This window comes from Homo sapiens, chromosome 1 (genome assembly GCF_000001405.40).
Source record: "Homo sapiens chromosome 1, GRCh38.p14 Primary Assembly".
NCBI classification, from domain to species: domain Eukaryota; kingdom Metazoa; phylum Chordata; class Mammalia; order Primates; family Hominidae; genus Homo; species Homo sapiens.
Window position 1 is genome coordinate 8,943,579 of NC_000001.11, and position 553,141 is coordinate 9,496,719.

Genomic DNA, 553,141 nt, shown 5'->3' on the forward strand with positions numbered 1-553,141 from the left:
GGCAGTGAGACCCGTGGGGCTGGGAGCTGCCAGGAGTGGTGGGCCCTCTGCATTTCACTGTGCTCTCCCGCAAGCACTCCTCTCTCTGACTCTCCAGGGCCCCTCTTTGGGCAGTCTTCCCCTCCCCCTTGGCCCAGGCTTTCTCTGAGCTCCTTCCTGCTCCAGTTCCCCTCGCCTGGGCTCATCCAGTCCTCCCAGGCTTCCGTGACAGCCTGACATTTTAGTCTCTGCCTGCCTGCAGCTCCCTGATTCTTTCTGGGTCTCCCAATTCAGATTCCCAAGAAAAAATTCAGATGACTGAGTTTGTGTTTTCCTGCCAGTTTGATGTCAGGGGTCCTGCCTGGGCTTGTAAAGGGTCTTGGTCTCCTCAGCAGAGGTGGGGCCTTGTGATTTACAAGGTGGCCCTTTCCGCAGGGCTGGGAGTCAGCAGGTGGGCGTCACTGGTTTAGCAAGGACAGAAGAGTAGGTTTCTCATTTTTGCAAAGAAATGGTCCATAAGCTGGAGATTGAAGCATTTTTCCTCCAGTTCCCTCACTAACCAGCTGGGTGGCAATGATAAATCACTTCCTTTTCCTATAAAATGAGGGGTCTGAATAGATGCTAATGCCATTTGCTACACACCAGGCACTGCTCCAACTACTGCAGGCACATTTATTGCCGAATCCCCACAAAGGAGGTGCTATCACTAACTCCTTTTAAAGAAAGGAGGCGGCCAGGTGCGGCGGCTCACGCCTGTAATCCCAGCACTTTGGGAGCACGAGGCGGGAGAATCGCTTGAGTCCAGGAGTTTGAGGCCAGCCTAAGCAACATGGTGAAAACCTGTATCTACAAAAAGTACAAAAATTAGCAGGGCGTAGTGGCATGCGACTGTGGTCCCAGCTACTTGGGAAGCTGAGGCAGGAGGATTGCTTGAGTCCAAGAGAAGTGAGCTGAAATCGTATCATTGCACTCCAGCCTGGTGACAGAGAGAGACCCTGTCTCAAAAAAGAAAGAAAGAGAGAAAGAGAGAAAGAAAAGAAAGAGAGAAAGGAAGAAAGAAAGAGAAAAAAGAAAAGGAAGGAAAGCTGAGGCACAGAGCGCTGAGTTGCCCATGGTCACACAGTTAGCAGGTGGCACAGATCCTGTCTAGTTTCAGAATCCTTGTCCTTGAACATGCTTTGCTCTCTCTCTGAGATTCTTTCAGCTCTTGAGCTTTAGAAATGGAAGTTTCCAGCAAGTTCTTTGCAGCAGCTGATGTTCCCTATTAAATGACAGTGGGGAGTCTTAGAAGTATTCGGGAGGCCTACGTTCACCGCTAACATCCTTGTTGTGAAGGCCTGCTGACGTTTGCCATTCCAGGACCAAGTGGACAATGAGTTAAGCTAGGCCAGGAGGGGGTTCAGCTCCCCATAACAAGGCAGGGGTGGCCCTTTGTGTCCGGCAGCATGGTAGCCCCCCCGCAGGAGCTCCGGCTACCCTTTGTGTTTGACCTTGTGGAAGGGCATGGGAAATGCTGGCCTGTCAGCAGGCATAAACTCAAAAGTTTCTCCTTCAGCTAATTTCAGGGACTGTCTAGCCAAGTGAATACACAGGATTAGGTAATCCATGGATCCTGCGAGGGCAATTGGCTGATTGGCTTAGGTGTGCCCAAGAGCCCTGCAGGTGTCAGAACAAATCCATGTAGAAATGCAGACGCCCACACCAGCTTGAATGGCATAAAGGCACACATTGGAATGTGGCTCATGAGCTGGGACCCAGGATCAACCACTGGTTTAAGGAGAGGACCGTGAAATGTCCAAACATGGAGGCCAGGCCACCTCCCTGGATGCCTGGCTGAGGGCAGCCACATGTCTGCAGCGGTGGCTTGTGTCCATGACTGAGATGGGCAGGGTTTGCAGGCAGTGGTGATCCCATCAGCAGTCCCCAGATCTCTAATGTCAGGAGAAAGAGCATGGGAAGTCCGACGTCCAGGAAAGTCTTTCATCCTGCTTCTCCCTGCCTTGGGCCTTTTCCCATTTCCGCGGTCACCTGTCCACAATGGCTGCACTGTGTGGCTCTTCAGGTGTTCCTAAGACACTGAACAACCAAACCCATGGACTGACCGGATATGAAATTGACGTGGGAGGAGATCAGGCAGGTGCTGGGGCTGCCTGGCGCAATGCACGGAGCCAGAAGTGCTGTTATGGGGAGGGTGTTATTGTTTTAGTGGGTGCAGCAAAGGGTGGTTTAGCCAGCTGGGCAGATCAATTGTAAATTGTTATTTACAGTTTCTGAGCCTTTAAAAGAAGAGCTTCGCCGGAATCAGTCTTCATTACAGATGTGCAGCACCATGAGGGCCCTGGTGCTTCTGCTGTCCCTGTTCCTGCTGGGTGGCCAGGCCCAGCATGTGTCTGACTGGACCTACTCAGGTGAGCCCCTAGCTTCTGCATGCTCCCCCAGTTACCCTCACACCCTTACAACAGGACAAGTGCCCTTCTTCTTCTTCTTTTTTTTTTTTTTAGACAAAGTCTTGCTCTGTTGCCCAGGCTTGAGTACAGTAGTGTGATGTTGGCTCACTGCAACCTCCGCCTCCCGGGTTCAAGTGATTCTGCTGCCTTAGCCTCCCGAGTACCTGGGATTACAGGTGCCTGCCACCATGCCTGGCTAATTTTTGTATTTTTAGTAGAGACAGGGTTTCACCATGTTGTCCAGGCTGGTCTCGAACTCCTGACCTTAGGTGATCTGCCCATCTCCCAAAGTGCTGGGATTACAGGCATGAGCCATTGCGCCCGGCCAAGAGTCCTCCTTTAGGGCATTTCACAGGATGGCCAGGCAGCCCACTTGCCATATGTTGGGGGTCTGCTCATTGTGGCTTCAGATGTTACCTTTTCAGTGTCTCAGAAGGTATGGAGAATAAGCTGAACTTAAACTTCAAATAAGGAAAAGAAGGAAATAGCTTTCCCCTTCACAAACTCCTGATTTACTTACAGGCTTTTTGCTTTAAATTTTTTTCCATCCACAGTGTTGGCTGGTTCAAAAGCACACTCACTGCTTCTATTTGTAAAACCATTTGCTTTGTTGGTCCGTGTAAGTGGAAAACAAAGTTCTTAGAAAAGACTCTCGGTAACCTCACGGAAGGTGCTGTGGGGTTTGCGAGACCTTCTTTCTTGGAAATTTCATGGTAGGCAGTTTACCCAGAACATCTTGACATAAGGACCCAGTTCCCTTTGATCTGTGGGCTGCCAAAATGAGAGGTGTTTTTTTTTTTGTTTTTTTTTTTTTTTTGAGACAGAGTCTTGCTCTGTTGCCCAGGCTGGAGTTCAGTGGTGCCATCTCGGCTTACTGCAACCTCTGCCTCCTGGTTTCAAGCGATTCTCATGTCTTAGCCTCCCAAGTAGCTGGGATTACAGGCACTCATCACCATGCCTGGCTAACTTTTGTATTTTTAGTGGAGATGGGGTTTTACCACGTTGGCCAGGCTGTTCTCAAACTTCTGACCTCAAGTGATCCGCCCACCTTAGCCTCCCAAAGTGCTGGGATTACAGGCGTGAGCCACCGCGCCAGGCCCCAAACCAGACTTTTAAAATGTGAAATGTAAAATCCTGGCATTCAACATGGGTTCTGGTCCACATGTGAGCCAAAGCTAGAAGGCCGTGTCTGTGGACTTTGTGGACACTAAACAGCCCTTTCCAGGGGCAGTGAGGAGAGCTTCTTCCCGCATCCCCCTTCTTTCCATACGGGACCATGGATTGGGGCCCATGAGGAGGCTGGTGGCCGCTGGCTGATGCAGGAAGTGAGACAAACATCTGCTTCCTGCAGAGTCTGCCCCAGTTCAGCTGCTCCGGAAGCATTCCTTCAGGGTGAACGGGATGATCTGTTAAGTCAAGGGCAACGGAATTAGGGACATCCTGGGAGGTTCAGAAAGTCCAGCCAGCTCTGAACAACCGCTCTGTTCCTGAGGACAGTGATCTTACACATGGCAGTGCCTCGGAAGCCTGGGGCATTCTGCTTCACTTGGCCAAGCAGTGCAGGCAGGTGGTTCAGAGGTGAAGGAAGAGAGAATTCAGACAATGAAGTCCTTGTCCTTCCCAGGCTCTGCCCAGCCTCTGAGACAGTGGGCTTCCTGGGAAACTACTAGGGGCTCCAGGAGAACTTGAGAGTAGCTTTTGTAAATGCCTTCCAGGGAAACCTGAGAGATGTTCCAGTATTGACAGTGCCCTGGGCCAAAGCATCTTGCTCTGAGAAGGCGTTGTGCTCCAGGCCAATTGCCTTGATTACAAACCAAAAAGCGGTGAGGGCCCTAGTACAGACACCTTTTTTTTTTTTTTTGAGAGTTTCACTCTCGTTGCCCAGGCTGGAGTGCAGTGGCGCGATCTCGGCTCACCGCAACCTCTGCCTCCTGGGTTCAAGTGATTCTCCTGCCTTAGCCTCTCAAGTAGCTGGGATTAACGGCATGTGCCACCATGCCCGGCTGATTGTTTTTTATTTTTAGTAGAGATGGAGTTTCTCCAGGTTTGTCAGGGTGGGTCTCGAGCTCCCAACCTTAGGTGATCCACCCGCCTCGGCCTCCCAAAGTGTTGGGATTACAGGCATGAGCCACCGTGCCCAGCCACAAACACCTGTCTTAAAACAAGCTGTGTACTCACCACACAGCTACCCCCGAACAGGGAACAGAGGTGGGATTCTCCATGTCACATGGCTGACTCCAAGCTCCACAGCTGTATGGGAGCCAAGTCACCATGATAATCACTCACCTATGTTACTCTGTCCCCTACGATTATCAACCCTCTCTGAAAAGATAAACTTTCTCCTTATGAATTTTAAAAAAGTACTCATTCTAGGTTGTCCTGGAACCTGATGCTTCCTTAGTTTCCCTGAATCCATAAGTGTAGACACCTAGATGGTCTTTACCATACGGGAATCCATAAAAGGGGCTGGAGCAAGAAAATAGTGGTGGGGGGTTCCTGCAGCATGGGGAGGTGGGGGCTGTGTTCCTGTTGGGGGCATGGAAGGACAACTGGGCCCTTGGGAGGAAATGAGGAAGAGGCCCCAGGAGCAGCACAGGAAGAGCAAAGCCAAGGATCCCTCCATGCATTCACCAGCTGGAAATAAGTCAAACGAGAGCAAAAATTTACGTATAAAACACTCTCAGGCCGGGCACGGTGGCTCACGCCTGTAATCCCAGCACTTTGGGAGGCCAAGGTGGGTGGATCACCTGAGGTCAGGAGTTAGAGATCAGCCTGGCCAACATGGTGAAACCCCGTCTCTACTAAAAATACAAAAATTAGCCAGGCGTGGTGGTGCATGCCTGTAATCCCAGCTACTCCGGAGGCTGATGCCGGATAATCTCTTGAATCTGGGAGGCAGAGGTTGCAGTGAGCCAAGATTGCACCACTGCACTCCAACCTGGGTGACACAGCGAGACCCTGTCTCAAAAAAAAAAAAAAAAGACTTCCATTGATTTCAAAACACTGTCTTGCTCCCAGGGCCAGCAGTTGCCACAGGAAAGTTAGAGGTTAGCACCAAAGCCCCCCAAACACCAGAGTCCTTGGAGTTGACCTCGTTGTCTTTTTGGCCTCCTTCTGGGGGACCTGCTTCTGCTTTCTGGAAGGTGCCTCCGTGGGTCCCCGCCCAGCAGGCCCTGGCCTCTGGCCTCTGGCCTGGTGAGGTTCCTCCAGAGTGGGCGCAGCCAGGCAGCCCCTTGAACTGTGTCTTTCCTGTCTTAGAAGGGGCACTGGACGAAGCGCACTGGCCACAGCACTACCCCGCCTGTGGGGGCCAGAGACAGTCGCCTATCAACCTACAGAGGACGAAGGTGCGGTACAACCCCTCCTTGAAGGGGCTCAATATGACAGGCTATGAGACCCAGGCAGGGGAGTTCCCCATGGTCAACAATGGCCACACAGGTAAGAGGAAGGGGTGGTGAGGGGCTCCAGTCCATGGGCAGCCTGCAGGGGAAGGCAGGTTACACGTGTCCCTGCCAGGAATGGCTTGCACAGAGACACAGAGCACGGCCTCAGAGCTGGAGGCCTCGAACATGAGGGTCGAACATGAGGGCTGACTGGCCCCGAAACCTAGTGGCTCTTCCAGAGAGGGCAGCATCCATCTTTCGACTCAACTCCCTGCTGGTCCCTTCCTGCAGCGTTATCCTCTTACCCGAGCTCACCCAACCCACCCAGCAGGTGACAGGCAGGACAGGCCGTGCTGCTGAAGCCACCCTTCCCACGGGGGCTTTCTGTCCATCACCTTGGGTCAGCTTTTCCACATTTCCTATATTGAGTCTATTCAGCTCAAAGCACCTGACAGGTAGGACCAGGGTTTCTCAGAGTTTTAAGAAGAAAGCTCTGGCTTTCTGATCCCTACAAGAAAGAAGGTGAAGGTCAGACAGAAAAAGCAGGGCCGTGGGGATGCCCCACTTCAGGAATCCGATATGAGAAACTGTAAATTTTGTTTATTTTTTTGAGACAGAGTCTCACTCTGTTGCCCAGGCTGGAGTGCAGTGGCAGGATCTCAGCTCACTGCAACCTCCACCTCCTGGGTTCAAGCGATTCTCCTGCCTCAGCCTCCTGAGTAGCTGGGATTACAGGCATGCACCACCATGCCCAGCTAATTTTTTTTGTATTTTTAGTAGAGACGAGGTTTCACCATGTTGGCCAGGCTGGTCTGGAACTCCTGACCTCAAGTTATCTGCCCACCTTAGCCTCCCCAAAGTGCTGGGATTACAGGCACGAGCCACCATGCCCGGCCTGGAAACTGTGAAATCTGTGCTTTACTTGTGCAGAATATCCTCCTGATTTTCCAAGTTGGCTCGACTCCTCTGAGCCTCATGACCACCCCAGGAGGGGGCATTTTTTAGGCAGGAAGTCTGAGGCCTCAGGAGGTCGAGGGACTCACCCAAGGCCACACACTGTCTAATGGCCAAGATGGGCTCACACCCCCAGTTGTCAGGTTTCTTGGCCACATCCTCCTTAGGTTCTGCACTCTCTCACTCCTGCTTGGGTTGAGATACATCCCTGCCTGCCACACAGCGATAGGACAGTCACTGGACTTGGCCAGGCATGGTGGCTCATGCCTGTAAACCCAGTACTTTAGGAGGCTGAGGTGGGAGGATCACTTGATGCCAGAGTTTGAGACCAACCTGGGCAACTTGGTGAGACTTCATCTCTACAAAAAATCAAAACATTAGCCAGGAGTGGTGGTGAGTGCCTGTAGTCCCAGCTACTCGGGAGGCTGAGGTGGGAGGATCACTTGAGCCTGGGAGGTCAAGGTTGTGGTGAGCCGAGATTACCACTGTACTCCACCCTGGGCAACAGAGCGAGACCGTTTCTTTAAAATAAAAAAATAAAAGGGTCACAGGACTTAGTGTTCTTATCTTGCACAATCAAGAAAATAAAACCAGCCTGGTGAGGTGGTTCATGCCTGTAATCCCAGCACTTTGGGAGCCCGAGGCAGGCAGATCACCTGAGGTCAGGAGTTCGAGACTAGCCTGGCCAACATGGTGAAACCTTGTCTCTACTAAAAACACAAAAATTGGTTGGGCGTGGTGGCGCATGCCTGTAATCCCAGCTACTCGGGAGGCTGAGGCAGGAGAATCACTTGAACTCAGGAGGCAGAGGTTGCAGTGAGCCAAGATCGTGCCATTGCACCCCAGCCTGGGCAACAAGAGCAAAACTCCATCTCAAAGAAAAAAAAAAAAAGAAAGAAAGAAAACCAATTGTCCTTTATAGGGTTGGTGAAAGTAGCAAATTGGAGAATGAAGCTCTGTCTGTAAAAGGACTCAGGTTTATGTGGCCAGGAGCCCTGAAATACACAAAGAATGAACAAAAGCCTCATTTTCATCATAATGTCGAGCTCTTGTTTCCAAAGTTACTCTCTGATGCTTCCAGATTGGCAGGCGGAACTCTTCCTCCCCTCCTTGTCCTCTCCTTGTGGAGAAGGGGCGAAGCACAAAGGCCAAAGGCAGTGGCTTTGTTCACCCTCCCTGGACAGCTGGTGGGAAGCAATCATTGATGGAGGATCTCTATGGGCAACGCTTGCTGAGTGCGGGCTTCGTGCTGAGGGCCCAGAAGAGGGAAGGCATATGGAAGAGAAGAGCCCAGCTTCCCAAGGGGCTTGCAGCGGCTCCCGCCTCCCAATTTCCAGAGGACCCTGTACCTTCTTCCTTTAGGGCTCTGCTCAAATTTCTGTGGTCCGGAAGCCTGTTCCTTTGGGGTTCTCACCTCACACGACAGCATGTCGGACATTAGAGTGGACCCAAAGTTCACATTAATTATATATATATTAAAAACAATTTTTTTTTTTGAGATGGAGTCTTGCTCTGTCACCCCGGCTGGAGTGCAGTGGTGCAATCTTGGCTCACTGAAACCTCCACTTCCCAGATTCAAGCAATTCTCCTGCCTCAGCTTCCCTGGTACCTGGGACTACAGGCATGTGCCACCACGCCCAGCTAATTTTTGTATTTTTAGTAGAGATGCGGTTTTGTCATACTGGCCAGTCTGGTCTCGAACTCCTTGCCTCAAGTGCTCTGCCCACCTTGGCCTCCCAAAGTGCTAGGATTACAGGCACGAGCCACCAAGGCTGGCCATAATTCCATTTTTCGATGTAAAGGGTTTTTTTCTGAGATGGAGTCTCACTCTGTCACCCAGGCTGGAATGCAGTGGCATGATCTTGGCTCACTGCAACCTCTGCCTCCTAGGGTCAAGCAATTCTCATGCCTCAGCCTCCTGAGTAGATGGGACTACAGGCGCACACCACCACCCCCAGCTAATTTTTGTATTTTTTGTAGAGATGGGGTTTCAGCATGTTGGCCTGGCTGGTCTCGAACTCCTGACCTCAAGTGATCCGCCCACCTTGGCCTCCCAAAGTGTTGAGATTATATGCATAAGCCACCGTGCCCAGCCTGATATAAAGTATTTTGAAAGATTTTTATAATTTAGCTTTTGAAGTTATTTGGCTATTGCCATTGGCTACTTTTCAGCAAGCTCCAAGCACATTCAGGAATTCTACTGAAGGGGGAAAAAAAGCTAATCTACAAACTTTGAATCTAATGAGATTTTGATGAACACTAAGCTTAACAGTAAAGTTGACATGACGTATTAAAGATTTGTTAATTTTTGGTTTTGCAAGGTTCTTTTATTTGAGACGAAGTCGTGCCCTGTAGCCCAGGCTGGAGTGCGGTGGCGCGATCTCGGCTCACTGCAACCTCCGCCTCCCGGGTTCAATCAATTCTCCTGCCTCAGCCTCCTCAGTAGCTGGGATTACAGGCATGTGCCACCACGCCTGGCTAATTTTTGTATTTCTAGTACAGACAGGGTGTCACCATGTTGGCCAGGCTGGTCTCAAACTCCTGACCTCAAGTCATCCGCCCACTTCGGCCTCCCAAAGTGCTGGGATTACAGGCATGAGCCACCATGCCCAGTCAGGTTTTGAAAGGTTTCTAATCACATGTATCGAGCAATCATTTCAGTGTCATGAAAATCCTGTGTTCCACCTGTTCATCTTTCCCTTCCTTCCTAAACCCTGGCAATCACTGATCTTTTTATTTGACCTATAGTTTTTCCTCTTCCAAAATGTCATATGGTTGGAATCACACAGCATGTAGCCTTTTCACATTGGCTTCTTTCACTTAGCAATATGCATTTAAGTTTCCTCCATGTCTTTTCATGGCTTGATAGCTCATTTCTTTTCAGTGCTGAATATTCTATTGCCTGGATGAACCAGTTTATCCATTCACCTATCCAAAGACATCCGGGCTGCTTCTCAGTTTTGGCAGTTATGAATAAAGCTGTTATAAAACCCATATGCAGGCCAGGCATGGTGGCTCATGCCTGTAACCCCAGCACTTTGGGAGGCCAAGGTGGGAGGATCACTTGAACCCAGGAATTTGAGACCAGCCTGGGCAATGTAGTGAGACCTACGAAAGTAATAAAAAAATTAGCCTGGCATGGTGGCTCAAACATACAGTCCTGGCTACATAGGAGGTTGAGGTGCGAGGCTCACTTGAGCAGCTTGGGAGGTCAAGGCTGCAGTGAGCTATGATTGCACCACTGCACTCCAGCCTGGGTGACAGAGCAAGACCTTCTCTCAATCAATCAATCAATCAGTCAATCAATCAATCAATCAATTCCATGTGTAGGTTTGTGTGTTTTCAGTCCATGTGGGTAATTACCAAGAGCTTGCTTGATCGTATAGTAATGTCAGAGGCGTTTGAACCAGAGTGACCCCATCTTGAATAGGGGGTGGGTAAGATAAGGTTGAGACCTACTGGACTGCACTCCCAGGAGGTTAAGGCATTCTCAGTCACAGGATGAGATAGGAGGTTGGCACAAGATACAGGTCATAAAGCTTGCTGATAAAACAGGTTGCAGTAAAGAAGCCTGACAAATCCTACCAAAATCAAGATGGCCACGAGAGTGACCTCCAGTTGTCCTCACTGCTACAGTCCCACTAGTGCTATGACAGTTTACATATGACATGGCAACGTCAGGAAGTTACCCTATGTGGTCTAAAAAGGGGAGGCATGAATAATACACCCCTTGTTTAGCATATAATTAAGACATAACCATAAAAACGGGCAACCAGCTGCCCTTGGGGCTGCTCTGCCTGTGGAGCAGCCATTCTTTATTCCACTACTTCCGTTTTTTTTTTTTTTTGGAGACAGAATCTTGCTCTGAGGCTGGAGTGCAGTGGTGCTACCTTGGCTCCCTGCAACCTCTGCCTCCTGGTTCAAGTGATTCTCGTGCCTCAGCCTCCCAAGTAGCTGGGTTTACAGGCATGCACCACCATGCTCCATTAAGTTTTATAATTTTAGTAAAGACGGGGTTTCGCCATGTCGGCCAGGCTGGTCTTGAACTCCTGACCTCAAGTGATCTGCCTGCTTCGGCCTCCCAAAGTGCTGGGATTACAGGTGTGAGGCACTGCGCCTGGCCTATTCCTTTATTTTCTTAATAAACTTGCTTTCACTTTATTCTGTGGACTCACCCCAAATTCTTTCTTGTGTGAGATCCAAGAACCCTCTCTTGGGGTCTGGATTGGGACCGGTTTTTGGTAACATATAGACCAAGTTGGAAATAATTGACATTGAGATAGTATTAAGTCTTCCTATCTGTGAACATGGAATATTTCTCCACTTATTTAGTTCTTCCTGATTTATTTCATTAGTTTTGTGATTTTCCTTATATAGATTTTGTCCATATTTTTGGGTTATTTTTGTATTTTTAGTAGAGACGAGGTTTCGCCATGTTGGCTAGGTTGGTCTTGAACCCCTGACCTCAGGTGATCTGCCTGCCTTGGCCTCCTAAATTGCTAGGATTACAGGTGTGAGCTGCCGGGCCTGGCCTCCTCATTTTAAAATTAAATTTAAATTAGATTCAACATTTCAATAAAGAGAAATTCAAATTGAAACACAGGCTGTTGAAACAAAGACAAGTTGCTACAAAATTTCTAAAATGAACTCCCAATTTCTCTGTTTTGGTGCAGACTAGTAACAGTTGGTGGGCCGGCACTGATCCATTAATATATATTGCCCAGGTGCCGGCACTGATCCATTAATATATATTGCCCAGGTGCCGTGGCTCACCTATAATCCCAGCACTTTGAGAGGCCAAGGCAGGTGGATTGCTTGAGCCCAGGAGTTTCAGACCAGCCTGGGCAACATGGTGAAATTCTGTCTCTACAAATAAACTTAAAAATTAGCTGGACATGGTGGTGTGTGCCTGTAGTCCCTGCTACTTGAGGGGCTGAGGCAGGAGGATTGTTTGAGCCTGGGAGGTCGAGGCTGCAGTGAGCTGAGGTCATGCCACTGCACTCCAGGCTGGGTGACAGAGTAAGACCCTGCCTCAATTAAAATCTTTTTTAAAAAGCACAGTAACAGGCTCAGGGTTGTGGCTCTTTTCCAATTGGGCCTGTGTGGGCCTGTCAGTGTAACCAGAAGTAACACATTCCGTCTCCCGGGAGCTGTGTTTTGGGGAAATTGTGAGGACCTCTCTCATTTCTCCTGTGGTGCTTACTGTCCATTTAGGGAGCTCTGCTCGGGTCCTCAGCTCCTCGGCTCCCGTCTGCTTTCAGCATCACTGACCTTGCACGCCTCCTTTTAAGGCCCTTCCACGCCTCCTTTTAAGGCCCTTCCGTCCTTTTCTTGCAAGCATTGATTTTTGAGGCCAGCTACATCTCAAGCTCTAAATACAGAGCATTTGTTCTGCCAAACAGCCGGTGAAAACCTTTCAGGCCGGATTACTGCATTATAGCACATTACGTTATGAATTTAATCATAGCTCCCCGCTCCTTTAGACAATTTGGAAAGAAAGAGGGGGCACGTGACAGGTTTTAAATACCTCATATTTGCTATCTTTTAAGAAAATGTTCTTGTTTACAGCCACCATTGATGACTTTAAATAGGAAGATCTTGCCAGGCGCAGTGGCTCGCGCCTATAATCCCAGCACTCTGGGAGGCTGAGGAGGTTGGATCACTTGAGGTCAGGAGTTCGAGACCAGCCTGGCCAATATGGTGAAACCCTGTCTCTACTAAAAATACAAAAATTAGCCGGGCATGGTGGCATATGCCTGTAATCCCAGCTACTGGGGAGGCTGAGGCAGGAGAATTGCTTGAACCCAGGAGGCGGAGGTTGCAGTGAGCCTAGATCATGCCACTGCACTCCAGCCTGGGTGACAGAGTAAGACTCTGTCTCAAAATAAATAAATAGGAAGATCTTGCTCATGAGACACATGCTGCCTTTCCAACGCCGAAATTATATCCTCATAGATATTTTTCTTAGTCACTTTTCTTAGTAACTGAGCCCGTTTTTTTCTTTTTGTGTAGTTCATTCCAAAAGGCAGAGATTTCAGCTGGGCGTGGTGGCTCATGCCTGTAATCCCAACACTTTGGGAGGCTGAGGCAGGTGGATCACTTGAGGTCAGGAGTTCGAGACCAGCGTAACCAATATGGTGAAACACTGTCTCTACTAAAAACACAAAAATTAGCCAGGCATGGTGGCGGGCACCTGTAGTTCCAGCTACTCGGGAGGCTGAGGTGATAGGATCCCTTGAAGCCAGGAGTTGGAGGCTGCAGTGAGTTGCTGCAGCAAGTCATCGTGGTGCCACTGCACTCCAGCCTGAGCAACAGAGTGAGCATGAAAAAAAACAAAGAAAAGAAAACAGTTCTAAGAGGCCCCACTTCCTATTCTTATACCTTCGGCAAATTCCAAACTTGGCCAGAGATAGAGAGTAGAATTCTAGTTTCCAAGCCCATTGGCCATAATTTTTCAGGACCTTCCCTTTCCCTGGGGCCAGCAAGCTGGACCTGCCACTGTGTGGTCCTGCCTCTGGCCTGTTGGTTCTGGGCGGGAAGGAGCGTGCTGGGGAGAGGCACTTGCCCAGCCTGGTTTACTTAGTGCCTGGCCTCCATCCTGACCTCACCCTGTGCCCTGTGCGCAAACGCCTCTTCTCCTTTGGTGACCCTGCCCATGGCATTCTAAGCCAGTCTATGGTATTGGCTTGCCCTGGGCTCAGACAGGTGGGAGGTGAGCAGAGAAGCTACCCAGCCTGTAGGCCTGACCCCTCTGTGTTCACCTACTCTGCTCTCAGCCCCACCTTGTCTCTCCAGTGCAGATCAGCCTGCCCTCCACCATGCGCATGACAGTGGCTGACGGCACTGTATACATAGCCCAGCAGATGCACTTTCACTGGGGAGGTGCGTCCTCGGAGATCAGCGGCTCTGAGCACACCGTGGACGGGATCAGACATGTGATCGAGGTACCTGAGGACCCCCACTGTGTCCTCTTTCCTTTGAACCCCATAGTCACTTTTCTTTTTATTTATTTATTTTGAGACAGAGTCTCGCTCTGTTGCCCCGGCTGGAGTGCAGTGGCACAATCTCAGCTCACTGCAACCTCCGCCTTCTGGGTTCAAGCAATTCTCCTGCCTTAGTCTCCCGAGTAAATGGGATTACAGGCACCCGCCACCATGCCCTACTAAGTTTTGTATTTTTAGTAGAGACGGGATTTCACCATTTTGGCCAGGCTGGTCTCGAACTCTTGACTTCAGGTGATCCACCCGCCTTGGCCTCCCAAAGTGCTGGGATTATAGGCGTGAGCCACAGTGCCCAGCCGTCACTTTTCTTATTAAAATAGCCAAGGCCAGGTGCACTGGCTCACGCCTGTAATTCCATCACTTTGGGAGGCCAAGGCAGGGGAATTGCTTGAGCCCAGGAGTTGTAGATCAGCCTGGGCAATGTAGCGAGATCTTGTGTCTACAAAAAAAAAAAAAAAAAAAAAAATTAGCCAGGAGTGGTGGTACACGCCTATAGTTCCAGCTTCTGAGGAGGCTGAGGTGGGAGGATCGCTTGAGGCCAGCAGGCTGAGGCTGCAGTAAGTCCTGATCATGCCGCTGCACTCCAGTCTGAGCAACAAAACAAACAAACAAAAACAGCCAAAAGACTGTGCGATGGTAGCAGTTAAGTCATGCTGAAGTTGAGTTTATTTTTTATTCACTCAGCAACTATTGACAGATCACCACTTTGTGACAGGGGTTCAGGCAAGGTCCTGCCCTCACAGGACTCAGGTTGGCAGGACTTCACAGCCCACAGGGTGTGGCAAGCCCTCCTTTGTTTCAGCTGGATTTCTATGTGTTAGATTTTCTTTTTTTTTGTTTCTTGAGACAGAGTTTTGCTCTTTTGCCCAGGCTGGAGTGAAGTGGCATGATCTTGGCTCACTGCAACCTCCGTTCCCTGGGTTCAAATGATTCTCCTGCCTCACCCACCCGAGAAGCTGGGATTACAGGCACCTGCCACCATGGCCGGCTAATTTTTGTACTTTTAGTAGAGACGGGGTTTCGCCATGTTGGTCAGGCTGGTCTCAAACTCCTGACCTCAAGTGATCCACCCGCCTCGGCCTCCCAAAGTGCTGGGATTACAGGCATGAGCCACTGTGCCTGGACTGTGTTAGATTTTCTGAGTTACCTCTTTTGCCAGAATCCATCCATAGGATGACTACATGTTAACAATGGTTGCCTGGGACAAGGGGCGCAAGCTCACTCTCCCTGCAAAGCCCCCAGACACTCCAGGAGAACCCACTGTCCTCATGTGATCCCTTCAGACTCTGCCAGCTTGTCTGCCTGGAGGGAGGTGTGGTCGGGAAATGGCCTCGAACTGCCATCTTCCAGAATCCCACTCTTGCTCTTTCCATTCTTGGGGAAGTTTCTGCTCTTGATAGATAGGAATTGCAGCCCAGATGGAGAGAGATGGAGGTCCAAGTTGCTTGTGTGGAACAGTCTGAGGCCTCAGACGGAGCACCTTTCTTTCTCTTCCTCCTTCCCTGGAAATCTTAAGCATTTGAATTTCTATGAACTGCCCTTGACCCACTCTACCTTGCTCTTACAGATTCACATTGTTCACTACAATTCTAAATACAAGAGCTATGATATAGCCCAAGATGCGCCGGATGGTTTGGCTGTACTGGCAGCCTTCGTTGAGGTAAGCAGAAACTACCCATGTGTGTCTGTATTTGAAGTTATAGGTTGATGTCCAAACAAGGTGTGAAGTCTAGTTGAACAGTCTTCTTTATTATCACTCTTCATCTTTTCCTGAGCTCACAGTTCTTGGAAACATTGACTCGATGGAAGATCACTGTGCTCCTTCCGTGCTGTCAATCTCCGGACCTTGGTTAACGTGGACAAGCTGACTTAAAAGAGCTGGAATCCCAGAGGGGTTGCGTAGACACAAATTGTTCGAAGGGCAAGGGGAAACCTGCAACTCAGTCAGACAAAGGCAACACCTCTGCATTTCCTTTTTTTTTTTTTTTTGAGACGAAGTTTCACTCTTGTCACCCAGGTTGGAGTGCAGTGGCACAATCTCGGCTCACTGCAATCTCCACCTCCCAGGTTCAAATGATTCTCCTGCCTCAGCCTCCCAAGTAGCTGGGATTACAGGCACCTGCCACCACGTCTGGCTAATTTTTGTATTTTTAGTAGAGACGGGTTTCACTATGTTGACCAGGCTGGTTGTGAACTCCTGACCTCAGGTGATCCCCCTACCTCAGCCTCCCAAAGTGCTGGGATTACAGGCATGAGCCACCAGGCCCAGTCAACACCTCTGCATTTCTAAGAAAGTCTAGATGGTGGGGCCGGGCGTGGTGGCTCACATCTGTAATCCTAGCACTTTGGGAGGCCAAGGTGGATGGATCACTTGGGGTCAGGAGTTCAAGACCAGGCTGACCAACATGGCAAGACCCCATCTCTACTACAAATACAAAAATTAGCTGGGCATGGTGGCAGGCGCCTGTAATTCCAGCTACTTGGGAGGCTGAGGCAGGAGAATCACTTGAACCCGGGAGGTGGAGGTTGCAGTGAGCCGAGATCGTGCTACTGCACTCCAGCGTGGGCAATAAAGCTAGATTCTATCTCAAAAAAAAAAAAAAAAAAAGCTGGGCGCGATGGCTCATGCCTGTAATCCCAGCACTTTGGGAGGCTGAGGCAGATGGATCACCTGAGGTCAGGAATTCAAGACCAGCCTGACCAACATGGGGAAACCCCATCTCTACTAAAAATACAAAAGTAGCCAGGCGTGGTGACGCACGCCTGTAATCCCAGCTACTTAGGAGGCTGAGGCAGGAGAACTACTCGAACCCAAGAGGCAGAGGCTGCAGTGAGCCAAGATAATGCCACTACACTCCAGCCTGGATGACAGAGCGAGACTCCGTCTCAAAAAAAAAAAAAAAGTCGGGCATGCAAAGAAATAGGAAAATGTAATCCATATTTAGGAGGAAAAAATAACTCAAAACAATCTATAGAAACTGACCTGAGTGGACCCAGAGTGATTAAGCAGACAGGACTTTAAAACAACTATCAATGCTGTGGCTGGGAGAAAAATTAAAAAAAAAAAACAACTATCATAAATGTTTGAAGAATGAAAGGAAACTATGTTCAAAGAATTGAAGGAAAATATGATGACAATGACTCAAAAAAGGAATCTCAATGGAGAAATAGAAACTTTAAAGATGCACCAAATGGAAAGTCTAGAGTTGAAAAGTACAATAAACAAAATGGAAAAAGAATCACTAGATGGGCCCAAAGCAGATCTGAGGCAGCAGAAGAAAAAAAGAATCAGTGCATTTGAAGATAGAGCAATGAAATTATCCAATCTGAAAAACAGAGAAAAAAGACAGAAGAAAAATGAACAGCCTTGCAGACTCATGGGGACAAAATCAAGTATAGCAACACACACACACACACACACACACACACACACACACACACACACACATATATATAATGGGAGTCCCAGAAGGAAAGGAGAGAGAGAAAGTGGAAGAAAAACATGAAACAAAACAAAACAATGGCCCAAAAGCCTCAAATCTGAGGAAAAACATAAATTTATCAATCCAAGAAACTAAAAATACCCCAAGTCTGATAAATAAACCCCAAGTCTAGATACATCAAAAATCAAACTGTTGAAAGCAGCAAGAGAAAAGGGATTTATTATATGTAGGGGAATGACAGTACAATTAATGGCTGACTTTTCAAGTCATCAGAACACAGTGGAATGACTGTCAATCAAGAATTCTATATCCAATAAACCACCCTTCAAAAATGAAGGTGAAACAACACATTCCCAGATATACGAAAACCAGTATAATTGCTAGCCGGTCTATCTTACAAGTCATATATAAGGATGCTTTTCTGGCTGAAAGAAAATAATACCAGACGGTTAACTCCGATCCACAGAAAGAAGTGAAGAGTACTGGAAATGGAGAATAGAAAAGACTACATACATATATTTTTTGTGTTTTCTTCTTTTAATTTCTTTTTAAAAACCATCAAGATTATTTAAAGCAATGACTATACCACTGACTTATAATATATGTAGATATAATGCATATGACAAAAATAGAAGGATGAGGATGAAATAGAGCTCTTTTGAAGCAAAGTTGCTATATTTTACTGAAATTAAGTTAATATTAACCTGACATAGATTGTGATTGAGTTGTATATGGTAATCATTTGAGCAACCACTAAGAAAATAACTAAAAATGATTAAATGGTAAATGAGAAGTATTTGCTTAACACAAAAGAAGGCAGTAAAGGTGGACCAATGCAACAAAAAAGGCACGAGACATCTAGAAAACAAATAGCAAATGCAGTCATAAAGCCAAGAAAGCCAAATTTATGCACAGTGAAAGAGATCAACACCACTTGACTGAAAAGAGCCATTGAAAATAGACCTTTTTCACCCAAAGCAACTTTTCTGACTGTTAAAGTCAATACTCATTCAGAAAGAGTGACCTGGTGTTGGGGGAATTGTAGTCGTTCTGCCTTGGACATCTGGCTCTCTGTCGGAAGTCCTGAGGATGAAGAAGGGAACTTGTGAGATCAAGCCCTCCTCATCACAAAGAATCTGACTGTGGCTGACACTGCCCAAAACAAGTGCACAGACCAGGTGCGGTGGCTCACGCCTGTAATCCCAGCACTTTGGGAGGCCGAGGTGGGCCGATCACCTGAGGTCAGGAGTTGGAGACCCACCTGGCCAACATGGTGAAACCCCATCTCTACTAAAAATACAAAAAAATTAGCCAGGTGTGGTGGTGGGCACCTGTAATCCCAGCTACTCGGGAGGCTGAGGCAGGAGAATTGCTTGAACCCTGGAGGCAGAGGTTGCAGTGAGCCGAGATTATGCCACTGCACTCCAGCCTGGGGAAGAGAGCAAGACTCTTAAAAAAAAAAAAAAACTCACAAACAAACAAACAAAAACAAGCGCACAGGGGACTTTTTTAGAGTAAGAGTTGGCCATTTCTGAGGGCATCACCAATGACTGACAAGCTTCTTTCCCTGGAAGCTGCCAAAATACTTCAGATAATGCCTTTCTGGAAGGACTCATGAACCTGCGTGGTTGGTAGCAAAGAACAGCCAGACTGTCTCTGCCAAAACACAAGACGGCACAGGCTGCCTCTCCTTACTCTCTAGGCTCGGCCCAATCCGCTAGAAAGCTGAGTGGCTGGATTAGTAGCGATGGTGCTGGGGCCTCTTCTTCACTTACGCTCAGTGCTCTGTGTTTCTCTGCAGGTGAAGAATTACCCTGAAAACACTTATTACAGCAACTTCATTTCTCATCTGGCCAACATCAAGTACCCAGGTAAGGGAAGCCAACTGTGGCTGCAGGAGGGAAGGGGAATGAGTGTGAGTGTGAGTGTGAGGTGGGCCCAGGGGGCAGGGGATTGATGCTGGTGGGGAGGGTGGCCCGTGGGCCCTGCCAAGGGAGTCCATCCCTCCCTGTGCCAGGTTACTTGTTCCAGTGATTTCTGCTGTTGGCTTAGGCAGCAAACCTCTCTGAGAAGCCTGTGCATAAATTCGATGTGTCATTTCCCATGATTGGAACTTCTGACTGGAGTTGCACTAAGTAGGCATATCCTTGCTTCGATGACTGTCACCTCAGCTGGCAGTGACAGTCCTGGCAGCTAGAGAGATGTCCACCTGGCTCCAAGCTGAGATGAATGTCAAGAGGGAAGCCCTCGTCATACCACTTGGACATCCAGACACTCGGGGTGTTCTTCCGTCCCCTCTCCTCCAGAGGGCGGCGTTCTTGTAAGAGCCATTTCCCACCCAGGGTCAACCCTTGACTTTTGAGCTATAACCACAATAGCTCTGCATCCTCGACTTCACACGTCCCATTCCGGCCACACCTCCCAGCCTCCCAGTCCTCTGACTTCAGCACCCAGCCCCTCCTGCAATTCACCTGACCGGAGTCCTCCAAACCTGGGGCTTCCACATTCTTGCTCCTAGTGACGCCTGTGTCCTTTCATCTCTCTCCCAGCTTAGATTCCACCCCGATACTCTCAAGTCTCCCTCAACACTCCCATGCAAACACCCTCTAGCCCTCACCCCTCCACCCCTCCACAAACTCACCTGGCAAATCTCCAGACCAACTCTGGAGTTTTTTTAGTTATTTTCTTAGTGGTTGGCTGGCAGCCAAACAGCTGAATGCAACTGGACAGAAATCCATAGACATCTAACTGGTATTATTATCGTTATTATTTTTGAGACATGGTCTTGGTCTGTTGCATAGGCTGGGGTGCAATGGCGCGATCATGGCTCAGTGCAGCCTCGACCTCTGGGACTCAGTTGATCCTCCCACCTCAGCCTCCTGAGTAGCTGGGACTACAGGTGCACCACCATGCTTGGCTGGTTTTTTTGTATTTTCAGTAGAGACAGGGTCTCACCATGTTCTCAGGCTGGTCTTGAACTCCTGGGCTCAAGTGATCTGCCTGCCTCAACTTCCCAAAATTTTGGGATTATAGGCATGAGCCACCACACCTGGCCAACTGGTATTATTTTTTATTCATAGCTACAAATATGAACAGTGCCCAGAAATCCTAAAGTATCACGCTGGGCATTTTCTTTCTGACCTCCCAAATTCCTGTCACATGCTTTCTCCTCTCTCCTGAAGCCCCTGTGCCTGGGCTCCAGCAATTCCCCTGGAGCTGACGCTCCCACTCCCACTCCATTGAGAAGACAGAAGCCACAGGCCAGAAACACTCCGCTCCTTAACCCACGTGCATCTGGACCAAATTCCACATCCCCTCTTCAGCTGCAACGGATGACAAATCCCTGCTCTTGTCAACACCACCCCTCCCACGTGGGGCCCAACCCCACTCCTCTCCCATGCTCAGGGCCTCCTTTCCTGCTATTCTCTCCCTGGTCTTCTGCATCGTTGATTTCTCTCTCTCTCTCTCTTTTTTCTTTTTGGAGATGGAGTCTTGCTCTGTCACCAGGCTGGAGTGCAGTGGCATGATCTCAGCTCACTACAACCTCCGCCTCCCGGGTTGAAGTGATTCCCCTGCCTCAGCCCCCTGAGTAGTTGGAATTACAGGCACACACCACCATGCCTGGCCAATTTTTTGTATTTTAGTAGAGACAGGGTTTCACCATGTTGGCCAGGATGGTCTCGATCTCCTGACCTTGTGATCTACCCGCCTCGGCCTCCCAAAGTGCTGGGATTACACGCATGAGCCACCGTGCCCGGTCTGCATCGTTGATGTCTTACTCTTTATTAAAGCCTCCTGCTCAGCACACACATCTGCCCTAATTCCTCCCACCTCCAAACACAAGCAAACAAACGTTATCTCCTGACCTTACCATTCCCCAGCTTCCCCCAGTTCTCTGGCTCCCCTTGAAAAGGTCATAGAATAGTCCTGTTCTCCATTCTCACCCACCCCACCCTGAGCTGGCCCCAATGCTCCACGGAGCCGGAGTGACGGTCAGATCTATGGGCCACTCTTCTTCTCGTCTTAGTTTACCTTCAAAGGGTGGTCTGGCGCGCCCCAGCTCTGCCCTCTCACTCTCTTTCTGGCTCCTGCCCTAAATGTTGGGTGGAGTCAGGCTCTGTCTCATCTCAGTGACTCCACGCAGTCCCACAGCCTGAATTAAAACTTACCACTTAAGGCTGGGTGCGGTGGCTCACACCTGTAATCCCCTCACTTTGGGAGGCGGAGGCGGGCTGATCACCTGAGGTCAGGAGTTTGAGACCAGTGTGGCCAACATGGTTGAACCCCGTCTCTACTAAAAATACAAAAATTAGCCAGGCATGGTGGTGCACGCCTGTAATCCCAGTTACTCGGAAGGCTGAGGCAGGAGAATCGCTTAAACCCGGGAGGTGGAGGTTGTAGTGAGCTGAGATTGTGTCGCTGCACTCCAGCCTGGACGACAGAGCGCAACAACATCTCAAACAACGACAACAACAACAAACTTACCCCTTAAACCATTTTAAATGTACAGTTCAGTAGCATTAAGAACATTCACAGTATGATGCAACCATCACCCCGCTCCATTGCCGGAACTTTTTTTCGTCTTCCTAAACTGAAACTCTGTACCCATTCAACAGTTACTCCCCATCTCCCCTTCCAGCTTCTGGTAACCACAGTTTCTGTCTCTAAGAATTTGACTATTCTAGGTACCTCATATAAGTAGAATCAAACAGTATTTGTCTTTTTTTTTGGTCTGGATTATTTCACTTAGCATAATGTCTTTTAGGTTTGCCCACATTGTAGCATGTTATCAGAATTTCATTCCTTTTAAAGGCTGAAGTGGCTGGGCGAGGTGACTCACGCCTGTAATTCCAGTACTTTGGGAGGCCAAGGCTGGCAGAGCACTTGAGGTCAGGAGTTTGAGATCAGCCTGGCCAACATGGTGAAACCCCGTCCCTACTAAAAATACAAAATTAGCCAGGTGTTATGGAGGGTGCCTGTATTCCCAGCTACTCAGGAGGCTGAGGCGGGAGAATCGCTTGAACCCGGGAGGCAGAGGTTGCAGTGAGCTGAGATTGTGCCACTGCACTCCAGTCTGGGTGACAGAGTGAGACTCTGCTTCAAAAAAAAAAAAAAGGCTGAAGTATATTCCATTGTGTGGATATATGATATTTTGTGTATCCATTTATCTACTGGTGAACATTTTGGTGGCTTCTACCTTTTGGCTATTGTGAGGTAACGCTGCTATGAATATAGGTGTACAAGTATCTCTTTGAGTCCCTGCTTTCATTTCTTTTGGGTAGATAGGAGTAGAATTGCTGGGTCACATAGTAATCTATGTTTTTTTAATTTTAATTTTTTTTTGTTTTTTGAGACAGAGTCTCGCTGGGGCGGGAGTGCAGTGCCTTGATCTCGGCTCACTGCAACCTCCGCCTCCCAAGTTCAAGCGCTTCTCCTGCCTCAGCCTCCCGAGTAGCTGGGATTACAGGCACGTGCCACCATGCCCAGCTAATTTTTGTATTTTTAGTAGAGACGGGGTTTCATCATGTTGGCCAGGCTGGTCTCAAACTCCTGACCTCAGGTGATCCACCCGCCTCGGCCTCCCAAAGTGCTGGGATTACAGGTGTGAGCCACCATACCTGGCCGTATGTTTATTTTTTGAGGAACTATTATACCATTTTCCGTGGTGGCTGCATCATGATTCTGGAATTCTTGACTTTCACTTAAATATATTAGAGTTACAAAAATAAATCTCTACCACAGAGCCCTTTTGGAGGTTATATCTTGAAATCTTCCAATAATAATCAAACTTAGAACTCTTTTGCCTACTCATGGGCTTATGCACTCTGAGACATTGTGGCCTTGGTTGAACAGGCCTATCTACGTATGTATCAAAACTATGTTCTCTGCCTTTAAGAAGCGCAGAAGTGCTCAGGGAAAGTGAAGCAAAATCCAACTCAATCCTGTGTTGCCTTGAGAGTCTTGTGCTGAGCTCAGGGGCTCAGTGTTGTTGACATGAATGAAACAAGGACCTCTCTAGAGCAGGAGCAGGTGTGGCTGCTGCAGGAGTTTTGCAGGCCTGGTGGAAGTGGCCCCACCCTACGCCCCACCTGTGGCTGGGCTTGGTTTCCAGCGGTTGTGGCAGGAAGAGCTCAGGACCAAATGCCTGTACCTGGACCCTGGCTTGGTTCTGATTCTGCATTTATTATTTAAAAAAATAATAAAAAAAACAACTTATTGTAGAGACGGGGCCTCCCTGTGTTGCCCAGGCTGGTCTTGAACTCTTGGCCCCAAGCAATCCTCCCGCCTTGGCCTCCCAGAGTGTTGAGATTACAAGCGTGAGCCACTGCGCCTGGCCTGATTCTGCATTTACAACTGTTGTCTACCCACTTCTCAATGAGCCCAAACCAAGGCATTTTGGTCTTTCTTCAAGGGCACTTACCCAGAAGTCTCCAGGGGCCATATTTATTTCTTTCATTGATCATAAAATGTGTCCTCTGCCTAGCCATGATAATGGTGACCGCAGCAGTTACACTTAGGAGTACTTCCCTATGTAGTGGTTCAATGCCAGCTGCTTTCCAGACGTTATTCCTTCTTACCCTCACAACAATCCTGCTGATTATTCCCTTTCTACAGATGAGAAAATGGCCGCAGGGTGAGCACCCGGCCAAGAGCACTCAGCCAGGAGCAGGTGTCTGAGTGCGTCTATCCCCAAAGTCTCTCCTCTCAATCCCTTCCAGGAAGAAGTAAACTGGGAAATTGTTTCTTAATCATCAGCTTCTATGTTCTGCTGAACTCAAGAGATTGGAACCTGGCGAGGCCTGGGCCTGAGCTGTCCTCCCGAGGGGCAGCGCTGGTCCCTGACATTCTGTTACCTTCTGTCTTCTTGGTCAGGACAAAGAACAACCCTGACTGGCCTTGACGTTCAGGACATGCTGCCCAGGAACCTCCAGCACTACTACACCTACCATGGCTCACTCACCACGCCTCCCTGCACTGAGAACGTCCACTGGTTTGTGCTGGCAGATTTTGTCAAGCTCTCCAGGACACAGGTAATGTATGGTATCACTTTGCCGAAGTCTTCCCATTCGATTGCCTGGTTAACAAGGGTTCTCCCCAGCATCTCAACGAACGTCAACAACTAAGGGGTCCTACAGTATTTTCTGTGTGCAGGGCTACTGTGCCTCGTCTAGCCAACCTTTTTTTTTTTTTTTTTTTTGTGAGACAGAGTCTCGCTCTGTCACCTGGGCTGGAGTGCAGTGGCACGATCTCAGCTCACTGCAACCTCCGCCTCCCAGGTTCAAGCAATTCTCCTGCCTCAGCCTCCCGAGTAGCTGGGACTCCAGGAGTGTGCCACCACGCCCGGCTAGTTTTTATTTTTAGTAGGGACAGGGTTTTATTATGTTGCCCAGGCAGGTCTCAAACTCCCAGGTTCAAGCAGTCTGCCTGTCTCAGCCTCCCAAAGTGCTGGGATTACAGGTGTGAGCCACTGCACCCGGCCATCTCCTTTTCTTAAACTTTTCATTTCCTTAGAAAAAGGTGGAAAAGACCCCTGCTCAAGGACACTCACACTCCAAAATGTTGCCAGTCAGGCTAGAAGTGCCCCCAGACACCTGACAAAAGCAAATGGTAAATTATCTCTGGGAAAATGACCTTAAATCCAGACCTAGAAGAATTTTCACAAATAAAGTTACTTGAAATTAGCTCAATTAAGAAAAAAAAATACAAAACATATGAGAAAAAAAGACATTATAGATGAGAACCAGCAGAATCAGACCTACAAAGACTTCAGTTAGTGGAATTATCAGACAATTAATATGACATAAGAATGTTTAACATGTATAAAGAAATAAAAGGTTTAAATATGAGAAAAGAGCAAAAAAGTATAAAAATGGACATCCAGACTTGGGACAAAAACTCAAATAGAATTTCTAGAAATGGAAAAATAGTATCAAAAATTAATAATCCAGGCCAGTTGTGGTGTCTCATGCCTGTAATCCCAGCACTTTGGGAGGCCAAAGTGGGTGGATCACCTGAGGTCAGGAGTTTGAGATCAGCCTGGCCAACATGGTGGAACCCCGTCTCTACTAAAAGTACAAAAAATTAGCCAGTCGTGGTGGTGGGGCGCTTGTAATCCCAGCTACCCCAGAGGCTGAGGTGGAAGAATCACTTGAACCTGGGACGTGGAGGTTGCAGTGAGCCAAGATTGCACTACTGCACTCCAGCCTGGGCAACAGAGCAAAACCCTGTCTCAAAAAAAAAAAAAGTTTGCTGGGCACGGTGGCTCAAGCCTGTAATCCCAGCACTTTGGGACGCCAAAGCGGGTGGATCACGAGGTCAGGGGTTCGAGACCAGCCTGGCCAACATGGTGAAACCCTGTCTCTACTAAAGATACAAAAAATTAGCCGGGCATAGTGGTGTGAACCTATAATCCCAGCCACTCAGGAGGCTGAGGCAGGAGAATCGCTTGAACCCAGGAGGCGGATGTTGCAGTGAGCTGAGATCATGCCATTGCACTCCAGCCTGGGCAACAGGGCAAGACTCCATCTCAAAAAAACAAAAACAAAAACCCAATGAATGGGTTTAACGCATGTTAGATACAGTTTGAGAGAGAATTAGTAAATTGGAGACAGCCAATAACATTATCTAGAATGCAGCACAGAGAAAAGGAGATGGAACTATGAAAAGAAGTGAAGAGACATTGTGTACTGGAAAGGTCTAGTAAATGTCTAATCAAAATCCTAGAAGGAGAAGAGAGGCAGAGTAGGGAAGAGGCATGATTTGACAAAATATTGGCTGACAATTTTCAGGAAGAGATACCAAGTCATATATTCAAGAATGCCAATTAGTTTCTCTCTCTGTCTCTCTCTCTCTCTGGGTGTGTAGATATGTGTGTGTGTGTATACACAACATCCTGCAGTAAACGCATCACATTGAAATCATCAAAGACAAAGAAACTATTTAAAAATTAGCCAGAAAGAAAAGACAGATTATCATGAAAAGAGTATTATTAGACAGAGAGTTGATTTAACAGCCACAGTGAAAGTCAGAAGGGAGTGGAAACATAATTTCAAAGTGCCGAGGGAAAAAAAATAGCCAATATAGAATTGTATGTGCAGCAAAGATGCCTTTCAAGGATATAGACAAAATACAGACATTTTCAGGTCAGGTGAGGTGGTTCATACCTGTAATTCCAGCACTATGGGAGGCTGAGTGGGCGAATGGCCTGAGGAGTTTGAGACCAGCCTGGCCCACATGGTGAAACCCCATCTCTACTAAAAATATAAAAATTATCTGGGTGTGTGGGTGGGTGCCTGTAGTCCCAGCTAGTCAGGAGGCTGAGGCAGGAGAGAATAACTTGAACCCGGGAGGTGGAGGTTGCAGTGAGCCGCAATCGCGTCACTGCACTCCAGCCTGGCGACAGAGCGAGACTCTGGTCTCAAAAAAAAAAAAAAAAAAAAAAGAGAAAAACCTGACATTTTCAGAAAAACAAAAATTGAGTTTGCCACTTGATATATTTCTGCTTCTTCTTTCTCTCCTTTCTACTACTGGACAAATACTCATATAAAAAGCTGAAAAGAGAGCTTGTGTGCAGATACCTGTTGGAAGAATGCACGGATAGATTAGTTCTGGAATAATGCCTGAGACACAGCACCCAGAACCTCCCCTGGACTTGAGATCTTCTTACAGTCACTTCATCAGGGTTATATAAATCCAAACTCTAGCCCAGTTGTTAATTCTTTTTTATTTTTTATTTTTTTTGAGACAGAGTTTCTCTCTGTCTCCCAGGCTGGAGTGCGGTTGCGTGATACTGGCTTACTGCAGCCTCTGCCTCCCAGGTTCAAGCGATTCTCCTGCCTCAGCCTCCTGAGTAGCTGGGATTACAGGTGCACACAACCATGATCAGCTAATTTTTAGTAGAGAAGAGGTTTCACCATGTTGGCCAGGCTGGTCTCCAACTCCTGAGCTCAAGTGATCTGCCCGCCCCAGCCTCCCAAAATGCTGGGATTACAGGCGTGAGCCACTGCGCCGGGCCAACTGTTATTTCTTTTAAATTACCCAGTGACTCTTCCCCTCCATAATGCACTCACGTTGCCCCCAGGTTTGGAAGCTGGAGAATTCCTTACTGGATCACCGCAACAAGACCATCCACAACGATTACCGCAGGACCCAGCCCCTGAACCACAGAGTGGTGGAATCCAACTTCCCGAATCAGGGTGAGTGAGACCGACTCTTGATCATGCTCTGCAGTTTAACTCCTGTTTTGCTCCTTCCTCTAGGTGGACCCATCTCTTCTGGTGATATAAGGGAAGGAGAGTCATTTCAGTAGCAAGAGGCTCAGGTGGGCCAAGCTGCACAGGGCTTGGGCAGAGGGTGATGACTTTTTCCCAGTCCAGGCAGGGATGCCAGTGAGTAGAACACACGAGACAATCAGAAGCGACAGCTACGTGATTTATTACCTACCTAGTCTTGGCTAGAGAGAGCAGGAGAAGCAAGAAGACCACAACATCCGGAAGCTCTCACAAGAGTGTAGGTTCAAGTTAACCTTTTTTTTTTTTTTTTTTGAGACAGAGTCTCACTCTGTCACCCAGGCTGGAGTGCAGTGGTGCAATCTCGTCTCACTACAACCTCTGCTTCCCGGGTTCAAGCAATTCTCCTGCCTCAACCTCCCCAGTAGCTGGGACTACAGGCACCTACCACCACGCCCGGCTAATTTTTTTTTTTTAACTGAAATGGGGCTTTGCCATATTGGCCAGGCTGGTCCCAAACTCCTGACCTCAGGTGATCTGCCCACCTCGGCCTCCCAAAGTGCTGGGATTACAGGCGGGAGCCACCGTGCCTGGCCAAGTTAACCTTATTAACCCCACCCAGATTATTTCCTGCGCATCTTGATCATAGTCTGTGTTATGAACCCACCCCCAACGCCTCCTATACATTCTCTCAAAGTGGAGTTAACTAGACCACATATTGTTCCCTGCATCTGCCTGGGGCGCAGGCCCCAGACCCCAGCGTGCTGGAAGCAGGTGCGGGCAGGCCAGCCTCCGCTGCATCCTCCAGTTCCTTGGATCAGGCTCCAACCGTGTCCTTGGCTCACCTCGTTTCTGTGTTGGCAAGAGTGTAAATATTTCACAGCCTCCTCATCTTTATTTTGTCTGCTTTCTGTAAAGTTGTGGTGAATCCATTGTCTTTACAGCCCATTCTGTTAACCATTCCTGATACCTTTATATTTTCCAATACAGTAGAATCAGTATCCTATCAATATTGTGTACTCAATATTATCCCACTTTTTTTTTCTTTTTTGAGACAAGGTCTCAGTCTGTTGCCCAGGCTGGAGCTCAGTGGCACAATCACGGCTCACTGCAGCCTCAAACATCCAGGCTCAAGTGATCCTCCCACCTCAGCCTCCCCAGTAGCGGAGACTGCAGGCACACACCACCACACCCAGCTAATTTTTTTTGTAGTTTTTGTAGAGATGGACTCTTACTATGTTGCTCAGACTGGTCTCAAACTCCTGGCCACAAGCAATCCTCCCCCCTCAGCCTCCCAAAGTGCTGGGATTATAAGCACGAGCCACCTCGTTCGGCCTTATCCCATCTTTATATGTACCTTTTAAAACTTAAATTTCCTCCGGGTGTGGCGGCTCACGCCTGTAATCCCAGCACTTTGGGAGGCTGAGGCGGGCAGATCACGATGTCAGGAGATCGAGACCATCTTGGCTAACATGGTGAAACCCCGCCTCTACTAAATATACAAAAAATTAGCCAGGCGAGGTGGCGGGCGCCTGTAGTCCCAGCTACTGGGGAGGCTGAGACTGGGGAGGCTGAGTAGCTGGGCATGAACCCGGGAGGCGGAGCTTGCAGTGAGCCGAGATTGCGCCACTGCACTCCAGCCTGGGCGACAGAGAGAGACTCTGTTTCAAAAAACCAAAACAAACAAACAAACAAAAAAATTAAATTTCCACCTCCCCAACCCGAATAAGGCCTATTTGTGATTTTCTCCCCACCTTTCCTTCCTGGTTCACTTACTGAATTAACAGAGGATATAGGTGTTTTCTATATTGTTTCCTGAAATACAATTCACTCCTCCAATACAATACTAACAGAAGAAAAAAACTGACATCAGTTACAGTAATCATTTCCCCATATTATACCATATACAACATTAACAGCAAGAATCCCTTTGTCCGAAAGTGATGTCGTCTTTAACAGGTCCAATTGCAAGCAGGCTGACCAAAGGGAGCTTAGACTCATGGGTCTGTCTCCTAATTCTTTTGGAGTCTCTCACTCTGTCGCCCAGGCTGGAGTGCAGTGGTGCAATCTCATGGGCTCACTGCAACCTCCGCCTCCCAGATTCAAGCAATTCTCCTGCCTCAGCCTCCCAAGTAGCTGGGATTACAGGCACGCGCCCCCACGCCAGGCTAATTTTTGTATTTTTAGTAGAGATGGGATTTCACCATGTTGGTTAGGCTGGTCTTGAACTCCTGACCTCAGGTGATCCGCCTGCCCGGCCTCCCAAATTGCTGGGATTACAGGTGTGAGTCACTGTGCCCGGCCTGTCTCCTAGGTCTAAATGTTGCCATATTTCCCCTGCTTTCCCTAAAACAATTTTACGCTATTCTTGCAATAGTCACTAACAGACTGCGTATCGTTCTATTTGCCACATCTGAAATGCTTTTTCCACTACAGCGTCACTCTAGCATCTCCTCACGAGGGGGTCAGATGTTCTAGGTACCGGCCCCAGACTGAGGTATTCCATGCTGTGATTTGTCTGTAGGTCCACTAAGAATCGCTGTTTAGGATCGATTACTTCAACTCCCAGTTCAGCATCAGAGGGCTTCCTTACCCCCAGGGAACCCGAATTGTGGCCTCCCTTTGCTGATTATAGAACAGACAACTGGGCATCATCTTGGCCCACCTTCCCTCAGGCCTGGATTTTTCTTTCTCTCTCTTTCTTTCTTTCTTTCTTTCTTTCTTTCTTTCTTTCTTTCTTTCTTTCTTTCTTTCTTTCTTTCTTTCTTTCTTTTCCCTCCCTCCCTCTCTCTCTCTCTCTCTCTCTTTCTTCCTCTCTTTCTTTCTTTTTTTGACAGAGTCTTGCTCTGTTGCCCAGACTGGAGTGCAATGGCGCAATCTTGGCTCACTGCAGCCATGACCTCCAGGGCTCAAGCAGTCCTCCTACCTCGACCTCCCAAGTAGCTGGGAGTAGCATGTACCACCACACCCAGCTAATTTTTGTATTTTTTTGTAGAGACGGGCTTTGGCCATGTGGCCCAGGCTGGTCTCGAACTCCTGAGCTCAAGCAATCCACCCACTTCAGCCTCCCAAAGTGCTGGGATTACAGGCATGAGCCATCGCGCCTGGCCAGGCCCAGATTTCTATGTAGCAGTGATTGGCTGTGGTCAACCCAGCTGCGTGACTCATGGTATTTCACTGTTCTGTAGAGAACTGTATCCCAGCGGGGTTGATATGATTAACCCACCTGCAAGGAGTGAATTGAGAAACCAAGGTCAGTTACAAAAACAAGACGATGGCCAAATACGGACCTCTTGCGATTTATTTACTAGAAAACGCCTATATCCCCTCAGGCAAGGGCCACGGGGGGCATCGTGGGAGAAGCCAAAATCCAAGAGTACAGCCCACCTCAACACGCCACCCCTTGGCTCTGGGCAGCTTAGAAGCCTGAGTTCAAACACAGTGAAGATGACTAAAGGCAATGCACCGGGCACGTGGAGAGCATTCTAAGGAATCAAAAGACTTCCCAAAAATACGATGCGGGTATGGTGTCTGGCCGTCCCCCTTCTCTGTTTTTGTGAGGACTGTACAAGGTTTAACCATTTCCGACTAACTCTTCTTTTTACAGAATACACTCTAGGCTCTGAATTCCAGTTTTACCTACATAAGATTGAGGAAATTCTTGACTACTTAAGAAGAGCATTGAACTGAGGAAAGCTAAGAGGAAGATTCAATATTAACTAGCTTGAAGCCTGACCTAGCCAGAAGTGCCTGTCCGCTGCAGCCGCACCCTACCTTGTCTAAGAAACCATGTGTGTCTGGAACACGCTGCTCCCCCTGGGGCAGCTGTTGGGATTCTGATTAAAAGAGGGGAAACGATCATCCTGGACAGGAAGTGAGATGGCTTCAGTTCATGAGACGGGATCTGAGTTAGACATCACCAGTGGAAATTGATTGGAATAGAAACTTAAAGGAAATGGAACCCTAACTATTCTCCCATCAAATCATATATGTTGACCTGTCTGAATTATAAACCAGCCTGACCTTTCCTTTAGCATTAGATGTAATAAAATAACTTTGGAAATTTGTCATTTAAAAATTTCTTTCCTATTCCTTTGTATTACTTCAAATATCCCTTCTTTGTTCTGCCCGCCCCCGACTCCTCCCCCCACTCCTCCCCCTACTCCCCCACAACCGCACATAGGTGAAGGGATAGAGATCAAAGTGGGAGGGATTTCCAAGACTAAGATTAATAAAAAGGAAGGAGGTGTTTTTTGTTGTTGTTGCTTATTTTTTTGAGATGGAGTCTCACTCTGTTGCCAGGCTGGAGTGCAGTGGCACAATCTTGGCTCACTGCAACCTCCACCTCTTGGGTTCAAGCAATTCTCCTGCCTCAGCCTCCCTGAGTAGCTGGGACTACAGTTGCGCACCACCATGCCCAGCTAATTTTTTGTATTTTTAGTAGAGACGGGGTTTCACCATGTTGCTCAGGATGGTCTCGATCTCTTGACCTTATGATCCGCCCGCCTCGGCCTCCCAAAGTGCTGGGATTACAGGCGTGAGCCACCGCGCCTGGCCTTTTCTTTTCCTTTGAGACAGAGCCTCGCTTTGTTGCTCAGGCTGGAATCCAGTGGTATAATTTTACTGCAACCTCTGCCTTCTGGGTTCAAGCAATTATTCTGCCTCAGCCTCCCAAGTAGTTGGGATTACAGGTGTGCACCACCACGCCCAGCTAATTTTTGTATTTTTAGTAGAGATGGGGTTTTGCCATGTTGGCCAGGCTGGTCTCAAACTCCTGATCTCAGGTGATCCTCCTGCCTCGGCCTCCCAAAGTGTTGGGATTACGGGCGTGAGCCACCACCCCTGGCCTAGGAAGAGATTCTTACACTGAGAATTTGTCAGTGGGGAAGTTTGGAGCAGTGGCTGTGAGTCAAAGAAAAAACAGGAGACGAGAAAGAAGAAGGGCTCCCAGGACAGAAGGAAAGAAGAGAGGGGACCTCACTGCAAACCCCCTTGTTGGTCAAATGGTGCCTGGTCCTTGTTACCAGACCCAGATTCAGGCATCCCATTAGTTATGTGGGATGATAACATGACCTCACAGGGCTCATAGGGCTGTGGCTTCATTAAATAACACTGAGAAGTACCCAGAAGAGTGACCCATATTTTTTTTATCATTAAATAACACTGAGAAGTACCCAGAAGAGTGACCCATATTTTTTATTTTTATTTTTATGTTTTTTGAGACAGGATCTTGCTCTGTGGCCTAGGCTGGAGTGCAGTGGTGATCCTAGCTTCATGGCAGCCTCAACCTCCTGGGCTCAAGTGATCTTCCTACCTTTGGTCTCCCAAGGTGCTGGAATTATAGGCATGAGCCACCACACCTGGCTGCTACCAATTTTCTTGGTCACTTATGCATTCCCTTCATCGATGCCCCTTCCTTCCCATGCCTTAGCTTCCTCCTCACTTCTGATTGAGCTCACCCTGGCTCTTCTGAATTCCTTCTGCTCTTGTTACCTCTGTTGTTTTTCCATGTCATTATTTGTCATATCCTAAGCACTTCCACCACACGTGACTGCCCTCAGCCCCGAAGGCCACCTTCAGTGAACTTGCATTATCCCCAGTTTACAGAAAGCAAACCAAGACGTCGACTTGCCCAAGATCTCCTAGGTGGCAGATGAAAAGCCAGGATTTGAACCCAAGTCTTTTGTATCCACATTCTTTTAACCATAGGAAGCCTCCCTTTCATTTTCTCAACAAGCTTTCTTATGCACTTGCTCTGAGCCTGACATAACACTAGGTGCTGGGGGTTCAGGGATGGGTGAGAACAGCTCCCACACTCCTACAGCTCGGGTCTGGTGAGCAGAGTGGACACTAAAATAAGTAATCGCCATATCGCCCCATGGTGGAGGGAGCGCCTGTGTTTAAAATCCAAGTGCTTGGCCTGGGTTTTGAAGGCTGAGAAAGAGTTCACCTGGGAAACCAAGTCAGAGAGGGGCGGGGGTATTGTAACCCGAGAGTGTGGCATGTGCTGATGGGAAGACACCTGGGGAAGTGGAAGCAATTTGGCGTGGTCAGAGGACCAAGTTCAAGGATGCTGGCACGGAAAGCGGGGGTGTGGCCAGGGCAGGTCAGGCCGTCACTGGTATCTTCTGTGCCACTAAAGGGTTTCGGATTTTACCCTGTAGGTGACGGCAGCGACTGCAGGGTTTCCACAGGGGAACGACACGGTGCGATTCATTCTTTCCACCAGATATGTGTGTCTATAATGAATGAGAGACGCAACAGTGGGCGGTACGGCCAAAGAGCTTACTTACATTCCTGTGGGAAGGCAGACAAGGAAATGAAGATGGAGATGGGATTACACTTGCCTGTCCTCAGGGATCCAGCCCTCCCACCCCTGAAAGTCTATCCTTAAGAGAGGCTTGTGGCCGGGCGCGGTGGCTCACGCCTGTAATCCCAGCACTTTGGGAGGCCGAGGTGGGTGGATCATCAGGTCAGAAGATCGAGGCCATCCTGGCCAACATGGTGAAACCCCATCTCTACTAAAAATACAAAAAAATTAGCTGGGTGTGGCGTGCATCTGTAATCCCAGCTACTCGGGAGACTGAGGCAGGAGAATCGCTTGAACCCAGGAGGCGGAGGTTGCAGTGAGCTGAGATCGTGCCACTGCACTCCAGCCTGGCGACAGAGCAAGACTCCATCTCAAAAAAGAAAGAAAGAAAGAAAGAAAGAAAGAAAGAAAGAAAGAAAGAAAGAAAGAAAGAAAGAAAGAAAGAAACTTGCAAAAAAGCCATTCATGCTGACCTTTTTAACAGCAAAATACAGGAAAAAACACAAACGTCCATCAGTTGGGGATTGGTTGACTAAACCAGGGCTATTCACACAACAGAGAACTGCATAGGGAATAATCTCTAGGCTACATTTGTTTCTTTTTTTTGAGATGGAGTCTCTGTCACCCAGGCTGGAGTGCAGTGGTACGATCTCAGCTCACTGCAACCTCTGCCTCCCAGGCTCGAGTGATTCTTCTGTCTCAGCCTCCTGAGTAGCTGGGATTACAGGTGCATGCCACTAACGCCCTGGCTAATTTTTGTAATTTTAGTAGAGATGGGTTTTGCCATGTCGGCCAGGCTGATCTCGAACTCCTGACCTCAGATCATCTGCCCGCTTTGGCCTCCCAAAGTGCTGGGATTACAGGCATGAGCCACTGCGCTTGGCCTGTAGGCTATGTTTTTAAGCCTGAAAAAAGCAATTTTACAGATGGCACAAGAAGAATTAGAAATATGAATATAGTTAAGTATTTGTTTATGTTTTGAAGCACAAACAGGGAAAAAGAAACCAAAAATAAATTAAAATGGTTTCCTAGGCTAGGCGCGGTGGCTCACGCCTGTAATCCCAGCACTTTGGGAGGCCGAGGGGGGCGGATCACGAGGTCAGGAGATCAAGACCATCCTGGCTAACACAGTGAAACCCCGTCTCTACTAAAAATACAAAAAATTAGGCGGGCGTAGTGGCGGGCATCTGTAGTCCCAGCTACTAGGGAGGCTGAGGCAGGAGAATGGCATGAACCCGGGAGGCGGAGCTTGCAGTGAGCCGAGATCGCGCCACTGCACTCCAGCCTGGGCGAAAGAGCAAGTCTCTGTCTCAAAAAAAAAAAAAAAAAAAAAAAAAAAAAAAAAAAAAACAACAACAACAAAAAAAGGTTTCCTAAAAAGAGAAGGCAGGGGAAGGGTGCTGAGGGTGGCGTGGGAAGGTGGAGTTTTCTGGATGTGCCCTGTTTGGTAGTTTTGACTTTGGAACATCAGGCTTTATGTAATTGCAAAGTAAAATTAAGTAAGTAAGGAAAAAAGCATTCCTGAAACATAAAACGCGAGTTACGTTTCAACATAAAAATATAGCAGAACAATTGAACAATTATACATAGGGCCGGTGGCATGAACACTGAAGGATTTTTTCATGTTATTTTAGACACGGTATTTTTCATCTACATACCTGCTGCAGTATATCCTAAGGACAAGAAGAAGTACCAAGGAATCTTAAACAGTACTTAGGAATCCTCTTAAAAATTATATTGGTATTGTTATTTTGAAATTGTGTGTGTGTGCAATTACTATCCTCTACTACTATATGTGCACAAATAATTATGTTAATGTCCTCACTAACAAGATTTTCAGCATAAAAAACAGAGATCCAAATTGAAAAATTAGGCTGGGCTTCATGGCTGACACCTTTAATCACAGCACTTTGGGAGGCTGAGGTGGGAGGATCACTGGAGCCCAGGAGTTCAAGACCAGCCTAGGTAACACCGCAAGACCTCATCTCTACAAAAAATAAAATTTAGCCAGGCATGGTGGTCCATGCCTGTGGTCCCAGCTACTCAGGAGGCTGAGGTGGGAGGATTGCTTGAGCCAGGGAGGTGAAGGCTGCCGTGAGCCGTGGTTGTATCACTGCACTCTAGCCTGGGTGACAAAGCAAGACCCTGTCTCAAAAAAAAAAAAAAAAATTAACAAAGCTAGATAAAAACTCTGTAATCATAAATTTAGAAATATCAATATAAATTTATAAATTCTTTTTTTTTTTTTTTTAGGGACAGGATCTTGTTATGTTGCCCAGGCTGGAGTGCAGTGGCTATTCACAGGCATGATCCCATTACCGATCAGCACAGGAGTTTTGACCTGATCCATTTCTGACCTGGGCTGATTCACCCCTCCTTAGGCAACCTGGTTGTCCCCTGCTCCAGGGAGGTCACCATACTGATGTCAGACTTAGTGTGGACACCTGATTGGCACAGTGCACTGCAGCCCAGAACTCCTAGGCTTAAGCTATCCTCCTGCCTCAGCCTTCCAGCTACCTGGGACTACAGGCACGCACCACTGCACTTGGCAATAAATTCTTTTTCTCTTTCTAAAAACATGTATTTCCTAGGTCTGTTCACTGAAACGTCTTACCAACAAAAACAACCTACAAGCAATTAACACCTTATAACCAGATAATGGCTCCCCTTTTTTTTTTTTGAGATGGACTTTTGCTCTGTTGCCCAGGCTGGAGTGCAGTGGCACGATCTCAGCTCACTGCAATCTCCACCTCTTGGGTTCAAGTGATTTCTCCTGCCTCACCCTTCCAAGTAGCTGGGGTCACAGGCGCGCGCCACCACACCCGGCTAATTTTTGTATTTTTAGTATAGACGGGGTTTCACCATGTTGGTAAGGCTGGTCTTGAACTCCTGACCTCAAATCATCCACCTGCCTCGGCCTCCCAAAGTGCTGGGATTGCAGGCGTAAGCCACTGTGCCCGGCCCAGATAGTGGCTTCTAAATATCATTTTTCACTATGAGGAATCAGGGAACCTTGGAGAAATGACTGATTCCAGATGCGGAACAAGAATATAGAAGATGGGCTGGGCACAGTGGCTCACTCCTGTAATCCCAGCACTTTGGGAGGCAGGGTTGGGAGGATCATTTAAGGCCAGGAGTTTGAGATCAGCCTGTGCAACAGAGCAAGACTCCTGTCTATTAAAAAAAAAAAAAGAATATTTAAGAAGAACCTGGGATATCTTTTTAGGCCAGAAAACAAGAAATTTAACTAAGTACTGGATTTATGTCAAAAAGACACTGGGGCCATCTTGAAGGGGCTCCTGGGTCAACTTAAGCATTCAAAAGAACAATATCATAAAAAGAATCATAACTGCAATGGATTGAAAATTGAAACACTGAATATATAGAAATATATGAGTTCATTATGGTCCTAAAAATAAGTGAAAGAAAACGCACTGGTCTTCTTTGGAGGTTGCTAGGGAAACCATTTATTTTTCTGTAAATTGGCAAATAGAAAGAAAGGGTCAAATATATGTCCCGCCTTCCCTGTGCACACTGCAGCTGAGAGATCCTATGGTTGGTTGCATCAGTTTCCTGAGGCTGCTGTAATAAATAACCACAAACGACATGGTTTAAAATATCAGAAATTTATTTTCTCACAGTTCTGGACACCAGAAATTTGAGATCAGGGTGTTGGCAGGACCAAGCTGCCCTCAAAGATGCTGGGGGGCTTCTTCCTTGCCTCTTCCAGCTTCCAGCGGTCACGGGCATTCCTTGGCTTGTGGCTGCATCACTCCGTCTCTGCTTCCATCCTCACATGGTCTTCCCTTTTTCTCTGTGTCTTTGTCCGTCTGCTTTTCTCTTATAAGGTCATTTGTCATTGGACTTAAGGTCCATTTGAATAATCCAGAACTTCATCTCAAAATTCTTTACTTGATTATATCTGCAAAGATCCTTTTCTTTTCTTTCTTTTTTCCTTCCTTCCTTCCTCCTTTGCCCTTCCCTTTCTGTCCCTCCCTCCCTTCTTTCTTCCTTTCCTTTCCTCTCCTTTCCCTTTCTTTCTCCTTCTTTCTTCCTTCTCTTCCCTTCCCTTCCCTTCCCTTTCCCCTTCCCCTTCCCCTTCTCCTTCCTTCCTTCCTTCCCTCCCTCCTTCCTCCTGCTTTCTCAGTTCGTTTTCTTTCTTTCAAGATGGGGTCTCCCTCTGTTGCCCAGGCTGGAGTACAGTGACACAAGCGTAGCTCACTGCATCCTCAACCTCTCAACCTCCCAGGCTCAAGTGATCCTCCCGAATCAGCCTCCCAAATGGCTGGGACTACAGGCACGCTCAACCACACCCAGCTAATTAAAACAATTTTTTTTATAGTGACAGAGTTTCACCTTATTGCCCAGGCTGGTCTGGAACTCCTGAGCTCAAGCAATTTGCCCTCCTTGGCCTCCCAAGAGCTGGGAGTACAGGCATGAGCCACCCCCCCCAGCCCCCTTTTTCCAAATAAGGTCACATTCACAGGTTCTGGGGGGACATTCTTTTGGGGTGGCCACTGTTCTACCCTATAGAGTTGGTGAGAATGAGTTCTTCTTGGAGGAATTACAGTTAGTATATTCAGAAGGAGTCATTTTGCAGCCTCAATGAAATGATGGACCCCGGTAATGATCATGATTGGTTTCCAACACCATTAGATGGGAGATTGATGGGATCTTTACACTATATTGCATTCTATTCTATTCTATCCTATCCTATTCTGTGGATCAGGCCGACAACCTTTGGAAACACTGAGCAGTGTTAACATCACTGAACACGAAATAAGAGTACACACTGTGCTTCTGGAAACTCAGGCCACAGAAGAATGTGTAATTCGCCATGAAGAAGTAAGCCCCATGAGGAAGATGGGATTTTTGTTTTCTTTTTCACGACAAACTCCAACCACCTGAAAAGACTATCTGGTATGTAAGATGCTCAGTGAAAATGTACTGAATGAATGAATTAGCATTCATATAAAGAAATGCTAAAAATCAATAAGAAAACAACTAACAACCCAACAGAAAAATCATAAGGAGGGGGGAACTGACAATTTACAGGAGGAGAAATAGGAATGATCAATAGTAATTAAGGCAATGAAAATGAAAACCGCAATGAGATATCAATTCACAGCCTCGGATTGGCAAAAACTTTAAGGTCTGATGCTACCAAGTGCAACTGAGGATGTGAAGCAATCTTCATCCAGGGCTGGGAGCGTGAACAGGTGCAACCGCTCTAAAAGCAGTTTGGTAAGACCTCATAAAGTCGAACAGGGGCATCTCCTAGGACCCAGAAATTCCACTTCTAGGTATTTACTTTACAGAGACTTGCATGAATGCATAAGAAACAAACATGCTCATCGCAGCATTACTTATAATGGAAAAATATAGGAAACAACCTAAAAGTTTGTCAATAGGTGAATGTAAAATAATGATGTTTTAGAGATCATATCATGCAGTGGTAAAGACAAATGAACTAGAAAATGAAAATTAGAAATATGAGCATGAGGCTGGGCACGGTGGTTCACGCCTGTAATCCCAGCACCAAAGTGGGAGGCCGAGGCGGGTGGATCATGAGGTCAAGAGATCGAGACCATCCTGGCCAACATGGTGATACCCCGTCTCTACTAAAAATACAAAAATTAGCTGGGCGTGGTGCCACGTGCCTGTAGTCCCAGCCACTCAGGAGCCTGAGGCAGGAGAATCACCTGAACCCGGGAGGCGGAGGTTGCAGTGAGCCGAGATCGTGCCACTGCACTCCAGCCTGGTGACAGTGCAAGACTCCGTCTCAAAAAAAAAAAAAAAAAAAAAAAAAGAAATATGAGCATGATAGAAATGTACAAACATGGCCAGGCATGGTAGCTCATGCCTGTAATCCCAGTATTTTGGGAGGCCAAGCTGGGCCGATCTCTTGAGCTCATGAGTTCGAGATCAGCCTGGGCAACATGGAGAAACCCTACCTCTACAAAAAATACAAAAATTAGCTAGGCATGGTGGAGTACGCCTGTAGTCCCAGCTACTCAGGAGGCTGAGGTGGGAGGACAGCTTGAGCTGGGAGGCAGAGGTTGCTGTGAGCCAAAATCGCACCACACTGCACTCCAACCTCGGCAATAAAGCCAGACCTTGCCTCAGAAAACAAAATGACAAAACAAAAAACAAAAAAAGTTACAAACATGTTGAGCAACAAAAGCAAGTCCAGGAAAAAATAGCGTAGTATTTATAAAAAGTTGAATAACAAAATAATGATGTACATACACAGTTAGGTGCCAAATCACAATGTTTTAGTCAGTGATGGGTAGTGTAGTCGACGGTGGGCCCAGAAGATGGTGACACTGTATTTTCACTGTGCCTTTTCCATGTTTAGATACGTTTAGATACAGTAATACTTAGCATTGTGTTACAGCTGCTTACAGCCTTCAGTAGAGTAACATGCTGTGAAGCTTTGTAACCCAGGAGCAGTTACACTGCTCCACAGTGTGGCCACACCACAGAGCCTAGTGTGGGTAGGCTATGCCATGTGGGTCTGTGCAAGTACACCCTACGGTGTTCACACAATGACTCATGACACGTTTCTTGGCACATATCCCTATTGTTTACTGACACATGACTGTATAATGTCAAGGAGACACAACACATAGTAAAGGTAATTAATAAGAAAAACACCGAGCAGGGGCAAGTGGCTCACGCCTGTAATCCCAGCACTTTGGGAGGCCAAGGTGGGAGGATCACTTCAGCCCGGGAGTTCAAGACCAGCCTGGGCAACTTGGTGAGACTCTGTACCAAAAATACAAAAATTAGCTGGCTGTGGTGGCAGGCACCTGTAGTCCCAGCTACTTGGGAGACTGAGGTAGGAGAATCACTTGAGCCTGGAAGGTTGAGGCTGCAGTGAGCCGAGATCACACTTCTGCCTGGGCTACATAGTGAGACCCAGTCTCCAAAAAAGAAAGAAAGAGAGGGAGGGGGAGGGAGAGAGAGAGAGAGAAAGAAGGAAGGAAGGAGAAAGAAAGAAAAAGAAAGAAAGAGAGGGAGGGAGGGGGGAGAGAGAAGGAAGGAAGGAGAAAGAAAGAAAAAGAAAGGAAGGAAGAAAAGAAAGAAAAAAGAGAAAGAAAAGGAAGGAAGGAGAAAGAAAGAGAGAAAGCAAGCAAGCAAGAAAAGAAAGACATGAAATTAAGTGTAGTGGTGATATCAATTATGAGGAGGGATGGAAGAGAACTCAGTCTTTAACGACTTACTGCAGAAGGTGGGTGGTGATACATGGGTATTTATTACTCTTTATTACCTTTATTACTATTTATCCCTTTAAAATAAAAATCTGATTACATCATTTTCCTACTTCAAAACTTCCGGTGTTTCTCATGACACTTTTTTAAAAAATTAATCTTTTATTCAATGTTATAGGTAGTATTAAAAAGTGTGCTATAATCTCTCTTTTTTTTTTTTTCTGAGACAGTCTCACTCTGTTGCCCAGGCTGGAGTGCAGTGGCGTGATCTTGGCCCATTGCAACTTCCACCTCCCAGGTTCAAGCAATTCTTGTGTGTCAGCCTCCCGAGTAGCTGGGATTCCAGGCATGCACCACCACGCCTGGCTAATTTTTGTATTTTTAGTAGAGACGGGGTTTCACCACGTTGGCCAGGCTGGTCTCGAACTCCTGACCTCAGGTGATCCACCTGCCTCGGCCTCCCAAAGTGCTGGGATTAGAGGCGTGAGCCACCACACTTGGCCCCCATTACACCTTGAAGGAATTCCGAAGCCCTAGCTGTGGTCTGCCTCCCTGGCCCTGGCCGCTTTCTGGGCATCATCTGTCTCTGCCCTCCCTTTTCTCACCGAGCTCTGGTTGCAGCGTTCCTCAGAGACACCAAATGTGTTCCGGCCACAGGGCCTTTGCACATGCCGTTCTCTGCACTGAACATGGGGCATGGATCTCTCCTCCTCCTTGTTGTGCTTCTTTACTCACCTCACAAAGGCCACCAGGCCATCTTCTGTTTTACCCCAGGGATGACAATGAGCTTGAGAGGATGGCTTCTTTGCCCTTGTGCCCTGAGCTGTGAGCCCAGAGCTCAGCCAACTGCTCCCACTGTGCTCCTATTCAGGGAGGGCTCGCCTATGGAAGCGGCTGCACAGTGGCTCTAGAAAGAATATGTCCTGTAGGAGGGAAGGGCTGCCCTCTGGGTGGAATCATGGTGGTCTCCAGAAATCTCCTCCACTGGATTCCTGGGCTGGAGGAGCCACGTGCTCCCTGCAGCCACCTAGGGCCACCGGGAGATTCTGGTCTGAGGCAGGAGTGCAGCTGCAAATGCAGAAAGCAAGGCTGGGGTGTCTGGGATGAAGCAGGCCGGAACTGGGCTCAGCACCGAGCTAGCTCTTGGGATGTTTTATTTACCAGGGTCATTCACATTTATGTTGTCCTTCAAAAGATCCTGAAAGTTCTTGGGCATGGTGGCTCATGCCTGTAATCCTAGCACTTTAGGAGGCCATGACAGGAGGACTGCTTGAGCCCAGGAGTTCAAGACCACCTTGGGCAACATAACAAGACCTTGTCTTTACAATAATGAACATAAAAATAAATTTAAATAAACATTCCTGAAAATTCCCATGGATCTCAGCCTGTCTTGAGTCTCTCAGCAACACCATGAGCGGGGAACTCTGATTGCCAAGGTACAGGTAGAGAAACTGGGGCCCAGCTTTCATTAGCAACAGAGCCAGGATTTGAACTCAGGTCTCAGACTCTAAGCCAGTCATCTTTCCATCATTCTATGACTCTTCCCTTTGCGATGAAGGAGGGGGACCCAGGCAATACTCCCATATGACTAATGGATCCAGAAAAATCATTACTTTCAGAACCTACAAAAAAACTTTGAGGACAAAAAGCGTGGGTTTCTGAAGCACCTTCAGCCCTGAGCAATCCCAGCACTTTGGGAGCAGTGAGCAAGCTGTCATTTTCCCTGCGCTTCTCGCAGACCTGGAAGCACAATTGTTCCAACAGTGACAGTTTACAGGGTGTTCATTGGCACTCACTGTGGTTCTCACGGAGGAATGGCAGGCTTGGCGCTCAGCCTGGGAGAGTCTGCTTTCTGGAAAGGCAAATAGGAGCCAGGAAGCTGCTGGTTGGACTGAATCATGCAATGAGAATTTCCTGGGGCTGGGCATGGTGGCTCACGCTCGTAATCCCAGCACTTTGGGAGGCCGAGGCAGTAGGACCGCTTGAGCCCAGGAGTTTGAGACCAGCCTGGGCAACATAGCAAGACCCTGTCTCTACAAAAAATAAACAATTAGCTGGGCATGGTGCTGCACACCTGTGGTCCCAGCTACTCCGGAGGCTGGGGTGGGAGAATCGCTTGAGCCCTGGAGGCAGAGGTTGCAGTGAGCTGAGATTGCACCACTGCACTCCAGCCTGGGCAACAGAGCAAGACCCTGCCACAGACAAACAAACAAAGAGTTTCCTGAGGCCCTACTGTGGCAGACACCCCTCCTGCAGGTCAGGGTTGGGCGGGAGGCAGGTGGTCCCTGTTGCTGCCATGTGAGTCCCTCCAGGTGTGCCTGCTGGGGGTGGGTCCCACCTTGGGCAGCAAAAAGGGTGAGTCAAGGGGGACGAGCAGGTATCTCCCAGATGCAGAGGTTCAAACAGGATCGGAGAGAGGTCGGGAGGCCAGGGCAGGTGGAGCAACAGGAAGTGAGCGAAGGGCTGTTTTTTTTTTTTTTTTTGAGGTAGGATCTCACTCTGCCTCCCTCGCTGGGGTGCAGTGGTGTGATCACAGCTCACTGCCGCCCCGACCTCCTGTGCTCAAGCAATCCCCCTGCCTCAGCCTCCCGAGCAGCTGGGACCACAGGTGCACAACACCACGCTTGGCTAATTTTTGTATTTTTCGTAAAGACAGGATCTTGCTATGTTGCCCAAGCTGGTCTGGAACTCCTGGGCTCAAGGATTCCTCCCACCTCGGCCTCCCAAAGTGCTGGGATTATAGGCATGAGCCACCATGCCTGGACCTGAATTTTGTTTAAAAACTAAAACTAAGGAGCTGGGCATGGTGGCTCACCCCTGTAACCACAGCACTTTGGGAGGCTGAGGTGGGCGGATAACGTTAGGTCAGGAGTTTGAGACCAGACTGGCCAACACGGTGAAGCCCCATCTCCACTAAAAATACAAGAATCAGCTGGGCGTGGTAGCGCGTGCCTCTAATCCCAGCTACATGGGAGGCTGAGGCAGGAGAATTGCTTGAACCCGGGAGGTGGAGGCTGCAGTGAGCTGAGATCGCCCCACTGTACTCCAGCCTGGGTGACAGAGCGAGACTCTGACTCAAAAAACAAACAAACAAACAACAACAACAACAAAACTAAAACTAAAAAAAAAATCCAAGAAGAAATAAAAGGCCTTCCAGTGCTATTACTTTTGGGCTAACATTCACTTTATAAACTACATTGTTGAGGCCAATTTTGTTTTCTACAAACCTCCTAGAAGCTGGAGAGCACGCGTGGGCCCCCAGCCACAACGGGGCATCCTCTCCCAGGGACAGCAGAAAGAATCGTGTTCTTTAAACAGCCACAAAACCACGTTGTCAGTGGGAAGGAAGTCACTGAGCAACTGCTCCCGAGGGGCAGAAGCTGGGAAGACCCTAGTGGGGCCTGGGATCTTGATGTTCTAATATTGGTTCCTGTAAATTCATGTTGCTCAGTACAAGTTTTGAGAAACAAAACATCCTTCCTTAGACACAGCCCGTTAGCTGTTACATGGTGCTGGCCGTGGGTGTTCCTCTCACCAGTGCCAGAAATTCTCTGAAAGACCTTCTGTGTTGGTGTCATTTTGTAAACAAAAACAAAAAAACCCCCAAAACCTAAAGCAAGGAAGGTTCTTGAACAGATTGGAGGGGTCAAGCAGAACCAGCAGCCCCGACAGAGGAGGTGCTGCCCTCCAGTGGCGTCTGTGAGGACAGCAGGGGCTGTGCCCAGGAGACCTCAGAAATCATCCAGTCCACCCCCTCCCATTTTTAATATTGGTAAACTGAGGTACAGAAGATCTATAGAGGTCTCCAGGTAAGTTAATAGCATATCAAGGACAAAGGGCAGATTGCGTGTCCCTGCACTGTTCCAGTGGGATGTGGGGGGCTCTGGACATGGGGATGTTGGTCCCTGTTTCCTCTATGCACTGCTTAAGGAATTTCCAAGCACCCTCACACCTGAATAATGGGGGTCCCCCACCCCACCCACAGCTGAAGGGACGGTGGGCCAGCAGTCACTCAGGTGCCCCCTCTCAGGCCTCAGTAAGTGATATCTGAATGCCAAGGCCGTGCAGAGGGGACCACGATTGGCACCTGGTCACCCTAAAACTCACACAAGTGTATGCTGGGGAGCAGGTGCTAAGCCCTTCGCAGGAAAGCCGCTGTCCAGGGAGAAGGATGCAGGGCTGGAGAGAAGCAGAGGAGGACCTCTGGGCTTCCGAGGGGGGTCAGCGTGGCGGGGGTGGTGAACGATGACCTGCTGACAACCGCCGGACCGGGCTGTACTTCCTGCCCTTGACTTACACAGAAATTCCCTGCAGGCCTCGGTTGCATTTCTGCTCTTCACAAATACACCGTTCCCAACTAAGACAGCACGCCTTTGATTTTGTTGGAGCCTCAGGGACAGGCTTTGCTATCTCCACGTCCTGACAATGACGCTGGGACAAGACAGTATACCCTGACACAGCCTCTCAGTGGGATGCTGGGACCCAGCTCCAATTCCTGTGCTCTCATCGAGCCCTTGGACCCCTGGAGCTGGCCTATGGGACACGTCAGCAAGAGGTGGAGGGCGGGGTGCATTTTCCAGGTGGCTCCAAGCAGTCTCAGCTCCACCAAGGCAGGACCCAGGGCTGAGTTTGAGGGTGTCAGGACCCCAGCATCTTCCAAACATGGGGCGAATGCCCCCACAGTCTCTGTGTCAGAGCTTCCCACCCTACCCTGACAGCATAATGAGCTCCTGTGGGTGGAGGCTGACAGAGGCCCCGGACGCACCGGGCTCAGGGGTGCTGCTCATGCATTGACCTCTCTTTGAGAGGGGCCCTGAGAGACGCCTGCTTGTGTACGTCTTAGAGGCAAAGATCCAGATGGTCGGGCACGGTGGCTCACACCTGTAATCCTTGGGAGGCCAAGGCAGGTGGATCGCCTGAGCTCAGGAGTTTGAGACCAGCCTGGCCAACATGGTGAAACCCTGTCTCTACTAAAATACAAAAATTAGCTGGGCGTGGTGGCAGGTGCCTATAATCCCAGCTACTCAGGAGGCCGAGGCAGGAGAATCACTTTCACCTTGGAGGCTGAGGTTGCAGTAAGCTATCACACCACTACACTCCAGCCTGGGTGACAGAACAAGACTCTGTCTCCAAAAAACAGGAAAAATCCTTTTTGGCTTATAAGCTTCTCTTTGAAAATAAAAACACTACAGGGAAAGTTAATTGATGAAGCATTATCACTTAATTAAATCAGTGTGAATTAAACAACAGATAGCAAGTAGTTTCATTGTGATGCCTTTCTTTTGGGTTTCAGATGGTGGATTTGATAAGGAGGAAAGGAGTATTAGAGGCAGCTGACTGAGGGAGGCCTGAGGCTGTTGGTTGAGTCACTGTTTCATCTGGGGTAGGCCGGGACTTCCATGTGAAACTAAGTGTTTGCAGAGCCCAGTGGGCTGTGTGGCTGCATCTGAGAACTGCTGGGAGCTGTGGATTTGCTGGGGAATCAGCCCAGCTGTCCCCGGGAGGTTGGTGGGGGCGGAGGAGGGACACAGAGGAGTGTCCCTCCATGTAGGCAATGACATGGGATGTCAAGGTCAGCCAGCTCAGGGACTGTGTGCTCCCTGGGGAGAGGAAGGGCTGGCTCTGGGACCTCTGGGCTCCCTGGGGAGAGGCAGGACTGGCTCTGCGACCTCTGGGAGCCTGAGTGCAATGGTCAACGTGTGGGCCCCCCATCACAGGAAGAGGGAGCCATACTGGGGATTTCTAAGTACCAGCAAGGGTCTCCAGGGCTCTGTAGGCAATTTTTTTTTTTCTTTTTTTTTTGAGACAGAGTTTGGCTCTGTCACCCAGGCTGGGGTACAATGGCACGATCTTGGCTCATTGCAACCTCCGCCTCCCAGGCTCAATCACTTCAGCCTCCAGAGTAGCCGGGACTACAGGCACAGCCCAGGCACCATGCCCAGCTAATTTTTGTATTTTTTGTAGAGACAGGGTTTCACCATGTTACCCAGGCTGGTCTCGAACTCCTGACCTCAAGTTGATCCTCCTGCCTCAGCCTCCCAAAGTGTTGGGATGACAGGCGTAAGCCACGATGCCCAGCCTGTAGGCACTATTAATAAAATAAAAATAGAATGTAAAACCTCAAATCATGGATATAAAAATTAAGCAAAGTTAATCAATATAGCAAAAGAAAAGAAAAATTCAAAAATAGCAAGAACATATAAGAAACAAAGCATACAATAAGATGCAGAAGAACAAACATCAATTGTAAGACATAAGAATGGATTAAACTCTGCTATTCAAGGGCAAATATTCTCAGATGGGATCAAAGAATAAAAAACTAAGACATAGCTAAAACATAAGACAAGCTGGGTGTGGTGGCTCATGCCTGTAATCCCAGCACTTTAGGAGGCTGAGGCAGGAGGATCTGTTGAGGCCAGTAGTTTAAGACCAGCCTGGGCAACATAGTGAGACCCTGTCTCTACAAAAAATGGTAGTGTGTGCCTGTAATCCCAGCTACTCAGGAGGCTGAGGCAGGAGGATGGCTTGAGCATAGGAGTTGGAGGCTGCAGTGAGTCATGACTGCACCACTCCACTCCAGCCTGGGTGGCAGAGTGAGACCCAGTCTCCAAAACAACTACTACAACAATACAAAGCAAAAATAAAAAAGATAAGACAACAGAGAGGTTAATGCAAATGCAACTGTCGCCCAGGCTAGAGTGCAGTGGCACGATCTCAGCTCACTGCAACCTCCACCTCCTGGGTTCAACCAATTCTCCTGCTCAGCCTCCCGAGTAGCTGGAACTACAGGTGCACGCTACCATGTCTGGCTAATTTTTGTATTTTTAGTAGAGAAGGGGTTTCACCATGTTGGCCATGCTGGCCTTGAACTCCTGACCTCAAGTGATCCACTCGCTTCGGCCTCCCAAGGTGCTGGGATTACAGGCGTGAGCCCCTGTGTCCAGCCAACATAAACATTAATGCAGAACCCAAGGCTAAGAGCATTAAAGACAGGTTGAAAGAGCAGAAGTAGCACCTTTGGGATGTGGAGATTTGATCAAATTGGCATTTCAATGGCGCTGAGGATGCCAAGAACACCCAAATCCTAACCTGGGACACCCTTTTCTCCCAGATCTCTGTGAGACACAGCGGCTGCTCTTCGTCCTCCCCAGTTCTCAGTCCATGTGTTTTGAGTGGGATGTGTCAGCGTGCTACAACCTGTTGGCTACAAGGATTGTTTTCCGGGATAGATGTGATCAAGGAGCCCAATCAGGTCCCACCCCAGAATGTGGGGGGACTCAACCACAACATGTACAAAACTAAATGCCTGGTTTCCCCAAAAAGCCTGGTACTTTCCTTGTGACCCCAGATTCAGTAAGTGTTACCACCACCCATCCGATGAAGGATGTAAAAACCAGCAAACATTTGTAACCTCTCCCTCCCCATCACCCACTCTCCAGTCCATTATTGAGCCCCATTGATCTCACTTCCTAAACGTCTCTCAATTGTAGTCTCAACAATCTCTAGTGACCTCCATTTTTCCACTATCCCTCTGTAGTCAAGCCACCAGTATCTCTTCCCTGGTCTATGGAAGTGGCCTGCTAACTCGTCTCCTTACTTCCACACTTGCTTCTCTCTACATTTGTCTATTCCAGCCCATTATCCAAGCTGGGGTCACAGCCATTTTTTTTTTTTTGAGGCAGGTCTTGCCCTGTTGCCCAGGCTAATGTGCAGTGGCATGAACTGCACTCAACCTCCTGGGCTCAGACAATCCTCCCACTTTAGCCTCCTGGGTAGCTGGGACTACAGGCACATGCCACCACACCCAACTAATTTTAATATATTTTTTTGTAGAGATGGGGGTCTTGCTATGTTGCCCAGGCTAGTCTCAAACTCCTGGGCTCAAGCAATCCTCCTGCCTTGGCCTCTGAAAGTGCAGGGATTATAGGCATGAGTCACAGCACCTGGCCTGCTCTTTCTTTCTTTCTTTTTCTTTCTTTCTTTCTTCCTTTTCTCTTTCTTTCTTTCTTTTTTGTGCTCATTAACCATCCCCACCTTCCTGCTGCTTTGTTCTCTAATGAACTATTTTATTCAAGACCTTTGTTTTCAGAGACAGAAAATCCAGAACACACAAGTTTTAGCAACACAGGGAACCCATTGTTTCACCTACCAGAAGAATCCAGGGGAGGCCTGGCTTCCAGTATAGCCGGAGCCCAGGATCCAGAGTGTGGCATCAGAAGTGTGGTCATCCTGTCTCGGCTTTGCACATCCTGTCTGTGGGCCTTGCCCTCAGGTGACCAATCCCCTGAGTGGGTCTCAGAAGCTCCAGGATTCCAGCCTTGCAGCCCAGCCACCCAGGAGGACTGGCATAGAGATGCCCTCCCTGAAGTGGGACCCTGAAGAGAGTACCGTGGGTAAAAGATTAGGAAAGAAGCCCACCTAATAAAGGGAGATGGCAAGGAAACCTGACATCAGGTTGCAGATCTGGGTAAAGGATGCTGCTGATAAAGACATACCTGAGACTGGGCAATTTACAAAAGAAAGAGGTTTAATTTGACTCACAGTTCCATGTGGCTGGGGAAGCCCCACAATCATGGCGGAAGGCAAGGAGGAGCAAGGCACGTCTTACACGGATGTCAGCAGGCAAAGAGAGAGAGCTTGTGCAGAGGAACTCCTCTTTTGAAAACCATCAGGTCTCATGAGACGTATTCACTATTATGAGACTAGCTTAGGAAAGACCTGCCTCCATGATTCAATTACCTCCACCAGGTCCCTCCCACAACGTGTGGGAATTCAAGATGAGATGTGGGTGGGGACACAGCCTAAACATATCAGGGGAGAAAGGTAGCCTTTGAGCATTTGTAAGCACCAGCTTGTCCTTCCCTGGCTTTAGGGTTTGAATCCACATGGCTGCAATTTAAAAAGGGCATAAAAACAAACAAACAAACCCTAAACTAAAACCTCAGTGGCACCTCCTGGTGTCTGACAGAAGCAATCACAGAAACATTTCGGGCCACTGTAGATATTTGAATATGGTGGGGCTATTAGATGATATTAAGGAATTATTTTAAATTTTGGTATGTGAAATAAAAGTATTCTATAAAAACATGACTTTATTTATTTATTTAGATACAGAGTCTCGCTCTGTCGCTCAGGCTGGAATGCAGTGGCACGATCTTGGCTCACTCTAACCTCCGCCTCCCAGGTTCAAGCGATTCGCCTGCCTCAGCCTCCTGAGTAGCTGGGACTACAGGTGTGCGTCACCATGCCCGGCTACTTTTTTTTTATTTTATTAGAGACAGGGTTTCACCATGTTGGCCAGGATGGTCTCAATCTTCTGATCTTGTGATCCACCTGCCTTGGCCTCCCAAAGTACTGGGATTACAGGCATGAGCCACAGCGCCTGGCCACCCAGAGAATGTTCTCTTTATTCAAGGGTACAACTTATGGCAAATTAATTGTTGACCAAGTTATCTGCAAGAAGAGGTCCTATGACTCCTGCATTAATAGATACTGAATTTTCAATCAGCACTATTTTTTTCTATGCCTGAAAATGGAATTGCTCTGGTTTTTTGAGTGACTTTTCACTAGAGGGCCTTCCAGTTACTCCTGTAAGCTGCCTAACCTGGCACACCACGCCCAAGTGTAACCGTGAATCCAAATGAGTGGGCTGACCTAAGGGAATGCCACCAGGCCTCATCCTGAGCCCAGGCTCACGCTTTGCCCTCCTGGGAACCTTGGCCTGTGCATCTTTCCTTATCTGTGGAGTCACGTCTTTGGAGCACCTGGGCTTAGGAAGAATGATTAGTGAATCTGTGTAAGCCAAGCAAAGTTCAAAGACCTGCCCAGTCTTCATTTCCAAACAATCTCGTATCTATGAGACAGTGGCCGGCAGCGTGACTCAGCCTGACCCCAGCCTCAGTAACAAACTCTGGCAAAGACACGCGGGGAGAGGCTGCAGCGCTTAGAACTTGGAGCCATGGTCACCTGACCCCGGAATGAAACCCGATAAACAAGCATTTACTGAACACCCACTGGAAGTGCTTACAAGGCACTAAGCTAAGCACCATCAAGAACCTTGATCTCAAAGGCTGCACCACCTCTGTGGCAGGTGACGGAAGGGAATGCTTTTCCCATGCAACTGCCTAGGAAAGAAATCCCAGAGACATTTAGGGACTGGTTTAAGGTCATGATGACTGTGGCCAAGCGGAGACTAGACTTCAGATCTCCTGATTTTCTTTTCTTTTTTTTTCTTTGTTTTGTTTTGTTTTGAGATGGAGTCTTGCTCCATCGCCCAGGCTGGAGTTCAGTAGCACAATCTCGGCTCACTGCAGCTTCTGCCTCCTGGGTTCAAGCGATTTTCCCACCTCAGCCTCCCAAGTAGCTGGGATTACAGGGGCTCAACACCACGCCCAGCTATTTTTTACATTTTTAGTAGAGATGGGGTTTCACCATGTTGCCCAGGCTGGTCTCGAACTCCTGACCTCAGGTGATTCACCTGCCTCAGCCTCCCAAAGTGCTGGGATTACACGTGTGAGCCACCACGCCTGGCCAGATCTCCTGATTATTTTCAAGGTCACACGTCTCCCCACCAGGTGCACAAACGCCAAAAGACAGTGTGGCTTACTAGCATATATTTTAAAAATATTGGCCAGGTGTGGTGGCTCACACCTGTAATCCCAGCACTTTGGGAGGCCGTCGCGGGTGGATCACGAGATCAGGAGATCGAGATCATCCTGGCTAACACCGTGAAACCCCGTCTCTACTAAAAACACAAAAAATTAGCCAGGCATGGTGGCGGGCGCCTGTAGTCCCAGCTACTTGGGAGGCTGAGGAAGGAGAATGGTGTGAACCCGGGAGGCGGAACTTGCAGTGAACTGAGATCGCGCCACTGCACTCCAGCCTGGGCGACAGAGCGAGACTCTGCCTCAAAAAAGAAAAAAAAATGGCCAGGCACGGTGGCCTACTCCTGTAATCCCAGCACTTTGGGATGCCAAGGTGGGCAGATCACAAGGTCAGGAGTTCGAGACCAGCCTGGCCAACATGGTGAAACCTTGTCTCTACTAAAAATACAAAAATTAGCCAGGCACGGTGGCAGGTGCCTGTAATCCCAGCTACTCGGGAGGCTGAGGCAGGAGAATCGCTTGAAACCAGAAGGCGGAGGTTGCAGTGAGCTGAGATTGTGCCACTGCACTCCAGCATGGGCAAAAAGAGTGAAAGTCTGTCTCAAAAAAAATTTTTTTATTTAATTAATTAATTTATTTTTTAGACACACAGTCTTGCTTTGTGGCCCAGGCTGGAGTGCAGGGGTGTGATCATAGCTCACTGCTGCCTCAAATTCCTGAGATCAAGGGATCCTTCAGCCTCAGCCTCCCAAGTAGCTGGGACTACAGGCACGTGCTATGACACTCTCCCAATTTTTAGATTATTTGCAGAGACAAGGTCTCAACATCTCAGCCAGGCAGGTTTTGAAGTCCCAGGCTCAAGTGATCTGCCTGCCTTGGCCTCCCAAAGTGCTGGGGTTACAGGCATGAGCCACCATGCCCAGCCTAGAAAACATTTTTATAGTTTTTTCTCTTATTTAAACTGTACATGTGATATTTTGACATATATACACGTTCGTGAAATTATCACCTCAGCATGATAATAAACATTTCATTGCCCCCAAAAGTTTCCCCAGCGAAACACTGATTTGTTTTCTGTTACTGAAGATTAGTTTGCATTTTCTGGAAATTTATACAACTGAAATAATATAGTAGGCACTTTCGGAGGGTCTTTCTCCTTTCCCTCGGCAGAAGTGCTTTGAGATTCATGCAGATTGCAGAGCGTGTCAATAGTTCGTGTCTTTTTATTGCTGAATACAATTCTACTGTGTGGCTAGGCCACTGTTTGCTTACCCATTCACCTTGATGTACTTTGGTGGTGCTTCCAATTCTTTGGCTATTCTAAATGAAGCTGCTATGAACATTTGTGTGCATGTCTTTGTTTAGACATCTGCTTTGGTTTCTTTGGGTTAATACCTAGGATTGGAATGGCTGTGTCATGTGGTAGATGTACATTTAACTGTTTAGCAGGCTGGCAAGCTGCTTTTGGAAGTGGTTGGACCATTTTACATATCTACCAGCCGTGGACCCGCGTTCCAGTTGCCCCTCATCTTTATCAAAACTTGTAGTCAGTATTTTAAATTTTAGGCATCCTAACAAGATGTGCAGTGGTGTCTCATTGTGGTTTTAATTTACATAATTACATAATTACTAATAATGTTGAGCATTTTTTTTTTTGAGATGGAGTTTCGCTCTTGTTGCTGGAGGGCAATGGCACGATCTTGGCTCACTGCAACCTCTGCCTCCCGGGATCAAGCAATTCTCCTGCCTCAGCCTCCCAAGTAGCTGGGATTACAGGTGTGTGCCACCACGCCCGGCTAATTTTGTATTTTTTTTAGTAGAGACGGGGTTTCACCATGTTGGTCAGACTGGTCTTGAACTCCTGATCTCAAGTGATCCACCCACCTCGGACTCCTAAAGTGCTGGGATTACAGGTGTGAGCCACTGCACCCGGCCAATGTTGAGGATCTTTTCATGTGCTTATTTACCATCACGTATCTTCTTTGGTGAAGTGCCCATTCAAATCTTTTGCCCAGTAGCCAAGTGCAGAGGCTCACCCCTGCAATCCCAGTGACTCGAGAGGCTGAGACGGGAGGATCACTTGAGGCCAGGAGTTTGAGGCTGCAGTGAGCCATGATTGTGTCACTGCACTCCAGACTGGATAACAGAGCGAGACCCTGTTTCTTAAAAAAACAAACAAACAAATAAACAAACAAAACACAATCTTTTGCCCATAAAAAAAATTGAATTGTTTTCTTATTACTGGGTTTTGAGAATTTATTTATTTATTTTTTTTGAGAAGGACTTTTGCTCTTGTTGCCCAGGCTGGAGTGCAATGGCACAATCTCGGTTCACTGCAACCTTCGCCTCCTGGGTTCAAGCGATTCTCCTACCTCAGCCTCCCGAGTAGCTGGAATCATAGGTGCCCACCACCAAGCCGGCTAATTTTTGTATTTTTAGTAGAGACGGGGTTTCACCATGTTGACCAGGCTAGTCTCGAACTCCTGACCTGGTGATCTGCCTGCCTCGGCCTCCCAAAGTGCTAGGATTACAGGCATGAGCCACGGCGCCCGGCCAGCTTTGAGACTTTCTTATGCATTGTACATTTTGTACATCTAGATACTAGTGCTTTCTCAGATATATGATTTGCAATTTTTTTGTGCTTGTCTGTGGCTTGTCTTTTCATTCTTATAACAACCTTTCAAATAGAAAATTTTATTAATTTTGTTGAAGTCCAATTTATCAATTTTTTCTTTTATGGATTGTGCTTTTAGTGTGTTGTGTAACCTAAGCTCACAAAGATTTATCTCCTATTTAGAAGTTTTATAATTTAAGGTTTTAATTTGGATCTCTGCTCCAGTTTGTGTTCATTTGTATATACGATGTGAGGTAGGAATCAGAGTTGATTTTTTTGCATGTGACATAACTGCTCCAGCACATTTGTTGGATATGCTGTCCTTTCACCACTCAGTTGCTTCTGTTGGAAAATCAGTTGTCTGAGGCCAGGCGTGGTGGCTAACACCTGTAATCCCAGCACTTTGGGAGGCCGAGGTAGGTGGATCACTTGAGGTCAGGAGTTCAAGACCATCCTGGCTAACATGGTGGAACCCTGTCTCTACTAAAAATACAAAAAATTAGCCTGGTGTGGTGGCGGGCGCCTGCAATCCCAGTTACTCAGGAGGCTGAGGCAGAAGAATTGCTTGAACCCAGGAGGTGGAGGTTGCAGTGAGCCGAGATCACACCACTGCACTCTAGCCTGGGCGACAGAGCAAGATTCCATCTCAAAATAAATAAATAAATAATAAAATCAGTTGTCTGTATAGGTGTGGGTCTATTTCTGGTTTCTTCCTGGCGTTCCATTAACTGTTCACTATTATTGCGTTAATACAACAAACGGTTTTGATTACTCCAGCTTTACAATAAGCCTTGAGGTCAAGTTAATATTATTCCCCCAAATTCAACTTGCTCAAAATTGTTTTGGTTATTCTAGTTTCTTTGCATTTCCATATAAATAACAGAATCAGTTTGTCAATTTCTAACCCCATCCTCCACCGCCTCCCCACCCCCTGCCAAAAACAGCCTGCTGGAATTTTGATGGAAATTGTTTTTAACTGGAATAGATCAATTTGGGGAGGATTAAGCCAATCTTGCATTCCTGAGATAAACCCTACTTGGTTAAGATATATTATTATCCTTATAATATATTATTGGAGTCTGCTTGCTAAAATATGGTTACTAATTTTTGTATCTATGCTCATGAGTGATATTGGGTTGTAGTTTTCTTGTCATGTCTTCAGTGCTGTTTTGGTGCCAGAGTAATTATGGCTTCATAGAATGAATTGAGAAGTGTTCCTTCCTTTTTAATTTTCTGGTAGAATTTGTGTTAAATGAGTATTATGTCCTCTTTAAATGTTTGGTAGAATTTACCAGTGAAGCCATATGGGCCTGAAGTTTTCTTCCCTTCTGGGAAGGTTTTTTAAATTACACATTCAATTTCTTTAATTGACTTAAGACTATTCAGGTTATCTATTTCTTTTTTGTTTTTTTGCCCGGCTAATTTTTGTATTTTTAATAGAGACAGGGTTTCACCATGTTAGCCAGGCTGGTCTCGAACTCCTGACCTCAAGTGATTCCCAAAGTGCTGTGATTATAGGCATGAGCCACTGCACCCAGCCCAGGTTATCTATTTCTTACTGAGCAAGCTTTGGTCCTCTGTGTTTTTCAAGGAGTTCGTCCATTTCATCTAGGTTGTCATATTTATTGGCATTCCAGTGTTCGTAACACCCCCTTACTATCCTGTCCCCTGGCTGTATTCTACTGGGCAGAAGCCAGTTAGCTTTGTCCAGGCTCAGAACCTATTTCTCCACTCACACCAACTACAAAGACCACCAGATCATTTTCTATTTTACTCCAGAGTGCAGCAACTGTATTTGGGTGGCCCTGGGCTCACTCAGCCCACACTCTGGTGATGGCTTCTTCACTGATTTGCTCTCATACCACTAACTGGCTTACTATGAGACCTGGACACTCCCTTCTGTGGACCACAGGAAAGGCTGTGGGAACAGAACTCCAGCAGGGTGTGTGACCCAGGAGGGAGGCATTCTTATTCGGGGGAGGAATCACATGGACTCCTGGAATTCCTGGATGAAGACACCTGGGCTGCCTCAGCCACAGGACCTGCTGGAGCCACACCTTGGACCTGCTGGGGACTCAGTCGTTGGTGCAGGGCTCTGTACAGATCCAGACAGAGAATGGGCCCAATGGAGACTCTGGGATGAGCGTGCAGGGGACGCAGCTGTCAGATCCATTTCTAATAGCAGCCATGAAGATGAACCCTGACCTTTGTGAAATGCTTCGTACTTACCAAGCATTTCCACCCGATTTATGTGAGGCAAAGATTATCAGCCTCAATTTAGAGACATGCAAAGTAAAACTAAAAGACCTTAAGTAACTTAAGGACCGAATTGGTGAAAAATGTGAGACCCAAAGAAAGATATTGAGGTGGGTTTAAACTATCTCTGCAAATTTTTTTGACACTCCTCTATTCAAAAGGGGCCAGGTGCGGGGGCTGACTCCTGTAATCTTCAGTGCTTTGGGAGGCTGAGGTGGGAGGATTGCTTGAGCCAAGAAGTTCCAGGCTGCAGTGAGCCATGATTGCCACTGCACTCCAGCCTGGACAACAGAGCGAGACCCTGTCTCTAAAAGGGGTGGTCTAGGCTGGGCACGGTGGCTCATGCCTGTAATCCCAGCACTTTGGGAGGCCGAGACAGATGGATCACCTGAGGTTGGGAGTTCAAAACCAGCCTGGCCAACATGGTAAAACCCCATCTCTACTAAAAATACAAAAATTAGCTGGGTGTGGTGGTGCGCACCTGTAATCCCAGCTATTTGGGAGGCTGAGGCAGCTGAATCGCTTGAATCTGGGAGGCAGAGGTTGCAGTGAGCCGAGATTGTGCCACTGCACTCCAGCCTGGGCAACAGAGCAAGACTCTGTCTCAAAATAAATAAATAAATAAAAATAAAATAAAAGGGGTGGTCTAATTCTCAACACAACCATCCCCCCTGCCACTATTGTGGGCCGGAGTGACTGACTAGCATCTAGCAAACAGCATGTGACTTTCCTGGTGTGTGTGTGTGTGTGTGTGTGTGTGTGTGTGTGTGTGACTCTGTCTCCCCCTGCCCCATCACCCCCAGGAATCCAGTGCCCCAGGTGTGAGGAGCCCAGGCTGAGTGTCAGTTTCACTGCCCTCCAGCACCAGCGATCAGAAGCGGAAGAAGCCTCTAGACAGCTCTGCTCCTGGGCCTCCGAGTCTTCCAGCTGAAGCCCCAGATGTCAAAGGGCAGAGAGAAGCCATTCCCACCGAGTCCTATCTGAATTCCTGACCCACAGGAACCAGGAGTCACAATAGCTGTCATTGTTTTAAGCCACTAAGTTTGGACACTACAGGGCAACAGGTAAACCTATAATTAATATGCAAAGTGACAAGCATGCCAATGGAAAAAGATGCACGGTGATTCCAGGGCCCAGAGGTGAGAGGACCTCCCGCTGGACAGGACAGGAGAGGTTCTTCAGGCTCATTCGAGCTGGGTTTTGAAGGCTGGGTAGGGCTGTGATCGTTTGGAGGGAAGGCACATGAAAGCACGCCAGGGAGAAAGGCACAGAGGATTGGAAGTACTTGGGGTGGTGGCAGGAAACCCACGTTATGACAATACGGTTCCAGCCTTATCATCTCGAGTGATAGAATCAGCCTAGGATTCCAGCAGGGAGTGACATGGTCAGGCCTGAATGCAGGTGCTATTTTTTTTTTTTTTTTTTTTTAGACAGGGTCTCACTCTGTCACCCAGGCTGGAATGCAGTGGCATTATGGCTCATTGCAACCTCTGCCTCTCGGGCTCAAGCAATTCTCCTGCCTCAGCCTCCCAAGCAGCTGGGACTATAGGCGCACATGACCGCACTGGCCAATTTTTGTATTTTCAGTAGAGACGGGGTTTCATTGTGTTGCCCAGGCTGGTCTCGAACTCCTGAGCTCAGGTGATCTACTCGCTTCAGCCTCCCAAAGTGCTGGGTTTACAGGTGTGAGTCACCACGCCCGGCACTGCACCTTGTTTTCAAGGAAGATATCAACTTCCCCATTGGAGGGAGAGGAGGAGAGAGAGTGGACTGGGAATGGTCTTACTCCCTTGCCTGTGGCCCCTGTTGTGGGGGGAAGAATGAGAGATCAGACTGCTACTGTGTCTATGTAGAAAGAAGTAGACAGAAGAAACTCCATTTTGTTCTGTACTAAGAAAAATTCTTCTGCCTTGAGATGCTGTTAATCTGTAACCCTAGCCCCAACCCTGTGCTCGCAGAAACATGTGCTGTGTTGACTCAAGGTTTAATGGCTTAGGGCTGTGCAGGATGCGCCTTGTTAAAAATGTGTTTGCAGGCAGTGTGCTTGGTAAAAGTCATCGCCATTCTCCATTGTCGAGTACCCAGGGACACAATGCACTGCGGAAGGCCACAGGGACCTCTGCCCAAGAAAGCCTGGGTATTGTCTAAGGCTTCCCCCCATGGAGATGGCCTGAGATATGGCCTCGTGGGAGGGGAAAGACCTGACCGTCCCCCAGCCCGACACCCGTAAAGGGTCTGTGCCGAGGAGGATTAGTGAAAGAGGAAGGCCTCTTTGCAATTGAGGTAAGAGGAAGGCATCTGTCTCCTGCTCGTCCCTGGGAACGGAATGTCTCGGTATAAAACCCGAGCGTACGTTCTGTTTACTGAGATAGGAGAAAACTGCCTTATGACTGGAGGTGAGACATGCTGGCGGCAATACTGCTCTTTACTACACTGAGATGTTTGTGTAAAGTCAAACATAACTCTGGCCTATGTGCACATCAAGGCACAGCACCTTTCCTTAAACTTATTTATGACACAGAGCCTTTGCTCACATGTTTTCCTGCTGACCCTCTCCCCACCATTACTCTATAGTCCTGCCACATCCCCCTCACCAAGACAGTAGAGATAGTGATCAATAAATACTGAGGGAACTCAGAGACCAGTACTGGTGAGGGTCCTCCGTATGCTGAGCGCCGGTCCCCTGGGCCCACTGTTCTTTCTCTATACTTTGTCTCTGTGTCTTATTTCTTTTTTCAGTCTCTCATCCCACCTGACGAGAAATACCCACAGGTGTCGAGGGGCTGGCCCCCTTCACCCTGTGATCGACAGGACAGAGCTGGGCACGCAGGCTGGGATTCACGGTGCAACCTGCAGCCACGGGGTGGAGAAAGGAAGCCACGTCGCCAGGAAGGCAATGGCATTCAGAGCCTTGGACTCCTTAATTGATGCAATGACGGCAGCTCGGGTATCCATAGCAATTGTGGAACTTGAAAAGTTTTACTTTAAAAAAGTGCATCTATACATCATTTAAATTTTGGTGCCAATGTAGAATCGGAAAATCGAGTCTTAACCAATCAAAATTCACGTGCCGGCCCCTTCCTCCAGGTCATTCCTCAATGGCTAGCCTTGGAACTTCTCAGCTAAATATGCATTGTTGTGGGTATTTAATAATATCCATAATTAAGTTAAATGGGGGCAACGACAAAAGCCTCCGTGCTATTATCCTCCCCAGAGCCTGGGGCCGGGAGGCCCATTGTCATAGAAGGAAGCCTTGAATATGGGCTCCCGTCCTTCATGCAGGGCCACTAAAAGGAAGTTTCCTTGGCAGGAGAGGCTGTGGGAGGCCCAGCATCAATGGTTTCTTCTTTCTCCTCTGGAAGCTTCACCCTGTTTCTCTTGGCAAAAATGCGGTTTATCTCCACAAATGTTTTGCCCTTGGTCTCCGGAATAACCACGTAGATGTAAATCGCAGTGAGGAGGCAGATTCCGGCAAAGATGATGAAACTGTAGGCACCGATGGCCTCCTAGACCAGGAGACGAGAAAGACAGGAGGGGGCAGAGAAAGGCAACAGTGCTGATTCAGCTGAGCACGTTGGCTCATGCCTGTAATCCCAGCACTTTGGGAGGCCAAGACAGGTGGATCACCTGAGGTCAGGAGTTTGAGACCAACCTGGCCAACATGATGAAACCCTGTCTCTATTAAAAATACAAAAATTAGCTGAGCATGGTGGTGTACACCTGTAATCCCAGCTACTTGGGAGTCTGAGGCAGGAGAATCGCTTGAACCCAGGAGGTAGAGGTTGCAGTGAGCCAAGATCGCGCTACTGCACTCCAGCCTGGGCAACAGAGCGTGACTGTCTCAAAAAAACAAAAACAAAAACAAAAACCCCAAAACAAACAACAAATAACCAATGCTGGTCGAGGCCTTTGTGAGTCCATAAAGGAGTTGCTTGGCAGCCAGTTTTGTTTCACTCCTGGAGGAATGATATAGCTAGAAAACTGTGATCACTAAAGATTGTTTGCAGGAAAAAAAAAAAAAAAGCTAGAAATTGGATTCCCCCTCACCCTATTATCAAAAAGAATCTGGTTGGGTGCTGTGGCTCACACCTATAATCCCAGCACTTTCGAAGTTTGAGACCAGCCTGGGCAATATAGCAAGACCCCATCCCTAAAATACATAAATAAATAAATAGCCATGTGTGGTGGCCCATGCCTGTGGTCCCAGCGACTTGGGAGGCTGAGGTAGGAGGATCACTTAAGCCTGGGAGGTCAAGGCTGCTATGAGCTGTGGTTGCACCACTGCATTCCAGCCTGGGTGACAGAGCAAGGCCCTGTCTAAAAAAAAAAAAAAAAGACTGCTTAACCTTTTGACAGTAGGGGTTTATGGCCTCTGTGCCCTGAAGGTGCTGAGAGCGCAGAGTTTGTGGCCCATCTTGTCTTCGGAACAGAGGAAGGAAGCGGTGGGGGATCTGCACCCTGGCTCTGGCTTTGTTTGCTGGCGCCTTTGAGCTCCGCGGACCAGAGCCCCTAAGCAATAGCCCTTTACAATGTCAGCAGGGGATCACCCTTCAGTAACTGAGAAACCGGTGTCTTCAAGGGTTTGCAGGCAGTGGGGCCACGTGTGTCTGTGGACCCTTGGATGTGTCTGAGAGCCTGTCCCCACCTTGCTGGATTCACAGATGTGCTTAGCGGAAGGGGAATACATCTTACTCCCTGGAGGCCCGGTGGAGCGGGTTGGGGAAGGGGCCCTCACTCACCTGGATGGATGGGAACAGGAAGCCTATGATGAAGTTGGTGAGCCAGTGCACTGCCCCGTCCACCATGAAAGCTGCCCGCCGGGAGGACTGCAGGAAGATCTCGGTCCTCACCACCGAGGGGACAGGACCTGGAGGGCAGAGCAGGATGGGTGGGGCGGAGAAGGACCCAGGTGTCCCCCAGGGCTGGCGGGACGCGGCCCACTCTAGCCTCTGACCTAGGACCCTCAAGAGTACCAGCTGGGATTGGGGACTGGAAAGGAACCCTGCCTTTACCCACAAAACCAGGGCGTGATCAGAGCAGGAGCTGCAAAGATCCACTTTGCAAAGTCTGGTTGGAGAGCCTGGAATTGAATTTCCATTGCTGCTTCTTCAAGGCCAATGACGCTCCATGAAGGTTTGCAGAAAGTAAATGGATGGGAAGCTTCGTGGGAGCAGCAGGAGTGAGTGGGCTCCAGCTCACAGGCAGCAGAGCTTTCTGAAAGAGCTTCCTTTGCGCTGGCGTCACTCTGACTTGAGACCGCCCGCGCTTGGGAAGTGCCGCCCTCCTATGGCGGATCTGGGTATGGCAGGGCCTGAGGGCTACACCTTCTTGGACAACTGTTTTTCATTATCGCTTCCTTAAGAAGCCTTGTCTAAAATGTCTAAAGCCATTTTTGTTCCCTAATCGCCACTCCCATGAAATTTTAATACTGTGCGTCTGTTTAGGTCCTGCATATATAGATATCTGTAGCTTTACACAAAGAAAGAGGAAGATTCTGTCCCTCCTCCTCCAAGCTTCCCACCCCCGCTTAGGTGGTGAAATGGCCTCATTGAAAAGGTCCGGTCTCACAGATCACTGGAGGTCAGGAGTTCGAGACCGGCCTGGCCAACATGATGAAACCCCATCTCTACTAAAAATATAAAAATTAGTCCGGCATGGTGGCGTGTGCCTGTAGTCCCAGCTACTCAGGAGGCTGAAGCAGGATAATCTGTTGAACTCGGGAGATGGAGGTTGCGCTCCAGCCTGGGCAACAGAGTGAGACTCCAACTCAAAAAAAAAAAAAAAAAAAGAAGGAAAAAAAGAAAAGGACCGATCTCCCTCTCTGGATGGACATGGAGAAGAATTCAAAGCCCCTGAATGAAGCTGGGATGTCAAGTGCAAACTCCTGCAGCCCAGTGACTTGGGGCCCGGGCCCCTTCTCCAGGGCCCTGACCCCAAAGTGGACGCCGGCAGGGATGTCATCTGTCCTGCCTTCCTCCTGTCCACCACAACAACAGCAGCCAATAGTCCTTAGGTCTAAGTTGAATGTCAGATCAGCCCATGCTCTGACCTCGCGTCTGCCGGCACACCTGATCACCCCGTTCTTGGAGAAGCACCATGGCTTGCTCCAGGTGACACACAGGCAGTGGGGGCAGAACGGCTTGGAACCCGGCCAGGTCTACACACACTGGCACTTTTCCTTTGAGGTTCTGCTGCCTCCACGTTTGAGGTACACTGGGAAGGCGTCCTGCTCTAAATCCCCACCCGCTCCCCTTTATTTTTTAGACAGAGTCTTGCTCTCTTGCCCAGCCTGGAGTGCAGTGGTGGATCTTGGCTTACTGCAACCTCTGGGTTCAAGTGATTATCCTGCCTCAGCCTCCCGAGTAGCTGGGACTACAGGCGCCCGCCAACACACCTGGCTAATTTTTGCATTTTTAGTAGAAACGGAGTTTCACCTTGTTGGCTAGGCTGGTCTCGAACTTCTGACCTTAAGTGAACAGCCTGCCTCCCTCCACCTCTCAAAATGTTGGGATTACAGGCATGAGCCACCATGCCAGGCCTAAATCCCACTTCTTAAATACCCTTAAATACAAGTATGTGGTCTCATTCATGTGCCTGACACAGCACAGTGTAAACAGGTATTCCGCCAATGGATGTTGAATGAATTAAATACCTTCATTTTGGTTTATGGACAGTGCTTTCAAAATGAACATTCTTCAGGGAATGTTATTAGAGTCTTCACAGTCAGGGGTGTCTTTTCCCAGGCAGGGAGAAGGAGGTTCAATTCTCAGGACACACTAGGGAAGGAGTCTGGAGTCTCAGAGGCTGCCCAACAGGTGGGCCCAGGTGGAGGCCCGAAGCCACTGGCAACAGGACATTGGGGACAGTGTAATAAGGGACTGTAGCTGGCAGTCAGCGGGGATAGAAGGCAGTTGAGCCTTGGGTGTGCTGTGGGCTTGGAGGCTCAAGTGAGTGTCTGGAGGGTGTGGATGTAAACCAAGGTGCCCCAGGGGTGTCTGACTGGCATAAGCTCCCTCTCTGCAAAAGCTCATGTCCTTGTTGGGTGCCAGACCTGAGTCTGGGCCCCCCTGGGAGCCACAGATGATCAGTGGGGCGCTGGCCTGGCTGGCGCTGGTTGAATGAATGCACATGGCCTGGAGTGCCATCAAGGCTGAGAACTAAGAACGTGTGGGATCTGCGTGAGCACGGGGACCAAGGACGTCCATTCACTCAGCAAATATGTGTCGAGCACTGACTGTGTGTCAGGCCCAGGAATGGACCAGGATGGCCGGGGCGAGGGAGGCGTGCAGGTACTCACTGGGCCCAATGGAATGTCCCGCGATGTAGGCAAAGACACAGATGATGCCGAGGTAGGACAGCTCGGGGACCCTGTTCTGTGGGGAGAGGCAGGGCTGTCTGGGCTGAGGCCAGGAGCCCCACGTGCGGGGGGGTCCACCTGCGGGTCCCACCTTCCTGCCCCAGGGAGGAGCTGCACCTAGATGTCTGGGCACCTCCATGGACCTTGAGGGCTCTGTGGGCAAGAGAGGAAGGCCAGTGAGAACCAGGCCTTGTAGCCTCCCACAGGGCTCCCTCCAGCCTCACCTGATGAGCGTCATGGAGAACGAGGGGCATCTACCTTTGAGTTATTTTCCTGCCAGGTGCCATTCTCTGCACTTTACAAATCACAAATATTAACTCATCTGATCTTTGTGATACTCCTCTGCCCTCTGAGTGACTCTACGATTCTTTCTTTTTTTTTTTTTTTGAGACAGAGTCTCGCTCTGTCGCCCAGGCTGAAGTGCAGTGGCACAGTCTTGGCTCACTGCAGCCTCCGCCTCCCGGGTTCAAGATTCCCCTGCCTCCGCCTCCTGTAGCTGGGACTAGAGGCGTGCGCCACCACGCCCGGCTTATATGATTGTTTCAGTTCCACAATTGTGGAAGCAGAGCACAGAGGGCCCTGAATACAGACCATGAGGAACCTTAGTCCCTCAGGGATCAAGCAGTGGCTGAAGTCACCCAGTCAACATGAGTGAGCTGAGGTCCGGACTTTCTCTACCATTCTCTGGAGACTCCTAGGACCCCCGGACCCGTGGAGCTGGCAGACCACCATCTCTGCTCCCAACTGCCGAGAGAACAGCCAATGCAAAACCGGGTCAACGGACTTCAGCCAAACTAACCGGGTGCCCCCAGATGAACTTCCCAGGGAACCCTGTAGTCACAGTTATGAGACGGCCTCAAGGGACAAGTTGGCAGCAGAGCTGGATGGCGAGGTGGGAGGGGAGGCACTGGGAGCTTCCAAGCAGAGAAGCAACAAGATCTGATTCATTTTCAACAAGAAGAGAAGGCAGGAGGATTGGGGCCATTCAACACTTCAAGCAAAAGCGAGGCTGGCTGGGTTGGTGGGGCCGCCCTGGACCCGGTGTGAAGCGAGCAGCTGCTGCTGCATTTTCAGGCAGAGCCCCTGGTTGGACAGAAGGAGTGAAAGAGCCACCGGGGATGCCCCTAGGTTTCAGAAGTGTCACTGGCGGTGGTCTCTGCAGGTGGCGCTCAGTCGTGCTCACCTCTTTTCACTTCCTAGAATCCCTAAAGGTTCTGCTAAGAACTTATATTGGTTTTTTTTTTTTTTAGACAGAATCTCGCTCTGTCACCCAGGCTGGAGCAGTGCTGTGATCTTGGCTCACTGCAACCTCTGCCTCCTGAGTTCAAGTGATTCTCCTGCCTCAGCCTCCCGAGTAACTGGGATTACAGGCACACGCCACCACACCCGACTAAATTTTGTATTTTTAATAGAGACGGGGTTTCACCACGTGGTCAGGCTGCTCTAGAACTCCTGACCTCAGGTGATCCACCCGCTTTGGCTTCCCAAAGTGCTGGGATTACAGGTGTGAGCCACTGCGTCTGGCTGAGAACTTATACTGGTTTTAAAATTAAAGAAGAAAGTTCTTTCCGAGGGAAACTTTAATTGATTTATGAGCATCACTAACACTGTTCGTCGCCAGGCCTTGCTTTCCCCGCAGGCCCTGGCCTCCTGGTCATTCCCTGAATCCCCCAGCTCTTTCCCACATGGAGCTCTCTGCACTCTCTGGTGGTTAAGGACAAGTCATTGCAGAGAGGGCAGCTTGGAAAAGAAGGAAAAGAGCAAAGATCTTGGCTCTACATGACAGAATGAGCTCCTCACACATTCTTGTACTCATGTGCAATTGCGTTGCTGATATATTTTCCATTTGAAAGGGCTCAGGACAGTGCTGCCGTTCCTGCACAAGCAACAGCAAAGAGGCTGCCTCGGAGACACAGAATGCTGGTTGCTTTTTAGAGATTTTATATCATGACACACCACGTATTTTCATCACTTCCGTAGAACGTGGATAATACATACAGGCTGAGAACACTGCAAATTAAAATGATGTACTTCTTGTTTGGGTGGTCTGCTGTGTTTTAGTCTTACTGAAAAATGATTCGTAGTTTTGTTTTGTTTTTTCTTTTTTGAGACAGGGTCTCACTGTCCCCCAGGCTGGAGTACAATGGTGCGATCATGGCTCACTGCAGCCTTGACCTCCCAGGCTCAGGTGATCCTCCCACCTCAGCTTCCTGAGTAGCTGGGACTACAGGTGCACACCACCACACCCAGAAAACGTTTTGTATTTTTTGTAGAGATGGGGTCTCACCATGTTGTTCAGACTGGTCTTGAGCTCCTGGGCTCAATGGGTCCTCCTGCCTTGGCCTCCCAAAGTGCTAGGATTGCAGGAGTGAGCCACTGTGCTCAGCCTCCTTCTACCTCTCGAATGGGGTGACTTCTGGTCTTTCCTTAACCCACACCTGTTCACCGCCCATAGATGTTTTCTAATGCGGTGGCATCCTTGCATTTACGCATTGAAGCACATATTTTATTGCAAACTGTCCTCCTTGTTTCTCTTTCCCATGACAGCTGGACCATCTATCCGGTTACTTATTTGCATGTGCAGGTGTAGGTAAATGAAGCCATCTGTGACATTCACTTCAGGATGGGGCATTGCAAAGTACTTTTCCAGGCAGGATGCATGCCATCAGTGGGACTCAGAACCAACCACTTGGTGCAGCGGGCCCGGTTCAGTCAGGGGACCTCCCACCCTCCCCATGACTCCCCACCCAGGGGGCAGGAAATGAGGTCAGACCTGGAATAGGAGCACCACCGTCAGCACCAGGCAGGCAGAGCCGCAGATGCCGTAGCCGGCCAGCAGGAGGTGCCGCCGTCCCAGCCGCTCCACAAGGACAGCCTGGAGGGGAAGGGGGACAGTGAGAAGCCGCCTTGGCCTGGCGCCCACGGTTCTTGGGCCGAGCCTCCACTTCCTTTTGTGGGCCCCTCTTAGGTGCCCCTTTCTTTCTTTTGTCTTTCTTTCTTTTTTTTTAAACGGAGTTTTGCTCTTGCTGCCCAGGCTGGAGTGCAGTGGTGCGATCTCAGCTCACTGCAACCTCTGCCTCCCAGGTTCAAGTGATTCTCCTACCTCAGCTCCCAAGTAGCTGGGATTACAGGCACCTGCCACCATGCCCGGCTAAGTTTTGTATTTCTCGTAGAGACGAGGTTTCACCATGTTGGCCAGGCTGGTCTCGAACTCCTGGCCTCAAGTGATCCTCCTGCCTCGGCCTCCCAAAGTGCTGGGATTACAGGCGTGAGCCACCGTGCGTCACCTTTTAGGTGCCCCTTTCTTACCCCTGCTGCCTGCATGTGGGATGCAGGCCGCTGATTTGACATGGGTCAGACATTCATGCTCTTCACCACCACCCTTCCTTGTTCTGGTCATTCATTTCCAGACCTCCTGGATCTTGGCTCCCTGCACCCCTTGCTACCCACTAGAATAACCACATTTTCTAGTTTCTGTGTTTGATGCTTTGACATCTTGGGACCTTTATGGCCCTGGAGGGACTGCCCTTCCCACCCCACTGATAGCAAACAAACCGCTGTCTGGGAGTGAGTGCCTCTTTCATCTGCAAACCAACAATGCAGGCCCACACCCCAGGTCTTCCTTTGCTGAGCTTTCACACGCAAGGCCAGCATCACCTGCCCTAACACCCTGGGGGCCAGGGGCCAGACAGCTGGCACAGCCCCTGTGGTCCCCGACCCTGAGGAAATTATTCACACCAGCTACTCCTAAACCTGCTCGCTCTGCCTCACCCATTCCTTTCTGTGGGAACCACAGTAAAGGTTCATCCTCACACTTCCCCTTCATGCCTCTGCTTCCTGACCAACCCTGGGGCTTCCCCGCAGGCCCGGAATGGCGTGGACCGCACCCTCCTCATGGGATCTGTGAGGAACAAACTGTCTTTCCAGCAGTAGCCACCTCCTGATCTGTTGGCCTCACCATACCTGAATAAGAATAAAACCTACATTTAAAAATAGCCCCTGGGCTGGGCACAGTGGCTCACACCTGTAATCTCAGCGCTTTGGGAGGCCGAGACAGGAGGATTGATTGAGCTCAGGAGTTCGAAACCAGCCGGGTCAACATAGTAAGACCCTGTCTCTATGTTTAAAAAATAAATAAATAAAAAGAATAAGAATAAAAATAGCCCCCTCCTATTCTCTGGGGCTCCACTCGACATTGAGGCCATCTGGAATCTGGGCTCACATCATGCGGGGCCCCTCATCTCTCCACTTTTCCACCTGATGGACTGACCCCTCCACTCAGCCAGCTCCTTCTCCAACAACCAAGCCCAGGCCACACTCCCTGTGATCAGCATTCTTTCGACTTCTTCCTTCCTTTTCTACTTCTTCTTCTTCTTCTTTTTTTTTTTTTTTTTTTTTTTGGTGGAGTCTCACTCTGTCACCCAGGCTGGAGTGCTGTGGTGCAACCGTGGCTCACTGCAACCTCCGCCTCCCGGGTACAAGCAATTCTCCTGCCTCAGTCTCCCGAGTAGCTGGGATTACAGGCATGTGCTATCACGCCCGGCTAATTTTTGTATTTTCAGTACAGATGGGGTTTCACCATGTTGGCCAGGCTGGTCTCGAACTCCTGACGTCAGGTGATCCGCCCGCCTCAACCTCCCAAAGTGCAGGAATTACAGGCATGAGCCACCACACCTGGCTCCTTTTCTACTTCTAATACCATTTCCATTCTACTCCATCCCTAATGGCTGACCAGAGCCGGCCCTGTACAGCCCCTTGACTCATGTTAGCTGACTCATGTCCTCCCAACATCCCAACAGACAGACTATCACTGCCATTCAGGATGGGAGCGAAGTGCACCCCAAAAATCAGGGAAATACTGTCAATTTCCTGCTGTATGCCTGGTTCCCAGATGCTGTTCCTCCAGGGAGAGGGAAAGGGTATTTTTCTGGCTTGGGTTGCTCCAGGTAGGATGATGGTGAAGCAGGTCCTAGTTATGGTCATTTATCCCCAAGGAGGAGGACTCTGAGGATAAAGGATGGATCCTGCCCCAGGGGAAAACTGGGGATGGGGCCACAGAAATCCAGCAGGAGGAAGGGGTTGAGACTTCAGCCTGGGGACCTCTGTCCTCTTCCCTTAATTTTCCTGTCAGCCTCTCCCACTGTTTTCCTTAACTTCTCCCTCCCTGCCCTTCTAAACCTTCTGAGAGTTTACTGGAACTTAAACTAGCTCTGGGGAAAATACAAATAATAGATAACTTTCTTGAAAATGTTTACCATCACTGGCAACTCAAGAAATAGGAATCAAAATAATCAGGAGATAACTTGAAAATGGTCTAGGGAAAGGAATGCCATGATCATCTGACCCTTTTTCATGCAACATATATATCAAAGCGTAAGTAGCTCAGACTTTAAATACTAAACTCTGAAATCATGAAACTGCACCAACAAAAAGGGGTACCTGCATTTGAATACCATGTATTGCAGTCACCATAATGATTTTTACAAAGGAAGAAACTTGGATCTGAAGGTTTTTCTTTGTTGTTGTTGTTGTTTTTGAGACAGAGTCTCACTCTTGTCACCCAGGCTGGAGTGCAGTGGTGCCATCTCCCTGCTCACTGCAATCTCCACCTCCCAAGTTCAAGTGATTCTCCTGACTCGGCCTCCCAAGTAGCTGACATTACAGGTACCCACCACCATGCCCAGCTCATTTTTGTATTTTTTAATAGAGATGGGGTTTCACCATGTTGACCAGGCTGGTCTCAAACTCCTGACCTCAAGTCATCCACCTGCCTCAGTCTCCCAAAGTGCTGGGATTACAAGTGTGTGCCACCACACCTGGCTAATTTTTTTGTATTTTTAGTAGAGACTGGGTTTCATCATGTTGGCCAGGCTGGTCTCAAACTCCCTGACCTCAAGTGATCTGCTCGCCTTGGCCTTCCGAAGTGCTGGGATTACAAGTGTGAGCCGCCGCGCCCGGCCGGCTCTGAAGGAATTTTGAGTTTTCTGGTCAAAGTCATGCAGGTAGTTAGTATGTGTGCATCCTAAAGTCCATGTCCCTTAAATGACCCCAGGACCAGGGCCACCAGCACTCAGTTCACTCTGTGGGGCTCCTGTCTGCCTGGCGGCACCTGGCCAGAGACCCTCCAGCAGGAAGGATGCCTCCTGCTCACTCACCGAGGTGATGGTCATCACTATGTTGACGACGCCAGAGCCCACCGTTACATATTGGGAGTGAGCGGCCTCCACGCCCGCAGATGTGTAGATGGTGTCCGCATAGTAGTTGATCTAAACAAAAACACAGGGCTGTCAGGACAGGCCGGAAGACCCAGGACGCTGGCTTAACTTTCTCAACTCAAGCCACACACAGTTCTGCAAGCCTGGGTTGGGGACCCTGGGACAGGAAGAGGGTAGCAGGTGGTGGGAAAAAGAGGCCTGACCTGGAGTCGGGACACCAGGGTGGAGCCCGGCGCTGCCCTGGAATCCAGGGTCGCAGCTCCTCCCTCTCTGGGCCTCAGGTTTGGCGTCTATAAAATGGAAGTCAGACCATACGACCTCCAAGAGCACTTTTCCCTCCATCATTCAGTTACTCTAAGAGCTCAGATCCCAAAGAATGACTTCTTACCTCTCACTCTGGGCCAAGCCAACCGCAAGTTGAGTCTGTCTTCTGGCCCCATGCCAAGGACATTGGCACAAACAGCCCTTTGAAAGGCCACGTGTGCTATTCCACATCTGGTGGCTCCCACCTGGGCCATCTACCCTCCCACGATCACTGGTTAAACATCCATGAATCCCTGAGGCCAAGGCCACCTCTTCCCGACACGCCACTGGAGCAACTGGGTCACCCACCCAATCTCCAGTGTTTTAGCTTCTGTCAGATCTCCACCCTTCCCTCACACCATGGTTAGATACAGTTACAGCCAAAGAGCCACGGTCGCAGAAAGCGATGCCACAAACATCACAGACAAGTGGGCCCAAGATGGGCTCCTGACACAGGCTGGGCCTACCAACCCAGGCCTGGTGACCTGAGCTTGGACCCAGGAGACCTCAGCTCATCTCAGTCTAGCTGGTCTCTTGTATAGAAGGGAAAGGACTATTGGCAGGAGGCATTCCTTCTGGGGACTGGGAAACAGAGAAAAATGAAGCTGGCATGTGGGGAGAGGCAGAGCACGGAGGCAGAGAGGAGTGAGGTTTCTTCCTGACATCTGGCTCTGCCTGGACTGATCCTGGCCCCACTGCCAGGCCAGGCCTCTGTGGGTGGAACTGTGTGTTGCTATCCATGAAGCCTGGGTCTGCTTCATCTGTCTCCCTGCCTGGCCACCGTCCCACATACCGCATTGATGCCCGACAGCTGCTGGCCGGCCATGAGCACGATGATGGAGAGGAGCTGCCAGCGCAGGGACCGCAGGGCACAGAGGTGCAGCACAGACAGGTGGCCCTCGGCGCGCTCGGCCCGGGCCTCCGCACGCATGTCCTCCAGCTCGGCCTCCATGTCCGTGTGGCCTCTCAGCCTCCTCAGAGCTGCGGAAAGCAGAACCACCCGCTCAGAGGGCCGTCTCCCTGCAGGCTGGGCCCCAAGCCCCCATGCTGGCCCTGAGCTCACCATTCCCTGACCTGACCTTGGTTGTGCCCCAGTTGCCACCCCCCCACCCCGTTCAGCTCCCAGCTCTCACCCCTGACCCATGGCGACCCTGACTGTGGCCCTGACCGTGTCTCTGCCTGGCCCCCGGGGTGGGCAGGGCCTGGGAGAGTAGCCGGCGACTTCATACCTTGTCGCGCTGTGGCTTCATCTCCTTTCTGAATCAGGGAGTAGCGGGGGCTTTCGGGGAAGAAGGGCAGGGTCAGCAGCTGCAGCAGGGCGGGCACCCCTGTGAGCGCCAGAAGCACCGGCCAGCCTGCAAGGAGCCAAGGACTCAGGATCCCGGGGCCTGGGCACCCCCTGGCCCACCTACCACTGTGCTCGGAAGGTCACGCTCCTATGTGTGAACCAAGGACTGTGGGGACTTCATTCTCACCAGGGTACTCCTACAAATGGTTTCCACATTCAAAACGGAGGGAATCATGAGAGTTATACAAATTTACACGTCATTAATTATTTTGCAGGAAGAACACCGTTTCTCTAAAGAATAGGCAATGATTTAAACACTTGAACCCCGGAGAAAATGAGCTCAGTCTTGTTCCTACTTTTATAGCAGGAAAGGGGATAATCTCTGCCTCATTAGGGCCATGGTAGGGCAGGGCCTGGACCCTGCGCTGGGTCTGAGTGAGCTCCTTCTGGATGGCTTGGCCTAAGGAGGGGAACTGAGATTCCACTAAGAGAACAGGGTCTCCGTCTGCCTCCCACCCCTGCTGGTATGGTGGGAAGTGGACAAGTTCTTTTTTTTTTTTTTTTTTGAGACAGAGTCTAGCTCTATCAGCCAAGCCGAAGTGCAATGGTGCGATCATAGCCCACTGCAACCTCAATCTCCCAGGCTCATGTGATCCTCCCACCACAGCTTCCTGAGTGGCTGGAACTACACGCGTGCATTACCGCACCTGGCTCATTTTTTTTTTTTTAATTTTTAGTAGAGACAGAGTCTTGCTATGTTGCCCAGGCTGGTCGTGAACTCTTGGGCTCAAATGATCCTCCTGCCTTGGCCTCCCAAAATGCTGGGCATGAGCCACTGCACCCAGCTGACAAGTTCTTTAATGTCTCTGAGCCTCAGGCAAGAAGTGGCGAGGGCTGAATGAGGCACAGGTGCTAAGCGTCATGCACGGTGGATTCCCCAGCTGATGTCTCTCTAATTGACGATTTAATACTCAGCGGCTCTGGGAGTTTAGGAATCATTACTGTTAACGATCTTTCATGGAGCACCCTCCAGGTTCTGAGTCTCTGAACCTCTTCAGGGTACTGTGGGGACCACAAAGACATAAATCCACCCATTAAGGAATATGTGCAGAATTTGGGTCATTCAGAAATGTCTGTAAAAAACCCCGGCCGGGCATAGTGGCTCATGCCTGTAATCCCTTCACTTTGGGAGGCGGAGGCAGGAGGATTACTTGAGCCCAGGAGTTACAGATCAGCCTGGACAACATAGTGAGACCCTTGTCTCTATAACAAAAATAGAAAAAAAGAGCTGGGCATGGTGGTGTGTGCCTGTAGTCCCAGCAACTTGGGAAGCTGAAGTGGGAGGATCGCTTGAGCCTGGGAAGTCAAGGCTGCAGTGAGCTATGATCGCACCACTGCACTCCAGCCTGGGTGACAGAGTGAGACCAGGAAGGAAGGAAGGAAGGGAAGGAGGGAGGGAGGGAAGAAGAGAGAGAGGAAGGAAGGAAGGAAGGAAGGAAAGGAGAGAGGAAGGAAGGAAGGAAAACAAAAAGGAAAGAAGGGAAAGAGAAAAAGAGAGAAAAAGGAGAAACCCCACTGGGTTCCTGGGCTTTTATTGCTGGCCGCATTCATTCAGGCCCGCCTGGTGGTCCATCCTCTTATCCTCTTTCCCTCCACCCTCCACGAGTGTCTCTCACTTTCTCCTGTTGGGGCTTTAAAACAATACCCCAAAATGAAGGCCTCAGCAGCGCCCTCAGAAGCAAGTTTTTCTCTGACCTTCTCCTGTCCCCCTGTCTCAGTCCCACTCCCCCCGAGGCTAACCCTAGAAACTAGCATCCCTAGTCAGGATTCCTGGGCAGGTCATACAAACCGGATCCCCTTTCCCCAAAACCAGTTCCATAAAACCTAAAAATATTCTAGGTAAAAACTGGCCATACGGGTGGATCACCTGAGGTCAGGAGTTCGAGACCATCCTGGCCAACATGGAGAAATCCTATCTTTACTAAAAATACAAAATTAGCTGGGCGTGGTGGCGCTCGCTTGTAATCCCAGCTACTCAGGAGGCTGAGGCAGGAGAACTGCTTGAACCCGGGAAGCGGAAGTTGCAGTGAGCTGAGATCGCGCCATTGCACTCCAGCCTGGGTGACAGGGTGAGACCCTGCCTCAAAACAACAACAACAAAACAACAACAACAACAACAAAACTAGCCAGAAGGAAAATCTCTGACCAATGCTGTTGGCTGTAGGTCATAAAAGGCCCCCTATTCTGCAGAGGGTCCTGCCCCACACCCAGAAGGAAGGCTGTACAGAGGCCAAGAAGGACCTACACAGACAGGCCTCGCGGGGTCTCCCCACTCAGTCCATTTACGTCGGATCAGACCCTTTTTGTCCAATGCTATTTCTACTCGGCTGTCCGTACTCTGTTGAGCCTGGACTAAAACGGACAATTTCCCCTCTATCTCTGGCTCTTCACTCTGAAGGCTCTGCGAATCTGGTTAAATATGTTTGCATGCCTTTTCTATTAATCAATCGGCTTCGTGTCAGTGATTTTTCAGCAGACCTTCAGAGGGCCACACTCCTCTCTCCTAAATCTCCACCACGACCCCCACTCGCTCTCAGGCAATGGCCTTGCCTCCTAATTCACTGGGAAGATAGAGGCCGCCAGAAGAAAACAGCCACCCAGTGACAGAGACGGTGGCTGTGAACCTGCTTGCCCTGCATTGACTTCCCTCTGTACTGGACCATTCCTATGGCAGCCAAATTATGCTGACACTTTTCATGGCTTGAAAGAAACCTCTTCTCTCGACCTCACTTCCCCAACTTCTCTCCTTCCCTTTATAGCAGAACCCCTACCTGCCTCAGAGCCCGATTCCCATTCCTAAGCACGATTTGTCGCCATCACTCACCAAAACAGCCCCGACCACGTCACCCATCCCTTTGCCCACCACACTGCCCAACACCTGACCCTAAAATCATCTCTCGGGTCTCATCTGACTCGATCCGTCAGTAACACCTGGCACAGCCGAACGAGAGACTGGACCTAGCGTGACCTCTGCGGCTGCCGGTTACCTGCCGGGTTGCCCAAGATGGCCTGGAGGCTGAAGATCTGTGCTAGGAAGACTCCAACGATGACGAAAACCTCGGTCATTGTTCCCACCATGCCTCTCAGGTTCTTGGGGGCCAGTTCTCCCAGGTACATGGGAAGGGCGCTGTAGGAGATGCCTGGTTTGGGCACAGCAGAAATCAGGGCAGGCAAACCGCAAACGCAGAATCTGAGATGCAATTCAATTCCGTTTCCTAATCCCGGGGCTTCTCCATGCTGTCAGCCCCTCCGTGGAGATGGAGCTCGGCCAACCTCGACTGTTTAGTTTGGACTTACACCAAAATCCCTCCAGAATCCTCAGCCCCCACGGGGGAGTCACCAGGATGTGATGAGGAGACCTTTTCCTTTCTAGCCACCGGGCTGGGCCGCTTGTTACAGGGGAGGAGCCTAGGCCTCCGTGTGTCCCTGGGACTTAACGATAAAACTTTTGCTTTGGTCTATTTTCTGATTTTTCTAAAGCACAGATTGCTTGTCTAACTTTTATTCATAGAAGAAATTACTGTAGTTAAGAAACTACTGAGTTTAAATTGTCCATCTTCCTGGGACGATACCTTGTAAAACCTTATTGGTTATTTGTACTTCAAGGTGAAAGTGTTTCTAAAGATCCATAAATAAAGGGAAGGGGCTAGTAAGCGTGAGGCTTGGCCAGGTACAGTGGCTCATACCTGTAATCCCAGGACTTTGGGAGGCCGAGACAGGAGGATCACTTGAGCCCAGGAGTTTGAGATCAGCCTGGGCAACACAGTGAGGCTCTGTCTCTAAAAAAAGATTAACTAATTAATTAATTAAGAAAAACAAGCATGAGGCTTGCAAGGGCCTGGGGATGCAGATGGGAGGACGTCTTGAAATGAAAAGAGGCAGAGCCAGGCAGACACCTCATCTGCTCCTGCTTCCAGCCTTGGCCAAACAGACCCTTCCCCCAAGGCTGAGCCGGAGCCTGGGCCCCAGGTACCTGCACAGACTCCCAGCACCACTCGGGAAAAGACGATCAGCTCAAAAGCCTTGGCCACTTTGCTGACTCCCATCAGGATGGCGGGGATGATGGCAAAGATGTTGTTGATCAGCAGGGTCCCCTTTCTGCAAAGACAGTGAGCCCAGAGGGCAGGGGTGCGTGGAGGCCGCGGAAGCCCTCCCAACACCAGCTCCTATTCTGCGGGCAGTCACTACAGAGGCGCGGGGAATGTGCCCGAGAAAGAGCTGAAGCAGGGGGCCGTGGACTGAATGGTGTCCCCCAAATTCCTATGTTGAAGGCCTTAACCCCAGTGTGATGGGATCAGCAGGAGGGACCTCTGGGAGGTGAATAGGTCATGTGGGGCCCTCACGATGGGATAGGAAGAGACATACAAGAAACCACTCTCTTTTTCTGCCCCGTGAAGACACAGCCAGGCTGGGCATGGTGGATCAAGCCTATAAACCCAGCACTTTGGGAGGCTGAGGTGGGCGGATCACTTGAGGTCTGGAGTTCGAGACCAGCCTGGCTAACATGGTGAAATCCCATCTCTACTAAAGAAACAAAAGTCAGCCAGGCGTGGTGGCACATGCCTGTAATCTCAGCTACTCGGGAGGCTGAGGCAGGAGAATCACTTGAATCCGGGAGGCAGAGGTTGCAGTGAGCCGAGATCGTGCCACTGCACTCCATCCAGAGCCACAGAGCAAGACTCCAACTCAAAAAAAAGAAAAAGAAAAAGAAAAAAGACACAGCCAGAAGAAAGCTGTCTGCAAGCCAGAAAGAAGGCCCTCACCAGGAAACAGATCTGCTGGTACCTTGATCTTGAATTTCTATCCTGCAGAACTGTGAGAAGATAAATGTCTGTTGTTTAAGTCTGTGGTTGTAGCAGCCTGAACTGATTAAGACAGATGGGAAGAAGGGGCGAATGGGCAGACGTCCCAGGAAGGAAGACTTGGGGTCAGTGGGGGTAGAAGCTGGGGAGGGGAGCATTCTAACGATCGGAGCTGCCTGCAAAGGGGAGGGCAGGAACAAAGAATGGGCTGTCCCAGGAGGTAGAGAGCTTCCCATCACTGGTGGTATTCAAGCTGTCGCTGGTGGTTTCTAGACTAGACACGATGACTGTCAGGAACGTTGAACAGGGAATTCTTACAATCAGTGGGGTGCAGAATGGGACTACATGATTTCTAAGATCCCTTCCAAGGCTGAAAAACCACAAGCCTGAGAAGGAGAGGGAGTGCCTGAAAAACAGCGCTATGCCAGGTGCGTCCTGCTGCCTTCATGATCCACTCATCTGCTTGACTCTGTGCTCTAGGTCCCCTGCCAACTTGCAGCAATGGCTCCTGTGCCCCCCCCCACCCCCCCGCCTTTGGCTTGGGTTTTGCACAGGAGAAGAATGGGCAGTGGACCAGAAAGAGGGCAGAGAGCTCCCGAGCTGTGGGGTTGCTGGCTGGTGCATCCTGATATTCTCTCTTTTTTTTTTTTTTGAGATGGAGTCTTGCTCTGTCGCCCAGGCTAGAGTGCAATGGTGGGATCTTGGCTCACTGAAACCTCCGTGATATGGTTTGGCTGTGTCCTCACCCAAATCTCATCTTAAATTCCCACATGTGTGGGAGGGACCTGGTGGCAGGTCTTCCCAGTGCTGTTCTCGTGATAGTGAATAAGTCTCACCAGGTCTGATGGTTTTATAAGGAAGAGTATTTCTGCACAAGCTCTCTCTTTGCCTGCTGCCATTCATGGAAGATGTAACTTGCCCCTCCTTTGCCTTCCGCCATGATTGTGAGGCTTTCCCAGCCACGTGGAACTGTGAGTCCATTAAACCTCTTTCTTTTGTAAATTGCCTAGTCTCGGGTATGTCTTTATCAGCAGCGTGAAAATGGACTAATACACTCCGCCTCCCGGGTTCAAGCAATTCTCTTGCCTCAGCTTCCCAAGTAGCTGGGATTACAGGCATGCGCCACCATGCCCAGCTAATTTTTGTATTTTTAGTAGAGATGGAGTTTCACCATGTTGGCCTGGCTGGTCTCGAACTCTTAGCCTGAAGTGATTGGCTCACCTCAGCCTCCCAAAGTGCTGGGATTACTGGCGCGAGCCCCCGTGCCCAGCCTGGTATTCATTTTTTATTTCTTCTCTCTCCACCTCCAGGTGGAGGTGCTCCCTCCTCACACCCCTACAGGTCTGGGGGTGATGAAGCTGTCAGCAGCCCCAGGACTACCTTTGTGATTGTCTCACACTTTGCACACATCTTTGAGGACCGCTGGGACCCTGAGTGAGTGCACTCAGTGAGGAAGCCAGGAAGGCGAGGTTCTGGTGCCAAGAGCAGGGAGTGGGTGGTGAGGACTCTATGAAGATATCCCAGGTCGGCAACACTGAGGACTGGCCAGGGAGTCCACAGACAAGCAGGCTGGTGTTCTCAGGCCACTTTTCTCTCCCTGGGGCTGCCACAGCCTTCAGGAGCAGCCACCAGAGCACATCCCCCATCACGGGGAGGGTCAGCCAGCCAGGAGGCCCAAAAAGACTAAGCAGCCCCGACACGTTCCCACCCTTCTCTGGACTCCCAGCCCTTCCTGATGACTATAAGGGGAGGCTGGGGCTGTCAGGACCCCACTGGGCAAGGCTGGCACCACCACATTCCTGGACTCAGGCTCTTCATCTGGAAAATGGGTTCAGACAAGGAAGTGGAGGCCAAGACTGGGCTTCCAGAACAGTCCAAACACTCTTGGTCTGGCTGAGAACATCACAGTCTGGATGACCAAAAAAAAAAGCTTGAATTATGGTATAGTTACATTAGAGTGAATTGTTTCTTCTTTCCAGCGCATAATGTATGGCAAATTAATTGTCGATCAAGTATATGCAAGAAGAGGTCCTATGAATCTTGCATTAATTAATAGATAATTAATTTTCAATCAGCGCTATTTTTTTCTATGCCTGAAAATGGAATTGCTCTGGTTTTTTGAGTGACTTTTCACTAGAGGGCCTTCCAGTCACTCCTGCAAGCTGTCTAACCTGGCACACCATGCCCAAGTGTAACTGTGAGTCCGAATGAGTGGGCTGACCTAAGGGAATGCCACCAGGCCTCATCCTGAGCCCAGGCTCACGCTTTGCCCTCCTGGGAACCTTGGCCTGTGCATCTTTCCTTATCTGTGGAGTCACGTCTTTGGAGCACCTGGGCTTAGGAAGAATGATTAGTGAATCTGTGTAAGCCAAGCAAAGTTCAAAGACCTGCCCAGTCTTCATTTCCAAATAATCTCGTATCTATGAGACAGTGGCCGGCAGCGTGACTCAGCCTGACCCCAGCCTCAGTAACAAACTCTGGCAAAGACACGCGGGGAGAGGCTGCAGCGCTTAGAACTTGGAGCCATGGTCACCTGACCCCGGAATGAAACCTGATAAACGAGCATTTACTGAACACCCACTGGAAGTGCTTACAAGGCACTAAGCTAAGCACCGTCAAGAACCTTGATCTCAAAGGCTGCACCACCTCTGTGGCAGGTGACGGAAGGGAATGCTTTTCCCATGCAACTACCTAGGAAAGAAATCCCAGAGACATTTAGGGACTGGTTTAAGGTCATGATGACTGTGGCCAAGCGGAGACTAGACTTCAGATCTCCTGATTTTCAGGGTCACACGTCTCCCCACCAGGTGCACAAATGCCCAGAGACAGTGTGGCTTACTAGCATGAATTTTAAGTGGGAGCAGTGCACCTTCTGTTTACCTGCCGCAGCTATCAACCAGCAGGCCCACGAGCAATGACCCCAACAGGCCGCCCAGAGGAAACATGGAGACGGTGCAAGACCATAGAAGCAGCATGAGCTTCCCGTCCATGAATGTTGCGTGTCGCTCAAAGTAGGTTTCGTTGTAAAATGACTTGAAGACCTGGAAAACATTGCCCCATCCACAGCTAAGAATATTGGGCAGTTCATGAGAAATGAGAAAGTGTTCTCAGTGGCCACTTGTCATTGTACAGAGAGGTTTTTCTGCTAACACCTATAAGACACAGTTAAACCCACTGATTCCCTACTATTACCTGAGAATCAAAAAATCTACTATATGATGGGTTGAAATGAGAAACTAGGCTGAACAAAAAGATTGTTACAAAATCACTGTTAAAAAATTTACTTTTGGCCGGACGCAGTGGCTCACGCCCGTAATCCCGGCACTTTGGGAGGTTGAGGCGGGCAGATCATGAAGTCAGGAGATCGAGACCACCCTGGCTAACACAGTGAAACCCTGTTTCTACTAAAAATACAAAAAATTAGCTGGGCGTGGTGGCGGGCGCCTGTAGTCCCAGCTACTCAGGAGGCTGAGGCAGGAGAATGGCGTGAACCTGGGAGGTGGAGCTTGCAGTGAGCCGAGATTGCGGCACTGCACTCCAGCCTGGGCAACAGAGCGAGACTCCGTCTCAAAAAAAAAAAATTTACTTTTGGCTGGGAATGGCTCACACCTGTAATCCTGGCACTTTGGGAGGCCGAGGCGGGAGGATTGCTTGAGGCCAAGGGTTCAAGAGCAACCTGGCCAACATAGGGAGACCCTGTCTCTATTAAAAAAGAAGAGAAAAGAAAAGAAAAAAAAAATTTTACTTTTGAGAGACTTACGACTTACTCTGCCAGAGGCACCATAGGAAATATTCTTCTTCTTTTTTTTTTTTTTTTTTTTTTTTTTTTTTTTTTTGAGATGAAGTCTCACTCTGTCACCCAGGCTGGAGTGCAGTGGCATGATCTTGGCTCACTGCAACCTCTGATTCCCGGGTTCAAGTGATTCTCCTGTCTCAGCCTCCCGAGTAGCTGGAATTACAGATACCCGCCACCATGCCTGGCTAATTTTTGGATTTTTAGTAGAGATGAGGTTTCACCATGTTGGCCAGGCTGGTCTTGAACTCCTGATTTCAGGTGATCAGGTGATCCACCCACCTCAGCCTCCCAAAGTGCTGGGATTGCAGGCGTGAGCCACCGCTCCCAGCCCAGGAAATATTTTTACTAATTGTGTGACTTCAGGCAAGTTACAGAACCTCCAGAAACCTTAATTTCCTCATCAGTTATGGAAACAAGATGTACCTTATAAAGAATGTGTTAGCATTAAATGTGATTAAGTGATGGTACATTGCTTGACTCGGAGGTTCCATCCATGGTAATAATTGTAAGTACACTAATATATGTATATATACGTAATACACAAACAAATGTAATACAGTGTCTGTAGACATGCTAATATATGTATACAAGCGTAAGCATAGACGTATACCAAGGTCAAGCCTGTAGTCAGTTCTCAGTCCTCATCTGAGCTCATCAGCACAGGCTGTCCCTCCCTCCTTGACTCTCATCCTTTACTAGGTTTTGGGGACATTCTGCCCTCAGGGTCTTCCACACCTGCAAGGGCCCCTTCTCTTTTTCCTTTTTTCCCCTTTGCCCCAATCCCTAAATGCCACAGAGTTCAATCTTTGACCCCATTCTCTTTCCAATCAACAAGGGGCCTACCCAAGGTGAGAGCAGTGGGACCTGAGGCCCAAAAAGACTGGGCTGGAAAATGGAACAGGTCCCCCAGCATCCCAATGTGCCCGGAAAGGACGACACTCCAGGGGGAAACACCTCCTGCCACGCCCTGGTCTCCAGGGGTGAGCATCCAGGGTACTAGGGCAAGCTGGCTGCTCCCAAAGGCAAGATGGTGCCTCCTACAGGCAAGATGGCAGCCTCCACGGAGGAAGATGGCGGCTACCTTCCACCCACGACCCCGGTCAGCTGCTGCCCGGCCCACCTTGTGCCCACCTTGTGCCCACCTTGTGCGGCGTGTTGACCACAGAGAGGTTGTAGCCGTACTGGAAGGCTGAGCCAAAGGCCGCGCTCAGTGTCGCCAGCAACAGCGTCGGCTGGAGCCGCTGTAGGAGACAAGTCCAAGGTCGGGACGCTGTGGGCTTGGGCCTCGGGAAGTGGAGTGGCTGGGCCTCCACCTCCCTCCAGCCTGGGCTGGAAGTGGGGGATGGGGGATCCCAGGCCGTGCCCCCGGAAAAGAGGAGGAGGTGGCGCAGGGCTGGGGCTTTTGGGGGCTGAGGTCTCTGCACGCATTCATTCCCTCCTTGAGGATGTATCTGAGCATCTGCTACGTGCCTGGCCCTGTACTAGGCCCTGGAGGCCAAGTGTGAAGTAGGGGATGCTTTAGGAAAAAGGCCCAGCAAAGCACTGCCTTTAAGAAGCTCACTTTCTAGTGAGGGGAGCCCACCCCGTCCAAGAAAGACAAAGATGATAATTCCAAATAGCTAGAATGCTGTGAGGACAATAAAATAGGGTGATGGGTGGGGTAGCAGCCTGTGAGGAATGAGAGACTGTGTTCAGTAGGGTGGGCAGGGCAGGGAAGGCCTCTCTGAGCAGGCGCCCTTTGAGCCGGGACCAGAATGGATGAGAGGGAGCAGCTGTGTAAGCATCGGGGGGAAGAGCATCCCAGACAGAGGGACTCATTGCTTGCCTCTGCCTCTAGAACAGGCCCTTAGGAAAATCCCGGCAGTCGCCTGTGCTCAGGGCCAGGCTTTCCATGGTTGCCACAACACCCAGGGCAGCTTGGAGGGGAACTGGCCTGAGGGCCAAAGTCTGAGGAGCAGGTGGGCAGGGTCTCTGACCATGTCCTAGAGCCAAGGCCCTGGTGCATGCCCCCTCCCCACTGCCCCCTCCACCCCTCACTCCTGTTCCACATGTCCTCACCCCAACCCTCACACTTAGCTGCCTGGCTGCCCACAGCCCGTAGCTCTGCACATCCAGGAACAACCAGACAGAAGGGCAGGATTCGGGCATTCTTCAGAGGCCATCTCCCCTCGATCTTTAAGGGTAGGGGAAGCGGAGGGGAGCAGGGGTGGAAGGGAGAGAGGCATCTCCAGCACCATCCGCTCTCCCAGCATTCGCTCAGCCACCCTGGCCCATGTCTGAGCCATGAGGTTTGAGCATAGCTGCTTCTCCACATGGCTCTCCCAGGCCTGGTTATCCTGAAGAAAAAGGAAGCACGCTACCCGCTCCTTGCTAAAAGCATTCCACGGCCTTCACCTCCCTCCACAGGTCTGCACAGCTGGTGGGAGAGGGACAGTGACAGGTTCCTAGTCTTGGCACTTACCCCCTCCCTGGATGGAATGGGTGGAGGGGTTCCCGCCTCTTTGTTCTCCATCCTTGTTCAGGTGGGAGAACAGGTGTGCTCTACCTCCCAAGTGACACCTGCTCTGCGCCAGCCACCTAAAGACCGGCTGTTTCTCCCCTGGGCCTACCTGGCTTTATGATCCTTTTGCTCTCTGGACCCTGCTGACTTTCCCCAGGAGCAAATTCTCCTTGGAAATGTTGATAAGACACACGTTGCCAGTGCACAAATCATACACAGCACGAATTTCGTCTTTGCACCCACCAAGCCCCAAGCCGAAAGCTCCCTAGTTGCACCAAGGAGAGAGAAAAAACATTGCCTGACATTGGTCCGCAGAAATGAGGACTTTCAGAGACCCAGTGAGGCTGTGACCTGGATCTAGGATGCTTTTTCTGTGTCATTTTTCCATGTATGCCTCTTTTTTTTTTGAGACAGGGTCTTCCTTTGTTGCCCAGGCTGGAGTGCAGTGGCGCAATCTCAGCTCACTGCAACCTCGGCTTCCTGGGCTCAAGCTATTCTCCTGCCTTAGCTTCCCAAGTAGCCGGGATTATAGGCACGTGCCGCCACACCCAGCTTTTTTTTTTTTTTTTTTTTTTTTTTGAGGTGGAGTCTCGCTTTGTCGCCCAGGCTGGAGTGCGGTGGCGCAATCTCAGCTCACTGCAAGCTCTGCCTCCCGGGTTCACGCCATTCTCCTGTCTCAGCCTCCTGAGTAGCTGGGACCACAGGTGCCTGCCACCATGCCTGGCTAATTTTTTTTTTGTATTTTTAGTAGAGACGGGGTTTCACCGTGTTAGCCAGGATGGCCTGGATCTCCTGACTTCATGATCTGCCCGCCTCGGCCTCCCAAAGTGCTGGGATTACAGGCGTGAGCCACCGTACCCAGCCTTTTTTTGTGTGTTTTTAGTAGAGATGAGGTTTCACCATGTTGGCCAGGCTGGTCTAGAACTCCTGACCTCTAGTGATCCGCCTGCCTTGGCCTCCCAAAGTGCTGGGCTTACAGGCATGAGCCACCGCACCTGGCTTTTTTTTTTTTTTTAACTTTTATTTTAGGTTCAGGGTATATGTGAAGGTTTGTTACATAGGTAAACTCGTGCCACGGGGGTTTGTTGTACAGATTATTTCATCACCCAGGTATTAAGCCCACTTCCCAGTGTTTGTTTGCTGCTCCTCTCCCTCCTCCCACCCTCCAGCCGGAAGTAGATCCCAGTGTTTGCTGTTCCTTTCTGTGTGTTCCTAGGTTCTTCATATATGCCTCCTCTTGTGCATTTGGACTAATTGTCCATTTGGGGGAAAGAACAAATTAAACACTTTCAGAAAAACACAGTTATTATTTCTAATTACACTAAATAGTGTTAAATAAGTCAATAAAATATTGGACAAAGGTGCTTATTTCAGAATCATTTCTACTAGCATTTTTTTTTTAAAGTAGAGAATGATTGAATAAATTAGGAGTAACTAATTGATTGGAATGCCAGACTTCTGTTTCAAAGGATAATTATGAAATGTGGGAACATGGAAACATTAACATGTTTTTTAATTAACATGACCTTTAAGAGAAGTGATCAAAGCAGAATACACATAGTATACCTGGGGAAGGCCAGGGTGCGGTGGTTCATGCCTATAAGCACAGCACAATGAGAGGCTGAGTGGGTGGAGGATTGCTTGAGCTCAGGAGTTCAAGACCAGCCAGGGCAACATGGTGAAACCTCATCTCTACCAAAAATACAAAAATCAGCTGGGCATGGTGGCATGCCCCCGTGGTCCCAGCTACTTGGGAGGCTGAGGTAGGAGGATCACTGGAAAACAGGAGGCTGAGGCTGCAGTGAGGCATGATCACACCACTGCACTCCAGCCTGGGTGATAGAGCGAGAACCTGTTTCAAAAAAAAAAAAAAAAAAAAAAAGGATACCTGGGGGAAAATGTGTTTGCCCATGGGTGGTAACAGGTGGGTAAATGACAAGACTGAGAGAATGAAAGGTCCTTATTTATGTTTATCCTGCTCCTGCTCCTGACTATGTTGTAGGTATTTTCTCTCTCTCTCTCTTTTTTTTTTTTTTTGAGACAAAGTGTTGCTGTGTTGCCCAGGCTGGAGTGCAGTGGCGTGGTCATGGCTGACTGTCGCTTCCGGCCTCCAGTGTTCAAGCAATCCTCATGCCTCGGCCTCCCAAGTAGCTGGGATTACAGGCGTGCCCCACCATGCCCAGCTAATTTTTGCATTTTTTTTGTTTTTTAGACAGAGTCTCACTCTATTGCCCAGGCTGGAGTGCAGTGGCCAGGAGGAGGAGGTGGCACAGGGCTAGGCGCTCTTGGGGGTGAGAGGCATGTGGTCTCATATGCCTTGGTTCACTGCAACCTCCGCCTCCTGGGTTCAAGTGTTCTGCCTCAGCCTCCTGAGTAGCTGGGACTACAGGCGTGTGCCACTATGCCTGGCTAACTTTCATATTTTTGGTAGAGAGGAGATTTTATAATATAGGCCAGGCTGGTCTCAAATTCCTGACCTCAGGTGATCCACCCTCCTCGGCTTCCCAAAATGCTGGGATTACAGGTGTGAGCCACCTTGCCTGACCATGTATTTTCAATAGAGATGGAGTTTCAGCATGTTGGCCAGGCTGGCGTTGAACTCCTGGCCTCAAATGATCTGTCCACTGCGGCTTCCCAAAGTACTGGTGTTAGAGGTGTGAGCCTCTGCACCCTGCCTGTTGTAGGTATTCTCTAAAGGGATAGGCATTTTCTCCACTCTGCTCCTCCCTCCTTTCTGAGTCCTCACCAGCAGGGTCATTAACATTCATATTTTTACTAACAGTCTGTTCAAGGTAATCTAGGCTTTTTATAGCATGCTTCTAAAAATTCTCCCAGCCTCTTCTCATTGTGCAATGCTAAAGCCATTTACATACTTTTAGCTATTTAGGTATTAACAGCAGCACTCCATTTCCCAATACCAAAATCTCTATATTAGTTTTCTATGGCTTTTGTAACAAATTACCAAAAACGTAGTGGCTTAAAACAACACATATTTATCATCTTAGGGGTCTACGTGTCATAAGTCTGACATGGGTCTCACTGGGCTAAAATAAAGGAATCTGCCATGTTACGACACAGCAGGAAGGTCCTCACCAGATGCAGCTCCTCAATCTTGGACTTCAGCCTCCAGAATCATGAGCCAAACACACTTCTGTTGCTTATAAATTGCCTACTCTGTGGTATTCTGTTATAGCAACACAAAATGAACTAAGACATCTGGTAAGAGCAGGGACCCTAGCCAAATTTTCACAGATGGCTCTGGTGACCCACTTGGAGTTCAAGGGTGCAAGGAGGGAAAAGGCATGCATGGTGTTTATCTTCCTGGCTACACTGTAAATTCCTAAAGACAGAAGATGCCATGTATGTATCACTTGCATGTCCCAGTGCTGTGCAGAATGTAGGATGACAAGAGCAGCCCCTCAAACAGCACTGTTAGGGCCAGGTGTGGTGGCTCATGCTGGTAATCCTAACACTTTGGGAGGCCGAGACTGGTGGATCACTTAAGTTCAGGAGCTCAAGACCAGCCTGTGCAACATGGTGAAACCCTGCCTCTACAAAAAATACAAAAATTAGCTGGGTATGGTGGCATGTGTCTGTAGTCCCAGCTACTAGGGAAGCTGAAGGGGGAGGATCACTTGAGCCTGAGTGGTGGAGTTTGCAGATTGCTGAGATAGTGCCGTTGCACTCTAGCCTGGGTGACGGAGTGAGACCCTGTCTTAAAAAAAAAAAAAAGCAAACACATGAAAAAGGGAGAAAAAAAGCACTCAATTCACTGCAGAGTAGTAGGAGGGGAAAGGAAATGTTCAGATGAGAGTGTCAGGATGCCAACTACCTGCTTTCTCATTCTTCCTGCAGGAACTAAAAAATAATCCTGGAGAAAGCAGATTGAAGGGGGCAAGACTCAGTCTAACTAACATTCCAGATTGGAACTTCAGCTCTCCTTTCTGAGCGCCCTTCTGTAATGGAAATGGCCAGTGCACCATGCACTGCCCTGCCCTTGTTCCTGATGTTTCTGTCCTGGTGGTTAAGCCACTAAGCAATACCAGGACACAGGGCAATGGAGTGAGATTTTCACAAAGAAAAATCTATTCAATTTAAAAGACTGAAATTTATTCTGTGATTACATCCTGTCTAGATAGTAAAATGCCCTTTATTTAAAACATTGTTTCCTCAATTTGGTGATGGGAGTTCATTTTTTAAAAATTATATATATATATATATGCAAATTAGAGACACAGTCTCACTTTGCTGCTCAGGCTGGTCTCAAATTCCTGGGCTCAAGCAATCCTGCTGGGATTACAGACATGAGCCACTGCACCTGGCCAGTTTTTAAAAAATGTTTTTATTTGCAAAATGGAAAGAGGCAGCCCGATGTTAGTCTACCAAATTTTGGTATGTGACATCTGGAAGTGTGAAAAACGCTGGTCAAACCTACCTTCCAACTGCCTAATTTGGCTTATGAACATGTCGCCTGGGGGCTGACAACTCCTCCCCAGATCCACTCTTTCTTACTCTGCTGTCAACCATTTAAAATCCTCTTTACCAAGACTCATTCATTCAAAAAGCACTGAATGAATTCCTACTCTGTGCCAGTCACTGTTCCAGGCATGGTGGACACAGTGGTGAGCAAACGGGTCTGAACCTTCTTCAGCTGAACCCTCTTCAGCTCCATCTCTCACCTGCCAAGTGTCCTGACCTTGATCCCATCACAGGGACTTAGCATTGTTATCTGATCTTTGAAGTGTTGATTTTCTGGCCAGAAACCTCTGTGGCCGGTGGCAGCCTTTGCCTGAGTTCTTGTCCCGCATCCAGGAAGAATGAGGTATGCAGACAAGTGGAGGGTGAACAAGATGAAGAGGAGCTTTATTGAGTGTTAGAACAGCTCAGAGGAGGCCCACAGTAGGTAGCTCCTCTCTGTAGGCAGATTGTCCCATCGAGTGTTCAGCTCTCAGTAGAGAGGAGGCCCTGGAGAGGGTAGCTCCTCTCTGCAGCTGGTCATCCTGTCGTCTTTCCATCCTCTGCCCTGTTCTGGCTGAGTCTGGGGCTTTTATGGACCTCAAAGGGGAGGAAGTACATGCCTATTGGTCCATGGGGGGCCATAGGTGGGCCCAGAAAAGGCATCACAAGTCCCCAGTCCAGTCTGGAGGACTGGCAGCCCAGCCGCCAGCCTTTAGGCCCTCCCTGGCCTGAAGGTGGGGTCTTACAGGGACCTGTCCACTTCTGCTCAGGAACCTGTCTGCCTCCCACAGCTGTCTGTGGCACCCGTGTTGCTTGCAGTAAGGGGCACCTGTAGGCCAGCACCGAGCCACCCTCAGCCCCCCTTAAGCTTCCCCTCTTACACTCATCTGTGCCCAAATTCCAGAGGGGGCCAAGGCAGCAGGGGGCTGGCATGTCAGCACTTCCCAGGGTGTATGCACACCCAGCTGAGCTGTGACAGTGCCCAGGCTCAGCCCCAACCCCTCTCCGAGACTGGAGTGGGTGCCAGGAGTGGAGAGAAGCCAGGCAGTGGGAGGAGACATCCCCAAGTCTGTGGGGACAGAGGGGAGGGGTGGGAAGGCCTTGCCGGGCCCCTGAAGGTGCAGACTGCAGAGACGCCTAGGGCCTGCATCTGGTGGGGGGCGCAGGTGGAGGCTGCAGCTGCACCTGGGGAGCTCCCACCCCCATGAACTCAGAAGGGGCGGGGCTCCTGCTTGTCCCTAGCTCCTGCTGGCTCTGGAGCATGCAGCCCTGGCAGTGCCACAGAGATCAAAGTGGGCGCTGACAGCAGGGAGAAGCCAGGCAGCAGAAGCAGGCACTTGCAAGCCTGTGAGGGCAGCGGGACCTTCCTGGGTCCCCAAGAGTGTGGGGATGCCTGAGTCTGTAGCCATGGTTTGGGCGGCTGCAGCTGCATTGGGAGGTGGGGTCGGTGGGGGCCTCCTGCCTCCTCCATGGAGCAGAAGGTTAGGGTCTATAGCTGCAGTTTGGGTGGCTGCAGTGGCACCCGGGGAGCTCCTGTTTGCTCCATGGAATGTGCAGCCTGGGCTGCACCTCCCTGCTGCAGCTGGTGTGATGGCAGCGGCAGCCGTCTGGAGTGGCTGCTGCCATCACCATCCCCTGACATTGTCTAATTCTCCCAAAGCGTCATTTCGCCTCAGCTTTCACCGATCTTTGCAGGCAGCTTGGCTCCCAGTGGTCTCCAAACTTTTAAAATCATGCCTCCCCATCAGTAAGAAAATGTTGCCTACAAACCTCTAATATATGTCTACTTATTTAAAAAAAATTTTTTTTTTGAGACAGAGTCTCACTCTGTTGCCCAGGCTGGAGTGCAGTGGCACACTCTCAGCTCACTGCAAGCTCCACCTCCCTGGTTCGTGCCATTCTCCTGCCTCAGCCTCCCGAGTAGCTGGGACTACAGGTGCCGCCACCATGCCCAGCTAATTCTTGTATTTTTAGTAGAGACGGGGTTTCACCTTGCTAGCCAGGATGGTCTCGATCTCCTGACCTTATGATCCACCCACCTCAGCCTCCCAAAGTGCTGGGATTACAGGCGTGAGCCACCACGCCCGGCCTATGTCTACTTATTTTTTATGTTATATATGTGTACGTGTTCTGTAAGTGACATAACACCCACTCAAGCAGGAATAGCAAAGGGAGGAAGGAAGAGTGAACAATAACTAGAGCTCCCATTCTTTCTTTTCTGCCTCAGTTGTAGTCTTCACCCTAGCAGTCTACCTTCTGCCCCCACACTACCCCTGACAGCACTCCCTGAGGTCACTGAGTCATTGAATCCAAGGGGAACTCTTTTTCTAGTCTCAGCAAATGGCAGAGCTTGGCAGCTCAGTCCTCTCTGCTGGCTTTCCTGTGCCCCTTGTTGGATGGTGCTCCATCTCCCACCTTAAAAAAAAAAGTTATTTATTTATTTATTTATTTATTAGAGACAAGGTCTTGCTCTGTTGCCCAGGCTGAAGTGCACTGGTGTGATCATGACTTCTAGGCACAAGCGATCCTCCTGCCTCAGACACCCGTGTTGCTGGGACTACAGGTGTGCATCACCACATTCAGTTAATTATTTTTATTTTTACTTTTTTTGTAGACATGGTGGGGGGTGGGGGTTTCTCACTGTGTTGCCCAGGCTGGTCTCGAACTCATGGCCTTAAGTAATCCTCCCACCTCAACCTCCCTAAGTGCTGAGATTCCAGGCATGAGCCAGCACACCCAGCCCACCTCTCACCTTTCATCCTCTCAGTTGGCAAACCTGGGGCAATCTTATGCAAATGCGAGGTTTTAACCTATTCTCGAATCTTTTGTAAGGATCTGATTTCCTTGCTGTCTCGTGGGCTCCTTCAGACTCTTCTCCAGAGCAGCTGGAATGATTTCTTAAATTGCAAATCAGATCAGGATACTCTCTGGCTCAAGTGAGCCAGTGGCCTTCCGACACATTCAGAATAGAATCTCTGATGCTCCTGGGGGCCAACTGAGTGTCTGCACAGTGCCCCCAGGCACCTAGTGCCCCCTTCCTCCTCCCCAACCCCCTTTCTGCCGCAGCATCACTTGCCTCCCATCGTTCCCTGAACCATGGCCAACCCTCTCCCACAAGACATTTGCATCTGCTGCCCCCCAGCCAGCCCCACTCCCCTCTCTGTTCAGCTGCTTCTCCACCTGTCACCCCTTGGGCTAATCTACTTTTCTTCACTGCAACTCTCACTCAGAACCCTGGCCCCAGGGCCTGGAGCCATGCCTGGCACACAGTAGGTGCTTACAGATATATGGTTTCCCCAAACTTATGTCCCTGCTCCCCTGAGTTCCAGAGCCACATGCCACCTTCCTTCTGGATATCTTCTGTGTGTCCCATGATCTCCTCCATCTCAATGTGTCCAAAAAGTATATGACCTTCTCCTAAAACCTGCCACCCAGCTCTTCCAGCCATTCCCCATTGGCCCATATTAGAAACCTGGCAGGGACGCCCGACTGCTCACTGCTGAGTGGATCCCAAATCCTACTGACTCTCTGAATGCTCCCTCACATTCGGCCCTGACTACTGCTGGCTTTGCTGGGTCCTCATTATTTACCAGCTGGTCTCCCTATCCAAGCCCCACCCCTTCACATTCATGCCAGGTGCTCCTGGAAACTCGGTCATCACATAACCCCTGGTTGTCTTGACAATGAAGTTCAACTTGGCTCCTGGGACCCACAGGATCCACTATAGCTGCCCCCACCCCGCAGCCCCTGCCACCTCTCTGGCTTCACTTTCAGACCAAATAACTTGTAGCATCCCTCAATGCCTCCACACCTCTCTGTGCTGTCTGTTGCCTGGAATGCCCATCCCTCACTTTCCTATCACATCTTCTCCAACTGGAGAAATCACACTTGTTTTTCCAAATTCCTTACCTCCCTTCTATACTCCCACATCTCTCTTCCTGCTGTATTTTACTAACCCATGTGTAGATACTTATCTATATTTGTATATGTAGCCTGAATCTATATTAAACTGCATGTGAGTTCATACCAAGGTCTCCAAGTCTACTTGGAGTAGAGAGTGATCTACTACCACATGGATCATTCGCGCTCTCTCCCTGCTTATCTGTAACCTCCCACTGCAACTGTGAAATGGCCCCCACCATCTGCCATCCATTTACTAGATTGCTCAATCCTAGTATACATGCAGAGTGGCCTCTCACTGTATCTTATTTGTGAGTTTATTTGTCCTCAAGATTAATGCTTATTCCCAAGCACTGAAAAGTACCTAAGAAAACTAAATACATGTCACTGATCCAAACACCAAAAACATATAAAGTCATTTAATTCTCACAATGGACATGTGAGACATTTACTATTAGTGCCATTTAACAGAAGAGAAGACTGAGATACAAAAAAGCCAAGTAACTTTCCAAGTTGCACAACTAATGTGGCAGGACCAAGGTTTGAACCCAGGGAGCAGACATCCAGAACCATGAACTTCATAGCCTCCCCTGTGTTAGAGGTGCTGCAGTTTCTTGACTTCTGATATTCTGACCTGGCCTCTCCTCAGCTCTGAGAGCCTTCATCTTTGGTTGTTTCTGTGCCCCTTCCAGGCTGCAGATCCTTGCTGCAGAAGGCCAAGGATGGTTCAACCACAGTGTTCTGTTTACTTCCTCTGGGCCCGCTTGTGAGTGGTTTAGCTTGTTGCTGGTGGAATCTCCATTACATACCCACAAAAAGTGCTCCCAAGTCCCACTGCTCTCTCTCCCGGCCACCAGCCTCTGCCACCCATCTATGAGAAGACATCACTTCTTGCTACAGGCCATTCAGCACTTTCAAGGTTTTATCCATATTTTTGCACATACACTCACACTCACACCCTTTATTCATATCTCTAAGAAAAACCTCCAGCTCTCTATATTTTTGGGGAGAGACCTGTGTTAGACCATTTTCATGCTGCTGATAAAGATGTATCAGAGACTGGGTAAATTGCAAAGAAAAAGAGATTTAATGGACTCGCCATTCCACATGGCTGGGGAGGCCTCACAATCATGCCAGAAAGCAAAAGGCACGTCTTACCTGGTGGCAGGCAAGAGAGAATGAGAACCAAGCAAAAGGTTTTACCCCTTACAGAACCATCAGATCTCATGAGGCTGATTCACTACCATGAGAACAGTATGGGGGAAATTGCCCCCATGATTCAATTATCTCCCACAGGGTCCCTCCCAGAACACATGGGAATTATGGGAGCTACAATTCAAGATGAGATTTGGGTGGGGACACAGCCAAACCATATCAAGACCCTGTTCCTTTTCCCTTCCTCCCCCACCACAGTCTCAAGATTTTAAGACTCCTCAAGATTTCATTACATATGTGAGGACATTTGGAAGCTTCCTCAATCTTACATGTATTTATTTATTTGAGACAAGGTCTCATTCTGTCATGCAGGCTGGTGTGCAGTGATGCAATCATGACTCAGGGCAGCCTTGACCTCCCAGGCTCAAGCGATCCTCCCATTTCAGCCTCCCAAATAGCTGGGACCCCAAAGGCGTGTCACCATGCCCAATTAAAAAAATTTTTTTTGAGATGGGATCTCACTGTGTTGCCCAGGCTGGAGTATAGGGTGCAATTTCAGCTCACTGCAACCTCTACTTCCCAGGCTTAAGCAATCCTCCCACCTCAGCCTCCAGAGGCCCTCTTCGAGATGCTGGGGATTCAGGCATAAACAAAACTGACCAAGCCCCTGCCCTCAAGGAACTGACACTCGTGCAGTCAAACTGCCTGAAGTGGCCGGGCGCAGTGGCTCACACCTGTAATCCCAGCACTTTGAGGGGCCTAGGTGGGCGGATCATGAGGTCAGGAGATTGAGACTATCCTGGCCAACACAGTGAAACCCAGTCTCTACTAAAAATACAAAAAAGTTAGCCGGGCGTGGTGGCAGGCGCCTGTAGTCCCAGCTACTCAGGAGGCTGAGGCAGGAGAATGGTGTGAACCCGGGAGGTGGAGTTTGCAGTGAGCTGAGATCGCACCACTGCACTCCAGCCTGGGTGACAGAGCGAGACTCCGTCTTAAAAAAAAAAAAAAAAGCAAAAATAAAAACAAAAAAAACACTGCCTGAATGAGCAGGGAACTTCCTCCTGCCTTCTACTTGCTCAAAGAACAGCAGCACGTCTTGTTGAAAAGTGATCAGGTTCATTTTATTGACTACACAGAAGCAATTCCATTTTCCACTAACAAAATAATTTAGGATGAAGAATTCTGACTCAGTGTCTCCACAGGAACCTGTTCCTCAGCTTTCTGGATGTCATTGTTTCTGACATCACACCTTCCTAGACAGGTATTTCTGGAAAAGGATCTGGTAAGAGGATGAATTTGGCTCTAAACAAATGCCCATGGCCCCGGAAGACCTGTCGGGGCCACCAAGTTAGTTTCTCTGGCAAAATTTGATTCCTTCCATCTCACCACTATAGTAACTGTTGTTGTTATGTTACCAGGAGCCACACAAAGGTTGACCCATCAAGGTGGAGCCACGTTACCAGGAGCCACACGAAGGCTGAACCAGCAAAGTGGAGGACCAGCTGTTTAATTGACTCGGGTCTGGTGACAGGCCAACATGGAGAGAGACAGCCCAGCTTCAAGAACAGCAAGGCAGCCCTTTGCACAGTTCCCACTGGGGTGGGGAGGCTGGAGATGAGGACTGCATTCCACATCAGAGTTGTTTTATTTCTGGATATTCACAGACAGCTAGAAGTCAGAAAAATAAGCCAAAGTGGGAAGCCCCTGGCAGACCAGCTCCACTGGCTTCCTCTCCAGAGTCACTGTTCCGAAGTGACAGGTGGAAGCTCTTTCAGTTCCTCCTTTTCCGGGTACACTTCAGACACCTTATTCATCTTGGTGAAAATCTGGTTGATCTCTATGAACGTCTTGGCCTTGGTCTCCGGGACAATCAAGAAGATGTAGATGGTGGTGAGGAGGCAGATCACGGCGAAGACAATGAAGCTGTACGGGCCGAGGCCCTCCTGCGGGAAGAGGGGCAGGTGACACGTGTGGGACGTGGTTTGCCCAGGGGCTCGCACTGTACTGCATGGGGATCTGGTGGTGAGCGTGGGCCCCGGGCCCCACTCACCTGGATGAACGGGAAGATCAAGCCCACGGTGAAGTTGGAGAGCCAGTGCACACTGCCCCCCACCATGAAGGCAGATGGCCGAGAGGACTGCAGGAAGATCTCAGTGATGAGCAGCGCGGGTATGGGACCTGTAGGGGGAGGAGAGCAGCCTCCCTGAAGGCAGAGCGGGCCCGAGCATCCCAGGCCTGGCCATGCAGACCCACCAGGTAGCTGGCCCCAGGACAGAGGCGTCTCCAGGACTCTTGGGCATGTGGGGCAGCACGTAGGGGGCAAACGGCAGTGTACAGGGATGGCAGGCCAGCAACCACCCGTTAGGCCCACTCTGCTGCCTGCACAGTCTGTGTGTTCCCACCCACACCACCATTTTACCATTTCGCTCTCATTATGTGCCACCCACCCCCTTGCGGTGGACGGGGGAAGAGATGCCATTTCCAGGCTGCATTGGCCATCCCTGGTATCTCTAAGGAGCTCCAGCCCGGAGCTTCTGGGACCAGGGGGGGTTGTGACACCCTGAGGCCAGCTTTGGGTACGTACTGGGCCCGAGGGCATGTCCTATGACGTAGGAGATGACACAGACGATGCTGATGTATGGCATCCAGGACACTGTGTCCTGTGGAGAGAAAGCAGTTGGTTCACCTGGAGCAGACAAGCTAGGACGGGACCCCAGGGGGCGGCCAACCTGCCCTGGTGGGTGGAGGATGGCACCTGGCTCCTCCCCCAGCAGTGCCACCTCGATGAGCCACTGGGAAATCAGCTGAACGTGGGCTATGAGCTGGCAGGACACACGGTCCCCAGATGTCTGGCCAGTTGTATTTGCTAAAACAGCTCATTGTGACCCCTTTTATTTTAAGGCAGGTGGAGGCGCAGGATGGGAGGGGCACTGGTCTTCCTGGTGCAGCTCCGGGCTCCTGGGACCCTGGCCTGTCCTCACCTGCAGTGCCAGAGCTGCAGTGAGCACGCAGCAGGCTATGAGGCAGATGGAGAAGCCCAGCAGCAGCAGCAGCCTCCGACCCAGGAGCTCCACCACGAACACCTACAGGAGGGTGGCAGGGCTCAGGCGGGAGAGGCCCAGCTTCACCTCCCTCCAGCCCCCTCCAATGGGGCAGCTGTGAGGAGAGCTGGGCGGACCGGGTGCCCACCCATGTGCACGCACACTCACATTCACATGTGCAAGACATGCCCTTGGGCAGCCAGCGGGAAGTCGGCTGTGGCTGTGATGCGGGACCCCAGCTGCCCACCCTTGAGACTCAGCTCTAGGGCCTCCTAATCCCACAACCCTGAGCCTCAGGATTCCTGCCCTCGGGAGGCCAGATGTCTGCATGCACCGGAGACGCTGCCCCCACGGAGCCTGCTCCCATCCCGAGGTGGCCGAGCCTCACTCCGGGTAGCCCGGGCTCGGAGCCACCCAGCAGTGGGCGCTGCCTGGTCCAGGCACGCCTACATCCCGGTCAGGTGGTGGCCCCGGGCCCGGTGCGGCTCGGCAGCCCCAAGTGTGAGGGGCTGGTGCGGGGCCACCTCCCACACAGAGTTTCTGTAGTAGCGGCTGGTCCTCCACGTTTTGGGGCCACGGGCTGCCCTTTTGGCGGCGCCGAGGCTGGGGCGTGGGGCCCGAGGGGCCTTGGGTGGAGGCTGTGGGCAGCTCCCAGGACACTCACGGCGCAGAAGGTCATGACCACGTTCACGGCCCCGGTGCCGGCCGTCACGTACTGCACGTGCTCCTCCGGCACGCCGGCGCTCAGGTAGATCTGGTCCGCGTAGTAGTAGATCTGCAAGGCAAGCGCGGGGCTGGGCGGCTGCCCGGAGGAGGCGGCCTCGGCGCCAGGACCCACGCCCGGCGCCCCAGGACCTGCGCCCCGCGCCCCCCGAGCCCTCCCCAGCTCCCGAGCCGCAGCCCGGCCCATACAGCGTTGACGCCCGACAGCTGCTGGCCGCCCATGAGGACGATGATGGACAGCAGCTGCCAGCGCAGCGAGCGCATCCGGAACAGCTTCAGCACGGAGATGAAGCCCGCGGCCTTCTCTGCCTCATCCTCCTGCCGGATCTCGGCCACCTCCCTGTCCACAGAGTCCCAGCCGCGCAGCGTCTGTAGGGCTGGGGAGAAGCGGCACCGTCGGACCAGGGCTGGGGAGCAGAACCTGGAGGCCGCCCCCGCCAGAGCCCTCGTTACCTTTCTTGGCGGCCGCTTCGTCTTTCTTCTGAATCAGCAGGTACCTGGGGCTCTCGGGGAAGAAGGGCAGCAGAAGGAGCTGCAGCGCCGCGGGGACCCCGGTCAGCCCCAGCAGGATCGGCCAGCCTGGGAGGAAGGCAGCGAGCTGGCACCAGCGGCCTCCCCACCACCCCGAAGGCGCCCTCTGCAGAGCCGGCCCCAGCCCCGTCATCCTGAGTGGGGTGCAGGCTCCAGGAGGGCACAGCTTTCCCAGCCCTAAGAACAGCAACTCCCGACGGTGGACACTCGGGAAACACCTGCAGCAGGGATCAGCAGCGACGCACCCCTGCGCCCATCAGACAGACCACACCGACGAGGCCGGTAATACCATGTGCTGGTGAGAACGTCCCCGTGTCCTTCAGAGGACAGTCTTGCAGGGGCTGGAGGAGCTGGGCATACCCGGCCTGACCCAACTGCCCACTCCCAGCTCTATGCCCAGAGAAGCCAGGCCACCAGGATGCCTGAACTGGAATGGTCACGGCAGCTCTGATTACAGAAAGGACACCAGAAACAGTGGGAATATCGTTAACATTCCACATAGAGGGGACACATGGGCTGGCTGCATTGGTACTGCAAAGGCAAAACTAGAGGCAAAGCAAAAAAATGAAGCACAGAGCTTCACAAATGCCTAGAGGGCCGTGTGTGGTTCTGAGTCCTGCTATGGAGCTCCCTGAGACAGGAACCTGGCTTATTCACTTCTGGTCCCAGCTCCTAATGAGAACGCGGCGCCTTGGCGTAAGTGTCCCCAACACATGCAGGAGTGAAGGAGAGGCAGGAGCATGTGGTACTTAAACAGGGACCTAGGTCTGTGCCGCTGGGTCTGCATCCTCATGAGACCTTGGACCAGTCTTCCAATCTCTCTGTACCTGTGATGCACCTGCAAAATGGGTATGATACTGGTACAGGCTTAATAGGGCTGTTCTGAGGAATACATGAGTTACTAAAAAAGACTTGGCACTTGGCTCACGGTAAGCACTTTCTACAGAGAGTGTCTAAGCAGCACAGAGCTTGATGATCCACTTGACTGACTTGCAGACGGTGTGTAGAACCCTGGCGGGAACTGGCTTATGTTTTGGCTGACGGGATGACTGATGATAGTTTAAAGGGAAAGTCGTGCAAAAACAACCCCGGTTACAGGTGTCTGTGCACCTGCCGCATGCCAGGCCCCAGGCTGTCTTGGGGAAGGTGGAGGCAGGGTCTGGGATGTCCTCACCACCTCCCCCATGGGGCCAGGCCACCCTCACTCCTGGTACTTCTCTTTCTGGTCTGCAAAATGGGATAATCACTGAGTCCCAGGCAGCAGCGTTGCTGGGAGGGTCCTATGAACTGATGCTGGGTCCGCCCCAAGCACAGAGCCTGGCACACTGGTGGCTGTCATTGCTATGCCACGGGCCTCCATATGGACAGCTGCTGAGCAGGCAGGGAAGCCCATCACTCAAAGCCACCTCATCCATCTCCTAAGAGGGACTAGATAGTAAACGCTGGCCAGTCCCTTATCGCGCCTTTGTCCATGGCCTGCTATGTTGGCTCGGGACAGGATGGGCCCCCCAAGGACATCCAGCCTGTTAGAAGAGACCAGTCTGCAGAAAGTCCTGTCCTGTGGTGGTGGCTTTGGAACACAAGGAGGGGGCCAAGGGTAGTGGTGAAGGGGTGGGGGTGCTCCCGAGATGTCCTGAACTCACCATCTACGTTTGCAAGGAGATTCCGAAGACCAAAGATCTGGGCCACAAGGATGCCAACAGTGATGAAGAGCTGGGGCACCACCCCGAGAGCCCCCCGCAGGTTTTTAGGGGCCAGCTCCCCTAAGTACATGGGGACCACGTTGGAAGATACACCTGGGAGGAGGTGAAATAGAAACACCATCAGAAAAAATTAGTCTGGCAGGGACAAGCTGTCTTCAAGTATACTATTCTTAGCAATAACATTATTTGGGCCAGAACTCTCTCAAAACTGCAAAGGAGAAAGCAAACACCTCTTTTAATTCTTAGCCCTTTATACTTTAAGGAAAGAGAAACAGATCAAAGGAGCTCATGCACAGGGGCCCTTGCTTTGGCCCATATCATCTGGGGACACTGGCCAGCTGGATCTACGGCCTTCCCGCTCCCTGGCCTGAGTCTAGACCCACTCACGTTTCTGCTTTTTGAGGAGGGTCTGTTTCATAAAAGGCAAGGCAGCTGGGTGTGATGGCTCGTGCCTGTAATTTCAGCACTTGGGGAGGCTAAGTGGGGAGGATAGATTACTTGGGGTCAGGAGTTTGAGACCAGCCTGGGCAACATAGTGGAACCGTTTCCACTAAAAATATGTATATGTGTGTGTGTGTGTGCGCGCGCATGATATATATGGCCTGTGTGTATTTACATATGGTGTGTATGTCTGTGTGTGTATGGCCTCTGTGTGTGTGTGTGTATGTGTATATGGACATGGCCTGGTGTGTGTGTGTGTGTGTATATATATATGGCATGTGTGTGTACATATATATATATATGGCCTCTGTGTGTGTGTGTGTGTGTATGTGTATATATATGTGTGTGTGTGGGTGTGTGTGTGGCCTGGGTGTGTGTGTGTGTGTGTATAGGGCATGTGTATGTGTATGTATATATATGGCATGTGTGTATGTGTGTGTATGTGTGTATGGCCCAGGACCCCTAGCCCCCAGCTTTACCTTATAGGAACAGTAAATAAACCAATGCAGAGATAGTTTCATACACCTTTAAGAACAAGTTATATGTCTCTATAAGCATTTAAAATGTCAACACATATTACGGAATATCTGCATTTCTGGGATTTCTGTAATGCCTGGACTACTTCTGAATCCCCAGTATTTAAACTTGTAAATATTCCCATCATACTTGAATCTGGTGGAGGGAAAACTTACTCTATTTTATAGAATGACGTGTTGCCTGATGTCAATTAAAAAAACATAGGCAGAATTTAATTTTGCAGCTTCCAAAGTATTTTCACATATATTGCCCTATTTAATTCTCCTAAAAGCACATCCAGAGGCTGGGGATGGAGAGGAAGTTTCACTAGTCCAAGTATCAGGTACCAAATCCTGAGTCAAATGGAGGCTCAGGGACGTGGGTCTCTGAAGGGAGGCTCTCAGGAACAGAGTTTGGAGTGAGCAGAGGTTGGAGCTGCTGTTGATGGCGGGGTATTTGATAGAACTGAGATAGGAGGGTACCTGAGGCCATGTTTTCCTGTTTGGCAATTCTACCCACAGATGTCTCTGCTCAGTATTTGAAAAGAGACATCACAGTTCATTAATATCGATTCTTCCTCATTTGCAGAGCAAAGAGGGGCAGTCTTTAAAGCAGCTCTTAGCATGTCTAGGTGGGAAGAGGGAGCAACACCTCACAGGCCCAGGGCAAAGGGCTGCAGAGGAAAGGAAGGCCTCCTGGGAGCTGAAGTGGGAGGCTGTGTCCTCACCACTTAACAAGAGCCACTTAGCAGCAAGAGCATCTTGGTGAAGGATATTAATAAAGGGTCAAACCTCAGGAGGTTTGTGAAGAGATGGGGTTACCTGTACGTTGGTGGAAAGCAATCTCTATTTTTGTCTTTAAAATGACTCCACTAGGACCTCCCAGCCAGCCAGTTCTGATACGAGAATCAGAGCAAAGTGGCTTTTTTTTTTTTTCGAGATGCGAGTTTCGCTCTTGTCGCCCAGGCTGGAGTGCAGTGGTGCGATCTCAGCTCACTGCAACCTCTGCCTCCCAGGTTCAAGTGATTCTCCTGCCTCAGCCTCCTGAGTAGCTGGGATTACAGGCGCCCGCCACCACGCCTGGCTAATTTTTGTATTTTTAGTAGAGACGGGGTTTCACCATGTTGGCAAGGCTGGTCCTGAACTCCCGACCTCAGGTGATCCACCCGCCTCGGCCTCCCAAAGTGCTGGGATTACAGGCATGAGCCACCGTGCCTGGCCTGGCTTTTGAAGTTTAAATTCCTCCTGCTGGACACTGTAGCTCACCCCTGTAATCCCAGCATTTTGGGAGGCTGAGGCAGGTGGATCACTTGAGGCCAGGAGTTCGAGACCAGCCTAGCCAACATGGTGAAACCCCATCTCTATGAAAAATACAAAAAAATTAGCTGGGCACGGTGGCACATGCCTACAGTGCTAGCTACTCAGGAGGCTGAGGCACAAGAATTGCTTGAACTTAGCAGGTGGAGCTTGCAGTGAGCCGAGACCGTGCCACTGCACTCCAGCCTGGGCAACTAAGCAAGAGTCCATCTCAAACAAACAAACAAACAAACAAAAAGTTTAAATTCCTCTGAGCCAATGAATACCTTCAGTCTTCCTGCCAAGAAGTTGATTAGTAACAAATCAGTGAACTGTGAGCATGTTCCAGTAAAAGTCATACTCATCTTGGCACCCCCCTTGTCAAGGTAGTTGTTTACTTCATTTTAGAGTGAGCAATGTGGTTCTTGTTCATATGGGTGGTTTTATTTTTGTGTTGGTTTGTTTGTTTTGTTTTTGAGACAGAGTTTCACTCTGTTGCCCAGGCTGGAGTACAGTGGCACGATCTCGGCTCACTGCAACCTCCCCATCCTGGGTTCAAGCGATTCTCATGCCTCAGCCTCCCTAGTAGCTGGGATTACAGACCTACTCCACCATGCCCAGCTAATTTTTGTATTTTTAGTAGAGACCGAGTTTCACCATGTTGGCCAGGCTGGTCTCGCACTCCTGACCTCAAGTGATCCAACTGCCTCAGCTTCCTAAAGTGCTGGTATTACAGGCATGAGCCACTGCACCCGGCCATATGCGTGGTTTTAAAATGAGTGTCTAAGCAGCACACAGCTTGATGATCCACTTTGCTGACTTGCTGGAGGTATGTGAAAAACTGTTGGCAAATGGATTATGCCCCTAATGGCCAGTGTTCTCAAGCCGTGATCTGAGGACCCAGGGATCCCGAGACCTTTTAAGGGTGTCTGTGAGATCAAAACTATTTTCATAATAATCCAGAGATGATATCTGCTCTTCATTCTCTCTCTCTCATGAGCATATGGGAGTTTTCCAGAGACTTCTTGCCAGGCCACATCACAACTGACCTGACCCAGAAGTACATCTGAGAATTCAGCTGTCTTCTATTAAGCCAGACATTAAAGAGATTTGCAAAAATGTCAAACAAGGCCACTCTTCATGTAATAGGCTTATTTTAAAAAATGAATTAATATGTCTCTCGGTTGCCATTTCTAATACAGTAAATATTGATCAATGTAACCCACATGAGCAAAAGCTCTTTGGAGCCCTCAATAATTTTAAGTGTGTAAAGGGGTCTGAGACCAAAAACTGAGAACTGCTGACTTTAGAGTAAAGGCTGGGATTTTTAACTGATTTGTTATCTATTGGAGCCTAATATTTCTCTGCTGGAAACAATTCTGTATTGTTAATGGTCAATAGAAAAGTGATTGGACCTGCTTACTGGTGGCAACTTTTAGGAATGTATTTTTCAAAATGTTGAGCCCACTGCAGAGAAAACCCACAGGTCAGGGCAAGATGGCAGAGACCGGCCGGGCATGGTGGCTCACGCCTGTAATCCCAGCATTTCGGGAGGCTGAGGTCAGGAGTTTGAGACTAGCTTGGCCAACATAGTGAAACCCCATCTCTACCAAAAATACAAAAATTAGCTGGGTGTGGTGGCGGGCAGCTGTAATCCCAGCTACTCAGGAGGCTGAGGTAGGAGAATCAGTTGAACCCGGGAGGCAGAGGTTGCAGTGAGCCAAGATCATGCCACAGCACTCCAGCCTGGGTGACAAGAGGGAAACTCCATCTCAAAAAAAAAAAAAAAAAAAAAGATGGCAGAGACCCAGCCAGGTGCTCTCAGGGAAAGCCGAGCACTAAGTGAAGTTTGCCATGGGGCTCACCATCCTCCCTTTGGCATGACTTAGTCTCTGTTTGGGAAATGTCTTCTCATCTTTTTTTCACGTCTCTGTTACTGCCAATTAATCCTAGCTGAGGGGTTTATGGACAGCCAGCCAAATTATCCATTTGTCCCTATCCCTGCGTTTGGAAGGAACAAATGAGAGTTCCTTGGCAATGTTGGGAAAGTGACTGGAGGGAGGCAGTGAGGCACCTGGGAGGGGCTCCCTCAAGGGGCCCACTCTGCACCTGTAGGACCCTGAGAGCTTCCATCCTAGATGCCTCTCCCCACCTGGCAGTGAGAAATACTGCCTACTAAGGATGCCAACTCAGGGAAAGCCACTGGCACGGCTCTACCCCTCATCTCTCCTCAGTGTGAAGCAATTATGGGAGAGTTTTCTAAAATCACCACTGTACAGCCTGGCAGCCTAGGCTTGGAAGCAACAGAGTGGGATTAGGAAAAAACACCTCCCAGTTTGTTAGATGAGAGGACTCAGCGAGTCAGCACCCGCTCAGCAGGTGGGCATTTCAGGAATAGAACTCAGTACGCCCTTGGCAAACTTTAAATTGCCCTATAAAACTTAAAATGTGGCACTGTTAGCACCTTTCTGGTAGTGGAATTCATACATTAGATTGTTTCTCAAGCTTTTTTGACTCTCACCCACAGTAAAAAATACAGAAATACATTTTCCACTGCAACCTGGTTCTCGTGTGTGTGTGTGTGTGTGTGTGTGTGTGTGTGTGTATGTGAAACAAAAGTGGGCAATACTTATCTTTACTACACGTAACACTGCCTCTTCCATTTTATTTATTGATTTATATATATATTTATTTATCTTTGAGATGGGGATATGGTTTGGCTCTGTGTCCTCACCCAAATCTCATCTCAAATTGTAATCCCCATGTGTCAAGGGAGGACCTGATGGGAGGTGATTGGATTATAAGGGCGAGTTCTCCCATGTTTTTCTTGTGATACCAAGTTCTCATGAGATCGGATGGTTTTATAAGGCAGTTTCCCTTCTCTCTCTCTCTCTCTCTCTCGCCTGCTGCCATGTAAGACAGGTCTGCTTCCCCTTCCATCATGATTGTAAGTTTCCTGAGGCCTCTCCAGCCATGGGGAACTGTAAGTCAATTAGACTTCTTTTCTTTATAAATTACCCAGTCTTGGGGAGTATTCTTTACAGCAGTGTGAAAACAGACTAATACACAGGGTTTCACTGTGTTGCCCAGGCTGGTTTCAAGTGATCCTCCCGCCTCGGCTTCCAGAGTAGCTGGATTGCAGGTGTGAGCCACTGCACTCAGCTATTCTATTTTTAAAAAGAAAATGCTGCTCACTAAACAGACATCACCACCCACTAACTGGTCATGACCTGCAGTTGAGAAAATATTGAGATAAAGGATTGGATTGGAATGACACTTCCCAGGTTAAGATTCTGCATTTCAGTCTTTCAAAGATGTTTCTTTGTAGGAAACATCACAGTAAAGCTCTGCACCTGAGAACCAGGTAGGGCTCAACCATCTGTTTCACAGCAGAGGTATAGGAACGCTTTCTACACGCTTCAGACATCACAGATTGGTTCTAGTCCCTGGGAACCTGTTGTCCTCCTCCTTGACGACCCTCACAGAATGGCAATACAGCATAGCATTGTTTACCTGCACATATTCCCACCAAAAGTCTGGAAATAATGATAAGCTCAAATGATGTGGCGACTCTGCTGCATCCCATTAAGATCGCAGGCACGATAGAAAATATGTTGTTGAACAGCAAGGCCCCTTTTCTGCAGAGGACAAAATATCAGTTAGTTTTGCTGAAGAATTCACTCTTTCATTCAAGAAATGTTTCTGGAGTGTCTCCTCTGCATAGGCTCCAGCAGTTACAGCAGCTTTACTGCTGTGCGTTTAGCTCTCTGGGACCTGAGACTGATACAGGTCAAGTGCATGGCCTGGTGTGGGAATACGCTCAGTGTGGGGAGCAAATGGAAATGACCACAGTCCAGAGGGCGTCAGTGGTGAAAATGGAGAAAGGGCTCTGTATTAAGATATAGTAAAGGGTTTTTGAAATCATTAGCTAATTTATAATTTTGGTGTAATCTTGAAAGCCAACCCCAAAATTGTCCTGGGTAAGGACATTAGAGGAAAAGAAAAGTATAGGTCCATCTCACTTATGTCAACGTGGATGCCACAATCCTAAATGAAATCTTAGTAGATTAAATTCAACAGCATATACAAAAATATTTCAATGTATTTCACCATATTAAAGATTATATTGGGGCCAGGCATGGTGGCTCACGCCTGTAATCCCAGCACTTTGGGAGGCCGAGGTGGGCAGATCACTTGAGGTCAAGTGCTCAAGATCAGCCTGGCCAACATGGTAAAACACTGTCTTTACTAAAAATACAAAAACTAGCAGGGCCCACTGGTGGCAGGTGCCTGTAATCCCAGCTACTCAGGAGGCTGAGGCACGAGAATTGCTTGAACCCAGGAAGTGGAGGTTGCCGTGAGCTGAGATCGTGCCACTGCACTCCAGCCTGGGTGACAGAGCGAGACTCCACCTCAAAAAATAAATAAATAAATAAGTAAACAAACATTATATTGGGGGAAAACATCGGATTATCTCAATAGAAGCAGCAAAAGAAGTCAATAAAATTTAACACCATTATGATTTTTAAATTTTTGTTTATTTAAAAGTTGGCCTAAGTTTCTTTCCTCCTTTCTTTTTTTTGAGACAGAGTCTCGCTCTGTCACCCAGGCTGGAGTGCAGTGATCGCAGCTCACTGTAACCTCGGTCTGCCAGGTCAAAGTGATTCTTGTACCTCAGCCTTCCAAGTAGCTAGGATTACAGGCACGTGCCCCCACACCCAGCTAAGTGTTTGTATTTGTAATAGAGATGGAGTTTCCCCATGTTGGCCAGGCTGGTCTCGAACTCCTGGCCTCAAGTGATCTGCCCACCTCAGTCTCCCAAACTGCTGAGATTATAGGCATGAGCCACTGCGCCCAGCCATTTTTTTTAAAACCAGCCTTAACAAACTATAAATAGAAGAACTTCTTTAAGCTGATAAAGGAAATCTACCTAAAACCTATATCAAACATCACACTTAATAAAACTTGGAAAGCCTTCCCATTGAAGTCAGGAACAAGCCTACCCTGGAGATCCTGACAGAAGCAAAGCAAACTTCTCTGGAGGGGCCTCTCGCAATGGAGCCCTCATGATGAGGACCCTCATGATGGACGAAGCTGTCAGCGAGTGGAGCTCCAGCATTCCTAAACACTGAGAAACTTGCCACACGTGAGAGCCGCTTATACTAACAGCACACCTTCAGACAACAGAATCAGACTGGACTATAAAATGTTTAAAATGATTAGTGTCATAAAATAAGGAATCCAAATAGTACTGTATTGGAGAACCAACATCACCTGACTTCAAGGCTTACCATAAAGCTACAGTAATCAAGACAGCGTGGTACTAGTAAATGAATAGACAAACAGGCCGGGCATGGTGGCTCACGCCTGTAATCCCAGCACTTTGAGAGGCCAAGGCGGGCGGCATCACATGAAGTCAGGAGCTCAAGGCCAGCCTGGTCAGCATGGTGAAACCTCGTCGTCTCTACTACAGCCACGCACCTCTAATCCCAGCTACTCGGGAGGCTGAGGCATGAGAATCGCTTGAACCTGGAAGGCGGAGGTTGCAGTGAGCCGAGATGGCCCCACTGCACCAGCCTGGGTGACACAGCGAGACTCTGTCTAAAGAAAAAAAAAAAAAAAGAATAGACAAATAGATCAATGGAACAGAACAGAGAGTCCAGAAATAGACCCACGTTAAGTCTATTCAACTGATCCTTGACAAAGGAGCAAAGAGAACGCAATGGAGAAAAGGCAGTCTTTTCAAAAAGATGGTGCTGGGCTGGGTGCCGTGCTCATGCCCGTAATCTCAGCACTTTTGGACACTGAGGTAGGAGGATCACTTGTGTACAGAAGTTCCAGACCAGCCTGGGCAACATAGTGAGACGCCATCTCTAGAAAAAAATAATAGATTGGCCAGGCGCAGTGGCTCACGCCTGTAATCCTAGGACTCTGGGAGGCCAAGGCGGGTGGATCACCTGAGGCCAGGAGTTCGAGACCAGCCTGGCCAACACAACGAAACCCCACCTCTACTAAAAATACAAAAAAAAAATTAGCCGGGTATGGTGGCACACACTTCTAATTCCAGTTACTCAGAAGACTGAGGCTAGAGAATTGCTTGAACTCAGGAGGCAGAGTTTGCAGTGAGCTGAGATTATGCCACTTGCACTCCAGCCTGGGTGACATAGCAAGACTCTGTCTCAAAAAAAAAAAAGAAAAAATTCAAAAATTTGCTGGGCACTATTGGTGGTGCACTCCTGTAGTCCCAGCTACTGGAGAGGCTGAGGCGGGAGTATTGCTTGAGCTAGGAAGTTTGAGGCTGCAGCAAGATGTGATTGTGTCACTGCACTCAGCCTGGGTGACAGAGTGACACCCTGTCTCAAAAACAAAAAACAAAAAAAAGGAAAGAAAATGGTGCTGGAACAACTGGACATCTATATGCAAGAAAATGAATCTAGACACAAACCTTAGAATTTTCCCAAATATTAATTCACAGTGGTCACAGACCTAAATATAAAATGCAAAACTATAAAACTCCTAGAAGATAGCTTAGGAAAAAAAAATCTAGACAGTCTTGGGTTTGGCGATGACTTTTCAGATATAACACCAAAGGCATAATCCATGAAAGAAAGAATTGATCCTTAAAATGAAAGACAGAAGGTTAGAAAATATAAAATCTTTAGCCAATAAAGACAAAAAGGGAAGTTGGGTAATAGTCTTAATACCTGACAAAATATGATTTGAGATAAAAATGTCATAAAACACAGAGGTGTTATATGCATTACATAAAAGTAAAAGAAATAATGGCAAAGAAGATATAACTATCATAAACAGAGACGATTCCAACACAGCCTCAAAATACATACAGCGTCAACTGGACTGATGAAATTCCAGGGAGGAAGAGGTAAACCAACAATTCTGGTCTGAAGTTGCTCACGTGAAAGGGCCTCTCAGAATAGTAGGTCAATTCACAAAGAACAAGCTAAAGATAGGAACCAGTGGCATATCAAGGAGGGAGGTGGACATTTTAAGGTAGTACACCCCTCCTGAGCAATTGTCTGTAATTTTATAACAATAATAAATCACAATAAAGCTTTATTGCAAAAAGAAAGAAAGAAAAAGAGAAGAAGGAAGGAGGGAAAAAAAGAAAAGGAAGGAAGGAAGGAATGAAGGAAAAGAGAGAGAGAGACAAAGAAAGAAAGAAAGAAACAAACAAACAAAGGATAAGCTGGTCTTCATTAAAATTAAAACTTTCTGCTCTGTGAAAGACACTGTTAAGAGGATGAAAAGACAAGCCACAAACTAGGAGAAAATATTTGCAGAAGGCATATCTAAAAGCACTGTTGTCCAAAATGTACAAAGAACTCTTAAAACTTAAAAAGAAAACAAACAACCCAATTTAAAAATGGGCCAAAGATCTTAACAGACACCTCACCAAGATACGCAGATGGGAAATAAGCATATGAAAAGGTGCACCACATGATGTGTTATAGGGGAAATGCAAATTAAACAATAAGGTACCACCTGTCAGAAGAACAAAAACCCAGAACTCTGACAACACCAAATGCTGGAGCAACAGGAACCCTCATTTGTTGCTGGTGGGAATGCAAAATGATATATCTACTTTAAAAGACAGTTTGGCAGTTTCCTATAAAATTAAACATATGCTTATCTGTACTCATATGATCCAGCAATCACATACTCCTTGGTATTTACCCAAAGGAGCTGAAAACGTATATCTACACAGAAACTTACATGTGCATGGATGTTTACGGCAGCTTTATTCATAATTGCCAAAAGCTGGAAGCAACCAAGATGTCCTCTGGTACTGAACCGATAAAGTGTGGTACAACCAGACAATGAAATATTCAAGCCATGAAAAGACATGGAGAAGCCTTCAGTACATATTAGTAAAAGAGGCCAATCTGGGCCAGGCGCGGTGGCTCACGCCTGTAATCCCAGCACCTTGGGAGGCCGAGGTGGGCGGATCACGAGGTCAAGAGATTGAGACCATCCTGGCCAACATGGTGAAACCCCGTCTCTACTAAAAATGCAAAAATTAGCTGGGTGTGGTGGCGTGCACCTGTAGTCCCAGCTACTCAGGAGGCTGAGGCAGGAGAATTGCTTGAACATGGGAGGCAGAGGTTGCAGTGAGCCGAGATTGTGCCTCTGCACTCCAGCCTGGGTGACAGAGCGAGACTCCGTCTCAAAAAAAAAGAAAGAAAGAAAATCCTACATACTATGTGATTCCAACTATATGACATTCTGGGAAAGGCAAACTATGGAGATAGTAGAAGGATCGGTGGTTGCCAGGAGTTAGAGAGGAGGGAGGGGGTGACTAGGCAGAGCATAGAGGATTCTTAGGGCAGTGAAACTACTCTATATGATACTATAATGGTGGATACAAGTCATTACGCATTTGTCAAAACCCATAGAATGCACAACATCAAGAGTAAACCCTAATGTACACTATGAACCTTGGGTGATGATATATGTCAATGCAGGTCTCATCATTTGTAACAAATACAGCGCTCTGGTGAGAGATGTTGATAAAGGGGGAGACTATGCATGTATTGGAGGAGAGGTACATGGGAAGTCTCTATAGCCTCTTCTCAATTATGTGAGCCTAAAACTGCTCTTTAATAAAGTCTATTTTTAATGGCAGGACATGGTGGCTCTTGCCAGTAATCTCAGCACTTTCAGAGGCCAAGGTGGGAGGATGGCTTGAGGCCAGGAGTTCAAGACCAGACTGAGCAACATAGCAAGACCCCATCCCTGTAGTCTCAGCTACTAGAGAGGAGGATCACTTGAGCACAGGAGGTGGAGTCTGCAGTGAGCCACAATCGTGCCACTGCACTCCAGCCTGGGCGACAGAGTAAGACCATATTTCAAAAAAAAATATATATATATATATGTTTTAAAAATATTTTTTAAAATATATTTTTTGAGATAGGGTCTTACTCTATTATATATTAATATATAATATATATTATATATTTATATATTAATATATAATATATATTTATATATAATATATATTATATATTTATATTACATATATTTATATGTTAATATATATTTTATATATTTATATATTTTATATATTTATATATTATATATTTATATATTATATTTATATATTATATATTTATATTATATATTTATATATTATATTTATATATTATATATTTATATTATATATTTATATATTGTATATTTATATTATATATTTATATATTGTATTTATATATTATATATTTATATACTATATATATTTATATATATTATATATTTATATATTATATATATTTATATATATTATATATTTATATATTATATATATTTATATATATTATATATTTATATATTATATATATTTATATATATTATATATATTTATATATATTATATATTTATATATAATATATATTATATATTTTATCTATATATTTATATATTAATATATATTATATATTTATATATATTATATATATTTATATATATATTTTTTAAATAGGCAGGGCACAGTGGCTTATGCCTGTAATTCCAGCACTTTGGGAGGCCAAGGCAGGCAGATCACTTGAGGTCAGGAGTTCAAGACCAGCCTGGCCAACATGGTGAAACCTCATCTCTACTAAAAATACTAAAATTGGCTGGACATGGTGGCAGGTGCCTGTAATCTCAGCTATTTGGGAGGCTGAGGCAGTATAATCACTTGAACCCGGGAGGCAGAGGTTGCAGTGAGCCAAGATTGCGCCATTGCACTCCAGCCTGGGTGACAGAGCAAGACTCTGTCTCAAAAAAATAAAAAAATAAAATAAAAATAGTACTATAGGAAAGAACAAAAAACTATAAAAGTTATCTAAAACAATGATAGAAAGTAGATTTTAAAAACGAATAAATAGAACTTATTGAAATGAAAAATATAATCATTAAAAACGTAGCAGGTTTATTACATCCGAAGAGAGAATTAATGAATAGGAAGGTAGACCTGCAGAAATTACCTAGAAAGCACCCGAGAGAGGTAAGAAGATGGGAAATATAAGAGATTCAAAGACACGGAGGAACTTCATGGAGAAAATCGGGGAGGGGCAATATTTGTAGAGATATTGGCTGAAAAAGTCTCAGAACTGATGACAAAGACATGAAACTTCAGACAAGGAACCACAGTGACTCCCAGGATAAAGAAAACTAAATCCTTGGTCCTTTACGATGAAACTTTATTGGAGGACATGTAAGAAGACCTGAAGACAATGGAAAGCTCTAGTTTGCTCATGAGTGGGCAAGGTCAACATTGTAGAGATGTCAGTTTTCCTCAGGTTAATTTATAAATTCAGAGCAATGCCAGTCAGAATCTTTCTTCCGGGATTTTGAGAAGCTGACTTAAAATTTTAAATGGAAGAGTAAAGGAGCATGAATAACTAAGATAAATTTGAAAGCAACTGACTTTCCACTTGGAAAAATAAAATAAAATTAGTTTTCTCTCATCACTCAATATATACAAAATAAAACACCAGATCTATCTGGAAGAACAAAATTGTGAAATAAATTTTAAAAATATAGAAGAGGCTAGGCGTAGCGGTTCGTGCCTGTAATCCCAGCACTTTGGGAGGCCAAGGTGGGAGGATTGCTTGAGCCCAGAAGTTTGAGACCAGCCAGAGAAACCTAGTGAGACCCTGTCTCTACAAAAACTAAAAAATGAGCTGAGCACCATGGCACACACCTATAGTTCCAGCTATTTAGCAGGCTGAGGCAGAAGGATCCCTTAAGCCCAGGAGTTCAAGGCTGCAATGAGCTGTGATCATGCCACTGCACTCCCACCTAGGTGACAGAGTGAGACCCTGTCTCACACATATATATTTATAGTGTTTGCTTTGTAAGTGTCCTCAGTTGAGAAGCAAAATCTATAAATTTGACCACTTGAAGACTTTAAAATTTTGCATAAAAAAGGTACTATATGTATGATTAAAAAAATAAAGCAACAGATTGAGAAGATATTTTCCCTAAGTAACAAAAGTAGAGTGTAGACATTACTTGCTCATGCTCAGAAGTGAAACATCCTGGGTTGGAGTCCTGGCCACCTCCCAGCTGTGTGATCTTGGGTAAGTTACAGTGTCTCTCTGTGCACCATTTCCCCATCTTTAAAATGGAGTGGGGATTAGCCGGGTGCGGTGGCTCACACCTGTAATCTCAGCACTTTGGGAGGCCAAGGCGGGTGGATCACAAGGTCAGGAATTTGAGACCAGCCTGGCCAACATGGTGAAACTCCGTCTCTAATAAAGATACAAAAAATTAGCTGGGTGTGGTGGCATGCGCCTGTAATCCCAGCTACTTGGGAGGCCGAGGCAGGAGAATCGTTTGAACCCGGGAGGCAGAGGTTGCAGTGTGCTGAGATCACACCATTGCACTCCAGCCTGGGTGACAGGGCGAGACTCCATCTCAAAAATAAATAAATAAAAATAAAGTGAGGATTGTAATAGTACCTCTAAACACAGTCAGGACAGTGCCTGGCACATAGGAACTCATTAATAAAAGTTAGTTGCTATTTAAATAACACTGGCCACATGCAGTGTTTCACCTCTGTCATCTCAGCACTTGGGGAGGCCGAGGTGGGTGGATCACTTGACGCCAGGAGTTTGAGACCAGCCTGGCCAATATGGTGAAACCCTGTCTCTACTAAAAATACAAAGATTAGCTGCGCGTGGTGGCAGACACCTGTAATCCCAGCTACTTGGGAAGCTGAGGCAGGAGAATGGCTTGAACCCAGGAGGTGGAGGTTGCAGTGAGCCAATTTCACACCACTGCACTCCAGCCTGGGCGTCAGAGCAAGACTCTACCTCAAAAAATAAAGAAATAAATAACACCCACAAATACTTAAGAAAACGGCAAATAGCCAAATAGTGTTTATCAGACTCCTAAGTAGACAGCTCAATTAGCAACCTTCAGCTCCATCTGTGGGCCAAGCGGCGTGCTCTTAACTCAAGAAGTGTCCGGCAGGTCTGATTCTGACTGGAGGGATGTTCTGCTCCATGAGGGCCCACAGGGAAAACTGTGGGTTCAACACTAATCTCTCAAGAGGATGTTAGATCCCAAAGCTGCAGCGGTGTTTTTTGTTTGTTTGTTTTTTGAGACGGAGTTTCGCTCTTGTTGCCCAGGCTGGAGTGCGATGGTGCGATCTTAGCTCACGGCAACCTCCGCTTCCCAGGCTCAAGCAATTCTCCGGCCTCAGCCTCCCGAGTAGGGGGGTTACAGGCACCCACCACCATGCCCGGCTAATTTTTGTATTTTTAGTAGAGACGGAGTTTCACCATGTTGGCCAGGCTGGTCTCCAACTCCTGACCTCAGGTGATCCGCCCGCCTCTGCCACCCAAAGTGTTGGGATTACAGACGTGAGCCACTGCGCCCAGCTGTGTGTTTTTATTCTCAGATTCTTTTCTTGAAATACTGGAGGAGGAGTCAGAGTCTGGGTTACTCTGGGCTCACTAGATCTGTGACCTCACTCAGCCCCACGTGCTCCTCATCCCTAGACGGGTTGGACAAGGGGACCTCTAAAATTCTCTTTCTAACTAGGTCTTCCATAATGTCCATGGAATTTATACGGGGGAGCGTGACATCTTAAGGACACTTTTTTGAAATAAAATATGGCATTTCTAATGTTTCTAGAAATAGGGGCAAAGATACAGCCCTGACCCCTTTGTTCACGAGGCTGGTGTCACAAGAGAGATGTCCTAGATGACACTGTGGGGCAAAAGGGCAGTATGAGCAGAAGCAAGTCCTGGGTCTCCACAAGCACACACGGCTCCTTCCGGGTCTGCCCGAGGGCCTGTAGATCCCTGGCCACCCCTGCTTCTAACCCCTGAGACCCTGCCTAGGTCCCCAAACACTGTCAATGTCTGATCTTCTTTTCTGACCCCATTAGAAAATAAAAATGACCGGCCAGGCGCAGTGGCTCACGCCTGTAATCCCAGCACTCTGGGGGGCTGAGGCGGGTGGGTCACCTGAGGTCAGGAGTTTGAGACCAGCTTGACCAACATGGTGAAACTCCGTCTCTACTAGAAATACATTAGCTGGGTATGGTGGTATACATCTGTGATCCCAGGATCAGGAGGCTGAGGCAGGAGAATCGCTTGAACCTGGGAGGCGGAGGTTGCGGTGAGCCAAGATCGCGCCACTGCATTCCAGCCTGGCTGACAGAGCAAGACTCCATCTCAAAAATTAAAAAAAAAAAAAAAAAAAAAAAGAAAGAAAAAAGAAAAATGACCACAGTGGTTATTATCTTAGTCTCATGGTAAGGATTTCAGTTGTAGGCCTGTATTTTAGCTCTGATGGGGGTCTATGAGTTTCAGGGAATTAAAAATTCACCTTCCCTTACCTGCCAAATTTATTCACCAAGGGGCCGACCAGGAGGGATCCGATAAACCCTCCAAATGGAAACATGGACACGGTTACAGACCACAGCAACGTCAAGGGGAAGTCTTCCATGAATTCACCGGTCCTACCATAGTAAGTCTCATTGTAAAATTGTTGCATGAGCTAGGAGACAAAGCAAAACAGAACACCAAAATAATTTGATCCGGTTTTGCAAGAAGAACATTAGCTGTTAGGACACCCAATGAAATAACCTGGGCACACAGAGACCAACCTTATTAACCGGGGGGTGATGGGAGGCAGGACAGAGCTTCAGGAGCAGTGAGAAGGGTGGGCACCCACCGGGAGGGCTGGGAAGCCTCTCAGCAGCAAACCACCCTGGGTGTTTCTCAGCCAGAAAGGGATGACTCCAATTTTCCAATCAGCTGGGAGACCCCTGGCCCCCCCGGATTCCCTCTAAACAGCAAGGCCACAGAAGATCTGAGCCCCCTCCTAGAGCCCGGCCCACTGTGTGTCCATCCAGACCTGGCCCATCCCAAGAGACCTGTGTCTGCGAGTTCCCTCGGGTCTGTGCTGTGTCCGGAGGGTGTTTCCCTCTCCCTTTGCTTCAGGACCCACTGCGTGAACAGCCCCACGCTGGCCAGTCCCACCCAGGCAATGGGCTGCTCCAAACGTCCTCCCCACATCTTGCTCACCACAGTGACCTACCAGTGCTGGGGAGTTGACAGCAGCCACGTTGTACCCATACTGGAAGGATGACCCAAAGGCAGCTATCAGGGTTGCCAGGGCAAGCACAAGCGTCAGCCTCTGCAGAGATCACAGCTTAGGTCAGGAAGCAGCCCCAGGGTTCCAGGGCCCTCCCGCTTTACTTCGGTTTCGTAGAAAGATGTAACAGAATCTGAAGATCCATAGTCTTGAGACTACTCCATTCCTTGAAACCTACCCTCAACCCACCTTGGGTTACAGGCTTTCTCAACCATGGCACTTTTGACACTTGGGGTCTGATAATTCTTTGTTATGGGGGCTGTCCTGAGCACAGCAGGATGTTTACAGCATCCTGTGAACATGGTGCCAGTAGCACCCCTCTCCCCAGCTGCGACAACCCAAATGTCTTCCAACATTGTTAAGTGTCCCCTGGTGGGGAAGTGCTCCATTTGAGAACCACTGGATCAGAGAGAAGCTGAAACCTACTTCTCTAACACTGCAGCTACTGCAGCTGTTTGAATTGCTCCTGTGACATTCCTGCCACGTGGGGCATTTGCCAACTGCAGCAAATGTGCTCTTGCACCATCTCAAACATAAACTCCCAGAAAATCAAAGAGAAAAAGAGAAAATTTTAGCTATTTTGGCCACTGAAAATTTCCTTTCAGACAATCTTTAATGACAAGAGGAAATTCATTAGTAATGAAGAGCAGGAGACAGACATGGAAAGAGCTGCGGGCTTAAAATCTACAGGCCTCAGTTTTGAATCTACCTGTTGCCACTTTTCAGCTTAATTTCTAGGATCTTCAGTTTCTTCATCTCTGAAATGAGGACAATCACACTCCCTACCAGAGTGTTTGCCAGGATTAATTACGACCATGTCTAGCTGCAGAGGTGAATCTGCTGTTGGAGAGAGCTTGGGACGCTGCTCTCTGACTTGCCATCAAAGGACCTTCTTCCATCTACTCTGATGGACAGCCGCCTTTCTTTCTTTTTTTTTTTTTTTTTTTTTTTTGACACAGAGTCTTGCTCTGTCACCCAGGCTGGAGTGCAGTGGCGCAATCTCGGCTCACTGCAAGCTCCGCCTCCTGGGTTCACGCCATTCTCCTGCCTTAGCCTCCCAAATAGCTGGGACTACAGGCACCCGCCACCACGCCTGGCTAATTTTTTGTATTTTTTAGTAGAGACGGGGTTTCACTGTGTTAGCCAGGATGGTCTCAATCTCCTGACCTCGTGATCTGCCTGCCTTGGCCTCCCAAAGTACTGGGATTACAGGCGTGAGCCACCACGCCTGGCCAGAGAGCCCCCTTTCACAGGTAACACAGGTTCATGCTTGGCCCTCCAGTGACAAGACAAGCACTATCCCACGGTATCTAAATCTACAGAGAATCTTTTTTTTTTTTTTTTTTCTGAGACATTTCTTGCCCTGGCTGGAGTGCTGTGGTGCTATTATAGCTCACTGTGACCTCAACCTCCTGGGCTCAAGTGATCCTCCCACCTCAGCCTCCCGAGTAGCTGAGACTACAGGTGCATGCCATCATGCCTGGCTAATTAAAAAATATATTTTTATAGAGACAGGGGTCTCATTATATTGTCCAAGCTGGTCTCAAACTCCTGGGCTCAAGCGATCCTCCTGCCTCAGCCTCCCAAAGTGCTGGGATTGTAGGCATGAGCCACTGTGCCCGGCCTAAAGAGGATGTCTTGAGAGAGGTAAGTGAGGAGCCAGAAAGGGAGAGAAACAATGATCATTCCTGCCTTGTCATGGGGCCCCAGATGGGGTGGAGTGAACCTCTGAAGAGCAGCACCTGCAAGGAGCCCTGGTGAAGAGCAAAAACATACTACACACACACACACACACACACACACACTACACACACACACTACACACATACAGTACACACACACCACACACACACAATACACACACTACACACACACACTACACACACAACACACACAATACACACACACTATACACACACACAACACACACACTACATACACACTACACACACTACACACTACATACACAATACACACACTACACACACACTACACACACGCCCCTCATGTAACAAACAATACACACACACCCCCCATGTACACACACTACACACACACTCCCCACATGTACACAAACACTACACACACACACGCCCCCCCACATGTACACACACTACATACACACAAGCACACACGCCCCCCAAATGTACACACACTACATACACACACGCACACATGCCCCCTACATGTACACACACTACACACCCCACACCCCCACATGCCTCCAGTACACACACACACCTCCCACACACACCCCACACATACACACCCATACCCCACCCCCCCACATATGCACACATACATACACCACACACACATCATACACACACCACACACATACCCCACACACACACCACACACATACACACCCACCCCCCACACACATAGGCAGAAATACACACACCACACACACCACACATACACACATACAGCCCACACACCCCCCACACACACACACCCCACACACACACCACATACACACAGCCCACCCCACACACACACAGCCCACCCCCCACACACACATATGCACACACAATAGGCTTGGCTCACCTCCCATCTGATTCGCTCTGTGTATTCATTCATTCACTCGTCTATTCAGCCATTCAATCATTCAACATATTGGGCGCCCAATGTGAACAAGCATTGCTCTAAGTGTTGGGGATATAGCGGTGAACAAACAAGACAGACAAAAATCCCTCCCCTATAGCTGTTCTACTGCTTGATTTTGTTACAGACAAAGAGAGAGGGGTGGGGGTGAGGGGAAGGGAAGAAAATGTTGATTAAAAAATTCTCTTCTGGGCACGACGGCTCATGCCTATAAATCCCAGCACTTTGGGAGGTTGAGATGGGTAGACTGCTTGAGCCCAGGAGTTCTCAGCCAGCCCGGGCAACATGGTGAAACCTCGTCTCTACTAAAAATTCAAAAATTTGCTGGGCATGATGTGCACCTGTAATCCCAACTACTCAGGAGGCTGAGGTGGAAGGATCACTTGAGCACGGGACGCAGAGGTTGCAGTAAGCTGAGATCGCACCACTGCACTCCAGCCTGGGTGACAGTGCAAGACCCTGTCTCAAAAAAAAAAAAAAGAAAAAAGAAAAAATCCCTTCTATCTGAGTGTGATGGCAAACACTTGAATCCCAGCACTTCGAGAAGCTAAGTAAGGTAGGAGGATCACTTGAGCCCTGGAGTTTGAGACCAGATTGGGCAACATAGGGAAATCCTGTCTCTACCAAAAAAATTTTAAAAATTAGCTGGGTGTGGTGGCACACGCCTGTGGTCCCAGCTACTCACGAGGCTGAGGTGGGAGGATCACTTGAGCCCAGGAATTCAAGGTTGCAGTGAGCTATGGTTGCACCACTGCACTCCAGCCTGGGCCACAAAATGAGACCCTGTCTCAAAAAAAAAAAAAATTCTTTTCTAATTCTCTTCTCAGTAAGACGAAAGTGCAACCAGCTTCATTCACACAGCCAAGTGCAGCTCTTGACCACTCCCTCAGTCTGATGAGTGCCCTAAGGTTTGAAGTCCTTTGGGGTCAGGGGTGGGGTTCTGGCCAGCAGCACAGCCAACAAGCACAGCCCAGCTGGTGGAGCTGGCTGGTTCCCAGGGCTCATGCCCCAGAGTTGGGGGTTCTGCCAGGCACCATGGAGAGCCAGCTCCCTGACCGCTTTGATGGGATCCCAGCAAAAATGATCAGAGAGACTATGGAGGAGAGATCAGAGCGACTAAATGATCAGGCTATAGAGTCTCTGAGCATAGAGCATTCAATTCACCCTCCATTCTTTCACTGCCTCCCTGAATTCAAGCCACAGGCACATTCTGTGGGCGCAGTAGAAATCATGGCTCACTCTCCTGGGAGTAGCAAAGTTATTCTAGGTGGGTTCTCGCTAACCCTGCCGGTCCAGCCAACTTCATTAAACAAATATGCATGACCAGCTAACTGGACTCCAGGAAGCACAGTACCCTCGGGTAAGCAAGACAGCTGCCCCCAGCAGACTATTGTCAATGGTAAAGACACACATTAAGAAACTACATGAGAATGTAATAAACTGTAACTGTAGTAAGTACTAAGAAGAAAAACACAGGAGTGGTTAAAAAGAGAGGTCTGGGGAGCAATATTTCAGCTGAGGAGAGGAAGGAGAAGAGAGTGATTCAGAGAGAGGGAACAGCATGTGGGAAGGCCTGAGGCAGGCGGAGCTCAGAACCTTTGAGCATCTGGAATTTGGCCAGTGTGGCTGGAGCGTGGGGAAAGGAGGGCAAACCGGGGTGAGGGCCACAGAAAAGACTGGGTATTCACTCCATATTCACTCCATCTGTTCCCTCCATGTGCTCTGTAGCCAAGGAGTGGGATGGAAGGATTTGAACTTTAAAAAAATTACTCCAGGCTGGGCACAGTGGCTCACACCTGTAATCCCAGCAGTTTGGGAGGCCAAGGCGGGAGGATCACTTGAGACCAGGAGTTTGAGACCAGCTTGAGCAACATGGTGAAACCCCATCTGTACTAAAAATACAAAAATAAGCCAGGCGTGGTGGCATATGCCTGTAGTCCCAGCTAGTAGGGAGGCTAAGGCAGGAGAATCGCTTGAACCTGGGAGATGGAGGTTGCAGTGAGCCGAGATCACGCCATTGCACTCCAGTCTGGGAAACAGAGCAAGACTCTGTCTCAAAAAATAAATAAATAAATAAATAAATTACTCCAGCTACTACGTGCAGAGCAGAAGGGAGACCAGGTTACTGCAGAGGCCAACAGACAGCAGATGGGCACTTGGGTAATGGAACGGGCCACGGTAGGGGTTAAAAGTACCAGCTTTGAGGACTACTGAGGATGCAAATTAAAAAGACTTGCTATCCCATGAGGCAAATGCAAATAAAAATCAGCATGAGACACCACTTCTCACCCTGTGAGTTCGACTTAGAGAGTTCAACTTTTTCAGATTCCACATGTGAGATCATGCAGTGTTTGTCTTCCCGTGCCTGGCTTATTTCACTTTGGTGATAAATTGTATACTTTTATATATTAATATGTACTTTGTGTGTGTGTGTGTAGAGACAGAGTCTCACTTTGTTGCCCAGGCTGGTCTCAATCCTCCTGCCTCAGCCTCCCAAAGTGCTGGTATTACAGGTGTGAGCTGCCATGCCCAGCCTGTATACTTTATTTATTTAAATTTTTTTTGTTGTTGTTTTGAGACAGAGTCTCGCTCTGTCGCCCAGGCTGGAGTGCAGTGGCACAATCTCAGCTCACTGTAGCCTCCACCTCCTCGGTTCAAGCAATTCTCCTGCCTCAGCCTCCCGGATAGCTGGGATTACAGGTGCATGCCACCACGCCTGGCTAATTTTTGTATTTTTAGTAGAGACGGGGTTTCACCATGTTGGCCAGGCTGGTCTCAAACTCCTGACCTCAAGTGATCCACCTGCCTTGGGCTCCTAGAGTGCTGGGATTACAGGTGTGAGCCAACACATCAGGCTATTATTTACTTTTTTTTTTTTTTTTTTTTTTTTTTTTTTTGAGACGGAGTCTTCGCTCTGTCGCCCAGGCTGGAGTGCAGTGGCGCGATCTCGGCTCACTGCAAGCTCCGCCTCCCGGGTTCACGCCATTCTCCTGCCTCAGCCTCCCGAGTAGCTGGGACTACAGGCGCCCGCTACCACGCCCGGCTAATTTTTTGTATTTTTAGTAGAGACGGGGTTTCACCGTGTTAGCCAGGATGGTCTCGATCTCCTGACCTCGTGATCCGCCCGCCTCGGCCTCCCAAAGTGCTGGGATTACAGGCGTGAGCCACCGCGCCCGGCCTATTTACATTTTTTATAGAGACAGGGTCTTGCTATGTTGCCCAAGCTAGTCTTGAACTCCTGGTCTCAAGCAATCCTCTCGCCTCAGCCTCCCAAAGTGTTGGTTTTATAAGTGTGAGCCACAGTGCCAGCCTGGGCCTGTGTACTTTAGAGGGGTGAAATTGTATGGTATTGAGATATATTCTCAATAAAGATGCAGTACTACATTTTAAAAGGCACATAGTAGAAAGAAGGCTTAAGCCCTCTTTCTTTCTTTTTTTGCTTTCCAGGAGGGAGAACAAAAAGAATTTGGTACTGGGCTGGATTAGGGCATAAGGAAAAGGGAGGGGCTGAAGAGGATGTGCGGGTCTCTGGCCAGCTTGTTAAAATGAGAAGCCCCAGTGACCCCCAGCCGTGACCGGGAGGGTCTCTCCTTAGAGGCTAAGGAGGTTGCCAAGACGCTGAGCTGTGCTTCAGGGAAAACCAGAAACCACATTCCTCATGCTGTCAGTAAACCAGCTTCCTCCCTTTCATAATACAGAGAACATTTTGAGACTTTAGTAATAACGACCACCCCAAGAAAGAAAAGAAACTTTTTGGGGGATGTGTACCCCTTTAAATGACCGGGCCAGCAAAGCACTGAAATACAGCAGCAGTCACATCTTATTCCCACGTGAGCTAAGTCATCTGCCTGCTATGTGGACTCTACACTGAGTGTTGCCACCAAGTAGCAGTAAATTAGCCTAACAATGCCATACACCGGACACCACAGCGCATACTCTACAGTCAACAATGTAGGCCAGGCGCGGTGGCTCACACCTGTAATCCCAGCACTTTGGTGGGAGGCCGAGGTGGGCAGATCACGAGGTCAGGAGTTCAAGACCAGCCTGGACAACATGGTGAAACCCCGTCTCTACTAAAAATACAAAAGTTAGCCGGGCATGGTGGCACACGTCTGTAATCCCAGCTACTCGGGAGGCTGAGGCAGGAGAATTGCTTGAACCCGGGAGGTGGAGGTTGCAGTGAGCTGAAATTACACCATTGCACTCCAGGATGGGCAACAAGAGCAAGATTCTGTCTCAAAAAAAAAAAAAAAAAATGTATAGCCTATCACTAAATCAATGTCATTTCTCTAAACCAGTGAGAATTCCTAACAAACACCGTTTGTAATCACTCCTCTCCTGATTTGTCCTTTTTTCTTTAAAAACTTGAACTTCTCCTATGCTCTCCAAAGTACTTCCCAGTGTTTCCCAGGGCTACAGTCCTCAACCTTGGCCCCAGTACACTCTCTACATTCATTTTGCTACAGTTTCTTTTTTTAGGTTGACAATCCTCAAGGCTGACCTTCTGACAGGGTACGATTCAAGGTCACTGGGAAGGAAGCCCAAACCATCTCCCTTAGAAATCCATCCTGAAGTTTCTGTTGTCAGAGAGACATTCTCTCAGTTCAAAGCTTTTCCTTGTTAGGAATCTGCAGTCAGAATGCAAACACCCCGGAGTAGTTAGCGCTCATGGAGGATCAGTACTTCAAGCTATGTCACTTTATCACACTGTTGAACTCAGTTTCACAAACAGGTAGTGGGAGGGGCAGGGAGAGATGAGCATCGTCAGCCGCTGCGGTGGTTTGGAGCACAGTTTCTGGAGCCCAGGAGTGTGGGCTCGAAGCCTGGCTCTGCTGGGCTGTGTGGCCTTGGGCAACTCCCTGAGCTTCTCAGTTCCTTCACCTTTAGAATGGGGATAATGGGCCTGGCCTGGTGGTCCATGCCTATAATCCCAGCACTTTGGGAGGCCGAGGCAGGAGGATGGCTTGAGCCCAGGAGTTTGAGACCAGCCTGGGCAACATAGTGAGACCTCGTCTCTACGAAAAAATTTAAAAACAAGGCAGGAGTATCTCTTGAGCCCAGGAGGCTGCAATGAGCCGTGATTGTGCCACTGTACTCCTGCCTGGGTGATAGAGCCAGACCCTGCCTCAAAAAAAAAATTTTTTTTTGAGGATAATGATACCACCACAGGAATAAATGAGTTCACTGGTATAGAACACTTAGGACCATGCCTGGTCTGTAGTAGGTGTTACAAATGGGTTAATTAATCCATTAATTACAAATGAATATCAGTGAGGACCCGGAGAGCACAGAGGGGTGTCAGTTGCTCTAGGATACTCAACTAGTTGCTGGTGGAGCCACTCCACAAAAATGTGTCTTTATTTTCCAAAGCACTTCGGCATCTTTTTATTGAGGTGGGGAACTTTATTCAACAATCCTTTGTTTTTTTTTTGAGACAGAATCTCACTCTGGCTGGAGTCACGCAGGCTGGAGCGCAGTGGCACTATCTCTGCTCACTGCAAACTCTACCTCCCAGGCTCAGGCGATCCTCCCACCTCAGCCTCTAGAGCAGCTGGGACTATAGGCACGGTCCCCATGCCCAGCTAATTTTTGTACACTTTGTAGAGACCAAGTTTCGCCATGTTGCCCAGGCTGGTCCCAAACTTGTGGGCTCAAGCAATCCGCTTGCCTCGGCCTCCCAAACTGATGGGATTATAGGCCAGAGCCACTGCACCTGGCCCTCAATTCTTATGTAGTTGTAAAATACCTTGTTGTACCTTTTTCTTTTCCTAATCCATTTTATTTTTTTTTCTTTCAGACCAACAGTCTTTTCTTCCTGGCAGAAAGTCCTTGGTGCACATCTGATAGATGTCAGTGTTTGCCCTCTACATAGGAGAAAAGCAGGGCTGAGTGCAGTGGCTCAGGCCTACAATCCAAGCACTTTGGGAGGCTGAGGCAGAAGGCACACTTGAGCCCAGTAGCCCAAGACCAGCCTGGGTATAGTGAGACCCCGTCTCTTCAAAATATTTAAAAATTAGCCAAGGGTGGTGCTACATGCCTGTAGTCCCAGCTACTCGGGAGGCTGAGGTGGGAGGATTGCTGGAGCCCCGGACTTCAAGGCCGCGGTGAGCTATGATCCCACCATTGCACTCTGGCCTGGCCAACAGAGTAAGACCCTGTCTCAAAATTAAAAAAAAAAAAAAAGGAAAAAGAAAGAAAAAGAAGAGAAAAGGCCAGTGAGGCCACTGCCACACAACCACTGAGGGGCAGGCAGCTGGCTCCATACTGCCAGACGCCCTCCTCCCCGGACCGCGCAGCCTCTGTAGCCTTCGCCTGCCCCCGCATTTCTCCTTGGCTCCTACCTCCCCTCTCGGCTGCACTTAATGATTTCCCGGATTCTTACAGACCATTGGGATCGCTTCCTTCAGAGTGTTTTGGGAAGCCCAGCACGCCCCAGCTTTCTCCCCAAGGGGCAGGCTGCTCTCAGGAGCGGGAAGCCCATCCCCACCTTCATCCCTCTGGCCCAGAGGAGGCTTCCTTCCCTGGAGGGCTGAGGCAGCAGGCAGCTGGGTCAGCCCATGCCTCTCGCATGTGGCCATCTGAATCATTTCCTTTCGCAATGTGTTACTCAGTTTCAGGGCCTGCCACGTGGGGGTGTTTCCATTCCTTTCTGCAGCTGGACTTGGTGGACGTGGGGAACGTGGCAGTTGTGCCTTTCTCTGGACAGCGGAGGACCTCCCTGGACCCCAAACACCTAAGTCCTCATCACCTCCGTTTCTTTTCTATAAAATGGAGGTGATGACACTTGATTTGTCTAACACTTTCTTAGTTGTAAGACAAACAAGATGACCCAAGCGAAGGGGCTGAGTAGACTCCAAAGCAGTGCCTCTCAGTTGAGGGCTGGGAGTGGATTCTGCCCTCTCGGGGACATCGGTTGTCACTCCTGGGGGAGGGAGCTACTGCGTCTAGAAGGTAGAGCCAGGGACGCGGCTAAACATCTTATAACACACAAGACAGCCCCTACAACGAAGCGTTAGCCAGTGCCAAATGGAAATCACGCGGAGGTGGAGAAACCAGCCTAAAGAATGATTGAAAAGTAGTAACATTTACGATGGCCGGGCGCGGTGGCTCACACCTGTAACCCCAGCACTTTGGGAGGCCGAGGCGGGCGGATCACCTGAGGTCAGGAGTTCTAGACCAGCCTGGCCAACATGGTGAAACCCCATCTCTACTAAAAATACAAAAATTAGCCGGGTGTGGTGGTGCATGCCTGTAATCCCAGCTACTTGGGAGGCTGAGGTGGGAGGATCGCTTGAGCCCAGAAGGTGGAGGTTGCAGTGAACCTTGATCGCACCACTGTACTTCAGCCTGGGTGACAGAGCAAGACTCTGTGTCAAAAAAAAAAAAAAAAAAAAGCGAGAGAGAGAGAAAGAAAAGTAGTAACATTTACGGGGAACTCACTCTGTGCCAGGTACTTTACATGCATTATCTCATTTAATTGCTCCAGCACCCTATGAGGCGGTATGGTTATTACTCCCATTTTACAAATGAGAAAACTGAGGCACTGAAGAGTTAAAGAACTTACCCAAGTCCCACAGCTAGAATAGGATGGAGCAGGAATGAATCCTGGGGGCTTCTACTTCCCAGGCCCACTCTTTTTTTTTTTTTTTTTTTGAGATGAAGTTTCGCTCTTGTTGACCAGGCTGGAGTGCAATGGCGTGATCTCAGCTCATTGCAGCCTCTGTTTCCCAGGTTCAAGTGATTCTCCTGCCTCAGCCTCCTGAGTAGCTGGGATTACAGGCACCTGCCACCACGCCTGGCTAATTTTTGTATTTTTAGTAGAGATGGGGTTTCACCATGTTGGCCAGGCTGGTCTCGAACTGCTGACCTCAGGTGATCCACCCACCTCAGCCTCCCAAGACCCACTCTTAATCTATGTGCTACAGAGCATGTTTCCAGTCTGCCTATGGTGAGGGTCTCACATCCATGCCTGAACAAATGCTGTTTTGCAAAAATGTGCACTATCCTTCCTCCACTCCAAATATAAGCAGATGCTATTGTGATGAATAAATGCAAATTCTTATAAAGTGTTAATAAGTCAGTGTTACTTTTCTGACATTATGCATTTTCCTCAATCAAGGGAATCTAGAAAGTAAACTGCAATTACGTTGCAGGAGTCCATGAAAATCTTTCCTCTCTAAAACAAGGGAGCCTCAGGATCTAAAAGGCAGGAAACCTACGTGACAGATCTGAACTAAATTCAAATCAAGCAACGCCTTTTCTGAGTTTATCTTGCTTTCATGCAGCTCAGCTATGTTACTTGCTGAAAAAATTAACTGCCCTGAAGCCAAAAGCAAAACGAAAGCAGAGCGAAACATCTCACCAACCATAGAAGGATTTTGCAGCTAACATGTTTGGTTCAAGTTGGGACAAATGAATCCTTTGGGTCTCTTCCATTCAGTTACAGATCCTGCTGTTAAAGGCTGTTCCAGTAGAATGATTTCCACAGAGCACTTGTCTCTAAACCTCTCTCCTCCCTATAAAAGACCACCTGCTGGACAAGACTTTCCCCCTCTCCCCACCATAATCCCTCCCAACACAGAGTTCCCTCTGCAACACCAGGAGCCCCCCAGCGACTCTCCAGGAAGGCTGCACAGGCCCTGGCAGCCAAGCCTGCTCTTGGCCCCTTTCCCTGAGCAACACACTCACCCCTTCCTTCATGCTCTGATCCTGTTGCTCCATGCTTGCTCTGGAAGGGCAGAGTGCCGCTCACCTCCTTTTAGCCAAAGTAACGCGTGCACTGAATGGAGAGAGAAGACATTCTGGGTGCACTTTGGCCATGCCAAATAACAGCCAATAGCATTTTTATAGCCAGATTAAGTCAGAATAACCCTTTCAGGAACCTGGTCTTCCTTTCACTTCTGCTTTTAAATGAAACGTCTGGGGTTTGGCTAAGTAAGTGGGTGCCCCCTGGGGACTGCAGGCCCAGCATTGTCCTGATGGAACAGTCTACGGTATTTCCCCATTGCTAAAGTCTCTACCAGTCAGGCTCATGGTGAATGACTGGAAGGGTTATTTCTGTCAGGAACGCATGGCAAACAACAGCTGTCCTCCACCCTACATGACACCAGGTAATCTGAGGGCAACAGATTGGGCCACTAGAGACCTCAAAGATGCTCTCCCTGCCAGGAAAACTACAGTCAAGTGTCTCTTGGTGGAGAGTCAGTTTTGCCCAAGTCACCGTGTAATACTGTTTGGGGAAAGTTTCTCATTTTCTGTTTTTTTTTTTTTTTTTTTTTTTTTTTGAGACGGAGTTTCGCTCTTGTCCCAGGCTGGAGTGCAGTGGCATGATCTCAGCTCACTACAACCTCCGCCTCCCGAGTTCAAGCGATTCTCCTGCTTCCACCTCCTGAGTAGCTGGGATTACAGGCGTGCACTACCACGCTCGGCTAATTTTTATATTTTTAGTAGACACGGGGTTTTGCCATGTTGGCCAGGCTGGTCTCGAACTCCTGACCTCAAGTGATCCACCCTCCTTGGCCTCCCAAAGTGCTGGGATTACAGGCGTGAGCCATCGTGTCCGGCCTCTTATTTTCCATTTTAAGGAGCTCAGAATGACCTAGGGATGTTACTTTCTGTGTATTCATCACTACTGGGAAGGTGGTAAATACCTCGAACCCCTTTCCAGGCAGGGCAGGGAAAATGAGTCACACCTGCTGGTCCGGGTCCGGCCATCTCAAGGCCAGGCCACTGTCAGCCCCCCATGTTTGGCACTCATTCAGCTGCCACAGGGCACACCAGCGCAAGTGGCCAAAATCCAAAGTCTCACAAGTCCCACAGGTTTTCATCTTTACAGAACATACTCCCAGTTCTATTTGCTGTGGCGTAAATCCAGTTACTTTAGTGATTGATTCTGAATCTCATGCATCTTTAAACAAGCAGAGACTGGGAGCCTGTGTTAGGCACTGTTCCTTGCATTAGCAGCAAATCCCCAGGGTTGCTCAGGGTGGGAGACTGTGAGAAGCCTAGCAGCGTGGCCGTCTGTGTGTGTGTGTGTGTTGGGGGGTCGGGGGGGTCCCTATTCACAAGGGAGAACTCAGCATTCCCTTTCACCAGCTACTGCCTGTCTTTTTCTTCTGCGTATCACTGTCCTAGCACACTGACTTGTGACTAACGCATAGCAAGACCAGAGGTTTCCAATTATTTCAAAGATCTAGAAAAAGTTTCCAAAGAAAATGCACTTTAATTGCAGGGGTAGGGTGGGGAGAGGAAATCAACGATGGGGGAGTGAGGAGACGGGTACAGGTGTGCAATCCAACACAAAGAAGAATCCGGCCGGGCGCGGTGGCTCACGCCTGTAATCCCAGCACCTGGGGAAGCCAAGGTGGGTGGATCACCTGAGGTCAGGAGTTCGAGACCAGTCTGACCAACATGGTGAAACCCTGTCTTTACCGAAAATACAAAAATTAGCCAGGCATGGTGGCAGACGCCTGTAATCCCAGCTACTTGGGAGGCTGAGGCAGGAGAATAGCTGGAACCCGGGAGGCGGAGGTTGCAGCGCACCTAGATCACACCACTGCACTCCAGCCTGGGCGACAGAGCGAGACTCATCTCCGTCCCCCATCCTCCCCCCAAAAATAATCGTCCAAAGTTTGTAGTCATCAGTCATGTCAAGTGCATGACACCTGCTTCTATCTAGGCCCAGATCTTCCACTTCTCCCTGCCTTTGGGCGAGGGGGTAACTAAAACCGGGGGTCGCTGGGGGGGACGCGGACACTCCCAGTCCCCGCCTTGACGGCCCAGCCCGGGGAAGCGGGGACAGTGAGCCAGGCCCTCAGGCCCAGAGGGGATCATCCCGGGAGCTGCGGGCCGCAGTACCCGGTTCCTGCCAGTGACAGGGCGTCGCAAGCACAGCCATGGCGTCACCAACGCTCGACCCGTGCTTCCGCCCTGGAGGGAGCCGAGCGCGGGGACGGGGGCGTGGCGGGAGGCCGTCATGACGCCAGGCTGCGGGCCGCTCAGCCAGTCCCTCTGCCTGGCGGGCCTGCGGGCTCCGGGTGGGTCCTGTCCCTGCCCAGGACCCCTCTGCCTCAGCCCGGATCCCCCTCGGCCTCTGCCTCAGCCCGGGTCCCCCTCGGCCTCTGCCTCAGCCCGGGTCCCCCTCAGCCTCGGTCCCCCTCTGCCTCAGCCCAGATCCCCCCCAGCCTCAGCCCGGGTTCCCCTCCGCCTTTGCCCGAGTCCCCCTCAGCCTCACCCGGGTCCCCTTCAGCTTCTGCCAGAGTCCCCCTCAGCCTCGCCCGGGTCCTGCTTCTGGCCAGGGACCCCCCAACCTTCGTGGCGGGCGGACCAGCCTCCAGGCCCCTGCCTCAGGCCGCCATGAGGCCGAGGCCTGCAGGCTCCGCGAGCAGGGCGGGGTGGGAGACTGTGAGAAGCCTAGTGGCTCAAAGATGGAGGAGGGGGATGGCAGCGGTGAGGTGGGACTGGGGGGAGGGGAGTGGTCCTGGCAAACCTGAGGCAAGAGGATCGCTTGAGCCCAGGAATTCGATCATGCCACTGCACTCCAGCCTAGGTGACAGAGCAAGACCCTGTCCCTAGAAATAAAAAAAATTAAAAATTAAAGTTCCATCTGGATGTCCAGAGGTGAACTGATGAGGGGACAAGAGACCGCTGGATTTGGAAGTGGGGAGAAGGAGCAGTGGAAGGTCTTTGCCGTAGCCCAGGTGAAAGAACAATGTGACTTGGACCAGCATGGGGATGGAGAAGACAGAAGTAGATACACTTGAGGGATATTTAGGATGGAAAATTGACAATCACTTGGTGATAGGATGGGGGAGAGGAAATAGGAGCGTTTCTGTTACTGTTATAATAAAACACAACTAGGCCAGGCGTGGTAGCCTGTAAACCCAGCACTTTGGGAGGCTGGGGCAAGTGGATCACTTGAGGTCAGAAGTTCGAGACCAGCCTGGCCAACATGGTGAAACCCCGTTTCTACTAAAAATGCCAAAAAAAAAAAAAAAATTAGCCGGTCGTGGTGGTGTGCGCCTGTAATTCCAACTACTTGGGAGGCTGAAGTAGGAGAATCGCTTGAACCCAAGAGGCGGAAGTTGCAGTGAGCTGAGATCGCACTACTACACTTCAGCCTGGGTGACAGAGCGAGACTCTTGTCTCCAAAAAAAAAAAGTAAAACAGAAATAAAAGTTACTTTTCTGAATCAGAATGAAAAGCAAATGTTTTATATAAGAAAAATTTAACCAGGGCAAAATATTGGGTTAACACCATACCACAAAGCAAGCTGGCACATCTCCGGGCTGTTCTGTGACCAGACAATGATACCAGGACTTCAGTCACTACTGGCCTCACCTCTGCTAGGAATGTTCTAGAATTTTAAAGTTTTGCCACGGGCCTCTTTTGTACAGGCTGCTAATGGCTTCTCCTCCCCATCCATAAATCCATTTGGTCAGTGCCTCTTCTGTAGTAATAGAATTGGGAACAAGACCTGCGGCTGCCCAAAATAAAGACATTTCCCCATTGCTCTTGCAGTCAGTACAGACATAAAGTTCCGCTTAATGCAGTGTATGCAAGATGCCATATGGCAGGCAGCTTCCAGAAACTTTGCTCTCTTAGCTTTGCCTATTTCTCCATCCTGCTTCCTGGAATGTAGATGCCACCAGCTTGGGCCTTGAGATTGAAGCCCCACAGGACAGAGCACCAAGCTAGGAGGAGCTGGGGCCCCTTACCCTGTGGAGCACCATCCCAGCTCCCCACCACCAACTTGACTTAGTAGGGAAGAAAAATACTTCATTTTGTTTTCTGTCACTTGCAGCTGAAACCGTTTCTCACTGGTAGAACTATTAAATGGATGCCTGAAAATCTGTTAGGACAGAAAACAGGAAGATATTCTACCAAAGCCCCTGGTGGTGCAAATGGTGGAGTCTCTTCTGCCTCACTCAGTACATGCTTCTGTACTGTGAGTTAGTTAGTTCATTTGCAGATGGTAAACAAGAGAATGCTGGCCGGGCGCGGTGGCTCACGCCTGTAATCCCAGCACTTTGGGAGGCCAAGGCAGGCGGATTACAGGAATTCAAGACCAGACTGGCCAACATGGTGAAACCCGGTCTCTATTAAAAATACAAGAATTAGCCAGGCTTGGTGGCGGGAGCCCGTAACCCCACCTACTCAGGAGGCTAAGGCGGGAGAATCGCTTGAACCCAGGTAGTGGAGGTTGCAGTGGGCTGAGATCAAACCACTGCACTTCAGCCTGGGTGACAGCGCAAAACTCCATCTCCAAAAATTAAAAAAAAAAAAATACGTCAGTAGAATGCAGAAATTGTGTTTGTGTTCTTAGCAGCATGTTCATATAATAGTTTGAGGTGGTGGTGGAGCGGAGGGGGGCAAGCATTCTCTCAATGAAAGAGCAAGGCTTAGCAACTGTAAACCAAAAAGTATCTGAGACAGGTCTCAATCAATTTAGAAGTCTATTTTGCCAAGGTTAAGGACATGCCCAGAAGAAAAAAGCAGAATCTCAGAAATAGTCTGTGGTCTGTGCCTTTCTCCAAAGATGATTTTGAGGGCGTCGATATTTAAAGAAAAGCTGGCTGGAGGGGAAAGAGGGAGAGTATGGTAACCTACATGTTACAAGAGAAAAGGTACAAGTAGAGGAATCAGCAATTACATGTCTGTCTCTTGCTCAGTAAATCAGCACTTTACATAAAGTGAGGTGAACACAGAGTAGCTACTTGTGGGGATACTTAACCTTTTATCTGTCGCTGTCTGCTTAGGAACATAAGGAAAGACAGCTCCTTGCATGACTCAGCTTTCAGCTTAATTTTGTTTTTCCTTTTTGGCAGAGTGAATTGGGGTCCTGAGTTTTTTATTTTCCTTTACACAACATATGAAGACCTTAAAGAGAAAACGCTGAAAATTCTGCAGGGCTCTGGGCTGGTTTTGTGATTTCAAGAAGCGCTTTCTCCTGTAATCCCAGCATTTTGGGAGGCTGAGGCAGGAGGATCGCTTGAGCCCAGGAGTTCGAGACCAGCCTGGGCAACACAGTGAGACCTTATCTCTACAAATAATCAAAAATTATCTGGGTGTGGTGGTGTGCACCTATAGTCCCAGCTACTTGAGAGGCTGAGGCAGAAGAATTGCTTGAGCCAGGAACTTCAGGCTGCAGTGAGATGTGACTGAGCCACAGAACTCGGCTTGAGCAACAGAGTGAGATCCCATCTCAAAAAACAAAACAAAAAAAAAAAGAAGTGCTTTCCAAGCTTTCTGTGGAGTCCTAATTAGGGAAAAGGAGTCAGGTTGGCAGCACCAGGGGAAAGCAAAAGAGAAAGCAAATAAGCTATAAATCTGCCTCTCTTCATGGTCCACAACAGATAAACAAAGAGGAAGCAGATGAGTTATAGGTCTGTCTGTGTTTATGTCCCAGGAAGTGTAGCCCTCCTGAGCAAATAACACACATAACTCACAGACTTCCCGTTTCACATCAAACACCTCAATTTATCAAACATCCCGGTTGACAGAAGAAGGCAGGTTAGCTCCTGCAGCCGTGGCGTAATCCAACATCCCAAGAGCCATCCTATAAAATCTCCAGCAAGCCTGTTTCCTTGCAGTCCGCTCCTCTTCTGCTGATACCGCCCGTTGCCTCCTTGCAACATATTTTCCTACTTTCTCTAATAAATCTATCTTTCTCTACCTACAACTGTCTTGGTAAATTCTTTTACTCCCGTGCCACTGGCCCAGACAGTTGTCACTCCCCTGTGACCCTTTCAATAATCTTAAACTAAATGGTGGAGTTAGCAGGACAGTTGAAGATATTTTCATATGTAATTTGTTTGTTTTAATTGATTATAGCCTGCATTGGATTTTCAATTTTTTTTTTTTGAGACGAAGTCTCACTCTTGTCCCCCAGGCTGGAGTGCAATGGCATGATCTCAACTCACTGTAACCTCGGCCTCCCAAGTTCAAGTGATTCTCCTGCCTCAACCTCCCAAGTAGTTGGGATTACAGGCACCTGCCACCATGCCCAGCTAATTTTTGTATTTTTAGTAGAAACGGGGTTTCACCATGTTGGTCAAGCTGGTCTCGAACTCCTGACCTGAGGTGATCCACCCACCTCGGCCTCCCAAAGTGCTGGGATTACAGGCGTGAGCCACCGCGCCCGGCATTTTTTTTTTTTTGAGACGGAGTCTCACAGTGTTGCCCAGGCTGGGGTGCAGTGGCACAATCTCAGCTCACTGCAACCTCCACCTCCCAGATTCAAGCGATTCTCTTGCCTCAGCCTCCCGAGTAACTGGAATTACAGACGCACGCCACTACGCCTGGCTAATTTTTGTATTTTTAGTAGAGGCGGGGTTTCGCCATGTTGGCCAGGCTGTTCTAGAACTCCTGACCTCAAATGATCTGACCGCCTCGGCCTCCCAAAGTGCTGGGATTACAGGCGTGAGCCACTGCACCTGGCCGGATTTTCAATTTTGATGAAACAGCTCTACTAGGAGTGAAAGGCCCAAAGACCCTAATCTGAGAAGAGAAAGCAGAAGTTCCCCCAGGCGATGGAGATCTGCCCTAGCTGCTGTGCTTATCAAGACTGCATTTATACTTGTTTGTGTTCAGATTGTAAAACCGCATAGGATTCAAGTGGTCCTTGCCAGTCATTTCTCCCCTTAAGCCCTGTTATTTTGATGTGCCACTTGGCAGAATGTCATGTTCTTTAGGAACAGGTATATCACATGATAGCAGAAATGCCTATATGTGCCTTTGATGCACAAAACGGGGTTGCTATCAAGGTGGTGTCTATATTTGGCTTGCTTGATTGATGGGGAGAGGAAATGGCTCTTGGCCACACCCATTTATTAATCTAAAGGAAAAAACTGAGGTGAAATCCATACAAGTAGAGAGTTTATTTGGGCCAAGTTTGAGGACTGCAACCCAGGAGCATAGATTCAAGTTGCCCTGAATTTATGTTCCTATCAGCAATAGTTACAAGTGTGGTGTTTTTTTTGTTTTTTTTTTTGAGATGCAGTCTCACTCTTGTTGCCCAGACTGGAATGCAGTGGCGTGATCTCGGCTCACTGCAACCTCCGTCTCCCGGGTTCAAGCGATTCTTCTGCCTCAGCCTCCCTAGTAGCTGGGATTACAGGCGCCTGCCACCACGCATGGCTAATTTTGTATTTTTAGTAGAGATAGGGTTTCACCATGTTGGCCAGGCTGGTCTCGAACTCCTGACCTCGTGATCCGCTCGCCTCAGCCTCCCAAAGTGCTGGGATTATAGGCATGAGCCACCATGCCAAGCCTTACAAGTGGGTTTTTAAAAGAAAAAAGGAAGGCTGGACATGGTGGCCCATGCCTATAATCCCAGCACTTTGGGAGGCTGAGGCAGGCAGATCGCTTGAGCTCAGGAGTTCAAGACTAGTCTGGCCAAAATGGTAAGATACCGTCTCTACAAAAATACAAAAATTAGCCAGGCATGGTGCTGCATGCCTGTAGTCCCAGCCACTTGGGAGGCTAGAGTGGAAGGATTGCTTGAGCCTGGGAGGTGGAGGTTGCAGTGAACTGAGATAGCGCCACTGCACTCCTGCCTGGGCAACAGAGTCAAAACCTGTCTCAAAAAAAAAAAAAGCAAAAAAAAAAGAACACAAAAAAACAAAAAAAAAACCCCCAGAAAAGTCTGGACGCAGTGGCTCACGCCTGTAATCCCAGCACTTTGGGAGGCTGAGGCAGGTGGATCGCCTGAGGTCAGGAGTTCAAGACCAGCCTGGCCAACATAGTGAAACCCCATCTCCACTAAAAATACAAAAAAAAAAAGAAAAAAATTAGCTGGGCTTGGTGGCAGGCACCTGTAATTCCAGCTACTCGGGAGGCTGAGGCGGGAGAATCATTTGAACCTGGTTGCAGTGAGCCGAGATCATTCCATTGCACTCCAGCCTGGGCAACAAGGGTGAAACAGGGAGAGAGGGAGGGAGGGAGAGAGGGAGGGAGGGAGGGAAAGAAGGGGAAGAAGGAAGGAAGGAAGGAAGGACAGGAGGGAGGGAGGGGCAATGGGAGTGTTGGTCCTGATCCAGACCCCAAGAGAAGGTTCTTGGACTTTGTGTGAGAAAGAATTCAGGGTGAGTCCATAGAGTAAGGTGAAAGCAAGTTTATTAAGAAAGTAAAGAAATAAAAAAAAGGCTACTCCACAGGCAGAGCAGTGGCCTGGGCTGCTCAACTGATTATATTTATAATTAGTTCTTGTTCTTTGCTAAACAAGGGGAGGATTATCCACTAGTTTTCTGGGAAAGGGGTGGACAGTTCCCCGGAGCTGAGGGCTCCTCCCGCTTTTAGGCCATATAGGGTAACTTCCTGAGGTTGCCATGGCATTTGTAAATTGTCATGGCACTGGTGGGAATGTCTCTTAGCATGCTAATGTATTATAATTAGCATATAATGACAGTGAGGACAACCAGAGGTCACTTCCATCACCATCTTGGTTTCGGTGGGTTTTTGTGGCTTCTTTACCACATCCTTTCATCAGCAAGGTTTTTGTGACCTTGTGCTGACTTCTTATTTCATCCTGTGACTAAGAATGCCTAAACCTCCTGGGAATGCAGCCCAGTAGGTCTCAGCCTCACTTTACTCGGTCCCTATTCAAGATGGAGTCGCTCTGGTTCCAATGCCTCTGACAGGAGGCGGGAAAGGGAGAGAAGACTTTGTATTGGGTACAGTGTACAGCGCTTGGGTGATGGGTGCACCCAAATCCCAGAAATTACCACTAACGAATTTATCCATGTAACCAAGAACCACTTGTATCCCCAAAAACTATTGAAAAACATTTCATTTAAAGAAGAGACAGTTCTTTACCAAGAATTTACATCAAAACCATGTAAACTGTAGATCCACACTACATTGTTCTTTGTACCATGAATTCCAAAACCCTGAAGAAAATGGGTGAGGCAGCTATCAGGAACAAAGTGTCGTCAAATAGCTGCCCTGGACATGGGTGGGGAAGTGACTCAAGTTCCCACTCACGTCTCTCTGGGCCTAATAAATTTTGCGAACCTCACAGGGCTCACACTGCTCAGCTGTTTTTCTTTTCCCACATTCCAGATTTAGATAAGGAAGGAATCATTAACAGATTCAGAGTGGACCTGACCACCCCACAGTGCCCTTGCTTTGCTTTTGGCACAGGCAGTGTATCTCGTCTGGGGAAGGGAGAGGAGTGCATCCAGTCGGTTGACACAGGACCTCCCAACCCCAGTGCCCACGCGCGGTGTCTCCCTCTTCCTCTTCTGTGAAAAGCCACACCCCACCTTGGGCATGCCACCTGGCCGCCGGAACCCAAGTCTGCAGGGAGGGTCCAGAAAACGTGCGCCTTCCAAGTTTATCTTCCTTCAGGAGCCAGTTCTGTATTCTGTCCTCACTTGAGCTCCCTTCCAAGCTCCTACTAGATGTCCCCGAGGCAGAGAGATTGTTGATCACGCTCTGATATGCCTGGGGTGTAAACTTCAGAGACATGACAAGGTGCCTATGTGTTTTCTCACCAAGAACAGAATTTGACCTCGCCTATCAGAGAGTGCACGTGCACAGGAAGGGCGTGCTCCTGGAGAAGCACAGGCAGAAGACGTGAAAGCCGGAGCAGCAGAGGCTCTTCAGGACCCAAGGGGCTTCTGTCGGTTACACATTACCCTGGATAGACACTCCTCTTTTTATTTTTGATTTATTTCTTTATTTTGTTGAGACAGAGTCTCATTCTGTCACCCAGGCTGGAGTACAGTGGCGTGATCTTGGCTCCCTGCAACATTTGCCTCCTAGGCTCAAGTGATTCTCCTGCCTCAGCCTCCCAAATAGCTGGGATTACAGACGTGAGCCACCATGCTTAGCTAATTTTTTGAATTTTTAGTAGAGACGGGGTTTCACCATGTTGGCCAGGCTGATCTCAAACTCCCGACCTCAGGTGATCTGCCCACCTTGGCCTCCCAAAGTGCTGGGATTACAGGCGTGAGCCACCACGCCCAGCCGATATCCCTCTTTTTAAAAACATCATAACATAAAACTTATCATTTTAACTGTACATTTTTAAATAAATGTACCAGTTGAGTTGTGGTAAGTATATTCACATTGTTATGAAACAGATCTCCAGAACCTTTTCATCTTGCAAAACTGAAACTCCGTCCCCATTAAACAACTACTCCCCATTTTCCCTCCCCAAAGTCCCTGGCAACCACCATTCTACTTTTCTGCTTCTACGAATTTGGGCACTCACAATACCTCATGTAAGTAGGATCATGCAGTATTTGCTTTTTTGTAACTGATTTCCGAAGACTTAGAGCATGTCTTCATGAGTCCTTCATGCTGTAACATGGAACAAGATTGCCTTGCTCTCTGAGGCTGGATCATACTCCACTGTGCACACACCACATCTGGTTTACCCATTTATCTGTCAGGTTACTTGGGTTGCTTCTATTAATACCTTTGGCAATTGTGAGAAATGCAGCTATGCGCATGGGTGTACAAGTATCTCGCTGAGCCCCCGTTTTCAATTATTTTGGATATATACCCAGAAGTGGGATCACTGGATCACATGATAATTCTATTTTTAATTTTTTTTAGGAATTACCGTTCTGTTTTCCACAGTAGCTACGCCATTTTACGTTCTCACCAACAGTATATAAGAGTTTCAATTTCTCCACATCCTCACCAGCACTTGTTATTTTCTGGGCTGTGGTTGCTGTTATCGTTGTTTTTGGTAGTAGCCATCCTAACAGGTGTGAGGTGAGCTCTCATTGTGGTTTTGATTTGCATTTCCCTAATGATGAGTGACGTTGAGCATCTTTTCACATTCGTGTTGGCCGTCTGTACATCTTTGGAGAAATGTCTATTCAAGTTCTTTCCTAATGAGACCACTCTCTTTGACCACAGAAAATGAGACCAGGCAGGCCATAAATAATATCCAGTGATGTGCAGGAGCCAGCTTATATATAATGTGAAAACAAATAATTCAAAATCAAAGCTGTTGGAAACTGGAATTATTTTGAGTCTTAAAGGAATGTGCTTATGGGACCTTTAATCCCTCTCGCCTGGGGCGATAGGTGTGAGTCACTCCGCCTGGCCTTGAATAAACTCCTTTAAACTGGATTCTGATCCTTTCAATTATTTCAGGTTGCCAATAACCTCATCAAAATGAAAAAGTGGTGGGTGAGGTTGCTCACGCCTGCAAACTCAGCACCTCAGAGGCTGAGGTAGGCAAATCACTCGAGCTCAGGAGTTAAGACTGGCCTGGACAATGTGGTGAAACATCATCTCTACAAAAAATACTAAAAACAAATAAACAAACAAAAAAAATTAGCTGAGGGTGGTGGCACATGCCCTTGTTCCCAGCTACTCAAGAGGCTGAGGTGGGAGGATCACTTGAGCCTGACTGGTCAGGGCTGGAGTGAGCTGTGATCATACCACTGCACTCCAGGCCGGGAAACAGCATGAGACCTTGTTTCAGAAAAAAAAAAAAAAAAAACCCCAAAAAAAAAAAACACGACCAAAACAAAACCCACACTTTTGTGCCTCAAAAGACATTATCAAGAAAGTAAAAAGATGAGCTGGGTACAGTGGCATGTGCCTATATTCCCAGCGACTTGGGAAGCTGAGGCAGGAGAGATCAGGAGTTCAAGTCCAGCCTGGGCAATGGAGGTAGACTCCTTCTCTTAAAAAAAAAAAAAAAAAAAAAGTAAAAAGACAAGAGACTAGAAGAAAAATTTTTGCAAATCGTATATCTTATAAGGGTCTGGTATCCAGAATATATAAAGAACTCTTACAACTCAACAACAAAAGACAAACAACCAAATTCAAAATGCGCAAAACACTTGAATAGATTATTTTCTCCAAAGAAGATATGCAAATGACCAAGAAGCACATGAAAAGATACTTGGCATCATTACTCACTAGAGAAATGCAAATCAAAAACAAAATGAGGTATCACTTCACACATTAGGATGGCTATCATACTTAAAAAAAAAGGGAAATTAACTAGTGTTGGTGGTCAGGTGAGGTGGCTCACATCTATAATTCCAGCACTTTGGGGAGCTGAGGTGGGTGGATCGTTTTAGCCCAGGAGTTCAAGACCAGCCTGAACAACATGGCAAAACCCCACCTCTACTAAAAATACAAAAATTAGTCAGGTGTGTTGGTGCACACCTGTAATCCCAGCTACTTGGGAGGCCAAGGCACGAGAATTGCTTGAACCCAGGAGGTGGAGGTTGCAGTGAGCTGAGATTGCACCACTGCACCCCAGCCTGGGAGACAGAGCAAGACTCTGTCTCAAAAAAAATAAAATAAAACGAATGTTGTTTAGAATGTGGAGAAATTAGAACACTTGTACCTTGCCGATGGGAATGTAAAATGGTTCAGCTACTGAGGAAAAAACAGTTTGGTGGTTCCTCAAAAAGTTAAACATAGAATTACCATATGACCTAGCAATTCTACTCCTGGATATATACCCAAAAAGAATGAAAAACATGTACTCAAGCGAATACATGTACACATATGTTCGTAGCAGCAGTATTTACATAGCCAAAAGGGGGAAACAGCCAAAATGTCCATCAGTGGATGAACAGATAGGCAAATTGTGGCACATACACAATGGAATACTATACAGCTATAAGAAGAAATGAGCCAGGCACAGGGGTGCATGCCTGTAGTCCCAGCTCCCCAGGAGGCTGAGGTCGGAGGATTGCTTGAGTCCCAGAGTTCAAGTCTAGCCTTGGCAACATAGGGAGACCCTGTCTCTAAAAAAAAAACAGAAGTACTCATACGTGCTACATGAGCTTCAAAAACATGCTGAGTGAAAGAAGCCAGACAGAAAAAGGTTGCATATTGTACAATTCCATTTATGTGAAAGATACAGAATAGATAAATCCATAGAGAATGCAGATTGATGGTCTGGGGAAAGGCTCCTATGTTTTTGAACCTGCCCAGTTGTGGGTGCAATCTTGCACCAGGCAGCCCAACCCTGACCTAAAGTAAATTCCCAGAAGTCTTTCCTGGGTTTTGAATTTGCAGTAACAGCTGTGGGCATTCTAGCAGCAGTTCGATGATCATGTATGGTACTGCAAACAGGACAAAAAAAAAAAAAAATGCAGATTGGTGGCTGCCAGGGGCTGGGGGCAGGGGGAATGAGCAGTGACAGCTAATAGGCACCTTTTCCTTTTGGGGTGAAGAAATAGATGAAGTTATTCATTAATTGTGCAACCCTGTGAATGCTGCCAAATTGTTCACTTTCAAATTGTTGATTTCATGTTATGTAAATTTCACCCCAATAAAAAAAAGAAATCAATACTAGCCTGGGTAACACCGCAAGACTCTGTCTCAAAAAAATTGTTTTAAAGACAACTACTTTGCTGGGACATCATTTATCTACAACTTACAGAACTGTAAGCTCAAAGGCAACGCAAGGGCAGGGCCCTGCTGATTCGGGAAGAGTATGCTTGAAGCAATGCAATTTTCCACGAAAGTGCACATTTTTCTCCACAGTGGTTTGAAATCAGCCATGGTGAAAATGAGACAGGAATAATACAGGGTGGTCGCAGGAGAATAGAAAATTCCAGGCAGCAGTTTTGCATGACTAGCAAAAGGAAACTGTTGAAATAGCTGCAGAAGTAGGGGCCCTGAAAAACAGGATGTGGGCCAAGCTGGCTAAGGCCGACTGGAATCAACATAGCGCTGGATTTGACCTAGGTTTCACGTAGGACCTCATTATGTGCTCATTAACATACTAAACCCTGCGGGGTTCGGTGGCTCATGCCTGTAATCCCAGCACTTTGGGAGGTTGAGGTGGGCAGATCACCCGAGGTCAGGAGTTCAAGACCGGCCTGGCCAAAATGGTGAAACCCCATCTCTGCTAATAATACAAAAAAATTAGCAGGGCATGGTGGCACATGCCTGTAATCCCAGCTACTCGGGAGGCTGAGGCAGAAGAATCACTTGAACCCAGGAGGTGGAGGTTGCAGTGAGCCGAGATTGCACCATTGCACTCCAGCCTGGGCAACAAGAGTGAAACTCCATATCAAAACAAAGAAACAAACAAACAACACATACTAAACCCGGCCAGGCACGGTGGCTCACGCCTGTAATCCCAGCACTTTGGGAGGCCGAGGCGGGCGGATCACGAGGTCAGGAGATCGAGACCATCCTGGCTAACACGGTGAAACCCCGTCTCTACTAAAAATACAAAAAATTAGCCGGGCAAGGTGGCGGGCGCCTGTAGTCCCAGCTACGCGGGAGGCTGAGGCAGGAGCATGGCGTGAACCTGGGAGGCGGAGATTGCAGTGAGCCGAGATAGCGCCACTGCACTCCAGCCTGGGCGACAGCGAGACTCCGTCTCAAAAAAAAAAAAATAATAATAATACTAAACCCACATCCACCAGTGCCATGACAGTTCCTGGGACATCCATATTTGGCATAAAAACAGGTAACACCACAATTTTGAGAAACCCTCACCTTTTTCCAGGAATCTTCATAAATATCCCACCCCTTGGTTAAAGAAACCCATAAAGGTGGAAGCTCCCAACCCTGCTGGGTGCAACTCTCTCTTGAGTAGGCCCGAACTCTCCTTTCTTGAGTGTGTACCTTTTGCTTTGCAATAAATCTCTGTACTTTCACTATTTTCTGACTTGTCCTTGAATTCCTTCTGGCAAAGGTGTCAAAAGCCTGGACACTGCCTGCGGTTAAGGTCCCACTGGCGTTTGGGGACCTCCTCTAGCCCACTGGCATCAGAAACATTACACAAATCAGCTCACACTATAAATCAGCCCCGGGCCCACCATCCCAGCCTGTTGAACATGTTCCAGCACATCACGGACTCTGGTACTACATCAGGCACCAGATCCAGATAACATATCTTGCATCTCACCCAGGATCTTGAGAAACACGCTTTGGAAGCCAGCAGCCCTATGGGGGCAGCCACACCATGTGAGCATCGGCCACACCCTTGGGTGGCCCTGGAACCAGACCATCCTCCAGCCCCCGTTGGTCTGGAAACCAGCAACAGCCCCATCACCTGGGAGCTGGTTAGAAAAATGCAAAATCCACTTCACTCCAGACCTGCTGAATCAGAACCTGCATTTTGGCCACATCCCTGGTGGTTCAAGCTCACATTTAAGTTCGAGAAGCTCTGCTCTAGGCTTTTCCTGAATGTGGCGCATCAGTGATTCCTCCCGGCCCCAAGGCCTCTGTGCCCAACCAGGACTGACTTACCCCGGCCTTGCACAGCACCCGCAGGACTCTCCTTGGTGTTGATGTGGGCACTGGCTGACTGCCACAGCACTCTATGCCTGCTCTCTGACTCTGTCACGCGTCTGCTTTTCCTCCTGGGATAATGTGGTGCTGGTGTTGATGAAAAGAGTCAAACTGTAAAATATTTTTAGAGATTTATTCTGAGCCAAGTATGAGTGACTACGGCCTATGACACAGCCCTCAGGGGGTTCTGAGAACATGTGCCCAAGGGTACAGCTTGCTTTTCTACATTTTAAGGAGGCATGAGACATCAATCAAACACATTTAAGAAATACATTGTTTTGGTCTAGAAAGGCGGGACGATTCAAAGGTGGGGGAGGGTTCTTCCAGGCTATAGGTAAATTTAGACACTTTCTGGTTGATAATTGTTTGAATTTGTCTAAAGACCTGGGATTAAACAGAAAGGAATGTCTGTAAGATAAGAGGTTGTGGAGACCAAAGTTTTACCATGCAGATGAAGCTTTTAGCTAGCAGGCTTCAGAGAGAATAAGTTGCAAAATGTTTTTTATCAGCCTTAAAGTCTGTGTCACTGTTGGTGCTGGAGAGGTTTGATGAGGCATGTTCGAACCCCACTTCCATTATGGCCTGAAACAGTCTCTCAGGTTAAGTTTTAAGAGCCCTGACTGAGGAGGAAGTTCATTCAGATGGTTGTGTCGGGAGGGCGGCTTAGAATTTTACCTTTGGTTACACTGGGGTGGCAGTGGTGCAGGACGGGGCAGGTTTGCTCCCCTCCAGGCCAAGACAAGTGCTGGCTGCAGAAAGGTTTTATCTGCTGGTATTTGAAAAGCTTTCCCTGATGCAACGGGCCCAGGCAAATCCTGGGAGTTCTGCTGTCTGCCAGGGAGAAAAGCTGAAGGGAGGAAGGGTCTGATCCCATCTCTGGTATCATGGTCCTAAGAAATTGCTGGAAATGCTTTCCTCATTAACAGGTACTGCCCAACAAGAATAAGTCTTCCCTCCCAGGTCCTCTGTTGACTGCTGAGGATGGGCCTGGGGCCCTGAGAACAAAGGAAGGGAACTAGTTAATATGAAGTGGGACAGGGAGTTCAATCTTCATGATCACTTGGATAATGAAGAAAGGCTAACTAGCAGGGATAATGACAGCTGGACTTTCTCAAGGGCTCTTTCTCCAGCTTAGTCATTGCCTGAAGTGTAACTGCCCGATGGGTTCTTTCTGCCCGCTACACAGACAAAGTCAATTGACTGAAACCATGGCATTGCAGTAAAGGAAGAGTTTAATTGCTGCGAGGCCAGCCACGCCCTAAGGGAGAGGGAGTTACCACTCAAATTAATCTCCCGGAAAGCTCAGAGGCTGGGATTTTCTTTTTCTCTCTCTTTTTTTTTTTTTTTTATTGAGATGAAGTCTCACTTTGTTGCCCAGGCTGGAGTGTAGTGGCACAATCTCAGCTCACTACAACCTCTGCCTCCCAGGTTCAAGTGATTCTCCTACCTCAGCCTCCTGAGCAGCTAGGATTACAGGCATGCACCACCACGCCTGGCTAAGTTTTGTATTTTTTTAGTACAGATAGTGTTTCACCAAGTTGGTCAGGTTGGTCTTGAACTCCTGATCTCAAGCAAGCCACCCACCTTGGCCTCCCAAAGTGCTGGGATTACAGGCGTCAGCCACTGCACCTGGCTGAGGTTAGGGATTTTCAAAGATAGTTTGGTGGGCAGTGGACTAGGGAATGGGTGCTATTGATTGGTTCTGGAATGCCATCATAAGGGTATGGAAAACGGTACTGGTGCTTGACAGAGCAGGAGCATCACCATCTTGAGCAAACACCACCATCCTAAGTTCCACTTGATTAAAAAACCCCTAAATCCAGCCCCAAAACATCAGCCTAATGGCTAATGTCAGCATAACCAGAAACATTCCAACCCTAAGATAAATCCCTCTCTGACCAGAAACATGCCAACCCCAAGACAGCCTCCCCTGTGACCAGAGACATTCCAACCCCACAATAAACTTTCCTTCACATAGAAACATTCCGAATCTATGATAAGTCCCCTCTTTCAAAACCCTTAAATATCCTTAGGTCTGTAAGAGAGAAGAGCTGTCTCACCTAACTCGGCCAGAAGCCACTTTCAGGTTTGTTTTCTCTAAAATAAACCTGTCCTTAACTGTCAAGCCACATTTTGTGTTTCTTACTTCTTTCTTTTTTTTTTTTTTGAGACAGAGCCTTGCTCTGTCGCCCAGGCTGGAGTGCAGTGGTGCAATCTTGGCTCACTGCAAGCTCCGCCTCCCGGGTTCTCGCCATTCTCCTGCCTCAGCCTCCCAAGTAGCTGGGACTACAGGCACCCACCACCATGCCTGGCTAATTTTTTGTATTTTTAGTAGAGATGGGGTTTCACCGTGTTAGCCAGGATGGTCTCAATCTCCTGACCTTGTGATCTTCCCGCCTCAGCCTCCCAAAGTGCTGGAATTACAGGCGTGAGCCACCACACCTGGCCTCTTTCTTCTTTCTTTAAGTCTTACATTTGGTGCCAAAACCCGGGATGGGTGTTGGCGGCAGAGGCTCTCTTGCAACCCAAGAGGCAGTGGGCAGCAGCGGCCCTCATCCTGAATTAACTCCTGGATCCTGAGAGCCTCTGGACAGCCGCCCTGTCTTTTCTCTTGTTTCACTTTTCAAGCGATTTATGTGAGGAGGACAATTAATCTGAAGGGGACTGTGAGACTCGGGCCAGGGCTACTCTCCGGTGGGCTCTCAAAACCCTCAGGTCTCAGGAATCCACCTCCAACTGCCCGCAACAGGTATTTCGCTCTCTAGCACTTGCTCCCTCTTCCTTCCTCTTCTCTCTCTCTCTCTTCCTCGTGTGCCTCCAGTCCAGGAGGCCCTTTGCCAATTCCAACTGGAACATCCAACATTTGGCTTATGGGGGAACCTAAAGCCAAAGCATTTAGTTTTTTATTACAACACAGCCTGGCCCCAGTGCAAATGAGATAATGACAGTTGATGGCCTGAAAATGGCACCTTTGACTTTCAAATTCTCAGGGACCTTAACAACTTTACAACCAGGAATAGCAAAAGGCAAGAGATTCCCTGTATTCAGGCTTTCTTCTGTCTTAGATCCCGACCCTCCCTATGCCAAGCTTGCACCCTTCATGAAATCCCTCTTCTTAATGAAAATCCTCCCTGGGTTTTTCCTTCCTCTGGAACCCCTCCTCTGAAACCCCTTTTGACCCTGCAGATAAAACCCCTCCATATTCTCAACTCTCTGCATCCACTCCTCACCCACCCGAACCCTACACCCAGCTGGCCCCTCCTGCTCCCAAGCCTTTACCACCAAACCCCCTCCCTCCTCCTTCTCCACCTATTACCTGTTTGAAAACTACTCCAGCCCCTTGGGTGGCTGCAGTTTGCCAACCACCCCTGGTGGTGGTTCGGCATCTGGCCAACTGCCACTCTCCCCCACATTCTTCACCCGTTACCCACTCAAAAACTACTTCAACTGGGTGCAGTGGCTCACGCCTGTAATCCCAGCACTTTGGGAGGTCAAAGTGGGTGGATCACGAGGTCAGGAGATTGAGACCATCCTGGCTAACACGGTGAAATCCCGTCTCTACTAAAAATACAAAAAAATTAGCCAGGCGTGGTGGCGGGTGCCTGTAGTCCCAGCTACTCAGGAGGCTGAGGCAGGAGAATTGCCTCAACCCAGGAGGTGGAGGTTGCAGTGAGCCGAGATCGCGCCACTGCACTCCAGCCTGGGTGATAGAGCAAGACTCCGTCTCAAAAACAACAACAACAACAACAGCAAAAGCTACTTCAGCCAGTCAAGCCACTCCTGCCAGTCTTCCTCTCTGGAAAGTGGTTGGGATTAAAGGCATCCCTTGCGCTCATGTCTTTTTCTCCATCTCTGATTTGTCACAAATCAAACAGCATCTGGGATCTTTCTCTGAAAACTCCTCTCATTATCGCAAGAAATTCCTGCACATAATTCAATCCTTTAATTTAACTTGGCATGACATTCATATAATTCTAACCTCCACCCTCACTCCTGACGAAAAAGAGTACATCTGGTGTTCAGCTGAAACACACGCAGATAAACTCCATAATCAAGCCCCTATACAAAATCCAGTGGCTAATGATGCAGTTCCCCATAGAGACCCAAACTGAACTTACCAACAGGGAGATGCTGGCATCAGATAAAGAGACCACACAATTACCTGTCTCCTTGTGGGCATGGACAAAAATGCCCATAAGGCAGCTAATTATGAAAAACTTAGAGAAATTACACAAGAGCCCCAGGAAAATCCTACCCTTTTCTTATCACACCTCATTGAAGCTATGCTAAAACATACCAATTTGGACCCAGAATCTAGAGAAGGTCAAACTTTTCACCACCTTCAATTTATTTCCCAATCTGCCCCAGATATCTAGAAAAAATTATAAAAATTAGAGGAGGGTCCCCAGACATCTCAGTGGGATCTCCTAAATACAGCCTTCTGTGTCTTTAACAACAGAGACAAGGAACAAAAAATTCAAAAAGGCAAGCGTCTCTGTTTAAAATACCAGATGCTTGCCTCTGCTGTCCAAAAGTCAATTACACAAAAGTCTCCCAACAACCCAAAAGGAAACTCCCCCACCTCTCTGGGAGTCTGTTTCTGATGTGGCAACCCTGGACGCTGGCCAAAGGCTTGGCCTAACCCCTGGCTGCCCACCAAACTGTGCCCAACTTGCAGTCTTTGGGAACACTGGAAAATGGACTGCCCCCAATGGGAACACCTTCCCCGTTTGGGTGCCACTCATAATGAAGCCCCCTGACCATCACAGGAGGAAATCTCTTCACAGCTGGCACTGCCCATGGAGGAATGAGGGTCCCTGGGATTCTTCACCCCCACATCTAGTGAGTCCATGGAACCCAGGGTAATTTGGACAGTATCCATTAATATTACTTCCTTTCTTTTGGATACTGGGGCGAGCCTATCAGTATTAACTGAATATGAAGGCCCATTAGAACATTCATCCGTTTCTGTTGGCGTGAGGGGCATATAAGAAACAAAACACTGCCACTATACTGCTCATTTCAGGGAGTCACCCTCACTCTTTTTTGGTCATTCCTCACTGTCCCACTCCTTTATTAAGAAGGGACATTCTACACAAACTAGGGGGAATCATTCATTTATTGGCCCTAAACCAAAGCCACTCTTATATATTATTATGTCAAGAACAGACCCCTCCTCAGACATTCAACATCAAACAGACTTAAATCCCAAATTCCTCAGCCAAGTAAACCCCATAGTATGGAACACTGACTTCTGCATAATAGCTACCCACCATTCTCCAATCCAAATTTCACTGAAGAATCCTAAGCACTATATAGTGGTCCTACAATATCCCCTCAATCCTGAATGGATTACGGGGACTCAAGCCCATCATCTCTCAACTTTTGGCTGCCAATATTTTAATCCCCACCCATTCTTCCCACAATAATCCTATTCTCCCAATTAAAAAACAGGATGGCTCCTATAGACTGGATCAGGATTTGCGACAAATCAACTCCGCTTTTGTTCCTGTTTATCCTGTTGTCCCCAACCCCTATAACCTCCTGTCATGAATTCCTCCCAACACTAGCAACTTCTCTGTAATAAGCCTTAAAGATGCCTTTTTTACTATCCCTCTACATACCTCCTCTCAAAATCTTTTTGCTCTCACTTGGACTGATCCTGACACAGGCTGCTCCCAACAACTCACCTGACTGTCCTCCCCCAGGGGTTTAGGGACAGCCCTCACTATTTCTGTCAGGCACTTCAATTAGACCTCTCCCAACTACCTCTACAACCTAGCATTTTGCTTCAATATGTGGACAATTTACTCCTTTGCAGCCATTCCCTAAAATATTGTATTCAACACACCACCAAGCTTTTAAATTTTTTGGCTGAATGGGTACTAGGAATCCAAAAGAAAGGCCCAATTAACATCTCCGAAAGTTTCATACCTAGGATTAATCATAACTCCGAATATCCAGGATATTCTGTCAGCACAAAAGCAACGTGTTCAACAAATCCCATTTCCTAAAATAAGAAGGGACTTACTTTCCTTCCTCGGATTAGTGGGCTATTTCTGAATATGGATAGCAAATTTTGCCATTATTGCTAAACTCCTTTATTAACACACTAAAGGAAATCTTGACCAACTACTTACTCCCATCCCAGACCTTCTATCATGCTTTCTTGCACCTAAAACATGCCTTATTACAGGACCCCGCTTTAGGCCTTCCAAATCCGCTAAGACCTTTTCATCTATATTTACATAGTTCTCATAATCAGGCCCTTAGACTTCTAGCCCAACCCATGGGAAACTCCCTCCAACCAGTGGCATATTTTTCCAAACAACTGGACCCCGTTTATAAAAGCTGGCCTCTTTGCTTAAAATTTTTGGCCACAGCTTCAATAATTACACACAAAAGCTCACGTTCTATGAACCTCTTCAAGTATTTCCTTCTCACAGTCTACAAGATATGGTCAGCCATAAGGTGCTCATCTCCATCTCATCCTCTCATGTGCAAGCCCTATATTCAACTCTCTCAACCCTCTATCTCTCTTCATGATGCCCCCTGTTAATCCTACCACTCTTACCTTCAATGCCAATTTTAAACCCTGACCAACACTCATGCTCTAATCTAATTGAAAGTTCTCTCACCATGTTTTACCACCTTACTTCCACTCACATAAAAGGAGTCCCAGATTGGTTTATAGATGGGAGCGCATCAAAAAACCCTCCCCTCAAAGCAGGATATGCCATCATTGGAGGGTATCATGATAATATCCACTTTCTCCCACCTAGAAAAGTCACAGAGGCTGCTCCCTTGCCTTTGGGCACACCCTCCCGACAAGCAGAACTAGTTGCCCTAATAAGAGCACTAGCTCTAGCAAAAACACACACACTTTAATATATACACCGATTCTAAATATGCCTATAACATTATTCATTCCAGTGCTCAAATTTGGAGTGAGTGGGGCTATCTCACGGCTCAGGGAACCCCTATCATTAATGAAAAACCCATCCATCATCTATTAACGGCAGTTCTACTTCCAGAAAAGGTTGCAGTTATCCATTGCAACGTACATCAATCGGACAAAAGCCACATTTCTTTAGGGAACAATGAGGCTGACTTGGGTAAAACATGCCTCAACCAATCACCCAATTCCCCAATATCTATTTCCCCTCATACAACATATCCCCTCTTTTTATCCAGAACACCAAACACAACAACTAACCACAGTGGGGGCACAATTCAAACCCTACATACTGGTTCATACAAAACAAATTAGTCCTACCTGACCCTGAATAAACAACTCTTCTACGGGACATTCACAACCTCTTCCACACTAGCCATTTCCCTCTACACCATTTCTTAAGTTTCCATATACACTTAACCCCAGATATAAAGGAAGAGTTAAAAGCCATTTCCCATCAATGCTCTATTTGCCAAAAAGCTTCACCCCACTCCAATACCCCCTTCTTTCCCAACCCACCAAGCCAGAGGACACCTTCCAAAACAGGATTGGCAAATTGATTTTACCCATATGCCCCCAGTAAAAAGGGTTCAATTTCTTTTAGTTCTGGTTGATACCTTTTCGGGATGGGTTGAGGCCTTTCCCACAACAAACAAACGAGCTTCTACTGTCGCCTCCAAATTAATAACAGAAATCATCCCCAGGTTCAGGGTGCCTCTTTCTTTTCAATCTGATAATGGTCCTGAATCCATTTCTCAAATTACTCAAACACTTGCAGGAGCCCTACAAATCACCTGGAAGCTATGCATCCCCTATCAACCTCAGTCTTCAGGAAAGGTTGAGAAAATGAACGGCATTTTAAAAAACACCCTCACCAGGTACTCACTCCAGACACATAAAGACTGGGTTACCCTTTTGCCTTTAGCCCTTCCAAAAATTTGGGCGCTCCCACGTAAGCCTCTAATGCTCAGACCCTTTGTACTCATGTATAGGAGACCACTCGCCCCTTTTGCTGCACCTCAGGGTCAAGCCCCACCTCTACAAACCCCTCTCGTTTCCCCTCTTCTGCATACCATCCGCCATTTCATTTGGGAATACGCCGACAAATACTTGCCACAACCCATCGCCAACTCCTTTAATCCCTTCCTACAGCCAGGAGACTGGGTTCTAGTAAAAGATCTCAGCCCTACCCCCAATCCCCACCTCACACCTAAATGGAAGGGACCTTACCAGATCATCGTTACTACACCCACAGCAGCAAAACTCCAGGGACTCCCCAGCTGGTTTCATCATTTTTCTCTCAAGAAAACAGACTTCCCTTCACCACATACCCAAACAACCAAATCTAAAACCCCTTCAGCCTTCTGTTACATCTCCACAGGACCAACTTCCCTTCGCCTCACCCAAATCCTGGAGGAAAAGGAGGAGGAGTGCACATAAGCCGCTTATGTCTCTTTGTCTCCCAAACTTTCATCACTTCCTAACCAACCTTACTACAGACCATCAGTGGTATGCTTATGAAACTCCCACTGTACATCCTGATCAGCTCCTCACTATTCTATGGGACCTATGGCTTCAAGGAGCTTTCCAGGACTTTACTCTTACCCAAATAACTTTTTTCTCTTTTTGCTTGTTTCTTTCAATATAAATTCCCTAATCACATCAACCTCACCAATACAACCACTCCTTACTGCTCAAACTAGAACGCTCTATAAACCTTACACAATCTCTCTTGTGGCAAGCTAACTGTTCCTTTTTTTCGGAGACCTGGATGTGCTTACCGCTGTCTTCCTCAGCTTACACAGCCCTTCCTGCACCCCTTCATGACCTTTTAACAGGAAACATAACCCTAATCTATCAACTCCAAAAAGGAGCTTCGTTTTTGGAAAAAGCTGACATGCTGGTCGGCAATTATCCCATTTCCAGGGCAGATCAGGCCAACAAATTATTTCAAACCGATTACAACTCCCTAGAACACCTTAAGCCCCAAGGCCCTCCCATTGAAGGGCCCATAACTAAACACACGCCCCTTTTACAACAAGCCTCAATTTGCTTTTCAGCCTCTGGGGGAAGTTTCCCTGTAGGGTTCTTAACTTCTAACTAATGCAGCCACACTATCATTGTTAAGCACCCCTCTGACCATCACACTCACCCGGTTGACTACCAAGTATTGCCTGAAGCGAACGGAGCATTCCTGCAACGGCTCCTTTTACTGCCCCTCCCCCTGGCCTAACCTCTGCTTCCCCTAGTGCCCACATTTTTCCGTGGCTCAGTATCAGTGGCGCAACATCTGACCACATTAGATGTGTAAAAAAAACTCCTCCAGATGGGCACGGTGGCTCACGCCTGTATTCCCAGCACTTTGGGAGGCTGAGGTGGGCGGATCACCTGAGATTGGGAGTTCAAGACCAGTCTGACCAACATGGAGAAACCCCGTCTCTACTAAAATACAAAATTAGCCGGGCGTGATGGCATGTGCCTGTAATCCCAGCTACTCTGGAGGCTGAGACAGGAGAATCGCTTGAACCCAGGAGGCAGAGGTTGCGGTGAGCCGAGATCGCGCCATTGCCCTCCAGTCTGGGCAACAAGAGGGAAACTCTGTCTGAAAAAACAAAAAACCCTCCTCCTATACTCCTCCTATATCTCTACTATAGTAGGTGTGTCTCCTTGGCCTCCTCCTTGTCCACCTGGAGTAATGAACCACAGGAAAGGAAAAATATCCCATCTTTAATTCACTTATTTTCTTTCCATATCTCTGCCTATATTTACGACAAAGCCTTATTCTTTTTGTGTGGCACCAACACATATCTTTTTCTCCCCACCAACTGGACTGGAACCTGTACCCTAGTTTTTCTGTCTCCCACCATTGGCTTAGTTCCTCCTAATCAGCCTTTATCCATCCCATCCGTCCAGTATGTTAGAAAAAGGAGGGCCATCCAAGTCATTCCTTTAATGGCCACCTTAGGTATAACCTCTGGGACTGGGTTGGGAGCAGGAGGATTACCCACCTCCTTAACATACTTTAAAGCTCTGTCAACAGACCTGCAGGATTCATTAGAAGATATGGCCCAAAGCCTTATATGAGTCCAAGACCAATTAGACTCCTTGGCTGAAGTAGTCCTCCAAAATAGACAAGGGCTAAATCTTATAACGGCTGAAAACTGGAGCCTCTGCCTCTCACTGGGTGAAGAATGTTGCTTCTGTCTCAACCAATAGGGCCTAGTAAGAGATGCTGCTAAAAAAACTTAAAGAAAGGACTAAAAAGCTAAGAGAATACCAAGACAACCAAGTAAATTCTTGGTTTAAACACAAAATCCTAACATGGGTCATCCCATTCCTGGGCCCTCTCCTAATAATATGCCTAGGACTAATGTTCTTACCCTGCTTAATGAACCATTTTCAAAGCTTTTTAACCAACAGGATCATGGCCATCTGACAACCAACTACCCAAAAACATCTACAATGGAGTTACTCCTGTAATTAATCCGAAACCAAAGAACTCTCCGCCCTCTGCCCCCCAGCCCTCAGCAGGAAGTAGCCAGAAAGAACACGCCGCCCCTCATCCTTTTTATAACTATAGGGACTGGATTGACAGAGCAGGAACATTGCCATCTTGAACAAACACCGCCATCCTACGTTCCCGTTGATGGATGAAAAACCGCCTAAATCCAGCCCCAGAACATCAGCCTAATGGCCAATATTAGCATAACTGGAAACATTCCAATGCTAAGATAAACCCCTCTCTGACCAGAAACATGCCAACCCCAAGACAGCCTCCCCTCTGACCAGAGACATTCTAACCCCGCAATAAATTTTCCCTCACATAGAAACATTCTGAACCTACAATAAGCTCACCCACCTTCCAAAAAACCCTTAAATATCCTTAGTCTGTCAGAGAGAAGGGCTCTCTGACCTAACTCAGCCGGAAGCCCCTCTCAGGTTTGTTTTCTCTAAAATAAACCTGTCCTTAACTGTCAAGCCACATTTTGTGTTTCTTTCTTGTTTCTTTAAGTCTTACAGTGCTGAGTCCTCCTCTGGGTGGGGCCACAGGATGGGTTGAGTCATGAGTCCAGGTAGAGTTAGCCATCATCAGAAATACAAGTCTGAGACATCTCAAAAAGCAAATCTTAGGTTCTACAATAGTGATGTTACTTACGGGAGTAATTGGGGAGGTTATAAGTCTTGTGACCTCTGGAACAATGGCTGGTAGTCATTTACCTATGCCTACATCTTAGCAGAATTCAGGCCCCTCTCATAATCCTAACCTTGTGGACTTTCATTAGTTTTACAAAGGTGGTTTAGTTTTGAGAAGGGCTATTATCATCCTTGCTTTAAGGTTAAACTCTAAACTAAATTTCTCCCAAAGTTAGCTTGGCCCATACTCAGGAATGACCAAGGACAGCCTGGAGCTTAGAAGCAAGACAGAATCAACAATGTTGGATTTCTCTCACTGTCATAATTTTTGCAAAGGCAGCTTTAGAAGCATTAGATTTCATTTAAGCCTCAATATCACCCCATTTTAGATGAACCTGTGGCTGAGTGAGGTCAACATTTTCTCAGAGTAATACAAGGATAAATAATGGGCCAGGTACAGCAGCTCATGCCTGTAATCCTAGCACTTTGGGAGGCTGAGGCAGGTGGATCACCTGAGGTCAGGAGTTCAAGACCAGCCTGGCCAACATGGCAAAACCCCATCTCTACTAAAAATACAAAAATTAGCTGGGCATGGTAGCATGTGCCTGTAGTCTCAGTTACATGGAAGGCTGGGGCAGGAGAATCGCTTGAACCCAGAAGGTGAAGGTTGCAGTAGGCCAAGATCACACCATTGCACTCCATCCTGGGCAACAGAGCAAGACTCCGTCTCCAAAAAAAATAATAATAATAAATAAATAAAAGATGGAGTCCACTTCTCGGCCTTGTGGCCAAGATCAAGTATAATAAACAATGGAGCCATAGTTGGAACTCAGTCTCTCTCTTTCCAGAGCCTCGTCGTTCACAAACCTGGTCGTCGGGACCCACCTGCTTCTCGTTTCCTTGGAGAATCAAAGCCATCCCCTCAGCTTGTCTACTGTAAGATGACTTGATAAACACACGGCTGCCTTCATCAATATCACTTCACTATGCCCAGGAGATTCTTGTCCTGCAAGACAACTGCTGCAAATAACTTTATGGTTCACTCCAGGAACTTCCTGGAAAGATTCATCAGCTCTTCAATAGAAAGCATCCAATGATAGCTTAGACTCAAAACTCATTCAACTAGCCACCAGCAAATCCTCATCATGCTGTGCTCACATGTGTGAAAGGATTACATCACGACTTGCTAATCCCAAGAAGGCTGAAAGACTCATCTGAAACTATATGTTTTGATCTTCAAAAATATGGACTAGGCGTGGTGGTTCACGCCTGTAATCCCAGCATTTTGGGAGGCAGAGGCAGGTGGATCACAAGGTCAGGAGTTCAAGACCAGCCTGGCCAACATGGCTAAACCCTGTCTCTACTAAAAATACAAAAATTAAATTAGCCAGGTGTGGTGGCGCATGCCTGTACTCCCAGCTGCTAGGGAGGCTGAGGCAGGAGAATTGCTTGAACCTGGGAGTTGGAGATCGCGATGAGCCGAGATCGTGCCACTGTACTCCAGCCTGGGTGACAGAGCAAGACTCCGTCTCAAAAAAAAAAAAAAAAAAAAAGAATAAATACCCCAATGTTGTTCTCTCCTACTCTGAGACCCTGCTAGTGAAACTGCCACTGCAAAATTATGACTGAGACGGTGAAAGAGATCTGACCTAACCAACTCCATCTTCCTTCTGACCTCCAAGCTGTTCTTGTTCATTCCTGGGCATGGGCTGAACTAATCTGGGGAGGAACTTAGTTTATAGTTTAGAAAAAAGAAGATAGCAGCCCTTTTCTCAAGGTAGATCCCCTTCTTGTTAGCCAAAAGATTAGAAAGTATGGTTTAGCAGTCATGCAGCTGAGGATTCAAGATTCTGACCCTCCCCAAATTGCTCCTAGGCATAACATCACTATTGTAAAACCTAAGGTCAGTGCCTGAGATATTTTGCAGGCCCTGCACTTGATGGATCAGCTGGCACCAAATCGATAAACTGGCCCATCTCATCTTGTGGCCCTCACCCAGGAACTGACTCAGCACAAGAGGACAGCTTCAACTCCCTATGATTTAATCTCTGACCCAGCCAATCAGCACTCCCGACTCACTGGCCCCTCCCCACCCACCAAATTATCTTTAAAAACTCGATCCCCAAATGCTCTGGGAGACCGATTGGAATAATAATAAAACTCTGGTCTCCCACACAGCTGGCTCTGTGTGAATCGCTCTTTCTCTGTTGCAATTCCCCTGTCTTGATAAATCGGCTCTGTCTAGGCAGCGGGCAAGGTGAACCCACTGGGCGGTTACACTAGGGCCCTGCAATAGGAGTGCCTTTCACTTCCCTGGTAAGCACCAGCTTTGTCCTGTGTACAGGCAGTGCCAACTCCATGGGCCTGTGACCCGTGCAGTTTCCAGGATCCTGCCCGCAGAAGGGCAACTTCATATCTGGCCTGGCACAGGGTAAGCACTCAGGAAACGCCAGCTATTAGCTAGTGACAACGTCCTGACCCCACCACATCTGGCAAATCCTTTTCCTCGTGGAGCCTGGATTCTGGACTCTCCTCCCACAGGTGAGTAATTGTTACTAGACACGCATGCTTCATTCAGAAAGTGGTCCACCTTGCCCCCAAAGCTTCCCCTGCTGGAGCTTTTCCTATGTGCAAGGCCTAAGCCTCAGCTGCATGCTGGGCTGACCCTTGGATACAGCCTGACTCTGTGCCAGGAGCCTGGCAGGCTCTGGGGAAAATGCCTGGTAGAGTGGTCCCTGGAACGTATGGTTTCTGCAGAGACTGTGGCATCCCAAAGACCCGCTTAGAAGTCTATGGGAGCAGAAGGAGGTGACCCTGTGGGGTGTGAGCTGCATATAGGCAGAAGCAGGAGGTCAGGCAAGAGGGAACGGTGTGGAGTGGTGTGGAGCAGTGTGGAACACGGAGCCTGGATTCTGAATGCATGCTGCATTTGCTGGGGTGAGGAAGGCGAAGAGAACTCCGGAGAAGAGGTCAGGGAAGAGGTGAAAAAAGGTCACTGAGGGGAGACAGATGGAAAGGGAAAGGCGCATGGCAGTTGATGAGTGGAGGGTCACAGGAGAGGGCCTCAAGGGGATGCTTCCATTTTCTCCCAGGTAAGCACATAGCATCAAGTTTAGAGATGCAAAGACAAAGGCAGGAGAGAATAGTTAACAAACCTCAGGGTGGTCGCGTCGAAGTAGCAGGACCAGGCCTGCTATTTTAATATTACTTAAGTTTGTGTATGTTGTACCTTAATAACCAAATTCAAGATGCCACTTCTAGGGGCTATTCAATGCAGTTTGTGTTGTTGTTTTGTTTGTTTTTTGAGACTTGCTCTGTCACCCAGGCTGGAGTGCAGTGACGTGATCTCGGCTCACTTCGATCTCTGCCTCCCGGGTTCAAGCCATTCTCCTCAATGCAGTTTTAACTGCACAAAATCCAGACAGTGGAAGAAAGTTTAGGAGCTTTTGGCAGCAAAATTCCCAAGGCGGAGCAGTTTCAAGAAAACTATGACCGGAGGTGGGGCTGCATGGCCAGTGCAGATCTGCAAGTCACGCAGCAAGGCAGCCAGCTCCAGTAGATGCGTTTGGAAGGCTGCTCCCTTCCAAGAAGAGACCCTGTGTCCCAGCAGTCCCTGACCACCAGGAGGCCTGCAGATGCAGCTGCGGCGGGTCACCCTGTGTGTGATACAACCATGCATGAAGGGTGAAGGGGTCAGCAGCTCAGCCCTGGAGCATCTCTCTTAATCAAGTTCAGCCCCAAGTCATGGGTGCTTGGAACTTGGACCTGTTGACCCTCATCGGCTCTATCTAGGCAGCAGGCAAGGTGAACCCACTGGGCGGTTACACTAGGGTCCTGCTATAGGAGTGCCTTTCATTCCCCTGGTAAGCACCAACTTTGTGGACAAAGCCCAGGAATCTGTATTCTAAAACCCTCTCCCTATCTCTCCACCCCCATGATCTTTATTAGGTCAACTCAGGGGAAGCTGGCTATGCCAACAGGGCGGCTGCCTCTTTAGCTAATTTGCCAAGAGAGAAGGGCAGAGCTGTCTTCTCCAGGTCTCAGCCTCATGGTAGGCTCTGGAACCACAGCAACACAGGCCAATGCGAGCCACCTGTCCTGCAACCGCCCCCTCCCCACCCTGCACAACACATCAGGAGGCAATCACTTTACCAAACACATAGGAGAAAAATAATTTATTTATTTAATTTAAAACAGCAAGACTTCAGCTTCCACCCAGTCAGGGCTTGCATTACAATTTTGCAGGTGCAAAAACTCACACTTTTGATGCCACAACTAGAAGTTTGTAAAAACTATTTTTCTTGTCGTGGACACGTGAAGAGTTCTGTTTGCACCCTCAGCCTGGGCCAAATAATCATCTTTATTTAAAAACAAAACAGAACAAACAAACCAAAAAACCCTCAAAAGCACAAAGAGGCAGAAAGCGGCTGGTAAACCTGGTTAAAAGACCAAAGTTCAGAAAGTGCATGGGAGAGGGACGCTGAGCTGCGGACACCGTTCCGGCTGCAGTACGTGTTATGGCTGAGGTTACACTTGGGTGACTCAGGGATGCAGGCAGATGAACATTAACCACACTAACAGAGGAGAAAGAAGCCCACTGGGGCTGTGCAAAGTGTCCAAGGAGCACAGCCCCTTTTGCCCTGATCAGATGTAACAGCCCCTCGCTTGAGATCTGACTGGGCAACATGGCAAAACCTTGTCTCTACAAAAAGTCAAAATTTAGCCAGGCCTGTGGTCCCAGCTTCTCAGGGAGCTGAGGTGGGAGGATCGCTTGAGCCTGGGAGGTGGAGGCTGCAGTGAGCCATGATTGCATCACTGCACTCCAGACTGGGTATGATGCTCCAGACAGCAAAACCCTGCCTCACAAAAATAAATAAACTAAAAAGAAGTAACAGCCCCTCCTGGACTTGTTTTATTTTTTGAGATGGAGTCTTGCTCTGTCACCCAGGCTGGAGTGCAGTGGTGCAGTCTCGGCTCACTGCAACCTCTGCCTTCTGGGTTCAAGCAATTCTCCTGCCTCAGCCTCCTGAGTAGCTGGCACTACAGGCACACGAAACCACATCCAACTATTTTTTTTTTTTTTGTATATTTAGTAGAAACAGGGTTTCACCATGTTGGCCAGGCTGGTCTCAAACTCCTGACCTCAGGTGATCTGCCCACCTTGGTCTCCCAAAGTGCTGGGATTACAGGCGTGAGCCACTGCGCCTGGCCCCCTCCTGGACTTTTAGGATGTGACTTCCTTCCCATCCAGCCTTTCTGTCTGAGCACTACCCACCCAGCTAGACTGACTTGGTAACTGGATCTAAGAAGGAGGCGATATTGCTGTTTTCGAGGTCGATGGGCCAGGGGCCTGGGCTAAGGCACTTAGACAAGCCCCTGCCCTGCCCACCTGGTCACCACCATTCACAGTGATCACTCATCTGTGGCAAGAGGTGGGCAGCGGAGGAAGCTGACTAGAGATACCTGATGTATAACTTTTTGGAGGTTTTTACAAAAGCAGATACAGTGGCCAGTGGCATCAAAGAAATGGAATGAGAACTTGAGCCCAGGCACCCGGAGCAGGTATTTTCTGAGCCCTCAGCTCCCTCTACAGGCCTTTCCTGACCACAGCCAGTCCATCTGGGGAGCCATGTCTCAGCTCTGGCTTGGGTACAGCAGGGAGGGCTCCAGAGGCCCCTGCTGAGCAGGGTTGATCCTAACACTATTCCTCTGTGGCCTATATTGTCTTTTCTCTTTTACCTGTTAATCATGTTCTCTTTTGCAGCAAGCAAATTCCTGAATTTTCGCTCCCTTCTAGAAGCTCAAGTGAGGGTCTTTACCAGAGACATACCCAGAGATTTGCTGTAACGTCTTCAGGGGAATCCAGAATTCACTTACAGAGGCTATTTCTGCCAAGTGGCTTTCCCTGGAGCAGCCCAGAGCTCTCTTTCAATCCTAAGGGGATGTCTGTCTCACTAATTTCCATCAAGAAATCTGTTTTCTTGGACAGGCACAGTGGCTCATGCCTGCAATCGAAGCATTTTGGGAGGCTGAGGTGGGTGGATCACCTGAGGTCAGGAGTTCGAGACCAGCCTGGCCAACATGGTGAAAACCCGTCTCTACTGAAAATACAAAAAATTAGCCGAGCATGGTGGCGCATGCCTGTAATCCCAGCAGCTTGGGATTGGGAAGCAGGAGAATCGCTTGAACCTGGGAGGCGGTGGTTGCAGTGAGTCAAAATTGCACCACTGCACTCCAGCCTGGGCAATAGAGTGAGACTCCATCTCAAAAAAAAAAAAAAAAAAAAAGAAAGCGACAAAAAGAAATCCATTTTCACAGGAAACCAAAAATGAGCATTTTGGACTCAGTCTGCTAAATGATTATTCCTTTCCTGATACAGATTTTGGTTTTGAGAGTCAAACAGGGATCGGCAGCACAGCGTGACTTCGGTTTTGATTCAGAACCATTTTACTAGGCTCAGAAAATCATGCTTTGTCGAGTTCTGATGGATTCCAAGGGAAATCACCTATCAGGTAAAGCTGTACTTTCTCTCACCAAGACCCTGGAGGTAGCATTTCCACTTCCATTCTTTGCCGATGGCTCCTGTGACTGAACACAGAAGCTGTTTTCTGAAATAAGACGAAAGCGTTTGTGGAAGACCCACAGAATAAAAATAGAGATACAGGTGCTTACTTTCAATTCTTTTCTTTTAAATGTAAATAATCGCTCCATGCTCCATGCCGCCACTTACCTCAGCTGAATACAAAACAGCTGAATCCTTTTGAATCCTTTGTTTTTTTCTTTTTTTGAGACAGGGTCCTGCTGTTGCCCAGGCTGGAGTGGCAGTGGTGCCATCCCAGTTCAATGAAGCCTCAAATCCCTGGGCTCAAGGGATCCTCCCGTCTCAGCCTCCTGAGTAGTAGGGACTACAGGCACGCACCACCACATCAGCTCCGGGCGACAGAATGAGGCTCCTTTTTTAAAAAAAAAAAAAAAAAAAAACTGACTCTGAAGCTTAAAACCTTCACCTTTAGGAAGAAATCGTATTTGTTTGTTTGAGACCGAGTTTCACTCTTGTTGCCCAGGCTGGAGTGCAATGGTGTGGTCTTGGCTCACCGCAACCTCCGCCTCCCAGGTTCAAGAGATTCTCCTGCCTCAGCCTCCCAAAGACCTGGGATTACAGACGTGCATCACCATGCCTGGCTAATTTTTGTATTTTTAGTAGAGACAGGGTTTCACCATGTTGGCCAGGCTGGTCTTGAACTCCTGACCTCAGGTGATCTGCCTGCCTTGGCCTCCCAAAGTGCTAGGGTTACAGGTGTGAGCCACTGTGCCCGGCCTGAGGAATCGTATTTGGATTACTCATCTCTCCGGCCACTTTACTTACAAAAAACTAAACTAAGAAGTAAATAAGCCAGAACCCCTCCCTACTCATCCCCTTTGGTCTCCCCAAGAAGAGGAGGATTCTAAGAAAGGAGCTGGAGAGACAGTGGGGTCTTCGGGGGTTCCCTGAGACGCCTCTTCCTGCCCTTGTTCCAGCTTTGGAATTGGAAGGAGGGAACCTGTGTCTGAAGTGATTGACAGGTGGGGACAGGAGTGTGGATTCTGGCCTGTGCTTGACACTCAAACCCAAGCTACGGCAAGGGTTAGCAGCCCATGGAGGGAGAGGCCAGGAGGCCCGGGGAGACTGCTGTCCCTGAGCAGCTGCGCCGGGCTGTGCTTGCCCCTGGTGGTCACCATGCAACCTCAGGGGAACCTTCAACCTGGTGAATGGCAACTGGTTCCTCTGTTGAGCAAAGTCTCCAAGGAAAGCCGGGTTCTCCAGAGAATCTTAACACCCTGACCAGCCGGGAATCTGCTCCATGATGTGTGGATGGGGACACATCTCTGAGGGCCCCTGACAGCTTATTTAATCACACAGAGGATAGGTGCACAGATGTGGGTCCCTCAGATTGTAAACAGTGCTGTGTGGTCCTCAGGACATCAAGGTCCACTGGGTGGGGGCACTGTGGCCACAGCTGTGGGCCACCGGCTTCCCGAATCTCACTGCTACCCTTATGCAGATGAACGCCCACCCGTGGGCCAGGACGCTGGTACCGGTGGAACTTGCTGCCTGAGGATCTAGGAGGTAGAAGAAGCTGAGTTGGCAGCTGCTCTCCCAATGGAGCCGAGAGCATCAATAGCGGGGGCTTCTGGTGCAGCAGACATGCACTTCTGCCCCTGCAGCAGGGACTCACAGAAGTGCCTACCCCCAGGAAGGCAGCACCTATGCACAGAACTAGAAAGGACAAAAGCTCAGGTGCTTGGAAGTTCCCCTGGGGTCCCTTGGGATTCCTGAGATTCTCCTGGCTTGGAAGGCGCGGGAGCCTTGGGAGTGCCAGCCGGGCTCTTGGTGGGAGGCTGAGAAGAGCAGCAGCAGCAACAGAGAGAGAAGAGCCGAGTTCGGACGGCGCGGGTGCAGAGGACGAACATGATGCAGTTGGCACCTCCCTGAAACGTGTTCCCGATACCCTGTCGGGAGAAAAGGAGCTGTGAGCATGGGGCTGGAGTTGGTCTCAGAAACACACGCGCTGTTGCAATTAAGAGAAACGGCTAGGCTGGGTGCGGTGGCTCACACCTGTAATCCCAGCCCTTTGGGAGGCTGAGGTGGGCGGATCACTTGAGGTCAGGAGTTGAAGATCAGCCTGGCCAACAAGGTGAAACCCTGTCTCTACTGAAAATACAAAAATTAGCTGGGCATGGTGGTGGGCGCCTGTAGTCCCAGCGACACGGAGGCTGAGGCAGGAGAATCGCTTGAACCCAGGAGGCGGAAGTTGCAGTGAGCCGAGATCCCACCACTGCACTCCAACCTGGGTGACAAAGCCAGACTCTGTCCCCGCACCCCCCCCCAAAAAAGAGAAATGGCTGAGAAACACACACACACACACACACACACACACACACACATGCATACACACATGCATACATGCACACACATGGGGTAGCTGGGAAGTGCTGTGTACCCCAGAACCTCCCCCCATCCTCCCCGCCATGGCTGATCTGGGATGACCTTGGCAATGGGCCTTCAGCAGGGCTCCAGGTCTTCTTGGCTGGGAAGGACCCAAGATCAGTCAACTCTCCTAGGGCTACTCCTAGGTCACTGGTGAGCACCTCACCACCCCGGACCACACTGATCCCACTCTGCCTTCTCTCTTCAAGGTCCTGTCTCAGGCAGAGAGGAAGGCACAGCACAGTGGGGCCGAGCTCCTCCCTGCAGCTGTGCCTTGGCCGACACTGGGGTGCAGCCACTGTGCTGCGGGAAGGAATCAGGCTGTGCCTCCTCTGGGGGCAGGGACGACAAGGGCCAGGGAGGGCAGACCTACATGCAGAACCACCAGCACCGGCGTCTGCACGGCCGGGGAGCCACAGAGGGTCAGCACGAACCGCACGGTGCTCCAGACCCTGAGGCCGATGAAGATGAGCGGGATGAGCACCAGCTTCTTGTCCGCCATGGAGGAGTGGCGCAGCAGGCGGTGCTCCTGGGAGAGGATGGGCCGGTACTCAGAGAGTGCCGTGTGCTGTGTGGGGACAGCGAGGGCAGACTTGAGTGGATAGGCACCCTCCCGCCACGTCCACCCAGGCTGCCCAGGTCTTCCCAGGGACTTGAACTAGCTCAGGGAGGTAGGGGAGATGTGTGGTGGAGCCCGGATCCTTCTCCTGAACCCTGACTGCTAGATCCTCTGCCCAGTCCCCACCTCCACATGGAGGTCTCAAAGTCATCTGAAACAGCTCACATCCAAGACAGAAGATGGATCTTGACCCCTGAGGCCAATGCTCCCTTCCCAGTCTCAGCTCATGGAAACAACAGCTTTCTCGTTGCCCAGGCCAAAGCCTTGGGGCTCTGTTTTGACCCCTTTCTTTGTCCCATAGCCCACATCCGATCCCCAGCAAGTCCTGCAGCCCTCTTTTTTTGTTTAAAATAGATGCAGGGTCTCCCTATGTTGCCCAGGCTGATCTCAAACTCTTGAACTCAAGCAATCCTCCTGCCTCGGCCTCTCAAAGTGCTGGGATTACAGGCATGAGCTGCCACCGTGCCGACCTCTAACTTCAAAACAGATCCAGACTCTGGGTACTTCTGCCACCTTCTGCCACTGCCCCCGTGTCCAGGCCACGTCACCACGTCTCTGGATGGGCTCCCTCCTCCGCCTCTGCCACCCCCTCCTGCTCCCCCCTACAGTCCATTCTCAACACAGAAGCAGCAGGGCTGCTTGAAAACCCGAGTCTGCTCCAGTGAGTCCTCCACTCGGAGCTCTTCAGCGCTCCCCACTCCACATGCTCCTTACGGTCGCAGCGGGGCCAACCCTTATGGTCACAGTGGGGCCAACCCTGAAGCCACACCGACCTCCTTGTTATGCTGCAGACACGCAGCACCCCCGCCCCAGGGCTCCGCACTGGCTGCTCCCTTGCTCTGGAATGCCCGTCTCCATCTGTCCCCAGGGCTCCCCCCGGCCCTCTTCAAGACTTTGCTCAAGCAGCACCTTCTGGATAAGGCCCGACACCCCTATTTAAACTGCACAGAGGCCGGGTGCAAAGGCTCATGCCTGGAATCCCAGCACTTTGGGAGGCCGAGGTGGGTAGATTGCTTGAAGTCAGGAGTTCGAGACCAGACTGGCCAACATGGTGAAACCCCATCTGTACTAAAAATACAAAAATTAGCTGGTTGTTGTGGCACGTGCCTGTAATCCCAGCTACTTGGGAGGCTGAGGCAGGAGAATCGCTTGAACCTGGGAGATGGAGGTTGCAGTGAGCCAAGATCGCGCCACTGCACTCCAGCCTGGGCAACAGCAAAACTCCAGCTCAAAAATAAATAAGTAAATAAATAAATACATAAATAACTGCACGTGCACTTCCTAGACAGTCCCATCCTCACGTTCCGCTTTTTATTTTAGTCTGTTTCCCACAGTTTGTCTCACCCTCAGTCCCACGATGTTATTCACCCTTGTTCCTTGGGCTTATTGCTTATCATCGTCCTCCCCTCCAGAATGCAAGCCCCCTCCCTGCACAGGGAGGGCCTGCTGTACCCCCAGCCCACCCACCTCCTCTCCAGAAGGAGAACAAAAACGTGAGCTCGAGCCAGACTTGGCTTTCCTCCTGGGAATGTCTTTCATGAGAGGAAGGAGGAGATTCCTTCCAGATCAAAGCTGAATTTGTAAAAATAGATGAAACTGCTCATGATGAACACGTGATTTTTTTTGGCCAGGAGTGGTGGCTCATGCCTGAAATTGCAGCACTTTGGGAGGTCAAGGCAGGAGGATCGCTTGAGCCCAGAAATTTGAGAGTAACCTGGGCAACAGAGTGAGACACTGTCTCTACAAAAAATTTAAAAATTAGCTGGGCATTGGCCAGGAGCAGTGGCTCATGCCTGTAGTCCCAGCACTTTGGGAGGCTGAGGCGGGCAGATTACTTGAGGCCAGGTGTTCAAAACCAGCCTGGCCAACATGGTGAAACCCCGACTCTACTAAAAATACAAAATTAGGCTAGGCGCGGGCACAGTGGCTCATGCCTGTAATCCCAGCACTTTGAGAGGCTAAGATGGTCTGGATCACTTGAGGCCAGGAGTTCAAGACCAGGCTGGCCAAAATGGTGAAACCTGTCTCTACTAAAAATACAAAAAAATTATCGAGGCATGGTGGCGCACACCTGTGGTTCCAGCTACTTGGGAGGCTGAGGCATGAGAATTGCTTGAACCCGGGAGGCAGAGGTTACAGTGAGCTCAGATTTGCCATTATACTCCAACCTGGGCAACAGAGCAAGACTCTGCCTTAAAAACAAAAACAAAATTAGCCAGGTGTGGTGGCACACACCTGTAGTCCCAGCTACTCAGGAGACTGAGGTGGAAGTTGCAGTGAGCCAGAGGTGGAAGTTGCAGTGAGCCAAGATTGAGCCACTGCACTCCAGCCTGGGCAACACAGTGAGACGCTGCCTCTAAAACAAAAAATGCATTTTTGAGCCAGTCCTGTGCCTGGGATGCTGACGGCCCAGGGGAGGGGAGACGCCCAAGGTATTCTGCCAGCACCTGGTGTCTTGTGGAGTCACTGCTGCATCGTGGTATCTCTCAGCCCCCAATCTTCTGCAACTAACCTGCTCAGAGCCGCCCTCCTCCTCCTCCTCCTCCTCCAGCTCACCGATTCTTGGCTCATTCCTAGCTAGAGGCAACTAGCACATTCTCAGCTCCCTGCCCACTTCGATCCCGTTTTTCTGAAACACTTGCTGATTTGGAAAAGAGGACCCATTGTCACCCGTAAGGGTCAGCCTCAGCCCCGCAGGCTTCCTGCCCTGCCAAAGGAAAGGCAGAAAGAAAGACACACAAAGGGCATCTGTAGAGGAGAGTCCTGGGCAGGGCCTGGCGGAGTGCCTGGGATACTTCATCAGGGGTCCCGGAAACTTTCCAGGGCAGTGGAAAAGAAGAGGAGGTGAGAAGGGCATCCATCACCTGGGCAGGAGACCAACTACTAATAAAAGTCTAGAAGAAGACAAAAGATCATTTCATTTTTTCTTTTTTTTGAGACAGGGTCTCACTCTGTCACCCAGGCTGGAATACAGTGAACTCCCAGGCTCAAGTGATCCTCCTGCCTCACTGTCTCAGCCTCTCAAGTAGCTGGGACTATAGACATGCACCAGCACACCAGCTAATTTTTTTTTTGAGAAGGAGTCTCTCTGTCACCCAGGCTGGAGTGCAGTGGCGCGATCTCAGCTCACTGCAAGCTCCGCCTCCCGGGTTCACACCATTCTCCTACCTCAGCCTCCTGAGTAGCTGGGACTACAGGTGCCCACCACCACGCTCAGCTAATTTTTTGTATTTTTCATAGAGACAGAGTTTCACCGTGTTGGTCTCGATCTCCCGACCTCGTGATCTGCACACCTCGGCCTCCCAAAGTTCTGGGATTACAGGCGTGAGCCACCGCACCCGGCCCTAATTTTTTTTTTTTTTTTTTTTTGAGATGGAGTCTTGCTCTGTGGCCCAGGCTAGAGTACAATGGTGCAATCTCGGCTCACTGCAACCTCTGCCTCCTGGGTTCAAGTGATTCTCCTGCCTCAGCCTCCTCAGTAGCTGGGATTCTAGGCACCTGCCACCACGCCCAGCTAATTTTTGTATTTTTATTAGAAACGGGGTTTCACCATGTTGGCCAGGCTGGTCTTGAACTCCTGACCTCAGGTGATCTACCTGCCTCGGCCTCCCAAAGTGCTGGGATTACAGGCATGAGTCACCATGCCCAGCCTTAATTTTAATTTTTATTTATTTTTTTTGAGGTGCAGTCTTGCTCTGTCGCCCAGGCTGGAATGCAGTGGCGTAATCTTGGCTCACCGCAACCTCCATCTCTTGGGTTCAAGTGATTCTCCTGCTTCAGTCTCCCGAGTAGCTGGGACTACAGGTGTGTGCCACCACATCCAGCTAATTTTTGTTATTTTTGGTAGAGACAGGGTTTCACTGTGTTGGCCACACTGGTCTGGAACTCCTGACCTCAAGTGATCCACCCACCTCGGCCCCCCAAACTGCTGGGATTATGGGCATGAGCTACTGCACCCAGTCCAAAAAGAAGATTTCAGACCAATGGGAAGTCCCACAGCCATCTCCAGCAAGGACTCCACCTGAGGCAGAAGTGGGGTCTAGGGCGGGTGAGAACTGGTTACATTTCCAAGCAAAAAGAAAAGAGAAAACTAAAGGTCTTGACGCGAGAAGACACAACGGGAGTGGAGGGTGGGGATTAGGTGTCCAGATGGCCACAGCTGCAAGGTGCCTCCTGACTCAGAAATGGCTGCTGGGTAGACAGAATGGCCTACAAGATGGGTACACACCCTCCTACAATTTCAGCCCTGAAAACTCAGAGGGCAAATAGAAACACAGGGACTCACTCCAGCAAGCCTGCAGGATGAGCCCGGAAGTCTAAATTCAGAGCATTTCCTCTGGACCTATCTTACTGCCCCAGCCACTCCTCACATTGAATCTTTGCCTGTAGTTACTTGCACTTCTGCCTCTCTCCAGGAGGGCAGGATCCATGTCTGAGTCCTCAAGATGAACTCCCATGCTATACAGCACTCTGGTGCTAGGAGATGCTCGGTAAAAACATACTGAATGAGGCCGGGCGCGGTGGCTCACGCCTGTAATCCCAGCATTTTGGGAGTCCGAGGTGGGCGGATCACTTGAGGTCAAGAGTTCCAGACCAGCCTGGCCAACATGGTGAAACCCTGCCTCTACTAAAAGAACAAAAATTAGCTGGGCGTGGCGGCACGTGCCTATAATCCCAGCTACTCGGGAGACTGAGGTAGGAGAACCACTTGAACCTGGGAGGCAGAGGTTGCAGTGAGCCGAGATTGTGCCACTGCACTCCAACCTGGGCGACAGAGCAAGACCCTGTCTCAAAAATAAATAAATAAATAAAACTAAAATAACATACAGAATGAGTGACCGAGTGGATCAAAGAATGGGTTAATCTGTGGCCTTTTGCAGGCGTTTGCTTGTGGCCAGGAGGAAGCCCCTAGTTCCACATGTGCAGACTGGGAGGCAGGAACAAGGAGGAACTGGGCCAAGGTGTCAGAGGAAAGCCATTCTTTCGTAGGCTCTCCAGCCAGCCCAGCCTACTCATTTCTGAATTCTGGAAACCCCTGCCATTTAGGATATAATAAATCACTAGGAAAAGTTAGGTGAGTTATTTGCGTCACTGATTGTGAAATTCCACAGTCTTCCCTTCCCCTGGGGCAGCCCGGCCTTGGGTCTGTCCTCACCTTTTAGCTAAATTCCTCAAGTTTAAGCAGCCACCACAGGCCGTCCACCAGGGGGCAGGAGAGGGCCATGACCAAGGACACAGCAGCCCTGTCTGCAGCAGCCCTGTGCCCCCACAGGCCCTTAATCGGCTAAGCCTCGTTTCCTTATCTACAAAGGAGTAACAGGACCCGGCTCCTAACGGGGCAGTGGGAACCAATGCACGATCCGTGTAACACAGCGTGTTGCATGGTGTCTGGTGCACAGTAAGTGCCTGGTCCCCTCTGGCCCATCACTGGTTCTGTCCCCAGAGACGCAACCTGTCCCCTCGGGGGGCCAAACTCAATGCCAGGCCTTGCACCTGGGCACAGCGGCCATGCAGAGGGCCCTGAGCTCTAAGGGCAGCGCCTACCGCTCTGTTGATGTGCTTCCGGACCAGGAGGTACAGCAGAGGCAGCAGCACATATGCCAGCATCTCCCACAGCTTCCCCGTCAGCAGCATCCACAGGACATGGTCCTTGGCCTCCAGGTCGATCCAGCACCAGCCCACAGACACGTCCGAGGCGTCATAGCCAATCTTCTTCAGGGCGACGGCTGCCACAGTGATGACCAACGGGACCCCCCAGCTGAGGAAGGAGGAGAGAAAGAGGCATCGGGGTCAGGCCATGGCTCCCGGCAATGTCAGCCTTCGCAAAAATGACGGAGGACGCCCTTCAGAAAGGGGATGCTCTCCAGAGCCTGGATGGCACAGTGGCCCTGGAAAATAAGAAGGGGTAGGTGTTGCCCTGGGAGCCTGGCTCTACTTTAGAATTCTTCGGGGACTGGCATTAGAATGGAGTGACGTGGGACAGCCAGCTCCCAGCGTGTGCCCAGCTCCTTTTGCATACATGTGTGTACAGAGTTCGAGACCAGGCTGGCCAACATGGTGAAACCCTGTCTCTACCAGAAATACAAAAATTAGCTGGGCGTGGTGGTGCACACCTGTAATCTCAGCTACTTGGGAGGCTGAGGCAGGAGAATCATTTGAACCCAGGAGGTGGAGGTTGCAGTGAGCTGAGATTGTGCCATTGCGTTCCCGCCTGGGTGACAGAGTGAGACTCCATCTCAAAAAAAGAAAAAAGAAGAGTTTTGTATACATGTGTGTACAGAGCACAGGGCCAGGCAGGTGTGTGTTTGCTGCTGTCGTGACTGTTGTGAGTCACGTCCTGCTGTCCCAGGTTTCAGGCCTGTGGTGCAGACAGTGGTACTGCGTGAGGCCTGTCTGGTTTCTGTTCCAGGAAGCCTTGGGCACCAGCGTGCGAACACCTGTCCATGCTCGTGCAAATGTGCCACAAACAATCAGCGCCCCCTGGTCAGCCCTTGGGTCTAGGAGTGCACACACTGGGGGCTTAGGGTTGCCTGGGCAGGGAATTCCAGGGTTCTGCTTACCTTCGGCAGGCTCTAGGAGGGGGAACGTGGGCTTTGGGCAGTGTGTCCCTTTGGCCTTGAGGACTTCTTACACAATGGCGGGGAACAGAACCTGGCAAGGGTCAACGGGGACCTTTGAAAACATAAAGCTCAGGTAGGGGCCCCTCTAAGGGCAGTGTTGGGCTCAGTTTTCTTTTTTTGAGACGGAGTCTCGCTCTGTCACCCAGGCTGGAGTGCAGTGGCACAATCTCAGCTCATTGCAACCTCCACCTCCTGGGTTCAAGCGATTCTCCTGCCTCAGCCTCCTAAGTAGCTGAGATTACAGGCGTGCACCACCACGCCCGGCTAATTTTTGTATTTCTAGTAGAGACAGGGTTTCACCATGTTGGCCAGCCTGGTCTTGAACTCCCGACCTCAGGTGATCCACCTGCCTCAGCCTCCCAAAGTGCTGGGATTATAGGCCTGAGCCACCATGTCCAGCCCAGGCTCAGTTTTCTAGAGCGCTCTCCCACAGCCAGCCACACAGCCAGGAGTAGGCCCCTTCCCTGTGGTCCTTGAACCAGTCTGTTCCTTACATAGCAATGGAGCACACAAAGGCTATAGTGGCTCCTGAGAGAGGCAGGTAGTGGGGTAGTTAAGAGCTTGGATTTTAGTGTAGTGGGCTTGGATTTTAGTGCAGCGGGCTGGATCCAAGTCCCACTTCTGCCCCTGCTTGGGCAAGTTATTTAGCCTCAACATGCCAGGTTCTCTGCAAAGTGTGGATGACGACAGTGACTACAGGGTGTCATTGTCGGGTCGTTATGAGAACAAATACATGTGTGTACAGAGCACAGGGCCAGGCAGGTGTGTGAGTGTTTGCTGCTGTCGTGACTGTTGTGAGTCACGTCCTGCTGTCCCAGGGTTCAGGCCTGTGGTGCAGACACTGGTGCTGCGTGGGGCCCGTCTGGTTTCTGTCCTGGGAAGAAGACACAAGTACCCCTGTCCTAGGTCAGGTGCCTGGAGCGCAAAGCCTTAGGTAAACAGGAATGATACTATGATAACTGTGAGATCAGAGTTCAACATGAATCTGAGGCCAGAATGAGGCCAGGAGAACTGTGCTTCAAGGGTTTCTCCCAAATGCTGCAGGGCTGGCAGAGCAGGCCAGGCAGGGATGAGGATGGAAGGGAAAAGTCAGTTCCCTGGGACTGGGAAGGCCTCATGCAGGATGCTTCCAGAACAGAGGGGCCCTGGCCAACCATCCCCTCTGCAGCATTCTCCAGTCCCCACTGGCCTCTGTAGGGAAGGGCAGGAGGGCTGATGGCAGAGTCACATCACCCTCAGTGGCCTCGGTGGCAGGAGGCAGCATGTCCTGTTGGAAGTCACAAAGACACAGGAGCAAAAAGACCACAAAAGGCCAGGCGCGGTGGCTCATGCCTGTAATCCCAACACTTTGGGAGGCCAAGGTGGGCAGAACACTTGGGGTCAGGAGTTTGAGACCAGCCTGGCCAACATAGTGAAACCCCATCTCTACTAAAAGTACAAAAATTGGTGGGCGTGGTGGTGCATGCCTGTAATCCCAGCTACTTGGGAGCCTGAGGCAGGAGAATCGCTTGAACCTGGGAGGCAGAGGTTGCGGTGAGCCGAGATCACGCCACTGCACTCCAGCCTGGGTGACAGAGCAAGACCCTGTCTCAAAAAAAAAACCAAACACACACACACACACACACACACACACACACACACACACACACCACCCATAAAAGAAAGGGTTGTTTTAAAACTCATGACAGGCCAGGCGAGGTGGCTCACGCCCGAATCCCAGGACTTTTGGGACTTTGGGAGGCCAAGACAGGTGGACCACCTGAGGTCAGGAGTTCGAGACCAGCCTGGCCAACATGGTGAAACTCCGTCTCTACCAAAAATACAAAAATTAGCCAGGTGTGGTAGTGCGTCCCTGTAATCCCATCTTAGTGGGAGGCTGAGGCGGGAGAATCCCCTGAATCCAGGAGGTGGAGCTTGCAGTGAGCTGAGATTGCGCCACTGAACTCCAGCCTGGGTGACGAAGTGAGACTGTCTCAAAAAAAAAAAAAAAAAAAGTAATCGGCTCTTCAAGTGCCACCACGCCAATCCTCTAGTCATAATGTGCTGTTCCTCGTTACTTTACAGTTGCAGGATTCCGCTAAGGAATTCTGGGAAGGAGGTGAGCACTGTATGTAGGAACAGTCCCCCTGCAGGAGGCTGGTCTGGAGCTGGGGGTCACTCAAATAGGGGATTCCCCTCTGAGTTGGGCCTGGGAGGGTCACGGTCGGCACAGCACTCCTTTGGGCTCCCTCTGCATCCCGACGGGCCCTCATGGGAAACCGGGGGACCACACGGAACCGCACTCTGTAACTTTAGGGTTGCAGTACTAAAGCTACAAGGCGGTAGATTTCTTCTGTGATACTGAGTTTGTGCTGGGAAATAACCAAAGGGAAGGTCAAATAGGCAGAGGGTTTTGAAAGGGTTAAGAATGTGGGTTTAAATTAGCCAGGCGTGGCAGTACACACCTGTAATCCCAGCTACTCAGGAGGCTGAGGCAGGAGAATCATCTGAACCTGAGAGGCAGAGGTTGCAGTGAGCCAAGATTGTGCCACTGCACTTCAGCCTGGGTGACAGAGCGAGACTCCGTCTCAAAAAAAAAAAAAAAAAAAAAAGAATAAAAGAATATGGGCCTGATCAACAGGGAGGGGTTGTTTGAACACACAGAAGGAGCAGCTGTGTGAGGGCCAGAAGCTGCCAGAGGGTGGTATTTGAGAGAGAGGAGGTAAGAGGTAGAATCAGGGAGCCGGTGGAAATGGAGAGGGTGGAATGGTCCACTGATCCTGCAAAGCGGGCTGAGCCAGACTGACTCATGTACAGGCATGGACAGTGGTGTGTTGGGAACATTTCACAACTGGCTCTCCAGAAAAACATAGACGTGTGCATGTGTGCATGTATGCATGTTTACACACACACACATATAAATGTATAAATTTCACCTGCAGGATGTGAAGCATACAATTTATAAATAATAATAAAGTATACAATAATAATACTCCTTCTTTATTGTCCATTTCATGCAGCCAATTGATTCTCACAGAATGCTTTTGTTGATTTCAGCCAAACCCTGGATTTTGCCAACCTGTGGATGCAATCAGCAAATGAGAGCGCTCCGTGGCATGAAGTTAATTGATGCTTTCATTTCCCTTAACGGGATGAAAATGAAGTAAGGAAGACATAGAAAACAAGACATATGTTGGTTGCTCATGTCACTGGTTGGTGACATGAGCAACTTCTTTGCTGAATCAGGTACGAGTTTTCTTCCCCCCACACTGGGAGACTGTTTCCTCAATTTGTTTCTGCTCCATGATCCTGTCTCTTCTCCTTACCTCTTTTTTACATACTGGGTTTTCTGCCTGCCCCAACACAGCTGCCATCTCTTCTTAAGCTCAGAGATAAGTAACACTTAAGTTTAATCTATACCTTTAATGTCTTCTCCATTACTTTCTTAAGTCTAGATCAGGGGTCCAGCAAACTGTGGCTCTCAGGCCAAATCTGGCCCACAGTTTTTTTTTTTTTTTAGATAAAGTTTTATTGCAACACAGGCACACCTAGTCATTTACAGATTGTCTACCGCTGCTTTCAGGCAGAGTTGAGCAGTTACAACTGAGACTGCCTGGTCCACAAAGCTGAAAACACTTACTTTACAGGAAAACTTTGCTGATCTCTGCTCTACACAATCAACAAAGCAATAAATCAAGCCTTGATTTGTAGTCTTTGCCAACTTCCATGTGTAAATACTTCCACCATGGCCAATTTCCAGCCACCAACACATGTGGCTGGGAACAGATGCACATAGCACACCATTATATATATATTATATTATATATATATATAATATAATTATATATATTATATATATAATATAATTATATATATAATTATATATATATTACATATAATATAATTATATATATAATTATATATATATTATATATAATATAATTATATATAAATTATATATAAATTATATATATTATATTATATATAATATATATAAATTATATATAATTTATATATAATTATATATAAATTATATATATATATATTTTTTCACCACAGAGATATGATAGACACAACAACCTCAAGCATGTAAAGAGCAAAATAGCTATGACACGATGAGCTTTGAGTATTTATGGCTTTTTTTTTTTATTTTATTATTCCCAGCACTTTGAGAGGCCGAGGCGGGCGGATCATGAGGTCAGGAGTTTGAGACCAGCCTGACCAACATGGTGAAACCCCGTCTCTACTAAAAATACAAAAAAATTATCTGGGCATAGTGGCACGTGCCTGTAATCCCAGCTACTCAGGAGGCTAAGGCAGGAGAATTGATTGTTGATTGAACCGGGGAGGTGGCAGTGAGCCAAGATCGTGCCACTGCACTCCAGCCTGGGTGACAGAGGAAAAAAAAAAAAAAAGCATTATTATTTTAGAGACAGGGTCTTGCTCTGTTGCCCAGACTGGAGTGCAGTGGCATAGTCATGGCTCACTGCAGCCTCCAAATCTCGGACTCAAGTAATCCTCTCACCTCAACCTCCTGAGTAGGGGGTACTACAGACACATGCTACCATGCCCGGCTTATTTTTTGCTTTTTGTAGAGACAAAGGCTTGCTTTATTGCCCAGGCTGGTCTTGAACTCCTGGCTTCAAGTTATCTTCTCGCCCTGGCCTCTCAAAGTGCTGGGATTACAGACAAGAGCCGCCATGCCCAGTCTATTATTTTTCAAAATGGGATCTCACTATGTTTTCTCAAGTGATCCTCCCGTCTCAGCCTCCCAAGGAGCTAGGACTACAGGCAGGAGCCCCATGCCCAGCTCTGTTTTTAATATAATCTAGTTTTTAATACTGGTCGTATCTAACAATCAGCTCACAAAATTCCCTAAAATGGAACAATCGGGTCTCTCAAGCTGGCTCCAGGACACTAGCAGACATAGGATAAAAACGATAAGGAGATGACAGTGCCCCAGGTTCCTGACTACAGGGTAAGGAGAAAGTTGGTGTATCTGGAACTCTCAGAAGGATAAACAGGGCAGTTCTCCAGCCAGGGGGCCACCCTGAGCTGCAGGTAGTCTAAATCTGATAGGTGCTCCACAAACACATGTGTGGCATAAATCCTGCTTTCTAGAAATGCGTATTGCAGTTCTGACATGTAGCTGGGCACGGTGGCTCACGCCTGTAATCCCAGCACTTTGGGAGGCCGAGGTGGGCAGATCACCTGAAGTCAGAAGTTTGAGACCAGCCTCGCCAACATGGCGAAACCCCATCTCTACTAAAAATACAAAAAAATTAGCCGGACGTGGTGGTGGGCACCTGTAATCCCAGCTACTGGGGAGGCTGAGGCAGGAGAATCACTTGAACCCGGGAGGTGGAGGTTGCAGTAAACTGAGATCGCGCCACTGTACTCCAGCCTGGGCGACAGAGTGGGACTCCGTCTCAAAAAAAAGCAAAACAAACAAACAAACAAAAAACACAAAAAAACAAAAAAAACCCCCACAGTTCTGACATGTAACACCTAACAGTTTTTCCCCCCTTCATACGGGAAGCCACCACCCCAAAAAAATAAAGCCAGAACAAGTAACACAGGGCTTAATAACTGCACATATGAAAAAGACCAAGGGATTTGGTTGATTACAACCTAGAAATTCATGTGGTTGGAGGGGTCATCCTGCTGCTCAGATGTGGGTGGCTCAGAACAGCCAATGGCTGGTGCTGTCTGCCTGTGAGTGGACATCTGCAGCTCACATTCTAAACCTGAGACTGACAAGCTGGCGCCAGTGCCAGGTCACCTGAGGAGCATGTAAAGAGACGCTGGGCCTTGAGCTATCCTCAAATGGTTAAAAAGTCTTGAAGAGGACCTGGTGGTGGAGAAGTGGTTAGATGCCGGAGGAATGGGCGGGGTCCTGCCCAGTCCTAAATCTGGGGGCTGAATAGGCAGCTTCCACTGAGAGAAGGTGAGTGCTCATGTTCAGGGGGTGCCATGACAGGTGCTGGGTGGGGGTGCAAGGTGGGGATGTGGGTTAGAGCAGGTGACCCATAAGGCCCCTCCTGTCTAAACCTGTGACTCTGAGGCTGGGAGGAGGCCAAGCTGAGCCTGCCTGGACGGAGGAAGCCCGGGACAGCCACCTCGTGTGTAACTCTGATTGGCAGGGGCACCACAAGCTTCTCCCAGAGGTACCTGGGCCCCAGTTCCAACTTGTATTTGCCTAGAAATGAAAGCCAGACTCCAAGTCGGCTTCCTTCCCACTCAGAGGCCGTTAAGGGTTCAATTGTGTCCCCTACAAATTTCATCTGTTGAAGTCCTAATCCCCAGAACCTCAGAATGTGAGTGTATTTGAGAGATAGGGTCTTTCAAGAGGTGATTAAGTTAAAATGCAGTCATCAGAGTGGAACCTAACCTAACAACCTCTGTGGTCATAACTTAAGAGGAAAGGCTGGGCATGGTGGCTCACACCTGTAATCCCAGCACTCTGGGAGGCCAAAGGATCACTTGAACCCAGGAGAGTTTGAGACCAGCCTGGGCAACAAAGTGAGACCCTGTCTCTACAAAAAAATACATAAATTAGCCAGGCGTGGTGGCACACACCTGAAGTCCCAGCTACCCAGGAGGCTGAGGCGGGAGAACCGCTTGAACCCAGGAGGTTGAGGCTGCAGTGAGCCGTGACTGTGCCACTGCACTCTAGCCTGGGTGAGAGTGAGACCCTGCCTTTTTTTTTTTTTTTTTTTGAGATGGAATCTCACTGTGTCTCCCAGGCTGGAGTGCACTGGCGTGATCTTGGCTCATGGCAAACCTCCGCCTCCCAGGTTCAAGCGATTCTTCTGCCTCAGCCTCCCAAATAGCTGGGATCACAGGCATCCACCATTACACCCAGCTAATTTTTGTATTTTTAGTAGAGACGGGGTTTCACCATGTTGGCCAGACTGGTCTTGAACTCCTGACCTCAGGTGATCCGCCCACCTCGGCCTCCCAAAGTGCTGGGATTACAGACGTGAACCACAATGACCGGCCAAGACTCTGTCTTCAAAAAAACAAACAACAACAAAAACAAGAAGTGATGAGCACACAGATCTTTACAAAGGGAAGATCAAGTGAAGACGCAGGGAGAAGATGGCCATATACATGTCAAGGAGAGAGGCCTCAGGAAGAACCAGTCCTGCCCTCACCTGGACCTTGCACTTCAGCCTCCAAAACTGTGAGAAAATAAATTTCTGTTGTCTAAGCCCCCAGGCTGTGGTACTTTGTTAGGGCAGCCTGAGGCTTTCTACAGACTAGGCGGGAGAGACATGTGTCCTGGCAGGCGGTACTATCCCAGCTCCTAGGGCCCCCAATCTCAGAGGTCAGGGATGACTTGGAAACTCCCTACCCCCACAATGCCCAGATTGGCAAAGCTGGGCCGGGACCCTCCACCAGCTCATGGAGGAGAAAATGACAAAAAGCCATTCATACTTGTCAGGAGCTTAGCCCTTTTTGGAACTCAACACCTTTTAAGTGTCCTCCAGAGAAAGGAAGTGGAAGTACTGCCGGGGATTAGCCAAGCAGTGAATAAACCATCTGCGAGACCTGAATTCCCCTGCGTGGTGTCGTGGTGTCGGTCAGATGACCACAGGCAGGCCACTTGTCCCCAGGACAGCAATGCTCTCGGTTTCCCTGCCCTTCAGAGCGGGTCCTTGGGAGTTCCCAGCGCTGCCCAACCGGGGATCTTCTGTTGTGTGGTTCCTGGAACCTGTCCCCACCAGAGTCAGGGTGGGGGCACCTGCAGACAGGGAGACACACCTCCACTTCACACACAAATGGACAGTTATATTGAAAAGCAGCCCACTGGTTTTCAAAGACCCTTAGGATGCCATCCCTGCTGCCAGGAAGGGGTCAGAGGTTAGACTGAAGGGGGCTCAAGGCAGAGTCTGCTCAATCACCTGCCCCCACCCTGGGATTCCTGTACCTTTTCCCCACCCCAAACTTCATCCTTCCTACAGATCTCTGGGGGCTGGCACCTGCCAGGAGGAAAACAAGCAGGTCCCTTCTCTGGGCCAAACACAATGCCTGGTGTAGGTACCATGAGACCTGGGGATGTTAACATAACTCAGAAAACGCTTTGAGAACCAAACTCTTGTGCAACAATATGCCAATTTAAAAACCTCAGGACAGAGCAGGGCTGGGGGAAGCCCAGCTGTAGGGAGTGAGGCCTGGTGAGAGGCTGCCTGGAGGTTTCTTCCCTGGGAACAATGGACACTTATTGTCCAGCTCCAGCGGCAGAAGGGTCAGGACTTGGGAGAAGTTCAGGGAGTCAGCCCCTAGGCCAGGCTACCACGAGGTCACTCTGCAGCTTTAACTGCAGAAGGGGAGAGGAATGTCTAAAGGAACTCGCAGATGCACACTCATGCCCTAGTGCCACCGTCTGTAGCCCTCAGCTCAGGGATGGGCAGCCTGAGTTCTCACACCTCCTGCCAAGTTGCTGGTGCTCAGCGCTCTGCCATGAGCTTCCTGCTGCACACAGGGACACAGCGCTGCCACCTTCACCAGTCACCTCAGAAAACTTTTATGGGGAAATAAACGAAACCAGTTCAATGATTGATATTTTCAGGAGTAGTGGCCGACATGGGGTACTATTCATGTGGCCACTGCATCCATCCCTCATTCAGATGCCACTGCCTGGGGAGACGGGCCAGCTCTGCCACTGGCTTGTCCTTGCAGTGCCACGGTGAGCTCGTTTCAAATTAGAGAACTCAGGCCAGGTGCGGTGGCTCACGCCTGTAATCCCAGCACTTTGGGAGGGCGAGGTGGCTGGATCACATGAGGTCAGGAGTTCGAGACCAGCCTGGCCAACATGGTAAAATCCCGTCTTTACTAAAAATACAAAATTAGCCGGGAGTGGTGGCGCACGCCTGTGATCCCAGCTACTTGGGAGGCTGAGGCAGGAGAATCGCTTGAACCTGGGAGATAGAGGCTGTACTGAGTAGAGATCACACCACTGCACTCCAGCCTGGGTGACAGAGCCAGACTCTGTCTCAAAAAAACAAAACAAAACAAAACAGGCCAGGTGTGGTGGCTCATACCTGTAATCCCAGAACTTAGGGAGGCCGAGGCAGGTGGATCATTTGAGGTCAGGAGTTTGAGACCAGCCTGGCCAACAGGGTAAAACACCGTCTCTACTAAAAATACAAAAAAATTAGCCAGACGTGGTGGTGTACGCCTGTATTCCCAGCTACATGGGAGGCTGAGGCAGGAGAATGGCTTGAACCCAGGAAGTGGAAGCTGCAGTGAGCCGAGATTGCGCCACTTCACTCCAGCCTGGGTGACAGAGCTAGACTCCATCTCAAAACAAACAAACAAAAAACAAATTAGAGAACTCTGACAACCTTCCAGCTCCAGGCCCAGGTTTCCCCTTTTTGCTACGTTGGGACTTCCCACTGCCCCCAGAGCAGGGTTTTTATGGCAAACATGGGGGGTCACAGACTCTTGCTTCCTCTGTAACCCTAGAGGGTGGATGAACGTGTGTGTGAGAGGCACGGGGGCTAGACCCTGCTGGAGTCATACCCACACCTGCCCCCAGCTCAGCGGGGCCAGAAGAAACTCAGAGATTCCCGAGATGAACCGGCTCGGCCAGGACGCTTCCTTCTGACCCCCAAATGAGCTGTCCCGACCCTTTAGCAGCCCCCCTATGCTCACAGGCCATACAGCTGATGCCTGGCCCCATGGAGGTCCTGGTGGAGGGGGTGGTCACCTCACCCCTGCTGACCCTGGTCTGGCATCACGCTGGCGCCCACCACCGTGAGGGGAGGAAGGGCTGCGCCACTCTTGGAAAGGCAGGTCCCCTTATGTGGGAGGTGGGGAAATGACCCCCTCCACAGCAGCTCTGGCCTCCCTCAGGTGGGCGTGGTAAACACACAGCCACTCAGGCACACCACATGAAAGTCAAAGACAAGGACGTCTGTGGGAGCCGCCTCACCAGCTAAGACAGAGTAGAAAGGGACTTCTTAAACACAGGGACTTCCCCTGAACATTGAGTATCTCACACAACCTTAAAAAAGCAACTGCCACCAAAAAATTCAAAATGCTGTCAGAATCAGTGGACACGAAACGCTTGGGTGAAAGCTGGAGACGTGATAGGCTTTCGAGCCACCGTTGTCTCTCAGCAAGACACTTCTTAACTACAAAAGGGAAAAGAGTTAACTTGCAGTGCAGGAACTTGGCAGATATCACCTTAGCCCAGTGATGAGAGTTAACATCACCAGTAAGGGAATATGTCCAAGTTGCTGGCCACCAGGTAGAAAGCAATGAGAAAAACATGTTTCTGGGATATCCTGCCAAACATGCACAACCTGAACCCACTTATGAGGAAGCACCAGACAAACCCAAATTGAGAGGCTTTCTATAAAATACCGGGACTGTACTCTTCAAAAATGTCAGTATCATAAAACACCAAGAAAGGTGGGAGAACTGTTTCAGATGGAAGGAGAATAAAGATATATGAAAATTAAGTCAACATACAAGCCAAGATTTTCCTTTGCTATCAGGGACACTGTTAGTCCACGGACAAAAATCTCAATAAAGGCCAGCTGCGGTGGCTCACACCTGTAATCCCAGCACTTTGGGAGGCTGAGGTGGGTGGATCACTTGAGGTCAGGAGTTTGAGATCAGCCTGAGCAACACGGTGAAACCCCATCTCTACTAAAAATACCAAATTAGCCAGGCATGGTGGCGCATGCCTGTCATCCCAGCTACTTGGAAGGCTGAGGCAGGAGAGTCACTTGAACACGGGAGGTGGAGGTTGCAGTGAGCCGAGAGATCGCACCATTGTACCCCAGCCTGGGCAACAAGAGTGAAACTGTCTTGGGTGGGAAAAAAAAAAAATATATATATATATATATAAATAAAATTTATATATATATTTATTAAAATATATATTTAAATATATATTAATTTAAATATATATTTAAATATATATATTTAAATATATATTTAAATTAATATATATTTAATTTAAATATATATTAAAATATATATATTTAATTTAAATATATATATTTAATTTAAATATATATTTAAATTAAATATATATATTTAATTTAAATATATATTTAATTTAAATACATATTAAAATATATATATTTAATTTAAATACATATTAAAATATATATTTAATTTAAATATATATTTTAAAAATATATAAATTATATATTCAAAATATATATTTAATTTAAATATATATTTAAATATATCTAATTTAAATATATATTTAAATATATTTTAAATATATATTTAATATTAATGTATATTTAATATATATTTAAAATTAAATATATTTTAAATATACATTAATATTAAATATATATTAAATATATATTTAATATTAAATATATATTTAATATATATTTAATTTTAAATATGTATTTATATATAATTTTAAATATATATTTAATATTATATATTTAATATTATATATATTTAATATTAAATATATATTTAATATTATATATATATAATATTAAATATATATACAAATATTTAATTTTAATTGTTTTGAGATAGGGTCTTGCTCTGTCACCCAGGCTGGAGTACAATGGCACAATCTCAGCTCACTGCAACCTCTGCCTCCTGGGCTTAAGTGATCCTCTCATCTCAGCCTCCTGAGGAGCTGGGACTGCAGCCGCACACCACCACACTCGGCTAATTTTTTAAATTTTTTGTAGAGACAGGATTTTGCCATGTTGCCCAGGCTGGTCTCAAACTCCTGGGCTCAAGTAATCCATCCACCTCAGCCTCCCAAACTGCTGGGACTACTGGCGTGAGCCACTGTGCCCAACCTAAAAATAAATTATTGTTGAAATTGTATCTCAGTTTTTAAAACCTGTTACAGCCAAAAGACAACATAGACTCCTAAAAGGAGTCTTGGACTGGGTCAGAAGTAGATTCTAACTCTGAGCCTCTCCTTTACTGAAGGGAGACTCCCTGAAACTATTGGTATGGCATAAAAGATGAAATGCTCCTGATTATTGTAAATACAAAATTGCATGCAGGATTGTGTAAAGACAATGCCAGGTTGGACTGCCAGAATGAGCCAACAGCGCGTGATGTGCTTCCCCCTGCAGAGAGCCTATGAATGGACGTGCAGTCAGGGAGGTTTCACATCACCAAGATTCCTATCCCAGAAAAGCAGATGTTCATAGCTCTGGGAATGGAATGCGACCCTTGTGGAGAGCCTATAAACGGACTCATGGGGTGTGCCTGTCCATATGGACAACATAGGGCTATAAACGCCCTCACCTATAAACACCCCACGGCTCTTCTAGGCCTCTTTAGGGTTATGGCATACTCCCTTCTGAGAATTTCTGGTCTAACTGGTTGTCTAGCTTCACCTCCCGTTGCTATGGATTGTTTGTAACCAGCTTTTGCTGCAACTGTTACTGCTGATTAATATCTTGCTAATCATAGGTTATGGAAAGACTGTATTTCTGTTTTAAGGCTCTGTTAGAAATTACTGATGCACACACTATATTGTAAATTCTTATCCCTGTATACTGTACTTCTGCATACAGATGTTATGTTAAAGAATTACTTCATCACCATGTGACCGTCTCACCTCATAATCAAATGACCCTAAATCCCTCACTAACCTACCCCCGCCCTCACTAAACTTAATAATAAATGCTGGTATATCCAGTGCATTGTTGGCACCGCGGGCGACCCCCCTGTTGGACCCAGCTTTCACTATCTTGTGTGTGTCTATTATTTCTTGACCTGCCGATCTGCCTGGGAACAAAGAGAGAGCCCCATTGCATTGCCGGCTGCTGGCCAGATCCCACAATACCTTACTAGCTATGTAGCCCTGGGCCATCACATCTGCTATGAGGGTAATCACCCCACCCATCCATTCTGTTGGGTTACTTTTTTTTTCTTTTTCTTTTTTTTTGAGACAGGTCTCACTCTGTCACTCCGGCTGGAATGCAGTGGTGGTCTCGGCTCACTGCAGCCTCAACCTCCTGGGCTGAAGTGATCCTCCTGCCTCAGCCTCCCAAAGTGCTGGGATTACAGGTGTGAGCTACCACTCCTGGCCCTGTTGGGTTATTGGTGATTAGTGAGCTAATGAATGGAACAGCACTCTGCAAACATCAGGGGCCAGACACAGCTCATGCTGAAATGTGATTTCCTGAGGATGAGGTCTAAACTGCCCTCCTCTCTCTGTAAAGGGGGCCACGCAGGTGCTCTCCTGGGAACTTGTGCACGTGCAGGATTCTCTCTAACCTCCTGCCTTTATGTGGCTGTAATCAGTGTTAGCGATGGTTTCTGTCACTTCGCATTGAATCATATCATTTAAAAAAATGACTTACAGAATTCAAAACCAGTATCAAAGAGCTGCATACCATTTCAGAAGGGGAGGGTAGACTCTTAACTTCCTGTTCCCCCACTGTTGGACCTTGAGGTCACTTCCAAATTCTCACCATAAGTGCCTCACAAACACCTTCGTACATACAGCTTTGTACATATTTTAGATTATCTCATTAGACTAGGCTTTGGTAAATAGGATTATTGGATCAAGGGGTATGAACCAAATACTTTCTACAAAGACTATTTCAATTCACACCATCAATAATACTGTAGAAAAATGCCAGTGAAACTCGCATTTATCATGTTTGTATTCTGCCTTTTTTTTTTTTTTTGATATGGAGACTTGCTCTATCACCCAGGCTGGAGTGCAGTGGCGCGATCGTGGCTCACTGCAACCTCCACTTCCCAGGTTCAAGCGAGTCTCCTGCCTCAGCTTCCTGAGTAGTTGGGACACGCACCACCACACCCAGCTAATTTTTGTAATTTTAGTAGAGACGCGGTTTTGCCATGTTGGCCAGGCTGGTCTCAAACTCCTGACCTCAAGTGATCCGCCCACCTTGGCCTCCCAAAGTGCTGGGATTTACAGGCATGAGCCACCGTGCCCAACTCTGCCTTACTATTTTTTTCCTTCAAATTAAATGAGGAAATGGTACCTTACTGTTATAACTTGTATTGCTTTGCATATTAATGGTATATGACATATTTTTTCAACTGCTGTTACTATTTTGCTTGAGTATGTCCTTTGTCCATTTTTCAGGATATTTGTGGGTTTAAAACAATTCAATTCCTAAACGCACATTAGAATAAGGATGTCAACCTTCTGTGTTGTCGTATTTTAAAATACTTTCTAAAACTGAAAGCTTTGAAGAGGACTGAATTCCAGTAGTATGAAATGGTTAAAAAGTGGATAATCATGTAGTCTATGCCTGAAGGTGATATTTCTCACATCAATAGATCCTGCAAACAATAAACTAATATTCCAAAGAAATACACTGGAGAGTCCTTAGTAAGGTCATTGGCAATACAGTCTGGGAAGATCTAGGTTAACAGATGAACCTGTTAGGCAGGTTTAACCAATTCCCTTAGACTAGCGAAGTCTGAGTGCTGAGAACTCCAGAGAATAAATTGTCAAACTCCCTCTCTAGCTTGGATACAGATAATTTTATTTTCTTTTAAGATGCAGGCAGGTCACATTCAACAGACAAGATGAATACGTTGCTTGTTTTTTCTTTTCTTTTTCCTTCATTTTTTAAAAATTTTTTTCTTTTTTTTTTGAGAGAGGGTGTTGCTCTGTCTGCAATCATAGCTCACTACAGCCTCGACCTCCCAGGCTCAAGCGATCCTCCCACCTCAGCCTCACAAGTAGCTGGAACTACAGGCATGCGCCACCATGCCCAGCTAATTTTTAAATTTTTAGTAGAGACAAAGCCTCACTGTGTTGGCCAGTTGAACTCCTGGGCTCAAGCGATGCTCCTGCCTCGGCCTCCCAAAGTGCTGGGATTACGGGTACAAGCCACCACACTGGGCCTACTTCTTTATCAAAGAAGCCCTTCCTGAACAACACAGAAACCCCCCTAGAGGGTCCGTAATGAGAACCGAACAGAAAAACCCCCAACTCAGGTTTGCTGGGCAATCCTTCTTTTCCACAGAAGCTGGACCAGGTTCTGTTACCATTAAAAAAATACTGTATTCAATATTTTTAAAGACAAGAAGGGAAAGAGAACAGGTTCTTGCAAAGAGAGGTACAGCCTCGACTCCTTCCAAGTACACACGATCTCCCGTGTACTCGGGGCCCACACCCAGCCAGCCATCACGGGACCCAGACAGGGTCAGATGGGATGCTGCCGGGAAGGCAAGGCAAGGCAGGGCCCTATTCCATCTGCAGCATCTGAGCCTCGGTTTGGATGATGTGTTGCAAAGATTTTTTACTTGTACAGCTGAGAAGCAGGTCACTTAGTTTCTCAAGGACCAGCCGGCCTCAGTGCACAACTGAAGGTCAAGCGACTCTTACAGCCCTGTAGCCTTGCCGTGTGACACCCAGGTGACCTGTCTCTGCCAAAGTGCTGACTGTGCTCGCAGTCCTTGGAATGCACTTAAGTTTTTAATAGAAAGGACCTATAATTAGGGCAGTATCTGATGCTCTGATCTGGGAGAAGGAGAAAAGGAAAACAGCCCCTAGGATTCCTGCCCTCAGTTCAGCACAGCACAGGACGCCATGAGATTTTCAAAACCTGACATTCCCCAGGGAAGGGCCGACCCTCTTCAGCGAGGCTTACTTGAAAGACGCTTGAATCGCAAAGTAAGGTCTTGGCTTTTCCCCACTCTCAGAGAGACTCCAGGAGGACTCCGAGACTCCCAGACCAGCCCTCCGCCCCTGCCCTCAATCTCAGAATTGCTGAACTCTGGAAAGTCAAGATCATCTAGAACAGAAATACAAGGGGCTGGGGCCTGAGGCTAGAAACGACCAAAGACAGAATAAAAAGCACAGTCCTTTGTAAACTGTACAGCAGAGACACGGCAGCTCGGGAGTGGCGGAGTGCACCAAGCTCACTGTGGCTTGGGGTGGGGTGGTGGCGTGGGACTGGCAGTTGCCGGCTCTCCAGCCCGGGACAGTTACCTAACTCGTCTCCCAGCCTGTTTCCCCATGGGCAGCAGAGACAGCCAGGACACAGTGAAGCAGGTCACAAGGGGCTCAGAGTGTCCTCCCCAGCCCCGTCCAAGGAAACAGGGCCCGGCTCTGGGGGCGAACTCTGTCCCCACTACCCCAAGGGGCTGTGCCCTGGGGCAGGCACAGCGGGGCTCCTTCGGGAGGGAGCGAATCTCGGGCAAGGCTGGCCTCCTCCCGCTGGCCCAGGACAGCCTCGGGGGCGCCAGCAGGCACTGCTTGCTGTGGGTAGGGGGTGTCCAACCTAGACGCGGCCTCTGGGAGGGCAAGACCGGGAGGGGTCGGCCTGTGTCGGGGGCTCCTGGAAAAGCAGCGCCACCGCCACCCACCTGACGACATGGAAGGCCCAAAGCAGGCGATCTGTGCGAGGCCCGCGCGCGGCGCGGACGATGCTGAGGTACAAGTAGAGCGCAATGGCCACGGTCCAGAAGAAGGAGCTGGTGTTGGCGAAGGTGGACAGCGCGCCCTGCAGCACGCAGTCCCACGACGGGCCCGCGAAGTTCTGCAGCACTCCGTAGAAGTAGGAGGCGGCCGAGAGCAGGTCGGCCAGCGACAGGAAGAGCAGCAGGCGCCGTGCCCGGCTGCGCAGGTCGGGCCACAGGGCGTGCGTGGCCACCAGCAGGCCCGAGCCGAGCGCGGAGAGTGCGCACGACAGCAGCACCACGGCGCGCTCCGACGGCACCAGCTCGGTGGGCGGCGGGGACGGCTGCATGGCGTGGGGGGCCAGGAGCCGGAGCGCCGCGAGGACAGAAGCCGGGCCGCGCGTGCGGCCACGCCGCCGCCGTCTGGGCACCGAGGCGCCCTAGGCTCGCGTCCAGGCGCCCGCCCCGCCCGCGTCCGGCCGCTCCCCCGCCCATCTGGGCCCCGGGCCCTGAACCCCGTCCACGCCCTGCGCCCCGCCCCTATATCCCGGGCCCTGAGCCCCGCCCACGCGCCGCGCCCCACCCCGGTACCCCGGCCTTTAAGCCCCGCCTACACTCCCAGCCCCGTCCCGCCGTCCCAGGCCCTGAGCCCCGCCCACAATCCGAGCCCCGGACACACGTCCCCCGGCCCACATGCCCTTCCCGCCCACACGCCCCCCCCCCGCCCGTGTGCCCCCGCGTTGAGACTGGGACTTAGAGCTCCGCCCACGCGCCCCGATCCCCTGTCCACAGGGCCCAGAGACCTGGGCCTAGAGCCTAACCCACGCGCCCCGCTCCGCCCACGCACCCCGCCACACCCCTGTGTTCCGGGCCCTGACCCTGGCTCAGGTGCCCTTCCTCGTCCCGTTGCCCCGGGCCCTGAGCCCCGCCCCCGCCACGCCCCTGAGGCTTCCAAGCTCCACCCGGTGCCCGAGGCTCCTGAGCCCCGCCCACGCCCTCACACCACGCCCCTAAGCCCCTAGGTCCCTAAGCCCTACCTCAGGGCACCCCCAGGTCCCAGCACCTGTCCCTCCACGCTCCTCCAGGCCCACCCCTGCTCTTGCCAGGTGTCTGGGACATCCAGTCCTGTGAGAGGAAGGGCTGGCATTTTTAGGGCTAATATTACTTTCCCTCTTTTCAGCCAGCTTCTGTGTGTGTTGTGAGTGGAAGGGCGTGAGGATCAGAGGCATTCTTTCCACTAGCAACAGAAACAGCTCTCGGGTATGATCCTCATTCCTTCAGCCGTGATCCCGACGTGTTCACAAGTTGGTGGTGACTTGGGGAAGCCGGCGTTTCCACCTTTTCTTAAAATAAGCATGCTATTTTTTAAAAACCATAGCTAACTAGGTGTGATTTTTAAAAAATGAAATGCTAGGCAGGGCATGGCTTTTTCTTTAAAAATTTCAAACTTTGTAATTAAGATGTAATTCACATACCATAAAATTGGCCCTCTTAACCGAACAATTCAGTAGTATGTTCACAAGTTTGTGCAACCATCATTATTATGTAATTCTACAACATTGTCATTACTCCCAAAAAGAAATCCTTATCCCTCAGCTGTTAGCCCTCAGTTCTCCCCGACAGCCCTGGCAACCACTCTTCTACCGTGGATTTGCTTATTCTGCACATTTCCTGTAAATAGACTCATATGCTCTGTGGCCTTTATGTCTGACTTTTTTAACTTAGCACGTTTCCAAGGTTCATCGTAGCATATGCAGTGCTTCATTCCTTTTACTGCCCCGTAATATTCCATTATATGGATATACCACCTTTTTTTTTTTTTTCTAGAGACGGAGTCTCCCTCTGTCGCCCAGGCTGGAGAGCCGTGGCATGATCTCGGCTCACTGCAACCTCTGCCTCCCGGCTTCAAGCAGTTCTCCTGCCTCAGCCTCCCGAGTAGCTGGGACTACAGGCACACGCCGCCACGCCCGGCTAATTTCTTTTCTATTTTAGTAGAGGTGGGGTTTCACCGTGTTGCCCAGGCTGGTCTTGAACTCCTGAGCTCAGGCAATCTGCCTGCCTTGGCCTCCCAAAGTGCTAGGATTACAGGCATGAGCTACCGCGCTCGGCAGGATATACCACATTTTACTTAGCTATTATTCATCAGCCGATGGACATTTGGGTTGTTAACACTTTTTAACTATTAAGAATAATACCACTATGAAAATTTGCATACAAGTTTTTTTGTGGGTGTATGTTTTCAATTCTCCTATGTGTATACCTAGGAATGGAGTTGCTGGGCCATACGCAACTTTATATTTCACCTTGTGAGGAACTGCCAAGGTGTTTTCCAAAGTGACTGTACATATCATTTTACATTTGCACTAGCAATGAAGGTCGCAATTTCTCTACATTCTTCCAAAACTTTTTTTTGAGACAAGGTCTTGTCGCCGAGGCTGGAGTGCAGGTACAACCACAGCTCACTGCAGTCTCAAATTCCTAGGCTTAAGAATTCTCCCACCTTGGCCTCCCCAGTAGTTAGGACTTCAGGTGCATGTCACCATGCCCCACTAATTTTTTTTTTTTTTTTTTTTTGAGACTGAGTCTCGCTCTTGTTGCCCAGGTTGGAGTGCAGTGGCGTGATCTTGGCTCACTGCAACCTCTGCCTCCCGGGTTCAAGCGATTTTCCTGTCTCAGCCTCCTGAGTAGCTGGGATTACAGGTGTGCACCACCACAACCTGCTAATTTTTGTATTTTTAGTAGAGACAGGGTTTCACTGTATTGGCCAGGCTGGTCTTGAACTCCTGACCTCAGGTGATCTGCCCGCCTCAACCTCCCAAAGTGCTGGGATTACAGGTGTGAGCCACCTTGCCTGGGCCCCACTAATTTTTTTTTTGGAGATGGGGTCTCACTGTATTGCCCAGGCTGGTCTCAAACTCCTGCCTTGGCCTCCCAAAGTGCTGGGATTACAGGCGTGAGGCCACCTCACCCAGCCTTCCTACATTTTGTATTATCTTTGTGATAATAGCCATCCTAGTGGGTGTGAAGTTGTTCCTCATTGTGGTTTTGATTTGCGTTTCCCTGATGAATAATGCCCTCAAACATCTTTCCATGTGTGTATTGGACATTTGCATATCCTCTTTGGAGAAATGTCTGTTCAACTTTCTTTCTTTCTTTCTCTCTCTCTCTTTCTCTCTCTGTCTCTCTTTCTTTCTTCTGTTCCTTTTTTTTTTTTTTTTTTTTTTTTGAGACTGAGTCTCGCACTGTCACCCTGGCTGGAATGCAATGGCGCGATCTTGGCTCACTGTGACTTCTGCCTCTTGGGTTCAAGCGATTCTCCTGTCTCAGCCTCCCAAGTAGCTGGGATTATAGGCGCCAGCCACCACGCCCAGCTAATTTTTGTCTTTTTAGTAGAGATGGGGTTTCACCATGTTGATCAGGCTGGTCACAAACTCCTGACTTAGAGTGATCCACCCGCCTCGGCCTCTCAAAGTGCTAGGATTACAGGCGTCAGTCACCACACCTGGTCAATTTTCTTTCTTATTTTTAAATTGGTTTGTCTTTTTGTTGTTGAGTTGCAAGAGTTCTTTATATATTCTAGCTATTACACCCTTATCAGCTATATGATTTGCAAATATTTTCTCCCATTTTGTGGTTTGTCTTTTCACTTTCTTGATAGCATGTTTCAAAGGAAAAAAGTGTTTTTTGAGTATGTCCAATTTGTCCATTTTTTTCTTTGGTTGTTTGTGCTTTTGGTGTCACATCTAAGAAACCATCACCTATGCCAAACTCATGAAGGTTTGCATCTATGTTTTGTTTCTTTCCAATACCTCACTGTTATGGTTACTGTAGCTTTGTAGTGAGTTTTGAAATTGGGAAGGGAGTCCTTCAAAATTGTTTTTTCTTTTTTGGGGAGAGTCTTACTATCTTGCCCAGACTGGAGTGCAGTGGTTTGATCTTGGCCCACTGCAACCTTTGCTTCCCAGGTTCGAGCGATTCTCCTGCCTCAGCCTTCCGAGTAGCTGGGACTACAGGCGCCCGCTACCATGCCTGGCTAATTTTTGTATTTTTAGTGGAGGCAGGGTTTCACTATGTTGCCCAGGCTGTTTTCGAACTCCTGATCTCAAGTGGTCTGCCCGCCTCGACCTCCCAAAGTGCTGGGATTACAGGCATGAACCACCGCACCCTACCCTTCAACATTGTTTTTCTTTTCCAATATTTTGGCTATCTGACGCCCCTTGCGATTCCCTATCAATTTGAGGATCCGTTTTTCTATTTCTGCAAGAGGAATGGAAAAGATTGATAGAGATTGCTTTGATTCTGTAGATAAAAGTGGAGAATAATGCTATATTAATAATATGAGATCTCCTTATCCATGGACCAAGGATGTCTTTCCATTTATTTAGCTCTTCTTTAACTTCCTTTTAGTGATGTTTTGTAGTTTTTGGTGTACATTAGGTTTGATCTTGCATTTGATTCATAGAAAGCAAAGATTATCTTTGTATATCTAACTTTAAAAAAATTATTTTGGCCGGGCGCAGTGGCCTGTAATCCCAGCTCTTTGGGAGGCTAAGATGGGAGAAACACTTGAGAGGCCAGGAGTTTAAGACCAGCCTAGACGACTTAGTGAGACTCCATCTCATACAAAAATAAAATAAAGGCTGGGCATGGTGGCTCACACCTGTAATCCCAGCACTTTGGGAGGCCAAGGCAGGCAGATCACCTGAGGTCAGGAGTTCCAAGACCAGCCTGACCAAAATGGTGAAACCCCACCTCAACTAAAAATACAAAATTAGCCAGGCATGGATTTAGGGCGTAATCCCAGCTACTTTGGAGGCTGAGGCAGAAGAATCACTTGAACCCGGCAGGCGGAGGTTGCAGTGAGCCGAGATCACACCATTGTACTCCAGCCTGGGCAATAAGAGTGAAACTCTGTCTCAAAAAAAAAAATAAATAAAAATAAAAATAAATTGTTTTACGAAATATGCATATTGAAAAGTGCCTAAAATACAAATGTACAACTTATTAAATAATTATAAACAGCCATCCAGAGCAAGAAATATAACATTACCAGCGTACCACAAACCTCCCCAAACACCCCTTCCCCCTCAGTCATTTCCTTGCTGTTTTTCTGTTTTGTTTTTTGCGAAGGCTGGTCTTTAACTCCTGGGCTCAAAGGATCCTCTGGCCTCAGCCTCCTAAGTAGCTGGGACTACAGACAGGAGCCACCACTGGAGGCTCTTGCTTTTACCCATCCATGTTTGCATCCCTGAACAAAACAGTGTAGTTTGCCTGTCATTGAGCTTTATGTAAGTGGAATCATACTCTCCGTTCCCTTTTGTGTTTTCTGGTTTTTGTTCAATATTATTTTTGTGAGATTCATCCATCTTCTTACACCTACATGCAATTCATTCATTTTCACTACTGTATAGTATTCCATTGTATAAACAATTCCATGGTCTAAATAATTGTGTATTTATCCATTCTATTGCTTTTGGACGTTTGGGTTGTTTCCAGGTTTTGGCTATTATAAGCAATGCTGGAATAAGCATAGATTCTTTTTTAATCAGAAAAAAAGTTACTACACACAGTTATCAGCACTGTGAGCAAACATGTGTGGAGTTTGTTCTGCAGAGAGTTAAGAGCGGCTGCTTTCCTTCCAAGTCACTTGTGATCATTCAAAAGTCCCCTGACCTCCTCCTAAGAGGACCCCAGACCATAAACAGAACCTGGCTGAGAGTTCTGTCAGTGAAGCCTCTCAGCTTTTCACTGATGGAAATAGCTGCAAGTTTGGCTTTTGCAATCAGCCTGGGGCTTTGGACTATGGCAAGGCAAGAGTCTGGAATGGATTCTGCCTCCCTAGAGCTCGGTCATTTAATCGTTAGGGTATTTGGGAGAGGGGGGAGGAGATGGGGCACAGGAGAGGTCTTGTAGCAACCTGCTTTGTCAGCAGATCAATTTTGACTATATCTTTCCTGCTTTATTGAGATTGAAGTGCTTCGCCTAAATCTCCAAGTGAGCGGTTGGCTATTTTACAAGCTTTTTTTTTTTTTAATTTTTTTTCCCCACCTCCCACCTTGCTTACAGACAATTTTGATCAGGAAATTGCTTGGCTTTCTTTGCACTGGAAAACAACATTCAAAGAACTTTCATACTTCCTATACCTAGGGAAAAAATGTGAAAGACACGCAATGATACAGCTTCAGATTGCTTAGATTTAAACGTGAAGCTAATTTTACACTGTCCAGGGTCACGGACATTGTCTAGACGGATCCAGGCATTTATCAGGAGGTGGGAACTGTGACTCCCACCGCAGCTGCTGGGTGATCTCAAGTAGCCCAGCACGGTCTCCACTAAAGGGAGCTTGGGGTTCCTGACCCTGGGACTCTCAGAGCTCCTGGGGCTCCACTCCTCCTTGGGGGACTCTGGGGAGGTCTGACTGAGAAGAATAAACCTAGAGAAACTCCAGGCTCTGAGCTGTCTCTGATGATCCCTGCCCCATATGGCATGTGATGTCCCATTAGCCACATTTTCAATTTCCGGTCTTTCAGGCCCCCCTCTCCCGCCTCATTCTTTGGGGGAATTGGTAAGAAACCCAGATGCATCTTCTTTGGACCCCGAGTTGTTTCTCTAGTAGCTGTGCCAAGCCAGCTGGCAGTTGTCTGCCGCTCCATGTCCAGCGTCCAAAGGGGCCGTGTCCCGTGTCCTCACACATCATCACAACCTCGCTTCACCCCAGTTTCCTGGCTGCAGAGCTAGGGCCCAGAAAGGCCCCATCACAGTGGCGAGCAGCCCCCGGAGAAGGCTAGTTTTGGGGTTGCTTTCTCTTCCTCCTTCTCTCACCCCAGGAACTGGCATGAGATTCTCCTCTGACAAGTACAATAGAGGTGACAGTTTGGTGTCTCTCATTTGGAGGAACCTGAAATGATTTTTCTGAGGTCAACTCCAACATAAGTCACAAGCCACAAATGTGGTTTTTAAAACTGGAACAGAAGAGGGACTTTCAGCTTGGGCTGGCCACCTTCCTCATTTCCCTGTTTGAAAGGTGTGTGTGGCACAGGCTCTGCCACTGATCACTGCCCAAATCATGAAGGGAGGGAACTCATGGTGCTCCTTCCTGCCTGGGGACCATGGTGAGTGTATTAGTCAGGGTTCTCTAGAGGGACTGAACTAATAGGATAGATGTAAATATAAAGGGGAGTTTATTTTTTTATTTTTTGAGATGGAGTCTTGCTCTATTGCCTAGGCTGGAGTGTGGTGGTACAATCTCAACTCACTGCAACCTCTGCCTTCCAGGTTCAAGCGATTCTCCTGTCTCAGCCTCCCGAGTAGCTGGGACTACAGGCACACGCCACCATGCCCTGCTAATTTTTGTATTTTTAGTAGAGACACGGTTTCTCCATGTTGGACAGGCTGGTCTTGAACTCCTGTCCTCAGATGATCCACCTGTCTCACCTTCCCAAAGTGTTGGGATTACAGGCGTGAGCCACCACGCCCAGCCAAGGGGAGTTTATTAAGGAGTTTTTTGTTTTTTTGTTTTTTGTTTTTGAGGCAGAGTCTCACTCTGTTGCCCAGGCTGGAATGCAGTGATGCGATCTCCGCTCACTGCAGGCTCCGCCTCCTGGGTTCATGCCATTCTCCTGCCTCAGCCTCCCGAGTAGCTGGGACTACAGGCACCCACTACCATGCCCAGCCAATTTTTTTTGTATTTTTAGAAGAGACGGGGTTTCACTGTGTTAGCCAGGATGGTCTCGATCTCCTGATCCGCCTGCCTCAGCCTCCCAAAGTGCTGGGATTACAAGCGTGAGCCACCGCACCCGGCCAAGGAGTTTTAACTCACACAATCACAAGGTCCTACAATAGGCCGTCTGCAAGCCGAGGAGCAAGGAAGCCAGTCTGCGTCCCAAAGCTGAAGAACTTGGAGTTCGATGTTCGAGAGCAGGAAGCATCCAGCATGGGAGAAAGATGTAGGCTGGGAGGCTAAGGCAGTCTAATCTCTCCACGTTCTTCTTTTTTTTTTTTGAGATAGAGTCTCATGCTGTCACCCAGTCTGGAGTGCAGTGACGCCACCATGTCCAGCAACTTTTGCATTTTTAGTAGAGACAGGGTTTCACCATTTTGGCCAGGGTGGTCTGGAATTCCTGACCTCAGGTGATCCACCTGCCTCAAAGTGCTGGGATTATATACAGGTATGAGCCACCGTGCCTGGCCTTCTCCATGTTCTTCTGCTTGCTTTTATTCTGGCCGAGCTGACAGCTGATTAGATGGTGCCCTCCAGATTAAGGGTGAGTCTGCCTCTCCCACCCCGCTAACTGAGATGTTAATCTCCTTTGGCAACACCCTCACCGACACACCCAGGATCAATACTTTCCATCCTTCAATCCAATTAAGTTAACATTCAATATTAACCATCACAGTGAGCAACCATCAACCTCCAGCATCCCCAAGGGGGCCCTGCAACCCCTGGGCATGTTCACGTGACCATTGGGCCACACAGATAAAGAGCAGGGCAAGCCCGGCCAGCACCGTTGCTGGAGTCAGGAGCCTCCTCTTCAAGGGGCCCCATCTCGTGGGTGTATTTTCCTCCAGGAGCCTTCGGGTCTCAATGTGATGTGTTTAACCTCTCCCTGATCACCTTGAGCCTCGCCCTCCCCACCCCACACATTGAAGGCTGCTGCCCTCGCTTGCTGTGCACTCGGCCCTCTGACCTGCACGCACCTTAGAAACAGCCTGGTCCTGGTGGCCATTCCACTGCAGCGGCTCCCGGTGTGGCCACTGCCCCGTGGTTCCCAGCTGCCCAGGTGAAGAGGAGCCAGACTAATGAAAGAACAGCTAAGCCGCTAAAGGGAAAGGTTATTTTCTTCTCTACCTTTACTCAGAGCCTTGTTTTGCAGGTAAGACTGGCTTATGCTGCTGGTACCAGAAGAGAGGTTTTATGAGTTAGTGGAAGACCCAGGATCTACCCCTGAATTTCTGTCCGGGCCCCATTTGATGGACAGAATTTTCTTTCTTTCTTTTTTTTTTTTTTTTTTCTGAGATGAATTTTGCTCTTGTACCCCAGGCTGGAATGCTGTGGCAGGATCTCAGCTCACTGCAACCTCCACCTCCTAGGGTCAAGCTATCCTCCTGTCTCAGCCTCCTGAATAGTTGGGATTACAGACACACACCACCATGTCCAGCTAATCTTTGTATTTTTAGTAGAGATGTGGTTTTACCATGTTGGCCAGGCTGGTCTTGAATGCCTGACCTCAAGCCATCCACCCGCCTCGGCCTCCCAAAGTGCTGGGATTACAGGTGTGAGCCACTGCGCCCGGCCTTGATGGGCAGAATTCTAAACCTCCCCCTTCCCCAGCCAAGATTCCTGTCTCCTGGTTTTTCAACCAAATGCCAAACTAGGTACTGATGTGGGGGCATTTTTTTTTTTTTGAGACGGTGTCTAGCTCTGCTGCCCAGGCTGGAGTGCAGTGGTGTGATCTTGGCTTACTGTAACCTCTGCATCTGGGTTCAAGCGATTCTCCTGCCTCAGCCTCTTGAGTAGCTGGGATTACAGGCATATGCCACCATGCCCAGCTAATTTTTTTTTTTTTGAGACGGGGTCTCACTCTGTTGCCCAGGCTGGAGTGCAGTGGCATGATCTCAGCTCACTGCAACCTCCACCTCCTAGGTTCAAGTGATTCTCCTGCCTCAGTCTCTCGAGTAGCTAGGACTACAGGCGTGCGCCACCACGCCCAGCTAATTTTTGCATTTTTAGTAGAGGGGGAGTTTCACCATGTTGGCCAGGCTGGTCTTGAATTCCTGACTTCCAGTGATCCGCTCACCTTGGCCTCCCAAAGTGCTGGGATTACAAGCATGAGCCTCTGCACCTGGCTAGCATTTTGAAGATGTAATTAAAGTCCCATGGCTGGGCGGGCGGATCACTTGAGGATCCTTGAGGTCAGGAGTTTGAGACCAGCCTGGCCAACATGGTGAAACCCAGTCTCTACCAAAAATACAAAAAATTAGCCGAGCATGGTGGCGCATGCCTATAGTTCCAGCTACTCTGGAGGCTGAGGTGGGCAAATCGCTTTAACCCAGGAGGTGGAAGTTGCAGTGAGCGGAGATCATGCCATTGCACTCTAGCCTGGGCAACAAGAGTGAGACTTCGCCTCAAAAAAAAAAAAAAAAAGTCTTGTTTCAGTGGATCTTAAGATATAAAGAGATATAAAGATTAACAGAATGTGTGGTGGCTCATGCCTGTAATCCCAACACTTTGTGAGGCTGAGGTAGGAGGATCGCTTGAGGCCAGGAGTTCAAGACCAGCCTGGGCAACATAGTGAGACCCCTGTCCCTACAAAAAATTTAAAATTTAGCCAGATATGATGTCACACACCTGTAGTCCCAGCTACTTGGGAGGCTGAGGCAGGAGAATCACTTGAGACCAGGAGGTAAGCCATGATCAGGCTACTGCACTTCAGCCTGGGCAACAGAGTGAGACTCTGTCTCAACAAAACACAACAAAAAAACAAAGATGACCCAGATTGGTCTGGCCCAATCAGGTGAAATCTATGAAAGCAGAGTTTGGTGCCAGGTGTGGTGCTCACATCTTCATCCCAGCAACGTGGGAGGCTGAGGAAGACGGCTTGAGGCCAGGAGTTCAAGACCAGTCTGGGCAACATAGCAAGATCCCATCCCTACAAAAATTTAAAAATTAGCCAGGCGTGGTGGTTCACACCTGCAGTCCTAGCCACTCCATCACACCTGTAGTTCTAGCCACTTAGGAGGCTGAAATGGGAGGGTTGCTTGAGCCCAGGAGTTCGAGATTACAGTGAACCATGATCACGCCATTGTACTCCAGCCTGGGCGACAGAGTGAGACCCGTCTCAAAAAAAAAAAAAAAAAAGAAAAAGAAAAGAAATTAATTAACTAATTAAAAGCAGGGTTTTATTTGGCTAGTAGCGAAAAAGGAAGTCAGGGAGATTTAGAGCATGAGGGGAATTCTGTAAGCAGAGGGGTTTGGGGCAGTGAGGAGGAGAGATCATGCAGGGCTCAAAGTCAGTGTGAGGACTTCAGCTTGGATACACCAAGGGACACGGGAGTCACTGCAGGGCTGAGCAGAGGTGTGCCGTGGGCTGCCATGATTGAACACCAGTGGGCAGGCCGAACACGGTGGCTCACAACTGTAGTCCCAGCACTTTGGGAGGGAAGGCAGGCAGATCATCTGAGGCCAGGGGTTCGAGACCAGCCTGGCCAACATGGCGAAACCCCGTCTCTACTAAAAATATGAAAAATTAGCATGGTGGTGGGTGCCTGTAATCACTGTGGGAGGTTGCAGTGAGCTGAGATCACACCATTGCACACCAGCCTGGATGACAGAGCGAGACTCCATCTAAAAAAAAAAAAAGAAAGAAAAGTGCTGGAATTATAGGCATGAGCCATTGCACCTGGCCCATTTTAACCATTTTAAAGTATACAATTCAGTGGTGTTGATGACATTTGCAATATTGTGCAACCATATTTCCAAAACATTTCCATCACCTCCAACAGAAATCCCATACCCCTTAAGCAATAACTCCCCATGGCCTTCTCCCCCCAGCCCCTGGTAACCCTGATTCTACTTTCTGTCCCCATGAATTTTCCTATTCTGGATGTTTCACGTGAGTGGAATCCTACAATGTTTGTTCTTTTTGTGTCTGGCTCTCAATATAATGTCTTTGGGGTTCGTCCATGTTATAGCATGTGTCAGAATTTCATGCCTTCTTATGGCCACAAAATATTCCATTGTGTGGATAGACCACCTTTTGTTTATTATTCGTCTGTTCCTGGACACCTGGCTGTTTCCACCTCTTGGCTATGGTGAAGAGCGCTGCTATGAATAAGCAGTGATTCTTAATACTGGTTGAGGGGGAAGATAGCAGGAACGAGTGTCTCCCCTCCCCAGAAGCCCTTCAGAATCTTCCAGAGGATATGAGATTTCTTTTGCTTTGTAAAAGCGGACTGAATGCACGTTGGCTAAACTAGGCTGAAAACTCTTGACTTTAAAGCAAATGGGATTAAAAGGAAACTTTCAATAAGTACTATATATCAGTTACGCACAAAACATTGTTACATATTACATAATGTATTCAATAGGAACGTCTTACTTAAATGTTGAGCTAGGCCAGGCACGGTGGCTCTTGCCCGCAATCTGAGTACTTTGGGAAGCCAAGGCGGGAGGATCACATGAGCCCAGGAGTTTGAGATCAGCTTGTGCAACATAGTGAGACCCCCTCTCTACAAATAATTTAAAAAATTAGCCAGGCGCGGTGGCTCACACCTGTAATCCTAGCACTTTGGGAGGCTGAGATGGGCAGATCACTTGAGGTCAGGAGTTCGAGACCAGCCTAGCCAACATGGTGAAACCCCCATCGCTACTAAAAATACAAAAATTAGCTAGGCATGGTGGTGGACGCCTGTAATCCCAGCTACTTGGGAGGCTGAGGCAGGAGAATCGCTTAAAGCCAGGAGGTGGAAGTTGCAGTGAGCCAAGATCGCGCCATTGCACTCCTGCCTGGGTGACAAGAGTGAAACTCCATCTCAAAAAAAAAAAAAAAAATTAGCCAAGTTTGGTGGCACATGCCTATAGTTCCAGCTACTCGGGAGACTGAGGTGGGAGAATTGCTTGAGCCTGGGCAGTCAAGGCTGCAGTGAGCCGTGGTTTGCCACCGCACTCCAGTCTGGGTGACAGAGTGAGAGCCTGTCTCAAAAAAAAAAAAAAAAAAAGAAAAAAAAAAAGATGAGCTGGTAGAATATGTTCTGTGTATTGTTGGCTTATCATCTGTCCCTGTAGAATGCATGCTTGCTGAGGGCAGATATCTGGTCTATATTGTGCAGTGTCTGCCACACACAGTAGGCCCTCAATCAATCTTTGTGGAACACATAGTGGGAATATGGAGCAGCCAGATGACAGGGAAGTGCAGTGGGCCTTTGGCTGCCTTTCTAAGGCAGGATCTCAGCTGGCGGTCCAGCACCTGCAGGGCGACCAGGCACTTCTTTGTTTTTACCGACTTCTCATAGCAATCGCCCATTTTCTTTATTCATGAATAAAGATGGGCAATAAGTTTCAAGAGGTTGTTTTGTTTTGTTTGCTTTGTTTTGAGACAGGGTCTTGCTCTGTTGCCCCAGCTGGAGTGCAATGGTGCGATCATAGCTCACTGCAGCCTCGAACTCCTGGGCTCAGGGGATCCTCCTGCCTCGGCCTCCCAAAGTGCTGGGACCACAGGTGTGAGCCATCATGCCTGGTCTTTGGGAGGTTTTTGTTGTTTGTTCTAGTAGTACGTATGATTCTTTTAACAATATAAATTGCAGATTTTTTATATGTTGGAGTTGTTGCAAAATATCATGAATTCTCCTCACTACTTTTTAAGTTATAGTTATTAGACCAGTTGTTATTGGATATTACTTAATGTGCTAATACTCCCATTGGCACATTACTGCTATCTACTGTGACATACTACTACTGTCATATCTACACGCTATACCAAATTTGGCTTTATCAAGTATTTCAATCATTGTATTTCACTATGATTGGTTAGCTTTGTAATCCCATGTAATTTACGCCTTTATCCTGAGACTCCAGAGAGTTCACTGGACTGACAAAGGGGTTTGTGGTATAACCAAAGTTGTGGGCCTGCTCCAAAGGCTTGCCTAGCTTCCCCCTAGTCAACCCCACGACACACATTGTCCTGGCCCCACATTCACACCCAGTCTGCACGTTACGACCAGTTTATACCAGTAGTTCTGCCTTCTCACCACCAGGAGGCACTGCTTCACCCGAGTCACAGGAAGCCCTGGGCAGGTTAGGGCTTCTCCCTCCCGCCTTCATCCTGACAGGGGCTCGCATCAGAATCCTCCCGGAGCTTTTTTTTTTCCTTACTTCCATCCCTCCTTCCTTTTTTTTTTTTTTTTTTTTTTTTGAGACAGTCTCACTCTTTCGCTCTGTCGCCCAGCCAGGCTGGGGTGCAGTGGTGCGATAGCTCACTGCAACCTCCACTTCCTGGATTCAAGCGATTCTCCTGCCTCAGCCTCCCGAGTAGCTGGGACTACAGGTGCGTGCCACACCTGCTAATTTTTGTATTTTTAGTAGAGACAGAGTTTCACCATGTTGGCCGGGCTGGTCTTGAACTTCTGACCTCCAGTGATCCTCCTACCTCGGCCTCCCACAGTGCTGAGATTATAGGCATGAGCACTGTGCTCAGCCGCTCCTTCCTTTTTTCCTTCCTTCCTTCCTCCCTCCCTTCCTCCTTTCCTTCCTTCCATCCCTCCTCCCTCCCTTCCTCCTTTCCTTCCTTCCATCCCTCCTTTCTTTTCTTCCTTCCTTCCCTCTCTCCTTCCTTCTTCCCTCCCTCCCTCCTGTCTTCCATCCTTCCTTCCCTTCTCCCTCTCCCTCCTTCCTTCCTTTTTTCCTCCCTTTTAACTTTTTGTTATGAAAAATTTCAAACATACGAAAGTATATGAACCCCCAGAGAGCCATCAGCGACTGCAGTGATCATCTCGGGACCCAAGTCATTTCTGCACCCTGTCTGGGAGCCCTCTAAAGATACAGACGCTTGCCCTGCCCTATATGGGCGCTCAGAGCCTTAAGGTTTACAGAGCTCCTGGGCTGTTTGGGAACCACTGTCACAGCGTGGCCCCTGCCTCCCAGACCCCTGGTGACCGCGCACGGGCTTCCAGCAGCCATTCCCACACACATGAGCGTCTTGCCCATGTCTGCCCCAAGCCCTGGGCTCTCACTCCTGTTCTTTTGCTCAGGCACCACAGGAATTGGGGAACAGCTGACTCCCATTCCCTGCACAGCCTCTTCCTGTGGCTCTGAAAGCCAGGGTGAAGTAACACCCATCAGCCTTGCCCTTGAGCAAGCAACCACAGCCACATTTTGCTGGCACGAGGCTCATGGTGTGGCCTCTTCCTGCGATGGAGGGGCAGGCCCTGGGTTGGCAGCATCTCTGTGTTTCAGACTGAAAGACATTGTCAAGCTATTAAAGCTTGGTTCTGAGTGTCCAGAAGGATCCCTGTTATGAGCTGAATTGTCCCCCCTCCCCATCCATATGCTTTTTAAACATTTTTTATTTTTATTTCTTTTTTTTTTTTTTTTTTTGAGACGGAGTCTCGTTTTGTCACCCAGGCTGGAGTGCAGTGGTGCAATCTTGGCTCACTGCAACCTCTGCCTCCCAGGTTCAAGCGATTCTCCTGCCTCAGCCTCCCTAGTAGCTAGGATAACAGGTGCCCATCACCACGCCCGGCTAATTTTTGTATTTTTAGTAGAGATGGGGTTTCACCATGTTGACCAGGCTGGTCTTGAACTCCTGACCTCAGGTGATCTGCCCACCTCCGCCTCCCAAAGTGCTGGGATTACAGGTGTGAGCCACCGTGCCCGGCCATACTTTTTAAAAATTTTTTGTAGAGATGGAGTCTCACTATGTTGCCCAGGCTGGTCTCAGCCACTCAAGGTGCTGGAATTACAGGTGTGAGCCACCATGCCCAGCCCCCCATTCATATTTTGAGATCTTAGCCTCCATTACCTCAGGATATGACTGTATTTGATGATAGGGTCTTTAAAAGGTAACTAAGTTAAAATGAGATCGTTAGGTTGCACCCTAAACCAATATGATTGTGTCCTTAAGAGGAAACATGGGCCCGGTGCAGTGGCTCACTCCTGTCATCCCAGCATTTTGGGAGGCCAAGGCAGGCAGATCGCTTGAGCTCAGGAGTTCAAGGCCAGCCTGGGCAACATGGTGAAACCTCATCTCTACTAAAAATACAAAAAAATTAGCCAGGCATGGTGGTGCACGCCTATAGCCCCAGATACTCAGGGTGAAGCGGGGAGTCAATTGAGGCTGGGAGGTTGAGGCTGCAGTGAGTCTAGGTCATGCCACTGCACTCCAGCCTGGGCGACAGAGTGAGACCCTGTCTCAAAAAAAAAAAAAAAAAAAAAGGAAACATGGACACAGATAAGAACCCAGGGAAGACCAGTGGAGACACAAGGAGAAGACAGCATCTCCAAGCCGAGCAGAGAGTCCTGGCGGGGCCGCGCGCGGTGGCTCATACCTGTAATCCCAGCACTTTGGGAGGCCAAGGCAGGTGGATTACTTAAGGTCAGGAGTTTGAGACCAGCCTGGCCAACATGGTGAAACCTCATCTCTACTAAAAATACAAAAATTAGCCTGGTGTGATGGGCCACACTTGTGTTCCCAGCTACTTGGGAGGCTGAGGCAGGAGAATCACTTGAACCTGGGAGGCGGAGGTTGCAAATGGATACAACTCACTAAACCAGTAAGATCCCTTCCTACATCCTGAGGAACTACCTGTAGGAGTTTCTGACGGGGACCAGAGGCAGCCTGTACAGGGGGCCTGGGGCTCTCTATGTGTGTGTGTCCCGGGGCAGCCCTGGGTTTGGTGAGAGGGAGGATTCTGATCTCACTCAGCCCTACTCACTCCGGCCCTCTTGGGAAGTGGGTACCAAGCCCTGATCCCACCCGGGCTGGTGCAGGATGGTGGCATCCCCGTGGCCTGCAGCCGAGCCCTGTGGAAGGCCGCTGGGCAGAGACAGCTCCTCCGTTCACAGGACCCTCATCCAAAAACCCTCACATATTTCAACATAGCCGCACCCCGAACGTGGACCCCTCAGGCACCGGGCCCTGTGTGGCCATCCAGGCTGCACACCCATGAAGCCAGCTCTGCTGCTGGGGGACAGCAGAGAGAGGAACAGGCAGGCCGAAAGGTGTCCAGGGCACAGTGACGTCACCAGGAGCCACTGAGTCATCAGGAGGGCCTTTCATCAGTCGGCTGCCTGGTCTGATCTGAGCGAGGTGGAAGCTTCCAAGGCCAGACACGGGGAGACTCTGTGAGGCTCCCACATTGTTGATCATTTCTTCTCATCTCTCCTCTCCTGACCAGATTGCTCTCTAACCAGATTCATTTCAGGAGTAAGTGACTGCCGGCCAAGAAAGACAACCCCCTCAAGGTTACTAATTTAAAGACAGATGGGATCAGCTGTGATTTCAGTCGCAGTTATGAAAATTAGAGCCAGGTGTGGTGGCTCATACCTGTAATCTCAGCACTTTGGGAGGCTGAGGTGGGAGAACTGCTTGAGTCGAGGAGTTAGAGACCAGCCTGGGCAACATAATGAGACCCCTTGTCTTTAGAAAAAATGTAAACATTTGCCAAGTGTGATGGCGTACACCTGTAGTCCCAGCTACTTAGGAGGCTGAGGTGGGAGGCTCGCCTGAGCCCAAGAGGTCAAGGTTGCAGTGAGCCATGATCGCACACTGCACTTCAGCCTGGGCAACAGAGCAAGACCCTGTCTCAGGAAAAAAAAAAAGGAAAAGAAAATTAGACTAAGACATGCTTTGTTTTGCAATGGTGCAGCATCAAGGGGTCCTGGCAGGGAAGAGGTGGCACCAGCCTGCACCACTGCTGCAGAAATACTCGGGAGTACACAAAGCACTTCTCGGCTGGAGTCCAGAGGCCTTCATATTTGGTAGTTTACTCTGATGTTTTCAGTTCCAACAGAGGAAGAGGAAGGGGCTGGTCCACAGTGGCCTCAGGTAATGCTCAGCCTTGGGGGATGATGAACACAATGAGGGGCACTTGGCGTGAAGAGTGAGAGTCCATTTCTCCTTCTCCTCCTCCTCCTCCTCCTCCTCGTCCTCCTCCTCCCCCCGCCCCCTTCCTCCTCCTCCTCTTCCTGCTCCTTCCCCCTACCCTCCCCACACGGGAGGTGTATCAGGTAGTGAGTTTCAGCCCGGCACGGTGGCTCATGCCTGTAATCCCAGCATTTTGGAAGGCTGAGCCAGGCGGTTCACTTGAGGCCAGGAGTTCGAGACAAGCCTGGGCAACATGGTGAAACCCTGTCTCTACTATTAACAAAGTTACAAAAATTAGGCATGGTGGGGTGTGACTGTAGTCCCAGCTACTCGGGAGGCTGAGGCAGGAGAATTGCTTGAACCCAGAAGGCGAAGATTACAGTGAGTCTAGATCGTGCCACTCTACTCCAGGCTGGGCGACGGAGACTCTGTCTCAAAAAAATATTATTTCTTGAGGTCAGGAATTCAAGATCAGCCTGCCCAACAAGGTGAAACCCGGTCTCTACTAAAAACACAAAAAAATTAGCTGGACGTGGTGGCGCACATCTGCAATCCCAGCTACTTAGGAGGCTGAGGCATGAGAATCGCTTGAATCTGGGAGGCAGAGGTTGCAGTGAGCCGAGATCACGCCACTGCACTCCAGCGAAACTCTATCTCGAACATACATACATACAGCAAGCTCTCAATGGGGCCAGTGAGCTGTGAGCATGTTTCCTCTGCACGCTAAGCTCTTGACTCACATTCCATCAGGAAGTTGGGGTCATCTTGACCAGGGAAGGGCAGGCATCTTGGTGGGGGGCCCCTGGACTGTACCTGGTAGTGCTGCTAGCAGAGGAATGGAAGCTGGGCAGCAAAAACCCCTGATGCCCACTAGTCCTGAGCATCCCTGGAAGCATCCTGCCAAGTGCAAGGCCCAGGGTAAGTGCTGAATTAATACTTGCATTTTGCCTGGATCCTCACCCCACCCACCAATTTTAACCACGGATCCTGATGAGAGCTAAGTAGAGTACCAAAGGTCATTTCCGTTTTTTTTTTTTTAATGTATCACAGCTACTACAATTTGTATTTTGTATGTTTACAAGCACATGCTTGGAAAACAGAAAATAATTTGGTTTTAAATATTCCAGGAAATTACAATCTAATTGCATCAGTTCCCAACTGTGCCTCAGTTTCTAGCCTGGAAAATGGGGTTGTATTACAATTAACTCTCTCTGACTTGTGATCAGGGTTCCTATTTTTTTTTTTTTTTTTTGGTTTTTTGTTTGTTTTTTGTTTTTGAGACGGAGTTTCGCTCTTGTTGCCCAGGCTGGAGTGCAATGGTGTGATCTCGGGTCACTGCAACCTCCGCCTCCTGGGTTCAAACGATTCTCCTGCCTCAGCCTCCCAAGTAACTGGGATTACAGGCGCCCACCACCACGCCCAGCTAATTTTTGTATTTTTAGTAAGACGGGGTTTCACCATGTTGGCCAGGCTGGTCTCGAACTCCTGACCTCAGGTGATCTGCCCACCTCGGCCTCCCAAAGTGCTGGGATTACAGGCGTGAGCCACTGCGCCCGGACTCTATTTGGTTTTAAAAGCTCTCTAGGGTTCCCTCTTCCCAGACAGCCAAATTAGGGAGTGACATAACCCGCAGCACAGTTGTCAAAGGGGCCCTTAATTATTCACCCATCCCAGAGGCATCGTTTGAAGAAAGTGCCTTCTTTAAGGGCATTGGCTGCCTAGATGTGTTCAAATATAAATGTGTGTGTGTATACTTACATTTTTAATAGACTTTTATTTTGGAATAATTGTAGATTTACAGAAAAGCTGCAAAGAATAGTACAGAGAGTTCCCTCAAATTCTTCGCCCAGTTTCCTCTAACATTTGCATCTTACACAGCCATGGCACATTTGTCAAAACTAAGAAATTAACACTGGTATTACTTTTAACTAAAGGCTTTTTTGGATTTTACCAGTTTTTTCACTCATGCCTTGTTTTGTTCCAAAATCCAACCCAGGATATCACACTGCATTTAATCAAATGTAAATACGTATGCTTTAACTTTTTTATTTTAAAATAATCATAGATTTACAGGAAATTGCAACAACAACAAAAAAAGTACAGAGATTCTGTGTACCCTTCCCCCAGTTTCGTTCAGTGGTAACTCCTTGTATAACTACACAATATCAAAACCATGAAATAGATATTGGCACAATCCATAGACAGTATTAAATATACATGCATATATATATATTTTTAAGTGAAAAATATTTTTAAACCTCGCTTTGCCTCACAGCCAAGAAGATCAAATACTTTCTCCAAAAACATAGAATTTGTATCTAACTCCACTCGCTCCAAACTCAAGTCCAACCATGAAATTATTGATCCCTCTCTCTAACCCTCCAACTACAGGCAAGAAGCTGCCCATACATTCCCCAAAGCAGGAGTGCACTCTGCCACAGGCCTAGATGCCGTCAACCTCCTGGACCTTGAACTCCCTAAATTAATGGCCTCTGTGTGAGTATGTGTAAGCAGCCCCTCTCTGTCCCAGTCCATCCTAAAATCACTCCCTTGGAGCCACCACTGCCCCTCTCATCTTCTAGAATTTCTAGAAAGATAAAGAGCTAGATAAGCATCTAGGTACCTTTCTTCTGCTGTTAGCTCTAAAGACAAGTGAATATATCCTAGCTAGGATGTACTCTAAGGAATGCAGAAGTAGGCCGAGTGCAGTGGCTCATTCCTGTAATCCCAGTGCTTTGGGAGGCCGAGGTGGGCGGATCACCTGAGGTCAGGAGTTTGAGTCCAGCCTGGTCAACATGGCAAAGCCCCGTCTCTACTAAAAATACAAAAATTAGCTGGGCGTGGTGGCGGGTGCCTGTAATCCCAGCTACTCGGGAGGCTGAGGCAGGAGAATCACTTGAACCCCCAAGGCAGAGGTTGCAGTGAGCTGAGATGGTACCACTGCCCATTTCAAAAAAAAAAAAAAAAGAATGCAGAAGTAAATTAAATGACCACAAAGAGTTTTTTTTAATTTGAGACAGGGTCTGGCTCTGTCACCTAGGCTGGAATACAGTGGCGCAATCTCAGCTCACTTCAATCTGTGCCTCCTGGGCTCAAGCCATCCCCTGACCTCAGCCTCCTGAGTAGCTGGGACTACAGTCCTGCCACTATGCCTGGCTAATTTTTGTATTTTTTGTAGAGATGTTGCCCAGGCTGGTCTGAAACTCCTGAGCTCAAGGGATCCATCCACCTGGGCCTCCCCAAGTGCTGGGATTACAGGCATGCGCCACCGTGCCCAACCCAGACATCACTTTTATCTGAAGCAACAACTATCTGCTCTTTCTGTTTCCTTACTAATTATCCAGGAACTTTTACAGGTGAACTCTGAGGAGGACAATTTTTATTGTTTTTATGTCAGCATAACTAAAAGTAAAGCTGGATAGGAAGAGGTTACTTGAAAATGATTTCACCTGAACTCAAATGAATAAGCTGGCTACTGCATAAAGCAACAGAGGGGTCCCTTTAATTTAAAAGCTCAGGACTCTGAATCAATTGCTGGTTGGGAGAAGGTAGAGACATTCTTTACTTCTGCCTAGAACTGGGGAAAATGGCGTAGACTTCTGCTCTGAAGCAGTCCTCAGTGCTGCTTCGGTCAGAACTCCCGAGAGGCATCTGAGTGCTGGCCTGTCACTGCGGCTGGCATTCCAGGCATTTCATTGGCCCCACTTCAGCCCACGCCTGGCTCCACGGGGCTGGGCAGCTGAGGGGAGTTTGTGGCAGAGTGGGCATGGGGCACGGCCCGTGCAATGTGCGTTACAAAGGGGCTCTCTCTGAAGCAAGTCCTCTGCACTCCAGTCTATTTGAGGAAGAAAAGGACAATTCCCATAGGGAGGGGGTTTGCTGAAGCAACCAGCTGCCTGGTTTCCTCTCCAGCATTGAGAGGGAGGGAGGGCTGGCTTAACTGGGGGACGGCCTTCTCATCTGGACTGTGTCAAGGCCAAGGTTAGGCTCCAAATTCCAGAAAACCTCTCTGCAGGGTCTTCTTTCAGAGTGGTGAGAATGGAAGCAGGCTCCCTTCCCCTCCAGCACTAGGAAGCCCCGCAATTGGTGAGGTGCAAAGAAAGATGGGCCCAGGCAGGGAGGCGGGAGCAGGGGAGGTGCCCAGGGCAGTGGCTGGAAGGGCAACGGGAGAAGCAGCAGAGGCTGGGGGTGGGGGTCGCAGCAGGTGCTGTCCCTGGCCTGTGTGAAAGGTACTAGAAGGCCCCATCCTTGGTGCCACATGGACCCCAGAGGCTTGTCTTAGTCCATGGGGTCCGAGGTGTAAGACACTTACGTTTGGCGTCACCTCTTAGGCTTGGATGAATTTCAGAAAGTGCTAGACTGGAGAACAGTGGAAAAAATCAGTGGAACAAGATCTGGAGCACTCACTGCTCAATGTCAATGTTAGAGAGCACAACGACACCAATGGGAGGAGGGTGAGGACCAGAGGCTGATTGCATGAGCTCTGTTGGAGTGCAGGACCCACTAACGGGTTATCTCAGGGTTCCTGGAGGCCACGGCTGTGCCTTGTGGTCCAAGACCTGGGGAAGCCACCACTGTGTCTTCCCTCTCCATCCTCCGGTGACTTTGGTCCAATTCCTGTTGCCATGGCAATCAGCCCAGCTGGCCTCACAGTTCACTGGCCTCAAAGTTGGCATCTGTAGGTGAAGCCAGTGGGACCCAGAGAACTTAATTCTTCTCAACTGAGCTGGCTTGGAGGAACTTTTCTCATCAGCCACTGGAGCAGAGAACGTCACCAGCGTCTCACTGACGTCAACATCCTGGGCCTGGCTCTAGCTGAAAAGGAAAATTCTCCCCAAGGCAGACACATCTCCCGAAGCCCACACAGGCACTTTCTATGATTGCACTGGAAATCTGTCTCCTGGGGACAGGGAGCGCGTACGCTCACAGTCAAGTCACAATGTTGAGCAGTCTCCAGGACTCCACGTTCATCTCTAAGAACAGGAGCCGGTGGTTGGGCGCAGATTCTTGAGCCAGATTGCTCGCGTTCAAAACCTGGTCCCTTTTTATTAATTGCATGCTTAGTTACATTTTCTGTTTGTACTTTTGTTTCCTTCTCTGCAAGACGGGGTTAATCACAGACACTTGTACATGATGTAATACACTTACAATACTTAGGACAGGCCTTCCTGCATAGTAAGTGCTCTGCAAACACTGGCTACTATTCTCCCTACGTGCAAACTTCTCCCAGCCAAAAGCCGCCCACACCAAGCCCCTGTGCCTTTTTCCTTCCGCACCCACGAGCAGGCTGCTCCTGGGGCCCTGGAGCTCACTTTCCCAGCCGCCCTCACCACCCACCGTGGCGCAGAAGAGCTTCCGAAGTCCTGGCGTCTCCCACTGGTCTGGGCATCTCTCGCTTCATCTTCCCTCTTGGGCCCCACAACGTGCAGCACTTCTAGGGCAGTATACTTGCTGATTGCTTCCTTACTATTGCTCACAACAACCAGCTAAGACACTGCCAAAGAAACACTCACAGCTGGCCGGTCCACGGCATCCGGAGGGGACTCGGGGGACAGGCCTGTCCTGCCTCTCCCCAGCACCTGTTGATAAGAAGGAAATGTGGGGAGGAAAGAAAGGATGCAGGAGGCCGAGGTGGGAGGATCGCTTCAGGCCAGGAGTTCAAGACCAGCCCAGGCAACTAGCAAGACTCCATCTCTACAAAAAAATTTTAAAAATTAGCCAGGCATGGTGACATGCGTGCCTGTAGTCCTAGCTACTGGAGAGGCCAGGGCAGGAGGATCGCTTGAGCCCAGGGGTTGAGGCTGCAGGGAGCTGTGATTGCGCCAGTCTGGGTGACAGGGTGAGACCCCGTCTCTAAAAATAAAAATTGGGTGATGGCTCACACCTGTAATCCCAGCAATTTTGGAGGCCAAGACAGGAGGATCACTTGAGGCGAGAAGTTCAAAACCAGCCTGGTTAACATAGCCAGACCACCACCTTCAGCAACTGTCTCTACAAAATGAAAATAAAAATAATGAAAGAGAGAGGATGGAGGAGAAGGCTGAGACCAGTAACAGATTCCAAAAGGACTAATTGACAAGGAGAAAAAGAGTCAGCACTTCCCTGGAAGAGAAAAAATTCGAAAAGGACAGTGGTTGAAAAGTCAGCATGTCTGCGTGAAAGGGAAGCAATGAAGTAGCGCCAACTCCTCCCCCGTCCCGGGCACCGTTTAGGGAGAGGATCAGAGTTCTGCCAGAGAATCAGAACCAGAAGGAGATATAGATTAAGTTTATTTCAAGGAATCGGCTTACGTGATTGTGGGGGCTGGCTAGGCAAGTCTGAAATCCAGAGGGCAGGCCAGCAGGCCGGAAGCTCCCCGGAGGAGCTGACACTGCAGTCCCCAGGCAGGATTTCTTCTTCTTCAGGGAAACCTCGGTTCTGCTCTTGAGGCCTTTCAACCGATTGCATGAGGCCCACCCACCTCGCAGAGGAGAACCTTTGACTTACAGCCAGTGATCATCAGTGCTGACCACATGTACAACGCACCTCACAGTAGCACCCAGGCAAGCGTTTGGTTGAATCATGGGTATCACAGCCTCGCTAAATTGACAAGGAAATTGCCCATCACAGGGTTTAAGATCTAGTGCTTTAAGATCTACTGACTTCTTGTTGTTTTGTTGTTGTTGTTTTTATAGAGATGGGTTCTTGCCATGTTGCCCAGGATGGTCTCAAACTCCTGGGCTCAAGTGATCCTTCCGCCTCGGCCTCCCAAAATACTGGGGTTATAGGCATGAACCACTATGCCAGGCCAAGATCTAGTGACTTTGGATACGGACCACCACGGAACAGTTCCTCTTCCATGTGGGTGTGGGGGCATGAAGGACTGTTTTCAGGAGGATCAAAGTCACCTCTACCCCAGCATGGGAAGTCCCAGAAACTTGAGTTCCAGGTAAGGTAGTGCAGAAAAAAGCAGGCTCATGAGCCAGTGCTGTCTCTCTCTGTGCAAGGGGGAAAGAGCCCCTCTGAGGCCTCCACACACAGTCAGCAGGACACAGGACACAGAGGTCAGCCTGTTGTGGCCACTGTGAAATGTCCCGTTGGAGTTGACAGGAGCCTGCTCTGACCTCAGTCCTCCTCCTCCAAACAGGTGACCCTGTAATGCTCTGGTTAAAAAGCAAGCCAGCTGGACTGTGTTATCTTTTAGTGTGGGAAAAATGCTCTTAGGCCGGGCGTGGTGGCTCACACCTGTAATCCCAGTACTTTGGGAGGCTGAGGTGGGTGGATCACTTGAGATCAGGAGTTCGAGATCAGCCTGGTCAACATGGTGAAACGCCATCTCTACTACCAAAAAAAAAAAAAAAATACAAAAATTAGCTAGGCATGGTGGCATGTGCCTGTAGTTCCAGGTACCTGGGAGGCTGAGGCAGGAGAGTTGCTTGAACCTGGGAGGCAGAGGTTGCAGATCACACCAGTGCACTCCAGCCTGGGTGACAGAGCGAGACTCTGTCTTAAAAAAAAAAAAAAAGCTCCTAATATGTCAGATTTTAACCCAAAGGTAAATTCCAGCAGGGCATGCTCATCAGCTAGAGCGGCAGGTCTCGGCTTCACTGTGTAAGCATCGGCTGGGGAGCTTTTGGTAAAATGCAGATTCCCAGGTTCAAACCTAGAAGTTCAGACTTGGCAGCTCTGGGATGATGCCAAAGGTACATCCTGCAGTTGCTGTGTCCCCAGGTCAGCGCAGAGACAAGCAAAAACTCAAAGCTTCCTCCCTCCCTCAACTCCCAGCCAAGACTGGACGGGGCAGGGGACCCCAGAATCCTGAAAACAGATAGCCACATGGAAACAGTGACCACAGCACACTTGAACTTTGTAAGCACAGCAGAAGCGTGTGGGATGGGCTGGCCCATCCAGAGATGGGGTGCAAGAGGCAGGAATCTGGCCTCATGGTGGCTCCTGGCTTCAGCCCCAGCACTGCCACCAGAGGGAGGGCCGTGTGTTTTCAGGGGTGGGCATGGCAGGGGTGTCAGGCAAACACTAACACAGTGAAGTGCAACTGCCAAGTCTTCCAGCCAGCCCGATCCTCAGGCTCGGAAACGGTCCCAGAGGAAAAGATGGTTCAGAAGAGAGAGAGAGTAAGATCCCGGGGACATCTGAGCCAAACCACACGCACTTTCCACTGCTCAGCAGCCCCTGTCCCAGACTTCCAAACAGAATTCCATTTTCTGAATCTAGACAGCCACCTGGGTGAAGGCATCTACCCATGAAGGCTGCTGCCCCAGGCACCAGAAGGACAGGAGGGGGCCCTTCCTCTTCCTCCTGAGTCAGGACCCTCAGATGGAGAAGAAAATCCTCCTAGTCAGAAAGAGGAGGCTCTGACTTTAGGGACAATCTTTCTAGTTAGAGAGAGGAGGTCTGAACTCTGTGGACAATCTTTCCAGTCAGAGAGAGAAGGCCTGGACTTCAGGGACAATTTTTTCTGGTTAGACAGAGGAGGTGGTGGTGGTAGTGCATGCCTGTAGTCCCAGCTACTCAAGAGGCCAGGGTGGGAGGATCACTTGAGCCCAGGAATTGAGGCTGCAGTGAGCCACTGCGCTCTAGCCTGGGTGACAGAGCAAGACCCTGTCTCTAAAAATAAAAATAAAAAATTGGATGGTGGCTCACATGCGTAATCCCAACACTTTGGGAGCCCAAGGGGGGAGAATCACTTGGGGACAGCCTTTCCAGTCAGAGAGAGGAGGCCTGGACTCTGAGGACAATCTTTCCAGTCAGAGAGAAGAGGCCTGGACGCTGAGGACAATCTTTCCAGTCAGAGAGAAGAGGCCTGGACTCTGAGGGCAATCTTTCCAATCAGAGAGAAGAGGCCTGAACTCTGAGGACAGTCTCTAGTCAGAGAGAGGAGGCCTGGACTCTGAGGACAGTCTTTCCAGTCACAGAGAGGAGGCCTGGACCCTGAGGACAGTCTTTCCAGTCAGAGAGAGGAGGCCTGGACTCTCAGGACAATCTTTCCAGTCAGAGAGAGGAGGTCTGGACTCTGAGGACAGGCTTTCCAGTCAGAGAGAGGAGGCCTGGACTCTCAGGACAGTCTTTCCAGTCAGAAAGAAGAGGCCTGGACTCTGAGGACAGTCTTTTCAGTCAGAGAGAAGAGGCCTGGACTCTGAGGGCAATCTTTCCAGTCAGAGGGAGGAGTCCTGGACTCTGAGGACAATCTTTTCAGTCAGAGAGAAGAGGCCTGGACTCTGAGGGCAGTCTTTCCAGTCAGAGAGAAGAGGCCTGGACTCTGAGGACAGTCTTTCCAGTCAGAGAGAGGAGGCCTGGACTCTGAGGACAATCTTTCCAGTCAGAGAGAAGAGGCCTGGACTCTGAGGGCAATCTTTCCAGTCAGAGGGAAGAGGCCTGGACTCTGAGGACAGTCTTTCCAGTCAGAGAGAGGAGGCCTGGACTCTGAGGACAGTCTTTCCAGTCAGAGAGAGGAGGCCTGGACTCTCAGGACAATCTTTCCAGTCAGAGAGAGGAGGTCTGGACTCTGAGGACAGGCTTTCCAGTCAGAGAGAGGAGGCCTGGACTCTCAGGACAGTCTTTCCAGTCAGAGAGAGGAGGTCTGGACTCTGAGGACAGGCTTTCCAGTCAGAGAGAGGAGGCCTGGACTCTCAGGACAGTCTTTCCAGTCAGAGAGAGGAGGCCTGGACTCTCAGGACAGTCTTTCCAGTCAAAGATTCTAGGCCTGGACTTTGGGGACAGCCTTCTCCATCAAGAGAGAGGAGGCCAGGATTTTAGGCAATGGGGAATAATTAATCAATACATGAAAATTGATTGTGTTCCACAAAATACAAAACGTACCAAGTCAGCAATCTTTAACCATGTCAGACTTCCCTGGAGTCACAACCTGAGGACAGAGATTTAAATGATGTTCCTTTCTACAGAAAGGCCTTCACTCTAAGTATCAGGCCCAGCTTCTGCTGCATTAAACATAAGATGTATAAGGCCCCAGGCCTGATGTGTCTTGCTGCCCAGCCAGCCCTGCTGGTCCAGCAAACCAGGAGGAATTCGAGAAAATCAGAAGCCATCTTTAGCAGGAAATAGAACTCCAGAGGGGCTGTGAGCTCCTTCAGCACAAAAGAAAACGTTGATTCTGGCCGGGTGCGGTGGCTCACACCGGTATATCCCACTGCTTTGGGAAGCTGAGGTGGGTGGACCACTTCAGGTCAGGAGTTTGAGACCAACCTGGGCAACATGGTGAAACTCCTGTCTCTACTAAAAACACAAAAACTAGCCGGGCATGGTGGCAGGTGCCTGTAATCCCAACTACTTGGGAGGCTGAGGCGGGAGGATTGTTTGAACCCATAAGGCGGAGGTTACAGTGAGCCGAGATGGTGTCACTGCACTCCAGACTGGGTAACAGAGGAAGACTCTGTCTCAAAAAAAAAAAAAAAAAAAGAAGAAGAAGAAGAAAAGAAAATGCTGATTCTGGTAATGATGCTCTCGGATGGTATGATTCCCAGAAACACAGGAGCTCTCACCATCACTGGGATGTGAAAATTCACTCAGGAAACCTCCTCAGCCCCACAGCACATCTCCCAGAAGCATGATGGTCCCCTCCACATCCAACACACAGCCACCGAGAGCCTCTGACCTGTGGACACCATGCTGGGTGTTCACCAGTCATGGCGGGGGGACAGACAGGTGTCCTGGGCCTTGGAGAATCTAATGTCCGTGGAGCAGACACAGGCAAGAAATCACAGCTGGGCAAAATTACAATGGGGAGCAGTGCTAGGGAGGAAAGACCCCTAGCTTCTCTTCCAGAGGAGAAGGTAGTCTGGGATGTCGTCCCCGTGGCCTCATCAATGAGATCAGGGAAGGGTAACAGGGAACACGCCGCACCACGGGCATCAGGGTGGGTGAAGTAGGGCTCGGGGAGGGAGGACCAGCAGCCTGGGAGGGTCGTGTGGTGGCTGAAGTTGCCAAGGAGGCCACGGTGTTGAAGCAACCAAGAAGGCGGGGACAAGTGAGGCAGAAGTGGGCGACCTCGCAGGCCTCCACGAAGAACCCGCCTTTGTTTTAGGAGCAATGGGAAGACACAGCATGTTTAGAGGTGGAGGGATCTCTTGCCAGAACTGTTCTAGAAGCCTGGTGGCGGGGACTGGTAAATATACTGAAAACCAAACCAAACAAAACGAAGCCCCATACCCTTACCCCCCACCACGGGCATGCTTCCACCATGACAGCAAACATCAGGTTGCGGGTGTGTGGGGTCATGACCTCATCCTCTGCTCCCATTTCCCCAACAGCACCTAATGCACAGCGGACACGGGCAGACCCTTCACACGTGACTATGTCCCAATGATCTTTATGTGTTGGAGAGGCCTGCTTTGGAGGTCACCTGGACCCAAAAGGCACGGCTTAGCTGGCACCGTCTGCATAAGCAGATGAAACCTCAGACGTCCCTCTGATCCAAACACAATATGACTATATGAGAGCAAAGAGATTGCTTTAATGTCCTCTAACAGGTTAAAGGCCAACACAGCTAAAGTAGGGGCCACAGGTGATGGATTCAGAAAGAAAAGCCACTTTCATGACCGAAATCGGCTAAGGCTGGGCCGGTAGCTTTTCATTTAGAAGTATATCCTGGCCTGGTCTGGTGGCTCACGCATATAATCCCCAACACTTTGAGGGCCTGAGGAGGGAGGACTGCTTGAGGACAGGAGTTCAAGACCTGTCTGGGCAACATTGCAAGGTGCTATCTCTACAAAAAATTAAAAAGTGAGCTGGGCATGGTGGTGCACGCCTGTGAGGCAGGAGGATCACCTGAGCCTGGGAGGCGGAGGCTGCAGTGAGCCGTGATCACACCACTGCACTCCAGCCTGGGTGATAGAGCGAGACCTTGTCTCTAAAAAAATAAATAGGCTGGGCACGGTGGTTCACACCTGTAATCCCTGCACTTTGGGAGGCCGAGGTGGGCAGATCACCTGAGGTCAGGAGTTCAAGACCAGCCTGGCCAACATGGTGAAACCCTGTCTCTACTAAGAAATAAAAAAAAAATTAGCTGGGTGTAGTGGCACATGCCTGTAATCCCAGCTATTCAGGAGGCTGAGGCGGGAGAATCATTTGAACCCAGGAGGCAGAGGTTGCAGTGAGTCAAGATCACACAATTGTACTCCAGCCTGGGCAACGAGAGCCGAAACTCCATCTCAAATAAATAAATAAATAAAATAAAATAAATAAAAAATAAAAACATCTCCAGAGACCAAAGCCCTCCTCTCTCCCTCTGCAGGGCAGTTCAACTGTTTCCTCGAATCCCCTCTAAACCACAAGTACTAGTGAAGGGCCCGTCCTGGTGGAGGGAGGACAGTGCTGGGGAGGAGCCAGCGTCCCAGGCTTTGAGAGGAAGCTGCGGATGTTTAACACCAGCTCAGAGTCCCCTTGAAGGAATTTTTCTGCCACTGTGTCATCTCCTCTTGAAACCCTGGCCTGGGCCAGGTGCAGTGGCTCACGCCTGTAATCCCCGCCCTTTGGGGGGCCGAGGTGGGCAGATCACCTGAGGTCAGGAGTTTGAGACCAGCCTGGCCAACATGGTGAAACCCCGTCTCTACTAAAAATACAAAAAAATTGCTGGGAGTGGTGGTGCATGCCTGTAATCCCAGTTACTCAGGAGGCTGAGGCAGGAGAATAGCTTGAACCCGGGAGGCAGAGGTTGCAGTGAGCTGAGATCATGCCACTGCTCTCCAGCCTGGGTGACAAGAGCAAGACTCTGTCTCAAAGAAAAACAATAACAACAAAAAAGAAATTCTGGCCTGGCCTGGAAGAAGCTGGTGGCTAAGAGGGGCTTCAGAGACTCCATCCAGATCTGCAGCTAATTCTGTCCAGGTTGGAGCCATGGCAGAGAGGAGAGTGGCTGTCTTGGGGATGGGGTCAAAAAGATGGATGTGGAAGTTTTGACCCTCAAAAATGACTGACAGGTCCGTGGCTACTGGAACAAGCTTTCACCGGCTGTGGGGGGTGGGGGGCAGGGTACCACCACCCTCGTGTCCCCAGGAGACAGGAGAAAACTGCAGCAGGTTGCTAGTTGCCCTATTGATGATGTGTTAGAATGCTGTCCCTCTGCTGATTCCCGTAGCATCCCTGGGTAAATGGCAGAGAGCCTTGCTGGCTCTTTGGGGCCACCAGCCAAAAGCCTTTTGCCTTTGCCATTTGCAGAGCGAGAGACTCATTCATCTCATACCTCTTAATATTTAAGACTCTGTTTTTCCCTTTTTCTGGTTCTTATGGATGGAACCTTAAGCAGCCAACTCTGGGAGGCAGCAGGTTCATTTAAAAAAAAAAAAAAAACAAGAAAAAAGGCTCAAACACCTAAAAACTAGCAGCCCAGCTGCTTACTGGGAAGAGGGGTCTCCCTGGGCAGTGAAAAGTGAAGAGTAGATGCTAGGATTGTCGGAAATTACCACTGCATTGAGAATCTCTTTTTTGTTTTGAGATGGAGTTTCACTCTTGTTGCCCAGGCTGGAGTGCAATGGCACGGTCTCGGCTCACTGCAACCTCTGCTTCCTGGATTCAAGCAATTCTCCTACGTCAGCCCCCCAAGTAGCTGGGATTACAGGCGGCTGCCACCACACTCGGCTAATTTTGTATTTTTAGTAGAGACGGGGTTTCACCCATGTTGGCCAGGCTGGTCTTGAACTCCTGACCTCAGGTGATCTGTCCACCTTGGCCTCCCAAAGTGCTGGGATTACAGGCATGAGCCACTGTGCCTGGTGAGAATTTCTTAAAAAAAAAAAAAAATATATATATATATACACACACACACACATACACACACACATATATATATACACACACACATATATATACACACACATATATATATATTTGAGGAGTAAGGGTTATTGTTTTACCCCAAATCAGTTTAAAATCTGAGTAAATTTAAATTTTTGGATGTAGCACATGCTGTTGGTTGCCTGTCCCAAATCCACGCCCCCTCTTCTCCCTGCTCATAGACCCTGATTTGGTCTGGGCAACCCACCCTCCTCCCCTGGCCACGTGCCTCATGAAGTCCTCGAGGTCATCCCTTCCTTTGCCACTGATTGGTTTGGGGCTGAGCACAAGACCCAATTCTGGCCAATGAGGTGTGTGAGAAAGTCAGCATGGGCTTTGGGAAAGGCTTCCTCACTCATGAGGAGACCCCGGGAGGAGCCCAATGGGAGAGGAACTGGCAGGCAATGAAGCCAGTGGGGTGAGGGCAGCAGAGCAGAGATACGGAGGGAACCAAAGTCCTTGACATTACTGAGCGCCTGGATGTCACCTGTCCTGAAGCTGCCCTACCTCTGGACTACTTGGTTTATTACTTTTTTTATTTTTGAGACAGTGCATTGCTCTTTTGCCTAGGTTGGAGTGCAGTGGCACAATCCCAGCTCACTGCAGCCTCCACCTCCTGGGGTCAAGCGATTCTCCCACCTCAGCCTCCTGAGTAGCTGGGACCACAGGTGCATGCCACCACACCTGGCTAGTTTTTTTGTTTTGGTTTGGTTTGGTTTGTTTGTAGAGATACCCCACATCTGCCTGTTTGCCCAGGCTGGTCTCGAACTCCTGGGCTCAAGGGATCCTCCTGCTTCAGCCTCCCAAAGTGTTAGGATTATGGGCGTGATCCACTGCACCTAGCCTTAAAAAATGTTTACTGTTCTGATTAAGTCATTTTAAGTAAGGTTTTCTCTTACTTGCAGCTGAAGGAATCCTAACTGGTATATTCCATAGTCTAAGCAACTGTGTCATCATCAATTACCTTGGAATTTTTTTTGTAAAAAAGCAAATCACTTAACAAACAGCATCTCTGTCACAAAGGGTTCGGTAACAGCAAAAACTGCTCCCCTGTCCTGTCCCTGCAAAGAATGCCATGCAACGGGGGTTTCAGACAAGCATTGTATCTGCTCTTACCCCTCCCCTTCCCAGTAAAATGTTTGGGTGATGTTCCATGGCAGGGAAACAGATAGAAGAAGGCACAGCCTGGTTCAAGGAAGAGGGCAAATGCGTTTTCAACGATGCCAAACTGGGCAAAACTAGTCCTAGTTTCAGGTGGGGTGTCCTGGGCTTGTTCTTCACTGAAACAGACCTGGGCTCCTTTTCTTCCTGTCCTCAGGCCAGAAATCCCCCATCAATTTGTCTAAGGGAACCATCACTGGCCAAGATACAGAGGGGGCAAGAACACAGGAGACCGAGTCTTCTTACCAGGAGAGGTGATTTCAAAACTCCAAACAATCTCCAAGTAAAATCCAGCCCCAGTAAGGGCCTGTAGCATAAATTTGAATTTTGGAGGGAGTCCAGCCCTCCACGTGTTTCTCTGATAGGAACTGGGAGAGCTTCCCCCATACAGCCAAGTCCTGTCGCGGAGCAGTCCCCCGACCACCCTGTCTCTGCCCCAACCCCTCCTTATGGAGGCAAACAGGCCACCAAACTACAGCCTCCCACGGTGTTCCATCAGCAGTCACAGGAAAACCCTCATGGCTTCTGGGCTTTGCCTCCCCAATATGCCACCCAGCACCCAGGCTCCATAAGAAATCTGCTTTCAGAATCAAAGACCTGAAAATTAGAAATGCTTTTCTAATGCCGAGGCCAAATTTCCTCCACACAAAACACCACAAATCCCTCTCCAAACAATTCGCGATTGCCCCCCAATCTCAATGGCCTTTTTCTCGGGTTGTAAATGTTCCCTAAAGTTGTCAGTGAATTAAACCAGAAAAAAAAAGAAAGAAAGAAAAAAAAAAAAGAAAGAAAAGGGTGGGTTACCTGCTCTGTGGGCCAAAGAAGGACCTTGGATTGATCGGATGTCAGCTCTGGTCCTGCAGCTTCCCCAGCCTGGCTCCACCTGTCTGACCTGTTGGGCTCGCTGCCGCCTCTGGGCCTGGCACAGCCGCAGGGAGCGGGGCTCGCTGCCAGCACCCAGGCCCCTCCATAGGTGTGCATTCACCTGCCAAGAGGTGCAGGCGCACAAGTGCCCTCCCCTCTCTGCTCCCACCATGTGACCTGCCCCCCAGCCGGACAGGCACTGGAGCATCTCCCTCGGTGTCACTGGAATTTCAAACCTGAAGCTGGCAGAGAGAAAGAAGAAAGGGAAGAAGAAGAGGGGAGGGGGACAGAGGAAAAATCCTGGCCCCCACAACTAACCAACAGTCCTTCCGTGATGTCGTGGAGGTCAGGCCAGGTGGGGCCAGCAGCCCCGTCACGGTGATCGTCAGGGTCAAATTCCAGGGCTGCTCTTTCCCCCTGGGTGGCTATTTTGGGAAAGCAGCTTTTCTCCAGCAGTGGACAGACTAGCTACTATGGACGCTGGAATCCAGAAGACTCAGAGCTCTGCCAGGGCCCAGCACAGGTAAAGGCACGGAGGACAGCCCTGGGAGCAAAGAGACAGTTTGCCCTCAGGTGCCCCTGAACTCCGCTCTGAGCACACACAATCCCACGGGTCCCTCCTGTCCCTACCCTTCAATAAGGATCACCCAGCACTTGGGGTCCTATCTGGCTTGGAAGAGGACGTGGGGCTTGAGGTATTACCCAAGGTGTTGAGGGGGTACAGCTGGAGGGGCAGGTGGCATCAGGTCTAGCGGCAAGGCCACTATTTTCCTGCCCTCCAGGACTGAGAGCCCTTAGCAGCCAGATTTGGCTTCTCTTCCCTTTCACTCCCTGGCCCCTGATGCCCGTCAAGCTCAAGTCGATACTGAACAACTGAGTACACAGCACAGCCTGGGTGTGAGGTCAGACTCTGTGCCTGGGATTGGGGCGGGTCAGGCATCTGACTCTGAGTTTCAACCACTGCTCAAGTTCAATCATGTGCTTCTAAGCTGCCAATCAAGCCAAACCTCTGGGAGTCACTGAAGAATAGAAACCGCAAGGCCAAGAGGAGGGTTGTGGTGCCCTGTGGTCTTGATAACTTGGGTTTTGAATGCAGGGTGGATGTTAAGATATAAAGCCCTTCCTAGGAAACCAGAAGACATCCTCCTAAGGAGGCAACAAAGCAGGGCAAGGCCCAGGAGAGGACCTGTGATGGAATTCAGACAGAGCCCAACCTCCCAGGGTACAGCCTTGTTCACGGGGCGCGGGAGGAGAAGGCTAACTGCTGCTGAGTGTGGCCAGGCAGGTCTTCAGCTACTGACATCAGGGCTGTGTCCACCCCTCAGAGCAGCACTGAGCTTGAAAGTGAAGCCCTGGCCGAGCGCGGTCGCTCACGCCTGTAATCCCAGCACTTTGGGAGGCCGAGGAGGGCAGATCACCTGAGGTGAGGAGTTCAAGACTGGCCTGACCAACATGGAGAAACCCCGTCTCTACTTAAAAAAAAAAAAAAAAAAAAAAACAAAAAAGTGAGGCTCTCTCTCAAAGCCAGCCCTTGCTCTGCTGCCCCAAGAGGGTCCTGCAAACACACGGGCCTTGTCCAAGGGGCCTGATGTGCAGGAGAGGGGCAGGGCCCAGGGCAGTGACCCCGAAGGGCTCCATCCTCGGACCTGACTCCTCCTTGCTCATAAACAACCAGGCCTTTGCCTTCCTCCCACACCAGTCCCCGGGTCAAAGGCCTTAAGAAAATCCCCGGTGCACTAGCCAACTCAGACCGCCCTGGCCCTTAGATCATCCGCTAGTCACTGGGCTGAGACCCAAAGGAGAGGGAAATATTTGGCGATTTCAGGGAACTGAACAGCAAAGGTGTTCACAATCAGACCACCAGCAGGAGTGCGGCACGCCCCTTAAACACTCTAAGGAAGTATTTACCAAGGCTGCTAAAAAAGAAGTTGAGGATTTCTGCCTCTGATTTAGTAGAAAATAATCTTTGAAATTTACATACAAAGTCCCATGATAAGTCATTTGGGATCCCCCAGAGGAGGAAGGCTGCTTGCGGTTAGACTGGGTGAGTCAACGAAACAAACAAATGGGCCCGATGAGGTCAGCTTTTTGGAAAAGGAACAAAGAAAACTGCACCCAAATGAGAGGCAGCTTACAATGGTGAAGCAGTGGTCACAGAAAATCCATTTCCAAAGCCTCTAATCCAGCAGTTTGGGGGATGATTTTGTCACCCAGGGGACATTTGGCAATATCTAAAGACATTTTTGGGGCCGGGTGTGGTGGCTCATGCCTGTAATCCCAGCACTTTGGGAGGCCGAGGCGGGCAGATCACTTGAGGTCAGGAGTTCGAGACCAGCCTGGCCAACATGACAAGACCCTATCTCCACTAAAAATGCAAAACTTAACTGGGCATGGTGGCACACACCTGTAATCCCAACTACTTGGGAGGCTGAAGCAGGAGAATCACTTGAGACTGGGAGGTGGAGGTTGCAGTGAGCCAAGATCGCATCACTGCACTCCAGCCTGGGTGACAGAGCAAGACTCTGTCTCAAAAAAAAAAAGAAGAAAAAAACCCAGACGTTTTTGATTATCACAATTGAAGGGTAGGGAGTGCTCCTGGCTTCTAGTGGGTAGAAGCCAGGAATGCCGCTAAACATCCTACAGTGCACAGGGCAGCCCCCACCACAAAAAATCATCTGGCCCCAAATGTCTGTAGCACTGCCACTGAAAAACTGTTCTCATCCACCGAGAACTCTCTCTCTCTTCCTTGCAAGTCCTGGGCAAAAGGTTGTTTTTAGTAGCCCAGAGGGCCATGGTGGTGACAGCTCCTCCCTGGGTGATGCCAGGCTTCAGGGGGTCAGCATCTTTGGAGGGTCCTCTAGGCATAGACCCCAGCTTGGGCAAGCCACTTGGCTGCCCCTGCATGGGTGACCCTGCCTGACTGCCCCTGGCTGCAACAGCCCCTTGCCGAGGCTTCTAGACCCTCAGAACCTCCCCCCTGCTGCTCTGGCTCTCAAGGTCCCACAGTAAAGCCACAGGAATGAGAAGGAGCGATGACAGTTCTCATCATCCCGTCATCGTCACAGCAGACTGGTAGGTGCTTTACAGGTGACAATGAGCTTTCACATTCGTTGTCTCACCTGAATACATAAAAGCCTCACCCACTGTTAAAACAATCTGAGTTCTTGACCTGCCAGACCAGTGGAACATGCAGAGGCCACCTGTCCCCGATGAGGGCCTGGGGGAGAGGGAGCCGTGCATTCATCTGGGGAGACCCCAGAGTCCAGAGCTGGGCAGAGGTGACAGCAGCCTGTCTAGGGGACCTGGGGGAAGCCAGGGTTCTGGCTGCTCCACGGCAGGCCCTGAGGTGGAGGGTCTAGACCCTGACCAGGCACCAGTCCTGCTGAAATGAGGCTCCGGAAATAGACGCACATCACACTCCCTGGAGTATTTTCTGGGCGGCCACAGAGTTCAGCAAATAGTCAACAGAAAGCATCTCCAAGAAGTGGGTGAACCGGAAGGACACATGCCCAAGGCTGATATGGGAGGTGTTTGGGGACTTAGGGAAGAAGCAGGACAGAAATAGGCCCAGCTCATTAACTGCATCTACATATGAATTGCTTGACTTTTTTTTTTTTTTTTTTTCAGAGACAGGGTCTGGCTTTGTCACCCGCTGAGCTGCAGCACAGTGGCATGATCATAGCTCACCAGAGCCTCAACCTCCCCGGCTCCAGCCATCCATCTTACCCCCTCAGCTCCTCTAGTAGCTGGGACCACAGGTGTGCACCACCATACCACGCCTAGCTAATCTTTTTTTTTTTTTTTTTTGAGACGGAGTCTCACCCTGTCCTTCAGGCTGGAGTGCCGTGGTGTGATCTCGGCTCACTGCAACCTCTGCCTCCCGGATTCAAGCAATTCTCCTGCCTCAGCCTCCCAAGTAGCTGGGATTACAGGTGTGCGCCACCACACCTGGCTAAATTTTTGTATTTTTAGTAGAGACGGGGTTTCACTATGTTGACCAGGCTAGTCTCGAACTCCTAACCTCAGGTGATCTGCCCATCTCGGCCTCCCAGAGTGCTGGGATTACAGACGTCAGCCACTGCACCTGGCAACCCGGCTAATGTTTAAAACAATTCTTTTAGAGACAGGGTCTTACTATGTTGCTCAAGCTGGTCTCAAACCTCTGGGCTCAAGTGTTTCTCCAGCCTCAGCCTCCCAAAGTGCTGGGATTACAAGCATGAGCCACCGCGTCTGGCCCGTTTGAGTTTTTATGAGTATTATTACTTATTTTATAAATCTAAAAGAACATTAGGAAAAAATAAGAATAAGGGCAGAATATCTCGTATCCACACCCCCTTTCACGGGATACAGAGCCTTGCCTGCTTGGGAAACTCCTGAACTGCAGTCTGGGTTGCAACTCCATGCGTCATTCATCCTGGTTACCAGACCCTGGAAAACCGACGCCAAGTGAGACTCTGAATAAGTCAAAGGACAGAGACCACAGGAGACAGCTCCCGGCGCTAAGCAAACGCCTGTCTCCAGCAAACCTCAGGAAATGAGAGAAACAAGTCCACGCTCCAGCTGGGAGCCCCCTGCAGCAGGGAGGCTGCCCATCTTACACCCCTAGACCTCCTGCCTGCACTCCCCCTGAGTAGGTGGCCCCTGCCACTGCCGTTCCCCTCAGACCACGGCCTTTCCTCGGGAGAGAGGGTGGATGTGGGGAAACACCAGCTCTTCAATGTACCCTGGGAAGGCGGATCCTGGAAGGCCCTTTTGAAGTTTGAGCAAAGAATGGGAGGATGCGACCCACCAGGCAGGCAGGAGCCGCTGACTCCAATGCGAAAATAGAAACTGCTTCCCTGTAGCTTGGATGCTATTGCAGCTGGCACACAGAGGCTGTTAGGATCAAGACGAGGTTCTGGATCCAGTGCCTGCCTCTGAGGCTGCTCACAAGGAGGAAAGTCACTGCAAAAATGCTTGGCCCAGGCCGGGCGTGGTGGCTCATGCCTGTCATCCCAGCACTTTGGGAGGCCGAGGCAGGCGGAATCACCTGAGGTCAGCAGTTCAAGATCAGCCTGGCCAACATGGTGAAACTGGTGTCTCCAAAAATACAAAAATTAGCCAGGCGTGGTGGCACACACCTGTAATCTCAGCTACTCGGTAGGCTGAGGCAGGAGAATCGCATGAACCCCAGAGGTGGAAGTTGCAGTGAGCCGAGATGGCACCACTGCACTCCAGCCTGGGTGACAGAGTGAGACTGTCTCAAAAAAAAAAAAAAAGAAAAAGAAAAAGAAAAAAGAAAGAAAGGCCAGGCGCAGTGGCTCACCCTGTAATCCCAGCACTTTGGGAGGACAAGGCAGGCAGATCACGAGGTTAGGAGTTCAAGACCAGCCTGACCAGCCTGACCAACATGGTGAAACCCCATCTCTACTAAAAATACAAAAATTAGCTGGGCGTGTGACGCACGCCTGTAATCCCAGCTATTCAGGAGGCTGAGGCAGGAGAATCACTTGAACCTGGGAGGCAGAAGTTGCAGTGAGCCAAGATCGCGCTACTGCACTCCAGCCTGGGTGACAGAAGGAGACTCTGTCTCAAAAAAAAAAAAAAAAAAAAAATGCTTGGCTCACCTGGCAGCTTTAAGCTTGGAGCCTCCTGGCCACCTGACCTGCTCTCAATGCACACAAGGCACAGCCTCCTGGAATGGTGCCTGCACGCCCACTTTATCACCCACTTTCCAACCTGCAGAACTGCCGTCTAATTTTCCATTTACAACTGTTCCTCCACCTCAGGCCTCAGCATTGTTTCTGCAGCTTCAACTCCTTACTCCTCTGTGCTGTGAGAGCTCTGTGCTCCCACCTCTGGCTCTGTCACCCACAGCCAGTGTGAATAACTCACAAGGTGTCACCAAGACCTTCCACCTCCCCAGGCTCTCTGTTGTGCAAAAGGGATTCACACACCTAGAGACAGGGCTGGAGCTGGGTGGCCATGGGACTGACCTAGAGGGACAGCTCATATGCTCCACCATTCTTGAGGGCATCTACTTCCCAGCTAACATGTAAAGCAAGAAATTCAGACCAGGCACGGTGGCTCACACCTGTAATCCTAATGCTTTGGGAAGCTGAGGTGGGAGGATCTCTTGAGCCCAGGAGTTTGAGACCAGCTTGGGCAACACAGGGAGAGGCCATCTCTAAAAAAATATTTTAAAATCATCCAGGTGTGCACCTGTAGTCCCAGTTACTCAAGAGGCTGAGGAGGGAGGATCGCTTGAACCCAGGATTTTGAGGCTGCAGTAGGCTATGATCACACCACTGTACTCCAGCCTGAGCAACAGAGCAAGACCCTGTCTCTAAAAATAAAATAAAATAAATGCAATGTGGGCATAACATCATATTTTGAGGACATACTATACATTGAAAAATGTCAAGGAAAATGGATAGGTTGATAATATTCAAAATAATCTAAAGTGTGTGTGTGTGTGTGTGCATGCGTGTGTGTATGTGTCTTTAGTTCAAGAATATATGGTGCAGGGCTGAGCACAGTGGCTCATACCTGTAATCCCAGAACTTTGGGAGGCCAAGGCCGGCAGATCACTTGAGCCCAGGAGTTCGAAACCAGCCGGGGCAACATGGTGAAACCCTGTCTCTAAAAAATAAAAAAAAATTAAAAAAAGAATATATGGTGCAAAGGCAAATAAAAGCAATGTTTCCAGTGGGCTAGATGGAGAAGTCCCTTTGCTGCCTCTCTGGGTCACATGGGAGAAGCACAGTTCCCTGTAGCCCCCATCCGGGGTCCTGGTACTCTGTAAAGGCTGCCAGACCTGGGGGTGAACCAGTGATCTGGGATGCAAGGGAGCAGGCAGTGGAAGAGACAGGAGCCAAGCAGATACAAGTTCACCACACTGGGCCATGCGTTCCTGGAGGAAACCTACTTCCTTCCATCCACAGGGAAGGGACTCAACACAGAGTGTTTTTATAAAGAGTGTCAGGACCCAATGTCTGAATGTGGGGGGATAGCCCACGGCTGGCCCAAGGAACATGTGTGGACCACCAAGCGCTGTCCTCTCTCTTCCTGTCCCCATATAGAGATGATTTGCTTTCCAATCACATCTACAAGTACTCGGTGTCTTTGGCCCTTGCCTGACCCCTGGTTCATGGCAAAACCTACCCTTGGGTAAATACCAGATGCCCTGATGTGGAATGGGTTGGTGCCGCAGGAGACTCATCTTCAGTGGATTCTGCATTTGAATATGGAATACATTTTCTTTTCTTTTCTTTTTTTGAGACAGAGGCTCGCTCTGTTGCCCAGGCTGGAGTGCAATGACATGCTCTTGGCTCACTGCAACCTCTGCCTCCCGGGTTCAAGTGATTCTCCTGCTTCAGCCTCCCAAGTAGCTGGGATTACAGGTGTGCACCACCACACCCGGCTAATTTTTGTATTTTTGCAGACACGGGGTTTCCCCATGTTGGCCAGGCTGGTCTTAAACTCCTGACCTCAGGTGATCCACCCGCCTCGGCCTCCCAAAGTGCTGGGATTATAGGCGTGAGCCATGGTGCCAGGACTGGAATACATTTTCTATCTGGCTTAAGCCAAAAGAATGAAGCTCTAATGGCTGAATTTCAGCCACAAACCAGCTCACTGAAGGAGATTGGGTGGAGGCAGGCAGCATAAGGGGAGGTGTCCCTGAGCTCACAGACCAGGGCCCTCCTCACTCAGATGCTGGCTCTATGCCCCCCAGGCCTTCTGGGGCCAGCCTCTCTGCCTTGAGGCCCCACCCTTCTAGCTTCACAAGTAACTCTTACTCATCCTTCAGGCCTCGGTTAAGCGCCCTACAACCCCCCTCACTCAGCTATGGGCTCCCAGTGCCCACCCCAAGCATCACACGTCTCCCTGCATCATGGTGGCCAACTCGCTTGTACCTCCCTCTCACCAGACTGAGTGTCAGCTTCCTGTTCCTACTCCCAGCACCTAGCCCAGCAGACAGGACATAGTGAGTGCCAGTAAAGGTCTGTTGAGAAAGCACAGGAGGAGGAGTGGGCAAAAAAAGACGGGCAGCGCTGCCAGCCAGCCTGCGCTGTCAGCGGACCGCACGTTCCAATCCTTCAAGAGCTTAATGATCAGGCTGAGCCTCAGGTGTTTAGTCTGTCGTCAGCCCAGAAAACACAGGTGAGGCAGCAGATGGGAAAGTGCTTTAAAAACTGTAACTGGGGCCGAGCGCTGTGGCTCATGACTGTAATCCCAGCACTTTGGGAGGCCGAGGCAGGTGGATCACAAGGTCAAGAGATCGAGACCATTCTGGCTAACATGGTGAAACCCCATCTCCACTAAAAATACAAAAAATTAGCCAGGTGTGGTGGCAGACACCTGCAGTCCCAGCTACTCAGGAGGTTGAGGCAGGAGAATCGCTTGAACCTGGGAAGTGGAGGTTGCAGTGAGCCGATATCATGCCATTGCACTCCAGCCCAGGTGACAGTGTGAGACTCTGTCTCAAAAAAATTATAAAAAAACAAAACTGTAACTGCAGGGAGTCACACTTCCATTTCAGACCATCTTTGAGTACACCTAATTTTTTTTTAAAACTGAGACTTGCTCTGTCACCCAGGCTGGAGTGCAGTAGCACGATCTCAGCTCACAGCAATCTCCACTCCTGGGTTCAAGTGATTCTCCTGCCTCAGCCTCCCGAGTAGCTGGGATTACAGGCACCCGCCACCACGCGTGGCTAATTTTTTGTATTTTTAGTAGAGACAGGATTTCACCATGTTGGTCAGGCTGGTCTCGAACTCCTGACCTCAGGTGATCCACCCACCTCGGCCTCCCAAAGTGCTGAGATTACAGGCGTGAGCTACCGTGCCCGGCCAAGTACACCTAATTCATAAGTTGACAATGATTTGGACTTTTCACAAGGTTATTTGGCAAGTTGGCTGCTTGCAACTAGGAATGCCACGCCCCAAAGTCACAATACCATAAGTGTGGCAGGTTTGTAGGCTCAGCCAGGACAGTCCATTGTACTGTGGGACCTCAGATATCCAGCAACATGGGGCATCATCCCCTCGTGGGTCAGGGTGCCTCACTTCACTTATTCCCCCTTGGCACCTAGCATGATGGGGAGCCAGGGCCAATACCTGGATAACCAGTGAATGAATGAAAGGATGAGAAGTAATCCAAAAACAGCAGCAATAGCAATATCAACAGCGGCCCCACTACGCGTCAGGCACTGTTCTTCATTCTTTTACTGCGTCACTCATTGCAGTGGACTGAAAAACACCCTGGAGAGATAGCCACATCAAATCCCTGCAACCAGAGCATGTGGGTCTTTGCGGAGCTGATTAAGATTATGAGATGAGACCATCTTGGATGATCTGGGTGAGCCCGAAGACAGGTGTCCTTAGAAACAGAGGCAGAAGGAAATTTAAGACAGTCAGAAGAGGAGAAGACACAGACACACAGAGAAGGCCACTGAAAGAGGCAGAGACTGGAGTGATGCAGCCACCAGCCCAGGAATGCTGGGACAGTCACCAAAGCTAAAGAGAGACAAGGGAGGCTTCTTCCCTAGAGCCTCCAGTGGGAGTATGGCCCTGCTGGATTTCAGATTTCTGGCCTCCAGAACTGTGAGAGAATAATTTAAGCCATCCAGCAGCCACAGGAAATTATTATACTCCTGGAGTCACGAATAAGCTCATTCACAACTGCAATGGGGTTGTTACAGAGAGACAGGGTAGGAAAGCAGCCTCTGGGCTGGGCACGGTGGCTTATGCCTGTAATCACAGCACTTTGGTGGCTCATGCCTGTAATCACAGCACGTTGAGAGGCTGAGGTGAGTGGATCGCTTGAGCCCAGGAGTTCAAGACCAGCCTGGGCAACATGGCGAAACCCATCTCTACAAAAAAAAAAAAAAATTAGCCAGGCATGGTGGCACATGCCTATAGTCCCAGCTACTTGGGAGGCTAAAGTGGGAGGACGGCTTGAGTCTGGGAAGTCAAGGCTACAGTAAGCCATGATCACCCCACTGCACTCCAGCCTGAGCAACAAAGCAAGACACTGTCTTAAAAAAAAGAAAGTCTCTGAGCAGCTCAAACTCCTGCGCTCAAGTTCCTGTCCCTCCTCAGAACATACTGTTACCCTCAACATGGTGTTTTGTTAATATCTCATATTCTGTTAATCAATACTCTCCTTGGATAAACACTCACTCCACTCCCAACTTCACAGCTGAAATTCAATATCAAGTAAATAGCACAACTAAAGCTAAGCTAAAGGAAAGTGATGAATCAAAGCAATGCTTTGTTTCCAAATGACCTCTGGCCCCTCATTCTGACATTGGGGTGAGGCCCAGCTTGCCCTTGAACTCCACTGTATGAACTCATTTTTTATTTTTTTTTCACAGAGTCTCACTCTGTCGCCCAGGCTGGAGTGCAGTGGCATGATCTTGGCTCACTGCAATCTCCGCCTCCCAGGTTCAAGCAATTCTGCCCCAGCCTTCCGAGTAGCTGGGATTACAGGTGCACGCCACCACGCCTGGCTAATTTTTGTATTTTTAGTAGAGATGGGGTTTCACCATGTTGGCCAGGCTGGTCTCGAACTCGTGACCTCAGATGATCCACCTGCCTCAGCCTCCCAAAAGTGCTGGGATTACAGGCACGACCCACCATATCCAGCCTGAAGAAGCCTCCCTTGTCTCTTTTTACCTTTGGTGGCTGTCCCAGCATTCCTGGGCTGGCTGCATCACTCCAGTCTCTGCCTCTGTCTTTCAGTGGCCTTCTCTGTGTGTCTGTGTTTTCTCCTCTTCTGACTGTCTTAAATTTCCTTCTGCCTCTGTTTCTAAGGACACCTGTCTTAGGGCTCACCCAGATCATCCAAGATGGTCTTATTTCAAAATCTTAACCTAAATAGGAATGAGGGTTCCTGACCCCACAGTAATTTAGAAGCAGCAACTTGGAAGGGAGGGAAAGGTTTGCTGAAATCAGATTCACCGGCAAGAACAAGGAAAGACAAGTGAGAGAAAGAGAACAAGAGAAGAAATGGAAATTCTATAAACCACATTCGTGACACTTAAAAAAGCCCTGCCACCTGAGGCCAGGTAAAATTGTGTTTATTCTGTTTTAAGAAGAGGGAAGCATGAATTATATTCTGGAAAGACTTCCAACCAAAAACGAAACAATTGAAAAGTGCCGGTACAGGGAGGAATTTTTTTTTTTTTTTTTTTTTTGAGGCAGGGTCCCGCTCTGTCACCCAGGAGGGAGTGCAGTGGCACAGTCATGGCTCACTGCAGCCTCAACCTCCAGGGCTCAAATAATCCTCCTGCTTCATCTTTTTTGATTTTTTTGTAGAGACAGTGTTTCGCCGTGTTGCCCAGGCTGGTCTCGAACTCCTGGGCTCAAGCAATCCTCCCTCCTCAGCCTCCCAAAGTGCTGGGATTACAGGCATGAGGCACCGCACCCAGCCAGGATGAATCTTTAGCTGTCTAAAACACTTGCTGGGTGCGGTGGCTCACGCCTGTAATCCCAACATTTTGGGAGACTAAGGCAGGTGGGTCACTTGAGGTCACGAGTTCAAGACCAGCCTGGCCAACATGGTCAAACCTCGTTTCTACTAAAAATACAAAAATTAGCCAGGCGTGGTGGCATGCACCTGTAATCCCAGCCACTTGCAAGGCTGAGGCAGGAGAATCGCTTGAACCTGGGAAGCGGAGGTTGCAGTGAGCTGAGATCATGCCATTGCACTCCAGCCTGGGAGTCGCAATGAGACTCTGTCTCAAAATAAAATAAAATAAAATAAAAATAAAACACTCAAGGTTTCCCAGGAACCTGTCTGCCTGGTGTTGAGGCTCCTGTTCAGAGGTATCTTGTGCCCCAAAGACAAACCACCTCAAGGGGTGACATCCCGCTCCCTCCCATTTTCCTAGTGAAGTGAGGAGGCAGGGTGCAGTGGCCACTGCTTCTGGCCCCCTACCTGCCCTGAGGCATGACTGAGCCCCATGGGGTTGCCCCACACCTGCCCTCAGAACCTCTGCACTCCTACCTGCTGTTCCCTTTGCCTGCTTGTGCCTGCAGTGGACTCCAGGATGGTCCCCACGCCCAAAGGGAATGAAGCCACCCACAGTGTCCCAGGCAGAGGTGTCCCACCTCTCCTATCTGTTAACTCTGCCCTGGACACGGTAGGGACACAGCCACGTTTGTGTCAACACCAGCACAGTACTGAACACACCATACAGAAGGAAGTCACTGGAACGTGCTGGATATATGAACACATGCACAGATGAACTGAGGAATCAATAAATAAGTGGATGAATTTTAAAGTTTTTACCAAATGCCTAAATTCAACACTGGGCTCTCTCTTCCCTTGTTGCTCTGTCTCAAGATCCCGTGGCTCAGTTCCTCTTCTGTAAACTCCTGGGGATGATTTAACCATAGAAGCAACCCTGACTGTATTAACTCCCCAGAGGGCAGGTCCATGGAATCCAGGAGGGAATAAAAAACATGTCAGACACGCTGCTGGCATCCTAAATGTTCTTGTAAGTTGTTGACACGACAAGAAACCATCAGGAACACTGTCACTCCCAATGTTTTTTCTATTTCTCCACTGACTTACATACAATTTCTAACAAAGTTCATTTGACACATATTTAAGGACAAGCACAAATGAAGGTAGAAATTGTGGGCGACAAATGATAAGGTGGCCCCTATGGCCACTGCCTCATGGTGTTCATGCCTTTGTGTGACCCCCTCCTTTAGTATGGGCAAGACCCGTAACTGGCTTCTAGCCAACAGAATATGGCATGGACGGCAGAGTGTCACTCAAGGATTGCGCTGCGTTATATAAGATTCCCTCTCCTGCTAGCAGGCTCGTGCTGAAGACACTCTCCCTCACTGGCTTTAAAGAAACAAGCTGCCATGCTGTGGGAGAGCCTAGGGAGGGGGCTACAAGGCAAAGGCCTGCGGGCGGACTCTAGGAGCTGAGAGCAGTGCCAATCAACAGCCAGCAAGAAGCCAAGGACTCCAGTCGTCCAACCGCAACGAGATAAATTCCACCAACAACCTGAGTGAGCTTGGAAGAGGATCTTTCCCCAGCTGAGTCACCAGATGAGACCCCAGCCCTGGCTTAGACCTTAATGGCAGCCTTACACAGGACCCAGCTAAACTGTGCCCAGACTCCTGACCCACAGAAACTGTGCGATAATAAATGTGTGTTTCCTAAGCTACTTTGTAGTCCTCTGTTACGCAGCAATAGAAAACTAATCTGATGATGATAATGAAGATGTGGCCATGACAACAGTCCCGGACAAGTGTGCGGTTTATGGTTCTCGTGCCTGTCACCCTGCACCTTGACAGAAGCACCATGATCATGTCCACAGACACTGGGTCATACTACACATGTTCAAGCCAGGCTCTACCATGATCACGCATGTGCCCATCAACATAACCCCTCTAAGCCTCAGTTTCCTATGTGTAAACATGGGAACAATAGCAGCCACCTCAGAGGACTAGTATAGGGATGAAATAAGGTAATATTTGTAAACTGCTTAGCACTTTACAGTAAGGGCTGAGCATACTGCGAGTATTCAGTCAATGTTGGCTATTTGTGCATTAGTTATTTACCTTCTGTTGTCCTGACCAGACTGTAAAGACCATCAGGGTGGCAATGAGCTGTCTAGCTATTGTACCTGGAGGACAGAGCTTTGAACATGAGGTGTATCAGGGAGGATTTGGGAATAAGGACCCATCTTGTGTGATCCTCCTAGAGACTCTGGGAGGTAGGCAGGACAGGAATGATTTATTTTAGGATAAGAAAACAGGTTGAGCTGAGGCGGGAGGACTGCTTGAGGCCAGGAATTTGAGACTAGCCTGGGTGACAGAGTGAGATACCACCTTTAAAATTTTTTTTTTTTTTTTTTGAGATGAAGTCTCACTCTTTCACCCAGGCTGGAGTGCAATGGTGTGGTCTCGGTTCACTGCAACCTCTGCCTCCTGGGTTCAAGTGATTCTCCTACCTCAGCCCACTGAGTAGCTGGGATCACAGATGCACACCACCGTGCCTGGCTAATTTTTATATTTTTAATAGAGACAGGGTTTCACCATGTTGCCCAGGCTGGTCTGGAATTCCTGACCTCAAGTGATCCACCCGCCTTGGCCTCCCAAAGTTCTGGGATTACAGATGTAAGCCACAGCGCCCGGCCTAAAATTATTATTTTTTTTCTTATTAAAAAACAAAAGAAAATGGATTGAGAGGTGTTATATTCTGGTCATGCACTACTGAGATAATGAAGGGGTAAAATGAAGACCAGCCTGGGCAACATAATGAGACACTGCCCCTACGAAAAATTTAAAAAATTAGTTGGGTGTGGTGCACATGTAAAGTCCCAGCTACTTGGAAGGCTGAGGTGGGAGGATCACTTGAGCCTGGGGAGGTCAAGGCTGCAGTGAGCCGAGATCGCACCACGGCACTCCAGCCTGGGCAACAGAGGGAGACCCTGTCTCAAAAAAAAAAAAAAAAAAAAAAAAAAAAACAAGTGCCAACTAACTCCCAGAAACTGTTCTTTATATTTCTCCACTGCCTTAAAAACAACCTCTAACAAAGTTAATTTGACACACATTTAAGGACAAGCACAAGTGTGAGCCTTTCGTATGGTAATTGGGCTTAACTGGAAATAATTCACTTAAATGAACATAATGTGTGCTGTGTGTGCCATCAAAGCGTGCGAATCTGGCAGCATTTGGAGAAGGTGTGATTCTTTATGAAGGGGAGAGAATGAGAGGCAGGGAAGTGTTTGCTGTTTTTTAAAAAATTCAGTGTGGAATGATGTGGCTTATAAGTGGGTCTAAGGGAACAGAAGTTTTGAAGTATTTTAGGGTTCAACAGCATTTGAAGGGATAGGACAGTCCTTGTTAGGTGTCAAAGTTGAGGCATTCTGGAGAGTTACCAGGCCCCACAGTGTAGGCTCAGAGCTGTGGGGCAGCGGGCAAAGTATTATGCCTGAGACCAAAAGGGAAGAGAACAAACGAGAATTATACCTGGTCTGAAATATAGTTGTCTCTCAATGTCCCGGGGGATTGGTCCCAGGATCCCTGTGAATACCAAAATCTGAGGATGCTCAAGCGCCTTTTATACAATTGTGTGGTATTTGTATATAACTACACACATCCTCCACATACATCTTACTCTGTCACTTCCAGTGGTGCAATCTCAGTTCACTGCAACCTCTACCTACGGGGTTCAAGCAATTCTCCTGCCTCAGCTTCCTGAGTAGCTGGGATTACAGGCACGCGCCACCATATTTATTTATTTTGAGATGGAGTTTTGCTCTTGTCGCCCAGGCTGGAGTGCAATGGCGCCATCTCAGCCACTGCAACCTCCGCCTCCCAGGTTCAAGCGATTCTACCGCCTCAGCCTCCCGATTATCTGGGATTACAGGCACCTGCCACCACACCTGGCTGATTTTTGCATTTTTAGTACAGACGGGGTTTCACCATGTTGGCCAGGCTGGTCTCGAACTCCTGACCTCAGGTGATCCACCCACCTTGGCCTCTCAAAGTTCTGGGATTACAGGCGTCAGCCACTGCTCCTGGCCTTTCCACACACTTTAAATCATTTCTAGATTACTTATAATATTTAATACCATGTAAATGCCATGTGAATAGTTGTTATACCGCATGGTTTTTTAATTTGTATTATTATTTTTTTATTAGACAGGGGTCTTGCTATGTTGCCCAGACTGGACTCCAACTCCTGAGCTCAAGCAATCCTCCAGTCTTGGCCTCCATAGGTGCTGGGATTACACGCATGATCCACCACAGCCGGCCCTTTTATATTATTTTTTATTGTTGTATTATTATTTATTTTTGCTTTTTCAAACATTTTGGACCCTAGGCTGGCTGAATCAGCTGATGTGGAACCCCCAGGTAAAGAGGCTCGACTGTATTACTTTGGGCCTGTCTCACCTTCTCCCTAAAAGACCATCGCAGCTGTCCTCCAATGCCAGCAGGGTCTCTCTACCTCCCACCCAGCACTATGAGGCTGGGTGTCCAGGGCAGGGGGTGGCTGGGTGGTGGCCAGGTTGTGATAAATTCAACAATGTTTTTTTTCTCAGCAAATTATCAAGAACTATTTTTCTGTCTTTCAGGCTGGAGGTGAGGGATTTCTTTTTGTGTTTTTCTTTGAGACACAGTCTCGCTCTGTCACTCAGGCTGGAGTGCAGCAGTGGCATGATCTCGGCTCACTGCAACCTCTGCCTTCCGGGTTCAAGCGATTCTTCTGCCTCAGCCTCCCAAGTAGCTGGGATTACAGGCGCGCACCATGACGCCCAGCTAATTTTTGCATTTTTAGTAGAGACAGGGGTTTCACCATGTTGTCCAGGCTGGTCTCGAACTCCTGGCCTCAAGTGATCCGCCCACCTCAGCACCCCAAAGTGCTGGGATTACAGGTGAGCCACCGCACCCAGCCCTGAAGGTGAGGGCTTTCTATTTGCTTTGGGGTTTGGGAAGCCAGTTCACCACCACTCTCCTTGTGGTGATCATGGACGAGGACTGATCAGTGGTCGACCATGTGGCCCAGGATTTTAAACTCGCTTCACCCCTCACTGGTGGTGGATTGCAGAGTAACAGGGGGTGACAGCGACAGCAGTCTTACCCACTTTCAATTCAAGTCCGTTTTAACTAATCTTGTTTGAGATGAGGTGACAGCCTCGCAGGATGTTTAATGCCAGGACTAGGAATCAATTTGGTTCAACAAGTCAACAGACACCCCCAACCCCCACCACTGTCAGGCCAGCTCTGTCTCCTCTGGCAGACCCTCCCTTGCTGCCCCCACTGTGCCATCTACTGAGTATGGAAACCATCTTCCTCATAAGGAGTTACTGATCTGGCAAGAGGAGTGTGAGCTCTCTGTCCAGAGGAGGCATGGGAATCGGGCAGGAGCTGCTGGGACCGTGTGGGGTGAGGTGGGATGGCTGAGGGCCCCAAATGACAGTGCAGAGTAAGAGTCACCTGGTGCCACGGAGGTCAGAGCGGGGCCCTGGGGTGAGCCTGGTGGGTCAAAAGGTCTATGAGCGTGAGAGGCAGGAGCTTCTGCCAAGCCTTCCCCAGGTGCCACTGCCTGCCCCAGGCGTGGTAACCCACAGCCAGGGACACGGGAGAGGGCGTACTCAAACCGTGTCATGCTTCAGTCAGAATGGATCCCCTTATAGACCCTTATTTTTCCTTTTGGCATCAACTCAAGGCATTTTACTCCATTTAAATATTTGCAATACTAGTTAATGAAAAAAAAAAATGTAGGCTGGGCGAGGTGGCTCACACCTGTAATCCCAGCACTTTGGGAGGCTGGGGCGGGAGGATCACTTGAGCCCAGGAGGTTGAGACCAACCTGGGAAACATGGTAAGATCCCATCTCAACAGAAAATTTAAAAATTAGCTGGGCATGGTGACATATGCCTGTAGTGCTAGCTACTCAGGATGCTGAGGCGGGATGATCGCTTGAGCTCAGGAGTTCCAGGTTCCAGTGAGCTACGGTTGTGCCACTGCACTCCAGCCTGGGTGACAGAGTGAGGCCCTGTCTCAGAAAAAAAAAAAAAAAAAAAAAAAAAGCAGTGGTTTTTTAGGGAGGGGAAGAGAGGAATATTTGCAATGCAAAATCAAACAAGAAACTCCCCAGACCTCACTAGACTACATCAGCATAGAGGAAAGTTCTGATTTAGTGAACACATAAAATATCCATGAAAGCAAAGTGCTTTATCACTGATGCTACCTAATAGTTGCCACAGCACCCTGCTCCCTGGTTTATGCACATTCTCGAATTATTTTATCTCATGCGTCTACCAAGTAGGTCCTAACATAAGGGCAATTTTTATAGATGAGGAACCAAAGCCAGGAAAGGAAGTCCTATTTCCAAATTAGCACAGCTAGTGACAGAGACGGAGCTGGAAGGCGGGTCCTTAACTCAAAACCCGTATCCTTACTGGAACACTGGGGCCCCAGTGGGGTCCTGAGGTGCCTTACGAATGGAGAAAAATGATTGGCACCATGTATGTCAGTGACCCGCATGGCACTGCCTCCCAGAGCCTGCACTAAACAGTTCGTTCTTACAAGTATGTCAGACAGACAGCTGTAGCTGCAGTACTGATGTGTGCTCTCTGGGAAGGAAGGATCTGCCAACCAAGGCAAATTTCAGAGCTAGACAAGAAAACTTCCTTGTTTTCATGTGATATTCATTACCAAGTATCACGAGTTGATCTTCAGTCTCACCCGCTTTCTTGCAATTTCTCCAATGCACCAAACACAGGGCCTTTGCACTTACTAACCCTTCTGCCTGAAAAGCCGTCCCCCTCATCCTTCTGTAGGTTTCTCCTCAATGACTCATTGCGTATAGCAAGGACTCTGTAAATATTTGTCGCATGAATGAATGAGTCCCGCCTAGTTATTTTCTTATGCACAGATCTGATAACCTCTAGCTGGAGGTAGTGTATCCTATAACCAAGGGCAGCATCTTGTTCATCCTTGCATCCTCCTACACCCCCCGGCCCAGGGACCAGTTACAAGGGCAGGTGTAGGGCTGGGTTGGCAATTAGGTGACACAATCAATGGGAAGCACTGCATGGATGCTATGATCAGAAAGACCTGGGGGCCTGTCTAGGTTTAGCATTATTGATTTGCGATGTGTGCCAAGGGCAGGGGTGGGGTGCAAAAGTGCAGTCCTCATGGCCACCACACCAGCTAGCCAAGGGATCCTGGAGGCCCAAGAGAAAGCTGGATTGGGAGGGGAGAGCAGGGCAGTCCTGGCCAGTTTTGGCCAGCTTGGGGAAGCTCAGGAGACAGGCCACTACCCCATGTGGCAGTAGGTGCCAATGGGCTCAGGTACCAACTGATGCTGCCCCCAGCTGCTCCCTCTGCTCCTGGATAGTCCTTCAAGAGGAATGTTTGCAAGCACAGGTACCTTCCCTCTTCCTCAGCCATGACTACACAGCATTTGTGGCTCATGCAGGAAGACACAGGGGCTCAGAGGAGTGGCCATTTGTCCCAAAGATATCTCAGAACTGGGCAGAGGCAGAACTGGCTAACATAACTGCAGTGGGCCGTTTAGCCCCCTTAACATGACTTGGTATCTGCTAGAGTTTCACATGCATGTATGCAGAGATCCCAGCCACCTCTGGGCTCCAGGAGCCTAGTGTGGATGCAACAGGAAGGCCCAGGCTCTGGAACCTTCTGCAGAGCCTAGCTCATGTCCCCCACCTGACGCAGAAACAGGGAGGTGCTGAAGCATGTGCCCTGTCTGTGCTACAGGCCCCATCCACGTAACCTGAGAGAGGGGGCCTCAGGAGCACTGGCACCTGCTGCTCCAGGCCAGGAGCAAGGAACTCCAGGGACCACCTCCCCTCAGTCTCCTTCCCCACTGGCGGCTCACAGGCTGGACAGGGCTCCAGCCAGCAGGGGGCGCGCGCGTTCACCTCGGGGCCAGGTTGGCTGAAAGCCCCTCTCCCGTTCCCCTCTTCTAGAGCAAAAGTCTTCCAAAGCCTTGACCTCTTAGACAACGCTACTTTAGTGACCGAAGCACTTTTCCTTTCCCTTTCATGCGAGTTTTTTGCAACCATGGGTGGCTAGTATCAATGCCTCCACTTTCAAGGTGAGGAGAGGAACTGGGGAGGTTGAGCATTTGCTGCAATATCACCGTGGCCAGCAGCGCAAGAGAGCCAGGGTCCCCATTTGCCACCCATGAACCAGTCGGCCTTCCTCGCCCCACGCTGGAGATAGAGGAGGGAAGAAAGAACTAGCCGAGCAAAACCCCAAAAAAGGAATCCTTTCTCCCCAGAGATTATGAAATCAAAGAACATTTTGTTGCTTCTTGGAAATTCTTCCCCTTACGGAGGCTACACAATTGAACAGGGTTTTCATTATTATGACTATGATTATTAAAGTTGTTGGTCTAGTTCCCGCCTCCTTCTTTGCAAACTTTCGCACGGACTGAGAAACACAAGCGTTTACCTGGGTGCATGCTGGGACGGGGCGAGCAGGTAGTGCAGGCTTCCAGGCCTCTCCTGCCCCGGAGCTTGGCTGCAGGACTCCCGCAAAATCTCCAAATGCCCCCGATCTGCGTGGTCACCGAGAAGCAGCCCGGCTCGGAACAAGCCCAGGCAAGCCCAGGCAGAGCCCGCCGCCGGGTCCTCCTTCCTGCTCGTGCCACCAGGCCCCGGGGCCGCGACGCGTCTCTCCAGCCCGGGATCCGGGGAGCTGGGCTGTCCCCAGACCGACGGGACAGCGGCATCTCCTCCACCTGAAAAGGAAAGAGGACCAGGTGGGGGCCAGGCAGGGCGCATGAAGGCGGCGCCAGCACCGCGCGATCCGAATCACGTCGGTGCGGGGGAGGGGTCGGAGCCTGGCCTCGGCCTAGGGCGCAGATGCGGTGCGCACCGCAGGGGGGCGGCGTGGGGTGCGGGGCCAGTCCCGCCGGGCACGGGGTCCTGGTCCTCATCCCCTTCACCGCCGCCGCCCGCCTGGGCTGGCGTTTCCCCAGCGAGAGCGCGTAGTTTGCGCAGCGCCCCTCGCCCACGCCGCCGCTGGGTCGCGGGGCGCGCCTACCCAGAGCCGAGGTCCCGGACTCCCCGGCCATCGCGACCCTTCCGGGGACTCCTCGCCCCTTCGCGGTGGGACCAAGGCCCGGGTGGGGCCGGGACAGGGTGGTGGGGGGAAGGGGGACCGTACAAAAGCAAACAGAAACCACGGGGGGCTCGCCGCGACGCCCAGTCCGAGGGCCTCTCGCCTGGAAGAGGGAAGAAACCCACGTCCTGGACGCGGGTGTGGGGTCTGTCCCGGGTCAGGACCTGTTGTCTCTGCGACGTTGCCAGTCCGGAGAGCTCGGAGGGCCAATGCAGCCCCGGATTCAACAAGATGCGAAAGGACTTCTAAAGCCAGGAACCGGCACCCAGCCACGGCCACCGCCCGCCGGCCCGGCGCCCTGCCCCCACTCACTGCGCCCCCAAGTTCCGGCGCCGCGGGCTGCAGGGGTGACTTGGCTCGGCGTGCCTCGGGGCACGAGGCTCGGCCCCGCACGGCTCTCGGGTCCCGGGGGGCTGGGGTGGGAAGGGACATGGCCGGCGCGCGGCGCTGGGGAGCCGGGTGCGCCAGGCTGGGGACCTTGCGTGGGGCAGGGCTTGGCTCAGCCGAGGGGCCGCGGCTCAGCCCCCCTCACCGGCCTTAAAGGTTCCCAGAGACGCAAAGTCGGACGCGGGTCCTGAGCGCGGAGCTACAGGGGGGAGCATGGGGCAGCCCCCAAGGCGCGCTCCCTGCATTTCCCACCCTTTCCACGCTGCCCTGCGCGCACGGTCGGGCGCCCTTGGGGTGGGCAGGGAGGCGCGGGCAGGGGCAGCGCCGAAGACCTCCCGCCGCCATGGAGAAGGGGCTCCCCACCCACCCTCCTGCCCCAACCATTATAGATCCCAGCCAGTGCGCCCCGCGCCCTTCCGGGACAAGCTGCCCCCAGGACCACCGTGCCCCAGTATCAAGCGGACAGCAAATCTCTCGGTGGCTCCTTTTGTAAGGGTTTCTGCCCTCAGGGTTGTTACGGGACAGAAATGGTTTCATCAGAAACAAGCCCTCCTCGCACACTCACAGTTTGCAGGACTCCGAACTGGGCCCGCGAGATCTCCACCTGCGCAAAACGAAAGGGCGGATTCTCCTTGGACTCACGAGGCAACCGCTCCCCGGGGTGAGAACGGGGGACTCATTCCTCCGGCACTGGGAGAAGACGATTCTTTAGGAGGAGGACAGGGAAGCGAATGCTACCCAGGTGCGTAATCACATTTGGGCACCCTCGGGGGCCTGAGAGGAGGCCAGGGGTGACCTGCCCCCATTCTCACAGGGGAGGGGCGGTGAGCCTATTCTCACAGGTGTCTGTGATGAGCCCATGTTTTCCAAACTCCTCCGTGATTCTAGAACAGTGCTAGAGAAGCCGTGAGCCAGCTGGCAGGTGAGAACGCCCAGGTGCAGGTGGATGGCTGCAGGTCAGGCCTACTTTTCCTACACCTGTTGCTGGGGGGCAATCCCATACCCACTCTCAGTCCAGAGTGCCTGTCACCACAGGGCAAGTAGGTGAAGGGCTTCTCAGATCCTCAAAGACTCAGAGGGATAAAAGGAGGCAGATGGGTCCTAGAGGCAGCCCATGGCAAGGGAGAGGTCTGCTTTTTTCTTTTTTTTTGAGACGGAGTTTCACTTTTGTTGCCCAGGCTGGAGTGCAATGGCCTGACCCTGGCTCACTGCAACCTCCACCTCCCAGGTTCAAGTGATTCTCCTGCCTCAGCCTCCTGAGTAGCTGGGATTACAGGTGCCCACCACTATGCCCAACTAATTTTTGTGGAGACGGGGTTTCACCATGTTGGCCAGTCAGGTCAAATTCCTGACTTGAGGTCAAACTCCTGACCTCAGGTAATCCACCCATCTCGGTCTCCCAAAGTGCTGGGATTACAGGTGTGAACCACCACACCTGGCCGAGGTCTGCTTTTCTGATCAGACAAAAGTGGGTTCCAACCTTGACTCACTACATGGCCTGGGCAATGTGCCAGCATCTTCCCAACCTCTCCCTGCACCCCCAAATAATCTCATTCAATCTTCAAAAAGCCCTTTGAGATAAGTCCTAGGACTGCTGCATTTACAGGTGAGGAAATTAGGACCTGAAAGGTAAGACTGGGTTGGCCACAACCAACGCAGGGAGGAGAGCGGGGTGGACCCACGACCCAAGGTGGCGCCTGTCGGTTCTCCAAGCCCTCACTCCTCATGTACCTGCCATCCTGCCTCAACTTCGCAAATTGCTTACGCATGCTGAGCGTGTGTCCTCGTGTACACCGACAGCATCAGGCTCCTAGTATGGATGCAATAAGTACTGTGGAATGAATGAATGAATGAATGAATGAAATGAATGCACACCTCCCTACCCCCAGGGTGATGATAAGGACTGTGCAAGACAGAGTGGCTGCACACAGTAGGCCCTCTCATGCATGCAGTCGCTCTTCTAAAACATCTCTATGAAGCACCTGTTTTGTTCCAGGCATTGAGGGAACATTGGTGCTCATTGGTTCTCTGTTCCTTGCAGACAGACCTGGGAGCATTCTCCTTGGAGGTCCCCACCCTTGTGGGCTCTTTTTTTCTTGCTTTCCTTTCAGAGCCACCAAAATGCCTGGACCTGGGCAGCTAACAGTGGGATGAATCTGCTTTAGAGACACCAGACTGCCAGCTAGAGAATTGAAATAACCTGATTCTTATCTATTTTTCCATCCAGAGAGGGCACACCAAGGCTAGGCCTCATTTTTTTTTTCTTTAAACATTTTTGTGTTGACAAATAATGTTTTATAAAGGCCTCACTATCTGCCAAACTGTGTCTCACTTCTCCCCAGCCCTGCCAGGTGTGGGGACACCGAACCCACCCATATCTCCTCTAGAATCCACCGAGCACTGAGATAGCCACATCTCTAACCTACACCTTTAACTTACAAGCCACAGTCAAGAGGGCTTTGGAGAAAGGGAACCACAGAGGTAGCACGGACAAGCCTCCACTATCTGCCCCTGGCGCAGGACGCCCACAACCCCAGACACGGTGCACAACGGTCCCTCAGGAAGCCTTTCCTTGAGTCCTACATTTAACCACAGAGGCCCAGAGGCCCAGGCGTGGTGGTGACTGCCTGCTCGGCATGCCCCAACCTTTTTTTTTTTTTGAGACAGAGTCTGTCGCCCAGGCTGGAGTGCAGTGGCATGATCTCGGCTCACTGCATCCTCTGCCTCTGGGATTTAAGCGATTCTCCTGCCTCAGCCTCCTGAGTAGCTGGGACTACAGGCGCCCGCCACCATGCCCGGCTAATTTCTGTATTTCTACTAGAGATGGGGTTTCACCATGTTGGTCAGGCTGGTCTCGAATTCCTGACCACAAGTGATCCACCCACCTCGGCCTCCCGAAGCACTGGAATTACAGGCGTGAGCCACCATGCCCTGCTGGCCTCCCGCTCTGAGATTACCTTTTCACCTCAGATGAGAAAAATGAACTCAGTAAAGTGCTTGGGAAAGAAACATCTCAATCCAAGCCAATGGGAAAGCCTGGCAAGGAACCCAAGGAATGTGGATCTCCAGGGAGCCCATGGCTCCATCTTGTTCAAAAGTGAGAATTTAAAAAGGAGGATGAGCTTGAGACCAGCCAGGGCACCATAGTGAGACCCCATCTCTACAAAAAATTTTAAAATTAGCCAGACATGGTGGTGCACACTTGTAGTCCCAGCTACTCAGGAGGCTGAGGCAGGAGGATCACTTGAGGCAGGAGTCTGAGGCTGCAATGAGCCAAGATCACACCAGTGCACTTCAGCCTGGACAACAGAGGGAGACCCTGTCTCTAAAAATTAACCAATTAATTTAAAATTTTAAAAATAAATGAATTAAAGGATGAGAATGTTCTGGAATGAGATAGTGGTGATGGTTGTAAAACTTAGTGAATATACTAAAACCTACAGAGTTGTATACTTTAAGATGGTGAAATTTATGGTATGTAGGTTCATCTCAGTTAAAAGAAAAAAAAAGCCACCATTCGCATTCTTCCTTACTGGCTGAAATATATGGCATAAACCCAGCTAGTTACCGGAAAGCCTCAGCACTCTTGATAAACAGCAACTCTGCTAACTTAGATGATCTCATTTCAGTAGGGAGTACACAAGATCAGCCATCCTAGGGCTGCAGCGGGTCTCTGCAGGGGGCTGTAGTGGCCACGGCGGCACATCATCAAGAGGCCTGGGCAACCTGTCTCTTACACCCCCTGCAGACAGAACTGCAGGGACACAGGGCCCCAGACTGCACCCTGCAGAAGGAAGGGGTCTCAGAGGAAGGGGCTTTCTTCACTGCACCCTGAGATCAGAGAACTGCTTGGTGGGGTGATGGACAGGCCTCCGTGTATGGGTGGGTGTGTGTGGGGGGGGGCGGGGCAGGGGGTGATGCCGCATGGCTGGGGGTGCTCCAAAGAGCCCACCTAGTACTTACAAGGCCCCATCTCTCAATAAGGAAGCCCAATTTGTTGTGTTGGTGAAGAAATTGCCACCAGATTAAAAATGGCAAATAAATGCAAGAATTCAAAATACTGTACAAAGGGGGAAATTACTTTTAGGTATTTACTTACTGCTTTGCTGACTGGACATTTTAACCGAATGTAGCTTTCAGCTTCTGTTTATTTTCCAGAAGTTTATTTTCCTAAAACCATTCCTTGGCTCATGCCTCAAAGCAACCTTTTTCCCAATTAAATTGAGGACAGAGAGAGGTCAGTTTATTCTTAGGAGATTGACAATCAATAGATGGAATGATATTTAATACATAAAGATGTATTATTTAGCTGTCATATCGAGTCTGTATTGTATATGTTATGTACGGTTACGTGTTTTACAGACTTTCTCTTTTGATCCCCCCCACAGCTCTGTAAAATCCCTAGTATTATGCCCATTTAGCAGATAAACTGAGACTCAGAGAAGCTTCATTCTCACGACCCTGTCTAAGGTCCTACAGTGTGTAAGCAACAGACGTGAGATTTGGACCTCTGCTGGACCCCCAAAGGCGGGGCAGCGAACACTCCCCTCCACTCCGCGCCTCCGCAGAACACACAGGGCACCATTTCACAAACACAGCAGGCACAGAGAGAAACTCCTGCATTTTCATCATAATGCACGGAAACCCCCTGACCTCAAGCCCAGAGAAGTGAGATGCATCCAGGTCTGTTTGCTGCCTGCATGTTTCACAAATACATCTAACAGGTATGTCCCATTTCTCCAGCTTGAGGTCAAAACGGGCCCAGTTCTCCTTTACTTTTTTTTTTTATTTTTTTAATTTCTTTGAGACAGAGTGTCACTCTGTCACCCAGGCTGGAGGTCAGCTGCTCACTACAACCTCCACTTCCTGGGTTCAAGCGATTCTCCTGCCTCAGCTTCCTGAGTAGCTGGGATTACAGGTGCCTGCCACCAGGCCCAGCTAATTTTTGTGTTTTTTTTTTGTTTTTTTGAGACAGAGTCACACACTGTTGCCCGGGCTGGAGTGCAGTAGCACGATCTCGGCTCACTGCAACCTCCGCCTCCCAGGTTCAAGTGATTCTGCTGCCTCAGCCTCCCGAGTACCTGAGATTACAGGCGCATGCCACCACACCCAGCTCTTTTTTTTTTTTTAATTTTTAGTAGAGATGGGGTTTCACCACGTTGGCCAGGCTGGTCTCGAACTCCTGACCTCAGGTGATCCACCCACCTTGGCCTCCCAAAGTCCTGGGATTACAGGCATAAGCCACTGTGTGCAGCCCCAATTTCCTTTTAATGACCAAACTGACCTGAAGCTCCACTTCTAAGGACTGTGGGAAGGGCGTTTTCCCTGTCCAAGGATCCCCCCACCTAAAGAACCCTGGGAGCACCAGCTTACCCCAAGGCTGCCAGTCAATGTCCAATAGGATAGCCACTAACTACATGTGACTATTTGAATTAATTAAAATTTAAAATTCATTTCCTCGTTGTATTCACCCACCTGGCTAGTGGCTACTGTATTGGACAATACAGCTCTAAAGTCTCTGCTGCATTAAGCCGGAGCCTCAGAAAGCTGCAAGCCTGGCTGCACCCCTCATAGGCTCGCTGTCACTGGTTACGTGGACGGGCCTCACGAGAAAGCCCCATAACACCGCCGTCCATCTGCTGTGCTTACTCTAGGGATCTTGAATGCCGTTCATTCATGAAGCACAGTAGGTATTGGTAGGGGTCTCCGTGACAATTCACATTGGTGGTCTGGGATCCCCAAGCAAATGCAACATAGTATGCAGACTTCTTTGGTCACCACATCATCCTTTGAACTAGTTGAAGGCTGAAGAAGGTCTTTCAATATAAAGCTGGCCGATGTGCTTTGATTATAATACAGCAATCTGAATATGAGCACGTGGAAGACATTTGAAGTGCAATAGTGTGACTGAGTCTTAGCAAAATCTTCTGAAAAGTCTGATGGGTCACTTGTGCTGGACAGCTGGTGCTGAAAACCTGGCAGCTCACGATAACACTAGAACTAGTGGCTGGGCACGGCAACTCACACCTGTAATCCCGGCACTTTGGGAGGCTGAGGCGGGCGGATTATTTGAGGTCAGGAGTTCGAGACCAGCCTGGCTAACATGGTGAAACCCCGTCTCCACTAAAAATACAAAAAAAGTAGCAGGGCATGCTAGCGCATGCCTGTAATTCCAGCTAATCGGAAGGCTGAGGCAGGAGAATTGTTTGAACCCAGGAGGCGGAGGTTGCAGTGAGCTGAGATCACACCACTGCACTCCAGCCTGAGTGACAGACTGAGACTCCGCCTCAAAAAAAAAAAAAAAAAAAAAAAGACTAGAACTAGATTCCGTTGGCCCCCGAGACCAGGGGCCTGGAGGCACCTCTCTGCAAACACTGGAGACAGAGGACAGGTCCCCAGGTCCTGCAGCTGCTGAAACTTACGGTAGAAGGGACAGGCCTCCGCTGAGCTGCTGAGGTCTACAGAACCTGAAGGCTGCCCAGCCAGTGCCACCCAGTTTTGCTACCATGAGCCCCAGTCTGAGAGATCCTTCCCTTTCTGGGCACTGGGTCTAGAGAGGCAGCATAAAAGCTTGCTTTTGTTCTACTCGTATCTTATCAAGGTCACAAGTTGACCTCCATGTTGCTAAATCCAATGGTCAGTTTCAAGAACTGTCTGCTGGGCTCATCAACGTAATTTGACACAGCGGGCCCCCTCCAGATCTTTAGAACTCCTGTTTTTACTCCTTTGGATCTTTAGATGCCACTCCTTGGTTCTCACCTACTTCCTTGGCCGTTCCTTTTCAGTCTCCTCTGCTGGTTCCTCCTCCAGCCCCCACCCTCTTTGTGTTAGAGGACCCCATGGCCTGGTCCTTGGACCCCGTCTCTACCTACACTCCCTTTCCGGGTGATTTCATCCAGCCTCCTAGTTTTGAATAACATTTGTACTCTGATGCCTCCCGAGTTACTATCTGCAGCCACCACTTCTCTCACCTCCAGACTCTCATAGCCAACTGCCAATTCCAAGTCCTATAGATGTGTGGTAGGAATCTCCAAAGTTGTGTTTCCAAAACAAAAGTCTTGATTGCATCCTGCCTACCCAGACTGCTCCTCTGAAGTCTTCCCCATCTCCATAGGTACCAACTCCAACCTTCTAGTGCCTGGCCAAAAACCTTGCAGGCCATTCTTGGCTCCTGACTTAGCCTACATCCAATCCATCAGCAAAGCCTGCTGCCTCCATCTGTAAAATACACTCAGGATCCAAACACTTCTCTGTTTTTTTCTCATCACATTCATCGCTTCTACTCTTGTCCAAGCTACTATTGTTCTCTTTCTTGACACAGGGTCTCACTCTGTTGCCCAGGCTGGAGTGCAGTAGTGCAATCTCAGCTCCGCCTCCAGAGCTCAAGCTATCTGCAACCTCCTCTTCCAGAGCTTAAGCGATCCTCCCATCTCAGCCTCCTGAGTAGTTAATTGCATGCCACCATGACCAGCTAATTTTTTTAGAGACAGGATTTCGCTATGTTTCCCAGGCTGGTCTCAAACTCCTGGACTTAAGTGATCTGCTCACCTCGGCCTCCCAAAGTGCTGGGATTACAGGTGTGAGCCATCACACCTGGCTCATGATCATTCTTTTGCCTGGATGATTGTCCTGGCCTCCTAGCTGGTTTCCCAGGGCCCTTGCTTCCCAAAGTCCATCTTCCATGTGGCATCCAGGAGCCGTCTCACTCTGTTCCCGCCTCCTTGCTGATCTTGGAACGCTCCAGGCCTGGTCCTACATCAGGACCTTTTCATTTGCGGTTCCCGACCAGGACTGCTTCTCCCCTAGATGCCCACGTGACTTGTTCCCCCTTTCCTCCTGTTCCCTGATCAAATACCTGCCGATTGACAAGGCCTTTTCAGATCAGCCCCACCTGCTCACTTGCTTTCCTGCCTGTCCACATATTTACCATCAGAACAGAATTCTGCCCATCCGTTTATTGTCTGTCTCCCCCAGCAACCACTAGAATGGAAGCTGCATGTGGGCATGGCTTAGTTTTGTCCACTGCTGGATCTCAGCATCCAAAACAGTCTACCACCTGGTAAGTGCTACAGAAACATTTACGAACAAGAAACCAGTACTGGCTACCCCGCCTCTGCCTGTGCTCATCTTATCTTCCACCTGAAAGGTTCCCCCACTCTAACTTCACCCTGCACCCTTCGACCAGTCAATGATCCCCACAGCTTGGCCCACTCCAAACCCCTTAAAATCCCTGAACCCAAACTCCTCAGGAGGCAGATTTGAGGTTTCCCCCCAACTTCTCATGTGGCTGCCCTATGATTTAAACTCTTTCTCTGCTGCGGTTCCAGATGTCTCAGTATACTGGCTCGCGGCACATCGGGCAAATGAACCTATCAGATAACAACGGCAGATCAGATGCCTGAGCATTCAGAAGCAACAGCTGTGGAGCCCCCGTGGGTTCAGAAGGCCTGGTTCCCGTCTCCAGAAGCCTGGCTCTCCTCCCTCCTGGGCCCACTACTTTGGCTTCTTGTTCCTACGTACAAGGAGTTGCGAAGAAGGCAACTCTTCCCCTCCCTGAAGCCAAAGGAATGAAACAGACTAGGGCGGGAGAGGTGGCCATCCGTCATTAGTTGCGGCCATCAGTAACAGCAACAGGACACGGAACCTAAGGCTGTATCCATCCTGGGCCCCCAGGGAAACATCAGCGGGAGCGGTACTAAGGAAGTGCTCATCTCTTAGAGACAAAGGCCCATGGAGGGGAACAGTAACCATCCCCTCCCAATTCAGAAAATGTTAACATAAGCACTTCATTTCTCATGCAGATAACCACATAAGTCTATTAATAAGAAAGAAAGAGAAAGAAAAAAAAGAAAAAGGAATCCATGCCAGCAGGGTATAGGAATTGGTCTATAGGAGAAAGGGTCACCCACTGAAAGGTGGGCTGAATAGAATTCCTTGCCTGGGCTTTGAGGTCCTGGCATGGAGAAGGCTGTAGAAATGCTGGCATCAGTGGAACCCTCAATAAACAGAATTCTTGTTAAAGAATCACAGTCATTGGTGGAATGGACTGCCCATCTAAGGTCAATCTACACTAAAGGATGGCAGAGATCAAGAGAAAGAGAAAGAAAAAGCACCCATGGCCGGGCATGCGTGGTGGCTCACACCTGTAATCCCAGCACTTAGGGAGGCCGAGGCAGGCGCATCACTTGAGGTCAGGAGTTTGACACCAGCCTGGCCAACATGGTCAAACCCCATCTCTACTAAAAATACAAAAATTAGCCAGGCGTGGTGGCAGGCACCTGTAATCCCAGCTACTCGGGAGGCTGAGGTGAGAGAATTGCTTGAACTGGGAGGCAGAGGTTGCAATGAGCAGAGATTGCACCACTGCACTCCAGCCTGGGCACTAGAGTGAAACTCCATCTCAAAAAAAAAAAAAGAAAAGGAAAAAGAAAAAAGAAAAGCACCCAGATCCTAGGACATATAAATACTTCCAACATGAGGACCGCGGGGTAGCGCCCATGGGAGGTGCAGGTCACTGTCCTTAGCGGAACCCCTTCTCTACCTTGCCACACCGGCACTAAGCCCTCGATCCTTCTGACAGACATGGCCACATTTTTGTACATGTTTGCAGCCATCACTCCTTTCACTGTAGTAAGCTGTGCACTCAGCATCACCCATGTCTTTCTATAAATAGGAAGAAAGCTCAGAACAGCCCTCAGAAAACTGCATGTTGACAGCACCCAGAGTCCTGGCTGGAAGAGGGAAGGGCACTCACAGAGCTGCTTCCCTGGAGCTGTGTCTCTCCCAACTGCCTTGAAGGAATCTCTTGGGAAGGCAGCGACTTCTGGCCTCTGGGGACCTAAAGAAGCCAAGTGGCAAAGCGGTATGAAAACTAAACCAGTTCTAGGTCCAGGTGCACATCAAGGCAGTTTGTGGGGCACGTGGCAGGTCTGCTGAAACACAGTGCCTGCCCCTCGCCAACCTTCTCTCTCTGGCAGGAACCCCCTCCTTTGAGTTAAAAGTGTTGCAGACCCCAGGAAATGCCTGAGAGACCTTGTGCCTTAACAGAGAGAGATGTTATGTGCACCGGATCCCCAACATGCTTTGCAAATGTTGAAGGGAGAAGACAGACGTGGGCCAGATACAACACAAACAAGGCTCTCAGGCCACCAGGCTGAGTGAAGGTGCTATACAGAGGCTTCTTGGCCACCTGGGGCCCCTTTGAGCCTATGAGGGATCCTGGGAGGGTAGTGGAGTGAGGACAGCAGAGGAGCACCAAAGACAAACTCAGCCCATTTCACAATTTTATCGTGAGCCAGCCCTATCTTAGCCCTCTCGTTTTGAAGAAAAGCCAAATTTGTATTTAAAAAAATACTTATGCCTGATGCATTCCCTATTGTGAAATAAGCACATTTATTACACAGAAGGAAACCTGATGTCTCTCAGACCTTGAGCAGACTATTTACAACATTTGGGCTACAAGGCAAGGTGACCTTCAGACCACGAAGTGGCGATGGCTTGCATAGGGCAAGGCAGGGTCTCTGAGAGAACGTGAGACACACAGGCCACCACCATGTTTTAGGGGACCTGGGATTTTGCAACAGGAAGAAATAACAGGTTAGAAAAATGCATGCTTTAAAACATTTAAAATTTAAAAATAGAATGCTTTCACACACACACACTGCAACACAATATAATTGTGCCATTTACTAGTAATGATATAAACATATCTGAATGCCCCTTTGAACACAAAGCACAGCTAAATGCCCCACCTCCAGCAGACAGACCCTGAAGCAACACACCCCCAAGAAAACAAGTGACAGATATATATGATAGATAGATAGATAGATAGATAGATAGATAGATAGATAGATAGATATTATTTTTTTTGAGACAGAGTCTGGTTCTGTCTCAGAAGGGTCAGGTTGCCCAGGCTGGAATGCAGTGGCATGATCTCGGCTCTCTGCAACCTCCACCTCCCTGGCTCAAGCTAGCCTCCTACCTCAGCCTCCCAAGTAGCTGGGACGACAGGTGCATGTCAGCATACCCAGCTAATTTTGGTAGAAATGGAGTCTCACTATGTGGCTCAGGCTGCTCACTACGAGCTCAGAAGAGCTCAAGCAATCCACCCACCTCGGCCTCCCAAAGTATTGGGATTACAGACATGAGTCACCATGCCCGGCTGTAAGTGACAGATATTGACATAAGCCCTGCAATAGGAATCTGAGACCCAGGATTGGACAGGTCAACTAGCAATGCTTCTAAATACAAGTGATCTGGCAAGCTGGCAAAATGTCTGAGTTTCATTCTTTACCTTAGGTCAAAGTTTCATTCTTGATTTGGATCAAAGGGGAAGGAGAAAAAGGCACAAACTGAACCATCAACTCTGTCACCGAAAAGTGGTCCCCTGGATCTTAGTGCTTTGCCACCTTCTTGCCACCCCTATAGTAAAATGCTTTTTTATTCTTTCTTTAAAAATTTCTGTTATTATTATTTTATTTAAATGGGGTCTTGCTATGTTGTCCAGGCTGGTCTCCAACTTCTGGCCTCAAGCAATCTTCCCACTCCAGCCTCCCAAAGTGCTGGGATTACAGACGTAAGCCACCATGTCCAGCCATGATTTTTAAAGGCAGGCATACTTTATACTTTTTGTACACACTTACAGCTCTGATTCTTTTTTTAAACATATTTATTTATTTTTGTTGAGATGAGGTCTCGCTATGTTGCCCAGGCTGGTCTTGAACTCCTGGGCCCAAGTGATCCTCCTGCTTCGGCCTCCCAAGTAGTTGAGATTACAGGTGAGAGCCGCCATGCCTGGTTCAGGCTCTGATTCTTATGTCAGTGAATGCCCAGTAAATTATTGTTGGCTTGAACTGAATTATCAAGAAGGTGCTATCAAGAATTCTTTGAGCCAGGCACGGTTGCTGACGCCTGTAATCCCAGCACTTTGGGAGGCTGAGGCAGGCAGATCACTTGAGGCCAGGAGTTTGAGACTAGCCTGGCCAACATGGTGAAACCTGGTCTCTACTAAAAAATAAAAAAATTAGCCAGGCATAGAGATGCACACCTGCAGTCCCAGTTACTCAGGTGGCTGAGGCAAGAGAATTGATTGAACCCAGGAGGCGGAGGTTGCAGTGAGCCAAGATCACACCACTGCACTCCTGGGTGACAGATTGAGACCCTGTTTCAAAAAAAAAAAAAAAAAAAAAAGAAGTAAAGGAAAGGAAAAAAGAAAGAGAAAAAAAAAGAAAAATAATTCTTTGGCTAGGTATGATGGCACTTTGGGAGGCCGAGGCAGACGGATCGCTTGAGCCCAGGAGTTCAAGACCAGACTGAGCAGTATGGCAAAACCCCGTCTCTACAAAAAGTACAGAAACATAGCCTGGGGCGGTGGTGGGCGCCTGTAGTCCCAGCTACTCTGAAGGCTGAGATGAGAGGATTGCTTGAGCCCAGGAGGTTGAGGCTACAATGAGCTGAGATCACACCACTGCACTCTAGCCTGGGTGACAGAGCAAGACCCTGTCTCAAAAAAAAAAAATTATTATTTGGGAGATATAATTTTACATCATCAGAGGGTCAAAAAAAACCCTCTATTTTGCCTATTGGCCCCATTTGAGATGACCCTGGTGAAATTTCTCAGCTAACTTTCTCCACCTCTGTCAAGTTGACCGAGACACCACCTAAATCTCCATGAAGGACCTGGCAGCTTTCCGGCTCTGCAGCATTTTCCCGACAAGTTTGCTGCGCACACGCGGATGCTGACAGCACAGTCTCATGCTTGCCTAAGCCAGAGCACCACCCTCTAGTGTGACACCGTGTGATCTCTATTTTACCATGCAGAAGAGAGGTCATCTCCTGGTACAAGAAAATGGGCTGTCTTCTGGATAACCGCAGCAATTCATCTCTGAGTAGCTGAAGGTCATTAGTATGCATTATACAAGTGGAACCATTTGAGAGAAAAGAGGGAACTCACTGGACACAAAAGTGCACTGAGACTGTGAACAGCAAGTCCCGAACAAGGACACAGAGATAGATCCCAAAGGGAAAGGCTGGAGGGGGAAGGATGCGACCCAGCCGCAGTGGCTGATCCATGAGGGCTCCTGTCTGGGTTCGTGCTGCCAATCAGTAGCATTCCCCAGGCAAGACGTGGGCGCCAGGCCTGACTTGAAACCCAAGGTTGGCTTCAAGATCTTGCAGCTGGATCAGAATGCTGAGTTCATCGTTGCTGGTGGGCCGCCGTCACCTCTCCTTAGCCCCCCTGTTGAAGGATGGCCGGCCCCTCCTGGGAAAATTGCTACATTTCCTCAGATAACAGATGCACACATGACTAATCAGGCCTACCCTAAGAAATGAGAGCCAGCAGCAGAAGCCACAGCGCACACTCTGTATTGTGAAAATGGAATGTGGGATGACCTAGGAGATGACACAAATGCCGAACGGCGAACTTTCTGTTTCTATGAGTCTAATAATGAAAAACTTTTCTGCCTGAACCCGTGGGATCGAATAAAATGAAAAACCCCATTCTGCAAACCACTGCGCCCCATGGGAAGCAGCTCGGTTTCCTTCCCGTGTCGTCGGGAGCCCTCTGATGGAGGAAGCCTAAATTACAGCGCTCATAACCTAACAGGCAGCCGCCGGGCTCAAGTGCCCCCTGATTTTCCAGAATCGAAAAGAAGAGGAACCATAAAAGAAGCCGAATGTTTTCTCCCCCTGGCACTTTGCCCAGTGACAGTTGTCAATCAGAGGTGCTGCAGACCGACTCGAAGGCAGCGTTCAGTGCCCAGGCACACTGCCTGCTGCCGTTGGTTCCTCCCATGGTTCTCAGGGCGCCAGGTCTCTGTCAACTCCCAGCCCCCAGTTTCCTTACCTTGTCCTACTGCATCTGAGTCAGGATGCCTGATGGGTTGAGCGCTGATGATCTCATCCGTGTCCCACATGTCCCAGGGAATCCCAGGTCTGCCCTGAGCTTCCTGTGTCCTTGGGAAAGTCGGTTAATCTCTGGGCCTCACTGTCCTCATCGCTGAGCTTGGGGACTTGTAACAGATGATTTCTAAGTATCTTCCAGCTTTGAATAGAGCATTTGTCTTGGGTGGCCAGGCTTAAAGTTTAAAGGCATAAAAGGAAAATGGGATCTGATCTTTAATCAGAACTGCTGAGAATGAGAAGCGCAGAGCAAACTACCGACTGCATTGGGTGAAAAGTGAAAATGGTCGGTGGGGAGGTGCCACGGTCAGGATCTGAGGCGCTAGGATCTTGCCAGTGCCTTGGCGCCTTTCTCTGCAGTCCCCGGCCTGCCTCCCTTCTGCTCCCTCTCTTCCGGAGTCTGGTGCTGCCAATTTGCCAGGTGAGCCCCGCCAGCGTCCCATTGCCGGTTCTCGTGGCCCTCACCTTTTCCTTATACCTTCATCCCTGCAGGAGTCGCAGGACCTCAGCTGGCCAGTTGGCTCTGCCTGGAAGGTGCAGGTCTTGTCCTTGTCAGGGAGACTGGCAGCCGCAATGCTGTGCCTGTCCCAGGCTGAGCAAGAGGCTCCTGGTGTCGATTCTGGAGCAGCCACAGGCCTCAGCAGGCCCCCAAAAGTGATGACATCAGCACAGTACTGCACCAGCTCTGAGGGCCCCACTGCCCCTGCCATCTCCTCCTCCTCTCCCTCTCCAGTCTCCCTCTCCTCCCAGCACAGTGCAGCCTCCAAGGGCAGCCTCCACGGTGGAGATGCTCAAGCTAAAGCATGGGGACAGGAAAAAGCAACCACCAGGGTGGAGGGTCTCCCAGGGGAAGCACAAGGTCTGGGACAATGAGAGGCATCAGTCACCGAACCATCTCACAACTCGAACAACCCCAGAAGAGCGGGCTGGAGAGTGCAATGTGACATCACTTCCCATCTTGCTGGGAGACAGGGCTTTTGCCAAGAACGGGCCCCTGGGGATTCATCGGGCGACATTTTCATGCCACTGGCATAAATAAAGACTTGTACCAAAGGCTGCCATTCTGGGCAGAAGGTGCTGTCTAGACCCCCTTAGGGCTGCCCTCTCTGGCCCCAGGCCCCTGGCTCCTACCACCTAAGCCCATCACATCACCCAGGAGGGTCGGCAGCTGCTGGCCCCCACCCACATTCGCTGGCTTGGTTTTACTCTGCAGGGGAAGCTGGACTTCCTCCACATCCAAGTTCAACTACATGACATCAGGAACACAGCCTTTCTCCCGACACCTTCGAGCCTCTATTTGTCTCCAGTAGCTGTCCCAGAAATCATGGGTGGGAGCATTCAAAAATGTGGTTCCAGAGGTCCCCTTGCCCTAGCCCAAAAGGCTGCCTGAGCTGGGGATCCCTTCCTTACCCCCCAATCCGAAAGGCAGCCTGGCCTTCCAAACTGGAGTCCGTGGTTCAGAGTAGGAGATCCACAGTCAGGGCCCGGGACACGGCTTCCCCTGGCTGGTCTCAAAGTCTTCCTAACCCTCCAGGGGTCCGTCCTGGTCTTCCACGGAGTTTCCCAAAAGCGCGCGCCACACTTGGTGGGCGCTCAGCCCCGAAGCGCCTGTGAACACCGCCCATCCCAGGACGCACGAAGCCAGTTGGTACGAGCACCTAGAAGCAGCACTCCCCATTTGTCATCCTTCCCACGGGGAAGGCTGCCTGCTGCTCCGAGCCCTCAACTCCAATGAAGTACAGTCGTCAAGAAACGGTGGTCTAAATAAAGCCGGAGACTCACTCACTGCACCAATCAGCACCGTGCGTCCGTCTGGATCTCGGCGCCGGCTGCGCGCAGCCGCCAGGAGGTGGCCGTCGGGACGCGAGCGCCGCCCGGAGCAGTGGTGCAGGGTCTCCGCATCGCCGGCTGCTGCTGCAGCCCCGCAGCGCTCAGCACTGCTGACTTGGCCCGGGCGGCGGGCAGGCGGGCAGGCGGGCGGGGAGGGCGGGGGAGGGCCTGCTGCAGCTTGGGTTCTAACTGCCCCTGCGCAAGGAGACCGGGAGAAGCTGGCTGCAAGGGCTGGGCTGGCCAAGGCTGGGGCAGTTGCAAAGGGTGGGAGCGCAGCAAGCGGAGAAATACCCCTGAGTCAGCACTGGTGCATTGGGAGGTGTCCCGGAGAGCCTGGCCCACGACATGGACAGGGTGTCCGAAACGTACGCCCCTCTGTATCACCCTCTAGTCATGCACCCCCATCTAATTCTGAAACCAACTCTAGCCTCATTTTTTCCCCTCCACGATGATGGGCTGTAATGCACCCTGCTCTGAGGCCTGGGGGGAATGGAAAGACAGAATTCTCTTTCAAGCCCAACCCAGGCCCGGGGAACCCCCTAGATGTTACTGTGGGGTCACAGACAAGGCCGTGGGGATTTGACACGTGGGCAGGGACAAGGGCAACCCCAAAGCTAGTGGATCTGACATGGGGGTGACTGGGTGGTGTGGTGGGCATCATTTCATTCACTGCAGTGGATTTGCTGCCTGGGAAATGCAACCCCCACCGTCCGAGGTCCGCTCCTGTCTTACTAGCTACTTAGCAGCCAGCTTCCCTGTTCTGCTCCCTGAGAGATGAAGGTGTCCCAGGCTAAGATCCCTCCATCACCTGCCCATCCCTGAGGGTCTCATGTCACCTCAGCGGCTGGCACCTCCTCTTCCCAAACACCCCGTGGTGGCTTTGGCCCAGACAGTGCCTGCCTGAGGGAAGGAGGCCTCTGGCCATATGAAGACCGTAGAGGCCAGGGCGGCCATCCCTTGTTCATTTCATCCTGTGTAGTTCCTTTCACAAGCCCCACTGGAGTCATCTGCTCTTCCCCGGGACCCATTTGTGAAGTTCCTGTCTCCCTTGACCTCCCCGTAGGGAACCAGAGACCAGTGGGCAGGGACAGAGTGCTGGGGGCCAACAGTGGCATTTGCTCTGCAGCCCTCAACCAGCAGGCCTCTCCCTTGGCTAATTCCAGGCAGGAAGGACACTCGTTTGTCATCCAGGCTGGGAAGGGAGACACCAGAAGAGAAAAGTGTGTCTGGGCAGGCCAGGTCTGTTCTCTCCCTCTCCCGGGTGGAGAGGTCACAGATACCTCCATCCCATGGATGAGGGCAAACTAAAAAGTCCAGAGACAAACAGCTGGTCCTCGCAGCTTCCAGGGTTGGGAGTCAGAGGCTGGGATGGGTTACGGTTCAGCCTGCTGCACAGGTGAGTCTCCATCCTTAGCATCCTGCCATGCTGACTTCAAAAGACCCTAGTGCGTGGGACCCCAATGACTCGTTTCGGTGTGCTGGGCTCAAAATCGTTCGTGGCCAAGCACGTTAGTCTGGAAAATTTAAGTTGCTGCAGATTGATGGACAGAAGGAGAGATGGTTTTCAATATACAGGGAATGTATTTTAAAATGGAGCAAGAGACAGGGCTGCAAGGAGGGAACGGGCACTTCGAAAGCAGCCAGTAGAAAGTCGCTCCTAATTCTGGGGGAGGGAATTGTGTTCAGCCTGCAGAGTGCTTTTCTAGTCCAGGCGATGATTTGGTCTAAGACTTCATTAAACATTTGTCTATGAGCCCAAATTTCCCCAAATGACTGAGGTGTTTGGTATGAGCACATTGCATGCCCCAGGGAGCTTCAACGCCAGCAGCTTCCTGCCACGGTACAGGCAGGTTCTCTAAGCACGAGCTTTCAATTCAGGCTCCTGTCTATAGCGAGAACCAGAACACAATGCAGGGACCCACAGGGGTCATGTGGCTCCACCAGCCTCAGCCGTTCCCAAAAGCCCAGCTGCTGTTTCAGGGGCTTGCCTGGATAACTTATATCTGAGAGGTTTGCTGCACATCCTTTGAGTGATTTATGGTGAGATCTAAAATTTCTTTGTAAAAAGATACCCTTTTGCTTTGGGAGGGATCACAAGGAGCTCAGCCCTCCAGTGCCCAGGACCACCTGGGCAGATGCCACTGTTGGCACTGTATAATGTCGCCCCCCATGCAGACCTGATCTGAGCTCTGCGTGTCAGGGAATGCCACTTCAGCAGTGCCAGCCTGGGAGCTCCTCCAGCCGGCACCTACTGAGGCAGCAAATGACTTTGGGGAGGCCCTTTGGCTGGGTGCATAGGAGTCTGGGTCCCAGAGACCATAGCTCACATGTCTCAGGCTGCTTATGTACTTCCCCAGAAAGAGCCACTGTCCCAAGTGTGCTTCCTGCTGCTTTTGTGCAGTCCCATCTAGACGAGCCCCTTATGGAGACCCCTCCTCTTCTGCCTGGCACCCAATGCTCCCATCATTCAACACCTGCTACCAACACAGAAGCAGTCCATCCCCTTCTTAAATGCTACAGCCTCTGCCCCGGCGGCCACTAATCATTCTATTCGAGTTTCCCTCCAGAGCTCATCTCAGTAAATCCGGAAGAAGAAAACCTCCATCCCCAGTGAACAAGACCATGAAGGCTGCGTCAGTGTTCCCAGGTTTCAAGCCAAGCTGGAGAAAGATCACAACAGAGACCAGACCCGCATTCTCCGGCCCAATTCCACATGGCTGAGAGAGCCAGCTAACCAGACGCAAACACACGCGGCAGGATGGCACGCGACTGAGGCAAGGAATAAGCCTCAACTCATCAGTAAGTCCACGGGGTCTCCGCCCCCAGCATGTGGGAGAGGGAAACTAGCCCAAAGTCAGCGTCCTGATTGTGCTTTGGATTTGCCCAGGGCTGAGCACTCCCTGGTCCGAGGTACCCAACAAGCTGACCTGAGAATGGGCTGCATCCCCTTCCCTCCCTCCTTCCCTCCTTCCCTCCTCCTCTCCTTCCTCCTCCTCCTCCTCCTCCTCCTCCTCCTCCTCCTCCAGCTGACTCCTTCTGCTGCTGCCTCTGCCGCTGCTGCCTCTGCCGCTGCTGCGGTCTGCAGTCACTTGAAGGAGAAAGATTTCGCAGTACGGCATTCTTAAAGCTGCAGTGTCCAAATTCTCCTTCAAACCCCACTGTCACCGACATCAGCCAACTTACCGGGGTCCTTCGCAGAGGGTAGGTGGGCAAGGAGATGGGGATGGGGGGCTTGGAGAAGTCAGACAGGTGGGAACCAGACGCTCAGACTCTGGCAAGGGTAAAGAGGAGAAGCAGGCTGTACCGTGAGAGCCTCTGCAGTTAAACCAGGTTTCTGGGACTGCAGCGGGACTGCAATGGAGTAGTTTTTTTTTTTAATCGTAAAACCTCCACCAAAATCTTCTCCACAAACTTATACTCTTTGTAGCTTAATTAAAATACAAGGTGCAAACATAAAACCAACATGAGAAAGAAACCCAATCTTTAAAAAAAAAAAGAATTCAAACAGCAATTTAAAAAATTATTCCTAAAAATTTACTCCTGTGAGCAACTGACTCAGCTCTCCCCACAGTGCTGTGCCGGTAAGCCAACGGGGAAGGACCTGGATGGAGTTCTTAGCGCCCAGAGTTTCTGCAAAGTGCAGGCAGAGGACTCCGGCTTCTTAGGGGAGAAAGCTTTTTAAAACCCAAAGGAAAGGGGATCTTTCTGCTGGCTATCCAAGGAGCGTGTCAATGAGCTGATCTAGCATCCAGAAACCAACACACCCCTCCCTGAAAGTTACCTCTCTCCTCTGCTCAGCTGCTGCCGTCCTGCCTGGATGCTGGCAAGTTCAGACTGCTTCGGGAGAGGCAGGACCCGAAATAAGAAGTGTCAGCTGGGTCCCTGCACCCAAATGGTGCCGGGAGTCAATGCTGCAGGAGGCAGGGATGGTCTCCCCCACCATGCACCCGCCCCCCGCCGGTTGAATTTAAACCCCTGACACTGCAAGATGCTCACTCCTATAGAGACACCTCTCCGCGGAGCCTCCTCCCTCCCCCACGCTCTCACACAACTAGGTCCAAAGCTTTGCCCCACCTCCCAGATTTGTTCACCTGAAGATGCTTTTCTTGAAAAAACAAAACAAAACAAAAACAAAAACAGAAGATTGAGACTCTGCAGAGTCTTTAATCCTTAATTCTGGAGAAGGCGGGACTTGTTCAAAAGTTTGAGAATTGCAGCCTGATGCCCAGGAAGGAGCAGAGGTGATGAGCCGACAGTCTGCTTTGCACCAGACAAGTTGACACCGTTGCTTTATCAAGAAGGGCAGAGGTAGACCCGGGGTGAAGAGAAGAGGAAAATTCCTCTCCATCCACTGGCAAATTCTCAACCGTTTGGGAAATCTCTATTTTTGTTTTCCTTCAAGAAAACCCCATTTAAAAAATTGTCAGGCACATGAAATGTTCAAGATTGCCACTAAGTGTCAATTTTGTCCTGACACGTCTGTGATTCTTAAAATTCCCGTTCCTGCTTCTGTGAAAGTTAATAGTCTTTAAGATTGAGGTAGGGATTTAATTGAGAAAATTCCAGGAGAGAGAAGCACTTTAAATGCAGATATGGTTAAGATAGCGCATTCTAATATAACCCACAAGGGGTTAGGCAGAATAGATATACTGAGAGGTAGAAGGTGGTCAGGAATGTAGGTATTTCCAGGTTTTGAGTTTATCACAAACTCAGAGCCCAAGAAAGGAAAATAAAGGAGGAAGTGTGTGTGTGTGTGTGTGTGTGTGTGTTTGAGCGGGGAGACTAAAACTCCCCTTCTAAATAAACTGTTCAGAAAGACCAATTGCATCAATTCCATGTACATTTCATTACTGAAGTAAGACCAGGAGTGTGTGACTTGTTTCTAAACGGAGTGAGAGGGGAGGCTCTGCTGCCCGCATCCTGCTTGGGACACAGCCACACTGCTGCAGTGCACCACAACCAACGTGGGCACAGTGTTTTGCGGCTGCCCTCACCCGCCCTCCCTCGAGGACTTTGGCACACAGGTGAGGCTGTGCAGCCTGCGCTGTGCTGGCGGACAGAGACGAGGGCCAGCCTCGATCAGGCTGTCTTCCTTCTCCTCCTCCTGGCTGCACCCAGGCTGAGGTGGGGGAAGACCACAGACTCATGGGGTGTCATAGTGGGGAAGGCACCCCACAGAGCATGTAACCCAGTCCTTCCATTTCATGAATGGAAGAATGGAAAGGTGAGAAACGGCTGGGCCTTAGTCACCCAAGGTCACCTAGCCTGTGGGATGCAGCGCCTGGATTAGAATTTGGGTCTTCAGATTCTTTGTCCTATGATTTTCTCACTGTACCTGTCATTGCACCCTCTTGGGCAAGTGGTCGGCCTCTACCGCTTCCTCACGTGACCTTGACAATCACTTCTCTGCTCTGTGACTCAGTTTCCTCTCCATAGATGATGTGATAGATGATATGCAGACCAAAGCCAAAGAATTTCAACTCTGAAACCGGGAAAAATACCAAGTTGTCTTCTTGCAGCCAGAGGCAGAGAACAGGCACAGGGTTGAAGTCCAAAGCAAGCGTTTCTTTAGTCTCCTCCAATTTTGAAACCCAGAATGTCATCTGCATTCATTTCCCTGGCTGCCGTAACAACTGACCACAAGCTTGGTGGCTTAAAACAACAGAAATGTATTCTCTTACAGTTCTGGAGGCCAAAAGTCCAAACTCAAGGTATGCGCAGGGTTGGTTCCTTCTGGAGGATCAGAGGGAGAATCTGTCCCAGGCCTCTCTCCAGCTTCTGGGAGTGGCCAGCAATCCTTGGTGTTCCTTGGCTTGTACACACATCACTCCAGTCCCTGTGTTTGTCTTCCCCTCTGTGTGTCTTCTTCCCATAAAGACACTTGTCACTGGATTTAGGGCCCATCTTACTGCAGGATGATCTCATCTCCAGATCCTTAATTACATCTACAAAGACCCTTTTTCCAAATAAAGTCACATTCACAACTTCTAGCGGGACATTTCTTTCTGGGGCCATCTTTCAATCCACGACATCAACCAGTAAAAATTTTCATATGAGAACTGTCTCATGTGAAAACAGCAGTGAAATGTGATGGCCACCGACCCCATCTCAATTTTTTTTTCTTTTTTTTTGAGACGGAGTCTTGCTCTGTCGCCCAGGCTGGAGTGCAGTGGCGCGATCTCGGCTCACGGCAAGCTCCCCATCGAGGGTTCACGCCATTCTCCTGACTCAGCCTCCCGAGTAGCTGGGACTACAGGCACCCGCCACCACGCCCGGCTAATTGTTTTGTATTTTTAGTAGAGACGGGATTTCACCATGTTAGCCAGGATGGTCTCAATCTCCTGACCTCGTGATCCACCCGACTTGGCCTCCCAAAGTTCTGGGATTACAGGCATGAGCCACCGCGCCTGGCCCCCACCCATCTCAATTTTTTGAAGGGTTATAATATGGACTCCTTTGGTTATAAGAAGTTAATAGCTACATCTATAGAATGCTTGGTCTTTTTTTTTTTTTTTTTTTTGGAGACGGAGTTTCGTTCTTGTCGCCCAGGCTGGAGTGCAATGGCGTGATCTCGTTCACTGCAACCTCTGCCTCTCGGGTTCAAGTGATTCTCCTGCCTCAGCCTCCCGAGTATCTGGGATTATGGGCATGCACCACCACGCCTGGCTAATTTTGTATTTTTAGTAGAGACAGTGTTTCTCCATGTTGGTCAGGCTGGTCTCGAACTCCCGACCTCAGGTGATCCGCCCGCCTCAGCCTCCCAAAGTGCTGGGATTACAGGCATGAGCCACTGCACCAGGCCTCGCGCTTGGTCTTTTATAGTTTTTTTTTTTTTCATTTGTGTTGACATTTGATTCTCATACAACCCTCTCAAGGCAGGTGTTATCAGGATCACCCCCATTTTACAGTTGAGGAAACTGAGGCACAAGGAGGTTTGGGTCACATAGCTAGTAGGTGGCAGGATTTAGGCCATCTGGCTCCAGAATGTGTGCCCTTCTCCATGCTTCTGCTTAATCATGCCAGGGCTGCAGATTCTTCTCCGTCTCCACTTTACGCCATTGATTTTCTATCCAACCCAGGTCTCTGATTTGTGTCTCTTGCTGATATTTATTGGGCATTTTTGGATGAGTGCTCTGTACTGATCTAACTTTGGGCATCCTCCTTTGCTGTCTTTACCAGAGACGGTCTCTACTGCCTTTGCATACACAGGGGAAACTCACCAAACTTACTCGTGTGGATCAGCACAGGAAGTCATCCTAAGAATGGGGAATGGCGGGCATGGTGGCTCATGCCTGCAATTCCAGCACTTTGGGAGGCTGAGGTGGGAGAATCCCTTGAGGCCAGGAGTTAGAGACCAGCCTGGCCAACACTGCGAGACTCCCATCTCCAGGAAAAAAAAAAGAAAAAGAATGGAGGAAACTTGTTGTTGCACATCTAACTTGGCCAGAGTGACTAACAAAATGTCTCTTGGGGCAATAATTAATGGAAATGAGCATTCATTTTTAAATCAAAAAGAAAAAAGAAACTGAAGGACACTGGCAGCCTTTTGGACACTGTCAAGGTTGCAGGTCTTTGCTTTTGACCGCCCCTTTCCCAGCCATGTTTTGTCAAACTTGATGATCCTTTCCCTTTCTTCAAGAGCTAATTCTAACATATGTTTGATTTCTTCTTAGCCCCTAAGTCCTCACAGCTTTGGCATGCAAATACCCCTGTCAACTTAGGTCTTGATTTTCAAAAATGCATGCAGTCTAATTCCTGTTTGCACCTCCAGTCGTGGCGATGAGAAGTTTGCACACACAGGGGTGGAAGGCAGATACAGCTACATTCTTTTCCTTGGCTCCCTTTTGTGGGGTTAATATGCAACAATCCCACTGTCTCTTTTATTTTCAGTAACAGCAGGAGAAAACTAGGTTAAACCTAGGGAAACTGTTCTGTCTGGAAGTTGTTCTAAAATATTACCTCTAAAGTTAATCGCACAGTCTTTCCCTATTTTTTTTTTTTTTTTTTTTTTTGAGATGGAGTTTTGCTCTTGTTGCCCAGGCTAGAGTGCAATGGTGCGATCTCAGCTCACTGCAACCTCCGCCTCCCGGGTTCAAGCAATTCTCCTGCCTCAGCCTCCTGAGTAGCTGGGATTACAGGCATGCACCACCATGGCTGGCTAATTTTGTATTTTTAGTGGAGATGGGGTTTCTCCATGTTGGTCAGGCTGGTCTCAAACTCCCAACTTCAGATAATCCGCCCGCCTCAGCCTCCCAAAGCGCTGGGATTCCAGGCATGAGCCACTGCATGGCCGTCTTTCCCTTTTAAGGATGAGGCAGAACCCCTAAATGGCCGGAAATGGTGCTGCCTGGAGAAGAGGGCTGGCCAAGATAAACTCAAGATCGCCATTCTATTCAGGAGAGTCCCCATGTCTTAAATCATAAAAAGTCCCCTGACCTCTGGATGGTAAAACATCTGGACTGGAGACAGTTGCATGCATCATAGTGACTCTTCTTTCCGGATGAGTAAAGCCTTCTCTGATGACCTCAATGTGCTTGGCCTCTTCTCCACCAACACAAAACCACAGTTCACAGGGAGGGGAACAAGATGGCGGCTTTCATTATCAATAGAAGATGAAGGTTTTCCCTGCCTTGAATCTCTTATATAGCTCATGTTGATAACTGCACTGCATGGAGTTCATTCTGCTCCAAGCAATGCCATGTGAGGCTATGAAGATCACAAAGTCAAACGTAGGTCATGATTCGTAAACTCCCTTCCACCCAAAGCAGTCGTGTTCTTTCTTCCTCTTGCTTCTGCATCCTCAGCCATGGGCTGGCAACCTCCCATCCACCCAATCTGGCTCTTGGGATATTTAGCAAACCCATAAATGTTCAAATATCAGGTGGGCCAGCTTATATATGCACACTGTGGGTTTTCTGACTTGTTCATTTCATACGCGTTTGTGGAGTGCCTACTATGTGCAGAGCAGGGGAGAGATTCAAATTCAGTCCACGCTGATTGAAGTCTTTGCTGGCTTCTCCTTTTCCCTGAATGAAACTAAAGTTTTGCTTGCACCGCATAGATCGTTCCTGTGTCTTTGCTAAGATGCTGGGGGGTAACTGACTTCTGTGGAGATTCTTCTCAAAGGAGTCTTGTTTAACAGAAGAATGAAGACACTAACTACAAAGGAATGAAGGATGCATTTTCAGATCCTGCAGCCAAATGAAAAATATTTCCATTGCATGGAAGCCTTCCTGGGGTCCCTGACATGCATAGGATGTCATGTCATGACATGAGCCATGAACATCTCTGCACATGGAGCCCACATCCCTTGGTCTAGCCCCAAACGTCCCCTTATCAGAGTCCTTCCTTCAAGACAGCACCCCAGCTCCTTCTCACCCCATCCCTCGCTCAGCCTTTTTTCTCTTCCAAGCATGTGTGTCGGCACCTGGCATTATACTTATTTGTTTATTCTTTTTTTGAGATGGAGTCTTGCTCTGTCACGCAGGCTGGAGTGAGGCGGCACGATCTCGGCTCACTGCAACCTCCACCTTCTGGGTTCAAGCGATTCTCCTGCCTCAGCCTCCCGAGTAGCTGGGATTACAGGTGTATGCCACCATGCTTGGCTAATTTTTTGTATTTTTAGTTTCACCATGTTGGCCAGGCTGGTCTTGAACTCCTGACCTCAAGTGATTCACCCTCCTCGGTCTCCAAAAGTGCTGGGATTACAGACATGAGCCACCACGCCCCGCCTGTTTATTCTTTATTGCTTATAATTGTTAAAATAACAGTAATTATTGCCCGGCACAGTGGCTCATGCCTGTAATGCACTTTGGGAGACCGAGGGGGGCGGATCACCTGAAGTTGGGAGTTTGAGACCAGCCTGACCAACATGGAGAAACCCCATCTCTACTAAAAATACAAAATTAGCTGGGCGTGGTGGGGCATACCTGTAATCCCAGCTACTCGGGAAACTGAGGCGGGAGAATCGCTTGAACCCGGAAGGCGGAGGTTGCAGTGAGCCGAGATTGTGCCATAGCACTCCAGCCTGGGCAATAAGAGCAAAACTCCATCTCAAGAAACAAAAACAAACAAAAAAACCCCACAATAATTATTTTATTATTGTTATTATTGTTTAAATATTTAGTTATGATTATTTAAGGAATTTATTATTATTTGCCTCCCTGCATGAGAACACAATGGTCCCCCAGGCAGAGAAGTCGGCTGTCTCTTCCCCGCGTCGTCCCAGCACTAGGACAGTGCCCAGAATGCAGTCGGACTCCGTAAACATTTGTAAATGAAGGAAGGAAGACATACGTTCCCTTTCTTCTCCATCTGTGCCTGGTGGAATAGTTCACCAATTCCAGGCAACCCTATGGTCTGCACCACTGGGGGGACTTCCTTTTTTTTTTTTTTTGGAAACAGAGTCTCACTCTGTGTCCCAGGCTGGAGGACCGGGGCGCGATCTCGGCTCACTGCAACCTCTGCTTCCTGGGCTCAAGTGATACATGTGCCTCGGCCTTCTGAGTAGCTGGAATTACAGGCACCTGCCACTACACCCGGAAAATTTTTGTATTATCTGTAGAGAAAGAGTTTCGCCATGTTGGCCAGGTTGGTCTCGAACTCCTGGCCTCAAGCAATCTGCCTTCTTTGGCCTCCAAAGTGCTGGGATTACAGGCGTGAGCCACTGTGCCCGGCCCACTGGGGGACTTCTAATTCCCCCCTAAGTGACAGTTGGCCTCCCACAGCCCGCATGACAGCTCCCCAGACCACGGCCCACAGAAGTTGCTGCTGCCGTTCCCAACACGCAGGCTGGGTGGATGGGCTGACTTGGGCAGCCCACCCCTCTGCAATTCTACCCCCTTCAGAGCTGCCCCTTGTCTTAGAATAAAGCGCAGACCCCTCCCCAAGGCCATGGGGCTAAGAGGTCCAATTGCTGCCCGCTGTCCTCTGCCCACAGCCTCCTCTGGGCCCCCTTCTCCTTCACTTGCTCGGCTCCAGCAAGTCGAGCTTCCTTTGGTTTCTTCACAAGGTCCACCTGGCCCCTTGTCCCCTCCAGGTGTCAACCCAGCGCTCCCTCCTCAGACAGGCACCATCTGATGTCTTCTCTAGAAGCCATCTCTGCTCCCCACCCCGCTTCCCAGCCAGTCCCTGTCCGCCGCATCTGCTGTGTGTGTGTCTCTGGCTTCTCTAACAATGCATGTGTGCCTCTGCCAGCCACAGCCCTGTAGGCCAGGCATGGTGGCTCACGCCAGTAATCCCAATACTTTGGAAGGCTGAGCTGAGAGGGTTGCTTGAGCTCAGGAGTTCAAAACCAGCCTGGGCAACATAGTGAGACTCTGTCTCTATTAAAAAAAAAAAAAAATTAAAATGGCCGGGCGCGGTGGCTCACGCCTGTAATCCCTGCACTTTGGGAGGCTGAGGCAGGCAGATCACCTGAGGTCTGAAGTTCGAGACCAGCCTGACTAACACGGAGAAACCCCGTCTCTACTAAAATACAAAAAAGTTAGCCAGGCATGGTGGCGCATGCCTGTAATCCCAGCTACTTGGGAGGCTGAGGCAGCAGAATCACTTGAACACAGGAGGTGGAGGTTGCGGTGAGCTGAGATTACGCCATTGCACTCCAGCCTGGTCAACAAGAGTGAAGCTCCATCTCAAAAAAAAAATTAAAAAATCATCCGGGCATGGTGGTGTGTGCCTATGGTCCCAGCTACTCGGGAGCCTGAGGTGGGAGAATTGCTTGAGCCCAGGAGGTGGAGACTGCAGTGAATCATGACTGTGCCACTACACTCCAGCCTGGGTGATAGAGCAAGAAGACCCTGTCTCCAAAAAAAAAAAAGAAAAAAGAAACAGCACCGTAAGGGTAGGGCCTCCTCAGCTTCCCTCATCAATGAACAACCTGTGCCCAGGAGAGCACCTGGCATCAATAAACAACAGTAATATCTGCTGGATATGGGGATGAATGACCGCTCCAGGTACTTGGCCTGTGGCTGTCTTTCCACCACCTTCTGTATGAGTCTCCCAGGACCACTGTAACAAAGTTCCACAGACTGGGGGGGCTGGAACACCAGAAACTCATTTCCTCACAGCTCTGGAGGCCGGAAAGCCAAGTTAAGGTGTGAGCAGGGCTGGTTTCTCCTGAGGCCTCTCCGTGGTTTGCAGACACCACCTTCTCCCTGTGTCCTCACAGGGCCTTCCCTCTGTGTATGCCTGTGTCCCAATCGCCTCTTCTTATGAGGACAGCAGTCCGACTGGATTAGGGCTCACCCTAACGACCTTATTTTCACTCAGTGACCTCTTTAAAGACCCTACCTCCAAGTAGAGTCATTTGGAGGTACTGGGGGTTAGGGCTTCAATATTGAATTATGGCTTCAATATACGAATATTGAGGTAACACAATAAATGAATTTGGGGGCTTCAGTATATGAATTTGGGGCTTCAATATATGAATTTGGGGGGACACAATTCAGCTCCTAACAAGCCCCATGCAATCCACTTAGGAAGGAGGGAAGGAAGGAAGGAAGGAAGCCCCCACCGCCTCCCCGTCTTGGGCTGGCTGGGACCACACTCTTCCGCTGGCCTCGGATTTCAGGGCCCAGCTCTCAGCCTCCCTCCCACCCCTTCCTCCCAGGGACCTCAACCTCCCTGTTGCTCATGTTGTACTCATTGAGACCTCTCCTTAGATCCTGTTTATGCAGCCTGGTATCCTGTTGCTAAGCCCACCGCAGGTCAATTGCTCCCATTGGTTCAGTGCTTACTAAGGGCCAAGCGCTGCCTGGCCATATTCTCCACATTAAACATATTTAACCCTCACGTAACCCACAAGGCAGCTCTGACTCTCCCTCCTGTTACATGGGAGGAAACCCAAGCTCAGACAGGTCAAATGACTCAACCGAGGTCACAGAGCGGAAAGCGGGGGACCCAGAGTCCACCCGGGCTTCAGCTCCAGGCACGAGCTCTGAGCACTGCTCAACCACAGACTACCAGGGCATGTCACAAGTGGGGAGGGGGCAACAGGCAGGCTGGCACCCTTCGAGCCTCAGCACATGAGGCAATTGGTAAACTAACGACCAAGGAAGAGACAGGAACATAATAAAGAGCAGAATACAAATATAAGAATGAAAAACATGGCAATCTGGGTCCTTTTCATATAAGGACTAAGCGTTGTATATACCTTAATAGGCTCCATATACATCACTGCCACAGGACTGTAGGACACCGCAGAAAAGGAGTCTGTTCAGTTAGGGCTGGCCGATGTAGCGAATATTATTATAGGACTCCCAGTTAAATTCAAATTTCATAAACACTGATTTTTTTTAGTGCAAGTATGAAATATTTGGTACATGCTTTTACTAAGAATTTATTTGTTGTTTATCTAAAATTCCAATTTAGGCCGGGCACAGTGGCTCACGCCTGTAATCCTAGCACTTTGGGAGGCCAAGGCAGGTGGATCACTTGAAGTCAGGAGTTTGAGACCAGCCTGGCCAACATGGTGAAACCCCATCTCTACTAAAAATATAAAAATTAGCTGGGCATGGTGGCATGTGCCTGTGATCCCAGCTACTCGGGAGGCTGAGGTAAGAGAGTCGCTTGAATCTGGGAGGCGGTGGTTGCAGTGAGCCGAGATCGCATCACTGCACTCCAGCCTGGGTGACAGAGTGAGACTCTGTCTCAAAAAAAAAAAAAAAAAAAAATTTAACTGCGTACCTTGTGTGCTAAAGGGTCATTTAGGCATGGCACATTTTATTTTAGCCATTTTGGAAGGATGTCTCTGTAAAATGCATGCCATGCTCTCTTGCTTACTGAAATCCAATGCCCACTTTACGCCTGGCTTAAGGGACCAAGAGAGCATGCCATGCATTTTAGAGAGACATCCTCCCAAAACAGATAAAATAAAATGGGTCATGCCTAAATGACCCTTTATAACAGATATAACCAATCAAAAGTATAAATTAGAGATGCCACAAACAAAGTCTTAAACAAAGTAGAAGTTTATTTCTCTTTCACATAAAAATATTCCAGAGGTCAGAGCTCCCTGACTGCTATGGTGGCTCTGCAGCAACATCAGAGACCCTGACTCCTCCTACCTTTCTCTTCTACCATCCTTAACCTTAACAGTTGCCTCATGAGCCACTGCAATTGCTGGAGCTCCAACTGTCACATCAGCATCCCAAGCAAAAAGCAAGCGGTAGGGGGAAGAAGACTATAAAAAAAAGCACGTGTCAGCCATCTGTCCCCTTTTTGGTAAATTCTATCTTACAACTTCTGCTTATATTTACTGTCCAGAACTTAGCCACATGGCCACTCTCAGCTGCAACAGAAGCTTGGAAATGTAGGATTATAACTATGTACGTTGCCACATTGAATAAAATCAAGGGTCTGTTACTAAAGAAGAACAGGAGAATGGATACTGACCAGGCAAGTAGCCTCAATAAAATGCAATGTCCTCTTACCTTATAGATTAGAAAACCTGGCCCCCTTTTTTTTGAGACAGGGTCTCACTCTGTTGCATAGGCTAGAGTGCAGCGGCCTGATCACAGCTCACTGCAACCTCCACCTCCCCCACTCTAGTGCTCCTCCCCTCTCAGCCCCGGGAGTAGTTGGGACTACAGGCGTGCACCACCACATTCGGCTAATTTTTGCATTTTTGGTAAAGAAGGGGTTTCGCCATGTTGCCGAGGCTGGTCTTGAACTCCTGGGCTCAAGCCTACCTTAGCCTCCCAGAGGTTACAAGTGTCAGCTACCACACTGGCCTAAAGCCTGGCCCTTTCTAATGGAGGATGTTAGGGACCCACTCTTTAAAAAATATAGGCAATTTTAATGTGCTTGCTATTTTGTTTTATTGACTTCACTCATTATAGTTCTAAGCCACCAAGAGCACAATCTAATATAACAGAAGAGTAATAAAATAAAGCAGCAGATTGATTTTTTTTTATATCTAAAATCTAATTAAGAAGAATGTTTTTAAGGAGAAGAGTAAAGTCCTTGAAGAATAAATTCCTGGTCTCTGAGGATCTCCCCACTTCATCCTTAGGTTGTAATTCAAGTCGGGCTTTGTCTAGATCCTACCATGGGCCAGGCACCATGCTAGGGCGTGAGGATGAAGTGATGGGTAAGGGGTACCTGTCATGCTTGCTTGCCAAGGTGATGAATATGTGCTGAGATGCTCCGAGAAGGTGCCCGGGTCCTTCGTAAATTAGTTTAGGCGAGGAAAGAGACCACACCTGTATTGCAGTGCCTGGAAGCAGGGCACCCCTGAGATGGCGAATATTGCTGACAAAACTCATCCAGCGGAGGAGAATTCTGGTTTGTTGATTCACCATGGGGGCCATAAAGACCTTTATTCGCTGCTGGAGTCTTAACAGTGACTCGTATTTTTGAGCAATTTTCTGGGCCTCCTGAAGTTGCTTAGTGACTCACCTGGTTCCCTTGAGTTCTGCTGAGAATATTTCACCTTTTAGATTTAGTATTAGGCCAAACAAACTGCGAAAATATGAAAAAAAGAAATCCTTGCTTTGCAACTCAATCCATGGGTCATGAAAAGCGTGTGTGATGGGGCGTTAACAGGGGTCTTGGGCTTCATTTCAGTTGAGGGCCCAGACTTTAGACACCAACTATTCCCAGTAGTACCAGAGTGAGGTGTGGTCAACCGGGCAAATGTGCAAAGGAGGGGTCAAAGGACAGGTTTGCATCCATTAGCTCAACAACCACTTTAAAGAAAAACGATCCAGATGGCTGGGCGTGGTAACTCAAGCCTGTAATCCCAGCACTTTGGGAGGCCAAGGCAAGAGGATTGCTTGAGCTCAGGAGTTCAAGACCAGCCTGGGCAACATGACAAAACCCTGTCTCTACAAGAAAATACAAAAATTAGCCTGGGTGTGGTGGCATGTGCCTGTGCTCCCCAGCTACTTAAGAGGCTGAGAGGGGAGGATTGATTGAGCCTGGGAGGTCGAGGCTACAATGGGCCATGATTGCACCACTGCACTCCAGCCTGGGCAACAGAGTGAGATCCTGTCTAAAAAAAGAAGGCCAGGCATGGTGGCTCACGCCGGTAATCCCAACACTTTGGGAGGCCGAGATGGGTGGATCACGAGGTCAGGGGCTCGAGACCAGCCCAGCCAACATGGTGAAATGCCGTCTCTACTAAAAATACAAAAACTAGCTAGGCATGGTGGTGCATACCTGTAATCCCAGCTACTCAGGAGACTGAGGCAAGAGAATCGCTTTAACCTGGCAGGTGGAGGTTGTGGTGAGCCAAGATCGTGCCATTGCACTCCAGCCTGGGTGACAGCAAGACTCTGTTTCAAAAAAAAAGAAAAGAAAGATAGAGAAAAAGGATCCAGAAAGTCTGTGATTAGGGAAAGTGGTTTAACAGAAAGTGGTTAGTGTCTTGCAAGTATGCCTCCCCCAACCCTGGAGGAGCAGAGGGGTGGGGAGGGTTGCTTCCCCCTTAGGCTTAGCTGATAGCTGACTAAGGGTCCCCATGGAGAGAAGGCACATGTCCCTGGGCCCAGAACAAAATGGCCAGCGTGCACCTCCCACACGAAAGACCTGAAGGTGGAGAGGAGGCGCCTGGCTAACGCAGCTGGGTGGTCACATTCCTTCCCCAACAGCCCGTCCAAGGTAGGAGATTTTGTGGACCAGGTGCGGGGCTGGGAGAGCCTGAGATCCTCCCACCCAGACCACCTGGAGCGAAAGGAGAATTTAGAGGAAGAGTTCTGTACTCTAACACCTCATCTCCAGGAGCTGGAGGTGGAATTACAAATAAAAGACCAGCCCCAGGAGATGGTTTTCACTGGAATCAAAAGAACAGCAGTTGTGAGATCCTTGTGTTAAAGGAATCTTGAAAGACCCTGAGGGCTGGTTGCGGTGGCTCACGCCTGTAATCCCAATACTTCAGGAGGCCGAAGCGGGCAGATCACTTGAGGCCAGGAGTTCCAGACCAGCCTGGCCAAGGTGGTGAAACCCTGTCTCTACTAAAAATACAAAAATTAGCCAGGCGTGGTAGTGCGTGCCTGTAATCCCAGCTACTCCGGAGTCTGAGGCAGGAGAATTGCTTGAACCTGGGAGGCCGAGGTTGCAGTGATCACGCCATTGCACTCCAGCCTGGGCGACAGGGTGAAACTCTATCTCAATTAAAAAAATAGAAAGAGGCCGGGCACGGTGGACACGCCTGTAATCCTAGCACTTTGGGAGGCCGAGGCGGGTGGATCACCTGAGGTCAGGAGTTTGAGACCAGCCTGGTCAACATGGCAAAACTCCGTCTCTACTAAAAATAGAAAAATTAGCTGGGCGTGGTGGTGGTGGTGCGCACCGGTAATCCCAGCTACTAGTGGGGGCTAAGGCAGGAGAATTGCTTGAACCCGGGAGGTGGAGGTTGCAGTGAGCGGAGATCGCACCACTGCACTCCAGCCTGGGCGACAGAGCAAGACTTCATCTCAAACAAACAAACAAACAAAAAAACCCCAAAAGAGCTCCCATGCAACAAGTTTAAATTCCTATCAAACCCAGGGGATAGCGAAGCCAGCCTGTGACCTACCCGTCCAGTTACACTGCGCCTGTTCTCTCCCTGTGTCTTCTTCCTTCTCCACTGTAAGCCTAGGAAACCGCCAGAAAGTGCAGCTAGCCAGCAAAGGGATGCCCCACAGGGAAAACAGTATCCCACGCCCAGCCGCCTCCCCACCAGGAGCTGGGGGTGGGGAGAAGCTGTCATTTGGGGGGGTTGACACTTACATGGCACTGCACATGTTATTTTATTTTATTTATGTATTTATTTGAGATGGAGTCTTGCTCTGTCACCCAGGTTGGGGTACAATGGTGTGATCTCGGCTCATTGCAACCTCCACCTCTGGGTTCAAGCGATTCTCATGCCTCAGCCTCCCAAGTAGCTGGGATCACAGGTGCGTGCTACCACGCCTGGCTAATTTTTGTATTTTTAGTAGACACAGGGTTTCACCATGTTTGCCAGGCTGGTCTCGAATTCCTGACCTCAGGTGATCCGCTCACCTTGGCCTCCCAAACTGCTGGGATTACAGGCGTGAGCCACCGTGCCTGGCCTGGGACTGCACATTGTAGATCCTGATTGGAGAGAGGGGCCAGCAGAGTCAAGGGCCTGCCTTAGATCTCATGCAAGGCATGAATAAGAGCATTTGAACAGGTTTGAACCAGGCAGTGGGGGGAAGATTAAGTGTTTTCTACACCCAATGAGTCCCACTTGTTCAATGTACCAGTTACACAAAAAAGCTTTAAAAATATGCCAGGGTTAATCTCCCAATTTCAGGGAAGCACAATTAGCACATCCATTAATTAGGGCTCCATTTACACTTCCTGTCTCACTTCTAAATACCTGTGTGTGTGGAGCCAGTTCTAATTGTAGCACTCATTAATGTTCTATTTGTGATGTGGGTTTCAGGTACCTGGGAACCTCACACTAACATTACCCCGTGTCCTGGAACTTAGTACAGATGCATCCCTTTGGGGCCTCATCTGTGGGGTGCTTAATTCTAGAAGAGTTAGGAGAACATCACTGGCATGCTACCCAATTGCATGGGTTCTGGGAACAGACCTCGGCACACATTTGAATTTTTCATATGCCTTTTATTTTTATTTTATTTATTATTATTATTTTTTTGAGACAGAGTCTCTCTCTGTCGCCCAGGCTGGAGCGCAATGGCGCCATCTGGGCTGACTGCAACCTCCACCTCCCAGGTTCAAGTGATTCTCCTGCCTCAGACTTCTGAGTGCCACCACACCTGACTAATTTCTGTATTTTTGGCAGAGATGGGATTTCACCACGTTGGCCAGGCTGGTCTCAAACTCCTGACCTCAGGTGATCCACCTGCCTCGGCCTCCCAAAGTGCTGGGATTACAGGCGTGAGCTACTGCACCTGGCCGTATGCCTTTTAAGTGTTTTGTTTTGTTTTGTTTTTGAGACAGGGTCTTGCTCTGTGCAGTGGCACAATCTCAGCTCACTGTAGCCTCAACTTCCTGGGCTCAATGATCCTCTCACCTTAGCCTCTTGAGTAGCTGGGACTATAGGCATGCGCCACCACACCTGGCTAATTTTTGTATTTTTTGTAGGGTTTCACCATGTTGCCCAGGCTGGTCTCGAACTCCTGGGCTCAAGCGATCCACCTGCCTCAGCCTCCCAAAGTGCTGGGATTATAGGTGTGAGCCACAGACGGGCACGGCTTAAATGTTCTTAACCTTCTCCTATACTGGACTTGTGATGAAGGCCAAGTGTCTGACTTAAGCTGACACGTAATTACCCTTTACAATAAATTGAAGATGGGACAGGCGTTGTTGAGCCGTTGAGAGGGATACAGAAATGGAGACGAGACCTGGGCCCTTGAAGAGGCTCCTGTTTTCACCATGTGGACTTGGCTGCCGTCCCAGCTCTGATAGGTGTCAGCTACAGTGATTAAAACCTCCGTGTGTCTAACCCTTCCCATACAAATGCAGAAGGATGGCCGGCTGGTGGCTGGGCTCCTCCTAATCCCAGGACGAGGGAGAGCCAGACAGGATCCTGGGTTAAACGACACTGCACCAGCCAAGTGGCACGTAGCTTCTCATTTATGGGATGTGGCCCCAACTGTGACTCGTCTTTCCTTTTTTTTTTTTTTTTTGAGACGGAGTCTCACTCTGTCACCCAGGCTGGAGTTCAGTGGCACGATCTCGGCTCACTGCAAGCCCCGCCTCCCGGGTTCACGCCATTCTCTTGCCTCGGCCTCCCGAGTAGCTGGGACTACAGGCACCCGCCACCACGCCCGGCTAATTTTTTGTATTTTTAGTAGAGACGGGGTTTCACCATGTTAGCCAGAATGGTCTCGATCTCCTGACCTCGTGATCCGCCCGCCTCGGCCTCCCAAACTGTTGGGATTACAGGCATGAGCCACTGTGCCCAGCCAACATCTGGCTAATTTTCATATTTTGGGGAGAGACGTGGTTTCACCATGTTGCCCAGGCTGGTCTCCCAACTCCTGAGCTCAAAGGATCCACCCACCTCAACCTCCCAAAGTGCTGGGATTGCAGGTGTAAGCCACCACTCCCGGCCAGTGGTGGTGTTTTTACAATGGTAAATGACCATCACCACCATCCATCTCCAGAACTTTTCATGTTCCAAAACAGAAATTTTGTCCCCATTAAACACTAACTCCCATTTCCTGTCCTCTAGCCTCCTGGAAGCCACCTTTCTGTCTGTCTCTATGAATTTGTCCATTTTAAGTATCTCACATAAGTGGAATCAAACAATATTTGTCTTTTTGTGACTGGCTTCTTTCACTTAACATCACGTTTTCGAGTTTCATCCATGTTGTAACATGTGTCAGAATTTCGTTCCTTTTCATGGCTGAGTAATATTCCATTGTATGGATAGACCATATTTTGTTTCTCCTCGCCCATTTACAGACATTTGGGCTGTTCTTTTGTAACTATTGCTGCTATGAACATTAATGTACAAGTATTGAGTCCATGCTTTCAATTCTTCCCAGGGTTGGAATTGCCGGCTCACACAGCAATTCTATATTTAACTTTTTTTTTTTTTTTTTTAGATGGAGTCTTGCTCTATCGCCCAGGCTGGAGTGCAGTGGCATGATCTCCGACTCCTGGGTTCAAGCAATTCTCCTGCCTCAGCCTCCCGAGTAGCTGGGATTACAGGCGCACGCCACCACGCTCAGCTAGTCAGCTAGTTTTTGTGTTTTTAGTAGAGATGGGGTTTCACCATGTTAGCCAGGCTGGTCTCAAACTCTTGACCTCAGGTGATTTACCTGCCTTCGCCTCCCAAAGTGCTGGGATTACAGGCGTGAGCCACCAAGCCCGGCCTATATTTAACTTTTAAAGGAACTGCTAAACTGTTTCCACAGCAGTTGTACTGCTTTACTATCCCATCTGCAGTGCGGGAGGTTTCCATTTTCTCTACATCCTTGCCAACACTTGTTATTTTCTTTTTTGTTGTTGTTTATCATAGCCATCCTAGGGGTATGAAATGGTGTCTCCTAGTGGTTTTGATTTGCATTTCCCTAGTGACTAAAGATACTAAGCACCTTTTCATGTGCTTATTGTCCATTTGTATATCTTCTTCGGAAAAGTCTACTCAAGTCTTTTGCCAGTTTTTGAATTGGGTTGTTTGGATTTTTTGCTCTTCAGGTGTAGGACTTCTTTATATATTCTGAATATTAATTATTTATGAGATGCATGACTTTCAAACATTTTCTCCCGGTCTGCAGGTTGTCTTTTCACTTTCTTGATAGTGTCTTTTGACGCATAACCAAATGTGACTTTCTGCATATGTAAAAATAATCACTGATCTGACAAAGATCGGCTAGGTGACAACTATGCGATATTAATCCATTCACCCATTGAACCCACAAACATGTAGAAGAAGAGCCTGGTGCTGGGTGCTGGGGAGGGCTCTATGAATAAGATACAGTAGCCTGGCCTGGTGTGGTGGCTCACATCTGTAATCCCAACACTATGGGAGGTTGAGGTGGGTGAACTGCTTGAGTCTAGGAGTTCAGGACCAGCCTGGGCAACATAGCAAGAACCCCGTCTCTAAAAAAAAAAAAAAAAAAAAAAAAAAAAAGATAGTAGCTCCCAGACATCTTGCCTGCAAAGTGTTTATAGTCTAGTTGACAAGACACTCCCCACAAAAAAGAAAGGCTGAAAAACAGTAACAATGATGTTTGTAGGTGCCATATGATCATTTTGTGTGTGTGAATTTCAGTTGACGGGTTGGAATGCTCCAATGTGCAAGGAGGCTGATCAGAGACAGCCCCCAAGGTCTTCCTCACCTGCCCTAAACCGCACAACCAAATGTCTCACCAGCAATCAACAGCTCCATCCACACAGTAGGTGCTGTGCGACCTCTTAATTAGCAAGAATTCAAGAGCATTACGTTTAGGTGTTGTAATATCCCCAGTTCATTTAGTCTCTCACCGGGTCAGTGTTATGTTCCAGGCAGGGAGAGCTTTTGTGGCTTTGCAATAGACTTAATAAAAACATCACCAGTTCTGCCTTTTGTGGAGGCTGTGCCATCAAAACAAATCACAAAAACATTTTTTATTGAGCCCCTACTTTGTGTTTTATATTGGTGCTCTGTTTTCTTATTCTTGATTTTTAAAAACATTAATAGGCTGGGTGCAGTGGTGCATGCCTGTAATCCCAGCACTTTGGGAAGCCAAGGTGGGAGGATCACTTGAGGCCATAAGTTCAAGTCCAGCCTGGGCAACATGGTAAGACCCTGTCTAAACCAAAAAAATTTGTTTAATTAGCTGGGTATGGTGGCGCATGCCTTTACTCCCAGCTACTAAAGAGGCTGAGGTGGGAGGATCACTTGAGCCCAGGAGGTCAAGGCTGCAGTGAGTTGTGATCATGCCACTGCACTCCAGCCTGGGTAACAGAGCAAGGCCCTGTATCAAAAAAAAAAAAAAAAAAAAAAATGGTAACAGTTATTTACTGTTACATAAAATTGAACTTAATAAAATGAGATCTAACAAAACAGGCCTGGGCATGCTGTAATCCCAGCACTTTGGGAGGCTGAGGCGGGTGGATTATCTGAGGTCAGGAGTTCGAGACCAGCCTGGCCAACATGGTGAAACCTTGTCTCTACTAAAAATACAAAAATTAGCCGGGCCTGGTGGCACATGCCTGTAATCCCAGCTACTGGTGAGGCTGAGGCACGAGAATCACTTGAACCTGGGAAGCAGAGGTTACAGTGAGCTGAGACTGTGCCACTGCCCTCCAGCCTGGGCAACAGAGCAAGACTCTGTCTCAAAAAAAAAAAAAAAAAGATCTAACAAAACAAAAAAATGTTAGAAGGCAATAATTTACAGGGTCAAAAGAGTCTATATTTTTTAAAGGCTTGTCTTAAATTCCTGTGAAGCGATCCTCTAATGCAAATAAGATCTGTTTCTTGAAGCATTCGATTCCTGGGCTATAGTAACAGAGACCTTCATCATGGCAGCATCCTGGGCTTTGGATAAGGGAATGCTAACCAGAAATCACGGTTGCTGAAATGATAATTTCAGTACATGGGGGAAATAGCATTTCTAAATGGTGAATATGAATTTTTGCACTCTGCATTACTTTTTAACAACATATCTGTTATTTAAGGCAAGGTACACACATGCTTCACGGAGCTTAACGCCGCTGCCTCACCTGGCCTGCTTGCTCCACTTGAAGCTTGGCTCATCTGTGAGAGGTGAAGCTCCCTGGCCATAGCCATGTCTCCTGGCTCCCTGAGACATGCTTCAAGAATTGGGGGGAGCCAAAAAGACACAAAATAAATAACAACAATGAAAAATAAACAATAAAGAAAGGGAGGACTCAACTGCTTGAGCCAAAAGCCCAGACAGCATCTTTTTCTTTTTCTTTTTTTTCTTTTTTTTGGAAACAGTCTTGCTCTGTTGCCCAGGTTGGAGTGCAGTGGCACCATCTCAGCTCAGGTTTAAGCAATTCTCCTGCCTCAGCCTCCCCAGTAGCTGGGATTACAGGTGTATACCACCATGCCTGGCTCATTTTTTTTTCTTTGAGACATGGTCTCACTCTGTCACCCAGGCTGGAGGCCTGGTGGCACAATCTCAGCTCACTGCAACCTCTGCCTCCTAGGTTCGAAAGATTCTCATGCCTTAGCCTCCAAAGTAGCTGGGATTACAGGTGTGTGCCACCACGCCTAGTTAATTTTTATATTTTTAGTGGAGACAGGGTTTCACTATGTTGACCAGGATGGTCTCGATCCCTTGACCTGGTGATCTGTCCACCTTGGCCTCCCAAAGTGCTGGGATTACAGGCATGAGCCACCACACCTGGCCTAATTTTTGTATTTTTAGTAGAGACAGGGTTTCACCAGCTTGGCCAGGCTGGTCTTGAACTCCCGACCTCAAGTGATCTGCCCGCCTCAACCTCCCAAAGTGCTGGGAATACAGGTGTGACCCACCACATCCAGCCAAGGCATCATCTTTGATTATACCACTTCCCTGGTCACTTACATCTAATCCATCAGCAAATCCCATCCATTTCCTCTCCCTAACCTCTCTCCATAGAACACAGACGTCCTCTGTGTGTTAACCTTGTGTTTCTGATGCTTTGACCTTTGGGGCCTTGCTGACCCTAAGGGACTGCCCCTCCCAGGGCTGGCCAGTTTCTAGATATAGTAAAGGCCTCGCCTGGGAGCCTACCTTTCATGCCAACCCACTCAGAGCCCGCATCCCATCACCTCCTCAACCAGGGTCTCCCTGGACGGCCCCCATCCACCTGCCCTGGTCAACCCAGGCCAGGCCAGGGACCAGATGACTGGGGACAGCCCTCTGCCCAGAGCCCGCCGGAATCATCCACACTATCCAATCCTAGGCCAGCCTGCCCTGCCTCACCCACTCTTTCCACAGAAACCACAATCAGGGCTCTGCCACATTTGCCCCTTGCTTTCTCTACCCCCGTGACCCATGCTGGTGCTTTTCCGCGTGGACTCCCTAGGTGTGGCCTTCTTCTTCTTCTTCTTCTTTGTCTTTGTCTTCTTCTTCGTCATCTTCTTCATCTTCTTCTTCTTCATCTTTTTCTTCTACTTCTTCTTTGTCTTTTTCTTCTTCCTTCTTCTTCGTCTTTTTCTTCTTCCTTCTTCTTCTTCTTCTTCTTTTTCTTCTTCGTCGTCCTTTTCTTCTTCTTCCTTCTTCTTCTTCTTTTCTTCTTCTTCTTCGTCTTTTTCTTCTACTTCTTCTTCTTCGTCCTTTTCTTCTTCTTCTTCTTTTCATCTTCTTCTTCATCTTTTTCTTCTACTTCTTCTTCTTCATCCTTTTCTTCTTCTTCCTTCTTCTTTTCTTCTTCTTCATCTTTTTCTTCTACTTCTTCTTTGTCCTTTTCTTCTTCTTCTTCTTCTTCTTCATCTTTTTCTTCTTCTACTTCTTCATCTTTTTCTTCTTTCTTCTTCTTCTTTGTCTTCTTCTTTGACTTTTTCTTCTTCTTCTTCTTCCTCTTCTTTTTCTTCTTCTTCCTCCTCTTCCTCTTCTTTCTCTTCCTCTTCCTTCTCTTCTTCTTCTTCTTCTTTTTTTTTTTTTTTTGAGACGGAGTCTCGCTCTGTCACCAAGCTGGAGTGCAGTGGCGTGATCTCGGCTAACTGCAACCTCTGCCTCCCGGGTTCAAGTGATTCTCCTGCCTCAGCCTCCCAAGTAGCTGGGACTACAGGTGCGTGCCACCACACCTGGCTAATTTTTTGTATTTTTAGTAGAGACAGGTTTTTACCATGTTAGCCAGGATGGTCTCGATCTCCCAACCTCGTGATCTGCCTGCCTCAGCCTCACAAAGTGCTGGGATTACAGGCATGATCCACCGCGCCCGGCCAAGCGTGTTCCCTCTTCTTGGAGTCTGTGAGTCTAAACAATTATCCTTCAATGGCATTTGTATCCTGATCTGTTGGGTTTTGCCAAATCTAAATAATAATAAAACCTTCACTTATTTATTATTATTATTTTTTTGAGACACAGTTTCTCTCTGTCACCCAGGCTGGAGTGCAGTGGCACAGTCTCGGCTCACTGCAACCTCCGCCTTCTGAGTTCAAGTGATTCTCTTGCCTCAGCCTCCCGAGTAGCTGGGATTACAGGTGTGCACCACCACGTTAAGCTATTTTTTGTATTTTTAGTAGAGACGGGGTTTCACCATGTTGATCAAGCTGGTCTCGAACTCCTGGCCTCAAGTGATCCGCCCACCTCAGCTTCCCAAAGTGCTGGGATTACAGGCGTGAGCCGCCCCATCTGGCCTATCAAGCCATCATTTTAAAAGACCGCAGCACTGTGCAGGAAGCCCATCAGACCCTCCCAGAGACTCCTCCACACCTGACCAACGTGCTTCTCCTCTAGGCCTGTGACCCAGGAGCCCAAAGGACTTTTCTAAAATGAAAACTGATCACGCCACTCTCTCATTTAAGATTCTCATTTAAAATTCCCTAGAACCTTCTGTTACAAATTAGAGTGAACCCCACAGTTCCTACTGTGGTCTACGAGGCCCTGCAGGTCTCAGTCCTGCAATCTGCTCCTGGGTGCTGAGCTCAGTGCTCTGCGTGCTGGCCTCCTTCCCGTTCTTCAATGAAGCCAAGCCAGTTCCTGCCTCAGGGCCTTTGCACCTGCTGTTCTGTCCACCCAGAATGCTCTTCCTCCAGCTCTTGCACGACTGGCCTCTTTCCCTCTAGTCTCAGTCAAACATCACCTTTTGGAGAGGCCACCCTTAAGGACCCAGTCAGACATTTTCTTCCATCACTTGGTTTTATGTGCTTTGTGGCATCTGCCACTCTCTGTCACGATTCACTTGTTTATTGTCTGTCTCCCCACCATGCCTGCCTACTTGGAGTAGAATCTGAGCTCCCTGAGAGCAGGGGCCTGGTTCGCTGCTGTGCCCCCTGAGCCTGGCACATGCCTGGTGCATGGTGTTGGCTGCATGAATGAGGGGTGCCTTACCTCGTTCAGGACTGGACAGCGGAGAGGTGCCAGGGTTGGACCAATGCAGGGTTGTCTCCTGCTGTGACCCTGCAGCCACTTGGGAACTGCCGCCTCACCAGAGGCTTCCAAACTTCTGGCCCCAGACCAACCCACTGCAGTGTCAGGGCTGGGGAAAGACAGTGCCTGCTTCCTGGAGAAGCCAATGGGAAGCCAGCGGCTGTTTGGTGAGGTCCTGCTGACCAGCATATTTCCCCTCTGAGGGTTCCTTGTCCTTCCCCCAGACCCCAGGCTCATCCATCGCCTGGATGTCCCCAGGCTGCGTCTCTACTTGGCCTGAAGGAGATGATGCAGCTTTTGCTGGTGCAGAGATGTCTGGGGTGGCTGCCAGCACTTTTATCTTCTCATTTTATCTGCCAGCCAAGAGCTTCTCCCTGCCTTTGCCTCTTGAAGCTTAAGGCAAGAAACATCGACCTTGAGTACAGGAGCTTCCCTCTTCATTACTCAAGGTCCCCTGTCCTGGTTCATATCCAGGCCAGCTGCTCCCCAGTCTCCTCTCTTCTCTTCCCTCGACTCTCCTTCCCCCAGGCAGCCTCAAAACAAAATCTGGGGCTTTTTTCTCCTGAGATCCCGCTCAGGAAGTAGTAGCACTGATAGTTTGTCCCTTTTCCCCAGGGGCACCAACAGATTGTGGCCAAGCTGAAGTCCCTTGGAGCCTCTGCAGAGCGAAGGAGACTCCAGCACCTGGACTCGGTGGCTCAGGCTCCCTAGCTTACACCACGTGCATTTGACAAACAGTTTTTGAGGGCCTGTTATTTGCCAGGCATTGGTCTTCCAGGGTCTACCTTCTGGACCAGGGAGGCACTTTGGGCATACCATGTTGCACGTCTATGCAAGCCACAGCTCTTGGAGCATACCACGGAACAGCCTGCATTGTTGGGCTGTCCCCGTGGACAATGGGATATCCACATGCAAACGAAGGGAGTTGGACCCCCTACCTCACATCATTTACAAAAACTAACTAAAGATGATCAAAAACCTAAATGCAAGTGCCAAAACCACTGAACTCTTAGAAGAAGAAAATGCAAGCATAAATCTCCATGATTTTGCTTGGATTGGGCAAAGCCTTTACTAGCTATGACACCAAAAGCACAAGCAACAAAAATCAATAGATGGCTGGGTGCCGTGGCTCATACCTGCAATCCCAGCACTTTGGGAGGCCGAGGCAGGTGGATCACTTGAGGTCAGGAGTTCCAGACCAGCCTGACCAACATGATGAGACCCCATCTCTACTAAAAATACAAAAATTATCTGGGTGTGGTGGCACATGCCTGTAATCCCAGCTACTTGGGAGGCTGAGGCAGGAGAATCATTTGAACCCAGGAGGTAGAGGTTGCAGTGAGCCAAGATCATGCCATTACACTCCAGCCTGGGCAACAAGAGTGAAAGTCCATCTCAAAAATAAATAAATAGATACACTGAACATCATCAGGATTAAACAAAAATCAATAGATACGCTGAACATCATGGGGGTTAAACACTTAAGCTTTAAAGGACACCATCAAGAAAGTGAAAAGACAATGCACAGAATGGGAGAAAATTTTTGCAAATCATACATTTGGTAAGCGATTTGTATCTAGAATGTATAAACAACTCTAACAACACAATTAAAAAAGACAAAAATAAAAACCCTGAAAAATGTGGGCAGGTGCAGTGGCTCACACCTGTAATCCCAGCACTTTGGGAAGCCGAGGTGGGTGGATCACTTGAGCTCAGGTGTTCCAGATCACCCTGGGCAACATGGCGAAATCCCATCTCTACAAAAAATAGAAAAATCAGCCAGGTGTGGTGGCACGCACCTGAGGTCCCAGCTACCATGGAGGCTGAGGTGGGAGGATGGCTTGAGCCCCCTTGGTGGCTGCCGTTGCAGCAAGTGGAGATCACACCACTGCACTTGAGCCTGGGTGACAGAGCCAGACCCTGTCTCAGACTCCTTCTCTTAAGAAAAAAAGAAAACTGGGCAAAGAATTTGACTAGATATTTCTCCAAAGAAGACACTCAATGGCCAATAAACACATGAAAGATGATCAACACCACAGGCCATCAGGGACATGAAAGCAAAATGACAATTAACTCCCACCTGACACCCACTCAGATAGCTATAATAAAAAAGTTGGGGCCAGGCGTGGTGGCTCACCCTGTAATCCTAGCACTTTGGGAGGCCGAGGCAGGCGGACCACTTGAGGTCGGGATTTCAAAACCAGCCTGGCCAACATGGTGAAACCCCATCTCTACTAAAAATACAAAAAAATTAGCCGGGCATGGTGGCGCACGCCTTTAATCCCAGCTACTTGGGAGGCTGTGGCAGGAGAATTGCTTGAACCTGGGAGGCAGAGGTTGCGGTGAGCCAAGATCGTGCCACTGCACTCCAGCCTGGGCGACAGAGTGAGACTCTGTCTCAAAAAAAAAAAAAAAAAAAAAAAAAGTCAGGCAATAGTAAGTGTTGGTGAGGATGTGGGGAAATTGGAACCCCTGTACACTGCTGGTGAGAACAGAGAATGGTGCTGTAACTTTGGGAAACAGTCTTGCAGTTCCTGAAAAGGCTAAACATAGAATTACCAGCTGAAGAGCCAGGCACGGTGGCTCACACCTGTAATCCCAGTACTTTGGGGGGCTGAGGCAGGTGGATAACCTGAGGTCAGGAGTTTGAGACCAGTCTGGCCAACATGGTGAAACCTTGCTTCTACTAAAAAAAAAAAAAAAAAAAATTAGCTAGGGATAGTGGCAGATGCCTGTAATCCCAGCGACTTGGGAGGCTGAGGCAGGAGAATTGCTTGAACACAGGAGGCAGAGGTTGCAGTGAGCCGAGATCTTGCCATTGCACTCCAGCCTGGGTGACAGAGCAAGACTGTCTCAAAAAAAAAGAATTACCAGCTAACCCAGTTCTTCCACTCATGGGTATACACCCAAGAAAAATGAAAACATACATCTATAGAAAAACATATACACACATATTCATAACTACATTATTCATAACAGTAAAAAGCAGAAACAACCTAAATGTTCATCAATGAATGGATCAACAAAATGTGGTGTATATCCATAAAATTAAATATGATTTAGCAATGAAAAGGAACGAAGCAGCCAGGTGAAGTGGCTCACGCCTATAATCCCAGCACTTTGGGAGGCTGAGGCAAGCAGATCACTTGACACCAGGAGTTCAAGACCAGCCTGGCAAGCATGACAAGACCCTGTCTCTACTAAAAATACAAAAATTAACTGGGCATGGTGGCGTATGCCTGTAATCCCAGCTACTCAGGAGGCTGAGGGCTGAGAATCAGCCCGGGAGGCGGAGGTTGCAGTGAGCTAAGATCAGGCCACTGCACTCCAGCCTGAGCAACAGAGCGAGACTCTGTCTCAAAAGAAAAAAAAAAAAAGGAATGAAGCAGTGATACACGATACAACATGAATGAACCCTGAAAACATTACATAGACACACATATATGCCTGTGTCTATATATAACATATTTAGCCACAAACGGCCATATATTGTATGATTCATTTAGATGAAATGTCTGCAATAGGCAAATCCATAGAAACAGAAAATAGATTAGTGATTGCCTAGGGCCTAGTGGGTGGGGGGAAAATGGGGAGTGACTGCTAATGGGTACAGGGTTTCCTGTCGGGGTGAAAAATATTGTAAACTTGATTGTGGTGATGGTTGCAAAACTCCGTGAATATACTAAAAACCACTGAATTGCACACTTTCAATGAGTAGGTTGCATAGTAGGTGAGTTTTCTCTCAATACAGCTATGATGAAAAATTGTGGGCCCAGCGCAGTGGCTCATGCCTATAATCCCAGCACTTTGGGAGGCCGAGGCGGGCAGATCACCTGAGGTCAGGAGTTCGAGACCAGCCTGGCCAACACGGTGAAACCCCGTCTCTACTAAAAAATACAAAAATGGGCCAGGCGTGGTGGCAGGCGCCTGTAATCCCAGATACTCGGGAGGCTGAGGCAGGAAAATCACTTGAACCCAGGAGGCAGAGATTGCAGTGAGGATTGTGCCACTGCACTCCAGCTTGGGCCACAGAGCGAGAGTCTGTCTCAAGAAAAACATAAAAATTGTGATAAAAATCCTGGATCATCAAGAGGGTTTGAGAATTTGCAAATTTATAATTTGTGGTAGGCAGAACAATGACTAAAGATGTCCCGCTGGAACCAGGCTCAGTGGCTCGTGTCTGTAATCCTAGCACTTTGGGAAGCTGAGGTGGGTGGATCACTTGAGGTCAAGAGTTTAAAACCAGCCTGGCCAACATGGTGAAACCCCGTCTCTACTAAAAATACAAAAAAATTTGTCGGGCATGGTGGCGGGTGCCTGTAATCCCAGCTACTTGGGAGGCTGAGGTAGGAGAACACCTTGAACCCAGGAGGTGGAGGTTGCAGTGAGCCGAGATTGCACCAGTGCACTCCAGCCTGGGTGACAGCAAGAGACTCCACCACAAAAAAAAAAAAAAAAAGCCCAGCTTGGTGCAGTGACTCACACCTGTAATCACTTTGGGAGGCTGAGACAGGAGGATTGCTTGAGCCCAGGAGCTCAAGACCAGCCTGGGCAACAGAGTAAGGCTTTGTCACTACAAAAAGCAAATCAGGTGTGTGTCTGTAGTCTCGGCTACTGGAGAGGCTAAGGCAGGAGGGCTGTTTGAGCACGAGGTCACGGATGCATAATTGTGCCACTGCACTCCAGCCTGGGTGACCAAGTGAGACTCTGTTTCAAAAAAACAAAACAAAACAACAACAAAAAAACGGGCCCCGATACCTGAACTAGTGTCTGTTACCTTGTGGCAAAAGAGACTTTGCAAGATGTGATTAAGTGTGTGCACCCTGATATAAAGAGATTATCCTGGATTATATAAATGCGCCCAATCTAATCATGAGGATTTTTTATTTTTGAGACGAAGTCTCACTCCGTCACCCAGGCTGGAGTGCAGTGGTGTCATCTCAGCTCACTGCAACCTCTGCCTCCCAGGTTCAAGCTATTCTGCCGTGTCAGCCTCCCAAGTAGCTAGAGTGCAGTGGCACAATCTTGGCTCACTGCAACCTCTGCCTCCTGGGTTTAAGCAATTCTCCTGCCTCAGCCTCCCGAGTAGCTGGGATTATAGGTGCCCACCACCACGCCCGGCTTATTTTTGTTTTTTTAGTACAGACGGGGTTTCACCATGTTGGTCAGGCTGGTCTCAAACTCCTAACCTCAGGTGATCTGCCCGCTTTGGTCTCCCAAAGTGCTGGGATTATAGGTGTGAGCCACCAAACCTGGCTCACATGAGTTTTTAAAAGCAGAGACCCGGCCAGGCGTGGTGGCTCACGCCTGTAATCCCAGCACTTTGGGAGGCCAATGTGGGTGGATCACGAGGTCAGGAAATCGAGACCAGCCTGGCTAACACGGTGAAACCCCATCTCTACTAAAAATACAAAAAATTAGCCAGGCGTGGTGGCGGGCGCCTGTAGTCCCAGCTACTCGGGAGGCTGAGGCAGAAGAATGGCATGAACTCGGGAGGCGGAGGTTGCAGTGAGCCGAGATCACGCCACTGCACTCTAGCCCGGGCGACAGAGCGAGACTCTGTCTCAAAAAAAAAAAAAAAGCAAAAAAAAAAAACGCAGAGAGCCTTCCCCAGCTGGGTCAGCGAGATGACCCTGAAAAGGGCACAGGGGAGAGAGAAATCACTGGATCTCCCATTGCTGGCTTTGAAGGTGGAAGAAAGGGGCCACAAGCCAAGGAGTGTGATACCCTCTAGAAGCTGAGAATGCCCTTCAGCTGAAGCCAGCAAGGAAACGGGGATTTCCGTCCTAAAACCACAAGGTACTGAATTATGCCTTGACCAGAAATGGCTCCTCCAGATAGGAATTTATGCTGACCCATTATTTTAGCCTGGTAAGAACTAAGTTCTGACCTCCAGAACTGTAAGATAATAAATTTGGGTTGTTTAAGCCACTAAATGGTGGTATATTGTTATGGCAACAATGGAAACCATTACATAACTACTTTATGTGGACTTTAGGAAGCTAATCTTAAAAAATAAAAAAGGTCTGTTACAATGGCTCATGCCTGTGATCCTTGCACTTTGGGAGGCCGAGGTGGGAGGATACCTTGAGCCTAGGAGTTAGAGGCCAGTCTGGGCAACATAGTGAGGGCTTAGCTCTACAAAAAAAGAAAGAAAGAAAGAAAAAAATTAGCCAGGCATAGTGGCGTACACCTGTAGTTTCAGGTACTCAGGAGGCTAAGGCGGGGGGATCACTTGAGCCAGGAGGTTGAAGCTGCAGTGAGCTATGATCGTGCCACTGCACTCCAGCCTGGGTGACAGAGTGAGATTCCGTCTCAAAAAATAAAATAAAAATTTTTAAAAAGAGGCTCCTTATGTCTGAGGATGAAAAGATCTACTCGTGGCTGAAAAATCTCTACCTGTTTCCCTCCCTCCCCACCTCCTGCGAGAAGCAAGACGAAGCCAGCAGAGCTGCCTTAGGGAGTGACACCTGAAAATAGAAACTGCAATGGGATTTTATTTCTAACTCCACAGGCATCTCTGTGAGTCATTCATCTCTCTGGGTCTCACTTTCCTTGTCTGTAAAGCAGGCTGAATTCACCCTGACTTCTGCCTACACCACAGTTAAAGGGCTAGGAAGAAAAATCCCCAAAAATCCACTTCATAAATAGAGCCCCAGGGCGCTCCTTATAAAGCACGAGATAAACCACAGACAGAATTCTGGTCACAGGACACCCCCTGGACCACCCATGGGGCATCATTCCTTTCTCCCGGCTTCCTTCATTCTCCCGGCTTCCTTCACGGGGTTCTGGGCACACCTGGTCCCTTGTAGCTGCGGTCAGCACGGAAACAAGAAAAGCTTCAGACAGGCAAAGGTGCAGAAACCAATGCCAGGGCCCACAGGGACAAAGTTTTCGATTTTTGTGTTTTGGGTGGCAGTACTCTCACACCAGGATGACTGGGTCTTAGCACGACCTAATCGTCTTCATGATGGAAAGAAAGCAAAGCAACTGATTGCCCAGAGAAAACTGGAAGGTACAGAGGCAGGATGAGACTGAGGTGAAGGTAAGGTGAGGAAAGACAGGCGGAGAAATGAAACATCTCAGGGTGGTGTGGGAGTGGACATAGGGTTGGGAGGGCATTGTGACCCCCTAGGCTAATTCCCCCCTCAGACCCCACCCCAACGTTACCTAATCAGGTGGACGTTTTCTTAGTAAGCAGGTTACAACTGACTTGGTTTGGGGCTTTGTTTTTTTTTCTTTTTTTTTTTTTTTGAGACCGAGTTTCACTCTTGTTGCCCAGGCTGGAATGCAGTGGCGCGATCTCAGCTCCCCGCAACCTCCACCTCCCAGGTTCAAGCTATTCTCCTGCCTCAGCCTCCCGAGTAGCTGGGATTACAGGCATGCGCCACCACACCCAGCTAATTTTGTAGTTTTAGTAGAGACATGGTTTCACCATATTGGTCAGGCTGGTCTCGAACTCCCGACCTCAGGTGATCCACCCGCCTCGGCCTCTCAAAGTGCTGGGATTACAGGCGTGAGCCACCGTGCCTGGCTTTTTTTTTTTTTTTTTTTGACACAGTTTCACCCTGTTGCCCTGGCTGGAGTGCAATGGCGCGATCTTGGCTCACTGCAACCTCTGCATCCTGGATTCAAGCGATTCTCGTGCCTCAGCCATCTGAGTAGCTAGGACTACAGGCACGCCACCACGCTTGGCTTTTTTTTTTTTTTTTGTATTATTAGTAGAGATGGGATTTCATCATGTTGGCCAGGCTGGTCTCGAACTACTGACCTCAGGGGATCCACCTGCCTCGGCCTCCCAAAGTGCTGTGATTACAGGCATGAGCCACTACGCCTGACCTGGGGCTATTTATAAGAAGCCCTCAAGGTAGCAGATCACCCTCTGATGGCCACATGGAGATCTGGGAAACGAACCCCCGGTCATGCCTCTGGACACCTGCCCACTTCTATCTGTGCCTTCCTGGGCCCTGGTTTTCAGAGCTATGTGGGTGCCTGACACACTCAGGGCCACAGAACATGGGAAGGGCTCTAGGCCAAGAGTCCCGGCATCATTCGAGTCTGCTCTGGCCCGCTCCTGCCCTAAGCCCTCCTGCTCACTTCCAGCTGTGGAGGTAGCCCAGAGAGTGCCTGGCTCCCTGGCTCCCCCCTCTGCCAGGCCCACTCAGTGTGACCTAAATCCTTGCCGAGGCTTGGCAGCCCTCTGCGGGCGCCCGGATGGCCTCTGGCCTTGGTGACGGTGAGGCCCAGCTCCCCTCAGTTCCCAGCCTTCCCGGAACCCCTTGCCTAACATCCTGTGTGGTAATCATGCCTGTTGGCCCCATTCAGTCCTGCCGGCCACTGCCAAGTTGCCACTGCTAGTTCCAGACGCTCCCACCTCTAATGGAACCATCGGGAAATAAAAAGCTGCAGCACAGTTTCTCTCTCAGGTCAGAATCTCCTCCCAGCACTTTGGGAGGCCAACGTGGGAGAATCACTTGGGCCCAGGAGTTCGAGACCAGCCTGGGCAACAAAGTGAGACCCCGTCTCTACAAAAAGTTGAAAAATTAGTCAGGAGTGGTGGCGAACATCTGTGATCCCAGTTACTTGGGAGGCTGAGGCGGGAGGATCACTTGAGCCTGGGAGGCGGAGGCTGCAGTGAGCTGTGATAGCGCCACTGCACTCCAGCATGGGTGACAGAGCGAGACCCTGTCTCAAAAAAAAAAAAAAAAAAAAAAAAGAAAAAAAGAAAAGAAAAGAAAGAAAAAAGAAAAAGTGGGGAGCAGGTTGGGGAGCATGGTGAGGGCCACCTACTGCCTGATAATGGTGGGGGACAGGAAGGGGACTGAGTGCTCTGAGAGGCAGCTGATCCCGTTTTCTCACTTAAATACCTCTCACCCTACAGAGAAGCCCTGATTCCATTTGCTGTCTTTCTTAGCAATGTCTTAGCAAAAGTCTTCTATTTGCCACACGGGTCCAAGCTTCCGCTTACTAAGCACCCAAGTGCCAGACAACCCCGGAGGCAGGTACTCCCATTGTCCCCACTGTACAGATGAAGAAACTGAACTCAGGGTCACACAAGTGATAAGGGGTGGCAGAGATCTGAAGCTGTGCGCGGAGGCGTGGCCAGCGTGTGCGCTCCGACTTCTAAATCCCTACTCTGGATATTGAAGACGGGAAAGACCGAGCCGCTCATTCTACAGATGGGGAAAAGCGAGGCCTGAGGAGTCCCAGAGCGGGTGCCAGATCGTAGGGAGCAGCCAGCACCCCGGGTCCCCTCCACGACACAACCACGTCCCTCGGCCACTTCTGGGTCCCGCGCGCGTCTCGGACGCGGCAGGACAGCTCTAGGACGCACGGCCACCAGGGGGCCGAAGGGAAGGGCGGGGGCGGAGGCTCGGAGCTGACCCACCGCCTCGCCCCGGAAGCTCCGAGGCCCCGCCCCGGCGGCCGCCAGCGGAGGGCGTGGCCTCGCCGGCGCCCCCGCCCCGCCCCCGCCCCCGCCGCGCGCGCCCCCGCCGCGCGCGCCCCCGGCCCGGGCCCCAGTCTTGCTGAGCGCAAGGCGGTGGAGGCCTGAGGCCTGAGGCCTGGGGCGGGGTGGCGGCCGGGCTGGCCTTGGCCTCGCGCCTTCCCCTGCGGCCGCCGCGGGCTCCGCGGGCGGTATCGGAGTGTCGTGCGGCGCGTGGCCGCGTGACACGCGCACTTGTCGGAGTGACGGGCCCTGCGGAAGAGGAGGTGCGGCCCAGGGCGCAGGGGAGCCCTCGGGAGCGGGCCCGGCCCTCAGCGCCGCCCCGGCCGTGTCCCGGAGGAGCGGCCTGCGCCGCCGCGCGAGAGGAAGTAAGCGCCCCCCGCCGGCCCCGCCGCCGCCCCGGCCCCGGCGCCTCCAACCCGCGCTGCCGCCGGGCCCGAGGCCGCGCCGAGCCCCGGAGCCTGCGCTGCCAGCCCCACGGAGCCTGGGGCTGGCGGCTTTGGAACTGCTCAGGAGGCGGCCAGGCTCCCTCCAGGGTCGCCCCGAGCGGCCGAGCTGTCCTTTCCCTGGGCTTCCCGGAACTGAGTTCCAGGAGAGGGGGAACTCCGAGATTTCCCCCGGGACCTGCTTAATCTTTGGCATTGATTGGCCCTCGGGTTTCACATAGCGTTTCCCGTACCCGGATCTAGTGAACGGTTTTCCAGGGGCAAACCTCTCTGGATCTCTGAAAATCAGCTCACCCAACCTTGAATGCTTAGCCAGAAGTGAGAACTTCTGGAAAGAAGTGTCCTTGCCCACTCCCCCTGCACCCACAACAGGCCCATGGCTCATGAAAGGCAGCAGATGAGGGAAAACTGGTGTCAAATGGGCATATTTTTTATTTTATCTTTTTACTTTTTTATATAAAAGTAAAAAATCTTTTACTTATAAAAGATGGGGTCTTGCTTGGTTGCCCAGGCTGGAGTACAGTGGCACAAACACGGTTCCCTGCAGCCTCCACCTCTTGGGCTCAGGCCATCGTCCTGCCTCAGCCTCCGGGGTAGCTGGGACCACAGGCGCACACCACCACGCCTGGCTAATTTTTAAACCTTTTGTAGAGACAGTGGTCTCACTATGTTGCCCTGGCTGGTCTCGAACTCCTGGGCTCAAGCGATCCTCCTGCTTAAGCCTTACGAAGTGTTGGGATTACAGGTGTGAAGCACCACGCCCAGACAGCGTATTTTAAATTATGCATCATATCCCTTTAATTTTTCATCATTATGATTGGAAGATCATGAAAAGCTGTCTGAGTTTTTCCTTGGCATTTTTCTGTGGTTGATGGTTAGTTGTTGCCCAAGCTGGAGTGCAATGGCGCGATCTCGGCCCACTGCAACCTTCTCCTCCTGGTTCAAGCGATTCTTCCACCTCAGCCTCCTGAGTGGCTGGGATTACAGGCGCGTGCCACCACACCCGGCTAATTTTATGTATTTTTTAGTAGAAACAGGGTTTCACTATGTTATCCAGGCTTGTCTTGAACTGCTGACCTCAGGTGATCCACCACCTCGGCCTCCCAAAGTGCTGGGATTACAGGCATGAACCACCGCGCCCAGCTGGTTAGTTGGTTTTAACAGCAGTTCAAGAAGCTAGCAAGAAGGACTTCATTCGTGAAGCTAATGGTTTAATGATAGAAACTAACATTTCTGGCCGGGCCCAGTGGCTCACGCCTGTAATCCCAACACTTTCGGAGGCCAGGGCGGGCAGGTCACTTGAAGAGTTCAAGACCAGCCTTGCCAACATGGTGAAACCCCGTCTCTACTAAAAATACAAAAATTTGCTGGGCATGGGGGCAGCGGATGCCTGTAATCCCAGCTGCTGGGGAGGCTAAGGCAGGAAAATCGCTTGAACCGCCCTGCCTCCGGTGACGGAGGTTGCAGTGAACCAAGATCGTGCCACTGCACTCCAGCCTGGGTGACAAAGCTAGACTTCTCCTTAAAAAAAAAAAAAAAAAAAAGCAGCTAGGATTTCTTGGGTGCTTACTGTATGCCAGGCATTGTGCTAAGTACCTTACATGCTTCCCATCGATTTGTTTTCCCATTCTGTGGTTGAGGTACAGAGAGGTTAAATAACTTGTCTGAGGGTACATAGTTACTGAGTGGCAGGGATTTGAATCCAGAATATTCTTATGTAACCAGTTCTCCAAAAACTAGCCCTTGAAGGTCTTCCACGTTTCAACAAAGCAACTGAGGCTTATACATGATGTCTTCATGATGTCAGAAGGAAGAACTGTGAAAGGCAAAGCGGACCCGGGAGGCAGAGGCTGGTTACCGCAGTTAGTGTTCGGAACAGCTTGACTTCATGGAGCAGAGAAACAGCCTGTCTGGTTTAAACCACTGTTCAGTATCTACACTGATACAGTGTAAATGTAATACAGTGTTTTACATTTTGCCATTCAGGGATGTAGTCACATTTTACGGGAAGGTTAGCTCTGGGACCAGACTGCCTGTATTCAAATCCTATCACCTCTAGCTGCTTGACCTTTGGTAAGTTATTTGACTTCTCTTTTTTTTTTTTTTTTTTTTTTTTTTGAGATGGAGTCTTGCTCTGTTGCCCAGGGGCGCAATCTCAGCTCACTGCAACGTTCGCCTCCTAGGTTCAAGTGATTCTGCTCCCTCAGCCTCCCAAGTAGCTGGGATTACAGGCACCTGCCACCACGCCTGGCTAATTTTTGTATTGTTAGTAGAGACGGGGTTTCACCGTGTTGGCCAGGCTGGTTTTAAACTCCCGACCTCCAATGATCCTCCTGCCTCAGCCTCCCAAAGTGCTGGGATTATAGGCGTAAGCCACTGCGCCTGGCCATGTTATTTGACTTCTCTTTGCCTTAGTTTCCTCTCTACTCCCTGCTAAGATGGGGATAATCATGTTACCTACCTCATATGGTTGTGGCAAGATTTAAATGGTGTGATGCATGTCACACCGATAGCCTAGCATTTGGCATATAGTTAAATACTCCATAAATAGCTCTTTTATTATTAAAAGTGTTGTTCCAAGTAGTAAGCTGCTGCTGTGTGCTGTGTCACAGTGCTTGAAGTCACCATTAGAGGTATATTCCTTTGTGCCGTATTTCAAATGCAGAAATGACAGTGGTCCTGTGCAAATGGGATTTATTTGTTCATTTAGCAGATATTTATAGAGCGCCTTCTGTATGCCAGGCCTTGTTTTGGATACTGGAGGTACTGCGGAGAACAAAACAAACAAAAGTCCCTGTCCTCATTGGCACGCACACTCTTGGGAAAAGGAATGGCAGACAATAGGCAAAATGAATGTAATTATCATACAGTATATTAGAAAGCGATGTACTGTGGGGAGAAATAAAGCAGGAGAGGAGGATGGGGGTGGGCGGTTTACAATTTTAGAGTGGTCTGAGTAAGCCTCACTGAGAAGATGACATTTTAGCAAAGAAAAATTAGTGAGGGAGTAAACCACGTGGACCTGGTGGGGGACATGGGGGAGTTGGCCAGGCGGAGAGAACAAGTGCAAAGGCCCTGAGGCAGGAGGCTGGGCGGCCAGAGCCTAGACAGGCAGGATGGTAAGAGAAGAGATCAAAGAGGTAATGGGTGGGAGGCCAGAATGTGTAGACTCTGCAGACATCTGCACAGAGGAATGGCATGATCCAGCTGGAGCTATAAAAAGGTCACTCTGACTGCCGTGTTGAGGCTCAGCCATAGAGGGTCCAGGTAGACAGAGGAGGCCAATTAGGAAGTTCCTGTAGTAATCCAGACGGAGATGACGGTGGCTGGCACTGGAGTGGAGTGGTGGAAGGTGGTGAGAAGCAGTTGTATTCTAGATAAATTTTGAAGATAGAAACTACAGGATTTGCTGACAGATACGATGACCTCAAGGTTTCTGGGTCTGAACACCTGGAAAGATAGAGTTGTCATTTACTGATAATGGGGAAAGCTACATTGGAAGCAGATTGGGAGAGAAATCAGTTCAGTTTTGTACATATTAAGTCTGGCAAACATCCCACTCATGCTCTCAGAATAGCAATTGACTGCATGAGTCTGGAGTTTAGGGGAAGTTCGGGCTGTAAATAAAGACTTGGACGGATAGGCAGTTGTGTGCTGGTAATGTTTACCAACTGACTCTGTGAGGGGTGGGGTTGGTAGTGGGGAACCTGATTTATAGCCTTTGCCTATATCTGTGGTGTAAATATTCTGACGTTGGCCAACTTCAAATACACTATAATAGAATATCTTCACCTCATAGATGCAGTGGATATAAATAATATCAAGAGCATAGATATTAGTGAAATGTAGTCAGATGATTAGGAAGTAATGAGTTTTGAGTATTTATTACCTTTCTTTTTAATTTAATGGTTTTTTTTTTTGAGACAGAGTCTCACTCTGTCACCCAGGCTGGAGTGCAGTGGTGCAATCTCTGCTCACTGCAGCCTCCGCCTCCTGGGTTCAAGCAATTATTCTGCCTCAGCCTCCCAAGTAGCTGGGATTACAGGCACCCGCCACCACACCCAGCTAACTTTTGTATTTTTAGTAGAAACGGGTTTTTGCCATGTTGCCCAGGCTGGTCTCAATCTCCTGGGCTCAAGTAGTCCTCCCGTCTCAGTCTCCCAAAGTGCTGGGATTACAGGACAGGTGCCTAAAGATGGGATGAGGATTCTCTGAGATGAGAGAGGAACAAGGACCCCAGAGCCCGATCTGGAAGCTTTTGTCCCCATTCTGGCCCTTAGGGCAGTGAATGCAGATCAGAGGTCATTGATAGCAGGCTTGATTTTTATCTGCATTGATGGGTTCAGCATAAATGGACCAGAACAGGAAGATTGCAAAAAACAGACAAAAAACAACAAAAACAAAAACCTTGGGTTGGCTATTGTAAAAAGACTAGGCACATCACCTTGTGCTTTAGTTTCAAATGATCTTTAGTTTGAACTTTTGTTTTACTCCCACATGTTCTTTTTAAAAAATTCCAAACTCATGGGTCATGATTTGAAGAAAATTTCCCTTCCTCCTGCCTGGCGCACAGAAGGTAACGTCAAAAGCTGGGAAAGGGAACAGGGCAGCAGCAGACATTGACCTTTACCTCCCGCTCCTCTCTCCCACCCCTTGTCTGCTGGGCATAGAGGATTAGAACTGCTTCCTCCTGTGGTTTACCAGAAAACGCTCTGCGGCTAGAGCTTCAGCACAGGCTGGGTCTGCTGTGCCGGGTCTGTATGGGGACAGCTGCACGCCTCTTCCGCTTGTGTGAGAACAAAGGCCGGAACCTGGATTCTGATCCAAACCCCCTGGCCCCCACCTTCTGGGATGTTAGCAGAGCCTTTTAACTGGTAAGTCTCTCCCAGGATGACTCGTAGGAGCCTCTCAGGATTAGAGTTGGAGACAGTGAAGGGTGCCCAGGACTGGGTTCACGTGCCTGCAGTCCGCCCTGGCTCTAAGATGAGCCATCAGAAGAAGGCCTTTTCCACCTCCCTACAGGATGCCCCCACAGCATTTTGTTTCGTAGTGAGTGTATTTCTGGCAAGTATCTTAAATAAGAATTGTAAATGAAATTGCATCCTCCACACACGTAAGTCATAGCTTCAAGAGTTTTTGTCTTAACTGCTGAATGACGCACAGTTCTCAGCTCTTGGCTTCATATTTTAGTTCTCTGTTTCCCTGCCTGGCTGCAGAGGTCAAGGCTCGAAGCACTCATTTGCCTTATAGAAAAGTGGAGGGCAGTTCCCGGATAATAGGGTGCGGATCACCTTTCCTCGGAAAACAGGACTTAGGGACACTAAAAGATCACACAGATCCTTTATCTCACCCTCCCATTTCCTCGATGAGGAAACTGAGGCCCAGCCAGGCTAAATGACTTGTTTAAGGTTATGTGGTTGTTTAGAGGCAGGGCGCAGGCAAGAGCCACCACACATTCGGGTTCCCAGTGTAATGCCCCCTCCCCTTACAGCTGCTCAAACTTTTCACTAAAGATTTTCTCATTGATTTGTTAATTTTTTGAGCAGAAGTGATTCGTAGTTGGATAAGCTTTTGGAAGGCTACTTCCATGCTCTTTGGCTAACTTCAAGTATGTAATTTCGGAAGGTTTATTTCACAGCCCATTCCTCTCAGAGCAGGCAAGGAGGCAGAGGGGAGAAGTGCTTCAGAAGAAAACCTTCTGAAGCAGAGCCGTGCAGCATGAGGAGGAGGCTTGGAGCCCAGGAGATGTGTTGGAGCCGTGGGTGCCTCTGCTCCAGAGGCTGGGGTCCCCCTGTCCCTGACTTTGACTTAACTGGGCTTCTCTGGGCCTGCTTCTTTCCCTGTCAGGGCAGCAGGGAGGATGACCAAGCCAGCCTTCCTCCTGCTGCTTCCAGACTAGTCGGGAGTGTTGAGTTAGGAACCAGGGTTGGTTCTCCAGTGCTGTCTGCAGGGCCTGGCTCTGTAGCCCCAGGAGAGGAGGGAGGTTCACAATGTTTTTCCTGAGAGCAATGGTATACTACCCTTGGGGGCCAGGAGGAACTTTGCATTTAATTAATTAATTAACATTTGTATAGCATTTTTGTCAAATGTATCATCTCAGTCTTCACTGCCCCTCCCCCCACCCCCACCTTGGGTTGATGGTATTTGCCCTGTTTTGTAGATGAAGAAATGTGGATGCTAAGGCTCTAATCACCTACCCACCCTTATGGAAAGGTGGAGGGCATCTCCCTGATTTAATTAGCTGATTTATTTATTTATTTTATTTATTTACTTTTTTTGAGACAGGATCTTGCTCTGTCACCAGGCTGGAGTGCAGTGGTGCGATCATGGCTCACTGCAGCCTGGACCTCTCGGGCTCAAGCAGTCCTCAGCCTCCTGAGTAGCTGAGACTACAGACATGTGCCACCACGCCCAGCTAGTTTTTAAATATTTTTTGTAGAGATGGGGGTCTCGCTGTGTTGCCCAGGCTGGTCTGGAAGTCCTGGGCTCAAGTGATCCTCCTGCCTTGGCCTCCCAGAGTGCCGGGATTATAGGCATGAGCCACTGTGCCTGGCCTAATTAGCTGACTTAATTAGATCACGAAGTTAGGCAGTGGTCTTGAGCCCAGGTCCTTGGACCCCAATGCTTCCTTCTTCTGCTTGACAAAGGAAGCTGTTTAGCATCGTGACTGAGGGTCCAGGCTTTGTGGCTTGACAGTTTCCTTCACCTCCCAGTTTCCTCGTCTGTAGAATGAGACTCCTCACAGAACCTCCTCCACAAGACTGTTGTGAGGAATGATTGGAAAGGTGCGTTTAAGTCATCTGGCACACGCCGACTACTTGGTTAACATAGGTATTATTATTGGATTCAGGAACAACCAGTTTTTACAAGGGGATGGGCGCATGAAACCATTTGAGACTGTTTCGAAACACCTGTGTTAGGACCCACCCTACACCTACTGGATCAGAATGTCTCTGTCTTGAGAAAGGGAGCAGGAGGCGAGGACCGCGTGTTTGTTCTGATGCCCTCCTTTGATGAGAACTGCTGCTCTGGTGCTCGCTGCTCAGTATTCCGGAGTCTCACTACTCAAAGTGTGCTCTTGGACCAGCTGTCAGCACTTCAGGTCCTCTTCCTTCTGCATCAGAATGTCCTTTTAAAAAGATCCCCAGGAAATTCAAATGCTCATTAAAGTTTGAGAAACACTGTAAAGGTTAAAAAAACATAAAAAAAAAAATACCCACACATACTACCCCCACCCATTTAGGAAAGAGTTGTTTTTTAGTTGTTTTGCAACCACAGAGTAAGCAATCATGTTGTAATACCCAATATCTTGGATTTGTTTAAAGGAGTGCTGGCAACATAACAGATAAGGGAGGCCAACCTCAGAACCGGGGACCCACAACAGGACTGGTCAGGGAGGACTGTGGCAAACCTCAGAGTCAGAACAGGATTAAAGAGAGGGCCAGGAGTCAGTTCAGGCCAGGTGGCCATCCGTCACAGCTGTCTGCAGTCTTCTGGGGTGGGGGCAGAGGTGCTGGCCCTTGGGGCTCCCCCACCTGCCCATGCCAGGACTCTGGAGGCTTAGCTCCTCCCTTTGTACCAGGCACGTCCAGAGCCCTGGCTACCAGGATCCGATCAGCAGCTCTGAAGCGCAGCCTGCCAGCTGGCGGCTCCTCCTTCTCCAGGCTGTTCTCTGGGCTTCAGATTTCTTGCTGCCTCTCTCCTGCACTGACCTTGCAGCTTCTCCTTCTCTCCAGACGAGCGATTGCCGGTTGAGGAAAAAACGCTTGAAGGGCCAAGGACAGGGACTGGAAAGCAGGAGGAAAAAGCAGAATGGTCCTGTGGTCCGTGTGTGTATTTAGGGGTGAGGGCAGATACAGGGAGAGTGGGAGAGGAAGGCTGGGGAGCCACCCGTGTGGCCCTGATCCTCTAGTTAAAGCTCCAGTGATGGACGCGTCGTGTGTCCTGTAGACACTGGCTCAGACACTGTGGTTGGGTCCTCACCTTGGGTTGGTCCCTCACTAGGACCCTCTTGGAGATGGATCTTGAGAGAGATGAGGAAGAGGCAGAGGGGGTGGTGGGAGGAGGGGGTCTGACGTCAGGGTCAAGAGGCAGATTGGTGCCCTCTGTATAGGGATGGTGGAGAGGTCATTGGGCTGGTTCTGTGGGGACTTTTGTAAGTTATCTCTTTAAACCTCAACTTCTCCATTTGTATTACCAGATTATGGCTTCCTAAAGTTGTTAAAGATTTTGTTAATCCTTTACCTGGTAAATGCCTGACATATAATAGGCGCTAAATCAGCCATTCAGTTCCTTCGTCACTGCTCCCACCTGCAGGCTGAGCCCCATTTCCACCGTGGATTTCTGACTAGTTCCCATGGGCATGCCGGCCGTGATGACTTTCCCCCTCACTTCCTTCTTCCTTTCCCTCCAACACTGGCCTTGGTTGGAAGCTAGAGAGCCAGAGAGCTGTGGAGGAAGAATTCAGTGCAGGAAGCCCTACAACCTTGGTTAGAACAGAAGGGCAGAACAAACAAATACTTGGTGTGTTTGTGACCCACCTTAGGCCTCTACTTCTCATGCATGTGAGTGCCTCAGTTTAGGCTGAACACTAGCCCAGGTGGTTTGCTTACCTGGGAGAGGTTGTAGCCACTGGCCCAGACACTGTTGTTGGTCCTCACCTTGGGTTGGTCACTCACTAGGACCCTCTTGGACATGAATTTTGAGAGAGATGAGGAAGAGGCGGGGGCGGTGGGAGGGGGGGTCTGACGTCAGGGTCAAGAGGCAGATTTGGTCCCCTCTATAGCGGTGCTGGAGAGGTCATTGGGCATGTCATGCAGTGGCTGCACAGTCAGTCCCAGCTCCCCTGCTTTCTTACCCTGGGACCTTCATTGACCTGAGCCTCAGCTTTTCCATTTGCAGAATGGGAGGACTGTCACAGAACCCCATGTGGTTCTTTCAGGATTCTTGTCTGGATTCATTGAGCTCTAATACACATAAGTACTTAGTGCCAGCACTAATCATTTGCTGGTATCACTCTTCCAGGATGACACCTACCACTCGGTGCTTAATAGGTGATAGGTACAGGCCTCAGCTCATTATAAGCATGAACTCCTTTTATCCTTATAACAACTCTGTGCTGTAGGTACCGCTATTACCCCCATTTCAGGTGAGAAAACTGAGGTACAGCCAGGTTAAATAATTGTGCACTTACTAAGGGGTTGAGCTGGGATTCAAACTCAGGCAGTTAGTCTGGAGTCCATGTTTTCTGTCACTATGCTGTAGCAGTTATTAGTCATCACTTGGTAGTTGGAGCCCAGTGGACATGGAGAAGAGGCAAGTGAGAGGAGGTGGTCCTGCCCTCTCACTGTTCCAACTGTCGCCTGAGGACCTGCCACTATACCTAGGCTGGGGCTGCCCTGCTTGTCCGGGTGACCTGTGCTCCTAGAAGAGACTGGCCTTGGTCATAAAATGGACAGCTCCACTCCCAGGCCTGCGGCCCTCCCTGGTGGCCTTTGCCGCTTTCCTATGCTCCTGGCAGCAAAGTGGTTCATCTCTAGCAAGTGGTCTCTAACTTTCCCAGGCAGAGTCCCTGTCTACAGGGCAGGCTCCCTACCCACTGACTTCCTGGAACAGAAGCCAAGCTGTCAGGAGGGAGGGACAAGCTGTGGGCTTATAACATTTTCTTAAGAAACACGTGGTGGTTTCTTGCCAGGCAGGAAGTGTTTGTTTCCACATCGTAGCCACCTGAACCATGTCTGATCCTTCCTTGTTCCTCGTCTGTCTCTCTTTGCACCCCAGGCACCCAGGCATGTGGAATATGCTCATAGTGGCGATGTGCTTGGCCCTTCTGGGCTGCCTGCAAGCCCAGGAGCTCCAGGGACATGTCTCCATAATCCTGCTGGGAGCAACTGGGGACCTGGCTAAGAAGTACTTATGGCAGGGACTGTTCCAGCTGTACCTGGATGAAGCGGGGAGGGGTCACAGTTTTAGCTTCCATGGAGCTGCTCTGACAGCCCCCAAGCAGGGTCAAGAGCTCATGGCCAAGGCCCTGGAATCCCTCTCCTGCCCCAAGGACATGGCACCCAGTCACTGTGCAGAGCACAAGGATCAGTTCCTGCAGCTGAGCCAGTACCGCCAACTGAAGACGGCCGAGGACTATCAGGCCCTGAACAAGGACATCGAGGCACAGCTCCAGCACGCAGGCCTCCGGGAGGCTGGCAGGATCTTCTACTTCTCAGTGCCACCCTTCGCCTATGAAGACATTGCCCGCAACATCAACAGTAGCTGCCGGCCAGGCCCGGGCGCCTGGCTGCGGGTTGTCCTTGAGAAACCCTTTGGCCATGACCACTTCTCAGCCCAGCAGCTGGCCACAGAACTCGGGACCTTTTTCCAGGAGGAGGAGATGTACCGGGTGGACCATTACTTAGGCAAGCAGGTGAGCATCAGCATGGAGCCTGCCAGGGCTAGGGTGAGCTGGGCGCTGGTAGACCCCAGCAACAAAGCCGCTCGCTCATTGTGGAGCTAGGCCCCAAGGCATTGTGAACTCAGAGCTCCCATGGTCTCCTTGAAGGTGGGCAGGAGGCGAGCGGGTAAAGGAAAGACAGCAGCAGGGCAGGACTGTTGGGTCCTTGTCCATGTGTCTGGCCTCTTTTGTCCTTTGCAAAGCCCCCGTTCTCGTTGTTTCCCAGTCTGGGCTCTGGCTTCTCACGGTTGCCCTGCATCCCCTGTAGCGGTGGCTCAGCAACTCTGGTGTCTGGATCTGGCTTCCTGTTGGGTGTGCTGTGGGAATCAGAATGAGCTCTCTTCTCCTGCACCCATCCACCTTTTTTTTTTTTTTAGACAGAGTCTGCTCTGTCACCAGGCTGGAGTGCAGTGGCATGATCTCGGCTCACTGCAACCTCCGCCTCCTGGGTTCCAGCAATTCTCCCGCCTCAGCCTCCCAAGTAGCTCGGAGTACAGGCGCGCATCACCATGCCCGGCTAATTTTTTGCATTTTTAGTAGAAATGGGTTTTCACCATGTTGGCCAGGCTGGTCTCAAAATCCTGACTTCAAGTGATCCGCTCACTTCGGCCTCCCAAAGTGCTGGGATTACAGGCGTGAGCCACCGCACCCTGCCCCATCTACCTTTTTTCAAAATGTTTTTCTTCCTGAGTTCTGTTTTGAGCCAGAAGGTTGGCAACAAGAGCTTAAACCAGGGAGCAGTAGGACCTTAAGTCCTGGGCAGGAGCATGGGTTAACCTCCTGGGTGACACATGTCCGTTGACCAGTTCACTCAAAATGCCTTGGAGGCCCTTGGGGGCATCCTGCCCCAGGAACCCTGGCAGAGAGTGCAGCAGCCCTGTGTTCTGGTACGTGGTGCGGGTGGGCATAGGCAGTTGTTGAGGACAGAGACATGGCCTTCCATCCCACCCTGCCTGGAGTTGCCCATAGTAGGATTCCTAAATAGGGGTCCTCAGAACTGGGCCAGTCCTGGGGAGGTTTTCACTTGTTTATGGCAAGATGAGAAGAAATACAGAATGTGCTCAATTCAGAGCTTTTCTTTGCTACATTTTTGGTGTTAAACCTATCTTTATTTTATTAAAAATTGATTGTAATAGAAGATAGGTAATTCTAACTTTTTTTCTTGGCAAAATACAAATCTGGTAACCCTTTGGAGGTCACTTGCAAGTTTTTGGAACCTTTACTGGCCTGTGAGATCGTGAAGTCCAGAACTACTGCTCAGAGGGCATCTTCTGCTCTGAGCAGGGAATAGAAAGGTCAGAGCCCTTCCCGGGAGTCAGGGTTCCTCCTTCATCGTGAGAGTATCCTGCAGCACGCCCAGTCTTCCCCCCCCGACAGGCTGTGGCGCAGATCCTGCCTTTCCGAGACCAGAACCGCAAGGCTTTGGACGGCCTCTGGAACCGGCACCATGTGGAGCGGGTGGAGATCATCATGAAAGAGACCGTGGATGCTGAAGGTGTGTGAGTGGCCCTGCGCACTCGGTCCCCCAGCCTCTGCCTGCCCGCTGTCTGCGGTGAGGCATGGGGCGCTTCTCAGAGGGAGGTTTTCTGTGGGTGTGTGGTCTCCCTTCGAGCCTGCCGTGTGCCTAGCTCTGAACCGGGCTAAACCCCAGGGTGCCGGCTGCAAAGCCCAAGTAGCCATTGCTGCCCATGAGGAGCGTATGGTCCAGAGAAGTAGGCCTGGCACAGAGGCGGGAAACCACTGGCACGCGGTAGAGGCTGGAGTCTCCCTGAGGTCCCCCAAGTTTTTGAGTGCGTGGAGACCATGGGAACTGCGTGAGGGCTTCCCCGACTGTGGTGCTTGCAGCCGTGGCGCCCCCTGCCTGGGGCACTCCCCCTCGCGTCCCCCTCACCTTCTGACCCCTCTCTCGCTTGTTAGTTCTCAGCTCCATGGCCCTCCAGGAAGACTTTCTGAGCCCTGCAGGCCCACTCCCCTCACCCTCACGGCGCCACACACCTCCCTCCCCTGCCCTGCACAGTGTTACCCTTGCCTCGTCCTTGTCCACCCTGTCTCTTCTGCCAGCCTGTAGGCTCCAGGAGGACACCGCCTCTCCCGCACTGCCACACACCTCAGACACACTGAGTATACACCCGGGAGGCGGGGGCCCTGCGTCATGCCCACCGCTGCCTTCAGCTGGGTGGCCTCAGCATGTCACTCCTTGCAGCTGTGAGATGAGCATGTCCTGTCGGTGAGGACAGCTAAGGTCCCTTAGCTGGCATTCTGTGATGGTAGCAAAGTTTTGGAGCATTGACCGTGAAGATGTAAAGCACTGGCTCTTGCCCAGTAACGATAAGAGCTGAAGTTTACTGTGTCCCCAGTCCCCAGCCGCCAGGTGAGGTGGGCGCTGTTACTAGCCTCCTTACAGATGAAGATGGTGGCGAGCCCACAGCCCCACAGTAGAAGGCGGTGGAGCCTGATCCTGGGGGCAACAGTCTGGCCCCAGCACTCAGGCCTGGCGCCGCTGCGCTGTGCTGCCAGCGCTGCGTCAGTGGCCAGCTCATCCCCGCGGCCGCTTTCTGCAGCTGCAGCGGGAGCACCCGAGGCCACTGCCCCCCCAGCCCCCGCAGTGCGTGCCCGCCACAGGGCAGGGCCCAGAGCCCTGGACCCAGGGATGGGCCAGGAGGTTTCTCCTCTTTTTCTCTCTCCCTTGCTCTTTCTCTGGGCCATTTTCTCTTTTTCTTTCCCCCGCCCCTTGGTTTCTCTTCAGCTGCTTCTCCCTTCCTCTCTGAATGTGTATTTAGTGCCAGAAGCTCTCTGCGGGGCCGAGGTGCCACAGTGAGGTACAAAACTCAGCCTCTCAGATATGGCTCCCTAATACTGCCCAGATTCACGGGTGCTGTGGGGGGTGATGATCTCATCACACTGGCTGGTGGGACAAACTCCAAAATGGAGCTGGGCGCAGTGGTACACCCGTAGTCCCAGCTACTCGGGGGCAGAGGCGGGAGGATCATTTGAGCTCAGTAGTTGGACACCAGCCTGGGGAGCATAGTGAGCCTCCGTCTCTGAAAAAGAAAACAAAATGGGTGATGGGTGTTGCAGGCAGGCAGCGTGGTGGGGGGACAATGTGGGGGGTGGGCGGGAGGCCAGGCAGGACTTCCCAAGCCAGGCCTTGAAGGACATTGCTGGGTTCGAGAAGGCACTGGGTTTCTCTACTTCAGAACCCACAGCAGAAAAGAGGCCCTACCCCCTGCAGTGAGCCTTCATGGGTCTCAGGGAATCGTCCTCCAGCCCTTCCAAATTTCCCTCCCAGTCCTCAGCCAGGGCGCTGGCCGTGGGTTGCCCCCCGTGCCTGTCTGTGCCTGATCTCCCAGCAGGCACGTGTGCTGGGCCTATGCCTGCTTCATCTTCAGAGAAGTGAGCTGCACCTGGTGCAGAGAGCCTAGAGCAGAATTGGAGGGGGTCCTGCCCCTGCTGAAGCCAGCGGGCCGGCGCTTGCCCTTCTCTACCTGGACTTGGCCCCATCCCCAGCGAGGCTGGGAGACTCCTCTCCCCTTTCTGGCAACTCCTTCCTATCTCCGCCCTGGGCTGGGGAAGAGCCATGATGTCTGGAGTTACCTGTTGGTACTGTTGCCTCTTAGTTCTTCCAGCCCTCCCACCCTGTTTCCTTCTTGGTATGTGGTGTCATTTGTGGGTTGTTTGTAGGTCCCATGGAGCCAGGGACCAGGCAGATTGCAGGCCCGATTATCCTAGCAAAGGTACTTTTGGATTTTGAAGAAAGAAACACGGAAGATATGAAAGACAGACAGGTGGAGCTCTGGGCAGGTCTGTTTGCCGGGACAGTCTGAGGATGTTGGGTTTGAACAGCAACACAACAGCCTGGGCTGGCTGTCCTCAAGGTCCAGGAGGGAGAGGCACCTGGAGCCCTGTTGTCACAGCTGCAGGGACTAAAGGAGGCCCAGCCTTGCCTGCCATATGGGGCTCTAGGGGAGGGTCCGCCGCTCCTAAGCTCCAGAGTCCAAGGCCTTTAGTACAGCTGGGCCCTGTACCTTCAGCCCAGGGGCAAAGGGAGCCTCAGCGCAGGACAGGCAGTGGGAGATCCACTAGTCCTGGAGGCTTGCAGCCTGTCGCGGTGAGACCAGAGTGGGGCTAGTTCAGTCCACGTTCCTTGTCAGAGGTGGCCAGCAGGACTGCAACTGTCCTGGGGTTTGGCCCTCACTGGTTGGCTTGTTTACCTGCCATTTACAAACAGGTCCTTGATAGCTCGTAGCAGGGAGGGACAGCCTGCTGCTGAGCCCAGCCCCCCAGCAAGTGGGCCTTGGACACAGGGTGCTTTGGCAACAGAATGAGCTTGCTTGCTGCCTCTCTCAATTTTGTGTGCCTGCGTGCCAGGGGACACATTCTTTCTGCATTCCAGGAAGGTGGCCTGGTACAGCCCTGCTGGCCCAAGCACTGCTCTGTGCTGTCCTCTCTGAGTCCTGCTTTGGAGCCAGTCCTTCAGGGGCCTCCCACCTGTGGTTCAGACTGGAAAGAGGGGACAGGCACCGCAGACCTGCAGCACACCCCAGCATGGCCAGGAGCCCTGTGCCCAGCACAGCAAGGCCTAGGCTGCCACTGCTGTCCCGGGTGAGGGCGGGAAACAGGCAGGAGTAAATGCTGCCTCCTACTGGAGCTTGGTGGACTTGGCAGGCGAGTGCTGCTGCAGTGGGGCTCAGCATGGGCAGAATGTTTCCAAGGCAGGATTCGGAGCCCGCGGTCTGACTGCTAATCAGAGGGGTCAAAGTGCACGGCAGGCCATTCTCCCCCACTCCCCACCCCACACACACCGCAGGCCATTCTCCCCCACTCCCTACCCCACACACACCGCAGGCCATTCTCCCCCACTCCCCACCCTACACACACCGCAGGCCATTCTCCCCCACTCCCCACCCCACACACACCACAGGCCATTCTCTCCCACTCCCCACCCCACACATACCACAGGCCATTCTCCCTCACTCCCTACCCTGTCCTCTGCCCTGCCAAGGGTTCTGGTGGATCCCAGCTGCTCTCCACCCCTGCAGTGGTGCAACCCTAGCTGACTCCTAGGCAGGAGTGGCACCTGCGTAACCGAAGCCAGCACCCTGAGTGCTGGGAAGGGAGGGGCTGCAAGCCAGGCCTGGGAAATGGAGCATTCCCGGTCCAGAGCTGCTGCAGGCCCCGGGAAAGGGACTTCTGAGCTGCAAGGTCGTTTGGATGTCTTCCCCCACCCGCATCACACACATCTAAGTGGGTGGAAGCCGGCTTCCCCGGCTCCCTCCCCTCCATCCTCCATGCTGGGTGAGTGTTGTTTTTTTTTCCTGCTGCAGCCTCTGGCCCAGAGGAGTTTGCTGCAGAGTCAAGGCTGCTGCACAGGCCGGAGGGGGTGGGGAGGAGGAAAGGAAGACGCGATCTGGTTCCCAGCTCCCTCTCAGCCTGACCTGGGGTGCTCCTCCTGTGCGTCCCAGTCCGTGAGCCCCTGAGAGTCACAGCCCCCCTGGGTACCCTGGCTGGGGTCTCGAAGCAGCATGGGCCATAAAAGGAGAGTCACTGAGCCTCCTTCATCCCAGAGATGACCCTGGCTGGCCCTCATCATGGCATCGGGAGGGCTCTGCAGACAGGCGGGCCCATGTGATTAATGGGCTGTGTTCAGCTGTCTGGGTCCGGCTGCCTTTTCTGTCGGGAGTGCTGGAATTGGAACTGAGGTCTTGGCACCTCAGAGCCTGAGCCTCTAACCACTGAGCTCCACAGCCTCCCCAGCTGGCCAGGCCCTCAGCAGTTGGCCTCCCTGCTGGAACGCACTCAGGGCCAGTCTCCTTGCTGCCCTAGTTTCCCCTCTGTGTAGAAGGCCTGCTGTTGTTGTTGTTGTTGTTGTTGTTGTTGTTGTTGTTAGAAAGAAGGAGGGAGACTTCCTGAGGACATCACTGCTGGGAGGGTCCCTGTCCTGACATGGGGGAAAGGAGCCTGATGCTTGCCCACCTCTGAGGGCTGGAGTGACCGTTCAGTGCCTCTCACCGAGGGACCAGGGCATCCAGGGTCCTTCCAGGCACACACCAGCTGTCCCGCCTTCCAGCCTGGTGTGCCAGAAGGGGCCAGGAGCTCACTCAGCAGGGCCGGTTCCCCTTCCCGCCCCCTCTGCAGAGCTGTCTGCAAGGTGAGCCCAGGGCAGCTGCCGGATCTCCTGTCCAGAGAGAGCACCAGCAAGCACACTGTGCTCTCCTTGGCCCTCACCTCTTTTTATTTTTAGTAATCCCAGAAGGTGTTGATGGGGATTGCAGCTGGCTCTTAGTTGTCTTTTTTTTTTTTTTTTAATCTATTTTTGTTGAGAAAACCTGGATTTCCCACAATGTGGAAGCAACGAGGAAGGGGTTTCTGGTCCCGGTTCTGAAGGCTGTGACCTTCAGCGCACATCTATACAATGCTGATAGCCCCGGCACCTCTCTCTCTCGGGTAGTTCTAAGGATTAAATCAGATAATGCACACGGAAATACGTTACAAATGGAAGTGTTGTTGTTCTTCCAAGTTTGCAAGGAGAGGCAGCGGCAGTGTTCTTGCAGTGTGTCTGAGTTCCACGTGACTTATATTGGATTATTATATAAATCCTGTAATTGATCTGTCATACTTTTATGTCCATTCTTTATGTCATATTTCTCTCTCACATATACATACACAGTTGTATACATACTTAAATCTCTATGTATTAGCAGTCTGCACAACATATACCTTTTAATATTTATATTTCTGTTCAGTTCTGTTCATACCACAGAATATGTGTTATAAACTCTTTTATTAAGCTTTTTGGTTGTTTCTAGTTTTTTGCTATTTTATTATTATTATCTTGGAGTCTTGTTATGTTACCCAGGCTGGTCTTGAACGCCTGGTCTCAAGTGATCCTCTCTTGCTTTAACCTCCCAAATAGCTGAGACTACAGGAGTGCCCCACCTCCCCGGCTTCTATCTTAGATGGTACTTTGTGAGCTTTTTTTAAAATTGAGATACAATGCACATACCACAAAATTTACGCTTTTAAAATATAAAATTAAGTGGTTTTTAGTATATTTACAAAGTTATGCAACTACTATCTAATTCGAGAACATTTATGAGCATTTTAAAAAACATATTCCCTTTAAGTATATACTTCGGCAGTAGAATGACGGGGCCAAAGGGGAGAAGTGCTTTCTAGCTGTTACTCTCTGTTATGAGTCTGAGCAGCACAGCTGGCGGGCACAGCCATGGCCCCCCTGCTTTGTCATCCTCTGACCTTGGACGAGCTCTGGATGTGCACAGGTGGGAGCCAAGTTTACAGGGGGTCTTTCCTCCCAGTGTCCACCCTGGTTGTGCTTTTCTCTATCCTTTTCATATACTGATGGGTTTCAACCCTCAACTTTCAACCCGGGAAAATACACTAGGAGCCAATATAGATCATTTTTAGGAGAAATCAGTCCACAATAACGGGCAGTAACTAGAAAAGATCAACATCAGCAGGAGGGCCAGCCCCTCGCCTCCTGTCCTTGCACTCAGCTGCATGGCCTCTTCCCAGGGAGGTGCCAGGCCACAGTCCCAGTCACTGCATTAAACTCTGAAAAGACGGAGCCAACCAGGCAAAGTCCATAAATCTACAGGCCGTGTTAAACACAGGCGCACCCCCTGAAGCTTGAAATTAAGGAATAAAGGAAGCTCTCTTTTACCCAGCAGGTAGTAAACCCGTGGAATGCATTCTTTTTGAGAATTGAGAGAGGATAAAAATAGGAAAGGGGCCGCTTAGGGATTCGCTACATTAATGAATAGTAAGCAGATAACAGGGCTTTTAGGGACTCTGTTGTGTTCCCTTCATCAAAAATTCATCTGTTTTTAAAGCTTTAAGTATGCTGTTGACATATAAATCCACTGTAATTCATTGATTGGAAGACATTTTTTTCATATTTGGACGTCTCTGAAGTTGGGTTTATCCTTAATAGGGTGACATAGTGGAACTGGAAACCCTTTTCTTTCTTAGGGGTTATAAAACAGCGATGCTTCCGCCACTGATGGCATTTCAGGTTTGATGAAATCCAGTTTATCTCCAGTGTGCGTTGTCTCCCCAGGCCCTAGTTTATACCTCCAGCCGCCTTTTAGATCATTTCATGGGGTGTTGCACCATCCCTTCAGATTCAGCAGATTTAGAATGAAAACCATCACTGCATTTTTCTCATGAAATACCAACTGTGTTTTCTAACCTCTTTATTTCAAATGGGAACAGTGCTCTCTGAGTGACCAGGCTGGTAGCCCTTCTCTTACAGCATCTGTCATAAGAAAAATTCCAACCAGTCTTTATCAGTGTTTCCTGTGTGCTAGCCACTGTTCCAAGCCCTGTGTGGATATTAACTCCTTCAGGCCCACAGAAGCCCTGTAAGGGAGGTGCGGGGATTGTTGCTTGTTCGTATGTGAGGTGATGTCAGTTGCTGGAGATCACAGGGCTGAAAGATGGCAGAGCCGGTATTTAAACCGGGGCAGGCTGGGCACGGGGGCTTATACCTGTAATCCCAGCACTTTGGGAGGCCGAGACGGGTGGATCACTTGAGGTCAGGCGTTCAAGACCAGCCTGGTCAAATGGTGAAACCCCATCTCCACTAAAAATACAAAAATTATCCAGGCATGGTAGTTTGTGCCTGTAATCCCAGCTACTCGGGAGGCTGAGGCAGGAGAATTGCTTGAACCCAGGAGGCGAAGGTTACAGTGAGCCAAGATCGCGCCACTGCACTGCAGCCTGGGTAATGGGGAGACTCCATCTCCAATAAAATAAAACAAAATAAGATAAGATAAAATAAGATAAAATAAACTGGAGCAGCCTGGCTCCAGAGACCACACTCCAGATCACAGCTCTGTACCACCATTCAAGGATCCAGCCAGTCACCAAGTAGTTTGTATTCATCTGCTATAATAACTTCTTTGCAGTTCACTGTGACTTCGTTCCCTCCTACCTTTGTTACTTCCTTTGATGGCAGCAAAGGCTGCCTCACTGATTTCACTACCACCAGTCCCATCCTGTTCATCTTGGAGGTCGCAGACAGCTTCATCTTCCTGAAGTACCTCTTTCGTGCTTCTGCTTCCCTGTTCTAAAACCTTTTTTAAAAAGTTTTATTGAGCTGTAACTCACAAATCCTACTACACTTTACCCAGTTAAGGTGGACAGGCCAGTGAGCTTTCGTGTATTCACAGAGTTGTGTGTCAGTACCACAATCAATTTTAGGACATGTTCATCACGGCAAAGGAAGCCCTGTACCCCTTCGTTGTCATCCCACAATTTCCCCCTCTCCCCAGCTCCTGGCAACCACAGAAATGCATTCTCTCTGCGGGGTTGCCTGTTCTGGATATTTTGTACATATAGGATCATACGGTGTGTGGTTTCCATCAGTTAGCATCCTGAGTTCAGAGTTCACCCATGTTCTAGCATGTACCAGCACTTCATTTCTTTTTACTGCTGAATAATATCTTATTGTATAGATATACCATAATTTATCCAGTCACCAGTTAGTGGACATTTGGGTTGCCTCTACTTTTTGGCTGTTATATATAATGCTGCAATGAGCATTCATGTACAAGCTTTTGTGTGGACCTGCATTTTTATTTCTCTTGAGTATAAACCCAGGAGTGGGGTTGCTGGAGGATCATGACTCTGTTTAACTGTTTGAGGCCAATAACTCTTATTTATTTATTTATTTTTTATTTTTTATTTTTGGAGACAGGGTCTTTATCTGTCGCCCTGGCTGGAGTGCAGTGGTGCAATCATAGCCCACTGCAGCCTCGACCTCCTAGGCTTAAGTGATCCTCCCACCTCAGCCTCCCAAGTAGCTGGGACCACAGGTGTATTTCACCATGCCCAGCTAATTTTTGTATTTTTTGTAGAGATGGGGTTTTGCCATGTTGCCTAGGCTGGTCTTGAACTCCTGGACTCAGGAGATCTGCCCACCTCAGCCTCCCAAAGTGCTGGGATTACAAGCATAAGCCACTGTGCCAGGCCTTAGGTCCCTTTCAAATGCAAGATATTCCTGATTTTCCTGTTCTATTATTGCAGGGGAAGGGAAGAATTGTCTTTTTACATTCTCCCGAAAAGGAGAATTGGAAGATTTGGTCACCCTGGGCCCACACTCCTGTGAGGCACCACCTGAATGCACCTGAGGTACTTAACTGTACCTCTGAGGGACACCAGCCTTACTCCATCCTTTTCGCTTTTGCTGGCCCCGGTAGGCATTGGAATCTCTGAGCTTTGCCCTAGACCCCTCCTTCCAGAAGCTCAGCCGGCTTCTTCATTGTGCTCTGTTTCTAAAGGCCAGTGGTGCCCACGCCACTCAACTTCACACCGTTCTGTTGTAGGGTTGAAGAGTGGGTAATTAAAAGGGAAATGTTTTGGTGGTAAGAATTGCAGGCTCTGGGTCGAACTGCCTGGGTTTGAAGCTATTTTTACCTCTTTACCAGCTGTGTGTGACCTTGGGTAAGTTATCCAACCTCTCTGAACTTCAGGTTCCTTATATTTTAAAATAGGGGAAATAGAGGGGCCTCCTTATATGTTGTTATTCTGAGGATAAATGGACTGATCCACAAACATTGCTGGCATCAGTTTCTCTTTTTCTGGATGTCTTCTCAACAATAGCACAAGAACTTGAAGGCCACAACACTACAGAGCTGGGGGATCTCAGCCATTGTTTTCCCAGTGGAGACCACTCTTGGCATTTTGGTTGGCACAGTTGGGCTGGACTTCCTGCTCATTTCAAGGTTTAGTATCCCTGGACAGAGCTGCACCCTCTAGCTCCTGGTTGTTATGGCCGGGGACAGAGTGCCTTCCTACGAGTGGCTGCCGGCTTCATTTCTTGCCCCCCAACACTGGTGCTGCTGTCGGGAATGGCATATCGGGCTGGATTCAGGGCAGGTTGTTCCCCCAGCCATGACCTGGACATGCTTGCTGTCTGGTTGGCCCGAGAGTGCACACCACCAACCTGGTCAGGGCAGGTGCCCAGGACTGGCGCCATGGACCCAGAGTGGCTGCTGGGAGGGGAGCATGCTGGGCTCAGCAGGCCTGAACTTAGGATCTGCTGCTTTTTGTCTGTTGGAATTAAATGTTAACTAGATACTAGGTAAATTTAAAGTTTACAGAATGCATGGAAGAGATACAGAACTATGGTATAAGAAACGGGGATGCACCTACCACCCGTTTTTAAAAAAGAATTTGATTCTCCTGCGTGTCCCTCCCCACGTTCTGACCTATTTCCTCATCTTACACTTCCAAATTGTGGATAGATTATTCCCTCGCTTCTCTTTCTGTTTCCATGCACGCCTGGTTCCCTAAACAACCTGTTGTTTAATTTTGAACAAGAGTCATCCTGTATGTGTCCGAGCATGGATCTTTTTGTCTCTGTGTCCAGCATTTGGGAGAATCGCCTCAGCTCTGTCTTCTGCTAGCTGACTCTTTACAGCTGTTTCTCATCTGTAAGGCCCATCTACTGAATTTCTAGTTTCCAATTATATTTTTCATTTATTGAAGTTCTGTTTATTTTGGTCACTTTATATCCTGTTTTCTTTTTCTTTCTTTTTTTTTTTTGAGACAGGGTCTCATGCGGTGTTGTCCAGATGGGGTGCAGTGGCAGGTTCACAGCTCACTGCAGCCTTGACCTCCTGGGCTCAAGCAATCCTCCCACCCCAGCCTCCCAAATAGTTGGGACCACACTTGGCTAATTTTTTTTTTTTAATTTTTTGTAGAAACAGGGTCTCACTTTGTTGCCCAAGATGGTCTTGAACTCCTGGACTCTGGGCTCAAGTGATCCTCCTGCCTTGGCCTCCCAAAGTGCTGGGATTACCAGCATGAGCCAGTCCGCCTGGCCTATATCCTATTTTCAAGTTAATTTTTATTTTATCAAAGTAATCATGTTGCTTTCTCACCACATTACGTCTTGGAGGTTTATCCGTGACAATGTGTGGATCTTCATTTTCTCTGCTGTCCACTGTCTGAACGTAGTGCTGTGTTAGGGGCTAGGGATGCAGCAGAGGGCAGATGCCACTCAGATGGAGCCTCCCTCGTAGTGGGGAAGAAAGAGAAACAGGCCTGAATTACAGTCAGCTGGGCTAGAAGAAGCCAGGGCCCCTCAGAAGGGGTAGGCCAAAGCTCCTAGAAGCTGAGCCCTTAAGGATGACTGGGAGTTTGCTGGGTGAACAAACAAATCCCAGGTTAGGGGTCCTACGTGCAGAAGCCTTTGAGAAATGATGGCTCCTCGTGTCTGAGGCCAGGCTCTCTCTGTAGGTGAGGGTGTGAGGAGACTTGGGCATTGGAACTCTCCTGCGAGGTGGTATGCGTTGGAACCCTGATCTCTGGGACTGTCCTGTATATTCGAGTCACCGATAATCAGTGCTCACCGGGGTTCAGCCTCAGAGGAGGGAGTGGAGCGGAGCTCGTGGTTAAGCAGTGTCTGCTTCTGCCCCCGCGCCTGGTCACCTGCCTCCTTCCTCACTCGCGGAGCAGGAGTGATCACGGTGCCTGCGTGCAGGGTCTTTGTGAGTATGGGGAGGAGCGGCGCGGGCCGGGGCTGCTGTCAGCGTTGGTGTTGTTATGCTGGTGTTGTTACGTTGCTATTGTTACACCGGTGTTGTTACGCCAGTGTTGTTATGTTGCTGTTGTTACGCTGGTGGTGTTATGTTGGTGTTGTTACATCAGTGTTGTTACGTTGCTGTTGTTACACCCGTGTTGTTACGTTGTTATACCGATATTGTTACGCCAGGGTTGTTACATTGTTGTTACACCAGTGTTATGTTGTTGTTACACTGGTGTTGTCATTCTTATCCCAGTGTTGTTATGTTGTTATGTCAGTGTTAATGTTGCTGTTGTTATGCTGTTGTTACACCAGTGTTATGTTGTTGTTACACCGGTGTTGTACACCATTGTTATGCCGGTGTTGTGTTGTTACACTGGTGTTATGTTGCTGTTACACCAGTGTTGTTACATTGCTGTTAAGCTGGTGTTATATTGTTATGCTGGTGTTGTAACATTGCTGTTAACACCGTTGTTATGTTGCTGTTATGCCGGTGTTGTGCCAGTGTTATGCCGGTGTTGTTTTGTTGTTGTTACGCTGGTGTTACATTGTTACACCAGTGTTATGTTGTTGTTACACCGGTGTTGTTATGTTGCTGCTGTTACATCGGTGTTGTTACATTGTTATGCTGGTGTTGTTATGTTGTTGTTACACCAGTGTTGTTACATTGCTGTTGTTACTCTGGTGTTGTTATGTTGTTGTTATGCTGGTGTTGTGTTACTGTTGTTATGTTGTTGTTACGCTGGTGTTGTTATGTTGCTGTTGTTACATCGGTGTTATGTTGTTATGCCAGTGTTACATTGCTGTTACGATGATGGTGTTATGTTGCTGTTGTTACACTGATGTTTTTTGTTTGTTTGTTTTTGTTTTTGAGGCAGAGTCTCGCTCTGTCGCCCAGGCTGGAGTGTAGTGGTGCGATCTCAGCTCACTGCAAGCTCTGCCTCCTGGGTTCACGCCATTCTCCTGCCTCAGCCTCCCAAGTAGCTGGGACTACAGGCGCCCGCCACCACGCCCAGCTAATTTTTTGTATTTTTTAGTAGAGACGGGGTTTCACCATGTTAGGATGGTCTCGATCTCCTGACCTCGTGATCCGCCTGCCTTGGCCTCCCAAAGTGCTGGGATTATGGGCGTGAGCCACCATGCCTGGCCACACCGGTGTTGTTATGTTGCTGTTGTTACACCAGTGTTGTTATGTTGTTGTTACACTGGTGTTGTATGGTTACACCATTGTTGCGCCAGTGTTGTGTTGTTGTTACACTGGTGGTGGTGTTACAACAACTTGTTGTTACACCAGTGTTATGTTGCTGTTAAGCCAGTGTTGTTATGTTGTTATGCTGGTGTTGTTATATTGTTGTTACGCCAGTGTTGTTACGTTGCTGTTATGCTGGTGTTATGTGGTTGTTACACTAGTATTATGTTGCTGTTATTCCAGTGTTGTTACATTGTCACACCAGTGTTGTTACGTTGCTGTTACAATGGTGTTATATTGCTGTTATTAAGCTGGTGTTACGTTGTTGTTATGCTGGTGTTGTTACATTGCTCTTAACACCGGTGTTATGTTGCTGTTGTTACGCCAGTGTTGTTATATTGTTGTTACACCGGTGTTATGTTGCTGTTGTTACACTGGTGTTACATTGTTGTTACACCAGTGTTGTTATGTTGCTGTTGTTACGGTGGTGTTATGTTGTTATGCTGGTGTTGTTTTGTTGTTGTTATGCTGGTGTTACGCCGGTGTTATGTTGTTGTTACACCAGTGTTATGTTGCTGTTGTTACGCCAGTGTTGTTACGTTGTTGTTATGCTGGTGGTGTTATGTTGCTGTTGTTACTCTGCTGTTATGTTGTTGTTACACTGGTATTATGTTACTGTTGTTATGTTGTTATGCTGGTGTTGTTGCACTGCTGTTATGCTGGTGTTATGTTGTTACTCCGGTGTTGTTACGTTGCTGTTGTTACGCCGGTGTCGTTATGTTGTTACGCCAGTGTTGTTACGTTGCTGTTAGCTGGTGTTATATTGCTGTTGTTAAGCTGGTGTTATGTTGTTGTTATGCTGGTGTTGTTACATTGCTGTTGACACTGGTGTTGCTGTTGTTACGCCAGTGTTATGTCGTTACACCAGTGCTGTTATGTTGTCGTTACGCCAGTGCTGTTATGTTGCTGTTGTTACGCCAGTGTTGTTATATTGTTGTTACACCAGTGTTATGTTGCTGTTGTTACACTGGTGTTGCATTGTTGTTACACCAGTGTTGTTATGTTGCTGTTGTTACGGTGGTGTTATGTTGTTATGCTGGTGTTGTTTTGTTGTTGTTATGCTGGTGTTATGTTGTTACACCAGTGTTATGTTGCTGTTACGCCAGTGTTGTTACGTTGCTGTTGTTACACCAGTGTTGTTACGTTGCTGCTGTTATGTTGCCGTTGTTACTCTGCTGTTGTTATGTTGTTGTTACACTGGTGTTGCACTGCTGTTATTCTGATGTTGTTATGTTACGCCAATGTTGTTATGTTGCTGTTGTTACATTGGTGTTGTTATGTTGTTGTTACGCTGGTGTTGCTGCACTGCTGTTATGCTGGTGTTGTGTTGTTAGGCTGGTGTTGTTATGTTGCTGTTGTTATGCTGGTCGTGCTGCTCCATGTTCTCCAGGTGTTCTTCCCTTTTATCGTCACAGTTACCCCGTACACCTGACAACTGGACATCTGCGCCTGGGGGTCTTCAGCCTAAACACACCTAAACCCTCCACCAAACCCCTCTGCTTCCGCCTCCCCGTGTCTGTGAGCGCCTCCACTGCCCATCCCTCTGCTCAGGCCCCACTTCCAGGGCTCATGTTGGGGGCCTCCATTTTGCTCACACCCACCCCATCTGTCAGCAGGTCCAGTCAATCCTGACTCTGGGGTGCCTCTCCCTCCCCTCCAGCTCCTGTACTGCCCATTAGTCCAGGCCCTGTCGTCTCTGCTGGGCAGCTGTGCAGCCTCTTCCTTGCCTTCCCTGCATCTGCACCCATTCTCCCCCCAAGACCAGGGGTCGATCCCCAATATAGGTCAGGTCTCGTCTTCTCCTGCCTCAGATCCTCCAGTGTCCCCCCTACAACTGATCTTAGAAAAAAGTCCAGCCTCTTCGCCTTATCCTGCAAGACCCCTGATCTCCTCTCCAGCCTCACCGCTGTCCCCACTCTTTGCTCACCTCCATCTGGCCCCCAGCACACCAAGTTCCTTCCTGCCTCGGGGCTTTGGCACCTGAGGGTCCCTGCAGCTGAGATGCTTTCTCCCTGGCTTTTTGCGAGGCTGGCTCTTCAGGTCTCGGAGGGGCCTTTTCATTACCCTCTGTCACAACTGCTCTGTAATTTTGTTTACTTCCTTTTCTCTTCTTCCCACTTTCCCTCCCTCCCACTCCCCTGCACATTGCCTGGCACAGGTGTGCGCCCGGTAGTGAGGTGGCACTTGTTAGTCTCATCCAAGGGCAGGATGCAGGAACAAAAGTCAAGTAACTTACCCAAGATCACATGCTAGTAAGTGGCAGTCATACTCTGGGGTGCTGCAGCCCCCGCCATGGTGCCATAGCCCCCACAGTGCCGAGCCTCCTACTGGCAGTGGCCAGGCAGGGCGGGGCGAGGGGCTGGCCAGTATCTACAGAGGCAATCTGGCCTTTGCTGGGAATAGAGCTTTCTTCATGTGGATTTCTGTAGAGGCTCACGGATTTGACGCCTTCTCTTACAGTAGTTCTCATTGACAGAGGTGGCTTCAAGACTTCCTCCCTCCCTTCTCGTGGTGAGGTTGGCTTTGGTGTGCACCATTTTTATAGGCCCTGTGGACTGGGGGAAGAGGATGCAGGATGAATGTGCGGGCTGGGGTTTTGGTGCACCTCGGGGAGATCTGATGTTCTGGCCTCTCTTTAGATCCTCCCCACTTCTCCACCTCCCTCCACCAGGCCGCACCAGCTTCTATGAGGAGTACGGTGTCATTCGCGACGTCCTCCAGAACCATCTGACGGAGGTCCTCACCCTCGTGGCCATGGAGCTGCCCCACAATGTCAGCAGTGCGGAGGCTGTGCTGCGGCACAAGCTTCAGGTCTTCCAGGCGCTGCGGGGCCTGCAGAGGGGCAGTGCCGTCGTGGGCCAGTACCAGTCTTACAGTGAGCAGGTGCGCAGAGAGCTGCAGAAGCCAGACAGCTTCCACAGCCTGACGCCGACCTTCGCAGGTGGGCCCTGGGGCTGGGCATGGGGCACTGGGCTGCCCACTTCGCCGGGAGCAGCTTTCCAAATGCAGACGCCCTTGGGTGGAGTGGAGGGGACTTGAGGTGGGATTTCCCCCAGGGTGCTCGGAGGCAAGGATGGCATTCCCCTGTCTCCCTGGCCTCCTACCAGCCTAAAGTGGCAGGCCAGCTGGTGGTGCCCTCAGGGCGAAGGACATCCCAATGGCCATGGCCTCGTGTCAGCCCCAGTTCAGTCCCAGATGCTTCCCAAGGGTTTGTCGTGCGAGGCTCAGACAGACCTGGTTCCTGCCTCATAGGGTCTCCCCAGTGAGGCCGCAAGCCTTTTGCCTGGCCACAGCTGGAGACACTTCCAGCGGCCAAGTGCCATGCCAGGGCTGTCCTCTGGGCAGTTCCAGAGACCCAGGGCTTTCTGGGAGAGGCTGGCTCCTCACCAGGTAGCAGCCAGGCAGTAAGAGCCACAGCTGCCTGTTGAGCACGCGCCGTATGCCAGGTGCTTTATAGATGCCTCTCATACAAGCCTCACGCACCAACCACGAGGCAGGGGCCATTAGCCCCGTTTTACAGGTGAGGAAACGTAAGGCTCGGTGAAGTCGTCAGAATGAACCAGGCTTGGAACTTGGGCATGGAATACTGTCAGCCCCTGGCTCTTGCCACCAGGCCTTGTCCCTCCTTGCCAACACCCCACCCACGGGCCTCTGCTTGGTGACTCTCTCCTCACCCCGCACCTCTGACCCTGCGTCGGGTGCATCCTGAATGCTTCACAAGCAGGAGGGAAGCACGTTTCTCTGTAGGACCCCCTGACCCCTCAAATACCTAAGAGTCAGGGTCCCCCACCCCACTTGCCCCCACTGTGGGGCGTCCTTTAGAGTCTCCAGGTTGGATGCTCTCAGCCCGGTTCTCCTTTCCTGGGGGACCATAACTCTAAGAGGGGCCTCAATGAAGGCAGGTGTCAAAGCCATAGAGATAGCCCCAGAGGCCGGTTTTCAAGCATGGACTGGGAAGAGAAGGTCATGGAAGAGATGCCAGGCGAGGGGTGAGCATGGCAAGGCGAGGGGCTTCCCTGAGGCAGGGGGACGCCCAGAGGAGCCGGCAAGGAGAGGAGAGGGCTGGCCGGAGAGTCCTGGTCTGTGCCAGAGAGTCACCCTCTGCTGTTCCCTCACCCCAGCCGTCCTAGTGCACATTGACAACCTTCGCTGGGAGGGCGTGCCTTTCATCCTGATGTCTGGCAAAGCCTTGGACGAGAGAGTGGGCTACGCTCGGATCTTGTTCAAGAACCAGGCCTGCTGTGTGCAGAGCGAAAAGCACTGGGCCGCGGCGCAGAGCCAGTGCCTGCCCCGGCAGCTCGTCTTCCACATCGGCCATGGCGACCTGGGCAGCCCTGCCGTGCTGGTCAGCAGGAACCTGTTCAGGCCCTCCCTGCCCTCCAGCTGGAAGGAAATGGAGGGACCACCTGGGCTCCGCCTTTTCGGCAGCCCTCTGTCCGATTACTACGCCTACAGCCCTGTGCGGGAGCGGGACGCCCACTCCGTCCTCTTATCCCATATCTTCCATGGCCGGAAGAATTTCTTCATCACCACAGAGAACTTGCTGGCCTCCTGGAACTTCTGGACCCCTCTGCTGGAGAGCCTGGCCCATAAGGCCCCACGCCTCTACCCTGGAGGAGCTGAGAATGGCCGTCTGTTGGACTTTGAGTTCAGTAGCGGCCGGTTGTTCTTTTCCCAGCAGCAGCCGGAGCAGCTGGTGCCAGGGCCAGGGCCGGCCCCAATGCCCAGTGACTTCCAGGTCCTCAGGGCCAAGTACCGAGAGAGCCCGCTGGTCTCCGCCTGGTCCGAGGAGCTGATCTCTAAGCTGGCTAATGACATCGAGGCCACCGCTGTGCGAGCCGTGCGGCGCTTTGGCCAGTTCCACCTGGCACTGTCGGGGGGCTCGAGCCCCGTGGCCCTGTTCCAGCAGCTGGCCACGGCGCACTATGGCTTCCCCTGGGCCCACACGCACCTGTGGCTGGTTGACGAGCGCTGCGTCCCACTCTCAGACCCGGAGTCCAACTTCCAGGGCCTGCAGGCCCACCTGCTGCAGCACGTCCGGATCCCCTACTACAACATCCACCCCATGCCTGTGCACCTGCAGCAGCGGCTCTGCGCCGAGGAGGACCAGGGCGCCCAGATCTATGCCAGGGAGATCTCAGCCCTGGTGGCCAACAGCAGCTTCGACCTGGTGCTGCTGGGCATGGGTGCCGACGGGCACACAGCCTCCCTCTTCCCACAGTCACCCACTGGCCTGGATGGCGAGCAGCTGGTCGTGCTGACCACGAGCCCCTCCCAGCCACACCGCCGCATGAGCCTTAGCCTGCCTCTCATCAACCGCGCCAAGAAGGTGGCAGTCCTGGTCATGGGCAGGATGAAGCGTGAGATCACCACGCTGGTGAGCCGGGTGGGCCATGAGCCCAAGAAGTGGCCCATCTCGGGTGTCCTGCCGCACTCCGGCCAGCTGGTGTGGTACATGGACTACGACGCCTTCCTGGGATGAGGGCGCCTGTGCCCCTTGCCCGCTTCGCTCCTGTGCTTTCCTTCGCCCGTGTCTTCCCTCCCTTCTCGGCCCCGCCACCTGCCCAGCGTGCCCTGGCTCTCCAGAACCTTCTATCCCACAGTCAGGCCCCAGAGAGGGCAGGACAAGCCTTGTCCCGATGCCTTTGACCGGCAGCTCTGTGTATTGGTGGATAGATGCAGAAACAAGGAAGAAATGGAGTCTGCTCCTGAGAAGCTTCAAATTCAGGCCAGGAGAGAAGTCTTAAGAAAAGACCTCCAGCAGTTACACATTCATATCAACCAGCACAACACGGGATGGCGCCCAAACTCCGGCGTTCACAAGAGGAGACGTGACGTGGTGGGCTGAGGTTAATCAGGGAAGGTTTCCTGGGGGAGGTGATCCTTGAACTGGCTCCCGGGGAACATTCAGAGCATGATTGGTAGACAGAAGGGTGCAGAGGCGCCCAGGGGAGTACATTGCCCCGTGCAAAGCAGGGGCATTGGGGACTGTCTTGAGACCCTGAGGGGGTCAAGCCCCTCCTTCCCCAGCTGCCCCTCCTTCTAGAACCTCTGCACATCTAGCCTCTGGCCCTCCTCTTCACTGCCTCCACCTGCTCCCGCTTGCCATCCCTGTCTCCTCCATCCTGGCTGTGCAGTAGGAATTCCAGGCTCCTCCCTGTGTCTTTGCTGTTCTTCAGACTCCATTTATAGAGAATGAGGGCTGATAACAGGAATACAGTGGCAAAGACTAGACTGTGGAAAGGGTTCCAGAAATCTTTTTTCTTTTTTAATTAAAAAAAATATTTGCAGAGATGAGCTCTTGCTATGTTGCCCAGGCTGGTCTCAAACTCCTGGGCTCAAGCGATCCTCCCATCTCAGCCTCCCAGAGTGCTGGGATTACAGGTGTGAGCTACTGCGCCCAGCCCCAGAAATCTCAGTGCTGTTTGGAGCTCCATTTCTCATTTGATGACTTGCTCTGCGTGGGGAGGTGGGGTCTCATTCCCCCAACTTCCTCAGGGAGGACCCCTGCCCTCCGCTGCTCCTCTGTCCTGCTAGCCTTCCTCCAGGAAGCACACTGGGTGCAGATAATCAGGACATTCCAGAGATCCCCAATTTAAGAGGGTCATTTCCATCTCAGGGGACTCCCGGATGGGTGTTTCCGCTCTCAATAGCCCCTCTTGTTTTACCAGGAAAGATCCAGTTAAATCACCCACTGAGGTGACAGCTCATTAGCGGGGAGAGAGATGGAGCATCGAGTGACACTGGGCCATCCAGGCGGCTCTGCTCCCACCAGACAGGAGCTAGGCCTCACTGGCAGGGGGGCTGCCCACAGCCTTTTCAGGGGCTCGCTTGGCGGGTGACGGGGCCGCAGCCAGGCCTTCTCTCCCTGCCCCTTGGTGACCCCGTGGCTTCCTGTCTGCTGGCCTCTCCTGCTACTTATCACTTCACCACGAACTCTCTGCCTGAGACTGGGGAAGTAAGCGGGTATCTTCTCAGTGAGCATAGGTTGGGGACTGTGATCTTGAGAAGCCATGGGCCAGCAATACCTGCTTTTCTGAAGCCCCCAAGGAGGGCTCTGACATTCTTTTTAAAAACACCACAAAGCAAAATTCCCAGGACATGTGTAGTTTTGTTTGTTCAGTATCCCACAACTTAAGGCTGGGAGATGGAACTCTTGGTTAAGGTCGATTTTTCTGTCTGGCTTCTCCGCACCTTCCACTTGCTCTCTGGATCAGGCAGATATAAACTTTCTAGCGCATTTTGAGAGAGGGCTTTCTTGGGTGAGGGAGCATGGCAAAGTCGGTTTCTCTCTGGACTGTTTACACTTCAAGGCGGTGGATTTAGAGGAATCCTGGCTTTCATTTTCAATGCCAGTCTGAGACATGTTCCCAAGCCGGGGCTCTTGTTCACACCACTTACTCTGGCCACCAACAACAACCCAGGCCAGACAGAGCATCTCTTTTTTTTTTTTTTGAGACAGAGTCTCTGTCGCCCAGGCTGGAGCCCAGTGGCGAGATCTTGGCTCACTACAACCTCCACCTCCCGGGTTCAGGCAATTCTCGTGCCTAAGCCTCCCGAGTAGCTGCGACTACAGGCGCCGGCCAGCATGCCTGTCTAATTTTTGTATTTTAGTAGAGACAGGGTTTCACCATGTTGCCCAGGCTGGTCTCGAACTCCTGAGCTCAGGCAGTCTACCCACCTCAGCCTCCCAAAGTGCTGGGATTACAGGCGTGAGCCACCGCGCCCAGCCAGAACATCTGTTTTTACACCCAGAGAGCGCCCCTCGTTAGGACAGAACCACGGTGCCCAGAGCCAGGAAGCCGCCCTCCTGGCGCCCAGCATCTGAGCTTCTACACGTGATGGGCGGGCTCAGGAGAGGACAGGGAGTCGTGGTGGAAGTTCCACAGCTGGCCGCGTGGGGGGGCCCTTGCACCGCACTGCCGCCTCCTGACTGCCCCTATCCCCGCAGCCCCTGTGCCGGATTTCATTTCCCTCCTCTCTCCCAGGGTACCTGGCCCCAGCACTCTCCCATCTGTTCTTCAGGAACCGACTCCTCTCCAGTTGCAACACCAGGGAGAAAGGGGCCTCCACATGCCCAAGTACCCCTGCAGGATGAAGGGCAGGCCGGCCCTTGATGTGCCATTTCTGAATAATAGTCACTGCCGCCGAGTCTAGGATGTCCTGTTCTAACTCAGCCCTGCCTCGGATGCACCACCGATCTGTGCAGAGTGGGTGTGGGAGTGTGGGTGAGGGTCGAAATGCCAAAGGTCTACTTTCCAGAATCAAGTGCCTTCTGCAAATCATGTTGGAAAAGTCCAAACCTGGAGATGTCCCTGTGCCTCCGCCCCTACCCACCCCTTTTCCTTCAGCTGTGTTAGGAAGGAGAAGTTTTCAGAACCCTCTAGGCTGGTGGCTTTCAAACTTCAGACCATGATCTGCAGCAAGAAACGTGCCTTCCATCATAAATCAGTCCATTTGTTTACAACTGTGTTCCAAGCAGGTTTCATAAAGAAATTCTTAACCTTAGAACCTCGGATATCCTCTATGTTTTAGTTTTCATTTTTTTAAAATGCTTCTTAAAATTCACTAAATTGGGCTAGGTGTGGCTCATGCCTGTAATCCCAGCACTATGGGAGGCTGAGGTGAGAGGATCACTTGAGCCCAGAAGGTTGAAACCAGCCTGGGCAACATAGTGAGACCCCATCTCTACAAAAAGTTTTAAAACCAGGTATGGTGGTGCCCTCCTGTGGTCCCAGCTACTCGGGAGTCTGAGGTGGGAGGATCACCTGAGCCCAGGAGACTGAGGCTGCAGTAAGGTGTGATTGCACTATTGCTCTCTAGCCTGGAAAACAGAGTGAGACCCTATCTCAAAAAAAAAAAAAAAAAAAAAGGAAAGAGTGATGACAACAGCCCAGGGAGCAGCCCCGCTCAGAACCCAAGTCCCAAGTTCCAGCACTGTGTTCCCAGGCAGGCTGTTTGCCTCTTCCTGGTCTGGAAGCCCTTGGGTCCTATGGTGGCGGCAGCTCCCACAGTCCAGGTTCCCTGGTGGGGACCAATGATTCCATCCGCATGGAAGCCCACGTGTGCACTTAGGGGCCCATAAATGGCAGAAGGGCCCCTCCTTTGGGAGACCTTGTCAGTCAGCATCTCTAGGGCAACCGTGATTGCCATTTGTAGAGGGGAAGGAATCAAGGGACTTTAAGCTAGATCAAAATCTGGGGACAAATTCTCCTGCTAACTGCAAGTTAAAATAGGCCCTTCTTACTGAATTTCCCTGTTTGTTTCTCTGCAGACAATGCTTTAGCCCTACTCTTGGGCCCCCAAGTTAGCAGAGTAATCAAAGCTTCCTACCGTTTGGCCTACTATTCCAGACTAGTCCCTCGAGGGGTTCCCTTCCAAAATATGCAGGGCTCAGGCTCCCAATTCCGGGCCTGTCTGCTTTGCTTGTGTTTCTCCTGTCCCTGTTCTCCCGGAGGGCCCAGGTGGAACTCACGACAGGGAGGGAGACGCTTCCCAAAAACCTGCAGGGCTATTTCCCAGAATTTGGTTTTCAAGTACAAAACTTTTTGTCCTGTAAGATATATGCAGCCTCACAGAAGCAGCCTCTGCCTCCACTTTACCAGCTACGTTTTTATCTTAAGCACATGGGGCTCCCTTAGAACTTACTCCACTGATTTAAAAAAAAAAAACTGCCTGGCAGCATCTCAGTGTCAGAGTGAGCACGGCACAGGAAAGGCCCGTGGTGACGAGGGTGAGGTGGCCACAGTGACCGGACGACAAATGAGACTCTGCAAATGAGACTCCAGAGGGTGAAGATCTGCGGTCTCCAGACATCATAGGCCATGTGACCCACTAGGGGCCGCTTACCCCTGGCCGTCCGCTGGCTGAACTGAACGCATTCCCTCTCTCCGCAACTCTCCCGTGAGGCTGCACCCGTGTGGGTAGCACTGGAAGCGGCACTGTTTGCATTGTACATAGGAAGGAAGGAAGTTCTTCCAGCCTCACCAGCACCTGGCAGCGAGTCAGAGCCTGTGAGGGCATCCGAAGCAGTGATGCAGTGTCAACCTCCCAGCTGGTGCCACTCTGCCCTCGGGGGCTCCAAGCATTGTAACTCAGTCATGGGAGCTGCCTCTTTGGAAGTGCAGATTTATTCCTGTAATAATCCTGCCTGCTTTTACCTCTCGTCCACTGACCAGCAAGTGTGAGTCCCGGTGTCAGTCGGCACAGTCCAGTGTCCATCTGCATTTGCTCATGCAGAGGGGGTGAGTTGGGCACTCCCTGTTGTTGGTTTTCCTTTTGCAGCACACTGGGCAGTCTCCCTATAAAACAAAAACCCCACCTTCTGTGCCTTCTGCTTTAGAGCAGAGCTCCCCCTCCCATTTCCTCAGTCTTCCCTGCAAAATCTGTCCACCGGGGAAGGCAGCAGGAACCCTGGGCAGCGGGTGTTCTGGGAAGGCTAGTGACAGCAGATGTCATCCAGGAACAGCCACACACGGTTCTCCAGGCCGCCGTCAGCAGCTCAAGGTGGGGTATGAGTGAGAAGCTGAGGATCTCGCAGCTTGTTGCTGAGCAAGGTGCAACCGGGCTCATGCTGTCATCAGCACAAGACGGGATGGCAAGGGCTTTCAGACGCATTTCCAAGAGTCCAGCAAGCCAGGGGGAAGATGATCCCTTTGCCGAAGTGTACCCTCTAGCCAACTTTTGGGAGCGCTTCTGTTTGCAAAGCGCTGGGGATGTGCCTGTCTCTGTGTGACCCACGAACGGGAAGGGAGAGCACTGGAGTAATGACACTTCTGCTGCTGCTTTGATTCTCAAGGCTGATCTTTAAAACCCTCGCCTTGCTGACAGGTGCTTTAAAGGCAGTCTGCATCTTTTCTTCCCTTGGTGTGGGAGAGGTAAACACTTTGATTTGCTGAAAGCTGTATGGAGTATATTTGAACAGCTAGTAGTTAGCTTTGAAAGTGGAAGTGTGAACAGACACTACTTGTGTCGCTTTGGGTCCTTCACTTTACCCCCACAGAAGTCTAGAGGCGTCTGTTATAAAGCGTTACGGGGCGCCTGCATGCAGGAGGAAGGACCTGTATTAGCTGGAAATCATCAGGAACCCAGCTTGCCTCCATCTCTCTGAGATGTGCTGGGTACAGCCTGCCCCTCCTAGTTCTGTCCACCGGGAAGAGCCGGCTGGCGGCAGATCCCCAGGGGCAGAGCCCCTGCTGGATCCTGGGAGCTCATCTTTACCTGTGCCGGAGTGGGAACTGTGATTCCAGCCGGGCAGGTCAGAGTGGAGCAGTGCTAAGAGGCTGTTGCAGGAGAACTAGACGGGCGGGGCCTGCTGCATCTGGATCATGTTTCTGTGCTCTGCCCCGCGCTAGGGACTCAGGGTCTGGGCTTCTGCCAGGTGAGGAGCAGAGAGACTGTTCCCTTGGGTGGAGAGGTGTGGGCATGAGAGCCACCCATTGCCAAGCAGCAAGAATGTTCGTGCTTTTTTCCAGAGAGGGGAACCCCACTGGTTTTTGTGGAAACAATGGAAACTTACAGATGCCTGCCTGGGATGATGAGGCACATTCAGAACAAATGCTTTTTTTTTTTTGAGACAGAGTCTCGCTCTGACGCCCAGGCTGGAGTGCAGTGGCGCGATCTCGGCTCACTGCAAACTTTGCCTCCCAGGTTCAAGTGATTCTCCTACCTCAGCCTCCCGAGTAGCTGGGATTACACCACCATGCCCAGCAAATTTTTGTGTTTTTAGTAGAGACGGAGTTTCACCATGTTGGCCAGGCTGGTCTCGAACTCCTGACCTCAGGTGATCCATCCGCCTTGGCCTCCCAAAGTGCTGGGATTACAGGCGGGAGCCACCATGCCTGGCCAGAACAAATGCCTTTTTAAACCTTTTAAGAACATTTTTAAAATGTCTTTTTCTATGTCAAATGTAACGTTTATTTTTTTAAACAATAAAATTGATTTGCCAAAATCCGGGCTTTAATTCTTTATTTGGGGCATGAGGTGTAGGGGTTTGTGGGCCCCAGCGTCATGCTGTGTGTGTTCTTGGAGGAGGGGAGGGCTGCCGTGAGTGAGGGCCCTGAACCGAGGACAGCCGCGTGCCTGTTGCGAGTGTAAGTGTGTCTGACTGAGCAAGCCAGTGCATTCCGTTTGCAAGAGGGTCTGTGGGCCTCATGGGAGAGAGAGCAGTGGGCAGGATGATCTCATTTCATAGACTCCCAAGCAGTCTAGGAAGAGTCCCCCAACCTTCCCGGCAGCCCACTGGAGGGGAAGGAGCTCACCCCTGAGTGGGAGATCGGGAGGGGAGGGTCTTTGAGGACACCAGAGCCTGATGCCTTCATTTGTCTTCTCTCCTGTCCCTTGCCTGAGTCCTACCTCCAAGCTGTGTCACACTCCCAGGAATGTAAGTGTTTTGGGGAAGTCAAATAGGATTTCAGGACCACTTGAGGTACAGAAGTTAGAGATTTGCAGGTTGTCACCAACAGCATGCAGGACCCACACAGGCTTGGTGACATCACAAGGTGGCAAAAGGAGCAGCGCACACATTCGAAATAGGTGAGCTCTGGGCAGGGACCCCATGGCAGAGGGGACAGAGACGGGTGAGACATGCCCAGAGCCTGCAAGGGAAGATGTCACGAAGGCCAGAAACCAGAGCTGCAGTGACCGTCCCTGCCTGTCCCTCAGATGGGAGGCGCGCGGGGGATCTGCTGCTTCCCGGGGGGTAGCCCAGGGCGTCCCCTCCCTGCTTCTCTGTGGTGATGGCTGCTGGTTCCACAGTCCTCACAGAAACATGGCGGGGCAGGACTGTGGGACCCAGCCAGCGTCTGTGAGGGCTGCACTGGAGGGTCACCTGGTGTCCAGCCCCCGTTTGGGGACCCTCCCATACATGTGTTCTGGGGAGTTCCGATGGCAGGCATGGGGCGTGTGACCCAGTGCTAGCCGATCAGGACATCCAATGCCCACAGCCGCAGCAATGGGATCTGGGAGGGCTCAGGGCCCAAACTGGTCAAATCAGAGTGACCCCGAGGACTCAGGCTGAAGCGGCACCATTTCTCTGGACTCAGGCCTTGGTGAGCTGCAGCAGCCATCTCAGCGCCACGGAGGCCTAAGGACAAGGCTGGCATGGAGGAGAGGAGAGCCCCAGGATCCCACTTCGGGGGCTGTCTCTGGGACCTGATTCCAGTCTCCTGAAGTCAGCCTGCGGGCCTCGTTTCTGGGTGCCTAAACTACCTTGTAGCAGCAGAACTTAATAGATACTGGAGCTAGTAGCTTTGTTATGTATTTCCGGAAGCCCAGCAGAAACCCCACACTGACCTAAGTAAGAAGGTGATTCTCATGAACCAAGAGGACAGATCCTTCTGTTTGGGGTCAGGGTTTCAGCAGTCCAGTGTGGCAACACCAGTTGGGTGGCCCCTGCTGTGCAGCATCAGTTTCTTCTTGCTTAATTGGAACTGTTTTCCTGATAGACCATAGTTTTGGAGATGCAGGGACAGATGGAAGGGCAGGAGGGGAAGAGTTGCGCAAATCATAAAAGAAGCCGTGGTGAAGACAAGCTCAGGAGCTGCCAGCCTGAGTCCACCTTCTCCAGGGTCTCTTACAAGCTCTTTACAGACAGCCAGAGCCCGGGTGGGGTCAGCCAGCTGCCCCTCGCCACCCAGCTCCCAGCAGAAGGGGAGGGGATGCGGCTCCACCCATGCCCTCTCTTACCCCCATCTTCCCACTCACCTGTCGGGCTGAGGACCACGAAGGCAGAGACTCCATACATTCTGCTCCTTTTCGTGTTTCTGGCACTTTACACGCCGCCCTGCAGTGAATGTGTGAGTGAATGAATGAGTGAATGGCAATAAGGAAAGAGAGTGGTCAGCAAGGCGGCTGGAGGGGTGGAGGCCTGAGCGGGTGTGGGGCCAGCGGTGAGCCTGGCACGTGTCATCCTCTCTAGGGGAGGGAGGGTCTAAGCACATGGGTCTCCTGTGCCCAGAGTGGCCAGGGCCTAGGGGTGCAATGGATGTGGTCCAGCCATGGCAGGCCACCACGCTTGTTGGCACCGTGGGATAGGGCCACGCAGAAGCAGGGCAAGGTCTGACCCCCGCTCCTGACAGCTCCCACTGGCTGCTGATGGAGAGCAAAGCCACGGTCAGCGCCCACTGCTGGACGCTGCAGCAGGGATGGCAGCCAGGGGGGCCCCCAACAGCTTAGGGCTGCTCTGTCCCCCTGGAGAGGTCTCACTACAGCCCTTTCCTTTCCCCCGTCCCCACTCACTGGCTGCGGAAACCCAGCCTCATGAGTTCTGTTTGTCTGAAGAAGCATCGTTGGGAGGAAAAATTATCAAACTAAGCTCATGCTATCAGTCAGGCCCTCCTCCTACTCCGTATGTCTTTATTTTTTTACTGAAAAAAATAAAATACAGTAAGCACTCGGATGAGAATATTAATCCATGGAGATTGCCCCCTTCAGCATTCACTGTATGAGGCCTTTTTATATTTGCTTTTTTAAAAGAAAAAAATATATATATTTTTTGATGGCAAAAACCTGGACACACATATTTTTGTAAAAATCACACATGCTTGTTACAAATGCATTGAAACAGTGCAGAAAAGTACACAAATGTGTGTAAAGAAAATCACTGTCGTCCAGCCCTCCAGAAACGAACAACAGTAACAACGGGTGCACATCCTTCAAGACACGGATGCAAATAGAAGATTCAAAATATTTCGTAAAAATGGGATCCTCCTCTTGATGCTAATTTTAATCTTAATACTTAATAAATAATAGTGCATTAATAATTTTACTAGAAACTGAAGGAATTTCATTCCATTCAGAAATATATTTTGTCACACAATCAATATCATTTCCCAAAAGGTCTCTTTAACATTAGAAGTGTATGAAAAGCCAGGTGCGGTGGCTCCCGCCTGTAATCCCAGCACTTTGGGAGACCGGGGCGGGCAGATTATCTGAGGTCAGGAGTTCGAGATTAGCCTGACCAACATGGCGAAACCTCGTCTCTACTAAAAATACAAAAATTAGCTGGGCGTGGTGGCAGGTGCCTGTAATCCCAGCTGCTGGGGAGGCTGAGGCAGGAGAATCGCTTGAACCCAGGAGGTGGGGGTTGCAATGAGCTCTAATCACGCCACTGCACTCCAACCTGGGGGGACAGAGCGAGACTCTGTCTCAAAAAAAAAAGTAGTTTATGGAAAAACATTAAGTCTGAAGTCCTTAATGAATTTTAATGTGATTTTTAACTCCCTGAATCAGTTTTGATTGGGGGTGTCTACTGACTTTGACAAATACGGACATTGATTCTCCATCACTTCCCATTTCCTGGCTTCCAACTCTGGATTTTTTTTTTTTTTTTTTTTTTTTTTTGAGATTACTCACTCTGTCACCTAGGCTGGAGAGCAGTGGTGCGATCTCGGTTCACTGCAGCCTCTGCCTCCTGGGTTCAAGTGATTCTCCTGCCTCAGCCTCCCAAGTAGCTGGGACTACAGATGTGCACCACCATACTTGGCTAAGTTTTGTTTTGTATTTTTAGTAGAGATGGGGTTTAGCCATATTGGCCAGGCTGGTCTCGCACTCCTGACCTCAAGTGATCCACCCATCTTGGCCTCCCAAAGTGCTGGAATTAACAGGTGTGAGCCACTGCTCCCGGCCCCAACTCTGGATTTTTGTAGGCACATTATTTTTTCTTGCTATTCTCCAGGATCCTTCATTGTTCCTTCCTTGTTGGCTCTGTCCGACTTGCCTCCTGTGGGCTCCCACCTGGCTGCCTCCCACTTCTAATGCCCAAACTCCAGGCACCGTCTGCTGTCCGGGAGGATGGAGGTATGACCACGTCTCATTTGTCTTCCTGCTTGTGGAGCACCCTTCTTCTCTGTGTCCTTCTCTTACTGGGGCCAGGGCTGCCCCATATTCTGGCCGTGTCCATCTGTCCCTCACGCATGTGGACAGGCAGGCTGACCACACAGCCTTGCACCGCCCAGCACGCGGGGCTCAGGTCCTAACAACTGCTGACTGCTGGCTCAGGGCTGGGCACTGTTCCAGGGGATACCAAGGAACCAAGACCCCGTCTTCCTGGGCCGTATGCTTTTTGTTCTCTTGAGTCTTGCATTGCTCCCTTATTTGGGGTTCACCCATCCATCTTCAAAAGAGTCTTCCTTACCCTCTGCTGCCCCTGCCAGCTCTCACCATTTTAACCCAAAGACTTTAAAGACGATAAAGGCACTATCTCGAAGGCCACCACTGCCCTCCTGCAGGACAAATGCACAGCTTGGAGGTTGCCACCGCAAGAGGGTAAGAGGCCACCACCCCCACAACAGCTGACTCATAGCTCGGGTAAGAGGCCACCACCCCCACAACAGCTGACTCACAGCTCGGGTAAGAGGCTCCCAGTTTGCAGATGCGAAACCAAGGCTTGAAGTCACCTATCTTGCCCGAGATGACAGCTGGCAAGTGGCAACGCTGCTAGAGTCTGCCCGAGCCCTTAGTGCACTCCCGTAACCAGCAGGTCACACTAGGAGCAGCTACTCCAGGGAGAGGAAGAGCTGACACTGGGCAAACCCGCAGCTCCAGCCACCAGCAGCCGACCCATTGCCAGACACTGTGTTACATCTCCAGTCTGTATCAGGCCCCCAGGGCCCCCAGGTCAGGACTCCAACCAAGATTGGGATCCAGTTTGCTCAGCTCTGGCTTCTCCCTGGGGAAGTGTCTTCCTACTGAGCCACAGCAGAGAACATCATTCACTTGGGGCAGGAGTTGTCACCAAGGCCTGCTGGCTGCCACCAAATCTAGGAGACTAGAACAATGTCTGCCAATCCTGAGAGCAGGTCCAGAGGGGTAACTTTTATCTTTATTGCCTGGGCTGCTCTATCGTCCTCTTCCTTTATTCTCTTTGTGAATTTAATTATGGGGGGCACATAGCCGAGGTTTGTCTGCCTTCTCACTTCTACCCCAAAGGGAAGGCAGTTTGTTAAGGGTGAATTTTCTCCCCTTGGATTTCTATTTATGTATAAAAACTACCTTGGGCCGGGTGCAGTGGCTCACGCCTGTAATCCCAGCACTTTGGGAGGCCGAGGCAGGAGGATCACTTGAGGTCAGGAGTTTGAGACCAACCTGACTAACATGGTGAAACCCCGTCTCTACTAAAAATACAAAACATTAGCTGGGCGTGGTAGTGCACGCCTGTAATCCCAGCTACTTGGGAAGCTGAGGTGGGAGAATTGCTTGAATCCTGGAGGCGGAGGTTGCAGTGAGCCAAGATTGCGCCACTGCACTCCAACCTGGGTGACAGAGTGAGACTCTGTCTCAAACAAACAAAAAAATTCATCACGTAACGAAAAACCATTTGTTGGCAATTGAAATAAAATATATATGTATATATAATATTCTAATGAAAAAATATAAAAATAAAATGACCCAGTAGGTACAAATTTCTTTGTAATGGAAGACAAATGCTGATATAATTTAAATCACAATAACAGCCAATGGCCTAAAAAAGAAAGGAAGGGAGGGTTTAGAAGACTCTCGAGATAGCCCAGGCACAGGTGGAGGCCCAGAAAAGCTTTAGGTCAGGAGAAAGGCGTAAACCCCAGGTCACTTGCTATGTAGGCAGCTGCAGGGATGCAGGGCACCCACAGTGAGAGAGAGAGAAAAGGCTGCCCTGGGCTGGAGGCCACAACACCAGACCCCGAAATCCTCCTTTAAGAGGTCTTGAGCCCCTGTGTATTAGTCTGTTTTCACGCTGCTGATAAAGACATACCTGAGATTGGGTATTTTATTTTGTTTTGTTTTGTTTTATTTTATTGAGATGGAATCTCGCTCTGTCACACAAGCTGGAGCACAGGGTACGATCTTGGCTCACTGCAACCTGTGCCTCCAGGGTTCAAGCAATTCTCCTGTCTCAGCCTCCCCAGTAGAGTAGCTGGGACTACAGGTGTGCACCACCATGCCCAGCTAATTTTTTTTTTTTTTTTTGAGATGGAGTCTCGGTCTGCCACCCAGGCGGGAGTGCAGTGGCACAATCTCGGCTCACTGCAAGCTCCACCTCCTGGGTTCATGCCATTATCCTGCCTCAGCCTCCCCAGTAGCTGGGACTACAGGCGCCCACCACCACGCCTGGCTAATTTTTTTTTGTATTTTTGTAGAGACAGGGTTTCACCGTGTTAGCCAGGATGGTCTCAATCTCCTCACCTCGTGATCCGCCTGCCTCGGCCTCCCAAAGAGCTGGGATTACAGGCATGAGCCATCGCGCCCAGCCTAATTTTTGTATTTTTAGTAAAGACAGGGTTTCACCATGTTGGTCAGGCTGGTCTCAAACTCCTGACCTCAAGTGATCGGCCCACCTCGGCCTCCCAAAGTGCTGGGATTACAGGTGTGAGCCACCCCACCCGGCCCAGACTGAGTAATTTATAAAGCAAGAAAGGTTTAATGAACTCACAGTTCTACGTGGCCAGGGAGGCCTCACAATCATGGCAGAAGGTGAGAGGCACATCTTACATGGTGGCAGACAAGCAGAGAATGAGAGCCAAGTGAAAGGGGAAACCCCTTATAAAATCGTCAGATCTCATGAGACTTATTCGCTACCGGGAGAACAGTACTGGGAAAACCGCGCCCATGATTCAATGACTTCCCACCGGGTCTCTCCCACAACACTTGGGAATTCTGGGAGCTACAATGCAAGGTGAGATTTGGGTGGGGACAGAGCCAAACTGTATCAGCCTGGTTCTAAACTCTCCCTCTCCAAGCCACTAGATTTCCATGCCACACCTCACTTTGATCCTGAATTTGGGCCATCACTTGCTATATTTCCCAGGACTCCTTTGGTTGCAAGGGACAGCAACCCAACTCGAACTAAATTTAAAAATGAAAAAATAAAAATAAAAGGAAATGTCCTGGCCCTTCTCCTTGGAAGGCCCCAGGGGTGGAAACAGCTTCAGCAGAGCTGGGTCCAGGGACGTTAAGCAACGTCGCCAGGAAACTGTGAGTTCAGCTCCCTTTGCATTCACGTTGCCAGATTGAGCAAGTCAATCTTCAAGATGCCTAGTTAAGTTTGAATTTCAGATAAAGAACAAATACAGTTTTAATATAAGTATGTCCCTTGCAACATTTGAGACATACTTATACTAAAAGTTATCTGCTGTTTATTTGAAATCCAAATGTGCCTAGGTGTCCTCTGTTTTATCTGGCAGCTCCACCGTCTGTATCGGCCATTTTCTTGCCTCCTGCATTTGGCTTTTCTTGTAAGGGAAAACGGCTCCAAGTAGCTCTCAGTGTCTTGATGGCCCAAGATGCCAGAGGAAGGGAGGCCATCGAGCTGCATGGCTGCACCTTGTACATCCTAGGGAGGCCCTGGCTGGGTCTGTCGTGGATGCCGTGGCTGCAGCATTGGGAAGCCCCTGGGGTGCCTTCTCACTTCCCCCAACACCAGCAGCCTCCTCCCTCCTCCACCAATTCTTGGGTAGGACTGGTTGAGAGTTTCTCAGTCTTTGTCAAGGGCTGTGCCAAGGCAGTTTCAAGCCTGGCTGTGCTCTCTCTTCCAATCGGATTCTGCCCAGAGCCCCTCCCCATGGGGATTCTGGTAGGGTTCACGTCTGAATCGATCACTTGCTGGATTGGGATGGGGGCCGGTTGTCCATCCCTGGAGTGTTGCACAGCCCTGGGTGGGATGCTCCCAGAAGGAAATGCTGAGCACAGAACCACACATATCTGTGCAGGGGCTGGAGGTGAAAGTTCCAAGGGATCCCGGAACTTGTCACTAAGCGTCTACCAGGCCATAGAAATCAGGACAGCCTAGTGAACAGAAAAAACAACTTTAGCAGTTGTGATTCCATGTTCCAGGGAAGGGAATATCCACCCAAAAGTTTTTCTAATCATAAAGTTATTTCAGAAGCAAGTCATGCCCCAAGAAAACCACACCGAGGGGTGTGTTTATAACCAGAGCCTTACAGGCAGTTGGCTCCAACGCCCACCTGCATTGGAGAGCAAAGTTCACAGGAGACTGAGGTGGGAGGGGAAGAAGCCTCTTCCTGCTCTGAGAATCCGCATGGGTCGCAGTGCTTCCCTTCCTCAGCTCCCCCACCGCAGGCTGCTAAAATGACCCCGAGTGCCTCAGAAATCTCAGGGCCACCGCAGCCTCTCCCCTCTCAGCCATGGTTCGATTCCTCATAAATATTAAGACTTCATGTGCTCCTGCGTGGATTTTCACCAAGTCCTAAAATGCAGTGTAGACGCTCCAGGGAAGAGGAAGCAAGTGACATTCCTGGCCCGCTCTTACGCCACGAGCTCTGCAGACGCCGAAAGGTTGCTCACAGGAGGCGGAAAGTGCCAGGGGTTGGGCCTGAGGTCATGCAGAGGCCAACTGTGGGCCGGGGTCCCAGCGGCAGCCTCCCCACCGAGGGCTGTGTTGAACCCTGGAGAGAGAGGGCGAGAGAGAGAGAGCGAGAGAGAGAGAGAGAGAGACAAAGCGAGCGAGAGAGAAAGCTAGCATGAAGGCTTGTTGGAGGCCTGACTCCCCAAGGCCAGACCCTAAGGCCTTGAAGGTCAGCCAAGAAGTTGACCAAGCCAAGAAGTCCTGAGACTTGGAGCCACAGGGCCAGTGGGGCACCATCTCCCCAGAACAAAAACTGTACCCCAAGAATTGAAGGGAAATATTATTTTTACTCTGAAACGTTCTGGAGCAGAATGCAAAATTCCATCCCTTTCAAATAGAAAACACAAGCTATTCACACTTGAGGTGGGTGAGGGTGCTTTTGGGGAAAAGTTTGAGAGTCGCGTCCTGGGCACTGGGCAATCATCAGAGGGTGTCTCCCTCGGGAGGGGTCCAGTCAGGCCTGGCTTCACGGGGATGGTCAGTGAGGCAGGGCTGGGCGATGGGCGCCGGCTCCTCCTGGAGTCAACCTTTCATTCATTCATTCATTCAGCAAATGGCAGTCGTGGGGTAGGCAGCCATGCACATGGCAGTCAAGGCCCTCCCTTTCCATTCCAGACTGTGATTGATCCGTGCTCCCCTCCCCGCCCCGACCCCACTCCCCGCCCCGCCCCCACTCCCCGCCCCGCCCCCACTCCCCGCCCCGCCCCCACTCCCCGCCCCGCCGCTGGCAGCGGGCAAGGACCCACGACTCATCCCATGGCCTCCCTCTGGGTAAGTGCTTGTCGACTGAGTCAACGACTGAATCAGCCGCGGTTGTCAGGGCTCAGCTGGACTGAGCGCTGCTGCCTGTGGGCGTTTCCTCCTCATGTGTTTTTTATCAGCAGCAGCGGCTGCAGGGTCCCCGTGCTCAGGGGTTGCCTCTGTCGTGCTCACTCTGCCCCGCGCTCTGTCCACACCCCTGCTCCATCCAACTCGCAGATGGAGCGGTTTCCTTTGAGCCCCAGTCCTGTCCAAACACACATGGGTGCTGGGCTTTCCCTGTGGCACATTTTCTACCCTCTGTAGGCAGGAAAGAGCAAGCACATGGAGGCAGCCCTGTTGTCCTTGGCCTTTCCAGGACACCTGGGAGGAGACAGCACCCTGTGAGGCTAAGAGCTGGACTCTGGAGTCAGAAAGGTCTGAGTTCAAATCCCACCCCTGCTGCTGAGAGAGTGGCACAGGGCAGTTTCACCACTGTGAGCTTGTTCCTCCTCTGTGAACTGAATAATAAACCCTGCTTTCCAGAAAAGAGGCGCACAGAGAGGACTTTATCATAGGGCCCACGATGAGCTCCCGGGGTCCGAGCGAGAGACCCGCAGCACCACTTGGTGGGGGCAGGGCCGTGTGTCTGCATGTGCACCTGTTCATCTGCCCACCGCAGGCTCTCACATACCAGGGCTTTGTCTTCTGCAAGGATGACCAAGACATGGCCCTGCACTCAGGAAATGACAGGCAAGGAGCGTTCTCAGGGGTGGCAGATGTAGCGAGAGCACTTGGGTCGGAGCCACAGGGCTCTGGGCAGAGACTGCGGTTCCGTGTTGGGGGAAGGAGGTTAGGGAGTCAGGAAAGATCTCCATCATGTGGGGGCCTTGAATTAGAAGTTCAGCAAGTGCCACAGACTGATTTCACATCCCACCACAAGTATTTATTGAGCACCTATTGTGTAATAGGCACTGTGCCTGGTGCTGGGATACACGGGGTGGTAGCACAAAGGAAGACACTGCCCAGGGCTCCTGGCCTGGCGGGGACACAGACAAGGGCCCAAGGGATGGCAGCCCCAAGGGGCAGGGCCAAGCTGGGCCATGCGGAGGGTGCCGTGGGACTGCCTGGCAGGAGCATCTGTCCACCCTGGGGATCAGTGCAGAACGTGATTCCATCCTGATGGAAAAGACGTTTCGGCTGGGAGCAGAAAGATGAGGAAAGCGCTGCTGTGTGGCATGGGGCCAGCTGCTTCCCCTCCCTGAGCCTCGGTCTCCTCACCCACAAGCGGAGGGACTTGGAGCTCTGCTCTCTCAGGTTCTGGTGGCTCTGATGGGATGTGACACCCATGACATTCCCAGGAGCTGAGAGGATCTCCTGCTACTTGATAACCTGGAAGGCCCGTGAAAGCTTAGGGCTCTGTCAATGTAGGAATCAAGGCTGTGGAGGCAGATTAGCAGCAGTCCAGCCCCGAGCTGGGACCTGCTCAGCACGCCTCCTCTGCACTGGCATTGCCTGCATGTCCAGGTCCTGCCACAACTGCACACTCCACCTCCCAGCTCGAGCCCCGGGGCCCTCTGAGAGGAGGCAGAGCTTCTCTCTTGGTCTTTGCTGCAGCTCTGCACCCTCCCCAGCCGGCCCAGGAGCCAGATGGGACCCGGCCGAGCTGCAGAACACCGTGCACCTTCCTGCAGTCCTCAGCCTGGGACCTGAGGAGCACAGGCTGATGGCCTGATGCGGCTTCCAGACAGAGCTCAGCCCACTCTTGGGAGGTGCCAGCTGCCTGGGTGGTCTGGTATCGGAATGAAATCCAGAGGCCAGAAGGAGCCCAGGGTTCAAATTGCCACCAATTTCCTGAAAGTTCCTCTAGAGCTCCGGGCAAACCCACCAGTTGATTGCGGAAAATAACAGACCCCTCACTTAAAACCAGATGTCAGCATCTGTCTTGAACCAGCCCAGGGAGAGACAGAGGCCCCTGCTCCCTCCTTTTCCTCCTCCTCCTCTCCCTCTTTTTCCTCCTCTTCCTCCCCCTCCTCCTTGTCTCCTCCTCCCCCTCCTCCTTCCCCCTCCCCTCCTTGTCCTCCTCCTCTCCCCCTTCCAACTCTGCAACCAGGTCAACCACAACCTCTGGCCACACAACAGACCCTCTGCAAAGGAAACAACTTAGCTGGCACCTAAAAATATTGACTTGTGTTTTTCTTTAAATAGAAAGGAAACTCAGCTCACTCCACCCCAGTGCTCCTCTTTCTGGATTCGAGTGGGCACCCTGGGACCTCACCCAGACTCAGCCGCCCCCTCACTGAGCCACCTCGGTTTGGAGGGATGGAGCCATTCAGGATGGAGGAGGGAGTGGGGCTTGCCTGCTCCTGAGAAAGGTCTCCTGGGGCAGGGTGGGAGTGGGGCTGACTAGATATCTCAAAGCCCCATTCATCCAGAGAGGGATGGCCTTTGATCAAGGAATGGGGTGTCTCTGTGGCACACATAAATCGGAGGATGAGGTGGTCACAGTTACCAGATGATCCATAAAGCAAGAAGAGTGACAGGGGCCAGGCACAGTGGCTCATGCCTGGAATCCCAACAGTTTGGTAGGCCAAGGCTGAAGGATCACTTGAAGCCAGGAGTTTGAAACCAGCCTGAGCAACATAGAAAGACCCTGTCTCTACAAAAAAAAAAAAGCTAGCTGGGCATTGTGGCATGTGCCTGTAGTCTACAGGCACTAACTGGGAGGCTGAGGTGGGAGGATCACTTGAGGCTGCAGTGAGCTAGGATCATGCCACTGCACTGCAGCCTGACTCTAAAAAAAAAAAAAAGAAAAGAAAAGGAAGGGGGTGACAGGGAGGCTCTGATGCCTCAAGCAGCCAGGCCTCACCCAGATCTCCTGGGCTTACTGAGCTTACCCCGCCCCAGATCCCCACTTGGGCCTGTCTGAAAAGCAAGTTGGTGGACAGTGGCTAGGGCAGGAGCATCTCCTTCTGGGTTGGGTGCCAAGGCTGTAAGCTCTGTCTGAGAGTAGAGGCCCCTGGGCCGGGTGGCTCTACTCCTGCATCTGTGGCTGGCCTCATGAGGGCCCTTGAGCTCACACAGGCCCCTGCAGCCGGGAGCCCCTGCTTGATAATGAGGCACAGCCATGCGATGGGAACTAGGGAGAGACCCTGATGCGCTGATGGAAGCCATCTCCAAGTAAGGCTGTTGGGGGAAAGAGGAAAGAGGGAGCCCCGTGTGTGGTGTGCGGTACCCACCTTGGAGAGCACAGATGGGTCTGAAAGCTCTGGGCGACGCCCAGGAAGCTGACCAGTGGGTGACTACTGGAGAGGGGAATGGGGATTCCTTTTACTGTCGGAATCCCCTTTTCTCGATTTGGTTTGCGTTTTCATCCAATAATGCATGCTGCTCAGTTCTGAATGTTTGTGTTCCCCCCAACCCCTAAATTCCTCTGCTGAAATCCTAACCCCCAAGGTGGTGGTATTAGGAGGTAGGAGCTTTGGGAGGTGATGAGGTCATGACGGTGGAGCCCTTAGGATGAGATTTAGTGCTCTTGCGAACGTGGCCCCAGGGAGCTCCCTTACTCCTCCACCACGCGGGGTCACACAAAAAGAAGCCAGCCCTCAGGGAACACCAAATCTGCCAGCACCTTCATCTTGGACTTCCCAGCCTCCAGAACTGTGAGAAATAAAATTTCTGTTGTATATTTCTCTTTTGCTTATAAGCTACCCAGTTTACAGTACTTTGTTACAGCAGCCTGGATGGACTAAGACACATGCAAATAGTTTTTAAAATGTCAGAGTGCTACAAGTAAAACAAACAAAAAAAAAACCCAACCACTTCCTACCCCACCCCTTCCCACGCCCAACTGCTACACCCAAGAGGTGACAACTTACTATTCTTTTTACCTCTTCTGATATTTACTGCCGTATTTCTCAATAGCCTGCTTATGCTTCTGTTTTATAATCTTTTCATTTTTGGCATTACCTGGGTTCAATTCCAGGTGCTGCCACTTACTAACTGTGCAACCCTGAACAAGTCACTAATCTGTGCCTCAGTTTCCTTATCTATGACATGGGATCATAGTACCTACACCATAGGGCTCATGTGAGGATTAAAGGAGTTTACACATGTAAGTATTTATTCTGTGCTTGGAACATAATAAGCTCTCAATTAAGTGTTGGCGCTATTATTATTATTACTATTAACTTCCAGGTATGAGAGATGAGGAGTCACACTCTTCTTCCAACTTCATGGTATGGTTGTATTACAACTTTTGATTAATCAATATTCATCATATTATTATCGGTATATAAATATTGTTTACAGCTGAGCCATGTAGTGTACTATGATTAAATTTCCTTTATAGTTTATTTTTTGCTCTATTTTTCCTGTATGTAATTATCGCCTTGTCTTTTAGTTTCCTAACATGAGATTTTCCCCTCCAAATCACTGACAGAATTGTGACTTTTCTGTCAATATAACCAATATGTAAGGTCACCCATTGATTCCACTTCTGGAGCCTGTTGGCCTCCTCCTCCTCACTGCAACCTCCGTCTCCAGGGTTCAAGTGATTCTCCTGCCTCGGCCTCCTGAGTAGCTGGGACTACAGGCATGTGCCACCTAATGTTTGTATTTTTAGTAGAGACAGGGTTTCACCATGTTGGTCAGCCTGGTCTTCAACTCCTGACCTCGTGATCCGCCTGCTTCGGCCTCCCAAAGTGCTGGGATTACAGGCGTGAGCCACCGCGCCTGGCCTAACATATTTTTGTAAATGAGATAGACATTAAACAAATCAGTAAAAGAAATAAGTATTAACAATTGTGGTAAGTGCAATATAGGAAAAGCAAGAGTGTTTGACAGGGAACCTAATCTTACTAGGGAAAAGGGCAGATCAGCAAAGATTACTTGAAGAAGTGATATTTAAGCTGTGACCTCAGTGAGTAGAAATTATCCAGGTTAGAAGGTGGTACAGAGTCTAAATACAGAGGAAAAAGAAAGCAATATATGAAAGCAGTATGGTATGAAGGATCAACCGGGGATCAGAGGGTACAATGGTAGAAAGGTGTGTGACTCAGTGTGATCAGAGGGGGGCCCATGGGAGCCATGAGAAAAGTAAGCAGCAGAGGGTCCTGTCCCAGAGTCCTCTTCTGTGGCCATGGCAGGGCCAGCGTGTGTCACCCCATGGTGAAGGTGGGCAGGTATGCGTATGTCCTTCCACAGGAGCCTAATGCTAACCTTGGCAGGGTCCCCTGGAGAAGGTTTCCTGAAGGCCACCTCAAGAGGCGGGGGCTGTAGCCCGTTAGACCTACAGACTCCCAAGTTCCTCCTTCGGTTCTTCTCCTGCTGTCTCTTTGTTTCCACTTGACTCAGTTTTGCTCAAGCAAATGTCTCCATTTGTTCAACAAACATTGTTTGAGGACAGTAGAAGATTACATTAGTGTTCAAATGTTTACTGTCCCCCTACCCAGTGAAGCAGCATCCTTTTCCGCCCCATGGCCTGGGGCTCGACCATAGGACTTGTTTTGCAAAGCCACTGGAAGTGAGTGGATGGGACTGAAGCCGAATTGAAATGCACTCGTTCCGACAGGCTTTCCTTCTCCTCCTCTACCATTGCCAGGAGAACTTCCAGGCCTCCCACTGCCCTTCAGCCCAAACCCCAGGACGAACACATGCAGAGCTGCTCTGTTTGGGCCAAGCCCAGGTAGCCTACATGCCAAAGCAGTCACCCAGTCAAGCCCAGGGGGACCCGCTGAGCCCCCTCCAGCTACCCTGCAGAAATGAGAATGAGAACAAATAGTTTGAAGCCACTGAGTTTGGGGGTGGTTTGTTCCACAGCAATGGATGACTGATACAAGGGACTACCACGGCTCAAGGTCCCACCCACATAACCCTTGGGAGTTCAGTGGGAAGCAAAGGCAGACCCTCATGAAATGAACAGTCTGGCGAGATGTAGATTAGAATCAGACAAGAAAGTGTGAAAATCGCCCCCATGACAAGTGCAATGAGGGGTTTCATGGGAGCGTGTGCCATAGGAGCAGTGAGCAAGTCAGACCACAGAGAGTCTGTGGCCACGTAAGGTTTTTGGACTCTATTTTAAAAGCAGTGAGTGGGGGTCTGAAATGTGACTTTGCAAAGATCATTTCTGCTGTCGAGTGGGAAACAGATTGGGAGGGGCTACGAATGCCAGGAGGGTGAGGAGGCTCGGCAGTCAACCAGGTGAGAAGTGATGGTGGCACGTGGCTGTCAAGGTCACGATCAAGGTGTGGGCAAGGCTGTGCTCTCTCTGAAGGCTCTGGGGGAGGATCCTTCCTTGCCACTTTCAGTTTCTGATGGTTGTGGGCAATCATTGGCATTCTTTGGCTTGTAACGCATCACTCCAATCTCTGCTTCTCTTCTCTGTGTTTCTGTGTTCAAATCTCCCTCCTCTTATGAAAAGGACACCTGTCATTAGATTAAGGCCTGTCCTAATCCAGTATGGCCTCATCTTAACTTGGTTATGTCTGCAAATACCCTATTTCCAAATAAGGTCGTATTCACAGGTTCCAGGTGGACATGAATTTTGGGGGCACACTCTTTAACCCAGTACAGAGTGGCATGGGGTGGGGGCAGAGGATGTGACAGGGTGGACAGTGTTGGGGGTTACTTGGGAGGGGGGGAATGAATGGAATGCGGGAGGGGGCCACCGGTGGGCCATCTGGTGCCCTATTCTTTTCTTGACCACCTTCTGACCCTTCTGTCTGGCCACGGAGCCAGTCCTTAGAGCCGACGTCTGCTCATTTCTTTGTCATGTGGTCAGGCTTGTCCCTGACTTGCACAGATCCTTTATGTGGCTATTGTTCTGCTTATGATCCTTACTGGGGCTGTGAAGGCAGCACCTACCCTTTTCTTTGCCACTTGGTACTCCCAGTGCTCTGGGTTCAGAAGAGTCACTGTCAATCTGACCTGGGCCAACGTGCAGCTTGGCTTTTGAGTTCAGGGGTTCAAGTCCTGGCCCTACCACTTACTGGCTTGGCGACTCTGGGAGATCTATGTAACCACTTTGTATCTCAGCTTCCCCACCATAGAGCGGAGATAATCGTAGAACCCACCTCCTAGGAGGGTCACATGAGATGCTCCCAGTACCATACAGAGCATGGTGCCTGGCACATAGCACTCAATAAATTTTAGCTTTGAAAACATCTATTGTCATTCTATGGGTTTGGGTCCCTTAATTATTTCTTCTTCCAACCTGATATCTCCTGAAGAGAAAGATCCAGGACATCCCAACTGAAACAGCCCTCCCAGAGCCGGCATCACTGAGTTTTCAGCTGGAATGTGCCAAGCTCTGTGCAGAAGGGTGGCAGGACAGACTGGGTGTGGTGGCTCACACCCGTAATCCCAACACTTTGGGAGGCTGAGGCAGGTAGATCACTTGAGCTCAGGGGTTCAAGACCAGCCTGGCCAACATGGTGAAACCCCATCTCTACTAAAAAATACAAAAATTAGCCAGGCATGGTGACGGGTGCCTGTAGCTCCAGCTACTAGGGAGGCTGAGGCAGGAGAATCCCTTGAACCTGGGAGGTGGAGGTTGCAGTGAGCCAAGATCATGCCACTACACTCTAGCCTGGGCAACAGAGTGAGACTCCCTCTGAGAAAAAAGAAGGGTGGCAGGACTGACGCTCCAAGCTCCTGGGCGTATTTTTCCAGGAATGAGGCAGAATGGGAGCTAATTCACTCTCATTCTCCAATCTGGTCCCTCATGGGATCAACACTAACTTTAAAACCTCCCAGCACAGAGCAAGGCATACAACTTACATCCAATAAATGCTTGCTGAATGAATGAGGCCGTTGATCCTCTGGCTGGGGACAGGGGCATCCTGAGATGAGGATGGAGCAGAGAAGCTGGACCTGTCGGTTTGGACTCTTTGTCAGGGTGTTGACCAAACACAGCAAGCCCTGTGGTGGGGAACAGGAGGGTGAGATGTATCCCTGACTATTGGAAGTCTCTGATCTGTTATTTGAGACAGAAAGGTGACCTTTTCTAGAATATTTATATAGAGTCTTAAAATTTGAACTGAAGCCACTGAATACAGGTCTTTCTCCCTCTCTAAGTTTAAAAAAAAAGATCACAGAGCAAACTTATATAAAATGATTATTTGTTAACACTGTTACCATCTGGAATGATCTCATTTATTGTTTACTATTGGTCTCTCCCACTGAAATGGAAATTCTCTAAGGCCCAGAGCCTGGTCCATGTTGTTTATCACTCTCCAGCATGCAGAACAGCACTGTTCCATATTTATTCATTAGGTTCCTAAATTTTTAATAAAAATAAATACTGAAGGGCCAAATAATAAATACTTGGAGGGGGTTTCACTTTGATTGTTTAATGGAGTTTTACTACATTAATACTATTAAAATTAATTAATTATATTATAATGTATATTCAAGATGTCCCATGGATAGAAATAAACTGAAATACTGTTAAAAGCAACTGGTGAAGATTTAAGATAGGCACCAATATCACAGTCTGCTGTTACTTCACTGTGTTTTTGAAGAACTTTGCAATAGTTATTGTCCCAAACCCAATATCATCTCTTTATTATTTTTTTCTCAAAGTCATAGGAACTCTTTCCAAGCCTGTTTATCATCTAATGTCTCATTTAAATCTCCCCAAAACTTTGCTCTTAGTCTTTTCCTTTATTCGTGATTAACAAAGTCTGATAGAGCTATAGTGCAATATCATGCTTTGCCAGCAGGCGTCGCTGTCTGACAAGATGTGATCCAGTGTGAGCACTACAGTAATTTATGACCAAATGATCTACAAAATGAATCAATGTACTAAATTAGGGAATATTATGAGATCAAAATTCTGCGAGAAGTCAGCTGTGATGGCTCATGCCTATAATCCCAGTACTTCGGGAGGCCACGGCAAGAAGATCACTTGAGCCCAGAAGTTCAAGACCAGCCTGGGCAACATGGTAAGACCCTGCCTCTATTTTTTTTTTTTAATTAACATATAAACACTCTACTTCTGTTTTGCATCATGAGATAAGTACACATCTTATGCTAAGGATGCATAATAGATGTAGATTTTATTAATATGCTTCAGTGTTCTTCATGTTCTGGTGGATCTTGCTACAATTCTGTGTTGTGGATACCAAGCTTTTCTTTAAAAAAAAAACCTATTATCTTGAAAATTCTCAAAATCCTTGATTTCATTCTAGCACAATTAATTGTGTTCAGTTAATGTTGGTTGAATGATTGCACCACCTCCCCAGTTTCTGGGGAAATGTGTAGAGCAGTTCTACAGATGAGAACAGGAAATCTCAGAAAGGTTAAGTAACTTGCTCAAGGTCACACAGCTGATGAATAGCAGAGCTGGGGGTTGCATTGGGTTTGTCTATTACCAAATCCTTTGCACATTTGCTCCAATCAGCAAAAGGGATTCAGAGAAGATGGCAGCCTTTAACACTTGTGAGGGCAGCAGGATTCTGTGCTAAGAGCTCAAGGCTCAGAACCATCATCAGAAAAAGCAGCTGATGCTAATTCACCATCTATCAAGTTTCTCTTCACCATTTCCCGGAGACAGATTAAAGACATGAGCAAATTGTGCTGATGCAAGTGATAAAATGTGTGTGGGGGTGGGGTGGAGTTGGGGAGGGGGTTGGGGATGACACCACTGGGAGCCCAGAGCCACCTCCCTCCCGACTCACCCCTGCAGTACACAGATCTTTGTATAAGTCCTGAGTCACCCTTCAAATTTTTGGATAGTATCTATCAGCTTATGTCACAATGTTGCAAGATTATGTATCTTTTTTTAACAAACAATAGTATCAGCATGCTAGGGTGATTCTGAGCCCTTCTGACACATAAACTGGCTTCCAGGATTGCTCAACATTGCCCCATGCTGCAGCAGTCACTGCCGGCTGACCAGCCTTCCATCATCCGGCCAACCTGCCCAGCGTCCTGGAGGAGAGAAGGCCCACTCCCCAGGGGTTCTTCTGGGAAATTTAGGTCAGCAGGGTCTAATTATTCAACTGGATCAAGAGCTGAGATTTCCAGATTAACGCCGAAGGGGGGTGGGGTGGGGGTGCTGAAGACTTTTCATCAGGAACTGTCTTTCAGGGCCTTAAACATCAAAGCTGGGTCTCTAGCTCCAAAGTGCCCCAGTCTGCCCTGGAAGCTTCCCAGATGTTAAGAGGTGAGGCTTGGTGGAGTTCCTCTTAGCAAAGCTGACAACACCATGGCCCCAGGCCACGTGGCCGTAGCACCAGCCCCATGAGATGCCAGTGTCTGGTAGATGCCACACACACAGTGAATAATCCACCAAACAGGGCTACTCTCCCAAGGAGAAATGAACCCATCAGAGGCAGCTGTGATTTTCAGCAATGACTGACGTGGGCTGCACCCCATGGGCCTGTCCCAGAGGCTCTCACCAGTCTCCCAAGTAAACAACAGTTCTCAAACTGCAGAGTGGCTGGAGGGGGTCATATGCTCTTTTAAAATTATTATTACCTTTTTTTTCTTTTTTTTTGAGATGGAGTCTCGCTCTGTTGCCCAGGCTGGAGTGCAGTGGTGCGATGTCGGCTCACTGCAACCTCTGCCTCCTGGGTTCAAGAGATTCTCCTGCCTCAGCCTCCCGAGTAGCTGGGATCGCAGGCACGTACCACCACACCCAGCTAATTTTTGCATTTTCAGTAGAGATGGAGTGTTGCCATGTTGGCCAGGCTGGTCCTGAACTTCTTTTTTTTTTTTTTTTTTTTTTTTTGTGAGACGGAGTCTCGCTCTGTCACCTGGGCTGGAGTGCAGTGGCGCAATCTCGGCTCACTGCAATCTCTGCCTCCCGGGTTCACACCATTCTCCTGCCTCAGCCTCCCAAGTAGCTGGGACTTACAGATGCCCGCCACCACGCCTGGCTAATTTTTTATATTTGTAGTAGTGACGGGTTTCATCGTGTTAGCCAGGATGGTCTCCATCTCCTGACCTCGTGATCCGCCCGCCTCGACCTCCCAAAGTGCTGGGATTACAGGTGTGAGCCACCAAGCCCAGCCTGGTCCTGAACTTCTGACCTCAGGTGATCCACCTGCCTCAGCCTCCCAAAGCGCTGGGATTACAGGTGTGAGCCATCATGCCCGGCCAATTATTATTATTATTATTTAATTTTTGTGCAGAGTCTGTGTCTTGCTCTGTTGCCCGGGCTGCTCTTGAACTCCTGGGCTTAAGTGATCTGCCTGCCTCAGCCACCCAAAGTGTGGGGATTAAGGGCGTGAGAGCCACCACCTCCAGCCTCAAGTGATCTTTTAAATGGGAAGCACCCCTAAGCTGCTGGCCATGGCTGCCCACCTGACTAGTCTGGGTTCAACATTCCTAAACCGCTGGCACCTGGAAAGTCAGAATGCCCACTCAGGCCCGCCCAGCCCAGGGCAGTTGGTTGAGTCTCCGTAATCCTATTCTGAGTTCAAACAAAGCTAAACCAAACTGATTTTCAGCACCGTAAAATGAGAGACATCAAACTTTGTAATCTCACAGTTCAATTGGGTTCCAAGCTCTGGACAGCTGGCCTCGGGCCAGGCACTGTTTCCTCGCCTTTACAGTGAGTGTGTCATTAGTCCCACCCTCACTGTACTGGGTTATGGTAAAGACACAGTAACTACGGAAGCCCCGCTATTTGTTTCGGCTCCCCCAGAAAGGCTAACTCCTCACCGTTTTCAATGGACACTACACAGCGAGGGGTGGGGAATGCCAGGAGATTTTGCTCTCAAAACAGCAAAGTCTTTAAAATCTTCCCAGTCCCAAGTGACTGCTCTGTTCGGGGAAGGGGGAGGAAAATTCCTTGAACGAGCTAGAGCCACAGGACAAGTCCCCAGAGGCTGGGACCTGTTCAGGGAGCAGCCCTGCGGATGCCAGGTGCCCGCGCCCTCAGGGTCTCGAGGTCCGAGGCCCCCGTCCCCGTGGGCACCGAAACGCGAGCGGCCGAAACAGCGCTGCAGGAGGCTCCCTGGACCCCCGGCGGCTGCCCACTCGTCCCCGCTGGGCACTTCAGAGGAGGCCGGCGAGGCCTTGCTCGGGGTTCCTGGGACAACCCCACTCTCCGCGAAGATTTCTCCTTCTCGTAAGACCCCCGCCCCCACTCCAGCCTCCCACGGCTGCAACCCAGGCCCTGCGCCACGCGTTTCCCAAAGACGCCTCCGGAGGGACCCGAGCTTCGGGCCGGCAACACCAGGGCGGCGGCTCGGGAGAGGGCTGCGGACTAAGGGGGCGGAGGGGGCGGCCGAACCAGCGCCGGGCTGACGCGCCCCGCGCCCCGCGCCCCGCGCCCCCGGCCTTCCCTGCAGTGCTGAGTGGTCCGTGCGCCCGAGGTCGGGGGCGGGGCGGGGCGGGGCGGGGCAGGGACGGCCCCGCCCACCGGCGCTTTTCTCTTTTTTTTCACTTTAAAGCCGTCGGTTGCTTTTTCTCCTCCGCACAGAAGTCGCGCTCGGGCAGCCTGCGCGCTCGCAGCAGGAACCAGGCTCCAGGCGCCGGCGCCGGGGCCGGGGCCGCGGGGAGGAGGCGACTTCGCTCCCTGCGGCGGGCGCGGCCCGGGCGCCCGAGCCTCCTCGGCCTTGGAGAGCAGCGGCGGCGGCGGCACCCCGGGCGCGGTAGGCGGCGCGGGGCACCTGGGACCCCGATGGGTGGGCGACCGGCCCGGGAGGGGGAGGCGCGGGGGGCCGGGCGAGGGCGGACGCGGGGATCGCGCCGCTGGGGGACCGAGTGGGTGGCGCGGGGCCGGGCGCGGGGGAGCGGGTGGAGTACGGGATGGGGACTCGGGGCGCGGCCCCTCCCGCGGTGGCTCCGGGGGCGCCTCCCTCGCCGCGGCTCCTGGGAGAGGGGCCCAGGCCCGCCCCGCGCTGCCGCCGCTGCAGGGCAGGGGGTCCCGGGGCGAGGCGCGGCGGGGGTCTCGGGGCGCGGGGACCGTCGCAACGAGTTGCGGTCCCGAGGAGGGGCTGGGGCGCTCCGGGGCCGCCGACCCGTCCCCCCTTTAGCCCGGGGAAAGCGGGACCCCGCTCGGCTGAGTTAGTTTCGCTTTTCCCGCCAGTCCGAGTCGGGATTGGCGGCGCGGCCCGGTCCCCCGTCGGGGCGCCCCCACCCTCCCGCAGCGCCTCCCCCAGGGAGCCTGCCGGGGACACCCGAGCGCCGCCCTCCCCGCCGCCCCGGAGCCGCCGCGGCTTCTCCCAGCAGCGGAGGGAGAGCCGGAGGGTTGTCAGGAAATCGATTAAATCAGAAAAACAAGGGCGGCCTGGGCCCGCGGGAGGAACCGCGGATGGGTCACCGTCCCCGGGCGTGTACTGGGCTCGGTGGCGTCCAGGTTCCGGTGAGGACGGGACGGCCCCGAGAGGAGGGTGCGGGTCTGCAGGAAGAGCGGGTGTCTCTGAGAGTGCATCTGCGTGTGTGTTTGTGCATGTCCTTGTGAATATGTGCCTGCGTATGAGTGTGTCTGTGTGTTCATGTGGGTGTGTGTGTGAGTGTGTCTCTAAGTGCATCTGTGTATTTATGTGCCTCTGAGTGTGTGTGTGAGTCTGTGTGTCTGTCAATGTGTGCCTGAGACTCTAAGTGACTGTGTGTGTGTGTGTGTGTCTGAGTGCGTCTTTGTGTATTTGTGTGTGCCTCTCTGTGTATGTCTGTGTGTCTTTGTGTGTGTCTGTGTGTGAGTGTGTATGTGTCTTTGGGTGTGTGTCTCTGCAAGTTTGTGTCTCTGAGTGTCTGTCTCTGCAAATGTGTGTCTCTGTGTCTTTGTGTCTGTGTGTGTCTTTGCGTGTGTGTGTCTTTGTGTCTCTTTGTGTGTCCACACGTGTCTCTGTGTCTGTCTCTGTGTCTGTGTCTCTGAGTGCGTCTGTGTATGTGTGAGTGTCTGTGTGTCTCCAAGTGTGTGTCTGTGTGTCTTTGTGTGTGTTTCTCTGTGAGTGTGTGTGGGGACCATCCAGGGGGCCCTCTGGTTCCTAGGTACTGCTCCTCATGGTGATTTCTTTACTTGGTTCTGGATAGCCGGGCATGCTGGGCCACAGACACCCCACTAGGCAAGCCCTGCTGGTGCCCCCGAGGAGAGCGCAGGCTCTTCCTCTCTCCATTTCTCTGAAAATGAACTACACAGTTTGGGGGTGAGTTGGCAGGGGCTGCTTCCTGAGTGAGTAATATTTAATTAAACACTCCAGTCTGTAGCATCAGAAACTGGTCATGAGTTGAGTTTTAACAGGTGTTCATGGTAAAAGCGCCATCCCTGGTGACTAAGGTTTGATGTCCTTGGAAGAATTTTCTCGTTGGGGGGGCTGGGCCCACAACTTCATTTCTCATCGTGGGGTGTGAGGAGAACAGCAAGCAAGGAAGGGGATGGGGGCCTCTCCCTTCTGCCCTGTCCCCCTCCTCAGACCCCCCTCCCAGTGGTGGAAAGCCCTGGGCTAAGCATGGGCAGCACAGGTGGTCTCTCCACACTGAGGAATTTTGGAGTCAGGGAAGTCCTGTCTTACTGTCTAGGCCAGCCTGTCCTAGAGAGGCCCAGAGAGGGCGGTTCACTTACCCAGACTGCACAGCCAGGGCTGTGGACCAAGACTCCCCAGTCCTGAAACTGTTGCTCTTGGTTACTGTCCCCAGCACTGAGGTCATGGGCCAGGCACTTCGTGTCTCCCCAGCTGTGAAGTGATGGGCTGGATTAGATCATTTAAAGCACTCCTGCTCTCTTACAGCTGCTTTTCTTCTGCAGGGAGCACTTTACCCAGTAGATGGAGTGTGTGTGTGTGTGTGAGAGTGTGAGTGTGTGTGTGTGTGTGTGTGTGTGCGCGCGTGCGGTTGGGGAGGTGTGGAGTGGACTAAGGCAATCACTTTACAAGTCTTCCTTTTCCAGTCTGGCTACCACCCTAGCAGCAGAGAAAACAAAAGCAGTAGCATGTTGGCCCCAGTGGCTCAGACAGCCCCGAGCAGGGAGCAAGGCGGGTGCCATGCCGGCTTAAGAGAGACCTGGCCCTGGGAAGAATCAGTGGGTTTCAGGGCTCTTAGGAAGGGGTGGGCCTGCCTGGGGCCCTGGTGATGTCACTTTGGAGCTGGGTGAGGCCGTTTCTTGGGCTGCTGTAGTAAGGCTGGATCCACCCTTCAGTGGGTCCCTCTGGGCTGCTGCAGAATCTCACCCCCTTGGAATCATCACAGATGTTGAATTTCTTCACCAGAGCTGGGGAATGGGGTGGGGGCCTAGCCCGTGGAAGCCAGCGCTGCCCTCCCACCCCCATGGTGTGTGCCGTGCTCCCTTCCTGCACCTGCCCCTCCTCCTGGGTGGATGGAAACTTGCCTGCAGACGCATTTTCAAATTCAGCGAAACCTCTGATTCTTACGGTGTTCATGAGTTCGTCTGGGCATTTTGTATCAATTTTTCTCGAGAAATAGGTTGTAGCTGGTGTGCATGACTCAGTGTATCTTTTGGTTCTGAAAAATTTTATCAGACGACAGCACAAGGTCAGGTACAGGTGTGCCTCAGTCTGCCCAGGGGTGTGTTATCCTCTCCCCAGCCCTCAACACTAGATCAGTGAAATCCAGACTCTAAGGGACTTCGATTTTGGACTTTCAGTGAGTGCTCTCCCCTCCCCCAGTTATCTGATAACATCTCCCCCAGTCTAAAGTTCCACTGGCAGCCAGGTGCCCGGCTCTGTGCTACAGAGTGCTTTATGGACGTGACTTTGTTTGAATCCTAAGCATAATAATAGCGGGAAATGGTTTCATGGTTTCACGGTGCGTGCGAGTACTGGCTCTGATCTGAGTCCTTGACGCATTGACTCATGGGCTTCCTGAGGACCCTGAGAAGTGGGTTTTGCCTCCATGTCCATTCTGCTGAGGATTGCAGGTAACTTGGCTAAGGTCTCGCGGCAAGGGAATGGTGGAGCCAAAACTCGAATCCAGACTTGGCACCCAAGCCCTTCACCAGTAAGTTTGTCACCTCCACCACCTGAGCCTTTTCTTCAAGAAGCATGGGCTCATTTTTTTAGTGAAATTTTTTGTTATTATGGAAAATGTCAAACACACCAAAGTTAGAGGCAGAGTATAATGAGCGATCAGGTTTCCTCACCTCGCATGCACACACATACACATACTCACATATGCACATGCATACTTATGCTCACAGAAGATGTGCACATGTGTACACACACATACATATGCACACACATATATGCACACATACACACACACGCTGGATTATTTTGAAGCAAATACAAGATGTCAGGTCATCTGTAGCTTCTTCCTAAGAAGCATTTAAAGGAAGCATCACATCTCAAAGAGGTTGACTGTTACTCTATGCGGGGCAAGAGTCGGGAGATGTACGTCCTTTCTGACTTGGGCTTGAGGCTCCTTCCTTGCTTGGACAAAGGGAGGATGGCAAAACCCAACAGCACATTGGGGGATCTGTCCTGCTGCCAACCCCCTGAAACCTTTGGGAAGCTGCCTGTTTGCTTTGTGTTTTAAAAGTTCTGTTCATTGCCCAACGTTAAAAATAAATGAGTCCAGTGGTCATGAGACAGACCACATCAACAACAGGCTTAGGCTCTCGGGGCCTTTCTTGGAGATGGGGAAGAGAATCCGCCAAGGCACAGCCCAGCCTTGCCTGCCATTGAGGTCCAGACCTTGTGCAATGCAGGCATGGGATTTGTGGCAGGGCTGGGTGTCAGGAGATGTGACTGTGAGAATGGTTTGTCAACAAGCTCTGAATCTGACCTGAAGCTTAGCCTGACCCTCTTGAGTTTACTGCGTAGGCGATGGGTGGAGGAATCCAAGAACCTCTGCCACCCTTGGGCGTCTCTTGGAAAACTAGGGAGGCATTGGGTGATTTGAGCACAAGATGAAGAAAATATCAGGATGCAAACTCCACACTTGAGAAATGACTGCTGAGTAGGAATATAGGATTCCAGGGTTGGAAAAACCTACCTGTGACAAGGGCTTGACGGGTGCCCCAGTTGTGAACACACCTTGCCAGACAGTCAGAGTGTGGCCAATCTGGTCACACCCTTTCCAAGGTCAGAGTGAGGAGCTGCACTCCACACCAAGAGAACCACTTGAGTTTTCTAATTTATACAAGCAGACACCAAGGGAGCATGTGTGGGAGTGGATATTAGGATGTGGAACGAACATGAAGTTGGATCTGGCCGAATTTATGGATATGGGCCCACTAAGCGGAGATTCTGCACTTGATGTTGTAGCTCAGGGGGTTAAGAAGAGATCTGTTTGGTTGGCTGACTGGAACATGGATCAAAGGATGACCCACTGTGAGTAAGTTGGAGTTTCTGGGTCTCCTTTGGTTTAATGTAGAGTTAGGGATTCATAGGCTTAGGTTTCATGTAGAGTTAGGGATTCAAAGGCTTAGGGACATTGGAATGCTGGAGTGGATTTGTCTCTTAAAAGCTACTCACCCACACTGGGAAGGTTCAGAAGACAGATCTTTCACGCATACGTTGAGAAATAGATTTGTGAGGGGGCCCCAGCATCCCTGAAGAGCTCCGTGATCCAGCCCTTACAGTGGGAGCCGCAGTCACTCAAATGGAAAACTTAAATGCAACGGGAGTAATTGCATTTGGAGTGCAGCGGCCAAGTGGCAGTACTCAGCCATCCAAGGCAAGGTGAGTGTGGTTACCTAATGGACGGCAGAGGCAAAGCTGCCGTCAGAATAGTCTGACTTGTGTGGATCTATGGCATTGGATAGTTAATCATGGTGTTCCTAGAAGTGAAATAGACAGGAAACCCGTGAAATTCTTACTTGATCTTATAAGTTACTTGATTCTTTTAAGTTTTCTGTATAAGCAGAAACTTACAGGTCAAATGAAAAAAAGTCTAACTTGAATAATTAAAACAGAAAAATAATTAAAACAGAAAATCACAGCCCTCAATCAACTTCCCAGACTTAACCCAGTTTACACAACTAAGCCCCCATGAATGAATGAATGAGTGAATGAATGAATGAGTGAACGAATGAATGAATAAGTGAACGAATGAATGAATAAGTGAATGAATAAGTGAATGAATGAATGAATGAATTGGAAGCTGGATCCCTTTGAAGAAGGACCTCAGTACACTAGAGAAAGTTTATGCTATTAATTTTTCTCCTAGCCTTCCCCAAAGGGACCTGTGACCTTTTACCAGAGTGAATATGTATTGAGGAAAGGGAAATAATTAGATTGTTCGGGGATAACTGGTTACTGAACTGATACTGATTCCAGGAAACCAAAAATATCACTCACTGTGGCCCACTAGTCAGAGAAGGGGCTTATGGAGGTCAGGTGATCAATGGAGTTTTAGCTTAGGTTTGACTCCTGGTGGCTCCCGTGGATCCCTGAACCCATCCTGGGGTTATTTCCTGGTTCCAGATTCAAAGTTGACATACTTAGCACCTGGCAGAATCCACACACTGGTTCCCTGCCTTGTGCGGTGAGGGCTGTTATGGTGGGAAAGGCCAAGTGGAAACCATTAGCGTTGCCTCTGCCTGGGAAAATAGTACATCAAAAGCAACATTGCATCCCTGGGGTGGGGCTGCCGAGATTAGCACCACCATCAAGGACTTGGAGGAGGCGGGGGTGGTGACCCCCACCACATCCCCATTCAACTCTCCGATTTGGCCTGTGCAGAAGACAGATGGACTTTAGAAACTGATAGTGGATTATTGTAAACTTAACCAAGTGGTGACTGCAAAATTCACACATCTCTGGTCCCTGCTACTGCATGCAGCTGTTGATCTGACGAATGCCCTTCTCTTTATACCTGTCCATAAGGCCCAGCAGAAGCAGTTTGCATCCAGCTGGTAAGGCCGGCAATGCCCCTTGGCGGTCTGGGCTGATGGGTATATCAGCTCTCCAGCCCTATGTCACAGTTTAGTTCACAGTCATCTTGATCACCTTTCCCTTCCACAGATATCATACTGGGGCTGGGCACGGTGGCTCACTCCTGTAATCCTAGCACTTCAGGAGGCCGAGGCAGGAGGATCGCTTGAACTTAGGAGTTTGAGACCAGCCTGGGCAACACAGTGAGACGTCATCTCTCTCTCTCTCTCTCTCTTTTTTTGAGATGGATTTTTTGCTCTTGTTGCCTAGGCTGGAGTGCAATGGTGCAATCTCGGCTCACTGCAACCTCCGCCTCCCGGGTTCAAGCAATTCTCCTGCTTCAGCCTCCTGAGTAGCTGGGATTACAGGCATGCGCCACCACACCCAGCTAATTTTTTGTATTTAGTAGAGACAGGGTTTCACTATGTTGGTCAGGCTGGTCTTGAACTCCTGACACCAAGTGATTCACCCGCCTTGGCCTCCCAAAGTTCTGGGATTACAGGCATGAGCCACTGCGCCCGGGCCGACATCATCTCTATAAATTTTTTTTTTTTTTAAATTAGCCAGGCATGATGGTGTGTGCCTGTGGTCCCAGCTACTTGGGTGGCTGAGGTGGGAGGATCGCTTGAGCCTAGGAGGTCAAGACTTGCAGTGAGCAGTGATTGTGTTACTTTACTCCAACCTGGGCAACAGAGTAAGACCCTGTCTCAAAAAAAAAAAAAAAAAAAGGGTCTCATGCTGGTCCATTACATTGATGTCATCATGCTTCATTGGACCTAGTGAGCAAGAAGTCGCAACCACTGTAGCCTTATTGGTAGGACATTTACATGTCAAGCGATGGGAAATAAATTCTACTGAAATTCGGGGACCTTCTCCCTTAGTGAAATTTCTCGGGGTCCAGTAGTGTCAGGCCTGTGAAGGTATCCCCTCTAAGGTGAAGAATAAGTTGTTACAGCTTTCCTCCTGCAACCAAGAAAGAGGCACAATGCCTCGTGGGCCTGTTTGGACTTTGGAGGCAACACATTCCTCATTTGGGTGTGTTACTCCAGCCCATTTGCTGAGTCACCCTAACGCTTCTAGTTTTGAGTGGGGCCCGTAGCAGAAGACTGCAACAGGTCCAGGTTGCTGTGCAACCTGCTTTGCCACTTGGGCCACCAGCAGATCCAGTGGTGGTTGAGGTCAGCGGCAGACAGGGAGGCTGCTTAAAGCCTTTGGCAGGCCCCTGTAGATGAATCGCAGTACAGGCCTTGGGATTTTGGAGCAAGGCCCTGCCATCATCCACAAATAACTTCATTCCTTTTGAGAGACAGCTCTTGGCCTAATACTGGACCCTAGTAGAGACTTAATGTTTGACCATCAGCCACGAAGTTGCCATGTGACCTGAGCTGCCCATCATGAAGTGGGTGTTATCTATGATCTGACCGACCAAACCAGACATTGGGCATGTGTGGCAGAACGCTGCCATCGAGAGGAAGTGGTATATATGGGATCAGGTCTGAGCAGGTCCTGAAGGCACAAGTAAGTGACATGAGGAAGTGGTCCAAAGGCCCATGGTTCTTACTTTGCCCACTGCCTTCTCTCTCCAGCCTGTATCTATGGTCTCCTGGGGAGTTCCCTCTGATCGATTGACAGTGGAAGAGAAGACTTAGTCAGCCTGGTTTGCAGATGGCTACAGATGGCTCTGCACTATATGAAGGCACAACCCGAAAGTGGACAGCTGCAGCACTATAGCCCCTTGCTGGGACACCTCTGAAGGATGGGGGTGAAGGGAAATCCTCCCTGGCAGAGCTTCGGGCAGTGCACCTGGTTGTGCACCTTGCTTCGAAGGAGAGATGGCCAGATGAGTGATTATATACTGATCCATGGGCTGTGCCTGATGATTTGGCTGGATGGTCAGGGATTTGGGGACTTGGAAAGAGTATGATTGGAAGATTGGTGACAAAGAAAGCTGGGGGCCTGGCATAGTGGCTCACACCTGTAATCCCAGCACTTTGGGAGGCCAAGGTGGGAGGATTGCTTGAGCCCAAGGAGTTCGAGACCAGCCTGAGCAACATAGTGAGACTCCCCGCCCCCGCCATCTCTACAAAAATAAAAAATTAGCTGGGCGTGGTAGCTCATGCCTGCAGTCCCAGCTACTTGGGAGGCTGAGGTGGGAGGATCACTTGAGCCTAGGAGGTTGAGGCTGCAGTGAGCTGTGATTGCTCCAGCCTGGGCAACAGAATGAGACCCTGTATCAAAAAACCCAACCAAACAAAAAAGCAATTGGGGGAAGATGTATGTGGATAGACCTGAGTGCGCACAGGACACGGATAGACCTCCCGAGTGCGCACAGGACATGAGGTATGTGGGTAGGATGACCTAGGTGGATTCTCGTCAGCCTCTTTCCCTGGCCACCCCTGTCATCGCCTGGTGGGCTCAGGAACAAAGTGGTCATGGTGGCAGAGATGGAGGTGATGCATGGGCTCAGCAGCATGGACTGCCACTCACCAAAGCCGACCTGGCTATGGCTACCACTGGCTGCTAGTCTGCCAGAAGCGGAGACTAACACTGAGCTCCAGTATGGCCCCATTCCCCGGGATGATCACTGCACCTGGTGGAAGGCACATTGGACCACTTCTGTTTTGGAAGGGGCAGCGTTTTGTCCTTACTGGAGCAGGCACTTATTCTGGATACAGATTCGTCTTCCCTGCACACAGTGCTTCTGCCAAAGTCACCATCCATTGATTGACAGAACACCTTTCCCACTGTCACGCTGTCCGTGTAGCACTGCTTCCAGGGAGCTCACTTCACAACCAAGGAAGTGTGGCACTGGGATCATGTGCAGGGAATTGGCCGGTGAGCACGAGCCCACTGGTTTCGCCTATCATGCTAAGTGGAACTACGGTCTTGTTATTGCCTTTATTTGGAAATTAAGTATGGTTTAAGAAGATGCCAGTGGGTGCCTATGGGTGCCAGTTGGTAAGGGGTGGACCTGTGATGATTGATTTTGGATGTCAACTTGACTAGATTAAGGAATACCCAGGTAGATGGTAAAGCATTGATTATTCTCTATGCTTCAGTACACACTGAGCCTGTCCCTTTTCTGCTGACAGGGAAGCCCAGTGGTTTGACATTGTGTAGAATGATCGGGCTGCCCCAGATGTGTCTGTGAGGGTGTTTTTGGAGGACACTGGCAATTGAGTCACTCAACTGGGTGGGGAGGATCTGCCCTCCATGTGGGCAGGCACCATCCAGTCAGCCGGGGGCCTGGAAGAAGGGTGAATCCTGGCTCTCTGTCCCGGAGCTGGGATGCTCTTCTCCTGCGCTTGGATGTCAGAACTCCAGGTTCTCTGGCCTTTGGACTCTGGGACTCGTACGAGTGGTCTCCGGAGTCTTTGACCTGGGACTGGGAATGACCACGTTCCCCACCATCCTGAAGCAGCTGACTTGAAAGAAGGGCAGTAGAGTCTTTTGAAGTTGCAATTACAATGCCAGCTAGGTGACAATACTTTGTAGGGCTGGGTCAGGGGTCTTCAAAAGGCTCTATGTACTCTGTATCAGCATCCAATATATGGTGCTGGTTTCTCCCGTAGCCAGGATTCACGGGTCCAGGAATCAAGGGGAGGAAATGGGAGTGGCACTGCGCATCATATCCCCTAGGGACCCGCTAGCGAAATTGTTGCTTCCTGTTCCTGTGACTTTATGCTCTGCTGGCCTGGAGGTCTTGGTTCCAGAGAGAGGAATGCTCCTACCAGGAGACACAACAGTGATTCCATTGAACGGGGGGTAAGGCTGCCACCTGGCTTCTTTGGGCTCCCTGTGCCTCTGGGTCAGCAGGCTGAGAGGGGAGTGATGGTGTTGGCTGTGGAGATTGATCTGGACTACCAAGGGGAAATTGATCTGGACTGCTCCACAATGAGGCAAGGAAGAGTGTGTCTGGAGTACAGGATACTCCTTAGGGCATCTGTTAGTATTACCATGCCCTGTGATTAAGTCAATGGGAAATTACAAGGATACAATCCAGGCAGGACTGTGAATGACTCAGACCCTTCAGGAATGAATGTTTGGGTCACTCTGCCACTTAAAGAACCACAGCCAGCTGAGGTGCTTGTTGCAGACGAAAGGAACACAGAACAGGACAGAGGGAGGTAGTTATAATAAATACCAGCTCCAACCACGTGACCAGTTACAGAAACAAGGGCCAGAATTGCTGGGAGTATTTCCTCCCTATTTTGTTCAGAATACGGTTGTATGCATTTACATGTATATTAGGCAAATATCTGTTTTCTTTCCTCTCTTACTCCTTATTCTTAGAACATGTGTTGAGTCTATAGCAGTATTTAAGTATTAATTTTACATCATAGTATTTAAGTTATTGAGTATCAGAGGAGAGAGGAGTGAATAGCACTCAAGGACTGTACCTCCTCTCTGGAGAAGGGATTAATGTGTCTTTGCTATGCAGGATAGTAGTGTCACGATAGGTGGAACTATGACCTTGATACTGTCCTTGGAGATTAAGTATGGTTTAAGGAGATGCCAGTGGGTGCCTCTGGGTGCCAGTTGATAAGGGGCGAACCTGTGATGATTGATTTCAGATGTCAACTTGACTAGACTAAGGAATACCTGGATAGATGGTAAAGCATTGATGATTCTCAATGCTTCAGCACACACTGAGCCCATCCCTTTTCTGCTGACAGGGAAGCCCAGTGGTTTGGCATTTGTGTAGAATGATTGGGCTGCCCCAGGTGTGTCTGTGAGGGTGTTTTTGGCATTGGAGTCACTGGACTGGGCAGGGAGGATCTGCCCTCCATGGGGTCAGCCACCGTCCAATCAGCTGGTGGCCTGGATGGAACAAAAAGCTGGAAGAAGGGCGAATCCTGGCTCTCTGTCCCGGAGCTGGGACATCCTCCTTCTCCTGCACTCGGATGTCACAACTCCAGGTTCTCTGGCATTTAGACTCTGGGACTCATACCATTGGTCCCCGGGGTCTTTGGCCCGGGGCTGAGAATGACCCCATTGGTCTCCCTGGTTCTGAGGCCTTCAGACTTGGCTGAGCCACACTCCTGGCTCCCCTGGGTCTCCAGCTTGCAGATGGCCTGTAGTGGGACTCAGCCTCCATAACCGATGAGCCAGTTCCCCTAACCCATCCTTTCTCATCTGTCTCTCCCTCTCGATCCTATGGGTTTTGCATCTCTGGAGAATCCTGGCTAATGCAGTTATGGTCGCCTTAAGAATCTGGTGGAGAGGAAGCTGGAGCTGGAAGGCCAGGGAGATGGCGGTTCATATCCCTGACCTGCCAGTTGGGATGGAAGCTTGTGGCATCTCCAAGGTGGCATGGGTAAGCTTCGGTAACTAGTTGAATGTGGGGTGTAGAGAAGGGTGAAGAATTGCAGGTGCCTCGGGTTCCCAGCTAGTTTGGGGGTCATCGTGAATAATGACCTACAGGCTGGGGGACTAGGTCCATGGAGGTGCTTTGAACCTGTCCTAAGTGGAAGTGGTCCAAGTGGACGTGTCCAGATGGCAACTGGGCTCAACGCTCAAGCAATCCTCCCACCTCAGCCCCCCAGTAGCTGGGACTATCGGTGCACACCACCACCCCCAGCTAATTTTTAAATTTCTCACAAAGACGGTGTCTCCCTATGTTGCCCAGGCTGGTCTCGAACTCCTGGGTTCAAGCAATCCTCCCAAAGTGCTAGGATTATGGGCATGAGCCACAGCGCTCACCCTCTGCTGCTTGGGTGCCGTTGCCCCATCCTGGCTTAGAAAGCTCTGGCCATTCCCTGGGCTTCACCTGCCTCCTGCGCCCAGACCCATCTGGCATTGCCTTCCCTACAGGGGCCTCTCCCACTTCTCCCTCTCGCCCTTGTGGCCCATCTGCCCCCTCAGGAGAGTCCCTCTCCTCCCTTATAGCCTCAGCCACTGTCACCTATATTCTGCTGACCCCGTCTCACACTCTTCATGCTGCCTGGTCCCGCCTCGGCTGGCCCGTTCCTACCGGCTGGCCCATACCCTCTCGCTTCACTTTCCAAAACCGGATCCCCTCACTCCTCCCCTCTTCCCAGGGATGTCCCCTTCAGCAGGTAGCCCTGCCATCCACGGTCCACCCTGTCACCCAGACACATGCACCCTCAGCCATGCCAGGGACAGCTGCTGTTGTGGGCAGCCCAGTGACCTGTGGGCTCCAGGAGGGCAGGACCCGGCCGGCCACATGGCTGTTGTTCACGGCTGAGTCCCCAGTAGTTAGGTCCACAGTAGGTTCTTGGACACCTGTCGGATGAAGGAGTAGGTAAGACCGGTGGCGTAGTGGATCCTAGCAGGGTCTGGGAGAGCTCGATGTGGGCCCAGGGTGTGGGTGCTGGGGGTGGGGACTCCCCGTCACGGAACTAAACTGCCAGGTGTTCCGTTCTCAGACCAGACTTCCTTCCATGCCCCGTGGGAGGTCAGGAACTCCGAACAAGCCTCTGTTCTCAGGAGCTGTTAGTGGGCCACTTGTCATTCATGCTTTTATTCAAACATTTGCTGAGCACCTACTGTATGCAGCCAGTCTGCTGGGGCCGAGGATACAAAGAATGAGGAAGCTTTCTCTGTCTAGTGGGTGAGACAGGCCCGTCTCTGCTGATGATAGCGCTCAGGGTATCAGAGGACACTGGTGGCAGGGGTGGCCAGGTTGGAAAGGCGGGAAGGGTGCCCATGTGTGGCCAAAATGAGTGCAGAGAGGCAGGAGGGCCCACAGACCTGGGGACATTTGTGCAATTGCGAGTAACGTGGGAGAGGGGTTCGTGCTTTAGGGAACGAAGGCGTGTTGGGGACAGAGCAGTGGTTTTTGAGAATCAGCCAGCAGGCTGAGTCCCAGCCATGCTCCTGCAGCGGGAGGAACCGAGACATGGGGGTTGCTAGAGGGCGAGCCTCACCCTTGACCCCACAGGGCAGGGACTGAGGGCACCTCAGGCGATTGCCTGTTGCCATCAACTGCCTTCATCCTTTCGGGTGTGCCGAGGGATGGCCGAGCTCTGGGCCTTCCTAGCCGCGTCCTGCAGCAGTCGGCTTTTCTGCTCTGTGGTTTCCACCACGGAGAGCATTTGGAGCACAGCAGAGCTGGAGTGGGAGGGATAACCAGTTTTCCTTTGTGATGTCCAGCCTGGAGGAGGTGGAAGATGGATGGAGTGGAGGGGGCTGTGGGAGGTGCATGGACCGGGGTCTGTCTATAGTGGGGTCAGTGACAATAGCCATCAACGATGTGGCATATCTGAGCACACTTCCAGGTGCTGTGCATGCATCAAGTCATTCAGTCGTCATAATGTCCGTGATACCTATAGGGTAGGTACTACCCATTTTACAGATGAGAAAAACTAGGGCAACTCTGGGCCTCCCTGCCACCCAGGGGAAGAGCTGGGAGCTGAGCCCCAGCAGCCAGGCTCTCAGTCTTACTCTTCAGCACCATTTGCCACAAAAGAGGAGCGAGGAAGAAATGAGCGATCCGAGAGATAGGTCAGCAGAGTGAATGTCACTGTGGCTGGGTAAATAGGCTGCAGGGGGCTGATGAGAGTCAGAAGTGGTCCTAGGTAATGGGGATTGGTGTCTGAGCTAAGGAGAGAAAGTAAAGTCAGCTCCAAGCAAGATGTCCTGGACATGCAGATGTGCTCTGTGACATTGGCTAATTAGGGTGTCTTTTTTCTTTTACTTTTCTTCTTTTCTTCTTTTTTTTTTTTTTTTAAGTGGAATCTCGCTCTGTCATTCAGGCTAGGGTGCAGCGGCACAGTCTCAGCTCACTGCAGCCTCCGCCTCCCAGGTTCCAGTGATTCTCCCTCCTTAGCCTCCTGGGTAGCTGGGATTACAGGCACGTGCCACCACGCCTGGCTAATTTTTGTATTTTTAGTAGAGATGGGGTTTCACCATGTTGGCCAGGCCGGTCTCGAACTCCTGACCTCAGGTGATCTGCCCGCTTTGGCCTCCCAAAGTGCTGGGATTACAGGCATGAGCCACTGTGCCTGGCCGTCTTTTCTCAGTTGAGGTGAAATTCACATAATGTAAAATGAGCCATTTTAAAGTGAACAGATCAGTGGCATTTGGTATATTCACAATGTCGTGCAACTATCCCCTCTGTCTAGTTCCAAACCATCTTCATCCCGCCGGAAGGAAACCCCATCCACATTCGGCGTCACCTCCCATCCTCCCTCCCCAGCCCCTGGGAACCAATCTGTATTCTGATTTGACGGGTTTGCCTGTGCTGGACAGTTCATATAAATGGAACCATACGTTGCATGGCCTTCTGCGTCTGACTTCTGGCTAATTAAATTTTGCATGGAAGATTGAAGCATTTCCTAAGTGGAAGCTGGATTTCCCGTCCTGGCTCAGTTGTAGAGGCCACGTGAAGGTGGGATGGAAGAGTCTGATCCAAACAGCTTGTCTAAGAGGTTGGCTGGGAAATAGGAACACCTGTCTTTCTGTCCATATCCCTCATCACCAGAGACTCAGCCACCATCCTCTTGCAGCCAGCGATCTTGTTACTTATTTGTATCTTTTCCCGTTGATCTATTAAAAATGACACCTGTTGTCAGCTCCCTTCTTGAGCCCATCAGCAGTTCCCATTGCTATTACGGTGAATTTGTAAATCCATGATGTGGTCTTCGGGGTGCGCGTGGCCCCTCCCAGGCTTACCCTGTGCCACTCCCTCCTCGCCATGGTCCCCCTCAACTGTGATGCCAGAGGTGCCCCATGGGGACCGACCCTGAGGCTGGGAGTCTGTAACTCATGGTGCTCCTCCTCCTGGGGGGCAGGAGCTGTTTCCAGGATTGGTTGCTGACAGTATTGCAATTTGGTGCCCCTTCCAAATCCTGTTAACCCGTCTGGGACCAGAACTTCAGCTTTAGCAAGTTACTGTCTTAATTCCATTCCTTCCAGTGTTTTCCAAGACATGTCAGGCCCAAAGGGGGTGGACTGCCTCTCATTTGACAGAGAGGATGACAGAAGTGTGCTTAGGAGCTTCTTGCCAGTGCTGTTGGGGCAGTGCTGCAGTTGCCCTGACTGGTGGCACCTAGCAAGGGGGCCATTTGCCCTGGGCCCATCCTTGGTGGGGTCATGGATACCCAGGTCCTGCATACCCAGCAGTAGGTCCTGCATACCCAGGGCCCCCGGAGCCACGGTGCCCTGACTGTGGGTCGGGGGACAGTTTCTAGAAAGCAGATGGGTGGGGTTGCCTCAGGCACGAGAGAAAACCTAAGCTGTCATCAACTGGGGGACCACTGGCCCCTTCCTTGTTGGAGCTCCCGACAACTTGTTCCTGCCTTTTCCCTCCCATGCTGGGGCCGGCATTTAGTTTAGGGTGTCTCAGATCCCATCTGCTGTGAGTGTGATTCTGCCTGAAATAGTCTTCACATGTATTGATTGAATGTGTGCCATGAGCCAGGCGCTATGCTTGCCACTGTAGATGGGTTTTTAACCCCTTAAACAGTCCTGTGAGTTAGATGTTACCTCCCGGTTTACAGATGAGAAAGGAGGACTTTTTTTTTAGAGAGGTTTTCTGCGTTGCAGGAAGTGGCATGACTCCCTGGATGCTGGAAGGTGGGCCTGACCCCACAGCCTGTGTTTTTTTCTACTGCGACAGTGGAACGTGCCAGTCCTGTTGATTGGGCACCTGCTATTGCCAAGCACAGCTTGGGAGGCGTGTGATGCACCTCCAGGCCCCTGAGAGCCTGTGGCCCAGCAGGTGTATGCAGGAAACATGAGCTCCCTGCCAGGGGCTGGGCGGGCACCAGGCCTGCGTGGGTACAGAGGGCCTCCTGAGACTGTCAGGAGGGTTTGTTCTAGGCTGGGGGGTTTCATGGTAGGGGACCAGGAGATTGACTGCCATGAGGAGGACCGGGAGAAGGCTGCAGAGCTGTGTAGCAGGGAGGGCATCAAATGCCAGGCCCAGGGGTCGTCGGTGGGCATGGGGTGTCCTTGCACTTCCATGCCATTCACCTCCAAAGTTGTTCCTGAGATGTGCAGATAAGCTAGATCCCCCCTCAATTCCTGTGTGCTCCCCTGCGGAGAGAGAGAGAGAGAGAGTGTGAGAGAGAGAGAGAGAGAGTGTGTGTGTGTGTGTGTGTGTGTGTGTGTGTGAGTGACAGATTCTCTCTCTGTCACCCAGGCTGGAGTGCAGTGGTGCGGTCACAGCTCACTGCAGCCTCGAACTCCTGGGCTCAAGCGATCTTCCCACCTCAGCATCCTGAGTAGCGGGAATTATAGGTATGTGTCACCATACCTGGCTAATTTTTAAAAGTTTTTGTAGAGATGGGGTCTCGCCATGTTGCCTAGGCTCTCCCTTGCATTTAAAACGTGGTAATCAGGCCAGGCACAGTGGCTCACGCCTGTAATCTCAGCACTTTGGGAGGCCGAGACGGGTGGATCACCCGAGGTCAGGAGTTTGAGACCAGCCTGACCAACACAGTGAAACCCCGTCTCTACTAAAAATATAAAAATTAGTCGGGGATGGTGGTGCATGCCCATAATCCCACTACTTGGGAGGCTGAGGCAGGAGAATCGCTTGAACCCAGGAGGCAGAGTTTGCAGTGAGCCAAGACTGCACCATTGCACTCCAGCCTGGGCAATAGTGTGTGACTTTGTCTCAAATAAATACAGTAGAGTAGAGTAGAATAAAATAGTGGTAACTGGGGGCCCTGACCAGTCTCCCTTGGGAGACCCAATTCAACTTCCTGGTCATTTTGTTTGGCTGTGCCTGGAGCTCTTATCTGTCTTCTTGGGGGTTTGGCTGTGGGTCTGCCCGAGGTCCTGGGCTTCTGGCTGGGGTAGTGTTGCCTGTTGCCCTAAAGCTCTCCTCAGGTGGGGGATGGTGAGGGGCCTGTGATGATGCCTCTGCACCTGCCGTGGGAAGGCCACAGAGTCTAGGGGCCATCTGTGATGATGCCTCTGCACCTGCCGTGGGAAGGCCACAGAGTCTAGGGGCCATCTGTGATGATGCTCCTGCACCTGCCGTGGGAAGGCCACAGAGTCTAGGGCCCGTGCTGGTGGGACTTGCCTCTTGGGTTGATCCCAGGAAGCTTCAAGCAAACTCAAGATTCACAGGATTCAGACAACGGTAATTTCTGTGAGGGGAAAGGCATCTCATGTGAGGTTCTTGGGGCGCCTTCCTGGATTTCTAAGGGATGAGCTCCTGGATAGATCAAGAAGACCTAAAGGGCCGGGCACAGTAGCTCATGCCTGTAATCCCAGCACTTTGGGAGGCCGAGGCAGGCAGATCACTTGAGGCCTGGAGTTCCTGACCAGCCTGGGCAACATGGTGAAACCCCGTCTCTACTAAAAATACAGAAAAATTAGCTGGATGTGATGGTGCATGCCTGTGATCCCAGCTACTCTGGAGGCTGAGGCAGGAGGATCACTTGAGTTTGGGAGGTCGAGGCTGCAGTGAGTTGTGATTGCACCACTGCACTACAGCCTGGGCAATGGGAGTTAGACCTTGTCTTAAAAAAAAAAAAAGAGAGACCTGGGCAGCAGGACCTTGTCACCTCATTCCTCTGCAGATGGGGGTTGGGGGAGATTCTCAAGTGTTTCTCCTGTCTGAGGGTCTTCTCATTTGGAGATTTGAAGAAAGTGCTAATGAGAAAGGTTGCCTTGCATTTATGAAGCTTGGGGAAGTCATCCTAAGGGGGCCACAGCGTGCTTAATTTATTCCAATTCCGTAATATATAAATTATACGTACATGTCAGGGTTCTTCTAAAAACACTTCGCCATCTTTGGAAAAATGGAATGTTCAAAAAGATAAATATTTTCCCCCCTTCTTCTAATTGTATCCTATCGGGCCAATTTGGAGCTGGTCAGTGTGAACAGATCCTTTCTTCTCCCGCCTCTAGCCTCCCAGGCTCCCTGAAAGCCAAGTCCTTACCCCCACGCCACTCTCAGGGGTGTCTAGACAGCGCAGGATAAAGGGTTTTTTTTTTTTTTTTTTAATGCCTTCATCATGCAGCCAGTATTCCCTGAATGCCCGCTCTGTCCTGGCTGTCACAGTGCCTATGCTGAGAGAGCTATGCCCAGACAGGGCCGACCCAGGAGGCTGCGTCTGAGCCGAGTCCTGACCCATGACTGGGGTTTCTTTCTTCCCCCTGATGGGTCTCGGCGTGGCTGAGGTTTTGCTTTGCTGTCTGCATTTATGGAGATTTTTATAATGGAAAATTTCAAACACAGGGCAGAGTAGAGAGACTGGTGTCCTGAACCCCATACCCACACCACCCAGCACCAACAAATATTCGCTGGTCTCTTCACCATGCATGGGACATCTTCTTTTCTGGAAAGACCGATCGGGCTTAGAAATAGCATCAAAGTCCTGGAAAAGGATCAGACTTGAACCAACGCTTGAGCCAGAGCAGTCTCACTCTTATCTCTAGGCTTTTTTTTATGGGGCAGGGGAGCATTCTGTAGAAGATTTAACTCCCGCTGCTTCTGGCAAAGAGCAGGAATAGATAAGGGTCAGCACCCAGGATGTTTCTGCCGGGGGTTGCCGAGTGGTAGACGTGAAACGTGGCTTTATCTACCACGTTTTGTGTGTTTGGGATGGGACCTCTATTTTCTCCCTGAAAAGGTGGGTTTGGTGCATCCCTGGGGGGTATGAATTTTCTTGGTGGCACTGAGCCCTGTTTCATCCTCTGCCAGATGAAATAGCTATGCTCAGACAAAGCAGGGAAATGGGACTGGTTTTCTCTCCTTAAGCCAGTGGCTAAGTATTGAGATACAGGAGACCTCATGCAGATGACGTTTTTGTCTTGGTGTAACCGTTGGCCCTGCCTGTCTCTGTCACCCAGGCTGGAGTGCAGTGGCGTGATCATAGCTCACTGCACCTCAAACTCCTCAAGTGATCCTCCCTCCTCAGCCTCCTGAGTAGCTGGGACCACAGACACATGCCACCACGCTTGGCTAATTTTTATTTTATTTTAATTTTTTAATTTTTTAATTTTTTTCGAGGCAGAATCTCGCTCTGTCACCCAGGCTGCAGTGCTATGTTGCTCAGGTTGGTCTCGAACCCGTCCTGGGCTCAAGCAGTCTTCCCAACTTGGCCTCCCAAAGCTCTGGGATTACAGGCACGAGCCATTGTGTCCGGTCTGTCTGGTTTTTTATGAGACAAAGCAGGGAGTCCCTGACCTTCCTGAATATTGTAGGCAGTGAGCGCTAACACAGGGTTCTTTCGTAACAGCCCTGTGGAGGTATTATGCACACGCCACGCAGTTCGCCTATTGTAAATGTACACATTGATGATTATTAGTGCACACATGTGGTCAGGCAGCCGTGGACACCGTCCTAGAATTCATTTTTTCTCCCTACCTCAGCATGCTGTGCGGTGGGGACTGGGGGAGGGCCGCATTCTCCCAAGTTTCCTGAGTGCTGATGGTAACACAGTCAGGTGCCAGCACGGAGTTTTGTTGGACGAGCAGCTCATGAGCTGAATTTTGCAATGATTGGATGATTGTGCATGGACTCATCTCATCAAATTGGCGTGGTTTTGGTTTTCTTTGGGTTTTATTATTATTATTATTTGATTTTTTCAACCTGGTCAGTCTTATTGCAAGTGGCGCAGTTTTGGAAGGCGCCCAGGGAAGGCTACTTGGTTGGCATTTGGAACTGTGTGGAAGGAGTGGAGGTGAGGTGGCCAGAGGCAGTGCGTGCCGATTGTCCAAAGCCAGGCCCAAGAACATGTGTCCCCTGCAGACACACCTTTTCCTTCTGGCTTTAGAACAAGACCAGTTTGCTTGATGTTTACTGAGTGCTTGCTCTGTGCCTGGCACTGTTCTGGGCACTTTCCACACATTAACTTACTGACTGCTGCACAGAACCCTGTGGAATGGGGATTACCCATTTTACAGATAGGAAAACCAAAGTTTAAAAAAAGTCAAGTCCGGGCGCGGTGGCTCATGCCAGTAATCCCAGCACTTTGGGAGGCTGAGGCGGGTGGATCACCCAAGGTTTGGAGTTCGAGACCAGCCTGACCAACATGATGAAACCCTGTCTCTACTAAAAAAATACAAAAAAGTAGCCAGACGTGGTGCCGGGCACCTATAATCCCAGCTACTTGGGAGGCTGAGGCAGGAAAATCGCTTGGACCCGGGAGGCAGAGGCTGCAGTGAGCCAAGATTGCACCACTGCACTCCAGCCTGGGCAACAAGAGCGAAACACCGCTCTTCATTTTCTATAAAATGAAATAAAATAAAATAAAATAACTTGCCCAGGGCTGCACAGCCAAGAACTCAAGCTGGACGCAGACCCAGGCAGTCTGTGCTCCGAACTGCTGCCCACATGACCTCTGAGTGGGAACAGGCACCTGATCTGGGGTGGGAGGATTCTGGGATGTGAATTCTGGGAGGGGTGGGCCCGGGCTGCTGGGGGAGAAATTTCTGATGGAGAGAAGCCTTAGCCAGGCAAAGGAGAGGGCATGGGTGGGTGCTCCCGGGGAGGGGTCGAGTGAGCACAGGCAGGAAGGTAAGATTGAACATTCCCAGGAAGCTGCAGCAGGGGCCAAGGCCTGGCCAGTCCAGCCTGCCCGCTGTGCTTCAGTGGCTGGCCCTCAGCAGGTGCTCAGTGAAGGCTGAGTGAATGGAGGAGTGTTATCGGAGAGGCGAGATGGCTGGGGATCTCGAATCTCCTGCTTTTCCCTATAGGAGTGAACAAGACAACTGGCCAGGCGCTGTGGCTCACGCCTGTAATCCCAACATTTTGGGAGGCCTAGGCGGGCGGATCACTTGAGGTCAGGAGCTTGAGACCAGCCTGGCCAACATGGTGAAATCCCTTTTCCACTAAAAATACAAAAATTAGCCAGGTGTGGCGGCGGGCACTTGTTATCCCAGCTACCTGGGAGGCTGAGGCAGGAGAATTGCTTGAACCAAGGAGGCAGAGGTTGCAGTGAGCTGAGATCGCACTACTGCACTCCAGCCTGGGCAACAGATTGAGACTCTATCTCAAAAAAAAAAAACAAAAAACAAAAAAAACAGTGAACGGGACAGCTGGAAAATACCCCCAAATATCCACCTGACATTTTCAGTGTCTCTGCTGGGCCGGGAGTAGATCTGGCCATGCCCCACTGAATCCTTCCTCCCTCCCGCTCCTAAATATACAAGGCAGCTCTCTGGCTTGGAAAGCTAGAGGGCTCCCTGTTCTGCGAGCAGCTATCCTGGTACCTTCCTGATGGGAAGATGGGCACCTGGCTGCCCACTTGTGAGCATCTAGACCCCGACTGCCAACCCACCTTCTGCGGACCCAGAGGGCTGAGATCTACACAACAAGGCCGTTCATCACCAAATGGAGAGAGAGGCAGGTTAGCGAAAGGGAGAGCAAGACCCCAGATATTTGCCTCTGCTCTTCATCTGGTAAATCACACAAAGAATTGCAGAAAGTGGCAGCCTCATCCCTGAGTTTCCCTCAGCCAAACTGGGGCATAGGTCTTCTTACATCGTCTTGTTTTTCTCCGGGAAGAATCAGCCTTGAGTGTCAGACTTGAATTACCTTATTCCCAGGGGACACTTCCTGTGGCCATTTCTAGTGGCAAGTGGCTGAGGTTGTACCCCTAAATAAAAGTAGGGTTTTAAACTGGGTCACAAACTCACATGCCCCCCGGGGTCAGGAAGGAGGCACAAATGAGGGAGGCAGCCAGTGGGAGGCTCCAGGGCAGGGAGAGGACTGCGGCAAAGGAGAACAGCATGTCCTGCACACAGGAGTGGCCTCTCTTACCTGAGGGAGTGGAGTCCTTGGCACTGTAGTATTCCTTTTGAAGTCAAGAATCCAGACTTTTTAAGATGTTGGCAAATAATTCAGTGGGATTTTTGTTTGTTTATTTTTAAAGACACAGCATTGCACTGGTTTAAAATACAACATCTTGTGGGATGAATCTCCCCTCTCTGTAGAGGTGAGGAGGGCAAGGCTGAGAAGCTCAGCGGGGCTGGGACAAGAGCTGCACCTGCCGGCACCCAGCCTGGCCCTCTGCCTGCCTCCCCATGCCGCATCACGGACAAAGCAGTAGGGCTGGGAACCAGCTCAGCAGATTCCACTGCGACAAAAGACCCCGTACTGGCTCCAAGGGACACAGCCCCGTGCCAGTGTTGCCCACCCACGTTAGCTCTCCCACAGGAAGGCATCGCAGCAGCAGTCAGGACTTTGTGGCTGCCTTTTGGGTACCAGGCACAAAGCTTCTTGTGTCGTTGTCTCACGCAAGTCTTTACAATACAACACACACACCTTGTGGTTTCTGCTCTCCCCGTTTTACAGATGAGGAAACCAAGACCTGGAGAGGCTCGAGTCACATGACGGGGTGGGAGCTGAATGTGAATGTGACTCCTGAGCTGCAGCTTCTAACCATCGAGTGATGCACACTCTGAGGCCCACAGTGACATGTGCATGGCACCCTTGGCCTGATGCCAGTGACCTTGCCCTCCACCTGTGGGATGCAGCCTGGTTTCGACCCTCTACTAGGGCATCACGTGCAGCAAAGAACACTGAGTGGGGAGTTGGTGGGGGGCCTCAGGAGCACAGGCAGCCCCACCTACGGAGGGACCGCACTGCTCACAAGGTTGCTGACTAATTCTCTTTGCAAACGGTTCAGTTTCACATGCTTGAGTTTCCAGTAACTATGTGGGTGGATTTGTTTCATTTAAGGGGAAAACAAAACAAAACAAAACAAAACATGGAGTTTTCTTTCCCAAGAAGAGGGCTCGCCAGTTACGGGTTTCACGCGTGCGGCTCCGGGCATCCTGGTGCAGTTCTGCAGCCAGCGGGGCCTCTTGGCAGACGGGTTCAGAGGTGGAAATTGCTTAGTCATTTGCAAACTGGGACCAGGTGCCCAAGGTCAGGGAGGTGGTGGGTCCGCAGCGGCACAGTGGTCTCCGGGTCCTGCTGAGGGCACCACGGTGGTCCTGTGTTCTTCCTGACTCAGCCTTGCCCTGGGCTGGCAGGGGGTGGGGACCTGGGTGAAGAGGAAGGTGCCAGGTCAGACAGCCGGCCTCCCTGACCCTGGGGCTCCGGCACCCCCAGGAGACCTGGCCTGGGAAGGAGACCCTCCCTGTGGGTGAGTCACCTGCTTTGGGTGAGTTGGAGATGGGGGCGTCCCTTGGCATGCTAGACTGTGCTAGGGCAGAGGTGAGAGACAGCCCCTGGGGCACAAGGGAGGGGCATGTGTGCACGTGTATTTATGTGTGTGCATATGTGCTTGTGTGTGTGTCCCCACACGGGCTCAACCAGGTGATACTGGTACTCAGCAAGCAGAGCAGACTTTGATGGGCACGTAGGGCAGGGTCCTAGGGGGCTGCTGCTGGGCCAGGCATCACGCCTTGAGGTGCTGGATGGCGAGGAGGGGGGGGCTGATCGAAGCGGGTTCAGGGGCTGCCATTTACGAAAGGCTGGGAGCGTTTTGCTACCTTAGAGCCCACCCGTTCCCGCCATCTTGGGGCACAGGCGCAGGTGGTCAGCCGTGACTCCCGGATTCCTGTGGCGCGGCACGGGCCTTCGTCAGGACCACGGCTGCTTCTCCAGGGGAGACCGCCCCGGAAGCGGCATTGGGTCTGGGTCTGGGGGCCGCAGCAGCTTCGAGCCCAGCTTGGGAGGTGGCTGGCTTTCCACCTCGGTTCTCCCTGCTCCTATGACCTGGCCGGACCTTGTGACCTCTCTGAGCCTCAGTTTCCATCTGTGAAATGCGGGTATAAGAGTGCCCCCGGGTAGAGGGAGCTGCCTGGTGCTCTCCTTCTGATCGCAGAGATCCCAGGCCCCGTAGCAGGGCCAGGCCTCACCTTGGATGCACCTTCCTGCTTCCAAGTGGAAACACACGGTGGAATTTAGAATCCTTAACCTGGCCTGTGAGGGTTTGCTTCCGGTGCTCTCGCGAAGGAAAGAGAGAACTCACAAATAATATATTATACTAGGCAGAGGGTGAGAAAGGTGCTTAGAGGCCAGCAAGGTTCTGGCCTTGGGGATCAGGGTTTACTCTCAGCAGGTGAATCTGGGAAGGCTTCCTGGAGGAGGTGATGCTGAAACTGGGCCTTGGGATGTGTAAGCACTGGAGAGGGAGGAGGAAGGGAAGAAGGGAATAAATGTCACTGGCGGAAGGTGGCATGTGTGTGCAAAACCACTGGGAGCTTTGATGATACCCGGTATATAGTAAGTGCTTGATAAAAGTCATCACCGAAATCAATCTGACTCCAGGATTTGGTTTAGGTATCTGGGAGAAGGGGTGTGGGGGCGTGTGGTAGAGATTTTCAGACCACCAGGTGAGAACAGACAGGTTTTTTGTCGTTTGTTTTTGAGACAGAGTCTTGCTTTGTCACCCAGGCTGGGGACAAAGCTCACTGCGGCTTCTGCCTCCCAGGCTCGGGGATCCTCACACCTCAGCCTCTTGAGTAGCTGGGACCTCAGGTATGCACTACCACGCCCAGATATATATATATTTTTGTATTTTGTATTTTTTGTAGAGTTGGGGTTTCACCCTATTGCCAGGCTGGTCTCAAACTCCTGAGCTGAAGCAGTCCACCCTCCTTGGCCTCCCAGAGTGTTGGGATTACAGGCGTGAGTCACCGTGCCTGGCCAGAAAAGACAGTTTCAGAGCCTTATGTAGGTGATTTCCGGTGGCGAGGGAACCAATTTTTTTTTTTTTTTTTTTGAGACCCTGCAGATTGGCGGGTCGCTTTGGTGGGAGTTTCTTGCTTCCTTGGCACACCATTCGCTCCGCGAGTTTGTTAAGGGCCCCTGTGTGCCAGGCTCGGCCCGAGCATCTGTGGAACCAGAGGAAGCTGGGTGGACAGTCGCAGGTTTGGTGACGTGCCAGGTGGGGAGAGGAAGCAGCTGCACTCATTCCCCTTTCCGGGCAGGTTGGGGAAACGCAGCGATTGTTCTGGGAAGCTGCAGCTTAGGGAGAGATGACGTTCCCTGTGGCCCAGTGAGGGTGGGGCCCTGGGGTCTGGGCTGACAGCAGGCAGTGGGGGAAGGTGGGTGTGGGCACCCGGAGGCCCATGATGCCCCCAGATCCTCCACCACGAATGCAGCCGGCAGCAGAACAGTGACGGGTCCTCCGCCCGCTTGGGTCTCTGCCCACCCACGCCTCCCTTGCTGGTTGTTCTCTCCGGCCTCTGCCTCCTTGCTTTCTTGGCTGACAGTGTAGGACCCTGCCTGAGGCACAGCATTTCCAGGCTGCCTTGCGGACAGACAGGGAATGGGGACAGCGTCCTCTCCTATCGCCCACGAAGCCCCCCTGCCATGTTCCTCTTTGTCCTCAAGACCACCCTCCTTCCTCCACTCCCAGGTTTCCAGCATCCAAGGAAGACCCTGAGTTTGGAATCTGGCTTCCAACCTGGATCCTGGACAAGTTACTCAGCCTCTTTGAGCCTTGGTTTCCACATCTGTAAGAATGGGTGTGAGACTTACCTTGCGGAATCGTGCAGGATTGACCAAAGCCAGACCGTGTGGCTGGTGCCTCGGAGGCAGCTGTTTCCACCATTCAGAGGGTTGTTCTTCTGTCCATTCAGCAATTCGGGCAGCTCACTCAGATCAGGGCCTCTGTCAGGCTCTGGATGTACAGCAGGACAGGGTCCCTGTCTCCAAGGACTCACTGCATATAGTGGGGGACAGTCACATGAGCTGGTGATTGTAACACAGGGTGACAAAAGAGGAGTCCAGCCTGCGGTGTCCTGCAGTGAGTCCTAAAGACGTGGTAGGGCCGGGCGCAGTGGCTCACACCTGTAATCCCAGTACTTTGGGAGGCTGAGGCGGGCACATCACCTGAGGTCATGCCTGGGCAACATGGCGAAACCTGTCTCTACTAAAAATACAAAAAAATTAGCCGGGCATGGTGGCGCACCCCTGTAATCCCAGCTGCTCCAGAGGCTGAGGTGGGAGAATTGCTTGAACCTGGGAGGAGGCAGAGGTTGCAGTGAGCCAAGATCACACCACTGCACTCTAGCCTGGGCAACAGAGTGAGACTCCATCTCAAAAAAAACAAAACAACAGTAACAACAACAAAAGAGGAGGTAGGACCTGGGAAGTGGGGGGACCAGGGGGGTGGCACAGGGAGGGCACCAAGGCAGGCAGCACTGTGGGCTGCGGGTCAGCATGTGGACATGTGTGCGCTGCCCTGGCCGTGGCATGTTGCTCACCAAGGCGGGGAACACACCCAGCCCCCACAGGTCAGGTGCTTTGCTTCTCCTCCCTCCTCCCTCCTCCTTCCTCCCTCCTCTTCCTCCTTCTCCTCCCTCTAGGATCTCAAAGTACAGGGGTGGGATGAGAGGCTCCGAGGCCCTGCTGTCCCCATGCCTTCCTTGTGGGACTCCTGGGCCACTGTGCTCCCCGCTGAAGTCGAGTGGAGGAGGTGGGGAGCGCTTGGGTCAGGCCCTCTGGCCTGCGCATGCTGTGTCTCACGGTGGCTGATGTTCCGTACCGGGCTGGTATTCCGTTCCGGCTGGTGCAGAGGATGCTGCGGGAGGCCAAGCCTGCTCGTCTGGCCCGGCCAGATCTGCAGTGCAGAGCAGCCCCCAAAGGTCCGCTGTAGTGAAGGGAGGGTACTACAGGGAAGTCGGCCTGGGGTGGCGGGGTGACTGGTTCCATGAGCCTTTGAGTGAGCCCTCACATCCACACCCGCTGTTTCTGTGGCCACTGGAGCTGCTGGCCCAGCCAGTCGCCACCTGGCTGCAGGTGGGAAGCAGCCTCCCCGCCTATCTAGCCCCAGACCTCCTGGGAGGACCATAGCCGGCCCCTGAGCTGGCCACCTGCAGGCCTGGTCCCTGGGGTCAGAGGCAGGACCCTCGACTTCTCAGGGGTGGAGGGGAGTCTGTGCTTCGAGCCCCCTGGGCCAGGTGACTCTTGCTGTGTGTGCAGCTAGACTCACCTGCTCAGGGCAGGCCGCCAGGGACCCCAGGTGTCCAGGCGTCTGCTTCTCACCGGCCCCACCCCCCACTATAGTTTCTCTTTGCCTTCCTCCTAAATTTGCATGGCAGAAACTTCCTTCTACAGATATTTGCGGAGCACCCACTGTGTGCCAAGCATTGTTCTAGGCAGGGGGTTGCAGCTCGACCAAGACAGACTGCAGGGCGGTCATCAGCCATTATTGCCTCTTGGGCCGGGACTGTCCTCTGTGTCTGTGTCGCCTCCTCCATCCCAGCCAGATGGCTGAAAGCTCCCGGGGACTTTGCCTCCTTTCACCTTTCCTCCCCCTGCCCTGCCCCACGTGTGTGCAGATATGGGGTGGCCCCATCTCCGCCATTTGATTGGGAGGCCTCTCGAGGGCTGGGAGAAGCCGTTTCCCTTGGCGTTCCATAGCACGCTGCTACTGAGATGTTTTGTGTATAGTGGCCTCGCTCCGTGCATCTAAGTTGTTCCTTGATACACAGAGGAAGCACGCAGCCCTCTCTTCCATTTTGCAAGTATTTGGAGCAATGGAGCAGGAGAAACTGACTTGCCCCAAATCTCTGATCATTTTCTAGACATTGCCCTACCCTGGTGACTTAGGGTCGTGACTGCACCCCGGGCTCGCCTCTCTCGGCTCTGGCTGGCCACGACCTTCCTTTTGAAGGTGCCTGGAGGGTGACTCCGTGTTTCTTGTTTCCTCGTGGGGGATTTTAAATTTATGTCACTGGTGGTTTGGAAGCTACAACGTCCTGCGCCGGGTTTAGCAGGATGGAGTTAGAGTGAGCTCTGGCCACGAAAGGCTGGCCTGATGGGGAGGGGCCAAACCCCTCCCCCTGCCAGGCTCCAGTGGAAGGTCCCCCTCCCCTGCTTAAAATCTCCTTCCCGAGTCCCTGGCTGCCACTCTCCAGGCCAAGGCAGTGGGAGTTGCTGTGCGGGGGATTCTGGCTGGAAAAGGCAGCCGTGTAATTACAGGTACTGGAAATAGTCCTGTTTCCCTTTCAGCCTTTTCCTTCTACCCCTCCCCCGAAAAGAAAACAACAACCAAAAAATCCCCCCAAAACACAAAGCTGGAAAAAGCTCTTAAACCTTCTTAGTTTAGTCTGCAGAGGCGTCTCAGGCGGTGGGCCTTAAACATTTACATTCTTGGGGCTTAGCTGACTCCTTCGAGCGTCGAGTTTCTGGGTTGATGGCACATCCAGGGTGAAGGAAGAACTCCTTACAGAGAAAGCCCGTGTGTGTGGTGGAGCTCTAGACAGCCCGATGGCAGGGGGTGGGCTCCGAGCTCCAGGGCCCATTCTTGGGAGAGAGCGGATCCTGTGTGATTTTACGGAACTTGTCCTGACCCGTTATTCGTCACCTTGGTGCCCGATAGAGAAGTGTCTCAGCAGTTCTGTTCTCCAGACCTTTACCGAACACTTACTGCGTGCCAAGGATTCAGCTCAGAACGGGGAAGAGGGTGTTTGAGAGACTGATGAGTCAGTGAGGGAGACCGATGCATAGGCAGCTCGCTAATGCTGTGTTTCATCACATCTGAGACCCGTCGACCGTGAGCTTCACCTTTAAATAAAAAAAAAAATGCTGCTGATTGTCACTGTAATGTGCCCTTGACTCCAGGACCAGCCTGATGGCAGAGATCTTAAGATGTGAATCACATGACTCTGAGTCGGTGGAGGAGGAGGACTCTGAGAGGCTGGGAGACTGGCCAGGGGCACCGCAGAGACCACGGGAGAGGCTCTTCAGTGGCAGAAGTATCTTGGGTGGTGTTTTATGGGCAGAGTGGGGTGGGGAATATGACAGCAGCAAGATTAATACCCGTAGGTGCCATTGACGAGTGATCCTGCTCTGGGCTCTCCAGTCACCTCTAACCCTGTGGGGGACAACCACAATGTCTGTTTTATAGATGGGCCCAACCATCCCCAGGTGATGTGTACCTGGGAATCACACTGGGCAGGTGATGTAAATATGTGCACTCCCCGAGCACCCATCCTGCAAGGGGCTTGAATGGCTCTTTATTAACGACCCACATTCCCAGGACTTAGCTCCTGGTGGTCGAGGCTGGCTCCGTCTTTGCCTTGGACTCACCTCTGTGGCTTCTCTTTAATCAGCACTTAAAAATGCATCAGGCTGAGTAGAGTACCAGCATCGTCTCCTCTAATCCCCACATCATCCCAGTGAGACAGGGCTATTAGCCTCGGTTTGCAGGTGGGGAAACTGAGGTTCGGAAAGTCTCTCAGGTTATAGCCGGTAAGGGCAGAGCTGGGATTAGAACGCAGGGTTGTCAGCTCCAAAGTCCGTGCCTCGCTCTCATTTTTGCACGTTTTCAGCAGATTCTCTTTTGTTATTCCTGTCCCAAAAGGCGCCTGCTCACCTGCACGATCTGTCACCTACTGGGCCCTTGGCCAGAGGCATTTAAAGCCCTAATCTGATGGTTAATTGAGGAGGGATGGCAATCATGATGAGGGCTCAGGGTTCGTAGCTGATGAGTTTTCTTTCAAGCCCCTGAGAAGTGGCATCGTTGCGGACAGAGGTGGGAGGTGGTGTGGGGAGAATCTTGGGCCAGATTCTGGGGAGGCCAGGACCACCTGCAGGTTCCACTGTGGCTGGAATATTCTGGAGGCTGAGGAGAGCCAGCACACAAGGTGGCAGGTGTCGGAGAGGGATGTTGACTTGGAGCTTGGGTCTTGTTCTGGCCGGTCTGATGGTCAGCGGGGGCAGGCAGCCCTGACGTGTAGGGAAGCGCTGCGTTAGGTCACCAGGCACCTCCAGCCCGCACCCACCCCACCCGCCCGGACGCTCTTCTCAGCCCCTTTTTTTGTTGTCTGGCTGCGTCAGACGTCTGGGCTTGCAAGGAGGTTCCTGAATGGGCCTTGGAAATAGGTCACTCCCTTCCCGTGCCGCCAGCACTGACCCAGATGTGACCTTCCCCACGGTGACAGTGTCTGGCTGTCACTCTTTGATGCTGGTGGTGGACGGGCCAGGCGGCCGCCCCTCCCCAGCTCCGGCCTTCGAGGACTTTGCGGCCTCTGCAGCCACCTGCCGGACATTCCTTCCTGCTGCCATGTTGGAGGGGGGTATCCATGGGGCCTCTGTCCCGGCACTCAGCCTTTTCGCTCTCACGAAGTGCCCTGGCTGGGCTGGCGGCTTTGAGCGTCTGGATGAAACATTCTAGTTCCCGCCGAGCCGAGGGGGGCTGTGGCTCCACTGGGCCCCTCTCTGGCCCCAGCCCCTTGGCGGGGCGCTCAGCAGTGGATGTGCCCTCCATGGAGTCACTGGGGACTTTCCATGTCTCCCCCTGGCTGGCTGTGGAGCCTCCCTCGCGGCCCGTTGGCAGAGATCTCAGGGGATGTCAGAGGGTGCTCAGCCTGGCACTGGGTACCAAGGCTGACCTTGAAGGTCAGAAGTCAGTGGTGGACTGTGCTGCCCTCATGGGGGTCTGGAGCCCTGTCCACAAGCAGGGGCTTCATTGGAGCTCAATGTTTAGCCTTCGTGGAATCCAGATGTAAACAAAGCGGAGAAGGGAGAATGGCAGACGCGCCTCCCTGCATGGAGATGGTCTTGCACACATGGCTGCCCGCGCGTCTCCAGGCACCGAGAGCCCATGTTGGGCAGATTCTGGGGATTCAGCCTTTGGAGGTCCTCAAGGTGGCTGGTCCTACAGGCCTCAGTGAGACAGTGCTATGTCATTTTGCTGCTAGTTTCCAGGGTCATGAGGAATACATTTCTTCTGCTGTTGCCCACGGACGGCAGGGGCTGTGCCATGTGGGACCTTGGAACCCGAGCCTTCTCCCATCCCTTCCTCTTATATCTGCCCTCTCTGTGGCCCATGGGAAATTCAGGGGGTCTTTTCCTGCAGGAAGGAGAGCCAGGGTGCAGACCCGGAGGAGGTGGGCCACTTGCAAGTGACTACCCACAGCTGTCCTTGATGGCCCAAACTCGGGCCGCAGAACCCCTCCTCAGGCCAGCCTGGTTGCTCTGAGCCTGGTTGCTCTGTCATGGCCCCACCTTTTTTCCTAGGTTTTTCAGTCCATATCTTTTTTTGTGTGCCAAAGTGGGGAACCATATTTCTGGTAGATAATCACTGGTTTTTCTCATCCGGCAAGTGGACACCTCTGACGCAGCTGGAATGGGCCTAGGTGGGAGGGACTTTGTCTTTACTACCACGTGGAGCCGGCACATAGTGGGACTCACAGCTCTTCATGGCATCGATGAATCGTGTCCCGATTAGCTGTTGGTGGTGTGCCATCTGCGGCTCTGCTCTGGTGAGTTCTGCTGCGATCCTGTGGCTCAGCACGTGGTAGGTCCTCAGTGAGGCTGTGATGAGCGTGGGGGCGTCTGGTGCCTGGGTGCACATCCCTGGCTGTCCTCCATGGTGTCTCTCTGTGCCCAGCCTCTGGAGGGTCGGCTCGGAGGGCTGTGGGCCCGGGACTCGGTGTGTCCGATGAGGAAACCAGCTTGGGTGGGGAGGGGGAGTCAAGACAAAAGCCTGGTTGTGCCCTGGGAGAAAACCCAAACCTGGGTTTCCCTGAGGCTGAAACTGCCAGTGGCCAGCCTGTCTTGTTCCTATAAAGGGCACTTTGTGTGTGGCTCCTGGCAGGAGGCAGCGGCCAGCCAGCATCTCCCGGAGCCCAGAATCTCTCTGGGAATGAGCACAGCCACCTCCGAGCCACAGCTCACTCTGACAAAAACGCTTGTGGCCCTGGACTTCTTAGAGCCAACACTGGGCCAGACAGTCGTGTTTGCGACAAGTCTGTTCGCCTGGCCGTGGAGCCAGCACGGTCTTGTCGGATCCAGACCAGACAAATGCTTTCTTGGAAAAGCGAGTGGGGTGGGGGAGCAGGGACACCCGGCCTGGCGGGCTGGTGGATCGGAGGCGCCTGTGAGCGGGTCAGTACTGGGTAGGCAGCCCCATTGGGAGCCACAGCCACTCACTGGCTGCTGCCTCCTGAATGGGCAGCCGGTGTGGATGCAGTGGCTGCACTCGCTGGAAGCTGGGACTCCAGAGCTCAGCACGTGGAGTTGGATGAAGCTTCCTGTGCTCTCACTGTAGACTGGGCTTCCCCCAGCCGGGGCGCTGGGCATCCAAGAAGACCTGTACTCCGCCCTCCGGCCTGAGCCAATGCCTCCCACCACCACCCCCCCCCCCCGCCCCGCCTCCACCGGTGCAGATGGAGAGCTGTCCCCACTCCTTGGGTCCTCACCAGCCCTGCACACTAGGGACAGTCTGGGCTGTGTGGGATTGAGCTCTTGCCACCTTTGGGGAGTGAGTTCTCAATGAATGAGGGGCCTGGAAGGCAGACCTGGGGCAGGAGAGCTTTGGATCCAGTGGGGAAGGTTCCATAGCAGGTCTGGGACAGAGAGATGGATGCCTGCCCACCTCTTCAGGAAGGTGGTGTGGGCGACCCTAGGCCCTGCTTCTATGGGAGCGGCATTTCTGCAGAGCATGGTGGTGTGAGCAGGTGGCACCGTGGAACAGACAGTCACTCAGCAGGCATGTATTGAGCACTTACTCTGTGCCAGGCACTGTGCCAGCCCCTGAGGCACAGTGTGAACAAGACTGAGTTCCAGCCCCTGTGTTCTCACAGGGGACGGGTCTTAAGCAGATAACCAAGTGAACGTCATTGTGAAGTTCCATGGGGAAGCTCAGAGCATGGCACGGGGGCAAAGGACGTTTGCCATTTGGGCAGGATGGCTGAGAAAGGCCTCAGTGACGTGGTGACCTCAGAGCAGAGCACTGAGGGAAGTCGGGGAACAGCCACCTGGGGCCTCAGGCCCGGTGTGCCCAGAGCCAGGCAGAGGACTTGGGAAGTACAGAGATCCTGAGGCAGGAGCTTGGCAGGTACCAGGAACAGCCAGAAGACCAGTGGGGCAGGCAGGAGAGAATGGGGGAAGGAGGTGACAGAGTGTCCTGGGTCCTGGCCAGGAGGAGTGTGGGCTCCATGAGGTCAGAGTGACCTGTCCCACTCCACCCCTGCATGTCCCTTAGTTCATCTGTCCCCAGGAGGGTGGCTGGGCTGCCGACACGTGGGGAGGTCGGGTGGAATGTTCTTGGTGGGGCTGAATTTAGTCTTCCCTGCCTTTCATTGGTTGAGGTTTTGGTGCTCATGAGAAGACTTCTTCAATAACAAAGAACCAGCCCCTGGGACCCTTTCCAATCTGCGTTTATTCCCAGCACCACCCCAAGGGCTGGGCAGGTTGCTTTTCTGATCCTCAGTCTCCCTGCGCACTGGAGGTGGAGACACCCAGGGGCCACTCAGACTGGGCCCCGTGGAAGCTCTTGGAGTCTCTGAAGGGGCCACAGAAAAGTCAGTGGGTGGTGTCGGAGGAGTCACCTCACACTGCCTGGGCACAGTGGCCAAAGGCATGACCAGAGGGAACAGGGAGGCAGGAGGTTCACCTCGAGACCACCAGAGTCACTGTCTGCATGTGGCTGAATGTTCTCCCTGGTGGACTGGTGGGGGAGGGCTTGGTTTGCTCTGAGTGGGACATGGGGTGTGAGTCTGAGAGCCCCAAGAAGCTGGGGGACCAGAGGCCTTGCTGAGGCTCCTGTGCCCCGTCCCAGAAAGAAGCCACTGAGGCTAAGCCACCCTTGGTCAGCTGCTTCCAGAGAAAAACAGCAGCCTGATCATCAGCCGTCTTCCCTCCCACTGGCGGAGCAGAAATGGTAAGCCCGCTGCTTCTGAGGGGCCTTCCTCATTCCTGCAGTTTAGTCTGTGTTGGTTTAATCGGAAAGGCTTATTGCCTCTGAGTCAAAACACAAAAATCCCCGTGGATGCAGCAGGGTGTTTGCTGCCAAGGGAGCAGCTGGCGCCTTTTTTAGGTGGAGGCGGGGACCCTAACCCCTTCTTTCCTGCTTGCTGCCCTTTTCCAGACTTCCAGATTGGAGAGGCACCTGGATCCCGAGAACCCCAGCCTCCTTGCACCTGGGGGTCTTGGCTTAGGGGCAGGTGCTCAGGGCAGGGCACTGGGATGGTTCCTCATTCTTAGATGCATCTGCCGTCGTTTCGTGGGGAAGAGACTAGCACAACCCCCAGTGCCCACTTGCAGCGCTTCCGGGGGTCCCAGGATGGCCCTCTAAGCCCACGGCCTCCACAGTGGCCACTCATACGATGATCCCCCTGAGTATGGGCAGAAATTGGTAGCTATTTTTATCTCATCCAGTTTCATTTCTATTTTTGGGATGTGTGTTTCATAATGTATGTAATCTATCGATACAGAAGCATGTGAGTAGCACGTATGCATGGATATGTATGTCTTTGGCAGATACATGCTTAAAAGTCGATCGCCAGGCAAGCGCATAACTAAAACAGGATAGTAGCTGCTGGAAATGAGGTTCTGGGGTGTAAAGGGAAGGGGGTGTCATCGGGGGTCCAGGAAAGGCTGTGCCATGGGGAATGCACCTTACGAGGCAGAGCAGGCAGACTGGGAGTGTAGGGTTGGGCACGAGCTGGGCAGACAGCAGGATCTGAGCACTTGTCTGTGCTTGGGGAGCAGCTGGCCACTCCAGTGCACCAGGATGCAAGCACCTGAGCCAGTAGGACAGAGTCTTGGGGGAGTGTGGGGGAGAAATTTGACCCCTGTTTCTTCACCATTTCCTAAGGTCTCAACCAAGGGTCAGCAAACTTTAAGAGCCTGATGGTAATGATTTAGGCTTTGTAGACCATATGGTGTCTGCCGCAACTACTCGACTCTGTAGCGTGAAAGCAGCCACAGACAACATGTAAACTGGTGAGCCTGGCTGTGTGCCAATCAAGCTTCACTTCCAGAAGTAGATAGTGGGCCATATTTGGCCCCTGGGCATAGTTTGCCCAACTCTGGTCTAGATTTAAGAGGACGGGCCCTAACGGGGCCCAGGACCAGCCTCAGTTTCTCACCAAAGTGCAAGCCGCTGACCTTGGATGGTGAATGGAGTGCTGCAATCACACTTACGCTTTGGGAGGATTTCGAGGGCCATGGTGTGGACTTTTCAGAGAGTTCGCTTAGCTGGAGCAGGTGATGAACAGCCCCTTACCTCACACAGTAAACATCTCAGCTCTGCCACACACCTTTACACCCCCTCCTATAGAGCCAGACGAACGTGGCTGTGTGGAGGATTCAGTACAGGGGCTGAGGGAGGAGGCAGGGCCTGGCCCATCAATGGAATCTTGAAACAGCTGAGCCCAAAGACATTCGGAGGTCCTCCAAACTGTCATCCCTCATGATGTTGTGCAAAGATGCACTCCAGGAAGAATGTCCCTTTTCTTCAAGTTTGGGAACTGCTAGAGTTCAGCAGAACCTTGCGTTTCTGTCCTGCGGGACTTCTCAGAGCCTTTAAGATGCTGATGCGTTTGTGACTCTCTAGGAGGGGATATGATGTTTCCTAACCCAGCTCAGACATGATTTCAAATGCCTTAAGAATCCGTCAAGGCCACTTCGGGGGAAGAGCTGATTTCTTTCAATGCTTCGTTTTATAAACAGGGACTCTAAGGCCCAGAGAGGTAAACATCTCGTTCGGGGTAACCCAGAGGCTGATGAGTGTGTTGGGGTGAGCACCAACGCCCCACCCACTGCCTCCCTCTGGCCTGGGAGAGCCATGGAGTTGACACAGGGTCACAGGTGTTGGGTCCTAGGTGGTGCTTCTGGGCACGTGAAGATGGTTTTGTCCCAGGAATACCCTGCGTCTTTTCACCTGAAGCTCACTCTGCGCTGGGGCTTCCCAACATGGCACTGTTGACATAGGGCAGGGGAATTGTTGATGTGAGGCTTGTGTCGGGCGTGGCTGGGCGTTTAGCAATATCCCTGGCCCCCACCCACCAGACGCCACCCCAACTTGTGAGCCCCACATGTGTCTCCAGACATTGCCAAATCTCCCAGGGTACGCTGGGGTGAAGGAGGGAGGGTAGTAAAATCACCCAGGTTGAAAACCACTGCTCTGTCCTACTAGGGGCGGGCCCTGCATTTGCTGGAATTTGCCAGTAAAGGGCAGAAAGACTTGCTGGAGCTCTGGCAGATGTGTAGGAGTTCGCGTGGGGGACAGGGTGGCGGGGACAGCCTCCCAAGGGGGAGAATTGAAGACACCTAAGGGCAGTTGTATGAAGCAGTGTGAGGGGCACTGCAGGTGGTTCAGTCTGCATGGGGCCCGAGCACAGCCGGTTGAGGGTTTGTGGGTGGGGGGAAATGCAGCTGGAGAGGGAGGAAAGGTGAGATCCCGGATGGGTGGATGGGTGGACAGGTGGACAGGCGGATGGGTGGACGTGTGTGAGTGTCTCAGTCCAGGAACTTCATGCCAAGGGCTGGAGGGCAGTGATGGAGAGGTCAGGGGAGGTGACACCCGGTGGTGGGTAGGTCAGGTGAGAGGATCCGAGGAAGGGAGTAGGGAAGAGAGCCTTTGGGAAGATGGGCATGGCCACCCATCAGAAGTTAGTGCTGGACAGCCTGGCCAACACAATGAAACCCCGTCTCTACAAAAAATGCAAAAATTAGGCACAGTGGCATGCGCCTGTAGTCCCAGCTACTCAGGAGGCTGAGGCAGGAGAATCCCTTGAACCAGGATGGGGAGGTTGCAGTGAGCCGAGATCACACCACTGCACTCCAGCCTGGGTGACAGAGTGAGACCTCATTTCAAAAACAACAACAAAAAAAAAAAAAAAAAAGAGAAAAGAAAGAAAGAAGTTAGTGCTGGAGTCCAGGAGACTTCCCAGATCTCGGCATCGGACACATGGCGGTGGGGCCGTGGGGATGGTAGGCTTGGGTGTGGAGGTAGAAGAGAGCGTTCTGTGGGTAACGTGACTCTGCAGACATTTCTTCTCAAAACTTGGATACTATGAGGCCTTTGGAATCTTTTCTGGGACTGATTCCTAGAGTCCAGGGAGAAAATTGCTGTGGATGACAGGACAGCGGGTTCAGAGTGGCCCAGGAGCAGGTGACTGCACATTTTTGCAAAGAGCAAAAGGGAAACCTGACCATCTGCATGGGTCTCTTACCTCCATTCTGAGGACACAAGGCATCTCTTCTCACTGTAGTTTGTCAAAGATCAGTGGCGTAAATAATTGCTAGGTGCTTGCTCATCGAGAAGAATCTGAATGACACCTGATATGTACACATAAAGATGTACCAGGCTGGGCACGGTGGCTCACGCCTGTAATCCCAGCACTTTGGGAGACTGAGGCGGGCGGATCACCTGAGGTCAGGAGTTTGAGACCAGCCTGGGCAACACGGTGAAACCCCGTCTCTACTAAAAATACAAAATACAAAATTAGTCGGGCGTGGTGGTGCATCTCTACTACTCAGGAGGCTGAGGCAGGAGAATCGCTTGAACCCGGGAGGCGGAGGTTGCAGTGAGCCAAGATTGTGTCACTGCGCTCCAGCCTGGGCGACAGGAGCTAAATTCTGTCTCAAAATAATAACAATAATAATAATAATAATAAAGATTTGCCAGTCTCCTTACTCCTACCACCCCAAGGGAACCACAGTAACATCCTGCCAGCTGGACCTTGTGATCTGGACACACGTATCCCTAACTTCACCCGACACGTTTGGGGGAGTATTTTGGGTTTGCCTGTCCTCTTCCTTTCCTCCCCTCCTTTTTCTCTCCCTTCCCAAACTGATGTTAGACTGGAGCATGTTCTTCTGAACTTTTTTTTTTTTAATCGTGGTAAAACATACAAAAACCTAAAATTTACCATCTTAACCATTTAAGACGTGCAGTTCAGTAGCGTTGAGTACATTACCGGATCGTACGATCATTTTGAGTTTGAGGAACCACCCTACTGTGTCCAGCGGCTGTGCCATTTTGCGTTTCCATCAGTGATACCCAAGGGTTCCGGTTTCTCCACATCCTTGCCAACACTTGTAATTTTCTGCGTCTTTTTTTTTTACATACTTAAAAAAAAATCCTAAATCTTTTATTGAAGGATGATATACCCAGAGTAGTTCCATACCTCCCTGCCTGCACTGACCTGTATGTCTGCATCTTTGGGGATGCCATTATTTTATTAGAATGGGCTCTCCTTTCATATTCTGTCGTGCTCTCCCCGCTGAATGCTTGTGGAAGTGTCTCCAGGCTCACTGATGTGGTTCTACCTCGTCTTTTTAATTGCTGTGTAACAACGGTTCATGGTGCAAACATATCAGAGTGGTCTGCCTAAGTGACCTTTGTCAATGACTGTGCACTCGATTTGGAGTGGCAGGAAGTGGCCGCACCTCTGTCATAAATACCCGTTATGGATCTCCTTCTGCTACTGGTGCTCTTGTTTTTTTTTTTTTTTTTTTTTTTTTTGAGGTGGAGTTTCACTCTTGTTGCCCAGGCTGGAGTACAGTGGTACGATCTTGGCTCACTGTAACCTCTGCCTCCTGGGTTCAAGCGATTCTCCTGCCTCTGCCTCCTGGGTAGCTGGGATTACAGGCATGCGCCACCATGCCCGACTAATTTTTTGTATTTTTAGTAGAAACGGGGTTTCATCATGTTGACCAGGCTGGTCTTGAACTCCTGACCTCAGTTGATCCACTGCCTTAGCCTCCCAAACTGCTGGGATTACAGGCGTGAGTCACCGTGCCTAGCCGGCACTCATTCTTATGGGCTCACGCACCAGGGGTGGAATTGTTGGATCAGTTGCCATTCATTTCCCCGAAGCTGCCGGATTCAGATCCCACCAGCCACGTTGGTACTTGCTCTCCGCTTCCTGTGTGTAGACAGGAGGCACCATCTCTGTATTGACTCTGTAGCAATCTGGAGGGTGCAACGTGCGATCTCATTACTGCTTTTCTTTTATGTCCTTTTGTCTCCATGGGAGGTTGAGCTTCTTTTCCTACAAGTTTACTTACTGTTTGCATTTACTTTTTCTTTGCATTGTCTGTTCCAGTCCTCTGGCTATTTGACTATTGTGTAATAAAAGGACCAAAAACAAATGTGCCAAACTGTTGACAGTTTGAGTGTTGAAAATATGTGACTCTTTTGTACGTGTTTGAATTACAGATTTTCAAAATTTAAAAAAGCCTTGGCCAGACGAGGTGGCTGATGCCTATAAATCCCAGCACTTTGGGAGGCCAAGGTGGGAGGATTGCTTGAGGCCAGAAGTTTGAGAATAGCCTGGGCAACATAGTGAGACCCCACCTCTACCAAAAAAAAAAAAAAATCTCAATGAGAGCGTTTTAGGAAGATTTGTTTGAGTGGGCTGAGATCTAAGGGACTTGGAGACTCTTGCAGTGGCCTTGCAAGTGATGACTTAAACAGTGAGAGTGAAGGTGGGATTCAGCAACTATGGGGGCAGCAATTTACAATGTTTGGCGCTAATGTGGGAAGCCAAGAAGAGGAGGAATTGAGGGAGATGAGGGGTTTGAATCTGGGTGAACTAGAGGTTGATGATAGAAATTGGCAGCATTGTAGAGGCCAGGAGGGGGCCATTTGAGTCTACAAGGGATGTATGAGTGGGAGCAGGGTCACTGCTGGGGAGATGATATTTGGTGGACACGTCAGGTTCACAGGCAGACACTCCCTGGAGCCATGAGAGCAAAGGATCCCACGGAGGGAGGTCCTGTGGAGGGAGAGACCCTCAAAAACATCTGTGTGTAAGGAGCAGGAAGAACAGGCGGAGGAGCTGAGACAGAACCTTAGAGAGTGAGTCAGATACTGTCACAAAACTAGGAGCGTTTCAGGTCAAGGGCATGGTGGTATTTTCAGATACAGTTGAGAGGTAGAGAGAGGATGCTTGTTTTTTGGGCCCGTTCAATTTATCGATTAGGAGGTCATGATCTTGGAAGAGCATTTTCCCTGCAGGGTCTAGGCCTGAGGTCAGCTTGCTGCTTCTGCAGCCTGAGTGCGTAGAGGGTGACGGAGACCACAGGAAGTGTGGTGGCAGCAGGAGAGGGCATCGGCTGTGGGTGGTTCTGGCCTGGGCCCCATCCTGGGCTCCGTGGCTGAGACTTGGTTTCAGTGCTCTCCACCAGCAAGTGCTCACTGAGCTTCTGCCCTCGTGGGCTGCGTCAGGCACCCAGCAAACCCCCAGGGTCCAAGAATCAGCCTCCCAGGTGCACACTCCATGGGAAAATGGCCAGAAACATGGAACCCACCTTCTTCGGTGAGAACCTTGGTCTGCCCTGTTCAGTGTCTGCTCCCAGAGGGACCAGCACAGCCATCTGTCACTTCCTGGACAGCAGCCTGTCCCTAATTCTTAGCCATTTAGGGCCTGGTCTTATATGCATTTATCTCCTTTTTCAAGTCCACTTCTACTTCCTGTCAGTTCTGTCTTCTTGTCAGCTTCTTTTTTTTTTTTTTTTTTTTAAGGCAGAGTCTCACTCTGTTGCCCAGGCTGGAGTGCAATGGTGTGATCTCGGCTCACTGCAACCTCCGCCTCCCAGGTTCAGGCGATTCTTCTGCCTCAGCTTCCCAAGTAGGTGGGACTACAGGCGCGTGCCACTATGCCTGGCTAATTTTTGTATTTTTAGTAGAGACGGGGTTTCGCCATGTTGGGCAGGCTGGTCTCGAACTCTTGACCTCAGGTGATCCGCCCACCTCGGCCTCCCAAAGTGCTGGGATTACAAGCGTGAGCCACCATGCCCGCCCTCCTTGTCAGCTTCCTGAAGCGCCTGCGGTGTGAGCCTGCTGTGAACAGCCTCATCCAGTGTAGGCTGACCCCAGAGCGGCCCGGGGAAGAGCACAGTCATTTTTTTATTCCAACGGAAAGGAAACGAGGTTGCCAAAGAGACCCAAGGAGCCCACGGGCCAAATCAATAGCAACATTCTCCCTCTGCCCAGCTGGCTTTCCTCTCCAGCGCGGCTCCGGGGAAAACAGCTCAAGGTAGAGAGGACCTGGCTGTTGGCTGGCTCAGAGGCAGGTGGGGCCTGGCCAGGGATGCTCCGCCACATTCCTTCTCATTTTTTTGCTTTTGTCCCAGTAGCATCAGGACAGACGGACTCCATTCATCACCTAATCTCCATGCCTCAGGTTTCTGTTTATTTTTATATAAACCAAAGCATTTTTCAATTGTAGCAAATACATATAACATAAAATTAAGATTTTATTTTATTTATTCTTTGAGGCAGAGTCTTGCTCTGTTGCCCAGGCTGGAGTGCGGTGGTGCGATCTCGGCTCGTTGCAACTTCCGCCTCCCGGGCTCAAGCAATTCTCCTGCCTCAGCCTCCTGAGTAGCTGGGATTACAGGCGCCCACCACGACACCTGGCTAATTTTTGTATTTTTAGTAGAGACGGGATTTCACCATGTTGGCCAGGCTGCTCTCGAACTCTTGACCTCAGGTGATCCGCCCGCCTCAACCTGTCAAAGTGCTGGGATTACAGGCATGAGCCACCGTGCCTGGTCAATTTTTGTATTTTTAGTAGAGACAGGGTTTCGCCATGTTGACCAGGCTGGTCTCGAACTTCTGGCCTCAAGTGATCCGCCTGCCTTGGCCTCCCAAAGTGCTGGAATTACAGGCGTGAGCCACCGTGCCTGGCCAAATTTACCATTTTAAAACCATTTTTAAGAGTTCAGTGGCATTAGGTACCTTCATATTGTTGTACAACCATCACCGTTGTCCATCTCCAGAACTTTCTTATCTTCCCCAACGGAAACTCTGTGCCCATTCGTCACTGACCCCCCATTCCTGCTCCCCGGAGCTCCTGGCACTGACCCCCCATTCCTGCTCCCCGGAGCTCCTGGCAACCACCATTCAACTTTCTGTCTCTATGGATCCGATTGTCTTAGGTACCTCATGTAAGTGCAATCATATAGTATTTGTCTTTTTGTTACTGGCTTATTTTACTTCATATAACGTGTTCAAGATTCACTCATATAGCATGTATCAAAATGTCCTTCCGTGTTAAGGCTGAGTAATATTTCATCGTGGGGATGGGCCCCATTTTGCTTCTTTGTTCATCTGTCCGTGGACGCGGGTTGCTTGCACCTTTTGGCCATTGTGAACAATGCTGCTATGAACATGGGTGCACAAATATCTGTTCAAGGCCCTGCTTTGCATTTATTTGAGTGAACACCCAGAAGTGGATTTTCTAGGTCATATGGTAATTCTATTTTGAGTTTTTTGAGGAATTGCCGTATTGTTTTCTACAGGGCCTGTAAAATGCACCATTTTGTAAAATGGTGCATTTTCATTGGGTGATCTTTAAGGTATCTTTGTGCCTCAAAAGAATGTTGTGGGGTTAGGCACAGTGGCTCACGCCTGTAATTCTTGCACTTTGGGAGGCTGAGGTGGCCAGATCACCTGAGGTCAGGAGTTTGAGACCAGCCTGGCCAACATGGCGAAACCCCGTCTCTACTAAAAATACAAAAATTAACCAGGTGTGGTGGTGAGCACCTGTAATCCCAGTTACTCAGGAGGCTTAGACAGGAGAATCACTTGAACCCAGGAGGTGAAGGTTGCAGTGAGCTGAGATCACACCACTGCACTCCAGCCTGGGTGACAGAGCGAGTCTCTGTCTCAAAAAAAAAAAAAAGATCGTTGTGGGGTCGGGTGCAGTGGCTCACGCCTGTAATCCCAGCACTTCGGGATTCCAAGGTGGGAGGGTTACTTTAGCCCAGGAGTTCAAGACCAGCCTGGGGGAGATCCCATCTCTACAAAAACTAAAAAACTAGCTGAGCATGGTGGTGCATTCCTGTAGTCCCAGGTACTTGGGAGGCTGAGGCAGGAAGATCACTTGAGCACTTGAGCCCAGAAGGTTGAGCCTGCAGTGAGCCATGATCGTGCCACTGCACTCCAGCCTGGACGACAGGGCAGGACCCTGTCTGTGAAAAAAAGAAAGAAAGAATGTTGTGGTTCTCTGGTCCCTTGATCAGTGGCTGGACGATGATCTTTGGAGTTTTTACCCTCCGAATGTCAATGTGCACAGTAGTAACGATAGCTACCACCTAATGCATTCATACATATCAAGTACAAGGTACTCAGAGATGCCCCATGCAGAGCTGTGTAAGCATCCAGCACTGTTTGAGGACCTAGTGTGTGCTGGGAACCATAAGACTCTTCGTGTCTGTCCATTTTCTTCTCTGAGGCTCTCTGCAGGCTTCCAGGGTAGGCATTTATTGTTCTCGTCTCTGTAGGTGGAAAGTGAGCAGTGCTCTCTCATGTTGTTGGTTTGAAATGTTATTTCTCGGGTTGTTAACTCACTTTGAATTTTCTGTTTACTTAAAACAAATTTTCTAATTTTTCCTCCTGGTTCTTTTTTTTTGAGATGGAGTTTCACTCTTGTTGCCCAGGCTGGAGTGCAATGGTGTGATCTCGGCTCACTGCAACCTCTGCCTCCGAGTTCAAGTGATTCTCCTCCCTCAGCCTCCTGAGTAGCTGGGATTACAGGCACGCACCACTATGCCCGGCTAATTTTGTATTTTTAGTAGAGATGGGGTTTCTCCACGTTGGTCAGGCTGGTCTCAAACTCCTGACCTCAGGTGATCCACCTGCCTCGGCCTCCCAAAGTGCTGGGATTACAGGCGTGAGCCACCACGTCCGGCTCCTCCTCCTGGTTCTTTACTGCTTCCCCCAAAGCAAAAGGAAGAAAGAGGAGTGGGGGATCCTCTGCCCGCGTGCGTTCAAGGAAGAGTCTGGGGCAGAGGCAGGGGCAGGAGGCCGCTGCCTGAGTTCACCCGTGGCGCTGGGCTAGTGAGGACGCAACTCCTGGCCGGCTCGGGCAGGTCCCTCACTCTGAGACAATAAAAGGGCATAGTTGCTGTGTTCAGGGAGCCACTGCCCTTTGCTGCCTTTTCATTCGGTGATGAAACTGCACTGCTCCCTGGAAAGAGGGGGACACTAGCCCTCCATCTCCATTTATAGTTCTTTCTATAGTCCCTGTCCAGAGACCCAGGCGGGTACGGGTGAGTTTGGGGAAGGAGCCTTCTAACCTGGCACCTCCCCTTCTGGTGCCTGCTGGTCCCCACTGAGGGGCCGCTTCACAGTGCTGGGGCCTGACTCCCTATCGTGGCATTCAAGGCCCTTGGCATCTGGCTGCAGACCATGTTTCTAGCTCTCTCTGGCATCATTGCCCCAAATGCTCCTGGCATTCTAAGAAACTCCTCCATCAGTTCTGCTTGTCCCAATGAGAAGAGATGACAAGGGGCCTACATGAGAGGGGAAGGGGTGCTTTCTGGTCGTTTCCATCTGGTTGTCCTAGAAACGGTCCATTTATGTTACCAGCACATCAGAGTCAGGATCTGAGCCTCTAACCCCCGGGATTAGCTCCAGCTCAATGGCCTTCCCCCTCCAAGGCAGAGTGGAGGACAAGAGTTGGCCCTGAAGTCCCTCTAAGAGGCCAAGGACGGGGGCTCAGTGGGGGAAAGAGGAGAGGGCTCCTGACACTCAGGGGAGGAGTGTGGCCAGGGCAGGCACCTCACACCTGGCCAGCCACCTGCCCACCTAGCCAGTGAGATTGTTCACTCGTTTTAACTTTAAGGCCTCCATGGTTTGGGGACAGGAAGCCCTCTTTGGGGGGATGGGAGAACAGGGTGAGGCTGGGGGTAGGGGAGGGGTGCACCCTAACCTCGCACCCCAGCCCTCTGCGGGCTTTTCTCCCCTTCAGCTGTGAGTGCAGCGCCTCCAGCCTTGCTGAGGTGGGGTCCCCAGTTAGGTGCCTCTCTGGGGGTGGCATCCGCTCAGAGCCTCAGGCCACCCTCCTGATGGGGACTCCCTGGCCACCGGGGCCCTGAGCCAATATCCGTGGAGGCTGCAGAGCCGCTGGTAAGGATGAACCTCCCTGCTCCCTGCCTCCGTTCGTTCTCTTGCTCCCTCACTCTGTCTCTGTCTCTCCTGGGACGCCCCATGAAGCCAGGGCAGCTGCTCTAGCCGAAGATCAGCATGGGGAAAAACAGACCCAAGAGCACCTTTAGGGGCGGGAGGGGTAACTTAAGAGAGTGACCTGGTGGCTCTTCCGGTGAGGAAGGGACGTGGGTCTGCTGCCAACGCTCTGGCCAAGGTCAGCAGCCTGTCTCTGAAAAAAGGCAGGGATGGAGATGTCCCCACCTCCTCAGCTGGGGTGCAGGGAAGAGGGAGCAGGTTTGAATTGGTTCCTGGAAGACATTGAGTGCTCAGATGGGGGAGGGGCCAACATCTCTCCCTGCAGGTCCCCTGTCCCCTCGCTCCTCCCCCCAGACCTGGAGACATGGAGGTTGGCGGTTGGGGGGTGCCACTCAGCTCTCCCCTACCCCGTTTCTTCAGGCTTCTGCTCATGGAGACCTGGGAGACAGCCAAGGCCCTGGCCGTGGGCTCCCCAGGACCCCTTTGTGGGGTGCCCCTGCCCAGGGGAGACCCTGTCCCCAGGGAGGAGGTTCGTGACTGTATGGGGGCTCTGGGTGTGCTGTGACAGGAGGCAGTTGGGGATCCATGCCTAGGCTATCCTGGCTGCGCCTAAGGCCCCTCCAGGACAGCACTTGTGGGGGTCAGTGTACCTAAGGCCACCCAGGACAGCACTTGCTGGGGAGGACAGGGGGCACAGCCAGATGCTGCCCTGGCCACTCTCTTGCCAGCTCCGGCCTCGCCCAGGAGGAAGTATACTTTCTTCTTTGCTGGTGAGTTTCTGTTCATTTCAGGACAAGTTGCCTGGGAACCAGAGAGTTGGTCACAGCTGGAAAAGGGTCTGGGAAGGGAATCGTGCTGGCTTCACCTTTGAGTCTGGCCTTGCAGGCAGGGCTGGGGTCTTCAGTGCCGCCTTTTGAGGTCTGAGGGGGCGTCACCTCCCCCATATGACTTCGTGGCTGTGAAACGTGGGTGGCGTGGGCCACGATTCTGCCTTCGCCCCAGCTTCCTGGGGGCGCTCCCGCCTTGCTCTGCTGTGCTTTCCTGAATGGGATGAGGGGGTCTTTGGGTCTTGGGGAGGGTGCAGCAGCCACAGAACAGGAGCGTGGACACCCTGGCCCCATTCTGGAGGACTCTGGAAAACCCGGCCGATTACCTTGTAATTGTTCCCAGCAGTGAGGATCGAGTCTGGGCCCGGGAGCGGCCTCCAGTGTTTGTTTTGCCTTCTGGTTCTCCAGGCCAGTGGTAACCAAGGGCCGCTTCCCCTTGGAGACGGTGGAGCTTGCTCCGGCCAGGGCTGATCCAGCCCAGGCAAGGCAGGCCTGGGGACCCTACTGCGGGGGCTCCGGAGGTCCTGCCCTCACCCCTCTTCTGTCATTCTCCCCCCAGCGGTGAGGACCTGTGGGGCTTTTCTCCTGGGTCTTTTCCCAGGCACTTGCCTAGAATATTCGAGAACTCCAGGTCCCCCGGTAGGTATCTGGGACACCCTGAGAATGCTCACTGGCCAGCCACATGTGGGTGGTCTCGGGTGGGGCGTGGACTTCAGCTAGGACTTAGGGCTGTGACTCACCGCCAGGCCAGGTTCTGGCAGGACCCAGGGTCCTCAGGTAATTCCGGGGCGAGTCTGGAGGCGACGGAGAGGTGCTCTGAGACGGCTGCAGTGGAGGCCAACCAGGGAAGGCTCCGTGGAGGAGGGGCCCCTGGAAGATCCCACACAGATGGGATTCCTGTCAGATGGGGTTGTTTGAAGTGAAAAGAACATCGTTATAACTCATGTGGTTCTTAAGGACTAGCAGGGCTGGTGTGGCCACTGGTGTCTAAGGGACCTTTGGAGAAGCTGAGAGGGCCTGTCAGGGGCTTGGAAGGTGGAGAGCAGGGACCCTGTGAGGAGGGGAGGGGCCTCCAGCAGGGTCGCCCTGACCTCTGTCTTCCCAGACCCCGAGTGACTGATGGCTTCTACAGGGTCTGGGCAAGGGGATCGGCAGCCTGTTTATGTGCCCTGCCCCCCATTCTTGTGGACCTGGTGGCAGGACAGGGGAAGCTGCCTGCTCCTTCCGTGGCACAGGTCGGCCTCTAGATGTGGCTGGTTCAGGTCAGTTGTATTTTAGGATTGGCTTGGAGAGGGATGGGAGCCCCTCCACCTTTTCCTTCTGATGTGTGTTTCCTCCAGCCCCCCACCTCGGGAGGACCCCCACCGACAGCCCTGAACCACCTGGGCATGCAGGTCACCCAGAGGTCTGGGGCTAGTGCCATTCAGGGGCAGTAGCCCGAGACTCTGCATTTCCAGCAAGCTCCTGGGTGATGGTCTGTGGGCCGCCCTAGGGTCACCGGGTGCAGGGCACGCAGGGTGACCAGTTCCCTCGCCCCTGTAGGAACTGTTCTCAAGAGAGGAGACAGACTCTCCTTGGGCAGGCTTTCTCTCCTGTCTGGTTTTCCATTTGGGGGCCTAGAGAAGGGGTGCTGTCAATCAGCAGAGGAGGGGCCTGGGGGGGAAGGCAGGGACACTGGTGTTTGGGGACTGGCCGGAGCCCCGCGGTCTGACTTTCACACGGATTCCTGCCACCAGCCCAGCTGCCGATACAATTAAACCTCAGTGATTCACTGTAGTGCATGTCAAGGCAAGGCGTTGTGTTATGAAAACGTGGGTCCCAGAGGTTTGTTTTGTTGGCAGGTCTTGCTGCCTCAGCAGAAAAGAGGCGCTTTTGATATGGGAACGGAAACTTGGGACCATGTTAGAAATAGTGTGTTCGGCAGAGAGGACCTTGGTCCTCCTCCAGCTGTGGAAACTCCACGCCTGGCGGGAAGATGGCAGCCTGTGGGGCTGGGGAGGGTCCCCGCAGCACCTGGGTCTGCGGTCTGAGCCGCCTGTGCTGTGATGTGGCCGGCCTTCCCTGCCACCGAGGGGCGTGGGATGCACCCGTCCCCTGCTCGCCCCTCTGCCTGCAAAGGTAACATGCTGCTGTTTTTTATTTTATGGAAAGTCCAGCTTGCAGAGGAAATACCTTTCTCAACGCAGCCTGTCTGATGTCGCGGAGCAGCTCTGCCCAGCAAGGCGAGCACATGAAACGCACATTTGTAGTCCTCCTGTGTACCTGGCTGCGGTGCGGGGAGGCAGAGTGGGAAGGGGAGAAGACTGGTCTAGCTCAAAAGGCCAGTCCTGGGCTTCAATTTCCAACACTGGGCTGACTCTGCTGGGACAAGCAACTGCCTCTGTTCTTGTCTCTTCCTCCTCGGGCCCTGATTGCTGGCCTGGACTAGCCCATTCAATGGATATTGGGCCAATTTCCCTTTTTTCCACTTCCCCTTTCTTCCCCTTGTGTTCTCAAAATGTGATAAATGGAATAGGCACACCCCAGATCCAAGTTGCTTTTCTGAGAAACTTCCCGCAGTACTTAGGTCCTGGCCCCCCGGCCTCAGAACAGAGAGGCACGGTACACACACCACTCCCCACCAGGGCACTGCAGACCTATGTCCAGGCTGCCACCCCTTCCCAAGGGCATGAGGGAGGCAGTGGGGGAGAGTTCGGAGATGCAGGTAGAACCTCCGCCAGCAGCCCCTTCCCCTGAAGCTTGCACTCATTGTTCAGATGATTGGGTGTTGCCTGCCTCCCCCCACTAGACTGAGCTCCCTGAGGGCAGCAAGTTCTGCCTGTTCTGTGTATCCAGTAGGTGCTTAATACTTTTGGAATGAATTCCAGCCCTGAGGCACATTATTTGGACTTGGGTGTTTTCCCACTGTTCACCAGCTGAACATTGCCAGACCATCTCTCTGGTTGGGTCACTTCTGCCGGTGACATCTTGTCCATGTTGTTTGTTCTTTCCAGTTTCCTCTTGGGAGAGATGTTTTCTAGCAGTTCGGAGGAAGGCCTGTTCTCCCTTCCTGAACGGTGACCACGCTGGCCTGTGTTTTTGTTTGTTTTTTTGAGACGGGGTTTCACTCTTGTTGCCCAGGCTGGAGTACAATAGCGCGATCTCGTCTCACCGCAATCTCCACCTCCCGGGTTCAAGCGATTCTCCTGCCTCAGCCTCCTGAGTAGCTGGAATTACAGGCATGCACCACCACGCCCAGCTAATTTTGTATTTTTAGTAGAGATGGGGTTTCTCCATGTTGGTCAGGCTGGTCTCGAACTCCCGACCTCAGGTGATCTGCCCGCCTCAGGGTCCCAAAGTGCTGGGATTACAGGCGTGAGCCACCACGCCCAGCCTAGTTGGCCTGTGTTTTGAATTGGCCACCTTGTTGAGGCACTCAGGGACTGAGAAACAAAGCAAGGTCTTGAGAAGCTCATTCTAACCTGTCTTAGGGGCTTAGCAGATACTTGTGGGGTGGGTGAGCAAGCGACTCAGAGCACAGGCCTCAGATGGTGGAGTTCTCGGCCGACTTCCCATGTTCCATGTGAGTGAGCCTGGCCAGGAGAGGATCCGTGGGCAGTGGCAGCACCTGGCATGAGACACCTGGGCTGTGCCAGGCCTGTGAGTGACGATCCCTCCGTGAGAATGAAGAAATGCAACCCATGAGAAGAGGTTTGCGTAGTGACAAGTCCAGAAACTGTGTGCATCAGCCTGGGGCACCCCTAGCTGTGGGCAGAAGCTCCATGGTGCAGCTCATAGTGGCAGTCAGGCCCCAGCGTCAACCGTGGGAGAGCACGGAGGATCCCAGTGGCTTGTCAATTCGCTGATAGCAGAAGGTAGGGCCTTTGCCAGTTTGGAGCTGCCTCAGGGTGTTGACCTGCTCAGTGAGAAAGTAGGCGCCTAGGAATCCAAACGTCCCTCTCCCGCCTCATCCTGCCTTGTTCCCAGTGTAGTGATCACCCTGACATCGGTTCTCCCATGTCCTCATCCCCCGCCAGCCCGCGGGGTCATCCCCTCCCCAGACCACAGTTTGGGCCCAGGGGTCTGGGGCACACATCCGAGATGCAGGCACACATCCCGGACTCCTCCGGAGAAACTCCATCTACAGGTGCTGTCTCGGGGCAGCAAGGGCTGCCAAACCACAGCCCTGCACTTTTTCCTTTGGAGAACAGAAAGGGGAGGGGGCAGAGGCCTGGACTGCAGCAATTCTGCTCTCGAAGGCTCTTCACTCCCCACATCTGAGCATCAATGGTGTCCTTTTGTGTAACCCTGGCTAATAAGCCCAGTTGAAACAGCCAGGTCTCTGTAAGTTCTGTGCCTCTCTCTGCCCTGCACCCCCATCCACACCCACCCCCTGTCCATGTGGATCTTGGAGAGATATAGATAGATCTTGGAGAGGTAGACATCTTTCATCCATTTATGTGTTTTGTTTTTATTGAGGTGAAATTCACATAACATTCACCTTTTTAAGAGTACAATTCGATGGCATTGAGTACATTCGCAATATAGTATACTACCACCTCTGTCTTGTTCCAAAACAGTTTCATCACCCCTAAAAGAGGCTCGAGTCCCAAAACAGTTTCATCACCCCTAAAAGAAACCTCTGTCACTTCCCATCCCCCTGCTTCCTGGCCCCAGGCAAGTGCCAGTCTGCTTTCTGTTTCTATGGATTTGCCTATCCTGGTCATTTCGTCGAAAGGGAATCGTACAATGTGTGACCTTTTATATCTGGCTTCCTTCACATTAATATAAAGTTTTGGGGGTTCATTCACATTGTATCATGCACTAGTACTTTATGCCTTTTTATGGCTGAATAATATTCCACTGAATGTGTATACCACAATTTGTTTATCCATGCATCCATTGATGGACATTTGGGCTCATCCATTTATGTTTTTGCAACAATAACAAGACAACAGTAAAGAAGTTTAAAAGGCAGGGAATTCATAAGCTCATCACTCTAAACACAGCGACATTTTCATTTCTCCGGGCTCCTTTCTACCTCTTTCCTGAGTATGCCGATACAGTTTTTTCTAGGTTTTAGTCTCACGGCAGATGCAGTTGTGACCTTTTTTTCACTTGACATGGGAAACCTTTTCCCTTGTGCTCTTGTACAGAGATCCTTCCCATTAGCAGGTTTTTTGTTTTTTATTTTTTTGAGACAGAGTCTCGCTCTGTTGCCTAGGCTGGAGTGCAGTGGCGCGATCTCGGCTCACTGAAAGCTCCGCCTCCTGGGTTCATGCCATTCTCCTGCCTCAGCCTCCCAAGTAGCTGGGACTAGAGGCGCCTGCCACCACGCCTGGCTAATTTTTTGTATTTTTAAAAGTAGAGATGGGGTTTCACCGTGTTAGCCAGGATGGTCTCGATCTCCTGACCTTGTGATCCGCCCACCTCGGCCTCCCAAAGTGCTGGGATTACAGGCGTGAGCCACCGCACCTGGCCAAGATAAGTTTTTAAAAATTATGGTACAAGTGTAATCCTGATGGTTTTCATTTAATAGGGATCTGAGATTCTAAACTGTTGAGCCATAATTCCTTGAAACCAGTGGTTCTCAATCTCTGGCCTCATCCTAGTTCCCTGGAGGGCTCATTAGAATGCAGGCTGCCCCGTGGAGTTTCTGATTCAGAAAGTCTAACGGGATCAGGAATTTGCATCTCTGAGTTCCCAGGTGACGCTGACTGATGTTGCTGGTTGGGACCCCACTTTGAGAACCACTCCTGTAAAACAGGGCCTTTCCATCTGCCTTTCCTCACCGCCAGACAGAGGGAGGCCTGTGGGTCTCGTGACGGGACCGAGCAACTTGGGTCACCCCTGTGAGTTGTAGGGCCAGCACCTGCCATGGCATTCCCTGGCTGAGCGCTCTCCTGCACTTGGCATTCACGATTCCAAGCTATCAGGTGTCCCCTGATAGCCTCAGGTGTTGAGAGGCGGCAGGAGGAGGGCAGGGAGCAGCATGTATGAAGCTCTTACTTTGTGCCTGGAGCTTTATTAGGCAATTCTATGGTGACATCATGAACGCTGCCCTTCTTATTCTTATTCCCCCAGGTGGTTTGAGGGCAGCCACCTGGGCCTCAGGGGGCGGATGAGTGGATGCCCGGCCCCCTGACTGTCACGTAGGCTGGGTGGTGGCCCCTGAAATCTCTCTGGGTTGATGCTTCCTGAGTCCTCAGATCCCTTCCCCGGTCCTTTCCTGGTCAGCCTGCTGCTCATTATCCCTGGAGGGACATGAGGGTGACCCAAGGACCACTCCCAGAGGTGACCTTTGCCAGCTGGCACATCCCATGGAGAGAGGTCAGAGTGTCACTGGCTCCCATTCAGGCCTTGGCACCCTGAAAGCCTGGGTTTGGTCGGATCCCCTATGTCCAAGAGACTGCCTTGTTGGGGGAAAGTGGCAGACTTTGGATGCACTCCAGCCTCTTCCTCTCAGGCCAGGCAGCCCTGAACTCTGGAGTCCCACAGGAGGCTAGGCTGGAGCGAGGCCCTTCCAGAGAACCAGCTTCTCTGCAGAGCCTCCTCCTGGGAGTCACTGGGCCCACCTGATCCACCCTGCCTCAAGCCCCCGTCTCCTGCCTTCTGGGGAGCTGCTGGGGGTTGGAGGGCAAAGAGCACCAGCGTCTCTGAGCCTGTCCCCGTGGGTACCCTGTTGGTGGCTCTTTTCTTGGAGATGGCCGTGGGGCTGCTTTTGGGCCTGCCTTTCTGCTTCCACTCTTTGGGGGCGCCCCACCTCCTGTGTGAACCAGATGGGCCCAGTGTGTTACCCGCCGAGGCTAGGCAGTGTCGGTGGTCCATAGTCCACGTTTTATTCCTCTTGCCGTGGGAGGGCATGTCTGCTGCTGTCTGGGTCACCTTTTGGGAAGGTTGCTGTGTGTCCCTGGGGTCCCTCAAGAACTGGCTTCTCGTCTGCATCAGGCACAGTCCGTTGTCCTCGCCACCCTGACTAAGCTACAGCTGCGATATATTGTAATTTTCAGTCTGTTTGACTATCATGCTGGTTTCCCAGGCCATGGCTCCACTGATTCGAGCCCTCTGAAAGTGCTGTGAGTCATCTGGGCCCTTCCATAGGTGTTTACAGCAGGTGCATTTTGGGTCTTTTGAGGTCAGGGACTAGAGCTCTGGACCGTGTGGGATTTTCTCTCCAAAATCACTTGTCAGAACTTTCCAGAAGGATCCTGTTCTTTTTTGTTGATTCTAGGGGCACAGACTTATTTTTATATCCCTCCTTGAGGGGTCCCTCCTCAAGTTGGCAGTTGGCAGGGTGAGGGGTGGAGGGTGGTAACCACGTGTCACAAGCCCTGCTGGTGGTGGCCCCTTTGCCAGGGGCTCCATGGCCCAGCCAGCACGGAGCATGCCCCGAGCCCTTCCACCACCAAGAGTGTCCCTGCCACTCATGCTCAGGATGCTGGAGGGAGCACAGAACCCCAGTGAGCGGGCAGAGCCCAGGCAGCGGCTGAGCCAGGCTGCAGAGATTGATTCTGATAAAATAGCAGATTGCTCGGGGCATGTTTCTCTTGCAAAATCCTGGGCTGCCACCACTGATGTGTGAGACGGGGCGGCAGAGGGAGGGAACTTACGTGATCTTCAGGTGAAAGGAGGCTTTATAAATAGGTCACCTTGTTCCACATCCTGAATTTCATTCTTTCCCCATCTTGGGGCAAAACAATGGTTTTACTGTTCTGGGGTCAGTCGGACACACTGTGGAGGAACTGGGTGTAAGGAGGTGGGTGAGTGTCTGCCACTCGCTGGTGACAGACCCACCTCTGTGCATCCTTTACCTGCCCTTTCTGTCTGTCTGTCCCCAGTCGCTTTGGCTACATCCCCAAAAGAGGGTGTAGCCGTTCCTTCAACAGACCTCTTCCTAAAACACCACCACAAACAGGTAATTTTTAGAGGAAGCAAGGCTCGGGAACAATTGATCTGAAAGCATTTTGGGGGAAGGTGGGGTCTGCAGGGTTGTGGCTTTAATTGAAACACCATCGGGGGGTTGCCGGCAGGTGCTGTGCAGTCTGGCCTGTCTCAGCCTCCCCCAGGGTCTGCTCTCAGTGCCTCATTCCTCCTCACCTCCTCCTCTTCCCTGGCGTTGGTCTATCAGGGGTGGAACAGCCACCGGTGTTTCTGATGGGGCCACCTCACCTGGCCTTTGCCACATGCAGAGCTGCTGTGCAGCTGCCACCTGGCTGGGTATGGGGACGGACCAGCTGTTCTCTTCTTGTGTTCTGGGTCAGTAGAGAGAGACAGCCGCCCCATTTTTACGGGGCTAATTAAAATCTGTAATTTTGAAACAGTATAATCGGAAGTCTTGGGATAGATCACTGTAGAAATAATGTCCCTCTTCGGGATGGCCCCAAAGCTTCCCCAGGATTCTCATCCTTTATTTAAATACCCTTCTGCCAGGCTGGGCATGGTGGCTCACACCTGTTATCCGAGCACTTTGGGTGGCCAAGACAGGAGAATTGCTTGAGCCTCGTAGTTAAGAGAGCAGCCTGGGCAACATAGTGAGACCCTGTCTCTTTAAAAGAAAAAAAAGCGTTTTAAACGCCCTTCTACCAGTTATGGATCCTTAACACGTACCTTCATGGATAAAGCATTCAGGACAATAGTGCTTACACATTACGCTGTGCTTGCTTTATAAAAGCAACACAGGTGCAGAACCTGTAGGAATTGCTTTGGGAATAACTTGTTCTTGCAAACATAGTGTGTGAAATCATTGTTTCTCAGCCTTTGATTCTCTTTTGTGTGCTTAAAAATCATTTTAGTTTGAAAAGGAATACATGCATTTTAAAAAATTCAATTCAAAAAGCGTTTTTTCCCTCCCACCCACAATCATTAACCATTGTGAAAGGTTTGATGTTTATCCTTCTAGACCTTTCTCTGTACCTACAAACATAAATAGGCGCAGAGAGAATCTTTTTAAATTCTGTTCTTTCAGAAACGGCATCATGATCTGCATATTGTTCTGTGATTTGCTTTACAAATGCGACAGCATCGTGTTACATTTTCTGTTACGTCACCACTTTGGAGGGGCTGCATGGAGCTCCGTGGTGTAGATGAGGTGGGACTCATGCTGTCCCCAGCATCTTCATCCTCATGTCCCTGTGGAGGCCTATAGGGTTTGGTAGACAAGAGCCCTGGAAGGGCTGTTGCTGGGTGATTGCTGGGCGTTTTGCACATGGACAGGGACTGCCTCGTTGTACCTGCACACCTAGAAGGCTGCCCCAGTTCAGGGTCTGTCCCCCTTCAACACACACCCACAGTGTGTAGGAGTGTCCTTTCCCCACCTTCTTTGCAGTTTCCCTGCAACTTTTTTTTTTTTTTTTTTTTAAACAGAATCTCGCTCTGACGCCCAGGTTCGAGTGCAGTGGTGCGATCTCGGCTCACTGCAACCTCCGCCTCCTGGGTTCAAGTGATTCTCCTGCCTCAGCCTCCCGAGTAGCTGGGATTACAGGTGCTCACCACCACGCCCAGCTTATTTTTGTATTTTTAGTAGAGATGGGGTTTCACTATGTTGGCCAGACTGGTCTCAAACTCCTGACCTCAGGTGATCTGCCCACCTCGGCCTCTCAAAGTGCTGGGATTACAGGCGTGAGCCACCGCGGCAACTTTTTTTAACCCTGGGCATCCCACAGCACTGTCTCGCTCCTGTCTCGGCGGTAGTGCTGTGTCTAGCATCACATTCCTCTGTGCCTTGCATAATGAAAGCAAACCGTGGCTGTATCCAGAAGGCGCTCTCTGACCACAGGGACCTGCCTTGCCTCTCCTGCCCCTCCAGGCTCCCTCAGCCTTCAGAGAGAATGGCTGCCCTAGATCATTAAAGGCTGAAGACAGGTGCCCTTCACCTGTCCCGGGTCTAGGACTCCCAAACAGTGCACTTTGGGGATGCTTTTGACTCCTCCCCATCCCCTGGGATCAGCATTCATTTCCAGGCTTCCTTCCCTCTGTATCTGCAGACCTGGCTGCCCCCACCTGGAGGAGCCCACGAAACTGGAGGGATTTGCGAGGTTCTTTTCTTCCTTCCTACTAAGATCTGGGGCCCCCAGCAAATCCAAAGATGGCCTTTTTCCTGGACCCAGACAACCTTAAATGGCTGTTCGAAGCTGGCCGAGGGAGTACGGGGCTTTCAGAAGCTCATCTGCTTAGAGCCCAGGCTGCCACCGAGAAATCCAGTAGGGTCACGCGGCTCTGATGGGTGTTTGGAACCCCAACCCACCCCGTCCCATGGCTGCTCTGGAAACACTGGGTTGAGGGCTTTTGCCGTCAAAGGATGTAAGGGACATCCCCTTTCACTCGTGCAAGAATGTGTGTGTGTGTGTGTGTGTGTGTGTATATGTGCGTGTGTGCACGTGCATGTGTGTGTGTAGTGGTGGGGTATTCCTCCCACTGGGAGAAGAAGTTCACTGAAGCCAAACCCCAGGGCTTCGTGTCATCTGGTGTCCCCGCAGGTAGCCCCTCCCCCTCCTCCAGAGCTTTTAATGGCCTTCACTGTGTTGTAGGAAAGGCAGAATCTCCTCCAGGGTGTGTATCCCTCTGCAGGGGAAGCCAAGGTGACTCCAGGGCCCGTGGCTGCTCTCCGGCTCTGAGGGTCCGGGCCATGGTTCCTGCCTGCATCCCGTTTTTCGCTCCTCTCTGCTTCCCCGAGCCCAGCCCTCCCGTGCATGAGACAGACGCTCCCGCCACGTGCTCGACTTTGATATTGGTGACGTGTCCTCTCCCTTTATCCCCCACCTGCTTGTGGCACGATGGGGCCAGAGCTGTGCCGGGCCAGGAGTGGGGGTAGGTGAGTGTGGGGTCAGGGGGCTGTCCCAGCTGAGCTCAACCAGAGAGGCCAAGGGACGTGGAGCGTGAGAGGCTGAGGCCTTGGCGCCAGCGCCGTAGATGCGTGTCAGATTTGACAGCTGATCTCTGACACAAGGCGTGCAGGAGCGTGGGTGGGTGGACGGCTTGCCTGCCTTCCTCAGGAGGAAGCTATCCACGGGACATGTCCTGAGCGAGTGTCAGGGAACTCGTGCCACACACAATCCGCCACCAGCATCGACTCTTCGATCCAGATGAGATGCAGCTGTCTTCCGTGACTCACGGCCTCTGGGCCAGTTGTGTGAGGAAGGTCCTTTCGGGAGTTCCCAACCCACCGTTTTATGGCTGTTTTTCTCTCTTGACCCTTCCTGATCTTTACTTTAATCTGATCTTACTTGTGGGAAAATGTTGCTAGGAGTTCCCAACCCAGAGTGACTGGTGAGCTCCCTGTCACCCATGAGGAGGACGGTCCTGCAGTTAGAGCTCCTGTACATACATATGCATACACACACACAGACACACGCCACACACGCAGACACAGGCAGACACGACACACGTGTACCTACATGCACACACAGCACATATATACACACATGAAGACACACCACACACATATACACACATCCAGACACACCACACACACAGATACATACACGCCTCACATATCTACACACACACACACACCCCTACCACCCGCACAGGTACACACACACATTCTTTCTCCTGGTTGAAATACCCTCACGGCATTTATGCCTGTGATGAGATTACAACCTGGTCTTCAGGAAGCACCAGACATTGGACCCCTGCGTGTGACAGCTGAGCCTTGCAGCCTGAGGGCTGCGGACAGGAGAACTGTCATTATTTAGAGTGAGTAGAGTTTGGTGGGGCAGGAGGGGTACAGGCCAGGCATTGGTTTGTTGTGGGGCTTGGCTGAGACAGCTGTGCAGAGGAGGAGGCAGGCGCGGTCCTGGGGACGTGGTGACTAATGCAAGAGTGTGCTTTTGGGGATGAAAACTTTCACTAAGGGAATGGAGAGCAGGCGCCGCCGGCCAGGGCACTGCCTGGACTATGACGCCTCTGTCCTGCTTGTTAGTCTCAGCTGCTGCCTTTGCTCTCACTGTGTAGGCACACAGTGTACACGTGTGTGCATGTGTGTGCATGTAGGCATGCGTGCATGCGTGTGTGTGGTGGGTGGCGGTGGCAGCAGCAGGGCCACATCTGTCCTCTGCTCTCCCGTTCCAGCCCTGCAGGGCAGTACGAGCCACGCCCTTTGCGTCTGCTCCTCCTGGGTGGGGATGAAGGCTGAGTCCTCCCACCTCCTGGAAACTCACCAACTGCTCAGCAGTCCCAGGCCCTGATGCTTCTGTGGCACTGCTGGGCCCCACAAGGCTTAGGCATCTGCATTTGCTTCTCAGAGCAGCAGTAAGTGGGGGTGGTCCCAGAGCTGTGCTGTTCTCCCAGCTCCTGCCTGAAGTGTAGTGCCCGGTGCTGGATGCCCTCCTGGCCCAGGGATGTCTGTCTTGGTCCAGTGTTAACAGGAGCCATCCAGGCACCTGTGAATGTTACTTGGTACCTGTGGGTGGTACACACCCCCTGTCCTGAGCGCCATGTCCAGGAATTGTGATGATGGTATTAGCAGTTTTGCATGGGGTCGGCAAACAACAGCTCCTGGGCCAAATCTGGCCCACTGTCTATTTTTGTAAATAAAGTTTTATTGAAACACATTCATGCCCATTGATTTACATATTGTCCGGAGAGCCTTAAGTAGTTACTATCTGGCCCCTGATGGAAGAAGTTTGCTGACCCCTGGTTTAGAAGGGACCTTAAACTTGATCTGCCCTAGCCCAGACTTCCAAGTCCTTGGGTCTTGGCCCAAAGGCAGCGTCCCTCTGTAGGGCCAGATGTGGTGACCAGGAAGACAGGAGAACAGTGATCTTTGATCAGTGAATGGAGCACAGGCTAGGAAATAAATGAAAGTGGAAATGCAATAACGCCAGCCCTCTCTGGAACACTGTCTCCACTGAGTTTTAGGTAAGTGTGTGACAGACAAACGAGCAGAAGCTTGGAGAAGCTCAGGGTGGATCTTGGTGGCCGGAGCTACTGTCTCGGCGCATGAGCTTGGAAGCTTCAGGAAGCAGGGCTGGGGAAGCACCCTCCAGGCTGCAGTTCCAGGGAAGGTGGCGAGTCCAGCTCCTGGGGACCCGCAGAAAGGGTGGATCTGTGCGGCCACATTTTAAAATAGAAGGAAGAGGACAGATGGATGGCTTCAGTGTTCCTGCACAGCAAGGAGGTGGCTAGGTGTGAACAAAAGGAAGTTGGGAAGGCACTGTCATCTTTAACCATAGCCTGGACACAGGGTGGGTGACAGATGAGTCAAGAGTAGCCCTAGGGCCACCACAGTGATTGACCACCTGGGAGGTGACTCAGATGGCAGAAGTGGCCGGGTGTGTGGGCCACATTCCCTGGCTAGGCCCTGGGGTGCCCTTGTGAAGGAATCACCCCACAGTGCTGCAGGCCCCTTTACCTGCCTGCCCTGCCCGGGGAAAACGCCCCACCCTCTTTCCCCAGCCTCCCTCCTCCCAGGCCCTCCCTCCCACAGACTCCCATCCCTCACAGCCATGTGGTCCAAGGCCTGGGCTGGGGTGAGGGGGTGGAGGGAAGGTGGGTGGAGGTGGAGGGGTTGTGGTTCAGGTTAGGTTTAGGGAGCTCAGCCCAGCATTGGTGTTAAGGACTTGCTAGGCCACCTGAGGTGCTGGCATCTCAGAACTAGGAGAGGTTGTGGAGCCGACCTGGACAGACAGACAGTGGATGTCCCACGTCAAGGTGAAGCCGTCCTTTCTGGTGGCTCTTTCTGGGACGGGGCTGGCCCAGCCTCTGGGGATCCCCCGCTCCCCACCATCCGGATAATGCCTGCTACAGCCCCACAAGGCTGTGTCTTAAGTGGAGACGATGCAGGGCCCTGTCTAAGCTCTGGCTGGCGGACCCCAGGCCAGCCTGTCCTTATAAATAAAGTTTTCTGGAACTCAGCCACGCGCGTTTATTTATGTCCCGTCTGTGGCTGCTTTTGTGCGACAACAGCAGAGACTGTCTGGCCCTCAAAGCCAGGCATTTACTATCGCGCCCATTTCAGAAAAAGCTGATCTCCGGTCTCGCTGAGACAGGCGTTCTGTGTGTTCAGTTCTGGGTTTATTAGCCTGAGAGCTCCCTCCTCCTCCCTCCTCTGCCTCCCCCTCCTTCCCCGTCCCTCCCTGTCTCACCCCACTTCACCCTTTCAGAGCAACCCTCTGAGGTGTTACTCTCCTCGCCTCTTCCCCCCTCAACCTCCCTGTTATGGTCCCTCCTGGCATTTTCAATTACCTGCTAGAGGACCTCTCCCCGCCACCTGTCTCTCCCACCCTCCCCTCCCTCCCCCAGCCTCCTCCTCACTCTTCCCACCTGCTCCCACACGTGGAGAGAGGGTGAATCTTCCATGACAGACGAGATCCCGGGAGAAAGGTCCTCCCTGCTGCCACAGTTGAGCGGCAGGGGGGCTGTGGAGGGGCTACGCTGCAGGAAGCGTGACATGAACTAACTCTCTTAGAAAGTAATTCCTGCCCCGTCCTCCCAGGGAGCTGACCTCTGTGCCCACAGGACCCTGCAAAATTGAGAATATGGAGAGGTTCCTGGGCACCAAGCTGGAGGGGGTGTCCAGACAGATGGGAGGGTGGTACTCTGCACCCCCGCTCCATGCAGCTCTGACCTCGAGAGCCGCCTCAGCCCGCCCGGCCCCTCGAGAGCCGCCTCGGCCCTCCCAGCCTTCCTACAGCTCAGAAAATGCTCCAGTGGAGGTTGGGGAAGAGGGGAATTCAGGGAAGGCCACACCCGCACCACACCAGACCCAGCTCTCTCCCCCTTCCCTCCCGCAGCTTGAGGCGCAGGCCCCAAAGCCACAGGGTGTCCCTCTGCAGCGCCATGGAGGGAGTCCTAGAGGTTTCAGTGGCTCCCAGGAGAGGAGATGGAACTAAAAGCTTGAAAATGGGATTTTCCTGGGAGATCATGGATGTGAGGTCACAGTATTCACAGAACTCTCTGGAACCAGGGCGGCCCTCTAGGCTGCAGAGGGGACACCTCAGCTCTGTAATGGCTTTGCAGACACTGGACACAAGGAGTCCTGCCCTGCTCTGAAGAGATGACCGTGCCCCTGAGATCAGAACCCTCTGTCTATGGCTGGGCGCAGTGGTTCCCACCTGTAATCCCAGCACTTGGCAGGCCGAGGTGGGTGAATCACCTGAGGTCAGGAGTTCGAGACCAGCCTGGACAACATGGTGAAACCCGGCCTCTACTAAATAGAAAAAATTAGCTGGGCGTGGTGGTGGGCGCCTGTAATCCCAGCTACTTGAGAGGCATAGGCAGGAGAATCGCTTGAACCCAGGAAGCGGAGGTTGCAGTGAGACGAGATAGCGCCATTGCACTCCAGCCTGGGCAACAAGAGCAAAACTCCATCTCAAAAAAAAAAAAAGGAACCCTGTGTCTCACATCAGAAAGGGGAGGGCGAGAAGCATGACCTGGCCCCTGAGATAAGGGGGTCGGGGCACCAAGTGTTCCCGCATGGGAAGGTTCTGCCAGGACCAAACTTCCTGGAGACCTGGCCGCCCCGGGAACAGGGTCTCGTGGGGCCTCTTCCCAGCTGAGAGGGAGCTCTAGGCCAGCCCCACTGCAGAGCCTGGCCCTGGCTGGCCCCATACTGAAGGGGGAGGCCAGCCCTCTGAGGTCCCTGGATTTCCGTGTGTCTGGGAGCCTGCAGCCTCCCCTACCCCGGGTTCCTTTGGGTTCTCTTTGTCTCCTTTACTCGGGCACCCTAGTAACAAGCGACCCAGCGTGACTCTCTCCCGGCAGCCAAGGCTCCAACAGCCTCCCGCCCAGGCGCCCCCACAGGCTCCTTTAGTTCCATTTCTTCAACGGGAGCCTGCCTTGCCCCTGGCCTAGTTGATCCTAGGAGCCTGACCCCAAACCAGGCTGCCCTCCTTGGCCTCTCTGGTCCCTTCCAGAGGCCAAGGAGGTTCTTGATGGCAGAAAGAAACTTCTCTCTTGAACGAGGCTCAAATCTTCTGCTGCCTTATCCTTCTCCTTGAATAGAACTCTTCCTGGCCAGCACTTTGGGAGGCCAAGCCGGGTGGATCACCTGAGGTCAGGAGTTCAAGACCAGCCTGGCCAACATGGTGAAACCCCGTCTCTACTAAAAATACAAAAATTAGCCAGGCATGGTGGTGGGTGCCTGTAATCGTAGCTGAGGCAGGAGAATCACCTGAACCCAGGAGGTGGAGGTTGCAGTGAGCCGAGATCACGCCACTGCACTCCAGCCTGGGCGACAGAGCAAGACTGCGTCTCAAAAAAAAAAAGAATTCTTCCTGGGCTACCAGTGGAGAGGGATCGGGTAGATGATGCAGTGAGATCTCTCCCCCAACCCAGAGTCCCTGTTCTCCCTCCTGAAGGACCCAGGGGATGGTGAGGCCAGAGAGGGAACGAGGCATCCTAGCATCGGACTTTCCTCCCCAGATGTGCTGTTGAGACCCAGAGGGCGAAACCCTGGCTTCTAGTTGAAGGGTGTGGGCAGGAAAAAGGTGGTTGGTCATCTAAGAAATCCCGGGGGTCGGGGGATGAGCCCCCCTTGCTGTCTGAATCGAGGCCTTCCCTTGAGAAGAATGTAGCTGGCGGAGGAGGCTCCTGGTGCCTTTCGTGCCAAGCGCACACAGACCCCTGAGTTGAGCTGTCCAGCTGCACCAGAAGGCCCTTTTCTGCAGTGAATTGGTGGTGCGTCTGCTGGAGGTAGCTGTGCCAGAGACAGGGAGGAGGAGCTGGGATTGGCATCCTCAGCAGCCTCTGCTGCTACCTGGGGCTCCACTTCCCCTCTGAACCGCAAGGCAAGGGCCATGCACCTCCCTCTGTTTTGACCAAGCAAATGCCCACTGTCATGGCTGAGTCCTGGTTCTGTGGCACCATGGCCTTCCGCCCTGTGGAACCCTGATGAGGTATTTGGTGGGCATCAGCCATGTGTCTGTACCCAACACAGATGAGGGTGATGCCCATCCCCCAAGCCCACCTCTCCACACAGTCGGCCGCGTGGACAGACAGACCCTTTCCTTTGTGACAGCTAGCCAGGGAACGGGGGATTTCATTCTGCGCCAAGGCTCCAGCCTGCCCGTGTCAGGCATGACAGAGCCCAGGTGCAGGCTGCTGGGACATGCTGATGTGGTCGCCTTGCCCTCCGGGTTAACTTTCCCCTTCATCCCACAGTCCTGCTCACCGGTTGTTTGTCTTTCCGTCCATTAGGCAATACTGAACACTGCGCAGCTTGCAGAGGTCTCCTGGCAGCCCTCATTAGGAATTCTGTCTGGCCCCGATCAGAATACTGGAGACGAGACCACGAGATTGATGAGTTTGCCTTGGGAGTCGGTAAGAAGGTGAAGCCAGGGGCGAACATGGGTCAGAAGGTCACTGGAGGGATCAAGACTGTGGACATGAGGGACCCCACGTACAGGCCCCTGAAGCAGGAGCTCCAGGGTCTGGATTACTGCAAGCCCACCCGGCTGGATCTGCTACTGGACATGCCCCCTGTGTCCTATGATGTCCAGCTGCTGCATTCATGGAACAACAACGACCGATCGCTCAATGTCTTTGTGAAGGAGGACGACAAGCTCATCTTTCACCGGCATCCGGTGGCCCAGAGCACGGACGCTATCAGGGGCAAAGTCGGGTATACCCGTGGGCTGCACGTGTGGCAGATCACGTGGGCCATGAGACAGCGGGGCACACACGCCGTGGTGGGGGTGGCGACGGCAGACGCCCCCCTGCACTCTGTCGGGTACACAACCCTCGTGGGGAATAACCACGAGTCCTGGGGCTGGGACTTGGGGCGCAACCGGCTCTACCACGATGGCAAGAACCAGCCAAGCAAAACATACCCAGCCTTTCTGGAACCAGATGAGACATTCATTGTCCCTGACTCCTTCCTGGTAGCCCTGGACATGGACGACGGGACTCTGAGCTTCATTGTGGATGGACAGTACATGGGAGTGGCTTTTCGGGGACTCAAGGGCAAAAAACTGTATCCTGTAGTGAGTGCCGTCTGGGGCCACTGTGAGATCCGAATGCGCTACTTGAACGGACTCGATCGTAAGTGTCTCCTCTGCTGTCAGAGGCAATGCCCTCCCTCAGTCCCCATGGTCCTGGCTGGGCTCAGGCCAAAAGTTGATTCATTGGAACTAGAGTGTTTTGAAGACGATATTCCAGTGTATTCAGACCCTCAGAGGCAACTTTTGCATCGGGTTAAGTGAGGAATTCTACCCAGAGTCAGCTAGATTACCTAACGGTGCCTCATGAATGAATGGACAGATGGATGGATGATGGATGATGAATGAATAGATGGATGAATGATTGGTTGGATGGATGGATGATGAATAGATGGATAGATGAGTGAATAATGGATGGATGCGTGTATAATGAATTGATGGATGAATGTTTGGATTGATAGATAAGTGGTTGAACAAACAGATGGATGGATGTGGGTGGATGGGTGGGTAGGGGGTGGATGAGTGTTTAGATTGATGGATGGATGAGTGGATGAACAAGTGGATGGATGAATGAGTGGATGGATAAATGAACGGATGGATGGGTGGGTGGATGGATGGATGGATGGATGAGTGGATGGATGGATGGATGAGTGGATGGATGGATGGGTGGATGGATGGGTGGATGGATGGGTGGATGGATGAGTGGATGGATGGATGGGTGGATGGATCAGTGAATGAATGGATGGATGGATGGATGGATAAATGAACAGGTGGATGAGTGGGTAGATGGATGGATGGATGGATGAGTGGGTGGATGGATCAGTGAATGGATGGATGAGTGGATGGATAAGCAGATAGACTAATGAATTGATGGATAAATGGATAGATGGATGAATTAATAAGTAGGTGGTCTTTGTTTCTCTGGGTGACCTGCCTCCAGGTTTGATCCTCAGTTGACCAAATTCTAGCCCAGTTGCCAGCATATCATCGAGCTGGGGTTTGTAACCTTGGGGATACTAGGGCCTCTCCGGTAAATGAATGCTAGTGACCTCTCTCACTCATTAGACAGGCTTAGAGTCTTTCTCTTCTGCCAGAGGCTTCTGAGTGGGCTCTGAGATACAGTCCTGAGGGACTTCTTCAGTCATGAAGTTGGGGAGGAGCATGCAGATCAGAAACAGACTGAGTCAACAGCGAACTCCACCTGTCCCTTTGGGAAGGGGAGTGGCCTTTCTCAGACTGTGAATGCAGCCCATGTGTAGGGGCACCGTGCTGGTGTGGGAGGTGAAGGCTCCATGGCTGCCCAGCTGGGAGTCCGTGGTAGCAGGAGGGCCTGGCGTTGCAGAACGGCTCACCCCGTGTACGGCCCTCTCTCAGAGTTCCTTGCCTGCATGAGTCCCTTCTACCGCCTGCAAGTCCCACGTTGGGAAGCAAGTGGGCTGGAAAGCTCCATCCACCCATGGGTTGACTGTCCTTAAAGGGCAGGTTCAGCTCAGCACCCTGAGCTCTAACCCCACCCTGCAGGCCAGGCAAGAGGCAGAGGGGGGTGAGGCCCCCCACCAGAGGTCAGGAATACAGATGCTGACTCTGTCTTGAAGTCTCCAAGCCTGCAGCTTCTCCTCCTGGAGAAGGAGGTCCTCCTCCTGCTCCTCCTCCCCCACGTCAGCCTTTGAAAGATACTGGGGAAAGTGTCGGGGTGGTTAGGCATGCGCAAACGCTTACACATTTCTCTTTGGAAGCCTCCCCGCCCCTCTTTCTCTTGGTCCTCTGCTGTGACTTTGACTGTGATGGCAGTGAGTTGACAGCCACACACGATGTCTGTGGTACAGGCTCCCAGGGCTGCTTGGTCCTCGTCTGTGCAGCCTGGCGCCCCCAGGTCATGGGACTCCTGGAAGAGGTGGGTGACCAGGCCTGCAGCCAGCAGGTAGCCTCCCCGGGGAAGTCACCTCGGAAATGGAACCAGCAGAGTGAGTTCTGTGTCTGTCTCCCTAGGTGTCAGAAATGAGTGGCACCACGTCCACAGCCAAATTTGCCTCAAACTGGGATGGCTGCAGATTGGGAGCCCTGGGCATATCCTGCCTAGGACCTAGAATCTTGAGGAGCCCTGACCCTCAGCCCTGCCTCCCTCCTCCCAGCCATGGGGTGGTCACGGAGCCAGGGAGGTTAATGTCCATTCTTTGCAGACAGACAGATGAGGGGACTGCCAGACCTGCTCTTGTTGCCTGCCCACTGAGACTGTGGGGCCCCATGAAGATTTCCAGCCCTGTGCCCTCCAGGAACATGCCCCCTGATGCTGTCATGAGCTCTGGGTTTGCACAGCTTCACGGTTATGTATCATAGCTCCAGTACAGTACACAGACCCCTGGAGTGGCTGGGAGGGGACTGGAGCCTATTTGAACAGAGGGTTCCGCCCACCCAGTCCTGGAGGTGCAGACACATGTCCTGTGAATAGGCGATTTCCTGCTTAGTTAGCTCTGCATGAGATGGGAGGTTGGATGCTTTCATAATTTTCCTTGTTTGGAAAATCCTGAAGATGTTGGGTGAGTGGGGAATACGAGAATGGGAATCAGGATTCGGGAACCGCATCTGTGAGCTGGAATCTAGATGGCCACTCAGAGCATCACAGCCGGGCGCTATTAGTCAGTGACGAGGATGCTTTTTCCTCTCCACCAGCATCAGATGCCCAGCAAGTCCTGGTCAGACATGAATGGGCCCTGGGCCACGTGGTCAGTTGACTTTAGAGGTTCCAGATTGGAAAATAGATGTGGTCGTTCTTGGGACACCGAGCAAAACATTGGAGGGTGGGGCACTGTCACAACTCCGCTGCAGCGTGGTGATAGGGTGAGGCGCGGGTGTTAGCGCTGCCAGCCTCAACCCGCTTAACCCGACACCTCTGGACGCTTATTGAGGCAGCATCTTGTGTCTTAGGAGTGTCGTTCTGCGGCTGGGCGCGGTGGCTCATGCCTGTAATCCCAGCACTTTGGGAGGCTGAGGCAGGTGGATCATGAGGTCAGTAGTTGGAGACCAGCCTGGCCAACATGGTGAAACCCCATTTCTATTAAAAATGCAAAAATTAGCCGGGCGTGGTGGCATGCACCTGTAATCCCAGCTACTTGGGAGGCTGAGGCAGGAGAATTGCTTGAACCCGGGAGGTGGAGGTTGCAGTGAGCTGAGATTGCACCACTGTACTCTAGCCTGGGCAACAGAGCAAGACTCCGTCTCTGGGAAAAAAAAAAAAAAAAGTATCATTCTGGCTGCTCTATAGAAATGGATGGCAGAGGCAAGAGTGGCCTCTGAGAGGCCAGGCCAGGGACGAGCCAGGCTTGTCCCGGTGAGAGGTGATGGGAGCTTGGGCCAGGATGGAAGCCGGGGGGGTGGGTGGCGGGGGCGGCCCGGTTCCGGGACTCTTTGGAATGGGCTCATCCATGGACCGGATGTGACGAGAAAGGGAAGCAGCAAGGTGACTTGCATTGTTTGGGTTGAGCAGGTGAAGGCGGGGGCTGCTGACCCGAGATGGGAAAGCCCAAAGGAGGAGCAGGTGTTAAATTTGAGACGCTTCTTCGACACATCCAGGGGGCCCTGCAAGCCTAGTCTCAGAGAGCGGTCAGTGGGGGAGTTGTCTGCACATAGGCGACTTCAGAGCTGCCACCCTGGGTGAGGTCACCAGAAGTAGGGGCTAGAGAGCGAGGAGAAGAGGGCTGAGGCTGAGCCCTGCTTAGAGGCCAGGAGGGTGGGGGCTGAAGGGACCCAGTAGATTTTGGTGTCCTGGATGCCAAGTGAGGAAGGGGCTTTCAGAAGGGCAAAGTAGCAGCAGGTCAAGTACATGGACGGCTGAGAACCGTCCATCAGCTTTGGCAACAAGGAATTGGCAGTTGACCTTGAGGAGAGTCACTTGGGTCAGGGGGCACGGGAGGAGCCTGATGGAGTGGCTGGAGGAAGACAGACAGGGTATTCGTCTCCTGGAGCTGCTGAACACATTACCACAAGCAGGACAGCTGAAAACAGCAGAAGCGCTCAGGAGGCCAGGTGTCTGCGATCAGGATGGTAGCGGGCTCGACTGCCTCCGAGCTCTGAGGGGGAGCCCGCCCCATGCCTCCCCTCGCCCCTGGGGGCTGCCGGGAATCCTTGGCGTCCCTTGGTCTGTAGATGCCTCCCTGAGTCCCAGCCTCTGTTTCCCCAGGGTGCTCCACCTGTGTATGTGTCTCTCCGTGGCCCCTCCTCTTCTTAGAGGGACACCAGCCATTGGATTCAGGGCCCACCCCAATCCACTATGCCCTCGTCATAATGAAGTACATCCGCAAGGCCCTGTTTCCAGATAAGGCTCCACTCTGAAGTTCTGGGCAAACATGAATTGGAGGACACTGGTCAACCCGCTTCAGATGTGGAGGCAGCCAGTGTAGACCATCTCCATGAGGCCTTCCTCTCCCTGTGCTGCCACCTGTGGGGGGTGAAAGATGAGCCCGGAGCTCCATCCTCTCACGTCACCCCTACCGATGCTGGGGTGCCCATAGTGAGGTCAGAGCCCACCCAAGTCCCCCGTCCCGGGAGAGTTGGCTTTGCCTTCCAATACAACTAAAGAAGGGGGGTGTCCTGGTGAGATCGAATCCCAGGGTCTGCCCGGGAGCAGAGCATGACAGATGGAGGCTCTGGCCAGGCATGGCTGGATCTGTCATTTTCTTTTTTTTTTTTTTTTTTTTTTTTTTTAGAGATGGGGTCTCACTATGTTGCCTAGGCTGGTCTCAAACTCCTGGGCTCCTAAGTGGTCCTCCTGCCTCGGTCTTCCAAAGTGCTAGGATTACAGGCGTGAGCCACCATGCCCAGCCGGATCTGTTTTCTTGGTGGCAGACCTGATCTGGGGCTTTGCTGTCTCTGTCTTGGAGGTGGAGGTAGTTCCACTCCCTGGGATATCTGGAGAATCATCAGTGTCCCCACCACCCCTGGATTCGACTTCCACGAGGGGCAGCTGTTTGTAGGGCAGCTCCAGCAGTTTGCCTGCGTGTGTGCCTTCCCGGGGGTCTCCCAGCCCACTGTCCCCTGTGGCCTCTTTCCTGCATGCCAGGCAGAACCCCCCCGCAGCAGAGTCCCGGCTTCTACACTGGGGCCGTGGCCGGGCGGAAGTAGGGGTACTGAGTTCTCGACGTTTCCCTGTGCGGCCTCCCCACTGTCCAGCCTGCTGGGGCCACAGGCCCCGTGCTCTGATTCCTCCTCAAGGCTCGAGGCACAAGGCCTTGTGCTGAGGATGCAGCCAGAGAGGCTGCTGTGTCACTCTCCCTCTCTCTCCTGGAGGGCAGGAGTGGAGATGGCCATTGCTGAGTGGGGAGACACAGGGCCTGGCCTGACCCCGGGCCTGCCCGCCACCCTCCCTGGAGATGTGGAAAGGCCTGTTTGCAAGCAGCAGGCTGGCAGGCTGTCCAGGGGGAGCCCCTGACCTTGTGGGTCCTCTGGCTCTACCCCCACTGCTTTAAAGACATCTCCCACTGAGGAGGCATCTTCCATGCAGTTCAGCATTTTCGAATTTTCTTTAACGGCTCCCAGATGGGTTTGGTGTGGTTTGTCGTGGTTGAAGGTTCAGGGAAGGTCAGCTCGTCTCCTCAAGATCAGAGCCTCCTCCCGGGTGCCTCCTTCCTGCACTCCACTCCAGCTGGACTCTGCCGGGAGCTACTCATCGGGAGACTGATACACCGCCACCAGGGCCACCCACCCTCCCTCCCTCCCTTCCTTCCTTCCTTCCATGTCGGGGAGGGGTTGTCCCAGACCCTATTCCCCACACCCTCCAGAAGTTCTGGTCATATGAGGACCGCAGGCTCTCAGAGTTTGGGGGGGATAGGGGACCAAGGGTGTCTGATCACCTAGGTGGATCTCAGGCGTCCTTCCCCAGTTGACAAGGACAAAGGCTCCACGTTGTGTTTGGCTGTGCTCTTTCGTAAGAACTGCGTAGTGTAGAGGAAAACACACACACATCCTATGATGGCCACCCGACCCGTGACATTCTAGAATCCATGTCCTGGAGCGTGGTCCCCACAAGCTGCTTGCAGGGCCAGCCACAGGAGCCATGACAGCTGTCAGCGAGGACATTGCGGAAGCCGGGGCATTCTCTGATGCGGAACATTTTTCCTTGACCTCACCGTTCTGCAGCTCGTTCACTCAGCCCGTGAACTGGGCACAGCACCACACTCTTGAGGCTTGAGTTGGGTTGAAATCTCTCGGGGAACAGTGAGACAGTTGTGGGTTGGGGCTCTGGGGCTGTGCATGTTCACGTGGGCCACCAGGTAGCCGTTTCTCACAGAAATGTGGAAGCTGGTGCACTGTCTCTTCCAGTTCCTCAGGCTTCTGCTCCCAGAAATAGCGCCTGATTGACTTCCTGATTTCTTTGCTGCTCATTCAGCATTGCACTCTCATTCACAGAAATTATTTAAATGAATGAGCGCCTAAGCTTCCTGGGGATGGGCATAGCAGCCAGAGGCCCCAGGCCACAGTGCAGGTGCCCACCCCCTCGGTAGATTTCAGCAGGCACCTGGGTTTGTGGCTGGAGCTGGGTGCAAAGCTGGCAGCCCCCAGTCAAGAGTGTGGAGGTTGGGGAGAACTCCCTGGTACTGGTAGTGACCAGCTGAAATGGGGGCTGGGCATTTTTTCACGGCACGAAGCCCACGTCTGTTTCTGTGGCCATGCATTCTTGGTCTCTGCCCAGCCTTTGGAAAGCAGTTAGACCGGGCCCTATGCGCCATCAGTTTCCTCCTGCAAGATCAAGGAGGCGTGACCTGTTTATGTACTTGAGGACCCAGAGAAGAGACCCATTCACAGGATGCCTGGGTGACTCTGGTCCTATTTTCAGCTCATAACACATCACTGCAGCCATTCACTGCCACTTCTCTAGCCCGTCTTGGTGGATCCCATGACCCATCCCTAACTGGTTTATTCAGTGAGATCCAGAGATGGCCAGGCTGTGGCAAGTCCTCTACCCCACACAGCTGCGTTCACAGGGGATGGATTGTGGCAGCTGGAGGGCCTCATCCCTTTGGAGTCCATGGCTCTCAGACCTTGGACCTGTAACTCTCACCTCCCCAAGCCCATTTCCCTATCTGTAGGTTGGGGTCACAGTCCCCATCAGGCACACGACTGGTGCCCCACAGGCCATGGCTGGGGCTGGGGCTGCGGTGTCAGCCACTCAAAATAAGGCACTGGATGGAGCTGGGGGCTCATGTGGGCCTCTGCAGTTTTAGAAAATTTTTTTTTTTTTGGAGATGGAGTCTCATTCTGTCACCCAGGCTGTAGTGCAGTGGCGCAATCTCAGCTCACTGCAAACCTCTGCCTCCCAGGTTCAAGCAATCCTCCTGCCTCAAACTCCCAAGTAGCTGGGACTACAGGCATGCACGACCACACCCAGCTAATTTTTGTATTTTTAATAGAGATGAGGTTTTGCCACACTGGCCAGGCTGGTCTCAAACTCCTGACCTCAGGTGATCACCCACCTCGGCCTCCCAAAGTGCTGGGATTACAGGCATAAGCCACCGCGTCCAGCCTAGAAACATTTCTTCATGGGTTGATTGGAAACCCGTTACACCAAGAGGGTAGTGACTGAACTCCCTCTCAGCCCTCACTGCTGCAGCCTGGCAGGGCTCTTGGGCCACATTCAGTGGCTCTTGGAGCTTTCTCAGGTGCTTTCCAGCCACGAGGGAGAGCCCCTCCACTTTCCGGCGGGGGCTGAGCCACATTCTCCCGGGAGGGAGCTCAGGGCAGCCCAGACCCCTTGGCCCTGATGCAGGCCAGATGCAGGCGCGCTCCCAAGCAGAGAAGAGAACACACCTGCAAATTCCCCACTCCTCTGTGCAGAAGACCTACTCCCGACAGCCAGGCCAGACCACAGGCTGCGATAAGCACTTCTGGCCTTCAGGATCTTGGCTGCATGGGACTTTGGGGAGAATCTGGTCTGGATTCCGTGTCTTACAGATGGGGAAACAAGTCCGGGCAGACGGAGGGATGTGCTCCAGGTCAGGCTGCGGGGCAGGGTCTGGAGTCACCAGGCTGGGTGTTTTACCCGAGGGAAACCCAACCCTGTGAGGAGCCGGGTGGGTGGAACCCAGTCCCACCCCATCACGAGGGGTCTGTGGGATCCTTGACCTTAAAGAACCCAAGGTTATTTCATTCCTCCATTCGTCTCCAATCAGAGCTCCTCTTAATCATCCTAAGCTGGCCACGAAAGGCCCCCTTTCAAAATTCTCCATTAAAAATACAGAACATTTCAGTTCCTTGTCAGGAGCTGTGGCTGTGACCGTCCATGGGGGATGAAGAGCAGTGGTCCCTCTTCTTTTGTTTATTTATTTTTTCAGTTTTGGGGTTTTTTTGTTGTTGTTTTGTTGTTGTTGTTGTCGTTGTTGTTGTTGGTTTTTCTGAGACAGAGTCTTGCTCCGTCACCCCAGGCTGGAGTGCGATGGTGTGATCTCGGGTCACTGCAACCTCCACCTCCCAGGTTCAAGTGATTCTCCTGCCTTAGCCTCCCGAGTAGCCGGGACTACAGGCCCATGCCACCATGCCTGGCTCATTTTTGTATACTAATTTTAGTAGAGATGAGGGTTCACCATGTTGGCCAGGCTGGTCTTGAACTCCTGCCCTCAGGTAATGCGCCGGCCTCGGCCTCCCGAAGTGCTGGGATTACAGGCGTGAGCCACCACACCTGGCCTGTTTTCATTTTTGAGACAAGGTCTCTGTTACGCAGGCTGGAATACAGTGGCACAATCACAGCTTACTGCAGCCTTGACCTCCTGGGCCCAACCGATCCTCTCGCCTCAGTCTCCCAAGTCCTGGCTGATTTTTATTTTTTGTAGCGATGAGGTCTCCCTATGTTGCTCAGGCTGGTCTCAAACTCCTGGGCTCAAGCAGTCTTCTGTCCTTGGCCTCCCAAAGTGCTGGGATTACAGGTATGAGCCACTGTGCCTGACCTGGTCCCTCTTCTTTTAAAGCTTGGGGTTTAGTAAATGCATTATCAAGCCTAAGGTCCATTCTTCTATTTTGTAACAGCTTTACTGAGCTATAATTCACATACCTTACAATTCACCCATTAAAGTATCCAATTCAGTGGCCTCTTGCGTGGTGAGATGTAGGAAACAATTTTAGAACATTTTCATCACCCCAAAAAGAAACCCTATACCCATAAGCAGCCTCTCTCCATTCTGCCATGCCCCACCCGTAGTGTTTGGTCTTCAGTAATTGATTTTCGTATATTTGAGACACATTGGTGAATATTAAAGAACTTTAATCCACTTTTTACTGGTAGGATGGAGTTTTGCGGGTTCCTTTTAGTTTTGGGGGCTATTTTGCTCACAAAGGAGTCTCAAAGTCAAGGGGAGACCGTGGATGAAGCCTCAGATCCATTAGTTTCAGGGCTTTCCATCTGCAGAACAGCGTGGGCGGCCCCACGAAGGTCCAGGTGTGCTCACTCCTACCTGGTTTCAGGAAAGAGAGCAAAGAGGGGTCTGCTCTGGCGAAGCGGGCGAGCAGGGCCGCGCAGCCTTCCAACGCTCAGAAGCCTTGGAAGGCATGAGTTTCAGACTCCTGAGATCTGAAGCTGACGGCTCATCTGAGATGCAGCTGAATGAACTCAGCCTCCTTTGTAGGAAGGCAAGGCTGGGCGCTCTGGGAACACAGGATGGAGGTGCCTGGGAGGCTGCAGCTGGAAGCGCTCTGTAACCCTGGGGCCTGAGGCAGCTCTGCCCAAGTTCCCCTGGCTGTGAGAGAGCCCCATGTGCCTGGGGCAGTTGCGGGGAGAAGGCCCAGGCAGCTCTGGGGGATCAGCTGAAACTGGGCTGGCATTTCCAGTTTCCTGGGGCCTGAGCTTGGCCTGGGCCCTCAGCCTCACTGTCAGACAGAAGCACAGACACCCGGGGTTTCTCTGTCTCCATGTGGCACAGAAATGACACCTTCAGGCCGTGGGGCCAGCCAGGCCTGTCACGTATGATTCAGGACAGGGTTTGCCATGTCTTCCTTTGCAGCATGGTTAGTGGCTAAGGGCATGGACGCTGGGCCCAGGCTGCCTGGATTCAGATCCCAGCCCTGAACCTTGGCACACTGGGTGTCCCCTCTGTGCCTGTGTGTCCTCAGTTCTTTTTTTTTTTTTTTTGGACCGAGTCTTGCTCTGTCGCCCAGCTAGAGTGCAGTGGCGTGATCTCAGCCCACTGCAACCTCCATCTCCCAGGTTCAAGCGATTCTCCTGCCTCAGACTCCTGAGTAGCTGGGATTACAGGCACACACCACCACGCCCAACTAATTTTTGTATTTTTAGTAGAGACGGGGTTTCACCATGTTGGCCAGGCTGGTCTTGAACTCCTGGCCTCAAATGATCCACCCACCTTGGCCTCCCAAAATGCTGGGATTACCAGCGTGAACCACCATGCCCAGCTAGTCTTCAGCTTTAAAACAGAGGTGAGAATGGTATCTGAGAGCAGCTGGTAACAGAAAATGATTCCCTTCCTGAAGCTAGTGCTGGGGGTGCGTGCCAGGAAGAGCTGGCTCCCATGTGTTCCGACCGACAGGCCCCAATGGCAGCTGCTTGCCTGGACAGGCAGAGTCACCAGTGGGGAAGAGCAGGGATCGCCTGGGTTCGAATCCTAGCTGCATCTCCTGCCAGCAGGGCGACCCCTGGCAAGTCATTTAGACTCTGTCCCTCAGTTTCCTCATCTGTAAAATGGGGATGAAGGTAATGGTGTCTCTGTGACTATTAAGTCATTCATAAGAAACCACTGTGAGGATTAAATGAGTGTTAGCAGAGGGCTCGCCCAGGTGCCCAGCCCAGGGTGGGCTCCTGGTGGCAGCTATTCACATGCTAAATTTAAAATGAAAAAGCATTGCATTTTTCATTGTTTCTTTACTGATTTGAGTGAATACTAATCAGTGATAATATTGCTGCTGTGGTTAGCGCTGTTTGCTGAACACCCACCCAAGCTGCGCTGACCTGCAGTTTCTCTGTCTCCCCAGCCGAGCCGCTGCCGCTCATGGATTTGTGCCGTCGCTCGGTGCGCCTGGCCCTGGGGAGGGAGCGCCTGGGGGAGATCCACACGCTGCCGCTGCCGGCTTCCCTCAAGGCCTACCTCCTCTACCAGTGACGTTCGCCATCATACCGCCAGCGCGACAGCCACCTGGTGCCAACTCACTGAGCCGCCTGCCGCTGGGGCCGCCGCACCCTGCACCTTGGACCGGCATCCGTAGCCATGGACAGAGGTCCCTGGTCTTCCCTCATCCTCCGTGGCTGCCTCCATGGGACAAGGACCGATTCCAACACAGGCTCCTCTTTCCCCCTTCCCGACATCAGCAGAAGGCAGCATCCCTGCATGCCGTCCGTATACAACCCCTCTTTGAAAAAAGACACAGAGAATAAACTCCTACGAAAGCCCTACATTGAGCTCCAATCTGCTCGGGGTGGGACGGGTGCTTCCCACACCTCTGGGAGAAGGCTGCAGCCACCTGGGGGTCCCAGGGTGGTGGGGGTGGCAGGTGGTACCACAGCTCTGAGAGCAGATACCAGGGGTACTAAGAGGTGCTTAGACAAGGGCTGGTGCCCGGCCCAGGGTGCCCAGCGGGGCCATGCCATGGCAGATAAAGCTCAGGACGTCAAAAACTCACCATGGACCCCAAGGCAGAAACCAAGAACTGTCTGCAGGCAAATAAGCACCCAGCACCCATCCTGGCTGCCGGTGCCCCGTACCCTGTATTTATTCTTTTAACAATAACAAAAGCCATTTATTTATTCCATCTAGAAAGGAAACCCTGTTTCAGTCCCCTCTCTCTGGCTGTTCTGTTACTTTCCTTCCACCTGTGCCCTCCCTGGGATATGTATGCCTCGCCCGCCCTCCCTGGGCACATGTGCACACGTGCCCAGGCACAAGTATGTCTCTGGGTCCCTTGCCCTGCAGTTTCCAGGGGGCTCTGCTCCAAGTTCCCTAGCGGGCCCCTCAGGGAGAAATAGCCTCACGTGCAATCTGGGTGTCTTCGGGGGCCCGTCTGGAAGGGCTGCAGCAATTCCCCTGTGTCTCCAGGTAACCAGCTAACTCTTGGGCTCAGGCACCCTTGCACAGGGTTGCATTTCTTTAGTCTTCTGTGGGTCTTTTGATGTGGGTTTGATTTTGCTTTTGCTTTTCTAGCTGAGATTTCCCAAGTGCATCCTCAGAAGCTCTGGGTGTGCCAGAGGACCCCCAGAACTAAGAAGGGAGGGCGAGTGGGTCTCCATTCCCCGAGAAGCCGGGGGCAGGGTGGGATGGGGAAGACCAGGAGCAGAGTCGAGCCTCACAGAAGCCAGCGCGGGTCTCTGCTCAGCACCCCAGCCGGGGCTCTGGACCCAGGGTAACAGCCCCAGTTCATCCCAACCCCTCTCAGAGCCTCAAGAGGGGTAGCTCGGCTGCCGGAAGAGAGGGGTGCCCTATCCCTGGCAACCCCTCCACGTAGCGTACCCCAGCACCTGCCACCGCCTTTGCCATTTCTTTGAGCTTGAAGTTAACTCTCTTAGAGTCTAACTTTGGTTCATTTCTGCACAGGTACAATAGATGACTTTATTTGTTTAAAATGTTTAATATATATACATACATATATATATATTTGTCTGTAAGAATTATGTTTTAAACAGCTGCTGTAGAGTACCTTTTTTTAAGTAAATCTTACAGTGGAGTATATTTTTTAAAGCACAAAATTGGTGCCAAGACTGGGTGAGAAATGTACATTACCCCCTTATTATTTTGACGGTTTTTTTTTTCGGGGCAGGGGACCTTACCTGTAAGACTTTTAAAGATTTTCCTCCCTCCTGTTTCAGGTGGGTCACATTCTGATGAATGTTTCCCTTGTACAGATCCCAGCTTATGGCCTTGACCCAGCCGTCCTCACAGATGCCGGGTGACCCTCTAGCTCTCTCTGCATCTCCCACCCCCCGACACCCTGGGACCCTCGACCCCACCCTTCTTTCCTACCAGCCCAGAGCCTTGTGGCTTGTACAGTTTTGAAACTCCCGTTCTATTTTATGATGGTTGATAATAGTCAGTAACCTAATAAAGGAACGTTTGTTAAAATATCAAACCATTTTTGAATTCCTCGTTTGTGCCTCGGGGGAGGGGAAAGAGACATAGCTGACCCCTCCTGGGTCCAGCCAGCTCCACGGCCCACAGTTTTCAGCAGATGATGGGCTGACTCCCTACCACCCCTTGGCAGAGGGTGGGATGCCAGGCAAAGCCCCAGACAGAGAAGGAGAAGGAGAGTCCTGGAGGGAGGACCCCAGAACAGCCTCATCCCCATTTCAGAAGTTCCTCAGCCTGGCAGCCCAAGCTGCAGAAACTTGCCAAGTCTAACAGACAGTGATTCTGTGCCTTCGTGAGCGCATCAGGTTGGTTTGTGGGGTTGTAGAACTTGAGTTGACCGTGGGCTTTTTAGGAGCAGAGTGTGAGCCATTGTGGGCGTCCTCAGAGTCCAGGCTCTAGGGGAAGGAGCAGGTCCTTCATTCGTCTTTGTGTCCCCTGGGGCTGAGTGCACGGTGATGTTTGCTGAACTGTTGCAGAGTGAACTTGTTCTGCTAGCCATGTGGGCAGAGCCCCCGACAGAAAGGACAGGAAACTCTGGCTTATTTAGGGGATCAATGGGTGATAAAATGACAGTCAAGAAATTTACTAAGATGTGATCACGTGTCACGGCTAGTTTCCAAAGAATTAGCAAGAGCACATTAAGCTTGCGGTGGGGACGCTTCATTCTGAAGGCGTGTTGGGACCTGATAGTGCCGTGAAAAGTGCCTGGCCTGAGGGCCCAAGATCCCTGGGCCCAAAGACCCATGTTCCTTTCTCTAAGAGCCTCCTGACCAGCTATCCTCAGACCACACACATCAGCAGCATCTGGGAGGGGGGTTGTGAAAATGCAGATTCCAGGGCCCCACCTGAGATGTACCAAGTCAACACTTCTAGGGCCAGGCCCAGGAATATGCATTTCCTCAACTCCCTAGGTGACCTTGCCTAAGAGAGTTTGCACACCACTATTTGTGACAGTGTCAGCTGTTTTGCAAAGTTGCTGGGTAGAGGGAAATTATTCCATGGTGTCGGTGGGTTGGCCCAATGAGGAGCGCATGCGCTCCTGAGTCAGACCTGGATTCAAATACTGGCTTTGTGGCCTTGGACGAGCCTCCGGAAAACAGCAGTCACTGTAGTGTAGTACCTATCTCACAGGAGGATAGCAAGGGTAAGATGAGGCTTTCCGAACAGGACCTGGAGTCTTAGCGAGTGTGCAAACAAATGCTTTAAAAGCTCCTGCATTTCTGGAAAATGGCAGTTTCTGGGTTGCGACTTTGTCTCTAAGAATGGACCAGATGCTCGGGCGCGGTGGCTCACGCCTGTAATCCCAGCACTTTGGGAGGCCGAGGCGGGCGGATCACAAGGTCAAGAGATCGAGACCATCCTGGCCAACATGGTGAAACCCCATCTCTACTAAAAATACAAAAATTAGCTGGGCATGGTGGTGCGTGCCTGTAGTCCCAGCTGCTCAGGAGGCTAAGGCAGGAGAATGGCATGAACCTGAGAGGCGGAGGCTGCAGTGAGCCGAGATCGCACCACTGCACTCCAGCCTGGGCTACAGAGCGAGACTCTGTCCCCTCCAAAAAAAGAATGGACCAGACATTCCTAAACCAACTTCCTGATAATGATCTTCCTTCCCAGGTAAAGTCTCCAAAGGTCAAGGTGGGTATTGGGAAGAGGGTCCCCTAGATGCCTTTCCCAGATGCGGTTGGATGAAAGGGGTGGTGTAAAATGATTTTCAGGTTGGAGTTCATGTCTGGGTTGCAGTTGGAACTCCGCTTCCTTTGAAGGGGGCAGCAGGGGAGGAGTGGGGTTGGGGTCAGGCGCTGGGGGCGGGGGGAGGCACAGGGAAAAATCAGGGCCCTTGTGCTGCCAGGAGACTTCTCGGGGAGTAGGGTTTTGTGCCGAAGGGAGTGGGATTAATAAAACCATCTGTGCAGACTTGGCCCATGTGGTTGTAATTAATCCCCTGCCTTCAAGCAGGTAGCAGACTCTCAGGGCTTGGCCATAGATGGGAAGAGTCCTCCCGTCCCCACCCTTCAGCACGAAGCTTCCCTCCCGCCTTCTCCGCTCCTCGACGAGATGAGGAATGTGGAATTTACTGAACCATAAACTATGCCGGGGGAGCTGGGGAGGGGGCCGAAGACAGAGCAATTAGTTCATGCTCCAGTCCAGACACCCAAACATGGTTGGATTCCAGCTGCAAGGAATATTTGAAATAAATGAGCTGCCCAGGGCCAGGAGTTTGCTGTGTTTTCTGTATGGGGCCATGGCAACCAGGGAGGAAATCGTGAGCTAGGGACTGGGCTCTAGAGTCAACAAATGATGTCCTGGCCCAGCAAATGCAGAGGAAGCCGCTCATGGCTCTCCTCGGGTTTCTTGAGACTCAGCTGCTGGCAGGCAGGACTCGGGCCGACCATCTCCCTGGTGCACTCAGACCGTGGTGTTCTCTCCTGGGTTCTGATTTTTTTTTTTTTTTTTGGTAAGAAAAGAGAAAACTAACTCTTCTCTGGAACCTTTCTTCCTGGGCCAGAGAACAGCTGCTGCTGTTGCTGCCGGGCTGATAATGATTTTCCTGGGTAGAGGAATATTCTCCGTGGAAAAGCTCAGGCTGAGGGCAGCTAGCTAGACAGAGGTGGCACTGACCTTGTGCAGGGTTTGTCTTCCTGCCCCACCCCAATTGCAGCCTCTACTGGGTCTGCTTTATAGGCAGGAAAGGCAAAGGTCTCCTCCAGCTCCCTTCCCTGGTGGCGTTTGGGGGTGAACCTTACAGCTGTCCCCAAAGATGTGTCTTACAAGTGCATGTGAGTACCAGGACCGAATCGGGGATTTCACCCTGAAGTTCACAGATGCTCCCTGCATCTGAATCGCCCGGAGGAACCTAGGGGAGGAAAGCAAAATCCTGGTAAGCTTGATATGCAATAGGATGGGCCTGCGAATAGGCATCTTCGAACACCCATAGATGACGCAGATAACATTGTCCTGAAGGTTGCTGGGGTCCCAGCGTTACATGCAGAGTTGCGTCCATGCAGAGTTGCATGCAGTTACATGCAGAGCTGCACCTATGCAGACCTCTCTGCTGTATCCCCATGGTCCTTCAGAGCCCTGCCAGGGGCTGAGACCCACAGAAGCTTGGAGACCACGGGTATAGAAGATTCTGTTCGCGTGGCCCTCCCAGCTCTCTCTGCTCTGTGTCTCAGAGCACAGGCAGTCCCCGAGCTGCCGATCAAGGCATCAACGCCAGGCACAAAAACTTCTCACCCAGGCACAAAAGTGCTCATCTTAGGAATGAACAAAGTCGGTCCAAGGGAGAAATACTGGAGTCCAGGCAGGGAAACCTTGAGGGCTATCCTTCAGCCTCAGTTTCCCTAAGGAAATTAGACCCTGGAAAGCTGAACCAGGAGCTTGGAGACAACATTCGGGTCTACAAGCCACGGCCCATGCAAGACCCTTCCAGCAGGGCTATCCCCATGGGAGCTGCTCATGGGTATTTCCCACAACCTCAGCACAGCATGTAGGGACAAGGGCCTCATCAACCCAGGACTGTGCCTCTCAGAGCATGTCTTCCTCTCTCTTTACAGCCTAAGAAGCAAACATTTTAATCCCTCTCCCACCTACATCCCTGGGCCCTACCTTTCGAAAGATGTTCAGCTTTGCCAGTGATTTCTGTTCAGCAAAGTGGGGCCGCCAGGGTTTCTGATGTCCACAGGTGGAATCAACTCCAGTGGAAAAGGAACCTCACCTTCCAGGCTGGCCATGTGTGGAGGCTGAGTGACTGGGGAGAAGGGGCCTGGCTTCAGGACTGACGCCTGGCTTCCCACTTCCTGTCCAGGATGGTAGCTTTAAAGCCTGGAGCCTTGGCGTCTCCATCTGTGAAATGGGAACAGCACTTGCCTCCCAGCGGGGCCACTGAGACCCACATGCTTAGGGCTGGGCACATCAGGGCCTGAGCCCAGGGTACTCCTATCTCACCCTTTTATTTGTAATTAAGGTGAAATTCACATAACATCAAATTCACTGTTCTAAAGTATGCACATCAGTGTGGCGTGTAGTACATTCGCAATATTGTACACCTGTCACTTCTGTCTAGTTCAAAACATTATCATCACCCCCAATGGGGACCTCACACCCATTAGGCAGCCACTACCCATTCCCCTCCCCCAGCCCCTGGCAACCACTAATCTACTTTCTGTCTCGATTTGCCTATTCTGGACATTTCTTATCAATGGTCTCAAACAATAGGTGACCCTCTGTGTCTGGCGTCTTTCATTTCCAATTGGCTTTTTAAGGAGCTACTCCCTGGCCCCTCCCCCATGACTTCCCTGTGTCTTTGTTTCCTTATTTCATCATATGGGAGAACATTTCCTCTTCTTAGGGTTATTGTGAGAATTAAGTGAGCCATGTCTGTAAAGTGCTTAGAAGCTGGTCGCTGGTCTGGTCGCAGGAAGCAATCAATAAACATAGCTAGTATAATTACTCCTCCACCCCCCAGGGCACCCAGAGACCCTTGTTTATGCTCCTAAACTCACCGAAGTCACCTAGTCCATGAATGACCCTTTCCTAGAGGGCAACTTGCAGGGAAATTGCCTGAGCCCAGGGGCCTCAGTTTATCAGATCCAGTTTTCTAAAAATCAGTCTGGTCACCAGGGCTAACAGAGAGTTGGGTGGTTAAGAGCTCTGTGGCCTCGTGCAGCTCCTCTGATCCCTAGTTTCAAAATTATATTTGTTTCCTGGGGCTGCTATAACCAAGTACCACACACTGGGTGACTTAAAACAATGCACGTTTATTCTGTCCCAGCTGTGGAGGCTGGAAGTCCAAAATCAAGGCGTGGGCAGGGCTGCACTCCCTCCAGAAGTTCTAGAAAAAGATCTGGCCTATGGCCAGGCGCAGTGGCTCACACCTGTAATCCCAGCACTTTGGGAGGCCGAGTTGGGTGGATCACTTGAGGCTGGGAGCTCGAGACCAACCTGGCCAACATGGCGAAGCCTCGTCTCTGTTAAAAATACAAAAACTTAGCTAAAAATACAAAAAAATAGCCAGGTGTGGTGGCGTGCGCCTGTAATCCCAGCCATTCGGGAGGCTAAGGCACAAGAATCACTTGAACCTGGGAGGCAGAGGTTTCAGTGAGCCGAGACTGCACCACTGCACTCCAGCCCGGGCAACAGAGTGAGACTCTGTCTCAAAATAATCATAATAATAACAATAAATGTGATTTAAAAAGAAAAAAGAAGATCCATCCTGGCCTCTTCCAGCTTCCCGCAGCTTCTGACTGCATGGCTTGTGGCTTGTGGCTGCATGGCTCCAATCTCTGCCTCTATCTTCTCATGGCCTCCTCCCCTCTGTGCCTCTGTCTGTCTTGTAAGAACACGTGTCATTGGATTTAGGGCCCACCCAGATAATCCGGGATGATCTCATCTCAAGATTCTTAAATCAGTGACATCTGCTAAAACCCTTTCCCCAAATAAGGTCACATTCACAGTTTTCAGGATTAGGACAAGACATACCTGTGGAGTCCTAATTAGGGAAAAGGAGTCAGGCTGGCGGGACCAAGGGGAAGCAAGATGAGAAAGCAGATAAGCTGTAAATCTGCCTTTCTTCATGGTCCAGGACACAGCGCCCTCCTGCACAAATAACTCTCAATCTTCCCGTGCCCAACTATCACCAGACCCTCAGCTGATAGGAAAACACATGTTAGCTCACTGCAACCTTGGCATGTAAGTACTTCACAAAGCCCTCTTCAGCACATGGCACAAGCACCATCCTGTAAAATCCCAGCAAGCCTTTGTCTCATTGCAATCAACATCTCTCTTGCTGATCTGCACCCTTGCAACGTATTTCCATATTTTCTCTAATAAATTTGCCTTTCTTTACCTACAATTGTCTTGGTAAATTCTTCTTACCCCCATGCCACTGACTAGGGGAGCCACCATGCAACCCTCCACACACACCTTCAGGGCAGAGTGCGTAATAGTACCCACTCCTGGAGTGGCCATGAAGACCGATGAAACCAAGCAGGTAGAAAAGAGCTCAGCACCAGGCCGATGGTGGGTGCTGCCCAACAGGCCATGACTCCCATCCTTATTCGTGACATGCCATCTGCCTCCTGTCCTGGCCTCTTGCAGCCAGTCCCCTGAGACCAGATTTGCTCTAGAATTAATTGGTCGATGTTCTAAGAGATGAGTACCAAGGGCCAGAAGAAGCCACAGGACCAGGCTCAGACCAGAAACTTGTTGGATAGAGGACTTGGACTCTCTTGATCTCTCCTCTGACAGGCTACAGTGAGTGGGTCCTGGGCCCTGCGAAGGGTGGGCATTGCCCAGGAGTCATTGGAAATAGGGGCTGAGCTCAAGACATCATGCCCCAAGTGCCAAGCATCGCCTCCCCCCATCTTTCACTGAGACAGACGGATGAAGCTTGCATCCCTGCAGCTTCTGCGGCCAGGCCTGCTCTGAATTCATCGTACAAGGAAATGGAATGTGAACCCCAGGCTATTTAAAGAGCCAGGGAGACTGGGGGCTCGGCGGGGGCCCAGCCAAGCCAGGGTGCCTCGGATCGGCACAGGTCTCCTCTGTGCACACGGTTTGATTTACAGGAGGGCTGCGAGCGACTCCAACTTCAGACAGAGAACTATTTGAAGCAGCTGCCAGATGTTGTGTCTGAATTGGGTTTTTACAACTTGCTTACTGGTTAGCAGCCTGCCTCCCGCCAGAGTTCAGCTTGCCCCGGCGGGTTCAGGGTCCTGGCACTGGCCCACAGGCCTTTGCTCGGCAGCCTGATCCCTCCTGCTCAGCCCGAGCCTATTCTGCCTCGAGTGCAGCGGAGGGGGGTGCCTGGTTTCCGAAGCATCCCACCTTCCTGAGGTGGTGATGGGGCCCTGATTTCAGTACATCCTTCAGGCACCCTAAGAATGCTCTGGAATGTTCTGTCTGAGCTCCCTACAGGACCCTCTGGGAGAGGCAGAAATTTCACAGACAGCTTTGCAATGAGGCACCCCTTGGAGCAGATCCTCCATAGCAGGACCGTCCCCAACCCCTTGAGCGTGGCCTGGGAGGTGTGGCACAGACTGGCAGGTTCTTCCATCCCGGTCCCTCCCACTCATTTCACTTTGGCTGATGCCAGCCTCTTTAATTGGACCATGGAAGGTCACAGGGGACCAGGGCTGGGAACTCAGTCCCAGTTCAACTAGGGACTTCTGGAAGTATCCCAATCTTCTGGAAATCCCGGTGAACCAGGGAAGCTCCAGGCAGGCACCAGTGGAACCAACCTGTGGATGGAGGCCACTGTGTCCAGGCCAGACCCACCCTGTCAGGGTCGGTGGGATTTCTCCGAGAGAGACTATAGGGGTTCACTTGGAGTTGGAGGGTGTTTCTCAGCCCCTCCTCACTCTGGGGAGGCCTGTGGCGAGAGGCACATGACTCAGTGTTCACTTCCTGAGGCCACTTGGAATGGACGTCTTAGAAGATTTGCTCGGGAGCAAAGCGGGTAACCAGGGAAGGGGGTGGGGCGGGAGGTGGGGCGGGCAAGGCCCAGGAGGGAGGAGGTTGTGTCATTAATCTTGTTGCATGTGAAAGCACACTTGTGTCCGTCCAGGAATCCCGAACTCGCCAAAGTGGACAGAGTGTTCAGTCCCCTCCCGAAAGCGCCAGAAATGTTTTGTCCACTAGGAAGGAAAACATCCTCTGCTTATGTGCTCGAATTTGGCTCTCCCTCGCAGGAGACACCTCAGAGGGCCCCGATCTGAGCAGCGAGCCAGTGGCTGCAGGACGGGGTGTAGGGGGCGTGCACCCTGCCTCCCTTTGGGGCCAAAGAAGACCCCTCCAGCCTGTGTTTTTGGCAGCCCTAAGGAACTCTTTCTGCACTACCCAGCCCCAGCCCCGGCTCCCTTTTTTTGCTTCTGAATCCTTCTGAGAATCAGAAAGAGAGGAGATCATGAGCAGGACGCCCTCTCCGAAGAGCCCAGAAATGGTGGTGGAACTTAGCAAGCTCCCAGGCTGGCCTGCTGCAGGGGTGAAGGCTGCAGGAGTGCACAGAAATGCAGGCCAGGGCCCAGGTGATCTGGGGTTTGGACTCAGGACACCAGCCACTGCTGGTCCCAGGACCCTGGACTAGGGAGCCTCAATTTCCCCTGCCTTCAAGTGGGAATAATGACACCTTCCAGCCAAGCTTGTGGCGTTGTAAAGATCAAACGAGGTCTGTGTATGGGGCAATGCCTTGGGAGGCTTCAAAGCCCACACTGCCCAAGGGTTTTTTTGTTTTTTTGGGGGGACACAATTTCACTCTGTTGCCCAGGCTGGAGTGCAGTGGCGCAATCTCAGCTCACTGCAAACTCTGCCTCCCGGGTTCAAGTGATTCTCGTGCCGCGTCCTCCTGAGTAGCTGGAATTACAGGTGCCCGCCACAACGCCCGGCTAGTATTTGTATTATTAGTAGAGATGGGGTTTTGCCATGTTGGCTAGGCTGGTCTCGAACTCCTGACCTCAAGCAATCCGCCTGCCTTGGCCTCCCAAAGTGCTGGGATTACAGGTGTGAGCCACCGCACCCGGCCCCAAGGTCTTAATCTAATAAAATTTGTTTATGGGAAAGAGGGAAAGATAAGCATCCCGAGGCACGTCTATGCCTTCTGGAGAGACCCCTCCTTGTGGCCCAGCAGCTTCTCCTCCTGGGTCTCCTGCAGCCGTCCCTGGACGCTGGGGGCCCTTCTGAGCAACCCCACCCCCAGCTTGCTGGAAGGATGAGCTGGGGATGCCGTTTCCCCCGAGGGAAGCCCCCAGGCCGAGGCAGAAGCCCAGCCCAGACACCGCTTTGGAGGACAGACCTTGAGGATGTCCTGGCCACTTACGAGCCAGCAAGCGCCTTTCCCTTTCGGGGCCTAGCCCCCAAGTCTGAGAGGTCCTGTCAGGGTGGGGCATACAGGTGCTGCTGCAGACCCACAGTCTCCATCGTCCCATTTGGCAAACATATCATGACCCTTTTTTCTGTGCCAGATACATGTGGACATCAAGATTCAGACTCAGGGCTGGGCGCGGTGGCTCATGCCTATAATCCCAGCATTTTGGGAGGCCGAGGCGGGCAGATCACCTGAGGCTGGGAGTTCAAGACCAGCCTGACCAACATGGCAAAACCCCGTCTATCCTAAAAATAGAAAAATTAGCCAGGCCTGATGGCATGTGCCTGTGATCCCAGCTACTTGGGAGGCTGAGGCCGGAGAATCGCTTGAACCCAGGAGGCGGAGGTTGCAGTGAGCTGAGATAGCACCACTGCACTCCAGCCTAGGCCACAGAGCAAGACTCTGTCTCAAAAAATATATATAAAACATAAATAAGTAAAAAATAAAAGATTCAGACTCGGAAAACCAGGCTTCTGAGCAAGGAGTCCAGCGCGGGGCACAGACCAGGAAACATGGGAGAAGAGGTCTCAAGTGATGCAGAGGAGGGAGCGATAAACTTTGCCAGGCAATCAGGACAGGGATGTGCTAGCAAGGTTTTGAAGGATGAGTAGGAGTTTGCCAGGGGAGGAAAGTGAGCTGATTTGTTTAGGTTCCTCTGTAAAGTGGGGACCTTGCTGGATGGCTTTTTGTAAAGTACTGAGAACAGGGCCTGGCACATGGTGCCATTTAAGATGATGATAGCAGTAATAACACACTATCTAAGCCCACAGCCTCTCTGCCTCCTATGGGCAGCACCTTGAAGGTGCCTGAAACCCAGAACTTCAGATCTCCAGGGTCATTTATTCTGTTTAAGTTCAGAGGTTCTTCTGCCTCCAGGCAGCTCCTGGTCTGGGCCCTGACTCTGAATTCCCACTGGGTGCTCCAGTTGTGAAACCCACTAGCAGTCTATATCCCAAGTGTTTTCCCTGGAGAGGCCAGCCCCAGCTGCTCACAGGAAGAACCTGAGTTGGGCGTGGTGGCTCACGCCTGTAATCCCAGCACTTTGGGAGGCCGAGGCATGCGAATCTCTTGAGCTCAGGAGTTGGAGGTCAGCCTGAGCACCATGGCGAAACCCTGTCTCTACCAAAAAACAAAAACTTTTCCGGGTGCGGTGGTGCATGCCTGTGGTCCCAGCTACTCAGGAGGCTGAGGCAGGAGGATCGCTTGAGTCTGGGAGGCGGAGGTTGCAGTGAACCAAGATTGTGCCATTGCACTCCAGCCTGAGCAACAGAGCGAGACCCTGTCTCAAAAAGGAAAGAAAGGAAGGAAGGAAGGAAGGAAGGAAGGAAGGAAGGAAGGAAGGGAGGAAGGAAGGAAAGAAAGAAGAAAGAAAGGAAAGAAAGAAAGAAAGAAAGAAAGAAAGAAAGAAAGAAAGAAAGAAAGAAAGAAAGAAAGAAAGAAAGAAAGAAAGAAAGTCGGAGTTCTTGGAGGCATGCTGACCAAGACAGGTTAAAACCTTTTTCTTTTTAAAATAAATAAATAAATAAAATTTAAAAAGAAGAAGCCAGGCATATTGGCTCACACCTGTAATCCCAGCATTTTGGGAGACCAAGGCAAGTCGAGACCAGCCTGGCCAACAACATAGTGAAACCCCGTCTCTACTAAAATACGAAAATTAGCTGGGCATAGTGGCGGGTGCCTATAATCCCAGCTACTCGGAAGGCTGAGGTAGACGAATCGCTTGAACCCGGGAGGCAGAAGTTGCCGTGAGTGGAGATTGCGCCACTGCACTCCAGCCTGGGCGACATGGCAAAACTACATCGAAGAACAAGAAGAAGAAGAAGAGGAAGAAGAAGAAGAAGAAGAAGAGGAAGAGGAAGAGGAGGAGGAGGAGGAGGAGGAGGAGGAGGAAGAGGAGGAAGAGGAGGAAGAGGAGGAAGAGGAGGAGGAGGAGGAGGAGGGAAGAAGAAGAAGAAGAAGAAGAAGAAAAGAAGAAGAAGAAGAACAACAACAACAACAACAACGCGGGCCTCTCTGGGTGGCTCCCTTTGGTTTTTCATTTTTCTGGGAGTAGCCACAGTGGCTGCTTGGAGCCCACTCAATGCCATGTGGGGCGGCTAGCCCCAGAGTGTCCTGGATCCCAGACCTTGTGTGTGCCTGGAGATGAGCCCCTCAGGCACTCTGAGTGTGCGGTGGGCCAGCCTGGAGATGCTGTACAATGGAGCATTGGCAGTGGATGGGAGCAGGACTCAGCACCTCCCAGGCTCCCGAACGGCCAAGAGCAAACCCAGACTGCCATCCTCCTGAATTCATTTCCTGGGAAGGATCCCAGGAGGAGCTGGAGTTTGCTCCTCCCAAGAGTAGTAAGTTCAGAAAAAGAGATCCAGGTAGAAGACCTAGGACACGGGTAGAAGACAGGGCTATAGTTCCGCCACTCATCTGTGGGCCTAGGAAAATGACCGCACCTCTCTGAGCCTCCGAACCTGCCCTCCCAAACAGGCATGATTATAATATTCACATCTTGCCAATGACATAATTCTGAGAACTCACCCTGTCTAGCAAAAGCACTTTGCATGCATTAATGCATGTAATCCCCTACCAGCTCTCCGTGGCAGGTGCTGCTGTGACCCCACAGGCTCAGAAAGGTTCATTCGCTTGCTCAAGGTCACACAGATGGAACTGAAAACCAGGCTTCACTGGCATCAAACCCTGAGGTCTTGACCCTATGCTATGCCACCTTCCTCAGCAGATCCCAGGCAGCTTGCAGGCAGTCAAGGGCTTCCTGAGACCCAGAAGTCTTGCTCTTATTCCTTCAGCACTCACTCACCCTTGCTCTGTGCAGGACAGTGTATTGGGTTCTGAATGTGGCCCCTAGAGACAGAGTGAACTCTGCCCTGGGGCTTTCCTGCCACAGGAATGGGAGGGGTGGTGCTGTGTCCTCTGGTCCCTTGCTTGATCCCGGCACATAGTAGGCGTTCAATAAATGCACATGGGCTGGGCTCCGTGGCTCACGCCTATAATCCCAGCAGTTTGGGAGGCCAAGGCAGGCAGATCACTTGAGGTTAGGAGTTTGAGACCAGCCTGGCCAACATAGCAAAACCCTGTCTCTGCTGAAAATACAAAAAAATTAGCTGGCCCTGATGGCAAACACCTGTAGTCCCAGCTACTCAGGAGGCTGAGGTGGGAGAATCGCTTGAACCTGGGAAGCAGAGGTTGCAGTGAGCTGAGATCACACCACTGCACTCCAGCCTGGGCAACAGAGCAAGACTCCAACTCAAAAAAAAAAAAAGCATGTTGGATAAATAAGAAAAGAGGATGGGACAGGAGCAGCTCAGCTGAATGGAGGAAGGCAGGGCTGCAAACTCGCTCTAGAGGACCTCAGAAAAGAACCCTGGGCTTTGGGCCGGGCGCAGTGGCTCACGCCTGTAATCCCAGTACTTTGGGAGACTGAGGTGGGTGGATCACCTGAGCTCGGGAGTTCAAGACCAGCCTGGCCAACATGGTGAAACACCATCTCTACTAAAATTACAAAAAATTAGCCAGGTGTGGTGGCAGGCGCCTGTAATCCCAGCTACTCGGGAGGCTGAAGCAGGAGAATCACTTGAACTGGGGAGATGGAGGTTGCAGTGAGCCGACATCGCGCTATTGTACTCTAGCCTGGGCAACAAGAGCAAAACTCCATCTCAAAAAACCCTGGTCTTTGCCAAAGATGAAGACTAAGGAGGCCCAGGCCAAGGGAGGAGGCCAGGGGGCAGGTTAGGATGGAGGACTCCACACTGAAAGCCAGGGCCGCCTTCCGGGCGATGCAGAATGAACTGGCACCTCCAGCCAGGGCCAGGGTGAGGATGGGGACGGGACATGCACCAGGTATCCAGAAGGACCACATTCCTCTCTCCCTTGGCGCAAAGGAGAGGCTGTCTTTGAGTGCTGGGCTCGCCATGCCTGCAGAGTTCACCCAGCATGGGCTCTGCTGCTGGCCTGTCTTCTTGTTCTCAGGAGAAGCCAGGACAGGACTCAGGCGTTCAGACCGCAGCCGGCGCTCCCTGGACACTAGGCACACTCCACCCCAGGCAAGCCTCGGGACCTTGCAGGGGAGCTGCTGCTGTACCTGTTTCTCAGAAGCAGAAACAGAGGCTCAGAGGGGCACCGTGACTTTCTGCTAAAGGACAGAGCTGCAGCCCAGCGCTCCCCTTCTGCTGTGCTGGTTCCCGGGGGGAGCGCTGTCTCCCGACCAGACCTGGGTCCCTCTTCGTGCTGCCCAGGCAGTGTCCGCACAGAAGCCTTCACTGCAGCTGCTTGGCCCCTTGGGAAGGGCTAGGTCAAGGCCATCCTTGCTGCCTTCTCTTCCTTTTCTTTCCCAGGAATTGACTTTTCTGTTTGGAGCTGAGAAACGGGTCCCTTGAGGATGCCAGAAGCAAGGGGATCTTCCCAGCCGACCTCCTCCTCTTGCGTTGCTCATGCAGGCATTGAACAGTTTCGCTCGTTCCCCATGGGTCACCCTCGGAGGCAGGCTCTGAAGGTAGGAGGCAGCGCGATGGAGGGAAAGGCAGGGTCACACTGGCTGGCATCAGTGATGCCCTTGTGTGTGCTGGCACTGCCTAACCTCCTTTAGCCCCTCATCCCTGCAGTCCTCACCCTGAGACAGAGAGTCTGTGCTTATCTCCACTTTACAGATGAAGACACCGGGACTCAGGGCAGCTAAATGCACACTGAGGCCACAGGTCAAGCCCAAGTCCATTGGGCTCCCACGCATGCTGTGCTCAGCCCCACAGTCCCCGCCTCCCGGGAATTCCAGGAAAGGGAGGGAGACATAGAGTGGCCACAGCCCATGGGCTTCCAGGACCCCGGCCTGGGGTGCCAGCTGCCAGGGCTTCCCCGAGGGGGGACTCTGGGATGGATTTCCCAGGGGGGACCTGCGGGGACCTTGTGCAGAGCAGATGGCGCGGGTGTTCAAGGAGGGGAAGATGGGCCCTGGGGAGGGAGGAAAGCCACCTCCAGGCTCGGGGCTGCAGACCAGAGGGGTGGGAACTGGCAAGGGGAAGGCTGACAGCAAGGAAGCCTGGGCCCAGGGGTCCCCCCTTCTCTCACAGGCATCGGGCAGCTCTTTCACTAAGAGAGTGTAGCCTAGGCAACATGGGGAGACCCTGTCTCTACAAAAAAACGAAAAATCAGGCTGGGCGCAGTGGCTCACACCTGTAATCCCAGCACTTTGGGAGGCCGAGGCAGGAGGATCGCTTGAGCCGAGGGGTTCAAGACCAGCCTGAGCAACATAGTGAAACCCCATCTCTACTAAAAATACAAAAATTAGGTGGGCATGGTGGTGCATGCCTGTAGTCCCAGCTACTTGAGAAGCTGAGGCTCACTTGAGCCTGGGAGGCAGAGGTTGCAGTGAGCCAAGATTGTGCCACTCCACTCCAGCCTGAGCGACAGAGTGAGGCTTTGTCTCCAAAACAATAAAGCTAAAAGAAAAAAAAAGAACTAAAAGAGTGACGCCCAGATTTGGGCATCTCCAGTATTTCTCACTGGGACTCCCCCGCCCTTTTTTTTTTTTTTTTTTTTTGAGACAGGGTCTCACTCTGTCTCCAGGCTGGAGTGCAGTGGTACAACTGTGGCTCACTGCAGCCTTTCAGCCTCTGCCTCCCAGGCTCAAGCAATCCTCCCGCTCAGCCTCCCAAAGGGCTGGGGTCACAGGTGTGAGCCACCACACCAAGCCAGTCTGTGTTTTCATGTCCCTCTTCCCCATGTCTGTCTGGAAGCCTCTGCCTGGCACCTTGTAAGTAAGCACTCATTACACATTTGTAGATTGATTGGGCCAAAAAATGAGCAAGTGGATGGATAAGTGAACAAAGTGGTAAGTTGACTAGGACACGGGACTCCTCGATCAATCCCCAGGGTCCAGCTCCCCCATGGAGCCCAGATAACTGGGGTAGCCAGCAATGGCCCCCGTGCCAAGGGCAGAAAGCCAGGGAGAGGGTGGCAGCTGCTTGTCCTGGCTTCCAGGCCAGGGGAGACGGAGCTTCCCATCGAGTCTAAGCAGTTCTGGATGGTCTGTCCCAGGCAAGGTGGCCCCTCCATCCCACCCTCCTCCTCCTCTCCCATGCCAAGCAGATCTGCGATGGGGAGGGGCCATCCCGCCAGTCCCCAGCTCAGGACAGGGCTCTTCAGATGGAGGGGTGCCTTCAGGCCTTCACGGAAGGGGCTATACACACCGGAGGCTTCTCTCCTTCCCCTCGCTCTCTCCCCTTACACCAACAATGTCTCTGCTGAGGGGGCACCAGCAGGACTGTGACCAGCAGGACTGTGACCAGCAGGACTGTGATGGCTTTCCCAGGGCCACATCTCTCCTTGTTTTCTCTGAAAACATTCCCGTGTCCAAAACGAATGAGGACAATTGACCTAGCCAATGTTACCTTGGTCTTCCTGGCCCAGTGTCGGTTCCCAGCTTATTTTTACGAGCTGTTTAATCTGCACACTGTCCTCTGTTCTCAATAAATGGGGCTGCGCATTCCAGGATGGCCTCGAATGATAACACCAGCCGTCTAGACGGAGGCCAGCACACTGACACTATCATAAATAAAAATAGCTTTGTGTTCCAGTCTCTTGCCAGAGCCTGGGAGGGGCCGGCACATTCCCTGCAGGCTGGCTGTGCCAGAGCTCACCCAGTCTCCCTGCCCGGCTCTGCCCCGCACCCCATGCCCGGGGGAGCCTGGCAGAGCCCGCACCACCTGTGGGCAGGAGGGAGGAGTGCCGTGTTCCTGGAATGGCCCACCGGGGCCGCATTGGTGAAGTATCCGTCGGATCTCTCCTTGAAGCTCCCCACTCCACGTGGCCTGAGGAAGCTGCTTGGGCAATGGATACCCAGGCAGTCATCTGGGGCTTTACTTTGTTTTTCTTTTTGTTTTTTTAAGGCAGAGTCTCACTCTGTTGCCCAGGCTGGAGTGCTGAGGCGTGATCTCAGCTCACTGCAGCCTCTGCCTCCCAGGTGCAAGCAATTCTCGTGCCTCAGTCTCCCACGTAGCTGGGACTACAGGCGTGCACAACCATGCCCAGCTAATTTTTTATATTTTTAGTAGAGATGGGGTTTTACCATGTTGCCCAGGCTGGTCTCGAACCCCTGGCCTCAAGTGATCCACCTGCTTCAGACTCCCAAAGTGCTGGGATTACAGACGTGAGCCACCACGCCCGGCCTTGGGGCTTTAACTTTGAACTCCAAAGTCAGGGCGTTACCCACTGTTCCTGGGCCCCGCCTGCCCTGGGATAGGCTGCAGGACCCAGACCCGGGACTGCCTGGGATTACACCCAAGACAAAAGGTGCTCAGCCCAAGAAATGAAGGCTCACAGTGGAGATTTTCAGTTGCTCGCCCCTCCTCTCATGGTCCTCGCTCCCTCCATTGCTCATTCACTGACTGTTCCTTTATTTGCTCCTTGAACGCTGAATGCCTGCCCTTGAGGAGCTGGATAGGGTGGGCTCAGGTCTCAGGGCAGTAGACAGGCGGAGGGAGTGGGGTGTCCCCTGAGCTCAGTGGCCACAGTGCTGCTACACACGTTATGTGGGTGTGCCAGGGAGTGCAGGGTGTGCTGGCATCTCCCTGTGTGTCCAGGCCAGTGTGGAGCTTCCTGCTCCAGGCCCCAGGCACAGGCCCAAGTCTCCACACTCACCCACATGCTCTCAATCGATTAGTTTACATCTACACCGAGAATGGCGCCCTGGTGGGTGAGATACCCTCGTGCAGTACACAACCTGAATACCTGTTCAAGGCAGCCCCGCACCACCTTCCCTCCCTTCCCCATTCGGATGGAGTCTCGTGAACAAAAGTCCTGGCTGCTCTTTGGGTCAGTAGAGTCTTCATTTCGGCCTCTCATATGGGTGCGGGGAGCCACAGGGGACAGTGGGTGAGCAGAAGAAGGAGATTTACACACAACGAAGAGGATTCTGTAAGATGGAACCGGCTGAAGGTGGGGAATAGGGCCGTGGGGTGGATATGACTCAGCACACCGTATGTGCCCTACAGATGGGGTGGAGCTTCTGGTTTCATTACGACTGACCAGGGGACCAGGTCCCTGCCATGCAGGCCTCTAATCCAGTGCTCCGGCCCATCCTGGAAGGGAGGCTTCCCGAGTGGGACCTGGTAACACCACGCTGACTCCCTGATCCACAGCCCTGAGGCTCTCCAAACCCTGCCCCCCATGTCACAGAGAGCAGGGCCCTTGAGGGCCAAGCCAGAGGAAAACGGGGGCCACGGGCTGACCCTCGGAGGGCCAACGCCAGCACAGCACATCCCGAGAAGCCCCTGAGCCCCTCCCCCGCTCAACAACAGCCAGGAAGACGCAGGCGTCCTTCTGTCGGGATCTCTGCTGACCTTCTTTATCTAAATGGCTTATTTATTTGTTATTTATTTTGAGACAGAGTCTCGCTCTGTTGCCCAGACTGTAGTGGTGCAATCTCAGCTCGCTGCAACCTCTACCTCCTAGGTTCAAGCGATTGTCCCATCTCAGCCTCCCGAGTAGCTGGGACTACAGGGGTGTGCCACCACACCTAGCTAATTTTTGTATTTTTAGTAGAGTCAAGGTTTTGCCATGTTGGCCAGGCTTGTCTTGAACTCCTAACCTCAGGTGATCCACCCACCTCAGCCTCCCAAAGTGCTGGGATTACACGTATGAGCCACTGCACCCAGCCTAAATGGAATCTTTAGATCCGAATACTCGGTAAGGAATTCCCAAAATCACACCAAGCAGATCTGCAATGGGGAGGGGCCATCCCGCCAGTCCCCAGCTCAGGACAGGGCTCTTCAGATGGAGGGGTGCCTGCAGGCCTTCATGAAAGGGGCTATCCACACTGGAGGCTTTTCTCCTTCCCTTCACTCTCTCCCCTTACACCAACAGTGCACAAAGCAAGAAGAAAATGCCTCTCTGCCCAAGTATTCAATAGTACTGATGTTAGAAGAGGAGCGAGTGAAAGCCTCCTGTGGCCCCAGCTTCTACCCACGTCGTGACACAGAGACTGATCACCAGGCCAGGTGTCCCCTCACCTGTGGGGGCCGTGGAACCAGCTTTGCTGCGCCCCCAGCTTCCTGCCCCACCAAATGTCTCCCCGTCCCAGCTGCGAGGAGGGGAGTCGGAGAAAATACTGGGAGATGCAAGTGGGTTACGAAACAAGGAAGGGCGAAGAAAAGAAGGGAAGACCAGCCGTTCATCCCTCCTCCCCAGGGACAGGAATGGAGGGAAGAATGGGGGTGAAGATGGCCCCTCTAGAAAGGACCAGGACCAGGGCAGGACCAAACCGGCAGGTCTCTTGACTTGTTGCCAACCCTCCCTTCCCCAACACACGGGAAGAGCTAAAACAGAAGCAGAAGGGAAGAATGAAGAAGAGACCAGAGCATTTCAATACACAGGCCTGAGCATTTTACATTTGAAAATGATGGGGGCCGGGCGCAGTGGCTCACGCCTGTAATCCCAGAACTCTGGGAGGCCGAGGCCAGTGGATCACTTAAGGTCAAGGGTTCGAGACCAGCCTGGCCAACATGGGGAAACCCCATCTCTACTAAAAATACAAAAAAAAATTAGCCGGGCATGGTGGCACACACCTGTAATCCCAGTTACTTGGGAGGGCTGAGGCACAAGAATCGCTTGAACCCAAGAGACAGAGGTTACAGTGAGCCGAGATTGCACCACTGCACTCCAGCCTGGGTGACAAAGTGAGACTCTGTCTCAAAAAAAAAAAAGAAAAGAAAATGAAAATGATAGGAAAATCTGTGAGTCAAAGAACAGGGAGAGTAGTTTGACCTTGCACAGCTGGCAGGCAGGGACTGGAGGAAAAATCAAAAGACTCCAGGCTATTCCATAAACCAGCTCCGAAAGCCCCACGCAAAGCCCCCCAGAACACTCCACCTCATTTAATGCTGACAGCACTCCTACGAGGTTGCAGTTCTGTCCTCTTTTTTATAGAGGGGGAAACTGAGGCACAAAAGGGGAAAGGTTTGACCAAAGCGTGACTCACAGCTGTCAGGAGGCAGGGCCAGGGTTCAGACAGAGACTGTTCTGACTCCGAGCCATGCCTTGTCCCCTCAGCCTCTCTGTGCCCCGCGCTGCCTGGCACTGTGTTAGCTCAAGACGTATTTATTCAATGCACGATCTGGAATAAACAAAGCCCTCCCAGCTCGCACATCAGCCACTCAAACAAGCATTTGTTGAGGATGTTGAGGGTGACAAAGGCAGCGTTTGGCCAGCCGCTCTGACTTCCTGGGCCTCCAGGCCGTCCAGGCACAAGCTGATCTGAGAGGAGACAAAAGGGAGACGTCCACAGACAGGATAAGTGTCGAGTGCCCCACTCTGCTGCACCCCTGGGGAAGCTCAGAGGCTGGGGTTTTAGATTTGGGCGTGGCACTTGCTGAATATCTCCTAAGGCCTGGGTAATCTGCTAACATCCGAAGTCCCACTAGAGCCTCTCAAAAAAGGGGAGCAAGTCCCCTTTTTACAGCAGGAGAAGCTGAGGCCCAGAGGGTTCAAGGGCGGTCCAGGGTCACATAGCCTGATTATGGTAGGCAGGGTTCCTCCAGAGCCTCCGTGGGGAGCATCTGGGGCCACAGTGCCTGAAGCTGGAAGGGCACACTTTGAAGCAGCAGCTTGGCCAGCCGGGGTGGAGCTGAGTCATCTGTCCCTGGGGAAGATTTATGGTGCTGAAGTCTTTGGGACCAGGTCGGGGGTGAGGACTAAATTCTGACCTTTTTTCTCTCTTGCCCAAATTCCTACCTAAGGGGCCTAGGGAGTGTGAAAGGAAAATAAATCTTGGGATCCCAAAATCACTAAGCTAAAGGGAAAAGTCAAGCTGGGAACTGCTTAGGGCAAACCTGCCTCCCACTCTATTCCTTAAAAAAAAAAGCTACTAAGATTAAAACAAAAAAAAAAACAAAAAACTAAATGGCCGGGCACGGTGGCTCACGCCTGTAATCCCAGCACTTCAGGAGGCTGAGGTGGGTGGATCACAAAGTCAGGAGATCGAGACCATCCTGGCTAACATGGTGGAACCCCATCTCTACTAAAAATACAAAAAATTAGCTGGGCGTGGTGGCGGGCACCTGTAGTCCCAGCTACTCGGGAGGCTGAGGCAGGAGAATGGTGTGAACCCAGGAGGCGGAGCTTGCAGTGAGCCGAGATCGCGCCACTGCACTCCAGCCTGGGCGACAGAGTGAGACTCCACCTCAAAAAAAAAAAAAAAAAAAAAGGCTACATACCTCCCTCACAATTTGTCCACAAGGAAATTCCTTGTGGACAAAGGACAGACCGAACTCAGTCATCCTCTGCTCACTGAGATCAATGCATATCTGATTGCCTCCTTTGGAAAAGCTCATCAGAAACTCAAAAGAATGCAACCATTTTTCTGTTAATCTACCTGTGACCTGCAAGCCCCCTCCCCACTTCGAATTGTCCCACCTTTCCAGACCAAACCAATGTACATCTTACATATATTGACTGATGTCTCATGTCTCCCTAAAGTGTATAAAACCAAGCTGTGCCCTGATCCCCTTGTATAATAAACATGTCATCAGGACCTCCTGAAGCTGTGTCACAGGCGTGTCCTAACCTTGGCAAAAGAAACTTCCTAAATTAAGACTTGTCTCAGGTACCCTTTGGTTTACAGAAGTCACACCCTAGAAACCGTAGAATCTCATCAGATGGGTTTTAGTTCACCTGATCTAATGTGGCTCACTTTTCAACCTGACTCCAACGTAACATCGCATGACAGATAAAGAAACAGATAAAGAAGGAAATCCGTCAAGCGTGATGACTCATGTCTGTAATCTCAGCACTTTGGGAGGCTGAGGCAAGAGGATCGCTTGAGCCCAGGAGTTCAAGACCAACCTGGGCAACATGGTGAAACCCTGTCTCTATAAAAAAAAATAAAATAAATAGCCAACATGGTGGTCCCAGCATGTCTGTAGTCCCAGCTACTCGGGGAGGCTGAGGTAGGAGGATGGCTTGAGCCTGGGAGGTGGAGGCTGCAGTGAGCCCTAATCACCCACTGCCCTCCAGCCTGAGTGGGGAAATTTGCATCTGTAAAGAATCTCTATTAACATAACTAAGTTTTTACCTCCTTCTAGGCCCTCCCAATCCTGAAGAGATTAACTGAGAGTCTTGCACATTTTAAGGATCTGAGTAGGAAACACTTGCCATCTACTGTCTCTAAGGGCACTCACCCAGGAGACTTTATTAGAAGCTTGGTCTCCACAACCCCTTACCTTGACCCAGACACTCCTTTCTACTGATTCCAGGTTTTTCGATAATATAACTCTTTCAACCAATTGCCAAGCAGAAAATCTTTGAATTCACCTGTGACCTGTAAGCCACGCCCCCACTGCCCCACACTCCCACCCTCCAAGTTGTCCACCTTCCTGGACTGAACCAATGCATACCTCACGTGTGTTGCTGATGCCTCTTATGTCTCCCTAAAACACAGAAAACCAAGCTGTAATCCAAACACCTTGGGCACAGGTTCTCAGGACCTCCTGGGCTATGTCCTGGTCTTGGTCCTCACATTTGGCTCAGAACAAATCTCTTCAAATATTTTACAGAGTTTGGCTTTTTCAACAGGGGGACAATTCCCATGTGGTAGGCTGTGTCTTCTCCATCCAACACAAAACATCCAGGTGCTTGCCTGTCCCTCCCCAAGCAGCTTCTGACTGTCCCCTTACCCCTCCTCAGCATGGGAGGACCCCTGCTGAAACCGCCTTTGCAAAATTATGACTGAGACAGTGCAAGAGATCTAACTTAACCAACTCCATCTTGCTTCTAGCCTCCAAGCTGTCCTTGTTCATTCCTGGGCGTAGGCTGAACTAACGTTGAGAGAAATTTGGTTTATAGTTTAAACAAAGATGGTAACAGCCCTTTCCCAAAGCAGACCTCCTTCTTGCCTGGGGACTAGATTGCCTTTGCAGGACTAACATTAGGCACAAGATTAGAAATGATGGTTTAGGAGTCATGCACCTGGAGTCTACAAGATTCTGTCCCTTCCTAAACTGCTCCTAAGATCAGCGTTTGAACCCAGGCACGGTAGCTCATGCCTGTAATCCCAGTACTTTGGGAGGCTGAGACAGTTGGATCACCTGAAGTCAAGACCAGCCTGGCCAACACGGCGAAACCCCGTCTCTACTAAATATACAAAAATTAGCCCAGCATGGTGGCAGGCACTTGTAATCCCAGCTATTTGGGAGGCCGAGGCGGGAGAATCGCTTGAACCTGGGAGTTGGAGTTTGCAGTGAGCAAAGATCTTGCCACTGCACTCCAGCCTGGGCAACAGAGCAAGACTCTGTCTCAAAAAAAAGAAAAAATCATCAATGCTTGAAATATTTTGCAGACTCTGCACTTGATGAATTAGCTGGCACCAGCCAGATCGATAAGCGGGCTCATCTGATGTTGTGGCCCCCACCCAGGAACTGACTCAGCGTAAGAGGACAGCCTTAACTCCCTGTGATTTCATCTCTGGCCAACCAACACTCCTGGCTCACTGGCTTCCCGCACCCACCAAGTTATCCTTAAAAACTCTGTTCCCTGAATGCTCAGGGAGACTGATCTGAGTAATAACAAAACTCTGGTCAGCACAGCCGGCTCTGCGTGAATTACCCTTTCTCTATTGCAATCCCCTGTCTTGATGAATCGGCTCTGTCTAGGCAGCGGGCGAGGTGAACCCCTTGGACAGTTACACTGCGACATGGAAGAAGAAGCCCCACTCCCACGTCCACTCTCTCCCTTCCCCTCAGTTGACCAATTACTCTGTCTGCCTTCCCTGGCACACTAGAGCTTTGGAGCCCAGGCTGCACCTGTTCTTCCCAGAAGTCTCGGAGGTACCCTGATGGTCCTCTGGGAAACCACCTTTCAGGCGTGTGACCCAGTCCACCAGTGTCTTCCCTGAGACCTTCACAGGCACCGTGGGGAAAGCAACTCTCTTTCTGCTGAGACTCTGGAGCTGGTAGGATGAGGGTCTGGAGACACCGGGAGGCATCATAGCCCCACTGCTGCAAAAGGAACCAGCTCCTGGGGGAGACAGGGCATTGAGACAGGGGATGCGCCTATTCCAGGCCGGCATGTGCACACCTGAATCCAGAGATGCCTCAGGCCAGGCCACCCCCAGGACCTTGAGGCACAGGAGCCGATACATTCTCTCTTTTGCTGAAGCGAGTTAAAGCTGGGTCTCTCTCACCTGCAGCAACCAAGCAGTCAGACCCCCCTCCTCCTGAAGGACCCGAAGGACCCCTCCCAGAGGCAGAACTGGCTTTCCTGGGACCCTGAGAGAGGGAGGATGTTGCCCATGGCATTGAAGCCCCGTGGCCAAGAGCACAAGTCTTGAGGCCACCTGTGGGCCCCATCTCAGCTGCAAGGCCTCGGGCAAGCACCTTGGCCTCCTGGGGCCTCTGTCCCTTCCTTTCGAGTGGGAATGACAGTAATTGTGAGGATGGAAGGAGATGGAGTCGGTGCTCCATGCCGGTCACTGTACCCATCAGTGTCCCAACAGGAAATGACAGCACCTTCGGGATAATTCTAGGAGGGCTTATTTATAAGATGGGGCCCTAGGGGAGCCCCAAAAGAGAAGTGGCACATGAAGGAACCTAGGGCTGGCGATGGCAGCACTGTCTCCACTCCTAGGCCCAAAAGAACGATGGTGGGGAGCAATTACCCAAACCAGAATGCAAGCCGGGCACAGCAGGACACCCTCAGGGGAGCAGTGCCCTTCAGTCAAGGGACACGGCAAGGCCAAGGGGCCCTTGCATCAGGTTGATGCATATCCCCAAAGATTCACACCCACCCAGAACCTCAGAATGGGACCTTATTTGAAAATAGGTTCTTTGCTGATGTAACCAGTTAAGGATCTAGAGATGAAGTCACCTCGGTTTTAGGGCGGTTCCCTAAATCCAATGGCAGGTGTCCCTATAAGAAGAGGAGAGGGCCAGGTGCAGTGGCTCATGTCTGAGCACTTTGGGAGGTCGAGGTGGGCGGATCACTTGAGGTCAGCAGTTGGAGACCAGCCTGGCCAACATGGGGAAACCCCGTCTCTACTAACAATACAAAAATTAGACAGGCGTGGTGGTGCATGCCTTTAGTCCCAGCTTTGGGAGGCTGAGGCATGAGAATAGCTTGGACCTGGGAGGCAGAGGTTGTAGTGAGTAGTGAGCCAAGACTGCACCACTGCACTCCAGCCTGAGCGACAGAGTGAAACTGTCTAAAAAAAGAGGAGGAAAGGACACGGAGAGAGAGGGGGGAAGGCAGAGCCAGGATCCGGAGGGACAAGAGAAAGGTAAAAGAGAAGAGTTACTGTTGCAGTGACATCCCACCCAGATGTCTACAGGAGGTCTGTGGCTCTTCTGTTCCTACTGCATCCACAGAGACCCTGATGGCTCCTTGTCTGGCTACCTGGCTGTCATGCTGCTGCTGCTGAGAACGTGGGCACCTTGGTCTATTTCCTCCCTGCTGGTTTTCACATGTGCATTCACGAGATTTCTCCGGAGACCCACCCTTGCTTTCTTCTCCCATGCCCACATGCTGTTCTAGACCATCTTGGAACAAAACATCAGAAAACAGGGTCTCCATTGGCAGGAGAGAGAACTGAGGTAGGTGTTCACCAGGAAGGGGCAAAGCGAGGAGAGTTGCAACAGTTTTGCTTCAATCATCTTTTGCTAGCTCCTCCACCAAATACCAAACCCCGAGCCCCTCAGCCACCCCCTGCCAGTGTCCAGGAGAGCAGTGAACATGCCCCCAATTGGTTTCATGATCGCCAGCTCCAGTGGCTCCTGCTGAGTGCCAGGAACTGAGTTCTGCACACGTTTCCCGAATACAAATTGCCAGGAAAAGGCTAAACGTGTCCACCGACTCTCTGGCCTCCAAAATTGCAGTTCTCCATTTTTTCCCATGCAATAGACATGATAGATGGAAGACATTCATGCAGGAAGTACACTCCAATTTTAATGGAAGTTCCCAAAATAAAATTGTTCAGAGAGCAGTACAGTAATTCATAATTACCCCCACAAACACTAAATGGCAGTGACTGACATAAAGGTGGGCCGAGGGTCCCACACAGCTGGCCAGAACTCCACCCTCTCTCCCACCTGAGAATAGGAATGGATGGAAGTGACATTCAGGTAGGGCTTTTGGGGTTGCAAGTAACAGAATCCTACCTCAAACGGGGTTAAGCAAAACAGGGGCGTTAGCGTTTTGTGTATCAGAAAAGCTCAAGATCAGTTTGATTGAAGCTCGACTAGGGTGGCCAGGGAGCACCCACCCTGTCATCTCTCTCGGCTCGGGGCCCCTGGTTTCCCTGCGTGGGGTCCGTCTAGAGGTGGGCTCTCCCACCACAGTGCTCAGGCAGCTGCCAGCCCCTCCAGGCTTACACTGATCCTCAGCCAGCTCTGAGGGAGGAGTGATTTTCTCTTCCCCACGGTGTCTGCAAATGTCCCTGAACAGAGCCCTGTCGACTCATGGCCACCTGCACTGTGACCAGGGAGATGCCCCCTTCTGATTAATTTTCTGTCACATGCACCGAGGAGCCGGGGCATGATGGGCCAGCTCTACCCAAACCCAGGACTGAGAGTAGGGAGTGGAGGTTCCCAAAAGAAGGTCCAGGAGCTGTCACCAGGAGAGGAGAAACCAATACCCAGCAGGGCAGGCAGGACCACGGGCGGCCCCTGTGAGGTTCTTGCAGCTGCTGTAGCAAACAGACACATATCAATGCTTGAAACAACACAAATGTATTAACGTACAGTTCTGGACTCCAGAAGTGCTGGAAGCGGTGCGTCAGCTGGGCTGATCCCTTCTGGAAGCTCTAAGGGAGAATCTGTTTCCTTCCACTTTCCAGCTTCTAAAGGCCACCTGCATTCCTTGGCTCTTGGCCCCATCCTCCCTCTTCAAAGCCAGCAGAGCATAACATCTTCTGGTCTCTATTCCTTTCTGTCTCTGTCTCTCTCGGACCCTGTTTCTATATGCGTGTGTGTGTCTCTCTCATCTGTCTCTCCCTTTCTCTCCCTCTCTCTTTCTGATCCTCCTGCCTCTAGCTTATAAGGACCCTTGGCATTACGTTAGGACCACTTGGGTAATCCCATCTCAAGGTCTTTAATTGAATCATGACTGCAAAATCCCTTTTGCTGTGTAAACATCTTCACAGGGCCATTATTCTATCTACCATGTCCTAGTGAGAATTAGCCTCACCTCCATCTGCATATACTTATGGTGAAGCCCTAACTCTCACCCACGGCAAGTTATTCATCCCTGCCTCAGAGGGCTGTCTGGTAGGTCAGACCCCTGCAGTGGAGAAGCCTACCCCTGACCTTCGACCTATGCACACAGGGTCCAGCACTTGGTCCGGTGGCAGACAGAGAACCTTCCCCAGAAAGCACCAGGGGTTGCAGGGTCAGAGGCCCAGTGGCCAGACCCAGGGGGAACTGTGTCCTTTCAGGTCACTGTCCTAGCTCTCCAGGAAGTCACAGGAAGGTAAAATCATGGAGAAGAATCCCTGGGCAGAGGAGAGAACTCCACTGGCCTGCTCACCTCCACTTGCATTGGGGTCTTGGGCCAGAATTCCAGGTCCAATACAGAGCCTTAAGATTTATTTTTAGGCCGGGCGCGGTGGCTCACACCGGTAATCTCAACACTTTGGGAGGCCGAGGCAGGCAGATCATTTGAGGTCAGGAGTTCAAGACCAGCCTGACCAACGTGGTGAAACCCCATCTCTACTAAAAATACAAAAATTAGCCAGGCATGGTGGCACGCACCTGTAATACCAGCTACTCAGGAGGCTGAGGCAGGAGAATCACTTGAACCCGGGAGGCAGAGTTTGCAGTGAGCTGAGATCGTGCCATTGCACTCTAGCCTGGGCAACGGAGCAAGACTCTGACTCAAGAAAAAAAACAAACACACATTTGTTTTTTGGTTGGGTGTGGTGGCTCACACCTGTAATCCCAACACTTTGGAAGGATGAGGCAGAAGGATCACTTGAGCCAAGGAGTTCAAAAGCAGCCTGGGGACCGGGCGCAGTGGCTCGCGCCTGTAATCTCAGCACTTTGGGAGGCCAAGGCGGGCGGATCACGAGGTCAGGAGATCGAGACCATCCTGGCTAACACGGTGAAACCCCTTCTCTACTAAAAACACAAAAAATTAGCCAGGCGTGGTGGCGGGCACCTGTAGTCCCAGCTACTCAGGAGGCTGAGGCAGGAGAATGGCGTAAACCTGGGAGGCGGAGCTTGCAGTGAGCCGAGATCTGGCCACTGTACTCCAGCCTGGACGACAGAACGAGACTCCGTCTCAAAAAAAAAACAAATTAAAAAAAAAAAAGAGCAGCCTGGGCAATGTAGGGAGACACCATCTCTACCAAAAAAAAAAAAAGAAGAAGAATAAAAAGAAAAAAAAAGATGTATTGTTTTTAAAAAGGTAAATGTTTCTGATACGAAAGGAATGGTGAATCCTGACACAGGTCACCCTTCCTAGAGCCGACATCAACAGGAGCGACTCCCTCTCCTCATTCCAAGAAACGTGGGATCGTGGGGTCAGCAGGATTCTGGCTTCCCATCCCTGGACAGTTTGGACCTTGGCAAAGGTACTGTTGACAAGGGGCTGGGCCCTGCCAAACACATCCCGGGATGCTCTCAGCTACTCCCAGGAAGAGGAGAGGAAGGAAAATGCTGCCCAAAGACAGTGCCCAGCAGGCGTGTTGCCCCCAGCCCAGCTGCCATGCTGCCTACCCCACAAAAGCCTAGGGCCTCCCTGAGTCCTGGTAAACCGGACTCCATGGGGACTGAGGCCTCGCACGAGCTGAGTCCCCAGGCTTGGGCATGGCTCTTGCCCTTTCCTTTCCTTTCTTTCCTGTCCTGTCCTGTCCTTTCCTTCTTTTTTTCCTTCCTTCCTTCTTTTCTCTCTCTCTCTCTCTCTTTCTCTCTCTCTCTCTCTTTCTTTCCCTCTTTCTTTCTGATGGGATCTCACTCAGTCACCCAGGCTGGAGTGCAGTGGTGCAATCATGGCTCACTGCAGCCTCAACCTCCCAGGCTCAAGCGATCATCCTGCCTCAGCCTCCCGAGTAGCTGGGACCACAGGCATGCACCGCCACACCCAGCTAATTTTCCATTTTTTTGTAGAGATGGGGTTTCACTATGTTGCCCAGGCTGGTCTCGAACTCCTGGACACAAGCCATCCTCCCACCTTGGCCTCCCAACGTGCTGGGATTACAGGCGTGAGCCACCGCACCTGGCCTGGCCCTTGCTGTTTCTTTCCTCCGGGAGGAACAAGGGCCTTACGGGACCGGGGGCTTCCACTTCTCCAAGTGGAAACCTCAGCCAGGGCTTGGTCAGAGCTGGCTTATGAGCTGGAATCAGCCCAGTCCACCTGGCCAGAGACTTCGATGGTCCAGGCCACGCCAGCCTCGAGGGGCCGGAAGGGAAAAGAAATTCGGCTCTGATCCCTCTGGCTCCTGGAAGAGGAGGTGGGCTGCTGCAGGCGTGTGCCTTGGGATGGATTCTAGAGCCCAGGGTCCCCTGTCCAGGCCTGGATGACCCAGCGATGGGAGCGATTTTTTAAATATTTTTCAATTAAGTCCGTGAGAGAGCTCAGAAGCCAACCCTGTGCGTGGCGTACAAATCCGGGCCGTGCAGCAGCAGCTCAGTTGGCAGGGGCCTCTCACTGGGCCCGCCAGCCACACCCTTGGACCGGCCAGGTTTTTCCTGAGTGGAAGCAGGGTTCAGGCCCTATGTGCCCTGCAGGACTGAGGAGTCCAGCAGGCTATCCGGGTCCCACAGAAAAGGTGGGGAATTCTGGCCAGCAGCCGGGCAGGGGACGAAAGAGGATGCTGAGAAGCTTTCAGGCGTTTCTCCACCCTCCTGAGTCACACGGGAATGTCTGAGACCAGGAGGCAGGTCGGGGGACTGGACGGGGGGGTGCTTTTTTGCAGCCTCTGCCAGGATCCCAGTGGGGGCAGGAGGAGAGACAGGCCCAGAGCTGGGCGAGGAGAGCTGGAGAGAGGCTGAGGAGGATACAGCTGCAGCCTCAAGCCCAGACACCACTTCCTCTCTCCCACCCCTCCCTCCTTTCCAGCCATGTGGCCCACCAAAGACCTCATCCTCGGGAAACGCAGCCAGGTCCCACCCACGAGGGCAGGGGCCTGGGGCTCCCCATCCCCAGCTGAGTTCAGGGCAGCATGAGGCCTGGCCTCACCTCCCTCTGCTCTCCCACCCGTGGGGGCTGCTGCCCTCACCCGTGGCTTCTAGATGATAGCCTCCCCCTCCATCCTATCCTCAACACCTCCCACAAGCTGGGCATACAGCTAGGGCTTAATAAATGCCAGTTTTCCCTCCTCTACTGCACCACACAGAGATTATTCAGATCCTCACCTTGCCTGGTAGGCTCATCTCAGGACATGGACAAATTAGAAACTATTTTATTTGTTTGTTTATTTTTCTATTTATTTATTTTTGAGACAGAGTCTTGTTCTGTCACCCAGGCTGGAGTGCGGTGGCGCCATCTTGGCTCACTGCAACCTCCACCTCCCAGGTTCAAGCGATTCTCCTGCCACAGCCTAAAGGGATTACAAGTAGCTGGGATTACAGGCACCCGCCACCACACTTGGCTCATTTTTGTATTTTTAGTAGAGATGGGGTTTCGCCATGTTGGCCAGGCTGGTCTCGAACTCCTGAGCTCAGGTGATCTGCCCACCTCAGCCTCCCATAGTGCTGAGATTACAGATGTGAGCCGCCACGCCCAACTTATTTATTTACTTGTTTATTTATTTTTAGATGGCGTCCCACTCTGTCACCCAGGCTGGAGTGCAGCGGTACTATCTCAGCTCACTGCAACCTCCGCCTCCTGGGGTCAAGTGATTCTGCTGCCTCAGCCTCCCAAGTAGCTGAGATTACAGGCACACACCACCATGCCCAGCTAATTTTTGTATATTTAAATAGAGATGGGTTTCACCACATTGGTCAGGTTGGTCTTGAACTCCTGACCTCAAGTGATCCACCTGCCTCAGCCTCCCAAAGTGCTGGGATTACGGGTGTGAGCCACCACACCTGGCCCAAATTAGGAACTAAATCATCAGCAAAAGCTGAGTCGCTTGCCCCTGGAAGAGGCAGCTGAGGACCAGCTGAGGCCACTTGACGCTGGGCGGGGGGCGGGGGGGCCCTGCCCTGCTCTGCCCCAGGGAGGTGCTGCTGCAGACCCTGCCTGTGCTGCAGTCCGAGGCCGCCCTCAAACCCCCGCTTCCAGCAGGATCCCCGCTGTCACTGAGATCCAGAGCTGCCACTGCTTCCGCATCATCCTTGTTTGCTATTTGGTGCTTTGGGCAAGCAGAGCTGTGTTTTGCCAGCTGCCGGCTGGCAGCTCAGCCCATCCTGCAGCTGGAGGCCCGAGCAGGGGGCCCAGGGAGCCCTTTGAAGTCCCTGTCTCAGCTGACAGCCCTCCCCTCTCGCCTCCCACCAGGGAATCCCACTGCCTCTGGTATGGACAAACACTCGCAAAGCTCAGAAAAGTGTAGCCACCTTTCCTGAAAATATTCAGCCTGGCCCAGCCCTGCTGGAAGCCACTGCACACGGTTCTTGGGGCTGAGACCATGGCTTTCTGCAAACTAACGTGGCCTTTGGGTGCAGCAATAGAGCCAGAAGACATCAGGGTGGCCTCAACCTAGAAGCCAGGTCCCGGCCACCTCTCACACAGGCTGGGCTAAGGGGAGGCTGCAGAGGAAGTTCAGTGGCAGCTGTTCCCTTTGCACCGGGGACTAGAGGTCGGACAGCTGGGATTAGTCAGAGGTGCCGAGCTGTGTCCTCCGCCAGCCCAACCATGGGGACCTTCTCCAAGTGGAAACCTCGGCTTGGGCTTAGCCAGAGCTGGCTTACGAGCTGGAATCAGCCCAGTCCACCTGGCTGGAGTCTTTGATGGCCCAGGCCACGCCAGCTTCATGGGGTCTGCAGGGAAAAGAAGTTCAGCTCAGAAATCTCTGGCTCCTAGAAAAGGAGGTGGGCGCCCTCCTGCCAGAGCCAGCTGATTTTAATTCAGCTACCCGGCAAACCTCCCTGGTTCCTGCTCTATGACAAACCCAGGGCAGGTGCCAAGATACAGAGATAGACAAAACTCAGTGCCTACCCTAGAGGAATTCATAGTCAGGTAAAATAACGGCCACACAGTGTGTCTGTGCCCATGTGGCAGAGGCCCAGAGAAGCAGCCTAGGACTGAGCTGAGCTGATATGCTTTGCAGGAAGTGGGTGAAAGTGCGGCAGAGGCCTGGGAGGCGGGAGGCCAGGTCTCTGGCAGTGGGGGTTCTTTCTTTAGCAGTCCCCTCCTAGCACCCACACAGTCCCAGGCCCTGGGAGGGCCAGCTCTGCACCCCAAAGCTGCTAAGTCTGTGGTCCAGGAGGTAGGTGGCCGCAGCTGCACCTGCCCGTCCCTCAGCCAGGGGAAGTGACTCGCCTCTGAGGCTCCTGCAGGCTGCCTCCTGGGGGAGCGTGCAGGAAAGAGTTTGCAGGTTTTATGGCCAGTGAGGTCCGGCTCAGGCCTGAGGAGGGTGCAGGCCAAGCCGGCCGGTTCTAATTAGGGGACTGGGCTCCTCGTAGCAGCCCAGGGGCCTGGGGGCTTTGCCAGTTTGTAGAACAGCCAGCACTGTTTTGCACAGTGTCTCCTGGCAACGGGGGCCACTCCAATGGGGAGCGGGGTGCCCTGGGAGCCCTTGTGGGCAGCAGCCAGCCACTCAGCCTGAGCTCACTCGTGCGGTCCCCTCCAGGTACTTCCGCCCTACCAGACTGACCTCGGGGGACACAGATCCCTGCTAGAGCATGGGGCAAACTGCCCTCTCCCAGCCTGGGTCAGTGCTGCCAGAACCCAAAGGGACTGGGGACGGAGGCTGGGTCTTTGCTTCCCCTCACCACCTCAGGTTGCCCTGAGTAAGCATTCTAAAACAAAAGGAGGCCGGGCGCGGCGGCTCATGCCTGTAATCCCAGCACTTAGGGCGGCCAAGGTGGGCGGATCACTTGAGGTCAAGAGTTTGAGACCAGCCTGGCCAACATGGTGAAACCCCATCTCTACTAAAAATACACAAAATTAGCCGGGCGTGGTGGTGCGCGCCTGTAATCCCAGCTACTCAGGAGGCTGAGAAACAAGAATTGCTGAGGCAGAGGTTGACGAAGGGGGTGGAGGTTGCAGTGAGCCGAAATTGTGCCACTGCACTCCAGCCTGGGCGACAGAGTGAGACTCTGTTTCAAAAAAAATAAAACAAAATAAAAGTAAGATAAACCAAGAATAAGTACCGACGCCTAGTGTCTAGACAATGCCTAGCACACAGTAGATGCTCAAAGAATGCAGAGTGAATAACCAAGCTCAGTGCTTGGAAACCTGGCTGGCACACAGTAGGCTCACAATCCATGTGCCGAACACAAGAAGGAATGAAGTTTGTCTTCAGCCCCATGCAGTGAGTTCTAGAAAGCAGGTGGCCTGTTGCTTTCATCTTGTGTCTGCAATGCCTGATACAGGACCCAGGACTCCTCGGGCCTGGCAGGACCCGCCCCAGCCGAGGTTCCCGTCCTGGTGCTGGGGGCGAAGGGGAGGGAGGGAGGCCGGCAGGCGGCTGGTCAGACAGTGTGAGTCTGGCCTTTGAATGTTATTCCCGGCAGTTCCTCTGATTCACAGCTGTCCCAGGAACAGTCATGGCTGTGTCAATAAATATTGGTGACTTTTAATGACCTCTCCGTCTCGCAGGGCCATGTGGGCCTTCCTGCCCCTCCAAAGACCCCGTCCAGGCTGTTGTTTTTCTAGCCAGCGTATAGCGCTCTGTGCCAGTGAGAGGGCCTTGGGGACCGAATGGCCCCCGCAGGCTGATAACTCAGAAGGCATTTTCTGTCTCCTTGCTTCGCCTGCTCCTTTTCACCATAACTCCCCAGACCTCCTGGGAATGACCCTGAGTGCAGAAGGATGGGCAACATCAGAGGCCCTGGCTCAGAAAGAGCCAGAAAGGAGCTGCCACCTTGGCCCCCCCTGCCCTTCCCCCTACACCTCTGCCTGGGTGTCTTGTCCTTTCTCCACGCTAGAAAAGGACATCGCATCTCACGCCAACACAACATGCCAGGCAAAGATAAGCTGCTTTTCCTCCTTCCACACTTTCACACTTTCCACAGTTTAGGCTGAGGGAGAGTTTGAATTAAAACCCAACTACAGCACGGCTGGGCATGGTGGCTCACGCCTGCAATCCCAGCACGTTGGGAGGCTGAGACGAGTGGATCACCTGAGGTCAGGAGTTTGAGACCAGCCTGGCCAACATGGTGAAACCGCGTCTCTAAAAATAAAAAAATTAGCCAGGCGTGGTGATGCATGCTTGTAATCCCAGCTACTTGGGAGGCTGAAGTGGGAGGATTGCTTGAACCTAGGAGGCGGAGGTTGCAGTGAACTGAGATGGGGCCGCTGCACTCCAGCCTGGACGACAGAGCAAGACTCCATCTCAAAAAAAAAAAAAAAAAAACACCACAACTGTAGCCCTCTTTACTGGACGACAGATTTTATCATGAAAGCAAAGAACGGTTATGAGCACACAGGATCTGTGTCATCTCCTCAATTCTACTTCAAAGAATATTCCATACATCAAGCACTCTGGGGCGGTGGAGAGGCCACCAAACCCAAGACAGGTTTGATTCTGCTCTCAAGAGCTTGCAGTCCAGAGGGAACGCAGGTGGTGCAGGAAGCCGCTGTACACAGGGGACTGCAGCTCCCCAGTGAGGAGTGTGGGTGCTGCGGGGGGATTCACAAGGACTAAAGGGACGTGCGACCAAATGCAATGTGTGATTCTTTTTGGGGTTTTGTTTTTTGTTTTTTTGGTTTTTATGAGACGGAGTTTCCCTCTGTCGCCCAGGCTAGAGTACAGTGGCACAATCTTGGCTCACTGCAACCTCTGCCTCCCAGGTACACCCAGGTTCAAGTGATTCTCTTGCCTCAGCCTCCCGAGTAGCTGGGACTACAAGTGTGCACCACCACGCCTGGCTAATTTTTGTATTTTTTTTTTAGACGGAGTTTCACTCTTGTTGCCCAGGCTGGAGTGCAATGGCACGATCTCGGCTCGCCACAACCTCCACCTCCCTGGTTCAAGCGATTCTCCTGCCTCAGCCTCCCTAGTAGCTGGAATTACAGGTGCGTGCCTCCACACCTGGCTAATTTTGTATTCTTAGTAGAGGCAGGGTTTCTCCGTGTTGGTCAGGCTGGTCTCAAACTCCCGACCTCAGGTGATCCACCCACCTTGGCCTCCCAAAGTGCTGGGATTATAGGCGTGAGCCACCACACCCAGCCAATTTTTGTATTTTTAGTAGAGACGGGGTTTCACCATGTTGGCCAGAGTGGTCTCGAACTCCTGGCCTCAAGCGATCTGCCCGCCTCGGCCTCCCAAGGTGCTGGCATTACAGGCATGAGCCACAGTGCCTGGCCCCAGTGTGTGATTCTTGAGTGGAACGTGCATTAAAGCAAAAGAAGCAGCTGCTTTCAGGGTCTTTTGGAGAATTTAATCATGGATTGCATGTTACATAATATCCCTGCATCAAAGCTAAACTCCTGAGTATGGAAATGGACTTTTGGCCATGCAGGAGACTGTCCTTGATTTTGGAAGGTACCTGCTGAAATATTGAGAAGGGACGTGTCATTGTGTCCGCAACTGACTTTTGAATATTTCAGTGGTCTTCCAGAAGGCAGACTCCTGTGGGCTGAGCAGGAAGTAGCCTAGCAAAGCAGGGAGAACAGTGTGCATAAGGACCGAGGGTGGCCCGGCAAGGGCCCATGCCCAGGAATTGCTGCTGGAGACGAGGCTGGGGGACAGGGCCAGGTCGTGGCAGGGAGTAATCAGGCGACAAGGAAGGCACACTTGGACCCGGAGGGTGGTCATGGGCGTGGAGAGAGTTGGGAGGTATTTAGGAGGTCGAATCTGCAGGAGCAGCCAGGATATGGGGAAAGAGGGTATGGGAGGGGAGAGAACTCATGCTGTCTGGCAGGAGAACCGGGAGAAGGAAGGTGCCACTCACAGAGGTGGAAGACCCAGGGAGCAGCAGGGTTGGAGCGGGAGAAGGTCAAGGGCTCGGTTTTCAGACATGCCAGGGCTGTGGGGCATCTCCAATGGGGTACCAGGAATTTGAAGGTGTGTTTGTCCAAATAACCATGGAGCCAGTACTCTGTCCTCAGGCATGGGTGTTGGGGACGTCTTGTGGCCATACCAGCCAGGCGTGGTGGAAGCCGCAGAGGTGGGGCCAGGTGAGAACACCCAGTTGTGCCTTGCTCATCCTGCATTTGTTTTGCTGGCTCCTCTCTGTCTGCCTTGGAGGAACGGATCAAGACTGTTCACCTCACAGGCCCTTGACATGAGTCAGGATTCAGAGCTGCCCCCTGCAGCCACCCACCTCCTGTCACAGGCTGGAAAGGAGCTGATTGCCCAGAACTCAACTGAAAGGAGGCCACACATTTCAGCCTGGGTTTCTATGTCCCCTTGTGTCTTGTTTATTTATCCTTGGGGCAATCTGGGTGGTTTGGTCCGTGGGAGTGGGATGGGCCACCCTCCCAAATGCTGGGTGTCTGGTCCCGTACCAGCTCCCTGCAGGCGAAGCCCGTTCTGCCATCGTGTAGCCTTTCAGCACATAATTGCTGAGCTCCTGCTGTGTTCTAGGCATCGTTCTAGATGCTGGGAAGATAGCAGAAATAAAAGTCCAGTCTATAGGAATAATAACTTCTTATTGTCATAAATAATTATTGTATAAAGATACATAATAGCATACGTGACGATCATGCCTACCATTTATTGAGCACTCAGGATACACCAGACACTGTGCTGAGTGCCCCATGTCCCCTGTAATCTTCACAACCACCTCTGTTTAGTATTAATATTACCGTTTGATAGATGGGACAACAAGGGCTCAGAGAAGGAAGGTAAGTGGCCACCCAAGATCACAGCTTATAAATGTCAGGGTCAGGGTTTGAACTCAGACCTGGGGCCTGTACTTCCAAACTCTCAGCCTGCAACTTGCCAGAGTCCAGCTTGCCCTTTGGTGGGTGGGGGTGATAGAGTTGGAGGCCCCATCCTGTTCAGGTCCAGCTCTGAACCTTATAGGCCTGGCCTGACACCTCCATTGCTCTGTGTCCTCCCGATCCTGGACTCCTCCTTGCATCTGGTTCTGACCCCAGATTCCTGCTTTCATGCTGAGCTCAGCCCAGCCCATCTCACTCAGCAGCTAACCCACCCAGAGGGATGGCTGGAGAGAGGGAACGCTGGCCAAGGGACCAGCTCAGGCAGGCGCTGGCAGTGTAGAGTTGCCAAATGTTGTACGGCACATACACTAAAAAGTTGTTTGTGGGCTGGCTGCCGTGGCTCTCGCCTGTAATCCCAGCACTTTGGGAGGCCAAGGTGGGTGGATCACTCGAGGTCAGGAGTTTGAGACCAGCCTGGCCAACATGGGGAAACCCCATCTCTACCAAAAATACAAAAAATTAGCAGGGCGTGGTGGTGCATACTTGTAGTCCCAGCTACTTGGGAGGCTGAGGCAGGATAATTACTTGAACCCTGAAGGCAGGGGTGCCAGTGAGCTGAGATTGTGCCACTGCACTCCAGCCTGGGTGACAGAAGGAGACTCCATCTCAAAAAAAAAAAAAAAGTTATTTATGGATTATCTGAAATTCAAATTTAACTGAGTGACCTGTATACTTGCTAAATCTAGCTACCTAAGGGGTAGGGGTGCAGAACACTGTGAGGGGATTTCAGCTATGAGGGGGCATAAGAAGGGGGTTTGGATGAAATTCCCCAGGAAGGGTGTCCTCAGATATTCAAGAATCTTTCATTCCTCCCTTGTAGACGTTCAGGTGCAAGCTTCCTGTCTCCTGATCATTTTCACTCCACCAACATGTGCTTATGTGCTTAACTAGAGAGCCGCGCTTAGAGTCACTATTTACATATCTTCCTGATCAGGCCCGTCTGTTCCTGCACCTGCTATCACCCCACAACCACCACCACCAACTCCAGCAGCCCTCTCAAGTTTCCAGGGCCTGTTTCTTTCGCCAAGAATATTCTTGCTCTCCACTCTGCCTTTCTCCTTGGAGCCCTCCCGCACCCCCAGCCCGTCTGTTGCACCCTGAACTTCCTGTCATCACACTGATTACACTCTATTACAATTGTGTCTGGACTTTGGGAAGGTCCTAGCCTGGGAGCCCCCTCCTGAGACACACACACACACACACACACACAATCCCCACTGCAGAGGATTTACAGACACCCCTCTTCCAAGCCCATTCATAGACCCCAGGTCGATGTTGGAATTTCCTGGTTACTTCATTATCTCCCATGAAACTACAAGCTCCATGAGAGCCTTGTTCACCACAGAGCCTGGTCTGGAACATGGTAATCATCCATAACAATCCATTCCAGTATCAACAAACTATCAGCAAAGGTAACAATAGTCTATATTAAGTATCAAGAAAGATAAATGGCCAGGCACGGTGGCTCACGCCTGTAATCCCAGCACTTTGGGAGGCCGAGGCATGTGGATCACCTGGGGTCAGGCATTTAAGACCAACCTGGCCAACATGGTGAAACCCCGTCTCTACTAAAAATATAAAAATTTGTGGTACACACCTGTCGTCCCAGTTACTCGGGAGGCTGAGGCAAGGGAATCGCTTGAACCTGGGAGGTGGAGGTTGTAGTGAGCCGAGATGGCACCACTGAACTCCAGCCTGGGTGACAGAGCAAGACTCCATCTCGAAAAAAAAAAAAAAGATAAATGAGCTGTGTGACCCAGCCCAGTGTTGGTGCAGACCAGATGCTTCTTGAATGCTGTTTGAACGATGCTTCTTGAATGCTGTTTGAACGAATGAACAAATGACTCAGTGCAAATGACCCAGAGCTCAAATTTTGTCTGCTGGGCTGGGCTCACTCAGAGTGTGCTCCTCAAGGCCTCCCCTGACCCCCAACCACAAGAAGTCACCTAGGCCCTGATCCTGCCCTTCCAACCTGTTCAGTCCAGGTTAACCTGGGGTTCCTGGACCAGCTCCCAAGATGGGTGGGCACTGGATCTGCCCAAACCAGGTGGCTCCCCCCTGGAGTTCCCAGATACCTCACCTGTGCCCAGAACACGCCCATCCAAGGTGTCTTCATGGGAAGGGACAGTGGGACCTCCAGGCCATGATTACAAGAACTAGTTCTGGCCAGGGGTGGTGGCTCATGCCTGTAATCTCAGCACCATGGGAGGCTGAGGTGAGAGGATGGCTTGAGCCCAGGAGTTCAAGATCAGCCTGGGAAACATAGTGAGACCTTGTCTCAAAATAAATAAACACATAAATAAATAAAGTAAAATAACTCAGCCAGGCACATTGGCTCATGCCTGTAATCCCAGCACTTTGACAGGCCAAGGCAAGAGGATCACTTGAGCTCAGGAGTTTGAGACAAGCCTGGGCAACATGGTGAAACTCTGTCTCTATCAAAACTACAAAAATTAGCTAGGCATTGTGGCACATGTCTGTGGTCCCAGCTGCTTGAGAAGCTGAGGCAGGAGGATTGCTTGAGCCCAGGAGGCAGAGGTTGCAGTGAGTCCAGATCGTGCCATGGCACTCCAGCCTGGGTGATAGAGTGAGACTCCATCTCAAATAAATAAATAAATAAATAAAGTAAAAGAACTAGTTCTGGCTGGGCGCAGTGGCTCATGTCTGTAATCCCAGCACTTTGGGAGGCCAAGGCAGGCAGATCACGAGGTCGGGAGTTCGAGACCAGCCTGGCCAATATGGTGAAACCCCATCTCTACTAAAAATACAAAAATTAGCCGGGCATGGTGGCATGCGCCTGTAATCCCAGCTGCTCAGGAGGCTGAGGCAGAGGAATTGCTTGAACCCGGGAGGAGGAGGTTGTAGTGAGCCGAGATCATGCCACTGAACTCCAGCCTGGGTGACAGAGCGAGATTTAGTCTCAGAAAAAAAAAAAAAAGAACTAGTTTCCACCTCAACTCAGACACACATGTCGCCTTTCCAAAGGGTTCCAGCCACAGGGCCATCGCTGAGCTGACATCGTGGAGCCCTGTCTCTGTGGTAAGAATTTTCACATCCATGGCCACATTCTGTGCTGTGCGGGGTAAATGCTGAACAACCAGCTATCTGGAGGGCAGGTTGGGGTGGGGGAGAGTACACATACATATGTGAACATAGAGTATAAATCCTACCACAAATAAGTGCTTGATTACTACCTGACCCAACAAAAGAAATAGCTCATAGTTTTTTTTGGTTTTTGTTTTGTTTTGTTTTGTTTTTTTTGAGATGGAGTCTTGCTGTGTCACCCAGACTGGAGTGCAATGGCGTAATCTCAGCTCACTGCAACCTCCACCTCCCGGGTTCAAGCAATTCTCCTGCCTCAGCCTCCTGAGTAGCTGGGATTACAGGCGCCCAACACCACACCCGGCTAATTTTTGTATTTTTAGTAGAGATGGGGTTTCACCATGTTGGTCAGGCTGGTCTCAAACTCCTGACCTCGTGATCCACCCACCTCGGCCTCCCAAAGTGCTGGGATTACAGGCGTGAGCCACTGAGCCTGGCCCAGAAATAGCTCATGGTATTGATGAGTGAGTGTGATTCTAATATGAGGGTTGATTGGCATTTTCATGTATGTCAATGAGTAAGAAACAGTGAAACAAAAAAGACATTCGGCAGGCCCTTTAAATCTGTGGATTTCACATTTATGGATTCAACTAACCATGGATCTAAAATATTCATTCAAAAAAAATGGACGGTTGCATCTGTACCAAACATGTACAGACTTCTTATTTTTGTCATTATTTCCTAAACAATACAGTATAACAACTATTTACACCGCATTTACATTGTATTAGGTATTATAAGTAGTGTAGAAATGATTTCAGATATACGAGAGGATATGTGTAGGTTATATGCAACTACTACACCAATTTATATAAGGGATTTGAGCATTCGTGGATTTTGGTATCCAAGGGAGGGTCCTGAAACTAATGGGTCCAGATGGGACAACAAGGGCTCAGGGAAGGAAGGTAAGTGGTTGCCCAAGATTGAAGCTTATAAATGTCAGGATCTGAGGTCGGGAGTTCAAAACCAGCCTGACCAACATGGAGAAACCCCGTCTCTACTAAAAATACAAAATCAGCCGGGCGTGGTGGTGCGTACCTGTAATCCCAGCTACTTGGGAGGCTGAGGCAAGATAATTTCTTGAACCCGGGAGGTGGAAGTTGCGGTGAGCCTAGATTGCGCCGCTGCACTTCAGCCTGGTGACAGAGTGAGACTCCGTCTCAAAATAAAAAAATAAATAAATAAATGTCACAGCCAGGGTTTGAACTCACACCTGGAGCCTATGCTTCCAAACTCTCGGCCTGCAACTTGCCAGGGCCCAGCTTGCCCTTTGGTGGGTGGGAGTGATAGAGTTGGAGGCCCCATCCTGTTCAGGTCCAGCTCCAAACCTCACAGGCCTGGCCTGACACCTCCACTGTTCTGTGTCCTCCAGGTCCTGGGCTCCTTCTTCCACCTGGGTGGCTGGGTCTGGGATACCAAGGGACAACTATATATTGGAACTTTACTTTTTTTTGCTAAATTGGATAACAGCTTTGAATACTGGGAGAATAGTTCCTTATCTTTTGTACTATTCACAATGTTATTGCTAGAAGTACAATTCACTTTCAAGTTTAATTTGCAATATTAACTTTTTGTTTTGGAGTCTCACTCTGTGGCCCAAGCTGGAGTGCAGTGGCACAATCTCGGCTCAGTGCAACCTCCACCTCCTGGGTTCAAGTGATTCTCCTGCCTCAGCCTCTCAAGTAGCTGGGGTTACAGGTATGCGACACCACACCAAGCTAATTTTTGTATTTTTAGTAGAGACAGGGTTTCATCATGTTGGCCAGGCTGGTCCTGAACTCCTGACCTCAGTGATCTGCCCACCTCGGCCTCCCAAATGCTGAGATTACAGGTGTGAGCCACCGTGCCTGGCCAATATTAACATTTTCTCCATTGCTTTCTTAAATCTAGAAAATCAACAAAAGAGTAAAGAAAGCCCTGGCTGAGAGCATTTGCCCATTTCTGTGGTGTAAATACTCCCAGCGCAGTTGGTTTTGAGGTCCCAGAGTGACATTGTTGAATGTGGAGTTGGGAAGAGGTGTTCAGTAGCCACCATTACTAGCACTTCCACAAGGCAGAGACCATGGATATAAATAACCTCAGGGCATAGGTAAAATGTAGTAAGATAATTAGGAAGCCAGGAGTCTTGAGTCTTTAGAGCTTTGTTTTTAATATAATTTATTTAATCGTAAGTGTATAGAACTTAATTGTTAATGATGGCTGTATTTACAAACTGGCTCCAATGATTTCTGAAAATCATCAGTCAACCCTCCTGAGTCAGTACAAGTCAGCTCCACCGTGCCGTGAACCCATTCCCCTACAGCTCTATAGGAAAGGTCTTACTAGCTCTATTTTACAGCTCAGGAAGCTGAGGCTCAAAGGCCACAGAGCAAGGCCTTGAGTGCAGGAGGGCTTAATGCTGAGATGATTGGAGTCCTGCACAAGTTACTTAAGTCGGGTAGCGTGAGCAGAAACTGAACCACAAGTGTGTTTGGGGATTTGTGGTGTCAGGAAACACTTAAGATACTTCTCTACCAGTCTGGTCTGGCCTCCAGATAGCACAGTCCCTGCTTGTATAATGCAGTAGAATAAAGTTGCAACAGTCGGCCTGCAAAAGAAGATAACGTGGTGGCAGAAAGCCCTTTGACCAGGACACTACCACACTACCATAACACCACACCACCACACTACCAGAACACCACACTACCACACCACCACAACACCACACCACCACACTACCACACCACCACAACACCACACCACAACACCACACTACCACACCACACTACCATAACACCACAATACCACACTACCACAACACCACAACACCACACGACCACACCACCACACTACCATAACACAATGTAGGAGAGACCTGCCCACCTCTCTCTTTTCTTTTCTTTTCTTTCTTTCTTTTTTTTTTTTTTTGAGACAGAGTTTCACTCTTGTTGCCCAGGCTGGAGTGCAATGGCATAATCTCGGCTCACTGCAACCTTCACCTCCCAGGTTCAAGCGATTCTCCTGCCTCAGCCTCCCAAGTAGCTGGGATTACAGGCATGAGCCACCACACCCGGCTAATTTTGTATTTTTAGTAGAGATGGGGTTTCACTATGTTAGTCAGACTAGTCTTGAACTCCCAACCTCAGGTGATCCACCCGCCTCAGCCTCCCAAAGTGCTGGGATTACAGGCATGAGCCAGCGCACCTGGCCTTTTTCTTTTTTTTCCTTTCTTTCTTTTTTTTTTTTTTTTTTTTTTTTTTAGACAGGGTCTTCCCCTGTTGCCCAGGCTGGAGTACAGTGGTGCAATCTCAGCTCACTGCAACCTCTGCCTCCCAGGCTTAAGCGATCCTCTCACCTCACCTCCCAAGCACCCTGGACTACAGGCAAACTACAGTTTGGCTCTGTGTCCCCACCCAAATCTCATCTTGTAACTCCTACGATTCCCACGTGTTGTGGGAGAGACCCGGTGGGGGGTGATTAAATCATAGGGCAGGTCTTGCTCGTACTGTTCTCGTGACGGTGAATGGGTCTCATGAGATCTGATGGTTTTAAAAAGAGGAGTTCCCCTGCACAAGTTCTGTCTTTTTGCCTGCCGCCATCCATGTAAGATGGGACATGCTCCTCCTTGCCTTCTGCCATGACTGTGAGGCCCCCCCAGCCACATGGAACTATAAGCCCAATTAAACCTCTTTCTTTTGTAAATTGCCCAGTCTTGGGTATGTCTTTATCAGCAGCGTGAAAATGGACTAATACAACTTCTAATATTAAACATTAAAATAGGCGGGGCATGGTGGCTCATGCCTATAATCCCAGCACTTTGGAAGGCTGAGGTGGGCGGATCACAAGGTCAGGAGTTCAAGACCAGCCTGGCCAACATGGTGAAACCCCACCTCTACTAAAAATACAAAAATTAGCCAGGCACAGTGGCAGGCACCTGTAATCCCAGCTACTCGGGAGGCTGAGGCACGATAATCGCTTGAACCCGGGAGGTGGAGGTTGCAGTGAGCCGAGATCACGCCACTGCACTCCAGCCTGGGTGACAGAGCAAAACTCTCAAAAAAAAAAAAAAAAGGTGGAGTGGGAGAGGTGGCTCAGGCCTTCACCTTGGCAAGCAGCCAGCTTGTGGGCTCAGCCATCAATTCTGGGGCACCTTGGTGTCTGAGGCCTCCTCAAACCATTAACAATGGTTTTAAAAGTACCATCTCAACCTAAAATAAATGTCTAATGGATTCAAGGGGACATTGCTAAAGAAAGTCATCTTACATTCCAACACACCGGCCCGGTCATGAGACCAGGTCTGCAAAACGTTGTTCTCCTCCCCTTAGACATGAGAGAGACAGAAACAAAGTCTGGGGCGGCGGGTGAGGGATGGGGTGACCAAAAAAAGTACTTATTCCACACACAGTGGATGTTTAGCAGATGTTTTTTGGATAGACTTAAGCTTTTAGACAATGAAACAAAAATAATTCTTCCCATCATCACAAAATAAAAATGTGACCACATCCCTCTACCACGTCCCCTTGGGGCTTGGGAAGAGCGTCTGTCCCATAAATCCTCCAATGGGCCTTTTGTGTGCCAGGCACCGTGCTGGGCACTGGAGCACACTTACAAGGGCAGCCCCTGGGCGCCTGCTCCTCCTGCTCTGGTCCCCAGCCCAGCCCCCCCCGCAGCCCTGTCCTCACCCTGACCCAGCAGGGAGGGCCTCGCTGGCCTGACCTGTTTTGCCTTCTAAGTGGAAACAAGCCGCTGAGCTACAAGGGAAAGTCGGCTCTGGGCAAAGCCCAGTGACTCTCGGCTCATGCTCACCTCTGACCAAGAAAGAAACACAGCTGTGGTTATCAGAAAGCTGCTGAGAGCTCAGGATGGTGGGGGTGGGGCGGAGGCTGGGAGGAGGAGGGCGGGTGTAGGGGGAATAGAGAAGCTCTGAATCACAGAATCTTATTCTTGGGGGCAGATGTGGCCACAAGCTGGGACGGGACTGGGGTGGGGACAGGGAGTCTTATCCCCAGTGTGCATGGCATTTCTTAGGAAGAGCAGAGAGCCCCTGAGCCTGGGAAGGGTGAGCTGGCCTTGCTTGTGGGGGTGAATGAGTCGCCAGCCCTGCAGGGCCACTTGAGTGCTGCCAACAGATTCCCAGGGGCCCAGGGCAGCCAGCTCTGGCACAGCCTGGTGGCAAGTATCCCCACCTGAGCAGGGTGAGGCCGGGCAGGGCCCAGCAGGCCCCGGCCCCACCAAACCTCCGGGGCCAAATCTGCTGCTGATTGGCCAACTCATGGAACCGAAACGGAAAATCCCCCACCCGTGGCCAACAACTGCCAAACCACTTGAAAGAGGCAAAAGTCTCCCACGGGTTAGAGGCTTGAGATGTTGCAAAGGTCAGGATTCATTAGCAAATGGGTTGCTTAGAGGTCCCTGGAAAGGGAGGCAAGAAGCAGGACCAGGGCCAGGAGGCTGGACTGGAGAAGTTGGGCCTGGGATCAATGAGGGGCAGCGTTCTGCTGGAGGATGGTGAGGTGATGGGCTCACCCTGGCCCGAGATCCTGGGCAGGGAGCAGCTCTCACCCCACAGGCCTGGGCCAGCCGCCCAGCGCTTCCCAGAGCTGCAGGGAACTTCCAGGGAACTGAGACCTCCAAGCTCAGAGAGAATGCCTCCAAAATTCCTTGGGATTTTTCTTCCCTAGTCAAAAGCCTATCTATTTATAGATGTGGAAATATGTGTGGAGAAAGGACTGGAAGGAAATACATGAAATGTTAACATGTTTTTCTTCTTCTCCTTATTCATATTGTTTTACGAAAAATAAACATGACTTTCAAGATAAGAAAAAAGATATTTTTAAAATATAATTAATCTTGATATGTTATTCATGTTGTTATAGAAAAGTGCAAAGCTGAACTTACCCATAGTGCTGTTAACCACGAACATTTTGCTGTGTTTTCTTTTCTTTTTTCTTTTTTTTTTTTTTTCGATATAGGGTCTCGCTCTGTCGTACAGGCTGGAGTGCAGTGGTGCAATCTTGGCTCACTGCAACCTCTGCCTCCTAGGGTCAAATCCATCTGCCTTGGCCTCCCAAAGTGCTGGGATAACACGCATGAGCCACTTTGCCTGGCCTGCTGTGTTTTCTTTTGCTGTTTCTCCTATGAAGACATTTGGGTGTAAGGTTGTTGTTCATGCTGTATTTTATTTTATTATTTTATTTTATTTTTGAGACGGTTTCGCTTTGTCACCCAGGCTGGAGTGCAGTGCAGTGGCACAATCATGGCTCACTGCATGCAGCCTCAACCTTCCAGGCTCAAGCAATCCTCCCACCTCAACCTCCTGAGTAGCTGGGACTACAGGCACATGCCACTACACCCGGCTGACTTTTGTATGTAGAGATGGTGTCTCCCTATGTTGCCCAGGCTGATCTCGAACTCCTGGGCTCAAGCAATGCTCCAGCCTTGGCCTCTCCAAGTGCTGGGATTTATGGGCATCAACCACTGTACCCAGCCTCATGCTATATTTTACATTATTAGAAAACTTGATATGTTACCAGAAAGGCATCATAACCATCTTTTAAAATATCTATGTAGGCCAAGTGTGGTGGCTCACGCCTGTAATTCCAGCACTTTGGGAGGCCAAGGTGGGTGGATCACTTGAGATTAGGAGTTCGAGACCAGCCTGGCCAACACGGTGAAACCCCGTCTCTACTAAAAATACAAAAATTAGCCGGTTGTAGTGACACATGCCTGTAATCCCAGCTACTCGGGAGGCTGAGGCACAAGGATCACTAGAACAAGGGAGGTGGAGGCTGCAGTGAGCCAAAATTGCAACACTGCACTCCAACCTGGGCAACAGAGACTCTATTTAAAAAGAAAAAAAAACTCTAATATTTATTCAGTAGATAATGCCATTATTCATTTAGCCATTCTCCCATTTGAAGGTATATCTATAGGTATACCTATAGGTAGATAGTTTCCAGCTCTTTGCTATTATAAATAATACTGTTGTGAACATCTTTATGTGGAACATTCTTTCTTTTTCTTTTTCTTTTTTTTTTTTTTGAGATGGAGTCTTGCTCTGTTTCCCAGGCTGGAGTGCAGTGGCACAATGTTGGCTCACTGCAACCTCCACCTCCTGGGTTCAAGCGATTCTCCTGCCTCAGCTTCCCGAGTAGCTGGGATTACAGGCGACTGCCACCTCGCCTTGCTAATTTTTGTATTTTTAGTAGAGATGGGGTTTTGCCATGTTGGCCAGGCTGGTCTTGAACTCCTTCCCTCAAGTGATCTGTCTGCCTCGGCCTCCCAAACTGCTGGGATTACAGGCATGAGTCACTGTGCCCGGCCATTCTTTCATCTTTTGAGATGATTAGATTATCTTAAGTCAAATGCTCATATTTCCAAATGTGGGATTACAGCATGAAAGGTTGCCACACACTAAGCAGGAGAGTGAACTTGAACCCAAGTTAGTCTAAGTCCAAAATGCCCATCTTTAATCCTGCCAAATGTTTCTGGTGGTGGTGGTGGTAGTGGTGGGTTTTGTTGTTGTTGTTTGTTTGTTTTTGAAACGGAATCTTGCTGTCACCCAGGCTGGAGTGCAGTGGCCCAGTCTCAGCTCACTGCAAGCTCTGCCTCCCAGATTCAAGCGATTTTCTTGCCTCAGCCTCCCAAGTAGCTGGGATTACAGGCGCCAGCCACCATGCCCACCTAATTTTGTATTTTTAGTAGAGACGGGGTTTCACCATGTTGGCCAGGCTGGTCTCAAACTCCTGTCCTTAGGTGATCTGCCCGCCTCAGCCTCCCAAAGTGCTGGGATTACAGGTGTGAGACACTGCGCCCAGCCCCAAATGTTATTATATTTAAAGAAAAATGGGAATGAGGCTTCATTGAGGACGGGGCAGGGGGTGCGATCTCTCCCGCCCCCGACGTCCCACCCACACACATGGCTTTCACCATCAACAATGGTGTTGACCTGGAGCCTAGCCTGGCCCCATTGGACAGGAGGGTGAAGTCGTGAGAGACTCCCCAGTATAGTTGAGAGTCAAGATCTGTGCAAATGAGCAGCTTGGACCAGGCAGGAGAAACACTTTGCATGGCTTCTCGAAGGAGGTGAGGCATAAACCGCATCTTCAAAGATGGGCAGGGTTTTGGCAAGCTGGGTGAGGGAAGGCATGGGCCAGGGCAGGGGGCATGGTGTCCTGGCTTGGCAGTGAGGCCCCATCCAGGGTAACCCGGAAGGCGGAAAGCAGTGAGACGCAGGCTGAGGGTGGGTGGGGACAGTTCCAGAAGGGCACATGCTTAACGTGTCCCCGGTGCATCCCTGGGGACATGAGACAAGATTCCCTCCCCCTTTATTTTTCAGTGACTCGAGTATTTCCAAAGTTTCTTGACCTTTCACTCATCTCACCTCTTGGTTGCCCCGCAAGTCTCCAGGGTACCTCACCTTTCCCACACCCATTTCCCACCCCATGCTCCCTGTGCCTCCCTCAGCCACAGCCTCCTTCCCACACCCTCTCCAGTTTCCACTTTCCCGCAGTGACTCCGTCATCTGTCCCAGCCCCAGGAAGGCCGCCATGCCCCGAAGGCCAGCTAACCCCATGGCCGCTATGTGTCCTGGTTGGATCAGAGAGGGAGCAAGACTCCCACACACATATGCATGCTCATACATTCGTACGCACCACACACACGCTCACACACACTCCTCCATCTTCACATGCTCACACTCACTCGCTCACATTCACACTCCTCCAGTTGCTCAGAAGAGCCATGCCCTTACTGACCCACGCAGAGGGGCAGAGAAGGAGACACTCCTGGTCAACCCGGAGCAGCTGGTTGGCAAAGGGCCGAGGGCTTGGCCGGAGGGGTAGCCGCTGCCCAACATCTAGGGTGAGGGCCCCGGGCATCCACCTCCCCCTGTGGCTGCAGACCCTGCTGCAACTCTCGTCCCCTCCATGGGGGCAGGGTGGCTGCTTAGGAACATAAGCTGAGAAGAAAGACCCAGGTCCAAATCCCGGTTCCACCCTCCACCACCTTCTCCCAGACTGGATTCCGAACCTCAGTTTCCCTGTGTGCAGGAGTGGTGCCTCCATCACGGGAGTGCTGGACGACCAAGTGACCTAATACATGCTAAGGGCTGGACATGCTAAGCACTGTGCAGGTCACACGGATGGAAAATGCCTCACCACTGGAAGAGCTTCAGTAGCCTCATTATTGGAGACCCTCAGATGTCTCGCTTCAGCATCCAGAGGCCCGAACAAAGCCTCGCGGAGTTGATTCTTGTTCCAGAGTCATCCATACAACAATTCCATTTACTGAGAAAAGTGCCCTTAAGGAAATAACTGTCATCCTAGCTCTCCACCCATCCCCATCACCACCAGGACAGCCTCTGGGGCCCCGGGGACCCAGCAACCTGCAGCTGCTGTCTGTACCCCACAGACACAGAAGCCCAAACCCAGCGGCCGAGGAGGCTCTGCTCCGCTTCCTGCCAGTCACAGACACACCCAGACACTCATCCCCAAACTGGGGCAGCTTCCTGGGACCCCTCGCCTCCCCCACCCCACCACCTACCAGCCTTGGTCGACTTCCTGCCGCTTGGGTCGCTTAATAACTTTTGTAACCAGGTGGTAACTCTCTGGCTCTGGTTCTTTGATGGAATGACTTCGGTGCTTTTCCCTCTTCCCATCAGCATCTCTCTCCCCAGCCCTCAGAGTCGTCTTTCCCACTAAGCCCACTCCCTTCAATCTAGGAGCAGAGCCAGCCCCACCATCCCTGGCACCCCTGTCTGTACAGTGTCTTCCTAGGACCCCTCCCCCAACTACATCCCCTCTTCCAACAGTCCCCTGGCCCCCACCAGTCCACCCAATCAGACAAAACCAGTGCTCCGGGAATCCAGCTAAAATCTCAGCCAAAGAGGGTCTTTTCCTGGAGTAGTCCCTTGGCAGGTAGAAAAGCAGATAATTCCGGCAGAAGCTTCAGGAGATCAGAAATGGGTGTGACCACAGTGACTCCGGCACAGGAGCCACACCTGTGCCCATCCTGCAGGAGATCCAAATGGTGGTGTGATGTCTTTTTTTTTTTTTTTTTTTTTTTTTTTTGGAGACAGAGTTTTGCTCTTGTTGTTCCAGGCTGGAGTACAGTGGCACAATCTTGGCTCACCACAACCTCCACCTCCTGGGTTCAAGCAATTCTCCTGCCTCAGCCTCCCAAGTAGCTAGGATTACAGACATACACCACCATGCCCTGCTAATTTTGTATTTTTAGTAGAGATGGGGTTTCTCCATGTTGGTCAGGCTGGTCTCGAACTCCCGACCTCAGGTGATCCGCCCACCTCGGTCTCACAAAGTGCTGGGATTACAGGCGTGAGCCACCATGCCCAGCAGTGTGATGTCTTGATGGCCCTGCCCTCCTCTCTTTGGGGCCAGGCAGGCATCTGAGAAGTTCACGTGGGAAGACTGGGCTGAGGCCCTGCCCTGGCCTGGCCCAGTGCTCTTGCCACACTGGGAGTGGTGCCTGCAGCCAAGGACATCACATACACCTGGCCACCCCTGCAGAGCTGTGGGCTGGTCCCTAGGTGATGTGGCCCATGGCAGTTGGGCTGCCCAGCTCTGTTCCCCAGCTGTCTCCCCAGGGCTTGGGGGAGGACGGTATGAAGAGGGCACCTGTGCAGTCAGCGGGAAAACTCCACCCTGACCACAGTGCTCAAGGGCCCCTCCGCTGGCCACAGGTGTTTAAAATGCTGTCTGCTGAGCTCACCTTACTTGGAACTTTTGGCACTGATTTTTTTTTTTTTTTTTTAATGGAGTCTCACTCCCGTCGCGCAGCCTGGAGCGCAGTGGCAGGATCTCAGCTCACTGCAACCTCCACCTCCCAGGTTCAAGTGATTCTCCTTCCTCAGTCTCCTAAGTAGCTGAGATTACAGGCATGCACCACCACACCCGGCTGATTTTTGTATTTTTAGTAGAGACAGGGTTTTGCCATTTGGCCAGGCTGGTCTTGAACTCCTGACCTCAGGTGATCCACCCACCTCAGCCTCCCAAAGTGCTAGGATTACAGGCGTGAGCCACCACGCCCAGCTGGCACTGATGATTATGAATTCAGTGCCGCTGGGTGAGAAAGATAAATGCAGTTCTCTCTGTTTTACATGCTATACAAGCAGGAAAATCAGGTTCGGGGCCAGACAGACTTGAGTTTGAGGCTCAGCAATGCCGCTTCTGAGCTGTGTGGTCCTGGGCAAGTAACTTGACCTCCCTGCATGTCACCTGCCTCATCTGTGTAATGGGAATTACCAGAAAACTCACCTCTAGAATTGTGACTTACCTCTAGAATTACCTCTAGAGCTCCTTTGAGCTCGTGCTTGTAAAGCCAGGCATGGGGTGGATGCTCCAATGGTCTCATAGGAAAGCAGCAGCTGCTAATGTCAATATTTCACAACTCCATTGGGAACTAAGTTGGCAGTAGAAGATGCCATGTTGTCCCGGGCACCCAGGCATACCCATAAGCAATTCTGGAGGAGGGGAGAAGTAGGCCAGGAGCCTCCGAGCCCTGCACCAGAAAAGGTAGGGACTGAGGACTCAGCCTGAGGTAGGTTGCCTACCACCCCCTTTTTTTTTTTTTTTTTTTTTTTTTTTTTGAGATGGAGCCTCACTTTGTCACCCAGGCTGGAGTGCAGTTGTGCGATCTCGACTCACTGCAACCTCCACCTCCCGGGTTCAAGCAATTCTCACGCCTCAGCCTTCCAAGTAGCTGAGACTACAGGCACGCACCACCACACTCGGCTAAGTTTTGTACTTTTAGTAGAGATAGGGTTTTGCCCATGGGGTTGGCCAGGCTGGTCTTGAACTCCTGACCTCAGGTGATCCACCTGCCTTGGCCTCCCAAAGTGCTGGGATTACAAGCACTCTCCTGTCCTCAGGCCCCAAAGAAAGAAAGGCAGAATGGATTAATGTCAGGTTAGTTTCATCACCTTCTCAAAGAAAGCCAGGCTACAGAAACTTTGCTGGGCTGCCACTTCTGCACGGTTCAGCATTGTTGCTCTGCGAGGCTGACTTCAATGGATAAAGGATGATGGTAACTCTGGCTGGTTTCCAAGGCTTGCAGGGGGAGCGACACCCAGCCTCACCTTGGGAAGATTCTGCTTCTCCCACTCCCAGGGGAGGTACTGCTTTCCTTCTTCATCTGTTTCTTCTCTAAGAAGTCCCAGGTGGCAGGCCGGGCGCCGTGGCTCCTGCCTGTAATCCCAGCACTTTTGGGAGGCCGAGGCGGGTGGATCACGAGGTCAGGAGTTTGAGACCATCCTGACTAACACAGTGAAACCCCATCTCTACTAAAAATACAAAAAAATTAGCCAGGCGTGGTGGCAGGTGCCTGTAGTCCCAGCTACCTGGGAGACTGAGGCTGGAGAATGGCATGAACCCGGGAGGCGGAAGTTGCAGTGAGCTGAGATCGCACCACTGCACTCCAGCCTGGGTGACCAAAAAAAAAAAAAAAAAAGTCCCAGGTGGTAAGTTCATGAGTGGATAAAAATCTCAGTATAGGTCGAAGCAGATATTGGTGGTTGATGTTGGTGGTACAACAGTTCTTCTAGTTTCATTTTCTTTTCCTACCTGGCCCTCTGCTTGGCAGAACTGATATAGAAAAATCCACACACTCCCCAGTACACACAGCCCAAATATGTTTTTTATATGTTTAACAGTTTTATTGAGCTAGAATTTACTTACAAGAAGCTGCAGTAACGGAAAGTGTACAACTTAGTGAATGTTACCAGTTGCATATGCCTGGGAAACCACCACAATCAAGATAAAGCCAGATCTATTAGATTGGCTTCCTTGAATGGGTGACCCATTTTTTTTATTCTTGGCATTTTATTGGCAGGTGGCAGAAACTCAGCCCACACTACTTAGGCAAAGAAGAGGGGCTAGAGATGTGTGTAGTTGGAAAGTCCAGGAATACACCAGCTTCAGGTATGGCTGGCTTCAGGGGTTCAGAGGATGTCATGGGTGCCCTTTCTCCCCCTCTCAACCAAATTCTCTCTCTAGAGCTGGCAAGATGGCTGCTGGCAGTCCCCAACTAACATTCTATTTAGCAATGCCTAAGAAAAGGAGCAGTCTCCTCTGATGGCCCTGAGGAACTCCCATAGGGCAGCTTTGGGTCATGTGCCCAGCCCTGGATGGGGTAAAATCAGCACCGGGGATGTGTTTGTGAGAGCTGGGTGTGCTCATCTGTTCCCGAGTCCAAGGTCAGTGACGTCTCAGTGATGTTATGTCTGTAGCTTGAAGCTGGTAGTGGGGGAGTATTTACACCATGGAAATTGGCAAATGCTACAAATCAAGGCTTTCCTCCCTGTCCCCTCTGCCTGCCCCCAGCTGGCCATTAAACAGTTATGTACACTACCGAGTCAGTCCTACCTAAATCCATGAAATAGGTTCTCCTGAGGAAAGAGCTGTTCCGTTAATAAAAGAGGAAATTGACCCCAGTCAGACAGGAATAACCGAGGAACTTCACTCTGCTGAATTCAAAGCCACCTGCAGCAGACCTCAGGAAGGAGTCCTCCAAGATAACATCCCACCCCAAACCCCCAAGGGGACCAGACCAGGTTGAATCCACTGCAGAGATTGTTCAGCCAATACGGACCCTTCTAGAAGAAGGGCCCAGGCTTTGTTCCTCTCCGACAGCTCACCTCCCTCCCCCTACCCCCGACCCCAACCCCCAACCACTGCCAGTCACATTCTATGGAAAATTAAAGAACTTCCTAAGCCCGGCTGCTCTCTGCAAAGCCATTCCAGCAACCTAGACCCGTGATTTTCAGCTTGTTCAGCTATTTTAAAACAACCCTCGCAAAGCAGCCCCAGAAATGGGGGCTGCGGCTTGATTTGAGGTTAAACAAATAAGTACCATTTATCCACCAACGCTCTAGGAATGAAAGATTTCTTCAGGCTTATTCCCAAGCTGTGCGCTCCAGAAAAGCTGCTGTCCCAAATTGCCGGGTGCCAACCCAGTGTTCTTCATTTCCAAAGATACCTGGGGAGTTTTCAGCCGTGCTCTGCACAGAGCGCTAGGACGGATGGCAGTGTGGGCGGCCAGGCATGCCGCCTCAGCCTCCGCTCAGCCTCACCCTGGGTCTTCTTGGCTGTGTCAGCCTCTCATCCCGGGACCCACAGAACCCTTGGAGCTCCCGGGGCATTTCTTGGCCTGCTGGGAAATGGCGCCTCTCCATCTTAGGGGGCCCGGACCAGACTGCTGGCTGTTTGAGTCAGACAGCTTTTCTTCCCATGTTTTGAGGGTAAGCAAGAACGAGAAAAAGGAAGAAAACAAAACATATTCTCAAACAAATAAAACTGCACTCCATCGGCCAGAAAAGCTGAGCCTCTCTGGGATGTAGGGAACAGAAGCCACTCCACAGAGGACTCTCCCATCCCTTTCTCTCTAGGAGACATCCGTCTTTGTGCCCAAACTGGAAATCTGAACCGCAAGCTCTCTCATCTCCCTACTCTTGGAAGTTTTCTGTGGCAGAAACAATAATGTTCACTACACAGACCGTTGACTCCCCTGGGTTTCCCAGCTGTGCCATATGGCTAGCTTTGGCCGATGAAATTGAGCAGAAGTGATACGTGTCATTTCCAGGCTGAGGCAGTAAAAAGCTGGTGCGCCCTTCTCCAGGGTCTGTTTCCCAGCTGCCGCAGCCATGGAGGCCGTGTGTCCCAGATGGTGCAGCTACAGCTGATGGAACTTCCGTCAGCCTGGGTCCCTGAGTGAGTCTGTGGAAGAGAACTGCAACTGCCTGCCGACCTGCTGGGACAGACAACATGAGCAAGAAGTAAGCTTTCGCTGGGCTCAGCCACTGAGACCCAGGGGCTGTTTGTTACCATAGCGTTGCCTGGCACACCTGATTCAAGCTCCTGACACGCTCTGTAGACTTTGCTGTGTTGTTCACTGGGAGGCACCAGCATGCATGAGATAGAAAACACTTCCTTCCACTCTGGCCAATAGCCTTCACTCAAAATAGTGCCGATGAGTTTACATCCAGCCCCAAAGATTTAAGGAATTTCTCTCTGAGCTTGGGACCAGGTCTGTGCCTTCCTTTGTATTTCTCTACAGCACATGGTTGGCACTAGTATAAAAATGGCACTCTTCCACATGCCAAGGCATTTAACAGGCATGAAGCACGTTTGCTGATGATCTCCCATGAGGTGGAGGAGATAGGCTTAATTCCTGTTTTAAAGCTAAGAGCATTGCAGCTCAGAAGGATCACATTCAAGGTCACACAGCTAATTATAGTACTTGAACCTAGGTCTGTGTCTCTTGCCACAAAAACCAGTATTTCTCAAAATGTAGTTCTGGCCAGGTACGGTGGCTCACACCTGTAATCCCAACACTTTGGGAGGCCGAGGCAGGCAGATCACTCGAGGCCAGAAGTTCGACACCAGGCTGGCCAACATGACAAAATCCCTATCTCTACTAAAAATACAAAAATTAGCTAGGCGTGGCAGTGCATACCTGTAGCCCCACCTACTTGGGAGGCTGAGGCACAAGAGTCGCTTGAAGCTGAGAGGCAGAGGTTGCAGTGAGCTGAGATCACGCCACTGCACTCCAGCCTGGATGACAGAATGAGACTCTGTCTCAAAAAAAAAAAAAATGTAGTTCAGAGACTGAAAGCCAGGACCTGGGAATGTGCATTTTTTAAGTTCCTCAGGCCATAATTATGCTGAGTTTGAGAATCCTTGCCCCACATTGCTTCCAACCATCCTGCCAGCTTTCTACAGTGGGAGGGGAGCAGTGGGAATTTAGAGGTGAGCCAAAGGCTTACTTCCCCAACTAAAGCAACAAATAAAAAATGTCTCCCCTGCCAGACTGCTCTTTGTGCCTGAAATTATCCCAAAAGACTCATTTCTTTGGGTAAAAATACAAACAGTCCTAGATCACTCGGGACCTTCTCATGAATGAACTCGGGTGATTCCCAGCCAGGAACAATGGCTTGTACGAAGTCACTCTGCAATGTCAGCTTTTGCGGGGAAACATCAGTCAAGAGTCAAGACCTTGAACTGAAAAGGCAAATCCAGCTGGAGGTTGCAGGTGGTGAGATCCTGGACAGCAGGGAGAGGCTTAGCATCAATGGGGTGGGGGTGGGATGGGGTGGGGGTGGGGTGAAGGTGGTGGAGGACTCCCAGGAGAGAAAAAAAAATGCAACTGGGGGTAAGTGTGAAGCCACACATACCAGAGTCAGAAAGAACTGGAGGCCAGGTGTGGTGGCTCATGCCTGTAATCCCAGCACTTTGGGAGGCCAAGGCAGGTGGATCGCCTGAGGTCAGGAGTTCGAGACCAGCCTGGCCAACATGACGAAACTCCGTATCTACTAAAAATACAAAAATTAGCCGGGCATGGTGGTGCACACCTGTAATCCCAGCTACTCGGGAGGCTGAGGCAGGAGAATTGCTTGAGCCCGGGAGGCAGAGGTTGCAGTGAGCTGAGATTGTGCCACTGCACTCCAGCCTGGTGAGATGCCTCAAAAAAAAAAAAAAAAAAAAGAACTGGAGTAAAGCCTCAGCCTTGCTACTTAACGGTGTGACCTTGCAAATGTTACTTTACCTCCTGTGCCTAAGTTTTCTCATGTGTAAAACAGAGCTAATAACAGAATCTACCCATGGGGCATTATAAGAATCAAACACATTCATGTGTGGAACAGTTAACGTTTACTGACCCTTGTGCCAGTAGCCATGCTAAGTGCTTTGCATATATTATCAACTCATTTAATCTTCATAGACAACCGATGGTGTGGTTATTATTTTACCCATTTTATAAAGGAAGAAAGTAAGGCACAGAGAGATGAAGTAACTTGCCCCAAGGTGGCACAGCTTCTAAGTGTCAGAGTCAACATTTGAACCTAGTCAGTCATATTTCAGGGGCAGTGGACCTGATGGCTACACTGAGCGACAGATGCTTCATCTCATAGAGTCAGCTGCAGTGGAGGGGGATGCAGTGCACGCTGCTGAAGGATGGACCTCTGGGCAGGGGTCCCTGTTGCTCAGGTCCAAATGCAGACCGAACAGTAGCCTTAATCATTAAAATCACTACAGAGCTAAGGGGTGAGAGCACACTCTGCCTGTTCTCTCTCCACCCCTAAGACACTCACCCTATTCCACACCCAGAGGAGGACATGGGGTGCTCCCTTCCAGAGCCTGGAGACCCTGGGATGGCTCCAGCCCCTTCTCCCAACATCCCCCCAACGAAGAGCACCAAGTACCCTTGCTCTGCTGTCCTGCCGGGCAGTTGTCCCGGGATCAGTGTTTTTGGTTGTTCTTTGTTTTAGCTTGCTTCCCTTTTAGAGTATCTCCTGAAATAAACAGCAGTGTTGCAACGAGAAAAGGGAGCCCAGCCTCTCTGGAGCAGTTACGATGGGCAAACAATGTCGAGGAAATCCACATGCGGTGTCTCACAGGGCCTTCACACCTTTGTGAAGTAGATATTATCATCTCCATTCTGCAGATGAGGACACCAGGCCCAGAGAGGCTAAATGACTTGCTCCAAGTCACAGAGCAAGTCGGCAGCACCTCGCTGCGTCAAATGCTTGTATGTTGGAATCCAAAGCTATTTATGGGACTTGGGGCCCAGTTGGGGCTTGTACACCCAACCCCCAAAGGTGAAGTTCTCTGTTCCTCATTCATTCCTTCATGTGCTGAGTGTTTTGCAGCAGCGGCTCAATGTCAGGCATTGGAGTAGAGACCATAGCAACCTGGCCTCCGTTTCATTCTGTTGGCAGGGCTGGCGGTCTTTCTAAATGGGATATTTGTAGAGGTTTCCATCGCCCCAGGTTCTGTAAGTCCTGATCATCAGCCCAGGGGCTGCTCCTCAGGGATGGGAGTTGGGGGTTCAGCTTCTTCTTGGGAGAATCCAGCTCTGGGTGTTTCAGGAAATTTCTGACCTGCCAGGTTTCCTAATCAGTCAGAGCTGGGGAGTGGGGGCCGAGAGAAGAGGTTTCCCGTCAGCCCAGCTTTTGTCTCTCACATGAGCCCGAGACAGACAAACCACAACCACAGACTCGACCAGCTGTGGAAGCGTCGAACAGGAAACCCAGAACATCTGGTGCTCCACTTCCTCTGAGGGCTGTGCACGTCTGGGGGGCCAGGTGCGCGTGTGCGCGTCCGCCTGTGTGCACAACTGTTTTCTCTCCTGCTGTTGGTTAGTGGGACCTGGATGCAGACAGAGCTGGAAACCACAGGTCTTGTGGTGACAAGGAAGCCAGACACTGGCTCCCCAACCCTTACAGCACGGCATCCCTCCTCAGACAGTAACCCGGGATCCGACCCAGTCTCGCAGGCCACCTGCCAGCACCCGGTCCTTGGCTAGCTTCAGGTCACCATTGAAGAAAGGGATTTATTTTCCTTTCAGATTGTGATGGTTTAGAGGCATTGTTTGGAGGTGAGGTGGGAGGGCTCTGCTTACATAGAACTTGGCCTCAGCGTACAGACCCACAAAAAGCAACCTCTGGACAAAAGCTGGGGTTTTTTTGTTTTTTGAGACAGAGTCTTGCTCTGTCAACCAGGCTGGAGTGCAACGGCGAGGTCTCGGCTCACTGCAACCTCTGCCTCCCAGGTTCAAGCGATTCTCCTGCCTTAGCCTCCCAAGTAGCTGGGATTACAGGCACGTGCCACCATGCCCGGCTATTTTTTTTGTATTTTTAATAGAGACAGGGTTTCGCCATGTTGATCAGGCTGGTCTTGAACTCCTGACCTCAGGTGATCCACCTGCTTCGGCCTCCCAAAGTGCTGGAATTACAGGCATGAACCACCGTGCCCAGTAGCCATGCAAAGTGCTTTGCTTATATTATTAACTCATTTAATCTTCATAGACAAACAGCTTTTAAAAAAAGCTGTTTTTAAAACAATTTGAGGAGCATCTGTGGATGAATGCTGAGGCCATGTGCCGGTCAGGGGGCAGTCTTCCCATTAGTGGTGGTGTTCTCTGCGTAAGGAGAAAACAGGGTTTTTAATTTTTCATTTTTCTGAAGGGAAGAATCATAAGGAAGTGGAAACAAAAGACTCCCCAAACCATAGCATGAGGTTTAACTCTCATGATACCTTAAGGAAGTAGGCATTATTATGCCCATTTCTATGAATCATGAAATAGATGTGCAGGAGGGTTCAGAAGTCACCCCAGCTCATACAGCGCCTAAGGAGCAGGGCCAAGGTTCAATTCAAACCGAATCCCAGCCTCATGCTAGATCTTAGTTCACACTTCATTCTTTCAATGAGCATTTATAATCTAAACTGTACCTAGCAAACAGGTGGGACTTCAATGTTTCTTGAATTAACCACCTAAATGTGCCATGATGTCAGAGACAGATGTCATCCTCACTGTAGCCCCCAGGTTCAGCACAGTATCCAGGAAAGAATGGGTGCTTGTAGTCCCAGCTACTCGGGAGGCTGAGGCAGGAGAATTGCTTGAACCCGGGAGGCAGAGGTTGCAGTGAGCCGAGATCTCGCCATTGCACTCCAGCCTGGTTGACAGAGCAAGACTCTGTCTCAAAAAAAAAAAAAAAAAAAAAAAGCATAGGTGCTTAATCAATGTCAGCCAATGAATACGTAAAGGAATTCTAAGTTTTAGAACAGTGATACTTTATTTTTCTTTGTTTGTTTGTTTGTTTTTGTTTCTTTTGAGCCGGAGTCTCACCGTCGGTCAGGCTGAAGTCCAGTGGTGCCAGCTCGACTCACTGCAACCTCCACCTCCCGGGTTCAAGCGATTCTCCTGCCTCAGCCTCCGGAGCAGCTGGGATTACAGGCGTGCACCACCACGCCTGGCTAATTTTTGTATTTTTAGTAGAGACGGGGTTTCACCATGTTGGCCAGGCTGGCCTCAAGTGATCCGCCCAACTCGGCCTCCCACAGTGCTGGGGTAACAGGTGTGAGCCACCACGCCTGGCCGATACTTCATTTTTCTGGAGGTCATTTACTTAGTAAGGCCAACTGGATCCTGGCTAAAAATGTGAAAGAAGACAGAAAGAGTCACGAGCAGTGAACAAAAGTCACGGGTCCTAGCACGTAAAAGCTCAAGTACTTGATTCAAAGCCGAAATTCTCAGGTCCTCAGTTGTAGCCTGGTTACCCTTACAAACACCAGTGCTAAAGAGCACGGTTACTAATCTTTCCAGGACACAAGATTTGAAAGCATCTGTTTCGAAGGGAGATGACCTGCTAGAGGAAGCTTGCGGGCAACAGCAAATTGGGAGTTCGACTAGCACTTTCAGACTGGGATGCAACGAAGAACTCGCCAGCAGAGGTAAGAGATGGGCAAGATGAAGAGAATGAACTCTGATTCTCGGATATCTGCCCGCAAGGTGGCTCCGAGAAAGCCAGCGGGAAACTGCAGCATCGCGGAGGACTTCTCTAGTTCAGGTTAAAGAGACAGCAGCCAGAGGGAGCCGACCTCAAACCCAACTCCCGACAGCAACCTTGAGGCCACCCGAGGTGGCGCATGCGCAGTGTGCGAGGTAGTGCTCTTCCTACCTGCCGACCTGCGGAGCCTTCTTACTGAGCAGGGCTTACGTCACGCAAGCGCCGCGGGTGTGTGACGTCATCTGAGAGCGCCACGCGCGGTCCCGAAAACCTGAGCACCCTCTGGCTAAGGCGTTGCTGTAGAGACGGTGCGCCAGCCCCGCCCCCGAGGCGGGATTGGAGGAAAACTGGACAGCTGACAAGGGTGACGTTTCGAAAGCGCGCGGGAGGCCGTGCTGGGACGCAGAGCCCGAAAACCTATTTGAGGGGCGTCTTGACCGAAGGTGCTAAATATCACATGTCCCCATTAAAGTAAAAATGCAAACTGCCCTAATCGGATTTCGTGTAAGGCAGGAGGGCTGGGAAGACTTAAATGTATCACTTCAGTAGTTTAGGGGTGGGAAGAAGAGTTTGGACCAGACTGGTGCCGGGATAACCTGACCTTTTTGAGCCTTAACTTCTTCTCGAAGGGATCGTTCCCATCAGCATATAAACATGTAATTTCCCCCTTCCTGAGAACCCTGTGGTGGCTCCAGCTCCCACCCCATCCCTTCGCTTTCTGAATACCGTAACTCCTTGGAAGAGTGTATATATTCTTTGTCCAGCTCTCTCCTCCCACTCTGTTGAACTCCCTCCAGCCAAACTCAGTCTCTCCCAAGTCCTCCTCTTACCTGCTCTATCAGCAATTTTTGATACAGTTTATCACCCTCTCCTCCGCAAAACTTTCTTCACTTGGCTTTTGGCAGTGCACACGCTTGTTTTTCTCCTCCATCCCTGCCCCACCTTCTCTGTTTCTTTTGCTAGCCTCTCCTCTTTTTCCTGACCTCTAAATGTATCAGTACCCCCAGCACTGGCTCCTTGGACTTCTCTTTCTTTTCGCTTAATCTCTTGATGATTTCATCGGGTTTCATGGCTTTAAAGACTATGTGCTGATGACTCCCCTCCTTATAGCTCCAGCCTGGAATTCATCCTCAAGAAAAATCCTTCTGGCTTCTCAGGCTGTAAACTTAGAGTTCTTCATCCCGTGTCAAATCTGTCAGCAGATCCTATTGGCTTTTCTTTTTTCCCCAGAATCCGGTATCCACTAACAGCATCTTAGACCAAGCCCCCATCTCTCACCTGGATTATTGTAATTGCCTAGCTGGTCCTTCCTCTGCTCCCACCCCGTCAGTCTGTGTTTACATAACAACCTCAGTAATTCTGTTAAAAGTCATATCATGTGCCTCCTCTGTGCAAAAACTACCAGGCCTCCTGTCTCAGAGTAAAAGCCAAACCTTTACCATGGCTAGAAGTGTTCCACACGGCCAGGCCTCTGTTCTAGACCTTTCCTTTCTTGTCTCCGTTCTCACTTAACACCAGCCACAGTGGCCATTCTGCCAGGCTTGCTTCTGCCTCTGGGATCCTGAACTTGCCTTTACCTCTGCCTGGAACTTGTCCTCAGTTATCCCCAGGGCTCTCTCCCTTACCTCCTCCAAGACTTGGCTCAAATGTTCCTCACTGAGAAAGGCTTTCACCAACCTCCTGGTTTTAAATTGCAAATCAGACTCCCCCAAGCCCGCATTCCCATTCCCTTCCTTTTGCTCCATTGCATTTAATGTATCACCTTCTAATAAACCGTTTAATTTAGTTCTTTATCTTATTTGATGTCCCTCTCCGCATGAAGACAGGAATTTGTTTCATCATTGCTCCATCCCCAATTCTGAGACAGAGTGCGTGGCACATGATAGGTGCTCAGTACAGGTCTGTGGAGAGAATGGGTGCATTGCAGAATCCAAGGGTTAAGGCATGGTTAGGAGCTAGAGCTTTAGAGGCTTGGGTTCCAGACTCCCTTTACCACTTAGCTGCTTTGTGGCTTTTTTTTTTTTTTTTTTTTGAGATGGAGTCTCACTCTGTGGCCTAGGCTGGAATGCAGTGGCCCCATGTGGGCTCACTGCAACCTCCGCCTCCCGGGTTCAAGAGATTCTCCTGCCTCAGCCTCCCAAGTAGCTGGGACTACAGGCGCCCACCACCACACCTGGCTAATTTTTGTATTTTTAGTAGAGACGGGGTTTTGCTATGTTGGCCAGGCTGGTCTTGAACCCCTGGTCTCAGGTGGTTCATCTGCTTTGGCCTCTCAAAGTGCTGGGATTCTTTGGGAAGCCGAGGCAAGTGGATCACCTGCGGTCAGGAGTTCGAGACCACCCTGGCTAATGTGGTGAAACCTCGTCTCTACTAAAAATACTAAAATTAATCGGGCGTGGTGGCGGGCACCTATATAGTACCAGCTATCCAGGAGGCTGAGGCAGGAGAGTTGCTTGAACCTGGGAGGCAGAGGTTGCAGATCACACCACTGCACTCCAGCCTGGGCAACAGAACGAGATTCCGTCTCAAAAAAAAAAAAAAAAAAAAAAAGGGCTGGGATTACAGGTGTGAGCCACCGCACCTGGCCATACTTTGTGGTCTTTAAGACATTTATTTAACCTTCCTGAGCCTCAGTTTCCTCATTTCTATTGTGGACAAAATAATACCTAAGGCTTTCGTTTGACAATATTGAACACCCCTAGATGACCAGCAAACATAGCATAGCTCCTGGAGATGCAATGGAGAACCTGAATGTCCCCTCGCTCCCCTGGAGTCTGTATGCTGAGAAAGGGGCTATAGACAGTAGTCATGCAGTCACCCAAATAAGACATTCTTCATAAATTGTGATAAGTGATGAAGGAAAAGCAGATCATGCTGAAGAGGCAGGCTGGGAAAGAACTTCCCTGAGAGGGCGACTTCACTGTCCAAGTCCGCTTAGGCTGCCATAACAAAATGCCACAGATGGAGGGATTTAAACAGCAGATGTTTGTTTTCTCATGGTTCTGGGGGGCAGAAATCCAGGCTGAAGGTGTCAGCAGGTTTGGTTTCTCCCTTAGCCTCTCTTCTTGACTTGCAGATAACCACTTTCTCTCTGTGTCCTCACATACATGATCTTCTCTCTGTGTGCCTGCACACGCTTGCTGCTGGTGTCTCTCCAGTGTCCTAATCTGTTTTTTGAAGACAGAGTCTCACTCTGTTGCCCAGGCTGGAGTGCAGTGGTGGGATCTCAGCTCACTGCAACCTCCACCTCCCAGGTTCAAACAATTCTTCTGCCTCAGCCTCCTGAGTAGCTGGGACTACAGGTGCACGCCACCATGCCTGGCTAATTTTTGTGTTTTTAGTAGAGATGGGGTTTCACCATGTTGATCAGGCTGGTCTCAAACTCCCAACCTTGTGATCCCCCTGCCTTGGCCTCCCAAAGTGCTGGGATTACAGGCATGAGCCACCACACCTGGCCTTTTTTTTTTTTTTTTTTTTTTTTTGAGACGGAGTCTCACTCTGTTGCCTAGGCTAGAGTGCAGTGGTGGGATCTTGGCTCACTGCAACCTCCATCTCCCAGGTTCAAGTGGTTCTCCTGCCTCAGCCTCCCAAGTAGCTGGGATTACAGGCATGGGCCACCACGCCCAACTAATTTTCGTATTTTTAGTAGAGACGGGGTTTCATCATGTTGCCCAGGCTGGTCTTGAACTCCTGACCTTAGGTGATCCACCCACCTCAGTCTCCCAAAGTGCTGAGACTACAGGTGTGAGCCACCATGCTCGGCCCAGTGTCCTAAGCTCTTGTAAGGACGTCAGTCAGACTGGATTAGGGCCCATTCCAGTGGCCTCATTTGAACATAACTATCTTGTTAAAGGCCAAATACACTCACTTTCTTAAGTCCTGGGGGTTAAGGCTTCAACATATGAGTGGTGGGGCACTCAGTTCAGCCCATGACATTGTTTAAAATTCAAAGGATGCATAGAAAGGAGCTGTGGAACAAGAGGAACCTTTCAGGGAGAGAGAAGCGGACGTGCAGAAACCCTGTGGCTGGAAGCACTGTGTTAAGTTAGAGGAAGTGGAAGGCCCGTGTGGCTTGAGCTCAGAGTGAGGGGTCTTGGTGGGAGTTACACTGGGAGTTGAGGGTGAGGAGCCACCTAGAACTGTTGTTGGGAGTGATTGGGAGTGATGTGGTAAGAGTTCTGTAATGCAGCGGTCCCCAACCTTTTTGGCACCAGGGACTGGTTTCATAGGAGACAATTCTTCCACACACCAGGGCCGGGGAGGTTGGTTTCAGGATGAAACTGGTCCACCTCAGGATCATCAGGCATTAGATTCTTATAAGGAGTGTGCAGCCTAGATCCCTGGTATGCATAGTTCACAATAGGGTTCGTGCCCCTATGAGAATCTGAGGCTGTTGCTGATCTGACAGGAGGTGGAGCTCAGGCGATAATGCTCGCCTCCTGCTGTGTGGCCCAGTTCCTAACAGGCTATGGACTGCTTCCGGTCTGTGTGCTGGGGGTTTGGGACCCCTGCTGTAATGGAAAGGTTACTCTGGCCACAGATGGGTTGGAGGGAGGCTCCCCTTAGCTCCAGAGCTAGTGTGATGGTGACACAGTGCATGGCATCTCCTAGTAAGGGCTCCGTAGAGGGTTACTGGTTAATGTTTTTCATAATGGCCACCTGACATGGTTGATGGGAGGACCGAATGAAAAAGAGGCCAAGAAGGGCTTAATAAATAAGTGATACGGAGAACACTAGGATAAGCACCCAAAAGTACTGAAGAGTCTGTATTTGGTGGTGCTGGATATAGTGCAGTTTAATCAGATGTGGTCGCTACTTGTCCTGGAAGGTCTTAGATGGGACTCATGCAAAAGAGGAAAGAAGTAGCTGGAGCAGGGAGGCACTGACTCCATGTGTCGTCTTCCAGAAGCCCAAGTACAGTGGAAACGATCTGAGAGAAGGAGCACTCATCTTTTATTTATTTTCTTCAGATTCAGCTGAAAGCCCCCCTTTAGTTTACTGTCAGGGTGCTGATACACAGAGCTACTCCTAAAAGATTTAGGGTACGGGTAGGGGATGGGAGTTCGCCTCCTGCAGGCGCTCAGTAAGAGTACTGTTGGGCAGCGGAAAGGTTTCTCATTTCGTTCCTGGAATTCAGTGTCTGGAAGTGGAACCTGATGTGAGCTCCCACCTCCCTTCAACTCTACCTTTTGTTTTCTTCTTTTCTTTTGAGACAGAGTCTTGCTCGGTCCCCCAGGCTGGAGTGCAGTGGTACAACTGCAGCTCACTGCAGCCTGGACCTCCTGGGCTCAAGTGATCCTCCCGCCTCAGCCTCCCTAGTTGTTGGGACTACTGGCCTGCAACACCACCCCCAGCTAATTTTTTTATTCCTTGTAGAGACAGGGTCTCACTATGTTGCCCTGGCTGGTCTCAACCTCCTGGGCTCAAGCAGTCCTTCTGCCTTGGCCTCCCAAAGTGCTGGGATTACAGGCATGAGCCACTGTGCCTGGCTTTTTTTTTTTTTAAGAGCTAGGGTCTGTCGCCCAGGCTGGGTGCAGTGGCTCTTCACAGGAGCAGTCATAGTTCACTGCAGCCTCGAACTCCTGGGCTCAAGTGATGCCCCCACCTTAGCCTGTAGCTGGGACTACAGGCATGCGTCACCACACCCAGCTTATGACTGTACGTTTTGATGGTTTCATGCAACAAAGGCTGCTCTTTGTCTTGGAAGAAACCAAGACAAGCATTTTATCCCAATGGCTAAAAAACTCTGACTGTCCTCCTCCACACCCTTGACAGAGGGCCATCTGCCAGTGATTGGGAATGCACTAGACAGCCCATCCTAATTTTGGACGGAATTAATTGTTAGAATCTGCTTTGTAACACTAGGCCAAATCTATCTCTTGTAAGTCCTGGTCTGGCCTTCAGGAGCTACACAGACCCAGTTCCTCCTCTTTACGGCGTTAAATATTTGACGATGGCCGATGGCCCTGGGCTCTGGGCCACCCTTATGAGGCCTCCAAGTCTTCTGTTCACAAATTGAACACCTTCCCCCAACAAAAAAGGTGTTTTTTTTCTTTTCTTAACGATGCTTTTATGAATATTCTTGTACATAAATCTCTTCATATTTGCCTTTGGATACATTTCTATAAATGAAACTTCTGGGACAAATGGTGCATTTTATAGTTTGTGCTATATATTTCCAGATTACCCTCCAGAATGGATGATTTTTTGCTTGTACGCCCACCAGCAATTTACAAGAGAGCCTGTTTCCCCACAGCTTACCCACCAACATGGGGAATTTTCATTCTTTTTAATCATTGCCAATCTGATAAGGGGAAATGATTATTTCATGGTTGCCTTAATTTTCATTTCTTTGATTATGAGTGAGATTGGACATGTTTTCCAACCACATCCTATACTTTTGCAATCGAGTTTTGGAGCTCAATGCAGGACCTAACATGTATTCCAGTTAAATTTTATCTTGTTGGATTCAACCAATCATTCCTTCCTGTTGAGATAATTTTGGACCTGACTCTGCAGTCCCAGCGTGTTGGCCTTCCTTCCCAGTCTGGTGTTATTTGCACAGTTGATAAGCAGTTATCTTTGGACTTATCCAAGTTGTTGACAGAATGTTAATGAGTGTAGGGCCAAGGACAGAACTGCTTGGCATTCCACTAGAGAAAGCCTTGGGACGACACTGTCCCATCTGCTGTGACAGTTCAACCTCACCATGCCTAGAAGCCTTCACCTGGGACACAGGGCCTGGGCACAAACTCCAGCCCTGGCCCTGATTAGCTGTGTGGCCTTGAGAAAGTGCTGTTGTCTCTCACTGAGATGTACTTTTGAGCTCTAGCAGCCTTTTTCTCACTATTCTGTGCATAAGAATTTCATGAGAAACGGTCAAATTGTTGTCAAAGGTCATGGCACTATCATAAAGTATTCACCCCATTTTCTAATTTAGTGGAAGCAACACAACAACAACCCTTTGTCATGGACATTGACCTCTGGGATCACCCTTCCTATGTGCTGGTCAACCATTTATTTGATTTTCTGCCCCAGAATTTTGCCCACAATCAACATGAGGTTCAACAGCCTTCAGTTTATCCAATTCACACATTTTTTTTTAAATACAGGGTTTTGGCCTCCTCAATTCTCCATGATTCCTCAAAGCACCCTGAGACGTCAGAAGTGCTCAGCACTCCCTGCCAGGGCTTGTTGGTTCTGTCGCCCTGGTTCAGTTTTCTGTCATATCAGGAAGGAGGAAGGGGGAAGGCCTCCTCTCCTCCAGGCATGGACAGAGGGCCAGAGTTCATTCACAGCTGTGGCAGCATTGAAAGGAAACGGGGGAAATGCTTAGTTTGGGGGGAAAGGGGCTTTGTGAGACTGACACATGGCAACTGCCCAAGTCACCAGCTGAAGAAACAGCTTCCATGGCCCTGCCAGAGGGACCTCTGGTTATGCATCATTCTCTCCAGCCCTGAGCTTCATCAAGAAAATAAGCATCAGCAATATCATCTCCAAGTGAAATGATAGCACATTATGTCACCTTTCTTTGAGTTCCTTCAACATCAAAATCAGACAAGACTGTTCCAAGGAGGGAGCAATAAACATTAACCCCATGTAACAGATAAAAGACTAAAAGAGAAATTAGGTAACTGATTTAAGTGACACAGGGAATCTGTCATAACTCTGCTGACATGGCTTCTTATCATGCCTGGAATGTAGTTATTGATTTACACCTTGTAAATTTCTCAGTACACGATGTACAAGTGGCCACTCCGTACTGTCTGTTCTTGTTTATTCAGACCAATAGTAAGAGTAATCATGAGAATATGCCAGGCACAGTGGCTCACACCTATAATCCCAGCACTTTGGGAGGTGGAGGCAGGAGGATTGCTTGAGCCCAGGAGTTTGAGACCAGCCTGGGCAACATGGCAAGGTCCTGTCTCTATATAAAATGTAAAAATTAGCTGGGTATGGTGGCACACTCCTGTGGTCCCAACTACATGGGAGGCTGAGGCAGCCGGATGGCTTGAGCCTGGGAGGTCAAGGCTGCAGTGAGCCAGGTTCACACCACTGCGCTCCAGCCTGGGCAACAGATCAAGATCCTGTCTCAAAAAAATAAAAATAAAAAAATAAAAAAATAAAAAAATTTATATATATATATATATAATAATGATAATAAAGGCTGCTATGGTTTGTTGATTTGTTTGTTTTTGCTTTTTTGAGACGGAGTCTAGATCTGTCACCCAGGCTGCAGTGCAGTGGTGCGATTTGGCTCACTGCAACCTCGCCTCTCAGGTTCAAGCAATTCTTCTGCTCAGCCTCCCAAATAGCTGGGATTACAGGCACATGCCACCATGCCTGGCTAATTTTTGTATTTTTAGCAGAGATGGCATTTTGCCATGTTGGCCAGGCTGGTCTCGAACTCCTCACCTCAAGTGTTCTGCCTGCCTCAGCCTCTCAAAGTGCTGGGATTACAGGCGTAAGCCACTGCGCCCAGCCAAGGCTGCTATGGTTTGAATGTTGGTATCCACTCTACAACTCACGTTGAAGCTGATCCCCATGGCAGTGGCATTGAGAGGTGGGGCCTTTATAAAGGAGCCTGAGGGAGTGCGTTTGGCCCCCTCGCCCTCCTGCTTTCTGCCACCTGAGGATGCAGCAAGAAGGCCCTCGCCAGACACCGAATGCCAGCACCTTCATCTTGGACTCTCCCAGAACTCTTGAGAAGTGAACCTGTATTGTTGATAAATGACCCAGTCTGTGGTATTTTGTTAGAGCAGCACAGATGGACTAATACAAAGGCTGGAGATCCTTACTGAGCCCTTGCTACGTTCTCAGTGCTTTGCAGAAATGAACTGTTTCCTCTCACACACCCCTGACGTAGGTGCTGGCCTCATTCCATTTTTTATAGATGAGGAAATGGAGGCACAGGAGAGAGGCTAAGTAACCTGAACTGAGGTTCACCCTCCTCCCCTCCAAGCCCAACCCTGCTTAGCTTCCAAGATGAGACAAGATCTGGCACGTTCAGGGTGCAATGGCCATAGACAGGTCACCCCTCTTCTAAAGGGCAGAGCTGGGGTTTGAACTCAGGCAGTCTGACTCCATGGTTCAGGCTCTGAATGGTAATGTTCTGCTGCTTCTGTAAATAAATGAGGATAAGAAAGGAATAATTGGAAATGATTTCTCCCCCAAACTGTGAAACTGCATTGCAAACAGTGGTCTCAGCTACTAAGGAGTAACAAACAGCTCTTTCATCTCCTGAAAGAACTGCGTGCAAAGGAAGGAGTGAGGAGAGAAGGGACATCCAGAGCCTGAAGAACCTGTAACTTGAGTGCACAGCCTCTAAGTAATCCCAAGTGGACCGTGTGAACCTGCAGTCAGTGTCTGTGGCCACGAGGCAGAACACACAAACACCAGGCCCCAAGATTTCTCACCAAGATCGTGTCATGAGACAGGACCTCGCTGCCCAGCCCCCGCCTCCCAATAACAGGATTACGAGGCTGAGTGCGGTTACTGCTGGCACAGCGAGCCACAGATGTAGCCAGGACTGGGCGCCAATCGACGGATTCCCAATATTGTCTTCCAGTTGCTAGACTACGCTGCTTTCCAGTACATTATTTGGAATATAAAAACTAAAATGTAAGTAAAGCATTTTCATACAAATAATTTCAACCGCAACAAGGCAATTGGCTTCTGATTAAGTTGGCAAGAAGAGGTAATGAACTCATTCCGATTGACATATTTGGAGATTCTCTTGCCAAATCCAATTGGCAGCTTCATAATTATGGAAACGTCCATGTTATTTCCACTCAACCAGGGTTAGGGCTGCTGGTATCTGATTCAATGTTTACTTCATGAATGAGGTCAGTTCCCAGCACAGCTGGGGTTTCGGCAAAGGAGTCAGCAAACAGCATTCCCACTAGAATCTGACTGGCGTTTGTCACAACTTCCAGGGCAACCTTCCCCCAGCTCCCCCAGGTCAGCTGCTCTCCCTAGCATTGTCTGTGGTCCGGCTCCTCTCCCTGTAGAAGCAGACTCAGCCTCGACATGATGAGGTCACATGCAAGCTTCCCCTGGCACAGTGGTTCATTCTTCAACCTGCCCCCTTGGTATTGCAACACCTCGCTCCTGGACAACCCCCGCGCACCATGAGCTTCACGCTGCCAGGAAATGGGGTAGGGTTTTAAGAATTATTTATCCCAGGATGGTTCCACGTGTGTGGTATGAGAGTGACTCAGAGTGCCATGGAAGCCATCTCCAAAGGTAATGACTTCCCATAGGTCAGAGTGTCCTTTCAGCCAGCTCCCCACACTGATGAAAACAAAAACAAAAGTCGCAAGTACTCAGAGCACTCATGAAGAACACACATTCATGGAGTGACCATCTGTGAGTTCACAGAGTTCCTGGGGAGACTCAGGGCAGAAGGGAAGGGCGGCACCCCACAACAATGCCAGGGGTCTAGCTCCCAGTGGCTCGAAGCTGCAAAGGGCTGGAGTGTCACTGACCTGTTTGTTGAAGTCCTGAGCTATTGCCATAGGATAGCGGCATCAAGAAAGTGCACAGTCAGAGTCTGAAGCAGCTATCTCTGCCCTGGCAGCAATTTCCCTACGTGAGCACAGTAAGCTAGGAGGAGGCTAAGCATGATTTGGTTTGGATCTCAAAATAATCGTGGGCATCATATGATGTGATGACTTTTGCCTAAGAAAATCTGAAAAGAGCCATGGAGAAAAAGAATCTGGAGTGGGAGATGGTTTAGGCATTGGAGGCAAAGGCAGATTCAAGAAGAAACTTCCTCTGCCCCAGTGTTGACAACCAGACTGATGGCCACGCCCCACGCTTTCCCAATAGGAGAACAATGAGACTGAAGGCAGTTGATGTGAACACAAGAATCAACAACGTAGAGGAGACACAGTCCCAGGTGTAAAGAGGGGAGCTGTCTCTCCCTGTGGCCTCAACAGGAGGAGAGGGTTGTCAGTCTAGGATGAAGACTCACTGTCTCGTCCTAAGGGTCAGTCCACCTGCCATAGGAGATTTCGGAACACCTCTCCTCACTTGAGGGTCGACATGCTGTAGGGTCCATGGGGCCCACTGGACAGTCACAGTCCCAGCTCACTTCTCCCACTGGCTTTCCTCAGGAGCTCACACTACCTGTCTCAGCCCCAAGATGTTCCTTCTGTCTGCTCCTGTTCCTGACTCAAACATGTGTTGTTTGCCGTCAATTCTGTACCCCGTTTTATCAACATTGTCATTGTTACATCATCTTATAATGTTTATTTTGTTTGTTTGTTTTTGAGATGGAGTCTCACTCTGTCACCCAGGCTGGAGTGCAGTGGTGGGATGACAGCTCACTGCAGCCTTCAGCTCCCAGGCTCAGGTGATCCTCACACCTCAGCCTCCCAAGTTAGCTGTAACTACAGGTGCACACCACCACCCTCAGCTAATTTTTTTTGTATTTTTTGTAGAGACAGAGTTTTGCCATGTTGCCCAGGCTGGTCTCGAACTCCTGGGCTCAAGCAGTCTGCCCTCCTTCGCCTCCCAAAGCACCGGGCTCACAGGCATGAGCCACCACACCCAGCCTCATTTTATAATCTTTTAAAATTATTTTTTCCCTTGAATATTCTTTGGGAAGTTTTTGAAGATATGGCTCTGACTTAGCCTGTTTTGTGCTGCTCCAGCAGAATGCCTGGGACTAGGTAATTCATAATGAACAGAAATGTATTTCTCACAGTTCTGAAGGCTGAGAAGTCCAAGATCAAGGCGCCAGCATCTGGCGAGGGCCTTCTTACTGCATCATCCCATGGCAGAAGACGGACGGGCAGGAGTGGGTGGGAGAGAAAGACAGACCAAAGGGGGCTGAACTCGTTGCTTTATAAGGAACCCACTCCTGAAATAATGGCATTAATTCATCATCCATTAAACACCTCTGAAAGGTCCCACCTCCCAACATCTCCATATTAGGGATCAAGTTTCCAACACATGGATGTTGGGGGACACATTCAAACCGTAGCAGGCACTAAACCAAGCTCTTTTCTTCCCCCTCCCTGGCCTCATGACCTTTGCTGTCTACCCACTTGGCACAGCTGCACTGGCCGCCCTGCTGATGCCCATCCACACCAGAGACACACCCACCTCAGGATCTTGGCACATGCCCTTCCCTCCAGCAGGAACACTCTTGAGGCCATCCCCACAGCTCCCTCCCTTCCTTTCAGGCTTGACTGACATATGCCCCCTCCCCAGGCACTTGCATGCATGTTCTTCCACACGTGATTCCCCCAGCTTCTATCCCCATCTGAAATAGCACATTACTTGTTCCTTATCTGCCTCCCCCTCTGGAGTGCCAGCTCTGCCTGGCAGGGATTTTTGACTCTCGCCTACTGCCACAGCCTGGTGCCAGCACAGTGCCAGGCATGTCCACCCTGCAGCATTTACTGAGTGCCCACTGCACACCAGGCACTAGTCTTGGATGCTTTTGCAAATGTTTCTCCAGTGATGGAGGAACTAAACTTCTTTAAACTCAAAGGAATCGTTGTGTCTTCTGATTCCTCCGAGAGCTTTGAGGAGCTGGGCCGATGCAATGTCACTTTGCTGTCTCCCTCCACCCCGCTGCCCTTCTGACTTCATATATCAGCTTTCCCAACAGATGTGGGAAAGTGGGGTCATTCCCAGGAAAGGCAGAGCCTTCCATGACTTAGGAACCCAGGTGTTTGCTCCACTGGGGCCAATTGCTCCTGGCTTTTTCTGAGCTCCTAGGAGGAAATGCATCTGAAATGCCGTCACCCTCCCCTGATCATTAACAGAGCTCTTGAACTGGCGGAGTTGTCAGCGAGGCAACCACAGGCAGGCAGGCAGCCATCGCACCGGCTTTGCAGAGAGGGCTGGAGAGCTGATGCCCATGCCACGGGAAAGGGCCGGCGCCTGAGCCAAGAGCCTGACTGGAAAGTGTGTGTAAGGGACACCTGGAGGAAGCAGGGGCCTCCGGCGCCTCCTCCACCGACTGGAACCCGTGGTGCTCACCCGCTCGCCCTGGGGGCTCACTACCCTCCCTGCCCAGAGATACAGTGGGGCTGGCGGCTCACCAGGCTTTGTGATCCCAATGCTCACGAGTGTTCTCCCAACAAATTGGAACTTCTTTTCTTTCGTCTCATTTGAAAAAGTCTTTTGTGAGCTGGCAAGTGACCCCAAAGTAACCTCTCTATTCCTGTCGGAAGGGAAAATATTTCCAGATCAGAGAGACTACAGCACCAAGCCTTGGCCTATATGAATACTTGATTATGCCTCCTGAGCACAGTCTCCTGAGCTTGTGCCAGTCAGTTTCAGAAATGAGCTCTGGCTGGGGGCGGGGGCTCACGCCTGTAATCCTAGCACTTTGGAAGGCCAAGACAGGAGGATCACTTGAGCTCAGGAGTTCGAGACCAGCCTGGGCAACATGGTGAGACTCTGTCTCTACAAAAAAAAAAAAATTTTTTTTTCAATTAGCCAATATGCTGGTGCACACCTGTAGTCCTAGCTACTTGGGACACTGAGGTGGGAGAATCACTTGAGGCGGGAGGATTGCTTGAGTCTGGGAGGTCAAGGCTGCAGTGAGCCGTGATCACACCACTGCACTCCAGCCTGGGCGACAGTGAGGCCCTGTCTCAAAAAAAAAAAAAAAAATCAAGAGGTTTATTATTTGCCCCATCAAGTATTTTAAGACCGAAGCTTCACATTCTCAAGGGTATGATGTCATGAAATTCCCACGTATGACCACATTTTGAAAAACAGTCATTGTGTTTTGGAAAGTGAGAGGGTTAGCCTATAATGTGGAAGATAAACTCCTAAAGTGGAAGTTTGAGATGCACAGGCAGAATGGGCCGCCGAGCTATAGCATTTGCTATGGTGAACTCATGTGACTGCCCCAGAATTATCTGGAAGTTCAATGTTCATCTTCTGAAAAGAACTGGGACCTCGCTGTGCCAGCTGTTGTTGTTCTAAGTGCAGTGTAAGCAGGTTTCTATTTAAAACCTTCACACCTGGCACTTGAGTAGTGCTTGTTTTCCAAAGGGCACCCTCTTTCCCTTGGATTTTTTGCACCTTCTCCTTTTCTGTTAGTCCGGTTTATCTCAGCCTGCTGGCATGAAGAGAAGGACAGTTATAAAAGCCATTTATAAAAGGAGCAGGGAGGTAGTGGTCTTTTGTCTTTGCTGCTGAAACGGCTTGGGTAGATATACAAGATGGCCTGAGAAACAATGCTGGGAGTGAGGAGCATGGACCGGCCAGGGAGACAGGAGGAAAGCAGGTTTCCCTGTCTTCATGGTACAAAGAAGGCAAAGGCAGGTACTCAAGGCCATGCGCCTTCCTAGACCACTTGGGTGAGGCCTTTGGACACTCCCCTGGGTCCCAGCATGCCTAATCAGAAACTCCAGATCTGAGCCAGGCGTGATGGTGGTGCCTGTAGTCCCAGCTACTCAGGAAGCTGAGGCAGGAGGATCACTTAAGCCCAGGAGTTTGAGGCCAGCTGGGCAACATAGCAAGATCCTATCAAATTCCAGATCTGTCACCATCAGTTGTCTCTTGGGGAGAGAGGGGCTCAAGAAAGGAAGGAGAATTTAGAAGTGGGGTAAAGAAAGGCTAGAAACGGGGAAATGGGGGAATGCACAGCAAAAGCAATTTAAGGAAGACACCGAGACTGAGACAGGGATGTTGGGAAACAAGCCCATAGTTTTTTTTATCTTCTACATCCAAACACATCTTCATCACCTTAATTATAGACTGAGAAATGACAAGGCTAAAATAGTCAAGGGCTGGGAATTTAAGATTGTAAAATGGGTTGGGCGTGGGGGCTTACGCCTGTAATCCCAGCACTTTGGGAGGCCAAGGCAGGTGGATCACCTGAGGTTGGGAGTTCGAGACCAGCCTGGCCAACATGGTGAAACCCCATCTCTACTAAAAATACAAAAATTAGCCAGGCATGGTGGCAGGCACCTGTAATCCCAGCTACTTGGGAGGCTGAGCCAGGAGAATCACTTGAACCCGGGAGGTAGAGGTTGCAGTGAGCCGAGATTGCGCCACTGCACCCCAGCCTGGGTGACACATTGAGACTCTGTCTCAAAAAAAAAAAAATTGTAAAACATCTCACTTCTGACCTTCAGAGGGTCCTCCCCTTCCTCTCCCTCCTTCTCCTCCCTCTCTGTTCTTCACCTCATCCCCCCACCTCCTTCTCCCCTTACCCCTCCTCTTTCCTTCACCATGGGCACAGCCCGTCTTGGAGGAGCAGAAATCGCTCTGAATGACACTGGCTGGGACAGAAGTGCCCTGGGGTCAGGCCTGAAGCAGTCGGGCCCGAACAAGGCAGCAGTTGTACACAGGAGCTTTTCAAGGAGGTTTTGCAGATACAAGGACGTTGGACAGAGAGGAACAGAGAAATTCCAGAGATTTTTCACGTGCAAGCGGATATTTCCTTTGAGAGTTTCTAGACTAAATAATACTCCTTGTGTCTGAGGGGACGGTGTATACTGCTGACCTGGCAATGTTCTCTGCCTGCAGGATGAGCACAGGCAGGCCCCGCGCCTGCCCGGAGGGAGCTGTAAGCAGAGGAAGGTGAAGTGGCCTGAAGAAATGTCTGTACTGGAGACAGTCGGGGCTGTGTGCCTCTGCCTGACGCAACATCATTTCAGACGTGGAGGAAGGATCTGTTGGCAGATCTTGGGACTCAAATGGGCTGGACTTCTAAGAAAAAATATACCCAGGCCTCTCTATTCCACCAATTTTCATTCTTTCATACATACATATTTATTTATTTAAACAGACTTTATATTTTAGGCAGTTTTAGTTCACAGCAAATTTGAGCAGAAAATGCAGAGGTCCCATAGACTTCCTTACCCAACATACCCACGGCCTCCCGCTCTGTCAACACCCTGCAGCTGATTCATCTGACAGTCGATGAAACGATTCACACATCATTATCACCCAAAGTCCATCATCTACATTACAGACTCTTGGTGTCGTACATTCTGTGCGATTTGACAAATGTACAATGACGTGTACCTGCCATTGCTGTGTCATACAGAGTAATTTCAGCGCCTGATAATCCTCCATGCTCCGCCTGCTAACCTCTTCCTCCCCCAACCCCTGGTCCCCAAGGCTTTGCTTTTTCCAGAGTGTCACATAGTTGGAATCGTACGGAACATAGCCTTTTCAGAGCGGCTTCTTTCACTTAATAATACGCATTTACCTTTCCTCCATGTTTGTTCACGGCTTGATAGCTCATTTCCACTGAATAATATTCCATGGTCTGGATGTAGCCATTTTCATATATTTTTAAGAAGACAGACTGTTTCATGGGGCGACATGATTTGTTAATAACTAGTATTATAATTAAACTTACAATAAAAGAAATACGTGGCTTAAATAAAACAACCGTATATCAACCCTATCAATACTGAGGCTATGATTATCCTTCTGGTTGCAGTAAGTAAACTGAAGCACAGAGCAACCCTGATTTACCCACAGCAGATGGTCAGTGATGTGAGGGCCATAGGAAGAACAGAAGGGGCCGACGCGGTGGCTCAGGCCTGTAATCCCAGCACTGTGGGAGGCCGAGGCGGGCAGGTCACTTGAGGTCAGTAGTTTGAGACCAGCCTGGCCAACATGGTGAAAGCCCATCTCTACTAAAAATACAAAAATTAGCTGGGCGTGGTGGCGTGCTCCTGTAGTCCCAGCTACTTAGGAGGCTGAGGCAAGAGAATCGATTGAACCTGGGAGGTGGTGGTTGCAGAGAGCCAAGATCACATCACTGCACTCCAGCCTGGGTGGCAGAGCGAGACTCCGTCTCAAAAAAGAAACGAGTAATAAATAAATAAATAGAAATGTAAAAATAAAGGGAAAAAAAAGCACTGAACTAGAAGGAAAGTGCACCTAGTCTACTTTCAGGGAATCCTTCGGGCTCTGAGAGAAATCTGACTCAAAAACTAATTTTAGACCAGAAATTCAACGCAGTAGTTGAATTCATACAACTCAGTAGTTGAGTTCATACAGTTCTCTCTAGAAAAGGTCTACACACAACCAAATACAAATGAAGCTAAATTTCCACAAAAAACATTAAAGCTACATCTAATTTTTGATGAAGTGTTGCAGAGACCACCCCCCACTTCCGTCCTAATGGTTTGAGACACGTTTTCTTTTTTTTTTTCTTTTCTTTTTTTTTTTTTTTTTTTAATATACAGTATCGCTGTGTCACCCAGGCTGGAGTACAGTGGCACAATTTCGGCTCATCGCAACCTCTGCCTCCTGGGTTCAAGCAATTATCGTGCCTCAGACTCCCAAGTAGCTGGGATTACAAGCATGCACCACCACACCTGGCTAATTTTTTTAATATTCTTAGTAGAGATGGGGTTTCGCCATGTTGGCCAGGTTGGTCTCGAACTCCTGACCTCAGTTGATTCACCCACCTTGGCCTCCCAAAGTGCTGGGATTACAGGTGTGAGCCATCACGCCTGGCCGAGACATGTTTTCAAGCCTTGAGGTGCATTCCAGTACACCCAGCTCACTTTGTAATATCTGAATTTTCCTGAGTCAAGGTTTAAATTCCACTTCAATGATATGGGCCACAGTAGTAAAAAGTGTGGTGTTTGCATCAATGTCTGTGTAAGGACTCTACTCGAATTAGGATGAGCCCGTTGACAATGGAGCCTGATTTCCTGCATTCAAAGTGTTATCTATACAGTGTCATTCATGTGAGTCCATTAATAGTATTTGGTAATGAGGAGGAGGGTGGGAAGGATGGGAAAGGCATTCCCGGGGAACAGCCAGCACCTTGGTTCATGTGAGCTGCCCAGTGATGCTGATGCTATAGCTTGACTAACACATCACTGTTCCCAACCCCCTTCTCGCTTGCCATCTCCACTCAGGAGGCTGGGAAAGCCAGATGCACCTGGCCCAGTTCTACCAAAGGACACACACGTGCATGCCTTCCAAAGGCCCTCGAGGAGAGGTCTTGCTTTTCTTCAATAAGAGACAGATAGGACTAGAAATGCCCCTTCCCCTTCTTCCTACCTTGACTCTGGGTGTGATTCCCAGAGCAGCGGCAGCCATTTATGACCATGAGGTGACCAGCAACTTTTGAAGCCACTAGTAGCTTCCAGTAGGACACTGGAAATGCCTAGAATATCAATAAACCAAAGAAGACCAGCTATGCTATTACAACTATCTCCTGGTCCTGCTACCTTCAGCAAATATAATGGAACAAGACGTTAAAAATGATTCTGTTTTGGCTGGGCACAGTGGCTTACGCCTGTAATCCCAGCACTTTGGGAGGCTGAAGCAGGCAGATCACCCAAGATCAGGAGTTCAAGGCCAGCCTGGGCAACAAGGCGAAACCCTGTCTCTACTAAAATACAAACATGAGCCAGGTGTGGTGGCACATGCCTGTAAACTCAGCTACTTGGGAGGCTGAGGCAGGAGAATTGCTTGAACCCAGGAGGCAGAGGTTGCAGTGAGCTGAGATCCAGCCGCTGCACTCCAGCCTGGGTAGATAGAGCAAGACTCTGTCTCAAAAAATAAAAATAAAAAAGATACTGTTTCAATTCTGGCAAAACTCCTGAGGCGGAAAACAAACCAGTAGGTGCCAACAACTCCAATGTTCTGAAGTGAGGTACTGAACCAGCTCACCGGGGCCTGCAAAGAGGCTTCCGGGAACCTGTGACCGCCCCTAGGGCAGAAGGTGGCAAGGTCAAGAGAGGTTAGAATGAGAGATGACTTTTTGTTTGTTTTTTTTTTGAGACAGAGTTTCGCTCTTAGTGCCCAGGCTGGAGTGCAGTGACGCCTATCTTGGCTCACTGCAGCCTCCACCTCCGAGGTTCAAGGGATTCTCCTGCCTCAGCCTCCTGAGTAGCTGGGATTACAGGCGGCTGCCACCACGCCTAGCTAATTTTTTCGTATTTTTAGTAGAGACGAGGTTTCACCATGTTGGCCAGGCTGGTCTCAAACTCTTGACCTCCTGACGGGTGATCCGCCTGTCTCAGCCTCCCAAAATGCTGAGATTGCAGGCGTGAGTCACTGCGCCTGGCCGACAGAACTTCTTTTGAGACAGTGCTTGGATGCTGGGGTACTTTTCTTCCCCATCCCGTCCCTGCTGTGGATGAAACAAGGGGGGCCTAGTAAGAAGGACTTCAAGGAGACCCTTCAGAGAGCTGTCAGAGGTACCCAAGAGCTTGGGGACCTGACAACTGGTGTCTGTCACCTGCCTGAGAAATCCTAAAGGCAAGAAGACCTGAAGTCAAAACAAGAAAAGGTGAGGCTGAGTGCAGTGGCTCACACCTGTAATCTCAGCATTTTTGGGAGGCCCAGGCGGGAAGATCGCTTGATTGCAAGAGTTCAAGACCAGCCTGGCCAACATAGCAAAACCCCATCTCTACAAAAATACAAGAATTAGCCAGGTGTGGCAGTGCACACCTGTAATCTCAGCTACTAGGAAGGCTGAGGCATGAGGATCATTTGAACCCGGGAGGCAGAGGTTGCAGTGAACCGAGATCGTGCCACTGCACTTCAGCCTGGGCAACAGAGCGAGACTCTGTTTCAAAAACAAACAAACAAAAAAAGAACAAGGAAAGGTGGCTTCCCTGGGGAGAGTGCCACCTCCTGGGACAAAGGATGCATGAGTGCTTCCCATGGACTGGACACGGACCCTGAGAAGGAACTGCCCAGGGGGGCCACCAGGAGAAATGGCTGAGCCAGGGAACCCAGGCGTCCGCTGAAGATGTCCTCACCCCCTCAAGTGAGCAACACCCCAGCTTCCAGGAAGTCTCCAAGGAATGCTTCAGCCCCTCACAGGAGAAAAATTCGCTTGAAATATTTACACAGCCAAAGGAAATGATGGTGGGGGCTGACAGGGGTACCGCCCCTCCTCCCACTTCACCCTGCAGGAGTCCAGGCAGCCCAGGGAGTGGGAGGGAGGCCGGCAGACAGGAAGGCTACTGGCTGGGAAGAATTTTAACTTCAAGGGGTCCCTGTCACAAACAGAGCACTGTGGACTTGAAGTGACCGGAGGATTTTTCTTATCCAAGAGCTGCTGGAAGGTCACATGGCTGTGAGAGATTTCATCTTAGGACTGGGGGCAAACCAGCCCCCACCCCACCCAGCAATGTTAGTGTTGAATATTCCCTGGAGAATAAAGAAGAGGTTTCCTTCTGCTGTAGCCACAAACCTGCTGTGTCACACGCCAGTTTCACAAACATGGCGTGTGATCCCCACGGGGTGGGGGGAACAGTTGTATTTTTAGATGAAACCTGAGTATTTCTCTGGTCTCTTCTCCCAAACGCTAACCTCCTTGGAAATCTGTGCATGTTCTAGAGCAAAATACTACTTGGAATTTAGATCTTCAGTTTATTAAATAAGAAGTAGCTTCAAGGAGCATAGAATTACATGGTTCCTTTTAAAATGTGCACATAAAGCAACTCTTTTCCCCTGTCATTTTCCATCCTGCAGGCATCCTGCTGGAACTGGGAAGATTGGCTCAGACTGAGTTCCAAACTACGTATCGGCTGGTGAGAGATGAACTGGGTCTTTGCACCAGACAATCTTGTTGAAAATCACCAGACCAAAAGTAGCTGATGCTTATCTGTCTCTGTCGAATTCCCAGGAATCCTGCGGGTGGCGGGGGCGGGAGGGGGGGTCTGAGCCCACGTGGGAAGCCTTGTTAGCCTGTGCCTGGGGGCGTCAGAAGAGGGAGATTGGGCAATTTCTGCTTCTTCACTCCCGCCACCCTCATCTCGCTTGGGGCTCACTCTTTCCAAGTTCTCTTGGTCCCTTTGCCAAGGCAGGGGAGACCCAGCCAGGATATTTATAGTGTTGGTACATGACTGGGCAGCTAGTGGGAGCAGATGTTTTCTGATATGGGCAAAGGGAGCTATTTCTACTGGGAGCTGGATGAAAGTTAGCCAGAAAGGAAGCCGCAGCCATAACTGATGTTCCTGTCCTCTCAACACTGGAGAAGGTACCCCACATCCTTACATGAGCGTGTTCCCCGTCCTCACTGCCTTAACAGCTCAATCCAGGAGATGTGGACTGTGCCAGGCGCTGGGTGGACACTGAGATAAATAAGACAAGGCCCACCTCTTATGATGGTGCAGGAAAACCACTTGTGATGACCCACTCCATCCCTGCAGGCCGAGACCCCATGGGAGCCCAGTAACAGCCGCATGGTGGCGGCTATTGGGCCTGGGGACAGTGGTGGGGTGGCAAGAGGGAAGGAGAAGTCAAGATGAGCCACACGGCCAGTGATGGCTCACTTGGCTTTGACGGATGGGTGGGGGAGGTCCAGGGGAAAAGAGCAGAGGGAACAGAGGCTTTGCTGCCTACCTGATGCATTCTGGGAACATCAAGATGCATTAGATGGGGCCAGAAGGCAGGGGGTTTCCTGAGGGTGTCGGAGGAGGAGGCTGAACAGGTGAGCTGGGGCCAGGCTGCAAAGGATCACCTTCCACACTCAGGAATGTGGACTTTGGTAGACTTCACCTTTAGGCAGGAGGAGCTGGTAAAGGTTTCTAGGGAGGAAAGGGATTCTTATTCTAGGAAGCAACGAGAACTGTGGATCTGTGAGCAGGTTTCTCCCTGTGTCCCCATGCCCTGCGGCACCATACCTGACACGGTCATTGCTCCGTAAGTGCTTGTTGAAGGAGCAGACCCACATGTGGCATCTCTGTCTCCAGACTGTCCATGAGATGAGACGGTCACTAAGATCACTAAGTGTGGCAGGCCTTTCTCAGGGCCCCGACCTCAAAACAGGTCCAGGCAGATTCCTGCATGCCTGACGGCAGCCGTAGACATCATCTCCTTCCAGAGGGGTTCAAGCGCACCCAGACCCTGGAGCAGGTCCAAGCCTCCCCAAGGCTTCTTCTCCTGGCTGCCACCTGCCCTGGAGCCCAGCCTTGCCCTGTCCCTGCTCTGATCCTGTCTGAGCCTGTGCCTGTAGCTTCATCTCCATGCCAGCCTCAACCCAAACTGGGTGTCACCTCTTTCCTTCTATTTGAAAATTATGTGTATTGGCCAGGCACAGTGGCTCACACCTGTAATCCCAGCTCTTTGGGAGGCCGAGGCAGGGGCATCACTTGAGGTCAGGAGTTCGAGACCAGCCTGGCCAACATGGCAAAACCCTGTCTCTCTTAAAATACAAAAATTAGCTAAGTGTGGTGGTGGGGGCCTGTAATCCCAGCTACTTGGGAGATTGAGGCAGGAGAATCACTTGAACCCAGGAGGTGGAGGTTGCAGTGAGCCAGGATCGAGCCACTATACTCCAGCTGAGGCGACAGAGTAAGACTCCGTCTCAAAAAGAAAAGAAAAGAAAATTAAGTGTATTAGCCCATTTTCACGCTGCTGATAAAGACATATCCAAAACTGGATAATTTAGAAAGGAAAGAGGTTTAATGGACTCACAGTTCCACATGGCTGGGGAGGCCTCACAATCATGGCAGAAGGCAAAAGTCATGTCTTACGTGGAGGCAGGCAAAAAGAGAGCTTGTGCAGGGGAACTTCCCGTTTATAAAACCGTCAGACCTCGTGAGGCCCTTTAGAAAACCATCAGATCTCATAATATTCACTGTCATGAGAACAGCTCAGGAAAGACTTGCCCCCATAATTCAATTACCTCCTACCGGGTCCCTCCTACAACACGTGGTAATCATGGGAGCTACAATTCAAGATGAGGTTTGGGTGGGGACACAGCCAAACCGTATCAGCAAGTAATAGTAACAATGACAACAAAAGACGTCTCTGTGCATCACAGCCTTTGCTGAAGGTCTGAGGATACAGAGGGTATTTACAAACACAAATAACTTAAAATGGAATATTCACCTTGTCCTGTTCTTAAATCTCCTCAAGCCATTTCTGTCAACTGGATTCTGGCCCCACCCACGGGCTGCCTATATTCCTTCTTTCTTCTCTCTCTTCCCAAATGCCTGTTCTCCCATTATGCAGAACTGAAGGTTTTGTTTTTGGTTTTTTGGTCTCTTTTTCACCTACCCATGAGGACCTCTCCTGTCACCACTCAGCCGGGTATTTTCCTAAACAAAGACATTTTGTTCCCCAATAAGAACCTGGTTCCACAGGTAAGAAGGTCATTTCTCTCACCCCACAGCATTCTGGAGCAGTGTGGTGTTGTGTGTACCCAGGCCTGTACGCAGCGTCTTAGGGGCCAAGAAAACTAAGTCCTATCATTGGGGCCCATGAATTTCATCACTCGCTAAGCTGGGTGATTACAACTATATATATGCACAAAGGCAAAGAAAGAGACCCATCTGTGCAGGCTGAAGCCTAGGGGACGGGAAAGAAGCTATTTCAATGACCTTACAAGGGAAGGATGAACACTCCCGAGGGCCGGGCGCTGGGGCTCATGCCTGTAATCCCAGCACTTTGGGAGCCCAGGCAGGAAGATTGCTTGAGCCCAGGAGTTCGAGACCAGCCTGGGCGACATAGTGAGAAATCCCATCTCTACAAAAAATATAAAAATTAGCCAGGCGTGGTGGTACATGTCTGTAGTCCCAGCTACTTGGAAGGCTGAGGCAGGAGGATCATTTAAGCCCAGGAGGCTCAGGCTGCAGTGAGCCATCATCCGGCCACTGCACTCCAGCCTGGGCCATATAGAGTGAGGTCCTGTCTCAAAAAAACAAAACAAAACAAAAACACGCCTGGGCAATTTATCAGCTTTCAGAGAAGGAGATGACGGAGGTAGGAGAAGAAAGGCTCTTGGCTAAGCTTCAGGGATGGGGAGGATGGGAGAGTACAATGACAATATCAGGAAGATGGAAAGAGAAGCAGAAAATAAATGGAGTTTGAATGCATTGAGAGGAGGAGACAGAGTCGGAGAGCCTCCCATGCAGGGTTGTGATTGTCTGTGAGCTCTGAACAAGCAGAGCCCAGCACAGCCAAGGACAGCACAGTGGAAGGAGCGCTGGACAGGTGGGTCAGGGCTGTACTTGGCAGACAGCAGTGTTTCCACCAGCACAGCCCTCCGACCTTGGCCCTGAGTTGCTGTCGAGTTCTTGGTGGACCTTGTCTTTCTACAGGGATCAGGAACTTGCTGGAAAGCCCTGGTGTACTTGTGACCCTTAGGTATGTTCAATTAAGTGTAGCCTAACTCTGCCTCCTTGCATATTCTAAGTTCACCCTAAGGGTTTCTCTGTGCATAGTAAACTGTCACCTCACTGAATATGTAAACAGACTGCAACCTACTCTAGTGCCAATCACCAAGTTTTGGCCAATGAAAGGCAGTCAACTGTTCAAACCTGGTTCAAATAAGGTGAACACCCAGCTGTAACCAATCCGACTCTTTCTGTATCTAATTCTGTTTTCTGTACATCACTTTCCTTTTTATGTCCATAAATCTTCCTCCACCACATGGCTACGCTGGAGTCTCTCTGAGCCTACTCTGGTCTAGGGGCTGCCCGATTCGCAAACCGTTCTTTGCTTAATTAACCTCTATTAAATATAATTTGTCTAAGGTTTTTCTTTTAACAGGTGTTTGGTTCAAATTCTCTGTTTCTTCTTGGCATGCTTCGAAGGCTTTCCAGGTAATCCAGATTATTCTTCCCACTAACTTGGTATGTTCTTTGTCATATAGCCATTTGGCTTGGTCAGGGGTTAGTGGAGGAAGCTGGGAGGCAGAAAGCTGGATGCTGCTGGGCTAGAGGGAGCAGCCACGTGCACGTGTGCATGCACACACACATGCAAACACACACGCGTACATATGTGCACATATGCACACACATACACGTGCACACACATGCACAAGTGTGCACACATGCACGTATGCACATCCATGCACACCTACATACATATATGTGCACACACATGCACACACGTACGTACACATGTGTGCGTATACACACATACGCATGCGCACATGCATGCACCTATGTGCACATACACACATGCACGTGCACACATGCGCACAAGTGCACACATAGGCACACACACATACATACACATATGTGCACATATGCACACACATGCACACACACACACATACATTCTCAAAAGAGTCACAGAGCAGTTTGGTGGCACCAGAGAGATGCACTAGAACAAGCACACAGAGACGTGGAAAGGTTACTATTCACATGAACTTTCGAAAAAGCAATGCCAAGTGCCGCCAGAGGTGGACACAGCCCAGAGATGGAGGAGGGAGAGTGCGTGGGAGAGAGGTCCCAGGTCTGCAGGGCACGCCAGGCCTGAGGACACGTTCACAGATGTGCAGTGAGATGAGAAGGAACAGGACAGAGGTAGCAGGACTAAATGTAGTCCATCCAGTTAAAGGCCATCTGGTCGTCATCTATTCTGAGATTAAGTAATCCCATGGGAAGAGCTAAGCTCTCCTTGCTTTTATAAAATGAGCAGCGCAGCTTACAGAGAGGGCTCCAGGAGGAAGGACTAGGATGAGGAATGAGTTATTCTGCCTTCAACTCCGTCTCCTCCCCACAGCCCTCCCCCACTCCCACCGCCAAATGAAATCTCTGTTGTAAAAATGTCAAAGGACAAAAACTTGCTTAAACCATGCCAAAGGGCATGGTGTGCACAGAGGCCAGTGCCATTCGGGGCAGTGGTGGCCAAAACATGGATCCCCAGAGGACAAAGGGGCCAAGCTGAGCCTTAGAGACCCTCAAGGATGCAAGCGCTGCTTTTGAGGTCCAGGGACCCAGGCTGTTCCAGGAGTGGCCCGGGAACTCCTGCAACCAAAACACCTAGATTATGAGGCCTCCCGGGCTGCCCTGCCCGACGTCCATAGCTTCCTGGAGCGCATGGGTGGGAGGGCACAGTAGGGCCAGCCCCCTGTCCCTGGTGGCATCATCTACAGGGAGAGGTGCAGTGAGACCGGTCACCTTCAGGAAATTTACAAAAGACGCAGGCGCAAGAGCCAACAAAGGAGACTGCCTATGCGTGTGGACGCCCACACCTCCAGGCAGACACTAGGAGAAGGGCAACCCTGATTTGCATCCGTGTGACTTTAACACACATGAGCGCACATGTGCACTCACACCACACACTCAAACATGTGCACACACGTTCATAGGCACGTATATTTTGTGACATAACCCCCTACCCCTTAGTCACCCGGTCAGGGAATCAAGCTCCCTACCTTTCTGCTGAGGCACAAGAATTGCTTGAACCCAGGAGGCGGAGGTTGCAGTGAGCTGAGATTGCGCCACTGTACTCCAGCCTGGTCAACAGAGCAAGACTCCGTCTCCAAAAAAAAAAAAAAAAAAAAAAAATTTTAATTGATTAACTTCCTCTGCTAATCTCTGCTGTTGTAGGATTACAGTTTTTAAAAATTTCTTTGCTGTTATTTTGATGGAGTTTAGAGGAAGGGTTAAGTATATGCATTCATTTGCCGTTTCAAACCAAAACCCCTAAACCTCTGGCCTTTTAAAATGGAATTCCGGGCTGGGCACAGTGGCTCATGCCTGTAATCCCAGCGCTTTGGGAGGGCGAGGCAGGTGGATCACTTGAGGTCAGGAGTTTGAGACCAGCCTGGCCAACATGGTGAAACCCCATCTCTGGCTTCACCACTCAACCCACAGGGTTCCTGGGCTGGGCTCCCTCAAAAAATGCTCTGAGCAGCTTTCACTCATGACCCCCATGCACAGCGAGAGCTAGGGCCATGGAAATTCCGTGCCTGGACCAACCTCGTCTCGTGCAGCGTGGAAGAGGCGCGTAGCCCAGTGCTTGGGTTGGGAACCTCGTCATCGTCTCCTTCACGGTGATGAACAGCTACTGAGAAAGAAAAAAATGTCTTCACGCAGTTTCTTGGAATAGTAGCTGCACCCGCGATTAATAGAGTCTGTTTCGGTAGAAGTTTTTTAGAGAAAGGAAAACTGTCACCAGCTCCATTTTGTCAGGTTCATTTCTGAGGAATCTCTTGACCACCGCGGCTTCCAAGTGGGATCGATGTTGGACTTGCAAAAGGGGAAAATTATTTTTGACTCATAAACTGGAATGGAAGCCAAGGAAGAAACTCGGTTTGTGGCCTGCTGTTGCTAAATACAAAAATTGATTATTTTATGGAAGAAGAGCCATGGCCAGGTCAGCTGTTTTTCCCTCATAAAATCATTCAGCGACCCGATAGGAAACTGCAACGCCTGTGAGTCGTTTGCAGAGTGGTGCAGCTGTGAGAATTCTCCCTGGAAGGGCTGCCCGACCCCTCTCCTGAGCCTCTGAAACTCGGAAGCGAGGCCAGGATGGTGATAAAGGAGGAGTGTGGCGCCCTCTGGCGAGAGTGGGGCTGAGTCCCTCCCAGGAGCCCAGCCTGGGTGTCCCCCTGCTGTAAAGACCCCACGGCGCACAGCCTAAGGCTCAGAGCTTTGCACGGAGTCTGCCCCTTTGGGCAACATGGAGCTGATGTGGTTGCATGTTGGAAGACCTCATTTAGATTCCAGCCAAATTAGGAGAGAGGTGCTTATCCCAGCTGGAGATGCACAGGCGGGCAAAGGGCTGAGAGCAACCCAAAGCTGGAAGGCCAACGGGGCTTAGGCCTCCTGGCCCCAGGTGCTGCCCCGGGAAAAGAGGCCGTAACGCCATCCTACCCAGCCATCGCTGCAGCAGCAGGACCTGTCTCCAGGTTAAGACTGAGCAGACATCAGGCAGCCTCCAGGTTGGCCCAAGCATCTCTCATCTGGAATAAAAGTACTTGTCAAACATCATTATCCAGAATGTCAGGGAAAATAAAAATGAGTTCTAAGGCTTGTGAAAGAGATGGTCTTGGGACAACCCAACACCAGGACTTTTCCTCTGGGTCTGGTGGAAATATTTTGAAAGGCCAAAGAAGAGGGTTCTGTCCTTCCCAGGACCCGACTCAAGGCCTAAAGAAAGTTGTAGGGAGTTCTGGACACGGCACTAATGCTTCAAGAAATCTCTCCAAGCTCGGACTTACTTGCCTGATAATTCCAGGTCTCAGACTGAGCTTCTCATCCAAGGCTGGGTGATTTGATTCCCATAAATCACATCTATCGCTCTGTAGCATTGATAAGGGGCACTCTAGGCGTGAACCTGGAGCCACTGGGAATCAAGAAGGAATTCCTGTCTGTGCCATATGTGTGGTTCAGCGTGGGGGGGGGGTCCTTCCGAACTTTCTGCAGTTTCCTGGAGGGATGAGACACGGCCTCCATTGGGGATTGGGCAAGAATGACCTCCCTGTGCCCTGGCGCTCACACCTGGAGGTTGCTGGCCCACCCAGCCCCTGCAGAGGGTTTGAAGGTCCATGAGTCAGGTCTTGGAAGGCCCAGGGGGGAGCCTGAGAAAGAAATTCAGAAGATTCCATCATGACGTCATCAATCCCCCTGAAGATCTACAGGTTGCATTTACTCCCTGGCTTCAACGCACCACATTTTAGAGAGGTTTTTTGTTTTTTGTTTTCTTGAAGTACAAGAACACCAGTGATGAAACTTGAAAGCATCCTGTACTCATGGTGGATCAGGAAAATAAGAGTTTTCTTAGACTCAGAGTCTTGGTGGGAGTGTTGGTGGGGAGGGTCTGCCCTCTGAACGGGGACATGGTGAGGGGGACTGCACTGAAGCTGTGTCCCCAACTCCTTCCTCCACCGATGCTTCCGTTCCTCATCTCCAAAATGCCTACCGCTCTCACCCTTATCCACTTTTTTTAGTTTTACTTCCGTGGCACACAATTTTTTATTGAGTAGTAATTCACAGGCCCTACAATTGACCCTTTTAAACACACAGTGCTTTAGTATATTTACAGAGCTGTGCGACCATCAGGACAACCCATTTTTGAACATTTTTAGCCCTCCAAAAGAAACCCTACAACCGACCGGGCACAGTGGCTCATGCCTGTAATGCCAGCACTTTGGTAGGCCAAGGCAGAAGGATCAGCTGAGCTCAGGAGTTTAAGACCAGCCTGGGCAACATGGTGAAACCCCATCTCTACTGGAAAAAAAAAAACTACAAAAATTAGCCGGACATGGTGGCAGGTAGCTGTAGTCCCAGCTACCGGAGAAGCTGAGGTGGGAGGATTGCTTGAGCCTGGGAGGTCGAGGCTGCAGTGAGCCATGATCACACCGCTGCACTCCAGCCTGGGTGACCAAGTGAGACCCCGTCACAAAACAAAACAAAACAAAACAAAACAAAACAAAACAGAACAGAACAGAACCCCTGCAACCTGTAACCATCATTCCCCAATCCTACCCCAACACTCACCAGCCCTAGGAAACCACTAATCTACTTTTGAACTCCTGAACTTAAGTGATCCACCCACCTCAGCCTCCCAAAGTGCTGGGATTACAGGTGTGAGCCACCGTGCTCAGCTTTTTTTTGAAATGGAATCTCACTCTGTCCCCTAGGCTGGAGTGCAGTGGTGTGATCTCAGCTCACTGCAAACACTAACATACTTTCTATCTCTATGAATTTGCCTATTCTGGACTTTTTTTTTTTTTTTTTTTTTGATGGAGACAGAGTCTCACTCTGTCTCTGAGGGTTGGAGTGCAGTGGCATTATCTTGGCTCCCTGAAGCCTCAACCTCCGAGGCTCAAGTGATCCTCCCACCTCAGCCTCTTAAATAGCTGAGACTACAGGTATGCGACACCATGCCCACTTAATTTTGTTCATTTTTTATAAAAACAGGGTTTCGGTATATTGCCCAGGCTGGTCTCAAACACCTGGGCTGAAGGAATCCTCCCACCTCAGCCTCCCAAAGTGCTGGGATTCCAGGCGTGAGCCACAGAGCCCGGCCTGGACATTTTATATAAATGGAATCAGAGAACATGCTGTCTTTTGTGTCTGGCTTCTCTCAGTTGCCATAATGTTCTCCAGGCTCATCCACACTGTACCATATGCCAGTGCTTCTTTCCTTTTCATGGCTGAATAATTTTCCACTGTATGGACATAGAACATTTTAATTACCCATTCATCAACTGATGGACGTTTGGGTTTTTTCCACTTTTCAGCTTTTTTTTTTTTTTTTTTTTTGAGATAGACTCTCTCTATTGCCCAGGTTGGTGTGCAGTGGTGTGATCTCCGCTCACTGCAACCTTCACCTTCCAGGTTCAAGCAATTCTCCTGCCTCAGCCTCCCAAGTAGCTGGAATTACAGGCACCCACCACCACGCCCAGCTAATTTTTGTATTTTTAGTAGAGACAAGGTTTTGCCATGGTGGCCAGGCTGGTCTCAAACTCCTGACCTCAGGTGATCCTCCCACCTCGGCCTCCCAAAGTGCTGGGTTTACAGGCATGAGCCACCACACTCAGCCCACTTTTTGGCTGTTGTTATGAATGACGCTGCTAAGAATATTTGTGTACATGATTTTTTAAATTTCCTTTTGTTTCTTTTTTTCCCTACTATTTTTATAACCACAGAAACGATTTTGTTTAGGCATATGTTTTCAATTCTCTTGGGTCTATACATAGGGGTGAAATTGCTGGAGTATATGGTAATTCTATGTTTAACCTATTGAGGAACTATCAGGCTATTTTCTACCTCTATTCACCTTTTAGGAGTCCTAAGAATTAGTCAGTCCTGTTTGACAAATAATACCAGTATAACTGGATCTTTCCAGAAAAAGCCTGAACAAGTCCTACAGTTAAATTTCCATTTTAGCAGGGGGAGTTGGTTGACTGGCTGCTCTGGTTAGCTGAAGGTAATAATAATTTTTAAAGTCCCATTTTGGGCCAAGCACAGTGGCTCACACCTGTAATCCCAGCACTTTGGGAGGCCAAGATGGGCAGATCGCTTGAGCTCAGGAGTTCGAGACCAGCCTGGGCAACATGGTGAAACCTTGTCCCTACCAAATATGCAAAAAATTAGCTAGGCATGGTGGTGCATGTCTGTGGTCCCAACTACTTGGGAGGCTGAGGTGGGAGGATCACCTGAGCCTGGGAGGTGGAGACTGCGGTGAGCCATAATTGTGCTTTGAAGGTACCAAAGAGGGGCTGAGAGAAAATAGCAAAGGTGGGGACAGTGCTCCAGGTGGTGTAGCCAGAAAACCCCTCTCTGCAGAAGTGTATCCGTTTTCTCTTGCTGTCAATTACCAATAACCTCAAACTCAGCAGTTTCAAAGAACATCCGCTTCAGAGCTCAGCATTCTAGGGGTCAGAAATCTGGGTGGGCTCAACTGGGTTCTGTGGTCAGGGTCTCACATGGACAAGATCAAGGTGTCGGCTGGATCAGGCTCCCCTCTGGAGCCTCGGAGAAAGAATCCACTTCCAAGCTCATTCCAGGTGCTGACAGAATCCAGCTTCCTGCAGTTGTCAGACCCAGGTCCCTGCCCCCTTGCTGGCCATCAGCCAGGGTTGCCCTCAGCTACTCAGGAGCACTCTCCTTCCTCCATCCTCAAAGCAGCAGTGGCACCTCGGGTCTGTCTCTCGCTTTGAATTTCTCCGGCTTCCTCCTCTGCACCAGCCAAAAACTGCTCTTTGCTTCACAGTCTTGTGCAATTAGCTTTGGCCAGCAGGATGATCTCCGTCTTCCAGTCTTCAGGTTAACCATGTCATAAGCCATAATGCAGCCCAGGAGTGACGGCACAGTCACAGGCTCCAGGATAAGGACATAAAATGGGCCGGGCGGGGAGGGAATGTTTAGAATCTTGCCAAGCACAGAAGGTGTCCCTGAGACCTGGAGCAGGAGGAGGCAATGAGGGCGTGGCCATGGGAGGAGAAACAGCCCAGACAGAGGGGTCAGCATCCTCCCTGGGGGAGGAAGAGGCTAGGTTTGTGTGAGGCACTGAAAGGCCCCTGGACTGCAGGACAGTGAGTAATGGGCAGCGTGGCCCGAGGCGGGTGAGCAGGCAGAGGAGACCCCCTCACCCACGGAGGCCCTGGGAGACAGCTGTGGACATGGCAGAGCCAGAAGGGTCCCAGGCCCAGGATACTCAGCAGAGACTGCTCTCTAGAATTAGACCTCAAAATCCTGCTTGTTAAAAATAGCTTTATTGGCTGGGCATGGTGGCTCATGCCTGTAATCCCAGCACTTTGGGAGGCTAAAGCAGGCAGATCACTTGAGACCAGGAGTTTGAGACCAGCTTGGCCAACATAGTGAAACCCTTCTCTACTAAAAATACAAAAATTAGCCGGGTGTGGTGGCGCATGCCTGTAGTCCCAGCTACTTGGGAGGCTGAGGCAAGAGGATTGCTTGAACCTGGGAAGCAGAGGTTGCAGTGAGCCAAGATCATGCCACTGCACTCCAGCCTGGGCAACAGAGTGAGACTCCACTTTAAAAATAAATAAATAAATAAATCTAGTTTGGTTAAGGTATAACATATAATGAATAATTGACGTGCAATAAACAGCATGTATTTAAAGTGTACAATTGATAACTCTTGACGTAGGTGTGCACCTATGAAGACATATCCACAATCAAGATAACGGAGACATCCAGCACTCCCAAAAGTCGCCTCAAGTCCCACTGTCATCCCTTACTCCATCTCCCCTTCTCCTCCCTCTCGAGGAAACCAGGGTCTCCTTCCTCTCACAGTGGAGTAGTTTGCATTTTCTAGAGTTTGATGTAAATGTATCATACAGTATTGCCATGAGCTGACTTGTGTCCCCCTGAAATTCATACATTGAAGTCCTAACCCCCAGTACCTCGGCATGTGACTGTATTTAAGGACAGTGTCTTCAAAAAGGTAATTAAGCTAAAATGAGGTCATTAGGGTGGGCCCCAACCCAATATGATTGATGTCCTTATAAGAAGAGGAAATTGGCCAGGCGCAGTGGCTCACACCGGCAATCTCAGCACTTTGGGAGCCCAGAAGTTCGAGACAAGCCTGGGCAACATAGTAAGACCCTGTATCTACAAAAAATACAAAAATTAGCCTGGTGTGGTGATGCACGCCTGTAGTCCCAGCTACTTGGTGGGCCGAGGTGGGAGGATCACTTGGAGCCCAGGAGGTCAGGGCTTCAGTGAGCAGTGTTTACGTCACTGCACTCCAGCCTGGATGACAAAGTGAGACCCTGTCTCAAAAAAAAAGGCAAAATATATTCAATCTATTAAAAAAAAAAGAAGAAGAAGAAGAAAAAAAAAACAGGAGGAGATTGGGACACAGACATATGTGGAGGGACAATGATGTGAGGCCGTCAGAAGGCCCATTTACATGGTGAAGACAGAGGCCTCAGAAAAACCAAGCCTGTCGACACCTCGATCTCAGACTTCCAGCCCCTACAATTGTGAGAACATAAACTTCTATTGTTTAAGCTACCCTGTCGGCAGTGCTTCCTTTTGGCAGCCCTAGCAAATAAACACAGGTATATACTTCTTTCTGCCTGACTTATTTCATTCAGCATATTTTGAAATTCATCTATGTTGTCATGTGTATCCGTAATTCTTTTTTTCTTTGTCAATAGTCCAGTGTACAGATATGCCACAATTTGTTTATCCATTCACCTGCTGATGAACATTCAACTTATTTCCAGTTTTTGCTTGTTACAAATAATGCTGCTGTGAGCATCTGTGTACAAGTCTTCATGTGGACATATATTTCCTTTTCTTTTAGGTAAGTACTTACGGTGAGGTAAGTACCTAGCAGTAGAATGCCTAGGTCATATGGCAGGTGTGTGTTTAACATTTTTTTTTTTTTTTGAGACAGAGTTTTGCTCTTGTTGCCCAGGCTGGAGTGCAATGGCGCAATCTCGGCTCACCTCGACCTCCGCCTCCTGGGTTTAAGTGATTCTCCTGCCTCAGCCTCCCAAGTAGCTGGGACTACAGGCGCCCACCACCATGCCCGGCTAATTTTTTTGTATTTTTAGCAGAGATGGGGTTTCTCCATGTTGGTCAGGCTAGTCGAGAACTCCCAACCTCAGGTGATCTGCCCACCTCGGCCTCCCAAAGTGCTGGGATTACAGGTGTGAGCCACCATGCCCAGCTATGTTTAACTTTTTTAAAAAACTGCTGAGCTGTTCTTGAAAGTGGTTGTACTATTTTACATTCCCGCCAGCAAAGAATGAGAGTTCCAGTTTCTCCGCATCTTCACCAGTACTTAGTATGGTCAGTCTTTTCCATTTAAGCCATTCCAGTAGGCAGATGGCAGTATCACTTTGTGGCTTTAATTTGCATTTCCCTAACAACTAATGATTTTAGTACTTTCTTATATGCTAATTGGCCATCCAATAAGCAAAATATAGACTTATTAAATAAATAAGCAGTTGTTTGTTCAAACATTTTGTCCATTTTTATTTTTATTTTTTGAGACAGTGTCTCGCTCTGTCACGCAAACTGGAGTGCAGTGGTACCATCACAGCTCACTGCAGCCTCAACCTCCTGGCTCAAATCATCCTCCCAAGTAGCTGGGACTGTAGGTATGCGCCACCGTGCCCAGCTAATTTTTTGACTTTTTGTAGATACAGGGTCTCACTATGTTGCCCAGGCTGGTCTTGAACTCCTGAGCTCAAGCAATCCCTCAGCCTCCCAAAGTGCTGGGATTTCAGGTGTGAGTCACCATGCCCAATCTGTCCATTTTTTAAATGAGCTGTTTTCTTACTAACTTTTGAGAGTTATTTATACATTTTGAATACAAATCCTTTATTAGATATATGACTTACAAATATTTTCTCGTCACTCTCTTCATACTGTCTTAAAAAAAACACAAAGTAGCTGGGCGCTGTGGCTCACACCTGTAATCCCAGCACTTTGGGAGGCTGAGGCAGGCAAACCACAAGGTCAGGAGTTCGAGACCAGCCTGACCAATATGGTGAAACCTCATCTCTACTAAAAATACAAAAATTAGCCAGACGTGGTGGCACGTGCCTGTAATCCCAGCTACTGAGGAGGCTGAGGCAAGAGAATCGCTTGAACTTGGGAAGCGGAGGTTACAGTGAGTTGAAATCGCACCACTGCACTCTAGCCTGGGTGACAGAGCAAGACTCTGTCTCAAAAAAAAAAAAAAAAAAAAGTTTTAACTTTTCATTAAGTAGAATTCTATTTGTTCTTTAATGGATCATACTTTTGCTACTGTATCTAAGGAACCTTTGCCTAACTCAAGGTTACAAAGTTTTTTCCTATGTTTTCTTCTAGAAGTTTTGTGCTTTTAAGTCTTACATTTAGTTACATTTAGGTCTACTTTGTTTTTTTTTTTTTGAGACGGAGTCTCGTTCTGTCGCCCAGGCTGGAGAGCAGTGGCTTGATCTCCGCTCACTGCAAGCTCCGCCTCCCAGGTTCACACCATTCTCCTGTCTCAGCCTCCCGAGTAGCTGGGACTACAGGCGCCCGCCACAACTCCTGGCTAATTTTTTGTATTTTTAGTAGAGACGGGGTTTCACCCTGTTAGCCAGGATGGTCTCGATCTCCTGACCTCGTGATCCGCCCACCTCAGCCTCCCAAAGTGCTGGGATTACAAGCGTGAGCCACCGCGCCCAGCCCATTTAGGTCTACTTTGAATTAATATTTTTATATGGTACAGGGTGTGAATCGAGACTCATTTTTTCACATATGGATATTCAGTTGTTCTAACACATTTGTTGAAATGACCATACTTTTCCCACTGAATTGCCTTTGTTTTTTGTTTGTTTGTTTGTTTTTGAGACAGAGTTTTGCTCTGTCGCCCAGGCTGGAGTGCAGTGGTGCAATCTCGGCTCTACAGCCTCTGCCTCCTGGGTTTGAGTGATTCTCCCGCCTCAGCCACCCGAGTAGCTGGGATTACAGGCACCCAAGTAGCTGGGATTACAGGCACGCCTGGCTAATTTTTGTATTTTTAGTAGAGACGGGGTTTCTCCATGTTGGCCAGGCTGGTCTCGAATTCCTGACCTCAAGTCACCTGCCCACCTTAGCCTCCCAAAGTGCTGGAATTACAGGCGTGAGCCACTGCGCCCGGCCACACTGAATTGCCTTTGAACCTTTGTTGAAAATCTGTTGTACTTTTTAATGTGGGTCTATTTCCGGGTTCTCTATTCTGTTCCATTTATCTATTTGTCTTTACATCAGTACCATACTGCCTTGATTATCATAGCTATATAATAAGACCTGAAATCAGATAGTGTAAGCCCTCCTACTTTGTTGTTTACCGAAGTTGTTTTGGCAATTCTATGTCCTGTGCATTTCCATTCGAATTTTGGAATCAATTTTGTCCATCTCTTTTTTTTTTTTTTTTTTTTTGAGACAGAGTCTGGCTTTGTTGCCTAGGCTGGAGTGCAATGGCATGATCTCAGCTCACTGCAACCTCTGCCTCCAAGGTTCAAGCTATTCTCCTGCTTCAGCCTCCCAAGTAGCTGGGATTACAGGTGTGCACCACCATGCCTGGCTAATTTTTGTATTTTTAGTAGAGATGGGATTTCACCATACTGACCAGGCTGGTCTCAAACTCCTGACCTCAGGTGATCCGCCTGCCTCAGCCTCCCAAAGTCCTGGGACTACAGGAGTGAGCCACTGCGCCTGACTCAATTTTGTTCATTTCTAAAAAAAAAAAAAAAAGAAAAAAAATCTTGCTGGAATTGGGGTTACATATCTGTAGATCAACTTGGAGTGAAATTTTGGAGAGAATTAACATCCGAACGGTATATTTTTGTTTTTTATGATTTTTTGGGGTTTTTTTTTTGTTTTTTTTGAGACGGAGTCTCACTCTGTCACCCAGGCTGGAGTACAATGGCACAATCTTGGCTCACTGCAACCTCCACCTCCCGGGTTCAAGCGATTCTCTTGCCTCAGCCTCCTGAGTGGCTGGGATTACAGGCATGCGCCACCACGCCCGGCTAATTTTTTGTATTTTTAGTAGAGACAGGGTTTCGCCATGTTGGTCAGGCTGGTCTCAAACTCCTGACCTCAGGTAATCCACCAGCCTCGGCCTCCCAAAATGCTGAGATTACAGGCATGAGCCACGGTGTATTTTTAAATCAAGATATAATTTATATACCATAAAATTCACCGCTTTAAAATGTACAATTTAGGCTGGGCATGGTGGCTCATGCCTTCCAAAGTGCTGGGATCACAGGAGTGAGCCACCACAGCCAGCCCGACATCAGCTTTTAAAACACGTGTATTTGTTCGTTCTTCCTCAAAGTACACCACATATTGCCTGGGAGTGTGGCTGGCTGGAGTTTGGATAGTCGCTGAACTCTAGAACTGACGGGAAACTTAGAAAAGGTACGGTGCAGAGGTTGCAAACCGGCTGCCCAGAGGCCAACTTGGCAATCAGATGTGTTTGTGTGGCCTATACAGGATGTCCTGAAGGTGTGAGCCAACGTTTCAGAATTTGGTAGCTTTCACAAACATTTTTTTAAAAATCAGCCATCTGGCAGCCCAGGCCCGCACCCCTCCTGGCCGATGGTGGGATGTGCAGGGTGGAGGAGCCTCTTCTGCAGGTCCCCTTGGTGCTGCCACCCACACAGAGCCCCAATGCCCTAATATCTGCCCTCTCCCCTGCCTGCACCACTCCCCAAAATATGCCTTTTAGAGATAAACCCTGGGGAGGTTCCCTAATTTTCATGGGGCAAATTGTGCACGCTGACCATGAAACCTGTGCTTCTTCCCACTCTGTGGACGTCCCCTCCCTCTACAGTGACCAACTCAGTCTGGTTTGCTTAGTCTCTGGGTTTCCGTACAGAAAGTCCTGTAGCCCTGGAACCCTCCCAGTCCCAGGCAAACCGGGATGGTTGGCCACACTACCGCTCACTTCCTATCCTTCTCCCCCACAAAAAAATTAAATAAGATAAAACAAAATGTAATTTAGGCAGGGTGTGGTGGCTCACACCTGTAATCCCCGCACTTTGGGAGGCCGAGGTAAGCAGATCACTTGAAGCCAGGAGTTCAAGACCAGCCTGACCACATGGCGAAACCCCCTTCCTACTAAAACTTCAAAAGTTAGCCAGGAGTGGTGGCGCACCCCTGTAATCCCAGCTACTCAGGAGGCACAAGAATCACTTGAATGCAGGAGGCACAGTCTGTAGTGAGCCGAGATTACATCGCTGTACTCCAGCCTGGACAACAGAGCAAGACTCTGTCTAAAACAAAAAAAAAAGCAATTTAATTAAAAAGCAGAGTTTTGTTGAACTAAGATTTCATCTCCTCTCTGGCCTGCTTGCTGGGCTAGACATGGAAGCTGCCAGCGCCATCATCTCTGATTTTTTCGTGGTGGAAGAGGTGAGTTGTGCCGTCCTTCACCACAGTGACCTCCTGGGGCCCAGCGCCTGACTCTGTGTCTGTGATGGAGGACACCTCACATAGGATGGGCCCCAAGTCCCAGCCGACAGCAGCACACACACGCCTTGCTGCCAGATGGCAGCGCGAGCCTCTGTTTATGATTAGGTGGCAGACTACACTCGGAACCCAGCAAGCCGATGATGAAAGCTGTTAAAAGAACATTGTTATATGACTTTTCATAGTTTCCCAAGTAAATATTACACTCACTGCTGCTTGAATTACTAATGCTTTGGAAGTGGAGGCCGAAATCCATTCCCAAACAGACTCCCTTTTTTTTCCCTGTCACCTAGGCGCTCGGCATTGTTGTCGAATTGTTTTCCCGGGCTCGCCCGTCCTCACAGCTCAGTACATTCCCTCCGAGTGATCTCTTGGCACCTCTGAAGCCCGAGTTTGCACAGCCACCTCATTTCCCAGCTCCTCCACGCCAGCTCCCTCTGCAGCAGGCAGCTTGCCGCAGGCAGGTGACCCAAAGGTCCTCAGATAGAACTGCAGAAAAGGGAGCAAATGAAAGGAAGGCAGCCACGGCTCTGCCAAGCCTCTCCAAAGAGACCCGGCTTTGCACAGGCAACTTCAGGTGGAAGGAAAGGACCCTGCTGGAAACGTCATCTCTGGGCCCGCACTGCGGCATTTAACCTCTTCCTTAGGCTGCCCGGAGAGACAACTGGAGAAAGTGCCTTGGACCCAAACAGCTCTTGGGTCCTCACTGTTTTTATTACTGCTTATAAAAGCTAGTAAACAGATGGTTTGGGTTAGAGAAAATATGCAGTCAGGGTTATTAAAAAGAAAAAAAGCAAGCAAGCAGAAGAATGAGGAGAGGAAAGGAAAAAGCAAGAAGGCTTGTATAACAGCGAGGACGCTGACAGCTCGTCAATCCAAACACCCCTGGTCCTGCGTGTGTCTCTCCTGGGCTGGCGTCCTCACCAAGCTGTCTGTCCCAAAAGAAGCCCCCAAGAAGTCCAATCTCACGTGGAAAACGCACCCCCTCCTCTCACCAGCCCCCTTCCTATATTCTGTCCCACACATACTCGTGTCATGCTGGTAAGATGAGTTTGGTGGTACCTGGAGCCAGAGGAAGTGAATGAAGGTTGAGCCAAGAAGAGGCTGTGGATGGCCACAGAGGTAGACAGGGAGGGAAGACAAGAAGCTTACAGGTCTCTCTGGAGAAAGAGGCACCACGGCTATGAATATCCTGCAAGAATAGAGAGGGCAACCAGGGCGTGGGGGGCTCGGTTACGTACCTGGCAGTGACCTTGGCCAGAACGAGGCTGCCGGCTCACACCAGTCCTAAGAGGCCACAGGATGGATGGGCTTGGGATTGAACCACAGGACTAAGATGCTTGAGCAGGGTGGGGGCAAAGATGCTTCCTCCACCCTCCAGAGACCGCCCCATCCCTCGCCCCCAGCAGCCCCCAAGGAGAGAGACCGCGTGCAATATTCTGTGCAAGACATCAGGGGAAGAGAGGACCGGCAGGGACATGGTCCTCGTCAACCTGTATTGTGGTCCTATCCAGCTCCTGAGGGAACTTGTCCCACATCAGAGAGGAAGAAGCCACAACAGGCCAAAAGAAGCTGCGTGTGACCCCTAAGCATCTAGAAGAAACTTAAGACAGCAAGGGCTGTGTGCTTGGAGCCTTGGGGCAAGGACCCCACAAGAGGTGGGCAGAGGTTTCTGTCTCTTTCACTTCAGCTAAAGCAACAAAGACAGAATCAGAACGAAGATGGGGACACCAAGGAGCCACAAAGGAGCCCACAGGGCAGTCACGAACTGCAGTCCTTCCAGGTCAGCCACGGGCAGAGGGCTGGTTCAAGGCGGTGGACTCGAAGTGTGGTCCCCAGACCTGCTCCTGGTCGACTGATGGTTTGCCGCTAGTCTGCCACAAAGTAAGTACAGAAATCAAGAGTTAGTTGGCCGGGTGCGGTGGCTCACACCTGTAATCCCAGCACTTTGGGAGGCTGAGGCGGGTGGATCACCTTAGGTCAGGAGTTCTAGACCAACCTGGCCAACATGGTGAAACCCTATCTCTACTAAAAATACAAAAAAAACTAGCCGGGCATGGTGGCAGTTGCCTGTAATCCCAGCTACTCAGGAGGCTGAGTCAGAAGAATCACTTGAACTTGGGAGGCTGCGGTTGTAGTGAGCAGAGATCGTGCCACTGCACTCCAGCCTGGGCGACAGAATGAGACTCCATCTCAAAAAAAAAAAAAAAAAGAAAGAAATCAAGAGCAGTTAGAAACGTTTAGATACATTTTTTCCCCTTGTCATGTTTGTTCTCCTTATATTTTTTGAAATGTCATATGCAGGATGGGTGCAGTGGCTCACATGTGTAATCCTGGCACTTTGGGAGGCCAAGGCAAGAGAATCAGTTGAACCCAGAAGTTCAAGACCAGCCTGGGCAACATACCAAGACCCCATCTCTACAAAAAAATCAAAATATTAGCAAGTGTGGTGCCACACACATTTAATCACAGCTACTCGGGAGGCTGAGGCAGGGGAGGATCAGTTAAGCCCAGGAGGCTGAAGCTGTGGTGAGCTGTGATTGCGCCACTGCACTCAAGCCTAGGCGACAGAATGAGACCTTATCTCAAAAAAGAAATAAAGGCCGGGCATGGTGGCTCACGCCTATAATCCCAACACTTTGGGAAGCCAAGGTGGGTGGATTACTTGAGGTCATGAGTTCGAGGCCAGCCTGGCCAACGCAGTGAAATCCCATCTCTACTAAAAATACAAAAATTAGCCAGGCATGGTGGTGCATGCCTGTAGTCCCAGCTTCTTGGGAGGCTGAGACAGGAGAGTCACTTGAACCCAGGAGGCTGAGATTGCAGTAAGCCAAAGTTGCACCACTGCACTCCAGCCTAGGCAATAGAGAGAGACTCTGTCTCAAAAAATAAAGAAATAAAAAATAGGGGCTGGGCGTGGTGACTCATGCCTGTAATCCCAGCACTTTGGGAGGCCAGGGTGGGTTGGATCACTTGAGGTCAGGAGTTTGAGACCAGCCAGACCAACATAGTGAAACCCCCCATGTCTCTACTAAAAAATATATAAAATTAGCCAGGTGTGGTGGTGCTCACCTGTAATCCCAGCTACTTGGCAGGCTGAGGCAGGAGAATTGCTTGAACCTGAGAGGCAGAGGTTGCAGTGAGCCGAGATTGCACCATTGCACTCCAGCCTGGGCCATAAGAGCGAAACTCCATCTCAAAAACATCAAAGAAAGAAAGAGAGAGAGAGACAGAGAGAAAGGAAAGAAAGGAAGGAAGGAAGGAAGGAAGGAAGGAAGGAAGGAAGGAAGGAGAAAGAAGAAAGAAGAAAGAAAGAAAGAAAGAAAGAAGAAAGAAAGAAAAGAAAGAAAGAAAGAAAGAAAGAAAGGAAGGAAGAAAGAAAGGAAAGAAAGAAAGAAGAAAGAAAGAAGAAAGAGAGGGAGGAAGGGAGGGAGGGAGGGAAAGAAAGAAAGAAAAGAACGGAAGGAAGGCAGGCAGGCAGGCAGGCAGGCAGGCCGGCCAGGTGCAGTGGCTCACGCCTCTAATACCAACACTTTGGGAGGCCAAGGCCAGTGAATTGTCTGAGGTCAGGAGTTCAAGACCAGCCTGGGCAACATGGTGAAACCCCGTCTCTACTAAAAATACAAAAATTAGCTGGGCATGGTTGTGTGTGCCTGTAATCCCAGCTACTCGGGAGGCTGAGGCAAGAGAATCCTTTGAACCTGGGAGGCAGAGGTTGCGGTGAGCCAAGATTGCACCACTGCACTCCAGCCTGGGGGACAAAGTGAGACTCCATCTCAAAAAAAAAAAAAAAAAAAAAAGGAGTGGCTGGAGCCCACCCTGCAATGGAGGGATACCCTGGCTGCAAAGACTATGGAGCTGCCCCCAGCATCCTGCCAGGAGAAATGAAGGCTTTGGGGGCCAGGGTTCCAGAGATCCCTCAACCCGCCTCAAGCTTGTTAGTGATGCGGCACTACTCTCCATCCTCCAAACTGACGCCAGGCGGATACAAACCCCAGTTACACGGTACATGGGAAAATGATGCTGGGCCCTTTAAAATAATTAAGACCATGGCCTGCGGGCACAGGGAAAGTGCCTTCAGGCCGGGCGCAGTGGCTTGGCTTGTAATCCCAGCACTTAGGGAGGCTGAGGCAGGCGGATCACCTGAGATCAGGAGTTCAAGACCAGCCTGGCCAACACAGTGAAACCCCATCTCTACTAAAAATACAAAAATTAGCTGGGTGTGGAGGCAGGCACCTGTAATCCCAGCTACTTCGGAGGCTGAAGCAGGAGAATCGCTTGAACCCAGGAGGCAGAAGTTGCTGTGAGCCAAGATCGTGCCACTGCCCTCCAGCCTGGGCAGCTGAGCAAGACTCCATCTCAAATAAATAAATAAATAAGAATGTGCCTTCTACTTCCTTTATTCTCTCCTCCCCGGAGCTGGAGGTGAGGAGGGCAACTCAAGCCTAAAAATCCCACTGGCTTCAACCCAGGAGAGAACAGAGTGTATGATTCCATTTATATAAAGCACAAAAACAAGCAAAAGTAGCCAGTGAGGAGATGGGATGATCTGTGCAGCAAACGAACACGACACACGCTTACCTATGTAACAAACCTATACATCCTGCACATGTATCCCAGAACTTAAAAGTTACAAAAGAAACAGAAAACAAATAAACTAACAAGCAACCAGTGCTATGAGAAGTTAGAATGGCACTCACTTTGGGGGTACAGTGACAAGGACTGGGGAGTAAGGAGGACTCCTGGGGGTTGGCTGTGTGCCTACCCTTGATCTGGGCGTGTTCTGTTTGCAAAAATTGCAGTTTGTGAAGGGTATATGCTTATGGTTTGTACACTTTGTACATGGATATCAAACTTCAATAAGAAGTTTTTAAAATCTGTGGGCTCTAACCACAACGCAAAAATAAAATATTAGCACCGAGGTCTTGTGAGACTCTTCTGCTGTGTTAAAAGCGCTCCGTCGTAGGACCACGGGAAAACGAGCAATGTCCTTGCAAGAGAAGCCGGGATTTGATTTTTGGGTCACTGTTTTCCCAGGTGGTTGCAGGGCAGGGGGACGGTTGACTCATTTTCCCTGCTCCCCCCACCCCGCCCTCATCCCCACCATTTGGGGCTGGATGGGGGCCAAGGGCCGGGAGATTTGGGCTGTTGCCTTGGTGATGCTTAAATATTGGCTTCAAGTTGTGATGGTAAAATAAATACGCAAGAGGCTTGGGGAGCTCCAACCGGTCCTGCCCGCTGTTCCCAGGTCGCCATTCAAAACCACAAAGGTGGCTCAAGTACTGTGAAGCCTGGAACTCTCACCTGGGTGGACAGGGGACAGGTTAGGAGCAGGTTGTGTCCTGGATGCTCAGGGATCCAGGCTCGCTGCAGACGTCCACTCTGAATAGACGCTCCTGAAATTCTAGCTCAGTTTTCTGGAAATGTAGCGGCCAGGAATGCAAATCCTGAGCATGGGGAAGTTTGCTCAACCTGTAAAGGCTGGATGGGCACAGAGGGAGTTCGAGAGCTACAATTCTGCTGTCAGGAGACGTGCTTGCCTTCAGAAGGCAAGGGCAAAGAAAACAGAGCTGTGTCTAGAGGCCAGGAGCCAGGCCACATTCAGCCCCTAACCTGCCCCCTGTCCCCTGTCCCCCCCGCCAGGTGAGAGTTCCAGGCTTCACAATACTTAAGCCACTTTCGCAGCTTTGAATGGGAATCTGGGAACAGCCGGCAGGACTGGTTGGAGCTCCCCAAGCCTCTTGCTTATTTATTTTACCATCACAACTTGAAGCCAACAAGTAAGCATCACCAAGGCTTAAAAGATGCCTCAGGCCCATCCTGGAACCAGGAAGCAGAGGAGGTGAGATTCCCAACAGAGCCCGAGAAGACGAGGACCCCGGTGCAGGAAGCAGAGCAGAGCTTTGCCCAAGATAAACTCTCAGTTGTGGTCCTGCCTCTCTTGCCAAGATGCCGTTTGACTTGGAGGTGTATAGCAAGTTCTTAACTCCTCCGGGCCTCAGTTTCCCCATCTGCAAATCATTCTTTTTATAGACGAAGGCAGGAGAGAATAGGACTCCAGCCCTGGGAACACACCCTCCCAGGCGTATCCCAGCGCTCCCTGGCCAGGCAGCTGTGGCAGATGTGCAGAACATCTTTTCGGGTTTACAACTCGGCTGCCCTCAGGGAAGTGGAAACTGTTGGCCTCACCCATTCCCAAAGCATCCAAATCATAAACCGCCACTAAAGTCTTGGCTCAGAAGGTCTGATTGTCCTGCTGTGTGTGCAGGGGAGGGGAGAACACACAACACTGGGCAGGGGTGGGGTGGGGACAGCTCCCTCCGGGCCAAGTTGAAGCACTAGGCAGAGCTGGGAGGGGCCCTGAGTGTTTGACAACCAGCATGAGGTCACAGCCATCCTCCTCCTGGGGTGTGATGTGTCAGCAGGCAGCGATTGGCCTGTGGGCCATGATTCACAGCGGCAAGCATCCCTATTGAAGGCCTCGGCCCTCGGCCCTGCAGCTGCCCTTCACAGCAGACTCCTCACTTTCCCTCCGCCTCCGTCCTTCAAGGGCTCCAGCCTCAGCCGCCAGCCAGCAGGGAAGGGTGACACCCAGCAGCGGCAGGAGCTGGGGGCCCCTGGATACCCCGGGATGGTCCCCTCCAGGGCCACAGGCTGCTGCTCTGAAAAGTGACAGATCTATCCTGACGGTCCCTCTTCCTGTGTCCACACCTCCTACCTCCCACCCCTGCAGGAGGCAGCACAAGGATCCTAGTGGTTCTTTATTGAGCACCTACTATGTGCTGTGTATCAAAGGCTTTGGGTGATAACTGTCCTTTGAGAGGGTGTGTTCATTTCCTGGGGCGGCCATTTCAAGTCATCATAAACTGTGTGGCTTAAAAGAGCAGAAATGAGTTCTTTCACAGCTCAGGAGTCGAGAAGTCCAAAATCAAGATATCAGTGGGCCACAATCCCTCTGAAGCCTTTAAGAAAGAATCCTTCCTGGCCTCTTCCAGCTTCTGGGGGCTCCAGGCGTTCCCCGGCTGGTGGCCACATCACCCCACTCTCTGTCTCTGTCTTCCCACAGCCGTCTCCCCTCTGTGAATGCCTCCATGTCTCCTCTTCTTATAAGCACACCAGCTGTTGGATATAGGGCCCACCCTACATCCAGGATGATGTCATATCAGAATCCTTAATTAATTACCTCTGCAAAGACCCTATTTCCAAATAAGGTCAAATTCTGAGGGTCTGGGTGGACATGAATCATGGGGGCCCACTACAGAGGGGCAGTATCAGTGCCCCCTTCGTACACATGAGAAAACTGGGGACCAGTGATGTGAAGTGCTTTGCACGGAGTCCCTCAGCTGGGAAGTGGTAGAGTCAGGATTTGAACCCAAGTCACCTGGCCCAGGACCCACCACTATACTGTCTTTGCCAGAACCTGACCTCTTCGAGAATTCCTGTCCTGCAACATCCAAGCAGCGGGGAAACAGGTGGGAAATCCTCGGCCTTCAAGAGCAAAACCTAGTCCTGGCCAGGAGCGGTGGCTCACGCCTGTAATCCCAGCACTTTGGAAGGCTGAGGTGGGAGGATCACTTGAGCCCAAGAGTTCAAGACCAGTCTGGGCAACATAGCAAGACCCCTGTCTCTACAAAAAATCAAAAATTAGCCAAGTCTGATGCTGCACACCTGTGGTCCCAGCTACTCGGGAAGCTGAGGCAAGAGAATCACTTGAGCCCAGAAGGTTGAGGCTGCAGTGAGCGGTGATCATGCCACCTCACTCAGCTTAGTTGACAGAGTGAGACCTTGTCTAAAAAACAAACAAACAAACAAACAAAAATGTGGTTCCATACCCCAGTTATTCTCTAACTTCAACTTGTGGGAAAATCCCTGAAAGGAGCTTGCAAAATCACCTTGAGATTCTGACCTATTCAGTGGGTGATAGTGGGCGCAGGCAGACTAGACCCCCAGGCCGGACCTCAGCCTGTCTCCAGCTCAAAGAAGGAGCAGAGACTGGGCTCGGTGGGTCACGTCTGTAATCCCAGCACTTGGCAAGGCTGAGAAAGGTGGATCACCTGAGGTCAGGAGTTCAAGACCAGCCTGACCAACATGGAGAAACCCAGTCTCTACTAAAAATACAAAACTTAGCTAGGTGTGGTGGTGCACGCCTGTAGTCCCAGCTACTGGGGAGGCAGAGGCAGGAGAATCACTTGAACCTGGGAGGCAGAGGTTGCAGTGAGCTGAGATTCTGCCACTGCACTCCAGCCTGGGTGACACAGTGAGACTCTGTCTCAAAGAAAATAAAAATCAGAGAGGAGCAGAGAGCACAGTTCAGCCCAAGGGACCGGTCCCCATGTCCACGCCAGACAAGCATAGTGCCAGCCTGCTGGGGACCAGAAGTCGTCATCCCACCACGGCCGGCTTGCATTGAGCAACCCAAGGAAGAGGGTTTGGATGGAAACTCCGGTTCCTGAAGGAGCCAGTGCAGGCTCGCTCTGGGAGAGCCCCAAGGCAGCTCTGGGCTCTGCCCAAATCCCAGCATGGAGGATTCGCTCAGAAAGTGAGCCAAAACCCTCTTTCCTCTTTACAATTCCAGTGTGAATGGCTCCTCCCCAAGCCCAGCCCTTTCTCGTGGTGGCGTCACCAAGCATCCCCCGCGCCAAGCAATGATGGAAATTCGCTGCTCCAAGTCTTCCCGGCCCGCTGGAGCTGCAGCTTGGACCCTAAGTTGTGACAGCACCCTCCCCTCTGCCCACAGCCCAGAGGAACACAGGTGCAGCTGGCTAAAGGTCCACCAGGAAAACCCACTCACCAGCTCACCTCTGAACAAGACGTCCCTGGCACCTCACTAGAGCTTGCTCGACGAGATCTCATGAAAATACAGGAACTGGCCTCTGGAGAAGCCACAGAGGCATGCCTTTGGTCCCAGCAGTGGGCTACAGCCCTGCCAGCCACCATGCCTGGAACTACCCTGTAGTAGCCTCTGGCTTAAAATCCACTGCGGGTCCCAAACCCTCTGAAGTTTAAGAGGGGAGAAAACAGGCAGAAGGGGAAGGAAAGGAGTCACCTCACCTAGCAGCCCCTATGGATGGGGGAGTGTCCCAGGATGCCTGGGGATGAGGGGCAGGGACAACTGTCATTTTAAAATTTTTTTACTGAGGTGAGATTTGCACTACATAAAAATCACTATTTTATTTTTTTAGTTTATTATTATTTTTTTTGAAGTGGAGTCTCGCCTTGTCACCCAGGCTGGAGTGCTGTGGTGCAATCTCAGCTTACTGCAGCCTCTGCCTCCCAGGTTCAAGGAATTCTCCTACCTCAGCCTCCCAAGTAGCTGGGAGCACAGGTGCCTGCCACCACACCCAGCTAATTTTTGTATATTTAGTAGAGAAGGGCTTTCACCATGTTGGCCTGGCTGGTCTCAAACTCCTGACCTCAAGTGATCCGCCCACCTCAGCCTCCCAAAGTGCTGGAATTACAGGCATGAGCCACCATGCCAGGCCAAAATTCACCCTTTTTAAAGTGAACAGTTTGCCAGTCGTGGTGCCTCATACCTGTAATTCCAGCACTTTGGGAGGCTGAGGCAGGAGGTGACTTGTGCCCAGGAATTCAAGACTAGCCTGAGCAACATAGTGAGACCCCATCTCTAAAAAAAAAAAAAAAAAAAAATTTTTTAATTAGCTGAGCATGGTGGCATGCACCTGTAGTCCCAGTTACTCGGGAGCCCAAGTGGGGAGGAGTGCTTGAGCCTAGGACCTAGATCGAGGCTGCAGTGAGCTGTAACCACACCACTGCACTCCAGCTTGGGCAACAGAGTGAGACCCTGTCTCAAATAAATAAATAAAATTAAAGTGAACAATTTGGTGGCATTTAATACAATCACAATGTCATGCAACCATCACCTCTGTCTAATTCCAAAACATTTTTATCCCCCCAAAAAGGAAACTCCCTACCCATGAAGCAGTCACTCCTCCTCATGCCCCATCACTCCCGTCACCCACTAGTCAGCATTCTGTCTCTATGATTTATGCATTCTGGGCATTTCATACAAATGGAGTCAGACATCTGCACAGCTCCCTTCTCTCCTTGTCCTGACCTCCCTTCAATCCAGGTGACTGCCTCACCCCCTGCTTTCAGGGGCAGGCACATGACCCAAGTCATGCAAATCAGAGTCATCATGATCAGTTTCTGAAGGGAGCTTGTGACTCAATCCCAGCCCATGAGAACACCCTCAGGACATCTGCTGAATCTGCAGGATAGGAGGCTGGAGTCGCTGGCAGCCACCTTTACTGCCACCCAGGGCACAGTTTCTGAGGGGAGCTTATGACTCAATCCCAGCCCATGAGAACACCCTCAGGACATCTGCTGAATCTGCAGGATAGGAGGCTGGAGTCGCTGGCAGCCACCTTTACTGCCACCCAGAGCACACCCACTTGAGAATGAGACCCACACGGAGGAAAGCAGAGACAAAGGGGAGGCCCATTCTTGTCAATATCACCTGAGCTCCTGGATCCACCTCTGCCTGAAGGCAGAACTAGCCTTAGAGGCTGTTTACTTTTGAAAACCATTAACACCTTCTGTACTTAAGTTAGTTGGAACTGGATTTCTGTAATTTGCAACTAAAAGAGACCTGATTAATATTTGTGGCAAGGGGGACTCCAGTTTCACTCTCCTGCCTTGGCACCTTCCCATTCCTTGTGGAATAAAATGCAACCTCCCTCTTAAGGGGTCCTCCCTCCCCTTTCAGGCTTTGTACCCCTGCCTCTCGGTTAACACACCAGCTCCACAATTCTCACACACACACATGCATGACACACCCACATGCACACACACATATGCACCCATAGACACATGCACATATACACACACATATGCACCCACACACACGCATGCATACACATACACGCTTCACACACATGTGCATACACATGCACCCACACACATATACACACACATACACACCCACACACATACACATGCATACACATATGCTACACACACATGAACACACATGCACCCAGACACACATGTATACACATATATACACACCTATGTACATATACACATGCATGCACACATGCTACACACACATATGCACATACATGCACTCACAGACACGCATATGCACATGCATTTACACACAAGCATACACACACATTACACACACATATGCACCCACAGACATACACACGTGTACACATGCATATACACACATTCATACACCCACACTACATACATGCACCTGCAGACATACACACGCATATACACATGAATTTACACACATGCATACCCACATGCTACACACACATATCCACCAACATACATACACATATACACATGCATATACACACATGCATACCTACACACTACACACATATACACTCACAGACGTACACACATATACACATGCATTTACACACGTGCATACCCACATGCTACACACACACATGCACCCACAGACATACACACACATATACACATGCATTTACACACCTGCATACCTGCATGCTACACACATATCCACCAACAGATATACATACACATATACACGTGCATATACACACATGCATACCCGCACACAACGCTTCCTCCTGCCACAGGGTCCTTGCTCTTGTCTCCTTTGCCAGGACACTCTCATCGCCCCCTCCCCAGCCCCCAAACGCTTACTCATCCTTTCACACTCGATTCAGGCGTGACCTCCTCCAAAAAGCCTTCCCTGACTCAGCGCCCTCCTCTCCTCCATCTGGAAGGTGGCCTCCCGGACCCCCGCAACCCCATGCGTGGTTCCTCGCAGCAGTTGCCCTCAGGCTCCTGTCAGTTATCTGTCTGTGTCTCCCGTCTGCCCCCTGCACAGCCACACTGGGATTCTTCAGGGCAAGGTGTGTGTCTGGCCATGGCTGCCCAGTACCATGCTTGGGCCATATAGTAAGACCTCAATTCACCTTTGTTGAATGAATGAATGAACAAAATGCCTTGGAACACTGTTTTAAAAGAGAGGTTATTGGCCGGGCATGGTGGCTCACGCTGTAATCCCAGCACTTTGGGAGGCCGAGGCGGGTGGATCACCTGAGGTCAGGAGTTCAAGACCAGCCTGACCAACATGGTGAAACCCCGTCTGTACTAAAAATACAAAAATTAGCCAGGCATGGTGGCATGCGCCCGTAATCCCAGCTACTCAAGAGGTTGAGGCAGGAGAATCGCTTGAACCCAGGAGGCCGAGGTTGCAGTGAGCCAAGATTGCACCACTGCACTCCAGCCTGGGTGACAAGAGCAAAAACTCCATCAAAAAAAAAGGCCAGGCTCAGTGGCTCACCCCTGTAATCCCAGCACTTTGGGAGGCCGAGGCGGGTGGATCTCGAGGTCAAGGTCAAGAGATCAAGACCATCTTGCCCAACATGCTGAAACCCCGTCTCTACTGAAAATATAAAAATTAGTCAGGCGTGGTGGCACGCACCTGTAGTCCCAGCTACTCAGGAGGCTGAGGCAGGAGAATTGCTTGAATCCGGGAGGCGGAGGTTGCAGTGAGCTGAGATCGCGCCACTGCACTCCAGCCTGCCAATAGAGCGAGACTCCGTCTCAAAAAAAAAAGAGGTTATTTTCCAAGTTTTCTCCAAAGATACAGAGTTTAAATTTATGCCAGCAGCCTTTATCCGAGCAAGCGGCCAGTTCCCATTCTGTCCCATATTTAAGGATGCAATTTCTAATACTGCAGCCATCAGTATTAGATGAGTATTCCTTCTGCTGAGGTCAACCTCTGGAGGCCCCTGCTCCCTTGCCTGCAGCGGCTCACAGGGAGACCTCTGACACCAACAGCTGGAGGAGGGGTGGAGTTCACTCCCCCCAGCCCCAGTGATCTGACTAGGTGTTTCAACACCACCCAAAGTCTATCTGACGCTCTCATAGTGACTGCATTCATGGGTTTTTGTTGTTGTTGTGTTTTTTTTGAGACGGAGTCTTGCTGTGTTGCCCAGGCTGAAGTGCAGTGGCTCAATCTCAGCTCACTGCAGCCTCTGCCTCCCTGGTTCAAGGGATTCTCCTGCCTCAGCCTCCTAAGTAGCTAGGACTACAGGTGCATGCCACCACGCCCAGCTAATTTTTGTATTTTTAGTAGAGGCGGGGTTTCATCATGTTGGCCAGGCTGATCTCAAACTTCTGACCTAAAGTGATCCTCCCACCTCAGCCTCCCAAAGTGCTGGGATTACAGGCTTGAGCTACCGTACCCGGCCCATTCGTGTTTTTCAATGTGAGAGTCCAGAGGCTGTTAGACAGGGTCATCCGCTGTCCCCCACTTCCTCACTTGATTCTAACTTGGAGATCAGCAAAGATGGTGATGTCAGGCCCCTCGCCTGACCATCACCTCTGGATGCCAGCTAAGGTGTGGACAGATGGGTGGGGCCAAGCTGGGTGACCCAGGACTGCTTGGAAACTGGCTACCAAGAGAGGACCTGAGCCAAAGGACCGAGATGCATAGTTCACCCGGACTGCAGGCAAGACCAGTTATGTTTCCTTGGGGTGGACCCGCTCCCCTGCTGGTGCAACCACGGACTTGTCAGGGAGCAAAGGTTGTTTCTCTAGAGCACTCCATGCCCCTTGGAGCTGCTGGGCTTCGGAGCCAACTATCATATTTAACTTCCCTGGACCAACTCCACTCCACACCCAGCTCCTAGAATTCTTTTTTTTTTTTTTTTTTGAGATGGAGTCTCTCTCTGTCACCCAGGCTGGAGTGCAGTGGCGCCATCTTGGCTCACTGAAACCTCTGCGTCCCAGGTTCAAGTGATTCTCTTGCCTCAGCCTCCCTAGTAGCTGGGATTACAGGCATGCACCCCCGACCCGGCTAATTTTTGTATTTTTAGTAGAGACAGGGTTTCACGATGCTGGCCAGGCTGGTCTCGACTTCAAGTGATCCACCTGCCTCAGCCTCCCAAAGTGCTGGGATTACAGGCGTGAGCCACCATGCCCAGTATTTTTTTTTTTTTTTTTGAGACAGAATCTCTCTCTATCGCTTAGGCCGTAGTGCAGTGGTGCAATCTCGGCTCACGGCAACCTCTGTCTCCCAGCTTCATGTAATTCTCCTGCCTCAGCCTCCCAAGTAGCTGGGATTACAGGCAGCAGCCACCACACCGGGCTAATTTTGTATTTTTAGTAGAGATGGAGTTTCACCATGTTGGCCAGGCTGCTCTTGAACTCCTGACCTCAGGTGATCCACCCGCCTTGGCCTCCCAAAATGGTAGGATTACAGGTGTGAGCCACCACATTCAGCTCCAGCCCTTAAAATTCTAATAACCTAGTCTCTCCTAAGACTTAGCCTAAAAGAACGAACAAGCCTCCCTTTCCACACTGTCCTGGGGGAAACCACCACTGGCTGAGTGCCAGCAGGTGCTGGCCTCTCTCCTGGGCTCAGCAGGGCAGGTCCTGGCTGGCCCAAAGCTTCGTCCTCTGGAAGCCTCCTTCACCATCCTGTCGTACAAGCACCTGCTCTTCCCTCCCTGCCACACGCTCGCTTTGGGCTCACTTGGCCAACCTCCAAGTTCCCAGCCAGACCCAGCAGCCGTGCTGGTCAACCCTGGAAACATGGACTCTGCTTTGAAATTCCTTTGGAAATTATGGTCAAAGTTTCCTTCACAGGGACTCATTTTTCCAGGAACATTTTCTACCAATTTGGGGAAGGTGGGGTGTCTCATTCGTTCATTCATTTACCCAGAGCCTACACTGAGCCAGGTGCTCTGCAAGGTAATGGACGGGGCACAGATATTTCAGGCAGTGCCCACCCTGGACCCTATAACAAAACGGCCAGGTGCTAGAAGAGCAAATTCATAAAGTGCTCTGGGAACAGAGAGAAGGAGAGAGCCAGGGTCCCTCTGAGGACCTCCCTCTGTTTATTTATGTCACAAAAACGCGTAGGAACATTCTGTGCCACCATTGTTTTGCAGTGTGCAAATCTGTGCAAACCTGCCCCCAAAGTCCAAGGGAGCTGAGAGGTGGAACAAAGAGGCTGATATATCATTTCTCAGAAAGGAACTTTTTTTCTCTGTCTTCGAGACAGAGTCTCGCTGTCACCCATGCTGGAGTGCAGTGGCGCGATCTTAACTCACTGCAACTTCCCCCTCCCGAGTTCAAGTGATTCTCTTGCCTCAGCCTTCCAAGTAGCTGGGATTACAGGCACCTGCCACCACACCTGGCTAATTTTTGTATATTTAATAGAGATGGGGTCTCACCATGTTGGCCAAGCTGGTCCCAAACTCCTGACCTCAAATGATCTACCTGCCTCGGCTTTCCAAAGTGCTGGGATTACAGGCATGAGCCACCGTACCCAGCTTCGGAAGGGAAATTTAATAGGGACTTAGGAACAGAAGCCATCATTTCAGGCGGCTGCAAGGCAAGATGATGGATCCCTACGCCATTCCCTCCCAGACCCAGGGCTTATACACCAATAGGGAAGCAATATATAAGACAATTGTAGAGAAAGGTAAGCATGCCAAGTGAATCTGCCTAAGGGCAGGGCTTATGGTCTAGGTTGTTCTGGGACTGGGTGTGGTGGCCCATACCTGTAATCCCAGCACTTTGGGAGGCTGAGGTGGGAAGATCATTTGAGACTAGGAGTTCAAGACCAGCCTGGGCAATATAGTGAGACCCTGTCTCTATTTATATTTTTTTAATATATTTTTTCAAAAGGTTATTTTGACCTAAAGGCAGGATTTACCGAAAGTACATGTTCTTACGCAAGAGCAGTAGACAAAATAAAAATCTCAGAGGCGTTCCTGGAACTGGTGATAATCAGAAGTCAACACAGCGGGTTAGTGTCCTAGACAGGTCTGCTTCGGCCTGCACACAGGCATTGTTCTAAGTATGTTCCAGATGCTAAGTCGCTTAATTCTCATAAAGGCTTTACGAGGCAGGCACTAGTATTACCACATTTTATAGATACAAGGGCACAGAGAGGTTAAGCAGCCTGCCCGGGTCACACTGCTGCTAAGTGGCAGAGCGACATTTGTACCCCAGCACTCAGGCTCCAGGCCCTGCTGTTAGCCACCGACAAGGCTGCCTCTGCTGATGGAGGGGCTCTCCAGCTGAGCAAGGGTGGCCAAGCCTGAGCCAGCTGCTGGGACACTCGGGAAGTGACACAGGCATATCTTCACACCAAGGAGCACACTGGGAGCACCCTGCTCAGCCAAGCAACCCTGAAGTCAGAGGCCGGCCGAGCCAAGGGGCTCCAAAGGGAGCTATGAACTCCCGGGCTGGACCGCTCTGTCTTTGTTCACAGCCTTCAAGGGAGAGCTCCAAGGACCATGTGAGTCCCTGCAGGGGAGCCATGGGAGGTGGCCTCCCCTCCCCAGAAAACAAGGTTTGGTGCCTGCCCTTGAGTGAACAGTTCGTCCCTGAAGGAAAAACAAAACAATAACATTCAGCTCTGGGTAAAAGATGTTCCCACTGCTACTCCACCAGGGAGAGAGAGTGCACTCATGAGAAGGGCTCGCTTTTGTAGGAGCAGGTACATCTTTTTCCTGGCCTGGAGCCCGTTACAACCACGTCATAAACGCCATGCCAGAGAGGGTGCCCTGCACTGGCCCCACACGGCCCACGTCACCTCTCCCAGAGGGCTGGAGAGCGAGCAGCGACATGGGAGGCTCCGGCAGGTCCTGGCCTTAAGGGTCACCGGCTCCCTGTGACAGCTGACTCCACTCCTGGGAAGAGGAACAGGAGAAATCCTAGAACCAGGAGCCGATCCCATCCACGTGGTCTCTGCCCTCAGAAAGAGGCAATGCTGGAGAGAGGCATCCCCCTCCAGGATGGAAACCACAAGAGCCCCAATTTCTGTCTGTCCTGTTTGCCACTGGGTGTCTAAAATACCACTGGGTGTCTAAAATACCATGTCACAAAGCCTCCACAATTTTTCTCTAAAGGATTCGATGTGAGAAGCTTAGGCTTTGCAGTTCACCAGTCTCAGTGCAAATCCTCCACTCTGCCATTGGAGAGCACACACTGCCTATAGCTTCTGAACAGATGAAGCCTTGTCCCAATCAAACCTTATATATGGACACTGAAATTGGATTTTCTTTTTTCTTTTCTTTGAGACAGAGTCTCACTCTGTCATCCAGGCTAGAGAGCAGTGGCATGATCTCAGCTCACTGCGATCTCCGCCTCCCAGATTCAAACAATTCTCTTTCTCCTGCCTCAGCCCCCTGCGTAGCTGGAATTACAAGCACCCACCACCATGTCCAGCTAATTTTTGTATCTTTAGTGGAGACGAGTTTTCACCATGTTGGCCAGGCTGGTCTCGAACTCCTGACCTCAAGTGATCTGCCCACCTTGGCATTCCAAAATGCTGGGATTACAGGTGTAAGCCACCAAACCTGGCCTGAAATTTGATTTTCATATCATTGTCAGATGTCATGAACTACTACTCCTCTTTTTTTTTTTTTTTTTTTTTTGAGATGGAGTCTTGCTCTGTTGCCCAAGCTGTAGTGGTGTGATCTCGCCTCATTACAACCTCCGCCTCCTGGGTTCAAGCGATTCTCCTGCCTCAGCCTCCCGAGTAGCTGGGATTACAGGCATGTGCCACCACACCCAGCTAATTTTTGTATTTTTAGTAGAGATGGGGTTTTGCCATGTTGGCCAGGCTGGTATCAAACTCCTGACCTCAGGTGATCTGTCTGCCATGGCGTCCCAAAGTGCTGGGATTACAGGCAGGAGCCACTGCGCCCAGCCATGAACTATTGTTCTTCTTTTGATTTATTTTCCCAACCATTAAGAAAAGTATAAATTTGGCCGAGCGCAGTGGCTTAACCTGTAATCCCAGCACTTTGGGAGGCTGAGGCTAGAGGGTTGCTTGAGCTCAAGAATTCAAGACCAGCCTGGCCAACATGGCAAAACCCCATCTCTACTAAAAATACAAAAATTTAGCCCAGCATGGTGGTGTGCGCCTATAGTCCCAGCTACTCAGGAGGCTGAGGCAGGAGGATCACTGGAGCCCAAGAAGCAGAGGTTGCAGTGAATCAAGATCGCGCCACTGCACTCCAGCCTGGCAACAGAGTGAGACCCTGTCTCAAAAAAAAAGTAAAAATCGTCCTTTGCTTGCAAGTTGTACAAAAACAGGCAGCAGGAGGGATTTGGCCTGCAAGCTATAGTTTGCTGACCCCTAACCCCTGATTTTGTGGCCACAGCCCCATGGGATCAAACCCAAACAGAAGGCTCCCAGTGCTCTGCCAATCAGGGATCCCCTGCCCCTCTGCATGGACCCCCATCTAACAACTGCAATTCTCAGTTTGCGCCTCTCCTGTGGGCTCTCGGGATCACCTTGCCCCTCACTTTCCAGCACTCACTTGTTTTCTGAGACTCAGTTCCCGTGTCTCAGGCTCTGGGAGCCCTCTCTGGATACCCTGTAGGGTTCTGATGCACCTCTCTTTACTGCCCAAGCCCCAGCAACTAACCCCTCAATGAACTTGTTGCCAAGTCTGATGGTGGCGGTTTGTTACTCAGCCTCCTCCAATGGCCCGGAAGCTACTGGAGGGCCAGGCGTGGGGCCCTCCAGCTCCCTCTCCCAGTGCTTGGAACGTGGTAAATGCTCTGTAAGTGCTCGTTGGGATCCTCTGTCCATCCCACTCCCTTCTCCTCTTCCTCTTCCTCCTCCTCCAAGTCTCTCAGCCTCTAAGATTGGCTGGCGCAGAGCTCAAGGCCAGAGTCTTGTTTTCTCCACCCACCTTCACATCCTAAGTGAACTCTCCCCAACTCAGGGCTCTAACGCCATCTACGTGGTGACAACTCCCAGACATATATCTCCAGCCCCAACTTTTCCCATGAACCCCAGATGATCTGGAATGTTTTCAGCCACTCTTAAGGTTGGCTTCAACTACGAATGCTGAATAGATAAAGGAGGCCATTGGCCTGAAACTGGTACACATGAGGGCAAATCAGAAGTGTTGAGGCATCATGACCCCATGGGACAGAGGAATTAGAGAAGTCAAAGAAACTGTCCCAAAAGAAACCAGTCAAATGGGGCCGGGCGCAGTGGTTCACGCCTGTAATCCCAGCACATTGGGAGGCCAAGGCAGGTGGATCACCTGAGGTCAGGAGTTCAAAACCAGCCTAGCCAACATGGTGAAACCCCATCTCTACCAAAAATACAAAAATTAGCTGGGCATGGTGGCGGGCGCCTGTAATCCCAGCTACTCAGGAGGCTGAGGCAGGAGAATCACTTGAACCCAGGAGGCAGAGGTTGCAATGAGTTGAGATCGCACCACTGCACTCCAGCGTGGGCGACAGAGTGAGACTCCATCTCAGAAAAAAAAAAGGAAGAAGAGAAACCGCTCAAATATGTGTCAGCTCGGACCAGAGACCAGAAGCCCACTGACTGCTTACCCCTAGTATTCCTAGAGCCTCCCACCTCATCTGGTTGCTCCTTCCTCCTTTGACCCCGGCGGGATGAAGATGCTCTCTGGCTATTCCGCCATCTGTTATTTGAGACTCTCCTAGGAGGAGCAGAAGGCAGGCGTGCTGGTCCTCTTCACTGAACTCGCCTCCCAGCCTGTGTTTCAGGGCCAGAGCCCTGTCCACAGCCCAGAAGACCGAGGCTGCAAACCCACACAAACGGGTAAAAGAGGCAGAGAGCCTGGAGATGAAACATCCAAGTTGGGGAAGAGGTGGTCACTCCCGACAGAACAGATCCTGAGACTTGATCTTGTAAAATGTTGACTATATCAAGCAATGGAGTGTTTCCAGGGCCCTTGGGAGACCATTATTCTCCTCAATGGGTTTTTGGCCCAGAAATCCTCTTGAACCTCAGCCTATCACTTCCTTTTCATAACAGCACTTCATTCCTCCTCCTCACATCCTCCCAGACTCTCCCCAACTTCTCCTTCCATCTGGACCCTTAACATCAGCCAGCATGAGGCCACGTCTCCCCCAGGACTGTGCCACAGCCAAGCTGTCATTTCATCTCTCCCCATAATTAGGCCCTACAACCTCTCCATCACTTTTATTGCCTTTTCTCCTCAAACTTTCCTCCAAAGTCATCATTGAATTCCATACGGAAAGACCCGAAAGAAAGGGAAGGCCCCCGATAAGAAGCATCCTCTTTTTTCCAGGGTTGCTTTTTGGTGCGAGTACTTCTCATCAGCCTGATTACAGACGCGGCTGTGGCCAGATGGAGAATGTTTGCAATACTCGTGGGTTTCTGTTCAGTCTGAGCCTGAATCCAGCCTGAATTTTCTCCCCTCTTTCTGGCCCGCGTTTCTGCCCTCTCCGGATCTTCTCTGTCAAGCCGCAAGAGGAGACTGCTGCCTGTTATGTCTCTGTTTCTGCCCCAAGAACATTCCATCTGAGAGCAGAGCCAGGAGCCCAGTGGGGAATCTTGGAGCCCTGAGTCCATTCCCACCACCTCCTCCGGTCACTCCAGCATCCTAGGCCTCCTGTAAATGTCAGTGGAGGCCAGGCACGGTGGCCCACGCCTGTAATCCCAGCACTTTGAGAGGCTGAAATGGGAGGATCACCCAAGGTCAGGAGTTCAAGACCAGCCTGGCCAACACAGTGAAACCCCATTTCTACAAATAATACAAAAACTAGCCAGGTGTGATGGTGAGCACCTGTAGTCCCAGCTACTCGGGAGGCTGAGGCAGGAGAATTGCTTGAACCCTGGAGGCAGAAGTTGCGGTGTGCCAAGATAGCGTCACTGCACTCCAGCCTGGGTGACAGAGCGAGGCTCTGTCTCAAAAAAAAAAAAAAAAGTCAGTGTAGCATCTCCCATGTGCCAAGCACTGCCGGGGAGCTTTACCACATTATCTCATTCCATAAAAAAAAAAAAAAAAATCTAGGTTTATATTTTCCTTTTATTTTTCCTTTTTGTTTCTTCTTTTTGAGACAGGGTCTCACTCTGTTACCCAGGCAGGAGTGCAATGGTGCAATTACAGCTCACTGCAGCCTCCACCTCCTGGGCTCAAGCGATTCTCCCACTTCGGCTCCCCCGGGTAGCTGGGACCACAGGTGCACGCCACCACACAGTCCCAGCTACTCAAGAGGCTGAGGCAGGAGAATTGCTTGAACCCAGGAGGCAGAGATTGCAGTGAGCTGAGATCGCGCCACTGCACTCCAGCATGGGGGACAAAGCGAGACTCCGTCTCAAAAAAAAGGTTTTTTTTATTTTTTGTAGAGATGGGTTTTACCATGTGGCCCAGGCTGGCCTCGAATTCCTGGGCTCAAGTGATCTTCCAGCCTCAGCCTCCCAAAGTGCTGGGATTACAGACATGGGCCACCACACCCAGCCACCTTAACCATCTTTTTTTCTTTTCTTTTTTTTTTTTTTTTTGTTGAGACGGATTCTCACTCTGTTACCCAGGCTGGAGTGCAGTGGTGCAATCTTGGCTCACTGCAACCTCCACTTCCCGGGTTCAAGCAATTCTCCTGCCTCAACCTCCCAAGTAGCTGGAACTACAGGCATGCACCAATGCCCCCAGCTAATTTTTTTGGTATTTTTTTAGAGACAGGGTTTCACCATGTTGGCCAGGCTGGTCTTGAACTCCTGACCTCGTGATCCGCCCGTCTCAGCCTCCCAAAGTGCTGGGATTACAGGCATGAGACACCGCACCTGGCCCTACCATTTTTAAGTGACACCAATATTGCTGGCCTGAGCAAAAGGAAGGATGGGGCTGCCAGGAGCAAGGATAGGGAAGTCTGGGAGGAGCAAGTTTCCACCAGGCAAACGGAAGTGGCCTTGCAGAAGTTAGGTATGAGCTTCTCAGTGGGCCTTCTGTGGAGAGGCTGAGGAGCCAGCTGGGCATGGAGTCTGCAGTAAGGGGACACTTGGGGCTGGACTGATGACTGGGTGTTACTTAACAGCCTGAGACCTGCTGAGAGCACCTGGGAGTGAGCTGACCAGCAGAGAAGCAATCTAAGGACATGTGAGCATCAGTAAGCCAGCAGCAGACTGAGAAGGAGCAGTCAGGGAGGCAGGAGGAGGATCCAGAGTGCTGTGGTCCCAGAAGACAGGAAGGACGTGCAGAAGAATAGGAAGGCTGGGCGCGGTGGCTCACACCTGTAATCTCAGCACTTTGGAAGGCCGAGGCAGGCAGATCACTTGAGGTCAAGAGTTCGAGACCAGCCTGGCCAACATGGCGAAATCCCATCTCTGCTAAAAATACAAAAATCAGTTAGGTGTGGTGACGTGCGCCTATAATCCCAGCTACTTGGGAGGCTGAGGCAGGAGAATCGCCTGAGCCTAGGAGGCGGAGGTTGCAGTGAGCCAAGATTGCACCACTGCACTCCAGCCTGGGCAACAAGAGCAAAACTCTGTCTCAATTTAAAGGAAAAAGAAGGAGAAGGAGAAGAAGGAGAAGAAGAAGAGGCATTTGTTTGCTAGTCGAGGAAGACCAGGGCTGAGGCAGGGTCACTGGCGAGCTGGACAGGGCTGATTTCAGGGGAGCAGTGAGGGCAAGCGGCTACCCAGAGGAGGTTTCAAGGCCTGCCCCTCACCATGGTTCTAGAAGGAATCCTCAGACGTCCTACCCACCTCCCTGGCCGAATGGCGGCTCCTGCATTTCAGTCTATTTTTTCAAACCCTCACCATTTTTACCATATTCTAAAGTGCGTAATTCGCTGGTTTTTAGCATATTCTCAATGCGGTGTCATCATCGCTACTGTGTAATCGCAGAACACTCTCATCACACTGAAAAGAGACCCCGTACAACAGTCATTCCCCATCCCCACCTCCCCAGCCCTGGGCAACCACGCATCTATTTTCTGTCTTTACCAATTCGCCTGCTCAGAATATTTCATATCAATGGAATCATACGATATGTGGCCTTTTGTGTCTGGTTAGCATCATGTTTTCAAGGTTCATCTATGTATCAGTATTTCATTCCTTTTTATAGGTGAATAGTATTTTTTTCTCTTCTTTTCTTTTCTTTTTTTTTTTTTTTTTTTTTTTTTTGCAACAGAGTCTCGCTCTGTCCCCCAGGCTGGAGTGCAGTGGCACACAATCTCAGCTCATTGCAATCTCTGCCTCCTGGGTTCAAGCAATTCTCCTGCCTCAGCCTTCTGAGTAGCTGGGACTACAGGTGCACGCCATCATGTCTGGCTAATTTTTATTTTTAGTAGAGATGGGGTTTTACCATGTTAGCCAGGCTGGTCTCAAACTCCTGACCTTAAGTGATCCACGTGCCTTGGCTTCCCAAAGTGCCGGGATTACAGGCATGAGCCACCACGCCCGGCCTGAACAGTATTTCACTGTGTGTGTTTTTAAAAATCTACACATTCTAGACCAGGCATGTTGGCTCACGCCTGTAATCCCAGCACTTTGGGAGGCCCAAGATGAGCAGATCACCTGAGGTCAGGAGTTCAAGACCAGCCTGACCAACATGGTGAAACCCCGTCTCTACTAAAAATACAAAACTTAGTCGGACCTGGTGGTGCACACCTGTAATCCCAGCTACCCGAGACGCTGTGGCAAGAGAATCACTTGAACCTGGGAGGCAGTGAGCTGAAATCACACCATTGCACTTTATCCTGGGCAACAAGATCGAAACTCCGTCTCAAAAAAAAAAAAAGAAAAGAAATCTACACATTTCATTTATTTATTTGTTGATGAATATTTGAGTTGTTTCCACTTGGGGGCTATTATGAATAATGCTGCTAGCTGCAAGTTTTTGTGCCAACATAGTTCTCAATTCTCTTGGGTATATACCTAGAAGTGGAATTTCTGGGTCATATGGTAACTCCATGTCCAGCTTTCTGAGGAACTGCCAATCCATGGGCCATGCAATCCATTTTACTGTCCCCATAGCAATGTTTTGAGGTGGGGGGTTAGGCCTGTGTGAACTGTAATGGCTCGTCACCCTGATCTGATTCCCGGGGCATGCACATGGGCAGCACACATGTGTGTATTGTGGGATGTGAACCCGTGCTGTGGAAGCCAACTCTTCAGAGTCTGCTTTCCGAGGAGCCAGTTTCATCAGGCAGTCTAGAGACTGTCGTAGCAATCTGCAACTTCCGTGTTTTCGACCAAGCTCGCCAAGGGAAAGGGCAGGAGGCCCAGGGGCCCCCATCATACTCTCAGCTTCAGCATGGGAGGGAACAAAGTCTGCTCACGGCTGGGCACGGTGGTTCATGCCTGTAACCACAGCATTTTGGGAGGTGAGACAGGAAGATCACTTGATGCCAGGAGTTCAAGGCTGCAGTGAGCTATGATCGTGCCACTGCACTCCAGCCTGGGCAGCAGAGAAAGACCCCATCTGAAAAAATAAAATAAGGCTGGGTGTGGTGGCTCATGCCTGTAATCACAGAACTTTGGGAGGCCCAAAAGTTGGCCCTCGCCTTCGCCTCATGCACGTCTCAGGTTTGTGTGTAAAGTTTCCCCCACCAAGGCGTTTGCAATCTCAGCAGATCTCAGAGCCGGTCACCCAGGTTCAGCCCTTGCCCAGCTTCTCGGTCCTGGGTGGGTTAGCTTGGTCTCGGGCTCCCCCTGGCGGACACTGAGCCATAGAAAGCCGCATCTGGAGGCAGCTGGCAGCTGGACCAAGTGTGACTTGTCCAGCACTTTCTCCCAGCCCACTGCGTGCCTCTCATAACGTGGGTCCCTTCACACTCAAATAAGGTCAGTCCCAGCCCCTGCAAAATCTCTTTTCTAATTGTTAAGAACATTATATTATGGAGAGTTTCAAACATTAAAAAACAGAATAATCTCACAAACAATTAACAACACTCGTCCGGGCACAGTGGCTCACGCCTGTAATCCCAGCACTTTGGGAGGCAGAGGTGGGTGGATCACTTGAGGTCAGGAGTTCGAGACCAGCCCGGCCAACATGGCGAAACCTCGTCTCTACTAAAAATACAAAAAATTAGCCGGGCGTGGTGGCGGGCGCCTGTAATCCCAGCTACTCAGGAGGCTGAGGCAGGAGAATCGCTTAAATCCCAGAGGCAGAGGATGCAGTGAGCCGAGATCACGCCACTGCACTCCAGCCTGGGCGACAGAGCAAGACTCCATCTCAAAAAAAAAAAAAAAAAAGCCCTTGACCAATCTCATTCTCATTTCATATTCACCTGCATGCACTACCCCCAACTGTGCTATGTTAAAGCCAATCCCAGATAACATATTATTCCGTCTGTAAATACTTGTGCATGCATAAAAGATAAGGTATCTTAAACATCACCACAATGTTATTATACACACCTAAAATAAATTTTTCAACACCGCTCACTTATCAGTGTCATATTATCAACAGTCTTATCAATGACAAAAATGTTCTTTTAAAAAAATTTTTGTAGGGCCTCACTGTGTTGCCCAGGCTGGTTTTGAACTCCTACCCTCAAGAGATCCTCTTGCCTTGGCCTTCCAAAGTGCTGGGATTACCAGCGTGAACCACTGCGCCCAGCTGTTCTTTTTTTAAAGTTAGTTTGAATCAGGATCCACTGAGATTGGTTGATCTTCCATTTAAATCTTTTTATCTTTAGGTTCTGTGTTTACCTTTTTTTTTTTTTAACTTGCAATTCATTTGTTGAAAAAACTGGCTTTTCTATGTTAACACATAATTTAGATTGGCACATGGCCTAGGATTGCAGTTGTGTTCATGAACAGGGTCATGTGTTAATGAACTGAGTCAGCGAATTCTGTAGTCGGAGCTATAAGGGCTTTATTCGTCTTTCTGTCCCAGTTTCCCCAGCTCTCTGAGGTTCTATCGCTTTTATTATAGAAAAACCATTTTTTAAGTAGAAAATGTACCTGAGGCACTGGCGGGCGCCTGTAGTCCCAACAACTCAGGAGGCTGAGGCAGGAGAATGGCGTGAACCCGGGAGGCAGAGCTTGCAGTGAGCCGAGATTGCGCCACTGCACTCCAGCCTGGGCAACAGAGCAAGACTCTGTCTCAAAAAAAAAAAAAAAAAGTCAGCCATCCTCCAGCCCTGATCACCTGCCACAGAGCCAGTTTCCTGGTGGCACCCTGGTTTCCAAGGGGACATCAATGACATTAAACTTCAATATTGGCTGGGCGCAGAGGCTCACACCTATAATCTCAGCACTTTGGGAGGCCGAGGAGGGCAGATCAGGAGGTCAGGAGTTCGAGACCAGCCTGGCCAACATGGTGAAACCCTGTCTCTACTAAAAATACAAAAATTAGCCGGGCATGGTGGTGCACACCTGTAATTCCAGCTACTCTGGAGGCTGAGGCAGAAGAATCACTTGAACCCGGGAGGCAGAGGTTGCAGTGAGCCAAGATCGCACCATTGCACTCCAGCCTGGGCAACAAGAGCAAAACTCCGTCTCAAAAAAAAAAAAAATTCAATATTGTATATTGTGACCAACTCAGATGTCACTTTGGGCCAACACAGCCCTTTGAAATTTAGACAAACATGGCTCAAATGCCCTGATTTCACAGCCTGTGCAGGTCCAGACTAAAATCACAAACATATTTGGGAAGCCGAGGCGGGTGGATCACTTTAGGTCTGGAGTTCAAGACCAGCCTGGCCAACATAGTGAAATCCCATCTCTACTAAAAATACAAAATTTAGCCAGGCGTAGTGGCACGCACCTGTAATCCCAGCAACTCAGGAGGCTGAGGCAGGAGAATCGCTTGAACCTAGAAGGCGGAAGTTGCAGTGAGCTGAGATCACACCACTGCATTCCAGCCTGAGCGACAGAGCAAAACTCCATGTCAAAAAAAAAAAAAAATCACAAACACAGACACACAATTTCTTCCAGTTCTCAGTTCACTCCCATCATGGTTCCCAGGCTGCTCTTCCTGCTGTGGCTGTGGCCACCGCCCAGCTGCGGGTCAGCTCACCTTCACCTGTTGGCCAGTTGCCTCCAGAATCCAGTCACACTCAGTATGTCCTGGGATTCATGCCTTACTAACAAGGAAGACCTGGGGAGAAAGGAGGACTTCAGGGCTCCCTCAAAGGAGGACACAGGGGTGGCTATTAGCTGGCCTACGGCCAGGGGCCCATTTACATGAAAGATGTCATCAGCCATTGGAGAATAATACCAGAAAATAATACAAAAATATGTTATTGGGCAGGTGCGGCGGCTCACGCCTGTAATCCTAGCAGTTTGGGAGGCCGAGGTGGGCAGATCACTTGAGGTCAGGAGTTCAAGACCAGCCTGACCAACATGGTGAAATCCTGTCTGTACTAAAAATACAAAAATTAGCTGGAAATCACTTGAACCCGGGAGGCAGAGGTTGCAGTGAGCCAAGATCATGCCACTGCACAGAGCAAGACTCCATCAAAAAAAAAAAAAAGAAGTTATTAATAAATATCCTCGACCAGGTGAAGTGGCTCATGCCTGTAATCCCAACACTTTGGGAGGCCAAAGCAGGCACATCATGAGGTCAGCAGTTTGAGACCAGCCTGACCAACATGGTGAAACTCCATCTTTACTAAAAATACAAAAATTAGCCAGGTGTGGTGGTGGACGCCTTTAATGCCAGCTACTCAGAAGGCTGAGGCAGGAGAACCACTTGAACCTGGGAGGCGGAGGTTGCAGTGAGCCAAGATCGCACCACTGCATTCCAGCCTGGGCAACAGAGTGAGACGCCATCTTAATAAATAAATAAATACTTTATCCTCACAAATGGGTTTTTAAAAGTGAAATTCTAGAATTTTTCCCTAATGGCTCATCCATTATTTCACCTGTAGATTATTGCTTTCTCCTAATTTCTTCCTTCCTGAATTAAACTATAACCATCAACTTGAGAACTTAAAACACATACTTTGCTAATTTTTTGAAATTATTATTTGATAGCCAGGCGCGGTAGCTCACGCCTGTAATCCCAGCACTTTGGGAGGCCGACGCAGGCACATTGCCTGAGCTCAGGAGTTTGAGACCAGCCTGGGCAACATGGCAAAACCCCGTCTCTACTAAAAATACAAAAATTAGCCGGGTGTGGTGGCTCATGCCTGTAATCTCAAGTACTGGGGAGGCTGAGGCACCAGAATCGCTTGAATCCGGGAGGCAGAGGTTGCAATGAGCTGAGATCACGCCACTGCACGCCAGCTTGGGCAACAAAGTACGACTTTTTCTAAATAAAAATAAAAATTCTTATTTGGAGTTGCTGGGAGAGAAGGAGGCGGCCGGTAAACCCTGGCACCCTCTCCTTTTAGCATCACCTCTGCGTGTCTTAACACTCAGCCTCCCTCAAAAACCAGGTGGCAGAGCCCTTCCCTGGTCTTCTCGCTCATAGAGGGAGGGTCCTGGGAGGGGGCCTCTCTGCATTCCCCACCCTGGCAGCTCTGGTTTAGTGAGTGGATGGGCTACCCTGGGCTGCTGTGGGCATTCCGGGGGGAGGAGGTTTGCCTCTCTCCGCCGCTTGGGGTGTGTCCTGGGAGAGCCGGAGGGGCAGAGCGGGGAGGGGAGGGGCTTGGTCTTCGTCCTGGGTAAGGTTGGTAGTGGCTGGGTAAAGGGCTTTAGGCTACCATCTTCCAGAGGGGCCACCAAGGGTCCCCCAATCTGGTCCTGGGGATGGTGGCTCAGGACCCTCGAGAAAGCAGGCGGGGAGAAAACTCAGCGTGGCTACCATTGGGGACCTTGATTAGTAGGTCATACCGCAGTGCCCACCGCAAGGGTGGCCACTGCGGACGCGAGGGCAGCCCCGCCTCAAGTAGCGCCCCAGAGCGGCCACTCCTCGTGCGGCCACCAGGGGGCGCAGCAGCGCCGGCAGGAAGCGCGGGAAAGCGGCCGCGATGGCCTCGGAAGAGGATGCGCCCCGCGCCGCCCGCCCTGCGCCATGCACTGTTACCCCTCGGTCCTCACCCGCACTGCGGGTGCGGGGTGGCAACTACCCCAGCTGGATAGTGAGGGTGCCGGGACGCAAGCCCGGGGCAGGCTCTCAACTGCCCCCGCCCTTGCTTCTCAGTCGCCCTGCACACAGCCTCCCCCGAAACCAAAATCCCCCAGGAGAGTGTGGTACCTCCATTACAGTCGACACGTCATTGTCACTAAAGTCAGAGCTGACACCGGAGCTCACTCCTGGTAGTGTTCATTCTACGGGCTTTGACAAATGTGAAATGCATTATGGCGTGCATCTACTATTGTAGCGGCATAAGAATAGTTAGACTGCCCGAAAAATCCCGTGTTCTTTGCCTGTTCACCCCTCCCTACCACCCCCAACCCCTGGCCACCACTGAACTATTTACTGTCTCCACAGTGTCGTCTTTTGCAGAATGTCACATAGCTGGAATCATGCAGCATGTAGGCTCTTCAGACTGGCCTCTTTCACTAGTGATACGCACTCAAGCTTCCTTCTGTCTTTTCTTGACTTGCTAGCTCATTTCTTTTCAGCACTAAGTAATATTCCACTGTCTGAAGTTCCACCGTTTTGGGGATCTTTGTGTTTTTTGTTTGTTTGTGAAACAGAGTCTCACTCCGTCACCCCGGCTGGAGTTCAGTGGCACAATCATGGCTTACTGCAACCTTGAACTCCTGGGCTGAAGCAATCCTCCTGCCTCAGCCACCCAAGTAGCTGGGACCACAGGCACACACCATCATGCCTGGCTAATTTAAAAAAAAAAAAATTTATAGAGATGATGTCGGCCCAGGCGCAGTGGCTCATGCCTGTAATCCCAGAACTTTGGGATGCCAAGGCGGGTGAATCACTTGATGTCAGGAGTTCAAGACCAGCCTGACCAACATAGTGAAACCCTGTCTCTACTAAATACAAAAAATTAGCTGGGTGTGGTGGCGCATGCCTGTAATCCCAGCTACTCAGGAGGCTGAAGCAGGAGAATTGCTTGAACCTGGGAGGCGGAGGTTGCAGTGAGCCGAGATTGCACCATTGCCCTCCAGCCTAGGCAACAAGAGCAAAAAATCCATCTCAAAAAAAGAGAGAGAGAGAGAGAGAGATGATGTCTCATTATGTTGCCCAGGCTGATCGCAAACTCCTGAGCTCAAGCGATCCTCCTGCCTCGGCCTCCTGAAGTGCTAGGATTATAGGAGTGAGCCACCG

General features: G+C 50.6%; 6 protein-coding genes, 4 long non-coding RNA genes, 2 other non-coding genes and 2 pseudogenes across 46 annotated transcripts, besides 89 other annotated features; 5 read left to right on the top strand and 9 right to left on the bottom strand.

Moving 5' to 3' along the window:
- CA6 (carbonic anhydrase 6) lies at positions 2,290-31,514 on the top strand. Of its 6 annotated transcripts, none has more exons than NM_001215.4 (8): positions 2,290-2,387; positions 5,685-5,864; positions 13,559-13,707; positions 15,332-15,424; positions 19,009-19,078; positions 24,081-24,238; positions 27,289-27,403; positions 31,044-31,514. In NM_001215.4, exons 1-8 carry the CDS (start codon positions 2,309-2,311, stop codon positions 31,124-31,126), a joined length of 927 nt encoding a protein of 308 aa, NP_001206.2. In that variant the 5' UTR covers positions 2,290-2,308; the 3' UTR covers positions 31,127-31,514. The 6 variants fall into 6 exon arrangements, with proteins under 6 accessions (NP_001206.2, XP_011540386.1, NP_001257429.1 ...); XM_011542084.4 differs by lacking the exon at positions 31,044-31,514 and adding an exon at positions 30,748-30,963; NM_001270500.2 differs by lacking the exon at positions 31,044-31,514 and adding an exon at positions 30,769-30,866.
- Positions 19,412-19,706: an enhancer, noted in NCBI's record as "tiled region #1652; K562 Activating DNase unmatched - State 25:Art". NCBI's record gives its function as "activates a minimal TATA promoter and a strong SV40 promoter by Sharpr-MPRA in K562 cells {active_cell/tissue: K562}" and the evidence as "EXISTENCE:reporter gene assay evidence [ECO:0000049][PMID:27701403]".
- Positions 35,998-36,296, bottom strand: RN7SL451P (RNA, 7SL, cytoplasmic 451, pseudogene; annotated as a pseudogene).
- Positions 42,572-43,073: an enhancer, noted in NCBI's record as "H3K4me1 hESC enhancer chr1:9046209-9046710 (GRCh37/hg19 assembly coordinates)". NCBI's record gives its function as "activates a minimal SCP1, AML or CMV promoter by ChIP-STARR-seq in naive H9 embryonic stem cells {active_cell/tissue: H9 hESC(naive)}" and the evidence as "EXISTENCE:reporter gene assay evidence [ECO:0000049][PMID:30033119]".
- Positions 44,879-45,379: an enhancer, noted in NCBI's record as "H3K4me1 hESC enhancer chr1:9048516-9049016 (GRCh37/hg19 assembly coordinates)". NCBI's record gives its function as "activates a minimal SCP1, AML or CMV promoter by ChIP-STARR-seq in primed H9 embryonic stem cells {active_cell/tissue: H9 hESC(primed)}" and the evidence as "EXISTENCE:reporter gene assay evidence [ECO:0000049][PMID:30033119]".
- Positions 48,956-82,845, bottom strand: SLC2A7 (solute carrier family 2 member 7). Of its 3 annotated transcripts, none has more exons than XM_011540824.3 (12): positions 82,717-82,845; positions 81,398-81,496; positions 79,340-79,500; positions 75,631-75,755; positions 74,645-74,797; positions 71,539-71,664; positions 71,103-71,290; positions 69,947-70,057; positions 66,565-66,666; positions 63,732-63,807; positions 61,174-61,301; positions 48,956-49,335 (listed from the first exon to the last, which is right to left on the bottom strand). In XM_011540824.3, exons 1-12 carry the CDS (start codon positions 82,765-82,767, stop codon positions 49,102-49,104), a joined length of 1,554 nt encoding a protein of 517 aa, XP_011539126.1. In that variant the 5' UTR covers positions 82,768-82,845; the 3' UTR covers positions 48,956-49,101. The 3 variants fall into 3 exon arrangements, with proteins under 3 accessions (XP_011539126.1, NP_997303.2, XP_011539127.1); NM_207420.3 differs by lacking the exon at positions 48,956-49,335 and adding an exon at positions 59,395-59,940; XM_011540825.3 differs by lacking the exons at positions 48,956-49,335; positions 61,174-61,301; positions 63,732-63,807 and adding an exon at positions 63,825-63,944.
- Positions 60,703-61,231: an enhancer, noted in NCBI's record as "H3K4me1 hESC enhancer chr1:9064340-9064868 (GRCh37/hg19 assembly coordinates)". NCBI's record gives its function as "activates a minimal SCP1, AML or CMV promoter by ChIP-STARR-seq in primed H9 embryonic stem cells {active_cell/tissue: H9 hESC(primed)}" and the evidence as "EXISTENCE:reporter gene assay evidence [ECO:0000049][PMID:30033119]".
- Positions 61,232-61,758: an enhancer, noted in NCBI's record as "H3K4me1 hESC enhancer chr1:9064869-9065395 (GRCh37/hg19 assembly coordinates)". NCBI's record gives its function as "activates a minimal SCP1, AML or CMV promoter by ChIP-STARR-seq in primed H9 embryonic stem cells {active_cell/tissue: H9 hESC(primed)}" and the evidence as "EXISTENCE:reporter gene assay evidence [ECO:0000049][PMID:30033119]".
- Positions 61,471-61,750: a silencer, noted in NCBI's record as "fragment chr1:9065108-9065387 (GRCh37/hg19 assembly coordinates)". NCBI's record gives its function as "represses an EF-1alpha promoter that drives an FKBP-Casp9 reporter gene in an ReSE screen in phorbol 12-myristate 13-acetate-treated (for megakaryocytic differentiation) K562 erythroleukemia cells {active_cell/tissue: K562(+PMA)}" and the evidence as "EXISTENCE:reporter gene assay evidence [ECO:0000049][PMID:32094911]".
- Positions 64,179-64,679: an enhancer, noted in NCBI's record as "H3K4me1 hESC enhancer chr1:9067816-9068316 (GRCh37/hg19 assembly coordinates)". NCBI's record gives its function as "activates a minimal SCP1, AML or CMV promoter by ChIP-STARR-seq in primed H9 embryonic stem cells {active_cell/tissue: H9 hESC(primed)}" and the evidence as "EXISTENCE:reporter gene assay evidence [ECO:0000049][PMID:30033119]".
- Positions 64,680-65,180: an enhancer, noted in NCBI's record as "H3K4me1 hESC enhancer chr1:9068317-9068817 (GRCh37/hg19 assembly coordinates)". NCBI's record gives its function as "activates a minimal SCP1, AML or CMV promoter by ChIP-STARR-seq in primed H9 embryonic stem cells {active_cell/tissue: H9 hESC(primed)}" and the evidence as "EXISTENCE:reporter gene assay evidence [ECO:0000049][PMID:30033119]".
- Positions 67,437-67,496: a silencer, noted in NCBI's record as "silent region_207". NCBI's record gives its function as "represses an Ori minimal core promoter by ATAC-STARR-seq in GM12878 lymphoblastoid cells {active_cell/tissue: GM12878}" and the evidence as "EXISTENCE:reporter gene assay evidence [ECO:0000049][PMID:35858748]".
- On the bottom strand, positions 91,528-150,617 carry SLC2A5 (solute carrier family 2 member 5). 16 transcript variants are annotated; one of them, XM_047428615.1, is made up of 14 exons: positions 150,585-150,617; positions 141,436-141,564; positions 125,926-126,016; positions 114,574-114,672; positions 113,870-114,030; positions 104,032-104,156; positions 98,207-98,359; positions 96,486-96,611; positions 96,222-96,409; positions 95,974-96,084; positions 95,250-95,351; positions 94,853-94,928; positions 94,319-94,446; positions 91,528-94,211 (listed from the first exon to the last, which is right to left on the bottom strand). In XM_047428615.1, the coding sequence occupies exons 3-14, from the start codon at positions 125,956-125,958 to the stop codon at positions 94,008-94,010; spliced, it is 1,506 nt and encodes a 501-aa protein (XP_047284571.1). In that variant the 5' UTR covers positions 125,959-126,016; positions 141,436-141,564; positions 150,585-150,617; the 3' UTR covers positions 91,528-94,007. The 16 variants fall into 16 exon arrangements, with proteins under 16 accessions (XP_047284571.1, XP_047284570.1, XP_047284562.1 ...); XM_047428614.1 differs by having other exon boundaries at positions 149,836-150,617; XM_047428606.1 differs by lacking the exon at positions 150,585-150,617 and adding an exon at positions 149,663-149,829.
- Positions 93,617-93,686: an enhancer, noted in NCBI's record as "active region_111". NCBI's record gives its function as "activates an Ori minimal core promoter by ATAC-STARR-seq in GM12878 lymphoblastoid cells {active_cell/tissue: GM12878}" and the evidence as "EXISTENCE:reporter gene assay evidence [ECO:0000049][PMID:35858748]".
- Positions 94,127-94,206: an enhancer, noted in NCBI's record as "active region_112". NCBI's record gives its function as "activates an Ori minimal core promoter by ATAC-STARR-seq in GM12878 lymphoblastoid cells {active_cell/tissue: GM12878}" and the evidence as "EXISTENCE:reporter gene assay evidence [ECO:0000049][PMID:35858748]".
- Positions 96,418-96,618: a silencer, noted in NCBI's record as "peak52 fragment used in MPRA reporter construct". NCBI's record gives its function as "represses an SCP1 promoter by STARR-seq MPRAs in K562 erythroleukemia cells {active_cell/tissue: K562}" and the evidence as "EXISTENCE:reporter gene assay evidence [ECO:0000049][PMID:32103011]".
- Positions 114,436-114,936: an enhancer, noted in NCBI's record as "H3K4me1 hESC enhancer chr1:9118073-9118573 (GRCh37/hg19 assembly coordinates)". NCBI's record gives its function as "activates a minimal SCP1, AML or CMV promoter by ChIP-STARR-seq in naive H9 embryonic stem cells {active_cell/tissue: H9 hESC(naive)}" and the evidence as "EXISTENCE:reporter gene assay evidence [ECO:0000049][PMID:30033119]".
- Positions 132,714-132,803: an enhancer, noted in NCBI's record as "active region_113". NCBI's record gives its function as "activates an Ori minimal core promoter by ATAC-STARR-seq in GM12878 lymphoblastoid cells {active_cell/tissue: GM12878}" and the evidence as "EXISTENCE:reporter gene assay evidence [ECO:0000049][PMID:35858748]".
- Positions 139,118-139,301, top strand: LOC124900441 (small Cajal body-specific RNA 16). Its single transcript, XR_007067398.1, has one exon.
- Positions 156,727-185,524, bottom strand: GPR157 (G protein-coupled receptor 157). 4 transcript variants are annotated; one of them, XR_007063977.1, is made up of 5 exons: positions 185,067-185,524; positions 167,698-167,911; positions 161,908-162,102; positions 159,297-161,056; positions 156,727-159,174 (listed from the first exon to the last, which is right to left on the bottom strand). XR_007063977.1 is itself a non-coding variant. In XM_005263496.6 (4 exons), the coding sequence occupies exons 1-4, from the start codon at positions 185,447-185,449 to the stop codon at positions 160,841-160,843; spliced, it is 969 nt and encodes a 322-aa protein (XP_005263553.1). In that variant the 5' UTR covers positions 185,450-185,524; the 3' UTR covers positions 156,727-160,840. The 4 variants fall into 4 exon arrangements, 3 of the variants coding, with proteins under 3 accessions (XP_005263553.1, NP_079256.4, XP_005263554.1); XM_005263496.6 differs by having other exon boundaries at positions 156,727-161,056; positions 161,908-162,063; NM_024980.5 differs by having other exon boundaries at positions 156,727-161,056.
- Positions 160,521-161,497: an enhancer, noted in NCBI's record as "H3K4me1 hESC enhancer chr1:9164158-9165134 (GRCh37/hg19 assembly coordinates)". NCBI's record gives its function as "activates a minimal SCP1, AML or CMV promoter by ChIP-STARR-seq in naive H9 embryonic stem cells {active_cell/tissue: H9 hESC(naive)}" and the evidence as "EXISTENCE:reporter gene assay evidence [ECO:0000049][PMID:30033119]".
- Positions 167,111-167,160: an enhancer, noted in NCBI's record as "active region_114". NCBI's record gives its function as "activates an Ori minimal core promoter by ATAC-STARR-seq in GM12878 lymphoblastoid cells {active_cell/tissue: GM12878}" and the evidence as "EXISTENCE:reporter gene assay evidence [ECO:0000049][PMID:35858748]".
- Positions 172,058-172,258: a silencer, noted in NCBI's record as "peak53 fragment used in MPRA reporter construct". NCBI's record gives its function as "represses an SCP1 promoter by STARR-seq MPRAs in K562 erythroleukemia cells {active_cell/tissue: K562}" and the evidence as "EXISTENCE:reporter gene assay evidence [ECO:0000049][PMID:32103011]".
- Positions 178,043-178,543: an enhancer, noted in NCBI's record as "H3K4me1 hESC enhancer chr1:9181680-9182180 (GRCh37/hg19 assembly coordinates)". NCBI's record gives its function as "activates a minimal SCP1, AML or CMV promoter by ChIP-STARR-seq in naive H9 embryonic stem cells {active_cell/tissue: H9 hESC(naive)}" and the evidence as "EXISTENCE:reporter gene assay evidence [ECO:0000049][PMID:30033119]".
- Positions 178,544-179,044: an enhancer, noted in NCBI's record as "H3K4me1 hESC enhancer chr1:9182181-9182681 (GRCh37/hg19 assembly coordinates)". NCBI's record gives its function as "activates a minimal SCP1, AML or CMV promoter by ChIP-STARR-seq in naive H9 embryonic stem cells {active_cell/tissue: H9 hESC(naive)}" and the evidence as "EXISTENCE:reporter gene assay evidence [ECO:0000049][PMID:30033119]".
- Positions 185,381-185,730: a silencer, noted in NCBI's record as "silent region_208". NCBI's record gives its function as "represses an Ori minimal core promoter by ATAC-STARR-seq in GM12878 lymphoblastoid cells {active_cell/tissue: GM12878}" and the evidence as "EXISTENCE:reporter gene assay evidence [ECO:0000049][PMID:35858748]".
- Positions 185,791-186,110: a silencer, noted in NCBI's record as "silent region_209". NCBI's record gives its function as "represses an Ori minimal core promoter by ATAC-STARR-seq in GM12878 lymphoblastoid cells {active_cell/tissue: GM12878}" and the evidence as "EXISTENCE:reporter gene assay evidence [ECO:0000049][PMID:35858748]".
- Positions 186,812-186,881: an enhancer, noted in NCBI's record as "active region_115". NCBI's record gives its function as "activates an Ori minimal core promoter by ATAC-STARR-seq in GM12878 lymphoblastoid cells {active_cell/tissue: GM12878}" and the evidence as "EXISTENCE:reporter gene assay evidence [ECO:0000049][PMID:35858748]".
- Positions 186,902-187,021: an enhancer, noted in NCBI's record as "active region_116". NCBI's record gives its function as "activates an Ori minimal core promoter by ATAC-STARR-seq in GM12878 lymphoblastoid cells {active_cell/tissue: GM12878}" and the evidence as "EXISTENCE:reporter gene assay evidence [ECO:0000049][PMID:35858748]".
- Positions 187,312-187,401: an enhancer, noted in NCBI's record as "active region_117". NCBI's record gives its function as "activates an Ori minimal core promoter by ATAC-STARR-seq in GM12878 lymphoblastoid cells {active_cell/tissue: GM12878}" and the evidence as "EXISTENCE:reporter gene assay evidence [ECO:0000049][PMID:35858748]".
- Positions 193,212-193,713: an enhancer, noted in NCBI's record as "H3K4me1 hESC enhancer chr1:9196849-9197350 (GRCh37/hg19 assembly coordinates)". NCBI's record gives its function as "activates a minimal SCP1, AML or CMV promoter by ChIP-STARR-seq in primed H9 embryonic stem cells {active_cell/tissue: H9 hESC(primed)}" and the evidence as "EXISTENCE:reporter gene assay evidence [ECO:0000049][PMID:30033119]".
- Positions 193,714-194,213: an enhancer, noted in NCBI's record as "H3K4me1 hESC enhancer chr1:9197351-9197850 (GRCh37/hg19 assembly coordinates)". NCBI's record gives its function as "activates a minimal SCP1, AML or CMV promoter by ChIP-STARR-seq in primed H9 embryonic stem cells {active_cell/tissue: H9 hESC(primed)}" and the evidence as "EXISTENCE:reporter gene assay evidence [ECO:0000049][PMID:30033119]".
- Positions 198,652-198,946: an enhancer, noted in NCBI's record as "tiled region #7425; HepG2 Activating non-DNase unmatched - State 12:CtcfO, and K562 Activating DNase unmatched - State 25:Art". NCBI's record gives its function as "activates a minimal TATA promoter and a strong SV40 promoter by Sharpr-MPRA in HepG2 cells, with weaker activity in K562 cells {active_cell/tissue: HepG2 | K562}" and the evidence as "EXISTENCE:reporter gene assay evidence [ECO:0000049][PMID:27701403]".
- Positions 201,764-201,813: an enhancer, noted in NCBI's record as "active region_118". NCBI's record gives its function as "activates an Ori minimal core promoter by ATAC-STARR-seq in GM12878 lymphoblastoid cells {active_cell/tissue: GM12878}" and the evidence as "EXISTENCE:reporter gene assay evidence [ECO:0000049][PMID:35858748]".
- Positions 201,904-202,003: an enhancer, noted in NCBI's record as "active region_119". NCBI's record gives its function as "activates an Ori minimal core promoter by ATAC-STARR-seq in GM12878 lymphoblastoid cells {active_cell/tissue: GM12878}" and the evidence as "EXISTENCE:reporter gene assay evidence [ECO:0000049][PMID:35858748]".
- On the bottom strand, positions 204,433-238,760 carry MIR34AHG (MIR34A host gene). The gene is made up of 2 exons (NR_132742.1): positions 238,429-238,760; positions 204,433-208,257 (listed from the first exon to the last, which is right to left on the bottom strand). It is a non-coding gene; the product is annotated as an MIR34A host gene (long non-coding RNA).
- Positions 208,008-208,244: a silencer, noted in NCBI's record as "fragment chr1:9211645-9211881 (GRCh37/hg19 assembly coordinates)". NCBI's record gives its function as "represses an EF-1alpha promoter that drives an FKBP-Casp9 reporter gene in an ReSE screen in phorbol 12-myristate 13-acetate-treated (for megakaryocytic differentiation) K562 erythroleukemia cells {active_cell/tissue: K562(+PMA)}" and the evidence as "EXISTENCE:reporter gene assay evidence [ECO:0000049][PMID:32094911]".
- MIR34A (microRNA 34a) lies at positions 208,090-208,199 on the bottom strand. Its single transcript, NR_029610.1, has one exon. It is a non-coding gene; the product is annotated as a microRNA 34a (primary transcript).
- Positions 219,127-219,196: a silencer, noted in NCBI's record as "silent region_210". NCBI's record gives its function as "represses an Ori minimal core promoter by ATAC-STARR-seq in GM12878 lymphoblastoid cells {active_cell/tissue: GM12878}" and the evidence as "EXISTENCE:reporter gene assay evidence [ECO:0000049][PMID:35858748]".
- Positions 219,347-219,416: a silencer, noted in NCBI's record as "silent region_211". NCBI's record gives its function as "represses an Ori minimal core promoter by ATAC-STARR-seq in GM12878 lymphoblastoid cells {active_cell/tissue: GM12878}" and the evidence as "EXISTENCE:reporter gene assay evidence [ECO:0000049][PMID:35858748]".
- Positions 220,347-220,676: an enhancer, noted in NCBI's record as "active region_120". NCBI's record gives its function as "activates an Ori minimal core promoter by ATAC-STARR-seq in GM12878 lymphoblastoid cells {active_cell/tissue: GM12878}" and the evidence as "EXISTENCE:reporter gene assay evidence [ECO:0000049][PMID:35858748]".
- Positions 221,187-221,236: a silencer, noted in NCBI's record as "silent region_212". NCBI's record gives its function as "represses an Ori minimal core promoter by ATAC-STARR-seq in GM12878 lymphoblastoid cells {active_cell/tissue: GM12878}" and the evidence as "EXISTENCE:reporter gene assay evidence [ECO:0000049][PMID:35858748]".
- Positions 225,954-226,455: an enhancer, noted in NCBI's record as "H3K4me1 hESC enhancer chr1:9229591-9230092 (GRCh37/hg19 assembly coordinates)". NCBI's record gives its function as "activates a minimal SCP1, AML or CMV promoter by ChIP-STARR-seq in primed H9 embryonic stem cells {active_cell/tissue: H9 hESC(primed)}" and the evidence as "EXISTENCE:reporter gene assay evidence [ECO:0000049][PMID:30033119]".
- Positions 226,456-226,955: an enhancer, noted in NCBI's record as "H3K4me1 hESC enhancer chr1:9230093-9230592 (GRCh37/hg19 assembly coordinates)". NCBI's record gives its function as "activates a minimal SCP1, AML or CMV promoter by ChIP-STARR-seq in naive and primed H9 embryonic stem cells {active_cell/tissue: H9 hESC(naive and primed)}" and the evidence as "EXISTENCE:reporter gene assay evidence [ECO:0000049][PMID:30033119]".
- Positions 237,314-238,175: an enhancer, noted in NCBI's record as "H3K4me1 hESC enhancer chr1:9240951-9241812 (GRCh37/hg19 assembly coordinates)". NCBI's record gives its function as "activates a minimal SCP1, AML or CMV promoter by ChIP-STARR-seq in naive and primed H9 embryonic stem cells {active_cell/tissue: H9 hESC(naive and primed)}" and the evidence as "EXISTENCE:reporter gene assay evidence [ECO:0000049][PMID:30033119]".
- Positions 237,314-238,237: a biological region, named in NCBI's record as "H3K4me1 hESC enhancer GRCh37_chr1:9240951-9241812".
- Positions 238,088-238,237: an enhancer, noted in NCBI's record as "active region_121". NCBI's record gives its function as "activates an Ori minimal core promoter by ATAC-STARR-seq in GM12878 lymphoblastoid cells {active_cell/tissue: GM12878}" and the evidence as "EXISTENCE:reporter gene assay evidence [ECO:0000049][PMID:35858748]".
- Positions 238,176-239,036: an enhancer, noted in NCBI's record as "H3K27ac-H3K4me1 hESC enhancer chr1:9241813-9242673 (GRCh37/hg19 assembly coordinates)". NCBI's record gives its function as "activates a minimal SCP1, AML or CMV promoter by ChIP-STARR-seq in naive H9 embryonic stem cells {active_cell/tissue: H9 hESC(naive)}" and the evidence as "EXISTENCE:reporter gene assay evidence [ECO:0000049][PMID:30033119]".
- Positions 238,176-239,097: a biological region, named in NCBI's record as "H3K27ac-H3K4me1 hESC enhancer GRCh37_chr1:9241813-9242673".
- Positions 238,348-238,697: an enhancer, noted in NCBI's record as "active region_122". NCBI's record gives its function as "activates an Ori minimal core promoter by ATAC-STARR-seq in GM12878 lymphoblastoid cells {active_cell/tissue: GM12878}" and the evidence as "EXISTENCE:reporter gene assay evidence [ECO:0000049][PMID:35858748]".
- LNCTAM34A (long non coding transcriptional activator of miR34a) lies at positions 238,626-248,508 on the top strand. The gene is made up of 3 exons (NR_132738.1): positions 238,626-238,738; positions 240,055-240,229; positions 247,815-248,508. It is a non-coding gene; the product is annotated as a long non coding transcriptional activator of miR34a (long non-coding RNA).
- Positions 238,738-239,097: a silencer, noted in NCBI's record as "silent region_213". NCBI's record gives its function as "represses an Ori minimal core promoter by ATAC-STARR-seq in GM12878 lymphoblastoid cells {active_cell/tissue: GM12878}" and the evidence as "EXISTENCE:reporter gene assay evidence [ECO:0000049][PMID:35858748]".
- Positions 239,408-239,497: a silencer, noted in NCBI's record as "silent region_214". NCBI's record gives its function as "represses an Ori minimal core promoter by ATAC-STARR-seq in GM12878 lymphoblastoid cells {active_cell/tissue: GM12878}" and the evidence as "EXISTENCE:reporter gene assay evidence [ECO:0000049][PMID:35858748]".
- Positions 239,508-239,617: a silencer, noted in NCBI's record as "silent region_215". NCBI's record gives its function as "represses an Ori minimal core promoter by ATAC-STARR-seq in GM12878 lymphoblastoid cells {active_cell/tissue: GM12878}" and the evidence as "EXISTENCE:reporter gene assay evidence [ECO:0000049][PMID:35858748]".
- Positions 239,898-240,758: an enhancer, noted in NCBI's record as "H3K27ac-H3K4me1 hESC enhancer chr1:9243535-9244395 (GRCh37/hg19 assembly coordinates)". NCBI's record gives its function as "activates a minimal SCP1, AML or CMV promoter by ChIP-STARR-seq in primed H9 embryonic stem cells {active_cell/tissue: H9 hESC(primed)}" and the evidence as "EXISTENCE:reporter gene assay evidence [ECO:0000049][PMID:30033119]".
- Positions 254,449-254,969: an enhancer, noted in NCBI's record as "H3K4me1 hESC enhancer chr1:9258086-9258606 (GRCh37/hg19 assembly coordinates)". NCBI's record gives its function as "activates a minimal SCP1, AML or CMV promoter by ChIP-STARR-seq in naive H9 embryonic stem cells {active_cell/tissue: H9 hESC(naive)}" and the evidence as "EXISTENCE:reporter gene assay evidence [ECO:0000049][PMID:30033119]".
- Positions 272,329-272,856: an enhancer, noted in NCBI's record as "H3K4me1 hESC enhancer chr1:9275966-9276493 (GRCh37/hg19 assembly coordinates)". NCBI's record gives its function as "activates a minimal SCP1, AML or CMV promoter by ChIP-STARR-seq in naive H9 embryonic stem cells {active_cell/tissue: H9 hESC(naive)}" and the evidence as "EXISTENCE:reporter gene assay evidence [ECO:0000049][PMID:30033119]".
- Positions 291,049-291,608: a silencer, noted in NCBI's record as "silent region_216". NCBI's record gives its function as "represses an Ori minimal core promoter by ATAC-STARR-seq in GM12878 lymphoblastoid cells {active_cell/tissue: GM12878}" and the evidence as "EXISTENCE:reporter gene assay evidence [ECO:0000049][PMID:35858748]".
- H6PD (hexose-6-phosphate dehydrogenase/glucose 1-dehydrogenase) lies at positions 291,196-327,759 on the top strand. 9 transcript variants are annotated; one of them, XM_047435002.1, is made up of 6 exons: positions 291,196-291,488; positions 296,237-296,440; positions 301,347-301,983; positions 303,388-303,505; positions 318,481-318,750; positions 319,931-327,759. In XM_047435002.1, the coding sequence occupies exons 2-6, from the start codon at positions 296,418-296,420 to the stop codon at positions 321,289-321,291; spliced, it is 2,409 nt and encodes an 802-aa protein (XP_047290958.1). In that variant the 5' UTR covers positions 291,196-291,488; positions 296,237-296,417; the 3' UTR covers positions 321,292-327,759. The 9 variants fall into 9 exon arrangements, with proteins under 9 accessions (XP_047290958.1, NP_004276.2, XP_006711115.1 ...); NM_004285.4 differs by lacking the exon at positions 296,237-296,440; XM_006711052.5 differs by lacking the exon at positions 296,237-296,440 and having other exon boundaries at positions 301,355-301,983.
- Positions 297,237-297,902: an enhancer, noted in NCBI's record as "H3K27ac-H3K4me1 hESC enhancer chr1:9300874-9301539 (GRCh37/hg19 assembly coordinates)". NCBI's record gives its function as "activates a minimal SCP1, AML or CMV promoter by ChIP-STARR-seq in naive H9 embryonic stem cells {active_cell/tissue: H9 hESC(naive)}" and the evidence as "EXISTENCE:reporter gene assay evidence [ECO:0000049][PMID:30033119]".
- Positions 298,385-299,140, bottom strand: LOC124903836 (uncharacterized). Its single transcript, XR_007065455.1, has 2 exons — positions 298,978-299,140; positions 298,385-298,695 (listed from the first exon to the last, which is right to left on the bottom strand). It is a non-coding gene; the product is annotated as an uncharacterized LOC124903836 (long non-coding RNA).
- Positions 304,932-305,855: an enhancer, noted in NCBI's record as "H3K27ac-H3K4me1 hESC enhancer chr1:9308569-9309492 (GRCh37/hg19 assembly coordinates)". NCBI's record gives its function as "activates a minimal SCP1, AML or CMV promoter by ChIP-STARR-seq in naive and primed H9 embryonic stem cells {active_cell/tissue: H9 hESC(naive and primed)}" and the evidence as "EXISTENCE:reporter gene assay evidence [ECO:0000049][PMID:30033119]".
- Positions 305,856-306,779: an enhancer, noted in NCBI's record as "H3K27ac-H3K4me1 hESC enhancer chr1:9309493-9310416 (GRCh37/hg19 assembly coordinates)". NCBI's record gives its function as "activates a minimal SCP1, AML or CMV promoter by ChIP-STARR-seq in primed H9 embryonic stem cells {active_cell/tissue: H9 hESC(primed)}" and the evidence as "EXISTENCE:reporter gene assay evidence [ECO:0000049][PMID:30033119]".
- Positions 307,704-308,626: an enhancer, noted in NCBI's record as "H3K4me1 hESC enhancer chr1:9311341-9312263 (GRCh37/hg19 assembly coordinates)". NCBI's record gives its function as "activates a minimal SCP1, AML or CMV promoter by ChIP-STARR-seq in naive H9 embryonic stem cells {active_cell/tissue: H9 hESC(naive)}" and the evidence as "EXISTENCE:reporter gene assay evidence [ECO:0000049][PMID:30033119]".
- Positions 308,889-309,448: an enhancer, noted in NCBI's record as "OCT4-NANOG-H3K4me1 hESC enhancer chr1:9312526-9313085 (GRCh37/hg19 assembly coordinates)". NCBI's record gives its function as "activates a minimal SCP1, AML or CMV promoter by ChIP-STARR-seq in naive H9 embryonic stem cells {active_cell/tissue: H9 hESC(naive)}" and the evidence as "EXISTENCE:reporter gene assay evidence [ECO:0000049][PMID:30033119]".
- Positions 335,745-335,914: an enhancer, noted in NCBI's record as "experimental_9566 CRE fragment used in MPRA reporter constructs". NCBI's record gives its function as "activates a minimal promoter by MPRAs in K562 erythroleukemia cells, with activity observed for both the introgressed and non-introgressed 1:9339467 variant alleles {active_cell/tissue: K562}" and the evidence as "EXISTENCE:reporter gene assay evidence [ECO:0000049][PMID:34662402]".
- Positions 348,981-349,150: a silencer, noted in NCBI's record as "silent region_217". NCBI's record gives its function as "represses an Ori minimal core promoter by ATAC-STARR-seq in GM12878 lymphoblastoid cells {active_cell/tissue: GM12878}" and the evidence as "EXISTENCE:reporter gene assay evidence [ECO:0000049][PMID:35858748]".
- Positions 349,201-349,280: a silencer, noted in NCBI's record as "silent region_218". NCBI's record gives its function as "represses an Ori minimal core promoter by ATAC-STARR-seq in GM12878 lymphoblastoid cells {active_cell/tissue: GM12878}" and the evidence as "EXISTENCE:reporter gene assay evidence [ECO:0000049][PMID:35858748]".
- Positions 349,316-425,954, top strand: SPSB1 (splA/ryanodine receptor domain and SOCS box containing 1). Its single transcript, NM_025106.4, has 3 exons — positions 349,316-349,493; positions 412,165-413,007; positions 423,870-425,954. Exons 2-3 carry the CDS (start codon positions 412,314-412,316, stop codon positions 423,995-423,997), a joined length of 822 nt encoding a protein of 273 aa, NP_079382.2. The 5' UTR covers positions 349,316-349,493; positions 412,165-412,313; the 3' UTR covers positions 423,998-425,954.
- Positions 349,351-349,420: a silencer, noted in NCBI's record as "silent region_219". NCBI's record gives its function as "represses an Ori minimal core promoter by ATAC-STARR-seq in GM12878 lymphoblastoid cells {active_cell/tissue: GM12878}" and the evidence as "EXISTENCE:reporter gene assay evidence [ECO:0000049][PMID:35858748]".
- Positions 349,961-350,250: a silencer, noted in NCBI's record as "silent region_220". NCBI's record gives its function as "represses an Ori minimal core promoter by ATAC-STARR-seq in GM12878 lymphoblastoid cells {active_cell/tissue: GM12878}" and the evidence as "EXISTENCE:reporter gene assay evidence [ECO:0000049][PMID:35858748]".
- Positions 361,290-362,137: an enhancer, noted in NCBI's record as "H3K4me1 hESC enhancer chr1:9364927-9365774 (GRCh37/hg19 assembly coordinates)". NCBI's record gives its function as "activates a minimal SCP1, AML or CMV promoter by ChIP-STARR-seq in naive H9 embryonic stem cells {active_cell/tissue: H9 hESC(naive)}" and the evidence as "EXISTENCE:reporter gene assay evidence [ECO:0000049][PMID:30033119]".
- Positions 373,230-373,403: a silencer, noted in NCBI's record as "fragment chr1:9376867-9377040 (GRCh37/hg19 assembly coordinates)". NCBI's record gives its function as "represses an EF-1alpha promoter that drives an FKBP-Casp9 reporter gene in an ReSE screen in HepG2 liver carcinoma cells {active_cell/tissue: HepG2}" and the evidence as "EXISTENCE:reporter gene assay evidence [ECO:0000049][PMID:32094911]".
- Positions 374,008-375,207: an enhancer, noted in NCBI's record as "CDK7 strongly-dependent group 2 enhancer chr1:9377645-9378844 (GRCh37/hg19 assembly coordinates)". NCBI's record gives its function as "activates an origin of replication core promoter dependent on BRD2, BRD4, P300/CBP, MED14 and CDK7 cofactors, with strong dependence on CDK7, by STARR-seq in HCT116 cells {active_cell/tissue: HCT116}" and the evidence as "EXISTENCE:reporter gene assay evidence [ECO:0000049][PMID:35650434]".
- Positions 374,021-374,565: an enhancer, noted in NCBI's record as "H3K4me1 hESC enhancer chr1:9377658-9378202 (GRCh37/hg19 assembly coordinates)". NCBI's record gives its function as "activates a minimal SCP1, AML or CMV promoter by ChIP-STARR-seq in primed H9 embryonic stem cells {active_cell/tissue: H9 hESC(primed)}" and the evidence as "EXISTENCE:reporter gene assay evidence [ECO:0000049][PMID:30033119]".
- Positions 374,566-375,110: an enhancer, noted in NCBI's record as "H3K4me1 hESC enhancer chr1:9378203-9378747 (GRCh37/hg19 assembly coordinates)". NCBI's record gives its function as "activates a minimal SCP1, AML or CMV promoter by ChIP-STARR-seq in primed H9 embryonic stem cells {active_cell/tissue: H9 hESC(primed)}" and the evidence as "EXISTENCE:reporter gene assay evidence [ECO:0000049][PMID:30033119]".
- Positions 379,332-379,626: a silencer, noted in NCBI's record as "tiled region #3390; HepG2 Repressive DNase matched - State 9:DNaseU, and K562 Repressive non-DNase unmatched - State 20:ReprD". NCBI's record gives its function as "represses a minimal TATA promoter and a strong SV40 promoter by Sharpr-MPRA in HepG2 and K562 cells {active_cell/tissue: HepG2 | K562}" and the evidence as "EXISTENCE:reporter gene assay evidence [ECO:0000049][PMID:27701403]".
- Positions 406,564-407,065: an enhancer, noted in NCBI's record as "H3K4me1 hESC enhancer chr1:9410201-9410702 (GRCh37/hg19 assembly coordinates)". NCBI's record gives its function as "activates a minimal SCP1, AML or CMV promoter by ChIP-STARR-seq in primed H9 embryonic stem cells {active_cell/tissue: H9 hESC(primed)}" and the evidence as "EXISTENCE:reporter gene assay evidence [ECO:0000049][PMID:30033119]".
- Positions 407,066-407,565: an enhancer, noted in NCBI's record as "H3K4me1 hESC enhancer chr1:9410703-9411202 (GRCh37/hg19 assembly coordinates)". NCBI's record gives its function as "activates a minimal SCP1, AML or CMV promoter by ChIP-STARR-seq in primed H9 embryonic stem cells {active_cell/tissue: H9 hESC(primed)}" and the evidence as "EXISTENCE:reporter gene assay evidence [ECO:0000049][PMID:30033119]".
- Positions 409,140-410,055: an enhancer, noted in NCBI's record as "H3K4me1 hESC enhancer chr1:9412777-9413692 (GRCh37/hg19 assembly coordinates)". NCBI's record gives its function as "activates a minimal SCP1, AML or CMV promoter by ChIP-STARR-seq in naive H9 embryonic stem cells {active_cell/tissue: H9 hESC(naive)}" and the evidence as "EXISTENCE:reporter gene assay evidence [ECO:0000049][PMID:30033119]".
- Positions 427,490-429,197: an enhancer, noted in NCBI's record as "VISTA enhancer hs1615". NCBI's record gives its function as "enhancer in: somite[4/7] | forebrain[5/7] | branchial arch[6/7] | nose[6/7] | facial mesenchyme[6/7]" and the evidence as "EXISTENCE:transgenic organism evidence [ECO:0001131][PMID:17130149]".
- Positions 441,612-442,245: an enhancer, noted in NCBI's record as "H3K4me1 hESC enhancer chr1:9445249-9445882 (GRCh37/hg19 assembly coordinates)". NCBI's record gives its function as "activates a minimal SCP1, AML or CMV promoter by ChIP-STARR-seq in naive H9 embryonic stem cells {active_cell/tissue: H9 hESC(naive)}" and the evidence as "EXISTENCE:reporter gene assay evidence [ECO:0000049][PMID:30033119]".
- Positions 442,246-442,879: an enhancer, noted in NCBI's record as "H3K4me1 hESC enhancer chr1:9445883-9446516 (GRCh37/hg19 assembly coordinates)". NCBI's record gives its function as "activates a minimal SCP1, AML or CMV promoter by ChIP-STARR-seq in naive H9 embryonic stem cells {active_cell/tissue: H9 hESC(naive)}" and the evidence as "EXISTENCE:reporter gene assay evidence [ECO:0000049][PMID:30033119]".
- Positions 450,521-450,690: an enhancer, noted in NCBI's record as "experimental_9573 CRE fragment used in MPRA reporter constructs". NCBI's record gives its function as "activates a minimal promoter by MPRAs in K562 erythroleukemia cells, with activity observed for the non-introgressed 1:9454243 variant allele {active_cell/tissue: K562}" and the evidence as "EXISTENCE:reporter gene assay evidence [ECO:0000049][PMID:34662402]".
- Positions 450,521-450,697: a biological region, named in NCBI's record as "Neanderthal introgressed variant-containing enhancers experimental_9573 and experimental_9584".
- Positions 450,528-450,697: an enhancer, noted in NCBI's record as "experimental_9584 CRE fragment used in MPRA reporter constructs". NCBI's record gives its function as "activates a minimal promoter by MPRAs in K562 erythroleukemia cells, with activity observed for both the introgressed and non-introgressed 1:9454250 variant alleles {active_cell/tissue: K562}" and the evidence as "EXISTENCE:reporter gene assay evidence [ECO:0000049][PMID:34662402]".
- Positions 455,551-456,394: an enhancer, noted in NCBI's record as "H3K4me1 hESC enhancer chr1:9459188-9460031 (GRCh37/hg19 assembly coordinates)". NCBI's record gives its function as "activates a minimal SCP1, AML or CMV promoter by ChIP-STARR-seq in naive H9 embryonic stem cells {active_cell/tissue: H9 hESC(naive)}" and the evidence as "EXISTENCE:reporter gene assay evidence [ECO:0000049][PMID:30033119]".
- Positions 456,395-457,237: an enhancer, noted in NCBI's record as "H3K27ac-H3K4me1 hESC enhancer chr1:9460032-9460874 (GRCh37/hg19 assembly coordinates)". NCBI's record gives its function as "activates a minimal SCP1, AML or CMV promoter by ChIP-STARR-seq in naive H9 embryonic stem cells {active_cell/tissue: H9 hESC(naive)}" and the evidence as "EXISTENCE:reporter gene assay evidence [ECO:0000049][PMID:30033119]".
- Positions 457,238-458,080: an enhancer, noted in NCBI's record as "H3K27ac-H3K4me1 hESC enhancer chr1:9460875-9461717 (GRCh37/hg19 assembly coordinates)". NCBI's record gives its function as "activates a minimal SCP1, AML or CMV promoter by ChIP-STARR-seq in naive H9 embryonic stem cells {active_cell/tissue: H9 hESC(naive)}" and the evidence as "EXISTENCE:reporter gene assay evidence [ECO:0000049][PMID:30033119]".
- Positions 469,028-469,961: an enhancer, noted in NCBI's record as "H3K27ac-H3K4me1 hESC enhancer chr1:9472665-9473598 (GRCh37/hg19 assembly coordinates)". NCBI's record gives its function as "activates a minimal SCP1, AML or CMV promoter by ChIP-STARR-seq in naive H9 embryonic stem cells {active_cell/tissue: H9 hESC(naive)}" and the evidence as "EXISTENCE:reporter gene assay evidence [ECO:0000049][PMID:30033119]".
- Positions 469,962-470,893: an enhancer, noted in NCBI's record as "H3K27ac-H3K4me1 hESC enhancer chr1:9473599-9474530 (GRCh37/hg19 assembly coordinates)". NCBI's record gives its function as "activates a minimal SCP1, AML or CMV promoter by ChIP-STARR-seq in naive and primed H9 embryonic stem cells {active_cell/tissue: H9 hESC(naive and primed)}" and the evidence as "EXISTENCE:reporter gene assay evidence [ECO:0000049][PMID:30033119]".
- Positions 470,049-470,328: an enhancer, noted in NCBI's record as "active region_123". NCBI's record gives its function as "activates an Ori minimal core promoter by ATAC-STARR-seq in GM12878 lymphoblastoid cells {active_cell/tissue: GM12878}" and the evidence as "EXISTENCE:reporter gene assay evidence [ECO:0000049][PMID:35858748]".
- Positions 470,339-470,468: an enhancer, noted in NCBI's record as "active region_124". NCBI's record gives its function as "activates an Ori minimal core promoter by ATAC-STARR-seq in GM12878 lymphoblastoid cells {active_cell/tissue: GM12878}" and the evidence as "EXISTENCE:reporter gene assay evidence [ECO:0000049][PMID:35858748]".
- Positions 473,480-473,980: an enhancer, noted in NCBI's record as "H3K4me1 hESC enhancer chr1:9477117-9477617 (GRCh37/hg19 assembly coordinates)". NCBI's record gives its function as "activates a minimal SCP1, AML or CMV promoter by ChIP-STARR-seq in naive H9 embryonic stem cells {active_cell/tissue: H9 hESC(naive)}" and the evidence as "EXISTENCE:reporter gene assay evidence [ECO:0000049][PMID:30033119]".
- Positions 474,331-474,410: an enhancer, noted in NCBI's record as "active region_125". NCBI's record gives its function as "activates an Ori minimal core promoter by ATAC-STARR-seq in GM12878 lymphoblastoid cells {active_cell/tissue: GM12878}" and the evidence as "EXISTENCE:reporter gene assay evidence [ECO:0000049][PMID:35858748]".
- Positions 481,516-485,418, bottom strand: LINC02606 (long intergenic non-protein coding RNA 2606). Of its 2 annotated transcripts, none has more exon segments than NR_104622.2 (2): positions 481,516-483,803; positions 485,344-485,418. It is a non-coding gene; the product is annotated as a long intergenic non-protein coding RNA 2606 (long non-coding RNA).
- Positions 482,716-482,765: an enhancer, noted in NCBI's record as "active region_126". NCBI's record gives its function as "activates an Ori minimal core promoter by ATAC-STARR-seq in GM12878 lymphoblastoid cells {active_cell/tissue: GM12878}" and the evidence as "EXISTENCE:reporter gene assay evidence [ECO:0000049][PMID:35858748]".
- Positions 484,151-484,785: an enhancer, noted in NCBI's record as "H3K27ac-H3K4me1 hESC enhancer chr1:9487788-9488422 (GRCh37/hg19 assembly coordinates)". NCBI's record gives its function as "activates a minimal SCP1, AML or CMV promoter by ChIP-STARR-seq in primed H9 embryonic stem cells {active_cell/tissue: H9 hESC(primed)}" and the evidence as "EXISTENCE:reporter gene assay evidence [ECO:0000049][PMID:30033119]".
- Positions 485,284-485,513: an enhancer, noted in NCBI's record as "active region_127". NCBI's record gives its function as "activates an Ori minimal core promoter by ATAC-STARR-seq in GM12878 lymphoblastoid cells {active_cell/tissue: GM12878}" and the evidence as "EXISTENCE:reporter gene assay evidence [ECO:0000049][PMID:35858748]".
- Positions 485,574-485,663: an enhancer, noted in NCBI's record as "active region_128". NCBI's record gives its function as "activates an Ori minimal core promoter by ATAC-STARR-seq in GM12878 lymphoblastoid cells {active_cell/tissue: GM12878}" and the evidence as "EXISTENCE:reporter gene assay evidence [ECO:0000049][PMID:35858748]".
- On the bottom strand, positions 494,091-494,200 carry RNA5SP40 (RNA, 5S ribosomal pseudogene 40; annotated as a pseudogene).
- Positions 529,734-530,285: an enhancer, noted in NCBI's record as "H3K4me1 hESC enhancer chr1:9533371-9533922 (GRCh37/hg19 assembly coordinates)". NCBI's record gives its function as "activates a minimal SCP1, AML or CMV promoter by ChIP-STARR-seq in primed H9 embryonic stem cells {active_cell/tissue: H9 hESC(primed)}" and the evidence as "EXISTENCE:reporter gene assay evidence [ECO:0000049][PMID:30033119]".
- Positions 539,258-539,458: a silencer, noted in NCBI's record as "peak54 fragment used in MPRA reporter construct". NCBI's record gives its function as "represses an SCP1 promoter by STARR-seq MPRAs in K562 erythroleukemia cells {active_cell/tissue: K562}" and the evidence as "EXISTENCE:reporter gene assay evidence [ECO:0000049][PMID:32103011]".

Excerpts from the sequence above, each read along its gene's own strand:
- H6PD (XM_047435002.1), top strand. The coding sequence starts at position 296,418 with ATGTTAGCAGAGCCTTTTAACTG. Across the intron at positions 296,441-301,346 it reads TTAGCAGAGCCTTTTAACTG|GCACCCAGGCATGTGGAATA; the intron begins GTAAGTCTCTCC and ends TTTGCACCCCAG. Across the intron at positions 303,506-318,480 it reads AGAGACCGTGGATGCTGAAG|GCCGCACCAGCTTCTATGAG; the intron begins GTGTGTGAGTGG and ends TCCCTCCACCAG.
- GPR157 (NM_024980.5), bottom strand. The coding sequence starts at position 185,449 with ATGCAGCCGTCCCCGCCGCCCACCGAGCTGGTGCCGTCGGAGCGCGCC. Across the intron at positions 167,912-185,066 it reads TGGGCCTTCCATGTCGTCAG|CTGGGGGGTCCCGTTGGTCA; the intron begins GTGGGTGGCGGT and ends CTCCTTCCTCAG. Across the intron at positions 162,103-167,697 it reads GGAAGCACATCAACAGAGCG|CACACGGCACTCTCTGAGTA; the intron begins GTAGGCGCTGCC and ends GTCCCCACACAG.
- SLC2A5 (XM_047428615.1), bottom strand. The coding sequence starts at position 125,958 with ATGGAGCAACAGGATCAGAGCATGAAGGAAGGG. Across the intron at positions 98,360-104,031 it reads TTTGGTGGGAATATGTGCAG|GTGTATCTTCCAACGTGGTC; the intron begins GTAAACAATGCT and ends ACCTCCTCCCAG. Across the intron at positions 96,085-96,221 it reads AGCTGTCGGGCGTCAACGCT|ATCTACTACTACGCGGACCA; the intron begins GTATGGGCCGGG and ends CTTGCCTTGCAG.
- CA6 (XM_011542084.4), top strand. The coding sequence starts at position 2,297 with ATGTGCAGCACCATGAGGGCCCTGGTGCTTCTGCTGTCCCTGTTCCTG. Across the intron at positions 2,388-5,684 it reads GTCTGACTGGACCTACTCAG|AAGGGGCACTGGACGAAGCG; the intron begins GTGAGCCCCTAG and ends TTCCTGTCTTAG. Across the intron at positions 15,425-19,008 it reads TACTGGCAGCCTTCGTTGAG|GTGAAGAATTACCCTGAAAA; the intron begins GTAAGCAGAAAC and ends GTTTCTCTGCAG.
- SPSB1 (NM_025106.4), top strand. The coding sequence starts at position 412,314 with ATGGGTCAGAAGGTCACTGGAGGGATCAAGACTGTGGACATGAGGGAC. Across the intron at positions 413,008-423,869 it reads CTACTTGAACGGACTCGATC|CCGAGCCGCTGCCGCTCATG; the intron begins GTAAGTGTCTCC and ends CTGTCTCCCCAG.
- SLC2A7 (XM_011540824.3), bottom strand. The coding sequence starts at position 82,767 with ATGGAGAACAAAGAGGCGGGAACCCCTCCACCCATTCCATCCAGGGAG. Across the intron at positions 66,667-69,946 it reads TAGTGATGACCATCACCTCG|GCTGTCCTTGTGGAGCGGCT; the intron begins GTGAGTGAGCAG and ends CTTCCCCTCCAG. Across the intron at positions 61,302-63,731 it reads GGGACATTCCATTGGGCCCA|GTCCTGTCCCCTCGGTGGTG; the intron begins GTGAGTACCTGC and ends TCTGCCCTCCAG.